Source organism: Sylvia atricapilla, chromosome 3 (assembly GCF_009819655.1).
Source record: "Sylvia atricapilla isolate bSylAtr1 chromosome 3, bSylAtr1.pri, whole genome shotgun sequence".
Taxonomy (NCBI): domain Eukaryota; kingdom Metazoa; phylum Chordata; class Aves; order Passeriformes; family Sylviidae; genus Sylvia; species Sylvia atricapilla.
In genome coordinates, this window is record NC_089142.1 from 112,605,968 (window position 1) to 113,164,318 (window position 558,351).

At 50.1% G+C, this 558,351-nt stretch overlaps 29 protein-coding genes and 2 long non-coding RNA genes across 48 annotated transcripts; 9 read left to right on the forward strand and 22 right to left on the reverse strand.

Annotated features, from left to right (window-relative positions):
- Positions 1–1,534: 1,534 nt before the first annotated feature.
- Positions 1,535–18,308, forward strand: ARHGEF33 (Rho guanine nucleotide exchange factor 33). Its single transcript, XM_066314468.1, has 14 exons — positions 1,535–1,654; positions 4,581–4,745; positions 6,157–6,278; positions 7,131–7,273; positions 8,219–8,278; positions 8,868–9,083; positions 9,701–9,830; positions 10,545–10,677; positions 11,356–11,439; positions 12,192–12,275; positions 12,989–13,137; positions 13,991–14,176; positions 15,752–16,505; positions 18,076–18,308. The coding sequence occupies exons 1-14, from the start codon at positions 1,535–1,537 to the stop codon at positions 18,211–18,213; spliced, it is 2,484 nt and encodes an 827-aa protein (XP_066170565.1). The 3' UTR covers positions 18,214–18,308.
- A 1,643-nt stretch (positions 18,309–19,951) lies between these two features.
- LOC136359765 (uncharacterized) lies at positions 19,952–23,082 on the reverse strand. Its single transcript, XR_010743330.1, has 2 exons — positions 22,840–23,082; positions 19,952–21,306 (listed from the first exon to the last, which is right to left on the reverse strand). It is a non-coding gene; the product is annotated as an uncharacterized lncRNA (long non-coding RNA).
- Positions 23,083–23,222: 140 nt separating this feature from the next.
- SOS1 (SOS Ras/Rac guanine nucleotide exchange factor 1) lies at positions 23,223–66,061 on the reverse strand. The gene is made up of 22 exons (XM_066316687.1): positions 65,924–66,061; positions 57,225–57,350; positions 54,916–55,047; positions 54,189–54,353; positions 52,567–52,776; positions 51,971–52,114; positions 50,171–50,281; positions 49,963–50,061; positions 38,695–38,822; positions 37,261–37,916; positions 33,599–33,680; positions 33,271–33,393; positions 33,042–33,145; positions 31,652–31,874; positions 30,858–30,977; positions 30,347–30,509; positions 29,889–30,006; positions 28,473–28,645; positions 27,449–27,565; positions 26,515–26,779; positions 26,178–26,296; positions 23,223–24,814 (listed from the first exon to the last, which is right to left on the reverse strand). The coding sequence occupies exons 1-22, from the start codon at positions 66,008–66,010 to the stop codon at positions 24,311–24,313; spliced, it is 3,969 nt and encodes a 1,322-aa protein (XP_066172784.1). The 5' UTR covers positions 66,011–66,061; the 3' UTR covers positions 23,223–24,310.
- Positions 66,062–67,371: 1,310 nt separating this feature from the next.
- On the reverse strand, positions 67,372–128,096 carry MAP4K3 (mitogen-activated protein kinase kinase kinase kinase 3). Of its 9 annotated transcripts, none has more exons than XM_066316691.1 (34): positions 127,846–128,096; positions 120,005–120,062; positions 117,817–117,907; positions 114,975–115,039; positions 112,713–112,768; positions 110,143–110,190; positions 108,084–108,126; positions 107,462–107,534; positions 105,024–105,155; positions 104,667–104,729; positions 104,506–104,587; positions 104,296–104,406; positions 100,293–100,368; positions 99,263–99,321; positions 96,688–96,750; positions 92,314–92,372; positions 91,122–91,160; positions 90,763–90,816; positions 88,145–88,187; positions 87,777–87,939; positions 86,705–86,814; positions 85,741–85,782; positions 85,424–85,508; positions 84,314–84,393; positions 82,321–82,381; positions 82,118–82,229; positions 80,194–80,252; positions 78,265–78,368; positions 77,338–77,509; positions 75,161–75,229; positions 74,951–75,043; positions 73,319–73,389; positions 70,925–70,980; positions 67,372–68,848 (listed from the first exon to the last, which is right to left on the reverse strand). In XM_066316691.1, the coding sequence occupies exons 1-34, from the start codon at positions 127,954–127,956 to the stop codon at positions 68,761–68,763; spliced, it is 2,691 nt and encodes an 896-aa protein (XP_066172788.1). In that variant the 5' UTR covers positions 127,957–128,096; the 3' UTR covers positions 67,372–68,760. The 9 variants fall into 9 exon arrangements, with proteins under 9 accessions (XP_066172788.1, XP_066172787.1, XP_066172790.1 ...); XM_066316690.1 differs by having other exon boundaries at positions 82,118–82,235; XM_066316693.1 differs by lacking the exon at positions 96,688–96,750 and having other exon boundaries at positions 82,118–82,235.
- A 7,318-nt stretch (positions 128,097–135,414) lies between these two features.
- Positions 135,415–137,923, forward strand: LOC136358595 (serine/threonine-protein kinase pim-1-like). Its single transcript, XM_066314469.1, is given in 5 exon segments — positions 135,415–136,045; positions 136,082–136,525; positions 136,720–136,896; positions 137,153–137,277; positions 137,279–137,923. Coding segments are annotated over 5 exon segments (1,623 nt in total). The 3' UTR covers positions 137,525–137,923.
- A 101-nt stretch (positions 137,924–138,024) lies between these two features.
- Positions 138,025–163,281, reverse strand: LOC136359768 (cullin-9-like). The gene is made up of 42 exons (XM_066316699.1): positions 163,221–163,281; positions 161,136–161,774; positions 160,213–160,367; positions 159,335–159,868; positions 157,532–157,670; positions 156,342–156,532; positions 155,485–155,848; positions 155,126–155,327; positions 154,677–154,884; positions 154,391–154,584; positions 154,071–154,288; positions 153,687–153,918; positions 153,183–153,288; positions 152,698–152,925; positions 152,464–152,554; positions 152,225–152,396; positions 151,950–152,055; positions 151,700–151,795; positions 151,451–151,626; positions 150,798–150,931; positions 150,542–150,718; positions 150,191–150,300; positions 149,756–149,938; positions 149,441–149,598; positions 148,970–149,180; positions 148,716–148,875; positions 148,455–148,600; positions 148,170–148,287; positions 147,557–147,753; positions 147,221–147,480; positions 146,780–147,143; positions 146,363–146,503; positions 144,668–144,832; positions 144,428–144,591; positions 144,223–144,316; positions 143,967–144,041; positions 143,397–143,507; positions 141,993–142,110; positions 141,514–141,647; positions 141,240–141,331; positions 139,563–140,868; positions 138,025–138,771 (listed from the first exon to the last, which is right to left on the reverse strand). Exons 2-41 carry the CDS (start codon positions 161,707–161,709, stop codon positions 140,676–140,678), a joined length of 7,491 nt encoding a protein of 2,496 aa, XP_066172796.1. The 5' UTR covers positions 161,710–161,774; positions 163,221–163,281; the 3' UTR covers positions 138,025–138,771; positions 139,563–140,675.
- Positions 163,282–166,607: 3,326 nt separating this feature from the next.
- Positions 166,608–180,600, reverse strand: SRF (serum response factor). Its single transcript, XM_066316701.1, has 7 exons — positions 180,081–180,600; positions 178,508–178,774; positions 173,281–173,539; positions 171,078–171,203; positions 170,256–170,447; positions 169,665–169,741; positions 166,608–169,413 (listed from the first exon to the last, which is right to left on the reverse strand). Exons 1-7 carry the CDS (start codon positions 180,516–180,518, stop codon positions 169,318–169,320), a joined length of 1,455 nt encoding a protein of 484 aa, XP_066172798.1. The 5' UTR covers positions 180,519–180,600; the 3' UTR covers positions 166,608–169,317.
- Positions 180,601–184,560: 3,960 nt separating this feature from the next.
- Positions 184,561–218,801, reverse strand: PTK7 (protein tyrosine kinase 7 (inactive)). Of its 2 annotated transcripts, none has more exons than XM_066316703.1 (20): positions 218,688–218,801; positions 196,139–196,432; positions 195,494–195,596; positions 194,823–195,013; positions 194,086–194,233; positions 193,045–193,175; positions 192,529–192,795; positions 192,195–192,328; positions 191,718–191,853; positions 191,489–191,608; positions 191,195–191,344; positions 190,805–190,955; positions 190,270–190,397; positions 189,810–190,013; positions 187,036–187,191; positions 186,633–186,865; positions 186,022–186,102; positions 185,790–185,941; positions 185,537–185,715; positions 184,561–185,370 (listed from the first exon to the last, which is right to left on the reverse strand). In XM_066316703.1, exons 1-20 carry the CDS (start codon positions 218,716–218,718, stop codon positions 185,210–185,212), a joined length of 3,150 nt encoding a protein of 1,049 aa, XP_066172800.1. In that variant the 5' UTR covers positions 218,719–218,801; the 3' UTR covers positions 184,561–185,209. The 2 variants fall into 2 exon arrangements, with proteins under 2 accessions (XP_066172800.1, XP_066172799.1); XM_066316702.1 differs by having other exon boundaries at positions 189,801–190,013; positions 218,688–218,798.
- Positions 218,802–220,795: 1,994 nt separating this feature from the next.
- Positions 220,796–225,433, reverse strand: LOC136359771 (heme-binding protein 1-like). Its single transcript, XM_066316704.1, has 5 exons — positions 225,164–225,433; positions 224,979–225,064; positions 222,247–222,388; positions 221,913–222,096; positions 220,796–221,758 (listed from the first exon to the last, which is right to left on the reverse strand). The coding sequence occupies exons 1-5, from the start codon at positions 225,315–225,317 to the stop codon at positions 221,584–221,586; spliced, it is 741 nt and encodes a 246-aa protein (XP_066172801.1). The 5' UTR covers positions 225,318–225,433; the 3' UTR covers positions 220,796–221,583.
- An 80-nt stretch (positions 225,434–225,513) lies between these two features.
- KLC4 (kinesin light chain 4) lies at positions 225,514–249,381 on the reverse strand. 5 transcript variants are annotated; one of them, XM_066316708.1, is made up of 16 exons: positions 249,245–249,381; positions 238,646–238,912; positions 238,227–238,457; positions 237,865–237,943; positions 237,552–237,777; positions 237,164–237,251; positions 236,759–236,860; positions 236,304–236,477; positions 236,050–236,149; positions 235,502–235,554; positions 234,419–234,486; positions 234,236–234,344; positions 233,358–233,480; positions 226,482–226,606; positions 226,313–226,370; positions 225,514–225,993 (listed from the first exon to the last, which is right to left on the reverse strand). In XM_066316708.1, exons 2-16 carry the CDS (start codon positions 238,892–238,894, stop codon positions 225,904–225,906), a joined length of 1,875 nt encoding a protein of 624 aa, XP_066172805.1. In that variant the 5' UTR covers positions 238,895–238,912; positions 249,245–249,381; the 3' UTR covers positions 225,514–225,903. The 5 variants fall into 5 exon arrangements, with proteins under 5 accessions (XP_066172805.1, XP_066172802.1, XP_066172803.1 ...); XM_066316705.1 differs by having other exon boundaries at positions 233,331–233,480; XM_066316706.1 differs by lacking the exon at positions 249,245–249,381 and adding an exon at positions 247,568–247,587 and having other exon boundaries at positions 233,331–233,480.
- A 50-nt stretch (positions 249,382–249,431) lies between these two features.
- Positions 249,432–251,058, forward strand: MRPL2 (mitochondrial ribosomal protein L2). The gene is made up of 6 exons (XM_066316710.1): positions 249,432–249,705; positions 249,794–249,935; positions 250,024–250,139; positions 250,229–250,339; positions 250,659–250,732; positions 250,814–251,058. The coding sequence occupies exons 1-6, from the start codon at positions 249,462–249,464 to the stop codon at positions 251,024–251,026; spliced, it is 900 nt and encodes a 299-aa protein (XP_066172807.1). The 5' UTR covers positions 249,432–249,461; the 3' UTR covers positions 251,027–251,058.
- A 1,024-nt stretch (positions 251,059–252,082) lies between these two features.
- On the forward strand, positions 252,083–266,106 carry LOC136359775 (cullin-9-like). The gene is made up of 29 exons (XM_066316711.1): positions 252,083–252,844; positions 255,051–255,205; positions 255,550–256,068; positions 256,238–256,373; positions 256,573–256,763; positions 257,257–257,620; positions 257,779–257,980; positions 258,222–258,429; positions 258,522–258,715; positions 258,822–259,039; positions 259,198–259,423; positions 259,822–259,927; positions 260,185–260,412; positions 260,556–260,646; positions 260,714–260,885; positions 261,038–261,143; positions 261,298–261,393; positions 261,467–261,642; positions 262,162–262,295; positions 262,375–262,551; positions 262,793–262,902; positions 263,276–263,458; positions 263,616–263,773; positions 264,034–264,244; positions 264,339–264,498; positions 264,614–264,759; positions 264,927–265,044; positions 265,461–265,657; positions 265,734–266,106. Exons 1-29 carry the CDS (start codon positions 252,208–252,210, stop codon positions 266,016–266,018), a joined length of 5,904 nt encoding a protein of 1,967 aa, XP_066172808.1. The 5' UTR covers positions 252,083–252,207; the 3' UTR covers positions 266,019–266,106.
- A 209-nt stretch (positions 266,107–266,315) lies between these two features.
- On the reverse strand, positions 266,316–317,626 carry LOC136359776 (phosphofurin acidic cluster sorting protein 1-like). 2 transcript variants are annotated; one of them, XM_066316713.1, is made up of 25 exons: positions 317,448–317,626; positions 286,047–286,134; positions 281,070–281,159; positions 280,636–280,761; positions 280,261–280,423; positions 280,037–280,128; positions 277,988–278,068; positions 277,154–277,213; positions 276,374–276,525; positions 272,429–272,522; positions 272,043–272,114; positions 271,615–271,745; positions 271,360–271,492; positions 271,132–271,236; positions 269,796–269,902; positions 269,372–269,526; positions 269,168–269,278; positions 268,978–269,080; positions 268,610–268,642; positions 268,202–268,244; positions 268,072–268,114; positions 267,838–267,979; positions 267,531–267,754; positions 267,247–267,360; positions 266,316–267,155 (listed from the first exon to the last, which is right to left on the reverse strand). In XM_066316713.1, exons 1-25 carry the CDS (start codon positions 317,624–317,626, stop codon positions 267,040–267,042), a joined length of 2,757 nt encoding a protein of 918 aa, XP_066172810.1. In that variant the 3' UTR covers positions 266,316–267,039. The 2 variants fall into 2 exon arrangements, with proteins under 2 accessions (XP_066172810.1, XP_066172811.1); XM_066316714.1 differs by lacking the exon at positions 268,610–268,642 and having other exon boundaries at positions 317,448–317,520.
- A 3,021-nt stretch (positions 317,627–320,647) lies between these two features.
- Positions 320,648–323,914, forward strand: LOC136359777 (transmembrane protein 121-like). Of its 2 annotated transcripts, XM_066316715.1 has the most exons (3): positions 320,648–320,732; positions 321,092–321,195; positions 322,403–323,914. In XM_066316715.1, the coding sequence occupies exon 3, from the start codon at positions 322,404–322,406 to the stop codon at positions 323,334–323,336; it is 933 nt and encodes a 310-aa protein (XP_066172812.1). In that variant the 5' UTR covers positions 320,648–320,732; positions 321,092–321,195; position 322,403; the 3' UTR covers positions 323,337–323,914. The 2 variants fall into 2 exon arrangements, with proteins under 2 accessions (XP_066172812.1, XP_066172813.1); XM_066316716.1 differs by lacking the exon at positions 321,092–321,195.
- A 1,319-nt stretch (positions 323,915–325,233) lies between these two features.
- RRP36 (ribosomal RNA processing 36) lies at positions 325,234–333,241 on the reverse strand. Its single transcript, XM_066316720.1, has 7 exons — positions 332,992–333,241; positions 329,903–330,041; positions 327,170–327,236; positions 326,272–326,376; positions 326,094–326,168; positions 325,896–326,013; positions 325,234–325,659 (listed from the first exon to the last, which is right to left on the reverse strand). Exons 1-7 carry the CDS (start codon positions 333,200–333,202, stop codon positions 325,520–325,522), a joined length of 855 nt encoding a protein of 284 aa, XP_066172817.1. The 5' UTR covers positions 333,203–333,241; the 3' UTR covers positions 325,234–325,519.
- A 61-nt stretch (positions 333,242–333,302) lies between these two features.
- On the reverse strand, positions 333,303–334,162 carry LOC136359783 (uncharacterized). Its single transcript, XR_010743332.1, has 2 exons — positions 334,027–334,162; positions 333,303–333,939 (listed from the first exon to the last, which is right to left on the reverse strand). It is a non-coding gene; the product is annotated as an uncharacterized lncRNA (long non-coding RNA).
- An 80-nt stretch (positions 334,163–334,242) lies between these two features.
- NPAS4 (neuronal PAS domain protein 4) lies at positions 334,243–338,382 on the reverse strand. Its single transcript, XM_066314470.1, has 7 exons — positions 336,516–338,382; positions 335,800–335,966; positions 335,571–335,707; positions 335,294–335,399; positions 334,927–335,173; positions 334,553–334,662; positions 334,243–334,247 (listed from the first exon to the last, which is right to left on the reverse strand). The coding sequence occupies exons 1-7, from the start codon at positions 336,614–336,616 to the stop codon at positions 334,243–334,245; spliced, it is 873 nt and encodes a 290-aa protein (XP_066170567.1). The 5' UTR covers positions 336,617–338,382.
- Positions 338,383–338,510: 128 nt separating this feature from the next.
- On the reverse strand, positions 338,511–357,140 carry KLHDC3 (kelch domain containing 3). Of its 2 annotated transcripts, none has more exons than XM_066316718.1 (11): positions 356,877–357,140; positions 351,488–351,714; positions 349,098–349,274; positions 346,796–346,911; positions 345,391–345,462; positions 344,952–345,165; positions 344,586–344,672; positions 343,280–343,388; positions 339,775–339,848; positions 339,325–339,403; positions 338,511–339,145 (listed from the first exon to the last, which is right to left on the reverse strand). In XM_066316718.1, the coding sequence occupies exons 2-11, from the start codon at positions 351,639–351,641 to the stop codon at positions 339,079–339,081; spliced, it is 1,149 nt and encodes a 382-aa protein (XP_066172815.1). In that variant the 5' UTR covers positions 351,642–351,714; positions 356,877–357,140; the 3' UTR covers positions 338,511–339,078. The 2 variants fall into 2 exon arrangements, with proteins under 2 accessions (XP_066172815.1, XP_066172816.1); XM_066316719.1 differs by lacking the exon at positions 356,877–357,140 and adding an exon at positions 356,483–356,599.
- A 131-nt stretch (positions 357,141–357,271) lies between these two features.
- Positions 357,272–358,477, forward strand: MEA1 (male-enhanced antigen 1). The gene is made up of 3 exons (XM_066316722.1): positions 357,272–357,536; positions 357,616–357,730; positions 357,797–358,477. The coding sequence occupies exons 1-3, from the start codon at positions 357,324–357,326 to the stop codon at positions 357,958–357,960; spliced, it is 492 nt and encodes a 163-aa protein (XP_066172819.1). The 5' UTR covers positions 357,272–357,323; the 3' UTR covers positions 357,961–358,477.
- PPP2R5D (protein phosphatase 2 regulatory subunit B'delta) lies at positions 358,356–387,165 on the reverse strand. Its single transcript, XM_066316717.1, has 16 exons — positions 387,047–387,165; positions 386,166–386,258; positions 379,144–379,345; positions 377,872–378,071; positions 377,373–377,483; positions 375,926–376,018; positions 375,337–375,467; positions 375,165–375,224; positions 373,292–373,400; positions 372,400–372,453; positions 369,503–369,673; positions 367,457–367,584; positions 364,712–364,813; positions 362,168–362,240; positions 361,600–361,716; positions 358,356–361,253 (listed from the first exon to the last, which is right to left on the reverse strand). Exons 1-16 carry the CDS (start codon positions 387,071–387,073, stop codon positions 361,116–361,118), a joined length of 1,809 nt encoding a protein of 602 aa, XP_066172814.1. The 5' UTR covers positions 387,074–387,165; the 3' UTR covers positions 358,356–361,115.
- A 5,462-nt stretch (positions 387,166–392,627) lies between these two features.
- Positions 392,628–425,015, forward strand: ABHD12 (abhydrolase domain containing 12, lysophospholipase). The gene is made up of 13 exons (XM_066316735.1): positions 392,628–392,866; positions 409,624–409,748; positions 411,390–411,495; positions 413,671–413,790; positions 415,355–415,385; positions 417,799–417,844; positions 419,027–419,156; positions 420,572–420,609; positions 420,796–420,875; positions 421,399–421,481; positions 422,184–422,262; positions 422,548–422,675; positions 423,089–425,015. The coding sequence occupies exons 1-13, from the start codon at positions 392,715–392,717 to the stop codon at positions 423,126–423,128; spliced, it is 1,158 nt and encodes a 385-aa protein (XP_066172832.1). The 5' UTR covers positions 392,628–392,714; the 3' UTR covers positions 423,129–425,015.
- Positions 425,016–425,536: 521 nt separating this feature from the next.
- Positions 425,537–442,178, reverse strand: PYGB (glycogen phosphorylase B). Its single transcript, XM_066316733.1, has 20 exons — positions 441,914–442,178; positions 439,687–439,788; positions 437,769–437,847; positions 436,797–436,900; positions 435,463–435,594; positions 433,314–433,425; positions 432,843–432,925; positions 431,834–431,977; positions 431,414–431,506; positions 431,156–431,302; positions 430,903–431,066; positions 430,484–430,598; positions 429,677–429,778; positions 429,396–429,543; positions 428,833–428,891; positions 428,007–428,148; positions 427,471–427,678; positions 426,979–427,113; positions 426,803–426,869; positions 425,537–426,567 (listed from the first exon to the last, which is right to left on the reverse strand). The coding sequence occupies exons 1-20, from the start codon at positions 442,154–442,156 to the stop codon at positions 426,415–426,417; spliced, it is 2,532 nt and encodes an 843-aa protein (XP_066172830.1). The 5' UTR covers positions 442,157–442,178; the 3' UTR covers positions 425,537–426,414.
- A 984-nt stretch (positions 442,179–443,162) lies between these two features.
- Positions 443,163–454,115, reverse strand: ENTPD6 (ectonucleoside triphosphate diphosphohydrolase 6). Of its 2 annotated transcripts, none has more exons than XM_066316724.1 (13): positions 453,723–454,115; positions 452,613–452,689; positions 452,063–452,206; positions 451,556–451,631; positions 450,322–450,361; positions 449,086–449,170; positions 447,764–447,843; positions 446,761–446,825; positions 446,342–446,443; positions 445,757–445,897; positions 444,801–444,857; positions 444,055–444,167; positions 443,163–443,799 (listed from the first exon to the last, which is right to left on the reverse strand). In XM_066316724.1, exons 1-13 carry the CDS (start codon positions 453,979–453,981, stop codon positions 443,710–443,712), a joined length of 1,329 nt encoding a protein of 442 aa, XP_066172821.1. In that variant the 5' UTR covers positions 453,982–454,115; the 3' UTR covers positions 443,163–443,709. The 2 variants fall into 2 exon arrangements, with proteins under 2 accessions (XP_066172821.1, XP_066172820.1); XM_066316723.1 differs by having other exon boundaries at positions 449,086–449,174; positions 450,326–450,361; positions 453,723–454,113.
- A 24,535-nt stretch (positions 454,116–478,650) lies between these two features.
- Positions 478,651–482,721, forward strand: VSX1 (visual system homeobox 1). Its single transcript, XM_066314403.1, is given in 8 exon segments — positions 478,651–478,747; positions 478,750–478,902; positions 478,905–478,942; positions 478,944–479,022; positions 479,376–479,454; positions 479,718–479,841; positions 480,732–480,912; positions 481,516–482,721. Coding segments are annotated over 8 exon segments (1,017 nt in total). The 3' UTR covers positions 481,782–482,721.
- Positions 482,722–485,735: 3,014 nt separating this feature from the next.
- On the forward strand, positions 485,736–498,772 carry PEX6 (peroxisomal biogenesis factor 6). The gene is given in 25 exon segments (XM_066316725.1): positions 485,736–486,355; positions 486,358–486,450; positions 486,452–486,616; positions 486,698–486,733; positions 486,735–486,859; positions 487,500–487,583; positions 488,279–488,304; positions 488,307–488,380; positions 488,540–488,676; positions 488,752–488,863; positions 490,708–490,824; positions 490,826–490,917; positions 491,063–491,100; positions 491,103–491,254; positions 491,604–491,680; positions 491,768–491,808; positions 491,811–491,882; positions 491,885–491,898; positions 493,921–494,126; positions 494,224–494,285; positions 494,689–494,797; positions 495,479–495,595; positions 496,165–496,242; positions 497,699–497,838; positions 498,135–498,772. Coding segments are annotated over 25 exon segments (2,922 nt in total). The 5' UTR covers positions 485,736–485,737; the 3' UTR covers positions 498,272–498,772.
- A 1,301-nt stretch (positions 498,773–500,073) lies between these two features.
- GNMT (glycine N-methyltransferase) lies at positions 500,074–502,290 on the reverse strand. Its single transcript, XM_066316726.1, is given in 7 exon segments — positions 500,074–500,377; positions 500,471–500,592; positions 500,748–500,920; positions 501,386–501,499; positions 501,778–501,905; positions 502,052–502,106; positions 502,109–502,290. Coding segments are annotated over 7 exon segments (912 nt in total). The 5' UTR covers positions 502,257–502,290; the 3' UTR covers positions 500,074–500,205.
- A 338-nt stretch (positions 502,291–502,628) lies between these two features.
- Positions 502,629–506,284, reverse strand: CNPY3 (canopy FGF signaling regulator 3). The gene is made up of 6 exons (XM_066316727.1): positions 506,134–506,284; positions 504,287–504,410; positions 504,087–504,183; positions 503,550–503,672; positions 503,240–503,357; positions 502,629–503,108 (listed from the first exon to the last, which is right to left on the reverse strand). Exons 1-6 carry the CDS (start codon positions 506,282–506,284, stop codon positions 502,903–502,905), a joined length of 819 nt encoding a protein of 272 aa, XP_066172824.1. The 3' UTR covers positions 502,629–502,902.
- Positions 506,285–506,658: 374 nt separating this feature from the next.
- Positions 506,659–508,446, reverse strand: PTCRA (pre T cell antigen receptor alpha). Its single transcript, XM_066314471.1, has 5 exons — positions 508,429–508,446; positions 507,949–508,261; positions 507,495–507,830; positions 507,223–507,258; positions 506,659–506,881 (listed from the first exon to the last, which is right to left on the reverse strand). Exons 1-5 carry the CDS (start codon positions 508,444–508,446, stop codon positions 506,772–506,774), a joined length of 813 nt encoding a protein of 270 aa, XP_066170568.1. The 3' UTR covers positions 506,659–506,771.
- An 8-nt stretch (positions 508,447–508,454) lies between these two features.
- Positions 508,455–522,160, reverse strand: POLR1B (RNA polymerase I subunit B). The gene is given in 16 exon segments (XM_066316729.1): positions 508,455–509,991; positions 510,825–511,078; positions 511,471–511,595; positions 511,598–511,666; positions 512,269–512,425; positions 512,718–512,888; positions 513,351–513,484; positions 514,054–514,335; positions 515,124–515,295; positions 516,176–516,347; positions 517,062–517,285; positions 517,754–517,890; positions 518,923–519,055; positions 519,885–520,031; positions 521,849–522,016; positions 522,094–522,160. Coding segments are annotated over 14 exon segments (2,985 nt in total). The 5' UTR covers positions 519,960–520,031; positions 521,849–522,016; positions 522,094–522,160; the 3' UTR covers positions 508,455–509,111.
- Positions 522,161–522,872: 712 nt separating this feature from the next.
- On the reverse strand, positions 522,873–538,405 carry TTL (tubulin tyrosine ligase). The gene is given in 9 exon segments (XM_066316730.1): positions 522,873–525,805; positions 528,084–528,227; positions 529,116–529,385; positions 529,478–529,613; positions 532,596–532,725; positions 532,727–532,818; positions 533,745–533,755; positions 534,528–534,606; positions 538,115–538,405. Coding segments are annotated over 9 exon segments (1,137 nt in total). The 5' UTR covers positions 538,272–538,405; the 3' UTR covers positions 522,873–525,687.
- A 1,781-nt stretch (positions 538,406–540,186) lies between these two features.
- LOC136358528 (solute carrier family 22 member 7-like) lies at positions 540,187–554,394 on the reverse strand. The gene is given in 14 exon segments (XM_066314404.1): positions 540,187–540,442; positions 540,602–540,687; positions 540,689–540,809; positions 541,877–541,880; positions 542,140–542,199; positions 542,202–542,243; positions 542,722–542,936; positions 543,024–543,133; positions 543,965–544,059; positions 544,062–544,081; positions 545,810–545,978; positions 547,348–547,502; positions 551,392–551,495; positions 553,970–554,394. Coding segments are annotated over 14 exon segments (1,623 nt in total). The 5' UTR covers positions 554,348–554,394; the 3' UTR covers positions 540,187–540,378.
- Positions 554,395–558,351: the final 3,957 nt, after the last annotated feature.

Genomic DNA, 558,351 nt, shown 5'->3' on the forward strand with positions numbered 1-558,351 from the left:
TGACAGAGTTTAAGGCACTTTAATCCCTGATCTGGTTCAATATGGAACCATAATCTGAGAGAGGAAACATACCCCTGAAGAGGGAATCCAGACTATTTGAGACCTCCCTTGTCACCATTGCAACACTAATGTCCCTAATTACTTGCAAGTGCACCATGGCAAGTGGAGAAGGCACAGCTTTCCACGAGCTGCCCAGCACTTGTGTCATCTCATCCTCTTTTCCCATCCACACAGCTCCAAGTGCCCAGCACACTGGATCCAACATGCACCTGTGCTGGAAACACCATGCACACATGTTGCTTTGCAGCTGACACGTGACTTCATGAATCCTTAAATGTCAGTCACCAGCTGCCTCTTCCCTTCTGGTTCAGCAAACAATGCAGTTACCCAAAGAGACTGCACAGATTGGAACAAGAGCTGATGAGTACTTGCAGCCCACTTCAAGTACCTTCATTGTTCTCTTCTGTCCTTACTCTGCTGCTCTGACTGCATTCCTACCATATTTGCCTAGGAATACACATGCTGGATATACTCCTAGGACCAGCTTCTTTACCACAGTAAATCACTGCAGCTCTGCTGCTTTCCTGCTATGAGGCACTGCAAGCCTTCCTAATGCTTGGCTGTAGTAGTGCTGCCCTTCAGTAGGAGCTGGTAGCTGTTCTAAAAATTAGCTGTTTCCTGGTAAAAGCATGCATCATGCAACTCAGAAAAACCAGATCCAGGGCTTGTGTCAAATGCTGGACCTTGTGCCAGATTGGTTCCAAGCAGTGTCCTCAGGCAGCCCTCTTTGGAGAGACACAATCTCTATTTACTTCTTCAGAGCAGCCCCAAAAGATGTGCAAAGTGGTGGGCAGTAGATAAGCTGGGGGAAGAAGCACCACAGACAGTATTCCTTCGTGGCCACAGGTTTTGCTCTTTTCAAGGATATATTTATAATAGCAGAATTGTTCTATGAAGTATTTCTTTAGCATGAGCCTGTCATTTAGCATGAGCCTGTCAATTGGTTTTCTATTGGTTTGGATAGGCTCAAGGTCCCAGACAGCAGGTCCTGTTCTAGTGTAAGGGCTTAGACAGCTGCCAAGGGGGGCAGATGCAAATGGCCATCCCTGTGGAGACAGAGCCCAGGACAGCCTAGCTGGTGCTGGGGGAGACCTGTGGGGACACAGCTCCTCAGAGAGCCAAGGGCTCCCTCTCATCCTTTTAGTGGCAGCCAGGACAGTGACCCAGCTCCCCAAGGCTCTGCTGCCCTCTTCCCATCCCACTCCCTCCTTCCATAAACCATCCTCATCTGCTGTCCACAGCCATCATCCCTGGGCTGCCTCAAAGCCTGAACAAAGTTTTAGGCTGCAAGGACAGTCGTTATCTTTTACAAATGTCTCAAATTGCTGGCACTCACCAAGACACAGCGGGGAGACTCTGCAGTTTTGGTGCCTCAGGTGCAGGAAGCAGCATCAGTCCTGTGCACCCTTTGTGAACACCATGGTTTGCCCACACAGAGCTGAAAAATATCAGGGCAGCAGGTGAAACAGGAGTCATGGGGCCCAAGAAAGACATAACCTACTACAGACACATGGCACTGGATGCCTTACTGCTTTGCTTTGTCATGTTTGAGGGCCACACTCCAAAGGCAGAGGGGTGCTCAAATCTGTATCTGGTACTAAATTATTTAGATGCATAAATGCTTTTTTTTTTAACAGTTTTTGGACAGGTTTGAAGGACTCCCTATGATTGTGCAGATTCATTAATCCTCTAGGCATTAGTTCAGTTTAAGTTATTGCTTCTTAAATTCCACAAATTAAGTGTTAAATTACATCTTTACTCCCATGAATAAATGACCTAGGATAACACATTACCATTTAAATGTTGCTGTATTACAAAATCTGTCTTTTTTGGTATGTGTTACACTTAGAAACACAGAGCTGACTTGACTTTGCAGAGGGTCACAAACCTGTGAAGTACCTCTCTGGTCCTGTAGGCATAGGTCATCCCTGTCACATGGGCAAGACATGGGCAGGGCCTCATACTTCAATGGCTTCCATCTGTTTTAACAGCTTATGGGATTTAAAGGATGGTTTTCGGCAGCTTGCTTTTAGAAACGAGCTCAAACTAAAATCCATAGCTACACCATGCTTGGCAAGAGTTTAAAGATAACATGCTGTTACTGTGCCACTTCACTTGATTTCGGATCAACCCTGCATCCAATGCAAGAAGACTGCATTTCCTCTCTATGCTAACCCTGACCTGCTCAGGGTTTCAGCACTTCTTGTTTCATCATACAAGCTCTGGGGCTGGTTGGTGTTTCTGGCTGCATTCATCCCTCAAGCAGCAACACTAGGATGCATTTCAGAGCCTGAAACAGCCACTGCAAGCTGCATGGGGCTGAGGAAGGATATATGGGGCAGGACAGACTCAGGCTGGGCTCTGGAGCACTGAGATAGACACACAAAGAAACTAAGCTAGCACTGTCACCATGAAAGCAGAGAATCCCAAACTAACAGGTCACTGTCTGCTCTTGGATGCAGCAGAGGATATTTTGTCCAGTCTCTAATCCAAACCTTTCTTTCTGTTGGCTGACCTCTGCTTTCATAGAGTGTTTCAGTGCACATGGACACCAAAGTCTCTGCAGTGGTCCATTTTTGCTGATGCCTTGCAGTTTCTTACTGTGAAAGTTCAAGATCAGCAATGATTCCCATCCCTATAGCATTCAGAGGATCTGTGTAGCTTATCCCCTTTCTGGAAGCATCTGAGGAGGAGATGGCCGGGTTTGTGGGCAGAATTTTTTCATTTTTGGCTTTTTCTCCCCAAACCATATTACCTCCAGGGCCAGCTCCAGGGCTGCCCTACTGCTAGCAACACTTGGGGCTGTGATATCTCCATCCTGAAGGAGATCTCTAAAATGGATAGCATAGGTTAGAAGGGAATAGCATATTCCAGTTGGAAGGGACACATCCAGCAAATGAGCCCTTTTCACTTGGAGGGCAGTATGTGATGCAGGCTGGCACACAGACTGTGCCTTGGCCACATCAGCTCCAGGGGGAAGTGTGTCAAGCACCTGTGAGCAGGGATGGGAATGTGAACATTTTGCACAGCCACAGTACTTTATAACCCTCCCTCCCCCTTCTCCAGGCACATATGTTAGGGTGTCTGATGATGCTGAGGTATCAGAAGCAGTGCAGTCACTGTCTGCCCCAAGCAGTCCCTGGAACCCTTCAGGCTACCCTCACAGGTCACAGGGTGACACTGTGGCCAGCAGGGTTGGGGGAAAGGGCTGAGCCAAGGAGTCTGGAGCTCCAGCTGGCTCGGGGACTCAGGGTTGTCATCCTTATGAGGGAAGATGTCCCCAGCCTCCTGCTCCCCTCTGCACTGTGGCAGTGCCTGTGGCTGCAGTCAGTGCCCTCCTCATGCCCAGGCAGCCGGGCAGTGTGTGCAGCCAGGTCAGAGTGGGGCTCTGGGTGACGCTGGGGTAGGAGGGGGACGATGGCAGCCTCCCTCTGTGCAGACACGGCCGTGTTGAGCAGAGGAGCTGGTGCCATTGCCCCGAGGTATCGGAAGCCATCTCTGCTCCATTTGCAGGACCCAAGCGCCTGAGCTCCCGGGGTGGCTCTCTGCTTACCACCAGTGCTCCCGTTGTGGACTCAGTTAATAACCAGATGTTAGGCCGAATTTCTGTGGTAAAGGTAAAAATGCTCTGTGCCGAAGTGCCTTGGGCCGCGACCTCGCTGTGGGCTTTGTGCAGGCCTCATTCACAGCCCTGGGGGCAGTGCAGGGCCACCAGCCCGAGCTGCTCCCCAGAGGGGACTCCCTGCTCAGCCCCCTGCCAGCCGCTGACCCCTCACTGCCCACCTCCACCTGCCTTGTCTGCTTGCTCTGCCAGCCCGGCTTGGCCCAGTCCATCTCCTGCTTCACCCGGCTATCACTGGCTACCTCCAGCTTAGGTGGTGAGCTCTTCCAGCAGCACCAGGGCCTCTAGGGACAGGAAAGAGAGAGAGTGGGCACAGCGTCACTGTATGCCGGGGAAAACCTCCTGTTCCCTCCCCAACACAAGTTAGAGCTGCCTCCTTCCATGGAGAGGGCTGTGGCAAAGGACAGAGCTTCTCCACAGCCCTTGGAGAGCAAGGGGTTAGATGTGTGTGGGGAGAGCACCGGCCCCACGAGCACGTGTAGGAGGAGGACTTGCTCAAAACCAGACTTGTTCTTGATTGCTCAGCTGCTTTGGAGATTAATAATCTGGCTGCTGTTACTGCAGCAGAACCTTCTTGGCATGTTTCAGGCTGTCCTCTCCTACTTCAGGCTGACAGGCTGCAAACTGCCAGGGAGCCTGGAAAACCTCAAAAAAGCATTTAAAAATAGTCTAGAAAAGGGGCACATTGATTGCCCAAGACAAACACCTCCTACTCTGTACTGAGGCTGCAGCAGGGGCCAAACCTCTCCCCATGTTTCCCAGCAATGAAAGGAGGAGCAGAAAGAGGACAGCACCCACCTTACAGGATGGGTTCCACCCAGCCTTTGTGACCCTCGGGAACACAAACACCTGAGCCTGGGAGGAGGGACTGAAGCCACCGTGTGTGTGGTTGCTGTAGTTGCAGGCACTGGCCTCTGAGCTGAAGGCAGGTTTCACAGAAGCGATGCAGGAGCTGTCACGGATCCAGCATGGAGAGTATGCCCTGGAAGAGAAGGTCAAGAGCTGCCGCTGTGCCATGGAAGAGAAGGTGGCTGAGATGAAGAATTCCCTCAACACATTCAAGGTAGGGGTGTGACCTGTGGGGAGGCTGCACACATTCCTTGTGTTGCAGAGGGAAGCATTCCCCTGCCTCCATCAGTATTTGCTGTTTGCAAGGAAAAGGAGCCGGCAATTGTTTTGGATACACCGGGGTAATTCCCTTGCCTTTGGGTCTCCCTTGACTGCTCCAACTCAAAAGTAACCCATATTCTGGCCCGTTTACCCTTCTTGACTGGCCGTGAGTACTGAGAGTTACCTGGGCACCAGCACCCTTGCTCTGGGCTGCACATGCCATGGGTTTATGGCTGTTCACAGGCTACTGCTGGGCCACTGGCCCACACCTCTCCCTGGGTCAGGTCTCCTGCATTTCCTGCAGGAACCAAAGCCACTGGGGAGCAGCAAATTAACACAAAACCCTAAAGCCTTTTGAAGTGGCATTTCCACATGGCTGGGAGGAAGTGCTGCCTGGTTTGATCTGGCCCAAGAGGGTAAAGACAAAGGGCTGGAGACACAGCCTAGCAAGAAGGCTTGATGTATACACTTTAGACCAGCCAGTGTCTCCATGCAGAAACTGGATGACTAGGCAGGCAGAGGAACTCTTTTATTGTTTTTATTGCAAATTTTCCCCATGGGGTTTTGCTGAGTCAATAATACCTTGTGAAGTTAAAGAGGGCTGCTTACTGCAAAAGGCCATTACTAACCCTGTGACAGGGAGACAGATGGCACCAGGGAAAAGGAGCCCTTGGTGCCAGACAAGCAAGGGAGACAACAAAAAGGGCAAGGGTATATGGGTTAGGTCTCAGAGCAACCAGACACAGGGTTACCCAGGACGTTGTCATAGGAGAAAAGGGGATTTAAAATGCAGATACAAAGAATTATGCAAGGAACAGAAGGGGCAAAGGCTGCTCTCCCTCTGTCTCATGCCCATGTTGGCTATTCAAACACTGAGCTCCCAGGGCAGCCACCTCCTTGCTCAGGGAAAATCCTTTGGTTTACATGAAACTGGAGTATTTATCCTCAATCCTGTTGCTCACCTTCATGAAACCTGCAGGAACTTCATGCAGCAGAGCTCTGTATCTGAGGAAGGCTTGGCTGAAACTGCTTGAGGGAGGATATGGAGGGCCTCATTTCCTTAGGAAACCAGGCCAAAAGGGCAGATCCACGGCCTGATTGGCAAAAGCTTACACACGTGAATGCTCACACTGGGATCTGAACCAAGTGCAACATGTGAATACACATGCTGGAAAACTGCAGAGGGAAATGCTCCCTAAGGTCCACCTCCAAATACCATTCAGGGCAGGAGTCCTCCCAGTGCTTTCAGCTGGTGGTGGATGAAGCCCTGAAGCCCAATGCCCACAGCACCCTGAGCAGAGCTGTGCCACCTGAGGCTGATGGGCACCCTGGAAATGCTGTGCTTTTTTTTGCCTGTCACTCAGGAGGAGCTCAGCGATGCAAAGTCAATGATTGAAGAAATCAGTGCCAAGCAGGAGGAAATGCAACAGAAAATTGAGCAGCTGCAGCAAGAGAAGCGGCGGGAATCACGGAAAATGAAAGCTAAGTAAGGGCCCAAACTCCAGGCTGCTGAAAATGCTAATTAGCAGTGCTGTCCATTTTGTTCCTTTCTGTAGAGCATAATTTCTTATTTTTTTTCTTGGCTGGACATGTGTATCAACCCTGTTTATGATGAGAAATGCTTCAGTTCACCCCAAGATTTTAGATTCATACGCCACAGAGCAAAGACAGAAGAAAAATACTAACACGTCACTGTGATTCCAACAGCAAAACAACCCCCAGCAGCTCCCTGGAGAACCAGGGCCTGGTGGAACAGGCACCCACTAAAGACATGCTGGGGCTGTTGAAAGGCAAAAGCCTCCACCGTTCAGACAACACCATTGCAATTTCCCCTTCCAACCTTGCAGGACTCAATGGGCTCCCAATGGTGCAGGCATGCTCTGCTTCCCTGTCACCAGCCTTTTCTCCTCTGAGCAGAGTCAGAGAATGTTTGCACACTGCTGGGCCACACTGATGCTGTGATGAAGCAGATGGCTGTCCAGCTTGGTCCTAATTAGCCTCCTTCTGAAAACAGTTTTGATCATGAATCTATATAGCTGCCTTGATGCAAACACTTTGCAAATCTAGGCTAGCCCCTCAGCTAATTAAACTATTTAATTAGATGAAATATGTTCTGCAAAAGAATAGATCTGAAATAACCTTCTCCTATAGCCACTGGAAGTTATTTCCAGGACATTCCAGTTCCATTCATGAACTGCCAATTCCATCAAAGCCAGCTCCCTTCCTGGTCTCTGCTAGACTTGTCCTATTTCTGCCAGTGTTGGCCACAAATGTAGTGAAGGAGCTTCACCTGTAGCATTCAGACTTTCCAACCACCTCGTTGTTTGTGTTTGTGCAGAAGAGCACAGAAGGATGACCACAGCTCACAGACAGTGCCAACACCTCTCCAGGGCAGCCCATTTCGATCCATCAACCTCCCAGAGCCTGTGCTGATTAATGAAGATTTCACCAGTCTTTTACACAACGTGACTTACGAAAAAGGTAAGGAACAGAACAGGCAAATGCAGGGCCTTTCTCAGGAAGTATTTACTTTGTGAACACTGTCCCAACAGCCATTTCTTGCCTCCTCCAAGGAGAGGGATGCAGGCTGGATCTTCATTCCTGTAGTGTCAGTGGCCCAGATACAGAACCAAATGGGGGCTCTTGATAAAAACTCTGGTTTTGTTTCTGTGTGAGGGAGCAGGCCACAGGAAGGAGGATCACACCTAGATGAGGAAAACACTGACAACTGCCAAACACTTGGAAGTTGGAATCAAAGACAAGGTGATGGACTACAGCCTTTCATTCTATAATTAAGTTTGGGGCTCTAAGCTGGTCTATCACTCTCTTGTTGTTCAGATAGGAAGATAATAAAAACATATTAATTTATAACGTCAACAAAGGCAGAGATTTGATAAATACCATGTGCTGTTTTCTACTCTGCTTTGCTCAGAACCTGCCAGCTGTGGTTCTCCTCTTGTGCTCTACATTCTGAGGTGGTGTGTTAGCTCTCTCCTTCACATCCCTTGCACAGCCACCTTTCTCACCCACTGCTCCTTTCTTTCCAGTCTCATCCCTCTGTTCTTCAATGAGCTCCTTTCCACTCAGAATGGCAGCCCTGTCTCTGTGCCAGGTCTCCATCCTCTTTGTTCTGTGTGGAGTATTTTCCACCCAACTTGCCAAGGGAAGCCAAGACTGCTCAGGTTCCTCTGCAGTCTCACAGCACTGAGCACAGCAGGGACCCCACAGTGTCTGCCTGCAAGTGCCACTGAGACACAGGCTGGGACAAGAGCACAGCAGTAAAGATCCTCCTTCCTGACAGTCCAAATGGGGTGTTTTCATAGCAAAACTGTGCAAGAGGATTTAACCCTACTGACAGGGCTTGGCAGGAAGAAACAAGCTCTACAGTAGCCTTCTGTTGCTAAAGTTCCCTTTGTTCTTCAACAGTGTCTGACACCAGGATCATGCCTATGGCAGAAGGAGGTGTGAAAGTCATAGCAGGCCCAGGTAAGAAAGCATCAAACATCCAAAGACAGCAGGACAATGATTCAATTAGAGTGCTTGCTCTACTGCACTGAGGCAATGCTTTCAGGGAAGGCAATTCACAGGGATTTCTTTCACTCTGCCATGTGCCTCCATTTTCTACTTGCACTTGAGGGCAAACCTGTGTCCCTGAAGTGTCTCTGATGGTCAGTGCCAAGGATTTGGCAGAGAAAGCCTTTCTGCTGTTCCTTACTTAGAATCTAAGTGCTTTTACAGAAAGGAAGAATTGAAGCTTCCTGATGTGACAAAGAACAGTGAGAGCACCACTTTTCCCACTTGGAAAGAGATGGTGATGCTTCTTCTCTAACATATGTCTAATTTTGGATCTTAACTTGAAAATAAATGTGGAAGAGTGCAAACCTTATTCTGCTGAAGAGCTCACAAACTGTGCTTCCCTTGTAAACTAACTCCACAAGGCTACAACCCTTGTGAAGAACAAATGATGCTCCAAATTCACCTTCCAGTGCTTCAGATGGATGGAAACACAGCTTAGCTGCATAACCTGTCAGAGAGATGCTGAGATGTCAGTCCATAGGCCTGTCTGTCATTGCAGGAGCAGCCCTAGAGACAGATGACAGCCTCAAGCCTTCCCTGGCACCAGAGGGGCAGTCAAAAATGCATCTGCCATCAACAGTATGGAAGCAGCCCAAGGACACCAAGGACTGGGGAGATGAGTACATTTCCAAAGAGCAGCCAGAGAGAGGGAAGGACATGGGCCAAAGCAGATACAGCTCAGCAGACAACATAATATGTGAACCCTCTCTGGCTGGTAAGGAACAGAAAACTCTGGCTAGAGAGGCTCAAAGCTGATGTGAGCTGACTGGTGATCAGCATCCATGGAGGGAGACACACAGGCCAGTTTCTGCTGCTGGGGGGGAATCTCTCAGGGCCTCACACTCCAAGACCTCTGGCCTTTGTATTTGTTGGCTGTGTGACTGCCAGAACCACTCTGTAGCCAGGACAGCCCTCCTCCTTTCCAAGACCTGTCAGGTTCAGAGTACTGATGGGATTGCAGCAGTGTAGTTGCTTAAGTGGGTGGAAAACACAACTTCTCAATCTTCAGGGATCCTGCAGGATGGGAAACTCTGATATGAGTTGTTTTGCCTTTGCATCCTTGTTTTGTAATTCTTAGAAAAATCTGGTATTCATGGGGGGAACACCTCTTTGGAGCTTTCATTGCAAACTGAGGCTCTGGTCATGTCTGGGGCATGCTGTAGCATCAGGCTGGGGTTTAACATTTTGGGCAAAGAACACACAAAAAGAAGAGACATTGGTATCACTTTTAAACAACTTTCTCCTTTCATGGTCACTTCACCAGTCTAAAATGCAGCTGTCCTTGAGGTCAGTATTTTCTTATTTTTAAACCTTACCATTATCTCCTGGAAGCCAAAAGGCAGAACATCGCCTTGGAACTGCTGGAGTCAGAAAGGAAGTATGTCATCAACCTTTCCCTAATCCTGAAGATCAAGGCCACACTGCAAGGGCCAGATGTGAAAAGAAGCACCAAAGAGAGAAGGTATTTGATGCCATGTGCTCTCTGTCTTTGGGGGAGTTTTCTTCAGTCAATATTACTTCTGCATTATCCCTTCACACACTTTTTTTACACGCACAAAGAGATCTTTGAACACTTAGTTTATTTCCAGTTGAAAACTGGAGGTACTGGAGGGTTTTGCAGTCATTAAAGATGTTCCTGCCTGTCCCTTGCATCTTGCCCACCATCTTCATTCTGATTCTGGGTGAAATCAGTGGCCAAAAGGCGGTAGCACATTTTGACCAGCCCTGCATCACTGGGTTGTCTCATTAAGAGGCCTGACAGAACACAGAAATCTGGCCAGCTCTCCTCCAGGCTCCCAGTGGGATGGCTCAGGCCCATGGTCCTGCATCATCAGCCACAGCAGCATTGCCTGGGGCTTTTCAGTGCTGCTAGTTCTGGTCAGCTACTCAATGCATTGCAAGGAAAGTCTAAGGAGCTCTCAAAACACTTTATGAAGAGCCAGCTGGAGAGGGTACTTGCATGTGCACAGCAGCTAAAACAGGACCCCCTGATGCAGGCAGGATTCCAACCACAGCAGTTAATAACAGCTGCACTATAGTAGCAATAATAGGTGTAACAGTCAGTGATACATGTGCAAGGCTGTGCTGAGCACTCAGGAATGCCCACTTCAGCAGTACTCACTTGACAGGGATGAGGTTTGCTCGGTGTGACCAGGCTGCTTTGGTCTCCTGGCAGCTTTTTCCCCAACTCTCTGCGGTTCCTGGTGCAGCAGCACGTGGATTTACTGCACGCTCTCCAGGAGAGGGTCCTGAGCTGGCCAAGACAAGGGATCCTGGGAGACATCTTCCTGAAGCTGACAAATGATGAGGTATGTTAAAGACCTCTCCAGAACCTTCTGGAGATTCATGACGTTTTGCTGAGGCACAGGTGGACTGAGACACCCTAAAACAGAGGGGCTGTGCTGTGCCTGAAGGGGCAGCCCCTTTGTTGTTCAGGGATCCCACCTGCCAGCAAACAGCCTCACAGCACAGCTCCATAACCTACATGAGACCCACACCTGCTTGCAGGAGCCACACGTGAACAGTGACAGCTTGAATAGCTGCATTTCCAGCGAGGGCGTGAAAAGGGAGTGGTTCTGATGCTCCCCTGCCCAACACACCCTGCTCAGAGTTCTGACAAGCAGCTGGGCAGGCAGATACTCATGTGGTTTGTTGCACCCTCTTCTGTTGCCCTGGTGAGCAGCAAGGATGTGTAAAATCTCATCTGATATTTTATAAATTTTAAGAATCTTAGATAAGAAGAGTTTCTTACTGCCCAGCCTGTCAACCCCTCCCCACCTGCAGTAAAGGTAAACACATTTTTTATAAAACAGAAGAAAGAACCTCTCTCTCCTGAGAAATTCCAAGCCCTGACGAAGTGAAAGAGCAGCTCTGCTGCACTGCTGACCTTCCAGCAGTGATGGATGGGGAATCAACAGTTGTTGGGCTGTCTCTGTGACCAAAAATCTTTTAAGTTTGTTTGTTCTTTTCTCTTTCTCTTTTGTAAGAATAATTTTCTGGACTACTATGTTGCTTATCTGAGGGACCTGCCAGAATGCATCTCTCTGATCCACGTGGTGATCCTGAAGGAGGTAAAACTCCCTGCCTGCTCCCCAGACAGTAATGGCAACATGCAGGCCTGGAACTCTTCCTGATATGCCTACCCATGATAGGACTGTGCTGCCAATCCACTTGTTCTGTTTCCAGGAGGTTGCCATGGCTGACCAGCACCTAAAAAAGGCAGATTTAACACCTTCTTCACAGTCTGAAACCAAAGCTGCTTTTCTGCTGTGCCATGAAACAGTGTCTCAGATTACACCTCCCAAAAGCTTGTCTATGCACAAGCTATCCAGACCTTTTCCAGGAACTGTCTCCTGGAAAGTGGAGGACTCATCCAAAAAGTCCCTTATAGAGAAAAGAGTCTTCACTTCCAGCTCCAGCTATTTGGTCCTGGGTTCTTGGTTTAAACTTGGAAAGTTAAATATGAAGATAGTTTAAAGTGCAATAACTGCACCACATTTGCTTGCTTCGAAGATATTTTAATTCAGAAGTCAATATCTTTTTTTTTTCAATTAATTTGAGCCTAAACTAAGAACTTCTTTCTGAATAACAGTGTCTTCTTCTTGGGGTTTCACTGAAACTTATCTAGTGCACTTTCAATGCACTCCCCTACTTCATTAGGCTGAGTGTCCCTAGTAGATAATCCCCAAGCTAAATACCTGGTGTGCCCCTGTGAATTGTTGTAACTCCTTACAGCATAACCACTCATTAAACCACATAACCATGTGGAAGGAGATGTGTTTTATGGGTGGAAAAGACTCTTAAGTCATTTTATCTATTCCAGGTAGAAGAAGAAATCAAGTCTGATCTCTACATTCTGTTCTTTCATATAGTCCAGCGAATCCCTGAATACCTTATTCATCTACAGGTAGGGCCCCAGGGTGGGAACTGTGTTGTTGAACTCTCATCACATCAGGTGACACTTAGAGCAGGTATTTGGGCCTCTACAGGTACTGACAAACCCAGTGGGTTCTTTGAAGAAAAAAACTCCAACTTTGAAAGGGAAAGCCAGCTAACAATAGGTTAAGTTTCATCTTTTTCACATCAGGCTTGCTTATATTTACCAGTTTCTCCAATTGACCTGGCAGAAACAGCTTTTGTCCCCTGGGAAGCCAAAGGCTCTGCTGTCTGCTGCTCTGGGAAAACAGGAGACCAGAGGTGGGACACATCTGAGAGGGCTCCTAGGGCCCAACAACCTGTACTACAGAGAGATGGCTGATAAAAAGGGCTCTGCTTCACAGAAGGCTTACCGGAATTGTACTGAAGCATTTCAGACAAGGCAAATATACAGAAAGCAAGCCTTAAAAAATCAAAACATTGGTTTATTCACCCAAAGCCAAAGCCAACCAGTGCCTCACCACACGTCCCTTGAGTACATTTACAGTGGCTCCATGTGCATTTGCACAGGACCAGTGGGAGGCAGGCCCAGCCAAGTCCCTCAGACACTCCTGGAGCCCAACAAAGCTCCCCCAGGGCAGTGCCATGGGCACTCCAGAGCCCTAAGCCATGGCTCCAGTAGTGCCTTCTCCCCAGAAAGGGGCAGCACAGCCTCCCAACAGCCTGTTCTCCTCTGTGCCTCAGAATGTCCTCAAGTTCACGGAGCAGGAGCACCCTGACTATTACCTGCTGCTGGTGTGTGTGCAGCGCCTCCGTGTTTTCATCTCACACTACAGCCTCCTTTTCCAGTGCAACGAGGACCTGCTGATACAGAAGAGGAAAAAGCTGAAGAAGTAAGCACAACATTAGCACATTCTCTCTGTCACCAGGAAGGGAGGGGGGAAGTCTGGCAAACAGGAGGTTTAGGTCCAGGCAGGAGCAACAGGCACATTGCTCTGTTGAAATAAAACAAAGCCCTTTGCACCTGAATGCTGAAGAACCACTACTGGCATTTGCCCTCCAAACTGAGGGCAGTTTTGGGGTGGGACCTTCTGCCTAACTCTGAGAGCAAAAGAAAAACCACTTCTAAATCCTTCTAAACATAGCAGCCACATGTTTCATGGGATCATTTGATTCCTTAAGCTGGTGGCAAAGTCACTCCCCAGAGGGAAAACACACAGGGATTTAGCTCTGGCAGCTCCAGGCCCTGGGGAGGGTGAGGACTGTTTCCCTTATGGGCTGAGACTCCAAAAGAATGGTTCTTATTTTACTGGGGGAGGAGGTGGGAGAAAGAAATGCCTCCCATAACTTGTTGGAGGTGAACTATGACAGAAATGACCCTGAATGTAGAATCTCAAGTTGCAGTTCAGAACAATTCCTTGAAACCAAGGCTTTTTACTAAAAATCAGAATCTGGAGCCTTTGCTCCTTGTGATGATTTACCTGAGGAGTAGGACAAGATCCATTTCAGAGGAAGTTTCCAAGTAAAGGGTGGTAAAGCGCTGGAGCAGATTGCTGGGGAGGGACTGCTACCAGGAGGGGTGTTAAGAGCACCACAGAAAGCAGGATGCCCTGGTGGCTGGAGCAGACTAGGTGGAACAGGCTCTTCCTTGGGGTGGGAACAGGTGAATGGGAATGTTGAGGTCCCTCCCAGTCCTGTTTTCTGTGATTCTCCACGCTCGTGCTCATTCCCTGCCTTATTTCTTAGCCCGACGATGGATTTCTCGTCCCTCAGGTCATCCCTGGTGAAGCTGTACAAAGGTCTCACCTCCCAGTGCACAAGCCAGGAGGTTTCTCCAACACCCAGTGCAGCATCCATGCGGGACAGTGGGATCCACACTGAAGAGGCCATCCAGTCATTCCCAGCAGCACCTTCCTCTGGCACAACCACCCCGTAAGCCTGTTGTCCTTGTGGGCAGCTTTCAGAGTAGGCTGAGAACTCTCTCCTCACCCACACCAGTGACACCAGGCAGCTACAGGCTGTCATTCCTAAAACCACTCCCTGTATATGGATAGAGAGATGAAGGGCTGGCTCCATCCTGCCATCCCCTGCTGTGTGGTTTACAAACAGGGAATGTTCTAGAGAGGACGTGAATTTGTTTAGGCCTGACAGTGGTGTGCACAGTAACACTCTGCATTATTCACTGTCAACATTACAAGAGCTGGGAAACAGGTCCAAGGTCTCAGAGCAGGGAAAAAAATACTTTTCCATACAGCTTATAATTGAATGATGTGATTCACTATCACAAGATACAAGTACAAAATGGGTTCAAAAAGAGACAAGACTAAGTGAAAACAGGCAGGGCTACTGATAGCACCTGGAAACCTTCACAGAATCACAAAATATTCTCAGCTGGAAAGGACAAGAAGCACTGAGTCCAACTCCTGGCCCTGCACAGAACTATCTTCAAGTCACATCAGATGCCTGAGAGCATTGTCCAAGCACCTCTTGGACTCTGTCAGGCTGGTGCTGTGACCACTGCCCTGGGGAGCCTGTTCAGTGCCCAACCACCCCCTAATCTCCAACCTAAACCTCTCCTGACACAACTCCAGGCCATTCCCTCAGGTCCTGTCTTTTGTCACCACAGAGAAGAGATCAGGTCTGCTCCTCTGCTTTCCCTCACAGGAAGTTGTAACTGCAATGAGGTCTCCCCTCAGGCTGAACAGACCAAGTGCCCTCAACCACTCCTATGGTTCCCCTTTGGCCATTGCCAGCCTGACAGGTGCCAAATGAGATGCTGATCAAAGAAGCACGCTAGACTTACCTTTATTCTTATGCCACCAATTTGTGGCTACTGTGCTCTCTTATCTGGTTTGATACCAACAAGAGTTCGGCTGCATCACTCCCAGTCCCCCTCTGTTCGCAGTGTCACAGATCAGCCCTCAGCCTCCTTCTCCCCAGGCTGCCCAAGCCAACCTCCCTCCTCTCACAGACAGGCTGCTCCAGGCCTCCCCTCCCACACTCATCCTGAGCTGAAGACTCAGCTGGAGCACAAGGAGGGTAGGAGCCCTCCAAGTACTCCTGACACATTTTGGGGACAGTCACCTTACCCGAGAGAGAAACCCAGTCCACCTGAAAAGACAACCACACCACAGGAAAGTGAGGCACAGCTCCTCCTACATTACAGAGAGAGAAGGAAAGTGAAAATCTAAAATGATGAGGAAGAGAAGAGAGATGGAGCAGTTGGCCTCTCATCTCAGTTTCTATGCCTTTCATACTGTTGTGCACAGAAGTCAGTTAAAGCTGTTGGATAAGCAGTTTTGTCTCTCCAGGTTTGGTCCTCCTAGCCAGGCAGGCAATTTCTGTAAGAGACACCTCTGTCACTGTTCTCTGAGACAGAAGAGTACCTTTTAGCCATAAAATCAACACAACAGGGCTGGGGGAGTGAAGGGATGGGGGAATTTGTCATGCTGTCTGCCATCCTTTAGTATTCCACTTGTCTGTTTTGTTTTGGTTTTTATTTTTAAGGCATTTGATGCCGCAGATGAAGAAACCCCAGCCAACTGTGATGGAGAACATCCAGGCTGTAAAGCCCCCCGACTGGGAGATGGAAAGCAGGAAACACGAGAGGCCAGAGAACATCCTTGCCTCCTCTCAGCTGACAGAGCAGGAGCTCAAGGCCTTGACAGCCCCCTTGCAGTCCATCCCCGAGATGGAGTACGAGGCGCCTCCAGCCGACGCGGTGGGGAACACCGAGAGAGCCATCAGGACCTCTGTGGAGCTGCTGCAGGACGCCAGGAACTTTGCCCCGAGCTACGAAGAGTTTGACTACCCTGGGGAGGTTTTCACCATGCCAGGCCCCTACGAGGACGACACCTTCCAGAACCTCGCTCTCTTTGAGAACTGCTCCCCGGCCTCTTCCGAGTCCAGCCTGGATATTTGCTTCCTTAGGCCAGTGAACTTCACCTCTGAACCGGAGAGGACAGACCATGCCTTGCAGCCGCTGCCTAAGAGCTGCACTCCCGTGAGCAGCAGCACCTACAAGCGAGAGATGTTCCACAGCAAAGGGAAGCAGCTGAGCAGGTCCCTGAAGGAGCTGCCGCGGAGCGCCGAGGGTGTGAGCACCAGACTCTACAGCACACGGAGCAGCAGTGGGAGCCGTCTGCAGCAGAAGCAGGACAGGAATGTTCAGCCCCACATGATCTCAGCCTCATCTCGAAGCTCCCAAAGGAGCTACTTCCCCCCACAGAGAGGAGCGGGTGAAAAACCGAGCTTTTTGGAAGTAAGGAGGCTTAAATAGGAGGAGGAAAAAAAAATGGCAACTTGTGGTGCAGCAGCAGCAGGAGAAGGATCTGAGATACAGTTAGAGTAGAACACGCCAAAACAGCTTTCAAGCCCACACATTCCAAGTCCTCAACTGCATGTACATGCCCAAGGGAGGGACAAGACAGCTCGTTTTCACACACATCTTTCCCGGGGACAAGCACGGGGTTGAGGTGCACGGTTGGCTGAGCTAAAACATCCTCGAGACAAGGTAGCCTCTTGTGTGTCTCCACATGTCACTGAGCCTCCCCCCAGGTGAATGTTCTGAGCAGGTCACAAAGTTTACACAGAGCTGTTCAAAACTGAGTGCTGTGGTTGACACCCAGGTAAACAGGTGCCTTTCCACCTGCTGTGAGGAGTGCTGGGTAAGTGCTGGGTAACTCCTGCCAGCGTAAACCAGCATGACTTGGCCAAGCTCAGCTCATTTACACCAGCAGGGATCTGCTCCATAGTTTTAGTTTCACTTGTATTTCTTGCCTGGATTGTACAGACCCATGCTAAAGTCTGTGTAAGAACAGTCAGAGCCCAGCAGGTGTGCCCCTCAGGTGGGACATGGCAAAGAGCACTGTAACCCTTCAGGGACACCAGGTTCTGCAGGAGCAACAGTTCTGTAGCTTGCAGTGACTTTGGGCCCTCACAGCCAAGGAAGCAGAGGCCAAGGGTTCTGTGAAGTGCTCAGACAGGAGGCTGTAGGTGCAGATGATGATGGGAGGTAGGTCCCAACAGCCTGACTGAAAAGGCAGCAAGGAAACTTCAAAAGAAAAGCCTAGTGAGTGAAGGAGGTGGTAGATGGTTAACAGGGGAGATGAGGCAGAGGGAGAAGAGCCATGGGGACACAGCCACCCGAGAAAGGGGCGTAGGAGCTCTTCGGCCCTCACCTGCACAGAGCTATGGCCCACAGCAGGGTGCAGATGTGGAGCCTGTCCAGAACTGCAGGACATGTTCTCCCCTACAATGCAAAGGAAATCACTATGGCAGTGGTGGGCAGAATTGGAGAAAAGGGTCTTGTCCAGAGTCTTGCTGAGACTTAGCACTCTCCTGAAAGAGGGACAGATCCTTGAGTGGCACATTTACCACAAGGTGTGTGTGCTAATGGAGCCTTTTGCCCTACAGATATAAAACCTTGCAGCAGCACAGCCAGCAGAAGAGTCTTTCCCACCTTACCACAACTCCAAAGCCTGATGCCTCTCTACCCTAGGGAAGAAAGGAGAGGGTGGGAAGTTCTTCCAGCTGCCCAAGCTGGCTTGCTCCCTCACTGGCAAAAGAAGCTAGTGAGCTTCTCCTGAACAAAAAGCTTAGCAAGAAAGGCTCCAGTTACCTCTAACAATGCTTATCCTTCTATTCCTCTCTCACTGCCTCAGCCTTAGAGCCAGCCACAAGCTCTCTGCAGAGACATCAGTGTTGTTTCCCAGCCTTGTCAGCACCTCCTCACCCACCAGGTCCCTCCTAGTACAGAGAGAGAACTAGAGAGAGAAGGGAACAAGAATGTGAGGTTGCAAATGCTGGTTAAATTGTCTTTTCCCTTTTAGGAGCTCCATGCAGAAGACAACACCAGGTTCTGCCAGAAGGATGACAATGAGCAAACATCCTTCAGCGACCACAACCCGCGGCACGAGCCCAAGGGGGGGTTCCGCAGCTCCTTCCGCAAGCTCTTCAAAAAGAAATAAGCAGCCCCAGGAAAGGCAGGCCACAGCCAAAGCACTGCAGTGCTTCCCCAGGCCCCCAGGGTGGAGACAGACAGCAAGGCCCCAGGATCCCCCTGACTGACACACAGGGTGGAGGGTGGGGGAGAGGAGACTCTCACAACTGCCTTACAAATGCATCCTGCTCTTTCCTAGCACAGGGCAGGGCCAGGATTTGGGTTGCAGTGGAGCTCAACCAGCAGGTCCAATAAGCACAGGAACTTGCTAGCTTTCATCCCTACCTGACTGAACTCCCCTCAGTTTTGGAAAGCTTTGGCCAAACCCTAGTATCTTCTCCTCCCCCTTATCCCCCAAAACTGCTTGATTTGCCATACATCTTTGCTCTTCCAAACTTAAGGCAGGTCTTATTTGGGCTCACCCACAAAAGAAAGGTTACCTCTGCAGCCCTGGCATCCTGGCCAGAAGTCTCAAATTCCCTCCTTTCCTCTACTTTCCAAAAAAGCCACCATCAAAGATGCATTCCAGCAGGCCAGCTCGCATAACCCACGTGGTTTGAGAAGGTCTTAAGCATCAGCTGAAGCACCTGAGCATTGCACTGCCTAATCAGCAACAACCTTTCTTTTGGACTTCCATCACTCCCCCAAATCCTACTTCACCTTTTCTGTGAATGCTGTTCTCCTGAATGGTGTCCTGCTGTAGGAATCACTGCTTCTGCTCTCAGAATGGCCCCTGTCTGCAGGCTGGGCCCAGGGCCTGCCACGAGAGACTCTTCTCCACCTTATCCTCAGTGTGGATCAATGGCAGTGCCAAGCAGTGTCCTGGCTCCTGGTCTGTAGCACACTCGGAATACACTTTGCCAGCTCTTTGGCCTGACACCCTCACAAGCCCCATGACGTGCAGCTTTGGAAAGGTTCTTCCAGCCAAAAATCGAGGCACTAGGGCAGGAAAGCTGATGGTGTACCATGTTCAGAGTCACAGTCCTCCTCCTTGTGCAAGGACAGATCAAGAGGCCACTCACAGACCACAACATGACATGAGAAACCCTCAGTAACTCTGATCTCTGCAGAAGACTGAGAGAAGTTCTGCTGTGATACCCGTGTCACCACCAGCAGCGAGAACACCACTGGCACAGTGCTGTCACCAGTGCAGCACTGCTGAGCTCTGGTGGCACCTGGCACCTTCTGAGGGCAGTTTTAAAGAGAAACTGGTTTTATCACCTTGTTTTGACAAGCCTGGGACACTGGTCTAAATGACAGCTTCACCTTAAAAAGCTGTTAACTGTCACCATGGGGTCAACAGCAATGCCTTGGGGGAAGTTCTGTGAGACTGGGGGCTTGGGACTCCCCAGTCAGTGTGAGGGTGGCTGGTTTTGGGGCCAAGAGAAGAGCACCCACCATGCTGCATGGCTCTCCTGGCTGTGGCAGCAGGATGGGGAGCCCGGAGCAGGTGTCTGTGGATGCACTGGCAAACCTGCTGCAGATGCAAGGCCCAGAGCTCTCCAGTGTTCACTGACCTGCATCTACCACTCGCTTTTCCTCCTCTGCTGGAGGCAAAGGGCTGTGTGTGAAAAGGGCTACCCAGACAGACAAAACCCATCCTTTAACTCAATCAAGGTTTCCTCAACATTTCAAGAATGTGACCAAGCAAAACTCCAAAGATTGAAATGTTTTAGCTGGTCTCTCTCCCATAGATTTTAATGAAACAAATATCCATTTCTCCTCCTTACACAAAGGAAAGCAGTACCATACTTTCCTCCCCTAGCTTTTGGAAACTACTCTGGGAAGATTTTTTTTTTTTAATGTAAGGCTTTTAAAGGCAAAGAACTACCCTTCCCTTTCCCTCACATCCTCAGAGAATTACAAATTCCCTGTCCCCTTCCAGTCAGGGCTGCTCCATGCTGACCAGCCACTGAATCACACACAGTTCCTAGGACTCAGCAGCTTTTTTAGTCACACTGTGGAGGGCCAGGATAGAAATTAAGTAGGAAGAGCCAGATACTTGTAACTGAAGCATCAGCAAGGCCTGTTTGTTCTGCACAGGAATCAGCCACATACAGAACTGTTTGTCCATGGAACCAGAGCTGTGTCATTATGGACAAGTGTCCATTGTAATGCACTGATGCTGACAAGGGCTTTGATTCTTGTGGTTTTGGTCTCATATATGTAATGACACTTTTACCCTTCACAAAACAAACCTGCTTTTCATATTTGCCAGGCAGATACCAGGACAGAAACAGGACAAAGGGAAAAATCCAAACCTACCTGGTAACATCTCCTGGGTGAGGAAATCCTCCCAAAGTGGCAGACCCTTGCTTGTAAAATGCATATGGATTTCAGCTTCTATTTTAGTGATTTAAGGCACAGTTGGAACTGACGGTTCTTTCTTTCTGATTCTCTCTGAGTTCTTACTTCCAGGCCTATACTTACCACTTGAGATGTCCTTGTACCTGCTCAGAGTCTGCAAATGTGAATGAATGATGCTCAGCACCACAAAGGCACAACCTGTTGCAGGATCCATTTCAAATCCATCTTTAGTGTACATGTGTGCTCTGGATCATTTTTCTTCCTATGCCAAATAAACGTTGCCTTTAAATAACGCTGTTGTCTCTTGCACTGAATCAGCCAGAAGGCTGCATCCATTCAAAGAAGAAACAGGTGTTTTTCTGAGGCAACATTACTTAAACAATCCTGTATCCCTGCAAGTGCAGCCATGCAAGCAGACTGCTCCCTGCTCGAGGTTCTAAGACTCTTAGTCAGAACTCAGCTGAGTCACTCTCCAGGCTCCTGGTTAAGATCCTGTTGTTGGTGTAGCTCACTGTGACAGATCTTCAGCTCCTCAGACTCTTCCAGAGAACACCTCTCCATAGCTACACTCCCTGTTCAAGTCAGCCATGCTAGACCCAGAACAAAAAAAGGCTTTCCCCGAAACAGATGCAACAAACTTGTCCAAAGCAATTCCAGTAACATGTGCCCTTGATCACCTACCTTTGTTTTAAAAATATTATAGATGTTCTGCACATTTGGCATCTAAACTGTCATGCATCTAGCAAAAAGGTTTTTATTTTATTTTTCCCTTTCAACTTCTCAGCCACCCAGCAGAGGATTTCACACTTGCTGGCTAGAAAGTAAGAAAAAATCCAACTTACTCTTTACTTCATTTCCCTCATAATGCACTATTTTCCACTGATTACAAAAGGTAAATTTGCTCTCAGTGGGCAGAAAAATGCATTTAAGGGTGGTTTGTGTTTTTTTAATGGAAAATAAGGAATGGCATTTACAGAATAAGCTAATGGCATTTTTGTTTTTACACCTGTATTAGGCCACAGGTTTCTCTCCTGAATAAAGACTTCACCTATGCATTGTCTGGGTTTAGAAATGACAATTCAACAATCTTTTCCATGAAGTACAATAACCTACTATGTTCAACAGTGATATCACTCCAATGATATCACTGGGAGAATCTAATTTAAAACACACACAAAAGAAGAAGAACTAAATATCCCACAATGTCACTCTAAAACTCAAGCACATTTCATTGTCCAGGTCACATCATCACCCCAGGCCACACCAGACCAAATTAGGGTCATTTTACCAAGGAGACAGACAACATGATTAAAATTATTTAATTTTCTATGCAAAAAGTACTGTCACTAATGCAAACATGACCCAAAATAAGGTGCTATTTCAGATAAGAAATTGTTTAACACAGACACAAAACAGTGGCTTAGCAGTTGTATTAAACTCCTAAATGCCACAGGTTTGATTCTTACCCTTCCTGTTTGCAGTTGAGTCAACACCATGATTTGTGCACTGTGACTGACCTGAGCTCCAGAGAATGTTTAAGTTCTTGCATGGTGACCATTGTCACCTGTTGTCCAATATCTCACCAGGAAAGCACTTTAATCCTCCATCACAAAGAGGGGACAGCATTCCCATTTCACCAAGGGAAGCAGAAACCTGACATTTAAGGAATCTGCTGATGAACAGGAGCCTTGAGAGGTCTCTTGACTGAGCACTGGGTGGCCTGCTCTGCCTTGGCTGCACAACAGCACAGACAAAAGTGTGCTGAGGAAGAAATACAGAGCAGAAAGTCTCAATTTACAGAGTTTTCCTGGTCACCCACTGAGGAGGTAATAATTTAGGTAAAATTTCCAACAGTATGTTCACCATGGTGTTTTTATCCAAAGAACCCATAACTAAACTACACCTCCTGTGGCCTCAGAGTTTTTATAAAGCTCCCCATGTAACACTGTTCTCTGAACGCAAGGTTTTGATATCTTCACTTTGTTCTTCTTTTGCCAGAAAAAATGTTTCAAAACACCATTGTTAAAGACATCCAAGAAGGAATATAACTGACAGTTTCAAGATCTGACTGTGGTGAAAACTGCCATTCCTGCTGATGAAATGCTTTCCAAACATAACGACCACAGTAAAGGATCAAAGGGCCCTGACCAATGGCACTGCTGAAAGCATTAAAAAAGGTGATTTCTGCCATCATTCAACTGACACCATCTTTAAGAGACACAGCTTTCCAAGAGGTGCTCTTCCAAACAGGAAATGTTCCTCTTCTTCCAAAGAGGAAATGTGAGGGAATTTTATTTGCCCCATGAGCCACGTGAACTGAAGATGAGACACTTTATGTTTCACATACCTACTGTAGAGGACATTACAGAGCTCCTTTTCTTCAACAGCTGCCATCCATTCCTGTCGCAGGCTGATCTGGAGTTGAAGAGCAGCATCCAGGTTTCTGGATAAACCATGTCAGAATACTCACAACATACCTGTTCTGTCATGTGTACTTTGGACAGAGAAAGCCACTGTAAAGATTAATGTAAGTTTGATTTTTTTCTAATGTGTCATACAGGACAGAGGAAACATTTCATAAGGTATAATAATTCACCACCTCTTTAGTCTCTTATTACTAAAATACAGAAAACTAGGAAACATATGTACCACAAGATGGGCTTTTATCCCCCTTGGTGCTTAACTGAAAAACTATGTTGAACATTCGTCCATGTAATAATTTAACATATGTCAGCCAAACATATCTTTATCTTTATTTCAATTAAATTAAAAACAATCTGCAAGTATATTTATGCAACATTCACTATATACACACGATTTATGCAACTGCAAGGCAATCCTATGTATGCTGATTAATCTATTGTTAGTAAAACATGACAACAGCTATGGAAGTTGACAAGTGACTGTTTTCATGGCATGACTGAAAAAGAATAGCTACTAGCCATGAAATGGATTATCAGTAAACCTTAAAAAGAACATGACATAACCTAGCAGAGATTAACAGTCTTCTAAATGTAGTATATTTGCTTCAGATGATAGTGCTGCTTTTAATAAAAAAAATTCGCTGTCACCTTAATGATGTAAGACTTTCATCAGCTCTAACTAAAGAAAGCAATAATTAGACATTATGCTTCCTGGCAAAAATTTATTTTTGAACTGGCACCACAGTATTTCAGAAAATAATAATAAAGTACCTCTTTGGTGAAGCCTAGGTACCCCCTACTGCTCATTGTAACAACTTGTAAACAGGACCGCAATACAGTGCTTTGCCTTAATTCTAGCTCGATTAGGTACCACAGATCTTCCTCACAGTCCTTCTCATCATTTTAGGAAGGTATTTTAAAGCAGGGAGTAAGTAAAGCAAAGGAAAATTAAGGAGGATATAAAGTTCCCTGTTTGAGATTTAAAAAAAGTGCATAATGTTTTCATTCCAAAAACTGTGCCACTGTATGGAACTGATGGATACAAGACTGTTTTTCCTTCCTGTACTGGACATTATCGATCATTACACAGACACAGTCTCTGCTCATCGGCCAAAGAAGTCTCTCCAGACTGTTTTCTGGTACAATCAGCTGTCCAATTACTTTAGAACAATGTCCTGCATACTAAAACAAGAATAGCGAGTTAACCAGGTTTCCCACTAGAAAGTCTGGTTTTTGCAATTCCATTTCTGTACACTACATTTCCAACACGGCATTGGAGAGTTCTTAGTGTTTGGCATCCACAGCCCGACTCCTTGACACCACCAGGTTCAGTGCATCCATTGCCAGCAACAGACATAGCACCAGGAAAAGGCAACTCCCAGCGCAAGGGACAGTTCAGGAGGAGGGGGCGTTCTCCAGCAAGGGCGGCCCGTCCCGATGCATCGAGGGGTGCGTGTGCTCCCTTTTGTAAGTTTTTGGAGGAAGCTTTGGGATATGTTGAGAAGTGCTTTGTCGTGGAGGAACGGGCGGCCCAGCAACAGAAAGGAGGTCCACGTCCTGCGGTATCAAGGGCGGTGACGGCAGATGCCTCCGTGCTACATGTGGAGAGGGTGTCTGGGGGGGCGGGGGCGTGAAGGGAGAGGGGCTGTTGGGGAAGAAGGTGTTACCAAGTTCGCTTTTCCTCCCCAGGGGTGGAGGCTGCAGGTGTAGTGGTGAGCTAGAGAAAACATCTGGAGTTCGCACAGGCTCCCGTGGTGGTAGCTCGGGAGGGTTTGCAGTGGTAACACACGAGTCAGAGATGCAGGTCCGATCAGGCACCGAGTACCTTGGAGAGTACACTTTAGAAGTTGGCTGCCTAGGAGGGATGGCTGGTGGGTTGTCCAGGTGTGCAGAAGTAAGCTGAGGTACACAAACATGTCAGTCAGTAAAACCCCAGAGAGACAGCAAAGCACAGGACCCTGCTGTGACACAGAAGCCTCCTCCTGCACTTCAGATTGCTCTTAGTGGGGCTGTGGCAGCACAGGACTGAAAAGCCAAGGATGGCAACACCGGAGTGAACAGCCAAGGATGGGAGGAATGAAGGTGCAATCATGGCTGCAGCAACACCGGAGTGAACAGCCAAGGATGGGAGGAATGAAGGTGCAATCATGGCTGCAGCAACACAGGAGTGAACAGCCAAGGATGGGAGGAATGAAGATGCACAGAGAGGCACAAGGGCAGGGCAAAGAATGGTCAAAGCAACAATTTCCATGCTAATTCCAGGTCTGCTTGCTGGGGTGGTCTGGATGTCTTCCACCACCTCCCCAGTAACTTGGAGTGGGTTAACACACCAGATATTTCTTCAAGAAAATGAGAAAAAGGGAGAGGCAAATGATGCTGAACAGGGAAAAAAAGAAACCATGCTCAGGAGTTAAGTAGTCAGAATTATGGAATTGAACAGTTTCCAAGCTGCAGACCACAGTGACAGGATAACTGATCTCCAACACCCTATCACATACACAATGTTTTCAAATACATTTTGGTAGGATTTCAGGTATGTTTTGGTGATATGTTAAATTCTGCTGAATGACAAAACTGTTGCTTGTGGTCTGAAAATAACTGCATAACTGCTGAAGAGCCACTTACAAGCTCTCTTCAAAGACATATCTGCTCTGAAATAATTTTGAGTGGGATTTTGAAATCTGAAATCACAAACAAGCTTCCACTGAAAACAGGTGAATTTTGACACTGTGTGCAACAACAGCTGGATCAGATCCCAGTTGCCAGACAAATGCAAAAGGAAAATGTAGCAATGTCTTAAGCAGGCATGCAGACAAGACGGGTAAGCAAGAGGGGAAAGCAAGCACTTGAGCACCACAGCATCAGGGTCAAATATTCTGGTGAAACTTTCCAGAGGACTGAGTTGTGTACAGCACTTTCCATCACTACTGTTTAGCAGTTCTGACTCTTATTCATATATCCTACAATTATTCCTGGGTGGAAACATCTGCCTGAAGCCTCAAGTTCTCACAGGCAATGCAAGGGCCTGAGCACAGCACATCAGCAGATGAGACATTGCTAATCCTAAATGTATGTCCCATCTGTTCTCATGTCTGAGATCAAGACACAGTGAGGCAGAGCTGTGAAGGCTTGAAATACATGGCTGCTTACTCTTTCACATACAGCTCTTCAAAAAATAAATGTACTCTGTCTTTGAGAGTTACTTTTCTATCATACCCTGCCCCTCTTCAAATGACAAATGACCTTTTCTCTGCTTACTTACTTTTGATGGGGAGGATTCAGCTGGGGCAGATTCTGGTCTTCTTCGCGGAGGAACAGGAGGAGGGACAGGAGCATCATCTGAAGTTTTGGTAAAGTTTATGGATGACACAGAAGCAGATCCTAAGGGACATCAAAAAAAATCCAAATTACAAAACGGTAATAATTTAGAGACGGAGGGTTTACATTCTCCATTCCAAGGGTTTCTAAACCAAGAAAGCTGTCCTTCCAAACCAAGGCAGGACACTGCAAGGAGACGAAAGCAATGATTTTTCCTCTTTCCACAGCTGACCTCCCCCAGCCAAGAGCAGGAGCTGTGGCCGGCACGGCTGAGCACCTACGTGTGTGGAAGGGGCTGGAGGGGTCGGAGTCGAAGACGCTGCAGGCGTCGGCGGTGCTGGAGGTGGCCGAGGCGGGCGGCGGCGTCAGCGGCGTGCGCGGGGAGTTGGGCGCGGACGCCGAGGCCTCGGCCTCGCTCTCGGGGATGCGGCTGTAGCTGATCTTGCGGGGCTCCTGCTGCAGAGGCGTGGGGTGCCGCATGGTGCCCGGCCGCGGGTTGGACGGCCGCACGCCCGGCGACTTGAGGGGGTAGCTGTACTTCTTGGGCTGCAACGACACAAAGGAGCGACTCCAGTTGAGGGGCCGGGACGCGGCTTCCGTGGGGCCTGGTGGTTACGAAGGCAGAGGACTAGCAGGACAGTGCCACGCTGTGGGAACTGACAGTGGTCACAACATGGATTCTCAGGCTCCAGGCAGTAGCCAGAAGCCTGTGAGAAAGCCAAGCACAGAACTCTCTCAGTCTGGCCTGGGAAATCATAAGGAGGAACCCAAAATATCCTGTAGATATCGTCCTCCTGACACCTGGTGTTTTTCCAACTTGTTTACTGGTAAAGATGTTTACAAGAAGGTGGTGCCCTAAAGAACCAATCCTATTCATTGTACCAAAAGATTATATAAAAGAATCTGTTTCTCAATAAACTTTGCTCTAAGCCCTCCAAAGAAATCAGAGTTCTACATGTCCTTATACGAGCTGTCCTGGATCGTAAGGATACCTCACCATCCTGAGATGCCTTACTTAAGCGGGGAAGGATTTCTTGCTTCTGAAAGCAAGGAAAAACCCTCTCTCTTACACCCTGATTGATTCATTTCTTGGGGGTTTACTTTCCTTGCTCCTTGAAACACATGCTGACAAGACAGGCAGAAATTATTTCCGCCATCTATGAAAGACAAATATAAGCACTTTTTGCAAAATAAATACAAGAATTGAATACTAACAAATCTTGGAGGAGGCTTGACATTTCGTGGCTCTATCTCCAGTGACTTGTTGAACAGATAATCTGTAAATTCTGTCTCCACGCTGTTTCCCATTGGATTCAGGTTTTCAAAAAATCTCTGCAATACAGGAAATACAGACAATTTGTCAGCTAAGAAGCTTGTTAATACTGCTTTTTTCTACAGTACAAATGATCTCAGTTGTTCAAGAGAAGAGAGAAAATGCTGGAGTCAGAGGTAATGACAGACTTCAGCTATTAAATCTGTTTTTGTCATGAGGCCTTTTCTGGACATCGTTACTGCTATGCTTGGCCTAAAAACCAGCTGTGCAAGCACCCTAAACGCTTGCTGCAGTGCAAAATCAGACCATGTTTGCTCAAACACTTCCAGAAGAAGCTGCAAACAATCCATCTTTACACTGATGCAGAGAAGACTGCTCCCACAATGCATTCTGTCAAAGCCTGAGGAGAACAAATGAAAAAAAAACTTGCAGAATCTCTTAAGCTAACCTGTCCTGTGACTCTCTGAAAGTGCATAGCTCAAAAGATGGTAAGAAAAAAGAAAAAAGGAAGGAAGGAAAGCAACCAGAGAGGACACTGCTTAGACAACACCTCAGACCAAGGAAAACAAGCACCAGGAGAAAGAAAGATGTGAGTATCATCAACACATGGTGTAAACACAGTGCCATCAGGTAAACATGGACCATAAAGGCAGTGTAACAGAGGAAAACACAGCTGGGCTCACTGAAAAAATAACTGCAGCTGAGTGAAGGACAATGAGGATCTGCCAGTTTCAGCTCCTCTCTAACACTGATCAAAAAGATCTACCCATGACCCATCAGCTGAGAAAAAAGATTAAACAAACCCAAGAAACCGCAAGCATTGATCGTTCTGCCTTTCTTACAGTGAGACACAAGAGAGGGTTTATGATATCTGTGATTTGGTTGGACTGAATCTATGTCAATTCACTCTGTCCTTCTGGTCTGTCAGCTGAGAGAATCAACCCAGAAGGAAATGGTGTCACTTACCCTGATGTCAAATTCCACTCTTAAACAATAGGGCTGGTTCTGGTACTGCTGGATCTCCCCTGTTATCTCAGCTACCTTCCTCCTCTTGCTGAAGTTTATAAGGTCTTTCCCATGTCGCTTGAGAAATTCAGGATTGCCTTCTTCTGTTTTCAAAATGTTGGTTAAGTAAATCCCTACATGGCACACAGAAGAGGTTTTCAACACAGAGTACAAAGCAAGGAGGAAGTCACAACTGGAATACAAGGAATTCTTAAAGAATTTAATTTGGGCACTACAATTATTTAGAACACTCCTCTGTTAGAGTCAATAAGAGAACTGCATCTCACCTTTCGATAAGGGCAACAATTTGAATATTTTAACATGCCTTTTCCAGAAAGCTGCCTTTTTGCATCAAAGTCCCAAAGCCTGTGCATCTTTCTATGCTTTATGAAGCTCATATAACACTAAAAGAGAACACTGAACAGGAGTGCTTTCTCTTAACTCCTCCATTAGACACCTCAGCTAAACTCCAAAAATTATTTTCAGGTTTTATCCTGCTTTCATAATTGCATCAAATTACTTGAGGATTAGGAAGCAAAAAGTGCCTTCCACTCCACAGACCATGTGCCTGGAATTGTCATTATGACTTGACAGAAATAACTGAAGCTATTCACATGTGATCCTGCTAACCTCTACTCATCTCTGAAGCAAGACAGAAGGTTTCTTAGTTGATCTTATCTTTCTTTGCAGAGCTCTGGAGTATATCTTTCCCCAATCTGTAAAAGGCCAAAAAAGCTATCAACACTATTTTCTTTCAGTTCTGGCCTGAAGCCTATGCTGGACAAGTGCACTGTCCAGACTTGGAACTGATCTGCAGCAAACACTGAAGTGGCTTGCTTAAGAACAGGAGTGACATGTGCTTAACACCACAGTTGGCTAAATGTCAGCGATCTACTTCAAAGAAGAACTGTTACATCTGATGATAAACAGGATGCTTGCTTTCCAAACTCTGTTTCTACAGAAATAAGACTTTTTAATAGAAATGATACACTAGCTGTATTTCTTGGAACACCTGATGGGGAAGAGGATCTTTTTCTCTCCCAGTCAATGCCAATAATATTTCTAATGTGACTCTAATTGAGAGTATTTCTGGTTGTAACAGTTCAGACCACACTCAAAGTAAAAACCAGCAAATGTGGAAATAGGATATTGCAGATATACTTATTTTTACTGCAAATAACATCTTCCATGAACAGCCACTTTACAGTTTTTTTTTCCACATATTTGTGTCTGGGCACCTGAAATTCCAACCCACCTGTCCTGTTAAAATTTACTTTGCCCTCTATTGTTCATACAAGGTATTCTGTTTAGTACCTTAGCTGAAAACTTTGCAGATGTTAATGTGGGACATGGCTCATCCAAACCAAATGTACTCACCAAAAAAAGGCACACAAGGAGGATTAATGGACCTGAGTTTTGCCAAGTATTTCTTATAATGGTCCTCACTCAGCTCGTAAGCTTCTTCTAAGATCTTCTTCTGGCGACTTGGGATTTGCTGAAAAGAGAGATCAAACAGGTTGTTTGGAAAGAGAAGATAAAGGCATGGCCCAGCAACAACACAGAGTAATGGTCTCCCACTGGTACTTGGATCAGGGACCACGAGGACAGTGGCCCTGTCCATCCTGAGATGCCTTTCTTAAGTGGGGAAGGATTTCCTGTTTCTGAAAAGCAAGGAACAAACCCTCTCTCTTACACCCTGATTGATTCATTTCTTGGGGCGTTACTTTCCTTGCTCCTTGGAAGCACATGCTGACTGACAAAATACAGGCTTTCAGTGTAGCCAAGGCACCCTGCATGACACTGCCATAGCAAAAGTGGAAAACATTTCACTGTACCTCAAATGTGTGGTCCAACCTATACACTGCTGCGGAGTTCATAGCACTGACAATCTCAAGGACACCATTAAAGTTGTTTAGCTCTTGAAAAACTTGCAGGATCTCAATTATCCGGCTCACTACAATTACTCTTTCCTCTAGGTTTTCTGTTTCTACAATGCATCTGAATACACAAGAACATGGGGGGTTGTATTAAAGAGCTGAGGAGGTTTCCAAAGTCAAATATTCAGTTGTAAAACAAACAAACACCATTTTATCAAATTACTTGAGGTAGTTCTGAAAATGTCTTAGAGATTTGAAAATATTCTCTTTTTTTTTTTTTTTTTTAATTTTGATACTTGAAAGAATAAAAAGCTTGAAACCATTATGTTAAAATTCTCCCAGGGACCCTTTTTAACATCTAAACTCCAACACAGAAATTCTCCTAGAACAGAGTTTTTCACAGTTTACTTGTGAATGGACTGTCAATGTCCAGACATGGAGTAGGTGCAGATTCAGGAAAGTCACTTACTTTTCAAACCACAGAGTTAGGTTAGTTGTATGCCTTATCATTTTGAGAAGGTTGGGAGAATTAATTTCTTTATCTTCCTTTGTCCACACACTTCCAACTAGTTCTGATGGCTGCACAGCTCTGGAAAAGTAGATGTTTTATTAAAAATGTAACTAAAAACAGGAAAAAAGGTATTACTTTTGCAAACCCTCTTGATTTTCACTGAATTTGGAATTCATATTTAGAAATAAATTCTTAAGGTATCCCTTCTCCAGTGTTAGGCTGCCCTCATGACTAAAGGACTGATATTTCTATGCTTTCATTTTAGACTGTAGGTATTTCTTAATCTATGTGTCTCTTAACCACCACTGTCTATCTAAATGAAGAATGAAATCTCCAGTTCATTCACCATAACAAAATGTGACCTTCCAATGCCTGAATGACTTCTTACAGACAGCCGATGAGATCTGACACATCTTAATTTGGCACACAAACCAGGATGTGGAGAAAACTGATATAATAATTGTTCAAACTTCTCAAACATTGGTCTACTCAGAAAATATCAAGAGAAAGCTGGAGCACAAGAAAATTAACAGTATGCAACAGTCACACACAGTGCACATTAACTTGGGGAGGATAAAGCAAATATTGTATTTAAGACAGCTTCCTCTGCAAAAATGGCAATTAATCCACAATCAAGGGTGAATTCCCTTGATTTCTGTGGGGCTTCACATCAGAGGCCCCCAGCAAGAATTTCAGGCATGGAGAATATTTTGATTTGCGCCATGTGTTTCTCAGTGGGGGAGAGGAGTTACCTGTAAAAATCTGACTCCAGCAAAGTGAGCTGCCGGGCGATTTCTATGGGATGCAGAGTGAGCAAGTCAAAAGTCTCTGTGTGGCCTGGTTTGCTGATGTGCCACTCAATTGCTGGAGGGGGGCTCTCAAAAGTGATGTTGTGGCTGGGCCCAATGGCTTGTGCCTGCTTTTTCCTGTTGATTATTTTTGTGATGGATTCAACCCACTTCTTCATGGCTTTGCCTGGCACACAGAGAAAATCACTATTAAGTTAATACTGTTTTTCCTAAGACATCAGCAAAATTCAGGAATCTTTGGATTTAACACCAAAACCTACTAAACTAAAGAAATGTTCTTCAGGAATTAAAGCAGTATTCTTTAGGATTGGATTCTTAGACAAGTGTAGAAGTATTCACAGACAGAAAGAATTCCTCAACAGCCAATGCTGGGCAGGACTTTGCCCAAGCACAAATCAGAATACCCAAATGAGACTCCTGCTCTGATTTAGGTGCTTTTCTTTCTTTTCTGAATTTACAGTCAGTTTTGGGGAACAAACCTTGTTTTGCAGAAAAGGCACCTCTGCAAACACCTTCAACTTTATAGTTTGGACAAGAGCACATGATTACCTCAGATAACCTAGAAAGTCAAAATAACAAACAGGGAAAAGCTTCTTCCTGTACTGCATTTACCATCAAAGCTGAGAATAAAACTGAAAGGCCAAATGCCTTTTTAGCTCTGCACCATAAGAATTTCATGCACCAGTCCATTGAAAATTTTCCAGTAACACTCACTGAATTAACTGCCTCACCCTCCTCTCTTTTTAATGGCTAAATAACCACCGAGTCCTTCTCTGACATAGTCTTTTCCTACAAATTGCTCCTGGGTTTGTCTTGGTTCTATTTAAAAGGAAACAGGAAAAGTCTGTACAATCACAATGGCAAGGTGTCCTACAGTTCTAATAGGCACTGTGAAGTAGCTGGAAACACTTGTTTCAAAGAAAAAATGGTTTCCAGCGTCCAACTTTTACAAAAAGTATCTCTGTGTAAAGTTTAAAATGACAATCAAAGCAATTATTCTGTCCTGACCATTACTCAGTTCTTATTATTTTTCATTATTTCAGTCCCTCTACAACAAAACTCGTAATTCATGTAAATAACAATCACTATTCTGAACAGGAGCCAGATTTTAAATAATAGTGTGTATGTGGTTAATTAAAGTTTATTTCATGCTCTTTATGAAGCATTTATTAAGCAGTCCATCCTGTTTTTCCTGAAAGCAAAACTGATCACATTCCATATCTTTTATATGAAATACATATTTATATTCTGTATTTTTTATATTGAAATATATATAATATATTGAAAGGGGATGCTTTAGGAAAAAGGTTAGCACTTCAGAAACTGTAAATACCTCTTACTGTTCCAATGAACTCCTCCAAACGTTTCAGAAGGTCAGCATCTCTTTCAAAGTCATAGAAATGGTGCTCTACCCAGTGTCGACACACATTTAATACTCTGCAGAAGCCAGGAAGAAATGAACAGTAGAGCTCAGTCTGCCTTCCCTGCCAGAGGAGCTGCAGGGAGGCAGCACCAGGGGCTGTTCAGGAGGAGCTCAGGGCTCACAGGGATGCAGCACTCACCGTAGCTGCACGGGCTGGATGTACTCCTTCCTAAACCTTTTCAGCTCTGCACTCAGGGGCTGGTCTCCGTTCTCCATCGCCATCCGGTCGGCTTCTGTCGGCTCGGGCTCTGGAATTTCAAATCTAGCACAGAAGATGGGTGTTACACCAGCCTTGGGCACAGGCTTCTGGCTATAAACTTGTACATTTTACTGGCAATCCTTGGAGGACTTTTAAAAAGGTGCTTGAAGCAACTCAAAACCAACTGGAAAGCCAGAATCTTACACACTCCCAGTAAAAAGGAAAAGAAATGCACTTGATAAGAACAGTATTTGTAACAGTGGCATACCTTTCTATTAGCAAACTCAGCAACTCTTGAGGTCTACAGAAGGATCTATATGTTGTGAGAAAAGTCCGAACAAAGTTGGGATCTAAGACAAAGAATAATTTTACACTTATGTCAGCAATTACCTGATTTTTTTCCCTTTACAATAACTTCAATTATCCATTAAAATTAAGGATGTCACCCTATCGATTTACAGAGAAGATGATGTAAACTGAAATGGATTTGGTAACAATTCAAAACCTCCTAAAGCAGCAATACAAAGCAGAATTTAAATAATTTTCATTCTGTTGAAGGCTCCCAACAATGACACTTCCTCCCCCCCTCAATTGTTAAAAGACAGGATTCTTTTCCAATGACTTTGAAATTAACTAATTGATGGTTTTATTTATGAGCAAACAACTTCGGTTTTGACAGTGATCAAAAAACACATTAAGTAACTGTGCATGGGGTAGAAATGGCCTCTTCCATGGGAGAATATTTCCCCTAAACTGGCACAACTGATAACCAGTCATGGTTAAGGCAGCCTAGAGATTTTTCATCTGACAGCTATGTTAGAGGTTGTATTTATTTCACTTCAAGAAAATCAACTCATTTCATTTAAATTGACTAATTACATATCGATTCATTTAAAATATGAAAATGTGTCTTAAAAACAATCAAGTACTGAAAACAGAAAACCAAGGTGTCTCTCATAATGACAAAGGCAAACCCATTTGTTTTCAAATATGAGGAAATGCAGTGATAGCTCACTGGCACTGTACAGAGCTGACTAGAAACAAGGTTAACACTGTTAGCACTGAACAGGATTAATGAGCAGATTGCAACAGCTTTGCAATTTTGCAGTATTAAATCCATATCTAGATTTGAAAACTGAACTCCAGCTGGTAATTGTCCTAACACAGAGTGGATGAAGAGGAGCTCACAGGACCTGAAGCAACAATTCCTGTAGGCTGTAAGACGTAGGATAAAAAGGCTCCACTATTTGACCTAATGTTATATTGCATTTGTTTCCTGGAATATGGATTTTTAAGAGCTGCTTTAAAATCCTCCTTAACTCTTGACCAGCATCTTGTCCATTTGAATGAACATCCCACCTTTCTCAGATCCCACTGAGTTGTTCATTTGGGCAACAGTTTACTGTGGTGTGCTACACACCTTAACTGTGCCATGTAACACAGCATTTCCTTGCCATTTTGTTGCATGCTAATTCTAATTTTTTAAACAATTTGCTATTCTGCTTCTCACTCTATTTTTCTAATCATAATCCCTCTCCCAGTCCTTAAAACTGTACAGTCCAAAACTATTTTCAAAGGCAGAACTCCAGTATTTTCTGCACAAATAAGGTCACCCTGTTCACATCATCTTTATCATGAAAACACACAAATTCTGCTGTGCTAAAGAAGCACAGTAACTCAAGCTTTCACAGCTTGCAATCTGTACATCTCCTCTAAGAAAGAGATTTTCATCTACCCGAAAAAAAGAGCTTCCATAGCAATTAACATTTTCAGATCACTGCAAGCTCTGAGTCATAGCTATTGTTATTTACAGGTAGGGGAAGCACATAAATCCACAATTCATATTGAATTTCAAACGAAGGAGATCAGAAAATCAAATCTAACTTGGTTATCTCACCAGCAACAACTGTGACTCAAAATAGTGTACAATATAGGAGTAAGCGTTAAAAAAATACAGACACCACCAGTTAGCCAGGATGTCTGCTCATGTGATAATTCTCTCTTCAATGCAGCCAATTTGAAAGCTAAAAAAGAACAATAAGTGTTCTACGAGGATTTATAAATAATCACCCTTGAATTCCTTAAGAAAGGAAACGGACACTATGATGACGCACAAGCACTCTTAACATATCAAAGCTTTAAAAATAGAAGAGTGCTGCCCTATAGATAAAAAAAAATGCCATGACTTTAAAATGTTGGTCCCACCTAACCCAGCTGCTCTTAAAGAAGAATCAGGCAAGAGGAGATAATGAATGCAGAAACATATCCAAACAAGGAAAAGCCACCAGAATATGCAAATAGGGTCAGAACCTGAACTCTTAATTGCAGGGCAATCTCTCTCATGTAAAAACACAAAGAAAGCTGCTTTTGCAGAGGAGAGTTCTCCCTGTTTTGCTGCTCTACCACAGGATGGTTTGGTGACACCTTGTGAGCAGGTGCCATCAGGGCTGTCTCCCTGGCTGAGCTGTTGCAGTGGCTGGATGCTCCCACCACTGGCACAATTGTTTCCTTAGAGCTGGCCCTGCTGCACAGCAAAGAAATTCTGGCTGATAAAATGGTTTGTCATTTCTCAAGGGGGTGAGGGATGGCAATAAAAGCTCCAACACTTGTATTTACAAATGAGGTGGACGTGTGGATCTTCATGTGTGACAAAAAATTGAGACCTGATTTGACTACAGCAACTAACTAAACTGCAGCAAATTCACATGACCTTTGCAAGTGCATCTGTAATTACTTATTACACCACTTGACCTGCAAAGACAAAAACCAAGAGAAAAGCCCCAGCTATAGTAAATACTGTATTTAGACTATCAGATCAAGGGCTGCCATAACCAGTCACACTGAATTCCAGAAACACTGCCTCAAAGGTAAAGGCTTGCTCTTCTGGCATCTGAATATAAAGGCCACAAAGGCTTTTAAGATTTCCACCACACATGGACAGTCCTGTGAGAAGAAAAGCACAGTCTGTGGCTGTTTGGTTACATATCCCCACAGCACTCATTCTCCCAGGTGTCCAAGCAGAGGAGAAGCCTTGAACTCAGCTGATACACCTGTGGAAGAGCTACCCTGGTACTCTGGAGAGCTGCTCCCCTACTCACTGCATCTCCAAGATGCAACAAACCCCTGAATGATTTACATCAATCATGCTTCCTGTACAACAGAGCATTTTTGGTTGAGTCACCCTATCTCTTATTTCTTTGCTGCCCTGGAAAAGACTGCACAGGCTGGGGAGAACAATGATGTTTTTCCTTACAGATAACCAATTCTAAACCAGAAGGTATAGAATATAAGAGTGTTGAGAAATTATGCACAATGCAGCATCACTGAGATGTCCACTAAGATGTCTGAGGCTACAAAGACAAGCTATATACATTATAAGACAACTATTTTTATCCTTTTGGTCAGCCTAGAAAACCACAAAAGTGTCTTTAATGTGTCTTCAACACAAACAGAAACCCTAAGTCAAAAGTCCTTAAATCAAATCTCCACTGAAGTTCTGATTAAGGCCAAGTTCTGAGACCAAAGTATGCAAGTGACTGCATCTGTCAGGTTGATCTCGGTCTTTCCATGGCAGGCCAGCATGGACACAGGTAAGAGCTGATGGAGTACAACCCTGAACTGGAAACACTGGGCCCATCACTCTCTCCCAGTGTTGGCCCTTCCTGTGTCACCCAGCTCTAGAAGTCTGGGAGGAAGGCTGCTCTTGGGGCACAGAGGAAAAAGGTATTGTCTGGAGCTCAGTTGCTGCAGGCCCCCACCCCCAGGCCTTGCATGAGAACAATCTCATGCACATGGAATATCCCACGTGAACTGCCAAGCGTGGTCACTTTTTACTCACTTTCTGTATTTTGCTCCATGTATTTAACACAGGAAGAGATGCATGAAGGAGTTACTACCTTGAGTTTTGGCTGCACAAACCAAGTGCCTCACCTGCATACATGTGGTAAGTCAGCCTCTCGATGAGCTTCACAACAGTTCCTGCCTTGATGATGGGGATTCCAGATTTGGGCTGCATGTTTTCTTCAAACACAATATTCTCTTCAGAGTCAGGTTCTGCGAATCTATAAAGCTCAGGATTTGGAAATCTCATCTGCTCCTCCTTTTCTTCCTGTAACATTGTTACATCCAACATCCTTTCCAGCGTGCTTCTATATTGCAAAGATATCAATGCTGCCATCCAGTTGTTTTTCTCTTCAGCTGATTTAGCAGCAAAAATAACACTGTTCTCATCTTTTAAGATGATTTCAAAGGCATGTCTATACTCATTAGTGTCATCCTTATCATTGATTTGTACCTTTCTCATGAAGAACTTCTCCTTGAGTCGATATTCTGCATTGCTAGCACCAGGAAGTCTTGGCTGGCTGTGATTTGACTTACAGCAAATCATCAAGCCATCAAAGAGGAAAATATGTCTCTCGTGCTTTGCTCCTACACGTGTGAGTGTTCCTTCCATGATGAACTCGTTACAGCACTGTCCAATGTCTTTGCCCTCCCAACCATCAATATTTTTCTGGATTTCATTCATTTTCTTAATTGCTAGCTGCTTCCCCTTCATCTGCTGAGTATAGAACCGGCATGCGGATTCACTTCAGGAGGATGGGAGAAAGGCAGCCTGTTAGTACACATGTATTTAAAACAACACAACCAGCACTGATACAAAAACACCACATCACCCTTCTGAGAATGAGGATTCCACTGGGAATGCAAGTTCATCATTCAACATCAGCACCATTGCAAAGGCTTGACTAAAGTATCTCATCTGATAAACTTTCTACTTATCTTCAGCAATAGATGTTTCACCTAAACACAAGCAACCAGAGGCAGGCAAGCTGTGAGTGCTTCTTAGCCCAACAAGCCACTCACTTCCATAACCAACAGAACAATTTTAGATGGTATTAATTTGAAACAAGTACATTCAGAAAAAATAAGCTGTTAAGTGCATTCATTTTCAAGCCTAAATGTTACCCGTGGCAGCACAAAACTTGCTTGGCAAAGAAAATATTGAATCAATTTATGGAGTAGTTTCAAATTCAAGAACACTCCCTTCTAACCACACAGAAAGGTACTTCCAGAACCTTTTCAGGTGGATTTTTATCACCTGAGCACAATTAACCCACCAATGCCGTAACTTTCTACTTACCAGTGAATTCTCAGAACGTCCAAAGTACCAGTTTGCAAGGACACATAGAAATTAGAACTGGTTTAAAACAATAACAAATTATCTCGGCTTTGATGTCACTTCCTCTGAAAAAGCAGGCTTGTCACCAACTATTTTGTTCATTGTTTACTAAAAGAGGAAACCAAGAGCCCTGGATTTCTAGCAGAGCACTGAGAGCAGGGAGCAGAAAAAGCGGAAACGTTTACCTCAGCCTGCGCTTTGCCAGGCTCTTGGAGCATATCCGTTCCATACTGCTTTGAAGGTTGAGCAGGGCAGTTATTGCTTGCTTCAAGCACTCCTTATCCTCTTCATCCTCACTCTTCTCCTCCAATTGCTGTGAACATTCAAAGCCAAAGACAGGAAGTGTTACAAGCACCTTTGGGATGTGCAAAGCCAGAAGTTTGACCCAGGAAGAAGAAACGTAACCATCTGCTGATTTGCCATGCTCCTGCTTGTTGTAAAAGTTAATGGAAATAACCAGGTGTGTTACTGACACAGGTGAGACAACTCTGCTAAGAGCTTACTCTCACTAAAATACAGCACAGTCACTAAGGCCCCCCAGATACAAACACACACTCACACACAGTATTTTTCTCCAAATGCTTTGATTTATCTCACAGCTCCTTAATGGAACCCATTTCAGGTGTTAAATCTCAAGAACAAGCAAGGAGGATCCCCATACACAAGATACTACAGGACACGGTCCAATCAGTCTGTAACACATCTAAACATCCTGGAACAGGAAAGCTGGAGCCATAGCTAAGCAGAATTCCTTCATCACATTTAAAACCAGAAAATTACAAGGGCTCTTATCTCATGAATAACAGTCTAATTAATTAATAAATCAGTTGAAAGGAACCTTGGAGATTATCTCAGCCAACCTCCAGCACAACTGCAGAGCCAACACAGATCAAGCTGCCCAGAGCCACAATGAGTTTTGAATCTAAAAACTAAACTAAAACTGGACAGGAAGGGTTAACACTAATATTTTGTGTCTAACTATTGTTATGACAGGTAAATTTTTTAAAACAAGATCTACCATGTTTAAGATTGCCTAAATTGAAGACTTTCATCTCAAATATTCGTCTAAGCATTAAAATGTTTCACAAGTGAAAAAACAGATGACTACAGCTGTAGTCATCTAAACTGAAATAACATATGCAGAATTATTAACAGACAAGCATTTTAGACTATCACACACCAAGAATTAGCTCCACACAATTGAAGGATTTGTTCTGGTGGTAGAAGCGAAACGAAGGCCAGCACAAACCAGAATGAGACACCCTTGGAGAAAGTACAATTGTGCTGTTGGATTCCAGTGTAAAATATAAGTATTGTCCTCCAAAAATCCAACAGAGTCCAACACAGTCATGTTTGATATTTGAATGGATCAGAGAACAGCATTAATTTTCTCCCTAACTAAAGTGAATCATTCAGTGCAACAGCTGTCAATGCCAAAGACTACTTCATTTGTGTTTTCAGCCATAAGGATGAGCACACTGTTTATTCTAGGCAGCTTTGGTTCATGGGGTATCATCTGTCATACTCTGACCCTAAGCAGCATTAGGTGTGAGAGCCTACTTGTGTAACAACCCCTGCAAAATGCACCAAAACAAGCATCACTCCCCAAAAGATCCTGGGGAGGCGACACCATCCAAGAAGGAACAGACCACCCTCTTCACATTCCTCCTCTCCAGATTTTGCAGTATCATCTCCCCTTTGCCTCAGTTTTGCAGGTCTGTGTTCAGAGAGAATTTCAGACCATTGAGGCAGCTACAGCACCACTGGCAGAAGTCTTGAAAGAAAGCTTTGAAAAAGCTGTCACTACCTCTAAAATTTTACATCTTTCCTGCACAAGCATTCAGAGAAGGCTCTTTGCCTTGTGTGCTGCCTTTTTACAAACTTCCATCAAGACAGTCCAGCTGGATTTCCTACAATTTCTGGGTTGCTATTCTTCCGCAGTGGAGGAGATTGTTTAAGCCTGGCCTTCAAAACAAGCCTTACTAGGCCCTACAATATTCTGCACATTCTCTTCAGAAACAAACCAGTAGAGATTAACATTCATGACTGCAAAGCATTCTGCTATTATGGTGATTTTTACAGCAACCTCTCTCCAGCTGCAAAAATGTTGGTATTGATCCATGTCCCAAAACAAAATACATATTTGCATACATAAAGAAAGCAGTTAATACTCTCCCAAAAAGATCCACTGCAAGCAACCCTATTCTAATGATAAACAGAAACTAAATCAAAATCCAGTGAAGTGTAGTTATGCTCCAGGTTTAACATTTAGAAACTGCTGGGCAGAAATGTGTGTCTTCTGTATTACTATGCAGACACTTCCCTGGACACAGGAATTTGAAAGTTTATATTCCAGCACGGTACTGTACAATTACCAAAACCAGACTTAGTCAGAACTCAGTGTAAATTACAGCAAGGATTTCATCTTACACTGCCCCTGGACAGTTTGGAAAAGGTGAAAAGTAAAATGGCATCATTGGAAAGCACCCAGAAAGTTTCTCTGCAAATCCCACTCATTTTTCTGTAGCTGTGCAGTGCCCCCTAATGAACAAACCAAGGAGATTCTAAGTAACTGGTGAGGAGGGTTTGTTTGTTTGGGGGTTGTTTCTTTTCTTTTCTTTTTAACAGAAAGTGCACTACATACTACAAAAAATATTATAATATGATGTGAAGGAAGTGCAGACTTCTGATTATCAGTAGTACTGCAGAGATTGTGGCTTTTAGCAATCTTAGGAGAAAATATTGGTTTATTGTTCATGTGATTCACAATAGCACAGGCACAAGACCCGGATCATTCAAAGAAAAAAAACTTGGAAAACAGACTGCTAGGGAAGTCTCTGATAAAAAGAAAGTACTTTACACTCTAGGCCACAAGTTCTGAAGAGACACCAAGAAGTGGAAGACAGTATTTTGTTCTACCTGTTGCACACCACAAGGATTACACATTTATAAATTCCAGAGAGATAGAAAAGAAATCCTCCTCATGCAGTGCACTATTAGACTGTGGTAGTCAGCCTCTTACTCTGTCAGGGAAGCATCTCTCTGGAAATACAGTGATAGAAAATACATATAAGAACATGCGGATACAACCACAGCAGCAGGTGTCACAAGGGATACGAAGTCTTTAGGGTTTAGAAACTTTAGGGGTTTGCATCACAACCTTCTGTCTTCCCAGAAGACTAAGTCTAACCACTGAAATTTGTGAACTGCAAGTTCCCCAACTCCTCTGGGAATCAAGACCACAGCTTCAATACACAGAAGACAGAGCTATTTTGTAATCAAGAATAAAAACCAATAGGGTTTCTTCTCTGGCCAAGGTAGGCAGGTCTGCTGGCACTTTGCCATAAACCAATCCTGGAAGGTGGCTCAATAGCACAGAGATATCTGAGAGCACTCTCTTTTTGTAATTCCTACAAAACCCAAAAAACTCAGCCCAAAGCAGCAGTGTACTGAGGACAAAAGAATATGTTGTTATATCTAGAAACTCTCATTTTTAGAAAGCACCAAGAAATCATCTGAGACAGTAAATGGGGGTAACTTCAGGGAATACTATGCACTTCTGGAAAACGTTAGCAGACTAAAAAGCACCTGACACTTGAAGGAATCTCCACATGTCATATTCCTGATCATACACACACAGCTTCAATGCACTGAAATTTGAAGTCGTTTTGTTTTCATATAAACTCAGACAATCTTGAGCACAGTGCATTAAAATATTCACAGTTATCTGTTTAGTTAGATCTACATTACAGTGGAACAGAATGCAGTATCTTACTGAAGCAATGATAAAAAACTTTCCTCTATCCAAAGTTTAATTATGCCTTCTCAGTTGGATTTTAAAAAGTTACATGTAATAGCACACGTTAAATATCCAACCCCAGATATCAGATAATTAGTTCCAAAAAGCCTTCAGCATTCTCTTGGGAGTACATTTTAAAAGACACAAGCTAAAAGGCCCTCATCTTTTATTTCATGTTAAGTTTAATTCATGATATAAAATATGATCAACCCATCAGGAAGCATATTGGACAAGTAAAGCATCAAAAAAGACAAAAACAAATAGCATTTCAACTTTTAGTACAAGATTCCTTGTTCCTTCACCTCTTTACTATGTGACTTAAAAGAGATCCTAAATATACGTTGAAAATTCAAGTACATCAAATATCACCTGAGCCCAAAAATGTAAAAACATCTGGGCAAAAGAGACATATGAATTTAAGGAATTGCTACTTTGATTACTCAATGTGAATGTTCTTATTTGGGAAGGGGTGTGTGTGTATGTGTGAAATTAAAATAATGATGTCTCAGACTTCAATGACACTACCCTGAAGTGCTATTTTGAAAATCAGGACGGACACTGAGGAAGTCAGGAAGACCCATTCAGAAATCCATACTACAGCAGTCTGTCAGCTGATGTTTCACCAACTCAACAGTTCCAAGTTTTCCAGAACAGGTTTCTTATGTGGCCAATTTGCCATGAGCATTCCCATAAAGGGAATATGTCAGAAGCCCATAATCCAGATTTCCTCCAGAGCTACAGCACCCTGCTCAGTGTTTCACCTGGTGCCTGCTCAGCAGGAAGAGGTGTAATTTTGCTCTCAGTTTGTGCAGCTGGGAAGGGATTCACGTTTGGAATTGATGTCAGGTTACACACTCAGCATCTCCTTCACCAAGGAAGGGACAGAAAAGTAAAGCCTTTTTTCCAAACGCCTTCTCTGAGGTTCTCACAAAACTATTTCCTAAACATTCAGACTTTTTTTAGGCTCCTAGCAGCGATTTATGCATTTTGCATTCCATTACTGGGAATGGCTGCTTTGCCTACAGAAGCCTTCACTTCTCCAAGTACAGAAAACCCATTTGCTCTGCATTTTTCAGAAATATGGGGTTTGGCTTTTTTTTTCCATATGCTGATGTCTCCTCCACAGCAGCATCATTACCTTTCTGCAACAAATGTACAAGTTCACACAGATCCTTCCAGAGCCTTCATGCTCTGAAACTCTCTTCTTTCTTACTGTCACTTTGGTTTGTCTCATCACTATTAGCAGACCTGCAGAATACATTAGAAATTTAAAACTCATAATTTAGTTCATAACATTTAGTTAGATCAGTATTTGAAATATCACAGAATATTTACCTATGTGCTTCCACACTTCTAATTTAGGTCTTCCACTTTCTTCCCCCAAATTTTCCATCAAAGAAAAGACAATGTAATTTGAAAACATCTTCCCTTTCCCTTTTGTATATCCAAAGCGGATTAAAATCCACTTTTTCTGCTTCCACACAATTCAAGTCTGATCTTTGCCAGAAAATTCTGCAAGGCTGGATGACACCTCTATGTTTGGACAGAAATGTCTGAATTTTTGAACAGAAACCTATGAATGTCTAAATGCTATGTAAGGTGAACTCACAATTTCAGAGATCATTCTGGGAAGCAAGGGTAGAACCCTGTTGATTTTAAGAGGAACCCTGGTGGTTAAGTAAAAAAAAAACAGCAGGTGAAATGAAATCAAACAGCAAGTGACAAGAAGAAACCATGATCGGAGCTTGTTGTTCCACTTGTGTTTGTTATTTCTTTTATATTTACAGCCGTTTCCATTGCGTATCTAGAGGTATTGACAGAAAACATTAACCTCCACTGTGAGAAAAGAAACAACGAAAGCTGGCAGTGGGACTAAACCCACAGCTCCATGTCCAGAAGTATTTCCAGTGAAGAGATCATCAAGCATATGAAAATCTCAACCACTGCAGTACCTCTCTCCAAGGATCTGCCTTTTGTACAGAAGGTGGCAGGAGAAAAGGACAAGGAAATGCTATTTTTTACTGTTTTTAAAAGACTGTGCAGCAATACAAGTGTATCAGAGATTATATCATGACTGCCACAATCACAAAAACTAGGAGTTGAAAATCCCAGCTAAAAAAAGCATCTCAACATTCAGTCCTCAATAGTTTGTCAAAACTTTTATCTAGCAGGGGAAAAAAAGGATCAAAATTTGTGCAAGTTCCTTTAACGCCCATCCATTTCCATGGGAGCTTGGCCTTGGGTGTTCAGCACAAACTGCTGCCATGGAAGCTGAAGATCTCTCTGCTATCACTAACAGCAGCCACTGAAAAGTGGGAACATGCTGCTTTTTGTCTTCTTTTTGCCAGAGTCAGGATTAAATGGTGTTTCAGACTCAAGATGTTCATTAATTCTTATCTACGTTACAGTCTCACAAGCTGTGAGTTCTACAGCACTTCAAGCTAACAAAGTAAAAATGGAGCCTCTCTATCCCTCTACAAGGCCTTTTAAGGATTAATTGTCCAGTTATGAAATGACATCTAAATTATTTTTACTTTTAACCCAATAACCAACCACCCATGGTGCACAATGTGGATTTTTCTACCCAACTACAAAACACCACCCAGACCCATGGAGAAGGTGAAAAAGAAGGACTCAGCCTCTGCCCTAAAACCTCCATCTTGCTTTATATCTATTACTATATTCTAAACCCTTCATCTCCAAGTTTTGCACCCTGTGATATCACACACTTCTATCCAAACTCCACACCCACAATCCCAGTGCTGTCACTCAGTTTTGGAGCCTTTTCCACGGGCTCAGGTCAATGCAGTGTTTGCCTGGGGGTCAGTGCCTGTGAGCACAGCAGGAATTCTCAGTGCCCAGGGTTCCAACAGGAATGGATTTTCCAACTCTCACAGGACTACAGAGCGTTTGCCAAGCAGGTGTTTATGGAGAATTGATTGGCAAGCAGGACTTTGGAACCCTACGGTTAAACACGTAGGTCTGGAGTTCAGGACCTGCTTCACTTGACTTCCCAAAGAAGTGACATCCTGCTTCTGCCTCAAGGGAACAAAGTACAGCTTTTGTTGTCACAGGTCCAGCAAGATTGATTGACACAGCTCAAGTGGCACTGAGGACTGTAAGGCAAAGGGTCACAGGGAATATTTTACCCTCACTTCTGTGATATGTTATCCAGTTTTTGCAGGAAAGCAATATTAGAGGGATAATAGAAAAAATATTCTCAGAGGTACCTATTTAGAAAGGAAAGGAGATTATTTTAAATTATTAGAAAATTTCCTGGAAAGAGACATCTGCTTCTCAAAATCCCAGACACATCCTGCGTATAAGGAAAAAACCCTACAAAGCAAAACATGCAGCCCCATCAACTCCACAACAGATGACATAAATCACTGACAAATTAAGTGACACCCATGTGCACAGATTCAGCTGATACAAACACAGGAATACATCAACAAGTGCCACAGCCAGAAAGAAAATTAAAGACCAATTAGTTTGATTAAAAATAACCAAGTGTCTGGGAAAAGTGCACACACACACACAAATGTGTGACCAAGTTTATTTTCCCCTATTAACTTCTCTGTTTTGGCTGATGAACAGACAGCTGACTTAGGGCATAAACCCACTAGCACTTAAAGGAGAAAAGAAATAGAAATATTGTCAATGAAATCCCACAAGCAAGAAATGAATACTGAATTCTCATTTCTTCCTCATTTTACCCAGCTATATCAACTCCAGCTTCTACCACATGACACAACTCCTGTGCCTTTACAACATTCCAGTTGTAATATGTCTTCTTAGCTTAACAATATGAAGTTCCTTAAGTTTTTTACCTGTTGTCATATTCTAGGAAACGTTGTCTTAGACTTCAGACCAAATTGTACATCAACCCCAGCTTTTTCTCCTAAGAAACCCCCAAAGGCACTGTGTAGTCCCTATCACACACTAGCCACAGTTTGGTCAAGCTGCACTTTAACACACAGACCATCCTCTGTCTGAGACCTAGAAGTGCACATTCTCTCCAGTGGACAGAAGAAGCCACCCACATCTGCAGTTCCATACACAAAGATGTGTAAAACAGCAACATTTCTGCTTTTTATTTTATCTCAAACAGTATTGCACATACAAGTTACTGTCTTTGGAAAGAAGCACTGAAGAAATAGTGACTTCAGAAAGTAAAATCTTGTGCTGGTATTAAGAGAATACTTTCTTAAAATAATTCACAGCCAGTTCAAATCCATGATTTACTAGTTTTAACAGTAATTAAAGGATATTTCACAAATAGACTGAAGCAACAGAAGCTGTTAATCACAGTGCTGGTACTGAAGACAAGCAGTTCAGACAGAGTTGTGAGACAATGATCTCTAATTGCAGATCCTGTAAAACCTTTGCAGACTGACAAAGTTCAACTAATTAAGACTCTGATTCTCCACCCTGGGCTGGGTGACACCACTTGCAGATGGGATTGCAAATCAAATTCACTCAATTTGTGACACTCTGGAACACCACACTGGGTGAAACAAGGCTGAGAATCAAAGTGAAGTCAAACTCCAAAATACTTTGGGATGTGCTGCCAGTAAAACACACAGCAAGGAACTCAGAGAATCAAGCTCAAGACACTGTAGTCCTAAACTAACATTTTACCACCTTGTGCCTTCTTCGGCAACATGTAACAAATTCAGTAACCAACTGGTTGGGAAAAGGAGAGGTTATCATCTTGAAAGACATTGCCAAACCACGATTATTATTTTTACCATTAGTGTGGTGAAACTGGAGGACAAAAAGGTTCAACTGAGGAATATTTCTACTCGAGCTGAATTGCCAGTCAGTAAAACCTGAAATGTTACTTATCATCTAAGAGCAAAGTTTGAAGAAAAAAATAAATGGAACATAATATATGCTGCTGTGAAATGGAAGCAATCGTGGGATTTTTAGTACGTTATAGATAGAATTCCAATTAAAATATATTAGCAAAGGGACAATAGGTTATCATTCATAGGCCATGGGACTCAAGTCTACACTTAGCTTAAAAAAATCCCAACCACACAAAATTCCCTACCAAGTTCTCCTGCTTCCCAGAATACACTGTTTTATCTCAGCAGAGTTTATATATCCTTTGCAGCATTTCTACTTGGAAAGAAAAGAACTTTAAAGTAATCTGTTCAGCCAATGAAAGATATCACACATGCATACAAATGTGCAGCATTTGAAACAGCACCCAATTCAATCTTGAAAACCTCTTTCTTCAATTACTAAAGGTCACAGTTATGACTCTGTGATATAGAAAAGCTCATTTATTATCTGATCATCTGCAGAAAAGCATTTTCACACAAAGCTGCTGTTTTATATAGTTCCTGTATAAAAGTTTGAGGTCTTTCAGGTTGGTTGAAGGAAAACACAGCTCTAAGTCCTATGCTCATTACCCAACAATGTAACAGCAAGAAGATTCAGCTAAAAATAGAACATGCATTTGTGCATTCCTGGTGCCCAGTACAACTTCAGGAGGGATTTAGATTCTAAACAGGATAACCTTTAGTGACTAGAAATTTACTTTTTTTTGTAGTCTCCATAGTTAGAAGGTAACTGAAATACATTTTAAATAGAATACTTCAAAATATACAACATTATACAACACAGCTCAAAGATAAATGCTAAACTCTCTATCCTTAAATATATCTATATGCAAGAGAAATCAAATGTTTTTCCCACGTGCTACTTTGCCAATATTTTGTCTCTTCATAACCAGAGGTCCGTGTTCATAGCATTTTAAACTTGCTTATTCACAGACATGCCTGCAATCACTAAACCAGGCCTCTTACCATACAAGAGAATTCAAGACAACCTTGTATCAGTGGAACTGTCAGGATATGGCTAAATAACAGCACCAATACCCTTCTGTGGCAGATCAAAATCAAGCTGGAATCTGTTCAAAGATTCCAGATATGAGGAAGAAAATGTCACTGCTAGCAAAGGCTACCTGAGGCAGGGATTCATGTGCTGAGTGCACACTGGTGGACTCACCGCCAGCTTCCACCAGAGAGGATCTCTCTCTCTTCATGTGCCCCTACCATCCATCACTGCCTGCTTTGTGTACATAATACGAAACTGCTGACAGACCACAGTGACAGGTGTCCAACCAAAAGGTGACGTGAGCAACACAGTGGGAAGAAAACCTGGGAGGTTATTATCAGATACAGAATAAAATCCAGTCCAACACAATCAGGCTGACACAGGGGAGAGGGGTTCTCTGTGTAGAGCATGAATGTGAAAAGAAGAATTTTTCACAAAGCAGAAGTCATGAGTTGCAAAAAGACTGAAAAAATTTGGGGGAGGGTCAGCTTGGACTCCATTCTGCCCTACAAAAGGTGACCACAGGCTGCTCCCTGTTCCTTAGGCACACGTGCTCTCCTTTCCCCCCCTAAAACTGCCCGAGGCAGGATGGCTGGGTGTCAGACAACGTGAATCCCTCAGGTCTGTCCATGAGGTAACACAGTGTCATGTCCACATGGAAGCATTCAAACCCTTCAGTAGTGCATTCTGAGGCAGTGTGGTAACAGTGTGAGCAGAGAAACCTTTAACTCTGAGGTCTTTATCACACAAAATGCAAACTACCTGTGTCAAACCCCCACTTCTAATGGACTGCCATCAAAGGAAATACTTCATATTTTAAAGATGTCTGAAGTCAGACCAAACCCATGAATGAGACAAACACATCAAGCACACATCCCAAAACTTTTCAAAAAGCATGTTTTACAAGACGTGCTACATGCCAAAGGTGGACATAATAGACCTAAATCAGTAAAAATGGAGTTACAACTGCAAATAGTTAGGCTCAAAGATGAACTACTGGCTTACCCAAAGACAACCAACCAAAGATTCAATGTAACACAACAGATTTCTTAAGAATTGTTTTGGTTTTCATTCCTCTGGTTTTTTTTTTGGTTTTTCCCTTCTGATCCAAATTTCCATAAATACTTGTTTGGAACACTGTATGCCTTATGAATTCCCATTAAGCTCAAAAGAAGATCTTACTGGAAAGTTTTCCTCAAAATACTTTACACTCCTTCAAGATCATTATGCAATACTGATAAGTGACCCAGAAAAACATTCTGCAGCTATTATATTGTATGTTATTGTTACCATATCAATGCAAGGTCTAATTACAAACAGCCCAAGTACAAATATTAACCAAGCCTTCCCTTTGAAGGAAAGATATCACCTTTACAATCCCATGGGATGTGCACTGCAAGAACACTGAAGCTTTTATTAAAATAAAATGAAGTCTGAAGGGGAATCTTGCTGTGATTTCAAATTTATAAAGTAACAGCTTGAGAAAGGCTTGAACATTTTCTGCAATACAGCCATGTGCCATCATCTCCTAGCACTGTTGAAACAATCATTTCAAGAATATGAGTGTGTAGATCTCAACTACTTTCTAAGATTGACAGATTATTCAACAGAAATAATTATCAGCTGATATTCAGTTAATTATGGCATCCACCTGCAGAGCACACAGCCTGCTTTTCTCTCAACACAGCAGTTTTGATAAGCACATTTAGATTTTACACCTAACTGAGCACACAAAGTTCTCACTTAACATTGAGAACCATGAAAAAAAAAAAAAACCCAAACACAATAGATTACACAATATTCTTACTTTTAGCAGTTCAAAATAATGAAGACAGTGGTAAACAGGGGCGAGGAGGAGCCGGGGTAGAACATACTGAACAGCTTCTTTAAAGCCTTCACCTATTGACTAGAAACAAAATAAGTTTCAGCCTTAAAACAATACATGTCCTGAAGCAACAAGAAAATGTAATTAAAATAGTAATATCAATAACATGTCCTATTTAAAGGCAAGTTACCTGTAAATAAAATGCTGCTCCTGGCTTTGATAATTGACTTAGAAAATGATCATGAAACCCAGGTCGCAAAATATCTTGTGCATATGATTCGTATGGATCAAATGCTAGTTCCTAAAAAGAGATAAAGAATCATTTTACAATAACAGAATCCCAGAAAGGCCTGGGTTGGAAGGGACCTTAAAGATCTAGTTCCAACCCCCTGCCATGGGCAGACATGCCATCAGTTTACAAAACTGATTAACAGCTAAACTTCTGTATTTCTTATAGAAAATACATATCCTACATAGGAGAGATAGTCTTTATACTTTTCCAAAACACCTATGGAGAAGAATCCATACTTTTACATGCACAGACTCATGGACTGAATCAGTCTAAAAGAGACCTCTGGGAGTGAACTGGTCCAATTCTTTGTTCAAAGCAGTGCCCACCCCAGGGCCAAAGACCGATGCATCATTCAAGCTGGCTGAGAATGGTCAGGGTATCTCATCCTGTTGAGCTCTAAGAACAGAGGCACCAAAACCTCCCTGAGCAGCCTATCCCAATGTTCAATTGTTCTCATTGCAGATCTCCCCCCCCTCCCACCAGTATCTAATCGGGATTAATCTTTTTGCCATTTTCATGTTCTCTCACTCATCTCACAGTTCCCAGCTGAGAAGAATCTCCCTTGGCCATCCTCACACCCTCCCTTCAGGTAACTAAAGACAGCAGTAAGATCTCCTACTTCAGCCTTCTCAAGTGTCAACAAACCCAGAAGTCCCAACCCTCTTTATGCATCATGGGGCTCAACTCCTTAATCATCATGGCAACCTTCACTCCGAGCCTGTTTTGCCTACCCTGTGCCAGAAAGCCCAAACCACACACAGCTCACCAGATTTGGTCTCGAGTTCTACACAGATCTGCCTAACCTGACCCAGGAGCTAATGAGCCTTCACATCCATCTCCAGGGATCTCCCAGCCCTGGCAAGCAGTGAGCCAGGCAGCTGAGGCATTGCATGGGGCTGTTTGCTCCCAGGTGCAGAATTTCCTGGTTGCCTTTACTCAGCTCTAGGAGGCTCCCCCAGGTCCATTTCTCCAGCCTGTCAGGTCCCACAGGCAGCAGCTCTGTCCTCCTCTGTGTGTCCCCACAATCTGGCAGCTCTTCCCAAGCAGAGGAGGCAGAGCTCCTTCCACACCACCAATACAGACATTAACCAGCACCCAACCCTGAGGAATGCTGGCAACCACTGGCCTCCAGGTGAGCTTTATGCTGCTGGTAACAATCCTCCAAAAGCCTGACAGCTCAGCCACCTGCCCACGTTCTACAATTCAACCAGCCAGGCTGCACTCAGCTATGCCATCAGACTGTGCTGAAGGCCTTGCTTAGCTCAGACAAGAGAGAATAAATAACTGTTCTGCAGCCAGCTCTGAAAGCAGCCCAGCTGGACAGCTACAGTTTGTCCTTTGGAAATCTGGGCTGGCTTTTGCCAACCATTTTCTAGTCCTGCACACGGCTGGATGTGAGGTCCAGGAAGATTTGCTGATCCTCTCAGGGACTGAGGAGAGGTTGACCAGCTTCTCATTTTACAGGAACCTCCTCATCAGTGCTGTTGAGTTTTTTTCACCTCTGCTCTCTGAACTTTAAACAGCCACTCTAAAAGCTGAGATTTAGAGACTAAAAATATAAGAGCACTTTAAAAAACTGACAGTCCCTTCATTACAGTAGGGTTGGAAGAACAGATCTCAAACTGAAGGAAGCCAGCTGGAACAGAGATCTAACTGCAAGTATTAAAATAAAATAAACCCCCAACACCACTTTCTTACCTCTGCCATATCTTCAAAACAGCTGCCTACTAGTGGGTGAGGACTACCTTCATCTGTCATTTCAACAGTGTCCTCTATATGACCCAGTAACTTCACACTAAGCTCATGGATGTCTGATATACGACTAAATATATTTTCTACATCCTGCAAAGAGCAACAGAACAAGACAAAAGTCAAATGTGGGAAGCTATTCTGCTCTGATCTGAAAGTTGAGAATTCCTTAAATAGAACAAGATTTTCAAATCATTTTATAATATACTTTTTCTGTGGTTTACATAAGATCATAACATGTATTTTTAAAATAATGAACATATATAAATACATAAAATCTACATTATTGAAACATGGCAAAGAACACTGACACATCTTAAAATTACAGGCCTGTAGGTGAACAAAAGTAAATGGGAAGGTTTCTTCCACAGTTCTACAAAATCTGCAAGTGCTCTTTAACTATTTCCATTTCAGAATTCAAGAAAAGTGCTTTTTTTACTACTGATACATTAAACTCAACAACAGTTAAGTTCAGAAATTATCCATCTATATTTATAGATATTATAGTAGCTACTTTTTGTGTTTGTGGTTTGTACAAGACTTACATGAGATGAAAACAGTTTGGAGTTGGAGGCATATGGCTCTCTAAAAACTCTGATAATGAGATTCAGTTCCCTTATATACTGTCGAACTTCTGCCATAAAAGACTTCACTAGGTCATAATAGGTTTGCTCCCCTGAGGTGGAGGGTTCTTCATCAGATAAAGTTAGTGCACTTAAATCTTCTACATCTTGATGGAACATATCCATTAATACCTAGGCAGCAAAGAGAGGAAAATCCACAAAATGAGAGCCCCTTTTCAAGATTGACCAGTGAGTTACCAACAAAGAAAACCTATTATTCCCATGAAATCAGACTGATCAGCAGTAAGGTTTATGTATTATCATTCTACAATCAGCTGAGCATTACAAAACGAATATCCATTGATATGAATTTGCAAGGCATTATTTGTAGTGACAATTTCTGAAGACTCTCAGTCACTAAAACCAATCCAGGCACCTTTCCAAGATCATGGTCCTAAAATTAATTCCAATTTTAAAGGCTGAAATACACAAAAACAATTAGCATTTAGCTGAGTTCTATTGCTCTGAATCGGCAGTGCACAATTTAAATTTCTGAACACACTATCCTGTGTGAAGTCAAAAGATGTGCACATTGTGGCTTTTCAGCTTTAGCTTTACCAAGAAGTAACAAATGATCATGCTCAGAACCCTCTGATCTACCTGCAATGAACACTGGCCTGTCCACAGACTGTACATGGCCCAGTTTCTGTCCTTAACTGCTGCGCTCTCTTGTTAAAATGAACCCTTGAGGAAGGGCACCAGCTTCAGAAACCAGCCCTGTTGCAGAGCTGCACAGACAACAGGAACTCTAAACACTCTGACTACCAGAGGTCCCAATTCACATCCAGCAAGATTTACCAAATGTAAGCAATCAATAATTTAAATTTCTCAACAAAAGTGGATCACTGAGCACTTTTTCCAAATGTGAATATGTGAGCCAGGAGTCATTACAGTGACTGTCTAAAAGCAGAAAAATGCAGGACATTTTGCATGAAGCCTGACTTCTGAAGTTCTAAGAACAGAAGGTGATTCACGTTTCAGTGACTGTACAGGGAACTGGGGTTAAAATGAGAATCTTAACTAATTCTGGGGAAGGGGACATTGCAGCCTCACTACTGTAGGAAATTATACAGAATAATCCAAGCATTCAAGGAGACGCCATCATTGCTACCTTTCCTTCACAGATACAGTTCTAGAAGATTCCACACTGTATTCACCAGGCCTATGTCTCACTAGTGAGGAAGACAGGATCCTTGGAGATAGAGTCATGTTTGTCCCATTGAAACACTACTTTTTATGTGCAATACAGTCTTCAGTTAGTGCTGCTTCACAGTAATTTTTAAAGTATTCACACATTGCTGACATGAGGCAGGTGCAATCAAGAGAAAGAGAGATTTAAGTATTAATAAGCACAAATAAGAGCTTTATAAGCTTAATGAGCTTTCTGGTAGTTTTGTTCCATTACTGGAACCATACTTTATGGCACAATTTTTTTCTTAGAAGGTACAACATTCCACATACTCACTAAGAAAAAGACATTGTCCTCTCAAAATTACCTACAGCTTTAGTTGTTTGTTAACTTGACAAAGCAGAGTTGGGCTTACCTTATCAGCACACATTGCTACTTTAATATCTTGTTTTGTAATCTCATAATGTCTTATATTCCGCACATAATTCCCAACCAGTTTCAGGATGTCTGCAGAAATGTATTCTAATACTGCTACTATGTAAACAGACACTTGGTGGTCAATTTTGTAGCCTAGAACTTCCTGAAAAGGAGAAAAAAAATCCACAAACAAACAAACAAAACAAAACAAAAACAAAACAAAAAAAAAGAAGCATTCCACTGTTACTCAGTTGATGAAACAGACAGTGCAGATTACAACTCAAAACAGTAGGTAACATACCCACAGCCTATTTTAGGAATAGAAACACGGGAGTGTGTAGGCCTAGAGAACAAACAGTGCCATTGGAGAAGCTGCTCTATGAGATGTGGAAGTGCCAAGAGCCAACAAACTGTCTCAAAAATCTCAGTTGAACATTTAGGGCTATTTCCCCGAGTTTTTTGAGCATTTTCTTAGTCATGGAAAATGAAACAAAAACAATCAAACTTATACAATGGGTTCTTGGCTTTGTTTGTCCAAGAGAGAACTGAGTGTTATTTAACTCAGAAATAAGTACACTCCATCAACTGGAACACTTAGAACTAAGCAGCAAACACAGATATTCCTAATTCTTTTAGTTCACAGTTCAGGCAGCACACAGACATTGGAGAAACAAAGGGGCTGACCTCCAACTGTGTTCTGAAAGCAAGATTCCATCTCTGCTTACCTTTAATAAAGGATGGATCTTTTCTACAGGAAGAGACAATGGATTCCTTCGTTTCCTCTTCTCAATAGCAGACTGGGCATCAGCTATTGCCCACTTATCAATAGGATGGGGGAAACTCTTCTGAACACGATCCTTGAGACAAGAAAACATGACCAAGGGCTAAGTGCACCATCTGAATGATCTCAGCAATGTTAACTGTGTTACCAAACCGTTTTCTATTACTTAACAAAGAAATGGTTGCTAATATTTGCATTTCAACTACAAAATCTTATACAAGATGTGGAAATGTTGTCATCTGGGTACATGCTGCTCACTACATTCATAAGGTTGTTTCAGAGTATCATTATCAGAGAATTGTCTAGTGCTCAAAATTTAAGAATTAGGCTGCAGCTGAAGGAAATATTTGCTCCCCTTGTGCACACACCTGGTAATTCAGCATTTAAATCCCTGACTACATTTTCCCCTAGCACTTTATTCCCTGTACAGGACAGTCACTGAATGAAATGATAACAAGCTTTCTGTTTTACCTTTATTGATCAGCTCATGGTCCAGCCTGTACACACACAAACTGCTCTGATGATGGCAAAAAACATAACAGCAGAAGGAAATGTCCAAGACACATATTTTAACCCAGTTTCAGGCTACAGAAGTGCCAGACATGGCCCAGTTTATTCACTCCTTCCAGCAGTGCCTGAGGACACCTGCACGCTGCCATGTACTGAACAACTCTCCTGCTGGACAGATCTCTGGAGGTTCAAAAACGTCACTTTTTTTTTCTTTTTTTTTCTGTAGCCCTAGTATTCACAGATGCCAGAAATTTATTTTCTCACACAACCTCACATTTTGTTTTTCAGACCACAGTTCCCACTGCCTGTTTCAGTTGCAAGCACTCCCTTACGTAAATATGGCTCCTGTTTGAGTAACCATGAAATGAGGAAGATGAAGGTAATGACCACTTACAGACAACTGGTGCAGGAAAAAGCACACAAACAGAAACTTTCTAACAACAGCAAAAAAGTGACAGAATACTATTCTATAATGGTAACACCCAACTTTTCAGTGCAGGCTTTTTTTTTCCCCCTCATAACACTGGCAAAAGGAAAGCACAGGCCATACAAAAAAAAGTCTGATTCACTATCTAATACCAATTCACACTCCTGGTCTGTTGACTGAACAATGCAGGTGTCCCAGGGATAAAACAAAGGTGTTTGATCATATAATCAAAACCAGCATCACTGTGCATGAACACTAAGAGGGTAAATGGTGGTTGCCTATCATCTCTACTTTTTACATTTCTCCTGTGTTCACAGCCATAAGACTCATAATGCAACACTTTGTGTTGAGTTCTTTGTCAGTGTTGTTTAAAACAGCATTAAACAACCTTCCCCAAAGCTCTTGTCTCTTGAGCTGCCAGACCAGAGTGATGTTGCAAAACAGGTCAGCCCTTAAAGGGGACACTGGAGGTGGCACTGCTCAGAAGGGAAGAGGAAGGATGAAATTCATCAATCTTGGGCTCTGAGAGCCACATTTTAAAGGGTTTTTTGTTAGAGAGGTTTTATTTGCCATTAGTCCACTTTCTCCAGAACGTGAGGAAGTCACTTGGCACAGGCCCTGGCCCCGAGCACTGGAAACCAACAGGCACCAAAGTCTTTAAATCATGGTTCAGCACCAAGTGCTACCAAGCTATTCATGGTCCTACAAGTCGAAGTGATACAGCTTCATTAATTTCCTCCTCAGATAGAAAAACTCTTCAGCTCAACCTCTCTTCTTAAACATGAAGCTGCTCCGCTGAGCAGCAGAGGTGGCAGATCTTTGAAAAGGCAATGGTAAGAGACAAGGTCTCTGTACAGAGGAAAGAAGTGTTCCTAAACTTTCTCTGAAAAAGTCACTCAACTATTTCTGTTTTAATTTCTGGGACAGCAGGGGATATATCAGCCTAAATTACCACGCTGAGAAAGCAGCACAGAGCCTCAGACTAAGCAGTCTGTCATTTGCATACAGTATCAGTGGGGGGAGAAAAAGGTCTTTTCAAAGGAACCTTTGCAAAGCTTTATATACAAAATTTACACTCACCATCTATTAAAAAGTAACACTGCTCACAGATACTTTTGCTGTGCACTGAACAACAAATTCAATTGATAGGAAAATGAGCTATTAGCGAACTCAGTAGGCTTTAAGCAGAAGGCTCTGCTACATAAAAATACCTAATTACTGCTTTCCTTTTTGCATTGTGAAACGATTAATACATTAGCTTTCATGTAATAGTTCAAACTATTTGTAATAACATTTGTAAAAAGTGTTCTCTGTACCTCTACATCCAGAAAACTTCTTGGTTGAGCTTGACACAACATATTTAACAACTGAAGAATTAACTCCTCCACATACTGCAGTGCATCTTCAGTAGAGGAAAGTTTGGGATGGACTTGCACCTGAACCTATAGGAAAGAGAAGAATTCAAGCTTTGAGTTTTGTTCTTCCCCAAACCACATGCTTTACTTGCAGGAAAAAAAAAAAGACAAACAGCCCCAAAAAATACAATAATGTAGCTCTGCTAAGGTCCATCAGACAGACCTGAATGAAACACACATGACAGAAATATAAATCTCAAATTCTTTATGCACTCAAATCACTGTAAATTATACTTAATGTCAAGAAAATGGTTAATTAATAACTGTGCTTAGCAGTGCAATTAGGAAAATTTTTAAAGCCCTTGCATATACTTATTTCTCCCCACTAGCTCTTTAACCACTGTTTTCACAAGAGGTGTCAGCAGTGGAGGTTTTTCCCCTTTGACACAATCTACTATAATGAAATACAGAACATTTTTCACAGAGCACACTACGGGAACAACGATTTCAGCAGCATTTATTATTTCAAATTATTTAATCCATTCTCAGCAGTCGTAAGACTGGATTAAAAGTTTGTTTCCACAGTGGTTCTCTTTTTAAATATGTCAGCTTCTACAGTAAAAAAAGCACTTCCGAAAAGGCCACAGTGTTGTCTTGCCATTAAGTGGCAGCTGAGAGATTCTGAAAATTTGGTGTTTACTTGTATGTCATAAGTGTGTCTAATTTCTTACTGGTGCAAATTCAACAAGGAACAATCCCCCTTGCTCCTTCCATTTTTTTTCCAGTCAGTGATGTAACTTCTGAAACCTGAGGTATACTTTTCCTTTGCCCTTCTGTAGTTCACAAATTAGCATAGTTTTAACCATCCTAAGTTTTGGGTATGCAAAGCTCAGTGCTGCAGAGCCTAAACAGACAGTTTAATTTCAGCCCCACACCGATGGCAAATATTATGCTGGAGCAAGCTGACTGCTGACTTTCACAATCCCTCTGTCAAGCCCCAATTTCATCATTTTACTGTTCCCCTGCACACAACTCAAAATGCCTACAGTTCTCTCAATCACTAACACGAGAGCCCAACAACTCTGAGGCAAACCCCAAAAATCTGCCTCATCTGAATGTTAAACTCACGTCTACATTCAAATAATGCTGCCATAATTATTTCATTTCACACCTGAGTCTTAATTCCTGTTTGCAGTTACAGCAAGAACCAAATGTTATGAAGTTCAAACACACAAGAGCCTCAAACAGAAATCCACCTGCCTGCTAAGGCACTCATTAGTCTGAAAGCTTCATGTCTGGGCACAGTCCTGGTGCTCACTTAACTGCTGTTGAGATTCAAATACGCCAGATCACGCGTTTGGCTTCTTGCAGATTGCACACCCTTATTCAGCAGGGCTTAAAAAACACCTCCACAAGTCGCTGCTTTTTCAACTTAAAAGCAGTCTGGCAAAAACAGAACAGGAGAACTTCTCTCCATTTGACTAGCTAACACAACTATTTTGATTATGCCAACAGTTTCACTTTTCCTAAGAAGTTTGCTCTGTGCAGTCAGAGTGTGTTTGTGGAGCTACACGAATAACAGTGTGCCAGGCAGTCCCAAACATTATTTACAATTCAAACACTGACATCTGAAATACTGTACTGGCCTGGAACACCTGAGCACCAGAAATCACAGACTTGCCAAAGTGCTCTCTTAAAGAGCAGAGCTGATCTGAGCCGTCTGAGAGATGCTGCCTTTAATGTGTGAGGTTTTTAAAGCAGAACTGAACAAATTTGTATTACAGTCTCCCTATTTTACACTCCAGCACTCTGTATTTCAAGAAGTGCTAAATTACCAAGTCAATTCAATAGCAAAAATACAGAGCATGAGGAACTGGAGTGATGAAGAGCAGCTCTATTTTCTCCTTTACTCAGAAAACAGACCAGACTTTAATAACCTCATTACAACTCCTTTGGTCTGTAACACAGGGCCTATGAGAATAAGAACAAACAAACAAAAATACCACATCAGGCCATAACCTGAAACATGATCCACAGTCAGCCAAAACAGAGTCAACAATGATAACCCGAGTTCAAGAGATAAAAGTTTCGGACATTTTCCCTGAGCATTTCTGTCTGGAGGCAGTGACACCATCCTTCTCAAAGGCCACTTTAACACAACATCCACCCTGGCAGAAGAAAACATCATGAGTTGCCAGTGGCTTGCCAGCACAGCTTATCTGTATGAGGTAGACAGTAAATAACCTTCATTGCTACGTGAGACTGAGTATCAGTTAGGGTTCAAAGTCATACAAGTGAAGAAAAGAAAACAACCAGACTAACAAGGAAAAGTACAGCATAGCTCGCTGCACAATTATCACAGAAACGTGGAATTTCAGTCTCTGCACTGCTGGAGCACCCAAAGGCTCAGACTGGGAATGACAGAGTGTTATTTGAGGGTACTCAGTGCAAGTGTCAAGCCTAAGACATGATGCAAGTCTGGGTAAGACACAAGGTTTAGTAAGAGAAGACAAGAAATGGGAACATCTGTAAGCATAAACCATCACATGATTAGTTAAAAAAAAAAAAAAGAGAAGATCGAATTACCAGGGACTTTCCATCTTTCTCATAAAGTCATCCCTGATTTGAAATTAAAAAACCTGGGCCACCCTGCCTTATCACCCTCGAAGAGGGGGAGGATGGCTTGAATCCCACCAGATCCTTCAATCCTACTCAGGAAAACACATGATAAAAACAGACTAACAACTTCTGAAGTGTTATGATGTTTAGATCAGATTCTTATCTCAACATTTAACCTCTCCCTTAAATAATGACAGAATCATTCCCTTCCCTCCTACACACACAATAAAATGTCTATCTTATGATAAGGGAAAATACTAAAAAAGCAGTTTAAAAACTTTTAAAAGAAGATTCAAATCTTCAAAACACCCCAACAAATTCCAAAGGGCAAATACAACCCACATCAGCTGCCACCCTGCCACCATGGCTGTTTTACTCAACTCATGTATTCACTCTTTTGAATATCCTACCTTCTCAATTCCTTCCTAACTCTCAAAAGAGAAATGACCAGAGTTTTTTTATTTAAAGATAAGCAGACCCTGCATTTATCAAACAGCTTTTCAGGATCTGCTTAAGAACACGAGCAGAGACAAACAGTGCCTGGTTAAAAAAAAAAAAAAAAATTATAAAACTTAAGGAAAAATCCTACAATAGAAACACTTGGCCTTTTTTCTCCCTGCCTTTTTTGTCCTCTTCCCTTAAAATCCACAAAAGCAAAAAAATCCTACCAGGAACAGCAAGAGCTTAAAAATTAGGCAGCCATAAATCTAAACTGGCAGAAAAGGTCAATGAAACCAATAACAAAGAATGAAGTGATTAATGTATAATACAAATACAGCTGATCTTTACTTAATAATCCATAGCAACTTATTTTACATAATGTCTTCTCAAACCATTATATCTTTCCAAACTCTCCATAATAAGTTAGAATATACACATGCCCACAAGCCTCATGAAAAGCAGTAGGAACTTTAAACCAAACCCTGAGAAATGTTTCATTTAAAGGATTCAGGTTAGACAGAAGCTTGGTCTCCCAACAGCTCCAACACAACAACTCCCAGGCTGGTCACAAGATGACCCAAACCCCAGCCCAGAGTGACACTCAAGAGTTCTGCATTAGAAAAAGGTGTTTGATTACAGATAAGAAAGGAAGACACGGTGAATATAACAAATTCAATTTAACAATCTGAGTGATGCATCCTCAGCAACAGTTTTCAGTTACCTCTTCCTCAGTGGTCCTGAGAAAAAGCCTCACAAGTTGCTTGTAAACTGCAAACTTTTCAATTCAGGATGAAAAAATCCAGCTCCAGAGACTTCTTAAAGCAACTCCAGTTCCATGAACACCAGCTTTATCCTCCCAAAGCACCGTTAACAATCAACACAATCAGGGTCACAGTTGTTCTGCTAAGTACAGAACACACCAGACAAATCCTGCAGCTTCAGAGAATACCCGACCCGAGTCCATCGGGAGCAGCAGAAGCTCCAGCAGCTTCAGAAAATGGCATAAAAAAGGAAACAACTCTGAAGGAGTTCTAAAGAAAACAATTCCAAAGCCATGTAACAAACTGAAATAAAAATGAAGCATCAGCTGCAGGTTACAGATAATTTTTTTCATAACTGGGCAAGACTACCCTGGACTGGGATTCTGGCAAGAAGTCACAATATGAACCAAAAAACAACTAAACAACCTGCAAAAGAGCAATGGTGCCTTAGTGCTGAGCATGGGCTGTGCTGCCAGTCTGCCCTGGTGGCAGCTGAAGGGTTTGTAAAAAAGGGTCTAAAGGGAGAAAAGCATCGTATTTACCACATCAACTGATCATGGAAGGGGTTTGGTAATGAGACAACTCACCCAGCCACCCTCCAAAGCATTATCAGAGAAGATAAAACCTGACTGACTGTTAGTTTTCTAAACTGAAAACTTTCCAAACCTTTGGAAATGGATTATGAGTAGAAATAACCCAGCACAGAAATAAATTTGGCAACAGAGGAGATGATTCTGGTGAGAATTTTCTTCAATTCAGCACCCTCAGAAGTCTTCACTAATGCTGTAACTCTCATTTTTACTCAACACATCCTCTATTTTCATTCAATGACTAAAAAAACCACTGACAAGCTTATCACTACACAGTCCAGGACAAAGTACTTTATGTACACCTTGCATGGATGAGTGTTCTTACAGAGTCAGCACTCCTTAAAAAGCTTTCTCTTCTATTCTTGTACATCTCTGCTGATACTTGGTAACCTTGGCCATGTTTTGTTACCTTGATCAATTGAAAATACAATAAATTAAATCAAACACAGATGTCTTGGATGCAGGATTCTGATTTTTGTAACACTTCTGCTGATGTCTCAGAAGGGCAGCAGTGTCACACTGCTCCACTGAGCAGGTGAAAAAATCATGCAGTAAAGACTAGAACTGTAGGAGGTTCTCAGCTTTACCCTCCACAGCCACCAGAAATTCAGAAAGCTCTACATCTGGTGTGAAGCCATGCGAAGAGTAAGAAGTGTCACTCTGAGTAGCAAGTGGCAGCCCGTTTGTCACCAATGTGAAGAAGCAGGTAATTAAAAATCCGGTAGAAATATCTTTGTCAGCAGCAGCTTCCTGAGAGCTCTGCAGTGACTGAAGCAGCTTTTCCCACGTCCTTTGCTCCACGCAAGGTCCAGGTGACACAGGGAGTCCATGGAAGCACCTGTCTAGAACAGTTTCCTTAAGGGAGGAAGCAAATCCCTTCAGCTGCCAGGCCACACCAGTCCACTCATTCTGGCCACAACAAATTCCAGCAGTACCCCTGGTTAACTGCTCAGCTGATCCAAAACAACTTGAGGAATGCAAACAGCAGAACATTCTTCTGTTTTTCTCCACTATCAAATGGCTTAAGGTATCCATCAGCAAGGGTGACATGCTTCCTACTGCAAAAACCAATCGGTCAGGGGATAAGTGCATCATACATGTGCAGAAAAACTCTGACTCCATGAACAAATTATTCCAAAGAGATGAAGCCACAAGGAATGATGTCCAAGAGAAACTATCCAAAAGGTGGGCAGAATAAAATGTGTAAATTCACTAGCAGAGGAACAGCAGTGCTGGAAGAGGCATCCCATGGCAGGTGTCACTCCTGAGTCTGCTTTCCAAGGTGCATGAAAAGCTGTGTATCTGTCTCCAGGTACCCAAGACCTCTGGTGTTCCAAATGTCTTGAATCCTTCATCTTCAGCATCTCACCTTCTGTCCATCCTTGCAGCTACAATTCCAGACAGCTGTTGTTATTCCTTTTCTTGTACCTCATCACAATGATTACTGCCTTTTGCCAGCACTCCTCTCTTGCAGCTTTAAAATAACTGTGACCAGGCAGAGAAGAATCTCAGTTGACATAATTTTCTTCCTAATTGAGTGCACTGGAGTCTATCTTGACAGCATCTGAAGAAGAATCAGAAGAAAAGGGATTACATTATGATCTCAATGGTACAAGAGCTGCTCTTGTACCAAAAGCAAATGCAGATCTACTGCTAAGGGTCATGTCCAATGAAACACAAGGCATGGTCTCCCAAGAATTGCCTGATGTAGGAAGAGATTTATTCTTACTTTGTATTCTTGGGTTTTCTACATGATAAAAAATGGAATCAAAATAACCCACTGGGACAAAGAAAGCTATTTGCAATGATTCAACAACAGCCATTTTTTAAGAAAGCCATCCTGAGGCTGTAGTTTGAGCTCTGCATTAGAGGCCAACTCACAGTTACAAAAGTGCAATGGCATTTTAATGATTCAGTCCCCGTGTGGCAGCTTTCCCCAAGAGCTGCAAACACTCCATCCTGCTATATGTGCTCTTACAACGTTAACTTAAATGCCACTCCCCTCAACGGACCTATTAATTCAACAAACTCCACAAACTATTAAGTCTAATTTCCAGCTGTGCGGGAAATCATCACAATTCTGCCTCTACAGCCACCTGCTTTCAGGTGGAGTCCAGCTGCTGTCACTACCTGAGAAGGAGCGTCAGCATCTGGTCAGCTAAGGGAGAGGTGAAGGAAAGGTTCTCCTACAGCAACAACGGGACATAGGTGAGCTTCCAAAACTCTGACTCCTACTGAGACAGCAACGCTCTGGCAGCTCAGCAAAGTCACAAGGCACCAGCTCCCCTCCAGGACAGTCCTGCCCTTTTACCCCACCGGGAAATGCTGCCACCCTCTCCACCTCAGCAGTCCCACGTGCTGGGCTGCAGGTGCAGCTCAGGGCTCTGGAGAGCTGCCCGGGGGTCACTGACTGCAGGGCTGCACCTGCCTTGTGAGCCACGGGACACAGCTGAACCCTCAGGGCAAGCTCGAGGGTTTACCTGCCCCCTGGGACAGGTTCATTACTTTAGGGGCCTTTATCACGGCAAAACACCTGATACCCAAAACTATCTGTACCTCTGTTACCTTAGCAAAACACATGACACAGTTTCTCCGTTAATGAAGAAGCCAAAAAGATAACAATTTAACACTTTCATCTGCCATTTAGTTTTCCTGTAACTCAAGTATTTGGCTCTTCCAGTAAAGCTGGTGATCATGAGGACAGATTCTCTATTTCCATCTTCACAAAAACAGCAGTAGTAAGAAGCAACAGCCCGAGAGAAGGTAGGAAACAGGTGGTGATCTCATGAAAAGCTGAGGTCAAAAGAGCCAACACCTGCCAGACAGGCACAAGTTCCAGTGTGAAGCCTTCAGAACTCACTCCACCCGACTCCTGTCACCCCTGTACCCACACAGAGAAACAGAGCAGAGGACAACAAAACTAAGACAACTCTACCTTGCAGGGCCAGCTGTCATCCATGGTAGCTCGTCCTCGTTGGCCTTCTCTGCTGCCCTCAGATTCCAGAATTCCTTTTCCCACTGCAGAATTCATCCAGCTCCTTCAGGAAGCATCTTTAATGCAGGGTGACTTCACGAATTCCTTGTCCACTGGGAAGAAATCTGGCGCTTCAGACGTCAAGTTATTCCAAAGTTTCAAGGCTTGTTTGCTTTGAATCTTCATTCCATGCACTCCAGTCGTCAGCACTGAAACTCCTTCCAAATCTGACAAACATTTGCTCCACCATGGAATAAATCATCCTCCAAAGGAACAAGCTCTCTGTGGCTGGGACCTTGAGGAGCTCCAGTTTCCAAGCAGGCTGCAGTTGGATGGGTGTCCAAGCGCCCACAAGCACCACAAGTGACTCGTGTGGTCAGTGCTGCAGTCTCAAGGAAGCAGCTATCCAGGGATAAGACATTAACAGCACGTGCTATGGGTGAGACAAGCAAAAGGATTTCCAAGAACTGTGCAAAGCCGCACAGTGCTGGAGACCTCAAAGAGCATGCCCAGAGAAGGGAGGCAACACATTGCAAGAGGAAATTAGGAAGAAATACTGCATGGGCAAATCGCAGCACCTGAGACTTCTCAACAACCTCAAGGAAGGATCCTTGCAGGCAACAGTTGCAGTTAATCGCTGTAACTAGACAGTAACTCAGAAAGTGTTGCCATGCACGACTAAACCACACGAAGTTCTGCAATCTGAGGCCAGTTCAAGTAACAGTGTCAGAAAACTTGTTTCTTAAACCTTCTACTTTCTGGGTTCGAGATGCAAAAGTGGAAGAGGAGCCCTCACCAATTTTTTCCTCTCTTCCAAGTAAATTCTTTCCACGCCACAGGCACAAGCCTCACCATCCTGAGGGAGCAAGACTTGCTCGTTTGTCCTGATTAAGCCTTCTCAGCAAAAAGGTATTTAAACTAAGAGAAGGTTAACTAAAAGCTATTAGACACGAACATTAATTAACTCAAATTCTCTGAGGAGAATTTATAACAATCCCCCCTATCCCAGTCGTGTCCCCAGGGAACACAGGCAGAAACCCGCGGCAGCACCACTGGGGTCCCCCCGGGCCGAGGGGGGACAAGGACTCGCGTGTCCCTCACACGGGTTTTATCTACACGCCTCCGTCTGTCACAGCATCGCCCCAGCGCGGCTGCCGGGCCGAGGCACCCACCGAGGCGGCCCCGGAGCGCGGGGAGCCCCGGCCGGCCCCGCGGCCCGCCCGGCCCGATCCCGAGGCCGAGCCCCCGGGGCGCGGGCCCCCGGCCGCCCCTCACCTTCTTGAGGGCGGGCACCAGCAGCCCCCGCCACTTGGGCGCGTTCTCCTCGCTGAAGAACTCGTAGAGCAGCGGCTGCGCCTGCATGGTGCCGCCGGGCCGGGCCGGGCCGGGCCGGGCGGGCCGGGAGCCGCGCGGGAGGGCCGGCGGCGCTCAGCGGGAGCCCCGGCGCTCCCCCGCCGCCGGCGGGGGCGGCAGGCCCGCAGCGGCGGGGGGGGGCGGCGGCTGCCGCATTCCCCGCCCCGGCTCGCGGGGGCGGCGGGGGGGGGGGGCGCGCGGCGGGCCGGGGGTCGCGCGCGGGCCGCGAGGGGCGGGGTCGGAGCGCGAGCGCCACCGCCTCCCCGGTCCCGTCCTCGCCCGCTCCGTCGGCGGCCGCGGCGCATGCGCGGAGCGGCGGCGCCCCGCGCCCCCCGCGCCTGCGCCCCGCCACGCGCGGTCGCGGCTTTGCTGCCGGACGTGACGTCACGGCCGGCCGCCCGAGCGCGCCCCCTGGCGGCCGGAGGGGGCACGGCCGCTCCCTGACGGCGCCGGTGAGCCGCGGTGTGGGACGCGGCACGGATCGGTGTGGGACTCGCCGGGACCGATCGGGCACAGGGACCTTTTGACTCAGCTGCCGCCCAGGCTCCCGGGCTCAGCTGGCAGCAGGGCAGGCAAAGCAGCTCGAGGTGAGGGAAAGGCAGTTTTGTGGCACAAACCCCAAATCCTACAACAGGACGATCCCTGAAAAAGCAGGAACGCTTCACTCGTTATCTGGAGGCTAGAGAGCAGCATGGGAAAAGCAAAGCTGTCCTGATGATACGACAGACTGGAACCACGCCTGCCCCGGCACAGTGCTCTCTTCTCCCACATCCCACTGATCTTCATTTCTAGCCCTTCCAGGCGCATCCCTGGCTGTATGCTCGTACCAAAAAAAGCCCAGGCAGAGTACAAACGAGAGGCCTCAGGCTCTGGTGCCTGTAATTCCCCAATGGCCTGAGAAACTCGGCCCCAGCTGCTGCAGAACCCCCCCAAGAGGAAGCACGATCACAGCACACGAGCCGCAGTTAAATCTACAGCACTTTGTTAAATCTGAGCGACTCTCTGCACGTCCAGGTGAGGAGCAGCCCACACGGAGGCAGGCTGAGGAACCCTCCGGGGATTTCCCGAGGCTGCTGTGGAACACACGCAACTCCTCGTGCCGCCACCTCTCCCCCCACAGGGCGAGCCCAGGATCAGCAACAGCCACGATGGGGGCAAGCAGGAGCAGAAAAATAAACCTGCTGAGAAAATAAAACAATCAGTTTTGCTGTCAACAGAGGTGGAAAAGCAGGAAATGGAGGGGAGGAACCAAAAAGGTGGAATTTGGAAAGACAGCTCAAATCCACACATCCACTGCCCAAAAAAAGGGGTATCGATGCCAACCCAACTTAGTGCAGCTACAGCAACCTCTGTTCATACATTCAGAGACCTTTGTGTTTGGCACAACCATTTAATAGCAGAATTGAAAATTCAGTATGTTCCATTTTAGTCTTATGTGGAAAATCAGTGCAGGTGATAATCTAATTGTACAACAACATGTTAAAAAAATTTATTTTACATTATATACATTAGGGAACATATTTCAAAGCATAACCCATCACAACAATAACACAGGCCATAAATCACTTTTAATTTAGTTTGGTTTTAGTGTATATTACCACAATAAAATATAAAGTACATATACAAAAAAAAAAAGGAGTCAAATGTGTGCATTTTGCTTCAAACTTGGCATTTACACACTCCATTGGAAAATAGCAATCAAAAATACTTCTGATCAAAACTAAGTTCCCGTGATGCGTTGTAACCATTGTACTGTTTCAATGAGGTAGTAACTAAATTTTGGCCATGTGTTAACATCCTAAAATCAAGAGAAGTGTGAAAATGGTTATAAGGCCAAAAACAAAATAGAAATCAAAATGGCAACATCTCTGAGCCATTTCCACAATGTGGAATGTTGCTCCTTTCATCGTGATATGAAACTATTTAGTAAGACAAACAGTCATAACTATTTTTTCTCATTGTATACACTAATAATTCAAACATCTATTGCAGAATTACAGCCAGGTACCACTAGTCTGGGAACTGACACCCATCCATAAGGTATTGTTTTCAAGCATAGAGAAGTAATCATAAGGAAGGGTTTAATTAAATATAAAAATACAGGTGTTTAACTGGTTTGTTTCACAAAGAAATCTACCCCAATAAACGAAATAAAGGAACTTTGAAGCCCAAGTCATATCCACAAAGTCACAGCTTACCTTTGTGACTAAATACATCACATCTCAATACATTGTGCAAACATGAACACCAGTGTGTTGTATTGAAATTAAAACAAGATTGTAATCTGATTACAGCCTTGGTTACAATTTCTAAAAGTTAATATTTATTTGTATTAGTAAATTACATATAATAAAATACAATAGTGTTGCTAAATGTACTATATTTGTTGCTAGAACCCCACTTTATAATAAACACATGAGACGTCCTTATAATAGTACCCCGATTTAATTTTTGCATCCTCAGTGACTTTTACATCTGTACAGGTAAGACACTTGTACTTAACAGGAGGACCTCTATCTACAGAAAGTCAGTGTAGGGCTTCAGCGAGAAGTTTCACTGAAAAATACTGCATATGTACAAAGATTACATAACAGTAACTTGAGCACTTCCGTGGTATTAGAATGCTTCTGTGTCCATACCACAGCAATTCCCGTCTTCCTCTCACACCACAATAAATTATGGAGCAACTGAAGTGGGGTCACTGCAGCGTTTGTGCAATTGCAGCAGCAGGAGGGTGTCCCCCCGTGAGCTGTGCTGGGTCAGTAGCTGTTCTCGTGCCCTGCCAGGATGTACAGGTTGCTGTTGGCTGTCGGGTTGTCTGTCGGCCTGCTCTCCAGCACCACCACCCTGAAGGGGAAATTCAAAAAGCCACAGTGTCAAGGGATCCTTCATTTCAAAACAACCCTGAGTATCATTAAATATTCTTTCCTGGTGTCCGCCTGACTCTTATAATTTCTCTTTCCCTGGATGCCTTTAGTCCAGAAGCCCCTCAAACCAATGCCAACCTCAGAGCAAGCTCACAGTCTTGTCCAGACAAGATCTCCAAGGTTCTCCCATAGCCTCTCTGGGCTCCTGCTACAGTGCTGAACCATCCTCACCATGGTGTTTATCCCTTTTATCCCACTGGAAATTCCCTTGCTGCAATGTATCCCTGCTGCCTCTCATCCTTTTAAGTGAGGGCTTCTAAAACCTGGCCAGCACTCCCCTACTGGGCCTGAGCTTTCCTGGAGCTCTGCAGGGCAAACCCATTCATCAGGCTCCAGGTCTGAGTTCTTACTCTGCCCCTTGCCCCAGGAAGGACAGATGAACAAAGCTGATCCTTCTGTGAGCATTCCCAGTTAATCCCTGAGCCCATGGAACTTAATCCACAGAAACTTCCTCCAGCTCTGAGAGTCCCAGAGCCAAAAATCTGCAGGCAAAGAGAATCCTCAAGGAAAGGACTACTGTGTGAAGAGTCTTTTCTCTTACTTTTTCTTGCCAGCCACTTTTGGCCAGCATTGGAGACATGAGACTGGGTTACATGGGCTGCAACTGCAAAGATCATAAGGGGATGTCCTCGATCAGACCTTTCTCTTCAAAGAAGAGAAATCAGCTGTCACAATTTTGCTTCAAAAACTTTTAACATTTTTTCATCAGGCAAGAACTGCTAAAACTGCTAAACAGACCAGGATGTTCATGACTGACTTCTCCTCCACAAACATCCTGAAGTGAAGGCAGATGGTGGGAAACTCAAATCCATCTCTTGTGCATTCAATAGGAAACTTTGCTTGCTGCAAAGTTATGGCTTAAAACTCCTGACCTCTACTCAATCTGCTCCACAAAAGAGAACCAGGACACCTCGTGTCATGAGGCAATTCCCTGCTCATGAGGAGAAAGCAGCACAAGCTTTCATCAGACTGACATCAGATTTTTTGCTTCTCAGAACAGCAGCTCCTATGAACTGCCTAGGAAAGGACTCGTTACTGGAAAAAGGCATCACAGCTCAAGCACAAAACAGGACAGAGCTGCAAGGAAAAGGGGATATAAAGAAATGTGAATTAATGTTTATTGCAGTGCAAACTCTTTAAACATTGTCTTAGACTTGAGAAGCTATCAAAGCAAGCCAGAAATAGATGGGCCCATATTTGGGGAAGAGGACATTTTTACAAGGCAGTTTTTTGCAGTGTCATTCTAAGATGCCACACGTAAGCAGGGCAGGACAGAGGCAATTCTCAAAAGAAAAGTTAAAGCCTATCTTTGCAGCTCTTGTGAATCCATTACTGGAGAAACTGTCACATCAGCATTCACTCCCCTAAGGACAAAGCAGCTGCTGCTTCTGTGGCTCTTACAGAAGTACAAAGTTCAACACCAGGGCAGAGAAAGTTGAGGAAGTCAGTGACACTCCTAAAGCAGCAGCTGGGTCACACAGACGGGGTGTTACTGTCCCAAAAGCAGATTCCGAAGAACAGCTACATATCGAGAGCTCTTACAAGACCTGAATTGTCATGCTGGGAGAACAACTGGTAGATTTCCTTTCTGGGGGTGAAAGTGAGATATTTAAAATGTTTAAGTACTTTTTGCATTTATCTCCAGAAGCAGATCTTGATGTGCTACTGCAGCAAAGCAGCTGAAAGTAAAGATTTCACCAAATTAAAGAAAAGAATTACATTCCAAAAAGGAAAACATTCCTGGAGATTGTGACTGCAGCCAAGTAAGAGCTTCTTGTGTGGCTGAGTACTTCTGGAAGCCCACAGGCACTTTTAGAAGATTTTATTTAATTTAAGAAAGAGAAAAGTTAAAATGTAGGGTGGGAAGGTAGACATGAACACAAAGGAGTGTCTAAGATGCCTAAAAAAGAATTTTCAAGAGACATGCAAAAAGAACTTTTACAAGGTAGAAGACACATTATTTATTTTAGTATGTCCTGTTTACTTCTCATCTTACCTGTCAGATCCCAGAAGCCTGAATATCCTTGTATTATCAGAAATTTCTTGCGTGATCTAGATAATAAAAAGAAATATATACATGTTAAGAGCACAAGTGTTTTCATTTTGTTTTTAGCATCAGTCAAGATAAAAGAACTGACTGTGATGTTACCAACTGCCAATTAAAATCCAATAGAGATTATAATGCAACTGTCACTTTTAACTAAGATATTAAAGTTTTCTCTAATTCCTCCCATATTACATGAATTCCTCTGGTAGCAACTGCCACCACAACAGCAGGGCTCAGCTTGGTACTTGAGTTACCAGTGCAATTCTCTTTACAGCCCTGCCTGAAAGAGATAGGGTGCAATTAGTGTCACTCTACAGTGGATATCCAAAAATGGGTCAGGAAAATCACACATAAAATACATTTTGCTGAAATGCTGAATTATAGTAAGAATGCACTAAATTAATATTCTGAAAACCTTAGCAGAGAAACAATCTAATCTGTGGTACTTAATGTCTATTGCAAAAAGAAAACTCCATCTTTTGAATTTCAGACAAGTGCAACAGACCTGCACGTTCTGTTGGTGGGTTGTATCTCTGTGATACAGCTTTATGATCATGTGAATGTCAAAGCACCCAGAAAACCACCATGGCCATCAGTGAAGTCAACCAGAGCCCAGTGCATACTCCAAAGGGTATTGAGTCACTCTGTGAACAGGCAGCACTGTTTACACAGTTCCTCTTCTACACAGCTGAATTTCACACTCTTGGGGAAAGGAGACATCTCCTTCCCAGACCCTAGCAATGTTAGCTGACTTGGTGGATTCAATTCTGGTGGAGAGAACTTGCAAGAGAATTTTAATTCACAGCAATGAAATCCTTTGCTTTTATAAGAAAATTCATTTCTGCTTTCTGTGAAGCCAAAGCTGTACAATCTTTGCCCGAATTCTGAGCTTCTTGTATCAGAATTCACAGTTCCCTCTTTCATTTTTCACACTTGATCAAACCACTGTGGAAGGTCACAGCTGTGGAAGGAAATAACTTTGCAAGCAGCTCAAATCATCCTCAGTTAGGCCAACTGTATTAAAATATGAAATCTGAACTAATAATGTCTTCAAAGAAAAAAATGCTGCAAGTTAAGTCAGTCAGCTTTTTGTCCCATGTCACAACTTCCCACCTATTATAAAATTCCCCAAAAGTCACAAACATGGTCAAGTCCTGAGGCTGGCACTGAAGGCTTCTCATATTACAGCAGAAAATTGGTTTCTTTTAACAGCTGCAGCTAATGGGATAGCCAGGAGAGAGAAGGAATTTTAAAAGGCCCAAAACTGTACCCTAGATGTGTACTACAGAGAAAATGTTTTAGGTGGTTTGCTTTCTGTCAACAGCCCAGTTCTGCTTTCAGTTCTTCATTTAGGTTCTGCCTTTGGCTTGACAGCAACAAGGCAAGCCAGTGTTTCTGCTGCTTCATAAACTCTAAACTGCATCCACTTGGGCTGCAGCACCCTGGGACATGGTGCTCCCAGCTGCATAGAGCCACTGAGGACCCATGGGCAGAGCAAGGCATGATTCCACAAGGAACATCTGCACCTTGGAAATAAGCAGCAGTCTGACTCCAACCAAATTAAAGGACCCATTAAATTCCTACAAAGTTAAGCATTTTCACTAACAGGTAGACGAGGTCTGCAGCAAGAGAGAAAAAAACCTATTTGAGAAGGTAGCTGTAATGGCTTAAGTCCATGTAAAAATTACATCAAATGGGCTAAAAAAGGGACAACAAGGAGATTTTAGGATAAAAAAAAAAACCAAAACCACAAAAAAACCAAACAAAAATAACAAAACAACAACAACAAAAAACCCAAACAAACAAACAAAAAACCCACCGTGTTTAGGTCAATCTGGTATTTTTCTACTGAAGATGGAAAAATGTTTCTTGTGAAAGTTGGCCAATTCTTCAAGTATTTGTTTAGCCAAGAGAACATGGAAGAGACTAAAAAGCATCAGGCAACTCATTTCACACTGTGACAAAAAGCTAAAGTTTAGCAGTGGAACCACTGGCAAAGCCCATATTTTGCATCCATATGTGATAGGCTCAGGAACTGACTGTGGTCTTCAAAGTAATTTAAGGTGAAAATTAATATTACCAAGAATTAGCCTTGGATATTTTCTGTGGCATGCCGGCCCAGTCTCTTGTTTCAGCTTTGCTTGTTAGATGTGAGGAGTTCTTGTACAGCTCCACCTGTGCTTTACAGCTTATGAATCAAGCTCAGAACGACACTCCAGCTTCTAGGTCTAACCTAGGAAGTTACTGAAATGTTTCACTCTTTACCAGACAACAGCACTGTGAATTTCTCCTCCATGTGGCTTACATCAGAAGCCAGCATTTGAAGCAAAATGTAGTACTCACCTCATTTGATCTGAAGCTCCTTCCTTGCATGCCATGTTTCCAGAATGCTAACACACTGTCCTGTAGACAGACTAGCAACAAAGAACACTGGAATCAATTCTGAAGCATAAACTCAACTCTTGCTTTTAAGGCCAAAAGCACAAGACTAGTTTTGAAATCTGTGCATGTATGTTCCACTGTATGCCATCCACCCACTCAGACTGCAGAATGTCTCCCAGGACTCACTGAACCTGCCTCAAAAGCAGCTGCATTTATACAATTATTTGTTTAACGAGCAGGGTTTAAAAACATTTCCACCTAACCAGAACATGTTCAAGATGTTTTGGTCCTAAATGTGTCATTTTCTTTGAACAGGAAATCCCTTTAATACTTGCAGACAATATCTATGGAATTTTAACAGGAAAGTTCCAGGAGTGTCTCTGGAGACACTGTTAGGACAGTACAGGCCACTGGGTGCTCATTTGTGACAAGCAGGGTGAGGACTACAGTACATGCAGAGGTCCCACAGTGAGAAGCTTTAAGCACACTGAATCCTCCCTTCCTCCCATTCCTAACCATCAAGAGCCATAAAAGTAATATTTTCAGCGGCAATGTTTTCTTATCCTCTTCTCTGTGGGAGCTTATCTTTGAAAGACCTGAAACTTTAAAGCTTCTCCTCAGAAATAAACTCCCTGCAACTCCTGAGGATTTTAGAAGCCACTGCTCCTCCTCTTCTGGTGCTATCTTTCATCTGTGCACACATCCCTCCTACCCCTCTTTCAATAGTAAGTGCTGCAATCCAGGTATGCAACTACTGGAGAACTGCCAAAATAATGTATTCTTTCTGTTTCACAAATTTAATTCACTCAAATTCTACACAAGGAAACAAAATTTATGCAACTTGTGACATATCTCATAATTTAGTCTTTGAGCTGCTTTATAAAAATGGACACTGCACAAACATATATACAAAATGAGTTGGCATGGGTGATTCAGGGAGTTTATGTAGGTTGTGTTAAGGTACTCCTGTAGAGGCTACAAGTCTCCATCATACTCCCAAGACATTTAGCTTAATCTAAGGAGACTGCAGGATTATTACTCCATTCCAACTGCTGAACCTTTCACTGAGTCTTCTCACACAAAGTGAAATGAGTGAGGTAAGACTAGACAGGCAGCATACCTAATTCTCTGCTGTAACACTGTACAAGTTAACCACAGATGATCTCAAGTTGGAAAGGACCCATAAGGATGACTTAGAGCATGATCCAGATGCTGCATGAGCTCTGACAGGCTTGGTCCTGCGACCACTTCTCTGAGGAGCTCAGTCTAGTGATCATCACCCTGAGTGAAATGCATTTTCCTAACATCCAACCTGAATTTTCCTACCTGCAACTTCATAGAAATTTCCATCACTGCTGGTCCTGACTTTCTGGCTGCCAGAGCACAGTGCTGACTCATCTTTGTTATCAATCCCAGCCCCAGCTCTCTTTCTGCAGAGCCACTCTCCAGTCTCCCCTTCTGCACAACTGGGACTACCTCACCCCAGACTGTAGAATCTCTACCACCTGCTCTTGTTAAACTCCATCCAGATGGTGACTGCCCAGCTCTGTGACCTACAGGGACACTGCAGAGCACTAAAGAAAGCCAGCTTACCTATTGATTCAATCTGGAAGTCAAAGGTGAGCTCCGACGACAGTTTGCGGCTGGATTTTAACCTGCCTTGCAGGTTCACTATTTTTATGCAGCCTGGACAATAAATAAGGATATGTTAACCATGGATTATCTTTGATATAGAATCCAATCTGCAGACAGACAGTATGCATGTATATGCGCACATATAGATTTAGTTGATATTAAACTTACAATCCAGACACACCAGAATGGTGTCTCTCTCCAGCTGTGTTACATGGACAACACTCGTCTCTGTAGTGTCTGTAAAAAAAGGACAGTTTTAGTCCAGAACATAAATTAGCATGGAATTTGAAATAGAAGTTCTAGAGATTGAGACATTTTGATGGGTGTGTTTTATCTACCTAAAATCATCATCTTACCAGTGACATCACTCTTCTCTTAGAGATGCAAGTCCACTTATCCAACATGTTGGCTGTGACAGGAAAACTGAAGCTATAATATTAAACTATGGATTCAATTCAGCCTTTTCTGAGCCATGCCACAAAAGCAAACTGAGATGTACATTGTTCTCCATTGATTCTCTGTTGGTGTAATTGAATATTGCTGTTGCAAAAAGGCAGAAATATGTGTCTGTCCACACTATGCTGTTTCACTGCACTTCTCTTCTGTCTTTATTTCTAAATCCTGATAGGGACTTACATACTATTACTTAATTCTTGCTGCTATTTGCAGACATTTCATCCACAGATGTTCCAAAAATAGGGGCTTATTTTCTTCTCCAAACCCTCAAAAGAAGAGCTATTTTCTTCTCTTCTGAGTTACAGCTGCAGCAGTCTCCATCACAGCAAATGGGAATTTGACCCACAAGTGATTAGTGGACATATCAGCTCAAAAGAGAAGTGTAGTTTTGGTCCATTTGTTTGTTAACATTAAAATTACATACAAAGCAGCTCTTACTAGTTCAACACTACTGCCAGATTCCACAGGCATTTTTCATTTAGTAGAGGAACTCAGTAAATCCATTAGACATGAGAAATTAGAGCACATCACTTAGAACACAAAGGCAGCTTTCTGGTTAGAATTATAAAAAATAAAAATCTGTTTGCATCGTTGCCCTCCTGCCAGCAGGGGACAGGAATAAGCTGAAACAACAAAAGGGCTTAAATTTGAGCTACAAATATTGTTTGAGAAAACAATAACATAGACTCAACACCAGAATTGGACAAGTTCTTCACGGAAATAAACAAAGTGTGGAAGGCATAATGCAAAAAAAAACCAAAAAACAAAAAACACAACAACAAAAAAAAAACCACCAAAGAAGGGATTAGTACTCTCAGATTTATGCACCAGTGCAGACAATACTGAGAGAGAAATGACATCAGGACATTTCTCTTCAGTATGCTTCTTTTATGGGCTGTGTTATAAAGTCACACAGTAACAGGTAGGAATGAAAATAAAATGCACTGTCTGAAGTACCAAAGTGCGTTGCCATCCATTGCTCACTTTGGGTACTGTACCTATCCTTTAACTGTACCAAAACCTTACTGAGGAATGTCAGTGGTATCCTCCTAGTGGAAACTGTTATTCTAAGTGAATCCCACAGTGCACACTCATCAGGACTCCTGCACAGGTGTATGCCAGCACAGAGCTATGTATAAATTCATCATGAATCAACAAGGGACCCATGACAGGCAAACCCAGAGCTATTTACAGCTTCTGAACCTGCAAGCTACAACTAGAGATGGTTCCCTACTGCATCCAGGTTCAGGAGGCAAACTTGCAACTCTAAATAAGTACTTCTCAGCACTTATTGAGAGGATTTCTGCTGTTGCTCAGATGGTGGCTACCTCACTCCTGGTGCCCACATGGGTGATGGGCAGGAACTGGTTTCCTGCTCCCAGTGGTCCTAATCCTCTTTGCTTTCCATCAACACCAGAAGAATGCTCTATCTCAGCAGGAGGCTGACAACACCAATTCTAACCATAGTGGCACACTGCAGAAGAGCCAAACTACATCTTCCAGAGATGTCAAAAGGAATTTCTCAGAAGGAAATTTTACTAGAATCTATTCAATAAACAGAAATCATGGTGCCAGGGTAGAGCACAAAACAGCACAGGGGGTAATCAAGTGCTGCCTAATTTATGGAAATGCAAGAAACCATAACTCCATCCTCTGCTATACCAAAAATCTCAAGGAATCCAATCAGTTCAACAAGGAGAAGCATTAAAAAAAAAAGTGCACATGCAAGCATGTTCAACCAGATCCCCCTCCAAACAAAGAACTTAGAATTCTCAGTTAGCCTTAATGATTTAAGCATTTGCTTCCCCAAAGAAGCCTACCTTTTAGTACTTCAGCTATTACAGAACAGGAAAGAACATTTTGGAATGCAATGACAGCAGCACACAAACCTGTTTCTGTAAACCACGAAGAGGTAGAATTTGGGTTGACAGTCTCAAACTTCACCACCTGGTTGAAGTCTCTTCCTCTACTGACACCAACACAAACTAAAGGGAATTCCTGCTCGGGGACTACCAGCATTTCAAACAATCTCAGTGGACAAGGTACAGGAAAATCTATGTGCTGGACGAATAAGCAAAAATAGGTATTAGAAGGGAAACAAATGTAATCTGAGTTAGCTGAATACATAGAATCTATTAGATATTTAAACTGCACACTAAATTTTATGACAAACTTTGTAACATTAGGTTTACTTCTTCAGATAATAGGAATTGATAAATACAAAAGGCCTCAGTTAAGAAGCTTGGATCACCTCATGCCAGTTCAGTTAAAATAAATCAGCATATGTTTTATCCTGTGTGTTCTTTGCAGCTGCCCACAGACAATGGGAGTGCTCATCACTGCCCTCCCTGGCTACTGAGCCTCTAAGCCTTTTCTTCCAGGCTGATAGAGTTACAGCAGCTGCCTTTTTATAAACAGGAGCCCACTCTGGCTCTGTCTCTTCAGGTGATGTCAGATGGGGAGAATAACCAGCACTTCTGGGCACCTCAGTGTCAAAATAAATGGTGACCTTCTCTCCATGGGAGCAAGGCCGCTGTTAACCCATGTCTCAGCCTGCCAGCCTCAGTTTTCCATTGTGCAACTGAAGGGCAATGTTCATGGAGAAAAGGGCTTGCTTCTCTAACTGAAGTGCATCCCAAAAACATGAACATTTATTTTGAATCAGTTAATACACGACACATTTAAATAGTCATTTTCAGTATCATGTAACAGAAATCAAGAGAAAAGTCTAATAAATCAAGAACTGGCTAATACTTATTCTTAACAAGCCACTACAAGATAACTAAAAGTCAAGATGAGAGTAATTGTAATTTTACCTTGATTAACATAAATTTTTGCATTGGTTCAACCCATTCTAACAAAACAATGCTAGACTGTAGTGCTCCACAAAGGTACTTGTGGCCTGTGTAGGGATTTCTCACTGCCAAAAAAGGAGAGAGAATATCAGTGTACTAAGCACATACAAATTATAAACAATTGCCAACTATGTAAGAGTCCATTTCCTTTTAGAAAATACCCACCACCCCCACTGTAATCTTTTATATATTTAAAAAGCAGCTGATTGCATAAACATTTGGAGTGTCTTGGGTCGAATGTGCTGGTTTGCCTAAGCTATCTCAAAAATCACCATAGGCAAGCTGTTAAAGAATGGCTTTTTCTCCAACACAGTTACCCAGCAGGCAGTGAACAACAGCTCAGCTACCCTTCAAGCACTGCCAGTCTGAAATCCAGGAGCTCTGTAATTCTGCTGAACACTTCTAGATCATCAGGAAATCCAGTTGAAACTGAAGAACAATAGAAGAGCAGGAAGTGCTGCTCTCCCATTGTCAGAACTTAATTAAAAACTGGCAGAGAACAGTAAGGTTGCAAAATCAGGCCCTGTGAAGTTTCACAATTTCAGTTCTACAACACTGACAAAATTTCACTCCTTGAGCACTGCCAACATTTCCTTTAAGACAAACAAGTGTCACTTTGCACTTTGTACAAATACATCTCAAGACCAGATTTTACTGTGCAGTAAAGTGACTGTGGGCCATCAGGCAACAAAAACAGTTTAGATAACAAGCTTCTACAATCCAGAACTACCCAGAGAAATGAAATATGTTCATGCTACCTTACTGCCACAGGAACTCACCAGCAATCCCTTGGCACCTCAAACATGAGTGCTTTATTTCATTAATCCAGGTTCTCACCCAATGTTAGTCAGACTGGCTGCAAAGTGCAGCAAACAACGCTCGGTGTGACCCTGAGTAAGGCTGAACTCAGAAACCAGAAAAAAATCCCCAACATCTGGAAGGTGCAGAAAGAAGACCAGAAGTTCCCATCTTTCCCTGCCTCCTGTGGCACTCCTGCTGCAGACTTCTGTGCCAGCAGGACTGGGGGCTCAGGCCACCAAAGGGAGACTCTTCCAGCCACCCTTGCTGTGCTCACAAATCCTCACTCACACCCACCATGCACAGAGGGCTCCAGGCTTAGGAGACTGAGCTGTCTCTGAATATGAAGACTCCCCTCATGATGTCAGGTACCACAGCACCCCTGTTAAATCCTGTGCCTGCAGGACAGGAATCACAGAGAAGCACACCACAAGGCTCCTCATTCCAGGAACCTAGAAACATATGGACTTCCAAATTAATCTTTCTGTCAGGAAGTCAGAGTTTTTACACACTCTGACCCATCACTTCACCCCTGTTGTCCCATGCGTGTTCCCTGCAGCATTCATTAACACTCACCGTGGTTTGGGGATATTTTAATCTATCTGCCTCTCTTTTAGAATGTCTTAACACAGGACAGCATTGAGACTTTGGTAGCTGGCACAACATTAAACACATCATAAAGGCTTCAGAGACAACACTGTCCTCAAAGAATTAAAAATACTCCTTAGTCTTTTATCACCCAATATTGATGACTGAAAGTTCTGCTAGGAATGCAGGTGGCTTAATCCTGATGGCAATTTTGCAAAGTTTCTCCATTCATGGAGATTAGGTTCTTCTTGAGGATTGGTTTGAAGTTTGACATCATTCTGCTTCTCTGCATTTCTTGTAAATTGTCTTTAAATATCAAGAGCTAAACGGGAAAGTTTTCACTGCTTAAACCCAAGGACAAGCCTGAATGACCTCACCATCTGCACAGCTTCCTAATAATGACAAAAGTCTCCTCTCCCTTCACCTTCTAAACTGACTCAGTAATGCTAATATTGCCACCATTTGTGCTGCCCCTTCACACTTATTCTCCAGACCTTCACTTACCAACACAACACTTTTGACACCATTTAGTGTCAGGAATTTTTGTAGATACAGCAAACTTCCTACAAAAGATAAACACAAAATTATTGATCCACTAAAACAATTGAGTGAATTTTCTTTTTAGACAGTCACTGATAGAAAAACATGTGCCACAGTAAAAATCTAAAAAATACAAGTTTGTGTATTTCTCATGAAATTATGGAAACAATAATGTGAAAATTTATCAGATAGGCCAAAATGTTATTTGCTGGGAACAGGACTCAGAGTTTCTACAGGGATTAGAAGACAACAGGAACTACTGAGACCAGCCACAGTACTCTTAATAAAAATAACTAATTTGGTGCTGTAGAAAAAATGGGAATAAATAGATTGATAAACAGATGCTGCACTCAAAGCTATGAATTGGGAAAAGAGTTGTATAACATTTCAAATAGAACTGTCCAGAAGTGACTGATAATGTAAAAGGACTGAAGAGCAGGAAAACTGAGTACTGGTCACAAATTTTCCTTGGAATAAGTCCAAGGAAATGGACTTATTCCAAGGAAATGGAAGGTTTGAAAGGAGCTGCTCAAGGACACTCCAGGAAAAGAAGCTGGAAAAGAGACTTATCACAGACATTTTCTGTTACTGAATGTCTGCCTACCAAGTATCATAAATTGAGGTTAGAAAATTTTGCAAATGAATATACAAACCTCACAAGTGACTTGAAATTCAATTTTGCTTTGCCTTTTCTCTACCAAAACCTCTGCTTTTACCATTTTGCATGTAGCACTTATCATAGTATCCAGAAACTTGTTTAAGAATACACTTTATGGTCTGGTAGGAAAAAAAAAATTACATCGTCCTACATACTTCAAATGTCTGTCTTTTCCCTGGCAGAATGTGGCTACCCTGACACCCTACAGCCAGAGGTAAAACAGGAAAAGAGATTATCTAAATTAATCTCTCCTGCCTTTGAATGACTGGCTTGGCACTCACATTCAGGTTGTGCTGCATCTTTCTTGGGAAGTGACATGACTGGACAAGAAATTTTCTGAGTCCTCTGCAACTTAGGTGAGGTACCACTCCAGGCAGAATCTAGTAGGGTTTTCCTAGCATGATCCTGATGGTAATTATGGTTATTAGTCCACTGCTGATTCAGTCCTCACCCCAAAGTCACCCACCAAAATCAAATTTGGAAGAGAGTAGCAGAACAATAGTGCAAGTACACAGAAGACAACAATTCAATGCACAGATTCTCTCTCAGTTATTTAGAATTTACCCTCTAGGAAGAACACAGTTTTCAGACAAGTGTTGCACCCTTGTCTGCAGGTAACTGTACAAGAAGCCTTTCCTGAACGCAAGAATTACTTGTTAATAGGCTCTTCATAGAACCAAAGATTGCAGAGAATCCAATTTTCTAGCATACAGTTTCCTACCAGAAATCCTATTCTATTAGAAAAACCAATGTCTCACTATGCACTTTATGAATCCAAGATTTTTCTGCAAACTAGGTGAGTGTTACTTCCTTCTCCCGCTGGGATCTGAATGGGTCACTAGAGAGGCTTGTTGGGCAGTGTCATGGTTCTGGCCAGGACAGGGTTAAAGTTTGCTGCAGCCAGGAGGGGCAGAGCCATGGATTTTGTTTAGCATCAAGAACAAGCAGGATTTACCACAGCAGACTCTACCTGAAAAGAGCTATGCCCAGAAACAAGAGGTTTCACAGGCAGAAGGTGAGGTGCACCAAAATCCATTTCTCTAACCAGAGAAATTCACACCCTGACCCATGGAAATGCAGGGCTCAACCCTCTGATGAATGCCCAGAGCTGCTCACTGCAATCTGTGAACAGGCCCCCCCACATCTGGTGTTCCCAGAGCTTCCCAAAGTTAAGGTATTCTGAACCCCCAGAGATAAGATTTTCTGATATATCCAGTGAGGTATATTTACCTGGGAAGTATTCGGTCAGGGAGCTTATGTGCTGGAATAGCAACAGGTAACTTTTGCATTTGCCTTGCATAATCAAAGAGTCCTGGTAGGTTATGGGAATAAAGCTGAGAAGCTTTACCTGGCAATTAGAAAACAAACCACACTTCAAATACGAAACCAAGTGTTTACCAGCACTACCACTCAAAGACAGCACAGTAACTTACCAGATATTGATAACAAACAATTGTTCATGACATATAACCAGGTACATCTTCGAGGAAATAGCTGGCACATGGAAGGAAAAACAAAGAAGTGGCATTCAATTTGATATATGCAAGACAATTATCAATTAGTATCTGCTTAGATGACAGAACAAAACTGACTTGCTTTTTGCAGTAGAAGCAAGTTTAAGCCAAGGAACATTTACCTGGATGCCAGAGTTAGTTCAGAGAAAATCTTAGGCACACACACTATATTTAATATATCAATTAACATTTAGACAATTAGCACATTTTATACTCATGTCCTCAGGTGTATTATATTCCCCAGGATGTCATTACAAAGATCAATCACCCCTTTTCCAAAAAATTCAAAAACCACTGAATTTTCTCCTCCAAAGAAGAAAAGCTCAACAGCAAACGTCAGTATACCAAGCACAGTCAACAAACCACAGCCATTCTAAAGCCTGTGACAGCCCAAATCTCTTGAAACAATTAGAAGAGACACTTAAAAGGGATTCTTCACCTTCACCTACATGAATATACATTTCAATTCAGCGATGAACGAGTGCAACAAATGTTCAAGGCAGAGCTGTTTTCTGTCAAATCCTACAAGTCCTAAAAAGATGGAAATCCTAAAATTCCTAAAAAAATTCCTAAACAAGGCATCCCTTAAAAAAAAACCAAACCGCAACTACTCTTTTCCCCTCTTACCTAACTTCTGGAACTTACTGGCACAAGAAACACCTCTGGTAATAATCTACCAAACTGCTTGTATCAAAATTTAATATCAAGGTTTATTTACCTTCTGGAGGTACCTGAGCATATTGTGACTCAGTAGGTTTGGACCTGAGGATTAAAGAACAGCAGTTCTTCCAATCAGCAGGTTAACTGACCTGTCACTCATTCCTCTTGTTCCACACATGACTGGCTGTGTTAGTCAGCATTTCTTCTTGTCTCTAAGTGCTTATTAAAATTTTCCTTAAAGCTCACTAGGCAACACGCTACAGGATTTTCATTACAGCTCTTCTCCTTCACTGCCAGCTAAAAACCAAACCAAAACCCCAGAGACTACAGAAAAAGCTCAAACCTCTCCTTGGCCCACCTGGCCTACAGGAATTCTTGCACCAGTGATACTTCTCAGGGTAGTTGTTACAACTGCAATGCAGCAGCAGAGTCGCACCTGAGCCAGCTTTAAACCAGGTAACTCGAGCACCAGATATGATTATGGGTTACACTAAGCTCAGCTCAAGCCAGCTAGGTCTCCCTCTCAACAAAACAGACACCTCTCCAGCGTCTGGACCCTGGAGGATGAAGAATCACCAGTGCCTCCAGCTTACAGTATGAATGCAGTCCTTGTAAATTCCTCCATCCTGCCGGCAGATGCACGGCTCCCTAAGGTAGGGAGAAGGCAGGAAAGGAAATGAGTCTCTTGGAGAGTAACAGAAGAGCTGGAGAACACAGAAAGGCTGGCAACTTGCATTTTCCCTTCCCCAGAAACCCTTTTTAATAGTTGCTTTTTGTAAGATTCTGCAAAGACAGAACTTTAGGTGGAATTCAGGAAGCTGAGTCTCATCAGCAAAGCTGCTTTTAAGACCACAAGAAGTGACTCGTGTGAATAAAGAAGCTCCTTGCTTCCCTGGAGCTGAAACACAACATTTGTTGCAAAGATTCTGTATTGTAACAAAGCTTTATGGAAAACAGAAACTTTCATCCAAAATGCCCTGGGGAAATTCCACACAATTTACCTAATCCTTTAACTGCAGAGCAATGCACTATGAAGTTCAAAACAGAGAGATGAAGATCTCCTAAATAAACATGGTTCAGTCTACAAACACAAACATCACTGAAATGTATCCTCAACAGCAAATATTTAAGGTAATTCTCAGTGTAGCCAATGACTAAGTAAATATAGCAAAAACCATTTTACAAGGATTATACAACATTAGTCTGACTAGTTAAAAAAAGTGTTGCATTCTTTTTTAAACCAGAAATATACCTGCTCCATTGATGTTTCATGAAGTTCATTGAGGTTCAGTGTGTAAATACCTTCTTCTGCTCCAAATATCAAGTACTGATCTGCAAACACAAACAAAAAGAGGTAGAAATCTTGATTTCAGGAAGGCTATGTACACCTTTACCAAAAAATACATTTATACACATGGAAACAAAACAAACCGTAATAGTTACAGTGCTTCAAAGCACAGAAAATTAATCCTGGTAAGGAAGCGTTAACTTATGAATGGGGCTGTTTTAAGTCATTAGGAAAGCTCAAGGGGTTTTTTGAGTAATAATTGAAATTTTAAATAAAAGCAATTCAGGCACAAGCAGGAAATCATGTGAATAATTTCAGCATATCCTACTTAGATATTTCCATATATTCTAGAAATATCCATTGCCTTCTTTGAGAGTATTTCTACAGTAGCATTGACTGGAACATTTTCTCAGTAGCCTGGGGGTGCCTCACTTCTTGAACGTCATCAAATCCCTGGCTGGTACACAAGCATGCAAACAAGGCAGACATCTCCTATGAGATGATGTCAACTACTAAGGATTTACCCTGCCCTAATTCCAGTTTCTAAAAAATTCCAGATATTTTCTTGCTGACCAGCTCAGTAGTATGTCTATATAGCTTATAACCAAAGGGTTTAATGGCAGGTAAATGTGTACAGTATTACCAACTATCCCTTTTCTCAGGCTAGATATTAAAGCACTAAAATTTATGCAAAAATAAACAGCTGCAGAATCCTGTAGGGCCAGAAAGATCTCAAGGGGAAAAAAAATCTAGTGAATGATATAGAAATCAATCTCAGCTAAGACCTCCAAAAGTCAGATTTTTTTACGAATAAAATTAGGATTCTCTTCTTTTGGACTAAAATGTTGAGAAGAGCCTTTAACTTCAATATGTAATTTGATCTTTTTAATTAAAGCAAAGAACTTCATCTAATATATCTCAAAAACAACACAACTTTAGACAGCAGCGGCATAATTAAAGAATGACTCCTGCTTATATGAATATGTCTGTTTTAAAAGGAATAGTCTTGCTCATCTAAGCACTCTTGAAATTCAAGGAGAGGACAAAACGGGTAAAATACTCATCATATAGTACCTCTTGTATCTGGATTTATCCAAGATGTTGCACAATGAATTTTTAATGGACAGCCATTGAAAACCTTTGAAAAGCAAGCACCCATCTGTAGAAGTAAAAATATTAAATATATACATTTGAAAAATTAAAATGTGACCTTCCCCAAAGGATTATTTTTACTTTGAATAGTAACAAAAGATTAAGAGTCATACGACTGGCTTAGCATTGCTAAGTCATATCAGATTTTTTAAGTCAAAAAACAAATACTACAAACACTTCAAAAATGTGCTCTTTCACCCTGCTCCCACCATGCATTTGTGTGACTCAGCAATACTCACATGTACTTTAGGTGTGGGAGGAAGGCCGTTACTAATTGGTTTCTAGAAAATAAAATTAAAAAGTATGTTTACACTCACATTACACTTGAACATGTATATTCCCTCCCCACACACAGCACAACCACAAACACCCAGCAGAATTTTCTTTCATTAAATATGATTCCTTAAAACCTCCTCACTGAATGTTTGCAGTCTTGTGCAACATTTTCACACTACAATGGTGCCTGTAAGAATGTCATTTCCAGTACTAGAGAGCTGAAGCAATATTGTAACAATTGCTCAACCCTTCAGTATCCCAGCATTTAATGTTACCACTCCAGGCCACACGCCCTTCCCTGTGTCAGTATCAATTTCTCTTACCACAAACGAGCTTCTGAACAAACAGATTTGACAGGTGAACACACAATTTCAAATAACAAGTTCAAAGCTGCCCAGGTAATCCCACTGTCCCAAGTATTGCCAGAATTACTGGCACTTCCTTAAAATGAAGCAAAGACTCATCATCACATTTCTAGTCTATTTCCTCTTCACTTCTCACATAAAAACCCTAACCAAAACAATTTCTAGCCTCACCCTTGGAAGGAGCCCTCCAAGAGGGCAGTCTCACAGTTACATTTCATCTCTTCTGACCCCAGCATATTCCATTCCCTCATTTTCCAGTTTGCTTCAACAGCCATTGCTCAGAACAACATAAGACATGGTTCTCATGATGTCTCTTAGGTGTGAGAAAGAGCAAGTAAATTGTAGATATTTGTGATTATGTTTGTTTCTAAGGAAAATAAACACTGACAAACTTCAGTCTCTATCATAACTAGACAATCAAGGAAAGCTGTGCTTTGATTCAAAGGAAACTAGATGCCATCCAGCATCACTTCCATATTAAAGAGCATGCCTGCTCCTTTCCTTGCATATGTAGTACAGTCAAGGCAACTCTAAAAGGACATTCAGAAGCTTAAATACCTACCAGCATTTCCTTCTTTTCTCTCCTTGAAAAGCTAGTGTCTCTAGCTTCACTCTGTTGATGTGGCAGTTCCTCTCTTTCACCATTTAATTGCACAGAAGTGACTCCATTACCTAGAAAGATTCACATTTAGAACTGTGTTCCCCTACCCTCACCTCAAAGAGTAATCTAAAAACTCTTTTAAGTGGGCTAGAATGTCAACTAAGTCAGAACATACACTATATACAATATAGGATCAAATACCCGAATTTATTTGTGAAACATGCATGCTCCTATGTGTGCACACATCCATCAAGCCACATCTTATCCCAGTCCATGACTCTTGGAAATTAAAGTAATAACTCTAATTTAATAACTCTAACAACTCTCAACAGGAGCACAGAAAGGGATGGAGTCACAGTTATGAGGGAGAATGCACTGAGTACACCTAAAGAAAATACTTGCCAATAACACTTCAATTACTGATTCCTTAGAAACACAGCCTTGTTAGAGGGAAAACTTTAACAAGCCAACTGCAGAACTAGGTATGAGGCAAGAGAAAGAGTTCAGAGGCAGACACTGAGCTGGCTTAAGAGAAGCCAGCCCAAGACAAGTCTGAAGGTATCCGTCTGACAAAGGCAGCAAATGAACAGTGAGCAGACAGTGAACACAATCACCTCCATCCTCCCCACCCCAGGTTATTACATACAAAAGCAAACTCTGAGAGCTGAACTCTGTTCTTGACATGACAAATGACAACAGCAGCTGACACACTGAACCTGACACCTACAAACACTGTTTTACCAGTCCTGATACTCTACATTCTAAGCCTGTTGCTTAGGAAAGAAGTTGTGCCACCAGTGGCATCAGCAGGAATTGTGTCAAGGACTCCGACAGGAGGTACATTTGACCCTCCTCAGAGTTAAAGCGTGCTTTCTTCATGAATTCTGCCTTTCAGCCACTTTTTTTTTTACTTGCCCACCACAGAAAAATTACCTCAGTATCCTTCAATGTGTGCTCACTAATAATATAGAAATCAAATCCCATTAGATTATTTAGGAAATACTTGTATACTCCTTGGGGTCACTTTTATTACCTAAGGGATTAGATTTCTGTGGAGGTAACCGAGGAGGTGGTGGTCTGGGTGGAACATGAGATGTAGATTTTGCTGGACTCTCTGATGTTGGGCATCTCTTGATTGTCCCCTGATTTTCATTTTCAGAAGAGTAGCTCTCTTGGGGGATAAATATGGATTTAGGCTGAAAGAGACATAGTAATAATCAAAACACAGTGAAAAAAGATTCAAAGCATCCATGCCACTTATCAATGAGGACACAACCCCACATCTAGATCCTGAAATTTTCACAAGTTAAGAGCCACCAATACAGTAATTTAAATATTCTCCATTTATTTGTTTATTTAAAGTGCATTTTTCTTCTGAGCAACCCAATCTCCCTCACTTACCTTTGGTGGTAAAGGAGGTGGCACTTTAGGTTTCATAGTAGCACTATAAAGAGAAGAAACAAAACAAAGCAGAGAGAAAAAATTCAAATTGCAGTCTTCAAGAAGATACAGGGTTTTATAAAAGCCATACAAATAAATGCCATTAACTTGTCAAGAGCACTGTTACATCCAAGTAACTGCATCACAAATACTTTCAAACATTTTATTATACCTCAGATACTGTATGAAAACAAGGATCACAGGTTCCCCCCAGAGAGCAGAGAGTGCCATGAACTGGTTTGGTGAAGATGCACAAACATGTGCAGAACAAAGCAGGGAGAAACAGAAGAGGCCTGACATTTGCTCTGTGGAGAGGAGAAGGTTTAGGGTAGTGAGCTACACGAAAACTAACAAAGACCATTCCTTGGAAAATTTGCACTGATGGCTTAGATGGCTGCTTAGAACAGCCTTACACATAAAAGTAAAATCCATCTGCAGTGGACAGCTACCCTTGTGTTTAGGTTGGTTGGTGGATTTTTGCTTGATGAGGTTTGTTTTTTTTCCACAGAGATCTTGGAAAGACAACTTTTTCATGGTAGAACAGCTTGGTCCAACAGCACAAGATATAACCAGAAAACAACACAGCTGAAGCATCAGGAGCATTCTTCCTCTCCTGGTTCTGTGGTTTGAAAAATATGCTGCATTTAAAAAGAAAACACTGAAGTCTGAATTTCTGCATGTTTTGAAAACCTCTTCCACTGTCCTGTTTTCTAATCTTTTAGGAACAGAAAATTATTTCCACTAAATAAACTAGGAATACAGCTGTGAAAACTTGACATTCTTCCACAATATTTTCCTTATTTTTAAATTATGCTCCAAGTGGTAAGAGATCTGCCTGTTTGTTTACAGGCCAACAACTTTCCTGCTTGGCTTCATTCTTTCCAGGAGTTTCTGTCCTGGCAACTTATCTGTTGTTTTGGATTTCAGAGAAGCTGGAAGTTCCCCTGTGTCATGTACTTCAGCTGCTTTGGTGGTGGAAATCATCTTCTCTTAGCAATATGGGGCCAAGCTTAAGTCCTCATGAGGGTTCAAGCTCCCTTTCCATTTCCTTTTGTATTCTTCTTGCATTTCAAGCAATGTGACTGGGCAGCCAAAGAACGCAAAAAGGCAACAATCCAGAAATCAAACCAAAGCCTTCAATCTTCAGTGGGCTCCACAAAAAGATATTCCAGACCAGGCAGATGAACCAATAATTGCAGCAGATACCAAGAAAAGGGCACAGACGCAGAATCTGTCTGACCCAAGGTTGAGAGATTCAAGCTTTTACACACTCAGGCCCTCTCTGTAGGGCAGAAGTACTGAGGATGAAACATCAGAAGAAACAAAAATATCAAGACAATTCTGGAAGACCTTCAGTGACTACTGGTCCCAAGGTCAGAGGAGTTAGAACCTCTCCAGAAGCTGTTTTCAGGTTCTTTCTTGCCTAACCTAAAAACCAAAATCTACAGAAACACAACAGCAACATAAGCAGCTGAAACCAGTGCTGTTTGAAAGGTCTGATGGAGCTCACACAAGGAACAAAAATCTCACTACACTGGACAAAGAAATCGGTGCTAGGACTTCAAGACAGCAGGGATCAAGAGGTTCCAAGCCCTGGAACATTACTGAAGTTGATGACACTGCCTACAAACTACAAACAGAGCAAGAAGTGTGGGGGGCAAAAGAAACATTAAACAAAAAGTTTTGAACAGACACAGAGCTGTACACAAAAAAATCCAGAGGTGCACATGGATGGAGGAACCAAGCTGAGGTGGCTCACAAAAGCAGTATAATGACTCCAAAAAGGAAAGAAAGAGAGGTTATAGTTTGGTTCTCTGCAAGAGAGAGATGCCAGCAATAGATAACACATGCTTTAAAGGTTTCTTGTATGAAGCAACAGCATTCCAAATTATCCATTAACAGAAAGCAAACAAAAATTACGTCTCAATGGCATCATTCTTTTTGGTCTTTACACCAGATTTCTTCAGTAATGTAAATCTACACATACTGGTTTTGCTTTTCAGACTGTTTCAGCTCTCATCTATCAATCAAACAGAGCCCAAGAATACTCATACCAGTGGGATTTAAGATGAACATCATTAATTTGACACATGCCTTTGCAGTCACAAAACCTTGCTCTCTCTGAGTAAAGGAAGTCAGCTCTATTACACAAACCAAGCACCCATACAAGCATCCTCCTAGTTGAGAACACAGATAGAATAAACTCAAACATCCAGAGAAGCCCCCAATGTATATATTTTATCTACTTTTCATGAGCTTTATTTTAATATACAGTTATCAGGTCTAAAGAAGGCACTCAGACTGTAGTCACAAAAATAATGATGCCAAGACTTTGTTCCATAATAGAAAATAAAAAGAAAACTATCAATCAAGGAACAAGATTTCACCCTCCCCCAATTTAAAATCATTAGCAAAATTAAACCACTTACAGTGATGTAATCCAGCAACATTAAAGTACCTATCTTTAAAAATGCTATAGCAAAAAGAATCCCAAATTGTTATAGAATGTGATTCAACCTTTTTTCAGTACTCATCTAGTCCAGAATGTGATTTTATTTATTTTTACAAGAAGGACTTACTGTTTAGAATCATCATCTGCATCATCATCATCTTCTAAATGTGCCACGTGTCCCCTAAGAAAATGAACAAGGTACTGTGGTTGAGTGAGATACATCAGAATTACCTTGACTGTTGTGAAAGATTCTGAGCTCAAAATCTGCCTCTTTTATAGAACTTGACTGTTTGTTTTTTGGTTTTTTGGTTTTTTTTTAAATCATTATTGTTCTTTAAAGAACAGCTGCAATCTAGACAACTATGCCTCTCTCACAGGTTCTCAGCAAGCACAGGGACAAACAAGAATCAGTTGGGACAGACAAAAAAAATCAAGGTACAAATCACTTTTGAAACACACACAAGAGGAAAAAAGAAACAGAATTACCGCTGATGTAGTTCTTCTTCAACTGATTTTAAGAGACTCCTTCAGCATTAAAGAAGAACAAGAAAATAATTTAATTGTGGTACACAAGCACAATCAACCAAAGCCAGAACAAAAGCACCTATGATCCTATCAGTAAATAATCCAAAGCATGTTATTTCAGCTGGCTTTCAGAATATTCATCCAGCATCCAATAAAAATGAATATAGCTGCAATTTTTAAAATTTATTGTTCACACAACACCCTTTCATGTGGGTTTATTAATCAATGTATTGCTATTAAGTGCAATGGTCCTTTTCCCTCTTACTGTAAAACAAGGACTGTGTTACTTTAATCCAATTTAAAAGAAATCCATAAGAAAATCTTAATACTAAACAAAATGAACAGACTGACAAGTATGAAGTTACTGGTGGGATAAATGAATTCTTCCCTGGTTAGTTTTTTGTAACATTCTGAATTTCACAGTCATGTTTTTGTCAGAAAACACAGAGAAGACTCGGAGGACTAAGGAACAAGAGGCTTTCAAAAGATATCAGTACTGATTTTTTTTTTCCCAGTTCAAGACTATGCAAAAACATCATGCTCTATGCTTAGGTTCGCCTCATTTTTAGCATGATTTAATTTAGCAAATCAAAGCTAAGCATCCTAATTCTGGCATGCATAAATGTAATCAAGCAATTGTGTATAAAAGGAAAATTATATGGAAAATTATTTCATAAGATTAATGTATCAGGATGATTAAAGGTATGAGCATAAATTAAAGGGCTTGCCAAGGAAGGTAAGTTTTATTTTTTAAAGCATCTATAACTGCACGTTCCTAGTGCACTACATGATAAAGAAGAGCATAAAGCAATGGCAAAGAGCAGCACTGGCAGTTCCCAGATGGGGTAAAATTGTGCTCTCTGGGACCTATCACGCAGAACATTTTGTAAACAAGTAGACCAAGACAAAAACTCATAAAAGGAAGCTTGCATCAGCACAAAGACAAGACGGTCAATACAGCCTCAAATACTGAGAAGTGATGCAATTCTATATCATTAGAGTTACTATTATTTTAGAAATAAACAAGTGGTTTTGGAATTTTAACTAACAGAAACAAGTTTGACCTATTTCACCACGTCCATTTCAGCTAATCTGTCCTTCTATTAAAATAGTCTTAATGAATTAAAGACAGAAAATGCAGTTGCTTACTCACTTATTTCCACCCAGAAAGTAGCCACACTGAGGACCATGACCATATTCTAGCTGTAGATCCTAAAACATAAGAGAAGGAATCTGTTAAGATGAACAGGTGAGCACCAACACACACCCTGTGCTGCTGTGATCCCTCTGCTCAGACCCCAAACGAGCTGAATTCTCTGCCCTTCCTGCCCTCTAACACCACTCTCAGGGCCACTGCACCCAAAAATCTCCTCTCTGCTCATCTCTCATTTCTTTTAACTCTGACCTTAGCCCCTGCCTTGCACACAAGAGAGTCAGGAAACAAAACAACAACAAAAATAATACAACAGTAAGAGAAAAAAATTAAATTTAGGACTTTGCAATCTACCAGATTCCATAGAGAACCAACCTAGCTACCCCTGCCTGGCACATTTAGCAGTCATTTCTGGCAGGGAGCCTGAAATCCTTTAGCAGAGAGAAACATTTAAAAATAAGCAGAGAGGACAGTAAGTGCTTTTATCACTCTGGTTATACCAATATACGTTAGGAAGATACTTCTTTTGAAAAAGAAAAACAAAACCAAAACAGAATTAACAAAGTCAAACACTTGAGCAATCAAGGAGCGCAGGCTACCCAGAAGAAGATGAGGCAATAGCCTTCAACATTACTTTTAAATAAACACCATAATGGTATAAATATTTAATGCATTAATGGAATACAGGGATCCCACTGAAGCACAATCAAATCTGCTGGGAGAATACTGCTATAATTAGTCTTTTTTTTTTTTTTTCAGGTGGATCACAACAGGAGACACCTGAGCATAAATTTGCTCCCAAAATAGTGAGTGTATTCACCAGGAGAAAGAAATTATTGATCTCCTAAATTAGTGATAAATGAAGCTACACTCTTCCTTCTTAGGAAACATTTCTAAGGTTTCCAAACAACTTCTGTTCAACAGGCCCCTTTCAGCTGAAACCATATCAAAAAGCATGACACCCTTCAGCAAGAGGCCCAGATACCCAGGCTCTGAGAGGAATAAATCTGGATTGGATGGGGCTGGTCTTTCACAAGGGCAGTTTTCAAAATCAGAGGAAATCTCACACCAGATCTGCCAGTGTTCCAAGCTGATGAAATAGAAACTACTGCAGCCCTGAGCTCTAGGCTGAAGGGCAATCACAAAACTGTTAATAGAAAGCTGTAAATGTTGTTTTTTGCTTGCCAAGGAGTTTCAGGTTGTTTACTGCACCCTGTAAAGTCTGCCTGTAAAGTTAAGTAGCAGTTTGCACATGGGTGTGTCTACCACAGCTGCCAGTAGCATTTGGCTGCTTCAGTGACTTTACATATTTTCCCAAAAGAAGCGAAATATTGTGGAAAAAACACTATGTAACTGATAATTACTTGACAGAAAAGAATGTATAAATCAGAGGACTGAATAAAAACTGCAAATGCAAGCCTGGTGCTTGCATTTCCTCAACCACGGAAAGGCTGACTTTTCAATCTCTGTATCAACTTTATTATACATCTTTGTTCTAGAATTAAATGATCCTCCCAAAGCACCAAACTCCATCCACTTCTATGGATCTGACTCCTCACCACCAGTGGAGGTTCTACAATCAACAAGAAACAGATACAACTTTCTCTGCTCCCAGTACTTCTATTACTCCTGTGCAAACCCAAAAATTTCCACCTGCAAGCACAGATATTTTGAGGATTCAGGCTCTATTCACAGAGCAGAAAATCACAAGACTGACACATAAGATGTCACCAAACTCACAAGTAGGTTAAACAGGTTGTGTGAGTCTCTGTAAGAGGATGCCAGAACACAGACTGGGAAACTGTTGAGAAAAGTAACCCTGGAACAGAGTACTGAAATCTGAGATTTTCACCTTGGAGAGACAAGCCATCAATGTTGTAAAATGCTGGGCAGACCCAAAATGTCTGTCCATTTGAATTTACAACTGTGCAAGGTATGGCTATAGATACACTGTACAGCAATGACAAGGAAATTATTATGAGAAAATAAATAAATCCACCTAAAACAAAAGGAGCCCCCTCCTCTGGCAGCAGACCTTTTAAGAAATTTTCTGGAATTTTCCTTATCAAAGATGCTATCTGCCAGAATTACTTATGTTTAAATGTTTTAAAGGGCAAACCAATTGTTTTGATTCCATTTACTGTTGTGTAACATACATTTGGCTATGATTTTAATTGGACAAGGATACTCCTCCTAATCCCTTTAAACATTGCTGGTTTTCACTCCAAAGGCAGGATCAAGTACTACATTACCAGGGAAATTTCTCCTTTTGACCTCTTGATAAATACTGAGAGCTAAAGAGGTTTTAAAAAGTGAAATACATTTTTTTTCTACTTTCTATTTCAAATACACACAGAATTTATAATTTTATATTAACTAAGCCTATTCTAGCTACATATTTGATACAGAAACATTGGTAAACACTGCATGTATCCAGCAAAGCCTCCAGTGAGCTGTTACACTGCACCAGAATACTCAACAGAAATAGATTCTTTTCAAAGCCACACCTTTCATAAGGTATGAAATCTTGTGAGTTATGGATCTCTACTGGGAAGAACACATTAGCATTAATTACTATATTACTGCATGTGGCCCAAAATATGCCTCAATCTATAATAACTTTCTTTAATGATCTGCAAAGGAATTGCTACTTATGAGGTATTTTATAAAACCAGTACAACAGCAGGAAAAGAGCCCAACAGTAGTAGGTGATACATCATGCTTGTGGAAGAGTATAATCATTTCCTCTTGATATTATTTGAAAAATTCATGTACCACTTCTCAAAGAACATACCTAAACCAATACAGTCAGAGCAGGAGAGGGGGAAGGGGGCACAGAGAGAGAATCTCTGATTAGTGCATCCTACAGAAGAATGAACCAACTAGTAATTATCTCCTCCAAGGGTTAGATCTTACTGAAGAATCTCACAAATAGGCAATGGATTACCACCCACTCCGAATTCTCCACCTTGATTCACAGTGAGCACAGGAGGATGTGAAGAAAGCAGTGAAAAGGAAAGTGCTGCTGAGTGACTTTAAAAACATGTCACAATTGTGACAACAAGAGTCCTTGGTAAGTTTTATAAGAATCACAATTTTTGAAGAATGTGTTGAACAGCATGGGGTAGAAGGAGGATGGGAACGGACAGCCCAGTTATGAGACATGTTCTCATTCTGCTCTTAGACCCATAGACACCAGGCTAGCAAAATATGTGACAACACTGAAATTAGCCTTAAAATAAAAATAATAAAAAAAGAAAAATTTAAAAAGTGTTAAACTGTGAAAAGGAAACCAAAAGCAAACCAAACTGAAAAGCCAAACCCACACTCTCAGAACCAGAGGAACTGCACAGGATGGGGGTGTTGCCAGCAGGTAGGGAAATCTAAAGGTGATCTCAAAACAATTTGTGAACACTCTTATAAGGAAGCAATACAGAAATTTCTTTCCACAAATGGCAAAGACAATCTAAGCTTGCACGTATTATGTTCCTGGCAGATTCAAGTCACCAGGCCAACAGATGATGTAACAAACAAACAACCAACATCTAAAAACAAAAAACATCCCATAAAACCCAAGATATTCTCAAACACCCCAGTTTCCCACCTTCCTCTTAGTGCACTTATATTAAACATTTCAGAAATCCACAAAATTAGATTAAAAAGATTAGATTAATGCTCTTCATTTAGTGCAGAATGTTGCTTCCTTTTTCTCAACAGTTTGTCCAAGACTTGACTACATTACTTATCTAACCACACAAAGAGCAGAGAAATAAGAAAACTCACTTCTTAGAGAAATTTCTACACTGTGATAGTAACAAACCAAAAATTTTTGCAGTGCAGGAACAGAAAATTTGGAAAATGTATCAGACTTCAAATGATGCCAAAAGCCACTGAAACAGTTATGAACCCACTTTCTGTTATTTCTATTAAGTGTATATTCATTCTGTAACATAATTACCATCTGGAGAATTCAGACTTGCACTTATATCATTTTATAGTCTTGCATGGGATCATTAAAAAGAAAACCAAAACTACCAGACAAAAATACAAAGAAAATGTTTCTTCTATTTTCAATCACCCTCCAAAAAACTAACTAATTATGCACCATATGGCAGGGAAGAAATTAGAATGAATGCATAACACTAAGCCCTTTCTGTAAGAGTGATTCAAGTTAATATGAATACAGGTTAAATACTTTCAATGTTGCACATAAGAATTGCTTTCTACCATACAGAAACACACATTTAGACTAATAGTTACAGTGAATGGTTTTTACACAGATGAAAACACCACTACTACAACAAGACAAAACATGAAAAAGGAAAACAAGAACAAAACTAACATGGACAAAGAAAGGCATAAGACAAAAAATACCAGATTAGATCTTGCAGTGTAGTATATGTCTTCTGAATTGTCCAAAAAATCGCTACTGTCAGGCTGTTCATTAGACAGAGATCAAGAAAAGCAAATTATTTATATTGTGACTGAAAACCAGGTGCACATAACAGTAAATTTTCATGCTAAAAAAAAAGTCCTGTTAGTTGAAACTCAAAACCATGTTAAGACAGTTCTGGAGATGGGGATAAAACACAGCTAAGGGAACAGTCACATCACCAAACACCAAAATGATGAATTATTTATTGTTCATCACCTGAGCTGTGGCAATGTGTGACAAACTGTCCCAGCAAGAGCCCAGCTCAGCACCTCAGTGCAGCAGTGACAATAACTCCTCATGCTGCAGGGTCCAGGGCTTTGTGCACTCACACACTGAAACTGAGTGTAAGTTCAGGCACACTTGGTGAGACAGAGGCAAAAGCGCCACAAGTGCTTTAATGAAAACAGATGCACACTGTTACTGCTGGAGGAAGAGTCATCTCCCACTTCCATTTCAAAGACTTTCTCTGCCAGAGTGGGTGGACTGTCACAAAACACAAACTGGTTTGTGCTAAGGCTCTTTGTGAAAGCATCCATCCTTTCAATAGATCATTTGTTTTTAAATTGTCCATTGGTTCTTCGGCTCATCTGTAACTATGCGCTTTTAATTTGGTCTCTGGACCCAACATCATTATTTCTGAAATCATAGATCTGGTTTATCTGCGAAGAACATATCTGTCTACATGCTTCTGACATAAGGCATGGAGCAGTTAATTTTCCTGTTCAGAAAGACCCAAACAAACAGAGGTGTTCCATATAGACAGGTCTCACATATGCAACATCTGACTAGGACAGACAACACTAAGGTATTTTCTTATCAGCAGAATTAGTCTGGATGGTTCAAGTCCCCTCACCAAGCAGCAAGAACTGCCAAGATTCCGAAGTGCAAAGGTCCTGACTGCTAACACACAGTGTAGGAAACGCCTCAAGTCCTCCCTTCCAACAACACCTGTCAAAGAACTACTCTCAAAAGCTGTCGTTTAAACCCCTTGGAAAATCTCTCTCCAGTTCAGTAACTCTAGTTCCTAAGGTGCAATAAAAGCACCACTGCCCCATGGAGTTATCCACTATGGTTTGTACAGTCAGCCACCGATAAAAAGAAAGAAATGGGAAAAGTATTTCTAAAACTTCAACCTCTCCACTAACATCTTTTTACAACTAAGATTCTGCGTGTGTATAAATAAAACTCTTAATGAGCAAGAGCATGATAATTGCAACTATACAATGCTTCCAATTGCATTTTCTTTCCAATCCAGACTATGCAACAAGGAAGCAAAGACAAAATAACTTGGCATCAGTTCAAAAATAATTTTGAGTTAAATGATGGGTTTGTGGCGGAAGCACTGCCTTCATTAGCATATTTAATAAAAACTTACATAACCAGGGCTCCCAAATGATGCTGTTATGCAGTTATGTCAAGGTGTAAGTAACACATTTGAAATACTTGTGCAAATCCTACATGTGATTTGGTAAGCTGCTCCCCTCCATCTCAAACAGGCACCAGAAAACTGAGGCTCCCTGTTGAGCCAGTTCTGACAATGAACAAGATCAAATACAGCCTCATACAGCCAGAGTCTGCTGACCCACTACCAAAGGCAAAGCACTTGGAAGGATTATTTCAGTACAACTACAGAGCACCACAAGGAAGTCTGTGTCAGAAAGCCGACTCACATGTGGTTTGTAGACTACAGAACATTCCTAAGTACACACCCTTCCAAAAACCAACTCAGAGCACAGCCACTGTCCCTCCCAACTATTTACTAAGCCAACTTTTTCTCCTTAACACCTGCCTTAGAAAAACAGAGAGAACACAAGCCTGCAGTGAGGAAGCAGAGGAGTGTCTCTTTATCCTGGAATGTGAAGAAACTGCCCAAGTGCACAAATGTGGAAAGCAACAGTCTCCAGAGAAGAGAGGAAGCTACTGCAACTGTGAGATAGCACAGACACCTCTTCCCTCGCAGCTTGAATTCTCACAGCCCTTGTACTGGTGGGTCCACAGGAAGAAACCACTGGCAATATACCTTGACAGAAAACAGCTGCCAGACTCAGCATGGCTCAACTGTGATGCAGGGCCACAGAAGGATTATTCACAGAGGAAAGTCTTTTAAAATGAATTGTACCTCTCTCCCAAGCTCTCAGTTTTATTATTTCCATTGTCAATACAACAACAACAATGGGGAGAATCACTTGAGTACACACAGAAGGAATTCCACAATTTAAAAAGTAACTCTGTAAATAAAGGGAATGATATACTGGGCAGTGAGGGATAAACCTGCAACACAAAGGGCTCTTGCTTAGCTCATACAGCACATCTGGCAGAAAACACAAAGAGGTTTGCTACAGATATAGTGAATGTAGGGGCACAAAAATCTCACTATGATACAACTTGTCAGTAAAATCACTAACAAGTTCAGCAGTACCAGGGAAGCAGGCTACACATCTTGGATTTCTCCTCCCCCACAGATATCTGCAGGGATTAATGTGCAGTGCATAGCCCATGCTGCTTGTTACTCACAAATTCATGATGTGGCTCTGTCTCTTTCCTCAAGGGTGGATCAAACTTTACTTGGCCAACTAAAGAGGAGAAAAGGAAAACAAGAAGTTGGACTGCAGTTAGACAAGACTTGGCTCCGAAGGCTAACAAAAAGGAAAAATTCAATTTAATAAGTGCATCGTGTCCCCACTGACAGACACCTGTGACACATGGACATACCAAACTCGAGCCTGCTAGAAGCTAATGGGCACAGAAAGTACTCTTGTATCTCAAAGGCAGCCCAGTCACCATTTGCCCTACCTTCTCATTAGAAGGACCAGGAAAACCACTGAGCAAACAGGGCAGGGAAGTGTCCTCCTCAGAGGTGCAATACAGCTGTCCTTTACAGAAAAAGCTATCCATGGTATGAATTCACTGCTGGATCTCCTCTTCTGAGAGACTCACTAGCACTAAGAGTGTTGAATGAAGTTTGGCATGAATTAACAACATTTTCCGGGGCAACTCTTTGTTGGGAGTTCTTGAACAGTCCTACTCTTGATTTTACCTTAAGAAAAGACAGCTAAAGCTCTAAGTACTGCTCTGATTTAACTCAAGCAAAATAATTACTACAACTTGGGGGGTGGAGTCTGCTTTTAACAGCCAGTCATCAGCCTCCTTCCTTCCTGACCTCTATATGATTGTTTCAATTCAAAAGCAAATCCAAGAAAAGAAATTAAGGAAGAAAAAAACAATTCTTTGCCATTTTGTTACCCAGCTGAATCTGGCATTGGTCTGAATATCCTTGCTGGAGTAACACATGAAACTCTGTCAATCAGCTCTCAGAAGAGCTCAGCCTGGGCCTTGTTCAATTAGGATGAAGCAATAATGAACTCTGCTGAAGTGCAGACAAAGGGTGTATACAAATATTTTACAGAACCTATATCCTGAAGTGAAACAGTCTAAGACTTTATTTTCCTATGTGTCACTAGAATTGTTTCTATGTATGTCAGACACCCAAAATACCAGCTGAAATAATATCATGATTAAATACTGTCACATTACACGTGCTTACAGTTGATTTCCGAGCGTGTCTTTTCTTCTCTCCCATTTCTACTTGTTGAATGAATTCTGTGAGGTACAACAAGAGGCTGGAAGTGAGAAAATTAAATATTTAATAACAAAATATACTCACTTGAAACCCTGCATTGTGTAACAGTATTTAGCAGGCTTCTTCAGCATAACATTAAAAAAAAAGAAATAAAGTGAAAGCTAAATGTAAAAACTGCATGGATTTTTTAAAATAGTAAAGTTAGAATTATTTGGAGATATTTTACCTGTTGAGTGCCTTCAGTACAAGCGATTTCAGAACACTGCATTTGAGCAAATAAAGCTAATACTGGCCAGCATTTGTCTTTGCTCATATAGCATCTCCTTTTTTCACCATTCAGTTTCAAGATATTGGCAGGTTTTAAAATAAGCAGCAAGTCTAAATCTGACCTACTGGCAGATTTCATTCCATCAGATACCAAAATCATTTTCCCAGCTTTTAACTTAAACTGGTGTCTAAAATGTCATCAGTTACATTATTTAAGCAGATGAGAAATCTACCTGAGGTTTTCAAAGCCAGATAGAAAGGAGTATTCCTTTGCTGTGCTGTGTGGCAAGAGATAGCAAAATTTCCACAAATTCACCTTCACATTTATATTCTACTTCGATTTTCTCCCTGAATTTCTATTTACTTGTCTACAGGATGTAGTGTTCTCCCACTTTAAGATCTGGCTTTCTTTTTTTGCCTCTATTGGATTTTCTCTCTTCTTTCTACATTCACCACTGCAAGTTCTCTTAGAAATGTGGGGGCATTCTGCACCCTTGTTCACTGCCCCAGGGTCCATGGTGAGCATCTTGGCATGTGAATCACCCTTTTGTTACTAATAATACTGTTGCTGTACTTTCACACAGTCATGAATAGCTCAGAAACTCTGTTTATTCCTCAAGTACTACCAGCAAACACCATTTCCCTTCTCCCCATCTCATCACACACGACTTCCTTGATTCCTGTTAGGATCCAACACATGTACATAGTGAGTCACCTCCCATTTTTGTTCGCTTTGCTCTTCCTTGAACTGGAGAGACTTACAGATCTGGATGTGCATCTTCTCCCACATCTCTCACCAGCAGTTTTGTTGTTTCTCACAGCTTGTGTCCATCTTTCCCTTCCACAGATCCATCCTGTCTGTTGTGCACTCTCTGGGCTTCGAAAATGGTTGGCTACAGCATGCCAAGGTTTGATCTGATACCATCTGCTGAAAGGTTGCTTGTTTATAATCCTTCAAGAAGAGGCACTGCCAGGCTGTGTCTGCTGTGTGTGCATCTGGAATTCCAGCACCAGGAGCCCAGCTTGCAGCAGGGCTAGGAGGTATTTTTACCTGGAGTACCTGTACCCTGACACAGATGCCTGTGTTGCACTACAGACAGAGCCTGTCCTCCTATCACCTTCTCCATGGCCACAGAATGACGCTCAGGATCAAATCTTCATCTCTCACTCATGAGGACAAAGTCCTCAAGTCACCTTGAAATAGCTGCACTGACAGCTGCACTGATACAAACACCTGACATCTGAGCTGTGCGAGAGGACAAAGGAATGCAGGTTGACTTCCTGACAAATGCCATTTGGGCACACTTTCCATCATGGCACAGGCCTCAAAAGCAATCTTATCCCAAAAACTTCCAGTGTGCCAGGCATAAAACATGAGCTCTTTCCTCTTGGCAACCTTTTCAGCTAAGATCACATTTATCCTTAGAATCACTGTCATAGAAATAGGGGGAACAGGCAACTGTCAACATCTCCTAAGCCCAGAGTCCCAAGCAGAGATCCTGTCCATGACTGAATGGGAAATTAAGTGAGCTGGGGTAGGGAAAAATACCGGAAATGATACAGCTATCAAATGAACAACGGCAAGAACAGGAGAGCCTTTTTAATTACACCCAATAATGGCATGGGTTTTAGTTTTCATACCAACACTTCACCTTTCAGTTTAGAACAACTTAAAGATGCAGTATAGTATTGCTCAGGGTGGTGGCAAATTCAGATCTACCTCACAGCTCTGGGGACAATCCAAGCAGTAACAGACTGCATCCCCTAAAAGCAGCACAGGCAAAGTGAGACCTGTCACCACACTGGGCAGCAGACTCACCCCACTGTCAGAGAGAAAAGCTCTCTAGTCTCCAAAAAAGAAAAACAACCCACCAAAAAACCTAAAAACATTAACACCACCACCCCAAAAAATTCATAGCTCCAGATAAACTGGGGAGTAGGTGTGAAGTTCTCAACCCTCACTGGAGTTTTTGGACTGTGTTATGTTGTACCACATTTTGTCACTGTTTTTGATTTTTGATGGATGCATTCAGGCAATTGTGACAAGCACAGGACTGGCCAATCCCTAAATGAACATCTCCAGCTGCCTCTGTGAGCGGGTAAGTTTTGAAGAAAGCTAAATTGTACACAAAAGAAGCACATACACTTCTTATCCCACTCATTTTATTATGGGATAGACCACAATGCCAGTAACTGCTCTGCCTGTGGGGAGATTCTCCATGTGAAACACACGACTTGCTACGCTTCTCCCCAGACAAGGCACAGGTTTCACTCTTGATACCACACTTCATTATGATTATTATTCGTTATTATTGATAAGTCATACAGTACACAACAGAAGAGCCTTAAATGCTAAGTCACAAGGACGATATAAAAGTGAACATTATTTTGTAAGCTAAGAAACCTCTTAAAGGGCTTCAGAGCTCTTACTCATCACTGAGCAGAGAGAGAAGTAAAGGACACTAAAGAGCTTCTAGTGAGAAGATCCAAGTTACTCAGTGCTGACTCCACGTGCAGTCACACACCCTTCTCTTAAATGACCTGAAAGCCAACCACAGTAAGGATTTCTTGTGTGTATGACTTTTTAAATATTTTTTTATCAGAAAAATCTACTACATCTTTCTCCCACTCCCACTGTGTACATTTGCTTTTAAAAGTATTGACTATTAGTCCATCCTTATGCCTTCATCTCTTTTCCCCTCATTGAGAAAATGTGTAAGCACTGCACTCCATAACACAAAAAATTGTCTACTTCACTTTGGCTTCTTTCCATGCTTTTTATTTTAGCTTTCTTTAACAAAGACTTGGTCCTAGTCATCTTCGCTGTTCAAGGGGGTAAAAGCTCATTTAACTTGTAAAATCTGAAAATTAGTCCCTTAAATTAGTTGCCTCTTTTAAGCTTCTTTTCCTCTAAAGGCCTTTTTAGACTAGTTCACCCATTAAAAAGAATGAAAAAATATGTAATTAAAGAATCAATGGCATTTGTGTTAGAATGATTACATTTTTTTCTTAAAAAAAAAAAAAAAAGTCATCAGTTAAGGAACTGTAAATGTTTGAAAAGCATTCACTAATGTGCAGGAAAGTATGAAGACAGGATGAAGTAACAGAATATCTATCTCCTTTATTTATTAAACACTTCAGTCCTGTGCTGTTTATCATCTTACATAAGCAGACTACTTTTCCCCAGAAAATCAGAAACTCTTTGACAGAACTGTAAGGGAAAAGCAAGTTTCAGAGTATTCTAAGATAGAAAAATACAATCTGCCACAAACACACATCACATCACTGAACAAAAACAACTACAGGATCATTCTCTCCTACACAGGTATAAAATCATTTTTATGAATGCTTTCTTTGCAGATGGAAACATAACTCTACAAAGAAGCATACAGCAGAATGCATGACAGAACTCAGGACTGTTGAAGCAGTCCACATTTACTGTTTCAAAATTATTGAAGAACAGCTATAAACAAACTGTTGAAGTATTTAAACCTCCTTCTCTTCAAGCTTCTCATCCCAAAAATATAATAACTTCTGCTAAGTGCCTGTATGAGTGACAGAGCAGCACAACTGAAAGTAAAAGCAATCCTTAAGACTATTCCCAAATCACAAAAAATCTGGGGCTCAATTAATCACAATCATTGAATTTCACTGGCAAACAAAAACTTCATCTGATTCTATGATTAAAATATATTCCTACCTCAGGATCCTCATCATCAAAATCATGGTAAGTGGAATGATCAGGATTATTCATTTTATCCAAAAGTTCAATGGCAAGACTTCGATTTAATGGCTGGGTAACAAAGGGATGCTGAAAGAGGGAAACACAGAGATTAAAACTCTAGCCACTCATATTAAGCACATTTTAATTTAGTAACGTTAATAAAAACCCTCATACATAAATTTGTACCTGTAGCAACTTTTCAGCTGTAGGTCTTTTTTTAGGATTTTTTGTAAGTGCCATTTTCACAAAATGATGGAAACTACTGGACCTGTAAAACAAAGCTAAACATTAAAATCCATTTCCCAGTATGGTACATTCATTATCTACTGAGACAAAAAAGTACTTACCATTTCATTTTGTCCTTTAATTTAGGAGGCTGGAAGTTGCTTTTTGTCATTAGAAAAAGTGCTCTGAAAAAAAAAGAACAGCATTTCTGTGGTTATGCTGCAATACATGTGAGATAAATTATTAAACACTTTATTTAACAGGCAGGAAGAAGCCCCGTCAGTTTAAGAGACTCAAACAGGACTTTATACACTTATGCACCAGAAGGAGTTGTTACAATTTCTGTCCTGGTCACTCGGAACACTCCCAGCCCAGTGCCTTTGCAGGACACCCAAACCCCACAAACACACAGAGCCATTTCCTCAAATGGATTATTTCATCAGCTGTGTTTCCCCACCAAGCTGTAACCCCTTACTAACCTCATGGGATGTAGGTCGAACATTGGAGGCTGCAGTTCAGCAAGCTCTATTGCAGTTATTCCAACTGCCCACAGGTCACACAGTTGGTTATAGCCGCCTTTCCTTTCTACTGCAGCAACTTCTGGTGCCATCCTGAATGGTAAAAGACATTTTTAGTCAACTTCTCACCACAAATCAATCAAACATTCTTTGTATACACAGTATCCTCTTGTTTAAAGCTCTAAATCTATAAGGTCACAGTCTATATAGATATCCACACACATAAGTGTATGTGTAAAAAATTATGCAATGTACACCTGAAGTTTCCCTCAGTTACCTTCTAGTAACTAACAGGCAGTTTCTAAAATGGTCATTTAGGAGTAAGTGGATGAAATCAATCCGTCTCAGACTAAGTATTACCCAACAACCAAAGTGCTTTAAGTATTATTATTCAACTACAATATAATCCACATAATATCCAAATTTACATATTGCCCAGAAAGTGATCCACTGACTTTGAAGAAAAGAATTCTGACAAGAGAAAAAGCAGTAAAATGCCAGCTTTCTTGTATCCTGAAAGCATGAGAGTTATTGTCACCTCTGTATAGAGCACTCCTTGTTTGTAAAGTCTGTCTCACGCACATCAGGTGACCTCTTTAAGTCAACAGAGTGGTTTCACGTTCTCAGTGGCAAAAATGAACAAATATAACTGGCACATAAACAGGAATACCTAAAAGAAATTATTCATTTGGAATTGTCGCGTGTTTAGAACGGCCAAATTGAATTACGAATTTGACTGTCGTGTGTAGCCCTACCTGGTGGTGTTACTATTTCTTAGCTTTGAGCTTTATCAGTCCAGATCACCTGAAAAGTGGCACTAAATAACCCATTAAATGTAACACTTAGAGAGTGCTGCAGTAGATCAGCAAGCAGCACCTCAGCAGAAGCATTATTCAAATACAGATATCCTGTCATCACAGCACCAAGGCTGCCAGAGCTCAAGAAGTGTTTGGGCTCTCAGGCACATGGTGTGACACTTGGGGATGTCCTATGCAGGGCTAAGAGTTGGGCTCAATGACCCTTGTGGGCCCCTTCCATCCCCTATGTGAAGATCTGAAAACATCAGCAGGTTTGGTGGTAGAACTTACTTCACGTTTTCGTAACTAAACCATATTTAGATACATTTCTTCCAGAGCTCATTAAAAATCCCAATCACCCGAAATCAAAACTGAGGGAGTTACCACAGGAGAGGGGAACATGGGTTAAACATTTCCATGGAAGGGTTGCCAGCACTGCAGTTCACCTGCCCTGAGACACAGGTAGATCTAATGTCCACTAAAACCTTCACATGGCCTGCTTCAACTATATCTTCTTCTCTGCAATCTCAAACATTTTGCTTCCTTGCTTCAGCTCTCAAATCTCTCTGCAGCTTTGCAAAGAACCACTGATGCTTTTCATCATATTTAACCTATGTAACAATTTCAAAGTTATTATTAAAGGTCATTTGGGACGCCTGGCACAATTTGAAAGTTATAGACAAGGACTGAGGTCACCCAGACAGCTTGGGAAAGAGACACAAACCAATCACACAGCCATGACTGATGGATGTCTGTGTTATTCTGAAAGGGAAGTGAAGCCTCAGTGTGAAGAGGAATGCTAAAAATATTGTGCTTGGCTATTTCAAGTCAATACTTGAACATAGGATTTTTTTCCATTATATATATATTTTTATCTTGCACCTACTATGCTGTTAGACTACAGAATTTTAGTATCTCTCTGTGAAACATATGACATAAGTGCTGTTTTACAGTGGAGAATGGGCCTCATTTACATCAGGGTGAAAGGGGACAGCCACTTCCAGTAGGAAAAGGATAAAAGGAAAGGCAGAACTTTCAGAAAATGAGAACATTAGTTTAATGGTGAAGAATGGAGATGCAGCACAGATAGAACTGTATCACAGAATTCAATCAGTTTAGATAAAGAAAGGGAAAAATGGCTTAGAGAAACAGTTACCAAGTGGCAAAAGTCTGTGGATCTGCCAAGACAAAGGAAACTCATCAGCTGAAAACTTGCAGAAAAGCTGTATCTAGGCTGGACGGGAAATAAACTTAATAAAACACCAAAATGGAAAATCAGGGGATTAAAAAATATTTAAGATCAAAGTTAAAAACAAGCAGAATTGCTGCTAGTTTTTAGGTTTTACTAAATTAAGACAAATTAGTCAACAGTGATGGCACTACAGTGATGGCCTTTCAAGTTTTCAGAGCATTCAAGCCCTTTCTCTGACACTCAGCTCATTTGGGATTTGGAACAAGGAACACAGATATGATCACCAGAAAGTCTGACACAGCTTTAGTGGTTAGTCTACCCAGGAAGTGACAGAGCATGCCCTTATCACAATTTTTCGATGGTTTTGTATCTGTTACCACTGTATTAATAGTCAAGTAAAACACAGTTACCAATATGGGGTGCCAATGAATGATTTCCTTTTGGCAATTGTAGCTGTTATCTGCGCAGATACTCCAAAATCAGCTAACAAAAAAAAAAAAAAAAAAAAAAAAAAGACAGTTAAGAAGTGATTTGATGCAATTAATTGTTTAATTGTTAAAGAACAAAAGTTTGGTTTCCCCACTGTTAAGAGGTTCTTCAATATACAAATGTCCCCTATCCACACAAGGAAGAGGAGGCTGGCACAGAAGACCTAACAGGTACATGAAGGGCTTTAATAAGACAGAACATCTCATTTTGTGATACCAAAAAGATTCTTTCAGATAAGCTTTCAAGGTACATTTCACATTTAAGGACTCTGCATGGTGGATTTTATTAAAAATCTCTAAAACCTTGTGATTTGACTTTCATTTTTCCCTCACAATATCAAGTCTTTTACCTCATTGGTCCAAAATTACTCCAACTAATACTCAAATACTAATTGGATGGTTTAGTTAGATACTGCCAGCAAGATAAAAGGAATTTTTATATTCACTAATTCCTTACATGAACCATCACCTCATTAAACAGAGAATGCTGCTTCTCAGAGCACACAAAAATATTAATTTTTATTAATAAGATGTATCAACTCACCTAATTTTACATGTCCATTATCCGTTAAAAGAATATTTGCTCCCTTTAAAAAAAGAAAAGTTTCCTTGAATTAAAACATGCTGATTCCTCCAATACCACATTAAAAAAAGAAATGTGTGGGATCTTACAGCAAATTAGGGGCCAAACACAAAGTAAGGATTGTGTTCAATAAATCTGCAGCCTCATCAAGAATTTATTAAATCTGTGAAATTAGCAAGCTGCCGCTCTGTTATTAAAAAATCTCCTTGGATATACAGTGTTTTTCATTAATTTTTAGTATAGCCTATGGCACTACAGAGTTTGCATTGCACACAAAACCTCTCAATAAACGTATTTGCCTGTGCTGATTAATTCTTCCCTTTTTTCTATTTACAATGACTCCAAGGAAACAGGAACTCAAAAGGTCAAAGTGGAAACAATTTCATTTTCTTTTATAGCCTTAAGGACCTGCCTCAATAATCAAGCATTTAGCAAAGCTACTTCCGTCCTTATGCAACAGAGATTCTGTTCATGCTGGATTTGGAGAGCTCATTTCTGTGTGGCTATGTGTTCCACTCACTGCAGCTCAACAACCAAAATTAACCCAAAGCAGAGGTTGGTCTTACAAAATCACAAGATAAAAGGACTCAGAACAAACCTGATCTGAAGCCTGAAACCAGGTCCAGGTTGAGCTGAGTGAAGGTGAGAGCTGGCTGAGCACAGCCCCAAACACCAGCACTGCACTGTCCACCAGGGAGATAGAAAGGCAGCAGAGATGAGCCTCCATCTGTGTGTTTTACAGACTCTGGCTTTCCCCAGAGCAGGAAAAGTCAGGCCTGCAATAAAAGGCAACTGGCCCATGCTGCACAAGCAGAGCTAATGAGCTTGGCAAACACTCTAACAGCCCTGCTCACATGCTCTTGACCTTGTTCACCTTTCAAGCTAACAGGACAGGTACTCAAAATGATGGAACTCAGCTACTGAGGGAAGCAAACACAATTCAGCAGTCAGGCAATCTGCAGATGAAGATAGTACTTTTCCACACTCACGAGAGCAGCTTTATTTAAAAAATAAGAAATCACGCCAATGTAGTCACTGTGAGCTCTTGTTATTAGCACAGGTCTGCTTTGAAAAAGTAGTATCTGTGCACTGTATCCTTACAAGCATTCTATAAAGTATAGTGAAAAACATTTTGTTTTGGTGCCTGAAGTAATCTTTCATTCAGAAATTACTTCTGTGATTGCTGAAAACCCAAATATTCTTCTGAAGCTATTGAGAACAACTTGGAATCAGGCTGCATGAAGGCAACTACAGCTGAAGCTCTTGGAGGGAAAAAAAGAACCCAAAACCAGCCAAACCAATAGCATGCAAAATCACCAAAGAACATGATGATTTACTGTCAGATTTGCAGGAGGAAGCTTGCCATGTTTGGACTGGCTTTGGAAAGACGAGCTAGTAAAACTTCAGGAATAAAAAGTCAACAGGAAGCACCAGGAGGAAACTATAACAGAGTGTAAGAGCCTGAAGAAGCCACTTTTGACAGAGCTTTGCTGAGCTGGAGATTTAAGCAAGGCAGTACTAATAGCCTGATTTGCAGCACCCCCTCTATTTTTAGCCTGCGAGGGAGAGGACAGAAGCAGTCTCCAAGAGCCTCTGCCCTGCAGTCTGCTCAGCACCATGCAAGAAGCCAAGGCAAGAGCTCTGCTCACTGGCTGCTTCAGAAAGAAAGGTACATGGAGCTCCCTGGAAAAGCTGTGGGAAGGGCAAACCTTTCTTTTGCACAGAGCACACACCCTGACAGCCATCTGAACACCAACCGCTCTGGACACCAGCTGATGGTTAAATTCCACAGCACTGGGTCACATAAGCTTGGCTTTTTCCTTGGAGCCACACAATCTCCTTGCACGTATTTTAAAGAAAGATTTTTTCCCCTTGGGCAGAAACTTTTATTTCATTCTAATAGATTAAAAATCTCTACGTATTCAGAAATGTACTGAAAATTGATAAATAACAGTAAAGACCACTGGAGGTGATGTAACCTATTCTAAAAGCACCAATAATCCCTTCAGTTTTTACTTACCTTTATATCTCTGTGCATTTTTCCTTTACTGTGAAGGTAATATAGTCCCTGCATAAAATATTTAAATAGTGATTTAGTCCAACATTTTTCATTTGACATACATTTCTTATTTAATTACCACGTATATTTAGGATCCAATTTAATCATCTAAATGACTCACTGACTGAAGAACGTTTTTATATTTCAGTGTAATCTGCTGTAAATGTGCAGATTCAATAGATGCAGCAGCATATCTAATACCTATATAAAGTAGAGTACCAAAATATCTTCTATAAAGATATTTAGACATTTATCTGGCTCTTGATGACAGTACCAAAACATTTTAAGACTCAACAGAAGTTAGAAACCAAGTTGAAATTCTGGAAGAATTCTATACAACCGCATCCCTACATGACAAATCAGAGACCATGTCACTTTGGATACTCCAGGCTTATCTCTCAAATTCTCTTCCAGGGGTAAAATCACACAAAAACACCTTCCTTTGGTATGACCATGCACCTCCACAAGGCTCCATGTTCACGGGAAATATCCCTCTCAAGACTCATATTTTACTGCCAGTTCATGCAAGCCATCAGAAGCTGATTGCAAAATTTCAAGTGTAATTAATCAAAGCATCTACCAGAGCACTGCAACAAGTGGCATTAGGCAGAGGAGTCCCACATACACTCCTTAAACCTCATGCTACTGGCATACAAAGGCCATTAATTCACACCCTTGTACCACTGCCCTGGAAGAATGTGAAGTCGCCATTTCCAGAACTGAATGCCTGGAGACAATTACTTTAAAGGTCATATTGAAAAGATCCCTATTTTCAGAATCAAATCTCATGTACTCCAGCAAAATGGACAGCAAGCATTCTTTGAAAATGGAGGATTCAATGGGCTTCTAAACATGGAGACTGAATGTTAACTTCAGCATCTAAGTGAGACTCTGGATTCATGGACAGTGGTGGCAAAATTATTGTTAGACAAATTACTTCTATGGATGGACAACAGCCTATATTCTCACACTTCTTACTCAGGAAAATGGTTCTCCATATGAAATGGTTATAAGCTGCAACAAGATATCTGAAACTACATGCATTATACTTGGTCAATTGTAATTTATATTTATATATAAACACGTATTTACAGACAATTTAAAATTTAGTAAAATGGGTCAATGAATAACATCTAGAAAATACAAAATACTAAGCTTTTCTCTCAAACACGCAATTTACATATATTAACCAAGGTATCTTCCCACCCAAATAACTGGCTTCATAAATTCCATTCTGGACTACTCACTGCTCCATGTCGAAGAAGATTAGGGATTTGACTGATGGACTAACTGCTGGGTAGGGAATTGCTAAATGACTGTATCCAGAGATCAGTGGAAAACAAGCTCAATGTCCAGAGTGACAGGTGGTGTCCCTGAGGGTCCCACACGAGACTGTTCATTAACTACACTGTTGATACAGTCAATGGGATCAAGGGCATCCTCAGCAAATGTGCAGAGGTCTCCTAAGAAACATGGGGACAAACTTCTTAGCAGGGCCTGCTGTGACAGGACAAGGTGTCATGGCTTTCAAGAAAAGGATTAGATTCATATCAGATAGAAGGAAGAATCCTTTTATAATGATGGTGATGAACTACTGGAAGAGGTTGCAGAGAAAGGTGATGGATGTCCCATCTCTGGAAACACTCGAGGCCAGGTTGGACAGGGCTCTGGGCAATCTCATCTAGTTGAAGATGCTCCTGCTCATTGCAGGGGAGTCTTTAAAGGCCCCTTCTAACAAAAACCATTCTACAATTGTCTCAGAACAAAAGGGTTTAAAAACGCAAACCCCTTCACACTCCCAGATGCCACATAAGCCTGATCTGTAACTAAAAAAAGAGTGCCCCATCCTGTAAGTCAAAGGCCATAGCCTCTGGTATGGCACAGGGAGATGGTGACAACCAAGGGAGATGAACAGAGCTATCCTGGGAGAGTGAGAGGCAGCAGGTCTCAGCTGATGGCACTCAAGAAGTTTTCCTTCACTACAAGTCAAGAACTGCTCTCTCGCAGAGGAACAAGACATCCATCAAAAAAGCAGTTTCTGGTTAAGTTTTACTGCTGTACTGAATCTGTAACTTAGAAAAGAAAAATGAAATCTAGCACACCCACAAGGAGAGGCTAATGACCTTACCTTCAACATCTCAAGCAGGCAATTTTTTTTCTTATTAGTACATATCAATTACCAGATATGCAAAACTGAGTGTTTTAGTTTTCCTTCAAACGTGCAGTAACTAATTTATACCATACATATGGATTAAGAAAACATGCTGCTTCCCTCTCCTTTTAGAAACAAATATAAAATTAATAGCAGGAAGATGACAAGAGCTTTCTTCAAATGATCCAGAGTAATTTGAGGTTATGCAATTATATAAATTTCTAGGCAGTAATAAAGGACCTCCTCAAAAGTCTGAGAAAAATGCTGTGTCATCCAATTACCAGACTTCCATAGCATCACATGTTATTTGTAGCTTTTATTCTTAGCTTTTAATACTTTTAATATTGAAGACAACTACAAGAACCTGAGGAGATACTACCTGTAGTGTTTCTCTGCTAACATAGGCAATCTGCTGCTCTGATAGTGGTCCAGTCACTGAAATGGAAGGGAAAAAGAAAAAAAAAAATCTCAGTATCAGGTAAGACACTGCCCATTCCAAACTCATACACCAATTACTCTCATTCACACTGACAGGACCTTGCATTCCAAGTATCTAAGTAAATGTGCTCAGTCTTTATCCCAGACTGAGCATCCCAAAGACCACAGTATTTTCTGAAGTTAAAAATGTCCAGTACTGTTGGAATGGAAACTATTAATCCTTCTGTATTTAAATCTCAGAGTAATTAAGAGGAAAAAGAAGCACAAGTAATAATTTACGCCTAACTCTTTCCCCTGAACAAACTCATTGTGTTCTTCTATAGAGGGCTGGACTTTCAACTCAGTGACTCAGAGCTGCAGCCAACTCTGTTCAGTCCCCTTTGAGCCCAGGGCAGTTTTGCACCATCTGTGACCGGCTCTCTCCCTCCATCCCTCCCACTGCCAGAGAAACTGTTCCCTGCAGCTTCCCCGTCAGCACTGCTGCTCCAGGGCCTGCCACACCAAGCACCTTCTCCAAGTCCCGCTGGAAGCAGGCTCAGCAGTTTGCCAAGGGCAGGAGGAGTCTCTCTCCCTCGAGGGTCCGACTTCGAGGGAGTCTCTTAGAGGAGAACAATTAAATTCCAGCAAATACACAAACCAAACAGTGAGCAGCAAGCAAGGAATGGTCTGTGACTCTTCCCACTCACTGGACTTTGAGCCTGAAATTAAAGGGGTTTAAGACCAGGAAATGCAGTCCTGACTGTCAACTTTTCAGGTTTTGTACAGAATACAAAGAGAAGCTGGATGGAGTTTCTCAAAGGACACTGAAGGAGTGGAGAGTTAAGAATAAATCTGGATTAAAGAATCTAAAAGCTTATCTTCTACAGTATTAGTATCATGCAACATATCTTCAAAGTCAGTCTACATCCAACTTCTCTTTTCTGAAAGAAAAGCTCCAAACCCACACAAAACTATATATACTGGCACCCACAGTAGGCGTAGCTAGGCATCTATTTTTGTTTTGAGAAATTTCATTCTGATTAACTTAAATGACTTGAGATTAGAGGCCTATAGTTAAATCAGGACTCTTTAGAACATAATAAAGACCAGAAGAGAACCTTCCATTCTAACTACCAGCAGAGAAGCCAAAAATCAGCTGCAACGGGAAGCCACTCCTGTAGACATCTGCTCAGGCATTTATGCGGCATGAGCTCATTTCCTACTCTACAGGTGTTCCATAAAACAAAGCCTATTAAACATGGTGCTTTTCTCAAAATTAGCAAAGAGTTAAAGGATCACCAAGGCCACACTCAAATGACTATGACAGGAACATGGTGTGAACTCGTGAATTGGTGCTTCTTTTAATTGCACCCAAGGTAAATGTAAAAAGCTACTTACACACAGGAGACCCTCACACGGAAAATCTTCACTATTCAGAATACAGATGAACTTCCTCCATAAAAAAGATCACCTGAGAGCCCCAAAGCCATTACTCACTTAGATCACACTCCTTTCCTACAAAGGTCTTAATTCCAGGGCAATAAAGTCCTTCAAAACTGATACTGTATCTTGAAAAATGGCAAGCAGTTGACTGATCCTGTCTTTATCCAACAGATTCACAGACAGCCCTCATTTCTTTGACTGCTCATTGAGGTCAAGCCTAAAGCAAATACAGAGACCACCTTTGCTTTTCACGTGTCACACATCCAGTTTAAAAAAACTAAAAAGATTTTAAAAGATCCGCATGAAACTACTGGGATACAAACATTCAAAAAAATCCAGTTGACAAAGGACAAGTGCATCCATGCTAATCAATCCACATACCCAGGTTTCCGTAGGAAGTGGTATAGATTACACTAAAACAAAGTTCAAAAGCTCAGAAACAAAACTGCTATGAAGCAAGACAGCACATCAAGACATCAATTTCTCTTTTTACAATGTAATATTGTCTAATTTTACAGCCTTTGAAAAGCAGCGATGGGCTCTTTTTATGTGTCCCCGAAGGATGGAAATAACTTCTGCTGCTAAAAAAAAAACAAACCACTAACTTTGTTTACAAAACCCAAATCAATTAAGTAAAAACCATAAGCTATAACTGACCTTAAGTGAATTATTATGGATACTAAATTTAGGATTCCTCCTCTCTAATTCCAAAACACTGCAATCACTTCAATTTTTGAAAATAAGCTGTATTTAGATTTTAAGGAACGAAGTTTTGACGTACCATGATAAATATCCTGTAGAGACCCACCTCCACAGAACTCCATGCAAATCCACAGCTTGTCTCGTCTAAAGAGTGAACAAAACCATTCATTAGCTGTCAGATTTGCAGAGGACTTGTAAAGGAGAAGTCAGAGGACTGAAACATTATAAAGCACAACACAACATGCTCTGTATTAGGGAAAATCAAATAATGAGTATAATTTAGTCTCTATGTGACACTTCACTACCTAAATAATAACTAATGAAATAGTCAAAAATATTCTACTTTAATGAAGCAAAAACAACAGTATTAGTGAAACATTCACACTGATTTTTGTTGCAATACATTTTCCTGAGAGTAGAGACAAAACAGATGTGGGTTCTTATTTCTTCCTCATTTTCACTTCTCCACTTTTTTCATAGCATAGGAGTTAACACAAACAAGAAACAAATTCAAAACAGAAAGCCTCAGGGATCTCTCAACCACATTTCTTTCACAGCAAATGAAGTGAAATTGGTGCTTCAGACAAAGCTAAGCAGAGCAGAGCCCACGCTGTGGGTACGTGCCTGCTCAGATCAAGTCTTTTTCTTCAAAAACACCTCTGGATATTTTTGGTGGCAGAGTCAGAAGGGGACTAATTCAGCTCTTCTTTCCTTACTAAGGGAATCAATTCAGTATGATTCACTATACCTCCACAAAAGGTGCTTTCCAAGAATAGACAATGGGCTGAAGGTTTCAAAGGTATCTTCCTTTATCGCCATTAACTCTATTTTCACTCAGTAATTTTCACTGGTCAGATATGTGGGCACAAAAAGGCCCCGTGGAGAGCAAAAGATCTGAGACTTGCCTAGTCATTCCTGGCCATCAAAACACTCGGGTGGAAAAAAAAATCCCATACAAGCACCTTCGAGCAGACAGTAAGACAGGAGAAGCAAAGGAAAGACTGATGGTTGTTCTGCAGCTTCCCGATGACCTGGTCTTGCACTCACAAGGCTCTCTTAGAGCAGCTGACACACATTTGTGACAGGGTGCTTGCAAGGCAATGGTGAAGTGCTGAACTTATTTCCCGAGCTGCAAACTGCAAGTGCTCTCAGCAGCAGAGAATAGCTGCTGCTCCAAGGAGAGCTGTCTTTCTTGGCTGTCCTCCCCTTTTATGTCCAGAGTGCACATGGCCCTCAAAGCCACATTCCCAGCTGCTTCCCCCAGGGGTAAGAAAGCTATTGTCCAAGCATTACAGGGGTTTTAAGCAGCAAAATTCTCTGGCTGTTACATAACTTTCAAGGGGTCAATTAAAGCCTTGCTTGAAACGATATGAAAGCTTTCCACTGAAAGAGCTGACCAAAGCCAGACACAGCAGCAGTATGACAAACTGTGCAAGAAGAATGAGTAAGAAAGAGACATCTCCAAGTCCCTTCTTCATTCCCCACAATGATGCAGGACTCAGAGACACTTTTGGAGGCACTGGACTCATGGGCCCATGTGGCTGCATCCTGTTTGATGCCAAAAGTAGCAGCAATGTGGAAATGGGAAGAAGCCAGAAGCCTTGGGACAGCAGCAGAACACTCACAAACAAGAGCCATGAAGCATTAAAGTGTTGTAAATTCTCACTTTTGCTTACTGGGCATTCACTTCCCAGTGTGCAAAAGGCCTAAAGAAAACAAAAAAAGAATGTAAGAGGACCAGAAAAGGTAACTGCGTTTCTTATTTTCAATCACTGTGCCTAAGCACTTTGGGACAGGTGAAGATCCCTATCACACCCAAGAGCAACAGTGCAGAGCCTCTCTTTGTGCAGAGCCTGTGGCCTGAGCAGCAAGCAAAACACAGACGGGATCAACAGTACCACTAAGTGCCTGCAGCCTAACACCTAGGCTAACAGGAAGGCAGAAATGTCACTGTCTGAAAAATCCATACACAAACAGAAGAAATCCTTGGAGGACAACATGTTGGTGAGTAGCAAGTATAGGATGATGGTATTTTTCTTATTCTCCTTGGCACTGAAATATGCTTGGAAAGCATAGGGTCAAAAATCGAAAGGTCTCAAAGACAGTGACTTGATTGCCCAGACAAAAAGTAGCCAAAGAAAAAGGAGGGAGCCAAGGAGGACCGTAAGACAATGACAAAATACATAGCATAACTGCCAAAATTTAATTCTGGGTCTCCAAAGGTACACGTTGATAGCCTGAGACAAGAGGGGAACTCCTCTTTTAAAGAAAAGGCACCTCCAGCCTGAATACAGGAGAAGAGGCAGTGTTTCAATACAAAAATGCTAAAGAAACTTGAGTGCAGCAATAGTAGCTGCACTATCTATCTCTTTCCACATGAAAAAATAAAAAATCATCAGAAGCAGCTTTTTATTAGCTATACTTAAGCAATCGGTTTCCACCATGACTCGTTAAAAGAAGCAGCTGGTAAGACAACTGAATACATTTGTCAATATTTCTACAATGCAAATAACCTCACCTCCAGAAACAAACAAAAAACCTTCATATTCTGGTCAGAAGTTCACACGATGGAAAAACAGACATTCTACTGAAACAGATTTAAAAGATACTGTATACACAGACTCTTCATGCTTGTCATATTTCTGCTTAATTTTCCATTTATATATTAAATTCAAAGCTTTTAAGCATCAACTCCTTTGCAAGAAAGCAAATGACTAGGTGGTCACTGAACAATTTTGCTGGAAGAAAGATTATTTAAAGAAAGACACTGTAGTAAAGAGAACAGATCTGAAGGTGAATGAAAAAAATACACAAGTGCATAATACTCGGTAGATTATATTTTGTCTATGCCACCTTATAGATTTGTCCTTTACCAGGGGATAGGGACACATTTTAAAGCGAACAAAAGAAACAAACTGTACCTGAGATAGCTGCCAAAATAAGCAACAATGTTCGGATGTTTACAGTCTTTCATCATAATGATTTCCTGCTGCACAACAGCAAAATCTTCTCCTGAAATGCAGTAGAACGAGTATTTTCTTTGGCCTGGGTTACAGTCACATCTTAACTTTCAGCACATGTTTATAAATTAAACATTCTCAGTAATTAAGAGTAATTATCTCCAAGTTTCATAGACATAAATCAGTTGTAAATCAGTATTTATTAACAAGGGCTTCGGAGTAAGTAACAGTATCCTTAAGTTTCATTCTCACATCTGCTGACAGCTCTTACATTATTGGCCACAGCTTTTTCTCAAGTCCCTGTTTTCCCTGAGACCCCACTGTGTCCATCTGCATAAGCCCTGACAATAGCCTGGGTTCTTAAAAACTCAACAAAACTCTGCTATTTTTGGCCACATGCCCACTTGTTAGCTCATCTTCCTAAGCAAAAAAAAAAAAAAAAAAAAAAAAAAGCCAGTCACTAGGTAGGCTGCTGCTACAACATTTCAGCAGACCCCACAAAAACATAAATTGATGGACTGTGAGTAACTCACAAGCAGAAAACACTGACACAGGGGTGGCATTTAACTGAATCTCACCATTTGGTACCATGGCTGTCCCAGCCTTTCTGGTAAGGGCTCTTACCAGATGTGTCCACTGATAAAATCATGTGAAACTGAAAACACAGCTGAGCTGTTCTTCTACTGGGAATGTTTTAAGTTTTTCCCACTACATTAACATACTGATGACCTATCCACTGAGTTATTTACAACCAGAAATATGATATTCCCACATATTTTATTTAACTGATAGCAAATTTCAAATCACAAGCTGCAAGTTAACATCAATCTGCAGTGTGTTGCTGATGGCTTCCTGTCTCCTGGCTAGACTTTCCAACACACAGACACTAAAGAAGAGAGGAATTTGTTTTCACACATGGACCTCCCTGGAAGGACACAATTCCTCCAGTATGTGACCAGCACTTTAACTGCATTCAAAATAAAAGTCGTGTAAAGCCTTAAAGCAAGCCCCTAAACATTGTTAACCCTGAAATCTGCAAAACCTCTAAACCAGGGGGCAGCTGAAGCCCATTGTCTGAGCACCACTCAGGGGTCCAAAGGTGCCAAAAACTCTTGAAGGGCAAGATGCCAGTCACCCATCAGCACCAGCTGCAGGGATCCCCCAGGCTCAGCCCAGAGCACAGTGCTCAGCTCAGCTGCACTGACAACCCACAGCAGGCACAGCAACGGGAACCGACAGAAAAACAAAGCAGCAGAACTAGACAGGAGCATCTGAGATCACATTTTCAGCGTGAGGAAGTGTGATTACCATACACTTTTTGAACTACCCAGTAACACACTGTCTTGTCTTGAAATTTTAAATGCGTATGCACTGTGAAAACACTGTGAAACATTTCTAACCACTCCCAGAATTGTAAGGGGAAAAAAAAAAAAAGAGGAAAAAAACCCTAATATCTTCTTTCCCTTCCTGCCCTTAGACCTTAAGGATCAAAGCAGGCAGTTAAAATATTACACACACCCCAACATTAAATCCAGAAATGGAACACCAACAGTTAGAAGTTAAACAAAAAGCCTGGATGTTGGACTTCCCAGATCAGTCCTATTCAAGGCCTACTCTTACTAACAGAAGAGATTTTGCAGGCTGAGAATTAATGTAGGGCACATGTGCTTTGTGAAATCACCATAGAAGCACAGGACAAGCATACATCTAACAGACAGTGAAGTCCTGATCAGAGCCTCCAAAAGATTTTCAGGAAATGTACTCAACTCCTAATGTTCAGCTATTATTTCACCCTTCTTTTTAGTTCTTCCTCTACTCTTTAACCAGGCCAGTTCTTTTTGCCTTGCTGTCTTCCATTGTTCTAGAAATTTTTATAAAACATAGGTCAAACACAGTACTTAGGACGAAAAACTCCACAATTCCCAGTCAAATTTTAATCAGCTTTCACTTAATTGTTCTCCAATTACCTTTTTCCTCTTACATCTTGTTTGCCTTGATTTTTTTTTAGAACAGTGTATTTTTTCCTATACCAGAAGTCAACAATTATCCCTTCTTTCAATAAGTGGACTTGATTGATTTTGTACAATTGTTATTTTAAGCACAAAAATATTTAGATTCTGTGGCCTACTTCAGTTAAGACACCACTTACCTGGTTCTAATTTTATTACTTTAATTGCTGCAAGCTCACCAGTGTTGACATTTCGAGCCTATAAGAAAACAAAAGAGGAGTATTTAGAGAGCAGAATTTAGAGAGCAGCAGCCACCTCTGCATTCTTGACCTGATGTTCTGACAGTCAAAGAGCAGCTGAGGGACACAAGGGTTTAACACAGAGGAACCACTTGCTGAGGAACACTAAACAGCTGATATGTACTGAGAGCTGAAGCTTTAAGTCTGCTCAGGAAATCACAATGGCACACAACACTTGAATTATGCAAGTGCTCAACCACGCTGTGCTCCCAGATGAAAGCCCATAAACCAAGCAGGGAGAGACTGAAAAGCAGGTGTAACACAGTTGGTCTCCCAGTAGACAGGACATCGAGGGGCCACATAGGCTGTGCTCTGCAGTGTGTGGGACCATTTGCAAGACTCCCAGACTAGCAATGCAAGGCTTCTTCCCCATTTTGCTACATGCAATGCCCCTTGAACCTCATTCTCCAACAGCAGCCTTCCCTTGCTGCAAAGGATTCAAAAAGGCAAGGCAGCACCAGAGGAGTTAGGGAGCACTCCCCTCAAAACATTCCCTTCAGACACACAGCAGCCAACTGCAGCAGCAATGACTCAGGAGCTTCACTGCATTTTCACACACAGAATATTCTCAATCGGAAGGGCTCCACAAGGATCATCAGTCCAGTTCCTAAGTGAATAGCTCACAGAGGGATCAAACCCACAGTCCTGATGCCATTAGCACCATGCTCTGACCAACAGAGCTCTGTCCTGCTGAGGCCTTCGTTCTACTGAGCAACTGAGGAAGCTACATTTTTAAAAGCCCTTAAGAAGCAGCATAAATTACTATAAAAATTATTTCTCTTCCACAACTGTACCATCTGACTCCTAATTGAAAAGCAAGAAGCCATTTGCCCGGGGCTTTCAGAGCATTTCTGTGCCCCTGCACCCAGCCATGGAGAGCAGGCAGCAAAGCTGATTCCCAGCACTCCAGCAGCCCCTTCTGTCCCCAAGGGCGCCTTGGTACCTGCAGGAGCACAGAATGCAGTGCCCACACTACCCCACACAGGGCTCAGAGCCGGCTTTTGCACAGGCCAGAATTACAGAACTTACAGATGCAGCCAGGGACCCACCCTGTAGGCTGCTAATAGTCTCATTTCAGTCACTTTAGGAAGTCAGAAACTCAGACCTTTTATGGAATCACTGAGTGTGTGCAAGGTTTGTTACAGGGCAGCTTGGGACCTTGTTGTGGAGCCAAAAGTGAGGTGAAAATACCAATAAGACTATAAAAAGTAAACAAGAATAAAGTCTGGAAATAAATGCAGAGACCATTCCTGTGTTTAGAGGTTTACTCAGCTCACTCCTTGGACAGCTGATCTCAGACCTCTCACTATTTCTTTGGTGTGGCAACACTGATGAAATGCTGGGAGCACTGACATTTGCAAATAATGTGCAGGCAGAGAGATTCCAAGACCAGTGGGAATTCTATGAAAGTCAAAGGGTAGTCCAAACCTGACTGATTGGGCAAAAAGCAGTTAACAAATTTTCTCTGGGAGCCTTCCCTGTAGGTCATTATTTATCCACCCCACCAACAGCAGCAATGTCTCCATCTATCACTGGTGGAAAATTAAGAACAGTAAAAATATGAGTTCCTTTCATCTGCACCAGAAAATAAAGGCAACACATGAGAAAGTGCCACCACTGAAGCATGAGCTAGGATTGTTACTCCTTATTTCTTTTCCTAACATATTCTCTTCATACCAAGAAAAAAATCAGAAGCAAAATGGTTACAAACCAAACATCAGCATTTTTTTAACCTCCAAAACAAACAAGAAAAGTTACTGAAGCTTAACAAAGACCTGTGATCATCAGGGAGCCTTGTTAACACTTACACACTTCTTTTAGGGCAACTTGTACTAACAAGATGATCAATGAGATACAACTGCAGCGGATACCAGTGAGAAGGATCCTGAAGTTACACACTCTGCACAAGCCAGGATGGAAACATTTCACAGGCCTCAGAAAAACCCTGCTCATGATTTTTTTTGTTTTATTTATTTTTAATAATACTGTGTGCAGCTGTCAGGAGTTTGTGTCACTGACTATGGCTCCATAGGTCACTCTGTTCAGCAGAGTGCCAAGGTAAGGAAAGAAAGACAGAAGGTTTTTCTGGGCTTATGAAAGCCAAAAAGGAGAAAGAAAATCTGATTTAATGCAACACCTTCAGCAACAGCAGGCTACCCTGTGCTTAAGGGCATAGATTAAAAAACCAGGACTCCAAGCTGACAATCTGTATAAGTTACAATTTCACATCCTGTTCCATTTGGGTTATCAGCACTGAAGGTGTTATCAACAGCAGGAATATGAATTGTTTTTGTTAATCTGAGTATATAAAAAGATTATTCTGATTGTAGTGGCACAAGGGCTCCTTGTATAGGCTAGGGATGAGAAAAAGGTACCCCTGACAGGTTTTACTAGATCTCAAACAACTCTCAAATCATCAGCTGTGAAGCAATTCCTCCCCCAAGCTCACTGGAATGAGACTGAGAATGACTGAAGCACTGTATGGTTTCCAACACCTGCTGGAGCTGACTCTGATCCTGAATTTGGGGGTGCTTAAGTACATACCACACAGCACCTCAGAACGTGGAGGACAGTCTTAAGACTTTTACTTAGGAAAATCCCACTGAGATTGACAGTTGTTTATGGGTTTTGAGACTAGAAAATCAATAAGCAGTAGGTGAGTTAAGAAGGATTTCAAACAAGCAATTTTGTGGTGACAAAATGCAACTAAAATGTTTGAAGAGGCTCATTTTCTGTTACTATTTAGACTCTAACATGCTCTAACTCCCAGCCTTTGTGATGCTGAGGTTTACAGCACCCACCATGAGCAAGATCCTTCAACTCCTTCCTTCAGATGCAGATTTCACTGTGTCCATGGAAATACAGGTTTTCCAGAGGCAAAGATTAGTCTACAATGCCTGCATCCACATGCAGACACTCTACCAAACATATACAGCAGTTACAGAATGTCTGCTCCTGAAAACTATAGAAGGATGCTAATTCTATCAGCAGCTGAAAGAATGACACTCTTCCAGAGACCTAGACTGCCACCTGAGCAGGAGTTTCAAAAATTCCACCAACTGCTAGGTCAAGCTGAAGGAGCATTACCTAACTGAACAGGAAATAATTATTAGTGTACTCTGCAACAACAGCAGGATATTAGATAAAAAATTTATATTAAAAACCGTCACCAACTAGAAATAAAAGCTAAAAAACTGTTTATCCTTCAAATGGAAATTGCTAATATAAAGCATATAATGTTGCAACAAAGCCAAAAAACCAAAAGTCTAAGACAGGGGTTTCTGGTTTTGATCACTTCCTGTGTGATCTATTGAACCAAAATGATTTCTAAACAGGTCCATGGGAAAACTGGTCCCAGTGTACAAAGAGGCTTCCTGAGCCTGATTAGCTCTGCCCTACAGGAAAACGCACCCAAGCGACTCCCCAGCCCTCAGAGCCCTCCTCTGCAGCCTCTCTCAAACCCTCATGACTCCCCCAGCTAAAAATAATTACCTCCCACACTCTGGTAGAAAGTGTAATACCACAACCCAACAGAATGACAATTTTAGAAAGCAATGCTTTGATATAGCTGGCGTTACACAAAAACCTCTGTGCAAGGCACAGATTACTGGTTAAGGAAACCACAGTCGCAGAAACTAAACCCCACAGCACTTACTCAGTGCAGTTAAAACAGGATGGCAAAACATCCAGCCCCCTCTCTGTCTGCCTGACAAGCTTCAAAAACCAATTAGAGCTGAATAGAAATATGTCAAAACACAGACATTTATTCCTAACAAAGTCAAGAAGCGTCAAAAAGTGTAATGTCAGTCAGGAAAAAGGAAGAGTAAAATGCCTATCAAAAAGCTTCAACATTTCAACAGTTTCAACGTTTCAGAAGCAGAAAACTGCGGAAGAATTGATGCCCTAGTGGATCACCCCAGGAAAGAGGGCACACACGTGTACAGAAGAGGACACCAAAAAATGGAAGTTCACCAAAATTCAGGTTCATCTGACCTGGACATGTTCTCTTCCAGAAACAGAGAAGCTCTGATCAGCAACCAGACACCCCAAAATACGGATGGCAGCAGAAAGCAGCAAAAGTCACCAGGTGTTCTCCAGAGATATCCACAGAACATTAAGTTTTCAGCATGAGGCAGTTAAGCTGGTGGATACATGACTTCCCTCACCAAAACCAACCTCCTTGCAGAAGGGCTGGTGAGCAAAAAACAGGCTTTCCTTTTGGAAAAATGAGACCTCAAACAGAGTGCACCCCACTGAGTTGTGCTGTCTTCTTCATTTGTTATCTGGCTGAAGCCAAAATGCCAAAAAGAACAGAAAAAAGGGAAACACAATAAAATAGACAACCTCTGCAGGAACAGTGCTCTCACTAATTATCACAACTGTTTGAATTTCAGCAAAATAAGGGTCTTTTTTTTAGTAAGGTGCTGAAAACCTTTGGAAGGGTCCACCTGCACTAGACAAATGACCTGTGAGATGACAAATGAAGTTCAACCTTTATTAAACCAAAGCAATGATTTCTTTTAAATAAAAGATATGCTGTGATGTAAATTTAAGACATGAACAAAGTGGATCTACAATCACCTCCAAAAACCCTTCCAAACTGTGCAGTTACTACCAAAACCAAAGGCACAGGGACAGTGTCAAACAGGAAACTTAACAATACAATTTCTGTCAAAGAACCCTGTGAGAGCATTTGTGACCCAAACCTTAAAAGAACGGCACAACTTACAGAGTATCTGGGACTAGGGATTGTTAGGCAATTTCACAGCAAGAGACAGAAAAGCCTTCCTAAATGTGAGAAGGATAAATGCAGAGCAAACAAAATTAACCAACAACCTCACCTGACTTTAGAAATACTTCCTGAAACTGAGCAGGACAGGACATTATCTCTGTTTCACAACGAATAAACTCTAATTCTTCTCTTACACTTCACTGGTCACCTCACACAGTTCAATTCTTTGCAACGGTGAAATACAGAAACACAAAAACCAGAAATGACCCATACAGGGAATAGATGAAGAACTAAGCAACTCAGGTAACACTTCATCCCTTACAACAAATTTTTACAACACATTTGCCCTGGTGCTAGCTAGAATACACACACTGTAGTTGACTGTGAACATTTGATTCAGAGCTAATGGCATGAACGAGATACCCATTACCTTTCTTGTGATGAATCCACTATTATTTGCTCCATGGCCTTTTTGAAAGCTGAATTTTGAAGAAGACAAGTGTAGAATATTGGCTTGAGGCAAAGACCCGTGCTGGCAGTGCACTGACATGTCCCTTTCCAGATACCAGCCTACAGAGCAGGACTCCCAGCAGCAAGATTGTTTCCATCTGACCACATCCTCCCTCCCTTCCAACCTCTGTATTTCACGCCCCACCACCAGCTCTTACTCAAATCCAATAAATTCCAGAGCAGCGACCCTGCCTCTCTTTTCTTTAAGATATAATAATTTATTTGTTTAAACCATGCCCTGTTCTAGGTCAGCTCAACTAGAACAGAGTAAGAGAAGTAGATGTCACTCTGCTCTGCACTCAGCTCCTCGATGCTCTGCCAGGAAAGCAGGTTGCAGAAAGTCAGCATTTAGCAAGACTCAACATAACAAGACTTATTAAGGCAATAATCCTTGCCTACTAACAGCAGAAACACTTTCCTTCCTGGCTCTCTCTGCTAAGGGGGCAAAGCCACAAATTACAGCTTGAAGCTGCCCAAGGACATGCAGTGCTGAAATCCCACCACTGATGAGCACGCAGCTGATTTCAACTCCACGCAATTCTTGCATCCACCTCCAAGTTCACCAACAGGTGAAGGTAGAAGAACAAGGCTTTATGAAACCACCCATGAACACAAGATACGGCATTAGTAAGCTCGCATGTGGGTGACACTTCAGACAACATTACTATTTCTTTGTCACATTCAAAGTAACTGGCTTTCATTGTTGTCTTTGGGCTACTTTTATGCTCCACTGTGAAGACACCCTGGGCAAGACCTTGCCTCAGAATGAAACAGACAATAACCCACAAAAGAGAAAAGCACTTCTCATTTTCCCTACAGGGTCCACAATCTAATCAGAAAACACCTCTCGTCTACCAGAAATAATTATAACACCAGCCTAGTGTATCCTGGTCCTGCTATATCACCATCTATCTCAGCTGGCACAGGCACACTGTCAGCATCAACAAATCCACTCTGTGCCTCACTCAAAAAAAAGCCACAAACAGTGCCAAACACTGGCCACTCACAGAGCACCAAACTGAAGACTACTGCAATCTAAGTGTGATAAACATCAAGGAAACCTTCACAAACCTTTAACAGTGGTACTGCACACATAAATATTCCAAACTATGTGGTTGTAGATAACGTCCTTAAAATTAAACCATAAAGACAGGTGACTTGGTTAATTCACATCCATCAGGTCACATACAGAACACTGAAAAAATTCTGACTGATTTTCAGAGTTAATGTGTCAGTTAAAAACTGCAGCAGAAAGAGACACACAGCATAGAACAGTTTGCAGAAAAACAAAAACCCAGAGCATAAGGCAGGCAGACTTGGACAAGTAAAACCACTAAGCACAGTACACAAATACTCAAAGAAAGCTGGCAAGGTAGGGCAAACAACACAAAACACCCTTTCAATCAAACAATTAATAAAGCAGGGAGTTAGCACACGAAGAGCACAGTTACAAGAGGATTTCGGTCCTGAAATTTCCACGACATTTAAGAGAGATGAGATTAAACCAAAATCAGCCCAACTCAACCAAGGCTTCACTCTAGGCACATTCACCTGAAGTGAAAGTCAGCATCAGCACCAGTTCTGTGCACCTCAAACCCCGGAATGGCTCTGCACGTCTCCCTACAGTCCTGCCTACCAACACAAGTTTCCTCAAACACACACACACCCTGTGATGACAGAAACAGACCAGAAGATGCTTGGAAAGCACACAGTCCAAATAATGCTTCCACCAGGCTGCACACGACAAACTTCAGCTCTTCTCTCTGTTCCGAGGCCAAACCAGTGTCATCCCAGAGAGAGCCTGCCACATCCCAACAAGCAGCTGGATACAGGAACAACATACACCGGCAGAGCAGAGAAAAATGACAAAGTGCGTTATAAAGCCTTTAAAAAAAATCATACAGAAAAACCCCAACCCAAACTATGTTTAGCAGCTTTTGCTTTACTTTTGGTTCTACGTTTACTGAAGTTAGGTCGGAATCCTGAAAGCCACTCCAGTTTGGCTTCCACACGGTCAGACTCACACCGACACAAACACTATACACAGAGGGACTAAGACGATGCCACTGGGGCCGGAACCGAGCGGGTAAGCTGCCCACCGCCCTACAGCCCCCGGCCGCCTCTGGAAGAGGGCCGACCCCCGCTCCGCCCGTGACACAGCCGCCCGAGCCGGCACCCAGCAAGAGCGGCCAGAGCCGAGGGCCGGGGCGGCTCCGCGGCCGCCGGAAGCCGGGAAGGGGCCAGTCCCGCACCGCTGCCCCGCACCGGCCCCGGGCTCGGCCCCTCACACGGCTCCGCCGCGCTGGGGCCGGGGGCGGCAGGGCCGGGCACCCACCGCGGGCAGACCCCGCCGGAGGAGGGCGGCCTCGCTGCCCTCAGGAGGGCCGGGGGACGCCGCCGGGCGACAGCAGCGCTCCCAGATTCCGGCGGACCGGGATGCCCGGCAGCGGAGAGGGGGGACACAGGCGACACTCCCGCCGGGTCGCGGCGCAGCGCCCACCTTGTAAACGTCGCCGTAGGTGCCGCTACCGATGCGCTGGATGAGCTCGAAGTCCTCCTGGGGGTTGCGCCGGGACAGGTCGCACACTCGCCCGCCTCCGCCGCCGCTCATGGTGCCTGGGGAGGCCCCGGCAGGCCGCGACCCCCCGGGCCCCGGGCGGAGACGGGGAGCGAACGCAGCGGCCCCGAGCGCTCACCGCCACCGCGCAGCCCGCCCCGCCAACATGGCGCCCGCCGCCGCACCGCGCAGCCGCCGGCCAGCGCCCGCCCCCCTGCGCCGGGGCGGCGCCTCCTGCGCATGCGCGGGCCCGGCCCCTCACGGCCCCTCAGGGCCCCGCCCGCAGCGGGAGCGCCCCGGCAGCCCGCCGTGCCCTGCCGCCGAGGGACCGTGCAGCGTGTCGTTGGTCCCCTCCCGCAGCCGGGCTGATGGCTCGGGAGCCCCCGCGGGTGCAGCTGAGGGTTCGCAGGTTCACCAATCCCCGGGGCCGAGGCCGATGCAGCAGCGGAGCCCGGGGACACCGCGGTGCTGTCCCCGTGCACCAGGGACCGACTTCCCTGTTCCCTGATGTCCATCTCTGTCTCTCCAGCTTGGCACAGGGAGTTTGCCCGCGGCTGGGTGTGTGGTAGCCCAGCCCTCCTTGTGCTAGCGCACACAGCTGGGAAGCCACTGTAATCCCAGCGTTGTTCCGTTGCCCACATCCTCCAGTGCTGGATCCTGCGGGAGATCCTGAGGCCATTGCTGGCTTTTGGGAGGTATCCGCCTTTCCCCGGTGAGACACGGTGTCCTGGGTTGTAGTTTAGGATGTATTCTATCACCATCTTCAGTTAATGGCCCATCAATGCCTTTTGCATGACTCATAGATCACTCCCTCTGGGAGTTATCTCTCTCTTTAATGGGCCATCAAGGCCCTCTTCCATGACTCATCATCCCATTGTGAGATGCTCTGCCCACGGGGAAGAGCCAAGCATTCTCACCTGGATATAAGCTGGGATTTGGGACAGTAGAAGCAGCCCTCACCCACTGGATTCCCAGAGGATTGGAGCTACCAGACCTTTCTACAAGATTTCTGTTTCAGGAAGACCACCTCGTCTGGACTGCTTCCATCACCCTGATCAGGTTGCATTCTGACTCTGTCACTGGTTTTTCTTTTTGTATTTATTTTATTTAATTCTATTTTATTTTCCTTTTCTTCTCATTAAATTTTATTTCTGACTTAGAGCCTCTTACTTGGTTTGTTTTCAAAACCACAACACACGGGAGCCACACGTTACGGATATTCCCACATCTGTGCACATGCCTGCACCCTGGCACAGCCTCCTGTGCACCCATCCCGTGCACTCTGTCTGGGCAACGTCTTCTCTCGTCCACGGGATGGCTTCCCCTTATATTGTGACTTTTTGGAGCATCGTGCATGCCCCCAATGGGGAAAAGCATGGGTGCCCTCTCTTCTCACACTAGTGCTGCCTCTGTAAGGTTTTTACTCTTGCACGCAGGTTTCCAGCATGGAGGAGGCATGTGGGGTGCTTGCCTCCATCCCCGTCTGCGCTCCCGACCCTCTCTGTGTGGGGAACGAGCACCACTCAGCTGTGGGAACCCTTCTCCCCAGATGTGCAGCCCCTAAAGGTGCGTGGTGAGTGGCTGCTAGGGCACCTCTTGGGCTGTGTGCCAGCGGATCAGGCACAGCTTTTCCCACCGCGCTTCTGCTGTCAGTGAAATAAATGGGTGAAATAAACAGAGTGGGATAAGGGGGAATATTGGACAATAGAATATGCCATCTGCTCGCTGCCCCTGCCTGCCTTGCCAAAGATACTGGTGTGGAGTCTTCCCTCTCTGCTGGAAAGGTATATTGGGACAGGGGCTGGGATTGGCCTCGTTTCCATGTGTGATTATCAGAGCAGAAACCAAGCTCTGTGGAGCTCAAGAGGAGCCTGTGCTCTGGCAGGTGATGCCTGTGAAATTGCATATTGTCTGTGTGTTTGTCCTTCCAACCACCCTGGCCTGAGCATTCCTGTCCTAAGCTTTGTTTTACAACCTTTGCTCTCACAAGCAAAATGGTCTCGAAGCTGCCAGATTGAGGTTCGGGTGTCAGTGATTTTTCCCGGCACGTGACCGCAGTGTTTGCGGCACACTCTGCCGCTTTCTGCAGCGGAAACACCGGGACAGGCACAGATTAGCTCTACAGGGCTGCCACAGATGCTCTGAGAGCCAGCCCAAGAGGACTGGGCTCTGTGACAAGTTCAGAAGTAGCAGCAGCTCTGACCGAGTTACAGAAGGAAATGCCAGGGAATTTGAGCTCCATCCAGAAAGGCTGACAGACTTCCTGCTGGGGAAAGCCGATAACCTTGTCACCCTTCTGCTCTTGCCTCTCAGTCTTCATTTTTATCCCATTAGAGGGGAACTGGCTTACAGTTGTACCCATATTACGGTCTTGCCAAGTTCTGCTTGGGTAGAAATGGTTATGAATGAAGAAAGCAGGATTATTTTCCCTCGTAAATCCTACATTCTATCCATGGCAGCTGCCTGTTCTTCCTCTGCTCTTGTAAAAACACCCACAGGTTTCTCTGGGAGTGTCTGTGTCCCTTGTCTTCAGCAAGAGAGGCAGATGGAGCTGAGAGGTGTATCCTTCATTGCCTTTGGAAGCAGGTCACATCAAATTAGTATCAGGCGTCATTTGCTTTCCCATGCTTTGGGAAGATTCTCTCACTTTCTCCTTTTTCTCCTATTCCTTGGATGTGGCTGTGGGAGGATAGTCAAGCCAAGTGCTGCAGAAGGGCAGGCTGGGCTCCTCCTCAATACCATGGAGGGAAGTCAAATGAAGTCAATAAAACTGCATTTGGGTCTTGGACATGATTGTGAGAATTCAGGCAATGCCAATTGCTTGAAGAGTTTTGGTGTCCTGAGGGACCACGAGCCCCAGCTGCAGTCGGTGGCACAGCACCCCAGAGTCACAGAAAATACCCTGCCAGAAAATACTGGATGCCTTGTTGTTTCCAGCTGTGTTCACAATCCATCCATCCTGCTGCCACTTCTTTGATCTGAAATGCTGCTTTGTGCCCTGCAGCCCCAGGTCGTGGCCACCACTTCAAATGGGAGCTCTGCTTCTTTGGCCAACATGCACTGCAGACTCCACCAGGCTCCAGCCAGGTGACACCAATGCAATTTGTCACAGTTGAAAACCTCTTCCCAGCTCTCTGGCACCTTTCCATGCCAGACTAAAGGGCACAGCCCTGCATCTGATGGTGCTGCAGAGGGAAAGTGGCCACTGGCCTGCCTGTCCCTTTTGTTTATGGGACTGGAGCTGCTGTGAGAGGGAAGGTGTCCTTAGAGGGTCCTGTTTGAGCCAGGTGGGATCAGACACAGGCTGGCAAGTTCTTTCTGGAATGCTGAATGGGTCAGGGGAAGAGCTGCATTTTTGTCAGTCCCAGGGCAGGTTGGTTGTGTCCCCAAAGGATGTATAGGAAGGAAGGTATTGGAGAGGAGAGGCTTTTAAAAGCCTTTTAAAGAAGCCACTTCTATGGTGTCATACTACGGAGCAAGGTGCCAGCAGTGACAGCTTGTGGTAGCATTTGTTCTGGAAAGAAGAGGGAAAGCAAAAATAGCTTTTTTTAGGTAAATGGTGCTGCAGGGCAGCAGTGGCTGCAGGGGTGAGGTAGGTGACATCTCTGTGGCATTTGCCAGATGGTGGCTGTCCTGGGTTGTAGTTTAGGATGTATTCTATCATCATCTTCAGTTAATGGCCCATCAATGCCTTTTGCATGACTCAGAGATAACTCCCTCTGGGAGTTATCTCTCTCTTTAATGGGCCATTAAGGCTCTCTTCCATGACTCATCATCCCATTGTGAGATGCTCCGCCCATGGGGAAGAGCCAAGCATTCTCACCTGGATATAAGCTGGGATTTGGGACAGTAGAAGCAGCCCTCACCCACTGGATTCCCAGAGGATCGGAGCTACCAGACCTTTCTACAAGATTTCTGTTTCAAGGAGACCACCTCGTCTGGACTGTTTCCATCACCCTGATCAGGTTGTATTCTGACTCTGTCACTGGTTTTTTTCTTTTTGTATTTATTTTATTTAATTCTATTTTATTTTCCTTTTCTTCTCATTAAATTTTATTTCTGACTTAGAGCCTCTTACTTGGTTTGTTTTTAAACCACAACAGTGGCCCTTCGAGGATACCAGCTGGTGGTGCAGCCTGTGGCAGCTGGAATCCAGCCAGAGCCCTGCATCACTTTTTCCTTCTGTTTTTTCTAATCTCCACCACCTTCCCCTCTTGCAAAAATAAAGCCTGCATGAGGTTGAGCCTGATCCCTGCCTCCTCCTCTCACTGCTGCAAGTTCCATGTTTCAGCCAGCACTGCCAGTGGCCAGCATGGGCTGCTGGAGGGAAGTGAGCAGTAGCCACTTCCCAGCAGGCAGAGTTCCTGCACGAGACTTTGCATTAGTCAGAGCCTTGTTTCTCCTGCTGCAGCACAAGCCCTTTCTGGGAAGGTTCTTCTTTACCAGGAGGGCCATGAATATAGTGTGAGAGGAAATGCACTGATCATTTCTGCCCAGAAGGAAGCATTTCCCCGTGTTTGTACATTTCTGAGAAATATTCACTTGTATCTTTGAGAGAGAACCGGTATCCTTTTGGAAGGGGCAAGGGAAGAAATCAGGCTCCCATGGAATGGATAATGTTTCATGAGTGTTGCTGGCCATCTGTGCATTGGCCAATGCTGCTGGTGGATGCAGGACAACAGCTTGAAACCCCACATTCTGATTTCACTGGGAAGGGTCCAACAGGAGCCGTGTTAGAAACTGACAGCAGAAGCCACATGCTAAAAATAATTATGGCAGGACCTGTCTGCATGGAAACGCCACAGATTTTAGAAACTGGAGCATTTCTTTCCATCCAAATCTTTACATTTGAACTCTGGAAGGAAATAGAGAACAAGGAGCGTATCATTGCATAAAACCATGCTGCACCCCCATCCTGAGGGTGATTTGGCTGAAGCTGTATGAGAATATGCTTCATATGACAGTGGGAAGTTTACAGCACAACCACAAAGCTGCTGGTTTGTAGGAGCATTGCTACAGCAGCAGGTTCTGCTTACAGGTACTCAATAGGTCTGGGGCCACTGGCACTGCAGGTCAGCCTGGACCCCACAGGAGCCTCAGTCAACCTGAGAAGTGGCACCTTGTGGTGTCCATGGCAGAGAGGAGCACAAGGAGTGACACAACTCCGTGCACTCAGCCAGGCTGGAAGATTCAGTCTGCCCAACAGCCCTTCTGAGAAGGACTTGGGGTTCTGGCAGACAACAGGCTGACAATTAACCAGAAGTATGTTCCCATCACAGAGAAGATAAACAGACACATCTAGCACAGGTAGAAGAGTGATTTCTACCCACTCTGGTCAAAGCTGATGAGGCCTCCCTGGGATTCATCTCCAGCATTAGGTCCTCCAGTTCAGGAGGGATGTGGCAAAACAGGAGAGGAGCCAGCAGAGATTACAAAAATGGTTAGGGACCTGGAGCACAGTGCCTGTGAGGGGAGAGAGCTGGGCTTGGGTACTCTGGTGAGAAGGCAGCAGAGGGGACATCTCCCAGGAGCCTGTGACTGGTGGAAAGGCAGTTACAGACATGAGATCACAACTCCTGCAGCATCAGGCAGTGCAGCAGGGATCACAACTGCAGAAGACAGCTTGGGAGGTCCACAAGCAGTTCTCAACAGGAAGTTTTAGTCTCCTGAAATACAGTTAGCCTTTAGATTGAAGTCTCTTCACTTACCCACCCAAAGCACCTTGCCAGAATCAAGGGAAAAAACAAACAAAAGAAAGGAACAAAACCCCAAACAGCCCAAACCCCAGACACACTACTAATTCTATTTCCATCCTAATCACAGCAGAGGAACACAATGCACGAGTGCATCTCAGCTTGCCAAATTGCAAATACTTGTCCAATGTAGCATCTGAAAGCGATTTGCAGTAATTTTCTATAAAAATACTTCACTGTCAGATCAACAGTGATAGGAAAGCCTTGAATTAGACCACCTCCCTCCTACCCCACAAATACGTTTTGTATAAACTGAAAGAACTGCTAAGAGCTCTCTCTTTTTGGTAAAATTTTCCCATGTGTTTCTCTGCAGGTAGACATCATTCTTAGTTGTTAATCCACTTGGGCAGTTTTTCTGTCTTCTACACTGTGCCCGTGGAGTAATATTACCAAGTGAGGAAAAACATTCTTTTTGCTAGAAGTAAGTATCTTCTCTTCACATGAAAAACTTAAAGCGTCCCCAGTAGACACATGCAAGTGCTGCAAAGAAATAACACAGAAAATAATTTATTTTCCACTCCAGGAGTTCTCAATAGCAACCTTTCAAATTCACCTGAAATAAGTTTTAAAGTAATGCTGCAAAACGCACGGGAAAACATACATCCAGCTCTCAAAAAGAGCATAAAACTTCTTGAGGCAATATGTGCTTCTAAAAATATTGCTGAAGTTGAAAATCCATTTGCATTTAATATCATGACATTTGGTTTTGCAGCTTCATAGAATCATTTAGGTTGGGAAAAAAACATTAAGGCCATCCAGCCCAACATCAACCTAATGCTGCAAAGTCCACCACTCAAACACGTTCTTAAGTGCCACATCTACACATCTTTAAAACCCCCCAGGGTTGGTGACCCAAACACTTCCCTGAGCAGCCTGCTCCAATGCCTGACACACTTTTTGGTGAAGCTGGATTTGCGCTCCAGTTGCATTTTTTGAGGGGGGTTTATAGGTACCATATTCCCATTATGTCGATATATAATCCATCTTCCTCCTCAGAACACCATCCCGCGCTGTAGCCAAATGTCTCAAGTAATTTTCCTTCGGTACCTTGGGTACTTTGTTCCCCTGCCACCTGAACAGCGGTAGGGAAAGACACGACCCGTTTGCAGCCACAGGCAGAGGGATTGTAGCAAAACCTCTTCGTGTCTTCCCCAGTATCGCAGATTCGATTGCAGACGCCCGGTGGAGCAGGATATTTACAAGTTGCTTGTCCCTGCACGCTGATAATTCGGCGTGTGCAGAAGGAACAGCTTACAGCTGCTGTTGGGAAAGCACGTTTGTTTTTTCACTACTACCACCCGTTTCTCTGCCTGCTCTCTGCATAAAGGATGTAAGAGAACGATGGTACAGGGAGTTCACGTACCCTTCAGTTCTGTTCTCGCCCTCAGTTCTGTTCTCGCCCTCAGCTGAAGAAAGGAAACCTGCACACGCAGCAGCGCTGCCTTTAAAATAGCACCAAAACACGAGGTTCAAATTAGATATCCACAAAAAACCTCTGCACCGTGAGATGCTGGAACATCGCTGTCAGGGCGTCTGGTTACTTCTCTTGAGGGAATCAGCTCCGGGTTTTTATTTCTTTGTTTGTTTCTTTCGTTCCGTTGGGCTCGCGGTGGCAACGGACGGACGGCCGCGCGCTCCGGCGGCTCGGCACCGGCACCGGCACCGGCACCGGCGCCTCTCCCGATCGGTTTTCCGCTCACTCCCCGCCCCGCTCTCCCTCTCACACTCACTGACTCCGCTCCCGTCCGTGTTCCGCCTCATGCTGCGTCCCGCAAGGCGCCCGTGGGCGACTCGGGCCCCTGCCCACCCCTGTCGGGCCCGCCGCGGTCTCGCCCCCGCCGGGCTCTCTCCGCACTGGTTGTGGAGCCTCTGGAAGAGTTTCTGGAAGAGTTCCGCACGCTGGTGGTGGTGGAGCAGCACCGGCTTTTGGCTCCGCCTGGCGCGGGCCCTGGGCCGGCCCCGAGCGAGGCTCCTCCCGCGGTTCCGCCCGGCTCCCGCCCCGGCCCCGGCAGCGTCGCCGGTGGTTTTCCCGGCCCGAGCTCCGCCGACCGTCAGCGGGGCCGCCGGTCCCGAGCCCGGGGCGGCTCGGGAAGCAGCAGCGCCCGGTTGCCCCGGGCAGAACGGCGAGAGCGCGGTGCCGCCCGCACGGGCGGAGAGGCCGCCCCTGGAGCAGCTCTACCGGGCGGGCCCGCTGCTGGGGAGCGGCGGCCACGGCAGCGTTTACTCCGGGACCCGCCTGGCCGACGGCGCCCCGGTAAGACACGGCGCCGGGTCGGAGGGGGCGGCGGGGGGCGGCGGGCGGCGAGCTCAGCCCGCCGCTGACCTTGGCTTGCAGGTGGCCATCAAGCGAGTGTCCCGGGATCGCATCTCGGAGTGGGCGCGGCTGGTGAGTGAGCGGGGCAGCGGGGGCAGCCCGCGGGGCTAAGGCCGGGCCCGGCAGGGTGGAAGCCGGGCAGGGGGTGCCGGAGGCCCCGCTGAGAGCATCGCGGTCCCCCCGCAGCACAACGGCGCCCTTGTGCCCCTGGAGTTGGTGCTGCTCTGGATGGTGTCGTGCCCTGGCTTCCGCGGCGTCGTGCGGCTCCTGGACTGGTTCGAGCTGCCCGACGGCTTCGCGCTGGTCATGGAGCGTCCGGAGCGCTGCCAGGACCTCTGGTACGTCCTGGCCGAGCGGGGGTTCCTGCCGGAGCCCGTGGCGCGGGGGCTGTTCCGACAGGTGCTGCAGGCCGTGCGGCACTGCACCAGCCGCGGCGTCCTGCACCGCGACATCAAGGCCGAGAACGTCCTCGTTGACCTGACCACCGGCGAGGCGAAGCTGATCGACTTCGGCTGTGGCACGATCCTCCAGGACACGCTCTACACACGAATGGCAGGTGAGCCCAAAGCCGGGGCCCAGGCAGGCAGCGGAGGCTTTCCCCTCTGCTGGCAGAGGGGGAGAGGGAGAGAGGGAGTGGGAATCCTTCTTCAGCCGGCTGCAGCCAAGGTACCGGGGCAGGGCTGGCTGTTGTGGAGCTGGCTGGGAGAGAGGGAGCAGCATCACCCTGATGGGCTGCACCCTTGTCTATAGGAACACCAGAGTACAGCCCTCCAGAGTGGATCCTCTTCGGCTGCTACCACGGCCAGCCAGCCACCATCTGGTCCCTGGGCATCCTGCTCTATGACCTGGTCTGTGGGCACCTTCCTTTCCACACCGCTGAGGACATCGTCCGGGGACAACTCTTCTTCCCACCCCACGTGTCTCAAGGTTGGGATGTACCTTCAGGGCACAGGAGGAAGAACGGGATTGGGAGAAGGCAGCTGCACATAAGGGTCCTGTTCTTGCAGTTAGGGAGGAGGTTCATCTCCTGGACACATGTGTTTCTGTGCTGCCCTCCTCCAGAAGTGAGGATCGATGGGAAGATCTGGATCAGCTCTAAGCACTCCTGGTGTGCCCTGTGTGCTGTGTGCTGTGGGAGAGCACAGACAGGAGCTGACCAGAGATTCCTGGTTTCTCTCCACAGAGTGCCAGTGCCTCATCTGGTGGTGTTTATCCATGGACCCCGCAGACAGGCCATCCTTGGAAGACCTTCTTGAGCATTCTTGGCTGCAGGAGCCCCGCCTGGTCCAGGAGACAGCAGAGATCCATCCCTCTGCACAGTAGGATCCAGGAGCCCAGCAAGGAGCAGTCTTGTGGCACTTGGAAAAAACCCCAGAGCATTTCCCTGCAGCACAGAGGAGAGATCAAAGCCAAGGAGATGCTTCCACTGCTCCCCACGTTGTGGAGGGAGGGGCTCAGTGCTCTGTGCCCTATTGGAGAAGTTCTGGCACTGCAAGTGAAGGTGCTACAGACTGGAAAAGGGGAAACATCCCCCTGCAGCTCAATGGCATCATGACGTCCCTGCAAGCTGAGGCACAGCTGTTCTTCTGGAGCACAGAGGACACCATCCTGGGGCTGGACTGGCTTTGGTCACAGCCCCGTCCTGCAGGACTTGCTCTGCGCCCTGATGAAATCAAGATGAGTCCCCAGCGGGCAGAGGGGCAGGCGGGGGATGCTCCTGCTCCAGCCACAGCAGGGCTCCAGCCACAGCAGGGCTCGGCCTGGCCACGGCCCGGAGATTTCCCTGCTTGGCAATATTACATTTTGGAAGGGGAGCCGGCTCCTGGCCTTGCCTGGGGCAGGGACAGGCAGCCTGACAGAAGCTCCATCTATGTGCCTGGGGGGCAGCAGAGGGGCGCAGTTCCGAAGCCGTGCCCCAGCTGGGCTTCTCTGCAGGCCCGTGAGGAAGGGGTGGGTTTAGGGGTGGGAGAGGTGGAGTTCTCCCCATCTGTGGGGAGGCTGAATTCTCGCATGGAGTGGTCACACCCTCCCCAGGCCCGTGAAACGACCATTACCTTTGACACTTTTTCTTGTTTCCAGGTCTTGTTTTGATTTGACTTTCATGCAATTGTTCCTTGTTTTTTCCAGGAAGATTGCTCCTGCTGCCCAGACTGGACAGGGAAGCGCCAGCACCATCTGTGAAGTGCATCCAGTGCCAGCACCACCCCAGGGGCCACAGTCTGCAGGGACAGCCCCTTCCCGAAAGACGAGGACCTCGTGTGGGATCACTCCTGTCCTGGCAGCAGGACTCCAGAGGTGGGTACCTGGCTCCCCAGCACGGCTGGCAGCAGCAGCAGACAAGCATCCAGCTCCTGCAGCTGCTGAGGAGGTTTCTGTGCCGTGCTTGAGCAGAGGAGGTGGGACATGGCTTGCCATGCTGCTCCCCTCTGGAAACAGAGAATGGCTCGGGAGCTTTGGGTTTTAGGAGGGGGAACAGGAGCCTCCTGTCACTGACCACGGCTTTGTGGTTTCTCTCCCCAGGCTACCAGCACTTCATGCCTAGGAAACAGCACTGCTGGGTCTGCCAGTCTGGGAGGGCTGGAGGGCAGCAGGTGTTCATTTGCTGTCAAAAATGAATCTTTTTGTTGTTGTCATCATCATCATCAGAGTGTTTCTTTCATCCTTTCCCGAGCTTTTGGTCCCCTTCCTCCAGGGTAATCCTTTTGTGTCCTTCCTCAGCCACTTGATGGCATTTGGCAGGGTGGGTTGAGTAACATGAAAAATGCAACAGCAGCTCCTTCCTGTTGCCAGCTGGAGCAGCCCCTGCAAGAACCCAGAGCTGCCAGCCAGGCCCACGTGTGACTTGGAAAGAGGAGTGGTTTGCAGGGATGGAGTTGTGGCAAAAGCTGGGAGAAGATCAGAAGCAGCAAATTGCCATTTTGGCTCAACCCCAGCCCAAATTCTTCATTCTTCCCTCTTCCCGGCAACTGACCAAACCACAAAGGGAAAACTGCTCCATGTCCTCTAAGAGCCCATTTTGACATGGAAGTTTACAACTTTGATGTTGGATCAGAACATCCTAAAGGAGCAGCTGCTCATAGGGATTTTTGTATTCAAGGATTAACAGTCCTATAATGAGCTGGGTTCAGACCAGAGCAACCCAAGTAATTTTCTCTCTACAATAAACTTTTCCATTTACAAAAGGATGAAAAAAGTGAGTACAAGCAGGCCTCTGAGTTGTAAACTCAATTAAATTAAATGAAATTAAACTCAAACTACCAAGTGAGTACTACCCTCTGTCCTGGAAAAGGACTGCTCCCATAGCAGAGCTCAGCAAATGCAGGTTTAATCCCATTATCCAGAGGTTCAAATAATCTCCCTACCTCTTCTTTTTTCCTACCACAACTACTCTTGACCTACCTTGTACTTTTAAATATCTTTATTTTATCATGTTCCCTATTCCCATTGTATCCCAATTCGAATTGTTTTAGCCTTCTTAATATCAGAAGAGTGAAAAATCCTACACACCAGCCAAATAACACCCAAACATTGTACACCCCTTTGGACTACCCCAGGCAGCAGCAAATGGAATCACTGTTCAGTACTGAGTCTACCTGGAAGGTGAATCCAAGCTAGAACAGAGCAGGCAGCATCATACCAATCTCAGACCTGTCTCATTCCTTCAGGATATGTGCCTGAACATAAAGAATCGCTGTGCACAGTAAGGTGAACATGCAAAACATGTAACATACAAAATCAATCTCCTCCTCACTTTACTTCTAGGAGCCATCATTACCATTTTTTACACCCACTCCATGTGTTACAGACTCACAGAATGTGTTGTTGGAAGGGACCACAGTGGATCCCCTGCTCCAACCTCCCTGCTCAAGGGGAGTGGGCCCAGAGACAGCCACGACACTCAGAGAGCTTCAGTAAAGCATCAGAAGGCTTTAAAAAACTGTTTATTTTTTTAAACAGAACTTTTTTCAGCCCTTGTTCCTAAAGGTGTTTTTTTGTTTTTTTTTTTCAAAGATACAGTACTATCTGAACAACTCTGCATATATATATATATATATATATATATAAAATATATGTATGTGCATATACTTATAAACTTAAACAATCCTGCAAACTTGTGTCACTCACAGCAGCCCTTCCTGCTTCATACCAGAGAAGAAAACTCCAACAAAGGGCAAAAATGTAGCCCCTCCCAAGCAGAGGAACCAAACCACATCCACCTGTGGGTGGAGAGAATCCCACCAGCTCCAGCTGGGAGTCTTTGAGTGTAAATGCATCTTTTACAGCATTTCTAGACACTGGGCATTGCTAGACAGTTCCATGCTGGGACACCTGCCACCCTCTCCTGTGCCCAGCCCTTGGGGAGAGCACACCAAGGACATGGAGCAGCCCTGGGACAGGTGGACCTCTCTCTGCAGGTGGGCTGTGACTTCCTAACTCAATTCAATACCTACAGGCAGAACTGGAGACAAGGGAAAAAGGCAAGGAGATCTGTCTGAGAGAGGTGGCCACAGTGACACAGACCAGCTGCCCAGAGCATGTTTCTGCATATTCAAGAGCCACTGAGCAAGAAACCTCCCCAGGGAAATGTTTTGTTCCATCTGAGAGCTCCTCCCTGCCTTTGAGGAAAAACATTAACACAACCTGGTTGAGACAAAGTAGAGGCAGAGGTCCAGGGCGGCAGGCTGGCTGACAGAACACTTCTGGTGTTAGCTGTGATAGCTGTCATCATCATCAAAGTAAGAATCACAGTCTGACTCATTATCAATCATAAAGTTGTCTTCATCGAGGTCATCATCGTCATCATAGTCCTCCTGCCACTGTGGATCATACTCCTCATCTTCAACCTCCTTGCCACCTTCGTCTGTGTTGGGGGAGTCACAGAGGAGGATGCGTTTTTGCCTGTTGAGGAGAGCAGAAGAGCAGAGCCTCTGCCGTGAGCATCAGCTGCCACCCAGCCCCACAACACCCTACTGCCACTGCCTCAGCATCCCCAGCCAAAGAAACTCCAGGGAGTCCAGGGAGGGCAACTTCCATAACTGAGCCTGCCAGTGATGGAGCTTTCCTGATCACAGCTGCATACAGAGGTTTTGGTGTTTTCCTACACCACTATGCCACTTCAATTGCTACCTCAAACCACAAAACAGGATGCAAGTAATCAGTGTCTGTCATTCACTCTTTCCTATGTCAGTGAGCACAGGAGAAAACTCTGCTCACCTCCTTTTTGTCTGCACTGACTCACCTTCCCCTGTGACCCCACTAAGAAAACTCACCCTGTACATGCAAGGGCTGAAGCAGGCACATTTGCAAGTTTCATCTTTCTCTGAACAGCATCTCCTGAGGTCTGGAGCCCAACACGGAAATCCTGTTAGCAGGAAAGAACAGCCAAAAGAGATGGAAACAGTATATAAGTTGGGGAGTATTCTGTGCTGCAAACCCCTACCCTGCACACACACAGTCCCAGTCCACCCCCTCAGCTGATGAAGCCCTTTAGTTTGCCCACAATCAAAGCAGACCAGAGTCAGCTAAGCCAGGAACAGCCTTCACCTGTGTGGAGTGCCAGAGAATGGCAAAAAGGCGCTCCCTGATCTGCCGCAGCAGCTCCAAACCCGCTTGGAAGTGCTCTGCCTTCAGGAGCTGCAGAGAAGTGGCCAGGTCCTCGTACTGCAGCAGCGTTTCCTCTGCAATTCAAGGCCAACAGAGTCATCATGCTGCATCCCACACTCCTGAGCAGGGACCAAGTACTTGGTTCTGACTGTGAAGCCAGCCATAGCTGCTTAGATCTCCTGTGCACAGGCATCCCTCTTTCAGAACAGAACACGTTGCTCTTTACTGCATCCATCTCCACTAGCAGCCAAACTGCTCCAGCAGACTCCCACAGAAATGACATCAACAAGGCAAAAATGGACTGGGAGAAGTGAGGCCAGCTGGGTGTTGGTACATGTGCTACTGCCCCACTGTAGAGCTGCTGCTCTGACTACAGCTGGAAATGCTGGTCACAACTTCAAAGAGGCTGCAAGACTTACCCAGAAGGATCTGCAGAGCATTAGTGAGCAGCTCCAGGCTCTCAGTCTGCTGTTCCACAATATCCATGCTCTCAGTGTCCTGGTTATAGTAGCTGTACACACAGGAGTAGGCCAGCACCTGGAAAAGTACAGATCATGTTGTTAAGCACCCTCCTTCAGCTTCAGAGTAGGCAAGAAGGGAGCAACACCAAACTCTTCCAGATCTCAGTATTCCCAGTGGAATATTCCCTCTGGCTTGTGCCCACAGCTCAGTGACTCCAGGCTAACTAGAGCTACTGGCAGGATCGGAAACGAATGTGCAACTATTTCATATTGTAGTCTAAAATAGTTGATTGTTCCCACCCGCAAACCATCACAAGAACACAGACTGTAAATGCATAACAAGTGTGACTAACCAGTGGGCAGAGAGTCAAACCCATCAGCACACAGCACTAGGCAATGCTGGACAACCCAGGCTGAACAAAAGTGGCAGTTAACTAAGAGAATGGAGCCCAAAGGGAAGCAGGCAGGGTGCTGTACAGCACCAAGAGCCCACAGCAAAGGCATTCCAACAAGTGGCAAACTCCAGTTATGAATGAATGACCCCGAAAGCCATACAGGCACCCAGCAGGGAATGAGATCACTGTTTCCATTTAAAGACATGGGCCAGAAAATTCAGTAGCAGCAGCAACAAGCAAAAGAAAACCCCAGAAAACTCAGGGGCTACCCCACTGAGAAGACAAAATAGGGTCAGGCATCCTTGTCCACATGCCTCTCTCAAAATAAAGCCTACCTGAAAAACCAATGTGTGTATGCAAAGTCAGTACTGCCAAGACAATTCCCACCTCCTGCTGATGTTTCAGGACAGATCAGGCTTTATAGGCCTAAGGTGTCACAGGCTTACTGCACACACACAGTGGCTGCACTTCAAATCCTTTCTATAGTGCCTATATGAGGACATGCAGTAGGTAACTCACTGCTTCCAAAGTATCTATAGCTCAGGAAATGAAGTTAAGAAAATCATAACATGAGCATCAAGAGGAACTTCCTGACTGTGGCACAGCATCAGGAGAGCTTTCAAAGTACCTTCACTGGGGCATTTCCAATAGGAATGGACCAAACCCAGCAGATGAAAACCGTAAATATAGACTTTGTGTTGATTCCATAGTGTCAACTTGAGCTGAGCTCCAAATCCTATGACCTGACTGTAGGGAACACTGCAAACAGAGCTCAACTCAGACTCAAACCAGGGAAGGGCAGACATGAGCTCTTCCCCTGTCCTGATGTTAATCCTCCCCTCAAGCTTTCTCTGTCTCCTCCTGTTTGGAGAAGAGCAAGGTGGTGTCTCCTCACTTTAAGAAAGGCATGAAACACACCAACAGGATTAAGTCTAAACCTCAGCAGGACTTTATTATCCAGCCTTACCTTCCGTGCCTGTTCCAGCACTTTGCAGGCATTAAGAACAAAGGTCAAGTTCCTAATTTTTGGCATCTCTCTGATGGAAGAAATGCTGTTCCTCAGACTTATGGCAAATTCCTGCAATAACCAAAGGAGGGGGAAAAAGAAGTCAATGTCACTGTCAAGCTCCACAAGATCACTGAAAAAACAGCACCTTCCACACAAGTTATTGCTAAGCATTCTGAAGTACCATCCCAGAAGATGCAGGCAGCAGCAGAGCATTTAATGCATCCAACTATGACATTTCTACTGTGCCATCACTTCAACCTTTAACAGCACCTCAGCTCAGGGCAGAGCTCAGCCTTCAGTCACAACTGAACTCCTGCCCCTCTCTGAGCCCCTGAGAACCACGGGTCAGGTGCTCAGTTTCCACAACAAACTGGATAGGAGAAAGCAGCCAAGGACCAATCCTCAACGTCAGAGCCAGGGCAAAATGACCATCCAGTGATCCCCAGCTGGATGTGAGGCCTGGTGCTAAGCAGACGAGACACTGACCCAGCAGCAGCCAGCACCTGCAAGGGAAGGAGGAGGCCCTACCCTGGCGTGGTGATGAAAGGTGCATCTCTCATTGTAGTCCTGGAAACGCTTCTCCTGCCAAGCTGCTTTACTCACCTGGAAAGAAAGGGGCAGGAAATTGTAGGAATTTCCCTCAAGTACCAGGAAATGCCAGTATTACTGCCAAGATCACAAAGTCCAGAGTAAAGGGCCCAAGTGGAGATCCTTACCATCTCTGAGAGGCTACAGGGGCCTCTGAACACAAGCCTGACCCAAGGAGACACAGCAAAGCACTCACCATGGCAGAGCAGTTGTAATAATCCTTGTGATTTGGCCTCCAGGGCTTGAGGCAGCGCCAGCAGAAGCCGTGGTTACACTTTGCACAAGTCATGCTGCAGGAGGACAGTGGGAACCACTCAGTCCTGACAGTGCTCCCCTGCACCACAGCCAGGGACTGCGCCACCCAGCCACCAACACAGTAGCAAACAAAACTCTCTACTCACTGCAGGCATCCCTCATTCTTCTCTATCTGAGCCTGGCAATTTGGGCAGTGCTTTGAAATGAGCTTGGCTAGATGTTTGCTTTGGGCTTCACTTGTCATTCCCTCATAGTATCCATCATCATCCACCCACTGAGACATGTGGCTGCAGCTGGCAGGGTAATGGGCCTGAGAGTGAGAGAAACAATCACACAACAGCAGAAAGGTGTGTGCCAAACCTCAGACAGTACAATCTGTTCCTCACCTCTGGGAAGTTGCAGTTGAAGCAGGATATCCAGGAGCACTTGGAACAGGCTGCTCCATAACCAAGTCCATCCTTAAGCAGGATCTGATCACAGCCCTGAGGGTTGGTGCACCATGTCAGGTTGGAGCAACACTCGACATAGCGCCTGAGAAGGGCTTTTTCATACTGCAATGAGAAGCCAGGAAGGAGATTTAAGCCTGAGAAACTGCATGGTTAGGCCTTAAAAGCAGGTCTGGTGCTCTGGGCTATGCATCTCACCAAAACTGCTCACAACAGAACAGCATTCAGTCAGTTTACCCTTTCCTTATATCCAGAAAGAGATATATCCAGAAGCTGTTTCATCTCACAGAATTGCTGAGGTTGGAAGGCATTTCTGGAAATAAAACCTGGTCCAACCTCTCCAGCTTAAAGCAGGATTGCTCAGGACTGTGTCCAGCTGGATTTTGAATATGCCTAAGCATATTCAAAACCTCATATACAAACCTCTCTGCCCAAACTGGTCCCATGTCTCACTACCCTTACTACCGAAAAAAAAATACCAACCCCAACAACCACCTTTCTTATGTTCAAATGTAATTCCATCGTTAAATCCTCATACAATAATCTAGTTATTTTGAGCTCAGGATTGGACCAGACACCTCCACAGATTATTGCAACCCAAAATATTCTACAGCTGTATGTGTGACTCTGCACCAGACATTAACACTACAGCCACACCACTTACTGATGAAAAGGAAAACATAACATTTCAGTGAGAGCATCAGAGCAAGCTGTTAAAATTAGCTGCTCTTTACATCCACCTGCAGTAATTATTTCTTTTTATAAAGCAGTCACAGCAACAGGCTACTAAATCCTGCTTTCAGACACGTGTGACTGTGGCATTTGCAGAGGCAGTAAGGACTAATTGTCCAGATATATGCACTAATTCTCCAAACACTTCCTATAAAACACAAGACAAAAGATACACCTGTCAAACAACAGAGCAGTGGAAAAGAGACCGTTCTGTCCAGCAATTAACAGAGTCTGTCATGTGACAGTTACAGCTCTGCCATTTGGTAGGAAGGGCATTCAGCCCTAAAAACTAAAAGAAAAAGTCTGCTTTAGAACAAGCAGCTACTGCTGTAGCCGGATAACCAAGCACTAAGGTAAGCAGAGCTCAGAAATTCTGGTTTAGAGATGTTTGTAGACTCATACAGACTTAAGAGTGAAGATGAAGTCTGATTAAGTCTAATTCCTGCCATCTTCACAAAAACCTGAACTGCTCAAAGCCAGAGACTGATGGAAGAGAAAGAACATAGGGGTCACTGATGCAGCAATAAAAGGAAATTGCTCATATTTTCATTTGGCTATGTATTATTATTATTATTATTAAATTGCTTTCAGCACACCAGTACAGGATACTTGTTATGAGATGCTACCACGGGTCTCATCTAGTCCTGAACTAACGATGTCCCTGAAATGTTGCTTGCTAGAGACCTATCTAGAGGAAATACCACTGTGCTCTTCTGTTGATGTTATGCTTTCCTGAACAGCTGGGATTGACCATAATCACAGACAACAGACAAAATCCGGCCACCATTACCACGTTGCCAGTCTTGGTAACAGGAAGGGGAAAAGCAGCAACAGATTTATCTGATAGTGCTGCCCAAAACACAAGAGAGCTTGGACACCCAGCAGCCACCCCTGGGGCCTCACCTTGGCTATAATCTCCGGGGAGGACAGGATGGAGTAGATGAAGGCTGTGGTGGGCTGAGCACAGCAGTCAGATATGGGGCAGGTGCAGTTGACAACCATGTTCTGCTCAATGCGAGTTGTCAGGTATTCCCTCCAGCAGGGCTGCCAGGGCACAAGAGGAGCCATTAAACCCGACCCTGGAAACCCTCCCCACCCAGCAGAAGGTGCACAAAACCCCACAGATCACCCCAAAGCACAGAAGTGGGAATAGACTAACCAGGGAGTTAAGGATCACAACAAAAAAGTGAGCTGAGAAAAGAGAATGTATAAGCTCTGAAAATTCCCCTGATAATGCCTTCAGACAAAGAACATCTGCTCCAGGTAGATACCAGCAATTCCCTGTCAAGTAGCAGGAACCAAAGGCCCCAGGACCTTCACCTTGCAACAGTAGTGCATACAACAAAGGGTTGGTGGCTTCTCAGTGGGACACAGCTGGTTCACACAGACTGGGCAGTGGGTTCCAGGGCTTGGGGGAGGCTGGACATCCTGCACTTGCAGCCCTGAGGAGATGAGCAGGGCCTCACGGTTCTCCACATAGCACTGAATCAGGAAATCCACATTCCACCTACAGTGCATGAGGAGGTGCTGAGCAACATCATGCGGAATGCTCAGAGTATCCTGGACCTGCTGAACTGTCTGGGTCATGAGCAGCTTCGCCTCCTCTGGGCTGAGCGTGTGCCCCATGGGCACCTGCAGCATTGCCATGAGATATTCTTCTGCCCTGTCTGTGCCAGGACTGCGCCTGACACGGAGAAATGGGTCATGTTCACACAGGGTGGAGAGGCACACCCCTCCACACCAGGTGACATGCACCCCTACCAATGCAGGCTGTCTCTGCTGTCCTCTTCCAGAGACGCCTGGGTTGGCCTGCACTGAAAAGTCATTTGTGCCTGGCCATCAAGAGGGGTTGTGGACTCAGCAGAGACGTATTCCAGGACATGGGGCCTCCCCTCCTGGCGCCGCAGGTAGCCCTGGTTCAGCAGGTGCAGGATGCAGGACAGCACGTCCACGCTGTGGCAGCAGAAGCTCAGGAACTGCACCGCTGGCCCCAGCTGGCCCTTCTGACAGGCATCGATCACCTGTGGCAGCAAGGGAGCCCCACTGCAGCGGCTGCAGCCCCCAGGCAGCCCCCCAGCCCCCTGCAGCAGCCCATACCCTGAACACCAGGCTGTCCACGTGCAGCTGCTTCTCCGCCTTGAGGATGCGGGTGATGAGGCAGCACAGGATGTTCCTCTTCCTCTCCAGGGCGCTCACCTCGGCCCTCTCCGTGCGCAGGTACCTCTGCTGGGGCAGCAGCCTCAGCTGGCGCCCCGAGCTCTGGGCCAGCCCTGCCTGGTTCAGCCGCAGTGCACCTGCAGCCAGCAGCACCCCGGGCTCAGCCAGGCCTCCAGTGGGCCTGCAGGAGCCCCAGGACACACCTGTGGCTGGGGGAGCCCAGCTGGGCCTCCTGAGGCGGCTGCCCCATGGGCCACCTCAGCTCTGGCCCCACACCTGGCCCTGAGGCACAGCCACGCACGCGGCCACTGGCCCCAGCCCCACACGCAGACCCCAGAGCCAACCACCCACGGTGACCCAGGCCCTGTGCGTGGCCCCAAGCCCCAGCCCCACACTGGCCTCAGGCCCCACCCTGACACACACACCTGTGCCCCGAGCACCAACCCCATGGACACAGCCCCTCAGCAGCCCCAGGAGCTGGTGCAGCCCTAAGGCCAGCACCCCTCGGGGCTCAGGCCAGCCCCTCCCCTGGGTGCCCCAGCCCCACACTCACCCCCAGCAGTGCAGCTCCCCAGCAGGACGCCCTGGCCGTGGGTCAGTGGGGTCAGGGCATGGTGCACCAGGTCAGCAGGCAGCCCCGTAGCCTGCAGCAGGGTCTCCACAGCCACCTCCTGCAGCACGGGGTGGGAGGGCATGGCCAAGGCTCACGGGCCACAGGCCTGGCCTCACAGTGGCCTCCTGTGCCCCAAACACGTCTGGAGACCCCAGCACCAGGCCAGGGGTGGGACACAGCCCTGCCATGTCCCAGCCTCCACTGCCTCCCTGGCCCCAGCCCTACCTGGGCGCTGTTGAAGCACAGCAGGATGTACATCTGCAGCGTGGACACGTGCAGGATGCAGTCTCCAAACTGCAGCTCAGCGTGGCCCAGCCACGTCCACTGCAGCCGCCGGGGCTTGGTGCACTCCCAGCCCAGCTGGCTCTGGCCTGCCAGGGACAGTGGCAGTGCCAGGGACGGCTCCAGCCCTGCCAGGTGCTCCCAGCCCAGCGGCACCTGGTGCTGAGCTGCCCTCAAGGGTCAGGGCTCAGCCCCAGCACTCACTCTGCCGGCAGAAGTCAGCAAACTCATCCAGGGGCGAGCTCAGCACGGCCGGGAAAAACCTGGCAGGGTTATCCATGTAACAGAGCGGGGACACGGGCCAGCAGCGCGGGGACAGGGCCAGCACCTTCACCTCTGCCACGTCTGGCGCCGCTCCCAGCTCCTGGGCACAGGGGCACGGGGCAGCCCGAGTCAGGCTCCGGGCTCCCTGGGGGAAAGCGGCGGCTCCACCCTCCCCACGCCCCCATCCCTCTCACCTCGGCCGGGCCCGTGCCCAGCTCCAGCAGCCGCCTGTCCTGCTCCTGCAGCTGGAAGAGGCAGAACTGCCGCTGCAGCTCCTCCGACTCAGCCAGGTTGCTCAGCATCTCCTGGGGAAAGCGGCTGGGGAAGCACAGCCCCATCTGCTCCACGATGCCTCCTTCCAGCCACGAAGGCCCTTGTGTCAGCAGCCGGTCCCCCAGGTAGAGCCTGCCACGGCCGCCAGCTTCAGTCAGGCCTGGGCCAGCCCTGGGGCCACCAGCCACCCGCCAGGAGAGCCACACAGCCCCCGGGCCTGGCAGGACACACGTCTGCTGTCCCTGTCCCCAGCGGGAATGGGACTGCGCAGGCTGGCAGCACACACGGGCCCCTCACACCCCACAGCCCAGGAGAAGCAAAGCAGGAGCAGCACTGCCGCACCAGGCCAGATGCACCAGGGCCCTGCTTCTGGGAACACACAGCAGCCTCACCTGTAGAAGTGCTCAAAGGTGTGGGCAAGCTCCAGGCCACTGAAGACGACGAAGGGCTCCAGGAACTGCTGCAGCCACTCCAGAGGCCTCGTGCTGCCCGCAGCCCCACGGAGCTCCTGGATCTGCACGTCCAAGTAGCGGGCAAACTGCTCGCTCACCTGCAGGGGACAGGGCTGGCTGCACACAGGACGCTGGCACGGGCACCACGCACCTGAGCTGGGCACCGTCTGTGGCGCAGGGGGAACAGGACAGCCCCAGCCAGAGCCTGCCCCGGGGCCGTGGGCCAGGGCAGCGGGGCCGCGCTCCTCGACTCACGTGCAGGGCAGTGAGGAAGGAGAGCTGCAGCAGAGCCCCCGCAAAGCCCTGGCCCAAGGCCAGCACAAAGGCGGCCTGCTGCCCGAAGAGCTGCTCCGTGGCCCCGCGCAGGCGCTGGTACAGCCGGCAGTAGCGCTCCGCAAGGTCCGGGGCCTGCCCCGCCGCCTGCAGGAACTGCTGCACCTGCGGGAGCAAGGCCGGAGCTGAGCCGGAGCGGGGTGTGCCCCTGGGAGCAGCCAGCCCTGGCTGCCCTGCCCTTCCCAGCCCAGCCCAGCCCTGCCCAGCCCAGCCCAGCCCTGCCCAGCCCCTGCTCTTCCCAGCCCAGCCCCTGCCCATGCCCTCCCCATGCTCCCAGGGCACTGCCAGACCCCACTCCCTGCTCCAACCACCCAGGGCAGGTCCCACAGCCCTCCCAGCTGGCCCTCCAAGCTCTACCTGCTGCTGCACCACGCCACGCCAGCACTGCGAGATTCCCCACAGGCCTCTCGACTTCTCCATCTTTGCAGGCCTGGCCTGCACCTCCTTGTTCTTCCCCTCCTTTCCACCTGCCAAGGGTCAGCCTCAGGCTCAGTGGGGCTCCACGGGCAGGCCCCACACGCTCTCCTGCCACAGCAGGGCTGAGGGGACACGGGGGAGGCACGGCCACTGCTGGGGCACGAGCACACGGACCTTCCCCGCTCGGGAGCCTCTGCGCCACAGGACACTCCCCAGAGGAGCCCCAGGGCCCCAGCCCGGCCCCGGAGCAGCGCTCACCCCGCCCCACGCAGGGCAGCAGCCCAGGCTCACCAGCTGCTCGGGGCTGCTCCGGCTCGGGGCCGCCGGGGTCCACGTGCACCAGGAGCTGGGTCAGGCGCCGCACGCGGGAGCCGAAGGCAGCCCCGCGGGCCCCAGCACGGTGGGGCAGCTCCTCGCTCTCCAGGTACTCGCCCAGCAGCCAGGCCAGGGGACTGACTCCAGCGGGGTCTGCGGGGCCAGCCACGCTCAGAGCCAGGCGCCTCTGCCTGGGGCACGGCCCGGGAGGCTCCCCGAGGGCGCAGGGTACCTGGGCTGGTGATGCTCTGCACCAGGGGGGTCACCAGGGCCTCCCAGAACGTCCTGCCCAGGGCCTGGGCTGCCTCGTCGTCGGGAAGGAAGCGGTTGGCAAAGCCCTGCTCGTGCTGCAGCGCCCGGTTCAGTCTGCAACAGCCACCGGGCAGCACGCCGTGCCAAGGGCTGGGGAGCTCCAGGGGAAAGCACAGCGGAGCTGGCTCCCTGCTCTGCCCCTTGCCAAGGCACCAGGGCTCGCTGGCCCCACCAGCCCCCAGCAGCCAGGGAGGGCCTCTCGCTGTCCCTGCGTCCTGCCCCAATGGGCCCTGGGGCCCTGGCAGCCCCTGCCAAAGGGGGACTGTGCAGTGCCTGCGGCCACGAGATCCTGCTGTGCCTGGCCGACCTTTTGCCACATCAGGATGGGCTGGCCCTGGGGGGGGACCAGCATCCCCCTCTGGGGGCTTAGCCCAGCTGAAACCCAGGGGACCCCAAGGTGGCCCTGGCCACCCAGGACCTGATGGCCAGAAGAAGCAAGAAGCCACCTCCCATGCAGGTGGCACACCCAGCTGCTCCTGTCCCAGCCCTGCCGTCCCCTCACAGGCTGCCAGCCGTGTCCCCTCGGGCCCTGGGACACCAGGGAGGCGATGGCACGGCCAGGACACGACTCACCTGCCAAAGAGCTGCAGCAGCTGCCCCCTGTCCCGGCAGATCTCCCGGCTCCAGGCGTGGGCCCGAGCAGCGCAGGACAGGAACGTCCGCCGGCACAGCTGCTCCTTGAAGATGGGCCACAGAGTGGGCTTGGGCCCCAGCACCTCGATGCCACGCACACGAGTGTCAATGCCACCCTGGGGAGAGCAGGACCCTCAGCTCCTGGGCACGGCCCCGCCCGGCCCGCCCCCAGCCCTGCTCCCCTCCCACCTGCTGGCACCGCTTCACCCGGATCTGGACGATGGGCCAGAAGCGGCTCATGTTCTCCAGCAGGATCACTCTGCTGTCCGAGGGCAGGATGGTCACCTGCAGGAAGGCACTGAGCCCTCAGCATCACGAGCAGCCTGGAAAAAGCTCCTGCCCTTCCCACTTCCCCTGGGCACCTCCCGGGGCCTCCCACCAGGGCCACAGCTCCACGGGCACAGCGAGGAGCAGCCCAGCCACACCCAGCGGGACTCACCGCATTCAGCTCCGTCCTGATGCTGGCAGGGCTGTCCCCGCCCAGCACCACCACCCGCGACGGCATATAGCTGGAGTCCTCGCTGGCCACCAGCATGCTCAACTCCCTGCAGCACAGCAAACACGGGGCTGCCCGGCCGTCCCCACCTCCCTGCCTGGCCCCCGAGAGCCCCAGCAGGCCCTGCCGGCCGTGGCCCACTGCCCCAGGACGGAGCCACCGTGGCAGGGCTGGCACAGAGCCCCCAGGCCTCTGCTCCACACGGGGCCCAGCCCCACCTGATCACCACTCCGCACTGCATGTGCACGGTGATGGAGTGGGTGCCTGTGCTGCCGTTGGACTCCCAGTAGGTCTTGGGGTTCCTGTCCGTCAGCTTGCCGGCCTGGTGGGAGTTGGAAGAGACCTGCACCTTCTCCCAGCACCTGTCCTCCTTCACCTCCATGCTGGAGCCTGTGAGCAGAGCACATGGAGCTTCCAGCCACCCAGCCTGGGGCCAGCTCCCCCTGCCTGCACTCACCTCGGCACAGGTTGTGCAGGAAGACGTCAAAGAAGGGGATGCTGATGGGCTGCTGGCTCCGGCGGTGCTCCTCAATCTGTGCCAGGACCAGCTGTGGGACGGGGCAAGGCTCTCACCAGGGGCCCCAGGGGCTCCAACCCTCAGCCCCGCAGGGCTGTGCCAGGCAGAGAGCACAGGGCCGTCCCTCAGGGCCAGGCACAGCCCAATGGCCCCAGACCCACTGCCCAGGCCCACCTGGATGCAGCCAGCCAAGATGCGGCTGGTCAGCTCCTTGTAGAGCCCGGCAAACTTCTCGCACTCCGCCACCAGGCCGAGCAGGGCCGGTGCCAGCGGCGGCACCGTGCTGTGCCTCTCCAGGGCTTTGGACACGGCCTCCTGGGTGCCCACGTGGCACATCACCACCACACAGTCCTTGCTGGCGCTGCCCAGGCGGTGCAGGAAGCCAACAACCTCCTGCAGCACCTGCTGAGACACAGCCCCGAGCAGACGGGGCACTGCTGGCAGCTGCCCCGGCCCGCAGCAGCCCCAGGCCCCATTCCCCTCATCCCAACCCCAGCAGCACCCACCAGTGCCCAGCCAGGCACAGCCAGCCTGGCACGAGGCCACCAGGACATGGGGCCAGGCTGCCACCAGCAGAGCCCTGCTGGCCCAGACCAGGCCAGGCTGAAGCACAGCCAGCACAGTCACCCCTGCCTGCTGCACTCGTGGGGCCCCCTCACCTCCCAGCTGCTGCTGTGGCTGCTCAGGAAGGACACACAGGGCTCCACACACACGTGCCAGGGCAGCACATCCTCCTGATAACTGTCCAGGAACTTGTTCAGGATCCTGGGTGACCGAGGGGCCTGCTCAGGCCGGGGCACAGGGACAGCAGTGCTACAGGCAGCCCTGTTTCCCTGCCCCACCTGGGAGGCACCTCCAGGGACTGGCAAACAGGGCTCCCCTGGCAACTTGCACAACCCACCAGCACCCAGGCACGTCCTCTGCTGCCCCTGGTGTCCCCTCAGCAGCCAGGTGTCCCCAGCTGCTGTGTCCCTACATGTGGGGACGCATGTATCCCAGCACACTCCGATCAGCACCTGCCTGTGTGCTGGGGTGAGCCTGTCCCCAGTGAAGAGCACCCCACCGGGATCCACAGACATGCACTGGGTGTCCCCAGCATGACCAGCAGCACTCCCACACCTGCTGAGGGGCTCCCAGACCCCTCCCAGTCCCCCTGCACCCACCTGAGGATGCTCAAGCTCAGGGCCTTCTCTGTCCCCAGCAGCTCCAAGCTGCGCAGCAACAGCTGGAAGCAGCTGTGGTCCTGCAGCAGCTGGGCCACCTGGCCAGACGGAACAGGGCCTCGGCTGCAGAGCTGCCTCTCCAGGGCCACCACCACCTCCTTGGACAAGGCACCATCGTCCAGGACACCCAGCAGCATCCGCACGCCCTGCGGGTCCAACGGGACCTCTGTGCCTGCCAGGACAGGGACACGTGAGCCCAGCCTGGGCACCGCCGGGAGCTGCTGCAGCCCCTCGGGGGGCTCTGCCCTGCCGGGCTGGGCAGCCCTGCCCGTGGCCCCCGCGGGGCCGTAGCGCCCCCGGCCCGGGGGGCAGCACGGTCGGTACCTGCTGCCGCCGGGCCCAGGGGCAGCCCGTGCTCTGCCAGGCGATTGATGGCGCTGAGGGCCAGCCCTGCCTGCGGGCAGCCGCTGCTCTGCCCCTCGCTCCAGCACCTCTGCAGCACCGCCAGGAGATCGCAGCTCGCCAGCTGCTCCGCCAGGCCCCGGTGCCCGTCCACCAGCATGTTCACCAGCAGCAGCCCGTTCTGCACCGCGGAGGAGCCCCTGCAGGGACACGGCCGTGCCACTCCCCCGCCCCAGGCACACTGCCTCCCCCGCCCCTGCAGGTTCTCGCCGGGCTCAGCCGCTCCCCACGCTCTGTCCTACCCCGGGACCCTCTGCATGGTGCTCAGGGCAGCGGGGATGCAGCTCAGCAGGCTGGCACAGCCCTCGCCGGAGGCAGAGCCGATGCTGGCAAAGATCTCCCGCATCATCTGCGCGTCGCCGTGGTTCCAGGGCGAGCCCTTCCCGGCGGCACCTCCCGCCTCGCCGTCCGCAGCTCCCACCAGCACCTTCAGGGCCTGCAGGACAGCAGCAGCCCGGGCCAGCGGCCCCTCCAGCACGGCCGGGGCGGCCCGCGGCCCCCGCCCAGCCCGGCAGCCCCGGCACTCACCGCCAGCCCGGCCTGCTGCACCAGGGCGGAGCAGCCGTGCAGCCGCATGCAGCCCAGCACGGCCCGCACGCCGCCCTCCGTGGCGAAGGGCAGCCGGCACCGGCCGCGGGCCAGCAGCGCGGCCACCAGCCGCAGCGTCACGGCCACCAGCGCCTTCTCTGCCGCCTCCGCGCTCAGCAGCTCCACGGCCACCTGCACCAGCCTCTCCCTGCACGGACGGGACGCCTCAGCCCGAGCCTCTGCCGCCGGCACCCCAGCGCCCCGCGGGCCGCCTCCTCCCTGCCCTCCCCGCAGCTGGGACAGCCCCGCCGATGACCCTGCCCGCGACAAAGGGACGCAAAGCCACCTCTCCTCTCGCACCTCCCGCCCTTCCAGCTCGCCGCTGTGCCCTCTCTGCCCACGGGGCCCTCCCCAGGCTGCCGAGGGCCGAGCAGCGCCCCGGGACTCACCCGGCACTGCCGCTGCCCAGCCCGCCCTGGGCTGCGCCCACTTGCTGCTCCCACTCGGGCTCCTCTTCCAGGATCTTCAGGATGTGCCGGAGCCCAGCCAAGCGCAGCCCCAGCGCCGAGCTGCTGCTCTGGATCACGTCCAGCACGGCCGCAGCCCCGGCCGGCGAGCCGCTCTCACTCGGCCCCTCGGAGCTGCCCGGCGCTGCCCGGAGGGCCGGAGGCGTCAGGGCAGCGCCGACAGCTCCAGCAGCTCCCGGGGGCACAACCCACGGGCACCCCCACTCCAGCAAGCCCCGGCTGCGCGGCCCCACGCCCTGCCCAGAGCCCTCCCCTGCGCCCCAGCCCCAGCACGGCATTACCCGCGCTCTGCTCCTCCGGCGCCTCTGGCAGGAACAGCCCTTCCCTCTCCGAGAGCTCGCCGAACAGCTGCGAATCCGAGTCCAGGGCCACCCGGCGGCCCTGGGCCGGCCCTGGGGCTGCACAAAGCTCTCCCTCCGCCGCCTTGGCCATCGTGCCCTGGGGGCCGGTGTCACCCTCCGAGGACACCGCCGCGGCCCCGCCACCGTCCTGCTCCGGCCCCCGGCCGGGGAAGCGTCGGGCGTAGACACGGGAGCCGCGCAGGTCGCGCAGGTCACTGCCCTGGCACCGCTTCTCCAGGACCTGCAGCACCTTCTGGGCCAGCTCCGCGGGTACCGACAGCTGCACCAGCGCCTCGTCGTCCACCTCCGACACCGCAGCCATGAGGCCGAGTTAATTCGGGCTCGACACGCGCCCCACGCCCCTGGTGGCGCTCTCCGGCACGAGGGACACAAACCAGAGGTGCCGCGCCGCCAGAGGTGCCCAGGGCCACTCCCCACTGCCACTGTCTCCTGGCTGTGCCCGGCCCAGCTCCCACCGGCCCACACCTCCCAGCCGTGCTCACCAGCCGAGTGCAGCTGGCACAACGACCCCAGGGCCGTGCCTCGCCTGCCCAAACCTCGCTGCATAGTCACGCTGCCAGCCGGGGGACACCGCCTTTCCTCCCATCTCCACTCACTGCTCTGCTGGGCCAAGCTCTCCACTCTTTCCCCATCCCCACTCACCCTCCCATTCCTGCTGCCCCCCTCAGTCTGTCCCTGCACACCTCACACTCCCCATCTCCTCTGGCTCTGGTCTCTTCCCCAGCGTTCCCTTTGCTCCTCCCTCCCATCTCCCTGCTGCAGGCCCTGGCCCCTACCTGCTCTCCCTGGTGCTGCTGGATGAGACGGGTGATCTCTTCCTGCTCCTGTGCTTGCAGCTTCCTCACAAAGAAGAGCAGCTCCCACCACTCGGCACGGCTCAGCGACTCTGCAGCCTCAGGCAGGTGCTGCCCCAGGTAAGGCAGGGAGTACAGCCCCCCCAGGGGCTTGCACAGGAATGGCTGTGGAGCTGCAGGGAGCAGAGCAAGGCACTGTCAGCTCTGCCAAATCCCCCAGCCTCTGCTGCACACCCCACATTTCAGTTCATATTCTGTGTGGGATATGATGCCTGGAAAGAGTTATACATGGAAGTGAAACAGAGCTCCTGCTTCTCCCAAAATCAGAAAGACTGTGAAAAGGAGAAATCTAAGTAAGTTTGTTTTAAGTTAGACACTGCACACTGACATGAAGTTAAGCCTTTAACTACAAGAGATAAAAGCCATTTAGGAAACCATCTTTTCAACTGGCAATACTTTCAAAGTGTGCAATTAGCTGCTGATCTCATCAACATCCTCTCCTGCAGCAGTAAATCCAAACCACTACACAAAAGATATCCTAGAAGATCACAGCTGTGATAAAAGAGTTACTTTAATAGGTTTCCCTGGTTAGAATCATGTCATATGCTGAACAAGAAAGGGGTATCTGAAGACTGGATTCTGTCTTTTATTTTCTTCCAGTACAAGGTAAATGTTAAATGATTCTAGGAAATGCTGCAGATGTCTTATGAAAACAGTTCTTTAATACTTTAACACATTGGAAAAAGCTTAACAGTATGAAGTTTAAAGGAGCTGTTGCTATGTTAATGCTTTTAAAAACCCTAATCACTTACTTAAGGGGACTTGAGTGCCCCTAAACAGCTTCATCTCAGAGAAATTCTATGTTCATGTTTTGGCAGTTGGGTCAGCTAGTTCAAATATAAAGTTTTGACAGTTGCAGTTTAAATCAAGTTTATGCTTTTTAAATCACTACTTTTATTATACATCTTGACAGAAGTTAAGAGTTCAAAAATACTCCGTTCCCTCACAAGCCATGCAATTCCTTAACTAGCTTTACATGGTCTCACAAACTACCAGTGCCTTCTAAACCCAGCCTGCTACTTGCTGTGTGTTTCGCCATGTAAAGGTCACACTCCTCTCCCACAGGATAATCAGAAAGAAAGAGATGATATACACATACATCACAATCTCACCTGTGTCTACATTAAAGCTCTTTCTCACACTGTATTCTTTTTCCTGAGCAGCAGGATCTTCCCTCTGGTCCACAAAGCCAATAATCTCCAGGATGTGCCAACGCATCCAACAGGTCCGACCTGTTGACTGCCATAAGACCTGTGGGTCAAACAAACTGGGGTCAAGCGAATCCAGACCATCAGATTTGCTCACTTGTTCAATCCTCTTGCTACATTTGTCCTCCTGTTTCCCAAATGCCTGGGAAAGAAAGCACTGCTCCAGTAGAACACCAGACAATTTGTGTACAGATTTCAGCACACACTGTCTGGTTTTGAGGCATGCCATCTTTACTAACTTCTTGCCTTGGTTACACCTGGATCTTTATTTCTAAAAATCCACTAACACTGCCTGCAACCACTACAGATCTCACTCAGTGCAGCAGCAAAGGCAAGAGTGCATTCAGTTAATCACACCTGTTCCAAAAGTGACAAACTGCAGGTGCCTTCAGAAAAGCAGACGAAGAACATAACCAACACCACCTCGAGGCAGATGAGCTCTACAAATGTACCTCAAGGCATTTTTATAACCTAGGTCATTCATCAACCATCTCAAACAAATCTGGGGCTCTTGACAAGCATTTCTCAAAGGCAGCAATTGTTTCCTCTGCTTTGTCCAAGTTGCCTCTCAAAAATCAAAAGGATTTTTTATGGCTCCCCATACCACAGTGTTACATTTAACCTTCTGAGCAGAAGGAGAACCCAGTAAAAGCAAGTACAACATGTCAGTAGCTTTAAAAAACAGCAGAAAAACATATGGTTTGCCTGTTTCACTGAGCTCTTCTGGAGTTACACCAGTGCTACTATGAACCCATTGTGCTGGACAGATGAGACACTGACAGACTTTGGGAAAGCACTGTATAGAAGGAAGTTGAGTTAAACTACACACAACACCAAATAGTCTTCAATGTATCTCTGATCTAAGCTACTTAATGGACCAAATGCCATCTGAAAGGAGGCATGGAAAGATACAGCTTCAGGACCACTCATAACAGCTTCCTTGGAGAGGCAAGGAAAGCAACAGAAATCAGCAACAAAGGAAAGATGAGATAAGGTAAGAGACAGACTCATGATGGACTGGCCCAATTGCCATTCAGATCTGATTTTGTCAATACTGTGAGCCTTAAAATAACTTACTGAAAACAAGCCTGGATGGAGCAATTGCAAATTCATTCAACCTAATTAAACAAAAAATAGTGCAATGTGCACTCAGAGACAAAGAGCTCCTGGGCTGCATCAGAAGCAGTGTGGCCAGCAGGTGGAGGGAGGTGATTCTACCCCTCTGCCCTGCTCAGGTGAGACCCCACCTGGAGAACTGCATCCAGCTCTGAAGACTGAACTACAATGCATGGGCCTGTGGGAGCAGGTCCACAGGAAGGCCATAAAAACAGTAAGAGGAATGGAACACCTCTGCTGAGAGAGTTGGGGTGTTCAGCCTGGAGAAGAGAAGGCTCCAGGGAAACCTTACAGTGACCTTTCAATACTTAAGAGGGGGCTTGTAAGAAGGGGACAGGCTTTTTAGTAATGCCTGTTTTAGAGGCTAAAAAACCTTAGCAGCACAACCCATAAAAAACCAGACTAGCCTTCCACACAACCCACCCCTCCAGCTCTGGAAGGTATTTTGCTAGGACAGATGCAGACAGTAAAACACATTATGTCACACCTATTGTCCAACTCCCTGCACATGAAGGCATCATTAGGAACTCATCAGTCACCCTGGTCACTCCCCCCTGCCATTGAAGCCAGAACAGTCTCCCCACGACCTACCTGTACTGTGTGCATGCTATTTGTGCCCTGGAGAAACTCGCCTTCCTCCCCAGCCCTAACGTCACCGCAGTCCTCCAGCAGGCGCACCCGCATGCCACGCACCAGGTTTGCCTGCAAGTACTCCACGTACTCACTGCTGTCTGCAAAGTCTGATGCAGTTAGGAAGGTGCAGCCCTGCTTTTTGTGAGGAGCAAGGTTTGAAGGCAACACAGGCTTTTGGGCAGCGGTGCTGGCCGGGGTCCTGTGCTGGAAGATGGAGCGTGCGGGGCGAGGCTGCGGCTCCCGCTGGGGCAGTGCCTCTGCCCCGTGCCTGTGGCTCCAGCCCATCACCTGCACCAGCTCCGAGATGAGCTTTGCCATGGCCATGCTCAACTCAAACTGCTGCTTCACACGGCTGCTCTCCTCAGGGACAGGGCTGGGCACGGCACAGCCCTGCTGCTCCTCTCCCTGCTCCACGCTGCTGCTCAGGCGGTCCAGGAGAGAAGTCACGCACAGGTAGTGCTTCACCAGGACCAGCAGCTGCTTCCCAGAGACCTGCAGCAAGCACAGCCCACACACTCAGCCTGCAGAGCACCTCCAGCCCCAGCTCTCTCTGAGCCACCAGCTCATCCCTAGGCAGGCTCCCCTGAGAGCTCCAGCCCAGCTGGCAGCAGCAGAGACCTCTCAGCCCACCCTCCCCTCTCTGCTCCCAGACCAGGCTCTCCAGGTGCTCCTGCACCACTCCCAGCCTCTCCCCAGCCCCAGCTCCTGAGCCAGCTCACCCAAGAGCCAGCCCTGCTCACCTGCCCACCCTCAGCTCCCCTCCTGTCCCAGCCAAGGCTGCCAGCCCTCCTGGCCCCTCCTGGCTCACAGGCCTCCTGTGGCAGGTCTGTCCCCACCTGTGGGAGGTGAATCCCCTCGAAGGTCATGCAGGGCTCTGCAGGGGGTGTGATCTCAGCAAACAGCTCCAGCAAGGTGCAGCGGCTGTCAAAGTCCATGTGCTGCTCGATGCCATCCTGCTGGCTCAGGGACAGCAGGACATAGGCCTGGCTCCCTGCAACAACAAAAACTCTTCAGGTCCCGGGAAGACAACCCTCACCCCACCCTCCCTGCCAGAGACAGAGCTGCAGGGAAGGAACAGCCTTGCTGCTCAGTGTCACCTGATCCATGTGCTGTCCCTTCCTCTGGAGTGGCAACGTTTTGCTCCATGGTGTGTTTTTACTACCCCTACCTAAAGCTGCAAGATTCTCACAACGCAGCAGCCTCAAATAACTGACTCCAGAACAGGGCCCCAGGGAAGAAAAGAAGTCGAGTTTTAACCCAAATCAGCCCCTCATCTGCCCCACTTCAGAGCTGCATGAACTCAGGCGACAGGACAGGGAAAGCCAGATCTCCTGTGGGATACACAACCAGCAACTTCCAGCTGCACCCAAGCCTTACTTCTAAGCCATGGCAGCACCTCTTAAATGAGGACTAGCCTCTGTCCAGGGCTTGAGGAAAGGCACCCTGCCAAGAACAGGCCAGAGACTATGCGACTGACAGCTTGGAGCAGAGGCACCCCACACTCTGCCAATCTCCTTGGCCTATGTCCTCCTAAGAGTGAATCAGCATCCCAGCTCAGAAACCTGGCAGGGGAAAGAGTTTCTCACTCCCAAGAGCAGTCCAGACAACTGCAACCAAGGAAGTCTGGAAGGCCCAGACTGATTCCTCCCCTTTTGCCAGCAGACACGCTGCTCCCCGGGCCTCTCCCCTCCCAAAGGCCGGCACCCCTCGGCTGCCCAGCAGCCCCTCCTCAGCCGCCCCGAGCAGGAGCGGCCCCCACCTGCATCGTGTGCGCCCAGAGCGCGCAGCATCTGCCCGGCCCCGCGGCGGATCTGCCTCTCCCGGTGGCCCAGCAGCTCCAGCAGCAGCTCCAGGGCTCCCGTCCTCCTGAAGGCGGCCGCCAGGGAGCCGATGCCGGCGTAGGCGCCCAGCACCCGCACCGTGCTCAGCAAAGAGCCCCCGGCCGTGCCGGCCTCGGCCACCTGGCGCCGGGCTCGCCGCACCAGGCTCCTGACATCGGCCTCCATCTCCAGCAGCGAGGCCTCGTCCAGCGGGACGCCCGACGGGCCGGGCGCCTCCTCCTGCCCGGGCCCCGGCGGCCTCCTGCGGCCCAGCAGCGCCGGGCAGCCGGCGCAGACCTCTTCCGCGGACATCCACAGGGAGACGTTCTCCGCCCGGGGCTCTGCGGAGCCGCCTCCCGCCGCTCTCTCCTCCGAGCTGACGACGCTCCAGCGCACCAGGTACTCCGGGCGGCCGTCGGGGCCCGGCCGCTGCCGCAGCAGCTCCTCGGGGCGGGCCCGCAGCCCGGGCCCCAGCTGCACCAGCAGGCTGCCAGCGTGCGGCTCCTTCACCATGGCAGCGGGCGGGCCCGCACACACACGGGGGAGGCAGGGTCAGGCTTTCATCTCTGAGCTGCGGGCTGGGCAAAGTGTGAGTCAGTACAGGATCACACTAAAATGCTACCCTGTCATTTCTTCTAAACACAGCTAACAAGTTATCTGTAAGTTCCCATCTAAAACTGTCCTAAACATGAGAAGTTCCTTTAACACAACCATCTACTCTGAGGGTGAAAAGTAAGTGCACCTGTAACAACAAAAAATTTTGTCACCTGAGAATCAGTAAAGAAAATATGCAAAAATTCCAAGAATAGATAGATTTAATAGACAAGTAAAATGTCTTTTACTAACCAATAGAATAATTAACAAGAAAACTATTAACCGATTAGAATTTGCCCTCGAGGTTTGTAAAAACTGTATAAAAGACAGCATGCAGCCATAATTAAGAGCTTTCTTGAGCCTTCTGAACTTTTACTGTATCCCTCTGTGTGTTGTGACCACCTCAACAGCAACAAGCCAGCACTGACAGGAGCAGTAGTCAAAGCACAGCTTTTGATCCCGAGATCCTATGCCCAATAGGGATCCTACATCCACTTTAAGGAAAACCCATTTTGCAAAGGCTCACATTCCCCTTCCAAGAAATTAAGGCAGTTTTTCATAAACACAACTGGTTCCGAGCACTACTGGCACACACAGAGTGAGGTTCTCCTCAAAAAGGAAACTAACACAAAACACGAAGGCAAAATAGGCCCTTGAATGAGACAGCAAATAATGAAGGGAGGTTTTAGTCCTGTTTGCATCCCTGCCACTGTCCACAACATGACCCTCACAAATTGCTGCTTTTGCACTTCTGTCTTCCCTCCTACTATTTTCCATTTATAATTGTTTAGGCTGTGAGTTTACCTAGAGCTCACAGTACTCTCACCATGCACAGGGACCTTCACATCACCAGGCCATGAAGAAAATAACGAGGAGTCTCTCAGACCTAGTTCATACACATCAAATCAGGTTCACCACCTGAAAATCTCTCAGTATTTCCTCCTTGGCCACTTCTCAGAATTCGTTGCCTTTACAATGTTCCATCAATGGACAAATTCCACAGAACTAAAAAGTTTCTACTCTCTGTTACCTGACTGTTCTGCATCTTGGAACAACAAAAAAGACACAGTGCTTCCCTGCTCCCATCCATGCAAAGAGCAGCGTGGAAACACCTGGAAATCTGCTGACCAAGACTGAGTGCTAGCAATCAGCAAGCCAGCTGCAGGCAAAACCAGGGACTGAGTTCCCAAAGGATTGCAGCTGAGGCTGATAGGAAGGCTCTCAAAGGAGCTCAGCCCGGTGGCAGTGGGGAACGCTGCTACCACTTACACACACCGGCAAGAGAAGCAGTGAAGCAAGACACCAGAGATTAAAAAACCCGTGTTTAACCAAAGAAGACACTAACCATCGAAGACTTATGACCGGCACATTAAAAGCATTTTCCAGGTGCAGAGAGAAGCGGCCTGAGCTCCCAAGACATTCACACTTACCTTCAGTTGTGCTGCCTTCCTTGGAATTTGCAGCATGCCAGACGGGAATGTTTTTGCAGTCTCTGTAATAAAAAGACCAAGCTGTTCTACTGTGCATTGTAACCGCGTTTAGATGCCACACCACAAGCCAAAGGATTGTTTTCCTTAAATGAGCTCGTACAATGCACACACACACAGAGGACAGCTCGCGCACCGACGCGTCTCGGTCCTGTCGCCGCGGAACAGCCCGGCTTTCCTGCGGGCCGTCCCGAACAGCCCCGAGAGCCGCGCCCCTATGCCGGGCGCTCCGCTCACCGCTGTCCGCCTGCCCCCGGAGCCAAGGCGAGCCGGGCAGAGCACAATACACGGGGAGGCGACTCACCCCGAGGCAGGAGGAAGGAAGCGGCTCTGGAGGCGCCGGTCCGGTCCCGCCCACGTCCCCGGGACGGCCCCGGTGCCACCGGGAGCGCCGGAAGTAGCGCGCTGCTTCCGGACCGGCTACGGGCAGCGGTGAGGGACACGGAAGTGCCGGGAGCTGCGCGTTCCGCGCCCTCGCGCTGCAGCGTCCCCGCCGTCCCTCGGAATGTCAGGGTTGGTCAGGTTGGAAGGGATCACAGCGGGTCATCTGGTCAAACTTCCCTGCTCATGGCAGAGCATGGCACAGGATGGTGTCCAGATTGTTCTCGACTGGGTTCTTCAGTGACGGAGGCTCCACACCCTCTCTTGGCAATCTGTCCCAGTGCTCGGGCGCTGCACAGTGAGGAGCCTCTCCCTCATGTCCATGTGGAGCTTCCTGAGCCTCAGTTCCTGCTTGTTGCCTCTGGTGCCACTGCCCGGCCCCGCCGAGCAGAGCCTGGTCCCTGCTGTGAGCCCTCCCTGCAGACAGTGACAGACGTGGAGGAGGTTCCCTCTCAGGGTCTCTTCTCCAGGATGGACAGGCCCAGCTGCCTCAGCCTTTCCCCAGAACTGAGGTGCTCCAGTCCCTTCATCGCCATCTGTCACCCTCTGCTGGAGCCACCCCTGTCTCTCCTGTCCTGAGGATGCAGAACTGGACACAGCACTCCAGCCTGGCCTCCCCAGGGCTGAGCAGAGGGGCAGGATGACCTCCCTGCCCTGCTGGCAATGCCGTTCCTGAGGCAGCCCAGGATCCCGTTGGGAATGTGCCACAAGAGCACTGCTGGCTGCCCCACAGGGTCCCTCAGGATGGCTCGTGGATTCCAAAGGGGTTCCAGGCCCCACCTGAGCTGGGACCAGAGTGCAGAGCCTGTCTGTGGCCATGGGTCACAAAGCTGCTGGTCCCCCAGGCACACGAGGAACAGTGGGCAGCGGTGGAAAACCATGAAAGATTGGAAAATCTTCTGATTCCCCTGGCTAATGTTGGAAATGAGAACAAATGGAAGCTGCAAGCTGAAGAAGGCATCTTCTAGAGCAAGCTGTTTTTTGGTGGTGTGGTAATGTGCTGTGCTGTGTGTTGGTGCCATTCTCTGGTGATTAATTGCCTTCATCAAGGGCTGCAGCAGGATGGGTGGCAAGAAGGTTAAAAGCATGTCATTTCAGCACTAATATTATTACTGCAACTGCACCGTTAATCAAGAATTACAGTGCAGCAATGTCCGGCCCATGGCCCTGGGGTGGTTCCAGCCCTGCAGCCACCCTCCACCCACCCTGCTGGCCTCAGTGCCAGCTGTGCTGGCTCCCGGTGGCTTTGGGGCTCTGACACTGCCCTGTTCTCAGTGCTGCTGGAGAGCCATTGAAGCCAGCTGCACACAAGCTTGGCCTGTTTCCAGCTCCTTTCCAGCTTTGATGTCACACTGATCTGAAATGCCCATACCATAAAATCTAAATTCTTATCCTTTGCCCGCACTTTCCTTCCTTGGGGGTGCAGGTTTCTATCAGTCTGATAAGGTTTAAATTATAAACAAACATTAAAATCATCAGCTAACTGGATGAGACTTTGCTTTCTTATTTGATCCTGGAGCAACTTGTATGTATCCAACCTAATTTCTACCCTCAGTACTAATTCAGCGGATTAGACAATTCCCATGTTTTACAATAGCAGTCAGCAATTAATCCAAACAATATAATTGCAATTAATTATAGGCCGGATAAAACTCTGCTGTGCTGCATCAGTTCATGGAGACCATCCTCTAAACCTGTGGCACCAATGGTGGATTGTAAATGTTTGTTTTCCAGACCACACTCTTGACTTCTCCATTAGTACATGTGATCTCTGTTGATGCTATTGATGCTCTCTTTCCAGAATCCTGCGGATGCTCTTGAAATCTCTGTTCTTAATTAATTAAAAATTAATATGTCATTTTCGTTCCTCAGTCACTACCAAGACATTTTGTTTGTGATAAGGAGAGGTTTCTGTGGTATTCATACAGCCTACTTACGTCTTTGCTCTGATGTCTCCACACCACACTTAGCAGGTCATTTATCCTAAAAATAAAGATTGTATCTGTGATGTCTTGCTCCTTGAGTGACACACAGCCCCCTGTGCACAGGTGACATGGGATTGCTTGTGCTGAAAGGGCATTTGTGGTGTTGAGCCACGAGCCACACCTGGGTAGGCACGGGGCTAAAAGTGAGGTAGCACTGTAAAAGCGAGGCACCTCACCTCCTGATGGGGAAAGAGCCATTTCAGCTGTCTTTTGCTCCTAAGTACTTGCTGTACAATCCTCTCCTCTCCTGAGGGATCCTCTCCAAACTGCACACTTTTATCAGTGCTAAGCTTTTCTCACACTACGTTGTCATCTGCTCCAGCACCTGATGCTATGGAGCAGCCAGCAGTTGCATTTTTAGCTGGTGTCCTCTGCCCCAGCAGCCTTGATGACTGCAATGAGCTCCTCTCCCTTAGGTTTTATTCACACCTTTGGATAATTTACTGAGCCTCCACGTGCCCTTTATCTGGCTTCTAGGCCTCTGCCTGATTTTAAGTAATGTCTCTCCAGACTGGATTTTGGATATTGCCATATCTTCTCACAGCAGTTTTCTGCAGGGAATTAAAGTCTCCCTGCTCCTTCCTATTAACACCCACAAATTCTTTTTCAAATTCCCCATTCCTCCTCATGGCTGGTTTTTACCTCTCTTGACTGACCCCATGCCCTGCTCACCAGGGACATCTTTCCAGAGCTTTCAGGAAAGAGGGTCCTCACAGCCCTTCTGTCAGGCTCTGGCCCACACATCAGGCTGAGACTCCAGAGGAGAAGTCCAGGTGGTCAGGAACAACCTGTGCAGGAGGCAGTAGGGATGGAGACTTTTACAAAGGGCCCCTCTTTGCCATGTCATGCTCAGATAGCTCCCCATCCTCCTCAGTACACCAGCAGGTGCAGGAATCTGTCCCTGATCCCCATCCCTAAGGTGTGCGTCATCCCCTCCTGCAAAACACGGTCAAGATCCCAAATCTGTGCACAAAATGATAACATTTATTGAAAGAGTAAATTTTTTTTAATACAAAAGAAAGCTCTGTACATAGTACTGTGATTACTTCCACATCCTTCCAGAAACACAACCCTGGAAACTGGAGGGGAAAAAAAAATAATCCCACACACACTTATGCGTACACACACACACACACACGCACGCACACACACCCCTCAAACCAGTAAAATGAACTAAAAATGTCACCACACAATAAATGCCATTATTTCCCTGATACACAAGTGTTCTTACAAGTCTGCACTTAAATAAAATACACCATTAGCGTTTAACCAGCAGTTGCCTTTGGGGAGCCAGGGAGGGGATGCAGTCAGACACCCTGTAGCAGCAGGGGCTCTCCTGCCCTTCTGGCCCAACAGCTCTGCTCCATAGTGCCAGCAGAAGCAAAGCAGGGCAAAGCCAGGCCACAGTGATGTGCTGGGGCAAAGGACAATGCAAACTCTGACCCCACACTTCTCCCTGGACGAGCTCCTAGGTACCTACACGGTTTTGGAAGCATCACTGAGCAGTTTTCCTACACCGAGCCATGGGACATGGCTCAGCACTCCCACATGCTCTGAGCTGCAGGACTTGAATCAGTCTTAGAGCAAGAACTCAAAGGGGAGGCCACATGCAACGTCACCCTCACCAGATGGGCCACTCCACTCCCCACGGGACCTTCCCAGGCTGCTAACAGATCAAGGGCTGAAAGACCCTTCTGGGAATTCTTTGCCCAGGGAGCTTGGAGGAGACCTGTCCCCATCTGTGCGCTGCAGAGGGGCAACTACAGCCCAGATCATCAGCCAGGAGTTCAGGAGATGCTGCCTGCACAAGCATGCAGGGAGGACAGGGGTTAGCCACTGGTGGTCACTCAGCACAGGGAGGAGTGGGGACACCCATGCCCCTCAGGCACTGCTCCACGCCAAGGGCGGCGACAGTGACAGAACACCTGTGGGTCCCTGGACCAGAAGTGCACAGAGCTGCCATCAGAAAACCCAGCCTGTCTCTGGCTCCTGGGCACACTGCGACCTCCCTGCTTCTGAGGAATGGGTTTACCACTTCCAGAGACCAGCCACTGCTTCACTTGCCTTCTGCCCATTAAACCCAAAATTGTGGGTATGAAGTCCTCGTTACAGGAAAGTAGGAAACAAGCACCCCACTCGGTTCAGCTTGATCCCTGGCACATGCTGGTGGATGGAGAGTGCAGCTTAAACGCTAATGCTGAGGGAACATGTCCAAGGTTACAATACAAACTCAAAAGCAAGGCCCCTTTCCTGCCTCCATGCCCGCCCACCCACCCCTCTCCCATCCCCCTGGTACAAACCCCATTAAAACTGTACAGGAGCCAAACTTTTATTCCTTAAAGAATTACATAAATACTGAGTTTAACACTTAGAAAAATAAAGTAATTTTCTTTTTTTCTTTTTTTTTTTCTTTTTTTTTTCTCCAAGGCTTCTTTTGTCTTTAACTTAAAAAAAAAAAAAGTTACAGTAGCTGCTTCTTCCCCTAAGAATTCAGCAGCTTCTCTCACTTGCTCACTCTCCCTCCAGGGACAGGGCTAGGTAGCAGAGCCATTCACAGCAACTCCCATGCAGGACCAAGCGTGCCCCAAGCCCTTCTCCCCCAGCCTTGGTGAGCCTGTACAGGCATCACAGCTGCTCCCCCACAGCCCAGGATGGGCAGGTTACCCTGGTGCTCAGAGGCAGAGCCTGCCACCTGCCCAGCAGCTCAGTGCCCCATGGGCTCTTCCCTTTGACATTTGAGTTGTTTCTCCACCTTGCATCAGACACAGAAGTTTAGAAAGCGCTGGCTGGAGCCGCAGGGGGATGTAGGAAAGACCCAGCCAGGTTTCCCTGGGTGTATGGAGTCCAGAAGCAGTGCGAGGGCTGAGAGCGTGGGGCCCCTGAGGAGCTCTCCAGGGCGTCTCTGTGTTCCCGGGCATCTCTCGACCGCCTCACCTGTGCAAGGGCAGCGGCCAGGGCAGGGCCGGCCACGCTGGAAATGTGCCAGGCAGCCCAGGAGGAGGCACTGAGGGCAGAGGGCTCACTGTAGTGCATACGAGGGGACAGGGCCACGTGCCAGCGGCTGTGCCCTGCCCTCTGGGGAGAGGGCGTGCAGGCCCAGAGATGCACGTGCAAGCTGGCCCCTCTCTCCTGTCCGGAGCCCAGGGTGAGTGGCTGCGGCCAGGACCCGTCACCCCCACAAAGGCACATTGCTGAGGCCAGCAGCACAGCCACAACCCACTCTGCTCCAAGCTGCACCTGCACTGTGGCTCCGGGCCTAAGCTGAGCCCCACAAAGAGTAAATACCCATGGGCAAGGTGACTCAGAGCACCCAGAAGGAGCCAGAGCCTCCAGCTGGGAACGGCCTGCAGTATTTATTTACAGTGCAGAGCAATCCTCCCCTCGAGAGACAAATTTCTTTGGCTGGCGTGAGACAAGCACAGCTATTGCAGCATCCAAATGCCCCAAGCCCTGCACGGCCCCAGCACGGCTCCACCCCGGGTGGGTCCTGCAGCCCCACGCGCATGCCTGTGTGTGTGGGGTGGGTGAGTGCGTGTGTGTGTGTGCATGTGTGGATGAAGGAAACGTGAAAAGGCAACAATAAATAACTGGTGCAGTCTGTACGAGAAGGAGTCGCTGCCAGCCCCAACACTGGCGTGACCAGCCAGAAACAGAAGGCCAGCAGCAGAGGCCTCTCAGTCACTCTTGGTGCTGTGTGAGGTGTCCAGGTTGACCACCTGCAGCTCCGTCAGGCTGCTGCCACTGCTGCTTTGCTGCCCAATGACAGCCATCTAGAGAGAGAAGGGAGGAGGAACCGCTGGGGGACAGCATGCCCTGAGACCACATGTACCAGCAGCTGGGGACACTGTCCTTCCCTGGCACCGTCCCAAGGAGGACAGGACCCCCTCATCACCCAAGGCTGGGCAGCACAGATAGCATTCCCTACCCAGCCATGTCTGCCCAGACACACAAAGGATGTGGAGGCAGAAGAAGAGCGAGAATAACCACCCCTGAACACCTGCAAGTACTACTCCGGGCCTACCTGGTGAAGCTGGACAGCTGAGACTGGGATCTGAACCGTGCCTGATGGGGCTGTCAGGAACACTTGGGGGACGCCACCTGCCACAGAGAGAAGCACAAATGACACTGTCCCTTAAGCAGTGAACCCCACGGATCCTTTCTCTGAGCTCTGTGGAGCCACTCACGGACAAAGCTACCTATTTGCACACATGGATACATTCCAGAAGGAAGCCACGTGCACTGTTTTTCCAAACACTGGGAGAAGCAGGCACAAGGCCTCAACCCAAGTCTTGCCCACATGGCTCCATGCTACTTTTCCCCCTCATGCAAGCACATATCCTCTCCAGAGCCTCCTGACTCCCTGTGCTGCCTGCTCATCCCAGAAACCCTCACCCTCCTTTTCACCCATCAACAGCTCACACAATCCTTGTGAGAGATTCTGGCAAGACCTAAAAACACACACTGAGCCTCGCCCTTGCCAGGCCTTTGCAGAGCCACCTGGACTGCGGCGAAGAAAACCCTCTGCAATGCACATGCAGCGCACATGTGGGACAAGGAAAACCGGGGTGGCCAGTGCACTCTGAGGGAGCACTGGCCTGGAGAGCTGCCTTACCCTGATCCTGGACCTGGCCGTGGGACACCTGCATGGCTGAGGGTGCCTGCGGGAAGGCGTTGAGCACCGCGAGCCCGCCGTCGGCCAGGCCGGAGGTGGGCGCGTACATCACTGCGTGCGGGCTGGGGTACATCATGTGGCCGCCCACGGTGGTTGGCACGGACGACGTCATGATGGTCGCCGGGAGGGTCACTGCCACCAGGACAGAGCACACGTGAGCGCACACAGGGTCACCTGCCAGGGTCACCTGCCTGCCCAGCACCCCCGCCCCAGCCATCCCAGGCATGGAGAGACCCACCCTTGTGGGCAAAAGCCCGGAGATAGAGCAGGAGAGCTCAAACCTCTCCTTCCATGGGAATGAAGGGGCAGGAAAACACGGTTGCCAAACATCCCAGGACTAAATTCAACTTGTATCTCAATTCCGTGATGAAATTTTAATAGAGCTGCTGAACTAGGTTCAGCCTGCATCAAGGCACCTGAACTTAGATTTTGCTGACAAAGAGATGTCTTCTGCACAGACAGTAAAAGTCTCAAGCAGATGTGAGCCAATGCCTTGTGCTAGAGGCAGTGCTGGCTCACTAAGAAACCCCCGGAGAACCGAGCGAGTGAGAGCAGATGATTATGTATCTGAAGTCCCCTGTAAGGGGCCCTAAGCCCAGTGTAGGATACAGCGTAGCACATCACCTGGCAACAGGTATCAATAAGCCTGAGAAACTGGGAAACTGTTCCTCAAGAAGGAAACTGGCGAGGGGGGGGGGCATGGGACATGCTGGCGTGGGCTGTTTTCAGCAGAGGTTAGGAAGGCAGACAGAGGGTGGTTACCAATATCTGTTCCGCTGGAAGAGGTCTGGGTAAGGTCAGTGCTGCTGTCACTAGAGGGAGACGTTTGCTGCGGTGCCTGGTGCACCTGGATTGCCTGGACTGGAACCTGCTGAGCCATGGTACCACCTGGGGAGAGAGAGCAGCCCGTGAGCCTCCACAGAGATACAGGCACTTTCACACAGGTGTGAGAGCTGCCCGGTCCTCCTGTGGCTGCACACAGCTCCACAGCAGCGCTCTGAGCTGCACTCACACAGAGCAGTGAGTGGCAGAAACCAGAGACCACAACCTGCTCTTCGCCTGGCATGTGGGCCAAGAAAGAGTTAACCGAAAGCTCCAAGAGTGAAGGAAAGGCCACAATAACAGCTTTTGCTCAACTCCTAGCAGTGGCTCAGGAACATCTGGGATGCTCCTTGCCATTCCTGGTTCTGCCAATAGATGCTGGGAGGAGAGGGCCCAGACTTTCCTCCCCGGTGAGGAGCCAGCTCTGCAAGGAACACTTTTGCTGCACCGAGTGGAACCACAGGAGCCCAAATGTCCATGCCAGCTGGGCTCTGCTGCCTTCACTCTCTGGAGCCCAGCTCCATCCTCCACAGGACACTCAGGGTGCAGCTCTCACCCTCCTTGTGACCTTAAGGACATTACAGTGCCCCACAGAGGGATTAGAGAACACCTGGTCTCAAGGTGTGCATCCCAGAGCTGCAGGCCACACAGCCTCTGTCCCTGACCACTCCCTGCAAAGCACTTCAGCTCAAGAAACACAGCCCAGCACAGAAAGGTCTCCTAATGCTGAGGTGCTGCCTCCAGGGCGAAAAGCAAAGGATGCAAGAGAACAAGAATCACTGGCCAGCTTGCTCAGACTGGGCTTTTCCCCACACACCACAGCCCAGAGACACACATCAGTTATTCTCTATCTCCTCCAGATCACAGGAGAAATCCAGTTCCCTTGAATGGGAGCCTGCTGTCTGCCCAGGCCCCCAAGAGCCTTAAGCACTCCAAGAAAGCACAATAGTTACCAGAGTCATGGGCTTCTCTTTGTAGGCACAAAGAGAAATACTGTGTCACCCAGTGCTGCTCCTCAGATGATGGATGCCACCACAAAGGAGAGCCCAGACCTACTCTGAAACTCCATCTAGCAACATGTCCAGCCCAAGAACAAACACCTGGAGAGCCTTAACTCAGAACGAGAAGAAATTCCCGCAAAGGAGAGTGCACACAGGGCAGCACCATCACTCTGCTCTGTGTCTCCCCAGCCTATCCCCTGCACGGTGGTTCAGTGGCTGACTGCAGATACAAACACAGAAGCAAGGGCAGCTTCTCAGAGTCAAATGCCAGCACTCAATAAACAAGCACTGAGCACCTGAGCCCCTGTGCTAGCCCTCCATAAGTTCTAGCAGCACAGTTCATCCTCAGCACATCTGCACTAGGGACCTGTCTCTGCTGCATTTGTTAGCCACAGGCCAAGCCCCAGGGCCTGAAAATCCACTGCTTCCCTCCATCTGCATCCCCCCAGGATGCTGCTCCTGCCTATGTCAAGCATTTTCTGCCCTGTCTTTCCAACTCTCCCCAGCAGCCACAGGCAGGGTTCCCTGTGCTCTGCCTCCTCTGTGCTTCCACAGCCAGGGGTCAGCTCTGTGGCCAGGCCCAGGACCCCACAGACACCTCAATCCCCCATCTCCGGCAGGAGGAGGAGACGCCAGTGCTGACCTGCCAGCGACACAATCCGCCCCCATCTCTGGCAGGGAAGTGGAAGACTGCCTGCTGCAGCTGTACCCGTGACCAGCTGGCCCTGCTGGCTGGGAAAAGCCAGGGAGAGAGGCTGTAACTGAGGGACAGGAATGGCAGGGCTCCCCGGAGAAAGGGAACCACCTGCTGAAAGGAGGAGAAAGAAAGGCTTTGTCACCACCTGCTTTCCCCTCCCTCCAGGCTCCTCGGGGCTGCCCTGGGCTCCCCAGCTCAGCTCCCTGCCACCTCCAGCAGCAGGGCCAGCTGGGGGCACTCTAGAGAGACAGTCACTACATGACCCTTCTCCAGGCACTGGCCTGGCTGGCTTTGAGCACGGAATCCCAGCTGGGCCCACCTCACAGCAGCAACCACTCTGCTTCCCTCCTGCCACTAGGTCCCCTCTCCCCTGGGGAGAACAGCAACGCGCTCCAGGTGCAGGGATGGGTGGATGCAGCCCCTGACCAGTCCCCAAAGCACTGACCTGACATGAGGGTGAAGCCGGTGGGTATCGGCATGAGGCCCCCAGACGTCACTGCACTGGCTCCAGTGGTCTTCAGCACTGTCCCGTTGGCACTGGTGACGGCATTGGGGCTGATGCTGGCAGACACTGGCGCCAGGTAATTGGTGATGGGGAATGAGGGGCCGCTGCTGACCTGCATGGAGGTCGAGGTGGTGGGGGCTGTCTGGATCGACGTTGTTCCCGGCAGGTTGGTGACAGTGAACGCGGGTTTCAGGGCGTCCTGCAAAAGGAGAGATTGTCACCAGGCCAGGCTCTGTGAGTTGTTTCCCCTTGCCAAACCATACCCCCCACAGCCTGCTGTCAGCACAGGGAGCAGAGCGAGGGGAGCAGAGAAGAGCTGCTTGCACAAACATGAGGAAAGCTGGAGAGAGCTCTGCAAAAACTTTGGATGCGGGCCCAGGGCCACAGAGGTCCCCAGAGAGCCTTCCCTACAACACACCAGGGGACAAAGCAACCGTTTCACTCCCCAGGAGTCCCCAAAACGTCTAAGAAGAGAATAGCCTCTTTTTGGCACACACCAGGCAAAAGCAGCCCTTGCAGGGACAAACATAAAGGCACAGAGTCTCCTGTCAGGAACACACACCACTTCCCTTAAGGCAGGAAACATAGGACCAAGAATGGGCTGAGAATTAGCTCTTAAAGGCAGCTGTACACTGGAAGTGACAGGGGAGAGGTGACTAAAGGCAAAGCTGGACGCTAGGGAGGCCCAAACCCAGCAGCTGCCCTGACAGCAGCTTTGGCAGGCCCTGGGGAATGCCTCCACACATCTCCCAAAGCAGAGGCCAGGAGAACCTGACCATAGGAAGCATCTATTTGCCAATCCACTGGCAGGAGATGGGCATGAGGCAAATGCTTCCCAAGGACCCCACGTGTTGGCTACAGCCAGCAGGGTCCTGCAAGGAGCTTCAGATCTCCATGCCTGCCCAAGGACAGCACTGCCAGAGGAGCTGAGCATCAGGGCTCTGTGCTGGGCCAGCACTGGCCAGAGAGACTGGCATCCCAGGTGTGGCAACAAGCGAGGAGTGGGTGTGCCAACCTGCAGTAACACATCAGCTCCCACAGCCACAAATCACGTGGCTGATGTGCCTTGGATCTGCAGAAACCAAGCAAGCCCAGCATGGTTCCTGCTGCCCCTGGCAGTCACCTAAGGTGCCCTCATCCCCCAAATCCCCTTCAGAATACCCAGGGTGCCCATGACTCCTCTCCTGCCCTGCTCATCTGACCAAGAGCACACAGAGTGCACTGCTTCACAGGAGCCCATGCCACAGACCACAGGCAAGCTGCTGTCCCCGTGCCCTGACACAGCTGCCAGCACGCCTGGGAAGAGTTAAGGCTGCCACACTCCCACCCCTCCCACTGCAGCTGGTGGGCCCAGCTCTCCCACGTGCTAAGCCTTGTTCCCAGTTGTCAAGCTGCCAGGAGCAAGGAATTCACAGCTCAACGAACAGCTAAAAAAGGGAAGGCAGCCCATTTTGGACAGGGGGATCCAATCCCAGGCACTCAGTCGTGCCCCAGGGCCCAGGGAGGGAGGAGAGAAACACCCCTCTGCCTTGGCACCACAGTCCCTGAAGTCTAAATTAGAAGAGGCACGTGATAACAGCAAAGCCCAGCAGAGGCACTTTCCATTAGCTCAACCACAAACTCCTGCCATCCCACATGGGACATGGGAGGCTGTGGTTGCCCTCCCCACGTGGGTGACAGGGCAGAGCTCTCCCCAGCCCACTAGGGAGCCAGAGCAGAGCTGGGCAGGACAGGTGCCATTCCCAGCTGGAAAAGCCAGGGTTCCTCACCCCCAGCTATAGCTCTAAAGTAGTATACCTGTGAGATATAACCCCAGCCAGCCAGGGCACCCAGCACCCAGTCACGCTCCATACTCCCAGGCCTGGAGAAGGCATCCCAGAAAATTCACAGCACTCTACTCTACTCAGGGAGATTCTCAGGGCTCCCTAGAAGCACAAGGGCAAATCTCAGTCCAAAACAAAGGTGCTTGAGAGAGATGCTGTGGCAACAGACTTGAACCATGCATAGCCAATCTCTGCCCTCCCAATTCTGACTCTGTTGAGACTCAGATTCCTTCCATCTTTATTGTGCTTCTCTTGGGCTGCAGCAACAGCTTGCAATACAGAAAGAGAGCTGGGAGAGACCTTGGGATTGGACACCCATTGCCATCTCCTTATGACTGCCTGGGATACCTCAGCCATCTCCTGGGCACCTCGGCTCTTCCCAGCACCCCACAAAGCCCAGACCACATGCATAAGCCAAGGCATGGGTCACTTCAGCAGATAACACCCAAAGGGTCACAGACAAACCATGGGGCAGACAGCAGCCTTGAAAGCCTTCCCCTCCTGATGCAGCTGCACATCCATTCCAGCTCAGTGCAAACATCACTGTCTGTGGAAGCAGCACAGCAGAGGTGCAGCCCAGCAGCAGGTGTCTGCCCAGACCCACAGCACTGCTTTGCACAGACAAACAGGGCACAGGGCCACAGACCAGGCCAGCTGATGCCCATCCTGAACCACAGCAGTGTCTTGGGGACAGAAACAATCCCACTCCTCAGCTTTTAGGGACTACCTGAGGCAATGCTGCTCAGCATGGCCCAGGCTCCCTAGACAGAATTATTACACAGGTGTAGGACAACAGGCCTCAGAGGTATATGGGAAATCCCAATGTGGTCTCCAACACCTGGTCTGTGTTCCAGATATGGCAGAAAATCTCACATTTTCCCAGTCCAGAGAGATGACCAGATCGGGGCTACTCCCATACTCTCACCCCAATCCAGAGCCCCTGAGCTCCCTCCAAAATATCCTTTCCCACACAAGCACACCCAGGAGACTGCACGCAGGCAGTGTTCTTTGGGGTCTGCAAAAGAGAAGAGAGGTATCACCAATGAGGATACAGTAACTGTCCAAAAGCACAGCAAGCCGCAGTCCACAGCAGGGAGTTTGGGTCTGGCACAGCAGGAGGATTTCAGAGCTACTGCTGGTGTAGCACAGAGGAGTAACCAGCAGGCTGCTGACTGCAGGTGACAGCCTGGCTGCATTGTCTTCCCACTCTGCTGCAGCACTGAGCACAAGCAGATTTTGTCCATACAGAGATCTGGGAAGCAGAGTCCACAGAGGAAGGCCAGGGAGTCTTTTGGAGCATCCCACGTGGCTGGAGCTGGCACTGAATCTCCTGCCACCTTCTCCAGTGAAGCACCTGTAACCCAGCCTTGTGCACCACGACCCCTCAGCATGGCCCCAGCATGGCCCATCCGCAGGCTCCTTCCATCCTCAGAAGGCTTCTTGGTCTATGTGAATTCAGCTGGTCTCTGCCTGAGCACCAACCAGGCTGCCAGGCCCGCAGAAGGCACAGCAGGACAGCCCCTGTCCCCAGCCCCAGGGTCTGCCACGGCAGGAGCTCCCAGCCAGCCAGAGGTGGGTTTAGTCAGAATGCCAAGCAGAAGACAGGGCCACTGGGCTCCTCCAGCCTCTTCCCAAACGCTGGCTGTGGCCACAAAGCACCCCACACTAAGCATTAGCACTGGGTTGGAGCTCTCAGGGTTGCATCAGGCAGTGAGAATAGAGAAGTTGTGTTAGAAGGTCTCTGCAGAGTAACTGCACCCCAAGGGCACAGTTCCCCTGGGGCCAACTAGCAGTATTTCCAGGAAGAGTACAAAGGGATATGATGGGGACAGGCCTCATGACAGGGACAGGTAATTTGTCTCATTATGCAATGCCTGCAGGACTTGCCTTTTCATCCAGGAAAAGCCCAGGAGGCACAAGTCCTTACAAACACAGGCTGCACAAGGGAGAAGGCTCCTTTGCCTGCTGGGTAGGGCTGGCACAGCTCAGACCAGCAACAAGAGGCACCAGGGAAGACATGCCAGACAGGGACAGCCAGGACTGCTGGTGGCATCTCATCAGCAGGAGCCACTCTCAGGGACTCTTAAGGGCTACAGCACTGAGACTCCAACCATACTTCCACAGCTCCTCTGCCTGCAGGGATCACTGTGGCTGCTGACGTTTCTCAGGGCTCAGCAGCAATAAGCTTTTGCTTGGTGCAGCACTGCACTGCACTGCACATGTGGGGAAGTGGACACTGAGGAACAGGGGGTATACTCAGCAGCACCATGACCAGAACTGTTGTGCTGTCACAGCATAAAAACAGGCAGCTGAATACCCCTGCAGCCCCAGACACGTTGGGCACACCTCAGAGCTGCACTCACTACTTTTGCAATTACAGCAGAGAGGCCTCCAGGTTCTGTCTGCTTCATGTCTAGAGGCTACTGCATGGCAAGGATGTTGTGGTTTGAGCACAGACAGCTGGAGAGCTCCTGTGACAAAACCAATGGAAGAACACTTTTGCAGCAAGCCTGGTACCTGTGACACAAGCACAGGTACAGCAGGGCTGTTCTAATTCCCAGCACCCAGCAGAACTGCACAGAGGCCTGCGAAGCTGCAGCAGAGCCCCAGATTCAGCACGGCATCCTAGCCTTGCACCACAGACTTCCCTGCCTCCTGTCTCCGAGCACCTGTGGATCTGAGCACCAGGCTGCCAAGGAAGTGGCAGGATGTGGGACACAGCCCTGAGGAACGGCGCCAGGGAGGGCAGGGACAAGACGGGGCCCTTCCAGCAGGAAAGCTGACCCTGCCCAGCTCTGCACCCGCAGCCAGGCCCCCCTGGGCCCAGGGCCACGAGTAACACGGGCAGGCAAGGGCCAGCGTCTGCAGGGACAACAGGCAGGGAGCAGAAATGGCCTGTCCAGCCAAATGTTTCCATTCCCTATGTCCTCCCTGCCCCCTTCCAAAACAGCACCAAAGCAAGAGACAGCTGCAGCTTATAAGGAATGTGAGGGGCCCTGCCAGGGACTCTGGCGAGGGAAACCAGGCCTTATAAGGCCATGGAGGCAGAATCAAATTTTTATCAATGAGTGTGAGAGCATGGAGACGCCTGGGGAGAGATAACAGTGCTGAAAGCTGGCCAGGGGGGTGGGCTGGGTGCACACTGCAAGGGCCAGGACCAGGATACCTGCCACTCACTTCTCTCCCTCCTTCAATCACTGCTGCTATCAGCCAAGGAGCCAGCCAGCCCCAAGGTGCTGTGACACAAGGGAGCTCATCCTCAGCTGCCAGTGCTGCTGTTTAAACAGGCCTGGGGACGATGAGGGCTCCCAGCCCACGCCTCCCGGGCTGCCCAGGAACATTACCTTGGTCTCCCCGCTGCTGTCTGACTCGGACACCTGGTAGGTGAGGTCTGTCTCCTCAAAGCCAGTGGCACTCATGCGCTGGTCAGTGGTGGGGTCCGAGCGCGGCGGCGAGTCCGGGGAGTTGAGGCAGGTCTGGATCAGCGCCTTCCCCGTCTCGCTGGTGATCATGGGCTGCAGCTTCCGCGTGGCAAACGTGTACACATGGCCTGTCTCGCTGGCTACCAACAGCAGGACCTGGGTGCCAGTCAGCGTGGAGAGCTCGTAGGCCTGCCAGCAGGACAAGGGGACAGCAGGGAGTCACGGGCAACAGGGACAACGCACAGTGCAGGACAAGAGTTCCTGCGTGTCCCCACAATGGCTTTCCTTCTCTTCACACCAGCTTCAGCTCCCTGCCACCCCAGAGGAGCTGTGGCCTCTAAAACCAGCCCAAGACTGGCTCCCTACAGGTTGAAGCGCCCCATGCTGTGTTTCCATCCCCTTTAGCACACCCTTAGGGGACGTGCCTGCCAAGAGGCCATGGGTAGAGTGGTCCCCACAGTACAGCAGTCTGAGAACATGGGGACACAGGACTGTCTCCATTCTGGAAATCCCACTGGCTTCTCCAGACATGTCTGGATGCCTCCCTCACCTCACTTCTCAGTGATGTTATTTGGCACACATCTCTGCTACCTCATTCCCCTCACCAACACCCCATCCAGGCTCTGACCCAGATTTCCCTCTCAGGCTCCAGACTTCTGAGCACAGCTGCACCCAAGCACCCCTGCAGCGAGGCCACCATGCCCCAGGTGAAGAACACCTGTGGACTAGGAACTGCACTCTTCGTATGCCATTGCTGCACACTCAGTGGTCTCACACAAGCTCCTACAGACAGGATAGCCTCATTCTATGTCCCGTGGTCCCGTACATCCAGGATGTGCCCAGCAGTGCCTTACACCCATTCCCACATTCCCAGGGTGCATGATGCCCAGTTGAGCTGGGATGCAGCACTACCCACTTGTTCAGAAGATGCTACGAGCACCACCAGGGATGCAGATCAGCCAGCAGCATCCAAAACCCCCCAAGTTTCTAATCTGTCTTTGCACACCACGGACTGCACTTCGGACCGGCCGAGACGCGGCCTCGGTCCCTTCCGTGGCCGAAGCAGGCAGTCCTACCGAGCCCTTGCGGGGCCGGGGCGGTCCAGCTGTGCCACCAAACACTCGGTGTCTTGGTGGCGGCTCTCGGCACCGGTCAGCTCCGGCCCGGGGCTGGGCGCTGCTCCCCCGGGCACATCTCACGCCGGGGGACCGCCGAGGCCGCCGGCATCCCCGGGCCCCGGGGACTCCCCCTCCGTGCCCGCAGCCCCGCCGGCGGCTCCCGCGCAGCCCCCCGGAAGGGGCCGGTGCCGGCCGCCCCCCCGGGCCCGCCCGCGGGACGGGGAAGCCACAGCCGTTTCCGGGCACGGCCCGCCGGCCTGCCCCGCGCTCGGACCGGGCCGGGACTCCACCGACAGGTGGGTGCCTGCCGACAGCCCCGCCCGGGCCGGGTCCAGCCGGGCCGCCCCCCCGCCCCGGCCGGAGTCGCGGGGCCGCACCTTCTTCATGATGCCGGTCTTCCTCTTGCTGAAGGTGGTGTAGCGCCGCAGCTTGTTGTCGATGAACTCCATCTTGATCTTCACCCGGCCCCTCGTCTTCTTGCCGGGCTTTGCGCCGCTCACGGCCCCGCCGGCCCCGCCGCCGCTGTAGGCGGCCGCCGCCGCCGCTCCCGCCGCGGGCCCCGCCGCCGCCGCCGCCGCCTCGGCCAGGCCACGCTTCACGCCGCGCCGCTCGCCGCCCAGCTCCTCCTCCTCGGCCGACTCCGAGTCGCCCTCGCTGCCGCTGTACAGCGTCTCCCGCTTCAGGCAGCCCCCGGGCGCCCCCGCCGCCGCCCCGCCGCCGTTTGCCCCACGCGGCACCGGCGACCGGCCCAGCCCCGAGCCGCGGGCCAGCGCGGCGGCGGCGCCGTTCCCGGCCCCGGCCTGGCTCGGCAACATCGCGGCGGCGAGCGCGGGTCGGGTCGGGCCGGGTCAGGCCGGCCCCGCCATGTCCCCGCCGCGCTCCGCGCTCACGGCCCCGCTCCGCCGCCGCCCCCGCCGCGCCGCGCCGCCCCCATATAAAGCGATACAATGTTGCCTTTTATGGCCAGGGCGCTCCTTATATGGGGCGAGACGGCGCCCCGTCGGGAGGCGCCACGCCATTGGCTGGCGGCCGCCGAGCGCCGGCGCCCATTGGTCGCCGCTTGGCGTTTGATTTGCATACGGTCGGGCCGCGCTCGCGTCACGCCCGGGTTGGAACACGCAGGGCGGCTCTTAAAGGGCCCGCGGCCGGCCCGGGAGCGCGGCGGGGCGCTCGGCACCGGCACGGCGGGCACCGAGCGGGGACAGCGAACGAGCGCTGCGGCAGCCCCGCTGCCACCCCTGCCTCGGGCCCGCTCCCCACCGCCACCCCGGGCACGCGGGGCCTCGTAGAGGACGCACCACGTGGCGCAAGGAGCGCCTGCCTCGCCATGCTCGGGAGCCGGCCGGGAGCGGCTCCGCGCTGAGCGCCGGCCGTGCCGGCAGCTGCTGCTCCGGGCACCTCCGCACCCCGGCTGTTGTCACAGCCCGCGAGGGACAGCGGGCCGACTGTGTATCTGGGGGGCTGCAGAGGCACCCAGAGGGTGGGGGTGCTCAGGGGTATGCAGAGCACAAGAGGGAAGCAGGTACGTCCAAAGCACACCGTGGTAGAAGGCAAGATCTCCCGTTTAACAGGATGGGTACCTTCAAACCCACAGGGGCAGAGGCTGTGGTTTTGTCCCACGGCCCTGCATGGGTGGCACAGAGCACCTGGACAGGTGGGAAGGGGCTGGTCAGACCCAGCTCTGCACATCAGATGGCTCCCAGCACTTGGCACAGGTCACATCCTCCTGGGACCCAGCACCTCCACAGCAGAGGGACAGCCCACACAGGAGAGCAAAGGTGCAAGAAGGACAGCACTGCCCCAGCGCTCAAGGCTGTGAGGACAGAGAATTTTTAGGTCGGAAAGGGTGGTCTCCCACACCCTGTCCCTACAAACAGGAACTGTTGCCCAGGGCAAGACCTCACCTCTGGCAGCAGCAGTCCTGCCACAGCCCCATTTTGTCTCCTGGGTACCCCACGGAGGGTTCTGAGGCTTGCACAAGCCCTTTCCATGTCTGCCTCATCACTCAGATGACACACACGTGCCCACCAGCAACCCTCACAGCTGTCCCCAACAGCCCAGGGTCAACCTCCTCCAGAGCAAGGGAGTAACTGCAAACCCCAACACCCCCCTGGCTGCCACCACCGCCTCCCCCTCCTCCCCGCCAGCCATGCTCCTCCAGTGAGCACACATGCCATTTATAGCTCCCAGCAAGGCTGCTGGAACTCACATGCCTCCCATCACATGCCCTGGCCACCCTCCCTTCAAGCTGAGCACAGACTACACCTGGCACAGGTGAGATGAGGCCTGGCCGTGCCCTGCCAGGCTGAGGAAGGGGCAGCAGGACCCTCAGCATGGCTGGAGGCACCAGTGAGGCTGGAACAATGAACACATGGACCTGAACACATGTGGACCTGAGCAGAGCAAAGCAGCCACAGCCAGGGCCGTCTCCCTGTTCAGCACAAGTGTGCACTCACTACAGGTAGCAGGATTTGGTTTTCTCTTGCTCATGGGACAGCTACATATGCCTCTTCTTGTCTCCCCTGGACCTTCCAATTGCAAGGCTTTTTGCTCCCCAAGCTCCAAAAGTGTCTACACAGGCAAGAGGTGAGACCTGGCTCATCCTTTCTGCTGCAGCCCTTTTCTTCCCAAGCCTCATCCTGTGGATGCTTTCCAAGATGCCTGTCCTGCTCGTGCTCTGAACAGGCCCAGAGCTCCAGCCTGCCCCAGCCTCCTGGGATGCCAATCTCTCACCAGGGCACCCAGATCCACCCTGGAGAGCCAAGCCCTGTCCCCAAACCACCATCACCCAAGAGGCCACAAGTTACCAGCAGGTCCTCATTTAACAAACCAGCAGCCGCTGACAACTGAGAGCAGCTTAAAGCAAGTTTTCAGCCTTCAGGGATTTTCTCATTTACAACTCCCACATCATTAAATTCCCATTCTGAGCCCTGTTCTAACACAGCTTTAGGGCACAGCACTCAAACACTCTGCCTTTAAAAGCCTCTTACCTGGTTTCCCCCAAAGTTACCTCCAGACAAGCTGCCTGACAGCTCCACAGGAGCACAGACCCTGCTGCCAGCATGACCCCAGCCCTCTGCATCCATCCCCTTGTCAATCCTCTTCTAGGCCATTGCAACCAGTGATTCATCAACCTTTTCCAGCTCTTCATCCATACTGCAGACTTGCTTAAAACAAAACTGAAAGTACAGGCCTGAGCTGAAATGCAGCTCAAGAGTGTGGGGAAGTCCCAGCTGAGGCTGCTTAGGACAATTAAGGCCCATTTCTTTCCACACCAGTGCCTGACGACAGCTGCAGAAGATTCCCGGGGCAGCAGAAGAAATCAGAGCAGAGCAAAGCAAAAAGCCCTTCCTCAAGCTCTGTGAACTCACAGACCAGGGGTCTCAAAGGATGCAGCAGTGCAGGGGGAGTTTGGATAGCTTAAGGGCAAGAGAAAACATCAGGGACTGCTGGAAATACCTGGTTTGGAGGTCTTTATGCTTCAGGGAGTTGTTCACTGGGACAAACACACATCTACTTGCTGTTCTCTTACACTGTTCAGTAAATGTTCAATTTTGGCCACAGCTGGTGGCTCTCTAGGTGGACCTGCACTCTGACGGAGCCATGGCTCTTTCTGGCTCTAGATGCCACACATGGGCTTCTGTAAGGTGTCCCTTCACTCTGGGCAATGGGATCCACCTGTCTTGGGTTGAATAAAAGATGTATTCTATTCCCATCTGTTGAAACTGATTCAAGAGGTGTTTAACTCATAACTCCGGGGGAGGGGTTGGGTGTCTTTCTGTTAATGGGCAGCTCTTAAACCAGCTGGGGAAGTGTTCTTTATCCCTTCCAGGACCCATCCTCCCTGCAGGGGATATCTGCTGTTCATGGGCCATCCATGCTCCACACAGAGAGCCACCAGCTGTGGCCAAAAACATTTACTACCATTGACTAAACAGTGTAACATTTCTGATCCATCCCTGATTAAAGCAGAGCCAACTACACTGGGCAGCTCAGGACTTCTCTGGCCCAGGATTTGGTATCTCTGATGATGATGATGGAGAAGCCACAGCTTCCCTGAGACTCAGACTTTATTACCCTTGAGGGGAAGCATTTCCCCTAAGACCCAGTACGAATGTCCCTTGTGCAGCTTATGCCCACTGCCTCCAGTTCAGCCCCATCAGGCCTCCTGTAAAAGCTTAGATCTGTCTGTATAATCCCCCAAGACAGGGCTGACCATCCAAGTGCTGGTCCCAGTGCCTCACTCTGGCTCCAAGAGACAAGCCTGTGCTGGCTTGGCTCATGTTCATGCTGTGGGGACTGGGGCTTCCTCTACACCACGTGCACACCTTTCCTCTCCTGAGGAGAGACTGCCCTGCTGCTGTTCTGGGCCATTAGCACAGAGGAAAAGGGCTGCAGACCATGTGTGACAGCAGGATGTCCCCCAGTGTCCCCATCCAGGCCTGGCCCTGCTAGCATCCTGCAAGGAGCAGCAGCTGAAATCTCCTGTACAAAACCACAACCCAGTGTGGGCCACAGAGGTGGGTGCACAAACCCAATCAGTACCTGAAGTGGTTGTTTGCTTGGAGTGGAAAGGGACATTTCCTCTTGAGACAAGTCCCTCTTGGAGAGTGACCCACAACTGCCCAGCGAGGCAGTGAGTGCGGAGGCAAAGTGCTCCCTCAGGGCTGGGAACAGCAGCTCAGATTCACCTGAGAAGGGGGCAAAGGGGTTAAACACAGCAGACAGATGCCTGAGGAATGAGCCCCAAACCCTTCCCAGGATCCACATGGAAGAAAACCGCTATCTGACAGCAGTATTTTACAAAGACAAAAAAAAAAAAAACCACCACAAAACAAAACAAAACACCAAACAAAAAAAAAAAAAAAGCGCCTTCTTTATTGAGAGCAGCACATAAAAACCCAACAAAACCCAACCCTTCTTGGCTGCAGTACCCTCCACTCAAGCAAACAAACTAACCCACTCTAGGCTGCAATCCAGTAACAGAAATACTATGGTAGGGAGGAGTCAGCGCTCTGGAAGAGGGAGACGGGGGGCTCTGCCCAGAGTCATAAGTACAAAAAAAGGCACAGGGTAACTGGGAAAGGTAGTGAGCTCCTTCATATGCCAGGCACTTCGTGCTCCTGTTGCTGGCCTGTCCCCACGGGAGGGGAAGGCAGACATGCCTGGCACAGACGGACGGAGAGAGCCGGGCCAGGCCGGCAGAGATGGATGTGGCAAGCAGGGACACCCAAGCTCCATCCACACCAGCAGCCTGAGGGCACCGGGCTGAGCAGGCAGGGGGCAGGAGGCAGCAAGGGCTGTCTTTTGGGACCCACAGGGGAAGGGGGGTGGGGCTGGGGTACACTGGCTTGTGCTTTGAGTCCAGCAGCTGCTGATGCTGAGCTGCTTGCTGGCACATCGGGGTCGGGCTCAGCAAGGGGCTGTGAGAGTGCCAGGGGCTCCCCAGGCACAGACAGACCCCTGTCCACGCCGCCACATCCTTCACCGGCGAGGGCTGGGGCGCTCAGGCTTTGCTGTCGGCTGGGCTGTCCCCGAGGGCAGTGGCAAGCTCGCTGAAGGAGGGCCGGTCCTTGGGGCTGGGGGCCCAGCAGCGCTGCATCAGCTTGGCCAGGCGGGACGGGCAGCCCTCGGGCTGCGGGAGCTTCGTCTTCCCTGACTGCAGACCTGGCAGGAGAGAAAAGTCCAAGGGGCCGTTGGGGAGCGGTGTGATCCTCTCAGCAGCTCTCCATGCAGGCTGGGACGGCCTCCCCAGCACTGTCACACAGCCTGTCTGGGCCCCCTTACCACACGAAAAACAAATCCCAGGGATAGCACGAGGTGCTCCACATACCTGCTAGGACCTCATCATCTGCCAGCGGAGTGTAGGGCATCTCCCCGTGCGTGAAGACCTCCCACATGAGCACCCCAAAGGACCACACATCTGACTTGGTGGAGAACTCATCTTCCAGCACGGCCTCGGGTGGCATCCAGCGCAGTGGGATCCAGGCCTGGCGGAAATGGTAGTACTCGCTGCGGGCAGGACGGGCAGGCAGTGAGACTGGGGCCACTCCCTCCCCTCCCATCCCCCTGTCAGGCTCCCTGACCTGTTGTACACGTCCTTGCTGAGGCTCAGGGAGGAGATCTTGACCTGCCGCTGGGCACTGACCAGGCAGTTCCTGGCTGCCAGATCCCGGTGCACGAACCTGCTGTTGGAGAGGTGCTCCATGCCCAGGGCCACCTGTGTGCACAGAGACACCTGACCCCAGAGAGCTGTCAGCAGTGCCTGCCCTCCTTAGGGCCTCCAGCCCCGCAGCACTCCCAAAGCTGCATGGTCACCTTATGTTTGGTAGTCAGTGGCTGTGGCTTCAGAGACTCATCTTTGCTCTTAGAGATCCTCAGGAACTGCTTCAGGTCACCCTGGGAGACAGACAGCACTTCAGAGTCAGCACCTCTATATTCTGACGAGTCTCAGTGGCCCTGCAATGCCTGGATGTGGCAGGCCCACAGACCCTCATCTTCTGATCCATGTTTCCTGCCTGTCCTCCTGGTCCCTGCCTTGTAGGGCAGGGCAGTATCTTGTTTCTGGCCCTCGACTGGCTAAGATCAGGGCAAGCAGGCCTGAAATCTCCAGATTTCTCATGCCACAAATTTATTTCTCTCCTACAAACTCCAGACTCCTCACAGCCATTCTGGAGCATGGAGTCCCACAGCTTAGCTTATATAGCTGAGTCCAGGACATAAACCAGAAATCAGGAGGATGTAGAGGACAAAGTCACTTCCAGGTCTTGCAGGAGCCTCCCATTCCCACTGAGACTCCTCCAGAGGCTGGGAACAGCAGCGAGCTCAGCCTGGTCTCCTTACACCTTGACTGCCCCATGCTGCCAACCCACTGTCACACTCGCAGGCCCGTAGCCACTGCTGTCACCTCCCTGCTGGCAGGGCCTTACCAGGTCCACATACTCCAGCACCATGTAGTGAGGCTCAGCCTCGCGGCACAGCCCCAGCAGCCGCACCACGTTGGCGTGGTTCAGCTTCCCAAACATCTCTGCCTCCCGACGGAAGTCCAGCTGCAGCTGCTCGTCCCTGGTCTGCAGGCTCTTCACCAGCACCAGAGCTTCACCCTCGCCATCCTCCGCGCCTTTGGCCTTGGCCAGGAACACTTCACCAAACTCTCCCTTGCCTGGAAGTGCAGACAAGCACAGGGACAGGCGGCGGGCATTAGGACAAGCGTGCTGGACATTCCAGGGCCCTCTGCACCCAGCACATCCTGTTCTCTGCCTGGGACCTGCTGGGGTTTCAGGCCCAGGACTCCTACTGGAGTGGGGATGGGGGGAGGGTGGCCCAGCATACCCAGGGTTGTGATTGTCTGCAGGTTGGACCGCAGGAAATGCATCTTGTCAGTGGCGCTGTGGCGCTTGCTGGCCCCAGAGCTGCTGCCCAGGTTGGTCAAGGCCACTTCTTCCTGAATCTCTGCTGTCATCTGCCCGTTCTGCAGCAGAGCACCGCCTGCCAGGGAAGCACAAATAGTTTCAGCATCCTGCCAGGCCACACAGTGGAAGTTATTCTGGGGTTCAGCCCCTGCTGGGGCTCTGACACTCCAAGCACTCCAGCCTAATGTCCAGCCCAAAGCAGCAGAGTGGCCTGGCCTCAGTTTTTGCCCCATCTCTGGCAGTCCGGCAGCCACCCTTGAAATCAGACGCTGAGCAATGGCTTTAGTCCCAGTGCCAGCCAGCCCCATCTGGCCTTGTCCATCCCACGCCTCTCAGTCACCTCCAAGCAGTGGCTGCATCCAAACTACCATTGACAAACTCTGCAGGACAGCAGCAGGGGATGGGATGGGTGAGGCAGAGATGGAGCAGATAGACACTGCTCACTACAACCATAACCTCTTGATACCCAAGGGACTCTCAAGTCTATCTGGCATCAGCTGCTGCAGTCTGATGTCCCTGCTCCTTACTCACGTCCCAGCAAGCCTTAAGAATGTCCTTGGAAATGCTGAACCTGTGAGACCAGCCCAGCCTGGATATTAACTGGCTGGGTTAAAGCAGTGCTAGGAAGCACTGTCTCTGCAATCAACCCCAGCAAGCCTTCTGCACAGGAACTTCACTAGAAATCTCCCTAGCACAAACACAAGCCAGAGAACAGGACAAAACATGACTGCCTTGAGAAAGTAGAAACCTCTGCATTTTACAAGCAGCTTGGAGGTAAATGACTGCATAGATGGCAAACCTTGATTTGGAATATATTTACTGCTTAGATCAGAGCTGGTTACTAGGCAGTAGTACTTTCTATAAGGTGAAGGCAGGAGTTGGAGTTTAAAACAGGGAACAACCCTGAGCTAGCGTCACTCACACACCTGCAGATCACTCTGTACTACTCCATTTCAGCTGCCACTGGAATAAGCACTAGGCAAACAGCCACGCAGTAGGAAATGACAAAATTAAGACAACCCAGCATGAGGTAACTCCAACAGGAGTCCCACTGCCTGTAGTTTCAATCACAGGCTGTGGTACCACAGCGTGTGTGCATGCCTGCTCATGATGCATGTATGCAGGACACACACCAGCACATCCTGAGCAGGCCTGGCCACTGTGACAGGGGCCAAGGCTCTGTCACAGGCAGGACTGGAGCTGTGAACACTGAGACATGTTGACTTTAGAGCCGTGGCTACTGACAGCTGTCTGCTCTCACACGGCACAGTAAGATTTCTGGAGATAAAAGCAACAAAACACCACTTATCCCATAAATCAAAGCTGGATGCTCCCTTCGCTCTCCCTGTTTTTACACTCATTATCAGCAGGGCTGTTTGACCCTGTGCTGTCTGCACTCATGACTAATCGTGTCTCAAGACCACAAGCCTGAAGCCAAGAGGATAACACAAGACGACCACTGCAACTGTGCCAAAAAACTGCTGAAGGCTGCAGAGTGGGTGTGCTGCCACTGAGAGACAGCACCAGCAGGCAGCAACAAGAGACACTTCTGAGAACAGACATTCCCACATTTCACAGAGCCTGGACAAGGTAACAAAGGAACAGGAGGCATCATTCATGTATCCAGCAGTCCCGAGGGTTGTAAAGGAGGGGTGTAAGGAAGCTGCCTGCTTTGCCCACCTGCCTGCAACACCTGAGCATCTGCTGGAGAAACAGACAAAGCCATGGTGCCCTAGAGACACTAGCACAGAAATCAGTCCCCACAGCCACAAGCCTGCCTAAACACTTTCTCTGTATTCAGTGGGAAAAAACAAAACAGCAGTCAGACAGGGATACTGACAGCAAACTCTTATTACAGAGGATGTGGCACACCAAGACAAAAATCTGAAAGCACCTCAGAAATTCTTTCCCAGGAAGGGGATGCTGGCCAGGGCCTGCTGGCACAGGTGAGCTGCCTGTGACTTTCGCACAGAAAGATCTTACAGTGGTGACAGATGCAGAGCACAAAGCCGCTGAGATGCTCCTGCATCTCTGCTCCCAGTAGATTCCCCACAGCCAGACTTCTCTTCTGAAGGTTTGGCTCTGTTCAAAGTGCCAATGCGAGGAGAAAACCAGGAGGCAATTTTGTTTTGCCAGGCCCTCACAGCAACTTGCACGTGATCAGGACATGGCTGTGTGCTGAGAACTGGGAGGGGGAACACCTGCATTTACAAGGAGTATGAATAGGGAGATCCAGGGAATTAGGGACAGCAAACTCAACTGCACCCCACCACCTACAAGTCCTCACTGGAGATAACAGCGGGAGTTCAGTGAAACTCCTTCCCTTCAGCATCAGGAGCTGCTGAACTCTGATTTGAAGAGGCCAGCAGAGTGCTACTATTTAATTCCCTTGCAACAGGGATCCCTCCCTCCCCCAGCACATGTGATCCCACATGTGCAGGGACTGGGATGCAGGAGTGATACGTAACTCAGCAGACAGACGGGGCCACAATGTGAGGCTGGGATTCAGCTTTCACACTAACTTGCCCATTTCTCACCTGGCAGCAGGTCCCTGCCACCGGCCAAAAACCAGAGTGAGAGGTCTAATGGGTTAGGAGTCATCCCATTCCCTGGGAGCCCCCTGCCCCTCAGCCCCTGCAGCACAGGGACAGGGGCCAGCAGGGAAGCCCCCAGCCTCAGGCGTACCGGCCTCACCGTTCAGACACTCCATTTCAGGCTCCTCGCCCTCTGGGTGCTTCTTCAGCCTCTTGGCTTTTCTCCTCTTCTTACAGTAGAACATCAGCCCCAGCACAATGATGATGTAGGCAACAGCTGCCCCCACGGACAGCCCAATGGTCTGGATCATCTTGTAGGGTGTGTGGCCGCCAGGTCCCTCATCCTCCTCTGCTGCTGGCTTGTCTGTGGGGCAGAGAGCATCCAACACATGGGGGTGTGGAGGGATTTCCCAAATCCTGCTCAGGAATGTCCTGGAGGGATTGAAGAGCCCCCAGCCCCCTACCGTGGCCACCTCCTCACCCAGCCACAGCACGCCGGGCACACCCCACAGCACACTCTGCTGCAGCCCAGTGGGGATGCTCTAAGCACTACTAGAGCCAGAAGCAGGGCCTACAGGGATTCCAGGAGGTCATGTCCCAACAGGGGGCACCTTCCTTACCTACAACATACAGGAAGGCCTCCCGGTGCTTGATGTTGCAGCTGTTGCCAGCAATGCAGGTGTATTTTCCAGAGTCCTCGCTGGTGACGTCGTAAATCACCAGGGAGCCATTGGGCATGATCTGAATCCTGCCAACCACACACACACAAGAGCTCTTTGCCAATGCCAGAGGCAGGCTTGGGGCACCTGCAGCCTCACCTCCCCAAGATGCCTCAGCCCCACATCCCCACTGTCACCAGCTTCCATCTCCCCAGGATGCCTCAGCCCCATATTCCCACTGCCACCAGCTTCCCTCTCAGGCTGTGCAGCACTTAAGAACAGGTGACTGCAGCTCAGTCACAGCTTGGCAGGCTGTGGCAGAAAGGGGAACTCTGGGGCCAGGAGAGTCCAGGTCCTGGCACGTGGAGTCAATTACGTGCCCATCAAGCTGGGAACCCAGGATTGCACCACTGGCACCCTCATACCGGGCAGGGATGAGGGCTACTTGGGAATGTCCTGCTGCACCACGTGTCAGTTAGGAATGGAGGCCGTGTACCTGGGCAGGAGCTTGCCGGGATCCAAAATCTTGTCCTTTCCTTTCCACTGGATGTGTGGCACGGGGTCCCCCTCTGCCTGGCACTGGAACATGGCTGTGTGGCCCGGGTACACCGTTGTGGGCTCTGGCTCCAGCTTGAAGGTGACGTAAACTGAAGGCAGAGAGGTGACACGAACACTGTCAGCTCCTGGGAATGGTGCTAAGCTCCCACAAGGGAGCACAGCCAGCACAGTGGCACGTGCCCTCTCGGGCTGTATGCAGAGCACTGATAAACCAGACACTTGAGTGCCATGGGACACAGCTTGGGGTCAGGCCAGACACTGCTTTCTGTGCCCCCCCAGGCAAACCCAGCAGAGTGGGAAAGGCCCCTGCCTGCCCCAGAGCCCTCACCTGCTACCACGAGCTGCACGGTGGCCCGGATCTCGCCCTGGGGCCTGTTGGAGGCAATGCAGGTGTAGTTCCCCGAGTCACTCCTGCTCACCTTGTGGAAGGACAGGATGCCAGCATTGTGGCTGACGTGGGATGGCAGGCTGCTCCCATCTGCAGGACATCAGAGGAGGATACAGCAGTCATGCACGAAGCACTGGGCCATGCTGCTGCTTCACCCACGCTGGAGGTGGGACAAGATCGAGCTCCTGTGGCCTCAGGCCAGAAGCAGGCACATCCCAGCCAAATCCCCCTGACCTGTCTTAGTCCACTGGATGGTGGGCTTTTCCCGGCCCGTGGCTGAGCAGGACACGGTCACCTCCTTATCAAACTCCATGCACTGCAGGGGCTGCGGCGGTGGGGTGAACTTCAGCTTCTCTGCAACACACAGAGGTGACGTTCAGGCTCCCTGCCCACCGCGGGACACCCTGGGGCTGGGGTGCCCCAGCTGCACCCCCAGGGAGGGCTGAGAGGGGCTGCAGCGTACCCAGCACATGCACCCGGGCATATCCCTCGATGCTGCCGGCCGGGGTGCTGCTCACACACTTGTACATGGTGCCGTCGTACACCTCCACGTTGTTGATGCGCAGCGTCCCGTTCTCCGAGATCTCGAACCGCGAGTCCTGCCCAGAGCACGGCAAAAATGTCACCAGCCCAGTGCCACAGCCCTCGCCTGTGGCACTGCTGACACCCCACACGCCTCAGATAAACACATCCCTGCTGAGGCCCACACGCGGAACTGAGACAAGCTGCGGGGCCCCTTGTCTTGCCCCTGCCCCAGAAGCAGAGGGCTGGCTGCCAGAGAGCACCCACAGAACAGCAGGAGGGAGCTAGTACCAGAATGTGGCCAAAGTGGGGGTGGCAGGGAAGCTGGGCCCAGGAAGAAGGTGAGACACAGCAGCAGCAGAGCAGGTGCCCAGCAGAAGTGCCCATGAGAGGGCAGGGCCTTGCCTCGTGGCCTCACCTCAGAAATGGAGACGCCGTTGCGGTACCAGGTGACGGTGGGTTTCAGGGAGGCCTTGCTGAGGCAGTGCAGGTATCCTGGCTTGCTCTCCTCCAGCTGGCTGTCCTTGGGCATCTCCACCCATTTGGGTACAGCTGGACACGAAGGCAAGGGGTTACACTGGGCCACTCCCTGCCCCTCTGGCCAGCAGCAGTGCAGAACACAGGTAAGTGTGCAACCAGCCATGAGAGGTGCCTCTCTGTATCAGCGAGGTGATGAGCTATGCTGCCCAGCTCACCCTAACCCCTTATCCAGCCCCTCTTTTGCTCCCACCCTTTTCAGCAAGTTTCCCTACTAGCCACAGTGATGCTCAGCTCCTGTTTCCTCTCTCCAGCCTTGTTGGCAGCATGGCACGTGTAGATCCCTGCATCCATCTCGGTGATACTGGTGAAAATGAGCTTCTCTGCCTCCTGGTACACCCTGCCAGCAGTGGGAACTCGTTCCTGGTTTCTCTCCCACCAGACCTGGGGTGTGGGAATGCCTTGTGGTGCAGGGCAGGATACATGATGCCCCTGGTTGGCTGTCAACACCTTCGGGGAGAAGGGTGCCATGTCTTCAATCTCTGAGGGGAACACGAGACAACAGGGCTCAAACAGGGCAAGAACATGCAGCCAACCCACCAGCATCACCATCCACATGGGAGGCTTCACTTAAAGGAGAGAGCACACAAACTGTGTTTGCTCCCCTCATCCAGACAGCAAGGATGAACCATTGCATGCACTGACGCACTGCTGTATTGTCACACAACTCCAGAGCAGCACTGGAGCTTTGGAACCCACTGCCCACTCTGCCACCAGCCCCAGGACCTCACCTGCCAGCCGCAGAGTTGCCTTCAGCACCAGAGTTTTGCCCCTCTGCCCACGGCCAACGCACTTGTAGACACCGGTGCTGCGAGCCCTCACCTGGGTGATCAGCAGGGAGCCGTTGGCAAACACGGTGGTTCTGGGCACAGGAAGGGCTCAGTGGGCACCTCTGCAGGACATGGGCACAGCTACAGCCCTGAGGTGTCCTGAATGAGCCCGTGGAACCAAGGGGGAGCCAAGCCAAAGCTTCCCAGCACACATAAACAAGATGGTTGGGACACATTCCTCACGGAGGAAATGAGCTCATAGAAGTCTTTTCCTTGGTCAAGAGCTGGCTCCCACCAAAAAATGCATCACCGAGCATGAGCCAACTCTGAGAGCACACAGAGCCAGGAGAAGGGGCAGGGGACACAAGGTGGCGCCCGGGGGCTGCCAGGCACCCAGGTGGCACTGCTGGCCTTCCAGGGTCTGGGAGAGTCCCACCCCAGCTCCAGGATCACTGTCCCTGCTCTGCACACTGCCCCATGCTTAGGTTGTCTGGGGCTCAGAAACACTCCTGGCTCTGGGAAGAAATGTGGAAGTGCAGGAGAGCCACGGGCTCAGCGATTGCTGTGCAGATGTTGGGGATTAAGAAGCCTTCCGAAGTCTAGGGATCAGCACATGTTGGCACCTGGTACTGGGACACATCCCTGACTCTGAATTACCCTAAGTGGGCATCTGGAGCTTGGGCTTCCCTAGTTCCACAGAATCATCATGTCTAGGGCTGAGACACACCCCTATCTGTGGGGCCACCATGCGTGGGCATCTAGAACTGACAGTCCCAGATTTGTCCGAGAACAAACTGCTCCCTGAGTCCTGTTCAGGTAAATGCCACGCACAAGGACCAAGTCCCTGCTAAACCCCGGCCAGTCAAGCTGAGAAACCAATCTCCGTGGCCACTCTGATGCTGGGTGCTTGCCCTCATGTACAGACAGGGTTTGACCTCTCTCTTCTGGAACACAGGGTCCCTCTCCTCCCAGCCCTGCCCACATCACTGGGGTCCCTGTTACTTGGATCTGTTGGAGATGGGGCTGTCTTCAAAGAGCCATTCCTGCGTGGGAGGGGGCACGGCTGCAAACTGGCAGTCAAACATGGCCTCCTCATTCTTGGTCACGATGAGGTCCCGGGGGACGATCACTGCCTGAGGAAAGCTCTCGTCTGCAACGGCAGAGACCACAGCAGGGTGAGATGGACAGAGAGGCCCGCAGTGTCCCCACACCAGTGCCCTGGGGAAAGCTCAAAGAACAGCTGGGTGCACCCTGCAAGCCTGAAGGAGGCAAATGTGCCAGCACAGCTGAGTTACGGACTCAGAGCCCAGGACTGCACACGGGAGCTGCTCTGGGGAAAAGCCCTTCTGCTTCCAGCAAGGCCCTGAGCACCCTGGTTCCTAGCAAACAGCTCAAAGCCAGCACTGGATGGCAAAATTCCCTTGTCCAGTTCCAAACACCCCTCTAATGTCAACAATTCCTGTCCTCCCTGGGTCTTGCCTCTAAAGGCCAACAGGGCATCATCTACCCAAATGGCACAATATCGGCGAAACCAGAAGCACCTACAGCCTCCAGGATGCTCCATCATAAGAGGAGACAACATAAATCTGCTTCAGAAAGACACAGGGGCAAATTCACACCCACAGACGGGGCTGGGCTCCAGCCTGGCCAGGATCTGTCAGGTCTTTCCCAGAGCAAAGTCTGCCTAGGCCAACGGGGAGGCTGTGAGCAGGGCAGTGAGCAGCTGGGGCACCACTCACCGACGACGCTGAGGGAGAAGTTGTTGTGGCTGCAGACGGAGCCCACGGCGCTGCGGGCGCAGCACGAGTACAGCCCGCTGTCGTCGGGGCCGGCGCTCGGCAGCGTCAGCGTCCGCTCCTTGCTGCTCACGGAGTAGGTGCTGCTCCCCTCGGGGAGGGGCTCCCCGTCCCGAAACCACTGCCACGTGGGGCTGTAACATAGGGCCAGCAGGTGAGCAGGGGCAGGCACAGCCAGGCTGCCCCGGGAGCAGGTGTGCGGAGGAGACAGCTCAGAGATGGCCCCTGCCCTGGCTGTCCGGCCCCGACACAGACACCAAGCCATGAGACATGCAGCCAAGTGGACGGGACACGACTGGGAAGCGACGGAGAGTGACTGCAGCACACCAAGAAGCTCAGCAACTGGACTGTGACGGCCCATCCTTACTGTGCTCCTCGCTAGGTGGCTCTGGGGAAGCTGTTTGCCTTCTCCCACGGCGCTCAGCCACACGCTCAATCCTGCCTTTCGCCTCCCCTGACTCTACTGAATTCTTGCAGGAGAGAGGAGGGGAGGTGGGGGAGGAGGAGAAAGAAAAAGGTGGCGGGGCAGAGGGAGGGGGATAAAGAGAGAGAGACCACACAGCCAAGGTGCAGGGGCCCCTGGCAGGGTCCACTCCTCAGGAGGCAACCCTTACCGTGGGTGGCCATCGATGTGACACCGCAGCACCACAGTGGAGGAGGGCTGGATCTCAGCTACGCTGGCCGGCTGCTTCAGAACCACACTGCCTGTCTCAATCCCTGTGGGATCAAAGAATACCAACATAGCTGCCTCTCCAAACCTACAGAGTCCAGGTGGTGATTATTGGTGACTCACTGATAACCAGAGGAGGCAGCAAGGCCACAAGCACACTTAGAGATATATATGCCCTCAGGCCAGTGTGGAGTAAGGAGACACCCGCACTGCACAGATCCCACTTTGCCCTGTACAGCTGTTCTCTGAGGGTTGAGTTCTGAAAGGACCTGCAGTGCCCAGCACACGCTTGCTGCATGTCCTGGGTTTCATACGGCCAAACGGGAAAGGCAGCAGGAGAGAGCATCTCTGACAGCCTCAGGGACACCAGAAGACACAAGAGGCCTACAGGGCAGGATGGACACGGCAGCTGGAGAGGAATCCTACTGGAGCAGCCCAAGCTGTCCACTCCCTGTCTGACCCACACAAGAACTAGCAGACAGCCTGTGAAAACCCTTTCTAGCCTCGGGCCCTCCCAGGAGAGCACTTTTCCCCGTACACAGTGGGCAGCAGCAGGCAGTGGCGTGTGCCTGGCTCAGCCCACACTCACACTTGATGTTGAAGGAGGCATTGGCTGTCCGTGCCTCCTCCCCGGTGAGCACATTCCTGGCCAGGCACTGGAACACGCCGGCATCCCGGTGCCGGTCCACGGCTGCAAACTGCAGGTTGCTGCCCTCCTTGAAGCGCTGCTCCGTGTCCTGGACGGGCAGTCCGTTCTGCAGCCACTGGAACTCCACGTCCCTGGGCTCCTTCACCTCACAGCGGAGGATGGCGCCGCGGCCGTGCAGGGCGTCCTGCGAGTACGGCTCCTTGGTGAAAAGGATGCTGGCCTGGGCCCCCACAGCTGCAGGACAGAAAAGGGAGGGCATGTCAAGAGCAAGGGAAGGAGAGGGGTGGATCAGGTAAGCAGGTGTCATTCTCAAAGGTCTCCAGGCAGTCAGAGCCACATTAGGAGAAATGTAGCTCAAAGCACATCTGTCAAACCTAATTCGGAGTTTGAAGAGATCTGTGCTCAGATGCCAGCACAGCTGCTTTAAGCCTGTCTGCAGCAATCACTGGAACAGGGGTGCCTGAGCTTGCCACGGCCAAGGAGAGCCCTCTGCTCCCTGGGGACAGGGGCATTAAGAGGGACCTCCCATGACCCACGATTGAGTGTCACACTTCCAGCCCGAACAGAGAGGTGTCCTGCAGTGTATGAGCCAGGAAGGCAGTCACCAAAACCCTGGAGAGCAAGCAGCTTCCTGGGCACTTCCAATGTTTCTTGGAGTGCTTCTTGTCCCGTTTTTTGGGACGTTTCCCAGGTTCCAGTCTTGCATTAAGATTGTCCCTGATCAGAAATACACACAGACTGTTTCTAGGTTTTCCTCAAAGTCCCTCTCCTCAGGACTATGTCTCTGACTCACCTCCACATCCCCAGCAATCATCCAGACAAACAGTGGTGTGGAACAAGGATCATCTATATGAATCAACACAGCAGCTGCTGGAACACAGCAGAAGAGGATGCAACAGGGACACCCCAAACTTGTGCTGGTGACTCAGCTCACTTCCAAGTAGAAGCGGAAACAACAAATTGCAATAGTTGTCCTCGGGGTCTGGTAGTGACCTGAGGGGCTGGAGGTGCCTCTCTACAGAGATGGAAACCCCACAGAGCCCTCCTTGACACACTGACACACACCTAAGAGCTGGGGGTGCTGGGGACAGAGCAGGCAGTGCTTCCCTGGGCAGTGCCTGGCATGGCAGCTGAGGGATGCTCACACACTCCCAAATCTGGCTGCTGCCTGCCCACACCCAGCTGTGCAGGCGCTCTGCTCCAGTCACCAGCTGGAAATGCAAGGGAAGCAAACAAAAGGCAATTCAGCACATGATGATGGCTCTTGGACTCTGTCACCAGCACCATGCTCTGCAGGGAAGGGGGCCAAGCCAGGCACATTTTGAGTACCTTAGAATGAAGGTGTACAAGAATGTGGTGAAAACAGTGTGCTCCCAGCACTGCAAGTGAAACAGCTTCAGAAAGTGGTTGCCTGGACAAGTTACATGAGCAGCATCCAAGTCCAGCTGAAAGGCAGGTCCTCTTTGGACACTCAGCCACATCCTCCTACCTGTTGTTAGTATAAAAGCCTGGGGAAGGGATACAATTGGACAACACATCTCAGTCAGACAGAGCTAGGGATAAGGAATCCTTTTCCAAAAGAGATGTTTTGAAGATCACTAGATTCCAGAAAGCCACAAGAACCCTTTCCATGCTGGAAAGCCTTTGGGGCCTGCTATACAGTGCAGGGCCCAGGGCCATGCTGTTCACGGGCACCCTGGTGTCAGCCACATCTCCTGCAGGGCTGGTCTGAGCTCCCCCACTCACAGCAGCAGCAAGGCACAGACACTCAGAGAGGGTTTCACACCTGTCCCAAACACATCAGCCAGGAGCAGGGGCTAGATTTTGCAGTGACCCTTCTCTCACTGAATTCCCAACTGAATTTCCTCTGATCCCAGAGCTGTGAATTCTGAATTCAGCTGTTGCAGCAGAACAGCCACCTCCATGCATTTCTCTGGAATCTCTGAAGGTACCGCTTTCCTGGGTCTCATACTGAGCCAAGTCCCATCAACACACTGTGCTCCAAGGGTCAGCATGTCCAGTGAAGTTTCCATGGCCAGCTGCCACACACCTCCCCTGAAGGTAGGAACTACCCATCAGTCTGTGACAGCTGTCTCATGAACACGAGATGAACACATGCCTCAAGGTGATACAACGTGCAGGAACATGTGTCACATCAGATCTGTCTGGTGCAGAGCACTCGGCAAGGCAGCAACCACCTAACCTCACTCAAACAGAGCCATGTGCTCCACAGCCCAAAAGCTCCAGAACATCAGGAGCTGAGCTCACGCCAGCAGAGGCTGCTGGGTCAGACAGGCAGGAGGAAAGGGGAACAGGGCAGTCAAACCCACCCGGGTTTGAACCCACAGCACTGTTACTGTCCCCAGACATGCTCCAGGACACCAGGCATCTGTCCCTCAGACCACCCCTGGATGGTACAAAGCATGTGCCAAGTGCAGGGTGCACAAAGCTCAGGCAGGAGAGGGATTCGTTCTGCTCCTGGAGTGTCAGCCTACTGCTCATGCTAGTGTTGGGGTTTGTGATGAGACACCTCTCTCTGAAGGTGCAGACCACCAGGGTATGAAGATATTATGTTTTAAATTACATGAGCATTAAATCATCAGCACAGCCAACGTAACACGGAAAAGCAACAGAGCTGCTTTTGCCCCGTCACTGACAGCACAACTGCACTTCACTCAGCACTGAGCATCTGGGAGCTTCAGCTGCCTCAGCACATGCATCCTGCTGCTTCAGCCTGCCCCATGTCCAGGGAAGAGGACACAATGGTGGCTTGCCACAAGTCCCACATGGGAAGCAGGGATTTTAACAGGTGTTAGGAAACACTGGGATCCAGCTCCCTGGTGAAACACGAGGAACTATTTCTGTTGTCGTTTTCCATGCTGGGGAGATAGACACAATCATTTCAGCTCAAGCAAGATCCTTGTGATGAACACCTCATGAGCACAGGTCTCAAGGCAAACTGAGATAAATAAATGCTAAAGTGCAGCAAGAGCCACAAATTGTGTTTTGTTTTGACAAGAGCATCTGAGGTGCCATCAGGGAACTGGCTGCACATGCCAGAAACCATTGTCCCAACCACGCATCACATTTGGGCTGCAAGGAAAGAGCAGGAGCAGACAGATGCGGTCCAGACAATTTTGGAGTGGGAGACATCAGAAGCCCAGAGCCGGACACAGCTTTTCACAGTACTTCAATCCAGGGCCCAGCGTTCAGGGATGGGAACTGCTGCAATTGCCTGGAACAGCTGCACAACCCTGGCCCAGGTGCAGTCAGCAGGGTCCATGCATCCCCTCCTGGGCTTTTGGGGCAGCCTCAAGGAAGCTGTCCAAGGACAGGGCTACTGTGTGGGATACCATTATGCCCGAGTTTGGGTAAAACCTGTAGGAAGCCAGCAATCTCCACCTGTGCTGAATAAAGAAGAAAATGACTCTGTTTGCTCCACTCAGCAGCTGGAGGAGCTCCCAGCTCTCCTGTGTGGCAGAGCCATGGCCACGTGTGGCTCAGCCACTGCAGGCTACCCCAGAGGAGAGAGCAAAGCAGCCCCAGCTCAGACTGGACACCTTCCCTACAGCTTCTGCTGTGGTTTCATGAGCTCATCTGGCTGAGACACACGGCTGAGAGCTGCTGAACACAGCAAAACAATTCCCTTAGTGAGAGTCACCTCAAAAACTATCCAGCAATGCCACATCAACCTCAGCAAGGCCCACCCAGAGCAGAGTCCTCCCCCAGCAACACAGCTGGGCCAGCCACGGTCCTGCAGAGCCAGCACGGAGCAGTCCCAAACGCGTGTGCTGGCCAACACCAGCCTCTGAATATGCATGTGACACCAGCCACCCCCGGCTGGAGCAAAAGAAACCCTCCACATGTGTTTCTGGCCTAAAACTGTCCCAACTGTGGCTACAGAAAGCTTTCCAGGAAAGCTTCAGCCAGATGAGATGAACAGGTTTGAAATGCAGCACACCTGAAAACACCCAGTGGTGTGCTACCCAAAGGATACCAATTGAAATGCAGAACCCTCCTGTTGAGGTAATAGATAAAGGTTAAGTGGATTGTGTAGGGAGGTTGAACTGGTACCTACAGGTCCTCAGGGTATCATTCCCACACACCACAAAGGAAATCATCAGCAGGGAGGGGACATGGACTGGTAGGATGCACAAGGATGGAGAGAAGAGCAGGATCAAATCCCCATCCTGGCTCTGAGACCATCCTTCTGGCAAAGATCTGAGTGCAGGAACACAGCATCCCCCAGGCAGTGGTATCCCCTGACCAAAACTAATTCCATTTTTTAAGGAGGCAAATAGCAGCTTCCAAGGAAAACCAGGGACACTAACATATCTACATTAGCGAGTCTAGATTCTAACAAGTGTATCTCAATTCACCTTTTTGTCTTGGGATGTCCCCAGGACTCAGCCATTGCTGGACTCCAGCCTGAGCACATGCAGAACATTTCAGGTGACAAATAAAATCAACAAAGCCATAACCAGAACAGACTTCTGAGCAACCTATGAAGTCAGTCACTGCTGTCTGAAGCTCTGCAGAGTAAGTTTTCAGTCCTATGGGGTCACCAGGAAGCAAAGGACTCTCCACAGCTCTGGTAAAGGAGACCCAGCCCCATGGAAGGTGTTACAGCATCAATGCAGGGATGGGGCGCCAGGCTCAGCACGGACTGGGAATGTCTTTGGGACCATTCTCCAGGGCTAGAAGAGTGAGGTACATCAGTGTTGTTCCTTTCATCAGCCAGAGCTGTGAAAAAATGCACCAAAAGAGTAATAAGGATTTGGGGGAGCCATGGCAGAGCTTGAGGGCTAGGACAGGGAAACTAGAGCTGAAATTTTGGGGCATTTCACATCCTTTTCTCACCTGAGAAGCACCAGGTTTGGTATACCCTAAACAGAGAGACATTGTAGGGCTCTGGGGGAAGGAGACGGCAGTGAATTGCACATCCCTGTCTCAGTGCTCACCCTCTGAGGGTGGACACTGTCCCCCCCATCCTGTGCCATGGAAACACCTGGGCAACAGGTTCCAACCTGCAGACCTTCATGGGTTGCTGGGCTTTTGCTGAAAGCCAGAAATTGTGTGGGGTGGCAGGACTCACCCTGGGACACCAGCCTTCTCTAGGGCTATATTTATTTAGGGCTGCAGCCAACAAGAGGGCCTGCGGTCCTGGCACAGCCTGGACCCCCCGGCAGTGAAGGCACCCCACAAGAGGCCTGAGAGTACCAGGGATGCTGCCTGGTGAGTCCTGCCATGGCACCAAGCCCAAACCTTCATGGCCATCTTGCAAGGACACAGGGCAACACAACAAGCCAGGCCTTGACCCCACTGGGTTTTCCATGCACTGCTTTGATGCGCCAGCTCCACAGGCTCACCCGGGGCCACTCCAGGAGCCCAACCTCGCCTGGGTACAGCAGAGCAACTGTGCAAGCTGGGGAGACCAGGCAGCACGTCTCCTGCCCTGCCTGACAGCCCAGGCTGCCTGCATCTTGAAACAATCCCAAAGCCATGGTCTCCTCGCCTAACGACACCGCTTGGGAATGCAGCCTCGACCACAAAGCCTTCAGCTGCTGCACAGCCTGAGTCCTGCTGAGTCCACAGCCACCCCTCTCACCTACAGCCCTGCTGGGGAGGCAACAGGCCAGGCAGCTGGAGGGCCAGTGCAGTGCTCCACAGCCCCAGCCCTGGGGGAGATCCACCGACCCCAAAGTGCCCGCAGCCAGGTGTGCCCAGGGCACAGCTCCTAGGCACCAGCTCCTTCACACTAAAAGAGCTCTGGACAAAGGACACGAGAAGAGAAAAAGGAAAGGATGCATTCCACTTCGTACCCAGGAGTTCACCCAATCTCTGAGACACCACAGGATATGACTAATCCCAAAGCTCCTTGCAACCAAACATGGAACTAAAAGCATGGGAATAGGATTCAGAAGAGGGGTTGTGCAAGTATAAGGTTTCCTGGTTTGGAAAGCAAGCCCAGCGCTGTGGTGCTTCTGCAGCTTGCAGCCCAGCCCCACTTGCCAGCCAGGCCCCAGGAGCATTGTTCTGCAGACTTGCTGCCAGGAGCACTTCAGCAAAATTCACCCTGGGTCAGCTCAGCCAGATGTGCAATTCCTTTAGTGCTCTGCACCTGGAAGAGCAGTTTAGAGGATCTGCAATTCATCTCCAGTCCCCAGGACAGCAAAGCTCAGAGCACCCAAACTGCATCCATCCTTTCTCCCTAAGAGGGAGCCATCCTCTTCCTCTCCTTCCCTGCCAGGAGGCCTTGGACCTACCCCAGCTATGGAGGGGGACAACCTGGCTTAGAGCAAACAAAACGTAAGACCCAGAAGTACCAGGATGTGATGGAAGCAGCCAGCTGCTGTAAAAACCGGCCTAGTCAGCTGTTCTGGCAGAGGACACGACTGGCCAGCATCTGTTTGGCCTCCTACAGCAGAGTGGGCCTCAGATGCTCCCACACCAGAGCAAGGAGCTATCCCAGCTCCACCACAGAGCCAGCTCTTCCTGGGCTGCACAACAAGCCTGCAAGCCTCAGACCTGAGGTGGGAGCTGAATGCATTTACAGCACCAGCTCAGCACTGAAGGATACAGAGAGCCTTGGAACACACTGCTAAATGTTTGTTCCCTGCCCATCTTCATTCATAGCTGGCAAAGATGCCCTGGGAAGGCACTGCTGCAGCACACAGGTGGGAAGCCTGCTCCCCTTGGCTCCCCAAACCTGCAGGGCCCTTGGCAGCACCCCAGGAGCACAGCAGTTCACTGAGGGAAGGCCCTGCACAACCACACAATGCACTTTCCTGCAGAATGGAGTCCAGGGATGCAGCTGGGAGAGAGCAAGCTGACCTGGCCAGAGATGCCCTAGTCCCCACCACTAACTGGAGGTGAACAGCAGGAGTAGCCTCAATCTATCCCCAGGCTCCAGCACTTCAGATTCAGACTGAAAGACCAGGATTAAGAGACCCTTTCACCACTTTTTAACTCAGCTACCCACTCTGGATGTGTCAGCTAATGAACAAACCTCAGCAAAGCAAGGTGGCAGTGACAGCTTTTAGCCCTCTTGGAATCCACTCCCAACACATGACCACCCCACCACATCCACACTGTGACCTTTATGCTTCTGCCACTGCTCAAACCACTGAAGAAACAAAGCCTCTGCAATTTGTCCAGCAGCAGTACAGGCTATTGCTCTTTGATGAGAAGCCACCAAGGAAAAGGAGGATTTGGATGAGCTAATGCACTCATCATATCTCAGAGCTGCACTCGCTCCCAGCTCTGTAAACCTGTAACAAGGCAAGGCAGGCACAGGCAGAGCTGCCACTGCATTCCTCAGCAGCCGGATGAGCTGCTGCTAACCCCAAGCAAAATCAACAAACCAGAACCACAGCCTGGAGGGTGACTTGACTCCCTGCAAGCCCAGGAGCAGAGCTAAGGGCCACAGGAAAGACAATCCCCAAAGGAAAAGAGCAGAAGAGATGGAGAAGCTCAGACTCAGGTCTCATGCCCTAAACACAGGACTGATTTATCACCTGTTCTCTGAGGAAGACATTGGGCCACAGCAGAAGTCTGGTGTCAAAGGCAACTATGGGCACATTTTCAGAAGAGCCCATGACCTGTGCTCCATCCCAAGGCCACAAAAAGCACAGCAGGGATGGAGTTTGGGCTTAGGGTCCTGGCCTCCCACAGGTTTCAATATCCCACTCCCAGAAAGCATTATCAAACAGGCCTTGCCTTTAGGAGCAACTTCAACATCGTTGTTTGCAAGCAGCAATTCCTTCAGTTGCCAAGTCTTTGGGAATGGCTCCAGCACTCAGGCTTTGCTTTTAGTCACTCTTGGATCAAAGAGCAGCCAACTCTGCATCCAAGCCCTGGCTTGCCTCCAAAGGCTGGGCAATGAAATCACCGAGCTAGAGCATCCTGAGCTTGCTGGTCCAGAGGACTGGAGGAGCCCTCTGTCAGAACAAGGCTCTACTGCCTGCAGGCAGGTTTAACTCCTCATGTGCTGGGTGTGCACTGCTCAGCAGCAGCTCAGCCCATGCAGGCTTGGCAGCACTTCCTATAAGGGAGCAACACTCGAGACATTGAAGTGCTGTTAATGCTCAGGACTTCACTCTCCCCTGACAGGCTTTTCTTCCTGCTGCAGCCAGGCACAGCTTGCACAGCCCCTCTGCCCACAGGACACCTAGGACTCAATGGCCTTGACATTTCTCCCCTGTTCCCCCTCATCCCCATCCACAACTGCCATCCTAAGCTGTTAGCAGCCCTTTGCTAGCCAGCAGTGCCTGGGCTCCTTCCAACCCAGCCTTCACTGCAAACAGCCCCATCTCCACAGCAGCAAGGCAGCCCTCTCCAGACCAGGAGAGCCACCAAGAGCAGCAGGCAGTAAAACCACTCACCTGGCCTCCTGTCCTGTCCCCTCTGCCACCACTGCATCAGCCAGGCACTTTGTACTTGATGCCATCTTCTGCTCCCCAGGCACTATAGGACAGAGTGCCACAGAGGCAGGAACGCATGCCGGCCATCTGCCCTTTGTCCTTGCGAGGCTCTCTGAGAGCACAGGGCCCCATACAGACCTCCCATTCACGTCTCCAGTGAGCCATGTGTTTCCTGGCACAGCTCATTATGAACACGCTCGTATAAAAGCAGATTTTTGGAATGCCAGAGCAGGGAACAACACACGGGTTAGCTTTTCCTCCCCTCCTGGTCACAAGCGCAGAGCCAGCAGGCTCACTCGCCCCAGCTGAAGCCACAGCAGCAAGCAAGGAGACTCATGAATGCTCAGAAACACAAGCAAAGCCCCCCTGCCTCCTGGGCTGGCCCCTGCAGCCACACAAAGCAGCTGCTGGGAGCATGGCTGCTCCACACACAGCCCCTTCCACTGCTCCTCTGCAGATACCGCCGGGGTGGCAGCCAAGCCAAACACACAGGGATATTTGCATCTCCAAATTATTTCCAGCCAGCGAGCTCCTCCATGCCAGAGGTTCCACTGGAGAAAGCCTCTCACATGGGTAGAGTTGCAATCAACCACCAGGCCAGATGGAAATGGTTTGATGCAGGCAAGGAGCTCTGAACGCAGTCAGCAGCCTAACATCTGGAAAGTCTTTGGGCACTCATCATTTAAGGGTTTTAAAATGTGTTTTCCCAGTCCAGTTCAAGTAAAATCAAAAACTCACTCTGCACCCAGGAAAGCAATCATGGGCACAAAGCAGCATTTGCAAGAAATGTTCTGCTAGAGTGGCTTTGGCTTCATGAGGCAGGAGAAACTGGACCAGTACCCAGGAGTTCCAGGTCATACTAGGGTGGATCTAGATGATTGGGAACTAGGGGAAACATCACTTATTTGTCCCTATGATTGTATTGTGCACCTGGATCCACCAGCTCTGCTGTGAGAGCGTGGGTCTGCTCAGAGGACCACTGAACCTCTGCCTTTGTTGCAGTTCAGTACAGATTTCCAGGGAGACACGATGCCTGCACACCACCACTGAGCTCGCTCCAGGTAGCCCACAGCACCTCTCTCTGCTGCTTTCTGTGTGTGGGGCACAATCAAGAAAATACAGAGAAGCCAATTCTGCCCTTCAAACAAAGCTATAGAGTAGGGAGAGAAAAAAAAAAAAAATAAAGGGAAGCAAAGGAGCAGCAACCACTTAGCACAACTCCCATCAGCTTCCCAAAAACTGTTCAGAGGCTGCAAGCTGTGGGGTATCCCTACCCTTCCAGGATCCCATACCTGGGAATGGCCAAGCCCAGTTCCTGAGCAATTATCACAAGAAACCAGAACAAAGCCACTGGTGCTTGAACACTGTGACTCAGTGGCTGGAGCAGAGGCTGAGTCAGCGCTCCTAGGGCACAGCTGGGCCCTGGGAAGAGCTCACTGCCACACACAGCAGGGCAGCCTCTGCTGCACACAGCCCCAGCCCGAGGCAGGCAGGTACTGCCCACACACCTCCTGCACAAGAAAAAGCCATTACAACTGACAAAAAGGCTCAGCACAAGGACACTGAGCCCAGGAAACCAGCTGCAGACTCTTGACGGCTGCCAGCACAGTGCAGGATGAGCAGGCTATGCTGGCACTGACCTCACTCACTTGTCCAGCTCAGACTAGTCTGGGATTTCCCTGCCTCTGCTCCTCCTGCTGCCCTTCCTACTTCCCCAGCCCAGACCCTCTGAATCCCAGTCCTCTCAGCCACACATCCCACAGGCTTGCTTCTCCTAAGACCATCCCAAGCTCACTTTCCTAACTGTGCCACAGGAGCTCCCTGCCTTCACCTTTCCACCAGCAGGGAGCAGAGACCCTGTGTACCCAAAGGCAGGCAGCAGCCAAACCAAAGCAGCAGAACGTGGTGATATCCTCTGAAGGCAGGGACAGCAGGGTGGAGAGTGAGCCAAGAATGAGCTGCTGCTCTGGCAGTGAACAAGAACAGCAGACAGGGGTGCTACTCTGCAGCCACAGAGCGAGGGGAGTAGTTTGGGAGGTTCCTACTCATTCCCAAGCCAAGCAGGGCTGCTGTCAACCAACACTCCACTGACCTGATCTGGCGGGGCAGACACCATGGTGTACAGTTTGTCCCCAAGGCTGTGGGATTTGCTAGAGGTGTTTACAGAGAGCGTGTCTGGGCTGAACTGCGAGTTGAGCTTTGCCCCACGTCTGAGTTTCTCCCAACATCTCAGCACCTCGCTCAAAGAGAAAAAAGCTGGAGCAAGAGAGGGAACTCCCCACAGCAGCCAAGGCTCCTTGGCTCCCTGAAACTGCTGGGGCTGCTGAACCAGAACAACTGGCCTTGGAGCTGCAGGAGCTGCCCGTCTGCCCTGGGAGCACACTGACACTGCTCTGAGCCATGCTCTGCTGCACCCATGCTCCCAGCACCTGCTGCAACAGGGGGCATCTCCAGAGGACACTGCACCAGGGAGAGAATGCCACTCTGCTGGGTTGCTGTGTGCTCTCAGGCCCTGAAGGGAAGCCCAGACGTCCCTTCTGAGCAGCCAGCCCAGAGAACCAGCCCAAGCCATGAGTGCAGTGCTGCAGCCACCGAGCTGGGAGAGGAACAGGGCAGAGACAGCAGGCAGGTCACAGCTTCTCCTACCCAGGTAACAGCTGTGAGCTGGCAGCACCAGCTGGCCCCTGTGGAAAAGAGAGCATTGGCTCAGTAAGTGCACCCATACCTGCCTGCATCACAGGCACTGTTGGCCACGGGACTCCCAGGCCAAGACCTTCCCAGCAGATAAACAGAGACAGAGGAACAAGTGAGAAAGGAGGCCTGGAGCCCAGCTCAGGAGGTGGGAGTCCTGCTGGCTCAACTAAACCACCTCCGATGGGGCATCAGCCAAAGGCTCCTGAGCAGACACTGCCAGCTGCACTGCCAAGCCCAAGTGAGAAACTCAAATGTTTCAAGGGCGACTCAGCACCACTGACAGACTTGCTGCACCCACTGGTCCTGTCAACCAACTCTCCCAGGCTTGCTCTGAGCCCTTGAGCAATTCCCTGCTTTCCTCATAAACACCTGCTGCTGGCAGGAGACACAGACATCTGAAGGCTAAGCTCTCTGGCCAGCACAGCAGAGGCACTGCGCTTTGCTCCCACTAAAGGAAACAGGACAGAAAGATGCCAAGTGGAACCAGGAGGAACCACATGCTTCCTGTGCAGTGGCCTTGAAGGATGATGCATCCCCCACATTTTAAGCAGGAGCCATGTGAGAATGTCTTTACTAACCAAACTCCTGTCGGTAGAGCAGAGCCCAGGTGGTGTTGAACAGGCAGGCAGGTCCTGCCAGCTGGGAAGAGCTGTGGCAGAGCTGGCTCATCACTCCTTGCCCCGGGGCTGGAGGCAAAGCCAGTGGCAGTGAGGCCACACTGCTGCACTCACAGGGTCTGTGTGGCTCAGAGCTCATCCCAGGGCAGCACCTCCAGGTACCACAGCAGCTCCTGCCAACCCATCCCCACCTCCCTGCTCTCAGGCTGAGGGCCAAAGGCTGATGCTGCTCCTGCCATCCCAAGCCCAGCCAAGAGGGATTCCCCCATAAGAGCACTGTGTGTTTGTGTGTGTATGGAGCTCCTGGTCAGGGCTCTGCATTTTTCCTGCTCCAGCTGACACACCGTTCCAGATGAGGGGAAAAAACAGAAGAAGCTCCATAAAACCGTCTGGCACTTCCCTTCAGCAAACAGGAGCCCCAGCCAGCGGCTCCGGAGAATGGGAGCTCTGGCTGTAAAGACAAAAGGCATGGGGGTGGGGGTGGGAAGAGGCCAGGGCAAGGGAAGCAGAGCAAAGAGGAGCAGCAGGCACAGGAGGGCTCCAGGCAGAGCCAGCTGCTTCAGCAACAGCCCATGGGACACAGAGCTGGTGCCCAGAGCCAGCTCCTCTCCAGGCACCGAGGTCACCAAGGCTGCACTGGGCACGGGGCACTCCTGCCAGCAAGCCCTCCTTGCCCTCCCAGGACTGTCTGCTGGAGAACAAAGATTATTTGCCACTGGAGTGACCGTTTCTCTGTGTGCTGCCACCAAACCCACTGGGAGGCAGAAAACACCCCCCGTACCACCCAAACCTGTGCTTCCCTTTGCCTGTGCTTGGTCTGTTGGAGATCTTGCAAACCTTGCTGGTTCAGGGGGCCAAGTGAGAGGGTTACAGCCTTCCCCAGCAGACCCCAAGGCATGGCTCACCACAAACACACCAAGAGCTGCAGAGCAGCTGTAGGAGCAACGAGGGGACAGACACTGCAGTCCAAAATTCACATCTACACGACTGCAAATACCCTCTCCATTCTGCTAACAGCTGTCTGTTTACACCATCTGTACGGACTTCAAGCCCACCCAAAAGCAACTTGCTGGTCCCAAAGAGGATTCTGAGAGCTGGGGACAAAGGGACAGCTGCACTTCTGAGCCTTGCGTGCAGGGAAACAGACAGGGAGCTTATTTATATCCCAAGCTCTGCTCTAGGATAAATATTTTAAATCTCTCTCCAGGTCATGTCAGTATATTTACAGCTAAGTTTCCCTTAGTTATATGCCTGTAGAGACTCAGATGTATTTGCCATGAAGATCCAGCTGGCCAAACTCTCCAGACAGCTTACAGCTCTTGGGAGAAATGGTTCATCCAGTGCCATGATCTTGAAAACGACACCCATGCTCTGGCAACTGCTGCAGGGACTCAGTTGTGCACTCCTTCCTGCTGCTGCCTCTGTACAGCCCACCCACAAGCATGCAGCCAGCCCCTCTGCCTTCCCAGGAACAAGGAGACGTCATGGAGACTGGGAAATGCCACTACACAACACTGGATATGGGGCGATCCTACTGCTGGGCTCCCCACAGAGCTCAGCTGTGTTGTGGGTCTTGATCCAGGTGGATCTCTGCAGCATTCTGCTTCATCACTTGGCTTACCAAAGGTTTTACCTGCTTGCTCCCCTCCTACAGGAAGGAAAGAAGCAACCTCTCCCAGGAGAGGCAATCACTCTTCCTAGCAGCCACCACAGTGCTGCAAAGTAAAAATTGCTGTGAAAATGCACTGAGGAGACATCTGAACTAGAACCTCACTCCATTACCTGCCTTGGTGCCTCTTTCATTTATAGGGGCTCTGCCAGGTCAGGTTTTGACCTCTGGCTACCTCTGAAGCTCGAGGAGGATGGACTGGTTGCCCAGGGCTCCCTGCTGGGTTCACAGGATTTCTGTACCCTTCCTGAGAGTGTGGGGAACACTGGCTCATAGACACTGCCTGCTGTGCACTGCACATCCATTCCCCACCAGGCACAATCCCCATGGCTGGCTCCAGCTAGGTCCTACAGGCCTGCAGATTTCTCCAAGATCTTCCTTTTTCCATTGCTAGAAAGCTGAGGATCAGCCCCATCTCATAAGCACCGTTTACAATTGTGCAGGGAAGCCCTGCTGTCCAAGACTCACCTCCTGGGAAAAACATCACCAGGGAGGCTGGAGCTGAAGTATCACCTCTGAAAGCAAAGAGGGCACAGAAAAGAACAGTTCCTTGTTTATTTTCACTAAAGCCATTTATGAATCTATATTAAAAGCCACAAAAATAGGAAAGCAGATGGAGAAGCTAATATTTCTTCTGCTCATGCAAAATTAATTAAGAAGTAGCTTCTCTATGAGACATTGCTACATTATCTCAGCTAAAAATGGAAAAAAGTCACTGAGTGGGAAGAATATGCAGCAGGGCACTTTCTGGAATATTTTACAAATCAATAACTAGGCAAAATGTTTGCTACAGATAAATCTAATGCAAAGCCCCAGTGTCAAATGGAAGAAAAGCTCTGCTATAACAGACTCACTGAGACAGAAATTCATACTAACCAGATCTCAGTGAAAAGTAAGTGCTTTTCTGCACTGCAGCAGAAAAACTGATCTCCAATACATCTGGAGAACAAATAGCTCTTACTGGACAGTCACAAAGCCACCAGTGCAAAGAGTACCTGGACACCCTAAGGAACCAAAGGCCAAGGAAGCACACAGACAGTGGCAATAGCCACTCAACAAGCAGGAGAGCAAGAAGCTGTGCTGGGGTACCTGCAGGTGCCTGGCTGCTCAGTGTGGCCACTCAGCAAGGCAGGTACAATGGAATGCTCCATCAGTCCCACGGCAGGCCTTTGTCTGCAGGATTTCCAGCCCATGAGAGGCAAGCCAAAACCCCAGCAAGGCCACAGAAACAAAACACGATGGTCAAGGATGCCCAGGATGACAGTCTTTGTTATTTCCTTGCCAAAATGTTACCCATTTAGATTAATGCTTTCTGCTTCAGGCCTCACAGCTTTGAGACTTTTCTTCATTGAGCAGAAGAATCCTTACCCAGAAAGGCCCACCTGAACATCTCAGCAGCCCTGCCCCAGCTGTGCTCTGACTTCTCATCACCTGCTGTGAACTGAGGCCTGGCTCCAGGAGACAAAGGCAGTCTCGGGATGGCAGGAGGAAGGCAGCCACACCTGGGAAAGCAGCACTGCCCAGAGGCAGGCACTGGAGAGGAACCAAGCAACAGCAGAGCCTGAGAAGGGGGCGTGTGGCATGCCATGGCAGGCCTGGATACAGAGGAGGAATCAGGAAGAGGTGGAGATAGGAGGCACAACTGGAAAAGGAACAGCTGCACTTGAGCCAGAAAAAGGCAACAAGACAGAGACAGGACAGGAGCAGGAGGGTCAGTGCTGGTGAGGGCCCAGCAATCACACACACAGCATGCCGGGAGAGCCACCAGGAGTGAACTCAAAAGAGGGAAAAAAAAAAATCAAATGTGTTGCCTTTGTCACTCAGCTTTTGCTTGAAATATGGTGGACAAAGAACTGACTGAACCTAGATGGAGGGAAGAATGATCACAGAACAAGATCTCACTGCTGCAGAAGTCTGAGCCCAGGAACTGGGCACTCCCATAGCACCTGCCAGGTGCAGTGTGCCAGGCTCTGGGTGTTCACAGAAAGCCACATGGATGAAGAGGAACGTCAAGCACCTATCCAAGAACATCAAGTAAGTCATGAGAACCTTTGGGGGCTTTTTGTCCAAGACAATTTGCATAATTCTTGCAGCTGCTGAAAGAGACTTTTGCTATTGGTCCCTCTGCAAAGGCAACTGCATAACTGGACCTCAGCAGCACAAACCCATCTATGCTCCCACTGTATGCTGAGTGGTGGTTAAGGAGAACTGGCTGCACTGCCTTTTGTGGCACCCTACAAGACTGTCTGCCTTTATTCTGTCTGGTCTTGTCTTTGCTAGGAAAGACAAAATCCAGGGTCTTTTGCCCCATGAATGCTCCCCAGTGATGCAGGCACAACAGAGCAGCCCCATGGCACAGGAGTGATGGGCTGCCCCAGCAGAGCCAGGACACACACCAAGACATGCTGCACTGGAGAGCAATAAAAGCACTTGCAAGCCACAGCCTGTCCTGCCTTTTAACCATTTGGACAGCCACTGTATGGTTTGAATCAAAAGCTTCCTTTGTGCTCCCAAAGAAGCCAATGAGCAACTGTGAGGAGGAGGAGAGTGTTTACAGGCAGGTCTTAGGCAACACCGTGCCTATCTGGTGCCAGCATCACTCACAGGAAGGAGAGCCCCCCCTGAGCTGCCCAGAGGCACACAAGCCTCCCCTCCCCAGCCAGAACAGGCCTTGGCCTCCACAAGCCATGGCTCTGGGGACAGACCTGTCTGGCTGTCCTCTGGAGGAGGACAGACAAATCCACAGTGGTAGGGTGCAGCCTTGGCTGCTCTTCAGGGTGGCTTGAGCTGCATCAAAGTGTCAAATCCTGCTGCTGGGACAAGCCTCAGTTCACAACAGCACCGGAGGAAAAGTTACAAAGCCTTCTATCTTGGAGCTCCAAACACCTCGAGCGTTAGCAGCAATGTCTGAGCGCAGCACTCACACTCACTGCTGTCCTACAGGACAGAAGCCACTGGGAACTGAGCACAGCTCAGCCAGGGGCTGAAACACAGAGATTCGTAACCCTCACTCACTTAAATCCCAGTCCTTCTCTGCACTGGGTGCCAGCACTGACAGCAACCCTACGCCATTGCTCTCCCCTAGCATGCAACATCTTGTTTTCCAAAGAGGGAAGGTTCGTGCCCTGAAATCCCATGTGTCACACCACCTTCCAGACAGGAATCTGCTCGTATCAGCTTTCTCCATCCATCATCCTGCACAGTGCAACCATCAATGCAAACACACCTCACCGAGGTGCAGACCACCTGCCATTGGTGCATCCAATCCATGCACGCCCAGGGGGCCCTTTGCACACTCCCATTCACAGATGCCAAAATCTCTGCCTGCTTCACTCAACTCAGAGCCTAATTTGACAAGGAGAAGACAGGCCACTGGTATCCCACTGCCAAGCACCATCTCAGAGGAGGAATCATCAGCTAAACCCAGCCATGCCTCCTCTCCTGACACACAACCTATGCACAACCTGCTATGCAGGGAGACAGGAGTTCAGGAGTGCTCCTCACTGTTCTGTCCCCAGTTCTGCAGTTGGACACAGACACTCTTCATTCTGCTCTCAGAGGCACATCTCAGCATTCATCTGTTCACTACCAGCAGAAATGTTTTAACTAAACCATGGGCTTTGCCTGGATGGCACTCACAGATTTTAAGGATTAGAATGCATTTTCAAAAGAGGCCCTTGCAGAACAATTTCAGAAGGTGAGAATCACAGAATAGAGGATGGATTTTTGAAAGCTGATCAAATAAAAGGAACAGCCCCAGGCAGTAACAGTCTGCAAAGAGTATCAAAATAGCACCCACCCATCAACCTTCCCAAACTGCTAAGACAAGCAAGCTTGGGAAAGGTCAGAGCTGGGCAGGCACACCAAAACTCCTCATCCCAGGCACACAGACCAGGCTTTGAGAAACTTGCGAACCACTCAGAAGTTCCCCCTTTGCCTCTCTCTTCGCTGATCAGACAGCCTGTATTAGTTATCTCACAAGCAGAGGTAAGCAGTCTATTCTGTGACCAGAAAGAGACTGCTTCCCTGAGAAAGACAAGGCTTAAGTTAAGACTAGAAGTACTGTACAGGTCAGCCTTTTAAGCTCAGGAAAAGCATTTCTGTATGAAGTTTAAAAAAGAGCTGGCAAGAGTGAGAAACTGAGCCGAAGCAGCAGTCAATGAAAAGCACATGCACTGCAGACCTGGCTGCCAACACAAATTGATGCTTTGAAACAAAGGCCACTTGTGTTTTGGCTTGAAGATCTTCCACAGCTACTCAGCAAGAGCTGCACAGATTAAAAGGAGACACAGGTAAACACAGAACAGTGCTCACGGCCAAGTATTTCCCTGGAACAAAGGAATGACCAGAAATGTAGTCCTTGCCTTGACTGGGTGGCATGGGTTCATCCTCACTGTGCTGCAACATGCCAAGGAAGGCACAGGAAGCACTGGACAAACCTATTCAACCTCTATTCAAGCAGCACCTGGATCCAGAGCCTGGAGAGCTGCTGCTGCTTAAAACATTGAATATGCCTCCAACCTCAAGAGCCCACAGGAGCTTCACTATAACCAACCTTCACCCATTTCCAGAAGAGACCCCAAACGATTGTTCTTCACTTCTTCACTCCCTGAGACTCCTGACACCTGTGTGCCTCCTGCAAAGCAAGATTCTGCTCTAGTTCCCAAACCAACCTATAAAAATCCATATAAAGAAATGCCTTGCAAGCCTCTTCTCCTTCCTGCTGCCTGCACAGTGATACATTCAGAAGGCACAGGAAAAGTGAAACAGGAGATGGTCTTCTCCACAAAGATAATCCTTCCTTCAGTCTGGTCTGTTTTTAGGCACACCAGCTGTCCACTCTAAACCTAACTGCAAAAGGAACAGTTCCCATTGCAATGCAAAGGTGGATTTGCTGGTCCTGTGTGGCTTCGGCGGTGACCTGACACTGCTCCTCCCCATAACACCCAACATCCAGCAATGTAGGAAAGCAGCCACTGTGATGGGCAAGGAAAAGGAGAGAGCTGACAGCTCATCAACACAGCACAGCAGATCCTGACAGGCTCCAGCAGGATGAAAGAGGCTGAAGTGCAGGACTCTGAACAGGTCACATCCTCCAGAATCAAAAATCTGTGCGCTTGCTTCCATATGCTGTGGTTCAGTGATGTTGGCATTAGGAAGCAAGCAAAAAAGTTCCTAGCAGATCCCAGGGCCCCTCATCTTATTAGCAACTCCCTCTGAACAACCTCCCTAAAAACCAGAGCCCAACATTCCTGGACTGCTGAAAGCTCACAAAGACATCAGGAACAAGACTCTGCAGAGCCTCCAAACCATGACAAAACCCAGGGAATGGCCACTGCTCATAAACGGCCACATGAAACCCCAGAAAACCTGCAGCATCTCCATCCCTTCCTCATCAGGTCTCCCCCAGAGAACCAATCCTTCTGTGTCCAGCAGTGTGATTGCTTCTTTCAGGCAAGGCAGCACACAAGGTATGCCACAGGCACAGCACAGCCCTTTAACCCCTCTGTGCAATACAACACCTGCTCTTCCAACAGACTAAAGGCATTTATAAGTAGCTCTGGGATGACCTCCCAATATATGCCAGGCAAGGAGCAAGACATGGAATCAGGCCATCTACCCTGGCACCTCTGCCGTGGTGAACGCACTGAGCCCAGGAAACAACATGTTTCCAACTGCCAAATTATCATTTCTCCATCTCTCTTCCTCCTCACAGACACAGCTGAGTTCTTACAAAGGCAGAAGACACTACAGTTGCCCTTCTCCCACCTCAGACTTTATCAGCCTTCTCCAGCAGATACTGCCATGCCAAAGGTGGGGCTGCCTCTTTCCCTTACACAGCAAAATTCACTGTGCTGGTTCACAGCCTTTGCAAACCCCACCAAACCCAAAGCTAACACCCTGTGCAACTTAAACCTCATCAAGAAGAATGTTCTTGAGCATCTGCCAAGCATCTTGCTAGTCTCGCTGCCCTCCAGGCCTCCAAAGAGCTGCCTGTCCCAGCCCATGAGACCAACACTTCATGTCAGGAGAACGAGAACTGTTCCTTTGGGTCTGGACAAACAATTGCATGTCCTCCAGTCTCAGGGGAATTTCCCTGCAAACACCACAGAGGCAACTGCCTTCACAAAGAGCACGTTTGTACCCAGGTCTGTCCACTTCTAAATAAGCATTTGTTCCAAGTTCCCAAATATCAAGAGCAGTGGAAACACCCACCGCTAATGTGAAATATTTTGCATTCCAGGCCTGAGAGGTATGCTTGAAAATGTTCAGAGAGGAAAGAGTGTTTATTCACTGGGAAGAGGTGTACTAGGTCCTGCTATTTACTTTAGTCCACGTGTGCTTGCTGGAATAGAGCTTTGATCTTTGCAACTTAAACAGCAGATGAATTGAAATGAAGGCAAGAAAATTATTAGTGTAAAAATCCTCTAGTAAATGCCTGTAACCAGGCCTCACGGCCTCCAGATCTTTTTGAAGTGCCTTATCACTCACAGCCGAACTGGCCCTTATGTTCTTGTCCATTGCCTCAAGGCGAGGTTCTTCTCTTCTCACCTTCTCCCTCCATTCCCTCTCGAGGAAGTGCAGCCTGCCTTCCCAGGGCACACGTGCCTATCTGCTTGGATGTAGTGTGAACAGCCTTTGGCCATCCACGATTGCTACACGTGAGCAATTAGTAGTTGGGAGTTGCCATCCCTTCACCTCCCTTGAACAAGAGGGATTCAGCAGCCTGGGAGGAAACACGTGCTCCCATCAGGAAAGAACATTCATCAGCCAGCACACAACTAAACACAGGCGCTTGTTGCACTTTTAACATCTGCCCATCTGCCTTTAGAAGATGGTCTCATTCCAGGACAATTAAGAGCTCAGAACACATCTTTAAGGGATCTTGAAACACGACAGCCCCTTGACAAGCACCAGTTCCCAGTGGTTCTGAATCCCACTGTGCAGACTAAGTGCCTATGCTGTTGCCATGCCTTTGAAGCTCCTGCCACTTTGAGGTTCCAGCCTGCCCAGAGCACTGTCTGAACACAGCCAAGTCCCAAGGGGGATCACATCATTCCTCTTTTCAGAAATTTTCTTCTTTAAGACCAGGCTTGCTAGGAAGCATGAGAAAAGCCCTGCCATACAGAAACACACAGCTCAACGCAGGACATAGAGGCATTTCCAGAACAAAATAGACCTTTTGGGGTGGTATTTTTTTTCTTGGCTTTAAAGGAAAGTTGACTCAGCAAATATTTCCTCTGCTAGCATTTCAACCACATGTTCCAGCAGAAGTCAGCACACATCTGGCATGCTGCAGTGCCACTGCCAGAAAGATCACAGGTTTGCTGAACAATGGAAGTGGAGGAAGAGCGACCAGCAGTCCAAGCACCGAGCACTTCTGGAACACATACATGGCAAAGGACCTGCATGGATACTCCACACACTCCCAGGTCTTTCCAAAGTGCTCTTTCCAAACAGCATCCATAGGCAAAGAGAGACAATGCCCTACAGCCCACAAAGCTCACCACCAGCCCGTAAAACCTAGACATCAAACTGCACCTTTTGCCTACACCGATGGCGCCTGAGATTTTTTTCCAGTGTCTGCGAGCTGGACAGCTGCATGTTGCCCCAGTGCTGTAGGATGTGGTCCTGCTCAGCAAGAGAAACCAGGGGGAGCGTACGTGACTGGAGCAGCACAGAAACTCCAGCAGAGCGGCAGGAAAGGCAGGACACGGCCCCGACGGGCAGATTTGCACATCCCAGCTGCCAATGGTGGCTGCTGGCACCAAGGTGAATGCCGCGGCCCTGTGATTTCAAACCAGAGCCCAAGCTAAGCAGCCAGAAACAGCCTTCCCAGAAGGCTGCCAAGGGACGGCAATCACGGGGCTAATCAGCTAAGTAAGTGCTGCTTTTCGTGCTTATCAGCTGTAAATTGGACAATACTTGCCGCCTGGCAGCAGGGCTCAGCCACGGCTCCAGATATGGACGGGCTGCAGCGCTTTAGATACCCTTCCCTCAGAGGCGGTATTCCACCCAGGTGCTAAACTAAGATTGCTCTTGATTTTACAGCAGAAACTGCAAAGCAAACTCTACAACTGTGCACGGTGAGAACAGAAGAGACTGCAAACAGCTACTGACAGGGTGTTCCTAAGTGAAGAAACACGGTGATGCGGCATGGGACAGCTCACAGCCCCTGCGGCTCCCGTGCACAGCCAAGACCTCGGGCTCCTCTGAGAAGGAAAATGCTGCACGGAGGTCAGTGGGGAGAAACACCACGGAGCAGAGCGAGACCGGGAGAGTTCAGGCCTTGCAGCTGGACGCCGGGAGAAGCAGCAGCCGGGAAAACGCAGGGGCCGCAGAGCTCGGAACGGGCAGGGCGCTCGGCCCGGGGCCGGAGCAGACGGCTCATCCAGATGCGCTCAGCAAGGGACAAAAACCCCTCAGCGAGGTCAATCCCCACGGGTGGGAGCTCACCGCACGCCCACTGTTTCTCCTCCGGGCTCTGACCTGACCAGAATTCACAGGAAAACCCACCCACCGCTCCGCGCAGCCTTTCCCGGGGTCGCCCCTGCCCAGGGCGCCGGCGGGGCGCGGGTCGGAGCCGAGCCCCGCTCGGGGGGTCCCCGGGAGCCCTCCCCGGACAGCGCTGCCCCGCGGCGCCCGCTCGCCGTCTCCCACACGCCGAACGTCCGCCGCGTTTGCATCCCCGCGGATTTCAGCACGGCGCTCCCCGCTCGGAGCGGGCGGCGGGGCAGGGCGAGCCGGCGCACGCCGGGGAAGGAGAGCCGGGCGAGGCGACCCCGGCGGCTCCCGCAGCACCGCGGGGCGGGGGCGCCCGGGGGGGGAACAGACGGGGCCTCACGCAGCCCCCGCTCCGCGCCCGGCGGGCCCCATCGCCGCCGGGCTCACGGGGAGCCGGGGGGGCTCGGCCCCGGACACGGCCGCACCACCTTCACCCCCGGGGCCGGCCGTGGACCCCCGCCCGCCGGCCCCGGCGCGGCCCCGCCGCGGACTCGAGGGGAGGCGCGAAGCTCCGCCGCTCCCGCCGGGACCGCGTTTCCCGGGCGGGGGAGGCTGCGTGGGCTGTCCCGGCCCGCACTCACCCAGCACCAGCAGCGCCCGCACCGCCGCCATCCTCCGCGCCGGTCAGCGTGCCCGCCGGACCCCAGCCATGCCGCCGCCGCCCCGCCCGCCGCCGCCGCCGGGAGGGGTTCCGGAGGAGGGGCGGCCACCGGAAACCGGGCGGGGTCGGGAGGAGTGGGGTCCCCGGGGCAGCGCCCGGCTCGGCCCCCCCGTGCCTGCGCCGCGGTGCTGCAGCCTCGGGGGTCGCTGGCGCCATCCCCCGCAGAGCCCTGGCGGCACGGCGGGCGGGGAGGGTCGCGCCGGGCTCCCGCCAGCGCCTCCCGGTGCCCCGAGCACCGAGGGGCCGGCGGAGACCCCCTCCTGCCCACGGGCTGTTTGTTAAACTGAGGGCAGAGGCTCCCGCCCGGTCTGTACCGCTCCGAGAGACCCTGTGAAGGCACCGGGGCAGCGAGGAGCCGGGAGCTCCGCACCCTGCTACGGGCTGGGCACACCGTCCTAATGCACGGCACGCTGCCTGCTCCTCTGCAGGAGCCAAGCTGGGGAACAGCAGCAAGAGCTGGTCTGGCCATCTGCATGGCCCAGACTGGAACCTCTCTGTCCGACCCAACGCCTCTGGGGGAACCTGCTGCAGCCCTGACCCACCGGCTCTGGCAGTTGTCACGCTGAACACCAGCTTTCCAGCCGGTTTGTTGAGCCTCCGAAATACTGGTTTTGGTACTGTGCAGAAGACTCGCCATCAGACATAGCCCTGAGCGCTGCTGGATCCATCACAGAGGATGCTGGAGCCTTTACTCAGTAAAACCTGTGGTACAGGACTGGAGCGTGCTTGCTGCCCTGTGTGGCAGTGCCAGCCGGCTGCCGCACCAGAAGCCCCCACCACCCTTACAATGTCCTGGGAGACCACAGAACTGCTCCCAAGGGTATGCAGCTGTGGAACTTTGCCAGTAACCACAGACCAGTCCCCTCCCATAGGAAAGCCACCACCTCCTGCCACCAAAAGCTGTTTGGGTTTTGGTTGGGGACCAAGAAGTCTCAGAGGAAGTGGTAGCCTATTCAACACTCTCGAGAAAGGAAGTTTTATTTCCACCTGCAAACTTAGGGCAAACAAGGCAGCTGATAGATAATAAGAGAAAAGGTCTCTGTCCCACACACAATAGCAGACTTTGCTCTCTCTCTCCTACTGATACTGAACCACCTGGCCCTAGCTTCAAGGAATTGCTTCTCTCTCTCGAAGGAGGGAAAGTGAGCTAAGCACTGCTGATCCAGGTATCATGACTTCCTTGAGGAGCACTTGCCACATCAACCCTCAGTGCTGCAGGCTGTCATTGCATCTCCTGGGTCCATATGGCCTTTAGTGCCCCAGGAACAAGAACTGTATCGCAAGGTAGCCAGGAAACCACTGCCTGTCCTTGCTGTGCTTACCCAGACTCTGCCTCAAGCTCCCTTCCAGAAAAGGGTGTATCGTGCTCAGCCCCAGTCTCCCCACAGCCAGAGGGCAAGCCAGCCTGGAGGGGACAGTGAGCAGCATCTGACTGGAGAAAGGAGTGGCAGAAGCCACCTGTGCTGCTGGGCAGTGAGACCACAGAGCTGGCCAGGCCTCCCACCCATTCCTACCCCTCAGCTGCAGTGTAGGGACAAAGGGCCAAAGCTGGAGTTTGAGCAACAGTGGCAGACAGCAAGGCATACAGCATAAGGAAACTCATTTGGAACTGTGTCAGCAGCAGTTAAGTCTCTCCACACCAAGCCTGTTAAGCACATCCCTGCAGGAGTGCACCAGTTCCTGCAGCCAACCAGCACAACATGCAGTCACATTTGAATTCTTACCCGCACAGCTCAGGTGCCCACATGGAGTACAGCCACAGTATCCAACTTCTGCACCAGGGAAAAATGAGGCAGACCCCATCCAAGAGACAAACCACCTTACCTGCAGGGAAGCATGCCCATGGGTCTTGCAGCAGCAACAGAGGCAGCATGTGCTTGGCTGAACAGGAAGTTGTAACCTGGGCTAATTAGAGCCCTTCTAATTAGCCACAGCTTTGCAGCCTGGAGCATCTCCAGGAAGGAGACAGCAAGGCTCCTCCCAAGCCAACCCAGCTGCCCTCCATCCCCACCATCAGTGATGCGTAGCTGCAGTGGTTTGAGCTGGGTTTATTTACTGTTGGCACTACCAGCTTCCCCCAGGAAAGCATGATGGTATTCACGGATGTGAAACTCACTAATCAATGCACAACACACAGTAGTGCTGCTGCTGCTGCTCTCAGGACCTGCCCCGCTCAGCTCACAGCAGGTCTGCAAAACAGCATCCACAACAGATGGACAAAGGCTGCCAGCGCCCTAGTCCTGGCTGAGGAATGGTGACAGCCAGGGAGGCACTCAACAGTCCAAAGAGAACCACCCCAGCAGGAAACATTCAGGATTCACACCTGAATTCAAGCACTTTCCCCCTTTGAACCCAACTGTCTCTGTAGCAGCATTTCAGTGGCTCTGCTCAGGACAGGCAGCCATTCTCACAGGAAGCAAGCCAGAGGCCACACTGAGCCCCACATGCTGTACACAGTCATTTGCCTTTTAGACACCATCACCCTGTGATGCTGCCCACCACCAGGCCCACTGGCCTCCCTAGCACAGATCTGCAAGGCCAGTGCAGGTCAGGCTGGCACACTGCACAAGCCCATACCGTGTGCTTCCCATCAAGGGCTCACTCTAGAGGTCGTCCTTGGTGCCAGCTCCAGCCTCAGCTGTGGGGGCAGGTGAAGTGCAGACCAGGCAGGATTTCCCCTGGCAGGACCCTTGCAGGGCAGGCTGGAAACCCACCCCACAGCCTGCTGGTGTCTCATAGTGTGGGTGAACAGTGGGTTGGGGTGTGCTGGGTCTCCTCTGGGTCAGAACTGCCTCTCCAGTGGGTGAGGGAGGGCCTCACTCGGTGCGGCAGATGAACCAGATCTCGTTGCGGCGCTGAGGGACGCTGGGGTTCTCATAGGAAGCCACGATGTAGGTCTCCCTCAGCACCGTGTCTGTGGGGCCCAAGAGCTCCCAGAAGAGACTGATCTCCCGCAGAATCGTCTCCTCAGTGGTCATCCCATAGAAAACCCTGCAGCAAAGGGAGCAGCATAAGCAACAAAGCCAGCATGATCCCACAGCCATAGCTCCCACCCCTCTCCCTAATGAACCACGGCAGCCATGCAGTGAGTTTGTATCTATACATCTCTGCTGAGCTGAGGAAACACCTCTGGTGCTGGGGTCACCTGGTTATAACCCGGAGTGGTGCCCTCTCGGTGACGTGGATTTCGGGGTCCGTGGGAACAGGGGGGTTTTGCTGGAACTCTCCTGGGAGATAATAGGCAGTTAGGACCTCACGCTCCAGCTCGGTCCCCTCCTTGGTCAGGTGGATTTCGTTGAGCACTGGGACTGTCATGCCCAGGTGGCAACCTGGAAAGAGGCAGGCAGACAGTGAGGCAGACAGTGAGACAGACGTGTTACCAGCAGCAGCAGCAGCAGCAGCCCTCCTCCCCCACTCCAGAGGGACAGTGGGACCTCTGTGCAGCCTGCCAGCCCCCTCCAGCCCCTGCCTGCACACACCTACAGAGTTCTCCTTGCAGATGTAGCGCATGAGCTTCATGAAGCTCATGGAGATGCTCTGCTCATACATGGGCTCCCCCATGGTGACACAGGCCCACTTCCCAGCTGGGTACCGCCGCTCCTCGTAGGCCGTTGCCTCGCACTGAAACAGGCCACAGACAAGCCAGGTCAGGGTCAGGCACACTGACAGCTGCAGCACCGGCTGGAACACCAACACTGACGGGCAGGAAGCGGGGAGCCTGCCAAAAGGAGGGCCCCTGCTGGGCAGTGGCAGCAGAGAGGGACAAAGAAGGTGAGGGGAGCTGGCAGCACACGCACCTCAGACAAGGATACTTATGAGCACTGGGCAAAGGGTAGCAGAAGGAAAGGCACAGACAAGGGGCAGGGGGCAAGGGGGGCTGGAGGCTCCTGGCACAAGGAATGCCACACATCCGCAGCAAGGGGCACAGGACTTGCAGTTCCTCTCCTGTCTCTGTCTGGCCTACTCACGAGGATGTTCCAGGTGCCAGGCACCGAAAGGCCTCCAGTAAGGCTGATATTGCTGTCAGGTGCAGTGTCTTTTCCCTGGAACACTGTGTGCACAGAGGATAACAGAAACATCCCTGCCTAGCAGAAGGGAAAATCTGACAGAAGAGCTCTAGCACCCAGAAGAGTTCTGAAGACTGGAATAAAACTCCTCAGGTCCTTCTCCCACACCAAGAAGTGCCAGGAGGAAGAAGAGACATGAACCCAGCTGTGGAATTTTGAGGCATGGGTCAAAACCTCTATTTCCAACACAGACTGTCCAGTATTCTGGACAAACCTGACACAGAAGGGAGCAAGGGGAGTGGGGAAGTTGCATCTGGGTATGTTCATAGGTTAGCTCATGGCATGTCTGTGACCACAGGTAAACAGGAGCTGCAAAGTTGTAACCAGCACCTATCTTCCTACTCTCAGCTTGTTCTTCATCCAGATCAAAGTAGTCATGAGACAACCTTGCTGCACAGAGCTCAAGGCATCTTCCCAAACTTCTTGTTTCCACAGCTGTGCTGATAGTGATGGAGACAGGAAGCTGTGACAAGACTCAACACTGGGTGCAGCCTCCCTGTGCCTCCACCTGAATCGGGTGTCTACCCTGACAGCCAAACCAAAGGCAGAAGGAAGGCAGCATGCCTGCCTGTGGGATGCCAGTAAGAAGAGTGCCCCAAAACACTGTGGGCATTCACCCTCTAGCTGGGGCCATGCTTGTCATTGTCCCACCAAGCAAAGCAGAGCAGAGCAAGAGCATCTTCCAAGCAACGAAATTGCCAATCCCTCTACTCCCTCCTCAACTCTCATCTGCCATACCACTTGCAAGAAATAAATCAGTCCAGTGAAGTCCCAGCATCTGGATGTGCCACAGCATGATCCTTGTACTAAGCACTACCACTCTGGATGACACTTGTCCAAAAGAAATATGGAAGATGCTTCATGCAGATGGAGCAGCAACAGGTCCCTGCAATGTTTGCTGGGGAACTGAGCCCTGACTGAGCTGGGGGCTTAGTGCTGACAGAGCACAGCGCTGTAGGTGGCATAATAATTCACTTGCCTCCAAGAGGATGAGGGCTTGTTGCACTGATAGCTCAAGAAAAGCAACCGAATACTACTGATCTGCCTGAGCCTGGCAAATGTGTCCCTAAGAGCCCCAGCCCCAAAGTCCCCTCAGAGGCTCTTCTCACACAGCCTCACACTCTGAGAATCCTCCTCAGGCACAGATGGAACGCCAACAACAACAAAAGTTCTGCAGTTCCCACAAAGTCCTGGGGCCCCATTCCTGCCTGGGACTGACACAGGCAGAGAGAAGGCCAGATTAGTCCCTGGGACCCAGAACAAGGAAAGAAGGAGTGTCATGAAGGCCCAGTTCAGAGCTGCACAAGCCACATGCTCAGACATGTTTTACAGGGAGTGCTGGACCTCATCCCAGAAGAAATGGGTTAACCACTTCTCATATAGAGGACAATTGACAGATGTCTTCTTGGTAGAAAGCCCAACTAGGCCTGCAGAGACACAAGAACCAGTCTGACAAGCAGTTATTTCTCAAAGCACAGAAACACCCTTAATGTGCAAGAGATGAAAGTAAGCGTGCAACGTAGCCAGCACAGAGAGATCTTCAGGCAAAAGATACCATGTTTAGATTGGCAGTCCAGACAAATAACAACACAAGCTTCCATCTGCCAGCCAGGGTTACAGGCCCTGTGCTCCCGACAGACACACCTTTATCTTGTGCCACCTGAAATCTCCAGCTCAGCATGCCAACATAACGAGCACGAACACAAAGCCAGCAGGACTTCGAGCTATGCAACAAGGTGTTTGGAGAACGGTAGGGAGGAGGCTCTGAACTGAAAGTTCACTTTCTTAGATGTGCCCACCCCAGCAAAAGGATAGGCTGGTAAAGGAGGCAGCTGGAAGTCAGAAGACCAGAGAAAGCACCACGACTTGTTCCATTTTAAAATAAAGGCCGGGAAGCTGAGCACTGTCATTACACAGGAGGAGGCGCAGAAGTGGCAGAATACTGCACCGATGCTGAGGTGCCATCCCGGCCGCGGTGCTGCAGGAACCCCGGCGAGGCCGGCGCGGCAATGCCGACACGAGACACCTTGCCTGCCAGAGACAGGCTCTTCCCACGCCGCGGGCCGGCGGCAGCACCCGGGGCAGCCCCAGCACGGGCGAGCAGCGGGCGAGAAGCCAGCTGCGCGGAGAGGATCGGGCCTCACCTTCCCGTGCTGCGAGAGGGAGACGTACGGCACGGGCTCGCGAGCCTGCCTGTGCCGGGCCATCTGGGCGATCGGGCCTGCCATGTCTGCAAGGCAAAGCACACGAGAGACGAGGCTCGCCCCGGCCGCAGCGCAGAAGGAGTCCCGGTCCGTGCCGCCACAGCCCCGCCGGGCCCGGCGCTCACCTCGGGGCAGGCTCACTCGGTGCGTGCTGGCCACGGCCTCCCAGTGGGCGAACAGCCGTGCCTCCCCCTCCCGCTCGTCCTCGCTGCCGCTGCCGTCCCCGTCCGCGGGGTCCTCGCCCAGCCGCTCCAGGTCCTCCAGCGTGATCCGCGCCATCGCGTCCGCCGGGAACGGGACAGGGCCCGCTCCGGGGCGGCACCGCCCGGCCCAGCGCGGCCGAGCGCGCCCCCTGCCGCTCCGGCGGACCGCGCGGGGCCTGTCAGCGCTGTCCACCCGGCAGGCGGTGCCCGTCCCCGCCCCCCGCCCCGCCCCCCGCCCCGCCCCGTCCCGTCCCCGTCAGGCCGAGCCGCGGTCGCTTCTAGGGTCGGTTTTATTTAATAAAATAAAGTACAGCGATCATCCGGTGGGGGACCCGCGTCCCGGGGGCATGGGGCGCTCCCGCCGCTGCCCCGGCCCGGGGACAGCCCCCCCCTCCCCGAGCTGGCGATTCTACCTGGCGAGCGTGTGTGACCGGTACCGAGCATGCGGCCACCAGAGCTGCGGCCCCGGTGAGCAGCAGAGGAGCATGCGGGCGGGCTGCGGTGCCCGAACTAGCTAGAGAGCCCCGCGGGAGGCCGGGCTGGGCAGGCAGACGGTGGCACGAGAACCGGTGATGGGGTGAACGGAGTAGGTGGTGTAGGGAGGTGCCGGGCGCTGCCCCGTGCAGCGCGAAGCCAGGGTGCCCAGCAGCGCAGCAGCCAGCTCAGTTAGAGGAGAGCAGGGAGCTGTGGGAGGACAGGTCCATGCTGCTGGCGCTCAGGCCTCTGCTCTCCGCACGGAGGCCTTGGGTGCCCTGCAAAAAACCACGGTGCCCATGAGTAGTACCTGCAATCCACCCCCATGGCCCAGAGTTGCCACCCTGTTGTTGCCTGGCAAGCCAGGACAACCCTGGTGCTGCTGTCACTCTTTGGCTGAGCTTTGCGGAAGGGAGGTGGGTACTTGGAAGCAAGACCTTCAGATTTGGAGCTCCGGCCTCAGACGAGGGGCTACAAGCTCAGGGCTTCTCAGCACTGCACCTGGGGCCCACTACTGCACCCCCTGCATTGCCGACCACACAGCCCCCAGCCTCACACAGAGTCCTGTACCAGCCCCACCACTCATAGCGCGCTTACCTCAAACGAAGCATCACTAGACTTGTGCAGGTAATTTAAGGACGCAGCCCGTTTCATGCTGTAAGAAAGCAGAGCAGAGCAGATGTGATGGTGCTGTGAGTGGTCAGACCCGGACACAAGGGGGCAGGGCCCTCACCTGCCCTGTATGCAGCCTGACCCTCACACGTACCTGGTGTTCCTGGGCTCCAGGGGACCATTGCCCTGCAGTTTCTTGACCAACATCTCACTGCTCCTCCGTATCACATCCCGGATTTTTCCCAGGGAGCTGCTGCGCTGCAGAGTGCCACTGCCATCCTGGACACAGAGACACAAGCCAGGGTGATGGCTGAGTGGCACTGATCAGGCTCTGGCGTGCTGCTGCTGAGTGGCTGGAACTGGCTCCAAACATCCTCTTGCCCACTTGCACTGAGGATTTAGCCCTGGCCCAAAGCAGGCTTACTGGTCACTACATGGCTTCCTCTCACATGGTTCTCCACAGGGCATGACAACCATGGAGTCAGGGACCCCTGTCACTATTGTCTGGCTCATCCAGCCTGATACTCCCTCCTGCCCAGTGCAAGCTCAACACTCAGACAGGCTGCTGACTTGCCCCAGGCCACCAGCACAAATGGCACTGGCATCGGTACAATCCTGCTCAAATGTGGCACAGCTCCATCATCTGCAACAGCTCAGGCAGCAACTACCAAGGAGGTCCCAGTGGCCACTGGGGCAACAAGCCCTGTTGGGAGTCCCAAGATGACGGATATTTTTGTCAGGCCAGGACAAAAGTTGCTGGGACTTTCATTTCAAGGACTCTCTCCTCATTTGCTGCTGGCTGGAAACCATCCTCATCCTCCCCCTCCCCTTCTTCACCACACCATCACCACTTCTCCTCTCCGCCCAACACTCATACAGATGCACACCCTGGCCCTGCAGGCTCACTCACATCACACAAGACCATTTCACACTGCACACACAGCCTCATCCCGCCTCTAACACCCCCAAGGCAATAAGCTTTGAGCCTTTGGAGCAATTTGGGCAGCTACACGGGGGATGGATTCATTTGGCTGCAGCAGCACCACTACTCCTAGGCCCCCCAACTTTAGCTGCATGCAGCCCCACTAGCTACACCAGGGGGTGGCACTTTGCAGGGTGGCACTTTTTATGTCTGTCTGCTTTTTCTGAAGACCAAAATCAGCCTGAAATCTTGTTCCCAAACCTGTTTCCTCCCACATGCCTCCAAGAGTCCCCAGTACCCAGTGAGGTGCTCTCAGCCCTTGACAGGCTCCAGTCCACCTCCTGCAGTTTGCTCGACATGCATGCAAGGCATAGGTTACCAGCATGACACCACACCATGCCACCATGTCATCATGCCACCAAGCTCTTTCCCTGTGGCCTGGCCTGCCTGTTACGTAAGGTTGTGACACCACTGCTGATGTGGAATTACTTTTGCTCTGATGGCCTGGTAACAGGGGTCCTCCCTGCTCCTGCTTTGAATGGCCCCTGGAACACTGGGACAGAAGAAAAGGATGTAAAGTCATGGCAAAAGCCCTTTTACTCCTTAGGAAGATGTGATGGAGGCCCCTTGAAGCACTCTAAATGACCAAAATGCCTTGTGTCTCAGGCTAGCAGCAGCAATTACCTCAGCACTGTCCAAGCAGCTCTGCAGGTCAGCAGGGTCTCTGCCTGGTTCTGACCATTATGGATTGTGGCCCTTGAGGAAGGCTTTTCCAGTACTCCTCTGCTCTGATTACCCAAAGCTGATCCAGCCCTAGGCTGTTCCCTGACAGCTGACCAGGACTTTTCCTACCAGCATCCCTCTCTTCTGGTATTTATCTCATCTCTTCTTGGATAAAGCAAGTGCATTGAACCTCTTCACATTCTCATTGGGATGAGGGTTTTCCAAGTTGAGAGCCATGTGTTGCTGCTGCAAAGGGACCCATTCACCAGAAATGCAGAGAACACCCAAAGCAGCAAAGTAAACCATTCAATTCCTGCACCAGGCATCCCAGGCAGGTTCTGGATGAGCTGAATATCAGTGTGTAGCATCAGCAAAGATGGAGAAGTGTCTTTAGCCTCCCCACCAGACTTACACTGGGCCACCATTCTCCCTACAGGGTACTGCTATGCCCGGCACTTTTCCCAGGGCACACAAGCCAGGGGTGGAAGAGGGAGCACAGCTGGGACAGGGGAGCAGGACCATGGTACAAGGGCAGCAGGATCAGGTCAGCAAGTATGCTCTTGTATCAGGGCTGGAGCATGGAGCCACATTTTCCCAGCTGCAGTGATGCAGACTGACTGCAGACCAACACCAGAACCAAATGCTGCTGCATGCTGGGTTAAAAATAGCCTCTCTTCTCCCCCCACTCCCTTTTCTGACGGGTTATTTTTAACCCAGAACATTTATGGGTTTGGTTTGCCGCAGAGCCCCCACCCCATTGCACCCACCAGGATGAGAGCATTAAAAAAAAAAAAAAAAAAAGCAGCTCCACAACTGAGCTTCTCTCCACTGCATGCTCCCACCCTGCCTAAGGCATGGAGGCAGAGGGCTTGGGCAGGATTTGGCAGCATGTGGAGCTCAGCACTGAGGGACACAATGGGGTATTTCTTTGGTTAGATAGAAATGCCTGCTGGGGAAGGCCCAAGCTCAGATGCCCCAGGACAGCCCTGCCACACGTGGTCACAGAGCTGAGATTAGCAGCAACTCCAATTTGGAGGACGGGGAAAAGCAGAGTGGAGCTGGGTCCTCCATCTCCAATGCTCAGCCTGGGAGGGGTGCCCTGGGGGCAGCACATGCCCCTGTACACACACAGACAGACACCAAGCACCCCCAGACCTGCTCCAGCAGCATCTGCACCCACCACCCCAGGGCTGACCAACGCTGGCCTACAGAGCATGGAAAGAAGCACAGGGCAGCGATTTGGGTCAGTCTACCTTTAATTAGAGGTATGGTTGTTACAGCACCAGGTCAGGACATGGCAAAGCACAGGGGCAGGCGGTCCTGAGGTCCAAACACACCCTGCACTGGAAACTCACCACTCTCCAGAAGCATGGAGCAGCGCTGGGACAGAGAGGCAGGGAAGGTACAGCCCTGCAGCACTCAGCCCTGGGCTCCACACCCCATGGTCCTGAGGACAAGCTTCCTTTCAGTAACCACAAGCTCCCAAGGGAGCAGCATGCATGTACTCCAAGGCCCCTGCACCATCACAGGAAAGCCAGACAGACACAAGCACATTTAGTATCACAACCTGCCAGATGACTAGCATAAAGAAAGGTTCTACCTAAATAAATAAGGAGGAGTCCTGTGCTGGCCCCTGGGCTCTATCCTGCTGCCTACAGCCTCCCTAGCTTTCTTCCCAGATAGGAGGGCGAGGGAGGTTCCCTTCCTGTAGGAGGCAGGATGAGAATGTGCACTCAAGGATAAGAGACCCAAGACAGTGGAGGTCTGGCCCTGGGACACATTCCATACCCCAGTAATGACTAACAGCACCAGAGCCTGTGGTTAACCGGAGCACCAGTCAGCCTTTGGGCCATCAGAGGCACTGAGCCACCCCCACAGCCCTTCAGGGTCAGCACTGTGACCCTATTGGTAACAGGGTTACTACATTTACCACCCACTTGGCTAGGGACAACCGGACTGCAGTCAGCCCCGCACACCTGTGAGCAATCCAGCCCCTACCCCTGCGGCAACCTCCCTCCAGCCATTTCATTCCATCTGCTCCCACCTGCTCAGAGCACCTCCAGCCATAGCCCTTTACTTCCTCACATCCGTCTTTGCACCTTCTTTTTCTCCCAATCACGCTGCTCCAAACCAGGCCATTTCCCATCTCAGCCACTTCTAATAGTCAGCGGTCTGCCCCCTGCAAAAAAACTCTCCTCTCCTCCTACCCCTCCTGTGCTTTCAAAGAACAGCAAACAACTTCACCCCCACTTCTCCCACCAGCCATACCTAAGCCATGTAGCAGTGGGGGGCTGATTCACCCCTTAATGTGAGAAGGGAAACCTGGCTATTGCATGCAGTCAGGATCTGCAGCCGAACATGCTTGTGCTGGCCAGTTCCTGTACACAGTCCTTGGCTGTTGCCCCCTCACCTCATCTTGGATGTACAGCTCTATGGACTGCCCTACACTCCTGTGCCTCTGCAGAGAGACCCACACACTGCTCCTGGGTTACAGAGCTCAGCAGGGAGGAGGGTAGCAAGATGGGGACTGCCCTGTGCTGCAGGGAGAGCCCATCTCACTGGGAACCAGCACAGGTTGGCTACAAGGCACTAATATCAGCTAAGCCTACAGGGAAGAAAGCAAATGGGCACATGACAGCCCTGCCTAGGCCAGGCCTCACTGTCCCGTAACAGCCCTCCATCTTGGAGCCTCTGTAGGAGATGGAGGGAACGAGCTCGGAGGGCTGAGGCCGCCTAGTGCCAATGGAGTGGGCAAGCCTGGAGTGAAGGCAACCCCCCGCAGGCCTGGGCCCCAGGGGTGTGCCAGGGCAGGCGCAGGGTGGGGGCACACAAGGGGACGGGGTCCCATCACCCTGGCCTGGGGGAGCTGGCAGCTCCTTGCAGATTCTTCCTGCTCTTGCTGGCCACGGGACTGGAGCTGGGCCATGTGGCCAGGCACTCCTCTGCAGGCGCCAGGAGCCTTGGGGGACCGGCGTGGAGCTCTCGCCGAGGAAGGAGGGATGGTGTGGAGGAAAACTCGGAGGATACAACACAAACATCCAGGTGACTGCGGTGGAGGGGAAAGAGGGAGTCTCGGGAGGCATTTAAGCCTAGTGCACAGAGAGGAGAAAGACACAATTTACAAGACTGTGAGGTTGTAGGTCACCTGGGGAGCAGATGGAACAAGGCCCAGGCTGCACAGACCTCAGGCTACATCTGGCCAGGAAGAGAGTCTTGTGAGGCTGAAACTGCAGCCTCAGTTCTTTGCTAGCAGTCTTAGTGGGCTGGCAGGAACAGCTTAGCTCAGGGAGGAACAGCCTGGGTCTCCCACACTGAGGGCTCCCTGCTCCTGGGCCTTGGGCACCTGCCAAGGCTTCTGCACCACGGAGCTGGTGCCATCCCCCTGTTCTCACATCCCAATTACCTGGGCAGCAAGAAACTGCTCCAGGCCCTGGGGTGCTTCCAGAGCTGCCTATGGGCACAGGGTACCCTGGGAGCTCCCACAGCCCTCCCTGCAGTAGAGGACAGCTAGGGGAGGGCAGCAGAGGCTGCTTTAAGGCAGCACATCTGAGGTCTCTGGACCAACACAGAAAACAACAGGCCATGACAGACAGGCGCAGCAGGAGCTGCCTCAGCCTTCTTTTGCAGGGAGCTTCAGTACAGTGCAGGGCTGCTGGGTCAGAAGAGAAGACTGGCTATGTGTGCAGCAGGCTGGAAAAGGGATCGTGGCAGCAGCTGTGTCCCCCAGGGTGCTGGGCTAGCCCTGAAATCCTTTATTTACAGCTGTCTGAGTCACAGAAGCTCTGCTAAGACCCCTGGGGAAGGGTCATATGAGCATGGACTATACCCTGGGACTGGCTGTGAGAGAGGGTGGCACTGCCTACTTGCCTTAGGATGATCAGAGACTGTCAGGAAGCTCTCTCAGACCATGACCAGTGCAAAGAGATCACCCACCACCAAGCATAGCTAGGAGCTGCAAAAAGACACCAGCCAGCATAGGGGCCAGGTGAATCTAATCCAAACCTGCAGCTCTCTCTCTGTGCTTGTCTAGCCCCCTTACTAATGGTGAGTGCAAGGGCCTAGAGTTGGTGCCTTGCCAGAGCTAAGGCTCTCTTTGGTCCTGATGCCAAGACCTGGGGCAAAGGACAGCCTTGCATCTGGGTTTGCTTGCAGCCAGCACCCTGAAGCTGCTGGGTCCACTTCAAGGCCTGTTTTTCAGATCCCCTTCAGCCACCTCCTGAGTACAATCCACAATCAAGAGAGCCAGCAGGCTTCAGGCTTTGGGTGTTGAAGGGCTGTCATGGCAACAGGGAATTAAAAACGGGAAGGGAGGGAGCTCATGCAGGTGGGAATAGAGCAGAGCTAGGTGAGGAAGGGTTAGTGACAGCAGATGTGAGGGGGCAGCAAAGGATTCTGTGTGCTCAGTGCCTTCCTGTGCCAGGCTGCAACAACCCCAGCTACTCTATACTCTCAGTTTGCAGAAGGAATGTAAGCATTAACAGCTCTAGCAGCCCTTGAGCCAAGCACCCACCAGGACCATGCTCACTTTTTGCCTCTTCTCCATTCTCCTGCTTGCAGGAGACAAAAGGCACCTGCTCCAGCCCTGGATCACTACCTTCCTCCAAACTCAGTGCTAGTGACCAAAGTCACCCTCAGCCTCAGAGCAAGTCTAGACAGGTTCAGGTTGCCCCGTCTGTGCCTCAGCTAACACCATCTCAGAGATGGGCTCTCCCTGCAGCACAGTCTCTTTGCAGCTGACCTCCACTGCTCAGCTGCAAAGACCTGCCTTTTATCCCCTCTGCTTGGCCAGAGCCTGCTGAGGGCACGAGACCAGGAGAGGGAGACAGCAAAGATGCTGGCTACAGACTATTCCTGTGCCCTGCAGTCAGTCAGTCAGTCACAGACACAACAGGCATATCACACACACACACAGCCCTGCCCAGGCTCAGCATCGTCAGTGGCACGGTGCAGGACAGACAGCCAAATGGCTCTCACAGGCTGGGTGAGCCCGAGATGGGGCTGAGGCTCTCAGCCAGGGCCTCCAGAGCGGAGTAGCAGGGAGAGATGTTAATAAGGTTACAAGCCTAAGATTAAGGGCAGACCAGGACCAGTTCATGCTGTGCACTGCCAGGGCTTGGCAGCTCCCTAGAAGCAGGAGCCCTCAGCTGGGAATATCTGTTCTGTACACCAGAAGCCAGACCCAGACACGCACCTTTGAGGGCTGGCTGGCTCATGCCAGGAAGGGGGAAGGAATGTGCAGGGAATGAATGGAGGCAGACAAGGATGCCACGACAGGCCACGCAGGGACAGCCCTCAGCCAGGCTGTCCCTCCCCTCTGGCAGCCGGCTGAGGCCATTCTTGATGGTGTCTTGTACTTACCCCGCTCCATTCCACGCCCATACTCACTTCCTCGCTACCGTCTGTGGCATTCTCGTACTTGACGCTGCCCCCCAGGCTCCGATGTCTCTCTGTGCCGTCCCCCTCCTTCAGGATCTCCACCACCTTCGTCTGGTTGATTGGGTCAATGCCCTGCAAAAAGGAAAGGATAAGGAAGAGCTGTGTTTTGTCTTTCTGTGCCCTGTCCCTCTAGAGATCCACTGTGCCGTCACTGTGCTTGGTTCCTGCTCCCTCTCTTGGCCACTGCCCCATCGCAGCCAAAACTGCCCAGCACAACCAGGATGGAGCTAAATGCCATCCTGCACTTGGCAGTCTCTGCTTAAACTCCCAGCTCAGTGAGTCACCACAAAGCCATAACCAACCCTGTGGAACAAGGGCTTGCTACTGCAAAGCTGACAGCTTTTTCCTTCACATTCTGAAGTATGAAGGATTCAACTGTCCTTCAGTCTTTTGTGCTAGGTGCTTACAGCTCCTGCTTTATTATTTGAGGACTGAGAGCAGTTTAAGGCAAGAGGTACTCTTAAAAAATTCTAGGTATTTTTTGCCTCTGGACAGAAAAATCAGCATGGAAAAGGCATCCCAGGAAGTGTGGTTCTCCCCACTAGCTGACAAAGCCCAGTAAGCTGCCTTAACCCAGCTGCAGTATTTCTGCACTCAGTGAGCCAAGCCTTCCCCATGCGTGGACATCTGCTCCACCCCACACACGTGTGGGCCTCTGAACAAACGCATCCCCAACAACCAAGGTCCTCTGGGTCATGGGAACGCAAACCAAGAACATCAGAGAGGCCCAGGAGGATCCCTCAGCACAGCCCAAGCACAGGCAGTGCCCCAGGGTGCCACCCCCAGCCCTGCCATGCCCCCACAGCAGGGGAGGTCCCTGGGGTTACCTGTCGTCGTGAGCGCACTGCGCACTCCTCCAAGGTCTCGGCTGCCTCCAGCTTGCCCTGGCGCCGGTAGAGAGCACCCAGGTTCCTCAGGGTGGTGTTCACAGTTGGGCTGAGGTGACACAGGGAAGGTGAGCAGGAGCCCTGGGGTCACCCCTCCACAGCTGCCCACAGAACAGCTCTTACCTGCTAACCTTGCAGGCCTTGTACCAGCCACCATACTCTGCATAGGGAGTGCTGTCTCTGTGCTTGCTCTGCAGGGTGAGGAGAGAAGAGAGCTGTTAGTTCCACACCAACTGCCCTTCTCTGCCCTGTGCTCTGCCACTGGATGGTGGGGCCAGACCCCAGGTTGCACCCTTGGTCTCAACTCCAACTTGGGTTTCTCCAGGATTGGTGCTACAGCACGTGCAGATTCTCTGGAGCAGAGCCTTTGCAGTACAGCAACCAGAACAGCGTAAAGCTGAGCAGTGCCCTGCACTGGGAGCCATGCAGAGTGGTTCAATGGGAAGGCACAGGATGCTGTGGGAAGCACCTGCCAGTGCTCTGCTTTCAGGGCTGACAGGATGGGACTCATCAGTCACTAAGTCAAGCCTGCCAGACTGCTGCCTCAACACTGTAGGGTTGGGGCCTGCTCTGAGGGTGGAAGAAAAGGAAAAACAGACAGGCCCTCACACTTGGCAAAAGCAAAGGCATGACTGCTGCATTTATTGACCACAGAGCAGAGCCTGGGCTGCAGGAGAAATAGTAGATTTGCTTTTCAGCCTACTGCAAGGCAAGCACAGTCTATTTCTATCCTCTTTCAGAGGTCAGCTAGGGCCCACCCTGTGCAGAGACCTTTTTCAGATATGGCTACAGTTCCTAAGCAAAGTGACAGCAGCAGTTTCTTCTTGACCTCCATTTTTCCCTAGACAGCCTGAGAGCTGCTTCAGAAGCCACTTCTGCTCTGGGTACTGGCAGCTCTTTGGAACAGACTGCCAAGGCCTTGCAGCACAACCCTCTGCCATCTGTCATCTTCCATCATCTGCATGCCCAAGAGGGATCAATCACTAAAGCAGAGAGAGACTGCAGCCATGGCTGAGAGACTGAACAGCCCTGCCCAAGGAAAAACACCCTGCTCTCTGATGGGCCTTCCCTCTCTGCTGGCCCAGGGAGCAGCAGTGCTGTGTCCCCACTCTCCAGACACCTCCTGGCCTTGGCAGCTCTTCAGGCTGCAGCTTCTCCAGGAAGGAGGAGATAAGAGAAGATCAAACCCCTTGGGATCAGACTCACCTTGCTCATCTCCTCTCTCTCCTCTGCATGCATCCAGATTGGCTTGTGCTCATCTGTGTGGGGAAGAATGCAGAACAGGTCCACTCACCACCCCACACTGCTGTTTGCCTCCTGTACAGCCCAGCACTCTGGCCCCAGAGCTAGAACCTCATCAGAGGGAAGGGACACTCCAGATCCTCCCCCCAGTCCCCAGCCCAGAGTCCAAGAAAGACAATTGACATTGCAATGGCAAGACAAGGGAAGGAAAGAACAAGTCCTCCCAGCAGAAGAACATGTGCCAGGTGCACAGGAGAAGCTTCAGCCTATGTTTGAGCACAATTCTGTCATTTACTATCCCCAACCCTGTAAAGACTGGGTTGAGACCCCTGAGAAAAGAGGGGGAACAGCATAACACACTAGAATGGCAGCTGCCAATCTCAAGGGCTGCCCAAAGCAGGGGCCCTACAAGGCATCCCATCCCTCAGTCTGGGCACCACCAGAACCAGACAAGCCTAGGCTGAGAGCCAGGAAACCCCCACCCCAGCCCCAAGGGCTCCTGCTGTACAAACCATCCACAGAGCCAAACTCCTTCACGTGAGCACGGGTAAGGATCTCCTTATACAGCACCTCTGCATCTTTGTATTTGCCTTGCTTCAGGTAACAGGAAGCCTGCAACCAAAACAAAACAGCTCCAGCCCCACTGGGAAACAGATTAACTGTGCCCACCTCCTGCAGCTATTGCTCTGTCTCTAAGCACCAGGCAGTGCTCACCTCTCCCAGAGCAGCCCTCCCCAAAACCCAGGGCCTCTCCCCAGTGCCTCACCAGGTTGTTCTTTGTCTTGGCCACGTTGGGGTCATCAGGACCCAGGCAGCTCTCGTAGATCTCCAGGGCCCGGCAGTAATAGTACTCCACCTCATCATACTTGCCCTGGTTCTGGCACAACAGGGCCAGGTTGTTCAGCTGCTTGGCCACATCAGGATGGTCTTTGCCTAGAACCTGGGTGAACAAAATAAGAGAAGCCACAAAGACTGCAGCAGACTCTTGGAGTGAAAAGATACTGGAGTCCCCCAGCACATGCCTATGTCAGACAAAAGCCAAGGTCTGGAGAGGCAAGGAGGAGAAATTCCACCTTCCACCTCCTGGCAGGCCTCTCTAGGCCTGCAAACACTGGAGAGACAAGAAACGTGGTGGTAGAATCAGCAGCTGAACGGACTAGATAGGCCCTGGATCTCCCACATGCACTGAGGCCACAGAGAGAGCTGAAAGGAGACTTGTACCTTCTCACGGATCTCCAGGGCTCGCTTACACAGTGGCTCTGCCTCTTTGTACTTCCCCCTCTTGCCATAGAGAACAGCCAGATTGTTCAAAGTCGCTGCCACCTACAGAGACAGAAGGCTCTCCGTGAAACAACGCAAATTCCAGCTGGACAAAACAAGGGGCACAAGCAACAGTAACAGTGAGTGCCCCATTTCCTTCATGCCTGCAGTACTGCTGCCGAGAGGAAAAGGTCCAGAGACAGAAGGCTGCCCTGCCTATATCACAGGATCCAAGAGAAGCCAACTCCTTACAGGCCATACTGAACCAGGCAGCAGGAAATACTGAAGCAGTAAAACACTCCTTGAACTGTGCCCCAGCAGCTCCCAAAGGTGAAGAAGTGACTGAACGAGGAGAGAGAAACTCACTGCTGGGTGGTCTTTGCCTAGAGTCTTCTCACGGATGGAAAGAGCATCATTCAAGAGGTGTGCTGCTTCTTTGTATTTGTTCTGATCCCTGCAGTGCAAAGTCAACCAGTTATTTGGGATTTGGACACTACAGCCCAGAGCAGGCAAAGTGATGAACAGTGCTCCTTCTACACAGACCCAGCTTTCACAGCCCTTTAATTTCTCCATTCCTCCCTGCTTTTCCAGTCCCTAGTTATATCTGGGAGTTTGTCAAACCAAATACCCCACCTAGGCCAAAGCCATTCTGAAAGGCAAACCACTGGCAGCTTGGGGAGCCCAGGATGTGCTGTAAAAGGAAATAGGAGATGCAGAAAGCTGTCCTGGCCCAGCCCTGCCCCACCACGGTCACCTGTACACTAGTGCTAGAATGTTAAGCATGGTAGCCACATCAGGGTGATCATGGCCTGATGTCTTCTCCAGGTCCTCCAGTGCCTGCTTGCAGAGTGGCACAGCCACCTCGTAGCGTCCCTGGGAGGCATACTGGATGACAAGGTTGTGGAGGGTGCGCAAGCGTGCAGGAATCTCATATCCACCCTGCTGGGCAGCTGCCACGGCACTGCTGTGCTGGTGGGGCACTGTGGGCACAGAAATAAACACAGCACAGTTGGCCCAGCAGGCTTGAACAGGGACAGGGCAGCACCCACGTATGAGCAGACACTTACATCCAGGACCATGCTCCTCCTCTTCATTCGGGAATAGGTCATCCAGAGAGTCCTTGGTGGAGTCACCCTCCTTCTCCTCCTGAGAGGATGAGAATCACAAATAATGGTGGTTCCCAGCAGAGACAGCAGCAGCCTGGGCTGAGTCAGTGCCAAACTCTCAGCCTTTCTGCAGCCCATCAACACACTCAATTTCTGCTGCTGTCTCTGTCACCATCTCCCCTCACAAAATCCACAGACTCTGCCCCATGCAGGCCCCCTTTAGCTACAGGCATTGCTGTGCACAGGAAGGGGGAAAATCCAGGGCAAGGTAGGCAGTTCTCCCAGTCCCACAAAAGCAGCTGCCCAAAAGGACTGGGGCATACCGAAGGTGAGACATCCTCATCATACTTCTTCAGCTGGTTCATGAACTCAAGGTGTTTCTTCTCCTCCTCCAGCTGAGCCACAGTCTGCTCACTGCGCTGCAGCTTCTGCTGGGTGTTGGCAAGCTCATCACGCAGCCACTGGTTCTCCTGGCACAGCCTCCGCACCTGAGCACGCAGCTTCTGCTTCTCGGACTCCACGGCGTTCAGGTGGTTGGACAATGCCATCATCACCTTGTTAAGAGTCTCAGTCAGTAACAACCACAGTCTTGTCTCTTCCTCATGTGCACCTTAGGGGCCACCCATGTTAGCCTTCTACACTTAGCCCCTTCCCACCCCTGCAGCTTATGGGAAATGGCCACATGCCTACCCTTCCTCTGTCAATCCCAGATAACACCTCGGGGATCACCCACCACTCTCACCTGAGCTTCTCCAAGCCCCAGTTCTATCATCTCCACTGACTTGCGGAGCAGGTTGGACTTCTCGTGCACGAGATTGGCTTCTTCATCCTTCTTCAGGCACTTGATGGTCTCCAGCAAGCTGTGCAGGATGGAGTTATGTTCATTCTTGAGTGCTTCCAGGCCTTGCATTACCAGCTTGGTGTTGGAAATTATCTCCTCTTGGCTCAGCTTGTCCAGCTTCTCCTCCCTTGGGTACACCATGGTGGACATAGTCCTGCTCCTGCAGCCCTGCACAGAGACCGAGACAAAACCTGAGTGCTCCAGGGCTGTTTCAGAGAGCCACAACCAGACACAAATACCACAACCTCCTTCAAGCAGTCAGAGACAGCATTTAACTGATTGCCTCCTCTAAGCCCTTCTCCTTCATCTTCCCCTCTCCCTTTGGCAGCAGGCAGCTGTCAGGGCACATGCTTCTGCTTCTGTGGCTGAGAATGTTGGCAGCCAGCACAGGTGACCCACGTGGGACAGGAGACAAAAAGGCTACAACCAGCGGTGACCTCCAACACCCCCACATTCACAGCAGGGGGAAGACTAATTTAGCTTCCATTTAAGAACAGAGATTTGTGGTTGGCAGCTGGGGTTGCAATATATACGCCTTCTGCCCACAGACCACTGATGCAGAGAGGCTGTCAGAGCTCAGTACCTCTTCTGCAGAAGAAAGGAAACACAAAGTGGAGGGATGCCAGCTCAAAGCTTTCTGCTTTTTCAAAGGAAAATCACCTAGAAGAGTATCTCAGAGGCATCAGTGGTATTACTGTGCCAAAATACTGTGCCAGAAGAGTACCACCTGAGGATCACAGCCTCCATCTTCATCTACCCTGCTGCCACCCCAAGGACTACTCAGGATGGCCTAAGAACTCTGTACTCCTTCCCTGTCCTGTTCCCCCCAGACATACCATGGGAAAGGACTCAGCTACTGCCTTTGCACAGGGACACCAAGCACTACAACCCACAGTGTTAGTGCGGCTGCAAGATCCCTGCATACAAAGTCCAGCAGCTAGGGAAACACCACAGGCCAGAGGCTGACACAAGGGGCAGGCAAGACCCTGGCTGCTCCATGATTCACTCATCCAGCACAGCCACCCACCAGCTAGGCCACCCCATCAGCCTCCTCACATTACTCAACAGTAAAGCCACCTCCTACCCTGCTATCAAGTCACTCCAAAAACAGCCTCCTGCAAGGCCCTGCACAGGCAGCACCTGCCCAGCAGCACCTCTTTTCTACCTGCAGCTGGCAGAGGCCTCTGCAACCTGAGTGCCCAGGCCCTGCTGTCAGGAAGCTGGCAAACTGCCCAGAAGCTACACAGGAGGAGAGGAGGGAATTGCTGCCAGGAGATCTGCCTCTGACCTCCTGCTGGACCCACCTCTGCATGGTTTGAGCTCTTTGTTCAGCAGTTGCCTTGTGCCTGTTTTACTGAGAGAACAGAAATACTGTCCCAGCTACAGGAACAGAGCAAGCAGGGATGCCCTTTCTGGCAGGGGTCCTCTTCTCCTCACCTGTGCACTCTGCCCAAGTGCCAGGGAGCTACTGGGGAACAGGCCCTGAGCAACAGAGAGGCCCAGCTCCCTCCTCACTGCAGCTCTTAAAGTGAAGGTGACAAACAGCACTGGGACAGCTGTTTTAAGTACACACATCTCATTATTAAACCCACTCATCTCCTCCTCTTTAGCCTCACTCTTCCTCCAGTTGTTTTAGAGGCCTGAACTCTCCTCTCAACTCTTCTTTGGTTTCTGTTCCCATGATGTACATCCATCCCTAAGGAAGGCAGGCAAAGCCTCAACAGTGGAGACCTGACTGAACTGTCAGCAGGGCAGAAACACCTCATGTCTCTTGGAGACTGGATTTCTGTTCACACCTCTGAACAAGAACTGAGTCATCCTCCCACAAAGTCACAATGCTGACTTCACATTCACTTCATGATCTAGCATCAGCACCAACTCTGAGTCATTTTCACTGTATCTTTTGGGTATCTGTCATGCTCCACATGCAGTTAACCCTGCACATTGGGCATTTTATACCAAAACAGTCTCACCTGGACCATGACTTAGGCCAGTTTGCTTTGGAGAAGACGATATGTTAAGAATAGCATGAAAAACCTCATTAAGGTCAGGATAGAGGACACAGGCTACTGTTTCAAAATAAAGACTAGGTGTGCTGAGAGTTGGTTGCCACTTGTATCCTATCTTCCAAACTCATTCTCCAGAAACTGGTATTTGGTCAACAGTTCCCCTGGTTATTCTTTTCCCCACCTTTCTAACATGCCTGGAGTGCAATCAAGTGCTAAAGAAATAAAGAAAGCCTTGCTTAATGCAGACTTCTGCGGGTGAGCATAACTCAGGAAGAAATGTGCAACAACTCCCAGCCCTAGAGAAAAGCGGCAGGCAGCCCGAAGTGTGTTAGTGCTGCCTCATCTGGCCAAGCACTCTCATGCTCTGAAATAGGTCCAGACAGCTTCCCAGGAAGGCTCAGCAGGCACTTACCTCTTCCACAGAGCCCAAGGTAATAAGTGCTAAAGGATTAAAATGGCCCCATCACTGGTTCCAACTTACAGGGAAACACACTCCAACCAACTCACTTGCAAACAGGGAAACAGGCAAGTGGGAGGTCTCTGGACCACAGGCAATGATTGGGACACAAGAAAATACCCAGGAACAGCCTCATATACCAAACATACAAAAAACTAGAACTCTGCTCTAAAACTCTCACAGCTGAGCAGTACAATTCCCTATGGGTACTGGGCCAATTGTGAAATGCACACAGTTTTCATGGCAGCAAAACTTATGTCCATACAGGGATCTTGCTGCTGTCTTTAAGAAGTACAATACAGACAGTTTGAGAAGAGGAACATGTTACAGGATAAAAAGTCACCAGACCTCACACCTTGCTAGGTAAGAGAGTCAGGCAGGCAAGACCCAGATCCATAGAAAATCAGCCTCATTAATTCCACTGTACACAGAACTACTCCCCAACTGTGAAACTGCTGTGTGTTAAACCATCAGCATCTCTGCTACAGCAACATTCCCTCTTCAGCCCTTCCAGCAGAAAATGTTCATGTGTTTCACAGTCTTCACAATCAACTTGTTTTTTGAAACTGCGAAGATTTCAGACTGAGAAGGAAAAATAAATCAAAACATCCGCAGCACATAAGACTTACCCTACTCTGCAACTACATCCTCAGATCCTTCAAGGCATCCCGGTAGAGGATTTTTTTTCTTTCACTGGCTGTGCAAACATCTGCAACAACCTCGGCCTTTCTCCCCTAGAGTGACATCCTGGAAGCATAGCTCTGCTAGGTACCAACATGTTTTCATGTTCAACAGTGGGCAGAGGCTTGTCCAAGCTGAACAGAGGGTGCAAAACCTAAGAACAACACACAGCTGCTCAACAAGAAAACAAAGAGGAGACTGCTGAGAAGTCATTTGAATGCTGCTATCTCTTGTACAGCAAAGGAAAGCAACAAGCACCAGTGAGACCTGACTTAACCTTCCAAAGCAGGAATCTCCCTCCAAAGCACTCATTTGTAGTTCTCCCCTGTGCTGGCAGGTCTATACTCAGTGTTCAGCCCTCCAAAGAGGAAACACTCACTATGGCAGCCAACACCAAGGTCAGGCAGGCTGAGGCTGCTGTAGATGCACTCTTCCTACTCCTTCACATTCAGTAAGGGGCACTGAACGTCCTTTATCCAGGCAGAAAACACTCGGAGGTTTTCTGCAGAGAGGAGGAGACCCATCATCGTTTGCCATTTGCAGGGTGGGGCTCAGATTGGAATAGGAAGAATGCTTTTCCACCAAGCTCCTGGAGAGATGGAGAGCCCTGTTCCCAGCTTATGCTGCTGCAGTGCTCATGGACCCGCAGGTGTCCCAGCCCAGGTCTCCACCCGCCGGTTTCCACTCTAGTTGGCACGTCTTCCCTATTTACAGTGAGCTGCTGGAACAGGCTGCCGTTCCAACAACACCCATCTCATCTCCCCTCTCCTGCTCCCCTTTGGAGGACAGGGAGGGAACATGCGTGCACTGGGCTTTGTGGCAGCTGCAGCAATCAGCCGGGAATCCATCAGCAAGTACATCCTGCCAGGCACAAACCTTCCTCCTGTATTCAAGTGCATAACCGCGAAATCGCTAAGCATCAGCAATTTCAGCAGCTCATTTTTCTGCCTCTCAAAACTGCTCCCACACGCGAGACCTTTGAGAGGAAAGAGCTGGAAGCTTCACTGCTTCTATCTTCAACCCATAACATCTACAGAGATCCCAGAATAAATGGGTCCAAGTGAATCTTATAGCTTAGGTTATGATGCCTAATGCCAGAAGACTATGGGGATGGCAGAGGAGAAGCACTGGGGAAATCAGGAGTGCACTACAATACACTGAGGACATAGAACTCAGGTCTGCAAACAACTCAGTGCAGTTCACTGCCTCTCTGCATGCACAAGACAATAACTGCAGATGGTCTGCCAGCACTTTCTGCAAAGAAGTGAAACTGATTTTCAGCAGCAAATTCTTCCGTAAGAGGTGATTCCAGGATATAAGTGACGTAAGGTAGCTGCAGAAAGACAGTTGGGTTCTGGAAAAAGCTTCCTGTGGAAAAGAGTAAGTCTGACCCACAGCAAGAACAAGTGGCCACATTTGGGAGATAGATAGCAATGGTTTCCATTTAGAAATGGAAACATAAGGCTTTGTCTTGCTTCATCATAATTATCCCAGTCTCCTCCTGTGAGACATGCTTTTGCTACTGGAGATCTAGCAAGGTTATACATTTGGGAAGCAAAATAAAAGCAGGGAGGGTTTTTTGGTTTGTTTTCCATTGGACCTCTGCCAGCTCATTACCGTTGAGCAACAAAGGGTCACTGGAATGACTGGTTGACCTCCAATGAAGCTAGAAGTGACACTGCAAATAAGACAGCAAGTCTTCTCTCTTAAGGGACACCACAACAAAACCCCAACCAACCAATACTTTGGATGCTGAAAAATAAAAGTGGTAAATAGCAAAAGAGTGACAGAGTTGCAGCCATCACAGAGGCTGTGTCATGAGCACAAATCTTCCCATTTTGATACCACAGTGTCAGAGAGCAAACAGATTGTAGGAGATTACAGCCAGCTGTGCAGAGCCTCGGAGCTGCACAGCCAGGACACACTGACACTGCCAGGAGCACCTGCACACTGACACACCAGTCCTATAGAAGCCACTGGGACTAGGCTTCTTCTAGGCTTCGCTACCCTAGGTCACCTGGAGCAGAACCACAGGAAAGGGGACAAACCGGTGCTGCTGGGCTCCACATCCGAGCTGCTATTTCCAGAGCTGCTCTAATACGGGCCAAACAAGAAATGCAGAGGTTCACACGAGGCACAGAGCAGGAATGGTGCTCTGTGATACTTGCTATGGTTGCCAGAAATGCCTGGATGGTCCCTGAGAGCCACTAAGAACACCCAAAGTGGACATCAGTAAGCAGTCAGCATCCTGGGAAGTCATACCCAACATACCTCTGAGCTGAAATTTTAAAGTCAAAAGCTGTCACTCAAACTCTAATGTCCATAACATTCTCTGCCACCAGTTGTCTCATAAGTTTCTACACCTCATTGCCAAAAAAGAGGGCACCTAGAGTCCCATCTTCTGCCCAAAGTTCTTTCCCAATGCCAGCCTCCAGCCTGGACTTTTCTTGCACTGCAGACAGTCTAGAGAGCTAAACCAACATATAGATGACTTCAAGTACTATAGAGGGAGTGTTGTGTTTTAACTTTTCTGTCAATAAAAGTCTGGCTTGAGTATTACTTGAAGAGTATTACCTGGAATGAATGCTTAGAGGCCTTTGGTCCATTCCCTCACTCAAAGCAGGTATATGATCAGGTATCAGTCTAGCTAAAGGACCATCTCCCAAAAAGGAGACTCCACAAACTCTTCAGACCCCTCTACCACAACTTAGCCATCCTTTTGTGGGAGAAAAAAAAAAGGTAGGAAAAAAAATTCATCTGAATTCCTCAGATAAACTCAATGCGTTTGCCTTTAGTGAACACCTCTTCAGGACAAAGGAGCAAGGCACCACAGCACTAGAAATTGATCCAAGGCCCAGAGAAAGGGAATGCAGTGCCTGCTTCCTTCCAGCAAGGTCCTGCAGGGATTTAAGGATTCCCAAAGCAATCCACCTGCAACAACACAGCAAGCAGTGAAGGCAAGAAGCTGCCCGACTCACATTCTCCTATGCCCCAAAACCTTGGCAGGACTCTCCTTGGCATTCCAGACACCTCCTCACATGGCTTTGAAACTGGTCTCCAAGCCCAGAAAGCCTTCACCCAACCAGTTTCCCCAATCCTCAGTCATGTATAACACAGTACAAGTTGCCTGCACTGTTGATGTGCCTTGATCCCTGTCTAGGGGATAGGGAGGGCTGTCCAGGGATCAAGGCCAGCACTGCTTCTTTCAGCAGCTGACACATGCCAGCTCTAGCTGACCATGAAGCTCTGGGTTTTTTTCTAGATACAGGAAGTCTTGTGTTGGGAATGTCTGTGATAACCAGCAGGCTGCAAGAGGCCCAGGGGACAAGGACTAAGGAACCAGATTTGCAGCTCAAGTGGAAGAGCTCTCCCGCAAGGAGACTGGAGCTGAAGGGAAAGAGCATGAAGGGAGCCTCCTAACACTCCTCCATGCCCCAGGAGCCTCAGCTCTCTACCACACACAATCTCTAATAAAACACATAACGTCACATAACCTTCCTGAAACCCAGAGCAAGGTGGTGATAAGGTGGCTTTACAATGACTTGGCCACAGTGACTCATGCTCACACCACTACAGAGCTTCCCATACTCCTCCCACCTTCCAGACCACAGCTGGAAATGGACAAGACAAAAGGTACTGCTGTTTGTTCTGATTGACCAGACCAAGCAATTCCTGTCTTATCAAAGCATCATCCAATTCCAGTATGGATACGTACTCTGAGGAAGACAGAGCAGGTAGTCTGGTTGGCTTTGTATCAGATCATTGATTCCTTTCAAGACCAGAACGGTCTCACTTCATTTGTTACTACGGAAGAATACAGATATTGGAATCAACAAGGGTTTAAAAAGAAAAGACAAACAACCCAACAAAACAAACAACAACAGCAAAAGCAACCAACCAACCAAAAAAAGCCACCAGCACCGATTTTTGCCATTAGCAGAAAACCATTTTGCTCTAGTTGTACATCATATTGTTTACAACCCCAGCTGGCTAGGAAAACCTGCCCCTTCCAGCAGGCCATTGGAATGAGAACAGCAGTCATCACCACTCCCACCAGCAAGCTTATGCTGGCACCTCCAGATCAGCTGATAAGACCTTGTTTTTAAATTTGTTCATGTCTGCAGCAGCTCACCAAATCCATTCTGCATCTGCTGTGCCTGGGACTACAGCAAAACACCATTAAAACATGTTTCCAGGCTAGTGGAGACAAGAGCTAAGCAGCTGGAACGGAGCCAAGGCAAGCATCTCTTCCCAGCTTCAGAATCTGATTGGGAGTCTTGCACTATAAAAAACAGAGCGAGAGCCATTACCTTGCCCTGACAGCATGAAGCCGTATTAAAGCAGGCAGAGTAATTCCCAGGAGCCAGTGCCTTTGCAGGCATCTGTCTAATGTGAGGGCTATGCGCTGGATGTGCCTGAGCAGCACAGGAGATAAGCAGGCTGCAGATGGGAGCAGAGGAGCTCTGGAGCCACTCTGTGTGCCCCCAAGGGCTCTGGTGTGCCCACACTCCCCCCTGGGGCACCCGCAAAGACCAGCTGACTGCAGGCTGCAAGACAGCGCTACTATTTCCAGAAGCAAACAGGTTTTGTAAACCACAGCAAGGCAGGCAAAGTCACAGGGACAAACCTCTACCTGCAGAACAAGCAGATCTGTTCTGTCCCTGACTCCCCTGTCTGGCTAGAGCTCTTTGAGGAGCTACATGGCTCTTTCCCAGCAAATTAAGCATTTATCCAGCAACTCTGCCAAGGTCAGAATCTTGCCATGTGTCCTTTGCGCCCCAAGAGCCATTTTGGTATTTGGGGTTAATGCTGTTGTTTCAACCTGGACATTCCTCCAAAACAGCAGATGAGAGAACACATGCTTCCTGCTCCTTCTGCCAATTACAGCAAAGCACGGCCATGTTTATTTACCCTGTGTCTGAGCTGGCCCGATCTTTGACCTGATGCGTGCTGAACACCACCCTCTTTCCCCACAAGCACAGGCAGGGGTGGGCGTTTTCCACATCTCCAAGGTGGCATGGCAGAGAGGAGACCAAGGGCACTAGAGGAGAGCCGAGCACGGAACTGCAGCAGAGCGCCAGATGCCAGCTATGTAAGACGCAGGGAAGCCTGCTGTTCCTGGTAATGTGCTGCTGCCTCCCACCATTGTGCAGATTTCTCCCGGCTGCCTGGCCAGAGCATTCTACCGCAACACCATCCCCCAGCTCTTCTTCAGACACCTCCTCCCAGGCGCATCCTCTCCTCTTCGCAGAAGCTTACCCGCGACTCCCCCAGCCCACCACCTTTGGTAGGGTGCACCTCCACTTCGGAAAAGCTTAGGAAGCAGTTAATTAATGAAAAGACGGTTTGGGGCGAAACAAGGCTCTTTGAGAGCTACTGCTGTATGACCTGCCTCCGTCATCGTTTCTCCGGCTTTGTCTGGCAGCAGGAGGCACGCCCGCTGCGTATCCTTGAAGCAAACAAGCCAGAGAAAGCCCTTCACCCCTCAGAACCACCATAGAGAAATTCTGCTCCCACCTGGCTAAGTGAAGGCTCCACTAGGGAAAAAAAGTTTTCATCAGCTCTGCCCGAAACTGCGCATCAAAGCGGTCCTTTGTTCCAGGATGGCCGGGCACCCTGCCCGCCTCAGTCACCGGACGGGAATGTCACCCGCCCCACGCCGCGGAGGAGCGGTACCTGGCTGCCTGCAGCGGCTTGTCCAGCGCTGCTGCTCCCGGAGGCGGCGGCGGAGCGGCGGCCGCGGCGCTGCGCGGCTCCGTGTGCCGCGCTGCCCCGGGAGCGAGCAGCGTCGCAGGCACCCGGCGCCCGGCAGCCAACCACACTGCGGCAGGGGGAGGGGAGGGATGCGGACGGGCTCCGGGAACAGGACGGTCGGACGCTCTCCCGGGAGCGCGGAAAGCGCCACGCAAGCCAAGCTCGCGGCTCTCTCCTCAGGGATCCACGGCAGCGCCCGGGAGCAGGGCCGAGCCTCCGCGGCGCCGCCAAATGCTGCCCAAGGAGCTCCGGCCACCATCGGGCTCCTGTTCAGCCCGCCAAAGACCTGCTCCATCCCACCCCCCATCCTGTGGCGGAAGGTTTTACATCCTGTTTGGTACCACCCTGGCCTGTGTCCCCACTGCTGACACCATCCCAGCCCCTAAAGCCAAGCTGGTGTAGCTGCAGAGAGCCCTCCAGATGTCTGGTTGCCATCGTGGTGCCGCAGCCATGGCCAGATACGGGAGATCTGGGAAGGCTAGAGGCTTGTTCCATCCACACTGCGCAGTGTGAGGCTGGGCCGGGCGCTGCTGGGAAGCACTTGTTCAGTCTCTGCTCTTCTCAGAGAGAAGACAATGACACAGAATCCAACTTGGATTGTTGCTACGGTGATCCCATCCACGGTAACACACGACTGTCATGGTGCTCCCTATGATGTTCCCCTATATGTGCCTGAACCAGTACTGCACTGGTGTTCCTGTCCCTCCCCACAAGGGGAAGGGGTTCAGATGTCCCAGGAGGAACAGCCCAGCCAGACAAGCAGGTTCTCTCTTGCCTCATCTCACAACACATATTTCTTTCCTAGCGCACTTTGCTGTCCTCCATTCCCTAGTTCTGCAGGGCAAACCTGGCCGGCTGTGGGGTGCATACACCTATGGCACGCTTACATGTCACATAAGTTATACAGCAGGAGTGCAAACATATATTATTTGTGTTACAGTGAAAGCCATTCCTGGCAATGAAGGCACAGACTAATTATAGAGCAGTGAGTGAATCCCGTAGTCTGTGCCCACAGGACCCTGGAAACAGCCACGGCCGGGATTGGGGCTGACCCACAGTTGCCACACACGCACTCCACTCTTCGCTCGGGGGCTCCGGGCCGCCGCCGCCATCCCTGCGTGGCAGTCGGCCCTGCCCGCGGGGAGGCCGAGCGCCCCGAGCCTGCGTACCGGGAGCTGCCCGAGCAGCGCGGGCACCGGCGGGGCTCCCGAGCCAGCGGCTCCCGCGGTACCGGAGGGGGCTGAGCCCGCAGGGCGCGCCTCGCCGGCTCCAAAGTCCGCAGAGCCGGCAGCGCCCGCAGCGCCGACCCGCAGCGTTACGGCGGGCACGGCCCGAGGGCTGCCCTCGCCCCCGCTCGTTCCGCTGCCCCAGCGGCCAGAGCACACGACCACGGTCCCCGACCCACGCCGGCCCCAGCCCCACACAAGGACCTCCCCAGCTCCCCGTGAGGGTCCCACCGCCCTTCGCGGCCGCCGGCGGAGCGTCCTCCTGAGAAGGCCGCTCCCGCTCCGGCCTGCGCCGCCGGGCTCCGCTGTGTCCTCCCCCCCGCCGGGGCCGTCGAGCAGAGCGGCCGAACCCCCGTACCCCCGCCCGTCCAACCTGCTCGGCGCAAGACGTCGATGGCGATCCCGGTCGCTGTGCCGGTCCCGGCGGGGGCGGGGCGAGACCCGCGGCCGGCACCACCCGCCCGCTCAGCGGCTCAGCCCCTTTAAATCCAAGATGGCGGCCGCCCCCGCCCCGCCGGCTGCAGCGCGCCGCCTACCGGCGGCCTCGGCCCGCGCGGCCCCGCCCCGTCCGGCGGCGCCTTCCCGCGGCCATGGCGGCGCTGGGGCTCTGCCGCGCCTTCGGGGCGCTGCTGCTGTCGGCGGGCCCCCGCCGGGCCCGGCCCCCGCCGCTGCCGCCCGGCCCCCAGCCCTGCCTGCCGGGGCCGCTGCTTGCCGCCTGCCGCGGGCTGGGCGGCTCGGCGCCGCGCTGTACCACCGATCCGCTGTGGAAGTGCCGTACCAAGTACACCGTGCGGCCCGTGGGCATGAAGAAGACCGGCGGCCGCGATCACACAGGTGTGCGGGCGGGCGGGGGCAGGCGGGCTGCCGGGGCCGGCCGGGCCCGGCGGGAGGTCCCGCCTGCAGCCGCTGCCGTGTCCCGCAGGCCGCGTCCGCGTGCGGGGAATCGGCGGGGGACACAAGCGGCGCTACCGCATGATCGACTTCCAGCGCCTGCGCTACGAGGAGGGGGCTCCGCCGGAGCCCTTCACCGAGAAGGTCGTCAGCGTCCGATACGACCCTTGCAGGCGAGTGCGGGGTGCGGGCTCCGCCCCGGCCCCGGGCAGTGGCTCCAGCCGTGGCCCCCTGCTCACCCGCCGCGGGCTCTCCGTGCAGGTCGGCTGACATCGCCCTGGTGGCCGGCGGCAACCGCAAGCGCTGGATCATTGCCACGGAGAACATGCAGCCAGGGGACAGCATCACGAATTCTCCTGACATCGGCAGGATGGCAGGTGCACGCCAGGGCCAGGGGCAGCTGTGCCGGTCTTGCCAAGGGCTCGTTGGCTGCTCCTTGCCCAACTTGTCGGCGTCTGTCTTCCAGTGTCGGCCAAGGAAGGGGACGCATACCCACTGGGGGCTCTGCCTGTCGGCACGCTGATCTGCAACCTGGAGAGCCACCCTGGGAAGGGAGCGCAGTACATCCGGGCAGCTGGTGTGTCCCCACGCAGGGAACTCACTGTTTGTAGGGGCTTGGCTGAGCACAGGTGGAGAGGAGGGCAGGGGGGCACTGCTCTGAGCGGCCAGTGACAGGGAGTTGCCAGCTTCCCCTCAAGTTAGAGTGCAGCACATCCCTCCAGAAAAGCAGGGGCAGCTCTGCCCTGTTGATTCCTCAAGGCCCTGTCATCAGCAAGAAGTGCTGCATTTAGTACAACAGGCTTTGGGGCATTACCACCATGGGGATGTGTTTGCCACAGGGTGGGATACTTCGTCCTGCTGTTCAAGGCAGCTGCCTCCTCTCTTTCCCGCTGCAGGTACTTGTGGGGTGCTGCTGAGGAAAGTGAATGGGACCGCTATCGTGCAGCTGCCCTCCAAAAGGCACATGCAGGTAACAGAGCTGTGCTGTCCCGGCTTGACTGTGCACACACGTGTGTCCCAGGGAGGGCTGCAGTTCTTCTCTGTCCCCTAGGTGCTGGAGGCGTGTGTGGCCACGGTGGGCCGCGTGTCCAACGTAGACCACAACAAGCGGGTGATCGGGAAGGCAGGCCGGAACCGCTGGCTGGGCAAGCGCCCGCACACGGGCCTGTGGCACCGCAAGGGCGGCTGGGCCGGCCGCAAGATCAAACCTCTGCCGCCCATGAAGAGCTACGTCAACCTACCACGGGTCAAGGCAGTGGAGTGATCCCCGGGGCAAATAAAGCGTTTTTCATGCCACTGCTGTCGCATTACTGATGCCTTTTATGCACAGGGCCTTTCCTCATTTTCCTACGGGTCAAGTTCTGCCGTGCTCAGTCCCTGGCAGGAGTGGGATCGGTGGGAGGGATGAGTGTGGGGGTGCAGACTGCCTCGCCTTGAGTTTGAGATTGGTGGGTGTTGTCGGGGCGGCCAGTCGGCACAGTCGTGTCAAACCTAGCTGTAGGACACCCGAGCTCTTCTCTCACCCTCAGCTTGTGGAGCAGTGAAGGCAAGCGGACGGGAAAGGTGGCTTCCAGCCAAGGTGACTGGGCAGCTCGGGATCACGGACCTCAGCGCGTCGCCGCTCCCCGGCCCCAGTTCCGCGGCGGGCCGCTGCCGCGTCCTCTCCTGGGCCAGCGCCGCCCGCCCAGGCCCGGCCCTCCCGGCCGCCATCGGGCGGGGCCGCGCAGGCGCCGCGGCCGGAGCGGCGCGGGAGCGGTGCCGGAGGTAACGCGGCGGCCCCGGCGCGGCCCCGCACGGAGGGAGGGCGGCGGGCTGGGCCCTGAGCGGAGCTGGCCCGGAGCGGGCCCGGGCCCTATAGGGGAGGGCCTCGGTCGCGGCCCCGGCCGGCCAGGGAAGGGATGCGGCAGCCGGCCTGGGCCGGGGCTCGGTGCCCGGCGAGCTCTCGCTTGGCCCGCGCCTCGAAGGGGCCCGCAGGAGCGCTCTCCGCGGGGATGGCAGTGCCGTGCCGCCCGCCTTTAGCCTGTGTGCCCCGGGCACAGGTCTGACCCTCACGGTGTCCCAGTCCCGGCTGGCTGATGTGCAGCGCAGACTTGCGCTGGCCCGTGATCCAGCATGTGGGCTCTGCCTGGCTCGTGGCTCCGTCAGCACGCAGCCAAGTGTTATAGGTGAGCTTCCTGGGGAAAGCTGCCCTTCCCGGGCACTGCTGTCCTTACTCCTGCCATGCCCACAGTCTGTCTGACACTCCAGAAATCACTGCTTTGCCCGCTGTCTTGTAGCTACATATATGCGGCTCTCCAAGGAGAAAGTGAGCCGTGTCTCATCCTTACTGTGTTAGGAGTTTACTGCACTCTCCTTGAGTACGGCCTGTACAAAAGCACATTTTAATGGTTGCATTGCCAGATCACCAGCACTGTGACACTCAGGAACACAGATCTCTACCACAGCATGCTTCAGCCACCTCTGCCCAGCTCCTGCCTCCCCCGTGTGTGTGCGGGCCCGCCCGCTGCCATGGTGAAGGAGCCGCACGCTGGCAGCCTGCTGGTGCAGCTGGGGCCCGGGCTGCGGGCCCGCCCCGAGGAGCTGCTGCGGCAGCGGCCGGGCCCCGACGGCCGCCCGGAGTACCTGGTGCGCTGGAGCGTCGTCAGCTCGGAGGAGAGAGCGGCGGGAGGCGGCTCCGCAGAGCCCCGGGCGGAGAACGTCTCCCTGTGGATGTCCGCGGAAGAGGTCTGCGCCGGCTGCCCGGCGCTGCTGGGCCGCAGGAGGCCGCCGGGGCCCGGGCAGGAGGAGGCGCCCGGCCCGTCGGGCGTCCCGCTGGACGAGGCCTCGCTGCTGGAGATGGAGGCCGATGTCAGGAGCCTGGTGCGGCGAGCCCGGCGCCAGGTGGCCGAGGCCGGCACGGCCGGGGGCTCTTTGCTGAGCACGGTGCGGGTGCTGGGCGCCTACGCCGGCATCGGCTCCCTGGCGGCCGCCTTCAGGAGGACGGGAGCCCTGGAGCTGCTGCTGGAGCTGCTGGGCCACCGGGAGAGGCAGATCCGCCGCGGGGCCGGGCAGATGCTGCGCGCTCTGGGCGCACACGATGCAGGTGGGGGCCGCTCCTGCTCGGGGCGGCTGAGGAGGGGCTGCTGGGCAGCCGAGGGGTGCCGGCCTTTGGGAGGGGAGAGGCCCGGGGAGCAGCGTGTCTGCTGGCAAAAGGGGAGGAATCAGTCTGGGCCTTCCAGACTTCCTTGGTTGCAGTTGTCTGGACTGCTCTTGGGAGTGAGAAACTCTTTCCCCTGCCAGGTTTCTGAGCTGGGATGCTGATTCACTCTTAGGAGCGTTAAGGAATGTTAGGGGTGGCTGTCTCCTCTAGCAATCCCAGCACCTCTCCTGCTCCACCGCTGGAGCCCGGGAATCTGGAGTTTCTCAAGCTGAGAGATGCAGCTGCCATTTTCCCGTTTGCAGGTTCAACCAGTAGCAAAGCTTGAGTGCCCACCCTGGAGCACAGACACACGCAGGACTCTGACAGCACATGCTTAGGGCACTCACATAAACACAAGCACAACCAGCCATGTCCCCTCCTGCTCTCCATCCAGCAGAGACAGAAGGTCACTCCTGCCGGCACACACTGCATTTTCTAGGTTCACAAGAACACACGCAGTCATGGATCCCTTGAGTACCAGCATGGCCTCTCTGTCCTGCACCTGTGGCTGGATCCAAGCCCCTCTACCAGTCTGAGGGATTCCCCTGCTCTCCAGTTTGTCAAGCCTGATGCTTGCTAGTAAACCTGTAGCACTTTTGTTCCACAGTCCACATTCACACATCCCTTGGGACTTCCAGCACCAACGACCACCCCCCTCATACCTTGGTCTGGGCCCAGGACCTCCCCCTTGTTATTCCAGCATGAAGTTTTGCTAATGAATTACATGCACAGCGGAGTTGGGAAACATGCAGACACTCACCCTTTCCCCCTTGCCCCAGGCACTGCAATCCTGCTGGTGCTGAACTCCTCACTTGCCTCCCTTCCAGCAGCTGTTCTTCAGAACACACACTGTTCTCTCCCCAGTGGCTGATGACTGATGATCCCACCAGCTCCAGGCACTGGCACTGGAAAGACCCTTGCACTTGCCCCAGTTGCTGGCACATCAGGCCAGGAACTCCTACATCCCTATCAGAGCTGAGTAATTTGATGCAGCTGTACACCAGTCTTCCTGATAATTGGCATTCCAAGCTCAGATCCGTAATTCGATCCAGAGAGTGATGGCACCTCCCACTGTCGCTCACTCCACTCACTGACCCCACAGGGCTCCCACACCCCCAGTAAGGCTCCAGTTCGCGGCACCAAATGCCATTCATGCAGGTCTCACCAGCAGCTGCCCCTTGGTCTTTGTAGCGCACATGGGGTAGAGAGACTTAGTAAAGATTCAGTAAGAAAGTAGGACAAACTGTGTCAATCCGGTACAGGGCTGTCAGACAAACACGCTGACCAGCTGTGGTTTAAACATGACCAGTACCTTTTATATCCCTTGCTCTGCACCCCTTTTGTGTTCCTTGCCAATTCCAATTAATCAGATAATCTTACTGAAAAATAATCATTCTTACATGCCAGATGTCCTTATTAATTGTTGTCCAGATGTCGTTACTAATTGTTGTGACTGACTAGATTTGTTCCTCCTCACTGCATCCCATTATCATTTGTCAGTTAGGTTTGTGATATTTTATGTTCTTGTTTATGGCTTCCTTCTTACTTTGACTTTTTGCAGTGGAAAGCTCCTTGACTGGATACATTTAGAGGAACAGACAATCTGCTCCCATGTACCCTTGCACAGAAGACCAGTGCCAAGGGGATTGACCATGGTGGGTAGAGGCTGGTCCTCACCCAGTTCTCTCATTTAAAAGGTGCTGCTGTGGCTTAGAAGTGCCCAGTGAGGCTTGGGTGCAGCTGGAAGTTGCTGGTTGTGTGTCCCACAGGAGATCTGGCTTTCCCTGTCCTGTCACCTGAGTTCATGCAGCTCTGAAGTGGGGCAGAGGAGGGGCTGATTTGGGTTAAAACTCGACTTCTTTTCTTCCCTGGGGCCCTGTTCTGGAGTCAGTTATTTGAGGCTGCTGCGTTGTGAGAATCTTGCGGCTTTAGGTAGGGGTAGTAAAAACACACCATGGAGCAAAGCGTTGCCACTCCAGAGGAAGGGACAGCACATGGATCAGGTGACACTGAGCAGCAAGGCTGTTCCTTCCCTGCAGCTCTGTCTCTGGCAGGGAGGGTGGGGGTGAGGGTTGTCTTCCCGGGACCTGAAGAGTTTTTGTTGTTGCAGGGAGCCAGGCCTATGTCCTGCTGTCCCTGAGCCAGCAGGATGGCATCGAGCAGCACATGGACTTTGACAGCCGCTGCACCTTGCTGGAGCTGTTTGCTGAGATCACACCCCCTGCAGAGCCCTGCATGACCTTCGAGGGGATTCACCTCCCACAGGTGGGGACAGACCTGCCACAGGAGGCCTGTGAGCCAGGAGGGGCCAGGAGGGCTGGCAGCCTTGGCTGGGACAGGAGGGGAGCTGAGGGTGGGCAGGTGAGCAGGGCTGGCTCTTGGGTGAGCTGGCTCAGGAGCTGGGGCTGGGGAGAGGCTGGGAGTGGTGCAGGAGCACCTGGAGAGCCTGGTCTGGGAGCAGGGAGGGGAGGGTGGGCTGAGAGGTCTCTGCTGCTGCCGGCTGGGCTGGAGCTCTCGGGGGAGCCTGCCTAGGGATGAGCTGGTGGCTCAGAGAGAACTGGGGCTGGAGGTGCTCTGCAGGCTGAGCATGAGGGCTGTGCTTGCTGCAGATCTCTGGGAAGCAGCTGCTGGTCCTGGTGAAGCACTACCTGTGCGTGACTTCTCTCCTGGACCGCCTGAGCAGCAGTGTGGAGCAGGGAGAGGAGCAGCAGGGCTGTGCCGTGCCCAGCCCTGTCCCTGAGGAGAGCAGCCGTGTGAAGCAGCAGTTTGAGTTGAGCATGGCCATGGCAAAGCTCATCTCGGAGCTGGTGCACGTGATGGGCTGGAGCCACAGGCACGGGGCAGAGGCACTGCCCCGGCGGGAGCCGCAGCCTCGCCCCGCACGCTCCATCTTCCAGCACAGGACCCCGGCCAGCACCGCTGCCCAGGCAGCCCCCACTCCCCCAGCAAAGGAGCCCGTGGCTTTCAAGACACGTTCAGCCTTCCCCAGCCGTAGCAGCTACGTGGAGTATGTGCAGGCCACACTGGTGAGTGGCATGAGGGTGCGCATGCTGGAGGACTACGAGCAGGTCAGCGCCGGCGACGAGGGCGACTTCCGCCGCAGCAACGACGGCATGCCCCCGGTGCAGGTATTGCTGCAGGGAGGAGTGTTGTGTCCCCAATGTGCCCTCGGTGATGGTATCCCTGCGGGGGAGCAGGCGCTGCTAAGGGCCCTGCCTGCTCTCCTGTGCAGCCTTGCATAGGAGCAGCAGGGTTGGGCTTGCCTTCCCCCAGCTGGGTGTTTTGGGTGCTCCTCAGGTGTACTGGCAAGCTCTGGGCTGTACGTACTGGGTTCACTGGCACATGGTTGAGATCATTGGCCCTTCAGAGCAAAAGGAACTTGAGGGCCAGCAGAAGGTGAACATCCTGACACGAAACCACAGACTGAGAGCAGGTGAGCAGCCCGTTGGTCTCCTTCAAGCATGTTCCAACTTTCCCACCGCCCTCGTGTCACCTTCCTTCCTCCCAGCAAGTTATGGTACAGTGGGGACCTCTTCTGCCCAGCATGAGTTCTTTTCTTGGGGAATGACGAGTGTGCAGCAGAGGCTGGGGGATTTGGCAGAGCTGACAGTGCCTTGCTCTGCTCCCTGCAGCTCCACAGCCATTCCTGTGCAAGCCCCTGGGGGGGCTGTACTCCCTGCCTTACCTGGGGCAGCACCTGCCTGAGGCTGCAGAGTCGCTGAGCCGTGCCGAGTGGTGGGAGCTGCTCTTCTTTGTGAGGAAGCTGCAAGCACAGGAGCAGGAAGAGATCACCCGTCTCATCCAGCAGCACCAGGGAGAGCAGGTAGGGGCCAGGGCCTGCAGCAGGGAGATGGGAGGGAGGAGCAAAGGGAACGCTGGGGAAGGGACCAGAGCCAGAGGAGATGGGGAGTGTGAGGTGTGCAGGGACAGACTGAGTGGGGCAGCAGGAATGGGAGGGTGAGTGGGGATGGGGAAAGAGTGGAGAGCTTGGCCCAGCAGAGCAGTGAGTGGAGATGGGAGGAAAGGCGGTGTCCCCCGGCTGGCAGCGTGACTATGCAGCGAGGTTTGGGCAGGCGAGGCACGGCCCTGGGGTCGTTGTGCCAGCTGCACTCGGCTGGTGAGCACGGCTGGGAGGTGTGGGCCGGTGGGAGCTGGGCCGGGCACAGCCAGGAGACAGTGGCAGTGGGGAGTGGCCCTGGGCACCTCTGGCGGCGCGGCACCTCTGGTTTGTGTCCCTCGTGCCGGAGAGCGCCACCAGGGGCGTGGGGCGCGTGTCGAGCCCGAATTAACTCGGCCTCATGGCTGCGGTGTCGGAGGTGGACGACGAGGCGCTGGTGCAGCTGTCGGTACCCGCGGAGCTGGCCCAGAAGGTGCTGCAGGTCCTGGAGAAGCGGTGCCAGGGCAGTGACCTGCGCGACCTGCGCGGCTCCCGTGTCTACGCCCGACGCTTCCCCGGCCGGGGGCCGGAGCAGGACGGTGGCGGGGCCGCGGCGGTGTCCTCGGAGGGTGACACCGGCCCCCAGGGCACGATGGCCAAGGCGGCGGAGGGAGAGCTTCGTGCAGCCCCAGGGCCGGCCCAGGGCCGCCGGGTGGCCCTGGACTCGGATTCGCAGCTGTTCGGCGAGCTCTCGGAGAGGGAAGGGCTGTTCCTGCCAGAGGCGCCGGAGGAGCAGAGCGCGGGTAATGCCGTGCCCCGGGCTGGGGCGCAGGGGAGGGCTCTGGGCAGGGCGTGGGGCCGCGCAGCCGGGGCTTGCTGGAGTGGGGGTGCCCGTGGGTTGTGCCCCCGGGAGCTGCTGGAGCTGTCGGCGCTGCCCTGACGCCTCCGGCCCTCCGGGCAGCGCCGGGCAGCTCCGAGGGGCCGAGTGAGAGCGGCTCGCCGGCCGGGGCTGCGGCCGTGCTGGACGTGATCCAGAGCAGCAGCTCGGCGCTGGGGCTGCGCTTGGCTGGGCTCCGGCACATCCTGAAGATCCTGGAAGAGGAGCCCGAGTGGGAGCAGCAAGTGGGCGCAGCCCAGGGCGGGCTGGGCAGCGGCAGTGCCGGGTGAGTCCCGGGGCGCTGCTCAGCCCTCGGCAGCCTGGGGAGGGCCCCGTGGGCAGAGCGGGGACAGCGGCGAGCTGGAAGGGCGGGAGGTGCGAGAGGAGAGGCGGCTTTGCGTCCCTTTGTCGCGGGCAGGGTCATCGGCGGGGCTGTCCCAGCTGCGGGGAGGGCAGGGAGGAGGCGGCCCGCGGGGCGCTGGGGTGCCGGCGGCAGAGGCTCGGGCTGAGGCGTCCCGTCCGTGCAGGGAGAGGCTGGTGCAGGTGGCCGTGGAGCTGCTGAGCGCGGAGGCGGCAGAGAAGGCGCTGGTGGCCGTGACGCTGCGGCTGGTGGCCGCGCTGCTGGCCCGCGGCCGGTGCCGGCTGCCCTTCGCCACGGAGGGCGGCGTGCGGGCCGTGCTGGGCTGCATGCGGCTGCACGGCTGCTCCGCCCTGGTGCAGCAGGCCGGGCTGGCGGTGAGTGCCGGGGCTGCCGGGCTGGGCGGGGGCCGCGGGCCGCCCCGGCCGTGCTGGAGGGGCCGCTGGCCCGGGCCGCTGCTGTCCTGCAGGCCCTGAAGGTGCTGGTGGGAGCTGCGGACGGCGAGGCGGGAGGTGCCGCCGGGAAGGGCGCGCCCTGGAACCACGGCGACGCGCAGATGATGCGGGAGATCTTTGCCAGCATCGGCTCTGCCTCCGGCGAGGACTGTGCCAGCCTGCTGAGCTGCATCCCCGCTGCCCTGAGCACCATGCAGAGGGTCCCGGGGTAGGACAGAGCGTGGGGGGCGGCTGAGCCCGGCGAGAACCTGCAGGGGCAGGGGAGGGAGGCTGTGTGCCTGGGGCGGGGGAGTGGCACGGCCGTGTCCCTGCAGGGGCTCCTCCGCGGTGCAGAACGGGCTGCTGCTGGTGAACATGCTGGTGGACGGGCACCGGGGCCTGGCGGAGCAGCTGGCGAGCTGCGATCTCCTGGCGGTGCTGCAGAGGTGCTGGAGCGAGGGGCAGAGCAGCGGCTGCCCGCAGGCAGGGCTGGCCCTCAGCGCCATCAATCGCCTGGCAGAGCACGGGCTGCCCCCGGGCCCGGCGGCAGCAGGTACCGACCGTGCTGCCCCCCGGGCCGGGGGCGCTACGGCCCCGCGGGGGCCACGGGCAGGGCTGCCCAGCCCGGCAGGGCAGAGCCCCCCGAGGGGCTGCAGCAGCTCCCGGCGGTGCCCAGGCTGGGCTCACGTGTCCCTGTCCTGGCAGGCACAGAGGTCCCGTTGGACCCGCAGGGCGTGCGGATGCTGCTGGGTGTCCTGGACGATGGTGCCTTGTCCAAGGAGGTGGTGGTGGCCCTGGAGAGGCAGCTCTGCAGCCGAGGCCCTGTTCCCTCTGGCCAGGTGGCCCAGCTGCTGCAGGACCACAGCTGCTTCCAGCTGTTGCTGCGCAGCTTGGAGCTGCTGGGGACAGAGAAGGCCCTGAGCTTGAGCATCCTCAGGTGGGTGCAGGGGGACTGGGAGGGGTCTGGGAGCCCCTCAGCAGGTGTGGGAGTGCTGCTGGTCATGCTGGGGACACCCAGTGCATGTCTGTGGATCCCGGTGGGGTGCTCTTCACTGGGGACAGGCTCACCCCAGCACACAGGCAGGTGCTGATCGGAGTGTGCTGGGATACATGCGTCCCCACATGTAGGGACACAGCAGCTGGGGACACCTGGCTGCTGTGGGGACACCAGGGGCAGCAGAGGACGTGCCTGGGTGCTGGTGGGTTGTGCAAGTTGCCAGGGGAGCCCTGTTTGCCAGTCCCTGGAGGTGCCTCCCAGGTGGGGCAGGGAAACAGGGCTGCCTGTAGCACTGCTGTCCCTGTGCCCCGGCCTGAGCAGGCCCCTCGGTCACCCAGGATCCTGAACAAGTTCCTGGACAGTTATCAGGAGGATGTGCTGCCCTGGCACGTGTGTGTGGAGCCCTGTGTGTCCTTCCTGAGCAGCCACAGCAGCAGCTGGGAGGTGAGGGGGCCCCAGGAGTGCAGCAGGCAGGGGTGACTGTGCTGGCTGTGCCTCAGCCTGGCCTGGTCTGGGCCAGCAGGGCTCTGCTGGTGGCAGCCTGGCCCCATGTCCTGGTGGCCTCGTGCCAGGCTGGCTGTGCCTGGCTGGGCACTGGTGGGTGCTGCTGGGGTTGGGATGAGGGGAATGGGGCCTGGGGCTGCTGCGGGCCGGGGCAGCTGCCAGCAGTGCCCCGTCTGCTCGGGGCTGTGTCTCAGCAGGTGCTGCAGGAGGTTGTTGGCTTCCTGCACCGCCTGGGCAGCGCCAGCAAGGACTGTGTGGTGGTGATGTGCCACGTGGGCACCCAGGAGGCCGTGTCCAAAGCCCTGGAGAAGCACAGCACGGTGCCGCCGCTGGCACCGGCCCTGCTCGGCCTGGTGGCGGAGTGCGAGAAGTTTGCCGGGCTCTACAAGGAGCTGACCAGCCGCATCTTGGCTGGCTGCATCCAGGTGGGCCTGGGCAGTGGGTCTGGGGCCATTGGGCTGTGCCTGGCCCTGAGGGACGGCCCTGTGCTCTCTGCCTGGCACAGCCCTGCGGGGCTGAGGGTTGGAGCCCCTGGGGCCCCTGGTGAGAGCCTTGCCCCATCCCACAGCTGGTCCTGGCACAGATTGAGGAGCACCGCCGGAGCCAGCAGCCCATCAGCATCCCCTTCTTTGACGTCTTCCTGCACAACCTGTGCCGAGGTGAGTGCAGGCAGGGGGAGCTGGCCCCAGGCTGGGTGGCTGGAAGCTCCATGTGCTCTGCTCACAGGCTCCAGCATGGAGGTGAAGGAGGACAGGTGCTGGGAGAAGGTGCAGGTCTCTTCCAACTCCCACCAGGCCGGCAAGCTGACGGACAGGAACCCCAAGACCTACTGGGAGTCCAACGGCAGCACGGGCACCCACTCCATCACCGTGCACATGCAGTGCGGAGTGGTGATCAGGTGGGGCTGGGCCCCGTGTGGAGGAGAGGCCTGGGGGCTCTGTGCCAGCCCTGCCACGGTGGCCCCGTCCTGGGGCAGGGCCTGCTGGGGCTCTCGGGGGCCAGGCAGGGAGGTGGGGACGGCCGGGCAGCCCCGTGTTTGCTGTGCTGCAGGGAGTTGAGCATGCTGGTGGCCAGCGAGGACTCCAGCTATATGCCGTCGCGGGTGGTGGTGCTGGGCGGGGACAGCCCTGCCAGCATCAGGACGGAGCTGAACGCGGTGAGTCCCGCTGGGTGTGGCTGGGCTGCTCCTCGCTGTGCCCGTGGAGCTGTGGCCCTGGTGGGAGGCCCCGGGAGGTGCCCAGGGGAAGTGGGAAGGGCAGGAGCTTTTTCCAGGCTGCTCGTGATGCTGAGGGCTCAGTGCCTTCCTGCAGGTGACCATCCTGCCCTCGGACAGCAGAGTGATCCTGCTGGAGAACATGAGCCGCTTTTGGCCCATCGTCCAGATCCGGGTGAAGCGGTGCCAGCAGGTGGGAGGGGAGCAGGGCTGGGGGCGGGCCGGGCGGGGCCGTGCCCAGGAGCTGAGGGTCCTGCTCTCCCCAGGGTGGCATTGACACTCGTGTGCGTGGCATCGAGGTGCTGGGGCCCAAGCCCACTCTGTGGCCCATCTTCAAGGAGCAGCTGTGCCGGCGGACGTTCCTGTCCTGCGCTGCTCGGGCCCACGCCTGGAGCCGGGAGATCTGCCGGGACAGGGGGCAGCTGCTGCAGCTCTTTGGCAGGTGAGTCGTGTCCTGGCCGTGCCATCGCCTCCCTGGTGTCCCAGGGCCCGAGGGGACACGGCTGGCAGCCTGTGAGGGGACGGCAGGGCTGGGACAGGAGCAGCTGGGTGTGCCACCTGCATGGGAGGTGGCTTCTTGCTTCTTCTGGCCATCAGGTCCTGGGTGGCCAGGGCCACCTTGGGGTCCCCTGGGTTTCAGCTGGGCTAAGTCCCCAGAGGGGGATGCTGGTCCCCCCCCAGGGCCAGCCCATCCTGATGTGGCAAAAGGTCGGCCAGGCACAGCAGGATCTCGTGGCCGCAGGCACTGCACAGTCCCCCTTTGGCAGGGGCTGCCAGGGCCCCAGGGCCCATTGGGGCAGGACGCAGGGACAGCGAGAGGCCCTCCCTGGCTGCTGGGGGCTGGTGGGGCCAGCGAGCCCTGGTGCCTTGGCAAGGGGCAGAGCAGGGAGCCAGCTCCGCTGTGCTTTCCCCTGGAGCTCCCCAGCCCTTGGCACGGCGTGCTGCCCGGTGGCTGTTGCAGACTGAACCGGGCGCTGCAGCACGAGCAGGGCTTTGCCAACCGCTTCCTTCCCGACGACGAGGCAGCCCAGGCCCTGGGCAGGACGTTCTGGGAGGCCCTGGTGACCCCCCTGGTGCAGAGCATCACCAGCCCAGGTACCCTGCGCCCTCGGGGAGCCTCCCGGGCCGTGCCCCAGGCAGAGGCGCCTGGCTCTGAGCGTGGCTGGCCCCGCAGACCCCGCTGGAGTCAGTCCCCTGGCCTGGCTGCTGGGCGAGTACCTGGAGAGCGAGGAGCTGCCCCACCGTGCTGGGGCCCGCGGGGCTGCCTTCGGCTCCCGCGTGCGGCGCCTGACCCAGCTCCTGGTGCACGTGGACCCCGGCGGCCCCGAGCCGGAGCAGCCCCGAGCAGCTGGTGAGCCTGGGCTGCTGCCCTGCGTGGGGCGGGGTGAGCGCTGCTCCGGGGCCGGGCTGGGGCCCTGGGGCTCCTCTGGGGAGCGTCCTGTGGCGCAGAGGCTCCCGAGCGGGGAAGGTCCGTGTGCTCGTGCCCCAGCAGTGGCTGTGCCTCCCCCGTGTCCCCTCAGCCCTGCTGTGGCAGGAGAGCGTGTGGGGCCTGCCCGTGGAGCCCCACTGAGCCTGAGGCTGACCCTTGGCAGGTGGGAAGGAGGGGAAGAACAAGGAGATGCAGGCCAGGCCTGCAAAGATGGAGAAGTCGAGAGGCCTGTGGGGAATCTCGCAGTGCTGGCGTGGCGTGGTGCAGCAGCAGGTAGAGCTTGGAGGGCCAGCTGGGAGGGCTGTGGGACCTGCCCTGGGTGGTTGGAGCAGGGCGTGGGGTCTGGCAGTGCCCTGGGAGCATGGGGAGGGCATGGCAGGGGCTGGGCAGGGGCAGGGTTGGGGCTGGGCTGGGCAGGGCTGGGAAGGGCAGGGCTGGGCTGGGCAGGGCAGGGCTGGGAAGAGCAGGGGCAGGGCTGGGAAGGGTAGGGTTGGGCTGGGAAGGGCAGGGCTGGGCTGGGCAGGGCAGGGCTGGGCTGGGCAGGGCTGGGAAGGGCAGGGTTGGGCTGGGAAGGGCAGGGCAGCCAGGGCTGGCTGCTCCCAGGGGCACACCCCGCTCCGGCTCAGCCCCGGCCTTGCTCCCGCAGGTGCAGCGGTTCCTGCAGGCGGCGGGGCAGGCCCCGGACCTTGTGGAGCGCTACTGCCGGCTGTACCAGCGCCTGCGCGGGGCCACGGAGCAGCTCTTCGGGCAGCAGGCCGCCTTTGTGCTGGCCTTGGGCCAGGGCTTTGCGGGGGCTCTGCTGCAGCTCTCCTTCCTCACTGCCCTGCACGTGAGTCGAGGAGCGCGGCCCCGCTGCCCTGGCCCACGGCCCTGGGGCAGGCTCTGGCTGGGGGTGTCCTGTTCCCCCTGCGCCACAGATGGTGCCCAGCTCAGGTGCGTGGTGCCCGTGCCAGCGTCCTGTGTGCAGCTAGCCCTGTCCCCTGCAGGTGAGTGAGCAGTTTGCCCGCTACTTGGACGTGCAGATCCAGGAGCTCCGCGGGGCTGCGGGCAGCACGAGGCCTCTGGAGTGGCTGCAGCAGTTCCTGGAGCCCTTTGTCGTCTTCAGTGGCCTGGAGCTTGCCCACACCTTTGAGCACTTCTACAGGTGAGGCTGCTGTGTGTTCCCAGAAGCAGGGCCCTGGTGCATCTGGCCTGGTGCGGCAGTGCTGCTCCTGCTTTGCTTCTCCTGGGCTGTGGGGTGTGAGGGGCCCGTGTGTGCTGCCAGCGTGCGCAGTCCCATTCCCGCTGGGGACAGGGACAGCAGACGTGTGTCCTGCCAGGCCCGGGGGCTGTGTGGCTCTCCTGGCGGGTGGCTGGTGGCCCCAGGGCTGGCCCAGGCCTGACTGAAGCTGGTGGCCGTGGCAGGCTCTACCTGGGGGACCGGCTGCTGACACAAGGGCCTTCGTGGCTGGAAGGAGGCATCGTGGAGCAGATGGGGCTGTGCTTCCCCAGCCGCTTTCCCCAGGAGATGCTGAGCAACCTGGCCGAGTCGGAGGAGCTGCAGCGGCAGTTCTGCCTCTTCCAGCTGCAGGAGCAGGACAGGCGGCTGCTGGAGCTGGGCACGGGCCCGGCCGAGGTGAGAGGGATGGGGGCGTGGGGAGGGTGGAGCCGCCGCTTTCCCCCAGGGAGCCCGGAGCCTGACTCGGGCTGCCCCGTGCCCCTGTGCCCAGGAGCTGGGAGCGGCGCCAGACGTGGCAGAGGTGAAGGTGCTGGCCCTGTCCCCGCGCTGCTGGCCCGTGTCCCCGCTCTGTTACATGGATAACCCTGCCAGGTTTTTCCCGGCCGTGCTGAGCTCGCCCCTGGATGAGTTTGCTGACTTCTGCCGGCAGAGTGAGTGCTGGGGCTGAGCCCTGACCCTTGAGGGCAGCTCAGCCCCAGGTGCCGCTGGGCTGGGAGCACCTGGCAGGGCTGGAGCCAGCCCTGGCACTGCCACTGTCCCTGGCAGGCCAGAGCCAGCTGGGCTGGGAGTGCACCAAGCCCCGGCGGCTGCAGTGGACGTGGCTGGGCCACGCTGAGCTGCAGTTTGGAGACTGCATCCTGCACGTGTCCACGCTGCAGATGTACATCCTGCTGTGCTTCAACAGCGCCCAGGTAGGGCTGGGGCCAGGGAGGCAGTGGAGGCTGGGACATGGCAGGGCTGTGTCCCACCCCTGGCCTGGTGCTGGGGTCTCCAGACGTGTTTTGGGCACAGGAGGCCACTATGAGGCCAGGCCTGTGGCCCGTGAGCCTTGGCCATGCCCTCCCCCCCCGTGCTGCAGGAGGTGGCTGTGGAGACCCTGCTGCAGGCTACGGGGCTGCCTGCTGACCTGGTGCACCACGCCCTGACCCCACTGACCCACGGCCAGGGCGTCCTGCTGGGGAGCTGCACTGCTGGGGGTGAGTGTGGGGCTGGGGCACCCAGGGGAGGGGCTGGCCTGAGCCCCGAGGGGTGCTGGCCTTAGGGCTGCACCAGCTCCTGGGGCTGCTGAGGGGCTGTGTCCATGGGGTTGGTGCTCGGGGCACAGGTGTGTGTGTCAGGGTGGGGCCTGAGGCCAGTGTGGGGCTGGGGCTCGGGGCCACGCACAGGGCCTGGGTCACCGTGGGTGGTTGGCTCTGGGGTCTGCGTGTGGGGCTGGGGCCAGTGGCCGCGTGCGTGGCTGTGCCTCAGGGCCAGGTGTGGGGCCAGAGCTGAGGTGGCCCATGGGGCAGCCGCCTCAGGAGGCCCAGCTGGGCTCCCCCAGCCACAGGTGTGTCCTGGGGCTCCTGCAGGCCCACTGGAGGCCTGGCTGAGCCCGGGGTGCTGCTGGCTGCAGGTGCACTGCGGCTGAACCAGGCAGGGCTGGCCCAGAGCTCGGGGCGCCAGCTGAGGCTGCTGCCCCAGCAGAGGTACCTGCGCATGGAGAGGGCCGAGGTGAGCGCCCTGGAGAGGAAGAGGAACATCCTGTGCTGCCTCATCACCCGCATCCTCAAGGCGGAGAAGCGGCTGCACATGGACAGCCTGGTGTTCAGGGTATGGGCTGCTGCAGGGGGCTGGGGGGCTGCCTGGGGGCTGCAGCCACTGCAGTGGGGCTCCCTTGCTGCCACAGGTGATCGATGCCTGTCAGAAGGGCCAGCTGGGGCCAGCGGTGCAGTTCCTGAGCTTCTGCTGCCACAGCGTGGACGTGCTGTCCTGCATCCTGCACCTGCTGAACCAGGGCTACCTGCGGCACCAGGAGGGGAGGCCCCATGTCCTGGAATACGTCTCTGCTGAGTCCACAACACTCCCCAGTTCTCAGGTCCAGCCACAGGTTGCCTTTCAGACTGTAGAGATCAAGACAGCAGCAAGCCTGGCCTCTGATGAAAGGAGACAGACTTTTTCTACATTCAGGTAGACGAGGACCTGGCTGGGAGGACTCAGGCTGAATCCTGTCTGTCTCTTCCTAAACAATTGTTTTATATAAGTAAATGAGCCAATCTCCACCCAGTCCCACCTTGAAGTCTGTCGGGGAGCTCAGCAGGGAGTGTGGCCAGGCCTTGCCCCTGTGTGCACAAACAGCCCTGCCAGTTGTGTTTGCTGGAGTGGTGGTAGTAGCTGTACTTTGCCCAAATTTGTTCTCTCCAGCTGTGCTGAATCATGCCCTCAGACATGGGGGCGCACACACGCGCGCACACACACACACACTCTGCCATAATGGTAACAGCATTAATTTAATAAAATTAATCCCGAAAAGTAACCATACAATAAATTTAAAAAAAATAGAATCTTGTAAAAAAAAAAAATTCAGGTGCCCTCATCCCACACCTCCAGCTGGCAGCACCATAGGGTAGGGCTTGTTGGGAAGGGATGGGGAGATGAAGAGGACAGCCTCAGCAGCAGGGCGGCAGGGGGACTGGAAAAGCTGCTGAGGCTGTGCTGCAGAGGGCAGGGCCAGCATAGCAGTGCAAGGCTGGCAGTGGGGCTGGCAATGGTGGTACAGGGGTGGTGGACCCTGCTCAGCACCTGCCCCCTGCACAGAGCAATCTGGCTGGCTGCAGCACTGGGGAACCTGCCTGGGTCCAGCCCAGCTGGGACCCTGGCTGGCTACAGCGCTGGCCTGGCAGGTGCATCTGCAGAAAGTGGGGCCCAGAGCCCTTCCTGGGGCCCTTCTGGCTGGTGCCAACCCTCGTCCCAGGCTGCTGCTGGGGGACAGGGGAGGCAGATGGCATGGTGTCCTCGCTGGTGTTAGAGGGTGCATGGACCCAGTCTCACTGGCCTCACCTTCACAGGTCTTGGCCCACAGGGTGCAGGTGTGGTGTCCCCCCCTCACTGAGGAGGCAGGGACTGGTCTGCAGAAGATGGGGACAAGAGCATGTCCAGCTCCCTGTCTCCTCCTGCAACCCACTGCAGCTCCATTCCAGGGATGCCCCAATGTCTCACACATTCTTCGAGTAGCCAAAGATGCCCACAGGGAGGTACTTGACGTGTGTTGGCCACTGTGCTGCCAGCTGGAAAAACTTGACATCGTTCCACTCCACCCCATCTATGGAGACTGAGAGGAGAGGGTGCAGTGAGGCACAGCCCTACCACAGCCAGCCTGTGCTGCCCCACCACAGCCCCAGGGGGCTGGGACCTGCCCTCACCTCGCAACATGGTGTTCTGGTGCTTGGCGGTGCAGATGAGGCGTGTGATCCCTTCGATGACTTGGCTTTTGGGTTCCAAGTCTTTTTCTTTTGGTTTCTTGCTCAGGAACATCACTGGGGACCAAGGCCAGACAGGACCAATGTTAGGATGTCCCCACCCTGCTCCAGTGCACTGACTGACCCTTGCTGTGCCACATCTCAGCCCTGCCCTCCTGCAGGGTCCCTCCCGCCCATTTCACAAAGGATGTGGCCCCAGAGGCAGAGAGCACCCCAGAGTTGGTTACCTTTCTTGTTTTTCTCCTTGGTGACCACGGTCATGGCCATGGTGCTGGGGGACACCAGCTCCCCTGTGCTGGGGATGCGGCTGACCTGGAGCGAGCGGAAGTTGCTCTTGAGCGTGTTCTTGATACCCATCTCCCGCTTTTCACCCTCCTTCTTCCTGTCCAGTCCTTGTGTTGTCCAGTAGTCCACCTGCAGGCCCATCACCTCCACACCAGGGCTCAGAGACCTGGGCAACACGGGCACACATGCAGCACACTGGTGCTGCCCCTGCTCCTCTCCCCACTGCCTGAGGCTGAGGGCTGCTCTTACCCAGCACCCGAGAGGCTGCTGCTGACAGACGGGGATGGTGGTGGGGTGCTCACGGTCTCCTTGCCATAGGGAACAGCTGCACTGGAGGCTGGGGTTGAGCTCAGCAGCGAAGGGGTGCAGACTGTGGCATCATCAGAGTCCACTGCGGGGGAGAAGTGTGGGTTTAAGGGTTTGGGGGACACCAACAAGAGGGTCGCCCCTGGAGAAGTGAGCTGAGGATTGCCAGGGACTCACCGGAGGCACTGAAAGACTGCTCCACCAGGCCCACCTTCACCACCTGCAAGGACAAACCAGAGGAAACCAAACATCAGCAGGACTCTGCACTGCATCTCTCCCCTCAGCCCCTGCTGGCCCCTCAACTCACCCCCACAAAGGGGACAAACTTCTGGCAGGAGTCCTCGTCAGGGCTGCAGAAGAAAGAGAGGCTGGTCAAGGTCTGTGTGTGCTGGGCACCGATTGCTGTGTGGCTGCTAACCTCGTCCCCAGGCAGCCCTGCACTCGCAGGGGTCAGTGCTGGCTCACACCCACTAGGACCATCTCCTCTGTCCTCCCTCCCCTGAGACCCCCTGTCCCCGACATGGCAGCACAGGGCACACCACACAAGGAGGCAAAGAGTTGTCCCCTCCAGTGCTGGGAAAGGGCTTGCATGCGGGAGGGCAGCCCTGCCCCTCTGTGGGGTCACGGCTCCTCTGCACAGCAAGAGGAGGGGTGGACGCACATGGGGAAAGGTGGGGAGGGGCCAGGCAGCGGCACAGCAAGCACAAGCCAATACCTGATATAAAAATCAAAATAGAGGCTTCTCTTCCTTGGGTGCCAGAAACCAAGAGAAGGGAGAGGTGAGAGTGCAGCTGGAACACGAGCATCAACCCCCGGACAGCACAGTACCAGCTTGCAGCCCCACCCAGCCCGTCCCAGCCCTGGCAGCTGGTCCCCAACTACTGGGGGGCCAAGCACACCAGGAGGTGGCAGGGAACGATGCTGTGGGCCTCTCACTGTGGGACCCCAGCTCCCCTCTGCACCATGCTGCTCGTCAGTGGAATGCAGGGCCTCACTCGTCCCATGTCCCTCATTCCTGTCCTGGGCACGTCCCAGACCACAGGGCCACATAAGGGAGGACAGGCACCCTGGGGCCACACTCACCTCTTCTGCTTGTAGGTCAGCATGGCCTCAGAGATGGGCAGCTGGTGAGAGAGGCTGGCTCCAGCGATGAACTGGGCAACACGGCCTGCTATGTCCACAGTGTCTGCGGGCACAAAGAGCCATGGAGACGTCGATGGCAGCTGGGCTCTCCCCCAGGGCACTGCTGCTGCCAGCCTGCCCCGCTCCTCACCTGCGGCGGGCGGCTCAGCCCTGCTGAACAGCTCCCGCCACGCTGTGTCCAGGAAGAGAGTGCTGTACTTGTTATCCACCGAGGCCAGGTACTTGGCCAGAGGGTGAGAGCCTGCAGAGGAGAAGGGCACTGTGGGCTTCAGGCAAGGGAGCCTGAGGAGCTGGGAGAGGACAGCCCTGGGGCTGGGCTCCTGATGGCTCTCACCCAACGGTACAAGCAGGAAGCGAAGGTAGTTGAGCCAGTCAGGTGTCTTGCTGGCCAGCTGCTCCACAAAGAAACGGAGGACAACACTCAGGTAGCTCTGGTCCCCTGCCACCACCACCTTCACTGGGGGAGGCATATGGGAGTTACAGTTACAGCTGTCAAAGGAAAAGGAGACCATGAGTGATGTGCAGCGGCTCACCAGGTGGGCCAGGGGACAAGATCTGCCAGGCCAGATGACAAGGGTGAGAATGGCAGCTTGGTGTGCACTGCCACAGGCAAAAGCAGTACTGAGATCCCCCACACCTGTTTCTATAACAATGTCCACAAGCCCAAAGGATCCTGCTGAGCCCTGGGGTGCCAGGGCCACACCCCGCCCCTCTCTGAAGCCATACAGTGGCACCAGGCTGAGCCAAGCTGTACTCACTATCGCTGGATGCGGGAGACAGTGGTGTTGAAGGCTGCCTGGATGTCTGCCACGGAGCAGGTGGACACCACCAACTGCTTGTGCGCCTGGAGCTGCTCACTCACGTACTGCCAATGCAGAGAGCTCAGGTTAAGCACCCTGGAGGCACGGCTGTGCTGCTCAGCACCAGCCCATGCCTGCCCTGGGTCCCACAGCCCCTGGGTTAGAGCTGGGACGCCTGTCCCCACCTGTGCCACGTAGGGAGGCTGAAACCATCAGGTCACTCACAGCTGCATCCTGAGCATCCCTGCTCCTCCCAGCTCTGCTCTAGGGGCCAGCCAGCTGCCTGTTCTCACCTTTGAGCACAGTAGTCAACACCCTTGCCATGGCAAGGGCAAAACTGTCCCAAGAACCAGGCTGTGTTCCTTGAAATAAGCACCTTGGTCCAGAAACCCTCTGATTTAAGTTCTGCCATCACACAGCAGGGCTCAGCTCTAGGGTCACTCTGCCTCTGCTCATTCCCTCCTCTTGTTCTCTCCCACTGTGACACTCCAAAATCTTTCTGTCTCTTCAGCTGTCTGCATACAGTTCAACCGTGGTAAAACAGGCAGTCAAGATAGACAAGGGGACTGGTTCTGGGAATGGGCATAGACCCTTTTTTCCCTGTCCAGGACAAGTGGAACAAGCCAAGAATGCATGGCCTGAGTCAAAACTCCACTGCCTCTCACTAAGCCTTTTCCTCCACCTCAAATTTTCCAGCACTGTTTCTAGATGTCAGATTTAGCTGCAGGATCCTGAAGGGGTCTCACAGGTGTTTTATCTAACTGCATGTTTGCACACATGTACATTTCCCTGCTCACCTTTGGCTTTAGAGCTCCAGGTATGGGGGAGGCAAGTGCTTGTCAGGGGCTGGGCCCGTCCTCATACCCCACCCTGCTCTGATGATGCAGTTAATGCTCCTGGAGTGGCAGGTGACACTTCCATCTGTCAGTGGGATATACCTCTGCTGCTTCCCAGGGCCTGGTGCCCACAGAGGAAGGGAGCCCTTTGCCAGGGAATCCAACAAAGCTCTGACCCATGGGGCTCCTGGGAGCCAGGACCAAGCAGTAAGGGCCTAAGGGACAGCCAGCCTGTCTGGGACTGATCAGGACATCATGTTTTGAGGATCCAGTGATGCTGTTTGATGGATGACTCCCGTGTGTGGCTCAGCACCCTGTAAATGCATTGTCTCCCTGAAGGAAGGGCGACACTGGGGGAGAGGAGGGCATAGTTTCCCTAGGATGCCCTGCTATAATTGGGAGAATCCACCCTGTTTACAGCTGCCCACATGCATCCAGCTCCCACCACCCCTGCTCACCTGCCCCTGCCACTCAGCGACGTTGACCAGCACGATGCTCTCGGGGAGCTGCTCGTCTGACACCAGGATCTGGTTCAGCTGATCATAAACAGACTTCCGAGGCACCTGCGACAGCAGCACCACAAAGGTTCACCCCAGCCAGCCACCCTGGACACCGCCCATGGCTGAAGACCTGGCAGGGCTCTTGGGTGAGAAGCCTCCAAGTAGGATGGCTCCCCAGGGCCTCACCTGGGTGCTGTGCCATGAGTCTGGAGAGCTCTCACTGTCCAGGCTGCTGGCACGGCCGCCCTGTCCCTTGGAGCTCTGCCGGTCCTTCACGGAGGTGCTGCGGGGACGCCACAGCTGCTTGCTCTCTGCCTTGCTGTGGAGGAGAAGCAGGAGAGGGAAAACCTCATGGAAATCTCATCTCCACCAACCCCTACTCAGTTCAGGGAGCCAGTGTGCGCTCACTCAGCCCTGGGAAGGGGCACAGACCTGACTTACCTGGGGGATACAGCACTGGGGAGCTCAGCCTTGGTGCCAGGGCCCAGCTGGGCCAGTCTGTCCACGCTGCCCTCCCTCATGGCAGCCTCTGTGGGGGCCAGCCGGGAAGATGACTCCTCTGCCGCCAGCTCCTGAGGGCACACACAGTCACTTCACACACACTGCTCTCCTTGCTCCAACAGGGAGCAGCCCTGCACCCACGGGTGCCCATCAGAGGCCTGGTGGCCCCCCTGGAGAGCCAAGGCTGCAGGGTCTTGGGAGGGCTGGACTGCACATCCTGCAGACCCTAACACTCCTTCAACTCATGCTGCTCTCCAGCACAATCTACTTGTCTTCCCAGCCCCTCTCCCAGCCTGGTGAGTACTCCTGGTACTCCAGAAAGCAGGCTGGGGTTTGAGAGAGCTTCACATCCCGTAGCCCGGACTCACCACTGCAGGGACATCTGTTCCTGGCTCTTCCTGTGGTCGCTGTGCTCCCGGCTTCTGCTTGTCTGCCTCGCCCTGGGGGACAGGGAGTGGGGTCAGAGCAGGATGGAGCACCCTGTGCAGGGCAGCTGCCAGTGACCCATGCCTGGCCTCACAGAACACAAGCTCCCACAGGGGAGTCGGGCACCTCTGGGAGCAGCCCCAGGGGATGTCCCCATCGCTACCTGCCTGCCTGTGCTGGGAAAAAGAGGAAAGAAGGAAAGGAGCAGCCCCAGGCAGGCGCTGCCAGGAGCTGTGGTCTCAGAGTGCGGGCACTGTGGGGGTGCTGGGCTAGCTGGGGAGGGAAAGGGGCAAGAGGAGGTGGTGGTGGTGGTGGTGGTGTAACTCACAGGGCTGCCCGACTCTTGATCCTGCCCTTTCTGGCTGTGCAGACTGCCGATCTCAGTCTGGGAACCAGAATGAGAGACTCCCTCAAAGAAACGCCTGCAGAGAAACAGACAGACGAACGGACGGACAGACAGACAGACGGGAGAGAAAAAGGCAGGAATAAGAGAGGAACAAAGTCACCAGGACCCCAGCACACCCCCCCCCGGCCTGTCCCAAGCACAGAGCTCTGTGGAGAGGTGCTCAGTGGGACACAGGCCAGACAGCCAAGTGTCTGTTTGGTGCCCAGCTGAGGAGCAGACCTGTCAGCAGTGCCCTGTGACCTTGGGGAGCTGGAAGCAGGGTCTCCTGGTGCTTTCTGCCTCAGGAGGTTCCCTTCCCCTGCAGTGCAGCTGAGGAGCTGCCACTTTACCCCATTTCACTGGTATATGGTGTCTGTCAACACCACAACTCCAGTGTGCCACTAAACCTCTCTGTCTCCTCTGCACCATCATAGTTTCCATAGACTTCTGTTGCCTACCCTTCTGCTGCTCCTTTTCCAGGGATTGCTCCTTGCCTCTGCCTGCTGCTGCTGTACACTTCCAACTGCAATGTTCACCTTCCCTTTCTGCCTTCCCCTAGGCTCTGAAGATCTCAGTATTGCACACAGAACCACATCTCAGGCAGCACTGTACTTAAATTTCCCAAGTTTTCAGTCTCTGAGCTGACCTTTTTATAGAGTTGCATAGTGCAGCTCCAAGGTCCTGTTTTCAAGTCAGCATAGTCCACACAGGAACTTCCTTGGGGAAGCCAGGACACTCTCTGCCACTACAGGGTAAGCTTCCACCTTTGCTCACCCTTTTCCCACACATTATTTATTTCCCAAGGACCCCTTTCACAGCCTGTGGGCTGCTCAAAGACCAGTCCTTAGGAAATAAGCAAGGTCTACCACTGGATCTCACTTGCCTGTTCTCCCAGAACCTTTACAGCAACCAGAATCCACCTGCAATGTGTGACTCTGCTGCAGGAGATCAGAGCTGGATTCCCTCTAAGCTTTGTGTGTGTGCTCATTTACTCCCAGGAAATGTTTCTCCTGATGTACCTAGTGTGCAGATGGGGCTATGAGGCTGCAGGTTTCCAGGGATGGCACCTGAGGCATAAGATATAGGGAAGTTCTGTCAGTACACTGAGTTTCTTTCCATTCTTTTCTACTTTTCTCATCAGGATTTACCTGCAGCTTCCTGCAGGATACCTCCAGACCTCTGAAGACCCTGCCTGCTCCTTTTATTTTCCTTTTAGCATGCTTCCTCATTTGTATACAGTATACTGTACTGTCAGGCACAACAGCGTTTGTCAGGTTTTACTGCTCCTGAAAGGACATTCCACCTCTGTAAATAGGTGATGCTTCCCACACACAGCAGCTCTTCAGCAGCAGTGTTCATACACTGGTCGGGAAAAGTCAAGGCTTGATTTTCCCCTCACTGGCTCAGTGATCAGTTGCTTCAGGTTTACAGTCACAACAGTGCTCTGCTGAGACATTTTCTCCAGGCCACACTAGTATAAATTACATCTCCTTTTACTAACATATTTCTTCTCTCTCTTCCTCTCCATTCTCTGCTACAAAACCTCAGGCATTGTCACCACTCTGTACAGTCATTACTCTACACTTGCCTTTTCCCAGCCAGAAATACAATTCATACAGACTATATTAGTAACTTAAGAGTCAAACCAGAGAAATATGTAAGTTTTTAACAGATCACCTCTCAATCAGCATCTCCTCCATGCTCCTCTATACTGTCCCAAGTAATCCCACCAGAATGTGACATACCCTCGGTGCCACTGGCATCACAAAGTGGTATCTCCATTCCCTCCTTTCTCCTAGACACTGGATGTGTCTAGATTGTATTACACTTCCTCTGGCTTTCAACACTTGATCTAAATTGGGCTGTCTCCCCCTTCCCCATGAAAGCTGTGTTTGTTTGTGCCCTCCCTCACTTGCAATTCAGAAACTTCCATCATCCCTCGAGGACACTGCATTAAGCACAGAGCTCCTCTGCAATTTCCTGCAGTTTCATTTCTGTAGTTTAAAGACTCTCCTCCTACAGGCATGACTAAGCCCACGTCTCAGCACGCTGAGATTTAAGTAAAGTCCAGTCCTTCTGTTCTGAATGAATTTAGCCTCTCTTGTCTCATCCATTTTCCCAGTGACCTATGAAGACATCTGCTCCTTCACCTTTGACCTTCAGTCAAGAGGTCTGACTGGAGGTCCTGCCTAACAGCCTCAGTTCCAGCTCCAGTGGAACTGGAGCCAGTGCAGGAGCCAACTGATGCTGTGTGTCCTCCCTGGCTGATCAAAAGGATCAGCTCCCAGCACCACTGGCCCAATCCAGGGCACCAGCCACTGCACACCATTAGTGCCCTTCCTTCACAGAGATGTTTACAGTGTCCAGCAAGGCTGTCTGTGACAAGAAATCCCATGTCAGCATCACCTCAACTTTACAGGCTGGGCTGTAGTTTACCCCTTGAGAAGGCTACACAGCACTTGGGAACCACGAAGTCTACATGAAACACCTTGGCAGGCAGCTTCTACCTCTCCATAGGAAAAATACAGTCCCAGAATTTTGCAAATATTCTCTTGTGAATTCAAGGGACACACTCAGCACTGCTAGAAACTGAGGCAGCAGAGACCAAACCAAGCCAGGGACACTTTATGAACAGGATGAAGAACAGCTCAGAGGCCAACAGGCTGTCCTTCCAGAAACAGCACCAAACACCCCAGGAAGACTCTAATGGTGGGCACCAGCACAAACCAGCACTCACTCTGCAATGTTGTTCCAGTGACCAGATGTTTGCAAGTAGGCACTTGGAGAACCAAGATGGAGGTCTTACATTTAAATACTCACAACAGACTTTTCTTACAGTTTCATGGTTTATACACATGAAACATCTGACCACAGAAAGACCTTTATTTTTCTCTCACAGCACACTTGTATCCTTTGATGAGAGACCATGACAAGCTCCTTCTGGAGTCCAAGCAGATCACTTAAGCAGCCTGCCCATGTGCCTGCTTTCTCCTTCACAATGACTTGTGGGTTTGTGGAAAACACGACTTCTATCACGTTCCTGCTTTATTCCAAGTGGCCCATGGCTTCCAGAAACCAGCAGATTTAATTTCAATTTGTCTGTGGGAAACTATGCCTGCTACTCCTGCTAAGTACCTTCAGCAGGGATACCAACTACTCATTCTATGATCCTATGATTCTATATAAAACAACTACAGAAACAATGCCAAGTGAGCTTGGCTTGACTACAAGAGACCCAGTGCACTATGACACAGTCAAGTGGAAAGACAACAAAGGACAATTTCTTCACAAAAAGACAGCACAAAAGCACAAGAGCCACGAGCAGAGAGGCCAGGTGAACACAGATGACATGGGAGCAAAGCCTGGTTTCCCTGCATGATCCACTAGAGACTTCTGTGCTAAGTCAGCAGTTCTTGGCAGAGCAAGCCACCAGTGCCCAGGGAATGGGGTGAGGAACAGTGCTGATGGTTGCTAGTCACATCTCCACACAGGGTGGAAACACAGCATGCACATCTCACAGGGACTGCTCCAAGCAGTCACAAAGTGCTCAAAAGACAGGCATGCTAGCGTGGAGAGCTCAGAGAACACCAGGATTGCTGGCAGAAAGATAAGAGCTAGGAGAAGCCGGGCTTAGATCAAATAGGACTCTACCAGTAGATCAGTGCCAGATGCTGGGCTGGCAAAATGAGAAAAATGAGACTAAATGTGAAGGAAATCAGATTTATTGGGCAGTTTTGAGTGAGGAGCCAGTGGTGCCAATAGAAGATGGTAATGGGAGTGGAGACAAGACAATGCCTACGTTAGCCCAAGCAACAGAAAGGTGTTGGAGAGCATTTCTGAAGATGCCACGGGCTGTGCTCTTGGCCAGAGACTGCCTGCAACCCTTACCTCAGGGTGGGCTTGGGTGTGCTGTGCACACTCTCATTGTCCTCGATCTCTGGGCCACTGTCACTGTTGTTGCACTCTTCCAGGCTGTCATAGAGCAAGCCCAGGTCTTCTTCCACCTCCTGGGTCTGGTCTACAGGGTCAGAGTCCAGGACCTGTGGGAGCAAGCCCAGAGAGCAGTGAAGAGCCCTGGATTTACCTGCACCCCACAGCAGGCAAGTACGAGCTGCCTGTCACACCATGGCACTGCTGGCACCTCAGGGAGGCAAATCCAGGCTGTGGAAGGATTCAGTGACATTGTCACTGGGCCAAAGGAAGGTGCCATGAGCATAACATCCAAATGAGTCTCAGACAGCCATCACACCTGCTGGCAGTTAGGACACCTGGGAGGACCCTCACTGGCTGTGCTACACACTCAGGCTGGGCAGTCACACAAGAAGCTGTCCACAGGCTGATGTCAGCCTGCAGTCAGTCTGACTGGACAGGATTGCTCCTGCAATGCCAGCTCCTGGTGCAGAGTCAGCATGTGACAGCACTCTTCTTCCCTGGGCACCTCCCCACAACAAGAACGAGCTTTTTGATTTGATCACAAGGCTCAGAGCTGCCTTCTTGAGGCAGAAGGCTTTGGAAAAGCCATGTCCTAGTGTCTGCCATGTCTCACACCATCTTTGGCACATCCCTGAGCTCAAGAGCCTTGTGCTCCCAGTGAGTGGGAACCTGCACTCTGACACCTACACATCTGCAGAAGACATTGCCAGATGGGGCAGATTTCCTATTTCTTACCTCTTCTGTCACTTTGAACCTCTTCAGCAAAGCCACAAATTTCTGCTTGAAGTTTGGTTGCTAAAACAAAATAAGGCAAGAAAAAAAGATCAGAAAAACTATCAAACCACGTTCCAAGCTCACTAACGTACAGGCCATGGTTATTCTCTCTAACATGCTGTCCAGACCTCCAAGGTCAGCTGTGATTGTTCTCTCTCTCTCTCTAAATTTGCTGTAGGACTTCGACTACCTTGGACTCCACAAGAAGCCACTGTCTGGGCATGAGAGAGGATGGAAGGACTCATATTTTCTCTGCTACAGGCTGGAATAGCACTTCATTTAAATCCTGTTTCTCCCCAGACCACCTGGTTGAGCAATACTGCCTTTGAGCAAGAAAAGATGGGAAACAAACTCAGGAAGAAGGTGGCCAGGGATCTGCAGGGCTGAAGTCAACAGGGATGAGAAGTTTGGAGAGCAAGGGTCTGGCAGAGACGCTCCTGATCTTCTGCAGACATGCAGAGGAGCTGCTAATAGTTCAGCTTTCCTTGCACCTACCTTCCCTTTCCTCCAGAAAGGAAAGAGACCAGGTGACTGCACCAAGTCAGAACTATATTGCACCAGGCCACCAGTGACATAAAGCCAGGCTGAACACAGTACAGACCATGAACTGGGATACAGCTCTGTGCCATAAGCTAGCTCATTAACAGCTAGAGTTTTGCTCCTTCTCAGAGCCAAGGGCTCTCTCCCCTGCTCTGAACCAGTGCCAGCATCTCCCCCTTCCCTCACTGCCTTCAGAGAGGGGAGAAAGTGAATCCCCTTCCAACCCTTTGATCATGTGGTAAATGCTGATGTTACTCTGGTTATTGATGGGGTTCGGCTCATTTTCCTCCTGGCCTTCTTGGTTTTCCTCAACTCTTCCTCTTCATCGAACAGATCCTGCAGGCAAAAAGTCACAGTACATTGGAACAACTAAGTTCATGGAGCAGCACCTCCTAAAAGTTTCCTGACCCACATTTGCCCTTCATTTTGAAAAGCTTTGACCCACTCTGCTCCCAAAGCCTTGTTTCTCATTTCTGCTACCTCCCTCTATGGAGCTCCTTCTCTCTCCTTAGCACTGCTCCTCTTCAGACCTTCTTTCCCAGCACTTCTGTCCCCATGACCCTCCAGAGAAGAATGTATCAGCAAGATTAAGAGGAGACACAGCCTCCTCAGGACCCGTGTGTTGTTCTCCTGCTCTCTCCTCCCCAGAGTTAGCTCAGAGAGCACAGCACATGAATCACAAAAAACATTTTTTCCAGGGATTAGCCTTAACAACATGCCCAACTCCGAGAGAGACACGGGCCCCTGATGTACTGACCCAGCATGATGGGACAGGTAATCTGGGGGATCCTTGTGAGAGACTGAAATGATAACCATATTGAATGAATGGCCATTTGCAAAAGCAGCAGGTGTGCTTTGCTGAGACCCAGCAAATGGAAGGGGAGGAGAAGAATTTTTGGATGTGTGGTGGAGAAGCCCCTGATCTACATAAGAACAGCCTAAGTGCAGAGGAGTGAGCAGCCATCACCAGAGATTGACCCTGACAAACCAGCCCTGGCTTAGCAACAACCTGGGTTTTGAGCCAGATAAAGGAAGAAGCCACAAGAAGCAGACCCTGCTGGGTGGGACAATGCTTTTCATCAGGCCAATATTCTCCCTTACACAAGTGACTCAGGTGTAAAACTTCCTCCCCCATCCCTCCCCTCCCTTAGGCCTGAAGTTATTCATCCCTTCTGATGGGGCATAACTGGCTCAACTACACTGAAGTGAGAGAGAACTCTTGTGTCTTAGAAGGTGCCAAACTATCAAAGACCCCCCCCACGCACCCTCAGATTCATTTCTGAGGCCTTTCACCAGAGGACTGCACCTAATCCCCAGTGTTGCATCAGATCCACAGTGTTACATCAGACGGTGTAGAAGGCCCCACTCCAGGGGAGGAACCTGGGCATTCCCACCTAAACCTGAATGTATATTAACCACTGAATTCTCTGTTTCAGGGGCTTCCTCCATCTAGACTGTGACCATCACTTTGACTAAGCAACTATCAAGTCAGAATGCACAAGTGGTGATATTTTTCCTCTCCGATATCTACTCTTATCCTTTCTTTACCTTTCTTTCTTTTTCTTATGTATTTTCTCAAGTGATATCTTTATACTTGTACACTGCTGTATTACTACAGGTAATAATAACCAAAATGGCCACATACCTCCTTTCCACTGCAGCCAAGTTGTTGTGAAAAAAACCTGGCCCACAGATATTTATTTATAAACACTGGTCATCCAGTGCTGTTTTACTCTAATCTGCCCTAAGAATCTCAGTTACCCTCAGACCACAACAACCCTGAACAGGGGTTTGTCCCTGTGCTTTATCAGCACACTGCCACAGGGCTCTTCGTGGCCTTGAGCACAGGCATGACAACAAGAGCACAGCAAATAGCAGTGACACAGCTCGTCATAGGGCTGGGATGGGTCTGCCACCTCTGACCATCTTCAGACCTACTTCTTGCCAAAATCCCTGTTCTCTCTCAGACAGTGAGGAGTCTCTGACCTGCTATCACAGGGAGAAAATCATGCTGCAAGATGGAGGGCTCAGCAGGGTTTTTCTGCTGCAGACCAGGCAGCTCCAGAGACAGATGGATGAGATCTATGGCTCTCCAAAGTCCATTGCCTTACCATGGACTTGACAGCAGCCCACTGCTGTCAAAGTTCTTTTTGCAGTCAGGTATTATGGCTCTCAGCCCTCTGAAACAATGCCAAATGTTTACAAGTGGATGAGAGGGCTCAGGATGATCAAGAACCTCAATGCCTGACTCTTGCCCCAGACACTGGATCAGGACATAAGGCATCTTGCCAGGCCCTCCCTTACCTGAGCCTGCACAGCATCATCACTGGCCTCCTGCTCTGAGGAAAAGCTGTCATCCTCTTCTTCAGAGTCGTTATCAATGTCTGGAGAGCGATCTGAAAGCACACAGTGCAAATGCCCCAGCTAAGCATGATGCCCATCATGGCTCCAGTGACAGGACTGGCATGGCTGGCACTCTGTTAGCTGTGTCCCAAACATTTGCCTGCAGGTCTGAGCACTAAACACACCTGAAGCTTTGATTTTAGGACCTGAGGGGATATTCCCATCCTCATGGTCGATGGGCTGACTGGATAGAGAGTAGATGCTGATTTCAGCCACCCGAATGTTCACATCCTTCATGTTGCTGTGGAGGCCCAGGAGCTGCCCGCCATCCGTTGGGTGCTGCATGACCTAGACAGACAGACAGACAGACAAGCTCCCTGATGGGGTGACACAGTGGCAGCTGGCAGCCCACCCTCTATATATATTATATTATCTATATTATACCCAGCCAAGAAGCCAGAACACCCACAGCAATGAGTCCCTGTCCACCAGCCCAGCTCCCTGCCCAGAGCTGACACAGGAAGGCCATGTGGGAGTCCCCTGCTCCCAGCAGCCTGTACCTCAGCCATGTTAATGATTCCCACGGCCAGGGTCTTGTAGCCCAGGATGGTGCGGTTCTTGTATCTCTTCCTCCGCTGCAACATGATCTGTAGTTTGTTGCCATCTCTCTTGAGGAAGTGTGGGTACTGAGGAAGGGAAGCACACAGAACGTGGCAGCATGGGGGCAAGGCTCAGCACGACACACAGGCAGAAAAACCCTTCATTTGTGCTCAGGAACAGCAGGATCTGACCTGCTGAGCTTTGAGGTGCCTCTCAAACGCCACCCACACCTATCCACTATCCTCTGAATCCCAATGCCCAGCAAAACAGTCCCTGGAGCAACGGAGCAGCTGGCCAACCACAGTGGCTGTGCCTTTCACACTTAGCCCCGAGGTTGTTGCTTGCTGAAAAGTGCCAGGTAAGTGAGCCCAGGGGATCAGGCAACAGCAGGTACCTGCAGTGAGAAGGTCAGCTCCAGCTCAGTCTCCATCAGGCCCCCAGGCGGGAGGACGTATTCATTGGACCTCAGGACTCGCTTTGAACCCTACAACAAGATTGGCAGACACACACTGAGCTCGAGCACAGACTCCACTGCACCACACACACAAGACAATGGTGTTCAGGCCACAAGGGAAAAGAGAATGCCTTGACTCTGTTCTGTTCAGAGCCACTTTCACATGCCTAGCAACACTTTGCAAAAGCTGCCAGAGGCCCCTTCTCCTTCCCCACCTGCCAGGGAGCAGCTGCTGTTCACAAGCCTGCTGTGCTCAACTCTCTGCAGCTGGTGTGCCAGCCCCATATCATGGAGGGACACTCCTGGAGCCAGAGGGAGCCATGCAGGACAAACACTGCCTGGCCAGGAAAGGGACAGGTCCTGGAGACATCTCTCCCCCAAGCAGACAGGCACAGTGCAGATCCATGTCTAAGCACAGCTAGCTGGCTGGCTGGCTCTGCTGGCACCAAGTCAGGATGTCCAGGAGAACAGCTTATGTCTCAGAAAACTCTCTAGTCTTTTCCTCAGGCAGCAGTCTTTATCTCTCTACATATAGAAATGGTTTTTACCAGGAGGGCAGTAACAGAGGCACTCTAATCATGTTCCCACTCCAACTCTTTCCTTTAACTCTGCCCTATCTCTATGTCTTGGTTTCTGAGAGAGACACCGAATGACTTGGGGGCAGAAAAATACTGTCTGAATGCACCAGGCCCTCTTGGCTGCAGGGTGGCACAACCCACCTCTCAAAAGCCGTCTGCAAGGCTGTTCCCAGAGATGGTGCCAGGAGCAAGACTTTCCTCCAAAAGGTCTTCCTAAAACGGAAGAGAGGAGGTGGAGCTCATCCCCTTCACCATCTGTGAGCTTTCCTGGCCAAGAACACACTGACCCTTCCTTAACTCTTCTCTGATAACAGATGATAGGCAGTCACAATGACAGTGACTATTTACTTTGGCACATTTACCATTTGCTCTTTTTTGCAGAGATATCCACCAAAAATTCAATCTTTCATCAAAACACAAGTAGAAGTGCAATTCTATTTCTGAAGATGCTGTTTCTGGGGAATGACTTATGGCAAAGAAAAGATGAGGATATCCTGAGTGGTGTGTCCAGGAAGTAATGGTTTCATAAACATTGCTGTCCTGTGCCTTACTGTCATTTACCACTATGGAAGTTACGTGCCCAGCCTCAATCCAAGCTAGGTGAATCCAATCCCTCAGTGAAATGCCAGTGCACATCTCTGTGGCATTGCAAGGACTGGGACAAAAGCCGCTTCATTATCACAGTGCAAGGACAAGGACATCATGCTGAGGACTTCCATCCTTTGAGAAATTCAAACCTCAACTGGACATGGCACTGAGCACCTGATGTAGCTCAGCTGTTCTGTAACTTGAGTAATGTCAGGCAAGACCAATTTCTCTGCAGAACAGTTGAGTCCCCCTATGAGTGCTACAGAAAAACTTAATATCAAACTGTTACAGTGAAAATCATGGATGACAAAGAGTGTCAAGGAAGGGAAAAGCAATAGCAACAAGTGGTGGTCACAGGTTTTTACTGCCTAGGAACTGAAAACACACAGGAGCTTTCACTACAGTACACAGGTACATGATGCCCAGGTCTGGTTTGCAAGGTACAATCCCAAACTTCAGGTAGAAATCTGTCCTGATTGGTTTGGTTTATAAGAGGGTTGAGGCTAGAACAGCATACCACATCTGGAAAATGAGAGACAACTAATATAAGTACTGGACTAGGCAGACAGCAAAACACTAACCAGAATTCGCACTGAAGGTGCATTTTAGGAGAGAACAGCCCATTAATATAATACACAAATTTAGGGTTTAGCTAGGATTGCTCAGGCAGGAGTGAAAAATGCTACAAGTAGTTACAAAGAGGTAAGAAACAAAGCATGAGTCAGGGATAAACAGAAAACTCTGTATAGTAAGGAAGACCAAAAAAACTCAAGTTCCTTCAGGGAGTAGGGTTGGGGCAGTGGGCCTGGCAGACTCAAACAACCTTTTTAGCCCGGCCTATTTCACAGCACACATTCTTGTCTGCTATGTAGTGACTGCCAATACCATCTGTCTACAGCAGTACCAAGGCTTGAACCTGAGTCACCAGCCGAATCCTGCAGCCAGATGCAGGAAGATCTGCATCCACAACACCTGTCACAGGAGCTGAAAGTTCTGGGAGTGCTGGGGCTTGTTTTCTTCTTTCTTTCTTTGATTGTTTCCTCTATTCATGGCTCAAGACAGAGTATTTGTGACCTACAGTCTCTTTGCAGAGAGGAACACTGTGTTTCCCTTCATGCCATAATCAGTTGGGATACCAAGGCAGGTATCTGCAGCTCTATGGAGCTGAGCCAGCACATCCAGATCTCTCGGTGCCACGCTGAACAACACACAGAAGGAAATGTTCTATGATGTCTCCAGTCTATTAAAACAAGTAATAAGGGATAAAGGTTTAAAAACCACTCAAGTGAATGAGAGCAAATCCCCTTTTTCACAGTAGTTCAGGCTTTATCTCACTCAAATCTATAGAACATTATATATTCAAATCACCTCTAGGAAATGGGTACGTTCTGTAGACATAGAAAGTTTCCCCTGACAGTGTTTTTTTTCAGATGCAGGAGCAGGTAGCAGCACATGGCACCCTTGGAAGATGTCTTTTAAGACCAGAAGGGCATAGTGAAAAGGAGATCAGCAGCTCTGGACGGGCCTACACTGTCCTTTGGGTCATGCATGTCTTTTAAGCAGACTGTCTCCAGCACTGGAGCTATTGTCTGGGTGGCAGCCCCATTCAGACAGGGTCAGAGCTTTATTTCCATGCAATCTGCCCTTCAGATTCCTGACCCTAACAAAACTACTACTGAAATGAGAGAAATATAGCACTCCTTTTCTCTAGTCCCCAGCTGCCCCCTCGGGAACTTGCAGGTCCTTTATAAATTATGTGCATCAGTTGTTTCCATCCAAAAGATGGAATGCTCACTGGAAAGCCTTCAAACAGTTTCTTACTAGTGTGACTCATCTGTTACCTAGGAGAGGAGCAGGAGGAATGGATCCATCTGAGGCCACTCTGTAGGCATGCAGTGCTGAAGCTGCCTACAGCCTCCATCTGCCTTCCAGCAGTCCCAAACCCTGCCAAGGAGGCTGGTCAGGCAGATGGAAGCAGCCTGGGGAGGCACACAAACTCAGCCCAGTCCCACAAGGAATGCTGAGCCATGGGGTAATGTGGGCAAAAGCATTCTCCTTGTTTTCTTCAGCTTTGCAGGGAGCCTACACCAGCATGCAACCACAGCTACGTGGCCATGCAGAGAGAGGTGACCATGTTGGAATTGAATCCCTGAATCCAGCCGCCATTCTCTGACAGGAAAAAGAGCCCTGTGGCTTCAAACTGCTGAGGCCTATTAATTTCTTTTGCCATCAGGGTGCAAGATTGGCCTGTAGGAGGGAAGGGGGTGGTCTGTTTCAAAGAGCTGGAGTCCCACTGTGCAGTCTCTTGCACAGTCCCACATTTGCAGTGTGTGAGGGCTGTAGCTGAGGACATGCACACCCAGCACACATCAGCCCCAGCATAAGTGGGGCTGGGCAGGAACCCAAGGTTCCCCAGGACACAGAAGCACATTCAGCTTCGGCTGACCACACAGGAGAGAAGTCAGGGATCACCCCAGCCCAGTCAAGTAGGACGCACAGCTGGCTGCCTGTCCTCCAGTCCTGTGCTGCTGTCAGCTGTGGCCCAGCCTTGATTGCTTCCATGTTTCCAAGGGCAAGCCAGGCAGCTCCCTGCTGCTCAGGCTGTTTCCTTGCTAAAGCCTGTACCAAAGGGACACAGGTCTCAGGGGTCCCAGGGCTTCCGGCTCTCCTGAATGACACCATACAGTGATGGAAAGGCCAGCAATGTGGGGCACTCACCAGCAGTGTGTGGACCACAGCCGCCTCCTCCTGTCCTCATGTCCTGCCCCAGGTTTCGCACACTTGCCTTTCAGTTTCTTCTGTGCGAGTGAATCAGGTCTGCCATGAAGGCAAACTCCAGCTCCCAGAGCTCCACTAATGCTGCAGCTTCCAGCACTAATCCAGGATTTGGATCCTAATGTGTGCGGCACACAGAGCTCTGTGGGAGCACAAAGCTGCTGAGCTGCCAGCCCACGGTGCTTTCAACGGGATCAGTTGCTTTCGTGCCAGCTGACAAGAACGAAGGAAGGACACCAGCACCCCAGCTGGGTCAGGGAAGCTGTGGCCACAGCAGCACACTCCAGATACATTTTGTTTCCATGCTGTCATTTGGCAGGTGGGAAGAACGTGCCTGCACCCCCAGGAACCCATCTCTCCACCACCAGTTGCAGATAGGGTGGAGGGATCTCACATATCAGGACGGTGGCAAATTCCTGTCCCCTTGGTGACAAATACATTCTCCCTTCCCTTCTGCCTGGTTCCCAGTAGAGGCACCAGGCCTAGCAGGGATGCACAGGGAAAGGGAAGGGATATTAGAGGCAACTGTGAGGTCAGACAGGGTACAAATGTCATCAGAACATTATGCACAGAGACACTGATCCCTTGCAGCCTTCCCTTCCCACCCTTCCCTCCCCAGGGAGTGATCTGGATGGAAGGCACTGCTGGAAACCATCAAGCACTGACTCTCTCTTAAAGGGTAGGGAACAGTGGGATGACAAACCCCAAACAGCAGTTTGAGAAGAGGGCCTTGACGGAGACAGGCAGGGAGGCATGACAGATTCTGTTCCAGTGCCTAACCAAACTCATTCCCATTACAAGCCAGCACCAGCTATCTTGCTGCTGTCCCTGGGGCATCACTTCCACCTGCCTGAGAGCCAAAATCTCCCTGAGCATACTAAGTGAGACAGAGGGGTTGGTTGCAGACCAGCACTTCACAGAGGGCACAAGGATGGGCTTGGCTCACTGCCATCAAGCAGCACCAAGAAGAGCCTACCTGAATTTTCACAGCGATAAGCACAGAGCTCAGCTCTTTGTCCAGCTCTTTCAGCACCGTGAGTTTCTTCAGGCGCAGACTGCAGAGCCTGTAAGACAGAGAAAATGGGACACATTCAGGCACCACCATCCCTGGGGCCCTGCCACATGGTACCCAGGAAGGCAGCCTGGATGCCTGGCCCAGCTGCAGGCACAAGCTTGGCCTAGGAACGCCAGCATTCACGCGCCACAGAGACAGCCCATTGGGGAAAAATGGAAAGAAGGAAAATTAACAGAGCTAAAGCAGGCTTAAAGGATTAGCATGCAACAGGAAGTCCAACAGCAGGCCATGTGGTAAAGAGATCCCTTCCCAAGCAGGGCTGTTGCCAGCTCTGCTTAAATCTACCTTGGCCACAGCACCGTTTATTTATAAACCAAAGCACTTAAATCCACTCTTATCTTGGACTTAGTTAAAGCAAATGTTCCCATGCAGACATCACAACTCAGCTCTTCTCTTGCACGGTACCACACAGAGCTGACTCGAGAAGCAGCCCCACAGGAGGCTTCATACAGCTTCAGCCACCCTGAGCAGCTCAAATATTGGGGACTCAGCATGGTAAGTGGCACTTCCAGGAAAAAGCTAGGAAGGATCCTGAGGCTAAGTGAGAGGAAGGAATAGTCAGTGCCAGTGAGACAGCCAGCCACTCCAACGTCCTACCAAGGAGCCTGCAGCAGGACTCCCATGGAGACTACTTACAAGGAACTCTGTGTCACGGAGCTAAGCCAGACATGGCTTTACACACGGTAAGAGCGCAGTGATGTTTTGCAAATTACCCTCTGTGCTCCACAGCTGCATTGCTGTAGACTCTGGGTCCTAGGACTTCTTGTGGGTATCAGCATGCTGGACCTGAGAGTCAGGTCTGCATGGAGAACCTGACTGGAGAACAGATTTGGCTACTACCAAATGACTTTCTGTCTAACACACTGTGCTCTCTGAAGGCTTGCTTTATTTATTTTTAAAGGAAAAACCTGCTCTTGCTATGCTGATGTACAGCAGCAGCATAGAACAATCCCAGAGATGGAACTACAGCAGAAAGGGATCAGGTTTAGGGCTTGGCAAGCACTCACCTCCTACCATGTCCCTGTCCTCCCTTCTAAAATAACTTAGCTTGTGCAGAAGGTTTCCTGGATGGTGACTGCAACCCTGCTGCTCTGCCCTTCATGTTCTGGTCCCTCCTAGGGGAGACCAGAAGTCAGGAGGCTGGTGTGCAGGGAAGCTCTGCACACTTGTTTGCCACATGGCTGCATTCTTTTCAGCCCAAAGCACAGACTCTAAGCTCTTGTACACCGTGCACCCCAGCAGTACAGTAAGTGGTCCCATCTCTGTCCACCCTTCTCCCCCAAGCTTGTTTGTAGGAAGGGAGAAACCTTACTATCTGAGGCAGGTTTCTCCCTCTGCAAAAATACTTAGGCACGGTCAGGGGTGAGCTGTGGGGAGCACGGCCAAAGACAAAGAGGCACCTCTCAGGCAGAGAGGGGGGGGACCGAGCTCCTCCCAGAAAAAGGGGCACAGCAACTCCATCAGATGTACTAAGGGAAAGCTTGCAAAGAGGCTAAGCTCAGCTAACAACCACCACTAACCACTGCTAATTGTGACTGTCACTAGACAAGTCACGGAGAGAAATGAGGCCTGAACATGTAAGACAAGGACAGTACATCTACTCAAATTTTCCTTGCAGCACTAATTTAGTCACAATAGTTATCTGCATGGAAAAGTTATCCCTTAAAGATTAAACTTGCATAAGGACATTCAGTCTTAATTGGAGAATGTAGAAAGGTTATAATTCTACCTGGCAGTTGTCCTCACTGTAGAAACACACTACTTACCCAAAAATAATTCACTCATTAGCTCTTCATGCTCCTCTCTGAGGCACTACCTGGTATTTTTTCCAGGGGAAGAATGAATGCCTGCCAGTCAGCTCTGCCAACCTGGGCAGCTCTTTCATCTCTGATATGGGACTCTTCTCTTTCTACCCCTCTCCAGCTTTCAAGACCTATTTCACACAGTGAGAGATGCTGTAGTCTAGCCCATATCCTTTCCATACCATGTGCCAGAATGTGGTTCCCCCCTTCCACTCTCTGCTCTTCCTCCATGCAGCACTCAAAGACATGAGGTACTCAAAGGTATAGCTTCCTCCCTGCAGCTCCAACCCTTCTCAAAACAGTGCTTTCTAAAATACCACGACCCTTCCCACAGGGATTAACATGCATGTTCAAGAAACTGAATGTACTTGCAGCGCAAGAGCACACAATTTTTAAGCAGCTTGACTGTCCCTGATGATCCTCTTTTGATCTGTTACTTAACCAATCCCTGCATCACCCAGATTTACATCAGTGCTGAGTGTTCGGTGCCAGTACAGGGCAGCAGAGGGTCTCATACTAATCTCTGCAGATATCTACGAGACAGGATCAATCCACAGTGATCAGATGCTGCTCTGAACATTTCAGCCAAATCCCACAACAACTACCTCATGGTTTTGTCCAGAACTGATCACAGTGTGATCCCTGAAAAACACTTTTTGGTAGACAAACTACAAATCTGGATTTACTCGCTCCTATAATTAAACAGAACAAGTAGCAACTGTTCTTGAGCTACGGAACCACTGCAGGGACCTCTGTTATACTGAGCTGTGGTAAATATGACTGGAACATTCTGATAGCAACAATGGAAAATGAGCTCCAACAGGGCAGTCTGACAGTCTCCTGAAACCTCAGTACTCCTACACTCCTCTACTGGTCATTTATTGGTGAGAGGTACTCACTGTTCCCTGGTATTATCTTAAAATATGCTGCCTTCTTTCCCTCACTAAATGATGAATTTGGAGCTTTGTTCTGAAGTTTGCCTGAAACAGCTGTAATGTTTTCACCAAGCTGGCCTGTAGTTATCTTGAAAAAGAAAGCTCTTACCACATGCATTTTGTGAAATTCAGTGCCAGCAGCAAAGCACTGCCTCCAGCGGTTGTTTGCAAAAGCATCCAATCAAGAGGTCACAGAGGACACACACTTTCCTTACTTTTGTTAAGGAAGCTTTCCTATCTGACCATCCAGGACCACAGGTAACTGTGCTGATTCCAACAAACTGAATATTTTTTTCTCCAAGGAATAGATACAGGCTGGTTTTCCCAATGCAACTGAATGGAATAATATGCAACTGGTTTGTGATGCAGTCACAGTTCCTGCATTATCATTCCACTATGTGTACTTCATGTATGTACAGATTGAAGGGATTTGTATAATCTAGGAGCCGAGAAAAGGAGCAGACACCATTTTATTGCTTTAAAAGCTTGTTCCCTCTCTGGGCCCCATGTGACAAGTTCAGTGTTTTCATTATTAGTTGCCTCTGTCAGAGGCTTAGTCAATTCCCTATAACCCAGGAAACCACAGCTGATGAAATCCCACAATTCTGAAAAATCCTCATATCTGCTTTTCAGTAACCAGACATGGGAGCTTAACTATGGCCTCTACTCTTCCCCAAAATAAATCCTAAACATTTAAACTCGGATACAGCTGAAGTCTGGCCAGAGCTGCACTGTGCCCCCATTTTTTGCCAGAGCGATACACAGATGTATAGAATCCATTTTACAAGCATGCTCATTTGTTATACCAAGTCATGTATGCATTATTCAAGAACCAATTCACTCAATTTTATATTTTTATTGCAGTGCAGTAACTGTCAGAATTCTCTGCGGATTCAATGGACCTAATCCCCTACCTCCTAGAGACCAGAGCAAGGCAACATTAAAGCATTTTCTTATCTATTTTTTATCTTTTCCGTAACAAAAGGTAGATTTTTGCTTTCCTTTTCACTGAAGGGGTAATATAAAGCATTATGCAACAATTTCCTGCTTGGGCAGTACTCTTTGCATTGCTTCCTCCTTGAAGAAATCAAGTGTGTTCCCCAAATTAAAAAAAAAAAATGTTGTTTTGAAAAGCAAAAAGGCCTTCTGCTGCTCTGACTGTGTCACTAAACTGGGTCACAGGTGATGCCCTTCATGTATGAATAGAACTAATCAAATCTTCTTAAGAGCAACTAAAACAGTCCTCCTCATTATGGAGGAAGTCTTCAAATATCATTTGTATGTTTACAACCCTCTTACTTATATAAACGTACATGTATAAAAATATACTTTTAGAATTTTTTCCAAAGTATACATAAACATTATTGTAATTACTATAAGTACAATATTACTATATATTATATTACTAATACTATAAGTACACTATTATAAGTACAAGTCCAAAGAAAATCTCATCCAAATAATAAAGCAGGGTTCCAGCTGATGTGCTGAACATCTGGAGAATCTGCTCTTGGTATGGTCCACACTGCAGCTGGAACAAGCCAGAAGAGTCCAGTGTGCATCCAGAGTCACGGCCCAACCCTGCTCTGTGCCCCAGAGCCAGTTCTTATCCCCAAATTACGGGTCAAGCCTACTAAATGCTCTCTTTTTCTGTTGATATCTTGGGCAGTTCAGTTTGGCTTCCCAAGCACTTGGGAGTGGCAGCTCATTCTCTGGACAAGACTGTTTTTCCCTGAACATTTGCACTGGTTTCTCCAAGTGGCAGCCGCCAGGGGCCTTGGGTTTTCCTGCAGTTTCCATGTCACCTACAAATGCTAGAAGACATCCACCTTTCCCAGCACTGTCCCTCTGTGCATCCTTGTCAGCACCACCACCCTTATTAGACGCACAGATGTGGACGAAGCCTTCAATAGCGTCAGTTTAGCTGCTCTTCAATATTTTCCCTGACTTTGACAGCTCAGGTTTCCCTTCAAGGAGGTATATTAAACTCTGAGAGCGGGCTCCTGGAAAGATGCCGGGATTTCCACGGGGCTCCCGATGCTGCTGTAGCATGCAGCATTGCCCCTGCCAGGCGCTGGAGCAGCAGCTATTCCCGAAACACGCTCCCGCTAGAGGGCACAAGGCAGCCGGCCCCCGATCCCGGGACACGGGGACACGCACCCGGCCGGCGCCACCGAGCGGCTCGTGAAAGCGCATCCGACCACAGAGCTCACCTCGGACACGGGCCCGAGCAGGTGGCAAGGGGAGAGCACACAAAGGGTGTGCCAGCGGTGGGACACCACCCGAAATGGGCCACGGTTTCCTGAAAGCGAGATCCTCCCCAGCCCCGAGGGGTGCGTTTGCGTGAGACACCACCGATGCACGCAGAAGGGAGGAGAGACCTACTCCACTTTCGGAAACCCAGTCCCTGTTGCCAGCAGAGCAATGAACTGGGACAGGAGCAGCTTCAGCGGGAATCAGGACGGGTAGTGTGCCAGTTACAGATGGACTGGGAGAAAAAGCCAACGTCAGCCTCCTCCGAGAGCTTCCCCAGGGAAAGAGACACAGAGGACTCAAGGCTTGCTAGCACAACACTTGCCACTCTGCCCTCCAGCTACTGCTGCAGCCTGCGATGAGCAAGTAAAGCACCAAAGATGTGTAACACAAGGATACAAAGGCCAAAAAACACGACAGCATCCTCCTGGGGTCAGCAAGGAAGGAGCTAGGGCAGAGCCACCAAATACCTGCCGTGTCTCAGGTCCCTCAGCCGAGCTGTACAAGGTGTGAACCACAACAGCCCCAGTGCTGACCAGCATTCCTCTCCTTGCCATAAAAGACACATTTCAGCTCATCTGCATCCTGGCTGACAGCAGCTTGCTACCGATAGCACATGTCTGCCCTGCTGCTGGATCCAGAGCAGGGTTCTGCTACTGCAAATTGCAGCAGGTTTGACCTATCCCAATGCCCAAGTGACATATACAAAGGAAATCCTAAGGCACAAAGAACAGAAGACAAAACCTCCCCAGGTTGTTATGCCCCTTCATTTCCTGTGAAGCATTTCACAGTTTACAGCTCTGCCTGCCTCTAAAAATCCAGCCTGTTTTCCCACAAGACTATTCCTCCCCTCCATCACCCCACCTCCATCCAAGTGCCCTAGACAGACCAAACCCAAGGCCAATGCTCAGGCACTCCAGAGGACCAGATTACACCCTCTTCCCTTTTGTCTTTGAGGGCTTTAACAGCAAAGGAAGGGGTTTCTTGTCCCCACAGCATCAACTTGGCTGCACTACAGGGGAGGAGGATAGGCGAAGTCATGCTGGGGAGAAGAATAACAGGAATCAGTAGCAGGATATACATTACCAAGAGCAAGGTATCATCCAGCAATTCATCCTCAGTCAGGAGGCAAACAGGAAGAAAACAATGTCCTGCAAGCAGATACATCTACCTTTCCTTGTCTTCCTGGCTGGCTTCTTGCAGCTGCCTAGTTTTCCTCACAGCCTTTTGTCCTGGTTAGCATTTCCCCTCTGGAATGGCCATTCAAGATAGACTGCAATCACTGAAAAGAGGCCAGTGAAGTGCATTAAATGGGACCTCAGCACCACTGTACCAAATTGGAGCACCTCATTTTTTTTCATTTGCCTATCCCCATGGAAAGGAAAATCCACACCATCAGCCCCCACTGTTCTCATCTGACCAGGCAGGCCATTCTTAACTGCATCAAACATCACCATCTCACTGTGCATGCACATTTATCAGACATGCCCTGCTCCAGTCAGCCCTTGGAGGAGTGCCTAACTCTCTTTTCTCTGGGCAGACGATCTCTGCTTTGGTCAGCACCCAGCTGCTCTATTAAACACTCTGAAAGCAGCTTTCCCACCCACTGCAGGGACCACACACAGCTCTGCCCAGGGGATCTGACTGGCACCCAGAGGCCTTCCAAGAACCATCTTCTCTTCCTCCACAAGCTCGTAGCGCTCCTCTGTCCTCAGAGATGTATTTCATGTACTGCAATACCACTGAGACAGCACACAGCCACTCTCAACAGAGGCACAGAACAGGGCAGGTCGTGTCCCAGAGACACAACAGTCAGGACAAGGCATAGCAGGCATTCCAGGCTGGGTCAGGTGCACCAGGGAGATAAGGAGGTTCAGAGAAAGCACAGCAACACTCTGCATGTCTCAGCCAGCAGCAGTAGCTACTAGTCACCTCCAGCAACAGCCATTAGAGCTGCCAGTGTGAAAGCAGCCAGGTGTAAGGGAGGAAAGCACAGAAGGTACTGGACTCACTGATTTTATCTGGAAGAATTAAGATTGATTCAGCATTACAGAATAGATTGTTTGATTTATCTAAGAGAATATAAAAATCTTTCTAAATACCTAACAAGATACACAAAATCATCATCTTCCTCAGGGTTTCAAAACTGGTATCTGACACGTAGCCAAACTACAGCCAAAATTGTTCCTGGACCAGCCACAGTTTCCTTCACAGGAAGGTTATAGCAGCTTATGCTATAGAAACACTCCTGCTAAAGGAGGTCAGCCAACATGCATCACTGAGTGTTCACCAGCCCCACACCCAAGGAGTCACACCAGGAGTGGCAGATGGACCAGCAGCAGTGCTGTGCTTCTCTTTCCTAAAAGCTACATCTACTACAGGCTTTCAGCTGCTTTTGGGCTGCCAAAATGTTATCGTGCTAGCAAGGCACATCAAAGATTAGAACTACCGACAACACTGCATTCCCAATGAAAGAACAGCTACTCAGGACAGGAACTAACATCGACATCTCTCTGCTTGTTTGCTGCCCATGGCATAGTGAGACTGTTCCAGGCAGGAGGGCACCAATGCAGAGGCCAGGAGATCCCAAACCACGACAGAGCAAACCTGGCTGCAACAGCAAAACTCACACAAATGTTTGTCCACGGCCATACAGGAGCATTCCCTTTTCTCCAGTGCCCCCCGTGAGCACGGACAGCAGCGACACTCTCAAACTAGCAAAGATCTCTGGGATTCCCTCTGGTCAGGCTTGCAGCCAACAGCTCCAAAGCACATAACTGTCCTTTACAGGCTCCATAGCTACAGACAGCTCCAGAGTTTCAGACTCAGTAACACAGGCAGCCTCAAAAAGAAGTGGACCTCCCTGGCTTGCTACCTGTTTGTGTTGTGGATTTGTATCTGTGAAAAGTGTGGGACACTGTAGGCAGCAGACAGACAGATGGCCAACATCAATATGTAACCCAAATTCCACCTCCTGATTTCAGGACTGCTTCCCCCTGATCCTCCCTGCTGTGGATTCAGAGCTCCCATGAGTTTTGCCAGCCTGGAGAGCTGATCACACACAAGATACACAACCTTCCTACCCTGATCTGAGGGGACATTCCCCCTCACATGGTTAGTCCCACTGCAGGAGGAGAGAGCAGCTGCCACTGTGATGCCAAACCTACCAGAACCTCAAACTCCCAGACAGGATGAGCATGGCCTGTCAGCACTGGCAGGGCTATTTCAGCCTCCCCTTCCCAGCAAGTCTCCTCTCTCCAGACAGAATTCAATACAGAACTCTGCCTAGCAGAGTTGTTTCCCAACAGGTTTATAAACATCTCTCTTGCACAAGTCTCTTAAGCTACTGATCTAGACCAGTGAGGCCATTGTGCAGACCACATACAATAAACCCTTGTGTGAAAAGCAGGGAAGTTATGAAAGGGCAGTTGTTAAAATCATGGAAGAGCAATCAGTCTGTGCATTCAGTGATGAAAACAAGATCAGAGGATGGAGTGAAAAACCTGAGATCTGCCTAGATAGACATTTGGCTACTCCAGCCTGTCACCTAACACAGACATGCCAGAGCTCTCTCACACTCCTCAACAAGGAGCTGCAGCTTACCTGGTACTAAACAGCAGTTTTCCTTTTAGCACAGAGGTACCTGCTAACACTCCAGTGTGCACTGCTTCTCCTCACCTTCAAAAATAGCCCCTCCTGGCAGAGACATCCATCTTGGAACACTACTGCAATACAAAGCTTCTGGGCTGTTTCCACCCAACAGGATGCCACACAACCCATGCAGCTGGAGTGGAAGTGACAGGGCAGTACACATTGCTATAGCTCACGCTAAATTCCCTAGCTCAGGAATACCATGGTATTTACCAGAAAAGGCCAGCAATGCTGCTTTTTGTCCATGTCCACTGACTCTGTAACATCAGGTTCTCTGGGAGCAGGAATCAAAAAGCATGATTTGCAGCTATGCTGCAAAAATTAATGTGTCCAGGGACCAGCTTGAGCTCCAGTGGACCACAGCAGAGGAAATTTCCCCTCAGAGTCCCCTCCAGACAAAGCATACAGGCAGCTGCTGTCCATTCCTGCTCACTGGCACCACAAGATTTCCCAGCACGCTGTCCCTACTGTCCAAGGTGCTGCAGCTGGGGCTCAGCAGTGTCAAGACAGCTCCTCACAGGGTGGCAGGGCCCTTGGGAGCCCCAGCAAGCAGCACACAGACTGAACAGATGACACTGCACTTCCAGACGCTGTCCCACTGGAACAGGACATTCTTTCCATGGATCACTGTGCCCATTCACCCTCTCAGCAAGCTGCAAGCAGAGCCAGGAGCTACCACAGCACACATTTCCCCTAACAAAAGGGTCCATAAATAACTTGCAGTGCCTCCTCACCACATCCTGTATTACAGCCACACTGGGCACAGGCAGCCATCCAAAGACACCCTGACTAAGAAAATTTAAATTTGTAAAATACTTCAAAAGTTCAACACCCTACCAACCACTTTGTCTCTTCAAAGTACGGTTTTGTAGCGCTCACTGAAGCACCAGAATGCCTATTGAAGAACTCAGGAAATGGAGAGACAGGTGATTTATCATACAATCCTTCCCACCAACCCACAGGGATCTATGGCTGAAGTGAAGGATCTCCTGCACAATAGCTGCACACAGAACCACTTGGTGCAACAGAGGCACTCGTTCATGCCCATTATCTGGGCATATGCTGCCTTCTATATATGTTCAGATGCAGCACCCTTGTTTTCTCTCTAAGTACTCCAAATTTTATACAGGAAGTCATTAAGCATTTCTGAAATGAGCTGTCCGCAGCTTTTGTACACAGGCTTACACAGAAAAACATCTGCTAGTGCACATACTACCTTGAGGCTGGGCCACAGGAAGCTCTGCACCAGCCAAGTGAAGCAGAAGAGACAAAAACGTAGCTTTGCTTGGTTCACTGATCAAACTGTAAAACAAGCCTATTAAAGAAATAAAAGCTAGTTCCAGCCCAGACTAATTCTGAAAAGTTTTCAAAACAGCCATGAGGGGACATCTTTTAATCTAACAGTGGTTAGTAAGGGCAGGAAACAAGACTGCAAGTGACTATGAAATTGCAGCCAGTTACAGTTTTTAAGAGGACAAAAGTCAAGGCAAAGCAACATCAGAAAAAGAAACATAACTAAAGGCCCAGGATCTGGACATACCAAAAGGGCACCACTCAAAGCAAAAAACTTAGTCCAGAAATATCTGACAGCTCCTTAATAGAAATGCTGCTTGCAGCTATAAACAGGCTGCCAGTTCAAAGGAGAGGTGAATGCACTCCTCAGGATAATCACATATGGAGAAGAGGCAGAGGAAGCTGCTCCCCAGGAAGGCAGGTACCAAAGCACAAGGTCTTTTGTTAGCACAACTCCTTGGATGCAATCACCCTACTCCTCCCCCACATGAAAGATCAATCAGAGATTGTCATAAGTGTTCAAAAGAGCCTATTAAGCTTGCACTGGATACCCACAAAGAGGCCTGTGCATCCAGGGAATCCCTTTACTGTGCTCCCTGTCACGTTCAACTGGCAGAAGCAAGCAGGGAGAAGAAAAACAATGCACAAAGCAGTGAAGAATACTAGGCAAGTGCTTTGCTATCCCAAATTCATGGAGCTAGGAGCTTTCTAGAGGAGAGAACACAGGACTGGGTTTGTTACTGCAGAAAGGGTGGACACAGCAAGACGCAGCTCAGTGGGAGCTTCCAGGAGCAGCATGTTTCAAAGGTGCAGTGGGAGATACGACTTCATTGTCCCAAGCCAGGATTTTGGGTTTACCTGGTGGGATAGAAACAGCCTGCTCTCAAAGCAAAGCAAAACTGCATCAAAAGCTGACCTCCAACTATACCCACAGTGCAAACACTATCCTGAGGAATAAGAGGAATAAGACAACAATTACCATTTCCCACACTCTCTTCACTTCAACAGCGAGCAACCAAATCAACATGTAAATAACTATTCCAGGACAGGACAACATCTGTGGAAGAAAGTGACTGCATGGAACCCACCAGTCAACCCCAACACTGTAAGGCAGCCTCCCTATCCCAGCAGACACACTGGTCCCACACTTCCCACTCAGAATCTGCCACCAAGGTAGTGAGCACACAAGTGCTTGCCTCTAGTGTCCCTTGCCCTCTGCCCCAGCTCCAGCACAGGCTGCCATGCTGCAGCAAGGAGGTGGACAGCAACATTCACCTGGCCCTGACTGGCTTATTTCCAGCTGCAGGAGGGCAGCAGCACAGCTCGATTAGGATAGTGCCACCAGCAGCATTTCAGCATGTGTCAGGCAGGAAGGGAGAACAGACTGCTGACACAATTCACCTACATGCAGGGTATTTGTTCATACAAGCCAATTGCAAGGAAGAGTTGAGAAATTTATTACCATTATTTCTACATTTGCCTGCTTAATCTTGTTGTCCTAGTTACCACAGCCCTGGTGACTAAGGCAACCAGTCTTGGCAAGTAAGACACAGAATGCAATGAGATGTAATACAAATATTTAAGATGACTCTCAAAGAGCAAAAGCAGAAACAAGTAAAAGTGATTTTGTGCCCCCAGCATCACTCCCAGTCTCCCTCCATCTGCTACATTTATCCTCACCTCCACAGGAGTTTGAGAACAGATACTCAGGTGTGTTTGTGGCGTACCCAGGAGACCCATGGTGGACTGCAAACCCAATCCAAATGTGCCAGAGCTCCCCTACACACTTCCTCTTCACAGGTGAGTTAACTGTACAGACCCAATGCGTACAGTCCTGTGCCCAGCCTGAAGATCAGAACTTGTGTTACCATTCAATGAACAGCTCTTCTCTATCCATGTGTGGTCTCTGCAACATGCAGGCTGCAGGTTCATAATGCCCTGGAGCATTTCACACAGGCATTTCAAAGCATCTCCATCTAGGAACTGAGTAACATGACACTCCTGTGGTTTCTGAGATCACTATCAGCTCTGCAACAATCCCAGTCCCGAGCACATATTTGCCTCTCTGTTATTTTTATCAGAGATGTACAATACCCAGAACATCTCAGGCTCAAGGCTGTGTAAAGTTAAGTCAAAAGTTACTTTAAATGAACCACATGACCGGGACAATATAAAGGCACTTCTGCTGTCCTCAGTCCAGAATCTCCAACTCTAAACTCTTATGATGATGAACCAGACACATATCAAGCCCAAAAGATAAGCAACTCTTGCTGTCACAGAACTCCAAGTAGCTTTTCACTAAGCTTATCTTTTTCTCCCCACTTGCTACTCAACTTCCCATAAATGAGACAAAATTACATGTTTTATATTTTAATCAAGATATCAGTTATGCAGAACCTGTAAGAGTGAAAATAAAAGCTGGAACAGCTCTTGAGAGACAATGCATGTTTAGCTTGCCCTGAGCACTAAGTACACAACAGTGCAGGGCACCTCACAAGAAACAGGAAAACAAGACTATTATGCTGGGATGGGTGATCAGATCCTGAGGAAAAAATGAGAAAATTTCAATCAAGATATGCACATAATAACCCATGATGCATAAAAAGAATGTGTTTAAAATATTATTTAAAAGAAAAAAAGCCCAGCCCCCAGTCTCCCTTCTCCAAGGTGGGATGAAGAGCAAAGTCAGTCTGGAAACCAGAAACCAGGCAGGGGCTTGACCCAACCTATGCAAGTTGCCACAGCAACTCCACAAATCCATGTCACAGGAGACCACCACACTCAGAAAACTGACAGCAAAGCCCTTTTAGCACCTGGATGACTGCCAGGTAGCCTGTTTTCTGGCAAGAGCACTGCAAGCCTAAGGAAGATCAGTCCAGCTCAATCTTATGAATGGAAGATCTCCAAGGGACACCAGAACAGCTGGCACACTCGGTGCAGGCTCAGCATCCAGCAACGCCAAGCTGTGAAGGTGCTGTAAGGCAGATCATTGAACTGCCTTTGTGATTGATTCTCCAAGTGTTTCCATCTGAGGAAACAACACATTGGAGATCTACACTTGTGAGCAGCACACACGGTGAGCACCACAGATTGCTCTCTGTTCAAAAGCAGCCCGAGTTGCTTTAGCACAACAGGCAACAAAAACAAAACTAGACCCACCTGAGTGAGTAATCCTCAGAACCACTTTAAAAAGGCTGATAATAATTTGGAGCACAAGAGCCTTGCAGCGCTTTCCAAAAATCAAGGAAATAAACCCGAGCATTTTCCCTTTTTTCTTGTTTATATGCTCTCTCAAAACCTGAACTCAAGTACCTGGTATTAAATAACTGGTTTAAGTCTCAGTTAGACAATAATGCAGTCCCTCTGGCTCACAGCATTAGCAAGGGTTAGTAGGCTTAATGCAATTGCTCTTGTCAGTCCCTCTGACTGCGTATAACCACCACAAAGAAAGATCAAATTATTCCAGCAATTGTAGAAATAACCTGAAACAAGATATTAATCTACCACTCATATTTCTATCAGTGTGGCTTTTGCCTCCCTCTGAAATATCCTGATCTGACAAGGAAGTTCAGCCTCACTTTTGGTGATGCTGTGGGATGCCAAAGCTCTGCACCTAAATACAACAAGTAAAACATAATAAACCCCAAACCTGCACACCTCTCACTGACAGAAAACCTAAGATCTATGGCTTAACTCTTCCTACAAGAAAAGAGATTTAACCCAGCAATGTGAACAGCTATGAAATAGGAAGGAAAAATCCAAAAGATACAGGTGACAACCAAACTCTCAGGACACAGATTGGGCCCATGAGTATGAGAAGCTGCTGCATCAGTTACAGCCACCTCTGTTCACAGGTTTGGTAGCTACATGAGGCACAGGGTACCTGTCCCTGGGTCTCCATGAAGCTGTGCTCTGTGTGCACAGCTCTGTGTGAAGCAGCTCTCCACCTCCCCAGATTAATGCTGCTTACTCCTCAGAAGGCAGGCTGAGTCAGTCTCCCACACAACTTGCATTATCTGCTCCAAGAAGAGCTGCTCACAGACACTGAAGCACTGGGTTTCAGACTCAAGGTCAGTTACCCCTCTGTAAAAATAAATGATTAAAGGGAAGACTTCAATTGTAGAACAAAGACTGTGAAGGTATTTGTTAGCTGTTTCTGGCACTTGTTCCTCCAGCTTGCACCTCTTTTGATAAAGCTGGTATCTGAGCACTACTGGTAATCTATCCAGCACACATCCCTGACTAAGAGCTGCACTCCTGATGAAATTGTCTCTAGCAAAAGATTTCGAAGCCCTGTGAATACCCCTGCCACTCACTTGCTGAATGATGTTTACTTGGAGCCCCAGATACACCATGGCAATTCAGGCTTAAAACAGCTCTGTGTACAAGAAATTCTGTAACAGCCTCAAACACAGTAAGAAAGGAAGATTTCTTACACATGCACACACTGTAGCAATGTCCTTTGGAATCTCTATACTTCAGTGCAACTTCACTGTGCTTTGGTGCTTTTGGAAGACCCTTTTTTTGTTTGTTTGTTTTCAGTTAGAGACATATTTCCATCTCTGCAGAGAATTTTCTTCAAGAAGTCACCTGGATAATGTCCCAGGGAAGAGACCACCTGATAACATCCCCATTAGAACTGGCGGTCAGTGAGAAATACCTTCTTATACTAAATTATACATGTAAATCACTGTTAATTAAAACCAGCACAAAAACAAAATGTAAAGAGCCACATTATCAAAGGAAATACTTTAATCAATGAAAAAAAATTGTGAAGAAATAAAGAAAAGGGTTTAATCTGTTTACACTAGCACTAAGCCAGAATGACCTTTTTTCCTCTGGGAGAAATGCCACTGCCTTTCTCCCAGAGACAAAACAGCATGGCTCCATTCTATGGACCTTATGCTACAGGCTGTGCCCATCAGAGAGCACACAAAGGGCAGCACTGAGCCCACAGATATCTGGGGTGACCTCGCTGCCCATAACCAGGTTCCCTCAGGAGTCCCAGAGGAGCCTGGACAGTTCCCTGCCAGACTCATTTTCAGGCCCTTATCAGAGATGCTCACAGAAACAACGACACATTTCCAGATGCTCTGGAAACAACGACAATCCCCCTTCCGAGGGTGCAGGCAGAGAAGCTGGAGAACCATCCCCTGGTGCCAGACCCCAAAGCTGTATCCTTCACTCCCCAATTCCTGAGCACCACTGTGTGTTTGAGCATGTGACACATGCACTCAGCCTGTCCATCCAGCAAAGAAGGAGCCGAAAAACCACTGAGTTGTTTCCTTCCAGTCAGCACTGAGCTTAGCTGGTCACACCATCAGGCATGTGCTGGAACCAGTGCCAGTCCAGAGCTGGGGCTGGGCTGCCCATTTCCACCATTCCAGGTGTCCCTGCTGAGCTAAGCACAGAGGATCTGGAATCAGGCCTGAGAAAGGAATAAAGCCCTCCCACCTTCTTTCGAAACAACCCAATCAAGGCATGAATCACCCACAGGAAGCACTGATAGTGCCAGCCACATGTATCACCCAGCACCCCAGCAGAAAGGCATGTAGCTCAGGGAGGCTTCCAGTCAAGATAAAATAGCAATCAGCCACTCTGGAGTGCCTGTCACCTTTCTCTCCCTCAGCACACCCCAGTTCCTGAAGCAGCTTCCTGAAGGCAGTATTGTTGGCTTTGAGTACTTTTATTTCACTTGTTTTGTCCTGTATTGAATCCTGCACTCTGCTGCAGAGATTTCTACAGTCAACACTGGCTGTGCTGTGTTGAGAGCTCACACAACAGCCTTGGGTCATGTGTCCCAGCTACCTGCACTGCAGCCCCTCAAAGGTGCCATACAAATCAAGATCCTTGGGGAAAAAATCCAACAGGCTGATATTTGAAAAGACACTTATGAGAAAACCATTCAGTGTCAGCATGTAATATGTAAGCCTCTAAACCTCGGCATATAAGACTTCCCACTGGGCTTTTTCTAGTATTTTTTTAAGATTAAGGGGGCCATAAATCATTTAGGTCTGTCTGGCCTGACCTCCTGTAGAGCACAGACAAACAACATATTTGCTGAGGCAAGGAAGAAATGGCAACACACCAAAAACCCACTAAGAAATGGCTCATCTTTTATCAGTGAGCAACAAAACTTGGGCTGGTGTCAAGCCATCTCTGAAATTTATCCCCCCCAGGAGTATTTCCTCCTGCAACACAGTGTCCAGCATTGATTCATGCAAGTTGAATTCAACATTGAATACTACAACTTCAAGGTCATTGTTGCATTAAACAGCACCAAAATCTTTACACTTAGAAACAGTTAAAACCTTTTGGCCAGCTCTGATTCCCATCCTGAACTGACACAGCCAGGGAGTGACAAGATGTTCTTCAGAAGTGGGGAAAGTGATCTCAGAATCATAGACTGGGTTTGGGTCGGAAGAGACCTTAAATATCATCTCATTCCAGCTTCCCTGCCAGGAGCAGGCACACCTTCCGTGAGAGCAGGTTGCTCAAAACCCCACCAGTCTGGCCTTGAGCACTTCCAGTGACAGGGGATCCACAACTTCTCTGGGCAACCTGTGCCAGGGCCTGTTCACCCTCATGTGAACAAGTTTGAGTTTTGACAAGTTTGAGAACTGTAGGTTGTCCTGTATGGAGTCGGGAGTTGGACTTGATGATCCTCATGGATCCCTTCCAGCTTGGGGGATTCTGTAATATTTGAACTGTAAATATCTTAACACTGTAAACATCTTAACTCCCCTAATACCTGAAGCATGCAAACCAACAATCTTACAAAGCTACACCAGAGCATCTGTAGGATTTGCTCCACACAACAGTCAGTCAAACATTCAGGCAACTTCCAGAAGGGGTGCAGATACCTTTTCTTTTCTCCATATGCCCAGGGAAGAAGCAACTGAGAGGAAGTAACTTGAGAAAACTTGGTTCTTCTTTTCTAAGAAACAACATTCATAATTACCTAGTCCCCCAGAAGCCTCACCAATTGGAGATAATTACTATAGTAGATACTTCACAGATAGTCTACGTGCTCCTTCCTATCTCTTCTGGAAGAAAAGGAGGGAAGATGGAACACTGGAAGATATCTCTTGGCAGTGAGAAGCTGACAACTGCCTCGGAAAATGCTGGAAAGCTGGCAGGTTGTCTCTTCTCTACCCAAAACGTACTAAACCAGATCCATAGAAGAGAAGATGGAAGTCAGCTACCATGGTTGAAGAAATGAAAAGCACAGCATCCTTCCAGTAGCCGTGTTTGGATTTTCATCACATCCTCTTTTTGCCCTCTGGCAGCTGCTACCTCTAGAGGGTCCCAAAAGGGCAATGCTCTTCTACAAAGGGGCAGCTCTGCAGCATCCACACCACATAACTCCCTTCTCCTTTGGATTGCTGGGAAAACTAAGTCAAAAGAGAGAAAACAACTACTACCAACTTATGCCCTGCTAGGGATGTCAGTTGCTGGGAGTTAGTGGTGGATTTGCACTTAAATTCATCCTAACCAGTAACCCCCAAACACCATTTCCAAGCGTATTTTCCATCTGAACTCCCAGGGCACTGTAGAGGATTTCACACAATACAGCCACACCACCTCATGCTCGCTGTAATTCTCATGTGTTACCAAACTATTCACACTGCAGATGATTGAGCAAGGCAGCGAGGGGCTGAAGTCTGCCAACAGCCATTGAGAAACAGCTTGAAATGCATCTGAAAGGACAGGGAGGAAAACTCTACCACACTCCTCACAGTTCAGCTCTCTCAGTTCTGTTATGCTCTGGCCATGTGGCCTCAGAATTGTCCAGAGTTAGGTGCAGGATTTTACATCCAGTTTTATCACTGGATGTAGCCCAGTAATCCACAGCATACAGACAGATCTGATTCTAAAGCATATGCTTTAGGAGCATCTCATCCATTTCATCTAGTAGCTGCAGCCACAAAGAAACACACAGCTTGTCCTGACAGAAACCTCCTGCTTTTATTAGAGATCTTCCTTCAGTGCCAAATCTGGATACATCTTCAAAATTAGATCTTTATTCTTAAGGGGAAGAAAGCTGCTAGCCTTGCTATTCAGATGACGACAATCCTCCAAAGCATAACCTCTGCAGGCAAAGTAAAAAGAAAACAAAGCCTGCCTTTAATAATCACAAAGCTTTACAAAAACTATCACTGCAACAGAAAGCACATGCCAAATTCTGCAAGGGCAGGGAAGACAGACAAGGAAGAAATATCGCTGTGGGTCCTAGGGAACTCAAAACACCTTTGTCCTCAGAGATGCCCACATGGAGAAGCAGGATTTTTCCTTGTTCCTAATATCTCAAGGCCTTAGAGAGGAAAAAATAAACCATATTTAGGGTCTAGTCCATGAGCGGTTTGTTCAGGAGCTGCTTCTCCTCCCAAACACTGGAGACTGTCCACGCACAAAATCAATGTCACCAAGCACAGAACAGACTCCTTCAACAAACCTTTTATCTAATCCTAAACTTTAAGGTTTAATCCTTACAAATATTTCTATCATAGCTAAAAAATGGGAAATCTCAAGGTAATAACCTGAAAATACAAAGGAAAGAAAATCAGCAAGCGCAAAACATGGCTGGCTCTGACTCTCCCATCCTTTATACAATACACATGTTGTAGGATATAGTAAAAACTAGACAACTGTGAGAACCAGAGAAATAATAAGCAAACGGCACAGGCTTGAGTTCCCACTGCGTTGACAATCGTCACACAATTATACAATTCATGACACAGTTGTAAAATGTCTTCCAGTTCAATAGGACACTTGAACATCTTTGTTCCCTCTCCCTGGACCTGCACCAGAGACACAGGCAACACCAGCCTGCAACTCGTTTGCTTTAAATGGATTTTTTTGCTTTTGTAAAAGGCTGAGCACCTCTGTCCCAGGAGAAGGGGGGAAGATGAGCAAGAGGCAGAGCCCAGGTATAATGCCAGGACAAGCATGGTGGTGGAGCCAAGTATTCTGCACAGACACGTGCTTTTCAAACACTCTCCATCACCGCCCCTTCACCAGGTACCATTCAAAAGCAGCAACTGTCACTTGCGACCCCATGCGCATCCTACAGGTTGCACACAGAACTGGCACTCCAAAAAGAGTCCACAGGTACAGGGAGAAGAAGGAAGGATTAACAGTCACACCACCACAGCTCAGATTCACAGGCCTTTTGCATGCATTTCCAAAGTGTCCCTGACAAGGGTGGCAACTTGTCACTGAGGTCCAGTTTTGTCTTTCAGGTGAGGAGTGGGGAGGGTGTGCACGTGCCCACGTGTTTACATTTACATGCCCAGAGAGCAACAGATGCTCTACAGAACACACACCACTTATTTTTGTGGGGCTATTTCCTACTGCAAAATAAGGGAAGAAGCAGCTGTTCAAAAGTCTTCTTTGAGGCAGCCTGAGATTCTCTCTCTCAGCCCCAGAAAGAACCAAGTTACTTCCCCTTCAATGGCTTCATTTCCCATAGTCAACAGGTAAGAACCAGGACACTCAAAAGATACACCTAGAAATTGCCCCACTGCCACCAAACAATGTCTTTTCTTTTTTTAATCTCTTCTCTCTTGTTTTCTGTCTTCCTTCCTTCTTTCTAGGAGATTTCTTTTTTTAGCATTTGTTGTTCTACCTGCTGAGGAAGCGCCCCCATGTTGCTGTCTGCCCTTTGAGAAACCACACCACATATGCATTCACCACTGCACTGTCAACAGCTCAGGCATCCTTCTAGAGAGGTATCAGCAGCAAATGTTTGCTCTGGATAACAGGAACTGACTTCTGAAATGTCACGTGCTTTACTTACACAACAGAATTATAACTAGTGCTGACAAAACCCCACACACCTCTACACTTCCTTTCCATAATCCTTTGGAAGATGTTCCATAACCTGGAGAGCTGAGGCTGTAACCACCCTGGGACAGATCTACACTGAACACTTCTAACCTCATTGCAAAGTTTGCATGGCTTGAAAACACACCTACTCTAAAGGCAGAGACGTGGAGCGTCTCTCACACAAATTCTGCCTGGATTTTAAACTTTGATCTATTTAATTTTGCCTTCTTCCCAAAGAGAGTTCTGATATCGTGCACATCTCACAGTCAGGTCTCCTTGAAAAGTCATTTACTCTCATAGTATTAGAAAAAAAATTAGGCTGTAATTAAGCAGAGTTATTAATCTTTTGTCACTTGGGACCTGAAACCTACTCGTATTCATGTCAACAGGAGTGTTTGCTGCCACAATCAGGATTGCACACAAGATTAGCACCTCATCGTTTCTCAGAAGCCAAAAGAATCTTTTGGGGAGCCAATACCTATTCTGCCTTCTGTTCATATCTGTGTTTAGCTGGGAATTCGACCACTTCTGCCAGCCCATCACCAACCATTCCGCATCTCACCCAAAGAACATCATTCCCTTGTCACAGGCACAAGCTGCCACAGTCTACAGCCTGGTTTCTTCCCCAATCTCACAGCTCTGCCAGCCACCCAAAGAAGAAATAACCATGGCTGCACTAGTAGAAGTAGTCTTTGGAAAATGCTTTTCAAGGTTCCTCTTCTCAAGAGCACATAGCTATCAGGATCTGCTAAAAGCTTCACACTTCCCCCAAAAGACACTTAAATCTACAAAGGAAGTCATTCCTTACCTAGACAGATAGACAGGACTCAAATTTTGGGGCCAACTGTTCTCACGCTCCTTGGAGAAACTCCAAGTGCTCAGCGTGGAGCTTCATCACAGTTTCATAGGCCAAGGCAAGGGGAGGTTTGATGATTTTCTTCACAGACTCCACATCCCTGCCAGCAAGGGTATGAGACCAAGATTTCTCTGTTCTAAGTGTGATCCAACAGTGTGAGGATTAAAGTATTGCTGTAACTGGATTGCTTCCTGTAGTCGCAAACAATAATCAGGTTAAGAGATTTCCTTTCCCTCCTCTTGGCTGGGCTGTGAGTAGGCAGAAGTTACAAGGCAAGTGGGTGGCTCTTAAACTATTCCTATTCCAATTGTTTGAGAGGGGTGTTTAGGGTTGTTAATTCTGCCTCCTACTCATTGCTTTAAAGGCATATTTACCTGTGCAGGGAGCAAGTGCACCTTGCTGCACAAACCATGAATGAAACAGACTCCTCGAAACCAATCTCTCAACTCTGCATCCTTTCACACCACAAACCCACACAGATGCATCACTGGCTTAGCCTGAAAATGCACCGTTCTCTCCCACCCCCTCTCCTGCACTCATATCTGCTTTTTCCAGGCTGCCTTCTCTCCTCCTTTCCCCCTCCTGATTCTCAATACCATCCCACTATAATAAAAATAGCAAACCCTGAGGATGGTTGAGTTACCTCCAGAGCACACCTTAGCCAGCAAACAGGAGATTGGAAGACAGCCAAGTTCACCACCACAGGGGACATAACAGGACCTCCAAACTCCCTTTAACCACAAATTTCTCTATGAAACACAGTTCTTCGAGGCAGTTGCCCCTGACAAGACAGTACAAAACTGGGAAAATAGATGAGAAGTTGAGAGAGCTGGACAGACATTGTGCAATTTCCTAGCAGTGTGAAGCTACAACTCATTGGCTGTATTGTTCACAATACCCAAACATTTAAGGAGTGACAATAGATAAAAAGGAAAACTAATTGAGGACAAACCATACCATGCAACTGTTGCCCCACCGTGAGCACAGGAGACTTGAGGTGACATAACTACATTTCTTGGGCCCTGCTACAGCAAGAATTTATTGCTCTTAGAATGATGCAATTTAGAGTTAAGATCTGGATTCAGGCAGAGACAGATTTAATCTGTCACTGCCACTTTTTAACTACTGGATGAATCACTTCACCTCTGCTTCCCCCTCACCCATGTTCATCCAAACCATGGAGTAAAATCCCCACAAAAGAAGCAGCATTTCACTGTAGCACATCACATAGCATCTATCACAACAGGATGTGAGACTGTGCCATGGCCTCCTGGCATGTCCTGTCACACAAGCTGAATTCCAGATAATAAGGACACTGTCAAGAAGCATCTTCTGAGGCTGCATTAGGATCTGCCCAAATAGCCTGAACCCTGTCCCAGCATGCACAGCCATCAGCCTCTCTCATGTTCCACTGCAAGCTCTGCAGATACTCACTGCCTCGATCAGGAGCAATGTCTTTTCTCAGCACAGAGCCCTTAAAACCTCAGCAGGAAGTCCAAATAATTTCCATACACTGCTCCCCAAACCTTAGTCTAGATTCCACCAGGTCCCAGGGGATTCCCACCTGGCAGACTGGACAGCAAGGCAAGCTCTGCTAGTGCTCTCTCTCTCAGGTGGTTTCTCTATCACACGCAAGGAAAAGGCAACACTTTGGCATGGAAACAGCTGTGAACAAAGTAGGGAGAACAAGAACATGAGTCATAGCTGTGGCTTCAGGGAGGGAAAGGGCCACTTCAGCAAGAAGAGCAAGATCTTAATCTAAGCCTCACTTCAGTGTCCAAACCACAAGGTCATCTTTCTGCTTTATTTTCAAACAATGTTTTCAAACTTCTACTTGTTTAACAAAGAACACATGACCAAATTCATTGCTGATGCATAACAGCCTCCGTAGAAACCTTAGAAAGAGCTTACTAACCAACCCACAGGAAAGTGGTAACATGCTGCAGTGAACTTTTAAAACTATTTTTTTCTAGGCAATAGAAGGGCTACACTATGTGGGAAACATCCCATCTTTACTTGGACACTGCTTCACTTAAAATCACTGTGTTAAAACTTCCAGTTGTTCACTAGGGGTCTACCCAAAAGCCATCTCAGGACAGACTGGAAATAGTGGAAGTGTAGTGTGCAGCACACTGATCTTCTCTCATTTTAGCCATGCTGAAATTATGCACCAGCAATAGCGTGGCTAATGTCATGGAACTTCCTTCGAAAACGTAACAGATTTTGAAATTTTCTGTCTCCATATGCAGCAGAATTGCTGCACCAGCTGTCCCCAAAGCCAAGGCTGCTTTAACAAAAGATGCTGCAGTGCCAGATTAGCAGAGAGCAGCAGTCAAGGTACAGCAAGGTGTGAATGCACCACACCTGCTCCAAGCCTCCAGCTGGAGCAACCTGTCAGAGACCTGCTGCTGAACAGCTCACTGTCTCCGGGCTAAACTAAAACGTGTTCATGAAGTAACCACCCCAAAGCCGTGATTACAAACACAACACTTGCAGCCTTTTCTGCAGAAAGGAAAGAGTGCTTAAGACATGGTGACAAGTACCTTTGAACCAAGTGAGAAAGTGCTAATGGGGATGCAGAACAGACCACATTCTCACACTCATCACCTGGCAGAGTTTACTGGGATACACCTCCAAGCCCGCTGTGCCACGGGCAAAGTGGTGAAATGAGGTCAGGGTTAGGTCACTGATACACACCAAGTCCTTCCATTAGCCAGAGTGTCCTGGTAAGATCTACACACACACTGCCAAAAGGAATCGTGTGCAACACAGCAGCCTCGCTAAAGCTGTGTTAACAATTACAGTTAACAATTTTCCTACTAATGCTTAAGGTAAAGCTGACATTTCATCACAGCTTGCTACTACCCCTGAAGTAGCACGGACCCAAGACTGTCATCCCATCCACTTCTCTGCTTTTCTCTGCAGCGGGCAAGCAGCTGAGACCGGAGTCCTTGCAGGCTCAGAAACATTGTACTGGGACAACAGTACACGGGAGGGACTAAGTGATACAAGCCCATGAAACAGTGCCAAACCGGCACGGGCGTCCATTTTTGAGGCTTCTTTATAAAACTAAGGAAAAAAATTACATTAAAAAATTAATTCCAAAGTGCTGCCCAGTTTAGACTCTTCACTCAAAAGAATGACACTTTGTGGTTGTCCAGACAGCCACCACACTCAGAATGCTTCAGCAGAACTTCAGAGATCTTCAAGTACCAGCACAGCCAGCAGACTCCAACTCACTCACTCTTTATCACACCCACAGCTGGGAGAGCAAGGCTGTTCCCACTTTTGGATAATTAACACAGCTGCAATAGATCAAGGGTAAGTGCCCTCAGCACCATCTTCATCTGTCTCCCCACAATTCTTACCAAAGCTGGCAAATTCCTTCTTAGGCTTTTCCACAACACAAGCGGTTAATAACCAGTCCCTGTATAATGCAGTTTTCTGCTCAGATCCTTGTGGGTGGAGCAGGAGCCTGAAACAAGGCTGACTTGTCCATACTTTCACAAATCAGTACAGCAACAGATAAAATCACTCCTTAATAATACTAACATTTCAGCAACACACAGATGAGATGAACACAATGGGAATGTTGTCCTTTTGTCTGACTGGAGGTTAAGGAGCATAAGAGGCAGGGGAAAAAAGCTGAAATGTCAAGGGACTTGATAAACAGCAAGGAAAAAATTAATAAATCATTCATACACACAGCAGGAGAAATCCAAATGGGACATCCAGAGTCTGCTTCCGACAAAGGAGCAAGGAAAGGAAGGAATACCTGGAACAAGCAGCCTTGAGCATAAGGTAAGAGAGAACTGAAAGAAATGTCAACTTATAGGATTGTATTTCAGGGATGCACATAGAAGAAAGTTCAGAAAGTCTAGAAGAAGAAAAAAGCTGATATTCATTAACAGCGAAAAAATGTAAAATCCATTAAAAAACAACCCAAGCAGATCAAGAACATAGTTCAGCTGAAAAACACAAGCCATACAAGTATACGATGTGGTTGTTACAGTTTCACAAGTTAGTCTTTAAATTATGAGAAAAAAATAAAAATACTTTGAGAAGAGAAAATTTAAGACTCTGATTGAAATTTTGCCCAATTACAGGTATGCAAGTCAAGATAGAAGCAAGAAAAAAATCGTGATAAATATCAAAAGTACCAGCAGGCATGTGCAGGGCTTTTGAGGGAAAGGAACAATGAGAAAAGTGAATGTATCGATAAGGCAGAAAATAGACTACAAGAAGACAGCTTAAGGAACATGGAGGGAAATGCTAAATACACAGGAGCTTTTCCAGAAGTATATAAATAATGTAAATCTAAATGACACTTATCTAAATAACACGGATTCAGAGACACTACTTGAATTGTTACTGAAAATGAAACAGCAGAAGACTCAATGAGAGGCTTTGCATGAACAGGATCTTTTCCCCTGGTAGATAAAGCTATTAAAGAACTGGAAAAGAGGACCAGAATCCTTCACCAGGGAGTTGGTCTTATTCTAACCCTGCTACCATTGCAACAGTCCAACACCTAACTGTTAGTGGTTTTCAGTTTTGGAAAAATGGAGCTAAAGATGTGAGTTTTGCTGCCATCCTGAACTGTCTATACTGATAAGAATTTATTTATCACATATGCAGAAAAACAGTTAAAATACACAGCTGGGCATGGAATCTGGACATTTTTTGTCCAGGAAATGGTCCCACATGCACCGGCTTTGGATCTCATGCTACTTAAAATGTTTGCACTGAAGAATAAGAAACATGATAAGAAATGGAAGTTTAAAAATCAGCATGAGTATGTGAATAAGGAGAATATAGAAAAAAGGCCAAGGAGTTCTAATTTACTAAAGAGAACCCCTCACTGAGTTAGACCGCGATACAGAGAAATACGGCATGAGAGATGGCAGTGGGCTGCATTATAAAGGGCACAGCGTTGCAACAAGCCAGCAGAAAATGCCAGTGTCATTTTGAGCTGTGTGCACCGAGGCTGAATCACACTGCAGAGCAGGGAGTGGTCTCTGTAAGCAGCAATGTTCAGGCACCTGAAATATTGCATCTCTCCTCCCAGCGCACTGCAATGAGTATAGTGAAGCATCCAGAGAAAGCCTCATTTATCTAAGAGACTCCTAGCTACAAGAGCAGTTTCACTTGAGCTGTCTGCTTCCCCAGAGGCAGAGACAAGTTCCTGCTGCCACATCCCACACAGAGTAAGACACTCTCACTTCTTGTTTCCCAAAACAGTATTCACCAGCTTTGATGTAGTTAAAAAAAAAAACCAAAACACCAAAATAAACCAAAACAGAAGCACAGCTTCCCCACCAGCTGGGATGCTGAATGCTGAAACCTTGGGCCAGATAATAACAAGGTATCTGGAAAACAGTTCTGTCCATATGCTCACCTGGCATGCTATAAAATGCAGTATGTTTTTTACCTCTGGCTCTTTTTCGGAAACAACTTTTAAAGTTGACAAGGAGACACAACTTTCAATCTAGAATCATTCCACATTCAAACAACTACACAAAAGAATCAGCACAAACTTAACCACAGAATGGATCACTGGGGGAACCCTGTAAGCTGTTGGCGCTCATCCATTTACTCTTTTGACAGAATAAAGGTCTGGGGATTGTGATCCCAGAGAAGGGTGCACGATACATGAATGACATGGCTGCTCATGATCAGCCACAAGTGACTGAGGAGGACTCCAGAGGAAGCAGAACGTGCACTTGTGGCAGCACAGAAAGAACAATGCAACATTTTTGATAAGCCAGCAGACAAATGTTGCAACACAGCCTGGCTGATGAATGAAGCGCTGGAAAACAAGGCTAGGATACAGCATGACAGGTGCTTCAAATCAAATTAAACCCTCAGGGAAGTCACTACTAATATTTTGCAAGGAGCACACCCCCTATCAATCACATTAGCAGGGCACACTTGTCCCAAGCTCTGTTCAATTACTGTATGCTCAGAAGGAAAACAAAACACTGCCAGAGAAGAAATCCCAAATGTGTTCCACTGCCACAGAGAGCTACAGATAGTGGACAACATATGAGACATATTATGCTGCAGGCCTGTAGCCAAGCCCACAATATTAAGAATAATAAGCATTATGATGGCTGTTTAGAACACTTCGGTTTCTATATAGGACTGAAAGGAAATCATAATTCAAACGTGGCATATCACCAGTTGTATGAGACTGCTTTCCCTACAAGAAACAATGGCCTCTCCCAAGCACTCCGGATCTGAAGCTACACCAGTTTCTCAGGGCATCACAGTTTCTTTTGAAGGAACAATCTGGAATCGCTTAACATTCCCAGAGGTGCAACTCTGTAGCTTATCCAAACAGAAAAGATTTCGCTGAGGTTGGAAGTTTACCGTGAAAATGTCTGATTTACCCAGGAAACCATTCAAGAACATCTCAGGCAGATAAATAGATATTATTCCAGCTGGAATAGGCATTTCTTAAAGGAACACCCAGTTCAGAGACTCTTGACTGCCACAAATGCCTTAGGGGCTGTAGAAAAGACAGGCAATGCTCTCTGCTGAGAGTAAACAGCCCACAGCAGCCCCTCCATTCAGCTGTGCCAGAGGAGAGAGAGCGTGTTCCTCCACGCCACAGGCAGAAGCTGCCACTGAAAGGATTCCCGGACCTCAGGCAATGGAAGGCATGCAACCACATATCCACAAATAAAGTGTTAACCTACTCTCCTCACCTGTCAGCTACTGGACACTGGCTGCCCAAACTGGGTTGCAGAGACAAGAGAATCCACCTCATGGAACTTCAAAGGATCGCCCTAGCTGGCACTTTTGGGATATTTCCAGTTGTACTTGCAACAACTGCTCTCATTCCAAGAACCCATTCATGTGACTGCAACTTTCCAAAACAAAAGTTTGCAATTTACAATGATAGAGAATTCAGAGCACCTTCTGAATGTAATAACCTGAGGGTACACACACAGTCTCACCAAGTGAGCCCAAACCACATGCATTTCCCTCAATCAATGCTTTTCTAACTACCGTAAGCAGGAGACACAGTGTTCGAGCACACTGTGTGGGTGGCAGCAAGACTTGGAATGTTTCCTCACGCATTGTACTGAGATACAAGGCATTGTGGACTAAATGCAGCGTATTTGAATCCTTACAGGGCATTTCACAGCATAATCTGCACAGGTAGAATCTGCCTTTGCAGCCTGACCTCAGCAATTCTGATGCAGCAACCAAATCACAGCTTGTATCTCTCACCTCTAACTAGAAATGTGATTACTTATCACTGAAACAACATCCACGTAACACTGAACACAGTAGCTGTGTCATGGAAAAAGTGAACACCATAACACAATCTTATCTTGTTTCCTAATTAAGAACTCACATTTATGGACGCTCAGATGTTAAAAGAAAAAAAAAATAAAAAGAGCAGTCTATTAAAAGAGGTGGAAAACACCACTATGTGGAAATAACAAGACCTCAAGCATGTTCGCACAAAGTCCTTTGACACATTTTTTCCCAACCTACTGCCTGACCAACACACCAAACAATGAAAATACGGTAAGACATTACCTCGATGCATCTACATCACTTCTGGCAGTCTCTACACAGTGAAAACCTGCTCCTACCCCTAAGGAGACTTAATTGCAAGGCATCTCAATAAAGACACTCCCACTTCAGAACACTGCTGTAGACTTCTACTGATACAACTGCGAGTAGAAGTTAAAGTTGATTGATGGAGTACTTTAGCCCAAGTATGCTTCACATCCTGCATCGTGAATTCATCAGGTTTGCTTTCCTTCTAAGGCACTGTGATGGGAAGCCAATCATTCTGAGCCAATGGGCAGCCCCACTGAAGCCTTTTGTATGGTTTCCAGATGTTTACTTCCTCCTGCCTCTCTGCATAATAGCCCACTGCCCATAAAATTCAGCTGTGCCTCCCCTGGCAGCCACTTAAGCCAAAGGCAGCTGGGTCTAGGTTATGCTCAGTCAGTTCATTAGAAGGTCATCAGGAGGTCACTCTCTCAACCTGGCCCTGAAAAAGAGAAAGAGCCCAGCAGGAGGGTTGATACCTCCATTTGGAGAGAAGCAATTTCCAAAAATAAATGTGGACTTCTTTCAGTGGCACATGCCCAATTCAGCCAGAAAAAACAACTTCCATTGCAGGCAACAGCTGAGCTTAGAAAGCCAAGATGCTCCTGGCAAGACATCAGGAGTCCTACAGCCATACTACTGAACCATTCCATGCACTGGGGCTTATACTTCCCACTGCACACTTTTATTGGCCCAGAGTCTTTCTGGTACCCTAGAGGCCTGGGCAACCTCCCACCTGTCCTGCATGAACAGCCCAGCACACAGCAAGCCCACAAAGGTTGATCCAGCCCAGTCCCACTCCTGCAGCAGCCACAGCTGCACCTGCAGAAAATTGAACACCTAAGAAGGTACAATAGAGACTTGAACTAGAGACTCTAGAAAAAGAAATCATCTTCTATAGCATTAAAACCAGTGCAAAGGTCTTCTTTCTCCAGGTATGCACAAGTATGACAAAACACGGACTATACATGCATTAGAGATAGAGAAGCCCAAGGGCAAAAATGGAAATTATTTTGCCACCACTACCACCGCCAAAGCACAGTGGAACCAGAGACCACCTGTGCTGGGCACTGGGATGGTACAGCAGAGCTCCTGCCTTGAAGAACACACCAAGACTGTATTATATACAAGCAGATCAGTAGAGGAAGATCTCCATGAGATCTTGGGAGATCATGGGCAAGCAATAAGGCTGCACAAGTGCCCGGACACACCATGAACAGCTCAGGTCTGGGGCTTGAGCTCCCTTCAGCTTCAGTGAACTAAAGCACCTGCCTGACAGGTGCCCACCTGTGACCTGCTCACTCAGGAAAGCTCGGCTAAGTGAAGACTGGAAAACAAAAAAGCATAAGTCTCACACTGCTCACTGTGGACTGTGGCCAGTGGCAGGACTTCTCCAGACCTGCTGACTCCACAGACATGACAGCACTTCATGTTAGAGCTGTGGCCTCTGAAAGAACAATCAGCTTCCATTAGCTTCTTCCCATCTCAGCAGATGCAGTGTTTGAAGATATTCCAGAGACGATATTTCAGATGAATTTCACAGAAGTTTGCTGCAAGCAGCTGTGTCAGATGGCCGCCCCCTGGGCTATCAGCACACAAAGAAGCTCGTGCGTTAGAAAAAGCATCTACACAGTGCTAATGGAAACTGTCCTTGTGAGAAGATACAGGATTCACTGGGCCAAAAACCAGTTGTAAAAACAACTTTCAGACTGATTACACGTCACTTCTCACCCACTGGCATTCTGCCACCCATGTAACCCACTTCTACACTCCTCTACACTCAGTCTCACTATTCTCACTCTGTCCCTGGTTTGCCCAAAGCAGTTCTCCTCTCCCTAGCTCCTGGAGCACTTCCATTTGTGAAGCCTATGTCCATGCACATCCTTCACCATCACTATGCTTTGTGCTCTGCATATGCAAATTTTTTCTACAGGAAGTCAACCTCATAATTCTGTCCTGCTCTCCAAATTCCAGCTTGGGAGTAACCTGTCCACACATGAACAACAGCACAAGTCACTTTAAAGCTATGAAATGATCACTTGCTTCCCGTTGCACACAACAGCCTCTGCATGTGTCATCAAAAGGCTCTTCAGTAGCCACATGTTGCAAACTCCTTCACACCTGCTGCCTGCAGAGAGCCCAGCACTTCCTTGGGCACCACAATCACAGAGGCTTTCTCCAGTAGCTTCGAGTAGTTTGGAATGTTTCTACTCCAGCCCATCTGGCCACTCAGTCACTGAGTTTTTCCCTACAGATATATCCACCTAGCAAAGCACTTTCACAAAGGCTAGTATCCTGTTGCCCTACAGCAACATTGAATTTTACGCCTCTAATTTTTGCGAAACACTTGAATACATCATTGCAGACAACACGCCACAGCCCAGGGCCACAGGGAACCAGGGTGACTTCCCCAGTCTCCCCTGTAACTCTCACGAGAAGACCTGAGCAGAGCCTGGTGAGATGAGTGGGCCAAAAGACACCCACCCAGCTCGTTAACACATCAGGCACCTCCTGACTCCAAGACAGGTGTTCACAAGCACATGGAGCTGGACCATACCCTTACCCACACAGATAGTGATGACACCCACACCACCGAGCTTGTCTCCCAGCTCCGCCAGAGATGCAACTCTGAGGTCAGCTGGCAGCACAGTGAATCCTTCCTGTTGTTCGCTAAGGTCTGGAGTGTAGATGACACAGGCCCAGGGATGCCTGGCGGCCACCGCCCGGCTTCAGGAAAGCGGCTGTAGGGCCATCACCGGTCACTTCGGGGGCAAAAGGCAGCTTCCTAAAGCACAGCCACGACGATACGCTCCCTTCTGAGATCCCCGGCCACCGCGGCACACACTCGCCAGAGGCTGCAACATGGAGACAACGCAGCCGCGGTGCCGCGCTGTGCCCCTCTGCCCCGCCGGGCCCCGGGGCCGCTCCCGCTGGAAGCGCAGCGGGGGCCCGGCGGCCGGAGCTCGCTACGCATCAGCCCGTGCCCGGGGCCGGCCTCCCCGCCGCTGAGCAGCGCGGCCCGGCGGGGCACGGATGCTGCGGGGGGAGCCTCCTTCCCGGCCCCGCTCGTGTCCGGGCTCCGCACGGCCCCGGCGGTGGGGCGGCTCACCTGGGCACGCAGCTCGGCGACGAGCGGTCGATCTCCCACGTGGCGAAGAGCTGCATGGGCACCGGCACCGCCGACGGGCCGGCCACCGCCATGGAGGCCGCCGTCGCCACAGCCCCGCCGGCCGCCGCCGGAGGCCCCGCGGCGGGGCCCGAGCCCGGCGCGCCGCCCGTCGCCGCCATCGCCTCCGTCCCGCCGCCGTTGGCGCTGGGGGGCGGCGCGAGCCCCTCGCCTCGGCGACGGCCTCCGCCCCGGCGCGCGCGCGAGCGCGCGCCCGCTCCTTCGCGGCCCGCGACCAATCAGAGCGCGGCTGGGGCGCGGGGACGAGCCAATCGGAGCCGGGAGAAAGGGCGGGGACCGCGAGCGACGGCGAACAGCCAATCGGAGCCGAGAGCGGGGTGCGGCCGGAGCGGCCGTTGCCCAATCGGAGAGGCCGGCGGGGCGGGGCCGGCCAACAGGAGCGCCGCTGCCGCCCCGACTGGGCGGGGAGAGGAGGGCGCGGCGTCGCTCCCTTTAAAGCGCATCGGCCCGCGGGGGCGCGCCCAGGGGCGCGGTCGGGCGCGCGTCCCAGCCCCGGGGCTGGTCGGTCCGTCCGTCCGTCCGTCCGTCCGTCCGTCCGTCCGTCCGTCCCCGCACCCGGGCAGGGGCGGAGACTCCGCGGGGCTGGCCAGGGCCTTGGCCCTGCGTGAGCCGCTGTACCGGGGGTGGCGGCGAAGACGTCCGCGGGAGCGCCCGGGGCGATGGCGATCCCTGGAGCGCCGCGAGGAGAGGGTGCCCTCAGCGGGGTAAACAGCAGGGCCGGCCAGCGGAGGAACCGAGCAGCTGGACCCAGGACCACCGCGGGTTGAATCCAAAAAGAAGCCGGGACCTCCGACTGACTCTTTCCTCGAAACATCTGAAAACTTCGAACACGCTACAGGGGGAGAGGCAGAAATGGCCTGGATCACAACAGAGTTGCCCAGAGCTCCCGACTTGCTCACAAAAACAACTTGATTGCTGCTTTAATGCATTTGGTTTCCTTTAGTAAGTCATTAATGCACGAGAGGACCTTTGATTTCACCCTTGACAGCCTTGGTTCTCTAAGAACATTTGCTAGGGGATCTTAGCAGAGACGTTTGTGTAAGACCAGCTGAACCAAGGATGAGCTGCATTTTCATACCATTCTGCCAATTAATGTGGAAACCTTGGTTTTGCAGCTGGAGAACGTCACACAATGGTCATGGCCTTATTCTCAGCATTTTTACCCATCATTGTTTGATTTCAGCTGGCTAACACCATTGCCTTTCCCCAAAAGCAGCTGCCTGCTCCAGAGGAGCTTGCTAGATCTAGGGTCTTTATCCTAAGAAATCCCATTGCAGTCCCTCCCCAGCTGTTTGCTTTCTAGTCTGAGTCACCATTCCTGGGTATTCGTGTGGTACTTTAATAGCAGTGAGTGCTCCAGGTTCTCAGTGATGCCTGCGCACTTCCAGGAGACCAGAGGAACCTCCCTGCAGAACCCAGAGCAGCCTGCTGAAGTGACTGCTTTCCAGGCACTTCCCAAGGGCTGTCAGTCCTGCTGCTCCCCTGGGCAGGTTTCATGGGCAGAGCTGGGCTGAGCTGAAGATGCTTTTCCACCCAGGTCTGGAGCCCGCAGCAGCCAGAGAGCAGCTGTGTGACTGGGAACCCTGATGTGCCCTCACTGGTTTCCTTCCATTTTATCCATGATACAGATGCATCCACATACCAACTCTGGCATCGTGGTGTAGAGAGGCACAGAAGTATCTGTTCTTGCTCTGGCTTCTTATTTTTATGTGCCTTGTTAAAGCAGCTCTTTACTGCTTCCCACACAAATGTCGTCACCTCACGTCCTCGTCTCTAGTGGAGACTCAGGGGTTTCATGATTCCAGCTCATGCATGAATCATCTGCTCTTTAGTCCCATTGCTTGGTAGTTTCCTCCAGCATTCCTCTCCCAATGGATACCTCTGTGGTGTCCCTGTCCCTGGGTGCCTCCATGGGCAGAGGCCCTTCGCTCCTCCCTGCATCCTGCAGGAGACTGCTTGGATAGTGAGAGCGAGTGCTTCTGTGCCCCGGAGGAAAGAAGCAGATTTTTGCAGTGTTGGTTTGCCCTCTTGTGCCTCGACACGTTGCTCTCCACTCAAGTTGCAAGGTCTCCTTTCATTTTTGAGGCTTTGGCTGCTTTGCTTCCCCGCTCTATCAGCCCTTTCTGGGGATTGCTGTTTATTGCTGGGTTAGGAAAATGCTCCCACAAATTCCTTACTTTGTTGCACCTACCTAACCCAGAGCTCTGCTCCCTTCACACCTGCCTGTATCAACCAGTCCACACCCACTGTGGGACACCTGAGCTAAGCCTGGGTGCTGGTCCAGTGCCTCCGTTTGCCAAGGACACCACAGGTTAGATTTATATGATCCTGGTGCCAGCTGAGATGCTCCAGGGCATTAGATCCAGCAAGGACCTACAGCCACTCTATCGGCAGCTGGATGCAAAGAGGGCTGCATGTCCCTTGGCACTCTGTCACTTGCACTTGCTCTCAGGTTTATGCCTGGTTTTGCTCATAGCCCATCTCCAGAGATCTCAGAGCTTCCCCGTCTTCCAAAATACATATATCTACAATGAGCACTTCACAGTCAGAGAGGAATACCCTCATACCTAAGATCTAAATCACTTAGAAGAAAGTTTGGAGTTAAATGAAATAAACTCTCAGGCTGATAGAGGAGCAGTTGCAGAGAGGTATGTCCATCAGGATAATAGAAACCTCTCGCCTTCCCGGCCTGCTTTATGCGCACACGAGCCCCTGCGGGTGCCGAGCCCATCCGCACTAGACCCGGCCGGGCTGGGGCTCTCCGGGCCCTGCGGACCGGCACAGCCAGGTGTCAGAGGTGCATGCCCTCCCCTGCCTTGTCCGCCCAGGAGGAGAGGCCGCGGCCCCAGCCCCTCCTGCAGGGCACACATCCTCGTCAGCCCAGGCTCCCGCAGCTCCGCTCGGGGCCGTCTGCTGGGCTGCGGCCCTGCGGGCTCTGCCTCCGCCCGGGCCAGGACACGGCCGGGGACGCAGGCGATGGCGCCGGGGCGGGAGCGGGCTCGGCCGGGGGCACCGGGACCTGAGGAGCGGCGGGCGGCGCCGGGCCCGCGGCTGAGGCGGGGGCCGCCGCAGTCCCCGCCCGCCGCCCGCCGGGAGGGGCCGAGTGCCGCCGCCGCAGAAGCGCCGCCGCCGCCGGGCCGCGCCGGGCGATGCCGCGCCGGGCCCGGGGCCGCCGCCGCCGCCCTGCGCCCCGGGGAGCCGCCCGAGGTAAGCGGGAGTCGGGGGAACGGCAGGCCGGGCCCGCGGCCGGCGGGCAGCGCCTGCCCCCGGCAGGCTCGGCCGCGGTGGGCAGGGGGCTCGGGCCGGGCGGCTCGGGGCCGCCCCGGCGCTCCCGGGGACGGAGCGCGGCGGGGCGGTCCCGCTCGGGCCCCGGGGCGGGCGCCAGCCGGGAGCTGAGCCGGGGCCTGGGGCACCCCCAGCCCCCGCGGAGGCCGGGCCGGGCCGTGGGGTGCCAGGCGGGCGAGCCCCCGGCCGTGTGGCGTGCTCCAGATGTGCCACAGCCACGGGCTCCCCCCGTGCGCGCCCGCATCTGCTCCCTCCCCCTGAGAGGCACCTGTGTCTGACAGGTTCAGCCTTCGCTGCCTCCCGCAACGTGCCAGGATGCTGCTGGGCCCAGGGATGCACGACTGCGCCGGACGCCTGCTCCCTCAGCCAAAAAGCAGGAGTTCAGGTAGCTTGTGCCCAGGGCCCTGCGCCATCGATTTCAGCACCAGGAGCATCCATGTGCAAGGGTGACCATTAAGTGTGCGGCCTCCGTCCTGCTCCCTGGCATTTGCTCCATGGCCAGGTGTCACCCACACGCTGTCCCCTGGGTGAGCAGGATGGTGTCCCAGGGCCCCTGCACAGCCCAGGCGTGGCAGAGGCGGGGCCTGCGTGGGCAGCCCTCGTGCAGCACTGTGCCACTGTCATCAGCCCAGTTTCATCCTCCATTTCATCCGGGGGGGCTGGCTCCCCTCCAGAGCAGCTGCCAAGTTGGCAGGCCTGGTGAGGCCCCTGTCCTCGCTTCTTGCCTCTGAAGGCAGCTGCCTGCAGCTGTGCTTGGTCAGGGGGAGGGAGTCTGACAGCCCTGGTGCTGTACAAGGCAGGCAGGGTGCTTTTGGGGACAGTGCTTTGCTCTGCCCCAGCCCAGGAAAGCTGAGCATCCCACAGAAATTCAGGGCCTGCTGCAGAGAGCTCCGTGTGCCCTGGATCTGTGGGCTTGTGCTGCTTCTCTTTGCTTTCAGTTTATGGTTTTGGGGCAGGGTGGGCATTGGCAAATAGCTCTAAGCAAGGTGAGGGTTGTGAACCTGAAGGAAATGGCCAATTTTTTCCCTCCCATCCCACAAGACAGCCAGGCTAAAAAAGCCAGGCTTCATCTTGTGCTGTGCATGAAAATAAAGAGACTAAAAAGAGCGGTCCTGGATCGTAGCCTTTAAGGACCTGCTTGGGTTAAACACATAAGTCTAGTCTTAAATGTGCCTTGTAGGGGGGAAAATATAAGCAGTACCACTGGCTGGGAAATTCCATGGAAAACAAGGCATGTATCCTCCATGGTGGCAGAGGCTGGCCAGTCTGATGAGCTACCAGAAGAAGCAATGGGATCCCAAGTGCTTGAAGTGTCCCAAGTGTCCAGCCTGCCCCACCATGTGCTTCCTAGGAGCTGAGTTTCAGCATACACCACCAGGATGGCCTGGCTGGTGTCAGGAGCTCTTTGGCTAGAAATCTGCAGGTTTGGAACAAGCTAGGCACATAGGATAGGAAAAATCTATTAATGAGTCCCTCCCATCTTTCAGCCATCCCACAGCTGTTTGTGAGATGGGTGGCAGAAGGGGGCCCAAGGGTGGGGATAGGAAATCTCAGCAGCTCCCTGATGACCCTGCCTGTTCCTCTGTGTGCAGGATGGTTCCCCCACCACCTGTCAGCAAGCCTCACGTGTGCCTCTCCACTGTGCTCATCATGACCAGCCTCGTCCTCATGGATGCCTACCTGGTGGAGCAAAGCCAGGGCTCCAGGAAGCTGGGCATCTGTGTCATGGTGGCAGTGGGTGACATATGCTTCCTGCTGGTCCTGCGCTACGTGGCTATCTGGGTTGGGGCAGAGGTAAAGACAGCTAAGCGAGGATATGCCATGATCCTCTGGTTCCTGTATGTCTTCGTTCTGGAGATCAAAGTCTACTTTGTGTACCAGAATTACAAAGCTGACCGGAAAAGCTTGGATCTCATAGCCCGCAAAGCGCTGACCTTGCTGCTCTCCATCTGCATCCCAGCTCTCTACGTGCTGTTGGTGGCCACGGAGCACATGGAGTATGTCAGAACATTCAAGAAGAAGGAGGACCTTCGCAACCGCCTTTTCTGGGTCATTGTGGACATGCTGGATGTGCTGGACATCCAGGCCAACCTGTGGGAGCCTCAGAAGAAAGGGCTGCCACTCTGGGCCGAGGGAATCATGTTCTTCTACTGCTACATCTTGCTCCTGGTGCTGCCGTGCGTGTCCCTGTGCGAGATCAGCATGCAGGGCATCGGCATCGTGCCGCACCGGATGATGCTGTACCCCATGCTCAGCATGCTCACCGTCAACATCACCACCATCTTCATCCGAGGCAGCAACATGCTCTTCTTCAGGGATGCCCGCGTCTCCAGCATCTTTATGGGCAAGAACATGCTGGCCATTGGGATGAAGGTGTGTATGTTTGTGCAGTACCAGCGGCACCAGCACCACAGCCCGCCGGGGCCAGACCCGCAGCACGGTGCCCCGGCCCAGCCACCTGCGGGGCCGCGCAAGGCCCGGGAACAACCCGCCTGCCCCGAGGGGCTCGCCCAGGACAACACGTGATGAGCCAGCAGGAGCCACAGCCTGGGCATCCCCATGCCCGGCCGTACCCACAAACCTAGGGCAGGCTGCGGAGCTCCCTGCCCGGACAGAGGGCAACGACCCTGCTCCCTCCTTCCCTGGGCAAAACTGCTCCGGGCCCCGAGGCATGCCTGGCGAGGCCCCACAGCAGCCTCTGCAAGACTGCCGAGCAGTTTGGAACCTCAGCACCCCACCTGGCACAGCAGCAGAGCAGGGGAGGAGGCCAGGGCTGCCTGCCGTGAGCTGTGTCTGCGTGAGGCCAAGCAGCCCTACCCTGTACCAGGCTCCCTGCCAGTGCTCCCTGTGCAGCCAGGTGCCACATGGGGACATAGCGGGTCACCCACTGTTCTGTTGTGGTTGGCCTTGGCTCCAGTGTCCTGGTCCTTGGCAGCAGCCTGCTCCCCACTGTGTGAGCCGAGGTCCCCATGCAGGGGGAGCAAGGCCTGGTCTCCCCCTGCTGTCACCCCTCTCAGCCAGCTGCAGGCCTGGGGGGACCCAAAAAGGGGTGACTGTCCTTTTTTTGTATCTCCCTCTTTGCAATAAAAGACCTGAGCCCTGCAGCCTTTTCATGTCTGTGTCCCTGCCAGCAGGCAGATCCCTCTGTTCCTCTGGGGACTTTGTGTGACTGGGTGTCTGTTCAGGTGTCTGCAGTCTGTTCAGCTGCAGGGTGTGGAGAGGTCACTCAGTGACCACCCAGGGCAGGGGAGAGCAGCCCAGGCACTGAGTCTGGAGCCATTCCTCCTGGGCCACAGGTGCCGTGAGCCTCTGGTGGCCTCCCAGGGTGTCACTGACAGGGTGTGTGCGGCAGCATTGTCAGCCACCACCTGGTGCCACCACTGCAGCCACATCCACTGCGACCACTTGTGACCAGGGACACCCATGGCAAGTCCCCACACTCCATCTGGAGGGACAGCAGTGTAGGCTGTCCACACAGCCACCCACAGAGCATAGCTGTGCCCAGGCACTCTCCCAGCACACTCTGACCTGCCACTCTGGGGTCATCTGAGCCATCCCCTTGTCAGCACAGCCATGGCAGACAGGGGCTAATGGAACAAGGAGAAGCAAGAGGGCTGGTGGGATATTGGAAAGAGGCATTGACTCCCCTAAGGTCAAACACTTTTGACTGTAACAGCACTGACAACAGGAGTGAAGGAAAACAGGTGCTTTTTTCATCCAGGATCAGTTTCCTAGAAGCGCTAATAACCCTTTGGAGATGACCCTGAGAAACCAAGCTGCTCTGAAGGAGAGATCCCAAGCAGCAATACCTGAGCAGGCAGAGCATGCCTTGTGTATAAGGAAGGGCAGCCACACCTAGATCTGCATCACCAGGAGCAGCCCACGTGGAGTGATCCTCTCACCTTTACTAATCTCTTGTGATGCTACATCCAGATACTGATCCATGCTGGGCCACCAAAAGATAGCTGTTGGTTGTCTGGGCTGACTCCAGTTGAGTACATGAAAGCTGTCAGAGGCTGGAGCACTGCTAGGAAAGGGTGAGGAAACAGTATTCCTTCACCGTTAGGAAGAAAAGTCTTTAGGGAGACCTTACAGCACCCCTTTCCTACCTATCCCTCAGGCCTGTGACAAAGCTGCTGAGAAGACAGAGCCAGGCACTTCACTGAGAACAAGACGACGATTGTGGACTAACACCAGGTAGGTTTCCTGGATGAGGGAACAAAAAGTTCCATCATGAGAATCTGAAGCAGTAGAGCAGAGGCCAAGAGAGGCGAAGGCATCTGTCCTTGGACATTACCAGATCCCACCAAAGCAGCCCTGAGCAACCTGATCTGAAGTCAGGGTTGCTGCTCTGAGCATTCATTGTCCCACATCCTTTTCTGCCTCAGTGGATGTCTGAAAGAACCTGGAGTAGAGCCAGCAGTGCAGGGCAGGACTCAGGCTTTCTTGGTTAGAGCTAGAAATGAGCAGGTGCAAAGGCAGAGACAGCTGTCATCATCATCAGTATCCGCACAACACACTTGTCACCACCCAGGCATGATGTAAACCACAAGCAAAGAAGATACTTCAGCTACAAAAACCCCATTACTTCCTTCAGTTCAGCCTCTGCTCTACTGCCTTACAGCATCACTGTACAGTGGAAGGCAGATCCTCCAGGCCTGGCCAAGGCAGGATGAGCCAGTGCAGACAACAGCACGACAGTCCAACAGTCACAAGTTCTTCTGTGAGGGCAGATGGCGCTTGTCTTTGATGGCATTCCTCTTCCTCTTCTTGTTCAGGAAGCTCTCCAGCTTTCCACTCCTCTTCAGCTCTGCATACTTCTCAGCTAGTTCCAATTTCCGCTTCTCAGCTGTAGAGGAGAGAGAAGTCAAGTTCTAAACTGAAGCCCAAAACTTCTCTACAGAGCAGCCCCTCCTCACCTCTCCCTCCCTGGCCCAGGCTTAGCTTGTCCCTTGAGTACCAGCACTAGAACAATCCCTCCAGGGTTCTGTGGAATAGTATGGACACTTTGCTTCCAGGGCTTGAATTCCTGCCAACAGTACTCCCTCCAGATCTTCCTGCAGCGTGCTCACACCAAGTACTTACATTTCTTTAGGAAGAAGGGTTTCTTCCCCTGCTTGGCCAGTTCCCTCTGTTGTCTTTTCAAAGACAGCTCCCTCTCTCTCAGCTTCTGCTGCTTTTTCTGCGCCTGTTCCTGCTGTGTCTGTACAGAAAGGATGGCCTGTGTCAGCACTGGGGCAGACCTCAGTGCCTGGCAGAGAGGAGATGCTGCCCTGAACTCACCATACGGTTCAGGAGCCGCTGAAGTTTCTCCTTCTGTTCCATGTTCCGGCATTTCTTCAGCTGCTTCTGAACCATCTGAAGAAGAGAGCAGAAAGCTGCATGACTGCCTGTCACCTCCACTGTGAAAAGCCCCTGCTGAGCAAGGTTCTTTCAGGCAAGGACAGGCACAGAACATCACCTCCTTCTCCTGCTTCTTGATGCTGTCCAGGAAGCTGTATGTCTTCATAAATATTTCAGGCTTATACTCTCCAGACAGGTCATCAAATCGAGGGTCTCTCTGGACCTGCCAGCAGGGAAGGCAAAGGGAAGGGCTGTAGCCAGTGTTACCGCGTTAACAGCCTGCTTACCCTCCCTTCATGGCTCAGCCAATTTTTTTTCCCCAGCAGTGTTATGCTCCCACCACTGAAATAAGTGCAGCTGGCAAAGGCTGAGTACGACAGTCAAGGTGGCATCCCCAAAGTGATGCCTGCATGGAGTTCACCATGCCACAGACATCTCCATATGCCAGTCTCCAACCCAGGAATATCCAGGAATAGCAGCAGGAGTGCTGCTGTCAAACAGCTGCAACTCCCAGACCATGAGCTGGCTGAATGTGTGTTGTCAAGGTGATGGATTTGGGAACTCAAACCTATATAGATTTTCACAGATCAACTGGGTCAGGTCATTCATGCAAAAAGGGAGGGACAAAAAGAGGTCTCCAACTGTGGAAATTACAGTTTTCATTCCAATGATCCAGCAACGATAAGTCAAAAGTTACATTCAGTTTAGAAAGTAGATGGACATCCAAACTTCTAGTATTAGTACTGAACAATGACCATGGTTTGCAGTGGAACTGTCACTGGTGGCAGACATTGCACCTTCTAGAAACATCTGGGTCACAGACTCTCAAGGTGACCTGCAGCTGCTCCAGCCCACCCACTGTTCTCCCCAGGAAAACTGTCACTGTTTGCACTCCCCAGTGGTCCAGCCTTGTCTTCCAGAAGCAGCCTGTGGCACCTGCAGTAGCCCCATTCCCAAGGGTGTTCCCTGGCAGCAGCACCAAGGGAAGTCATGAACTGGGGAGGGGCAGCACCCACCTTCTTCCTAACAGGGATGACTTGTCGCAGGAAAGGTACAGGCCTCTTGGCAGACAGCTCCAATGGCCTGAAAACAAGAAAAAATTATTTTAAGAGGAGCAGACATCAGAATGAGGCGTAAGCTAATATGCTGGGAGGTCATCTGGACCCTCAGAGGAACATTATGGCACAACAGACTGTCCCAGCTCAATCCTCATCATGATACCTATAGAAAGCAAAGAGGTGACTCAGTCAAGAAAGCACAGAAGGCTACAACAACCAAGTATATCAATGTGAGGTGAAAACAACCCTACAGAGAATCTGGAACAGCTCCACCGTATCAAGTGAAAACCCCACCACCTGCCTCAATAAATATGCTGTACTGATTATTCCTCTTATGGAGTTACAGAATGGCTGGGGGTTGAAGGAACCTCTCCTAAAGCAGAGTTACCTAGAGCAGATTGCACAGGATTGCATCCAGGTGGGTTTTAAATATCTCCTGAGAATGAGACTCCACCACCTCACTGAGCAGCCTGTTCCAGTGCTCAGTCACCCTCACAGTGAAGTTTTTTCTCCTATTCAGGTGAAACTCCCTGTGTTTCAGTATTGCCCCTCCCCTTGTCCTGTCACTGGGTGCCACTGAAAAGAACCTGGCCCCATTCTCTTGACACCTGCCCTTAACATATTTCCAGTGATAAGGTCCCCTCTCAGTCATCTCTTCCCCAGGCTAAATAGTCCCAGCTCCCTCAACCTGTTGTCTTAGGAGAGATGCTCCAGTCCCCTAATCTTTTTTTTTTTTTTTTTTTTTTTTTTTTTTTTTTTTTTTTTTTTCCCTCTACTGGACCCACCCACTCCAGGAGCTCCCTGTCTCTCCTGTCCTAAGGATGCAGAACTGGACACAGCACTCCAGACTGGCCTCCCCAGGGCTGAGCAGAGGGGCAGGATCACCTCCCTGTCCTGCTGGCAATATAAACCGTTCCCAAGATCCTACTTTTCTTCCACAAGCTTAAAGATGTCCTCCAGAATGAAGCGCTCTATCCCCTTTCCAGGACTGCTCCGTAGTTTCCCAAGCCCTCCCTTCTTGCCCTTTTTGAAGACTGGAATGACACTGGCTCCCCCCCAGACCTCAGGCACTTCTGCTCTCCATGTCTTCTCACAGATGATAGAGAGTAGCTGAGCAGTAACATCTGCCAGCTCCCTCAGCACTTTTGAGTGTCAAAGCTGGAAATTTCTGCCTGGTAGTCACAGAGGCCAATTCCACTGTGGCCAGGTTCAGTGAGGAAGCCCAGTTTATACCAGTAAGGAAGAACTCAGCCCCTAGGACAATAGCCTGCACAGCATTTGTCACATGTCCTGAAAGAGACTCCACATTTAATCAGGACCATGAGGATCACAGTGACAACCAGTTAAGGAACAAGTTCTCCGTGCAACACAGCCCTTCACAGCTTGTTTCAGGCATACCAGGGGCCAGGATAAGGTAGGAGAACAGGCTATCAGTCTGCTCATATTACTTGGGTGCTGCATCCTGGGATTTGTCAGTACATCAGGCAAGTTATCAGAAACAGGAGAAACCTGTGAAGCACCTCCTGAGAGCACCCACAGCCAGCCACGAGTGACACTGGGGCAGGAACACAAGCCCACAGGCACAAGTTTTCCAAATCCCTCTTAGGGCAGCGTTCAGTGTATTCTTATCCACTGAAGCTACAACAGTGCACAATGCTCTGGAGTCACTGCTGAAGCCAACTCAGTGCCTGGGGATTTTCCTGAAGCTCTTTAAGAAGCTCACTTCCATAACAAAAACATGAGAGAAAAAACATGTGGGATTTACAGCAACACATCACTTAAAGGATCAGAGGAATTAAACAAAAGCAGAATTATGCAAACTGTGTGGCAGAAATAGAGACACTGTGAGAAGATGTTGCACTACACAAAATCCCCCAGAGTCCTGGGTAAAAAGTAAAACAGAAACATTATCCTAATCAACTCTTTATGGCAGGAGAAACGTATTTTGTGTTCTCCGCTCGTGCATTGAGCAGAGATTCAGAAATAAATTAGGGAGGGCCAGTGTAACACAGGAAACCCATTCAAATCACTTGGGTGCCACTCTGAGGACTGAAAACTAGCTAAATACTGCAAATAAAGGGTAAGAGTATTGCTGTTACCAGTAGGGGCCTGTGGAGAACTGCAAAAAGGTATACAATAGCTTTTGTTGTATTGAATACAGGAAAAAGTCTGTGATGGTAAGTACTGTAGGGAGGGTAAAAAGGCAAACTGGACAAGCCACAGACAGCAGCAGAAGGATGAATGGAATTCCAGAACAATTGTCTGTGACTGTAACTGCAGCCAGTGAGAGCCAGGCAGAAGATACTGATAAGCTGGAAGGTGTTTAGGAACCAGCAGGGCAACTATTTCAGGTCACAGTGGACACTGTCATAAGAGCTTGAGAAGCACACTGTGCCAAGGGCTACAAGTGCCTTAATACAGAGGGTATAAAGGCATTAAGTGCCAATTTAATTGTCAAGTGACAGGTGGCTGCTGGGGATGTGAAGAGAAGAGGATATTAAGAGCTCTGAAAACAGCCCCAGACCATTCCCAAATGAAATGCTACAGTGACAGGCATTATTGTCCAGTACATTAAAGGAGATCTATGCCAGCTCCAAGGCAATGCCACTGCTGTGAGGAGCTGACAGTGTAATTTCTGGAATGCAGAGAGCACACATACACATTTTGCTGATCACAAAAGAGCCTCTTTACCCCTTTTTGCCTTGTTGCTGCTTCAGTGTAGCTTTGGTAGGCTTCACAGTTTTCTTCCCACCAGGCACTTTCTTGCTCACTCTTGTCCTTGCATCACTCTGCACCCTCAGGAGTTCCTCAAAAGACATGTCAGACTGAGCTGGAAGAGAGCACAGGGCACACCTGAACTGAACAGCTTCTCAAGGCACTTCTCCCCCCAAAACTCCACCAAGGGGGATGTCTCAGAGCTTGAGACAGTGACACAAGCACAGTGGTGCCATCCCTGTACAACTGCATCTCAGCCTTCGATTCCTCTCCCACTGATCCCTCCAGTCTCTACCACTAGAACAGAGCAGCCTCCCCCTCTCCCCAGAGTGTCTTTGCTTCTCCCTTCACTCAACAGCACACACAAGACCAGTACAAAGTTTTTACCTGGTACAAAGAGCAGTATGAGCTCTACACTGGGCACTGCAAATTCTGAGGGGTCACCTCGAAATCCTGACTTTCCCACTTTAATGTTTCTTTAATATCCCTTCATGTCAGTAACCTTTAATGCTTCTTATAACCAGAATGCAAAAATATTATCATTTCTATAATCATATTATTCCATATTCTAGATTTATACCTCTAGGTGTTCAGAACCAACAACTGAAAGCATTTCCTCAGTCAGTACTTGGATATGCTCATTCCAGTCTCATGTAAGGACAAGAAGGGAATTGTGTCCCTTCTGGAAGGGAAAGCCTTGGCAAACTGACTCAGGTGGTGTTTGCCTGCCCAGCACCTCTGAGCAGTGACAGCCACATGGTCTTTCTGACCCTTTGCAATACAAAACACCCCAACTGTGGCCCAGCAGGGACAATCACAGCCTGCCTGTGATGCCTTGACTGGATGCCAGGTGCCCCCCCAGCTGCTCTTGTAGCCCGCTCATTCCCAAACCCTTCCCACACAAACACTGCCCCATGAGCAAGGTTTGTGAGTGCTCTGCCAAATTCAGGCAGCAACGTGAGGTCAGTCACATTGGCTCAGAGCATGGACTCATCCCAAGCACTCTCATCCTGGCAATAACCAAGACTTTCAGAAACTACTTCACTGTCCAGAAAACATAATGGGCACAGCCAAGAGCTGCCTCAATAAATGTTTTCATTTTCCTTGTTCTTAATGCTCAGGCATTCTGCTCTGATGATGCTCATTAGTGCTCTGAGGTGGGATGCAGGAACAGTGACTATCCAGTCTGCTGCACAAGGGACAAAGGAAATGTGAATGCAGCATGATTTCATTGCACTGCTTCCCCTAAACACCACCCCCCTTATCTGAACTCTGAACAAGGACAGTCAAAAGGACAAAGAAAGCATGAAAAGAAAGGAATAATGATGTGCAAGGTACTCTCAGCACTTGATAAGGCACCATCACTTGCACTCCAATATTCCAACTGGCTGCAATTCCAAACCAATACTGTTTAAATAGCAAAGACTACAATGAAAATGAGATAAAAGACACCATATAAAATAATAACAAAAGGAGATTTGGTATAAATCAGACAAAGCAAAGGCATGCAATGTTTCCACTGATAAAGCATTTCAATACTGGTATAGGAGACCAAACCTGACTACCTGAAACCTAATGGGGAAAACGATTTCCACACAGTAGTATCAGTCCATGAAATACATCCTACTTGTAGGAGATCAAATTAACCACTCACAGTGATAAAAACATCACTGGACATCACTATAAAAAAAGAAGCCTGTTCTGGGGCAGAAGTGAATGGTCCTAGCAGGCGTTCACTGGTGGGCAGCAGATTTGGCAACTGTGTGTGTGAAAAAGGCAGGATTAGCTTATTTTCCTTGTTCCTTGCATTCTTTCTTGAGGACTTAATTTCCTCTTTTTTTTTTTCATTCCTTTTTTCCTCCTTAGAGTATAACTTACCTGTTCTCTGCTGTCTTTGTAGTCCATTTAATTTTCCCTCCTGCCATTTCCCCCCTTCATCCAATATTGTTTCCTTCTTTTTGCACCTCTTGATAAGCTACTGTTACCTGCTGATAACAGGGTCATTTCCTGCTTTCAAGCACTGTGTTTCCTCTCCTCCCACAGACTCCTGTGACACATGGACACCTCATGCCTTCCTCAGCTGACCCTGCAGGGAGTTACACAACCTGCAGGGCACATCAGAGTGTCCAGGATGCAAGAACAGATGGCCTAAAGAAACATCTGATACCTGCCCAGTCGTTCCCTGCTGAGACAAAACCACTCTAATACAACTCCTTCTTCTCCAGAAACAAGATCACAGAGCACCCTGACAGATGGCAAAAGCAAAACTGCTGTTCCCATTCCCATCCAGCTGTGGGAAGGAAAGAGTGCCTGTCGGTGATCCTCTCTCTGAGCTTCGCTCACCATTTCCTCACCAGAGGAAAACAAAATGCCTACAACAGACGGCGAGGCACCGTGCCCACCTGTGAATCTGTCTGCCAAAAGCTCACCTCTCGAGCTGCGCCTCCCCCGGCGCCACACACACACCCTGTCACAAGGCAGGGTGACTCCTCACGCGTGTGACACGCTGCGCCGTGCCCTGCAGCTGACACCAAGTCAACTCCCTCACAATTCACTTCCAGGGCTTTCGCCGTATTTTTCGTAACGTTTTCATTCTCGCTTGGATCGTTCTGAGACGAGGAAACCAAACTGTGTTCGCTGCTATGGATGAGAACCTCTGCCCCTCAGCCCGGGCTGTGCCCACCGCCTGGCATCCCCCGCTTCTCCCGCCTCCTGCACGGAGCGCCTGTCCCCGCCACGGGACACCTTCCACCGCAACCCTGCCCGCGGCACGGCGGCTGGAACCGGGTCATCTTTAAAGTCCCTTCCAACCCGACCCATTTTCTGGTTCTGTGATTCCGCGCACCAGACAAGAGACTGGGAGAAGAGGCCCTCACCCTGCTGGGGTCAGACCCTGCTGCCGATCCTGAGCCGCTCAGCCGGGCGGGCCAGGGAGGGATGCGGGAGCTGGGACACGAGAGGGCACCGAGCCATTTGCCAGCTGGTTTCCCACCAAACGCGCGCCCGTGATGCCCCGAGCTGAGGCCGGCGCCTCTCCCGGAGCCGCTCCTGCCGGGCCCCCTCACCTTTCTCGCCGGCCCCCGCCACGCTCCCGCCCTCATCGCTGTCGTCGCTGGAGCCAGAGCTCTCCTCCGCCGCCTCCAGCCTCCCGAGCGGCTGCTCCGCGGCCGCCTCTTCCTCGCTCTCCGTGCCGGCGGCGGCGGCTCGTCCCCGGCCCCGTCCTCGTCCCCGTCCCCGGCCCCTGCCCCGTCCCGGCCCCTCCCGGCGCAGCCCCATCGCCCCCGGGCCCGACCCCGCGCCTCCGGAACGGCCCGCGCCGCCCGCCGGAACCGGAAAAGGCGGGCACCTGAGGAGCGGCCTTTATTGTAGGGGTGGGTTTGGGGGTTGTTTTTGTGATTTTTTTTTTTTTTACAAAAATCGTTCCTTTCTGAGGAATGGGTCGCGTACACAAAGGCCCTGGCGGTATCCGACTAAGTAGTAAGTGTTTTAAGTGCAAGACGTGGATCTCTGCGCTGCTAGACTGAGTAGTCCCGATGCCGGATTTATCGCAGCCCGGAGAAAGTTTCTCGTACGAGCACGAAGTGTATGAAAGGAAGGTTTGCCATGGCCTCCCGCTGGATCTGCTGCAGCTGTGAGAAGCGACCAGCGGGCTGAAAGGAGATGTGGTCACCCACAGTGGCCTGCATTAGGAGAGGTACAGCCAGCAGCCCAGGGGATGTCAGCATCCATGTAGACTCGACAGCTGTGAGAGCACACTCGGAATGTTGCATCCTATCTTCTGTTCAAAAGGAAACCGGAGGAACTGGGGAGGGTGCAGCAGGGGGTTCCCCAGGCAGACAGAGGCATCGTCCTCGGTTTCCTCGGGAGGGGCCCAGCGGCGGGGCGCGGCGGCGGACGGCGAGAGGCTGTCGGCCAGGGCGCGGAGCTGCTCGGCCAGGCGGCCCAGGTCCCTGCCCGCGGGCGGCGCGGCGGCGCGGGGCTGGCGGGCGCGCAGGTGGGCCGCCTCCTCCTCCCTGCGGCGGACACGGGGTAAGGGACGGCCTTGGCCGAGCGGCGGGCGGGGGTGATGCAGCCGCCGCCCCAGCCCGGGACCCCCTCACCTGAGGCAGCGGCAGGTGCAGGTGATGCAGCCGCCGTCCCGCCGCGCCCACACGCGCAGCCAGGTCCAGGCGCGGTCCTTGCGCAGCGCTCGCAGCACGGCGGTCCCCGCTGCAGCCCCGACCTCGGCCCCCAGCGCTGCGGGCGAGGGAAGGGACAGCATAAGCCGGCAGCAGGGCACGGCCCCAGGCTGCCCCGAGGAGCTCTGCCGCCGGCTACTAGCCTGGCCCCAGCGGGACAGAAGCCGCACAGAGCGGAGTCAGGTCCGTAGCAGTCCTGCCCTCCCAAAGAGATGTACACCTGTCCCGCTCCTGTACACCGTGGCAGAGCAGGATGCCCACCCCCAGCTTGGGAGCTGCTTATGGGCAGCGTATGGGGTGTGTAACCACTTCCCTGCCTCGTCCCTGTTGGAGCAGGGAGTCACAACAGAGAGGGCTGAATTCACTTTTTCGCTGCTGTCCTGGATAGGCATATCCAGGCATATCCAATGGATAGGCATATCCATTTCAGGCATAACCTGACACTCACCCACGGCCCTGTGCTGGGCAGCTGCCAGCTCAGCATCCTCTGGGTGCAGGAGGCTGTACCACGACTGACCGACCAGCTCCTCCCTGCGGTAGCCTAGGTGGTAGGTGACACTGGGGAAGACAAGGGGAGTGGCGACTGAGTGCTGTACACAGCCTGCACCGTGTCTGTAAGGAGCAGCTGCTGCGTGATGGAGAATGAAACAACAGAGGCAGAGATAAGCTGTAAATGAGGGAAGAGGTTTGGGAGGTGTTTGTGAGTCTCAGTGCTCATGCAGTGTTCTGGCCTGCATCCCATACACAGCTTTGGTGAAGGGAAATGATTCTTGCTGCTTGAGATGAACAGCTGGGGCTGCGGTGCAGGCAGGCACCCCTCACCTCTCCGTGACATCAATAATCGTCATGTCCAGGAGATGCATGCTCTGGAATACGTCGTCCTGGGAAGAAGCTTCGCTATCTGTAGGCGACTGCACGACGGGTGTGCAGAGGGCCAGGAAGGCTGTGGTGGAGGGGGAGGGTGGCCAGCGCAGCGCCACAAAGCGCCCGCACACTGCCACCACCCGATTCCCCCCGTGCTGCAGCCGAAAGGCCTTGGACGTGCGCATCTCGCTGACAAAGGTGACTTCTGCAGGGAAACACAGCGGGTCAGGAGCTCCCTGCTCCCAGCAGGGCTGGCCCCGGCTCTCTCATCACAGCCAAGGGCCAGAGAAGGGCGGCCTGAGATGCCAGCTGAGGCCTCCCTTACCCCTGCCAGGCTCCTCCCGGGCAAGGAGGAGCTTCTTGTGCACATCCTCTCCCACTCGCCCGTCCAGGATGTCAAAGACCGTGTCCCCCTGGGCGAGCAGCTCCACCTGACAAAGAGGGGGCTGCCCTCAGACTGTGCCTGTCTCAGTGGGCCCTGGCTGGCATCGTGGGTGCACAGCTGGAGCCACAACCCAGCTAGGGCAACGTGCTGTGCATGCAATAAGGGCACCAGGGTGAGTATGGGGACACACTGCAAATGCCCAGTGAGCAGGCCTTACCACGGAGAGGCCCAGGACCTGAGCCACGTTCTCTGAGATGTAGACTAGCTTGCTGTCTGCTGAGAGCACAAGCAGAAACCCCGGGAGCAGGGAGAGCAGCTCCGTGCCGAGGGCCGGTCCCTCAGGAGGAGCCAAGCCTGCAGGGGAGTGAGGGTGAAGCGCTGTCCTGGACGTGGCACTGCCCCACACAGAGCCAAGCCAGAGCGGAGCACAGCACTGCTGAGGGTACCTGGAGGGAAGAGCTGAGCCCCCCGCAGCCGGAGGCACACCAGGGCCATGGTGTGCAGATAGGAGAGGCGCTCCTTCTCTTGAGCAGAGATGGGCAGCAGGGAGCGCAGCGCCTGCAGCTCCGCATTGATCTGGTCTCGGCGAGCCTTGGAGGCACTCTTAGTGGACCTGCAAAGCCACCCACGTAGGACACGTGTCCAGGGAGGGAAAGGGACAGCACTCCCTGCCTGTCATTGTGGGAAGAATTGTGAGCTCAGGGATATGGAGTGGAGATGCTCAGCACCTGTGCCAGCTGCTGCCTCTGGAGAGCAAACCTGGTGGGCACAGGCAGAGGTGGTCAAGCCTACCCAGGGGCACACACACTGCTGATATATGGCTGGGGCCTCAACCTGGCAGCAGGCTGGACAGTGACCTGTGCTTTGGTGAAGAGCCCATGTGACACAACCTCGCCACCAATCCCCACAAGGATGGAAACTGCATCCAGTGGTGGAACGTGCAGCCCAGCCCAGTAACAATGTGCCTTTCCTTCTAAACCACCTGGAATACCTCTGCCCCTCCAAATTCCTGCACGTCCTCCCCATCCACTGGCTGGCAGTCCCGCTGTCCCAGGCTGGTGTCAGCTCCTCACGAGGGCCATCAGACCCTACACCAGCTATCCCGGGGTTCTGGGAGGCCTTCCCAGTCCTGAGGGAGGGCAGGAGTGGGGAGGGAGCTCACCTGAATGGCCTCGGGGCACTGGGCGCCTGCTTGACCCTGCTGGGCAGGCAGCTCATCTCCGCCTGCAGTGGTCGGTGGCAGTGGCTGCAGAAGATGGTCATGATGCTGGGGCTGGGATGGCCTGAGGCTGGCAGGGAACCGCTGCTCCTTCACCTCCGGCTGTGGCTGAACCTGCTGACCCTGCTGCTCCTGGCCTCCTTTTGTACCCTTCCTGAGGTGCAGAGGCCAAGCCACTCACGGCAGAGTTACCCCTTGTGACGCAACTCCAAACAGCTCAGGGCTATTTTTAGTAGCCCGCCTTCTAAAAATAGCCCTTGCAGCCAGCTGAAATCTGAGAGGGGAAGTAATAAAAGGAAGCCAGGGTCTTTAAAGTAAACCTGCCGCTCAGGAGGGGGCAGTGACAAAGGCAGCAGGGATCTCTCTGTGGGACACACATCTGCCCAGCTCTTGCCAGCCCGGCAGAACATCCTGTGTCTAGTGTGCCTGACTGGGAGCTGCTCTCCAGCATCACTGATTACTGAAATGAGTGCTAGGAAAAGGAGCTGATAAACCAAGAAAATACACTGGAGACACCTGGACCAAAGTGATGAGCAGTGTTCCATGCCCAGGCCTGCAGTAGGTTTCTGGCAGAGGCAGGTTAGAGCCACAGCACCCCTGAACCCAAGACAACTCTGGAAGAGGAGTGGGGTGTCAGTGACCCCTCTCCCTGATGAGACCCTTCTTTTCTTCCCAGAGAAGACTTCTCCCCCACAAAGGTTTGCTCTCCTACAGGCAGCTGGGCATGGGGTGCTGAGCCTTTCTGGGGCCTGTTGTCTCCACTCACTGCCCTAGAGATTGTGATTCCTTCACATGACAGCCATTCATGGACAGAATTGAGGAGTCTCTGTGCTCAGCACCACACAACCCAGCATAGGGACTCTGGGTAATCAGAGTGCATTTCCTAGTGCCTGGCACCCTGTAAGGAGAGTAAGCTTGGTGCTTCAGTGCACGGCAAAAACACCTCCACCATTTATTTCACAGCTTAAGAGTGCCTGTGGCTGAGGCAGCCGATAGAGGAAGGGAATTAGAGCTGGACAGCACAGGGCAGATGTTCACCTGAGTCCTCTTGGGTAACCTGCAGGTGCCAAAGGTCACACAGGATGAGCCCAGGCTGGGGCTGCTCCCCCTCAGGCAGATGTGCTGTCACTGCACACCTTGTTTCCCTCCAGGCCAGTGATGCTGTCAGCTCTCACGGCGAGGTGCTGCCAACATGGAGAATGAGCTCTCGTCACAATTGTGGCACGTTCCGTTTTCTTGCCACGGGGTTTTCACTGCTCTCACACCACTCCAGACTGCTCCACTGTGCTTGCACTGGCCAACTCCTGCAGGCTGAGGAGCCCAGGCACCTCTGCAACCTTGTGCTGTGTGATGAGCACTTGACCCTGGCTATGTGCCAGCCCTGCAGGGACACAGCCTGGGCCCTCTGCCACCCTCTGCATGCAGCCACCACCATCTCAGCTGCCCCTGTGACTTTACATCCCAAGAAACACCCTGAAGGCTTCCCTGGCTTTCTCTGCACTAGTCCCCCTACAGCTGCCACTGGAGCTCCTCTTCACATCAGACACCTCTCACTGGTGGGAAAGGGCTTGAGCACAGTCCTCTGTGCCATCCAGGACGACTGTCCCAGGCATCCCTCCAGCCCTGAAACAGGAAGCTACAGAGGATCCACCTACCTGAGGCAGCACAGCCCAGGAGACATACACTGTTTTCCTTCTGTCCTCATGCAGGAGAGCACAACTCTGGGCAGGAGGCAGGTACCCCATGGCAGTGCTGCTGGGGGGGCCCAGCTTCCCTTCCCCACCCCGGGCAGGGCTGTGGCTCACATCAGCCACTGCCTGCTGCTGCCACACGCCACCAGTGGCCTGCAGCTTCAGGAAAAAGCACTGGTTTGGTCACTCCCTTCTTGCGCCTTCCCCCCCCCCCCCCGTTCATCTGCCAGGACACACAGAAACCACGTCTGCCTCACCATTTATAAAACTTCCCCCAGTTGGTGTTTTACAGTGGGAGCTGGGCAGTGTCCAGCTGGGCCCATGCCCCCACACTGGGCTCAGCCTGGAGCTGGGGCCTGCCATTCAGTGCCAGGAAGCTGTCAGTGCTGGCAGGAGCAGGTGTAGAGGTTCCTGCTCTCTTCAGGCAATGCAGGAACAGTTCAGGTTGACCCTGACATCAACCCCAGGGCCGTGGCTGGTGGTAAGAGTTGATTCAGGCCCTTGGAAGATGGCTGGACACCGGACAGCACAGCTGCAGTTCCACAGACAAAGGGAAGGAAGCTCTAGAGCCACCAGTGAGGAGAGGGGTCACAGCTGTGCTGCTGGGGCCAGACAATTTTTGCCCCAGGAGCCAGCTCCGCCTGTCCACTTGTGCTGCCCAAAGCATGACAAGGGCAGAGAGAGGCCTAGCTAGGGCAAGACAAATCGAGCTCACACATTCCTTGCTTGAAAGAGCTAAAAATTCATGCAGGCAGTGGAGCAAGAGGTCAGTATGTGGAGGGGTGAGGGCAGGGTGGTAGAAGGACGAGCTGTCTTCAGCCCTGGTTGGAGACAATGGGGCGGCTGATGGTGCTGTTCGTTGTCATGGCTGAGAGCTCCCATCTGTAACACACCAAGAGCATACACTGAGAGAAAGCACACAAACAGTGCCCAGGGCTGGAGCAGCTTTGCTTCAGCCTCAGTTATAGCTCAACCCACCTCAAAGGTGTGCAGTGCCAAGGGCAGCCCTCAGGCAGGGCTGGAGCACCCACAGAGTGACCTCTCAGCAAGGCACACCATACCTGATGTCGTGGGGAAGGCAGGACTGGTCCAGGCTGTACTGAATCACTGCTAGCTTACAGAGTGTCTTCAGGCTGGGGCCTATGAAGAGAAAACAGCTCAGCTACACCAGGCCTTGACTGGACACCACAGAGGCTCCAGCATGATGCAATCAGTGCCACAGGAAACAGGGCAGAGCCTTGTCTGAGGGACAAGGCAGGGTGCACACCAGGGACAGGCTGGGGTGGCTTCTGTGCTCCCACAAGAGGTCTGCATGAAGGAGTGCACAGGGCATGGCTGCACCTCTGGCTGCTCCTCTGCCTTAAGCCAAGCACACTGGTCAGACACAGCTGCCTGGCTCCAGGACATGGCACTGGAGTCACAGAGGGCACAGCTGGGTGCTTCACAGCAGGGCCTGCTCACAGGGCACCTTGTGGCAAGAGGTACAGGCTGGGCAGGAAGTGCTCACGTACTGAAGTCGAGGATGTAGAGATCTGAATGATCCATCAGGTCGAATTCATCACCCATTCCCTCCTCTGGAGATGGGCTGCAGAAACCAAGCACAGTGTGTCAGTCAGTGCCAAAATTCTTATACACCAGCTTGACAAGGGCTGAGCAAGTCCAGGAATGATCCTGGCCTGCCTGTCCCTGCAGGGGCCCTGTGATCATTCCTGCCCCTCTGATGCCCCAAGCAGCCTCCAAAATCATCACTTTGCCAGCTCCTTGCAGAGTAGGCAGATCTGCACAGAGCCAGGGAGCAGAAACCCACACCATTTCCTCTGCAGGGCATGGGGGATCTGCCTCCTTTTCATGGATAACCATGATGATTCCAGCCATGAGCCTCCCCCTCACCTCAACTGTCCATCACTCCTGTTCTCATGTAGTTAAGATCTACTGCAATTATTTCAGCTTGGCCACTGAGATGCTGTAAGAGGAGTGTAGAGAAAGAAGCTAGAAAACATCTGCATGGCAGGGCAAGCACTGAGACATTCCTCAGTCTGACTCAGGGATCACTTTAGACTCCAGCCGCAGCTGGAGTGGTTGTGCCAAAATGGGGATGGCATTTCAGAAGACTGTAACTGAGCAGTGCAGCAATAATTTTAAACCAATTCCAATTTGCTGATACTCCCATTTGATGTTCTAGAATGCTAATGAGGAACTAAAACACCAGGCATTTCTAGGGGACAGACAGCCTAGAAATTTCCTGTCACAGTGGTCTTGATGGGACAACCAAAGCACCTGAGAGACTGGACACTACATCTCCTTGCACAGAGAGATCAGTCTGTGCTGAAATAGGGGAAAACACTCCCATGGCTGATGGTTGCTTGGAGAATTTGAAAGAAAGGAAAAGTGTTTTAAGTCCTGCTTTGGTCTGTGACAAGCCAACTTAGTGTGCCCTCATTTTTTAGCTGGGACTGAACTCATGCAGTGACTCCTTGCCCCAGTGTCACTTATTTCCCCCCTATGAGCACTAAGCTTCACACCTCATGGGACACAAGGCAGAAGCTGCCCCCAGGTCGCCCCAGCCCCAGGCCAAACTGCAGAGCACAGCTCACTGATGGCAGAGAGCTGCTGCTGATGGGACCCATCTGCCCGGATACAGGCAAGAGCCCCTTTAACCCCAGCTCGTGTGCTCACCACACCACAATCTAATCTCACATCCACGTCACAGGAAACCCTAGACCATCCCTTATCTATCAAAGGAAAGCCAGCAGGCACCATGTCTGTGGTTTTAATCACCAAAACGCAAGTGGCAGGGTGAGCCTGGAGTTCAAGACGAGGCAACCCCCTGCAACTCCCAGGCAGCAGGATGTAAGGCACACCTTTGCCAGCCAGAGCCAAGCAAAACTGCTCATTGCAGCTGCAAAACAACTCAACCTGCACTCAGTGACAGCCCCTATTCTCTCACCAGAGCCAGGACTCCTAAGCCTTGTCAGGGAAAACAGTCTCAAGCCAAATCTGGATCAGTATCTCTTCAGCTAAACTGTTTTATAGCATTCCTTCTCCCCTGCCTTCTTCCTTGTGGATGGTCTCTGCACACTGAATTTCTGGTGAGCTTGAGCTTGTGACCAGGGCCAAAAATGTGACACAGCTAATGGGAACACCAAGCTTCCTGGTTTCCTAAACGGGACACAAGTGATGGATTGCTCGTGACCACAGTTAGGGCAAAAAGACCAAGCTCTGGGCAGGACTACCAAAGACATAAAGCTTTTGGATGCCATAGGAGCAAGCAGCCTGCAGAAGTGCCTCTTCAGCAGTCTACAGGATGTGGGAATCCTGGAAGGGCAGACAAAGGGACACATTTTGCCTGCCCATCCCCCAGTGCTGCCTAGAAAGCTGAGCCTGGAGCTCATCCTCTGAGAATCCCTGCTGGATAGCCCGTGCTGTGCGACCCTCCCCCTCCCAGCCAGGGAGCACAGGTCAGTAGGCAGACCACTGGGAGTTCTCCATTACAACGACTTCCTGGAAAACTCCTTATCTTGCCAGGCAGCTCCAGAATACACCTGATAACTGCTACAGGAAGCCAGCACGGCCCACCCCCCCCTCCCCAGCCTGCAAGACCCTCACTCCACTTCAAGCAGGCTGCATTCCTGGCTGCCAGCAGCTCCTCTGAGGCCACACTAGTGCTGATGAATGTGCCTCTGTTGGGGTTGAGCCTGGCTTAAGAAACAAGTTCTTAATTGACTTAAGAAATAAGTTCTGAATTCTGAAGTGGTTCAGTGGAGAAGACAAGGTGCTGCTGTATTGCTTGGAAAGGGTGAACCAAACTCCAAAAAGCTGGTGTCAAATTTGTTGTGGTTTGCTAGCATTTCCCAGGCTGAACATCAGAGTTCAGTTGCTGCTGTAACACAAATCTACACACAGCACAGCATCTGGGACCACCCAGAACTCCCATAAAGCCCTACCAAGCCTTCTGCTGTACTGAGCAGCACCCAGTATCTTTTGAGGAGACTGCATAAACTCAGCACCTTTGCATACCTCACCTGCACTGAGCACTCCCTCACAGTCACATGGACATCCTATAGCTAAGCACACCCCCCTGAACCCCTGGAACCTGAAGGCCCTTCACCCCATCACACACTGGTATGGTCAGGCCATAAGCAGAACCTGTCCTGCTTGGTTCTCTGCCCCAAGCTGGCTTCAGAAGCATCCCCAAAAAGCCACTGCCAAGATCCCAGAGAGAGCCCCAAAGCTTTCCAAACCACGTGGAGAGCTGACAGCATTTAAGATGTCTCTGCAAGGTAGATACTGGCAAGCAGGACTGTGCTCCAGGGCTGGAATTTGTCACTCTGGACAGCATAGAGTGTGTCCTGGTGATAGGCCACTTCCTTTCTTTTAGCAGCTGTTAAGGCTCTTGGCCACATCCAGCTGCCCTGCACCCTGACCGTATCACTTCCAGTGTTTGACAGCTAAATCCATAACACCAGGTCCCTGTTGTGAATGGAAATTTTGCTAAGGAACCACTGCACAGAAGGCAACACTGTCATGTGTATAGGCTCCTCAAACAGCTCCCAGCTGAGCAGACATCCCACTGCAGCTTGGCAGCAGAACCCACACTTGCCAACAGAAGAAAGAAGCTCTGGTGGTAGAAGCAGGGCAGCATGTAGGTGAAGATAAGTCAGTCTGAGGTCTGCTCTGGCACAGCAGACTGAGATATGTGTCCTTCTGACAGCCAGGATCCCCTCTTTTATCCTCACCACCAATTTACCAGAAAGTTTGAGCACTGCACAGCCCCTCCTGAGCAGCCTGTTACACCCTTCTGTCCCTGCATATACAAGATGGCTTGTCACCAGATGCTCTACAGGCTTACATGACACCTTCAGTCCCTTCCATGGCCTTTCTCCAGGGGAGCCCTGATGTCCATGATTACTTACACTTGTCAGATAAACTGACACTTTGCCACATGCCCCTGAAGTCCCTCTGATGCAGCGTGAAGGGACACTGTGCTGAAGGGAGTGGCAAAGCCACACAACTCACCTGGTACCTCCAAAGAGGATGATTTTGTCCCCCACTCTGCAGCAGCACTGCCGGCGCCGAGGACATGGCCCTTTTCCCTTGGGTTCAATCTTCCTCCAAGAAAGAGAAACTGATGGGAGGAAAAGAGGGCACCAGCTTGTCACAAGAGCCTGGCCAAGACCAGCTATCAGCAGGCTATGAATTTAAACAGATCACAGGAAAAGCAGAGGCCCACTATGCCACAGACACCAACTAGCCAAAATCTACCCTCCCCCCGACCGCCTCACTGATGGCTAAATGATGCACTTGTGTGAGGTTGTTACTAAAGTGCCACTCAGATGCCAGTCCCAGTCCTGGAGCTCTGCCTGCTGAGACAGGATTTGCAGGTCATATCCTAGAATGGTTAGCTTGGAAGGGACCTTAAAGACCATCTTGTTCCAAACCCCTGCCATGGCAGGAGCACCTTGCGCTAAACCAGGTTGCTCAGGGCCCCATCAAGGCCTTTCACCTGCCAGGCCTGAGCAGCAGGACCCACAGAGTGCCATGGCAGCAGGTCCACACCACAGAGAGCTGTCCTGGGCAGAGCTGCAGGGGCAGACAGGCAGCGTCCCTTCCCCAGCACCTGCCTCGGCCGGGGTTTGGAGGAGCAGCTCCATCTGCAGGCAGGCTGCGATGGCAGAGGAGTGTCGGCTGCTGGCACAGCGGGAGGAGGGCCGGGGGAACGGAACCGGGTACACACAGCAGCCTCTGCTCTTGCTGCTCTCTGTGGCAAGGATGCTGGTGGGTGACCATGCACGGGATTGAAACCTGCAGGAGCTCTCACACCAGCTCACAATCAGCTCGGGGAGCAGCAGGTTGGCTGCTCTCAGGTAACTTTACACTATGCAAAGCAATTAGCAAACAAAATGAGTCTAGACAATGAAATGTTCCTGAGGACTCCAAAACAGCTCACAGCTGACTGATATTCAGGGTAGCAGGTGAAGAACCACCCCTTCTGCTGCACAGTTTGAGCTGGTACCAAGAGGTGGTGATCCTGCAACTCAAGTTGAATGGTTTCTCCAGCTATAGTCTCTCCCTTCCATAACCCTATTGCTTCCCTATATTTTCTTTTCTGTCAGTACTTTTGCACATTTAAGAACAAGACAAAGTTTTTCCAATGAAATACGTGTTTCAGCAATATCTCATTTTCCATTTTCTAACTGAGATTTGGAAACATCCTGAGGAGGAACAGGCACGGTAGCAAGTTGCTGCTCCCCCTCAAGCAGTACTCTTTGGACACTATGTTCCTCTGAGCTCTATCATTGCTGCAAGCTAAAAGCATAAATACCTGGATTAAATTTCCAGAGGTCATGGAAGTGTCTGTTCAGGCGTGCATTGTAGCCACCAAATACATATAGTTCCCCGTTGTAGCTGACTGTAGGGAGTAAGCACAGACATCAGAGGGCCACCCAGCAGGGCCCTGACCCAACACCAAACACAAAGCAACGTGGCGCTGGCTGTCCACCTCTCCTTAGATCACCTTCGTGTGCAGTGTGGTGTGCAAGGTTTTTTGGTGGGCAGCAGCTTTCCACAGAAACTGGGCTTTGTGCACCCCTTGCTAACCCACAGCCCCACCCAGCAGAGCAGACATCCCTTCTGAGGCAGGCAGAAATTTCCTTCCACCACACTCCACCCTCAGCATAGGCACACTCACATGCTGAGTGGCTCCGGCGGCCCTCGGGGAGCACAGGAGTGGGAGGGGAGTCCAGCCAGGAGTTGGTTTCTGTATCAAACACTTTAATGCGGTTACAGTAGATCTCATTGTTGGAATGGAATGGCCCAAAACGATCAGCTCTGCCACCAAACACGTACATCTTTGTTCCAATGATGGTAGCTGAATGAAAGTCTCTCCAGCGAGCCGGAGTACCCTGAAGGACAGAGTTAAAAACAAAGACAAAAGAAAGTGCAGATTACCCAGGGAAATAATGCATCTTGGTGGGAAAGTTGGGTGGCTGCCTTCTCCTGGAGAACTTCCCATCCTGCAGATCCCAGCCACATCAGCCAGAAGCTGTGAGACAAGTGTGGGCAGCTCCTCCAGAGAATAACAGATGCAAAACTTCCTCCACAAACCAGAGTGAAAACCAGACACTGACCTTGGCAGAGATTAAGGTCCATGTCATGTTTGTGGTGTCCAATTTATGGATATCATTTGAAAAGCAGTCAGCCTGGAAGACAGACAAGCAGCTTGGTCACAAAGGGACTGAGAAGCCTGGTCACATCCAGCCCCAGAAAGGATGCTGCCCTACAGACCTGGAGTATCCCTTTAGAGTCAGTACTTCCTAAAAGACAAGGTGCTTGCTCAGGCAGCACTTGTCACTTAACAAGAGAAAAGCAAAGCCTCTTTTTTTCCCAAAGGTGTCCTGTCTCTTCCTGCAGCTTTCCCATTTATTTGGTGCTCAGCTCCTGCCCCAAAGGCTGTCCTGCACACAATACATTCATGGCGGGAACCTGCCTCCTCTCCATGCAGCAGCAGGAAAAAGAGGCATTAGCAGGACAGTCAAACTGGCTCTGCTAAGGCTGCCTAACAAGATGCAGAAGCTAAGATTATTCTGGGAAGCTGAACATCCAGGAACAAATACACTCCAGGTTCTGAGGTCCCACAAAACCCATCTGCAGCTGGCTGCCTGGAAGAGATTGCATTCACACAAACAGTGTGGACTCCTGCTCTTCCAGGCAAGGTAGAGAGCAGCAGGACAGCCAGAGGTTTATTTGGCCTTGGTTAAAAACAAGACACATCTGAACCTCTCCTGCTGCTGTAATCAATACAATGGATTTGGCCCATCATCCTCAGAAAAGAGGGAATAACCCAGAGACTTCTGTGACAGAGCCTCAGCTTTCGTCCAAACAGACAGACATGACTTTGCACATCTTCTCTGGAACCTGGTGGTAGGCTGAAATTATATTTATCCACTTCTTAAGATCAGATCATAAAGATTTGCTAAAAAGAGCATTAGGCGCACTGACAGCTATTACAGGATGAACTTTGGCTCAAGGTATTCTTAATGAGAAGGCAACCAAGTGTTTGCTGAAAGGGATCAGCAAGATGGCAGAACAGGTAGAGACTACAGGGAACATACACCAGAGACTAGGACAAAAACTTCACAGCAACACTGCAGAAAGTGATTTTTCTGGCTTATTTCTGAGCCAAATTAAAATAAACACAGATCAATATATACTTACTAAAAAATGTTTTGTATTTATGTATCTACATTTGGCTGAGAAATGAGCCAGAAAAAAAATATTTTTAACTCTTTGTGGTAAATATGTTTTGTGAAAGTTAAAAAAAAATTCCAACAGTTTATTGGACTTGCTTTTCCAACCATCTTCTCCACAAAACAATTAGCATAACCTGGGTACTAATGCCATAGCTTTGCTACATTACAAGATGACAGTGACTGGGAACACAAAAAAGCCTGCGTCCTGCCTCTATCAGTGTGCTGGGTATCAACACCCTCTGTCCCAAGGGCTCAGCAATTAACAGTTACAGAGACAACTCACCAGCTGTTCATAGCCTCCAAAGATAAACATGCTCTTTGCCAGGACACAAGCTGAGTGCCCATCTCTTGCCCCTGGGACCATTCCAGACACCTTTGGTGTGAACCACTTGTGTGTGTCTGAAACAAAACAAGAGGCAATGCTGAGAAAACACAGTAGGAGTAGGGGTGGGATAGTTCTATTACTACTGCTCTTAATTTCTAAGGCAAAAAGCATTCTCACTTTCTTACACAGCACCTGCTCTGCCAGAGAGACTGCAAACTTCTGTGGGCAAGGCTACCTGCCTGAGCCCCCACAGAGGGACACAGTGACACAAGTCTCAGCCTCTGGGCACGGCCACTGACTGCCAGACCTGACAAAGAGCTCACATTTTAAGTGTGAGTAGGACAGCACAGCTAGAACAATGTTATTTTTACTGACTTTCCTGCAAAGTGTACTTGTGAGTCACTTACCAACTCTGCATTCACACTTTCTACTACAATGAAGCAATAATGCTAAGTGGCTCAACTGACCTCATGGCATGGAGATGCTCAGTAACTGGGCATGACTGAGGAAAAAGAGCTCTCAAAGAAATCACTTAACCACAAGCTCTCCATGTTAGCTGTTGTGCATATCCCCACCTCTGCAGTGCACCTCTCCCTGTCTTATCTGCTCCACTTCTTACATACTCATCCCCTCTTCCTCACTTTCCACCCTCCACAATGCTCCCCGTGAGCCTCCACTAGACAGATTCAGCCCTTTAGCCTGCACACTCCAGGGGCTGGCTTGATTTAGAAGATGACTTAAAATCCAGCCAGAGCTGCTCTCCATGCCAGGGAACACAGAGCCAAGCCAGCGACTAACTGCCAAGCGTAAACAGGCACCTGCCCCAAGAGCTCAGAGAGGCACAGATAAGCCTCAAGGCTGCAGGAGACATTCTCCCCACCCTCCCTAACAGCTCTGGGCTGCCAAAACCAGTGCTTATTTCAGAGAGTCCTAACCCTGGAGCCAAAGCATGAGGATGGCTTCCCTGAACTTGGCCTGTGGACACAACTGTCCACCTATGCTCTATCTGGCACCGCACAAAGGGTCAGCAGAATCCCTGGGGAGCCTCTAGTGAGATAGCTTAGGGCTATCAAGTTCCTTTTCTTCCTGGGGCTGTTTCCAAACTCAGTCACACTATCAGCAACAACTCACCCAAGTGCAACATGTTAAATTAGACATGGAAAAGACTTCAATTTGTGATCTGCTTAACACCACAGGGACAAAACTGCACTCAGACAGGACTTTATTTAGCCTAATGTGACTCCTGCAGTGGAACTTAGACTACAGACATGGGATTGTGACTGCCAGCCTTACTTTCCAGGAATGGCAGGCCTGTGTGTACAGACAGCTGCAGAGGATTTGGAGTATGACTTTCTGTTAATGTGCCCTTAATGCTAAAGCACTGAAGCTTCCAGGAAAACTAGGTAGGTCCCACAACAAAGCCTCTGTGCAGACAGAGGTTTACTGGTGGCTTCTCAGCTGCATGTGTCAGCATGCAGGGGAAGGAAGGGGGAAACCCTGTGCCACAAGCTGTAAGATATTTCCTGGTAAAGAAGAGACCCCTTGACCAAGCACCAGAGCAAGCAGTTTCCTTGCAAGTCCAGCAAGAGAGTTACTGGCCAGTATTTAGATGGACTTGCCTCCAGAATCCAGATATACTCCTTTTCTTTCCTGACACTTGTGTCCATGCAGTTCCTGATGGTGCCTTTTCTCCAGAAGTGCTCCAGCAGTGCTATGGGGAAGCCAACCAAAAGGCTCAAGGAGTTTATTTTTAAGGTTTATCTAGCTTGACTCTTGTCTTCCCTGATTTTGCCATCCTGTCCCAGACTACTCCTATGCTTTATTCCTAATTCTTCTTCATATCTTCAGAAAGAAGGACCACCCTGGAGGGGAACTACAATCCTCAAGAGCCCAGCCCCTTCTTGCTTCAACCTTCAGCCACAATTAAGGAATACTGCTTCACACAGAGAGAACACTTCAGTGGTAGTTACTATCAGAGAGAGCACACTAAGCTAATAGAAAAATTTAAACCATTTTTATTATTAGACAACATCAGCAATCTCTGCCCAAAGGCTTTTACAGAGATTTAAGCAGGCAGACACAATGGCCACCATACTCCACTTCTCCAACCGCTGGAACAGACAGTGACACTATTTCCTACAGCCTGCCACCGAGGGACAAGAAAACAATCTGGGCAGCAGAGTGGGAGTGTAGAGAGAAGGTCTGAGCAGGAAGAGTGAGAAGCTGCTGTGAGCAGGAAGAGTGAGAAGCTGGGACTTACTGACATCGAAAGCGTAGAGCACGTTGCAGGCTCCCTCCGTGTCGTTGCGGCCGCCCCAAATGTAGACGGTGTCGTCGATGAGCACTGCTGAGTGTCCATACCTCATGTAGGGCACCTCCCTCACGTGGTCTCGGCTGTTTGTCCACACTGGAGGCAACTTGATCCAGCGCAGAGACACTGCAAACACAGGTTTGAGCCCGGGTCAAGCGCTAAGCATGCTGAATTGCTCACAGTTCATAACCCACCCCGCGCCGTGATGTTTACCCCGTGACAAGGTGCAGAAGCAGTCAAGTAAACAAGAGAAAGCTGTGTCTGACCCCGAGTAGTAGTTAGTTAAGAAACACAGAAGGAAGTCCTCCAGAGGCCCAGAACACAAAAACAGGCTGTGTTCTACAATAATTCACTGAAAAGGTTTCCACTCTGGCTCATCCTAGACTGTGAGTGAAGATACAGCACACACACAAACAAATAGGGAAAGAAAAATGAAAAATTACAGAGGTGACCATAAATGCAGGCACTATTTCAAGCTAGTGAGATTGCTGAAGATACTCAAAGCTGGAAGAATGGAACTCACTGCAATAATATGCATGGGAACACCTGAAGGCATCACTTCGACTTGCAGCAGCCCAGTTTAAGTAAACAAACAGGGAAGCTTTGTAGAAACAGGGTTTGTTTGCTTTTGTTTTGGTTTTCAAGCTATAAATGAGGTGGCAGTCTGTCTTGTCTACCCCCATCAGTACTCAAGTTCTCACTGCTAACCTTGCCTTACTAATGGGAGCTCCTTGTGATTATAGATTCCTCTTCCTGTGTGTCATGTCCAGCAGCAGCCAGAACAGTCAACAGGTATTACAGGGTTTAATGACAGTGCAAGACTCACAGCAAGTGTTACACAGCCATTACATAACAGGCCCAGTCACCCTCCCTCTGCCACACACAGCCTCCAGGTTTGTTTTCTACATGGAGCTGATACAAAATATAGCAGAGAACAGTCTGCAGCTCCTCTGAAATACTAACATAGGGAGAGGGAAAAGTCAGGCATCTCAAAAGGTGAGCATCTACCCCACAGGTTGAATGGCCACTGAGGAAGCACATCCAATGCTCAAGTCAAGCTAGACCAAATGCTTCCTACCTAAAACATAGTCTTCATCTTTGGAAGACTAACAAGAGATCATTCAAAATCTGCTATCTTGGCTTTAGCTCTGCCACCTGACAGTGCTAGCTGAGCAAGGACTTGGGAAGCCACTGTCACTTCCCATGTGGTGGCTGCAGCATTCTGTCACTTTAATACTTGGGAGTGGTAAGAAGGAAAGACAACACAAGAGCATTCCTTTGGGCATAGTCATTATGCTTCCCCAGAAGAGTGGTGCTCTACTTGGCATGTTCTACAACATTCAGCTGTGTTGAGTGTGAAAGCCCAGGCCCTCTGAACAGAGGCGAATGTCACTGTTCACAGAATCCTGAGCTACGCCCCCCCTACACTGTGAGCAGGTCACCTTGGCAGCCCTCTGCAGCCAACGCTTTCATCCCTGCTGTACATAAGTCTTAAAGGAGTGAATTCACTGCATCTTACAGACAAACTAGGTTTGTCTACCTGTGGGTGTTAGCAGAGTATTCAGCATGCTATCCAGTCTCCAAAACTAGTCATTGGTTCTCCATTCTTGGTTCTGTTTAGCTGGAGCCACCCAAGCATCTGTGCAGTTTTTTTAATCACTGCCTAATTACAGGGAAATACTTCATGGACCAGCTCAGTAACCTCTTCAGTTCAAGGAGCAATCAATCAAGAAATACAGCCTCTGCCAGCACAACCATGGCTCCAACTCAGCCTCATGACAAGTACTGGCTATCCTCAAATGGCTCCAGTTGCAGATGCTTTTCTGAGCTATGTGAATCTCCATGATAGCTTTTACCAAAATGGGAAGGCCTCCCTCCTAGCCACATGGTCGTATTGACTCTCTCATGCTGGCACCAGCTGTCAGGTGCCCCCACAGGGAAACAGCTCAGATGTCTACACCTGGAATCTTAACTGAGTGCCCTGGCTCGCACCCTACGGGCAGCTGAGCATGGACATGCTGCAAACTGGAGGGGGAACCTGAGCCAGCTCGATATCACCTCTTTGCACCTAGCTGAGTTTGTGTTCACAGAAAACAAGGACAAACCAAGCCATGGGACTACTTCAGTGAGGCCCTACCCTAGCAGTCATGAACTACAGCCCCCCTGTGTCCCTCTCCTGAAGCTGAAAATGCAAGGCTGCACAAGGAAAGAGGCTCCTACCCACTCTGATAACTTTTTCCAGAAGTGAGGAGTCAGCCATCCTGTCACAGGGTACCACACGTCAGGCAGCAGAAGGCAAGGAAGGCAGTCACTGAGCCCAGCAGGGTGGAGACGTTTACCTGCGTTGAAGACGTGGACGTCGATCTGGCGCAGGGTCTCATAGTCCTCCCCGGAGCAGTACCCGCCAAAGGAATAGACCTTGTGCCCCACGGCCACGGCCGCGTGGTTCACCCTCCGTGGCCCGCCTTCCAAGTGCACTGCCCACCGGAGCATTCCTCCCCGCAGGCCAGCTGGTCTTCAGGGCCCCCAGTGCCACTGCCACATGCTGCCGCAAGGTCACCTGCCCCTGCAACACACACACAGCGCCAAAATAACCCCAAACATCCTGCAGGGTCGCCTGTCCTCCTGGAATGCCTGCTACAAAGGTTACCTTAAGGTATCCTTGTTCAATTGGAAACATTCCTATTGGCAAGGGGACACAGAGAAGGGCTCAGAGGAGCAAGCAGAGATGCCCTTGCACACACAACCCCTCGGGCAGCTCCAGCCAAACACCTTCGGCCTGGCGACACACATGTCACTGTACACGTCACAGCCATTTGTCCGCATGAATGAAAACACACAGCCAGAGCCAGCGGTGAAGGTGAAAAGAACACACCCAGAGGGAAGAGTGTGCTCTTTGGATCGGTTCTGAGAAACAGCAGAGGAAAATATTAAAACAAAACACTCAACAAAAAACCTCAAAAGAACCACCCATACGTGGAGTTACTTCTTTTTCGAGTTCTTTTTGTGCTCTGTATGTGAATGTTACAGGGACAGGACATGTGCAAAGCCCAAACAGAGACCATCCTGCAGCCTTATTATAACAGGAGTCTCTCCTGCAAACCTGCCTGTTCCTGCAGCAACCACCCTAACCCAAACTGCAGTCAGTAACCCAGAAAGTCTCAGCAAGCTTCACTCCAGCAGGGCCCAGAACAGCCCCCGTATTCCACAGGCCATGCTTCCATTTCAGATCTAGCAGGTTTGAGGCTTTTTCCTTAAGCAACTATTTTTTTAAGCCAGGCAGCACTCTTGTATAAGTCCTCTGCAAAGCTACAGAACAGATGAGTTTCCATGGAACCCACCAAAGTCACCTTCCAAGCTATTTTTAAGGCTTCACATATCTAAATCTGTTTCCTGCCTCAATCACAAGTTATTCCTGAAAAATCTAACCAAATGTTTTCCTCATAATCTCTTCTTGTTTAAGTGATTCTGTAAAAGATTCCTCAAGGAGCCTAACTGGTCTTTATCACGAGCATCAATATTTTCAATCCCCTTCAGGTTGAGCCCAGTCCAGAAGGACCAAGGGGATGAATCTTACTTCCAACTTCTCTGCTTGGTTCCTGCTGAGGTAGAGGAGCACAGCTGCTTGGCATGGCAGGCAGGCACTGTACCAAGGCCCCTGCCTTTTTTGTCAGAAAAGGTGGGAAAACTCTTCTTCACCCTTGGGACTTCCCCTGAGCCAGGTGCAAGGATGCTGGTCCTGTCACTGCCACAGGAGCTGGCTACCCTGCCCCAGCAGTTCTGCTATTCCAGAACCTCATCCCAGGGGGTTAATCTGGTCCACTGAGAAACAGCAGCTCCAGCCCCAGTCCCTGGCACTGCAAGAAAGATGGTGAGGCTGAAGCAACACTGTTGAAATGCTGTTTCCTACAATTCCTGGGCAAGTTTTTCCTCTGATCAGCGCTCTGCAGGGGACTGGCAGGTCTGGAGCGGTGGCGAGGGCAATGGGATGGGAGCTGGCTGCGCTTCGCCTTGGCTCTGTCCGGGGATCCCCCTCCAGAGCAAACACAGAGCTCTGCCAGCACAGCCTCCTGCCGCCCCTCCTCAGAGCCAAGAAAAGCAAACACCACACAAACACTTCATGAAGAGAGACTGACCAGAAGTGTGAAGTCATCTTTACAGGGCCATGGGAAAACACAGGGTTTAACTAGCTGTCAGGGTTTTGCCAGCTGCAGGTGCTCTGCCCTACACTGTAACCAAAGCACCCCTGCAAACTCCCGTCTTCCTCTTCTGCCATTGGCCACAGCCCTGCCCTGGAACTACCACATCGTCCTGCCATCGCCAGCCATTTGTTTGCCTCTTTTCAGTCACACACAGGCCTTGCCTCCCCTCCTTTCTGCACAGCCCTGTCTCCCAAGGATGCCTCCCCCATCCCACCCCATGCTTTCTATGCCCAGCTCCAGATTCTCCTCTCCTGCCTTATTTAGAATAGTTTCTTTAGACCAGTCTTCTGTCCCAAAGCATTTTCCTCCTCCAAGCCTCCTCTGTGCACTGTTTGCAAATAGGAGTTTGGTGCATATTTTGAAAAAAACCCTACATTTTCTGTCCTACAACTATGGACACTGTTAAATTCCATTTCAAGTTTGATTTCCAATGATAATTTCTATGATATAAATGAGGACATAAATAAACCACTTTTCAATCTCATTCCTATGAGGATTTCTTAGTAGGTGAAGTGCACTTGGCATTGACCTACAGCTTAGATTTCTTTAAAGATCACAGAGGACACAGCCAAGGAGAGAGGGAAACAGCAAAACTGACAAGAAACAACTTACTAACCATTTCCTCCAACTGTACAATATTAGAATATGCAAAATACATTCTGTGGTTTCTCATTTAGGACACCAGCAACAGTGATGTAGGCTACAAAACACAAAAATATTGATAAGACCGAGGCAAATTGTGTTAGGGAACTGGGAGGGCACTGCAGGATGAGACACACAGAATCACAGCTTCTGTCTGTTCAAGCTACTACTTGCTTCCACTTACCCATGTTAGTTCCTCACTTCCACTCTCCAAAAATTAACAGATCTCCTACTTCCAACCATGTAAACTCCCCATTTCCCTGGTCTGCCACAGTCTCTCCAGAAATACAGTAAAGCACAGAGGATGCAGAGAAATTCTGAAACCCTGGTAGGTCCTGTCATTAACCAGGAATGACATTTCTAAAAATCAGGATATGCTTCACTTACTGGTGAAGTATCTGATGCTGATGGAAATTAAGTGAGCACAGCAGTGAGTTATTCCTCAGCCACAAAGCACCTGGAGTATTTCACTGTTAGCCAGGGAACAATCACATTTAATTCAGCTCTGCATTCTTCAAAGACAGCACCTGTAACAGCACTCCTACATCTCTGGTTGTGCTGTTGCCTGAAGATGCACTTAATGCCTGAAACAACCTTCATCCCACATCCCAACTGCTCCAGCTTACACCTAACAAGAGCCTAACAACACAGCATGTGGACATCTGAGATCAACAAAAATATCACTCAATAATCTCTCACTAGTATTTCTTCCGAAACTGTTGTAGTGACTTGAGCACTGTGGCACAAATAAAAAAAAATCCCCAAAACAACAGCAAAAAACCAAAACCAGTAATCATAGGTTTTAGTCAGATTTTTCACCTGTTTGTTCTGTTTGCTTTAGGCTTATTATTTTCAATCCCGACAATTAGTTATGAAAATGCTTCATTCAAGATAGAAAGCTACTGAGCACCTCCAAGTACAGTAGCCAGGTGACAACCTTAAAACAAACCCATACATCCTTGGATCCACTTCTTTGCTCAAAGGGAGCTCACTGGGCTCTCTCACTCACTCCTCTGTGCACAAAGAAGGAAACCTAGAGCCATTTCTGAAAGCTGCTCAGACTAGCCTTGCTACATCTAGTTCCCAAAGCAAGGGGGAGAAACCCAGCAGCAGGTGGTCTGGATTTTCAAGGACTCATTCTGTCACCCCCAGAATTACAGCAGCACCCCAAGAAGAGCAAAGCTGCTCCTACCTTGCAAAGCTGCTCCAGAGTGCAAATCCTACCGTGTGGCTGCCTCAGTCCCGTCTCCCAAAAGACACCAGCCACAAGGTTTAGTAACCCTTAAAATAGCCCAGGCAGTTCACAGCAGTCCATATAGACAGTTCTATTTCAAGCACATCCAACATACTCTTAGAGATAACATGAGAACAACCCGCTTTCTTCACTTGTGCTTGACATTTATCTAATGCTTGGAGCATTTGTGCTAAGGCAGTGTGAAACTGCAAGCTTGCACATTCAACAGCCTGGACACTCACAATGCAATTCCAGCTCCAGCAAACTGGACAGTGCTAGAACAGCCCCGAGCTCGTGAACCCAGCCTGCTCTGGAAGCTCATGTTAGCCATGGGAATCACACTGCTCAGCCACAAATTTATCCCAGTGGCCCCCTCTACAGCCAACCTCACCATCTTCTTATTTTTCCCCAAATATTTTGCCCACTGCTGACTTATTTTTGACTAAAGCCAAGCTGAGATTCTGCACCTACGGAGCTGGCTACTACTCTTCACCTTGCTTCCCAAATTCTCTATGGATGTGCCTAAGCTTTGGAAACACTGTTTGATCCCCACTTCCCCAGGAAGGAATTTGCCTCAGCCTGCCAAGCAGAGACCCTTGGGTGGGGAAGCAGGCACAGGAAAGCCGAGCTGACAGCCAGTGGGGCATTTCTTGCTTTCCACAGGGCTATAGCAGTTTGTTCCTGTGCCCCTGCGCTGCACTGACACTGATCCCCAGGCAGAGGGGTCTGCTGGGCTTGGCCACACACAGGGCAGGCTCAGGGGTGCCAGCCTTCCACCTGCCTGGCTCATGGGACTGGGGAAGACCAGGCACACAGCCCCACAGCAGCCACCCCCTCACCCACGACCAGGTGAGAGAATAAATGGTCTGAAAGCACACGAGCCCACGGGATGGAGAGAAGGCACAGCAGAGGTCATGCCAGGGCAGAAGGGCAGCCTCCCTCCCTGACACAGAGCTGTCAGGGGAGGATAGGGATGTGTGGGGTCACAGAATCCTTTAAGGATGGAGAAGACCACCAAGACCACCGAGTCCAGCCATTAACACTGCCAGGCCTATCATTAACCCATGCCCCGAAAGTGCCACATTCACAGATTTTTTTTAACACATCCAGGGATGGTGATTTGACCGTTTCCCTGGGCAGCCTGTTCCAATGCCAGACTACCCTTTTCGTGAAGAGTTTTTTTCCTAATATCCAATCCAAGCCTTCCCCGGTGCAGCTTGAAGCCATTTCCTCTTGACCTGTCTGTCAGTGGTTACCTGGGAGAAGAGGCCGGCCCCCACCTGGCAACCACCAGGCAGTTGTGGAGAGTGAGGTTTCCCCTGAGCTTCCTTTCCTCCAGGCTGAGCAGCCCCGGCTCTCTCAGCCGCTCCTCTCAGCGCTCACTCTCTACACCTTCAGCAGCTCCTCAGCCCGGCTCTGGACACGCTGCAGCACCGCTGGCCGCCCCTCCCGGCCCGAGCCCCTCCGCGCCGCCCCGCGCCCCCACCCGCCGCCCGCGGGCCCGGCCGAGGGCACCCGGGCAGGGCGGCGGCCCCGCGGCCCCGGCCCTCACGGAGGGGCTCGACGGTGCCTCCCGGCCTCACGCTGCCGCAGCCCCGGCACGGGCCCGCCGGCTCCCCCGCTCCTGCGGCCCCGGCCCCAGCCCCGTACCTGTGCCAGTACAAGGAGCTCCGACAGCCCCGTTCCGACGGCCGTTCCCGCCGCTCTCTGGGACTTGTAGTGCGACGTGGCCCCGCCCGGGTCCGTGGGCGCCCCCCGCGCCGGAGCGGCGCGGCCCCGACAGGCCCTTCCGCGGTGCCGGGCCCCGGCCCCCCTCGGCGGCGGCTCCCTGGCTTCCCCGCCCGGGCCCGGCCGCGGCGCGCTGCTCCAGCCCCGGCCCGGACCGAGATGGCCACGCTCGAGGGCACCGGCGGCGCGTGGCGGCGGCAGCGCACGCCCCGCCAGGGCCCGCTTCGGGACTACAACACCCACAGTGCCCCGCGGCAGCGCACGCCGCACCAGGGCCCGCCTCGGGACTACAACACCCACAGTGCCCCGCGGTGGCCGCGGCTGTTCCGGGCGGCGGCGGCGGCACCTCCTCGGCGTCGCGCCCGGTGCATGGCGGTGGTGCGTACCATGGGTCCCGAGCGCGTCTGTCCCCGGGAGCCCGGGCCGCCCGAGGGCCCTGACGGCGCGGCGGGGTGGAGCGGCGATGAGGAGGAGGAGGAGGAGGAAGAGGAGGAAGGCGGCGGGTACCTGTATCAGCCGCTGAGCCAGGAACCGGAGCAGGGCCTCGGAGACGCGGGGCCCGGCCTGCAGGAGCGGCTACAGGTACCGCCCAGCGCCGCCCGCCGGGCCGGGCTTGGGGGCACCCGCGGTTCTGACCCCCGCTGCCCGCCTTTCTCCGCAGATGCTGAGGCTGCACCTGCCCGACCCGCCCGTGGACAGCGAGGAGGAGAACGAGGAGGCGGCAGCGGAAGGCGCCACGGCTCAGAGCAGCCACAGCTCCATCCCCATGGATGCAGGTAAGAGCGTCTCCGGCGGGACCCACCCGGGGCTCCGCCGCGGTCTCACGGCCTCTCTGTTTCCAGAGCATGTGGAGCTGGTGAAGAGGACGATGGCCAGCGTGAAGCTGCCCACCCTGGGTATCCCTGCCTGGGCCAGCCAGATCTCGGAGGAGCAGTGGAAGGACGTGGTGCAGCGCACGCTGCAAGCCCGGCAGAGCCTCGGCAGCCCCCGGCCTCAGTGGCATTGAGAGCTGAGCTGCGAACCACTGCCCTCCCCTCCACCCTGGAAGCGCCCACTGCCTCTGAGCCAGGTGCTGACAGGACTTGCCAGTATCAACCTTCCAGTTTGCTCCACTGACATTGTCTTATTTTCCTTCCCACTCCTTTTTCTTGGTTCTGGCTAGTGCATACAGCAGTGTGGTGACCTTGTGTTGGCTTCCTCTACCTCTGAGGAGGCAGATTGGTGTCCCTGCCTGGATGGAGATGGGGGGGATGGGGCTTGGCTGGCTTTGCCTGGATTCCCTCAGGACCGACCCTGGACCTGGCCCCATGCTGACAGCACCAGAGAAGTCACTCTCCAGGCTAGGGCCCTGCCTCTCAGGATAGGGTCTGTGTGTTGGAAGATTAGAGGTGGACCAAGATGTGTCATTCCAAGAGATTGGTTTTATTTAGTTCTGTACATACAGGGACATCTGTACAAAATCCAACACTTTCATACTATGTAATGCTCTACTGAAAATAAAGTACACCATATGTACATATGAACTGTAAGCAGCTTAATACTTGTGTCCAGGGTGTGAATGCAGTAGTTTTGCTTTTTCCCTTGGAAGGAGCAAGCCAGGTGGGGAGGAAGAGGCAGCTCCAGTTCTGTCCATTTGGCTGATGTGGGGAAAGGCATAGGCAGAAATGAGCAGCACTAATGCTAGAAACCAAGTATTGAGCAAGGGGCAGCTGTAGCGTGGCAGATGCTGGTCTGCCTCTGAGCAGTACATGTGGTGAGAGGGTGAGCACACTCGCCCCTGTCTCACATGGTCCCCTTCTGAGGTGTCCAGGACACTGGAATGAATAGGCAGCAAACAAAGGATGATGTGAAGGTACTACGCCTAAGTTCCCTGACCCAAAACAAGACACAAAAAGCTATGGGAACATCAAAGCTGTACAGCACATAATCATGATGTGTTACAATCCTGCCCCTGCACATGGCACAACCCCAGCAGCATTCCTCTGGCCAGGGTCAGGGGCTGCCAGCAGAGACAGCTCATCTGCAGGACAGTGCCAGCCTCTGCACACCACAAGATTCCGTTCCCTCTGCACGCAGAGCAGCCCACAGCGGGGAAAGGCAGCTGCTGCCCAGCAGCAAGCAGACTCAAGGGAGGGCACACCATGCTGCAGCAATCTAAAAATGAGGTCTCGGCTTACAGCACAGTGCTAAGCAGGCAGCTGGAGAGCTTGTGCTGGAGCAGGAAGGAGCCTCCTGCCCAGCCCAAGCCTAGCAGCCCCATTTCCACTGTGCTGCTCCAGCACCACCCGGTGCACGTCCACATGCTGTGCCAGGCGTGAGGTAATTGATTGGCAGCTGATCACGAGCTCAGACTAATGTTCAAAATAAGCAATAACCTCCCTGAGGTGTTTCTCAAGTCTCCTGCTGAACTGGCCCGGTGTGTGAGGCGGAGGGGAGGTGGGGTCCTGTGTGGCTGGGGGGATCTTACATATGCCCCTGGCAGCTGCCAGCTCCTCCCAAGAGATGGTAGCATTCCTGGTGAGGGCTGAGCTGGGACAGAGCTACACGAGGCAGGGATGCAGGATACACAGGTCCAAACAGCCTGGCTGGGGTTAGAGGAAAGACATGCTGTGCACCAGCAAAAAGATTAGGAGGGGTGATCGTCTGACCTGGGAATGGTTTACTGGTGAGGACAAGCAGATACACTAGAACCTTCTACAACATCCTGTGCCATTGCAGAGCAGCCTCAGGTTGGCACCAACCCCGCTCCCTGAAGGCTCCCTGCCCTACTGTAAACCCACTTAAGCTTGTGTGTCAAGAAAGCAGGTGCAGCAGGTAAAAGGCAGGGACTCCCCCTCTGTGACAAACCAGCCTCTGAGGGGGCACATTAGCCTGGCACTAAATCTGCACTACAAACAACAGAGGTGAAAGCTGGATCACAGTAGCACTTAAGTGCTGCACAAGCCCCTGGGCTATCAGCAAGTGTTTCTAAATGCTAAAGTAGCACAGAGTCCCTGATGCACCATGTGATAACTAACAAGGGCCTCACGCCACAGCGGGTGCCAGTATAACAGGACAGGTGAACTTTGCTCAGAGCACCCACGGAAGCGATTCAGCAGTAGTGCTTAGCCATTGATAATAATGAGAGGACAACTGAACACTCAAAGTCAGCCACACCCCATGAGGTGTATCCATTGCTTCCACTAGCTTGTGGAAATGACTGACAGCACAAGCTTCCTAGAAACCCTGGCCCTGAAGAGCTAAGGATGGGATACAGAGACAAAGGGAGAGCTGCAGGAGTACTTTAATTGAGCAGGTAGAAGAAGAAAGTTAGTGGCTGACACCTGCTACAAAGCGCAAAGTTAATTCTGGGCCCACAATTAACCCGAGACATCGGGAAGGAGATGAGTCAGCACGGACCAACACAAACAGCAGAAGGAATTCACTTTCTCACAAGAGAGCTTCTAAGGATGCTCTAAAGGGAGGACTGCAATAGTATGTAGTGCTTGCACCCAGCTTACCTGGGGGTGGCAAAGCACTGAACCCCCACTCCACTGACGGTAACAGAACAAGGGGCTTGTAGCAAAAGAAAGGTGGAAGTAAACATCTTCTCCGCCATACATTAAGACCCTTCAACTGTGGAGCTGCACCCCAAGGCAGGCTGGAGGGGCAGCAGAGCCTTCACAAACTCTGCTGCTGCCCCTGGCTCAGCCTGGCCTCTGGCCATGACAGGGCTCAGCTGCACAGGCAGCACGGGGGCAGGTGATGGGCACTTGGAGTTCGGAGCAGCACATTGAGCCACACACACAACACTGCCCAACAGAGCCTAGCAAGGCTCTGCCTTCCTGGCAGAGTAAGAATCAGGTGGCAGCAGCTCAGGTGGCAGTGAAGTGAGGCCTGCCTGGACTGATACAAGCAGAGGTCAGGCAGGCTCCCTTCATGCCTGCACAGCCAAGGTGGAAAAGCAGGAGGACAGAGAAAAAGCAGGAGGACAGGACAGTGATAAGATAGATACAAGTTATAACATAAAACCAGATCTACCCTGGAGGTATGCAGATGGAGTGGAGGACAGGCACAGCTCACCATGTTCATTCCTTACTTATACATGAGAACCGAGTGCATTTCCATGACCCCTGGAGGAAAGGGATGGGGCAAAGCTTCCTGGGCCAGCTCCTGAGCCCGTCAGAGAGCCTCCTGGCTTGAGGTGAGAAACTCTTCTGCTCTCTTGTGGGCCTCCAAGGCTTTTATAGTGTAGACGTCCTGCGGAAGCTCAGACTTCCGGCGCAGCAAAACTTTGTCCTTCTTAATGTCTTTCAGCATCTACAAAGAAATGAAAGGAGTCAGGAATCAGTAGGAAACCCCTTCATGCCTTCAGCCCCTGTTACCAACTGCTCTAGGATATGCTGGGTGGCACTGCAGCATGCTTCATAACAGTCTGAGAGCCAAACACAGACCAAAAGGACACAACAAAGTCCCACTGGCACTTTTTCCAGAGTGAGAAGGTTAGATAAACTCAACTCTTCAGACTACAGGTTGATCTCTTAATGATGAGGGGTGAGAGTAGTGGCATTTACCTTCAGAACATTTGGAAAGAGCCAATTCTGGCTGTGCTGATGTCCTGGCTGGACTGGGAGCAACTGTGAAAGGACCTGAGTCCCATACGCACCTGCACAGCCTCCGTCTCCACCGTTTTCTTCAGCAGCTGGATATCCTCTGCTGTCGGGGTCTCCGTCTCCATACAGCACACAGAAGGCAAGGGTAGAGGTGCATAATACATGGGGTACTGCAGACAACACACACAGCTGCAGAGTCAGCTCTCCATCCAACACTACACCTCCTCCCCCAGCATGCTAACACGGCACGGCACAGTCCTTCCAGCTGCCCTCTCTGGCCCCCAGAAGGCAGCAGCAGGGACAGAGGCAGGGAAGAATCTCCTCTCCTGTGCTCTCTGACTCACAGCACACGTACTGCATGTACAGCTGCCGTTCAGAGTGTGGTCCTTTAACACATGCTCTCTATAAGGCAGTACTTAGAGGTCAGTGCTTCAGAGGGACAGTCTGATAAAACTGCAAACATTCCCAGGACACCGTTTTTTGGGAGAGACAGACGACCGCTGCAGCAGTGTCCACAGGACTGAGATCAGATGCTAAAACCTGCTCCCGTGAGCTGAGGAAGCAGGTTAATACCCCCAGCACATTCTTGCCTCATTTATCCTAGGTCCTGTTGTCCCTCACCTGGGGGTTCAGCCGAGCCAGCTCTTCTATTTTCTGCCACATTTCTTCTCGTTCCTTCATCCTGAACCTTCCCCTGCAGAGGGAGCGAGAGCAAGTGTGAACTCCTGGGGAAAGCACACCTTTCATTCACAGGATAGTAAAAGCAAGAGACAGCAGAAAAGTGCAGGCAAGGGGGAAGAGCTGCTCTGTCATCCAGACACCCCTAATTCTACCTGATTCTAAATCTACAGGTGAGATGAGGCAAGAAGAGGGGACACACTACAACTAGCAGAGAGTAGGCAGGCATGCTCCTCGCTCACCTCAGAGCACAGGGTGGCTGCACAGGTGCTTTAGCCCTGGCTTTGTGCTGCCAGGAGTAGAGCAGAGAGTGTCTGGTTTCTGGGGTAATGCCATGACACCAGTCTGGATTTCAAACATGTGTTTTCCTGGTGCCCCACAGATGCAGAGGGACAAATTATAATTTCCAAGAGAACTAGGGTTCCACTGCCCACTGTTCCTTCTCTCTCTAGCCAGAACACACCAGAGAGCTGTCTGAACAGCCCAAGCACAACTCTTGAACTTGGCACAGATTTGGGCACACATTTGAAGTGACTATTCAGCAGGGCCACTTAAAAATCCCAGGACAGTGAATGTTCACTGCAAACAGAGGTAAGCATCCACCACCCCTTGTTACTCTCTTCTACATTTTAAACATCTACACTAAAATCTCTGCTCTATTTCTATTAACTATATGACTTTCATCCCACCTACTGGTCTCTCTAGTGCCCTATCTATCCATGTTAAAGAAGTTCTTATACTCTGTAACATCACATTCTTCAAAGTCATGTAGGCTTAGAATGAGAATGAAGCTGCCAAGGTTTCAAGCAGCAGATTACTCCACCAGAAAACATAGGGTCACAAAACCACCTCCAACAAACCAACCCCAAAACATTCCAAATGAATAACCCATTCAGGATAAGACACTATCTGCCCCAACTTCTTCACTGGTTTTCTAAGGGACTCTGATGATCCAAACAGTTCCAAGGTGTCTGGGGAGATTAGAAAGGTGCAGTCAGCTCATTTGCACTGAACAGCAGAGACAGCCTCATCACACGTCCCTGCAGAGTCTGTCCCTCATGGCCACCCTGGCTGTGGCTGCACAGCTGGGGCTGCAGCAGTGACAGGCTTGAGCTGACATGTCACTTGTAGGCATGTGAACTAATTAAAAGCGAGACTAAACCATCATCACACTTCTCAACATCTGGCTGCAGCCTAACAGTGAACATATAAGCTCTCTCCTTTTCCCCATTCCCTATTGACTGAGTCTGTTTGCACATGCAATCCTTCCCACACATGCGGCTTTCTAGTCCACAGCACAAGGTTTTCTGAAGCTTAATTAGGCATGGAGGCACTAGACAAAACAAAAAATCATCTAAACATGAACAGAAAACTGCACTACCCATCCTTTTATTGGACAGCACTGAGCTTGTTTTGTTGAGCTTTTTCAGAGCAATTCTCCATCAGTCACACACCAGTGCTGGGAACAGTCACCTTGAGCAGGTCAGCAGCTAAACAGGAAGAGAACTCCTGATGGAAACATTAGGCAGATCTCGTGGAAAATCTACTGTCACTGTGACTTAAAATATATGTGAAGATATTTTGTGGGCTTCACAAACACCCTAGAATGCGGAAAAAATACCTTGCCTGCTCCCATTTTAGATCCTAAGAAAACCTTAATTTCTCTATAAGCAGATTAACCATCTGAAGGTCTGATTTATATATCAACTTTTATCGAGTTATTTACTCCTATTTCATAAAACAACAGAATGTACCCCAGAATTCCACACTCCCAGCAAGGATTAGCTCTGCTCTCCCCACCAGCAGCCCTGGCTCATCCAGGAATGAGGAGCACTGTTTTACTATTTTATGTCACTAAGTCAGCAGAAAATAGACCCCAATAAAAAAAAAAAAATTCCTTCCAGCTTACTGGACTGACTCAGCTCACCAAGGCAAGCCATAGAAGCACCCAAATCAGCACAAGCCAGCAGAAAAAGTGGAGTTCTTTCCTCTTTACAGCATCATGGCACAGGTACTTGCTGAGCTCAGATTTTATTCCCACCATTCGCTCTTTGAAACTGCTGGAATTATTCCATCTTTATCACTGGAAAATTGAAAGCATCCTGTGGCATGAAAGATGCATTATGCCCACTACAGCAAAATTCTTCAGAAAAGTCTTTCTAAAGCAATAAGGTTCTACTGACATCACTACAACATTTATGAACGGGTAAGTATTTCCAAGGCAGAACAAAGCTGAGTATTCTCTACGTGATGATCTGTTTGCTCATGGCACTCTGTCACTCTTTCCTAGGCTACTTGCTTCAGCAGGACTGAAAGGGTTTCTATCAGGGCACACCTCATCCCTATGGCTAAGGAATCCTTCTTTTTGACAGAATTACTTACCGGCTTTCCATTTCCCCTCTGCTTATTGGCACCTACCATCTGTTACTGTACCCTAAGGAGACTTTAGGATGAGCTCAAGTTACTTGGCAAAAACCTCTTACTCACTTTTGCTTCTCCGCCTTGTATTGCTGTGTGCAGTCATCAAAAAGCTTTTGGTTCATCTCCATGAAGAGCTTCAGTGCATTGTAGATTAGCCCATGAATTGTCCTGCAGAGGAACAAGGAAAGGAGAACAAGTCATGGTGGGCAGGTTCTTACACCCCAGCTGGCACCAGCAGCGGAGACAAGAAGTAACAGCAGCAGCAACTCACTCTACAGCCATGTGACAAAAGATTCTCCCACAATCCCAGCTCTTACCAAGGCAAAATCCCTTCCATAAACACAGCAGAATTATACAACAGGGAGAAAGAGATGGAGAACAAAGAAGACCCTGGGACAGGCCTGCTGTGGTCAGATTATTGAGTGCAAAAATACACATTCATGTGTTCATCTCTTGGAGTTAGAAGGGGGAAATGAAAGATGTAAGGGGCCTGTTCAGGGTGGTTTTCAAGGGGCCTTTAGTGCCTCCCACTGTTCACAGCACACATACACAGTGACTCTCTTGGACTGCCAGTATTTGGTCATGAGCTTTTCCACTGATCTGCCCAAAACACAGGCAGCAGCTCTGAAGAGATGGAAACCAGCACACAGACTATCACAGGAGAAAATTCAGCTCTGTGCCAGTGATTTATGGACAAGTTTCACTGTGCGTGAACTCCCTATTGAACAAAAAGGCTCTCCAAGGGAATGAAAACAAGTGTGGAAGCTGTCTCTGAAATACCTGACCCAGAGGCAAAAGATGAGATTCAACAGATTAAGCTCTGTGTCTCTACCAGCTCTGCAAGGGAATATGGAAGAGATGCAGCCCTGCTGGACTTAAGCAGGCTGATAGACCAAGTAGATGAACTATGGGAAGGAAGAGGAGAATGTGAGGCACTCAACCTGCCCTGAGAAGATGGGGCTGTTGCTCAAACAAAGACAAGGAGAAATAAGAGGAAAAATTTTTCAGAACTTCTTCTGTAATACCACTGAGAAGGAGACCAGAAAAGACAGGAACAGTAGAATCATGACCCTTGGCTGCTGCAGGGACACAGAACTGGTGAAGGGTTTCAGACAAGAATATAAAGTCCTTTTCTAAGCTCTGGACTTGTCCAGTTCCCCTAGAATTAATTTTTAGCTAATTCATTACAGGAAGTGTGTTAAATCAAATTAATTAAACTTGACTTAACTAGGTAAGGAATTAAATGAAGAAGTCAGAAGAAAGGAAGTTGATAAGAGAACCACAAAATAGAGTAGTATCTAGGAATCAGACACAGGGGACAATATTTGAGATGGACAGCTGCCCAGTTAGTTCTGCTTTCCCTAATTTTCCTGTACTCAAGGAGTCAGTCACTGTATTAGCCAAGATCTCTGGTCACAGAGAACATAAGGGTGGGACATTAGTTAACAAGAAGCCAAAGTCAGATGGAAAATCTACTGCACACTTCTGAGAGACTGGCAACATTAGTGACAGGCAGATATCAAACCCTGTGCAGACTCAATGGCCTCAAGGCTGGTAAATGCAGGTGCCTCAACCCTTGCAGAAGCAAGCCACTCTGGTCTGCTGGGGCCCTGTTCCATGCTGTGGAGAGATGGCTGGGGGAAAAATCCGAAGACACTGAGAAGTTCTATTCATGTCCTAGCAGAAGCTGTAACAGTACAGGGTAAAATGCAGCTCCTTGGATGGAATGCTGCTGGTGTGCTCACAGCCTGCTCCAGGATGGCTCCCCACAGACAGCCTGCTGAGGGGGATGGAAGGGAGGGTGGAGCAGAGTGGGAACACCACAGCCAAGCACTGTTGGAGTCCTGGCAGGGAGGGGATCTCAAAGGGTGTTTTGCCCTGATAAACTGCTCAGAGCCTGTCAGCCACGGGAGATAGGAGGTGACTCGTGGTTGAGCCAGGAGGTATGGTGAAATCACCCTCCTCAGATGAGCTCTGTTCATTATAACACAATTGTTATGAACACACATCCTCTTCCCAGAGTGTGACCACCCCTCATGGGGCACATGCACTGTGCTTTATTGACTACAGCTTTGAGCAAAGCCAGAGAATTTTACACCCATCAGTAACAAACGCACGTGTGACTAAGAGTCCCTTAAGCTCCAACTAAACAAAAACAAATAGTATAAAAGTAAGCTAAGAATACGAGTAAGTTACGGAAGACTCCATTGTAACTACTGGGATCAGTCAATAGCCTGAACCTACCTTCTTCCCCTGTGGGTAAGAAATGTACTCTGCACACTGGATACTTTTACTGGGAATTAGAGCTTCTCTGAATTGCTTTGAATTATGTTTTTGCAGTCAGACACTTTCACTGGCAGTCCTTGAACCTTAACCTGTCACAATTTTCTGTTAATAAGGAATGTTATTCCCTGAACTGTCAGTGTAAGTCCTTCCCAGGCACTGGCAGTCACCAGCAACATGGAACATCATCAAATAAAGTGGAAAACCTGATGAATGGTTTCTCTTATGCTGCTGGCATGTCTCCCTGAATAAGTCAGTTGAACTGAACCAGCTGGACTGTTCAATGAAGGGTCCCTCTAAGAGCAAACTGGTTGGGCACAAGGGTTTTGGCTTTCCTGGGCTGCTGACAGAAAACTGAGGGTTCAGGAAATCTCCTTTTTCCATGATACAGGCTGATACCACCACCAACCCCTCACCTCAGCAGCTGGTGCCACCAAGCACCATCCACACACTGTTGCAGCAGCATGCCCCAAGATTGCTAGTGGGTGAAACAATCTAGCAAGTGCCAGAGCTTAGGGGAACACCTACTTGTTCCAGTGACTCTTGGAGTTCTTGTAGAGTGCTGGGAACATGATGGGGAGGATTTTGGCAGCATTATCACTGATCAGGCTCATGATGTATTCGTTGTTCCAGTAGTAGAGTGCTCGCTCCGCCACCTGCAGCAGGAGAGAAAGGCACCCTTGGAGAGCTCCTGCCAGGAACACCTCTGCTGCTGACAGAGAAGCCACCATCCAGCCAAGGAGCCCACATGCTTCCTCACAGCACAGTGCTGAGCTTCATGGACTTCTGTGAGGCCATTCATCCCTCCTTTGCCTTACCTCTGCCAGGCACTTCTCTCTTTTCTGAGAAAAACCAGGTGTTCTTGAATAGACAAACCTACTGTCAACATACTGAGGACTCCAACACCCTTCACACAACACTTAAGGACAGTAATGTCATCTATTCCATGCCCCAATTCAGATTAGCTCCAAGCCTTCTTCATTTCCTCAGACTGTCCTCCGTAAAGTTCCATTCCTCCCTGGTTTTCCCACAACAGAGCCTCTCAGGGCTTTGAGGCATGCTTCAGTCACCAGTCCCACAATTCAACCCCCCAATCTAGTAAAGGTGAAAATATGAAAACTCTTGGGGCAGCCATCCTGCTCTAACAAGACAAACAAGTCCAACAAGCTTCCACACTGTGACAGCCAATGCAGGCTAATTCCTGCATTTAGTGCTAGCTTGAGAATGGCTTAAAAACCAAGGAAAAGAGACTCAGTTTGACATTTCAGAAAATGCAGAACTTGCTTTATCCTCCTAATATATTATTCCACACAAGTGAATAAAATGAATTTCACTTTGTGTTTACTTACATAGCTTTTCAAGATCTGGTTAAGCCGCCTTCTGCTAGATGAACATCCAATCCACTCAGAGAAAACTCATTCCCACCAAGGTGCTCAGACTCACCAAAAGGTCAATTCCTAATTTTGCTCTTCAGACAAGCTGAAGACTGTTCAGCCTGATTGTACGGGACACCTTTGGGGTTAACACGCTTCAGCTCTAAAGTGTTTGCACCTTCTCCAGGTTTCTCAGTATTGTTCTTCAGAGTTTGGCAGCACATGAGGGCTGCTATCAAGTACAGGATGTCTCTCTTCCAGCCTTTACCCTACTTTATTCAAGCTCCTTAGTTCCTTCTGGTAGCTGCCTCCACACCCAAAGGTCACATTAGTCCTTTGGTTTCCATCACCACACCAGTAATTCATGTCCAGCTGGTTTCTATCATGCTCCCCCTAGTCCTTTACACAAAACTGATTTTTTACACATGTGTGACCTAGACTGACTTTACTTTTGTCTAGTAAACACATGACTTTGTATCTCTCTACACCAAGGACAGATTGAAGCCAGCCTGCCCCACTGTGCAGTCACTCTCACCTGGGAGATGGCTGTGTCATTTCTTCTTTAACACTCCACCTATACCTGGGTTGACCATGTGTTTCACCAGCAAGCTGTCTTCTTCCTGGGCACCCTTCATGGCACTCTAAGAGAGTGAGCCAAGAGCACCTGCCAGGAGCTACTAGCAGGTCTCACCACACTGTACAATTTAAACCTTAAGACTATCATCCCCAGAGATTGTATTAGTCAGCTACTACAACCAGCTTCCCTTCAGTGAAAGCAAGAAACAGACTCTAGCACTTCTCCAATACACCTCACTCTTTACTACCTGTGCCAGAATAAAACAAAGGACTTCCCCAGCACAGCCTCTTTGGTTGGCCTCTCTTCAATACTGCAGAGTGCTTGCTTTTACTTCAACAGGGTGACCCTGGATGGATCTCCTCTGTCCTTGCTGGCCAAAACAAGAGGTGTGAGAGCACCTGTTCTCCAGCCCCAGCCTGCTGCAGAACAGCACAGAGCAGCAGGAGAGGCTCATTCTCTTTGGATAAGCTCGTGCTGTGGCTGTGCTGAGGAGTCTCACTGCTTACCACCACGTGTCACCCCAGTACTCACCCTGGTCACACCTCCATGTGCTAAACACAAGCCCAAAATCTGTGGTGTCACCCTCACATGCCAGGTGGATTACAAGTCAATGCTGCAATTTACCTGGAAGTGTGGGCTGGAGACACATTTGGCCAACTGCCTGAACAAGGGCTCCATAACTTTCACAAACTCGGATGGCTCAATCACATCCAGGATCTCCTCCAGCTCATTTAAAAACATCACCTCTTTGGGACTGTGAGTTTTTGGCCAGAACTTCAGCAAGCCCACAATCACCTGAGTGGGAAGAGTACAGAGACAGTGTTACAGACCCATACAGCTGCAAATAAATTTTCAACGCCAGCTGCAAAATAAATTTTTAAGTATCTGGTCACAACGACAAGAGGGAAGGAAGTAACACAATAGATTTTCTCAGAAAGTCAGTGCGAGTGACCAGGGAAGAAAGGAGACAAAAGCCCAAACTCTGTCAAGTTACACTCACGGCAGCAGCTCTGCCTAGGCTGCTACAATTTCATATTCCAAGCACAAAGCTTAAAATCACTTTTTATCCCCCATCACAGCTTAACACAGAAGGGTGAAACTGGAGTGGGCAGCAGCTGGCAGACAGTGCAAAGTAACCATGGAAGATCAACTAATAGAACTGGAAATGCTATAGAAAAGGTTTCTGAAGAGGCATTATTTAAAACACTACAGAGCTTGAATATTGGAGAGCACGGAATAAATAAAGCAATGGATGGGTTTGGGACAAGGAAAGTAAACACTACTTCACACAAAAGTAACTGGATTATAGAACTCATTTTTGCAAGACTCCAGCAATGGAGCAGACAAGTTCATAGAGTTTACACTTAATAGTTATAATTAAACGTGCCAATGCAGATGCAACTTCTGACTGAGTAAAACTATTGCTGACAAGAATGGGGAAGGGCTGTATCTCACTAGATTTATTTTTAATACTGCTTCCTGTCATATTGTGTCCTCTAGACACAATAAAGGCAGGATCCAAGATGCTGCAGACCCTCACCCTGTAAGAAGAAGAAATGCTTACTCTGTGGACACTTGAGTCCCACACAGTTTGCCACAGGAGCTGCCCTCTCAAACCTCTGTACTTCAGCTACCTGATCCTGAAGCCAACAGGAAGTTCAGAGCAGCAGAGGGTCAGTGGTGGGCAGTGCAACAGCAGGATCAAAGATATCTGACCATTATTTTTCTGCCAACTCAAGGCTTGAGAAGCCAGCAGTTCACTATCCCCAATGTCTGTCATTATTCATGTCTGCCACCCAGGCAAGAGTTAGCTTCAATGACTCAGAAGCAATTTCACCTAGGACTAAGGTGGTGTGAGGTGCGTGGAATCTGTGTTTGCTATTACTGAGCACATCTGAGGCCTTGCTCACCTGGCAGTCTCTCAGACTGCTGTTGCGAGAAGAGCTACCATGTCAAGCTTTGCTGAGCAAGCTTCTGGGAGCCCCATTTGAATCAAGTGTGGACCCAGGGAGTAATCTGGCCCCTTTCCAGCACTGCTGGTAGCATCTCCCCATGCATTCAGACTTTTGCTGATGCACAAGCCCTGTAATTCTTCCACACTTCAGTAACATCAGCCACCTTGGGCACCTATTCAAAACCTTCACAAGCAAGGTGCTTCATCAGAACACAAGTTGTGGCAGTATGGTCTTGGTATGCCTGGTTGAAACACAACACAGCATCCACTGAAGGTAATGAAATTGGGTCACTGCACTGCATCCCACAAACACTAAGCCAGACCTGCTCTGTAATCCAGGGGCCCCCTAAACAGTTATCCAGAAAAAGGTGATGAGCTACGGAGCTTTGCTATCTGAATAAGCTGCGAAGCCTAGAAATATTGAGAGATTCCTGTTTCTCTCTTCTCCCTCAACCTCTGAGGTGCTTTGGCAGGAGGCTGCAGGACTGGATGTCAGCCACAGGAAGTACTCAGCATGATCAGGAAGCTACTTTATGCAATTTGTTTCAGAGCAGGCTCTTGGGAGCAAAGGAAATGGAGAACCCACGTTTAAAGGAAAAGCCAGGAGGTCTGCTCCAGCACACTGCTGGTGTCAGACCTGTGGAGCTAGAAAGCTGACAACAGCTGACCAGCTTCTACCCAGCACAGGCAGGCTCACCAAGAGCACACACACTTGAGCCAGGGAACAGAACGACCTCAGCCAGCATTACTCATTAAAACACTCACACTTTTGGTGCTCCCTGCTACAGTGACAGAAGTATGTGTTCTCTGCCCATCTGCTGTTTTGAGCCTGTGAAGCTCAGCTCTGTAGAAGACATTTCCTGGCCTGCAGTGGGTGGAGAAAAATTCGTCTCCTTCTTGCACCCTCTGCCAAGCTGGCATTTAGCCTGGTTAGCACTGCGGGTCTGTGGAGCCAGTAACTAGGATATGTGAGGTCTCCGTCTACACTGCTCACATTTTAGAGCCTGCTGTTTCCCTGCACTACATCCTGAAGGCAAATGTGACTTACCTCTATGAAGGCAGCAAACTAATGCTAAAGCTGGAAGGAGAACACATTCATGAAGGAACAGTGGCATGCCTAAGCAGACCTTGTGTCCCGGGTTCCTAACCTCATCCCCACAATCCTGCAGCACACTCCAGGAGCCTAGAGGGGACTCTTAATATTTCAGGACCCTCACAAGCTCTGGTTCCATCAGATGGTCATGTATTTTTTCTCTGCAGTATCTCTCATTAGCCAGAAGCTCTGCCCTGGAAGAACAGCTTGGTATCCTGTTCCTTCTGCTACACCAAGATCTGAAGCATAAAGGAAGATTGCAGCCCACCTTCCTGAAGCTTTCAGGAGAAAATGCTAAAGGCTTGCACTGAGCAGTACAATCCCTTCTAGCCCCAGGGAGCCAGGCAAACCCAGTAAACAATACCGCTGACTCCCAGCCTCTTTACAGCAAGGGTGGAAAAAGGGCTGCTCTAAGGAAGCTGTGAAGCTTTCTGGGACTTGACTGTCACACACAAGTGGAGTAAGGTTACTCACTGGCTCTGTCAAGCTGCTGTCCTTCTCCAAGAACTGAACAACACAGTATGCCAGCTGCAGGAAAAAAAACATGGCACGATTAGAGCTTCCTCAAGTGTACCCAAGAATAAGTGCTACAACCTCCTAGGCTGGAAGTAACCCCATGCCCATTATGTTGCAGCCATAAACAAATCCAGTTCACTGATGGCAAGTGAAGACTTTAAGACCAAGCAGTCAGGGCCTGAGCTCAGGACATTTGTGCAATTTAAAGGATAAAACTTCAGTAACACAGAGCAATCCACAGCCAATACATTCAGATGAAAGCACAGCTGCACACATTGGAGAGGAACAAACCTGACACAAAGCCCTGTGCCACAGAAACAGGGCTGAGAGAACAGACATCTCTACCTAATACCCACATTTTTTCACTTCCTATCCTAAGTTCTGATCTCCTCTAGTCTTCTGTTATGTACTCAAGATTGGAAGAAATTAATCTCTAAACCAATCTAGCAGACTAGCAAGCCAACTTCTCCACATACCTCAGTGGTGACTAATAGCTGATGCACCACATGATTGCAGATAGGAAATTTACCTCTCTGGTTTCATCAGGCCCCAAATATTTCACAAGCTTCCAGTACAGAAAGACAAAGCAAGCCACAGCATTAAGACAGTGTCAGGATACCCTCCTATCATCCAGTGGCACAGGCCCAGACACCACAAGAATGGAACAACCACTGAAGTACAGGACTAGAGCAGAGTCCAGAACATCTCACAGCAAGAACTTCATACAATGGGGCCTGGTGGATAGCTAGAAACAATTACCTTGTAAACTAATATAAACATATAGAGCTTTTAATGGCTATAAGCTTTTACAAAATCCCAATCTGCCCTGGGAACTTGAAGCACTTCTCACCTGTGGATGGTACACACTGAGAGACTTCACTTTGTGCAGTGGTAGCAAGACTCTGATGAGGAACATCTTGTGCTCTTCCTTCAGAGGCAAAGCAAACCCATTGATTATGCTGAGAAGAAACAAGAGTCTTGTTTAAATTTTGACCCAGCTGTATTTCCAGAGGAAATATATTCCCAGAGGAAATACAGTTCCTCTCACCTCACAAGACACACTCTGACCAGCCCCTTGAGGAAGCACCCACCAACAGCATGGTCACTGCAGCCCAGCCTGCACACTGAGCTCAGCAAGAGTGCTCTTGGTAGGCAACACAGGGAAATGCCTCTGCTGGAGCCTGGACTCTGCTTTGTCCCTGCCAGGCTGAGCCCACACACACTGAGGCAGAACCTCTGGGGAAGGCCAGCACCAAAGCAGCTCAGTGCTTGAGTCTTGTGCTTTACAAAACAGGCAACGCACCAGGGCCACAAACAGAAGGGAAGCAGAAACTCTGAAGTAGGCTGCCCATTACTAAGGCTTCTCAGAGCTGTGAGAGCTCTTCTTTTACTGCCTGCCAAGGCAAGATAGCAAGTGTGACTGGACTCAAACTCAACAACAGGAGACAGATCTGGGGAGGAGAAGGCTACCACTGTATTTATTGGCACTCTGGGGAATACCTGATGCTCTGTCAGACTGAGATTCTCTGGAAAAGAACCTTCCTTGCTTCCTGCAAGGAAGACATTGCCTTTTCACACAGCACACTGGGCTGGGAGGCCTCTCTCACTAACCTAGCCCCCCGGTGATAACATCAGCCCCTATGAAATATTGTTTGGCAGCCATATCAGATTCCACATGTTCCAGGTGAAATTCACATGAAGGGGAACATGATTGATTTACATAGCTCTCTAATGGCTTTAGGTTCCACTTTGCAAAAGCTCCAGAACGACACTGTACTATCCAGGCCCACAGGACTGGATACACCTGCACATCCCTTCCAACCTGGAGACTGGGTCTGTGTTAAGTGGTGGGACAGTGATCCTCTACAAGGCAAGTGCAGAGGACCTTTCCAAGTCCTGCTGACTACTCTCATCGCAGTCAAAATTGCTGGCAAAGGACCCTGGATTCACTACTCTAGAGTTAAGAAGGATTCTGCTCCTGAAACAACTGAAAAAATAGAGACCGATGCAAACCAAAACATGTTTTAAGTGATTCCTCGTCTGTGTTGGAAGAATTGTTCATAATAATCATTATTCTTCTTTGCATGATAGCCAACTGTGCAAGACATTACTACTGCTAGATATCTACTATTGTTAGATACTTATCTATTATTAGATATTTACTGCTGTTAGACATTTATTACTAAATACCTGTTATTAGTATACATTTAGAATAAAGACTCAACAAGATAAAGGCCTTGTCAAGCCTCTAAAAAGGGGAAATGATGCCTTAAGTTTTAGCTTCCATATTTTCCAGATTCTGTACTACATTAGTTTGTAACTCTGAACATCATATAAAGTGTGAGCAAGTTCCCCTCACAGTTCAATCAGACTAAATCCTTATCCATCCCTAAAACCAAGGACACTGTTGCAGCTTCAGGCCCAAGAAGTGCAAACAACAGTGAGTTGAGGTGAGCAAACTGGGAGGATGAGACCTCATAACCTGACGCTGTAATTGGACAATTAACCCCAATATGCAAATGGACCAAAACTTATAAAAGTGTGAAAACTGATGACCAGTTGTCCATCAACCAGTTGGGTAGAGCCGTGGCTGGGCTCTTATACTGCCTGAGGGGTATCCTTTAAATACCTTTTAATAAATACCTACTTTATTCCTTTAACACTAGTCTGTGTTCCAGGTAGCCTTCCCTAGGCATCACTGGGACTCCCAAAACTGGCATTACCTTCCAAGGATCTCCAGTAGCTCTGCAATTCCATTGTGGTGTTCTGTTTCATAGATGAACCTAAAGAGAAAGATGAGAAGTCATTGCCAAACGCTGGCTACAGTTTGATAAGCAAGAGGAAAGAAAAATGCTGGAGACAGGGAGTCTAAATGGCACTTAAGAAAGACCTCACCTGTAAAATATATTATTGATTTGCCTCCTCACATATGCTCTCAGACCCAGGAACTTCCCATAGATCCTGTGCAGAATAGTTTTCAGGAAGTCTCGTTCTCTGGGGTCTTCACTGTCAAAGAGATCCAGCAGCTGCGGAGAGAGAAATTCAGTCAGTGCCTGCATACTGCCTGTCTGGGCAAAGCTACGAGCAACACCAGGCACTGCTCCTGTTTGGCAAAAACAGCTCTCAGCTGAGTGATGCCTTCAGCACCCTGAGTGCAGTGGTCATTTCCCTGAAACATGTGACCTCCTAGTCACAAGCTGGAACCATGATCATTTCTTTCACCTTCAGAAGCTCAGTGATGGCCTGTATGTTCTATAAAGCTGCACATCCTCACGTTTCTGTTGCAAGGCCCCCATGCCCCTCTCCACCTGTACAATGAATTTTGAGTTCCAATGACTACAGCTCACACACAGTCTTGCCCTGCACAGAAAATTCTGTCTGCTCATTCAAGACAAATAAAGAAAAGTCACATCATCAAGCACCAAGATCTGCTGCACGTCCTTCATAAAGGTGGTGCACAGTGGCAGGGGCAACAATTACTTACAGATAGCACAAACTTCTGGTCAATGTATTTCTTGGCTACATTTGGTTGAAAGTCAGGTGATTCCAGGAACCTGAGGAAGAACTCGTACACCAGCTGTCAGGGGAAAAGGAGAGATTACTTAGAAGTCCCTCTGTCCTCTCACCAGTGTTTACTTCAGATTTTGTTTTCCTTCTTAAGGATTCAGGGAAAGGCTGGAAAGGCCAAACAGGAGCACAAAACCCAGTGTTTCCTTACCCAGTGGGATCAACTCAGCTGCCCTTGCTTTAATGGGCAGAGGTCTCTGGTGACACATAACTGCTCAAATCTGCCTGAGATCTCGTCACGTCAGGTCCTCTCAAAGATAACATCCACCTACTCAGATTAAGACATTAGGCCTGGGAAACTCTTCTCACATCTTCAGCACACATCCCTACAGAGATCAGAAATCTCCAGAGGTGGCAAAGGCTCAGACTCACTGGATGCCCTTGAGACATGCCAAGGAACAACAGAAGAGCAGAGAAATCAAACAGACCCCAAGAAAAACATGCAGTGTCCTCTGCCTCCTGGGTACTGGCTCAAGGTTGGCTTGGCCTCACTATGCCAGGAGAGCTGCATGCTGTGTCCCACTTGGAAAACAAAGGGCAGCTTGCTTTAAAGAAGGCTGTCAGTGCTGAAACATTAACTTCTGGTCCTGCTGTTCTCTGAGAGGACTGAGTCCACTCTCATCCCTCCTAGTGGTTCTGAGGGGCCACTAGGCCAAACAAGATCGATGCATTTGAAAGGTCTGACTTTGGAATTGAAGGAATGGTAAGACCATGAATCTATAGGTAGGTCCTAGCTGCCAAGGACAGCAGTAAAGAAAAAAACTGAGGTGCTGACCAAAAAGCTCAGCATTCCATTGCCACAAATCCATGCTGGCTGCTGCTGACTCAATTCTGAGAAACAAATGCTGCCTAGCATTCACAGCACTCTGCTGCTGAGGACACGCTATTTCTATCAATGCTCACATCCCTATGTCAACTGCAGCAGTGAGAAGTGATTAAAGACTGCTGCAGAATGACACCTTGTTTCTTCTCTGTTTTTTCTGCTTCGTTCTGCAGCACCTGCCGTTGTCTGCTTGACAACACATTCCTGTGCAAGTGCCTTGAGCTTTCCTCCTGACTTCCACAGCTGAGCTCTGCTTGATAGTGAGCAGGGTTTTTCTCCTAACCCTTTTCACCTAATCTGTCTAAATCCATCTGCAGGTGCCTGTTGCATACAGGCATCAGCCTGTTCCCCAGGACACCCCTGCTTCCTGCACTACCTAAGAGCCACCTCTGACCCCTGGCTGGCAGGCCTGGTCTTTCCCCAGGAAGCCCTGCAGGCTGGTGAAGCAGCAGTGGCAGGGCTGGCAGCCTTCAGCTCTACATGGACTCTCAACTTCCTAGAGATAAATTCAACAGCTCTGTATCCCCCATCCCTTTCTCACCTGAAGGTGTGGCCAGGCAGCCTCTAACGTAGGCTCATCTTCTTCAGGGTCAAATTCTGCTCCTGTGGGATTGGACGATGGTGGGAGTGTCCGGAAGAGGTTCACTGAAAACTGAGGTGAGTGAAAAAGTTGCATGAATGACATTCTGACACCTCATGATGGTCCTCCACACAGCAAACTTGCACTGCGGTGCAACACATTATGACTTACCCCAGCTGTGCCCACACACTGATCCTTTCCTGCAGATTGCAGGGTTGCAGCCTGCACAAGACCTCCCCAAGTGCAATCTGTGCCAGAGACAAGAGCTTGCACCTCTCCCCACAGCAGGCACTGTCACTATCACCACCCCCACATGCACTTCTCTTTCTGGAGGTGGGTAGACAAGGAATGGGAATGATGGGGTCACACTCCTCTCTGACAAATCCCTGTCCCTTCCTCCTCCCACACTTCCCTATTCCTTTGGCACACAGGCCACAAAAATGCTGGCTCCATGCCCTACCATGATAACAGCTTCAGGATAGATGGCCTCAGTGACAACATCACGGTTGTGTGTGATGTATTCCACCATCTCATTGAGCCCTGCTCGCTTCACCTCCTTGAACTTCAGGTCACTGAGGGGGTCAGAGATGAAGTCAAAGAGAACGCAGCACTGCCGCAGCTTCTGGATGAAAAGCTCTTCTCGTTCGTGTGGAGGAGCATCTGTCAGAGAAAGCAGGGACATCTGTCCTTGGAGACAGGCAGGCCATCTTCCTGGTTTACCCAGGTATCACTGTGGTTTGCTCCCTGTGCTTTCCCCCTCCCCTGTCACATCGCCCTCCAACTGCTGGAGCGGAAGAGGGAGAGGCAGTGTTATCCCTGCTATGGAAATGGGACAAGGGAGGCAGGAAGACTGCCAGGCCTCTGAAGCAACTATCCCATAAGGGGATTTCAGACCTGATCCTAACCTGATCAGCATTGATCTCTTCCCTGTACAAAGTACACTGAAAAAGGAACTTAGCCTGCGCCCTTCACAGACCAGTGACAGCCATGTCCTCCACCCCAGAGACACAAAGGGAGCTGGGCAGCACACACTGTAGCCTAATTCTCCTGCCAGAGAATAGGGTGGAAGAGAGAGGCCAGGGTGGCAGGAGCTGTACATTAACAGATTCTATTTCTGATCCAACTGGAAACTACACATCGCCTTGGCCTTCCCCAGGGGCTTGTCTGTGTCCGTGAGCAACATCAAGCAATTGTCTGCCTCAATGACTGCTGAAGATGCTGTCTCCTTGTCCACACTCATGTTTAATTGCAACATAATGGACACTAAATGCTAATACTAAGCTGCCCTAACGTGGACAGGTTCAACTGCACTATCACAGTTTGCAACAGAAACACGATGAGGAGGAAGCCTGGTCCTTCCCCAGGAATGGGTGGATGTAGGAACCAAGGACAGTCTGCACCAAGGTCTCTGCACTTCACCATCCTCCTGCACAACCAGCTGAAGAATCTGAGACAATCCTCAGTACACAGAAGCACAAGGGTTTAAACAGCTCAGCTGGAAAGGTAAGTACAAAGTTTGCATTGAGAATACTCTGATGATTTTAGGCCATCCATCAGTTCTCTGCCTGCTAACAAGCCAAGCACCTTTCCGAGAACCATCCCTGCTGCACTGCCCATATAACTAGCTGGACACTGGAGGGATTGTTTTGGGAAGAGCCCTTACACCATCACACTCTGCCTGGAGAAACTGCAGCTTGACATGCAGGTCCACTGCACCCCACTGCCTCCTTACCTTTGAGGGCTGGGAGCTTTTGCAGTTCCCTGTTTTTGCTCAGATTGAACCGGGAAGAGCTGTGCCGGCGCTCCTTCTTCACAATCTGGGGTCCCCCTGAGTACTTGATTTTATTCAGCTGGGTTGGGGGGGGAGCGCTGTTACTGGGCCGCTTGTTTGAAGTTGGCTGCTGCTGAGGCTGCTGCTGCTGAGGCTGCTGGGCCTGAGGAGGGAGAAGAGAGTAAAACGACTCACACGCTTTTACCTACAAGCCTCATAGACAGATGCCATCAGCATCTTCTTGGAATGAAGAAACTAAGCAGGTGTTTCACTGTTGCACTTGCAGTTGAGTGCATCTCACGTGTTCCTGCCGGCTCTAGAGCTGCTGGTTGCATTTGCAGCATACCTGCAAAGTAATCATCAGTTTTATTCATGTCTGCAAGGTACCACAAAGGCACCGGAGCCTCTTGGCACAGCCAGTGCTATGGACATGGAAAGCAAAGTCATATCTTGTGATAAGTTACATGAATAACTTTCTGTGGTCTAAACAGAAATCACAGCATGCTGCTGTCTCTGCAGCACTCTGTACAACACACAACAAGCAAGTTTAGAAAACCAGCAATTTGCTTTTTTGTCCCTGTGCAGGGAATCACCTGGGAAAAAGCAGAGCAGTACATAGTACAGAGCATACATAACTGCCTTGGAAACGCAATAGTGAAGACCACTACAATCACTGCTGCCCTCATGGTCCAGGAGCACCTACAAACCACATGGACCATACACACAAACATATGTAACCTTAGGTCCAGGCTGTGGGCTCTCCCAGCCCACCTCAACTGCTCCCTCCCATCTCTGCCTCACTGCTGTCTGGGCTTTTCCCACATCACTCCCTTTAACCACACAAACTCTGCCTGCATTCTCCTCTCCCACTGCACTCTTGCTAAACTGCACTAACAGAGGCACTTTTTCATGCTTAGCATGTGACCAGAAACTCAAGCCAGTGTTTGCTCAGCTCAGCTCTCTTCTGACCTTGCTGAAGATCTGCTGGTTCCAAGTCCCATTTGGACCATAGTGACTCAATAAATGACCCTTTAATTTCCCACTGACCCAGCCTGTAGAAAACAGCACAAAAGAGGGTAACATCCTGCCAGGAAGCAGAGGGATTAGCTGGAACCAGTACCCAGCCTACCCTGGCTGTGCTGCATGAGCCACCTCCTTCCTGCTGGTAGATAAAGCCAAGGAGCTGCAGGATGAACATGATTAGAATACAACAGGAATGGCACAATGGATGGGGAGCAGAGGTGAGTGAAATCCTTGGACATCACCTCCTTTCCCCACAATTCCCAGCTGCCACATAGAGCACAGTGGTACAAATGCACACCTCACCAGAACAGTGACCAGCAGTGTTTTGAGGGAGTGCAGGAGCTCAGCAGAGCTCTCCATCCTCCAGATGGCCAGTCTCCTCCAGTGCAGCCACTCTGCACAGTGTTTTCTCTCAACTGGTTTCCAAAGAGGTGCAGCACAGCACTGCAGTGCAAGAGTAACTACACCTGCAGCATGAGGGAAGGCAGCAAGGTAGAAGCTGTCTACAAGGAGATGCTGCTCTACAGAATGGGATCTGTAGAGCAAGCACAAAGACTCCCTGTGGAAAATGGCCCAACACAAAACATCATTTTTTAGCCATTACTTTGAATGGGAAATCAGGAAAAAAATTGTTCTGGTCTGGCTCTGCTTGAAGCAAATCTTAAGTGGTTCTGTTTCAAGCCATGGTGGGGGGGGGAGACAAAATTTGAACTTTCTACAGTTTACATTTGTTTTGATTCCCTTCACAGAGCAACACTGTCCCGTGATGAGAGGAGGGAGCCAGATGAGCTTGTGATAAAAACAGCAGTGTCTGCCAAACAAAGCAGGCCCAGACTACAAACTGGAGGCAACTTATCCTGAAGAGTGGTCTCTGCTCAGTGAAGTCAGGACAAAGCCTTGCTGGCCAGCTTCCAGCACTGAGAAGTTCATTCCTCACCCTGAATACTTGGGTATCAAGGCACAGTGAGCCAAAATATTGTCCAGATGCCTTTGGGAGTCCTTCACTCTGCATCACTCTTCTTCCACGGGGAATAAGAGAAAAGTCTGAATGCTGAGCCACCACAGAGAAAAGATGGTACAGAGAGAAACAGAAGATGCACTGGCAGCCTCCCAGGTAACACCGAAGGAAGCAGGACACATGGGCCCTCCAGGTGATAGGACATGCCTGTGTACTCCTCACCCACCCAAAAACACCACAGGCAAATGTTCAGAGCATGGTGTGTTTACTGCATGCATACAGGCTTCTTCAGGGGGCTGGAAAAGTCCTTGCCACCAGTCTTCAATATCTTGCATGAACAGAGACAAAACATAGCTTCAGGTTTAGCTGCCAGCTATTTAAGAAACAGTCATACACATGCAAAAGTCACACAACCAAGACTGTTAGAGAAAACCTGATGGTTGGAGAGGCCACAGGTACTCACATACTGCAGTGCTCAGAAGGTTTCAGAGGGACTGCTTGTACAGGCACTTTCTGGTATCAAGTTGAATTCCTGCTCTCAGGAGGTGCTTCCTGTGGCAGGCCTGCTGTCCTGCTGCCTTCAACACCTCCTACCTTGGCCACATGAATCAGTAGAGGCTTATTTTAAGTTTCCTAACACTTTCTTCTCTGCAGTTTCCATCCCCAAAAACACAGCAGACTACTGAACCTGAAAGCTTTTCTCTTCATGTACAGACTGTTTCCCTGACACCAACACCAGCCAACTGCTCCATAGCTGCAGGCCCCCTTCTACCTGAGGAGGCTCAGCCCCCTCCTGACAAGCAGGGCTCACACATCATGACAAAGCCAACACCCTGGGGGACACTGCTGTGGCTGTTACACTGCACATGTTGAAGTGACCAGAGAATAGCACAAAGGTGTCTGCACCAAGCACAGTGGGGCAGCCCCACTTTCCCCACTGCAGTGCAGCAGCCCTTTGTGCCCATAGAACAGGTGACCCCTAAATGAAACAGAATCAGAACTCCTGCACAGAGGCTCCCTGCCTCCAGAGCACTTCCTCCCCACCTCTGGTGGTTCCCACCACCTCTCCTTCTTGGTAGGAACTTGCCTGCACAAGCAAATGAGCCTCAGGCTCTGAGCTTTCTCTGTGCCATTCCTCTTCACCCCAGAGAGCAGAGATCCTCTTTCCCCAGCCACCGTGTGCTGTGCTGGCTCCTCCTGCTCTCCCCTACCCGTGCATGACCTCACCTCTGCAGGCACTGCTACTGCAGCTGGGTGCATCACCACTCGGGAAGCCCTTTCTGCCTCACTCGTCCCTTGAGCATCCCCTGCTTGCTTCCCAGCCCAGATCTGCTCTCAGCTCCTCCTCCTCAGATGACTCTTCCCTTCCCATCTCTCAAGTCAGTACCTGCTCTCTTTGTCTGCTGTTACACAGCTTCCCTATTAAAATGAGGCTCTCTGCCTCAGAAGTAACATGAACACACTGTAATGCCTGTCTCTGAATAATGAGCTCGAGGTACTGCAGTAACAACCCCCATGGAGATATGTGCAAAACATGAAAATACAGCAGCTCACTGAAAAGGTGCACCCTCTCCCAGAGCTGCAAATCTCATCAGCAAGGCTCCAAGCTGCCCTTGAGGCTGCAGAACAATCCCCCTCTTTACTGCTGCTAATGCCTGCTCCCACTTCCAGGTCATTAACTCTCTTCCCCACCCAGCCGCCTCTCCCAGTCTTTCTGGCCAGGAGGAATAACTCTTTCTCATCCTCTCATTCAACACTGCCTTGGTCTCTAATATTATTTCTTTTTCTCCCTTAAACAGCTACACAGAAATTCTCTGCATTCATACACTCATGTTCCAGAGAGACTGAATTAAACACACCTTTCACTTCCCACTTCCTGCTCTCCTGTTTTACTCCAGTGCTCCTTGTCTCTTCTGAAGGAAACTGCCCCAAAGCCAGGGGCTGGCCAAGCTCTGCTAGCTATTCACATCAGATAGAAGCTCATATTGGAGTAAAACTAAGAGCACTGCAGTATCCTGTGGTTGTTGAGATGGTCACCACACTCAGAGCGCTTCACTCAAACTTCAGAAGGCTTTAAGCATCAGCACCTCGCTATCTGAAAGCCTCTCATACCTTTTCTCTGTACCCTCCCATGGGCAGCTCCACACAGCTCTGGCTCTTTCTCCCCTGCCTTCTGCAGTTTCAGCTCTCCCTTTCCCATCCCCAGCACAGCCACCTCACCCTGTCTGTCCCTTGTACAACATCCACCCCTTTTTGTCCCTCCTCACAGCACACAGCCAGCAGACTCCGACTCACTCACTCTTTATCACACCCACAGCTGGGAGAGCAAGGCTGTTCCCACTCTTGGATAATTAACACAGCTGCAATAGATCAAGGGTAAGTGCCCTCAGCACCATCTTCATCTGTCTCCCCACAGTACCCCTGTACTTAAGAGAGAATCCAACACCTGCCTTCCCTTGTGGATGCGCCTGCTTTTCAACATATCTGCCCTTCCAGATCAGCTCCACTAAAAGCTTCTTTGCTGCAGAGAACAAAGCACTTTGCTTAGGGGGTTCTGGACTGACTCCTAGCCTCTTCATCTCCCTCCACAGAGATGCCCATAGGAGCTCCTCATCCACTGCATTTGCCCAGACCCATCAAAATAGAGCAGCTTTGCAAGGAGCTTTATTCATCCCACCAGCCAGACAAGTTGCCTGCAAAACAAGTCACAGCTTTCTGGTACCAAGACAAATTAAAGTTGATTCCTTCCCCTGCTCCATGGAGCATGGTGTGAGAGAGGAAAGCACAGAGGGCTGCCCACATGCTGCTCCCCTGCTGGAAGCCCATTAAGCATCTTACTGAGATATGAAGAAAAAGGAAAGATCTCTGAAAGATCTCTTCAGTGCACCCAATTTTCACCCCAGAACAGGCAACCAACCAACCATAATTCCACAGGGGAATTCACAGGGCATGAAACCCTCACAATGGCAGCAGAGGTATCCAGGTTGGGCTCAGCCCATTAACCCCACCAGGCAGTACCACTCCCAGCATTTCACAAGTCAAACCACCTCCTGCTTCTGACATAAGGAAGGAGTTTTGCTCCCAGCACACATTACCTAACTCTTCACGCAATGTGAAAGTCAAAATACCTTTCTGTGTTTCCTGAAGAGCAAGAAAATAGCATTCAAACTGGTATACATTTCTTCTTATCAAGCAAAGAGCTCTCTTCCATTCTGTAGCAAAGTACTCCAGAGACAGGAAAGCACCAAGAGGGAACAAACTCCACTGCAAAGTCAACAGAGAAAGGAAGGAGAGACCTGTGGCAGTACACACTGCAGAGGTGACTCCCCTCTGCTCTGCTCTGTTCCTATGATCAAAGGAGACCCAGCTTTCCATCTTAAAGGAGGGTTGGATTTTGTCTGGAGTATGAGGAAGTGGCTGGGTATGTTTTGTGGGAGGGAATTTTAGACACATCACTTCTAAGTTTCTTCTGCACCCAGGCAAATATTACATGCCATTTCAGGTCACAGGAGGAAGCTTGCAGCCTGTGACATTCTTCTCTTCTCACTGCACCACTTGTAACCAGGACAGCAGTGCCACAGCCCACTGCTGATTTGGATGGACACATCAGTGCCCTGCTTTGTTGGTTATACACTGCAAGACCCAGACTCTCCTACATCTTTCCAGAGCTGTGAACTCAGCAAAGAGTTCCACATAAATAAAAGTAAAGTCTGATCCCATAATGCCAATGCAGCAGTTCTCTCACTTCCTTGGAGTCTGCAGGCAGCTCTCCCACCAAGCTGTTTTCAGCTGTATACACAGAACAAAACTGATAGAGACAAAGGCCAGGATGGAGGATCTACAAAACTGCTGCCTGCTCCAAGGAACACAAAGGAAGGCTCTGATTCCTTGTTGTCCACATGGCAGGTTAGGCATGAGCACAAAACTGAATGGCTCATAGCAGGGTCGTTTTCCGAGACTCTGCAATGCAGATCTGAGCTTTGAAGTAGACTCTAAAATAACATTGACTACAACCATGCCACTGTACTACACATTTCTTCCTAGTCTTCAGCAGCCCTACGTGTCTCCCAAGCCCAACCCTCCAAATTACAAGTGCAGTGTGCTCCAGACAAGACTAGAGCACACAAGCTTCTATGGATGTAGAAGTAGCACAGCTTGTTTGCCAAATTGCAGCATTAAAATAAATAAACCACACATACATGCATGCTTCCTCAGACATGTAAAACATTCTTCTGCAACGATTCCCAAATTCCACAACCACTGCCTGAATGCCAGGCAAACTCAGGACTACCAGAGAAGTTCCACTGAACAAATTCGTGCAAATGCTAAACACAGCTTATCATACTATCATATTATGCTGAAGCCATTCTAATGTATCTACCTTGGCAACATCCAAAGCAAGAGTGAGACTGCACATCTGGGGATACACACTGTGCTTTCTTGTGAGGAATGCTGCATTCAGCAACAAGGCTGTTATACCAGAGGAGAGCCATTTAATCTCTAGGAGTTCATTCTTTCCAGTGTTCCTATCCATTACTTCCTAATCTCACTCCTCTGGAAAATGCCTGGGAAGAACAGATCTTTTCCTATTGCCTCTCACTACTCTCCCACTCTGACACAAAGTGACAACAGAGTTTATGGAGCTTTGCTCTGACAGGAGCACAGAAGCTGCTCCCATCTGTCAGGCTTCCACCTTCTTGAAGATCATGGCTTGTCCCTTTCTGCAGCCAACTTTGCCATGCCCTGTCCACCTCTGTTGAGCAGCACTCGCCCTCAGCTTTGTGCCAAATGTCTTTTTGCAAGTCTGTAGGGTATGAGACTCATCCAGTCTCATCCATAGTCATTGTTCCCTTTAGGACAATTTTCCTCCTCTGACATCTTAAGATCCTGGTGACATGTGTTATCTGCTGGAACAGCCTGAAGTAGCTAAACCGAAAGGTTTAATTCCTCCCCAAAGATGAGCTGCACATGCACACTGCTGTACCCAAGGTGAAACCCTTACCTCTTCTGAATTCTCTGCCCCACCATCCTTCCCGCTACTGCTGCTGCTGCTGCTGCCAGGCTTTGTGGTGCTTTTGGTAGACTTTGGAGACTCCTGAAAAGATGAGAACACATTCAGAGAAAACTTCACCTTGTTCAGAATTTCAGCATCTCTCTGCAGAGCTCAGGTGTGTGCTCCCACAGACCACTCCTGCTGCACGGCCCGCTCCGGACACCCACTCTCAGCCCTTTCTCCCTGCGAAGGGCATCTCGAACGGCTCCCCCGGCAGCTGACGCCCAGGGCGAGCCCACGGACCCATGCCCCGGAGCGATGCCGGCATCTCCCGTCCCTGTCACCGCACAGCGGGGCACCTGCGGCTGACAGGGCCCGGTGCCCACCCAGCCCTTCCCCGGGGCGCGGCCTCATCGCAGATACGCGGTGCCAGGGCACCCATAGCCCCGGCCCGGCCGCGCTGGGAGGCGGCAGAGGCGGATGCGGGCCCTCAGCCCGCCGGCGGAGGGAGCAGCGGGGCCAGGACGCGGGCGCGGCCGTACCTCCCCCACCGGGAACATCCCCGCGGCCGGCGGAGCGCGCAGAGCGGGCCGGGCCGGGCCGGGCTCGCACGGAGGCACCGCCGGCCGCCCCTCGCACCCTCCCGCCCTCCCGGCCGACCTCCCCCGGGCCCGCGCGCGCCCCCGCCGCCCTCCTGCGCCACCCGACCCGCCCGCCGCGGGAGCGCGCCCGCGCCCCCGCCCCCTGCCGGCCACAGCCCCGCGCGCGCCCCCGCCCGAGCGTCGAGCCGAGGGAAGGCCGCGCCGGGGAGGGGCGGCGGGAACGAGCCGTCGGCCGCCGCCCCGCGCGCGGGAGCTCCCCTGGCGCCGTCGCCGCGCCCAGGGCCGCACCTTCTCCTTCTTCAGCTTGTAGGGCATGATGAGCGCCGGCCCCCAACCGCTCCGCGCCCGCCGCCGCCGCCGCCGCCGCCTGCGCCCGGGCCCGGCCGCAGCGCCCCGCTCCCATTGGGCCAGGCGCCCCGGCCTGCCTAGCAACAGCCTCCGCCGCCGCCGCGTGTCGCTGACGCAGGGCGGCCGATTTTTCTGATTGGCCGCATGGCGCGCGGGCGCCGGGCACGCCCTCGGGGGCCGGGCCGCGGGAGCGGTTCTTCCGGGGCAGCGGCCCGGGCGCGTGCTCGGGCTCGGCTGCTGCTTCCCCCGGGAGTGACTCGGGGCGTGCGGAGCTCCCCGAGACACCGCGGGCGTCGGCCCGGGGCTCTCGGGGCCCCGCTGCCTGCAGCTGCCTCCTGGAGAGCTGGAGGAAAAGGGACTGGGCTCCTTGTCCTGCCGAGCTGTCCTCTGCATCGCTCGAGAAGGAGAAGGAGCCCCAGCAGCCTGAGCCGGCCCCAGGGTGCGCACCCCACCTTTGCAGGGCGGGTACTTGTTAGCTGTGCTCCGACAAACAGTTTGGGTGGGAATAAGGGCGTGAGTGAAGCTGGCGGATCCCAGGGTGAATGGAAGCGGGCGTGTGAGCACTGCGAGGCCCAGCACAGCCAGAGCTTTGTGGCTGCTGATATGGAGAAGGCTGTTCTGGGACAGGGGGCCAGGACACTTCCCCGCTCACACGGGGCAGCCCGAGTAGCTCATTGGCAGGTGATCCTGCATCCTCACTGTGGGAGCATGGTGTCCCACAGCCTGCGCAGATCACCTTCAGGCTGGTGGTCCAGGTGGGCAAAAAGCAACCAGCAGGTAGCAAGCTGCCCTTGGTGTCATGGACCTAAGCAGGACCTGCTGGCAAAGGGCCATCTCGTTAGGGCTGATGATGTCTCAAAGGTCTAAGGTCAATCCCTACTGTCAATGTTCTTAAGGTGCTGTCTGCTGGCCTGTTGCCAGGAGTGCAAGAGCTCCCATTCACTTCAGCCAGGCCAGTGGTAAGGATCTCATGGAATGTGGCCTGTGAGTGGGGAGAGAAGCAAATGACTGGGTGATACCAGAGGTGATTCAGCAGGAGTCTTTTCAGTCATTAGATGAACTAACCTGGTGGAGGCATGGAGGGGAAAAAATTCCCTAAGAGTGTTTTGAAAGGGAAGATCAGTGCATCAGCTTATTGTTAGCTTGTCATCTTCATTGACCTGACCATCACTGGCCCTCCACACCATCCCCAGGAGCAGAGTGAGGTCCTGGTTCCTGTTGTCCTTCCTCTGTGCCAGGCACAAGTGACCCTGGCCACAACCCCAGCATGACCATTTGGGTGCTTGTGAGCAGGAAACTGCCAGTGTGAGCAGGTAGAAGCCACTTGCTTTGAGAGTTTGCACTTATCACCGTTCCCTGTCATAAGCTGTCACATGGAATTCTGGATTAGCTTTCCTTGGTCCTGAAGGCTGGTGAAACTCAGCTTCACCAAACTGGTATTTGGCCCCTGACTTTGTCCCAGTGGCAAGTGGGACAAAGCCAGGGGCCAAATACCGTGAGGTTTAGGCCTAACTTCTGTTTAACACTGTGGCACAAGGTGGCCATCAAGGTCATCTCCAAAAAGACGGCACTGGAAGAAAACCTCGGGAAATTCCTGTCCCAGTGGATGCAGGCAGGGTGAGAAGGTGGCATTATCGGGAGGCAGCAGGAGAAGCCCCTGAGCATCATGAAGTTCTACAGGGCTAGGGGGAATCTGAGGGTCAACAGGGCATCAGGGGTTAAGGGGCAGATGGGAGCACTCTTTGTGGAGCTTCATGGGCAGTGCTGCTGGATGGCTCAATGGGGCAGGATTTTTTGAGGTTCAGAGGAGCAGGGAATGGTTGAGGGAGCCCTGGGCACCAGGGGCGCTGTGAGGCAAAGGGCAGGGATTCTGAGGGACCGGGAGCTTCGGGAGGATGGAGGCAGGGTGGGCACCTTGTGGGAGGCTGACAAGGGTTGGGGGAGCACCTGCTGTGCCAGACCCAGCAGTCCTGTCTTGCCACAAAGGCAGCCCCTGACCTAGGACTGCAAGGTGGGGAGCTGGGAGCAGCTTGGGGTGGGGAGGGTGTGGATTCTCCTACCTTCAGGAAGGATGCATTCAGCATAGAAGCATGGCTCCATCTTCCACCTGAACTCTTGATAGTTTCCTCTGCATGGTCCAGCTAGGAGACAGTTGGGTGAGCAGATGAAGAAGCCATGGTGCTGAGGAACAGAAAGCTACCCTCCTAGCAGGCCTCTCTGCATTTCCAGAGGCTGCCTTTAGCAGCAGGTTGCAGAGTCAGCTCGGGCTCAATTCACCTCTCCTTGGCTTTCATTCCCCTTTCAAGTATGATCTCAAAGAAGATGGCTCTGCCGCTTTTCTGATTTCTCTGCTGCTTTGAATATCCTTGTGCTCTCCAGAGACTTTTCTCAGAGTGGTTTTCTAACTAGAACTTTTTCCTGGTCTTTCTATGTCCCTTCAGTATTTCCTGCTCTGGTTCCATCTTTTGGGGAGATTTGTTTGAGCTCATGCACAGCCAAACACAGCTCTCATTCCTTCTCTTGAAAATGTTACTTAGGATCCAGTGCTCATTTGCTGTCTTTTGCTTTCCATCACTCTTCCTCATCTCCAGATCAGGCTGGTAAATCCAGGTGGAACTGCCTCTGAAGAATTCAGGGTGGGAAGGAGATTGGCACTGGTGTAGTCCAGCAGGCTGTGTCCTTGCCCCATGGTCTGTTTCCAGACCTCTTTGGGATCATTCCACATGCACAGAAACTCTTTGGAATGTGTCCTTGCCCATAGCAATAGTTTCTACTATTGCTATGCCTTGAGCTAAGAAATCCCAAATTCTTTCCCAACCTTTACTCTGACTCGATTTTCCTGTTCCTCCTGTACACGTTTTGGAGAACTACATGAAGGTACTGGCTGGTAAGAAATCCTGTGTTAACACATTCCCTCGGCTGTTTTGCGTTGTTCAGCTGCAGTATTTGGTGACCACAGATGGCAGAATTTCACCTTGGGATGCTTAGAACAGCAGCAGAGGTAAGGTTTGTAGTGGACTATTATCTCAACAATCTCTCCAGTCAACCTCATTCCACCATGGAGGTTAACCTGGAATTCAGAATGGATTTTGTGCATTGATTTCTGGGGTGTGTGTGGTAATTTCTGAGGACAACTCAGAAAGGCCCACTACTCTTTTTCAGTGGGTCAGAAGGGCAAGTAGTGATCCCAAATGGAAGAACCTCTTCACACTGGGATGACTCACACAACTGGAGTGCTGCAAGAGGTGCCTATAAACTCTCCAGCTTGGAGAAAAGGAGGCTCAGGGCAGATCTTGCTGAAAGGAGGTTGTAGTGAGGGTGGGGGTTGGCCTCTTCTCCCAGGTCACAAGTGATGTGATGAAAGAGCCTCAAGTGCCATTTTCCCAGGGTGGTTTAGAGTAGGAAAAAATTGTCACTGAAAGGGTCAGGCTGTGGAACAGGGTGCCCAGGGTGGAGTCACTATCCTGGAAGTGTTCAAAGAATGTCTAAACGTGGCATCTGGGGACATGGTTTAGTGGTGAACATGGCAGTGGTGAGCTAATAGTTGGACTCAAAGATCCTGAGGGTCTATTCCAACCCTAATGATTGTATGGTTCTACAATTCTATATTCTATGTACCAGCAGCACAGACATTACACTGAAAAATAATTAAAATAAAAAAGATGTGGTGATTCCTCAATTTTAAATATCTGCTCTGATGGGAGAGACCAAGCAAGCACCTATGTAGTTAAGGAAGGGAAGCATTTAGAAATGCTGAGAATAGCTTAAGGCCTCCACAAGAAAATACCTGGGTTTTTTTCTAGCACAGAGAAAAAGCCAGCTGGTGTTAAGACACTCCATAAAAACTGACATGCAAGTAGTTTTCCTTAGTTGTCCTCAGTAGTAAACTTCACTCTGAGGCATTTCAGAGGCTTTATGACAGCTGAGTCTATTCCCCTTCTTTCAAAGCCTGTGGAGCAGCTTGCAGTTCCCTCCTCACAGCACTACACTGCAACTCCCAAGGCCCACAGAGCCTTTGCAGAGCCTGATTCTGGAGTGACCACCCCTCATGATGTCATCACCAGACAAAGCTCCCGATCATCCTCAACTGCACAACTCAGTCTTCCACAGGAGACATGGAAAATGAGCCAAAATCAAATGGACAAGGACACCCTCCTTTGCTGTTCAAAGCATGCAAAAGTCCAACCAGTCTTTTTGAAAACCTGGCTGAAAATTTTTGCAATTGTGATCTGATCAAGAGAAAATTTCAGAAAATCTCAAATGTTTGGAGAAGCTGGTAGAAATAAGATAAAACATGTCAGTTAATTACATGACTTTCTGCTTGTTATCCAGAACTGCTGGATAGTACAGGCTGGTATTTTAACAATTGCTTTCTCCTTTTTGGTCCATTGCCTCCTAGGATTATTTAATTTATGTATTTCTCTGGAATCTCAGGTACAGGATCATTCAGCAACAATTCAGAAGAAATGCTTTGCATGCTAATTAGTTTGCACATGCACTCTTTCTCTTCTTATGGATGTGTCTTTCTTGGGCTCGTGGTCTCTGAGTTGGTGGCTGCAGATAAAAGTTCCTGGTGGAATTACGTTTTACCCAGTTGCAGCTGATACCAGGACAATTGCTAAGCTGGCTTTATTGATTTCTTGCTTACTTCCTTTGGGAGTTCTACCAGGTGTCTTTGCCCATAAATTCTGTGTCCACTCTCAATGTGTATCCTTTTTCCAAATTTTGTTAACCTCTCCCTAGGTCTGAGATCACTGAAGCACCTCAAGACCTAAACTTTAACAAGGCGATTAATTTGTTTTTCTAACACATGGGAAAAGCTCCTTTTTTGCTGACTAGGCTTAAAAGTATACGAAGATCATACATTTGAGAACTTCCTCTCCTAAGAAAAAGTTTGCATATTCCACACTTTGCAACACCCACGCAGAGCCAGGGAAGCGCTGTAACTTCTTTGCCTTGCCTCTGTGGTGCCTCTTTAAGCATAAGTCAACTGGGGACCTACTTTCCAACGTGGTATCACAACCCTTCTGTGCTATCAAAGAGCTTCTTCCTCCCTATCCCTGTTCCCACCGCCGACTGTGTCAGCAGGCTGGCGCTGACTCTCCGCACATCCCTGAACCGGCAGTGCCCGATCTCCGTGCCCAGCTGTGTACTGCCGCTCGACCGCGGCCTCACAGACAGCTGCAGACCAGGCGGGGGGGGGTTCTTACATGGGCATACAGAGCTGCCGCCCTCAGCAGCACCGCTCCCTCTGCGCACCGACCGGCTCCGGTACCGCGGGGCCCCGCCACAGCAAAATGGCGGCCGGGCCGCTGCCCTCAGAAGAGATGGCGCCGCGGCCGCCCCGAGGCGCTGCGGGCGGGCCGGCGCCGGAGGCGGGGATTGGCGGGGGCGGTAGAGGGGCGGGGCGAGAGGCGCGGCCGGAGGCGGGGATTGGCGGGGGCGGTAGAGGGGCGGGGCGAGAGGCGCGGCCGGAGGCGGGGATTGGCGGGCGCGGCCGCGGGGCGGGGCGCGGCCGGGCAGTGCCGGGCAGGGCGCGCGGCGAGTGAGCGCGGCCCTGCTCCGCTGCCGTGGTCTCCGCCGTCGCCGCTGCCGCCCCCGCCCCGGCATGAGGAAACGCAACGAGTCGGTTACGGTGGAGCATGAGCGCGCCGCTGCCGCCGCCGCGCCCGGGCCCCTCGACAAGGGCTGCAGCCTGAGGCGAAGCCTGCGCCTGCCTGCCTCCGCCGCCGCCGAGGGCATGAAGCGACCGCTGGGCAGGTGAGCGCCGCCGTGGCTCCATCGGTCTTTGTTATCCCTGTGTCACCGCCTGCCTGCTCCCGGCGGGGGCACCGGGAGCGGGGCTGGGTTTGCGACCAGAGGGCCGAAGAGCCCGCGGGACGGACAGGTACACGGGCCCGGAGCGTTCCGCACCTCAGCCCGCGTTCTCCGTCTCTCCCCGTGTGCCGGGAGGGCAGGCGCCGGCCCCGCGGGGCCTTCGGTGCGAAGAACGGGTGAGAGAGCGGCGGACCCAGCCCTGGCCGGCCGAGGACGGCAGGGGTTTGGTGCTCGTACCTGGGCGCCGCTGCCTCCAGCCCCCTTTAGAACAGGCGGGCGTTCTCCCGAGGAAAAACGGCTAGCACGGAATCCTTCCGTCAGAGAGCATCTGTGGAGAAGCAGGGCCCTGCAGGTAGGATGTCTGCGCTTTTGGGAGAAGCTGGTGGCTGTCAAAAGTGATTTCCTTCCCGTAAATTGATCAGATTTAGGGGTCAATAGGAGAAGCCGGCATGAAAATGACATGTTGGAAGGACGTGGCTTTTTGCCAGCTGTATTAGCGTTTTAAACGTTTTGTGCATGTTTATAGCGGGGACATGTTTGTGTACCTTTCTAAAAAGACTAACAATAGAAGGTGCTTATCAACTGGATCCTTCATCGTGCAAGATTTTGAGGGATGAAGACTTGCTTCCCTGGCCCTCTGCGTCTGCGAGTCAAGATACAACCTTTTAGTTTCACCTAAACTAGTATGGTGGTGTTCTTTGTGTTTTGAAAGTGTGAAGAATGTGTAATGATGAAAATAGCTGTGTGGTTTGGGTAGCTGAAACCAAATTGCTACGCTTCAGCAATACAGCAGCCAGATTAAAAAAAAAAAAAAAAAAAGGTGCTTATCAGTGCATTTCAATTAAATGAGCTATTGTGGATGTTTCTCTGCTAAATTTCCTGAGATTTTTTTCTGTTCTTATAGACAAAATTAGCATTTAACATTTGAAAAGAGCTGTGGATACTTGTCATGTTCAAAGGCAGAGGCTTTAAAATGTGATTTCTTGTATTGGGTAATAGCGATTTAATTTTGTGCCCTGGAGGTAAACCTTTGGGATGCTGTCACTGCTCTGTACGTGTTATGACAAGATTTTAGTAATTTGAAATGGCGCTGAGTTGATCTCTCAATTTCCATGGCTGTGCAGTGGATCAAACTGCAATAGTGCTCTGCTTTTATAACATTTTAAAATTTGGCATATCTATTCCCTTTGTCCAAGTGGATGTCTTCTAGACCAGTGGCACTTGAATGATGACTTCTTCAGCATTATGAATGGTGCTCAAGTACCTTTTACTCAAATGGAAATGCTGTCTGTGGTGAGCACTGAGCAAGCCTTAAGAGCCCCGGGTGCAGGCTCTTGGCTTGGTCTGGCAGGCAGGTGCTTTGTGGATCCCAGACACAGCACAGCTGTACTGCCAGGGCCATGCTAAAAATAGGGAAAGCACATCCTGTCTGCGAAAAATTCACTTGCGTTTATTTCTCCATTTACACAATTGAAAATGATCAGCAGTCAGGCTTTCCTCGTTTTTCTCCATGTTCTGCTTTTGAAGCCTGTTTCAGAAATTCTTGGAGTCCTACATGGATTCTGGCCCTTCCCCTCCTGCTTTCTGCTCCCCACCTCCCCCTGTCCTTTTTGGGTCAGGTCCTGTATTCCACACAGCAGTGTCTTAAACTGGTGACATTGTAGGAAAATCTTGTTTGAAGCTGGCTTTTCCTTTTCCACATTTTGAAGTATCTGTATTTCTCTGATTTTTTTTTCTTTCGTGCTGTCCTGTGTTGTCTGCCTTTCTTACCGACTTGCAGTGGACTTTCTCTGACTTCCTCCCCTTGTGAGCCTTCAGACAGTGGTTTGCAGGCAAAGTGTCTCTGCCAATTCCTTCCAGCAGTGTGTTTTACGGGATAACAAAAGTGTGTTGAGCTGTGAGTGTGCAGGAACAGGACGTCCAGGCAGAAGAAAGTGTGATGCCCAGAGATAAGGTTCCTGTCCAGTACAATCACCATGAGTCAGGTCAGACAGCCTTCTAGCTCCAAATCCCACCTTTGGTGGACAGCAGGGAGTGCTTAAGGAGGAGCATGAGGGTACATATGCAGTCACCTCCCTTGGGCAGTTGCCTTGGCTGTGGTCACTTATTTGGCCAGTAAGTTGCTGTTAGACCCTCTAGATCCTCATGTTTTAATATGCAAGGTCATGCTGTTATTGCAGCATTCCTTATACCTGGAAATAAAAGTAGTGTTTGATTGTTGTTGTCGATGCGTTGCATCAGTTTTACTCCCCAGCTTGCCAAAGCTGTAAGGTGAAAATTCAGCTGCAAGGTTTCTGGGATGGTGGAGGTGGCATAATATCTGCAATTGAAAATTTGTACCACAGTAGGCTATTCTTAGCTTGATCCTCGGTGAAATAGTTAAAACCAACACTTGAGTGCTGTGTTAAAGGGGAAGTTGGGCCATCTGAATTTCATGCTGCTGTTCTTCAGCCTCTGCAGATCTGGGGAAGCAGCATGTATGTTTGGCTTCATCGTGTGGATTTCCATCTCTTATTTGTAAATGAAACAAGCCACTGGCTAGAAAGGCAAACCAATCCCCAGCAGTGTGGAGTGGCTGCGTAGTTCTGCAGCCAGGGGCTGATAATGTGGCATATTCCAGGGGTCAGGAGCACGGTGTGGGGGAATTGCAGAGGCAGCTGAAACTGCAGCGCTGACCAGGAGGCTGCTGTGTGCCCTTCTCCAGCACAGCTTCCCCTGCTCATGTCCTCGGCAAAGGCTAAACAGCCTTTGGCTGATGAGGTGACGTTTACGGAACACAGTGCTGGCTTGCTACGGGCAGCAGTTTGGTCTTGCAGCAGTGTTATTTGAATTTTACCAGCACTGCGTTTGCCCCTCAGTATTTGTTCAGTCGAACCATCACAATGTGCTCATTCATCCAGGAGCTGAAACTCATTCTAAAGAGGTGGCTGTGCATTTTGATTGGCAACTACTCTGTTACAGAAAGTGTGTGCATGTGCCTCAAAGTGTACTGGAGATGGATATCTGATAAATAAGATTTATGTGGCTTTGGCTAGTGCATAGTGCAGTCAGTGTGGCTTTTCTTAAGTGGTTTACAACCAGAAATGAACAAATACAGGTATTTCCATTTTCTTCCATAGATAGCAGAATATGATAGTTACCTAAGCAGTTTACATGTTGCTCCTTTAAAAGTGCGTAAATGATTATTTTTTAAAGGAGCTGAAATTATTAAATGCAATAATGCAGTAAATAAAGAAGTAATAAGCAGAGCTTGTGTTTCCTGGTACGTGTGTTTTGTGTGGATGGCCATTCCTCTAGTATTTGTATTGTGTGGCGTCTTCCAGGTGACAGTGTTGGAAGTGCTAGACGGATATTAGGGTAGCACTGTGTTTTGGGTACTTGCTGTGACTCATTTTTGTGGTTGGTGGCTGTGATGTTCTGAGGAAATGTGTCTGAGCAGCCGTAGATCTGGGAGACCTTTATGTGGGAGTACAGAGAATAGAGAAAATCAAATGAGCTCAATGCTGGCACTAGATAGCAGAGCAAATTCTCCTATCTCATTTCTGCTGAACCCTGATCCTGGTGATGAAAGGTCACATGCATGTTACCCTTCACTTCTGTGACCTCATCGTTATCTGATCCTCATTTAATCCCAATCAATAGTCAGACTATAGACGTGAAGAGTGAATTCTGCCATTCTCCATTTCTCCTACAAACACTGTTTGCTACAAATGTTAAAAGTTGTTACTGTCTCTCTAGGTGCTGTGGAGCCGCGAAGCACTTCAGAGCCCACGTGTGTGAGCTGTGTTCCTTTTGTGCTCTGCCTTGCTGGGGAAGCTCCTGTCCCTCGGGCTCCCTTCAGCTGTCCCTGCTCCCTTTGCTTCTGGAGACACAAGTCCCTTCCAGGAGTGTTTTTGGGACCCTCCTGCTGGCTGTGCATCCCACAAGCTGGATATTTTTGGACTGTTGCTACATTTGATGCAGTTTCAGTTCCACTGTAGTCAGCCTTGTTCTTGTTTGTTGTGGTGCAGCTCTCTCGGTGCTTTCTCTTGGGAGGCAGCAGGTTGCTTTTACAGCATCTCCAGTGTATTTTGTGAAGATGCAGGGAGGTGCAGAAGGGAAGAGCCTGCTGGTGTCTTCCCCTCTGATGCAGCTGAGTTTTCCTGGAACAGTGAGTGTGCTCAGGCGTGGCAAATGTGATGTGTGGTGACCCTTGGTGCCACCACCCTGCCCCAGCAGCTGAAGTGCTCCATGCCTTTGGATTTAACCAGTGCTATCTTCCCTCTGACAGCAAACTTGGCCACCTCTATTATCTGTTCCTGTGTCCTCTCAGTGCCCCATCCTTATAACTCTAGACCTAGCCCCCTTTCTCCTGAGGTTATTTTTTAGAAGTATTTGCAGAGTCTTTTATGATTATTCCAGTCTGTTCCATTGTCGCAGAGATGACAGACAAATACTTGAATTGTTCTCCTGCATGTTTTCATCAATATATTTAAGGGTTTTTTCACCTCAAGTGACTTTTATGTTATTGTCTCTCTTAATTGCTGTCTTCAGGTTAAACGAGTTACTTGTCAAGGCTTTCAAAAGAGGAAAGAGGCTGCCTGCATAGAGAGATTTCATCAGTCATGCAGCTTTTTCCACCAATTCCACCTTCCTACTGGGTAACTGCCTCTATTTCAGTTGTTCTTGAGCAGAGCTCACAAAGGAGCTGGGAAATGGTTTCCGGTTGCTTGTCTGTTCTTTCTTTCATAGTAAATACAGGTTGAATCACAGTCCCTTTTATGGGTAAAATATGAAAAAGCTGTTTCCTTTGTATGACGACTTTTTTTAGTGTGTGGGGATCTTTTTTGGTTTTTGTTGTTGGTCGTGTGGGGTTTTTTTGTTTGGGGGTTTTTTTGTTGCAATTCTCTTGAAGAGCATGCACAGTAATATTTTGCTTAGATATGTCAAAAATGAGGTTGTGTAACTTTTCCCAAATGTATGTCTGCCTTTTTTTTTTTTTTTTTTTTTTCAAAATTTAATTATTTATTTGAATAGTATCACAGTAGTTCTGCCTCCTGTTTTGTCCCATGCATTGTCAGCCATTTGGGCAGCGTATGGCTGGGGAATGGCTCTGAATTGCTCCCAAGCTATCAATTTGGGGCATTAGGTATCCGTTCTCTGCAGCATCTTCCCAGTTTGTTGATCTTTTCCAGCCATTATAATTCTCTCTCTGTGTGCTCATCTTCTCCCCACTCTTTCTCAAAGACACGTTAGTAATTTGGCAAAAATAGCAATATTGCCTGCAATGTGGAGAATTATCAGTTTTATTATTGTGGGTTGTTTTAAGTTCAGAATTTTAATTTTTTAGGATTTAAAGATTTGTGAAGTCATCATGTTGACATGTAGCAGTTCTGTGCCTCAGTGTGTTACTGTTAAAGCCTATTTTTTTTTTCAATGTTTTCGTCACTGGTTTTGAGGTTTTTTTGGTGTTAAATAGGTGTGGTTTACTCTCTTAAGCATCCCTTGAGACTCATAGCATCCTCCTGCAGATCTGTCAGGATGATCTAAAATTTCTTTCCTTGGATCCAGTGTACCTGTGAGCCTCTCTGGATTTTCTGTAATACAGCACAGAATTTTTTTTCTGCTACATCTTCTCTGTTGTGTCTCCTAGTCTGAGCACTTTCCTCAAGTCCTCAAATTTCTTCTGGAGATCTCTGCTTTGATGGCTTATGTCTGAATTAATAATTAGTGTGGTATTGCTAGTTGCTGCTGGGTTATGATACTTTCTGCTTGGAATTGTCTCTGCTTGTTGGAGTATAGCTAAAGTTCCCTTGGGTTTGGTGACTCCTGGGGCCAAAAGGGTTTGCTAGTCGGCTCTGGAATGAAGGTGCCTGTGGAGACCACAGTCTTCTCAGCATTGTCACCTTCCTTTCTGTCCTTTCTGGCACGTGGTTGCTGATCCAGAAATGGAGCTCTCTGCAGATGCAGTTGCAGGTCACTGCAGTGAATCTGTAGGTTTTCTCCAGGACGCAAAGTAGATGCGTTTCTTTTTGGTGAAAACAACAATGTGATGTTTTTATTAAAACTTATGGTGGTGACATCATTTCCTCTGCAGAATCCCCTTTCTGCTATATCTTCAGGAGCCTGATGTACCCCAGCAGGACTTGTTCTGTATTTGAGGAGCGCTGCCTGCTGACTCTGGGCTCCTTTGGAAGGAGCAGTGGTGCCTGCTCAGGAGGCTGCAGCCAAGTCACTTTATCCTCCTGGGCCTGAAGGGCAGGTCAGATTATTTTGGTCATCATGTCAGGATGTGAAGTTAGTGAGTAGGCTTCTACAGCAAACTGTAAAACCTGGGGCTTTGTGGGCTCGGTGGGTAGCTGTGCTGTGTCCTGTTGTTGCTGTTACAGCAGTGGCCACTTTCTTACACCGGGAATGAGTGACTGCAAGCAAGGGAGGTTTACTAAGGATGTAATGTGAGAGCACTATGTTAATGTAGCCGTGACTGAATCAGTACCACAAGAAGATTAAAAGAAAGTGCTTCAGCTGTATTAAAAGGGTAACAGGAGACCTAGGAGACTTTAAAGCCATTAGCCTGAGGTGGAGTCTGTGCAATTTAAATTGCAAGAGTTAATTTGAAATTCAGTGGAAGAAGATTTAACAGCTAAATATATATACTAATGAAAGTAGATCTGTTGTGTGGAAGGACACTGTAAAATGTAACAGGTTTGTCAAGATTACAGCCTGGTTGATCAAAGTATCAGCAGTCAAACGGTTTTTCCAAAGCACTTGACTTTGTACTGTAGTTTATTTTATTGACATTGCTTGCACTGCTGATGCAGAGCATATTATCTCTATTGAAAATGGCTCAGTGGAGAGAGAAACAGCTGGGGAATTATAGTGGGATTGATGCTTGGTTTCAACGATGTGTAATTTTGCGTATCAGCCATGCCAAGGATGAGTTGATTGTCAGTTACTATTGATAAAAGTGGGAGGAGGAGAAGGTTGATAGATAGGGAAGTCAGCAGTTCAAACCAGATGGCCTAATAGTGAAAAGGTCACCAGGACACAGGTGTAGCTGGCAGGATGGCGGGGAGAGAGGGTAAGGGTTGTAAGTGTGGGATAGAAATGGTGACAGAGTGTGGAGCTGTTCTAGGTAAGTCACCTCTGTAAGCTGTCATGTGTCCCTGTATATCCCTCAGCCAGACAGGGAGGCTGCCATCTAGGCTGTGGGCTTCTGCCTTGCTGGCACGCAGCTCTTTCCCTCTCTCTCTCTCTCTCTCTCCCCCTCTCTCTCTCTCTAAGCAGTTGATGGAACTAGTGCAACACTTGGCTTCAGAAATTTGCCTCTTTCCTATTGAAGGCAATTCAAACTTTCAAGCAGAATTTCCTAATTTTAGACTATCAAGTGCCTTGATCATTCACTGAGCTAACCGGAACCACGACTATTTACTTTCCAAATTAAAGTGTTTATTTAACCCAGATTTATTTCAAGATTGTAACTCTTACTGAGAAATAGAGCAATAGAAAAGACTGTTAGACTAGAAGATTAACTTCTGAAACACAAACACTTGAAAACATTCGAGATAAGTCCCACAGCTGCCCTTGTTCAAAAGTATCTGTCCAATTTGTACCCACTTAAAATCGTTGTTAATTCCTCTTGCAAAAGAGATTAGTGTTGAGTAATGAGAGCCATAAGGTCATGTGAAGCCTCATCTCCCTTTTTACTAAAGGTATGCAGAATAAAGGATTTCAGGAGGTGTAACTGAAGAAATACTCTCTTGGAAGAGTGACACTGTGCAAGCTCAGAGCAGAGAATGGAAAATTCATTTACTTTATGCAGAGCCTGGTCTCCCTTGCCCTGGCAGTAAATCTTCCCCTGGGGTGACTGTTCTGAGACAGAGCAGCCTACACAAATGAGGATGATGTAAACTGGAAAAAACTTGGGGTCAGGGCTTCCAGGTTGCAGCATCCTTACTTGTGGAGCAAAGTGTGTTCAAGGTGTTTTAAAGAACTGATTGGATTTTAAGACTTCTTGGCATCCTCAGGAAGGGAAGCTTGGCACTCTTTTCTCCCTTAAAGCAGTCCTATCTCACTTTTTGTAAAGTTTTGATTACCAAGTTTCAGAGCAGTTTTAGAAAGCAGGAATAAAGCTGACAATAGGAGTTTTATACTGCTGAATGTGAAAACTGAACTGCACACAGTCATTGGAAATAGCCCATTCTCTCGTTCTTGCAAATCCAGCAGAAATGCGGTGACTGACCTTTGCTTTCAGTTTCCAGCAGCCTTGTGCTGTCTCTTATAAAGCATTATTTTCCTCTTTTGACTGCCAGAGTAGGGAGCACATTTCATTTTGAACTTTGGCAGGCTGATGTAGGAGTGCAGCTCAGCACAGTTGAGTTTGTGGGCTCAGTCCCTGGATGGGACATTTGCTCAGGAGTTGGATTCGATGGTCCTTGTAAATCCCTTCTGACTCAGAATGTTCTGTGGATCTCTTTCGTTTCCCTGCAGTTAAGTAAAAACTCCAACACCCACTTTTCACCTTGGAGTTTGTGTTTTCTGGGTTGGCTCTTGAAGGTTTTCTAGTGTTAGCAATGGCTTTACTTTTAATTGTCCTTAACTTTTTAAAGCCTTTGTCATTTTGGAGTTCTTTCCTCCACAAGACGATAGCTAGAGCTGGAATCCCCGAATGAAGCACAGATGAGCACAGATGAATCTTGCCTGGCTATATGCAAAAGGGCCCTCTGTTCAAAACATGTCAGGGCCAGCAGCAGTTCTGTATCTGCTCATACATCTGTTCCTTGACTCTGGCTGTTGTTTTATGGCCATGCACTGTTTGTTAAGCCTCCCTTTTTAAACGGATCACAGTTACAGAGGACACTGTGACTGCCAGCTGAATGTAACTGTGCCGGGCTGACAGTCAGCATATGTAATGTTTTGGCATTGTTTAATGTTCTTGTTTGCTTGTATGCTTCCAACGGGGAACAGTTGGTCTATTGTAATCAAAATGTATTGCTAACGATGTGTTCTGAATCTAAAAGGTGGCAGCATCACTGCTAACACAAAAACATTATTTTTCTTCAGGCTTCCGAGAAGGAATGGCTTCTGATCTCTGCCAGCAAAAGTAGAGCTTTTTCAGCTGGAAAGTATAAGATGACCATTTCCATGTATTTGAAAGGAAAAACGTCTACAATATACAAATGCGTCTTTTGCTCAGGTGATTTAGATGAAAGCCAGAGCCACAGAGTCTGCTACTAGTGGTAATTCTCAGGCTGTGTGACTGCCTCACAAGGACTGCTATGTGAGAAGGTGTTTTCATGCTTATAAAGTTGTGCTGCTTGGAAGTACACATGTACCCACAAGATGTTCCCACACATGTACCCACAAGAACAGAGAATCTGGCTTCTTGTTCTTGCTGCAAGGTTAACACAGGCATGCAAGTCTGTCGGGTATACAGCATGTTAACAAGTGGGAATTGGTGTGGGGGGAATTGGCTTGGCTGTTCTGTGTGCTGCCTCAATTATGGTGTGCATTCAGCAGGTTAGTGGCTTTAAATGCAAGTTAGGAGCTGTGATGGAGCATTTTGTGTCTGAACTAGCTCTGCTCTTGAACCTTTGCTTGTGCACCTTGACACTCCTCCCTGTCAGCCAAGTGTGGCTGGGAGAAATGAGCTTTCCTGCTCCCATAAAAACCAGACTCAGCGGGTCTCAAGCTTCTGCTTTGCACTTCCAGTGCTGTTTCAGTCGTTTGGTATTTGTGTTCTGTATTTTCCTCTTTCGTTAGCAGACAGCTAATGTGTTCCCCAGCTCACGGAGCAGAGAGAGGGCTGTGCCTTTAATATAAACCAGCTGTCAGCTGTGAAATGAGTAGAAAACTGAAGAATTCGGTAAACACTGTGGAGGGAGTGTACTTGCCACTGCTGTTGTATCTCAATGCCGAGCTCGACGAAAATCTGATGTGGATGACTTCAGATTTGATTAGTGTCAGCAGCATTGCTGGGGAGCTCTGGAGAAAGTATGTTCTTAGAATTTAAACAAGGGTTCGTACCAGAAAGGTTTTGGCACAAGCTAAAGCGGGTGTTGCAGAAGATGCATTCAGAAAAAGTCAACAGCCTTAAAACCCTAATCCCCAAGCCTGCTCCCAAAAGTCAACTGTTCAATTGCCCAGGGTTTAATTATTCGTTGTTTGCTACATACTTAAAACAACAGTAGCATCTGCCCCTTCCTTTTTAAAGTGTAGCTTTCAGGGTAATCTTTTCACACACGGTTCACACTAATGCTAATACCGGAGTACCCAAGCATGGAGTAATAACATAGTTGCTGCTTAGGCCGTGCTGTCAGCATACATTTTAAATAAATTGGTGCGGTACTGCCAAATGTTCAGGCCGTTCTTGTCTCCTGGTCTTTGAAACATGTAGCTTTCATGCAGCTGGAATGTTAAAGTTATCAAGACTGATGTTCCAAGCTCCTATCCTTCAAAGGATATGCCAATGCATAGCGATTTAATCAGACCTGCTGTGTTACTACTGCATTTGGGGAAGTCAGCTTAGACAGTGGTTGTGAAGAGGAGAGCCCAAACCATGGCATTGGGAAGGCATGGGTTGCTGGTGGGGAAAAAGTTAGATGTTCCATTTCCCTGTGCTGTTAAATGCTTGTGAGAGCCCTTCCCTCCCTTGCTTCATTTGTTCTGCTTTTTGCAAGCGTGTTCCGTGGACAAAGACCCATACATTACCTGCAAACTGCTGTTATTTCAGCTCGTTAATGCTGTACACTGACTTGCCTTCCCCTCCCTTCGTGGGCTTGTTTGTTTTTTTCCTGCAGCGCTCTGAATCCTGGCATAACCTTTGCTGGCATTTCAGTGCTCTTGACCCACTGATCAGCAGTGCTTTCCTCTTACCCTGAATGCTGATGCATCAGGATCTTGATTCTATCAGGTCTATGCTCTTTCCTTCTTCGCCAAGCTGAAATGTGGTTATGAGAGTCTCAATAGCTGGAGCCTGATGGTCCCTCCTGAAAAACTCGATTAATTGAGATGCTCTCCTTTACTTTGCTGTTGTATCTCTTGGAAGGAGAGAGTTAAATTCTTGACTGGCTTGATGGTCAAGATGGCTGCTTGCTGTTTACTGTTTTAAATTAATGCTTAATCACTTGATATTAATCAGAAGGAGGCAGAGAAGCAGTCTGTGAGAGTCTGGGCTGTGAGAGGGGAAGGAGGTAGTGAAGTGGGGGAATTTGAGAGCTTACAGTTTGGAACCTCACGTGCATTCAGGTAACTGGAACAGCGCTGAAGCTCTTACTCCAGCCAAAAGGAGATGCTTTGTAGGCTTTGTGCGAATAGATAGTTTGTAATAAAGGGAGGGAAAGGAATGTGTCTAAGGCAGTGGTTGTGCAATCTCTGTAGGCTGATGCCATGACCAAAAGGAGAGAGCCTGGAGGCTCCTTCTTTGGAACCTTCTTAGGTGTTTCTACCATAGCTATTAAACCATCTCCACAAACTTACTTATTTGAAAAGCTAATTTTATGTGTGTTTGCATATATCTGTTACAATGCAGATACATGGTTGGGTCTTTTTTACGATGAACTTCCTTCACTTTCTATCACTGATGGTGGTGTGTCTGTTTAAAAAATAAGCTGTCACAATATTCTGAGAAACCTGAAGGTAGAATTTGCATTTTCTGTACCTCTGATGGCATAGAATAGTAGTTTACCTTGTATTAATTGACTGATATGTCCAACAACAGATCCAACAACTCTTAATGCTTGGATTTACATGCAGATGGATTTGTACTTGAATTATAGAAGCTGTCAAAGAACAAATAAGGTACCCAGACTTTCCTACCTCGTCCCAAAAGTTGAAAGATCAGGTTGTCTTTGAAGTATCAAAAAGCAAATTGAGTCTGTCACAGACGTGGCACGTGTCAGTAACAATTTATTCCACTGCTGGATGCCTGAAAAATTGCTGAGTCCTTTATCCTTATGAAAAATGTTCAACAGAGTGCCTTCATTATTTTGGATAAGTGATACTTGTGTTTTAGCCCCAGCTGTCAACTCAGCACCACGTAGCTGCTTGGAATAATCACATTTTAAGACTAGTAGTTGTTTTTCTAAGTAATCCAGTGATTATTTAGGAAAAGAAGCACTATCACTTTGAATATCTCTCCTTTCCTACTTCTTACTCCAGCTGTGTATGCTGATCCATGATGCCACATGGTCTGGAATATCCCTTTGGTCAGTGGGGTCAGCTGTTCCAGCTGTGTCCCCTCCCATCTTCTTGTGCACCCCCAGCTTCCCTTCTGGTGGGGTAGTGCTGGACTGCAGTTTAGTTTTTGAAAGGGAGACTAGAATGTCTCTTCAGACAGAGCAAAGATGCAAGATTTTAAGGAACTTTTTGTAAGAGATGGCAAGGGAATCTAGGAGAGCTAAATTTCTTTTTATTTTTTAGATCTTTCCAAGAGCAAAAGTTTTCAGGAACTGGTGGAAAATGAAATTCTCTGAGAATGCAGTTTTTGTACATGACATTTTTAGTTTTTTTATGAAACAAGCTGGGGGTAGGGTGGAAAGAGCAATGCCTTTACATTTGTGTCTTGTTTCCAGGATTGGGGTTTGACTTTTGTTTTTAGATGTTTGTTTAATCCCTAGAATAGGAAGATGTGTTTGGAGGATTTGATTTCCCTCTATGTTGTTTCACAGTGAACTCAATCCTGTTAAAAAGATCTTAGTGCTGAAGGGAGAGATCAGTCACTCAGATGCTAAGAATTCTGGCAAATACTATGTTTCCACTGGCTTTCATGGATTCAGGGAAGATCCATTTTTAGGATTGGATGAATTTTCTGTAATTCAACCTCCCTTTTCTCTATACACTACCTACAATGAAGCAGAATTAAGAGTTGGCTGCAGATTTCATTGTGAATTCTATATAGCAGTGCCCAAAATAGCCCCCAAATGAGTGATGTGGTTACCTGTTTGCCCATGCAGGTTTGTTCACTGTGCACAGAAAGCAGGAGAGGGTAAATCCCTGGAACACAAGCGTCTTTTCAGTCTGCATTGAACTGCACATAAAGCAGGTTTTGCAGCAAACCCGTAAAGAACTCACACTAACCTTGGAGTGGACAATTGCATTGTTGAGTGTTTGGATAGCTTAAGCTGTCCAAAAGCTGCTGGTACCAAGTCCAGATGGAGAGGGGAGACACTGCCTGTGAACCCAAATTGAGGAGCTATGGGGCTGTCTCTGTGCTTTCACAGAGCTGTAAGGCTGATAGGTTTTTTCCTTTTTCTCTTTTAACTTTTTGACAAGGAACAAGTGAAATGAAATGAAGGCTTATTTGAGTTGGGTGGCTCAATATAAGGTGGTGGAGGGAAAAAGAGACTGGATGTTCCTTTGGGACCTGCAAGGAGAAGCCCTGTGCAACACCGCTGTCCCGGCTTTCTGCAGAAAAGGGAGATGAGTGCTCTTTATGATCCTCCCTGGGCTAGAAACCATCTCTTGTTTGAAACAAGGCTAGCAAGGAGAGCTGGAAGGCTTGCCAGGGACCTGATGTGTGTGCTGTCCTGCCTTTTGCATGGCTGCTGTATTGTTTCTTTCTGCCCCTCTATGCCTTGGGACTCCTTTGCAGTTTCCAAGTTGTAGAATAGGTTGTTTTGGGTACAAATCTGTTTATCCCCAAAAAATCATCTCAGTCCTTTAAATTTCCTTTGGCCCTTATTTTTTTTAAGCTTTTGCTCATGTCCTTGTCTACCTCCTGATTTTATGCTCTTGATCCCTGTCTGAGGGAACAAATGTATTGATTTTTTTTAATATGTTTTCTGTTAGGAAAGTGGGGTGATTTGTTCTTGTTATGCCATTTTTTTTTTCCCTCTGCCACCCATAAAGTCACTTTTGTCACCTGGTGATCAGGAGGTACTTTGAGTGCTGAAGGTCTTGGCTTTCCACATCCTGTGCTCTGAGTTCCTGCTGGGAGAGCACTGTTAGTTTGCAGTCTGGACACGAGTGACAGCATTCACTGAACAAACAGAGCCTCACACTCTGTTGTCTGTATTGGGGCATTTTGTTTCACTCCTGCCCCAGGCAGATCACAGAGGGCACGAGGGCTGTGGGTGCATTTGTCTATAGATCTTTTGGGGGCTCCAAGCACAGCCTGTGTGTTTCTGATAAATGTTGTCCTTGCTCTGCTGCAGCTCTGATGGGATCAGCTTTAGTCTCTTGTCTCTTTAGTCCCTTGGCCTGCCCTTTCACCCTGAGAGCACAATCTGAGCAGGAGATGCTGATGGAAGCACTCCTGGTGTGGGAGTGATTCAGATGATCTGCAGGAGAACTTGTTTTAATCTGGATGTGGATGCAGGAGCATGCCACAGGATTGTGGTGGTGGGACATTGTTCACAAAACATCCCAAGTTTGCTGGAGAGGAGGGGGCAGCGCTCAGGAGAAGCTCATATGAGAGGACCCCCAGCTTTTCCTTGGCAGCCAGATACTCACACTGTGCCCAAATGCAAAATATGCTTGTTCTGGGTGAATGTGGGACCTTCTTTCAGGGGGAAGTTACTAGGAAAATCTTCTGTTTCTGATGTCACACTTCCAGGAAAGACTTCCTTCTGTCAGACTTAAGTAAGCCTGGAGAGGGAATGTACTTTTGCAGCTACATAGTATTTTCTACATCACTTGTGTTTTCCAGCTAATACCTGCTGAGTTTTCTGGTGAAAAGGCAAGGACAAGTATGTTGCTTTTGCCTAAGCACACCAAAATTTCCTTTTGCAGGGCAGATATATTTCCTGAAATAGCTTTTCTACCAAGCAAGAGGAGTTTAATTTAGCTAAATTGCTCGCTGAAGATTTACCTGATAATTTTGTAATGTCTGTACTGCAGCATATATTCTTGGATTTATCTGGAGAAAAGCTGTCTGGTGCATGGAAGCTTTGCCCTGGTTCCATTGTAAGTAGACATCTCCCTGGAGATGGGGTGTAAATGTCATGTAGCTGATTAGCATCTGACATGGGGCATAGGAGCAAAGAAAGGGATGCCTCAGTTCAGTCTCCAAAACGGAGAAACTGCAGTCGTTCCTGGGCTCTGGCAGCGTTTCTTGACCAATGTTCTCCTCAGTGTTTCGGGTTCCTGCTTCCAGCGGTGGCTGGGCCAGGAGCAGTCCTTTGCACCTCTGAGGAGCCTCTGTTTTGATGTGCTCTGGTTATGCCTGGAGGAGTTAAGACCTGGCTCTGTTGTCTTCCTAAGCCAGTGGGAAGTCACTTCTGCAGAAGGGAAATCTTGGCATATGTAAAAATCCCCTGGGAGAATTCTCTTTGGCTGCAGCAGGATCTAGCCCCAGGCAGGTAGTAGTGTGGTCAAGGCAGGTTTTGGATGAATAAGAGAAGAATCTTTTCCCTGTGCACCCTGAGCACCTTAGTAATCATACCAAAAACATAGCTGAGCAGGGGAGATTGTAATGTCTCCTTTGTGCTGTGCTGGAAAACTGTTCTTGAGAGTCTTGGCTTTTGGATCACAAAAGCTATTGAGATTTTGACAATTTCGGTGGATGATTAAACTATTTCCATCCCAGTTCCACCTGTACATTCATTTTTCTTGTACAGATGTGTAAAAAATGGGTCCTTAGGCCCTCTGTTTGACAATTTCATCTAGCTGACAGTGTCTAAACCCTCTTGGCACTAGTCTAGAGCAAGTTTAGTGTGTCAGCTCCAAGAATTGCCAAATGGGAGATTAATAATTTCATGCCTTTTGGAAAAATTCTCTGATTCCAGCTGGCTGCAGTTCCCACTACTGAGAACTTCTTGCTCACTGGCATGGAACAGGATTCTTGCTCAAGACTGTCTGCTGAAAAGCAACAGAAATTGTGTTGCCTGAAGGCTTCCCATGGATTTTAGTTCTTGATTGCAGGGCTGGTTGAGAAACCTCAGTGCACGGGAAATGCTGGTCCAGTAAATCCTTACAAGTATGTCTTTATGTAAACATATGTGCATGTATAGGCATACATATGAGTGTGTATTTGGTAGTTATTCTGACACAATAAAGGGAATTTTGACATACATTGCTTAACTGGCTGCTGTGTGTTACTTGATTTTGTTGTTGTTGTTTTTTAGGATATTTTTTTTTTTTTTTGTAGCTCACTCTTCCTAATCAGAATACTCAAGAAAAAAATCGAGATACAATGTTGGGACAATTCTTAGAGTATAATGCTACAGATAATGAAATTTATTACGTTTTATAACTTAGAAAGGCTTACTTTCCAGGGCATTTAGAGGTATGGACCCTTTTAGGTGGACCAGGCAGAATGTCTGTTCCAGTTTGTACATGAGATTGTGTGTAACTTTATCACTCTCATTACACGTAGTTCCTCAAAATATGTGGAAATCTAATAGAACAAAATCTGAGGGTGAGCTAAATGGGAATTATGGTTGGGCTGCTTTTTGGAGCTGAACATGTGATATTGCATTTTAGAGATTCTGAAATCTGTTAAGTTAGCAGGAAAGAAAAGCTCTTGTTACAGTCTTTTAAAATGTAATCAGTAGGGAGTTTCTGTTCCCTTTTTCTGGGCTATATGTCATCAGCTGGTATTTTGGTTACTTCTGCTTCTCTCAGACAACAGAAACTACACAAACTGTTTGAAATTAGCTTTTGTTTAAAGTGTAAATGACCAGATTTTCAAAAAATCCAAGACGCAGATTGTTGTGAAAATAGCTCCATAAAATTTCTGCTGTATTCAGCTCTGTCTCTCTGGTTTTTTTCCTCTCATGCAGGCGATACGGATTATGGTTTCGGTTGAGGAAGTTAATACTCTGGTTGCTGGGAGTGTACATAGCCATCCCATTTCTAGTAAAACTTTGCCCTGCTATTCAGGCAAAGCTGGTCTTCCTAAACTTTGGTAAGTGACTCAGTGAGGTGGGTGGCTGAGGGGACAGGGGAGGGGTGTCTTTGTCACTTGTTTGCCTTCACTTTCACCCTGCATGTGAACAGCTTGTGAAGGACTGAACTTTGACAAGTTGTAAACGTCCAAAGATTGTGGTTTGGACAGCATTCTCTGTGGCCCTGGTGGTGGCTGTAGCATGTCTTTATTTATGTAGTGACCAAACTGAAGCCAATTTTCAGCCAAAAGAGTTTTACTTCAGGAAAACTGTGCAATATGTCAGATGCGTTTTTCAGAAGGGTTCACACAGTTGCATTAATAGACAGCAAGCAAGTGAAATTAAATCCAGCAATCTAAACTTGCATCTAATCCTACTCGTATTTTGTAATGAAGTTTTGAAAAATATCTTCCTCTGACTGTGGAAGCTAGAAGGACCAACTATGGATACATTGTTTTTTATATAACTTGTCTAATTTGGATTGCATGCTTTGCATGTTTTCACACCTTGCATGATGGTTGCTGGGAAGTGTGCACATGTGCAGGGCAGCTCTTGTGCTTTGGTTGTCAGAACTGACAGCTACCTGAATAGTGCAGTTTTCAGTGATTTTGCTTTTGCAGAGCTTTGTTAGGTCTCACTGACGTTCCTGCCTCTGCTCATTCACAGGTGACAAAAATAATTGTCCTGTAGCATTTTCTTGTTGCTGTGTTTGCCAGGTTTCCTCAGTACGGTCTACAATGTGTTTAGACTCAGGACAGAGACCTCTAGGGAAATTGTCCAGAAACCTGCCCTTGGAGGTGGGTAGTCATGAGCAGCATGGAGAGTGGGAGAAAATGGGCCAGCTTTTGAAGGAGTATTCGGCTCCAGTGGTTTTGGAAGTTCACCCCTGAACAGATACAAGACCTTGGTAAAGTGGCAAAATATTTAGAAGAAAATCACCATGGCAGCTCCAAAGAGGGGGAAGTTACTGCAATGTGTTGGGCCCTGGCTGCTAGTTAATGGACACTGCTCATTACTGGACAGCACCTCAGGGGAAGGACAGCAGAGCAGCAGGCACTGTGACCACTCAAACTGCAACTGAACCTGTGCCAGGAGCAGCTGGCCCTGTACAGAACAAGAAATCCAAGATGAAATCAGTTTGTGTAGTGATGATGAAGTGGAAGCAGGACCCTCACAACCTCCGAGGGAGAGGCAGGGCCAGAGATAATCACCTGATCCCTGTCCCCAGGTGAGCTGTGAGGCGAGTCCACTCATCTCAAGGAAACAGACTTTGTGTTCTGCTGCAGTGGAGCTCCATTTTATGGGAAGAGACTGAATCCAAATCAGCTAATCACCACGCCACTGATGCAGCGGAGATTTATAAGGCAGAATGGACAGAAATGGTTAAATGTTTGTCAAAGGAAGATTTGTCTGTCTCCCACACCTTCTCTTAATTTTAGCCTGTTCCCTGTTTTTTGGTGGTTGCCTGTGTCTTCTTACCTTGCTCTCTTTGCTGTTCATATTTTAAATCACAGCTGTAGCAAATTCATCTTTCTACATAAAAGGGTCTTCCCAGCACAGTGGATCAGTTTGTACAGCCTTCCGGTGCTTTGGTTAAGCATTTTTATAAGAAAATAAAGGTTAAAAAAAATTAATTTTTTTTGTTTTGTTTTTGATTTCAGTGAGGGTCCCATATTTCATTGACTTGAAAAGACCACAGGATCAAGGTTTAAACCACACCTGTAATTATTACTTGCAGCCAGAGGAGGATGTAACCATTGGAGTCTGGTAAGGAATCCAGTTCTGTGCAGTATGTGCCATGCATCTTTATCCTTCTTTTTGTTCTCCGTGTTGCCTATTCAGTCTTTTTGCTGTGTCTGCTCTCATTTGAGGACGTTTGTGTTTTCCTCTGCCAAGTGACCGAGTTCATGTTGGAAAGCATGCAAATCTCTGGGGCTCATCTGAGCTCAGGGCAGTAAATGCACAAAACACAGCCAGACAACCTGTGCATTCAGAGAAATATAAAAATTTGGAATAATAAAAGTTGCAGGTCTGTATCACTGCAAAGATCCTGCCTCCAGATCAGGCCAGACGCGTGGAGTTAGACGTTTTGTCATTCAACTCTGATTCATACTTTATTTTGCAAAATACACGTGGAGGAAGATGGGAAAACAGTTCGAAGTGTTCGGAGTAGGAGTAAGAAAATTCAGTTCATAAAACATATGTAAGATTTGGAGAGTGGGTGAGAACGGAACACACAGTTTACTCTCTTCACAAAACAAGTGACAGTGTCAGAGCTCATTTGTCATTTCTTTCTCACAAGGATGAATTTTCTGGTCCCAGATAGGGACAATTCATTTTAGCTTCTTGTTCCTCTGGACCATGTCAGATGTGGAGGGAAGGGGGTGTTCCCTTAATACAGACAGTGATATTCAGTCTGTGTAGTGCAGGACTTGGATTTCTCAGCTGTGTAATGTGTCCTTTAATGCAGTAGAGATTTTCTCTTCACAGGGAACCTAACCTTTAAATGCTTAGTGAGATAGAGATATAATGGTTAAATGGGATAGAGATATAATTATCCTTAGCGCAATTTCTGTCCTTTTAGTAAATTTTAGTGAAAGATATGTTTAGAAACTTGAAAACGTCAGTCTTTCCAGGATAGGCTGATATACAGTGGTTTGATTCTTCACTTGGACAAATAAAATTCTACCTGTTAAGCAAGTTTTTATTGCAGTCTTGGGATTTGTATTTTGTTTCCCTTGCAAGCGTACTATGTATCTTTGCTAAAACAGAACTTCCAGTTTCTGGTGGCAGTTCAGAGGCTGTCATTTGTCATGATATTTATGGAAGGTTTTCACAAAAGTTTGGAACCTGGCTTTTAAAAGCCAGTGCAAGGTCTTGTGTTTGGTACGTTTGTGAAACAAAGTCCTTAGCCTGCTTTGTTCCTAAGTTTGCAAAAGTCTTGGGGCAGAACAGTTGAAGAACTTTTGAATCTCACAATTTACTGAGGCTTTTTACCTTTTCAATACCTTGACATCTGCTGGCTGCACGCAAGCAAGTAGATTTTTACATTGCTTGCCCCCTATTAGTGTGTCCTCTGAGCTTTACATCTGGGGAGGATCAGCGTGGTAGGTGCAAACCTGTCTGCCTTCAGGTAAAAAGACATGTGAATACTGAAGATGGCTGTAAGCCAGACCCCTTCTCAACAACCGAGATGGTTATGGCCATGTACTTGCTTTGTGTTTGTATCCTAATTATCCAGTTTAATTCCCTACCTTCTGTTCAGTCTGTCATTCCTCTTTCTGTTCCACCAGTGCTGAGTTCTTTCTTGCAGGCCACCTAGGTACAGTATCTACAGAAGAACTGCTGTGAGTTAAAAATTCCTGCCTGTTCTAGACCGTACCTTTTCCAGCTAAATTGCTGTACCTTCAAGAACCTTGTGGCTGAAAACAAAACACATGATCTTCTCCTCAGAGCCTGGGCTTCTCCTTCACCTCAGACTAGCTGTAGAGTCACATATGCCTCTCAATCTTGGAACATTCTTTCCAAGCCCAACTGCCTTTGATTATTCTGAACATCTGCTGACCTACCAGTGAATCTTGTTTATGGTATATAAGTATGTTAATTGAAGTAATTAAGTGCCATAAAAGCTGAGGAACTGCGATTCTTTCTCCAGAGCAGCAGGAAGTTCAGTAATTGTGCCTTTGAAGTTTGATGCCTTGCACAGACAGCCCTAAGTTTTGAAGGCAGTGGTGATGGGAGGTGAAGATGTAGAAGTAAGTGTAGCCACTGCCTTTTTTCAATTTGACCATTTGTCAGCTCATCAGGACAGTTCTGTGGGAAGTGTGTGTGAGGTGTGTAATCCTGAGTGAAGGAGTTGAACAGGAAATCTCAGCACTCAAGGGGCAGACACTTCAGTGAAGAGGAGCAGCAGGAGAGTGTAAATTTTCCTTCTGTCCACAGGCACACGGTCCCTGCAGCCTTGTGGAAGAATGCCCGAGGGAAGGACCAGCTGTGGTTTGAGGAGGCTTTGGGCTCCAGCCATCCTGTAATCCTTTACCTGCACGGCAATGCAGGAACACGGTGAGGCACAAAACACTCACGGCTTTGTTTCAGGATGTGTTTTCCTGTCTTGTCACAGCTTCAGCACATCAAGAAAGATGGAAAAAACCTCCTTAGGGGTTGTAGTGATGGGACAAGGGATAATGGTTTTAAACTAGAAGAGGCTCAATTCAGATCAGATACAGGGCAGAGATTGTTTACAGTGAGAGTGGTGGTCAAACACTGGAACAGGTTACCCAGAGAGATGGCAGGTGCCCCGTCCCTAAAGACATTCAAGGTCAGGCTGGGTGGGGGTCTGAGCAAACTGGTCTAGTTGAAGATTCTCCCCTGCTCGTTGTTGGGGATTTGGACTAGATGGCCTTTGAAGGACTCTTCCAACCCAAACCATTCTATGATTAAAACCAAAATAAAGTCTAGAATTAGTTTGGTGCTTCTCCTTTTAAAATATGGCACATGTGTTTTATGGAATGATCCTTCTCCATTTATTGAATGTGGGAATAGATTTATTGCAGTTATCAGAGATATCTGATATTATAGTTTACCTCTGCTAGAAGCCAGGAGGCTGTGACCCTTCCTTAATCAGGTGATGAGAAGTACTTCTTTTCAGTACAGTAGTCTCTGAATTGAGACATGGGGTGATGTTAGTGCTTCTGTATATGTGACTCACAGGCACTAAATAAACCTTCCAGTTCCTTTTGTGAGTTTATTTTGGTAATTAACACATTCTGAGGAGAGGAAGGAAAATCAGAAGGAAAGAGGAAGGTCATGTGCTGATCTTGTTTCAGTATTGCATCTGTCCAGGACACTTGTCTGGGCCAGAAGCACTTCTAAAATTTGTAATTTTATAGTTGGCTGTTTAGTGGCTAAAGTAGTAGGTTAGTTCACTCTACTTTGTTGCTGGATGCTAAAAACTATTAATGCACAATGCAGTGTGAAGATACTTCTCAGGATCATGTTCTTCCTGCCACCTCTCCACGTGTTACAGTGCTTTTGTTCATTTACTAGAACATGGTCTTTTCTCTTAAAAATATTCATTTTACGTGTCATTTCTTTCCCTGTGCTTGGGGGGGGGTGGGTGCCAAGTGAGAAAATCTAAGGGCCACCTGCTTGGTTTACTGTCATGATTTCTGCTGGGAGCATCAAATTTTTGAGAGTCAGAGCTGCTGGCTGGGGCAGCACTTGTGGCAAGAGATCAGGGTATGCAGAGCAAAAAGGGGCAGCCTGTTCTGCTTGCATTACAGGCTTTGGAAAAGGCAGATAGCAGAGTGGGTTGAAAACTTCATTTTTACCTGCTGTGAGGCAAGATTTATATGGAGAAGTTGACTTTAAAATTATGTCCTGCATAGCTCAACAAAGCCTGGCTGTCTCCTTGAAGCCTATGACAAAGCAGTTATAGTGCTTCTTATGTTGGGCATGTTTTTGTTAGATTCCTTCAGGCAATTGGGAAATATGTTTCTGGAAACGTAAGTGCTCAGATGTGTTTGGTTTGGGTTTTTTTGGTGTTTGTTTCTTTTTGTTTGGTTGCTTTGTTTTATGTTTTTGTCTTTTTTCCTCTCCTTTTCTCTTCATCAATCACTGTTGCCAGAGGAGGGGATCACAGGGTGGAGCTTTACAAGGTGAGTGGCTGCCTGGGTTGTCCAAATATCTGCATTAACACAGCAGGTGTGCACAGAGTTGAGAAGGCTGCTCAGACAGCCCACTGCCAGCAGACACAGCCCTTGGGGCTCTCAGTGGCCTTTGAAAAAGAAGTCTGTATGGGAAAAGAGATCTGTAAGCTGTAGGCACATTTCCCTCATCTTCTAAGATGTTTGAAAGATCTTTTATTTGCTGTCTTTTTTTGCTGTTATTGGCAGCTCCAGCTGAGCTAACCAAAACAGCTTCTGGGAAAAATCAAAAGTTTTACTTAATTACAGCCCAAATTTGAATGATTAGCTTAGTGTACTGATTTGAGGTACCATTTAAGAGTATTCAGCCTGGATTTCCCCTTTACTCATGGCACAGTGCATTTGTATGATGGTGCTGTCTCATGTGCAGAAGGTTCTGTAGAAAACTCAATGAATTTCCCAGATGTAGCCCTATGGTGGGAGTTACGTGAGAACACAGCTGCTTTCTGTGTTTTGTCTAAGGATTTTTGGGGTGATTTATTTTATTAAACTCTCTTTTGGCTGAAATTCCCACACACGAGTCTCTTGATCTCATATCACATATTTGTAAAAGAGGCATAATTGGTTTTGCTGGTTCATTTCAGAGAGGTCTGAATCTGTTGTTCTCTGTATTTGTATCAGTTTTGGCACTCATAAAGCTTTATTGCAATTCAATGCAAGATCCCCTGCTGCAAAATATTTTAAATTCAGATTTCTTAGAAAATAGTGTTTAGCAACCCCAAGGAGGCAGGTGATACCTCATTTCCTTTAAGAAAAAAAAAATGAGCTCAGTTGCAGAAAATTGGTTGAGGAGACTGTCACGTATGGTGATCCGTTTTGTCGTTTTTCTGGGAAACAGCCTGAGCTGCAGTGCATTTTGTGGTGGCCAAGACAGGCAGAGGTTTTGATTTTGATGGACAAGAGTAACAGTGCATCAGAATATACAGACTTGGTGTGTTTCTGTGTGTACATATACAGAGAACACAGTTTACCAAAACCTAAGGTTTCTATTCCTGGGTCTGGTATTCTTTGCTTTGGGAACATCCAGGCAAGCTGCTTAGTTTGCCTTTTTCAGTCAGTGTGGACACACACATGGGCTTAGCAGAGCCACTCCAGAACTCCAGGTTTTTGTTTATAATCCCAGCAGAATAAGACAGTTTGGGATGCTGTCCTTTTTGCTGGTGCTTTCAATAGGCCTTCAATGCAGTCAACACAGAGCAAATGTGTATAGAAGATATGAGAACTCCCAACATATTAAAGAGTTTTTAATGGCCTGGGAAAGGGAAGATTGTACATCATATCTTAGCAGTAAAATCACATTGTGAAGCTAATCCTCAAACTTTTCAAGAAGAAACTTCATCTTCTGCATGTGCAGTCAGGGAATTCAATGTGCAGGTGAACATGTAAAAATGTCATACAGTGATTCAATGGGAAACAGCTGTCCTGCAGGATCTCATTTGTCTAGTGGGACAATGGAAGTGCTCTCTCCCTTTCCAGTCAGGTGCCGGTTGTCTTTGTGAGCTCCACTTGATACTGTGTGCCTCAAAGTGGTTGTGAAATGTTTATCTGTTTATAAAGCTACCCAGTATATTTAATCTCTTAAAACTGTGCTACAAGTAATGCTCAGCTGACAGGTGTCATTTCATTTGTAGAGTACAGTAGTCCCACTAGAAATGGTGTTGGCATTATATTTCCTCTTTAGAGTGTAGCACAATACTAATATTGCTTTTTTAAAAAATCATGTATCATACACAGACCACAAGAGCAATGTTTTAATCCTTTTGTAACTTTTTGTTGATTATTGTCTGCCACAGAGCCCTTATGTTCACATCAAGCAATGGTAGCTTGGAATGCTTGTATTTGTTTTAACAAGGCACTTTTTCAAAGCAACATTGAGTGGTTTTACTTGCTTTAAACAGATTTTTTTAGGATTACCATTGGTTATAACATAAATATTCATAATAGAGCAACTGCACATTTTTGATCTGTACATTTAAGCCTTCTGAAACTGGCTCCGATATGTTATGCTTACATTTTATGCCAATTCAAGGAATGTAATTAAAGCAGTTGTACTCTTTCACTGGAAAACATGAAAGTCTTTGTAGGAGAAACAGTAGGATATTTGCAGATCTTAAGGTCAAAGCTGTTAAAGGGATAATCAACATCTTGGGTAGCCTGATATGAGGTCCAGGAAACAAACAGAGTAAAACCAGTGGGCTGAGATGATGAGTGTTTGGAAAGCTCTGTGCCTGCTACATTGAAAAGCTGTAAATTGGCCATTTAACATGTCAATAATTTTATAAAATTAATTCTTTGGCCTGATGCAAGATCATGGCTGGTGTGCAAGACTCTGTTATGGGTTTCTGAGTGTTTCTCTGCCTTTCAGGTTCTCAGTTCTCTGGGGTACCATGTGGTGACGTTTGACTATCGAGGTATGTGGGCTTCTTTCACAAACACTTGCTGCCAGATGATTAGGTGTGGTTATTGCTTCTCTTTTTTCCTCCCTCATGGGTATCCAAAGAATTTCCAGAAATTTCTTGCCAGTGCCTTCCTGTATAGCACTGCTTCCCGCTGTCCAGCTGGGTGGGCTCTGGCTCGGCTGTCCTCATGCACAGGGCACAGATTTGGGGCTGAGGAGCAGAGAGTGAGCCAGGGACACAGGCTGTCTCAGCACCCACTTGAGGCACCCCCAGGTGCACAGATGGAAGCTGATGGGCTTGCCTAGGTGTAGTCCTTTTGGATAAGATCTAGTTGACTTTCCTAAGGTCACACAAGGAGCTGAACTTGTACTTACTTCCTTCTAAAAGCTCAGATGAGATAAGACAGAGTAAATGATTTCCTAACAATACTTGGCAGAAGCCATGACTGCTTTGCACCTCTGCTCCAGCAGTCAGGCATCTGCTGCTCCTTTTTTACCTACTTAGCATTTAAGCTATGGCTGCAGTGTAATGCCACTGCAGATACAGGAAAGAAATTAATCCATTGCATTGTTATCAAGAAGACACCTAGGAGAGGTTTATTTGTAGGAGCTTGCCCTGTTTTTCAATCCTGCTGGCAACTGCTTCTCTGGCTGCTTATAAGGTATCAGAAGGGATGTGAGGTGCTGGCTGCTAAGAGCACACAATGTGTGGATGTGCTGCAGCAGTGATGGATCCAAAACAGTCAGGAGGGTGGAAAATTGCTGGAGGGCACTGATTGAACAGCACAGACAAACTGATGTTGCAACAGCTCTGTGAGAGGCGTTTGGGTTTTGGCCCTAAGCATCCAATCCTGTGCTGTCAGGGACTTCACTTACAAATTGGTTACATGCATGCAGAGGCAGGGAAGGTTTGGGAGCTGGGCTGTTGCAGGTGGGTATGTGCAAGAATGCTGTTGTAACAGTGTTTGGGATCCTGTCCTGGTTTTTATCGTTGGCTAAATCCACAACAACTCCTTGGCAGACAGCAGTCACCTGGATTACATTACTGTGAGTCAATCAGGGCTTTCAGCCCCAAATCGTAGAGGTGCACACAAACAGAAAGTACCCATGACCTGGGACATTTGCAGCTGCAGAGGGGCTGCCTGGGGCTGGCTCTGCTGAGCAGGGATTCTCAGTAGGAGCCTCTGTGTTCCAGGCTGGGGTGACTCCATAGGCAGCCCGTCAGAGAGGGGAATGACCTACGACGCCCTTCATGTCTTCGACTGGATAAAAGCACGGAGTGGAGACAACCCTGTCTATATATGGGGACACTCCCTGGGCACAGGGTAAGCATCTAATCTTAGTGGCACTTCTAAAGAAGCAGCTTCTAAAGAACATTAAGCACTGACCTTGGGTGAAGGTGCTGTTTTGTTGTAATCTCTGGGCTGGCTTGGCTTGGCATCTGTGACATGATTTCTGGAGGGTGTCTTCTCCCTTTGCACTGTACAGAGTGAGAAGGACTGCAGTGAAGGACTGAAGCAATGGATCTTGAACCTTAATTTCCAGAGCGTTCACACTAGAAAGACACTTAGAATAATAGATTGCAGATTGTCTTTCAGAGCAGAACATCAGACTTCTCTGGTATTCTGAGAGCGTCTTGGAGCAGCCACACCTCTGTGTGCCTTGTCCTTAAAAAAGGTTTTCCTCCTGTCCTGATGAACTTGCTGTGTGTAATCAATGCATGACCAAGCTGCTGGCCACCTCTGATATTAGCATGGTCATGCCTGGCACAGGGAAGTTCAAGGTGTCAAGTGCCTTTGCCTTCCTGCTTTTAACTTTCATTCCTGCTTCTTCCCTTTCCACGGCTATCTGGAGGTGAGCAGTGTTCAGCACCACATGCTCTTGCCCTTGTGACTGGTAAGGAGCAGAGGGCAAACACAAGAGTTAGCTTTGAGTTCAGCTGTGTGCAAATAAACTTCGAGACCACAAATGCTGTGAAACACATGCTGGGACAGGGAGGTATTTCAGGGAAGTGGCTCTTCATTGCTGTGACACTAAACACCCTGCTTCTTTGTTTGAGAGAAGACAAAGACTTTGGTTCGTCCTTTGTATTTTTTGCTCTGCTCAGAATCCCTTTCTGGGTCAGAGCATGCTTGTGATGTTTCCCAACACTCCAGTCAGAGTGTCCTGAGACTGATCCCCCGCTGAGTTCTCTAGTGACCCCAGCCAGTCTGGAGTTCAAGGTTTGTGAAATGCACAAGTGCTTGGAGGACTTGGCAACTTTGGAAATATCCCTGTCCCATTAGGGTGATGCACAGGGGAGACCTTGCTGCTTTCTGTCCCAGTTAGGGAAGCTCCTTGCAGCATAGCCCTGGGATGCTGCACTGCAGCTGCCTGGGACACAGCACCCCTCTGCTCATACCCCTGCATTCCCCTCATGCTTGCACAGCCCTTGTGGTCTGGAGGCTGTGTCATGGTGCTGTGGATGTGCTAGGAGCCTGAGAGCCAGCATCTAAGCCCCATCTAAGGGGCTGCCTGCTGTGTTTCTCCCTTGGACTTGTTCACTTAAGCACAGGCCCCTGATGTCACTTGGGGCAATCGGGGACAGGTCACTGGGAGCACAGGTCACTGTGGGGCAGCTGCTGCACCTCGGGCAGTGTGAGGGGGTGACCTTGTGGCTGGTGAGTTGTACCTGAGCCATCTCTGGAGCTGCTGCTCTGCACAGGGCCTGTGCCAATCCAATGCTCCTTCCTCTTTGCAGGGTTGCAACAAATCTGGTGCGGCGCCTCTGTGAGAGAGGTGAGTATGGCATGTGGATGCTCTTCCCAGCAGCCTGCTAATGCTGGTCCAGGTTCCCACAGACCTTTGGGTGGTGACAGGGCTGTCCTTGGTGCACTGTGGTGGCAGCTGCTCTCATGAGGCAGAGCCTGGCCTTGCAGGCTGTCTGCACCCCTGCATTTCAGCACGTTGCCTTTGGCCTTTCAGAAACGCCCCCAGACGCCCTGATCCTGGAGTCTCCCTTCACCAACATCCGGGAGGAGGCACGGAGCCACCCCTTCTCTGTGGCAAGTACACGGTGACACTCACCCTGGTGGCATGGAACTGTGTGCAGAGAAATGGGCCTTCAGGAGTGTTGGAGCTGAGCTGGCTGCACAGCTCCTGGGGCACTGTGGTACCTGTAAACCTCGGGGTAGGGAACTATAGCTGGGACAGCTGCTGGGGACACGCAGTGAGCAGTGCCAGAGCCACGTGTCCAGTGTGGGAATGAGCTGCTCTGGACTGAGCACACACCCAGGCCAGGCCTCGGGTGCAGCCAGGCTGGGGAGGTGCCCTGGGATAAAGCTCTTCCAGGAAGAATTGCCAGCAGTCCTGCATGATACCTGGAGACTTTGACTATGCAAGCACCACAGGGCCTGCTCCTGAGCAGGCTGGTGAGACAGGCTGGAACAGGGGAGGAAAAATAATGCTGGTGGAAACAGTGGCAGTCTTGCCAAGGGGTGTTATGGGGTGGCAGTGGCCTGCCCTGTTAATGCTCTTTGTGTAACTGCCCTGCAGGTACCTGCCGCTAATGCATGTTTTCTGTCTCAGATATACAGATACTTCCCTGGATTTGACTGGTTCTTCCTTGACCCCATCACGACAAGTGGAATTAAATTTGCAAATGATGAGAAGTGAGTTCCCTCTTTGCTGGGGTTTCAGCTGTGGCTGCAGCAAGCCACAGCAAGCATCTATGAGGTTAGACATGAGACTGCACTATTTGGCTCTTTTTCCTTGCTGCATTGCTCTTACTGGAGTGATTTCAATTACTCTCACAGCCCTGAGAGCAGCACAGTGGAGCTCTGTCTTTTTAAATTCTTCATAGTAAAGACAGATGCAACAGAGAGAACAGAGACTACTCAGGGATATGCTGATTTGGTTCATGCCATTGATGGCTATCAAGCGTACCTTAGATGTTAAACAGTAGCACTGGAACACGGAAGGAAGGTTTGGGAAGATTCCTTTGTTGTGTATTTGCCTAAGCCACCTTGTCTGTAATCACACTGGCTCTTTTCACTGAGTCTTTCATTGAAGAGCCTGAGCATTTGTGAGTTTCCAGTATTGAAACCAAACCAGACCTGGGGGGGGGTGATGATTTACAGTGAAGCAAGCCACTTTTCTCTGGTCTAAGCAGCAAGAAAAATTTATGAGCATGTCTTTCACTGGTAAGTTTTCTATAGATCAAATGAATGGTGCCCAGATAAGGTTTTAAATCATAGTTGATAACTCACAGGATGTGTTTGTCATTACAGTTTTCTTAAAAATGTATTATGTGTTGATGCTAGAGAATGATGGGATTGCTCTGAGCCTTTGTGACACTGCTGTCTGTTTTACAGTGTGAAATACATTTCCTGCTCCCTGCTCATCCTCCATGCTGAGGATGATCCAGTGGTACCATTTCATCTGGGAAAAAAGGTACACACGTGGCTCTGCAAAGTGATCTGGTGGGAGGAACTGGTGTAGATAAAACAACATCTCAGGCAGGCAAGAAGTCAGGAATATAAAGTGTAAAACATATAGCCCGGAGGGGCTGCAGATTCTGTAGTGTTGGAGGTGGCAAATCAGTCGTGAAATGAGGCTGGAGCTGCCGAAGCTGCTCAAGGCAGGGCTCCTCAGCCATGCCAGAGAGGGCCGTGGGTCGGGCAGGGGGAGCTGGGCAGGAGTCACTCGAGTCCCTGACCTGCCTCCCCTCGTGCTCAGCTTTACAACATCGCGGCCACGTCGCGGAGTTTCCGGGACTACAAGGTGCAGTTTGTGCCCTTCCACACAGACCTGGGCTACCGGCACAAGTACATCTACAGGAGTCCAGAGCTACCTCGGATACTGCGGTAACTGTGCTGGGCTCTGGGCTCTGCATGGCGGGGAGGAGCCCCGGGGCTGCCTGGGCACAGGGGGCTGAGCTCTCTGCCTCCTTGCAGAGCAGGTCTTGGGAAGGGGAGCCACAGGAACCTGGGAACACTTTCTGGCTCAGCTCTGCTGGGAGCCGGATGCTCTGGAGGAGCTGCTTGCAGAGCAGTTGCTTCAGTTTGGCTCTTTCAGTGGGAGCCTCTGATGGATGTGAGAGCAAAGCTCAGTGCTGGTCCCTGGAGCTGCAAATGCTTGAGCATTTTGCTTGAGTATTTGCCAGGAGAATAGGAAGACCTGCAAGTGTGTATATATATACACACACATATATATAGAGAGAGCATGCACCAGAGTATAGGAGAGCTGAGTGTCACTGCTTTGTCCTTTCCTTTTCTAGGGAATTCCTGGGAAAATCTGAACATGAGCATCATCACTGAAGACCATCTGCTTGTCAGCACAGAGATTTTCATTTCCTTCCTCTCTCTCCTTTTCCTCCCTGCTCCCTGTGGGTCAGTCTGCCATTCTTCCATCCCTGGCGCTAGAGGAGGTCAGGGATTCCCATTCTAGTCCTGATGTGTACCCTTGGCAACTCCAGCTTCTGGCATCAGCATCTATGGTGGCAGAAGGAAGAAGTTGTTGGCTTCTTCCTGGACTTGGACAGAGGGGTGGTAACAGCCCAGGAGCCAGTACCAAACCGTGAGAAATGTAAGCGCAGCAAATCTCGCCCATCCCTCGTGGTACTGCTGGGAACAGATGTTCCTGGGACACTGTGTCATGACCAAGGATGTTTCTCTCACTTTTAAACACTGCTGCTGTTTTTGGATCATGTAGAGATATATTTGTAGGCAAATGGCTTTTGCCGTGTCTCCTTACTGCAGTTGTCTTGCTCGAGTTTGAGGTGTTCTCTTTCTAGAAAATACATGTTTTGCCTTTCCTTTTTAATCAGTGGCTGTAGTTCCAAATACACAGAGGAGATCCAGGTAGTGAGAAGTATTTTTATTTAACTCTTCAGTCACAATGTGCTGCAAGTGTTGGGGTAATTGCACACATTTGGAAATAAAATGAAAGATTTTTTTTTTGTTCTTCCTTTTGAAGCATCTATTTAATGGGAAAGGCTAGTGCCCTTTTATCTTTCCTGTACCTTTTTCTTTCTAAACATCATTTTTTGCTCCCATCCCTGCTATCCTCTGCGGACATCCTCCCCTTCTTCACAAGTACTTCCTTTTAGGATTGAAATGACACATGTATGTAAACTGCAGAATTGGTTGTTTAAGACAGAATGTATGAGGTTACTTTTTTGCTTGATCTCCTCTTCCATGAACAGTGTGTGCTCAGGCTGCTAGAATGGATGTCTTCCATTACCCCTGTACACACCCAGACAGCCAAGTGCTGCTTTTTGGTGAGAAGGGCAAGGGGTTTTTCTCCTCAACTACTTTTTAACTCCTTGGGTCAGGTTTTCCTGTTCCTGGTGGCAGTGCTGTTCCACTGTAGTTAAAAGCAGGCAGTGATACAGTTTTGATGCAAAAATCAGTCTGAGGTGTCACTCCCCATCTCTTCCCCCTGTGTTCTGTGCACTTCCAGTAGCACATCTTAACCCCTCTGACAGCCATTGTCCAGGAGGCAGAAGTGGAAATGAGCCTTTCCCAAAGGGAGGGGTTCTGGGGATGTCCTTGCCCTGCTTGGGGCTAGAAGAGGGGCTGGTTAATGCCACTGAAGAGCTCTGCACTGAAAGAGGACTCAGTCACACACTGCCTAGCTGGGGTCCTGCCCCGTGTCAGTCCATACAGACAGTACCAGGTGCTGTAGGGTTAGTCACTACTGCTCAAAGGCAATTGTGCTCTGGTCAGGGATGTACAGCATAGTAATAAACTGCTCAGCACGCATCAGAGTTATATCTGCAGGCTCATACTAGCTGCAAAAGAGACAGTAGCTTGTTCTTGTACCAAGATTCTTCTGCCATTAGTGCAGTTGTCCCTGAGGTTTCTGACCCCTGAGACTCATAAAGTAGCTGTGCCACTTCAATACAAGTTCATCAAACATAATTCATCTGGCAGACAAGAAATACTTACCTGGCTCTGGAGAGTAACACACATTCCACTTACTGCTGCTGCTGGCAGCTGGCTTGGGGTGAAGTGCAGCCTGAGCTGGGGCCTGGCTGGCTGCCCTCCTCCTGCTGGGACAGAGCTGGGAGCCCAGCACCAGAACTGCTGCTGCTGCTGGTCCAACCACCACCAGTCCTGTTAGCAGGCCAGTGATATGCTTGGAAATTTAAACTGAAATGTTTATCTAAAAGTGGTGTAGTTTTAATAAAGGCATTGACTGCTGATCACTTTAGCTTTACAAGTTTTACCTGGCAGTTTTTGGGATTTTTTCCTCACACTGAGCAGGCCAGCTGGCTGTGGGACAGGGCTGCAGTAGGGTCGTGTGTGGGAGGTGAGCTTGCAGCTTGGAGTGGGTAAATGTTTGTGACTGCCACCAGCTTTAGGAGAGCGACTCTGCTGGAGCCCAGAGGGTCTGTGCCTGTACTTTGGCTGCAGCTGAGCCTCTGCTTTTCCCATGGGACTGGGGGAGATAGGAACTGCCTGTGTGATTTCTAGCTCAGAAGCCCTGTGTGCCATTTGCAGGGCAATCCCAACACTAAACCCCACCCCAGTGCAGAGTCAGTCTGGCAGGGGCATGTTCCCCCCCCATGGTGGTGCCAACATCCTGCCAGCTGCAAGAGACTAAAACCACGAAGCTACAGCTGGGGAAGGACAGCAGTGATTCAGGCACTGTGGCCTGAACTTGCTGCAACCTGAACCCAGAGGCATGGAGTAGTCACAAGTCAGTCCAAAGTCAAACCAGCAGGTGTTCAGGTTGTTTTAATGAGTTGGTGTCAAACAGGGCAGTACTGGTGCACTACGCAGCACTATGGGTGTTAATTGTGACCCCAGCACTGGGAAGGACATGTGGAGCACCATGACCCTGCTAACAGAGGATGTGATCCCTGTTCACCCCCTGAGCAGCACCCAGCACCCAGCTGTACCTGCAGAGCCAAGAGCCAGCAGTGGCAGGTACAGCCCTCCCTATGCAGACATGGAGGCTAAAAATCCCTGGAGTGGCTTGGTTACTGGGCCTTTAGTTAAGAAAGTGGTGTGGTAGGAGGCTACAGTAAGCTCTGTGGCAAGGAAGTGGCTGATGCCAGGCTCTCCTGCTTGTGGCACAGTGTTTGACATTGGTGCCTGCCCTGGGGCCAGCTGCTGTCACAGCCAGCCCCCCCTTTCTTTAGGTGGTACGGGGGAAGGGGATGGGCAGGAATTGGTCTCTCTCTCCCCCAGCTTTGGGCCTGGCAGAGCCCTGGAGGAGAAAAACACGCTCAGTGTTGGCTAATCCTACTTTGTGGGGCAGGGTCAAGGAGGCCAGGCCCTTGCACACAGCGGGGAGGGGAGGGTTTACTTGGAAAGCCCTTGTTAAGCACGGAGCACAGCCATGGAAGACTGATCCATGGCCATCTCACTAAAAGCACTATGCAGCACATGCAGGCTAGGTAGGTGCAAACACAAGGTCCTTTCTCCTTCGCCCCAGCTCTTGTTCCTCAGTGAGGACTCCTCAGAGCATCCTTCTAATCCCCCTGAGGGAAAGACCTTGGTTCTGCAGAGCTGAGCCCATCTGACTGGTGGTGAAATGCAGGTGAGGCCTCCTGCGATGGAAGCATATCCCTCCTTCCTTCCCCAGGTGCTTGCATCAATTTCGGGGGAGGTTAGGAGGGGGGATTGCTGTGGCAGAAGGCTCCACCCCCCAGATCTCACGGGCATACTCCGTGATGGTTCTGTCACTGGAGAACTTGCCCGAGCACGCAATGTTTCTGATGACTTTCCTCGTCCATTCCCGGGGATCCTGGAAAGAGGAGAGGCAATGTCAGTACTCAGCTGCTCACCCAGCTCTGTCCTGGCTTGCAGGGCACTGACTGGCTGGTTAAAAACACTGTGGTGTGGAGCTGCTGAAGCAGCCCAACCTGCCTTACCCTGCCCCAGGGCACCCACATACTCCAGTGTCCATAAGAAGGGCTCCACCGGAGCACACTCATCCCAGTGACCCCCAGCCTTCCCACGTAGCAGTGGGTGTGTCTTACCATGAACAGCTGGTCCACTTGCCCTTGGCACTTAATGTAGGCCTCATAGTCTGCAAACACCTTAAACCTGAAACCCAAAGCAGAGTCTGGCTGGGGTTTGCCTTCAGGGCAGGACAGACATCCTCCCATGAGCAGGCAGGGCTCCCACCTGTGCAGGGATGCTTCCCAGGACTCACCTGTCGTGGTACATGAGCATGTTCACAACGTCCCTGAAGCAGCTGGGGTCTCGAGGGGAGAAGAAGCCGCTGCTGATCTGGTCAATGGCCTGGCGCAGCTCGGGCAGGCTCTCGTAGTACTCCCGGGCGTTGTACCTGGGTGCAGCACACATGGGCTCTGGACACTGCTACTCCCCCTGGGGCCCTCCTGGCTGGGGCAGGGGGGCAGGCAGGGATGTGGTACAGCTCCTGGGGGAGAGGCCTTGCTCCCAGGGCTGTGTCCATCAGAGCACCCTGCTCCTGGCTCTGACCAGCAGCCCTGTCTGATACACTTTGTGCCATGTCCCACTCACAGCCACTGTGCTCTGGGCCAGCTGAATCCTTACAGCACAAGGCAAAGATTGCCTCTAGACCCCTGCTTTTTCCTGCTCCAGAGCTGCCCAGAGAGGAAGGTGTCCCTCCCAGAGAACACGGCCCTGCATCCCCATCTGACGAGGCCTGGTGTGCACCAACCCTTTCCGATCCAGGGCCTCCACGTCCTCCACCCGCATGCCAAATATGAAGAGATTTTCTTCGCCTGCCTCCTCAGCCATCTCCACGTTGGCCCCGTCCATGGTGCCAATGGTGAGGGCCCCGTTCACCATGAACTTCATGTTGCCAGTACCTGAGGCTTCCGTGCCAGCTGTGGAGATCTGCTGGGAGAGATCCGCTGCTGGGATCACTGCCAGGTGCAAGAGAGGTGGGAGTTAGTCCTTGGCCCATTGCAGCTCCCCACAACCTGGACTGGCATTTGCCAGCGGCCCTTTGACCTCGCCCTCAGCCCACACACAACTCTGGGGCTAGGCTCAGCTTTGCCATGACCCCATGCAGCTGCTGCCACTCCTGCAGGCAGCTGGATTCCTGCCCTGTGTGGAGGGAGCCTTCAGGCTCTCCCTAGGGGACAGCCAGGTGTCCTGCCACAACTGCCTCTTCAGGCCAGCCCATTCCTGGGCTCAGCTGGGACATCTGAGCCCAACTTAGGACACGTGCTTACAGAAGACCAGACATACCCTTTTCAGCCAAGGATACCCGGTAGTTCTCCAGGAAGATGACCTTGAGCTTGTCCCCCACATAGGGGTCGTTGTTGATGACCTCACCAACGGATGTGATGAGTTTGATGATCATCTTGGCCATGTGGTAGCCAGGGGCCGCCTGAAGAAGAGCAGCCCAGAAATGGGGAAGGCTTTTAAGGAAGGGAGAGCATGAGAGATGCCAGTGTGGGGTCCTCAATGCAGCGAGTCTGAGCCTCACCTCTTGCTGTTCACACGCAATCACAGAATGGTTTGGGTAAAAGGACCTTTAAAGGCAGCTAGTCAACTCCCTTGCAATCAGCAGAGACATCAACTAGACCAGGTTGCTGACAGTCCCACCCAAACTACCTTGAATGTTTCCAGAGATGGAGCAGGTATCACCTTGGGGCAACCTGTTCCAGTGGGTCACCACACTGAAAAAATTCCCACCTTAGATTTAATCTAAATTAACCGTTCTTCAATTTAAAACCACTATCCCTTGTCCTATCACAACAGGTCCTGCTAAAACATTTGTCCCCATCTTTCTTAAAAGGCCCGCTTCAAGTACTGAAAGACTACGATAAAGTCTCCCCAGAGCCTGAACAATCCTAATTCTTCTAGCCCTGAATTAGGAAAAACACCCTATTGGGACGAGAAGTCCTGAGCCATGAGGTAATAGTGATGGAGCCTTGCTCCCTGTTGGTCCATGGAGGTGTTCCCTGCTGCTGGCTAATCTACAGCAGGCCCAGCAAAGCCACAGAAAGGGGACAGGACCTTCCTCACCCATCCCCCGAGCCACATGCACCAAGTCTGGAATGCAGGTTACCTTTCCTCCGATCATAATGGTCCTGGGTACAAAGGATTTGGATGGATTACATCTGATGCCTGAAAGAGCAGGGATCTTTCTTCAACATTTTTTCAAATTTGAAAGCTCAAACTTGATCTTAAAAAAAATATTAAACATCTTCAGAACTGAAGATAAAGTGGGCAGAGTTTACTGCCTGGATCAGGGCTGGGACCTCCACCCACGTCACAAGAACCCATCAAATTTGCAGGACTGTGAAGCCCAACCAGACATCTTCTGGAGCTGTGGTGGGCAAAAAATGGCCAATGGGGATTCAGATCCTTGGAGAACTCCTCAAGCCAGAACAATGCAGAGCTCCAATGACTTGTCCCCCTTTGGGAATGGGCAGGGGCCCCAAGTATACAAAGGGAAATGGGGTCTTAACTTGCACCAGGTCAGTCTCAACACCAGCAGAACAGGTGTGCAGGTGACCTGGGCTGGAGATTTGGGCTGTGAGCTTTTCCCCAGAGCTCTGCATGATACTTCAGACACTCTGTCTTCCCTCCTGGAGTGGAGCCCTGGCAGTGAGAGGCTGGGGGACTCACGGTTGTAGAGGGTGATGGCATGCAGGCAGTTCAGCAGCTGCCGCTTGTACTCGTGGATTCGCTTCACCTGGACATCAAACATGGATGTAGGGTTGATCTTCACTTTGTACTGCTCCTCCAGGTAGGCTGCAAACTTCAGCTTGTTCTCCTGGCAGAAAAATATGAGGAACAGACATGAGTTGCCAGGTCTTGCATCACAAGTGAGGATTTGCTGCTAGGATGTTCCTGGCAGCATGGTGCTTTTAGCCTTCTCCCGACAAGCCACCTCCAGTGCATGTTACCTGCTTGACCTTTGCCACATCCCTGATGAAAGTCTCATTATCGATGAACTCCAGTAGCTTCTTCAGCTGGCTCAGATCTGTGATAAAGCCTTCCCCAATTTTCTGAAACAACAAACCAGGAACGTCATGAGACACTTCCCCCAGTCCACACCTTCCCCAGCAGAGGTGGCACAGTCCCACTGGGAACTGCAAGAGGCAGTGCGGCCAGGAAAAGGGCATGGTTTCTTATTGTGAAGTTACTTCTCTGTGTCTTAAAGAAGCCCAATGGAAACAGGTCACTTGCAAAAATTTGGACAAGTCCCCCTCTCTCAAGGAGTTTTAGCAGGAAGAGGGAGGATATGTGCCATGTGCCATGGCCTCCTGGCAGCTGGAAAAACTGATGGGCAGGATATCAAGGTACATTTAACTGCAGGATGATATTCTGCCATAGCATGTTGCAGGGTGATGTAAAAACCTGTCCTAAAGGGCCTGGGAAATACAAGGGACAGAACTGGGGCTGGGCCCCCAAGGGTGGAGCTCCTTTGTGCTCATGAAGCTGAACACTTCTCCAGACACCCTGTGGTTGTGCCTGTGTGCAGTCCCCACGAAATCAAGGATCAGATCCAGATTTGCACAGCATTTTTTGGCCAACTCTTCACCATCAGCTTTAGAGCACAGCCAATCTCACACCTACATGTACCACAGCGTGGTCCTCTCAGGCTGTCCACACAGAGCTGCCAGGTGTCAGCCTCGGGGCTGAGGAGACCACAAGAAGAGGTGACCAAAGGGATCATGCTCAGCCCCTCACCTCACTTGCTCACCACTCACCTCAGCAATAATGTCAGCCAGTCCTGGGTTGCACAGCAGGAGCCAGCGCCTCGGCGTGATCCCATTGGTCTTGTTCTGAAACTTTTCTGGCTCCAGCTCATAGAAATCCTTGAACCTGAAACACCAGGCAGCTCTGAGCCACCCACCACCACCCAGAGCTACATCTGGGCCCCCCCAGTGTGTGCTTCTGACTCAGGGCAGGCTCTGTCAATCTCCCTGTAACAGCTGTGAACTCTTTGCTGCCTCTCACCCCCTTCCTCAGCTGCACCACCAAGAGTTTCACCAGCTCCAAAGGGAGAGGGTCTCCCCAGCAGGGCACCCCAAGCAGGCCTGGACACCCTGCTGCCCCAGCTAACCCTTCCAGCTGGCAGGCACAGCCCAGTGAGCAGGAGGAAGCATGGCTGTGTGTCTCAACTCACACCGAGTTCCTAACGATGTCGGAGTGGATGCGGGCGACACCGTTGACGGCGTGGGAGCCGATGACGCAAAGATGAGCCATGTTGATGCGTTTGCAGTCGCCCTCCTCGATCACCGACATCCTCCGCAGACGGTCGATGTCCCCGGGGTACAGCGCTGCCACATGCTGCACAGGGACAGGGACGTGGGTGACACAGCCACAGCAGCATTCCCACCCTAAATCAGAGCTCCCACAGCCTGGGACCCGGCCCTTACATCCAGGTGCATTTGGTTGAGGGCGTAAATGATCTCCAGATGCCGCGGCAGCAGCTTCTCAAACATGGAGACCGGCCAGCGCTCCAGGGCCTCAGGCAGCACGGTGTGGTTAGTGTAGGCACAGGTCCTCTTTGTGATCTCCCAAGCCTGCATTACACATAGCAGGTTAATGCATGTGCACTCAGGCCAGGAGGGAAAAGGAAATCCCACAGGTCCTCTCCCTGCAAGGTTCAGCATGGTCCTCCCAGCTCTGCTCACCTTGTCCCAGTCCACTTTCTCCACATCCACCAGGATCCTCATCAGCTCTGGTATGGACAGGGCAGGGTGGGTGTCATTTAGCTGAATAGCCACCTGCAACACAGACTTGCTGGTCTCAGTGCTGGCAGTGACAGGACTGTGACAATGCCCTGCGTGCATGGGGTCGGGGTAAGGGTCAGCCCCATGGCTCTTCTCATGACTCACAACCCAGAAACAGACAGACCTCTCAGTAATGGAGCTATTCAAACTTTTCAAGTTTTGTTCCAGATTACATTTTTTTCCCTGGGAAAAGACGTCTGGAGATCATGTTTCCACAACCCAAATTGCCAGGGTGTTTGTACAAATGTCCCCATTTAGTCCTGGGCATCCTGCTTTCCCTCATGAGAGGCAGATCTGGCTGACATTTCCCCAGCATCTCACCTTGTCTGGGAAGGTTTCAAAGCACGTCCTCACAGGGTCTCGGCAGCCAAATTTGGAGGACTTGAAGCGGCGGATGATGTCCTGGAGGGTTGCAGCCACCACGAAGTACTCCTGCTTCAGCCGCAGCTCCTTGCCTTCAAAGAACTGCAAGCAAGGGCACCACATCAGAGCTGCAGCTGCCATCCCCACCTGGCAGCCAAAGCCCTGGAGATGCTCCTCTCCAGCTCAAGGGGCTTCCCAACAGGCTTCACACGTTTGGCTCCTCACCAGGGCAAACGTGGATGTTTATCATACATCTCTGAGGAGGACAGCAGCTGTAGGGACTCACAAGGGGCTTGGCATCCCAAACAGCTGCTTCCAGAGAAGCAGAGCCTGCCCCATCCATGGTACTCCTACAGAGCCAGCACAGCTCCTTCCCTCACGGAAAAATCCTTTGCAGGGTTTTTGGACAAAGGATTTTGGGCTCTCTGCAATAGCCAGGACACACCAGCTGCCTCACACACACCGTGCTTTGTGCCGATCTATTTTAAAACACCAGCAGGTTTGACAGGGTGTGGGGTAAAGGGCAGGGGATTTGCTTTTCCAGCAGATGCCAACCCATGACTAGATAGGAGGACTCTTCCCTTTTGGACCCAGAGCTCAGTGAGTGCTTGGCCTGGGACAGCCCTTGCAGTGAGAAATCCTTTGAACTGGGGAAGGAAATGAGTCCCCCCTGTGTAGACTGGCAACTGCCTTGAAGTTAAAGGAGTGATGTCCTCCCCTTCCTGCAGCATGGAACAGAGCAGTTACACCATGTGGGCCAGACTCTTAGCTGCCAACCAGTCAGCAGAGACCCTCTGGAGCCGGCAGAGCCATACCTGTTCCCTGGAAATTATAGGGACAACCTAATGTATTAAAGCACAGCAACAATCATCAGATGGCCATGACCTTCCAGTGTTTGCAAACAAGGAGATACAACTGCAGGAAGGATGATTCTGTGCAACAGGGAAGAGGCAAGCAAGTCACTCACATTATCATTTGGGTACAGGACTCTGGATATGTTTTCTGCCAGGTTTCTGTCCAACACTGCCTCGATGTAGTCACCCATATTGACTGCGGGGAGAGAAATACACACAGCACTGCAACAGCTGTAGAGATTCAGGCATGTCCCTGACACAACACTTCTTCCTCTTCTCTTGCAGAGAGGTTTTTTAACAGGAATATTCAGGCTGCTATTACTGGAACAGGATGGGAATGTACATGTGTGAAAGGCACTAGAGTGGCAAGAGGAGATGGGTGGGTGTCCTGGTGTATGAGGGCCCTGGAAGCAGGTGGGGAAGAGTGTGATTCATGGATGTACACACAGTGCTGTGTTTTGGAGATAGCTATGAGATAAACACAAAGCAGGCCAGATGTGAAGTGCTGTGCCAGGTGCCATGCACAAAGGGACAGCTGTGTCCCAGCCTGGCCAGAGAAGAGGCAGTGCAGGGACATCACTTACACTCCTGGAGGTTGAAGTCATTTGGTGCCTTGGCAGACCAGAGTCTCATGGTGTTCACAGTGTTGTTCTTGTATCCAGGCACTGGAGTGTCGTACGGCATGGCAAGGACAACCTGAAAAGGACAATATTCCTCTCTGGTTACAGCACAGTGGCCTCAGAGGAGGTGGGAGAGTGGCTGAAACCTCTGCAGGAAGAATCCAGAGGACAAAGACAAGTCCTGGAGGTGGATAGAATCCCACCTCACTAAAATACACCTGCTGAGCTTCACAGACTTCCCTGCTGTCATGGGCACTTCCACCACCTACTAGGAAAGCATTTATAGGGGAACCAGAGCTGTCTGGAGCTTTACTGACCAACTGAGTTACAACCCCATCCATGAAGTGCAAGAGAGAAAGAAAGAAACCTGCTGACCTTCCTGTACCAACTTGGGTACCTATCAGAACACTGAAGGAACCCTCAGCTGCCCACTGTGATTGTCTGTGCTGGGGTAGGGCCAGGGCAGCTTGGACCTTTGTGTTTCCATCTGGGATTAACTCCACAGCCTGAATTCTGCCCATTAGCCTTTTGCAACCTGCCAGGACCAAACCCTACAACTGCAGCACACTTCCAGAGCCATCCACCCAATATTCAGGGCTTGTTGAACCTGCCTGGATAACTCCACTGCGATCTCCAGCACCTGAACTGAGCATGAATGTGAAATTCTTTGTGCAGTTTGCAGATGATGCTTAAGTCTCAGGAGGCTGCAGACATAGCTACAGGGAGTAACTCTGGAGCTCCCAGCTCACACAGCAGGGAAAACCTTGGCAGATCAGCATGTTCTGAGGTCCGGAACAGCCTCTTGGTGCTGGCATCAGCAACACCTCCTCTCTGGGGAGAATCAGCAAGAGCTCAGGCCCTCCAAGCTGCTGTGACCAGCTCCCAACATGGAAGCAGGCAGGAAACCTGCCCAGGGACGAGCACACATCACATGAACTCAGCCATTCTATATTTGGAGACTGAATCTTTGGCTTTTTTGAACCTTTCCAACTTGTTCCCTTAGCAGCACTATCTGAAAACTCACCCCCTTGTAGGAAGCAGTGTTTGAGACCCCTGAAGCCCCAGACTGCCAGCAGGATCAGAAGAAAGGCATGCTGAAATGCAATGGCACTTGGTCCCCAAATGGATGCCTGCTGCACTTGGGGGCCAGAGAGCTCTGGCACAGTGTTCCAGGATGTTCCCTGTGCTGAGGCTGTGGTGTTGAACCTCACTGTGACCCTGGCAATGGCCTAAGTCAATGCACGGCCTCTGAGAACCAGAAATAAAATGGTTTGTTTCTCCTCTGAGCAGGCCCAGGTGACTCTGTAACTGAGCTTCAGCTCTTGGTGCTGAAGAGAATGGCTGAGCTCTGTGACTGTGAGCTCCCTGGATGAACTGAGCTGGTTCATCAGGCTGAGAGACTGCTGAACATTATGGGAACAAGGCTAGGTCATCTCCCTGAATCACAGAGAAATTAATTGTCCTCCCTTCCTCCACCCTGAGCAGTGCTTACAGAGAAGAAGCATCTTCAATCCTTTTAATAAACCTGTGCCTTTGTTAGCAGTGAGATGGAAATGCACCTATGATGCAGCAGCCTGAACAAGCACGAACTCCTGAAGTACAGCATTACCTCCTCAGCTGTGGAAGAGGCTGAAGGAGTGTTTGTGCTCCATGATGCCACAAAATGAGGCCTCCAGGCAGACTGGAGAATAGAATCTACACCTCCAGCCCTCCCTGGCACCACTCTGCTCATTGGGCTGCTCTGGGAAAGACAAGAATTAAACACCCATGGGATGCTGCACAGCAGCAGCATCAGAACCACCTGATTATCTACAGGGTGTGAGTGAGCAATGGCCTGGAGCAATGTGGAAGGAGCCTACAATTCTCCTCTAACATAAATCCATGCAAGACTGCAGGGCTCTGCCCTGGAGATCAACAGATCTCTTTTTTTTTCTCAAATCCAGCTGCAGCAATTCAACAAAAGCTTTTATTTCCTCCAACCCCACAGGCTACGAAGTCACCTGTGTAACTGCAAGGGTAGCAGAGGGAGTTTGGCCGGTCTGGGAGAGAAGCAAAGACCCTGAGGCTCCCCTGGCTGGCCGTCCCCAGCCCAGCAGGGAGCAGACGGCAGTACCTGCGTGTCAATCCACTTGACGCCGTCGGGGCTGTGCTCCACGCGGCCGTAGAAGTGCACCGGGAGCATGTACTCGGGGCGGGCCTTCTCCCAGGGGTTTCCGTAGCGCAGCCAGTCATCCGCCTCCTCCACCTGCGGGGGCACACACAGGAATGGCTCCAGGACAGCCTGGTGCCTCCCAGGGAAGGCTGAACACGGCTCCCCGAAGGGGGACCACTCCGAAAGCAAAGCTGCAGTGAGCTGGCTTTAAAAATGCATATGCAGAGGCCTCTAGAGGATAACTGGGCTTTCCAATACTTGGATGACTGCATCCCAGCTGGTATAAATCAATCAGCCTCTACGGACCTTTGTTAATGTTTAAGCCATTCAAACTGCACAGACCACTGCACTGGGTCTGTCTCCAGCCCATTACATCCAGTTTGACTGTGGATATTGTGAGATATGTGCGATGTGGCACCCAGTGGCATTGCTCCTGGCCACAAGCCACACCCTGTAAGCCAGGTCTTGTTAACTGCTCTGCCCTCTGCCACAGACGGTTTTCTCCTCTCAGCTCACAGCTGTGGCAATGGGAGCAAAGTGAATCCATCAGAGGAAATGACTTAAAGGAAGGAGATAGTGGGACAAGGAAGGACAAGATGGGGGCGGGGGGGGGAGGGCCCAGCATGCCACCACCACTGTTCTTTTTTAAGAAACATGAAGTCAAATACAAGGGAAGGTTCCCCCTCCCTGTTTTCACCATTTATGGGGCCTAGCATTGCAGCCTCTTTGTGGAGAAGCAGTAAAAAAACAACCGTCAAACCTCTCACCGTCCCTGACTTACAGAGTGGTATTTTAAAGGGAAAAACATACTTAACATACTTTGTACTCTGAAACAAGGCAAGTCTCCTAATGAAAACCTTTTCCAGCTGGAACAGTTTTTCAGCCTATTTTCACTGAAAAATAGTATGATCTCTAATGCTACAGGAAAATGCCTGTTTAAGCCCTGTCTGCCACTGACCAGGGAGCCCACAGGAGCAGCAATCACCCCAGGCACTTGCCTATGTTCCATCATGATCAAACACATCCTTCGCCAGACACCTTCCTGAAGTATTTAGATACATCTCCACCCCTAGTCTGACTGCTTTGCTGACTTACTGCCAAGTTGGATGGGACTCTGGTCTCAGACCTCTGGTCTCAGCTATGCCCTGTGGCTCAACTCCCACATCATCTTGCTAAGTGATGGACTCAAATGCCCAGTTTAGAAGCAGCTCAAGGCACTGCAGTGCCTTTTACATCCAGGCCTTGTCCACAGCATCAAACAGATGGAGAAAGAGGAACCTGAGTTTGCCAAGTACCTGCCAGCCATCGACAATCTTCTGGTTGAAGATCCCAAACTCGTAGCGGATGCCGTAACCATACGCTGCTAGCCCCAGTGTGGCCATGGAGTCCAGGAAACAGGCTGTAAGGATCAATGAAACAGGCTGTCAGGGCTCAGGAAATAGGCTGTAAGGGCCCAGGAAACAGAAGCAGAGCATGGGCACTCTGCAAGGAACCTCACTCCTCGCTTACTGCATGTGCTACAGTGTGCTGTGAATGGAGACGAGGAGCTGCCACAACAGCGCTGCTGGAAACATTTATTACTCAGAGGAAACCCATGTGCAGAGGGGAGACAAGGAGACAGTCTGCAGCAGGGGTGCAGACATGTGCTATATGCATGTCCTGCTGAGTGACCACAAAATCCCAAAATTGTAGGTGACAAGGACAAGTCACCAAAACCCCAAATCCACCTTTGTTGCTGTGAGAGCTCTTCTAAACTTGCCTTGCTTTAAGCCTGCCCAGTAAAGCAGAGCTTCTGACCCCAACCTGCTGCACCACCAGCCACTTAACTATTATTGCTTCCAAAGGAAACCCTTCCAGCCCTCCATTCAGGCAGTTCTGGTAAAGATCAGCCGCAGCATGACTCCGAGCTCTCGTCTCCAGCTGTCCCACAGGACAGGCAGACTAAAATAGCAGTCAACAATCTGCCTGTGTGAGAGCTGCTGAGTGCTTGTGAGAAGTGAGAGATTTCACGGGGAGGTAAGGAGGAAGGCTCCAGCCAGCCTCTTGCAGCCGCAGCCCTGCCTGCTGCACTGTGGAACACACACCTGCAGCTCCAGGGTGCTCTCACTGGGGAGGGGATGTTTCTGGCCAGCCAGAAGCAGGCAGGAGGGCCCCACACTGCTGAAGGTCCAGAGGGCAGATGCCAGTGGTGAAGGTGTGACAGCTATCCCCACCCTGGCTCCCCACGCATTCTGCATGAGGAGAGAACTCCCCTTCCCCTGTATTACCTGCCAGGCGGCCCAGGCCTCCATTTCCCAGTCCAGCATCTTCTTCAATTTCTTCCAGCTCCTCCAAATCCAAACCCAGCTATTGGGGAACAACCACAGCAGAACATGTCACCAAACAAACCCCATGTCCTGAGCTGCTCTCCAAGGCAGACAAACACATCCCATAACCACCCACACCAAGGGAAATTAAACCCACAAGGTCTCTGCATCCCTCCGCACAAAGAATCTCACCAGTCCTTAGTCCTTGGGCAGCCCAATCGATTGGAAAACAATTTTGCCCATCACCAGATATTGCTTTCCCATGAAGAAGGTTTCCTTAAAGACTCCAGACAAAACACTCATGTCCTGGCAGCCCCCTCAGGGCAGGATACCCTTTGACCAACCCTGACACTGGAGACAATATGGGGGAATGGTCAAGCCAGTGTGCAAGGGACCCCTGAGTCCTGCCTGGGCAGGAGAGGTCATCCCTCTGCTCATGCCCTTCAGGTCCTTGAGGAAGGGCATGGCCAGGCTGGCAGCAGTGACTGCAGCATTCACCATCACTCTCTGTGCTTCCCACATCCTGCCCAGCCTGCCACCGAGCTCCTTAGCTGCAGTCCGTGGCTGGAAGTGGTTGCCTGCATCTCTTGAGCCATTTGTTCTATGGCCTGGGGGCCCCTGCCAGATGAAGGCTGAGGCTGCCAGCAGCAAGGACTCTCCAGGAGTCCAGAGGTGCAGACCCTGGTGCCAGGGAGGAGAGCAGGGTGTCAGGCCAATACCACAGCTGCCCTTCAAACTGTTTTCCCAGCACTTCAGTGTCTGCAGTCACAAGGGGGGAAAGCCTCACACACAGGATGATGGGGACACAAAAACTGAGATGAATTCTCTCAGTGACAGAGCCATGCTGGATATGAGACCTCCAAAGCAACCTGGCCACTGGCCATGATGAGCTCCACATGCTGGAGGCTACAGCCAGGGAAGCCTTTGCATGTCGGGCCAAATTTGCACTTGGAAAGTGTCTTGAAAAGGAACTTAGAGGATGCTCCCTGAAAAAAACCAGCCTGCCCTCTGAGGCACAATATCTCTGAGAGGAAACAGGTGCTTCCCTGGAAATCCCTTCTGATCCCTTGGCAGGGAAAGTGCTTGCCAGGATGCTTCAGCAGCAACTGAAGTACCTCATTTAGAGAGACAGTGAAGTGTCCAGCCTCTGCTAGGAAGTGTAACATGGATCAGTCTGGTGGGGCAGAGGAGGGGAGAGGGGAAGCTGGGAGAAATAAAGCGTTTCGGTGAGAAAGCAAAAAACCTCATGTTCTGTCAAAAAAGGTCACTGTGCTGTTGCAGAGATCTCTGCAAATAACCATATAAGTGACAATGGCCTCACATTAGTGATTGCCTTGGTGATACCAGCTGTGGTTTTTTTTTCCAGATGGAAATCATCTGGTAACATTTTATTTCCAGCAAATTATTTCCTCCCTTTCTCCTTTCCCACCAATTAACTTCAACCTGGCAGCACTGCTGCTTGCCTTGTGTACCTTAATGTATGAACTGTAATTTGGTTTGCTGCTCTAGTCCCAATCTCTCCTATTACACTACATTTCCTGTGATAAACCATCATCTCTCCTACTAATGGAAAGCTCTTTGCACCCTGTGACTCTCAGGTCATTTAGGATACTGGGTGTTGTTTTCAGTATACACTTCTGGGTTCTCCCATTCACTACAAGGAAATGGTGGTTTGGAAAAAATGTACTCAAACTCCAAGGAACCCCAGGGCCCCCATATTGACTTCTCTAGGGAATGAAAAACACGAAGAAAGAGCCAAGCTCCATTTTGTATAGTCCAAATAACCTTCTCAGGCAAAGCCCTGAGAAATAAAGATACTCAGCCCTCTGTGTGAGAAAGTTTAGCCTCAAGGGGACTCTGGTACCCCCCAAGACTTTACCTGGTAAATGGCTTCATCACAAGCATTCTGCAAGCCCAGGTTCACCATGGTGTTCTGCAGAGTGCGACCCATGTAGAACTCCAGGGACAGGTAGTAAATGCGCTGGGGAGGCAAAGCGAAATGCTTACACACAGCAGAGCACTTGGCTTTCATCAAAGCTGCTTAAAATCAAGAGCAGACCCAAGCATTTTCCAGAGCAGGGATGTCTTCCCAGACTAGCTTTTGGCGCCTGCTCCTGAACACCACGCACCAGAGTTGTTTGTCAGAAGAATTTCATGTGGGACACTGGCCAAGCCTCCACCACGCATCTCCCTGCCAACAGCCTTCTATAGAAAAATCTCGCTGCCTGTTAAGTGTTTCCCTAATTAACTCAGGGCAAGCATTATCTAGGATGCTGAATGATATATTTATGCACTGTTAGGCTCAGCTGAGGTGATGTTTACGCTGGGCTTTTAAAGTTTTCCCATGCTAGCCTGAAGCTGATCCAGTCTCCCAAAAGCCAGAGCAAGCCCCCTGCCCCATGCAGGCCAGCTGGGCTGAGGGCCAGCACTTTCCTGCAAATAATTTTCCAGCACTCCCATCTCATGGGCCCTCATGTTCACCCCACACCGAGTTTCACTCCTGTTTCACCCTGCTGAACGAGTAAATTGTCCCATAGGTGGCAGGGCTCCTGGCACAACTGTGCAGTGACCTTCCAAGCCTGAGAGGAGCCGTGTCTGTGCTGCAAATGCTAATGAAAGCCTGCCTGTGGGATGAGAAGCAGGCTGTGCAAACTGCTGCCCTCACTCAGATTCATCACTATGGATATTTTTATAAATAAACTGGAATTCTTAACAGAACAATAACCTGACTTCAAATTGTGCTTTCCTGTGAATCTCTTTCCACTGTAGTGTGGATCTCTCCCTACTAAGCAGCAGGATTACCCACTTTGCCACCTCTGCTGGGAGTCTGAAAGGGTCAGTCTCTTCCCTGGGGCTCATCAGAAAGACCAAAATCATTGCACATGAATGCTCTGCTCCTTTCAGCCTCCCGCAGCAGCCATTTTTCAAGTGAAAATTTAAGTGTAGAGGACAGTAAGCAAACTCACTCCAGGCTCCTCTGAGCCTTTATTAGACCTGTGCAATCCCTTCTGTTGGTGCTACAGTACAGATCAGGGCACATTTGTGCGAGTTAGGATAAAAGGGAGAGTCCCATGCCCCAGGAAAACTCCCCGTGCACATGCAGCTATTCCGTCATGAAACTTTGTTTCTTGTGTCAAGGCAATATTCATCGTCTTGGGAAAAGAGCTGACTCAGGGAGGTGGCTGCCTGCCTGTACCCTGGGAAGGTACGTGCCTTTCTCAGTACACACCTGCTCTCTGGGGCTCTCCAGTCAAGCGCTGGATTGGGTCTTAATTCAAAAGGATTAAGTCTGAATTACACCTTGCAGCCCCCAACACCTCCGGCATCATTGTCCTGACTTAGTAAGTGGGAAGGAACCCCGGGGTCTGGTGACCTGGGAGAGCTTGTCCAGTTTTCGCAAGGCAAGAAACTCCTCTCCAGCCTGAAAGCTGAACTGCTTGCATGTTCTGCGGGAGTGAAGTCAAGACACAGCTGTGCTCAGCCACGGAGGTGATGATGCCCACAGGGAACAGCACCACAGCAGAGCGAGTTCAGGACGTGACCCTGGTGGAGCGTGCAGAGGAGCTGGCACCAGCAAGGACCTGCTCAGAGTGGGACCACAGGGGACACGGCTGTGACAAGGCTCAGGGGATCACAGTTATGAGGGTGTCTGAGGGGAAACAATGCTGCAGCAAGGTTCAGTAGAACAGGACTGCAAAAGAGTTTGTAGGGACACAATCATGGCAAACTGCATAAGGGACATGGTTGCAGTGATGTCCGTGAGGACACGGGCATGGCAAGATGTGTGTGAGGGACACAGCTGAGGCACGGCTCACAGGGACCCAGCCACGCCGGTGTGTGCAAGGGACACGGCCATGGGGATGCCCCCGGGGACACAGCAACAGCAGGGTGTGCACGAGGGATACACGTGTCATGACGCCCGCAGGGAAGAAAGCACGGTGAGATGCATGAACGGCAAGGCCATGGCAAGGGGCCTCAGAGCCAGGTGCAGGCAAGGGACAAGGCCCACGGGTCACGCCCGCAGTGACACCTGCCAGGCAGACACGGAGACACCCTTGGCGAAGGCACAGCCGCCCAGCCCAGCCCCTCGTCCCGCCGGGGCTCACCTTGGGGTCCCGCTCGTAGTAGTGCTGCTGGGTGCGGATCCAGCGCCCCACCAGGTGGTCGCGCACCGTGTGGGCCAGCGCGAAGTAGTAGTCGCGGGGGGTGGCGACGTTGCGGTCCTTGACGAGGGTGAAGTGGAGGTGGCGATTGAAGCTCTTGCGCACCTCGGCCACGTCCCCCAGCCCCGCGATGCCCCGTACGCTGATCTGCTTCCGACGGTCCCCGTCGCTCAGCGGCGCCGCCATCCCGCCGCCGCCCCGCCGGCTCCGCCGCTGCCTCCGCCGCAGCCGGGACGAGGCCGCCGCGCCTGCGCCTCCTCCGCCCGCCACGAGGCGGGGCCGGGGCCGGGGCGGGCCGAGGGGGACCGGGAGGGCGGCTGGGGGCTGCGGTGGCACCGGAGCGCTCGGATGGCGGAGTGACTGACGTCACGAGGGGTCGCGGATGGCGTCAGGGCAGGGATTTCTCATCCCACCCTCCGTGCGGGCTCTGGGCTAAAAGCCACCCCAGCGCCACTTTTCTGATTTTAAATTGGGGGTTTATTATCGGCACAGCGAGATTCAAGTGTCACCGGTACGCGGAGCCAGCAGCCATGGCACACAGCAGACTGCCGTGTCCTGTACTGCTGCCCTGAGCCCAGGAGTCAGGGCTCTCGGGGAAGCTGGGCTCTCCTGCACCCCCAAAAGACCACTTGGGTCTTCTCTATACATTCATCAAATACATCACAAATCCACAGTTAGATTTCAAAAAGCACAGCATATCCCCTCCAGCCCCTGTGATCTCTCCCTGCCCATGTACCAGGCACTGTTGGAGTGGAGCACCTCAGCTACCCTGCCCTGGCTCACTGCAACCACAATACATTCATTTAGCACAGATGTGTCTGCAGGAAGAGACACCCAAAATACCATGCAAATGCATTCATCCCCTGCCCTGCATCAGCCTTGCCAGGGCATGAAAGTCTGCAATGTCCAGTGAGCCATGCTCAGGGTTTATTTTTGTGGCTGCATCTTGTTCCTCTGTCTTCCTCTGACCAACTCTGGAACTGTCAAATCCATCATTATCCTTGTAGCCAGCTCCCAGGCCTTGGTCATCCAGCAAATCTGGTGCTGTCTTCCACCATTCACCTCCCAACACCCAGGGAATCAACACTAGGCTTTAACCCTACAGGGCACACAGGCTCCATCATGCCTCCAAGCCTCTATCCAGTTCTAGAGTCTTCCTGAGCCTTTCTCCTTCAGCAACTGGAACACAGAATTGTGACTTCCATGCTGCATTTCAAAGCTGCTGCTTGTCAGCAGCATTCTGTGTAAATGCAGCATTTTTGCACACTCACAAGTTTACCTTTGAACACAGGAGCAGTAAAATAAAAACCATCACTGAAAACTGCTGACAAACAGGAAAAAAGCACCCTGAAATCAGGACGGTAAAGAGTTCCTTCTGGAGTGACTGTTCAGCAACTTCAGCACACTTGCAAGCACATAGTACAGGCATATTCCAAAAAAGGTGTGTTCTTCTCATAGAGATCATAGATGTCCTGCAGAGTCCTGGTTTTCCTTCCAAAATGATCAAGTTTTACATGAGGCTGATGGCACATACTGTCAAATCAAGGCTTTTCCTTTACACTCTGCACTGTAAAAATGAGCTAGTGATGGTGGGGACTTGGGAGGGAGTAGGAGGAAAGGAGTGTAGTTCATGGTGATCTTCCAAAGGACTCTGGAAGCCAAAAGCACATCCTTCAATAGGGTCTCCCATGCTGGGCTTCAAAAACATGGAAATTCCCAAAAGCCACTTTCCTGGAGTGTTAGTACTGCAGTCTATTGAGCGAGTCGATGTAATGGAAAGTAGCTCCCAATGCCCAACTCGTTTCAACATTGTCAATTTTCCGGGCAAGCTGTACAAAAAAAAAAAAAAAAAAAAAAAGCCAGAAAAGTTAGAACACAATTCTTTGGGAGAATCTGAAGCATGCAAGGTGGATACAGTGCTGAAGATTATGATAAACAGTTACCACCACTGTGGGAAGAGTGTTGCAGCACCCACGATTGCAGACCATTTGTTGTAGCAAGAAGGCAAATCAAGAACCAAGCTCCTGACTCCTGCCTCAGCATCCTCCTGCCCACTCTCCCCAGAAATCCACTCTGAGCTTCACCTTAAAGCCTTGGCTCTTTGGGAAGCCGAGTTCCTGGAGCAGGAAGGTGATGTATGTGAGGTCCATGCAGAGGAAAGGACTATTTCCAGGGCTGATTTCCATGGTCTTACAAACTGAGAAGAAAGAAAACAGTGTCTGAATGCACACTGAGACTGTGGGCTCAGGTCTAACAACAGCCCTGCTTGAAAAATCTCAAGTGGATCTACGAAACAGCTCTTGTCAGTTGAACTGCGCAGTGGTGGAACCTGTTACAATGGGCCCTAAATGACATTACACACATTAGGATAAGCACATAAGCTTTGTAAGGAAGATCAAGACATTCTGTCTCTCCCCTAAGACAGAATATCTTGTTTCTTGTGTATCTCCAGGCAAAGAGCCTTTCTTCTATTTACTTCAAGTCTTCCAATAGCTGAGCAACCTCAGGTATGTTATCTTTCTTAAGCACCAGCTTAAGAAAGGTGTTGACAAAGGTGTTGAAAAAGGTCAAAAGGTGTTGACAAAACCAAAATTAAAAAAATCCAAACAAAAGAAAAAGAATAGATAAACTCAAAATGACACCCACTGCAAAAGCAAAAATTAATATAAAAATAGGTGAGATTTTCAGAAATAAGCAGAAATCTTGGTTAGATGCTATTTAGAGGGACTCAACATTTACTTAAGAGCATCAGGCTTCTTAGTGTGTCCCACATTTGCCACCTTGAATGAATTTACACACAATTACTAGTATGTGTTTGTATTTTACTCACCATATTTAGCTGCAATTTCAAAGTCACTGACAGTTAAGCTTCCTCCTTTTTCCTTATCTAAAAGAAAGACAAACAAACAAACAAAAAACCCCCCAAAACACAACAGTTTTTTATGGTCTTTGTACAAAGGCAATTGTAGACTCAAGTCATAAAAGTTGTTTGGAAATCAAACCTTGAGCCACTGAAATCAATGTCAAAATTCAGATCAGTTATAACGGTAAAAGAACTGCCAAAAGATTCTCAAGATAGATTCAAAAGCCTTGGTTTATGAAGAACCTTTAGCCTTGTTTCCTACAGAAGCTTAACAAGTTTACAGACCATCTCACCTGACTCCCATTTCTGCACTGCCCTGGACGGTGAACACCTGTGACCAGATCTGACAGGGCAGTGCTACTCTGCAACACGTTAAATCAGAAATCAGCTGTAAAAAGAGAGTGGCTGAGGAAGGGGGAATGTTTATCCAAACTAACTTGAGATCTCATTATCTGCTTTTTACCACTGAATATGACAGCCTTTTGTACACAAGCACACCACTGGAAAAGAGATGTAATGCATTCTGAATGCATGTGGAAATATCTGAAAATCTTCATTCCATCTAAAAAGGTCAGTGAAGCAAACACACAGCCCAAATAATTTTTACTGCTTTACTGCCCAAGAAATTTGTTTATCATGATGAAGCTTTTCTTATTTTGGATTTTAGAGCTAATTAGGCATCAACCATTTCTGAAATGCCAACAGTTTGTTTAAAAACTATTATCAAAAGCTATAGGTCCTATTTCACAGCCCCAGTATCTTCTCTATAGAAATTAATATCAAGTCAAGATCAATGCTGCACAACAGTGTAATGACAGACTAATTTCCATGACAGCCTAGCAAAGCATCATGATGTGTGCAAGTGCTCCCACTGCTTCCATAACTTGCCATTTAAAATGAAACCTACCCAGGAGCAGACATACCTATGAGACCAGCCTCTGCTGCACAGTCATAGTAGTAAGAGAAGATGTAGAAGTCCAGGTCCTTCACTTCTCCAGCTCTATGTACTTTTCTGTAGAGCATCTTTGCCACTTTATTAGAACAAGACTCATACAGAGGCTCACCTAAAAGAAGACCAAAAAAAACCCCACCATATTACAGGCTGAGAGTTAAGTGTATATAGAATTTATTTAGCATCTGCCAGGAAACAGGCTCCTTTTTGCAAAATTGCAAAACTCTGCATCTTCTTCCAGAGGCAGACACCCACCATCCTCAGGTTGGGACTATGTGATAGATCAGAGATGGACAACATAATTTGAGGCAGAAGGATTTTGAAAGACCTGTTCAAGGACTGCTCAGCTCCATCTGCATCACTTCTAGCAGCTTCATGAACTGGATAGATACATCATGGCACAAGACAAAGGAACTGCAGGACCTCTTTGACAGCACATCAAGAGGAGCCAGACAGGACAGTAAACAGTCTGGTGTCTTTGAAAGAGGATGAGAGTGTATCATTTGCTGTGCTAATAGCAGCTAACCTAGATAGCAAGAGTGATAAATCACTATACCTGCCTTCTGTCCTTTAATTTTGTACACTATCTCAGCATGTTGCCATTCGGATTTGAAGCCAGGTGGTAAACAAGGGCTGATCAATTCCTCTCCTTCTCCTACTGCAGAAGTAAAACAAAGCCCCATTAGGAAAAGACATAAGGAGTAAATTCAAATCCTTCACCCCAGCCCTGCTCCATACTGTCCTGCAGCCTCAGCAAAGCCCCTCCACAGCCCAGCCATGGTTTGGATGTCCCATACCTGCCCCCAGCCTGAGGCTGGAAAGAATCCAGGTCTCCTGGGATCTCTCAGTGTCACTTCCTGCATTTGTCTCAAATGCACCCAGCCATGGTGACAGGAGCCCACATGCCTCCTCCCTCATCACAGGACTACACACCCTGAGCTCAGATCCAGCATCTGAGGACTGCTCATAACTTACAGGGTTTTCCCTCAACTCCTCCCAAAATGGCAAGCCTTGCTGACATCAGCCCAAGTCCCAGGTAACTGCAAAGGGAGAAAAGCCTCTGTGAGCAACAGACATCCTTCCCCTGACACTCCACTGACAACCTAGCTGGGACATGCCAGTCTCCTCTACACAGCCAGAGCAAAGTGGCACAAGGCAGCAGCTTATTCACATGAGGGAAACAGTGTGACAGCCTGCTCTCATATTATCTTATCCAGAAGCATAATTTCTCTTTGAAAAAGCTCAGGCAACAGCTGTCAGTTGTAATCTGGCTCTTGGAGAACTGCCAATGGCATTTCCCTAACTCTACTCCTGGTACCTCACTGGGTACTCCTACCCTCCTCAAAGGCAGCCCAGACATTGCATAGAGATTGACTTTCTGAGCCCAAACACACTGCACAGCGAACACGGGCAGGAAGAAGCTGCTGGCCTCTGCCCAAAACTCTGGGAGCAGAGAAGACAGTGAGGAAGAAGTAAGAAAGACAAAGTATTATGAACTGACTGCAACTCCCATTCTCCATCTTCCTGTGCTGCTCAGTGGTGAGAAGGTATAAGAGTTGGAAGTGAAGCTGAGCCTGAGAAGGAGGGGTGGAGGGAAAGTGTTTTGATTTTGTTCTTATTTCTCATTATCTTACTGTTTAATTGGCAATAAATTAAATTAAATACTAAATAAATTAAATTAAAGTCAAGACTGTTTTGCCCATGACAATAACTGATGACCTCCTTGTCCTTATTTCGACCCATGAGTTTTGGTCATATTTTCTTCCCCCTGTCCTGTTAATAGAATTGGAGTGATAGAGGGATTTGGTGGGCACATGGCGGGCAGCCAAGGTTAATCCTCCAAAATCACGGGGCTCAAGTTTCTCTGCTTCTTCACAGTATTCATTTGCAAGGACCCCACTCCAGAAAAACACCTTAGTCTCCCTGGCTTCACAGAAAGGTTCCATCTGAGCACTGTGCTCTCTTTTCCACAACTAACCTGTATGAATATAGCCTGTAGGTGTGGTTAAACATCTGAAATGAAGTTGTGTGGCCAGATGGAGATGTCTGGAGAGTTGCCTGGAGGGAGAAGAAGATGTCACTGGCAGGTTTCTGCCAGCCAGCAGCAAACATCAACAAGGTAATCTTCCAACACATTGGGAAAAACAATCCTAGTGAAACAATCCTAGCACGATTCAGTAAGAAATTATGAATTTGCAAGGATTTCAATTTGACTGCTGACAGGCAAGACAACCACAAAACCTGGACCTGGGAGCATCTTCACATGACAGGGTTTCAACTGGTTATACTTGTGTCCACACTAATATCCTCTATAAAAGAATTACTTTCATTAAAAAGGAATCCTTACTCCAGCTCTCAACTGCTTTTGTCCAGAGAGTACAGCAACTGCCTCTTCACATGATCCCTACTACAGGAGCTGTGTGCAAACTAATAGGAAGGCCAGGCACGCATTAACTTCCTACTGGAGTGAATTCATCTGTGAACTTGCACAAGCCAGAGGAAAAGCACATCCCTGTGCTTGCCAAGGAACAGAGCGAGGATCAGCCTTTGGTCTGAAGGAATGAAAGGGCAGCCTGTTCCCCAAGTGCATCAGCACAGCTAGAGTGTTTGTGGGGAGCAAAGCTCAGGCCACAGGGCTGCTCATGCTGCTCATTTTTTAATTCCTTCTCTATGTCCTGAATTTCCACATCCCTTGTCATTCTGCTGAAACAGTGCAATGTCTTGATTATCCCAGGCTGGGACACTGGATACAGCACCCCATCCCTTTGCTTTTATGCAGCTTTACTATGAGCACTATCTCTGCTCAGGCCAAAGCCTTACAATACCAGAACCACAGGGCTTCACAGAACACTTGGAAAAATGCCACATCAGGAAGCTAAAATGGCATTCATTTGCAACTGAATGAACTCAGGACAACCAGAAACAAGGATTGAGAAGGCACCTTACTGTGTTCTTAAACCCCAGTGTAGGCTAAATGCTGAATTTGAATTCATTAATAGCCTTGCTTTTTGGGTTCTTTGTTATGAGCTGTACAAACTGAAAGCCAAGGATTAAGACATTCAGGTGAACCCTGGTGTCCTCCATGAGATAAAGCAGCCCTGACAGACTCCCCACAAGCACCACTGACACATGGAACTGGACAAAGAGTTGTGAGTGCCTCTAGGACTGACTATAAAAAGGCACATATGACCAAGTCATGTCACCCTGACAAAACTCTTGCTCTGTCTCCAAAGGCAAGCAATCTGAGCAGTTAGAGATACCTGCAGCAGCATTTCCCCACAGTGTGCATGCCCACGTTACCTTGGTGCGTGGAAGGAAGGTGATCTGTGTTGAGCCACCACCCAAATCCAGCATCCCTACACTCCTCTTCTGCGGGTCATCTAGCCTGCCTGAAATGTGTGACAGAACAGAGAAAGCCACCATGGGCACAGTGAAAAACTGGCTAGGAACAAAACCAGAGGCACAGTGGTAAGGAAAGAGAACAATCTAACTCCACTCTCAGCTTCTGCACAGCACTAAATTACACTGTTATCTATTGGGCACTGATTTTGGCTTTATCTAAATCTTAAAGTGACAAGCCTCTTATTTCTTTGGTGGCTGTTCCTGTCCTAATCACAGCAGCTTTGGTTATTGCATTCCTAAACGTTTTGGATGCAGACCTTTTGCAAACTCTCCTCTGGTAACCACTTTGTAACGCAGAGGAATGTGGTTTTCTTGGCCACCTCTCCCTCACCCCTTAGCAATATTTTCTAGATTCCTATGGCCAAAGGGATGACAGACTGAAAAGAGCTGGCCTAAGAGACTCAGCTCTCTTGGAATTCTTCCTGCTGCCAGCCAAGACCTCTGTCTGCTCTCATTTAGATCTAGCTCTTCTCACTTAGTTCCTTCAAATGCACCTTCCTGACAAGGACAGTCTGTGCCAAGTACCTCAGTACACCTCAAGATAGCTGACCTTTGAAGATCACTGCCCTTTCTGATGTTTCCTGAGAACATAAAAAGCACCAGAGCACACTGCCCCACACACTGTGTGCTGAACAGAGCACTTGGATGGCAGAGTGCTTCATGTATTGTCAGAGAGGTCTTCAGCTTATTTTTCTCTCTACTCTTCAGCTACCCTTTTCTCACTCAGCAGTGTAAACACCCGTGGCATTTCTGTGTTATAAATCTGTAAGGAAGTAGCATAGCACCTTCTTTTACTCTTTGCAGCTGCCAAGCACATCTAGAATATTCACACAATAAATTCGGCCAGAGTCACAGCAGGCTCTAAAAAGGAATAAAATGCTCTGGTACCCTACAGGGAACTGAAAGAAAAGCTACATTAAACATCTAGGAAAAAGGATTAAACTCCTCACTCCATCAAGTAAATGGACAAAATCCTAATGACTTAAATAGGCCAGGCCAAAAACAAACTGCTGACTTCTCAGAGTCTTCTTTCTCCCATTCCACCCCAGTGAATGGGCAAATTCCACACAGGGGCAGAAAAGAGCAGGAATTTCACAGCATTGGTCATATCTTTATACACATGCTCATGTACACATACCTGTTAAAAAATTTATTGTGATCCAGGCTGAAATACCTAATAAGGAAAAGATTCAGAAGACACCTGCTTAGATCATAACATTTAATCTAACAGCAGCAACAAGTAAGTCAAGTCATATTACAAGGTTTCCAGAACTGTCAGTGGCTGACAAAACTAATATTAGACTATTTGAACAAAGAGAATGACCTTCTCTCAGAGCTTATGTGATATTTGGGAGAGAAGCCCCATGAAATGTCTGGAGAAATCTGTATTTCATAGGTGAAAAACTTAGGCAGGAAGTCACAAAGGCTACAGTCCTTAGCTAAAAGACAAAGAGACTGAAACTCATATTGTTAATTTCCTAGGAAAACATCCACTGTTGACTTTTGTTTGGTGTCAGGCATTCCATTTTTCTTCATGAATATTAAGAATTTTCACCTTTCAGTGTTCTAATTTTGCCTGTTTTCCTCTAAGCATTTTTTGAGAGCTATGCTGTTTTTGTCCTCTTCTTGTTTTAATAACTGTTCCACATAAATTAGGTGAATCAGTGGCCTTATGTTAACAAATTCAAATATTTATTCATGTGATTAAAACTCAAGGCATGCCAGAGAGCACGGCCCACTTCAATCCTTGGCTGAACCTAGGCTATCATTACTATTACTGATTTTAAAACAAAAGGAAAAGAATGTCTTTCCTCCAATAAGTAGCAAGAAGAGAAACTCATAAACAGCCTCAGCTATTTTAATACTTGGTTTCTGAGCAGATTTAAAACATATTTCAAAGCTCACTTACTTAGAATTTTGACATTCTGTCCTCAACATTTTTGGATGAACATGAACTTACTTCAGCATGTATTTTCTTCCCTATATAACAATTTCTTTTAAGATTGAACTCACATGAGATAAAACTAACATTATGATCAAATACTTCCAGAGAGTTTTGATAAGCACTGTCAAGAGCAGAGTGGGCTACCCCAGTTGTGGAAGACCATCTCAACAAGCAGATATTCTGAAACTTTCCCAGAAGTGCTGACTGCACAGTGGCTTTCTGGTGATCCTACAGGAACTGCTCAACACAGAGCTTTCAAACTCAAACTGGACAACATAGCACAAGGTTTCTTTGGCAGGCACTGTCTATGGCCACATAAAAACTCTGCTTCTGTCTTATGGGTTCCCACTACAGCAGGCAGGGACTTGTCACAGTGCAGCAGGAATTTCCAGGACTGCAGAGAGTCTCCATAAAGTTACTTACCTTCATCTGTTCCATTCATTATCGACACGCAATTGTCCCTCACAAAGAAGGGAGAGGCCTGAAAAATCTCCTTCACCTGTAGTTCAAAGAAATGCTACATTCAGAGAAAGACTTTTTCAGCTGAAAAACAAGCTTTTAAAACCCTAGTTTTACACTACTACCCCCCTTCTTGGGCCAGATCCTGAATGCTGCTCACCACTTTGTTTGAAGTTCAAGAGTGCAACAAGCAGCAGCCTTTATGCGCTGGCCCTGCAGTTTGGTGCAGAACCAGGAATGGACGTGATGGGTTTTCAAGCACGAAGGCTGCTCAGAAATGCCATTAACAAGGATGGACATGGGGAGGAATCCCGTTTGCTTTGCTGGAACTGGTGACCCTCATGGTATTCATTATACATACATGGGAAAGGCAGGGGATGGACACCCTAGCTTCCAGGAATGTCTCAGGGTGCTGCATTTTTAACAGGAGCATGTTCTTTGGAAAGCAAATGGAAAGACAAGAGACAATACTTTTTCCAGCAACTTCTGAGCTTTCTCTCCTGGCAGCAAGCGTAGGCCAGCTGTGGCTTTCAGGACCAGAGGAGTAAACTTCCACAGCTCCATAGGAACTTCCTTCTTTGCTACCTCCAGGAGCTCTTTTATTCCCTGGCCACTCTGTGAGCGGAGAAAGAACAATAAAAGGCATCTTAAAAATTCTTTTGAAGGATCAAAAGGGTGATCAGAGGTATGATTTACTGTAAATGTGAAACAGAGACAAATTGGTATCAAAATGGGTCAAGAGAAGGTGCAGGACCCACCATCCCACTACAGCATAAGGTCTAGGGGATATAATGGAAATTATTGATCAACAGGTCCAAAACAGAAAGAGGTCACTTTCTCAAACAGTGAAACAGAACTCTCTGCCACAATTTTTTTGACTCAAAAGGCACTATGACAAATTCTTGGAAAGCAAAGGCTTTTGTAAAACACTATGAGCTGGGTCTAAGTCTGTCCCTTAGGAATCCCCAGGTCCCTGCAAACCAGAAGGTAAGGAAGACAGGAAAGAAATAACTTAAATTACCTTTTCGACATCATCAGCATATGCAGACAGACCTGGTTTCAGTGCTTTAAACGTCTCATGGGTTAATCTGGGAGTCTCTGTTCAAAAGCAGTATTCCAAAATAAGTAATGGCACAAATAATTTTGCATACACAAAAAGAAAACCATTTTAAAAATTCCATTATTATGTGCTAATGGAAGTCAATTGAAGCCTCTGTCTAATGACTTCAGTATTTTGGAAAGCTGCAGTACCTTGTATAAATCTGCAGTCCAGGCAATGCTACACTGGATAGAGTTTGCTGTGATACATTCTGAAATTGTGTTTCAAATGAAGCAGACAAGGAAGAAGCAAAAACATGGAGATATCAAAAAAGAAGGAAATCCATGGGCTGTTTTTAGCACCTTTGGTGGCTGAGCCTTACACCAATGCATTATGTGACCCTAAGGTGTTCCCCAGAGGCCAATCACACCATACACAGCACTGCTAATCTTCATCAGAGCCTTTAGATCACCAGCTCACAGCCTCAACAAGGTTCTTTGATCTGTAAGAGTTTCACAAATGGGAGCTGACAACATAAAAACATTAAAGCTGACTAATCCAGAGGAAAGCTGGAGCTTTTTTGTACACTTTGTCTCAATTTACAGAAGTAATTTCTGTCCAGATGCAATACACAGCAATTTTAATCAAATTATTTCCAATTTTCTGTTTTGTTTTGCAGTTTAAACCCAACACTGAAGACAAGGATGTACTAAAACAGACAATGTAGAGAGAAGCAGCTCACTACCAGGAACTGGAAATACCTAACAACCAAAAAAATTTGGAGAAATAAGGCAGTTTGAATTTATAACTCTCTCTTCCACCAGTGTGATGAAAAATTGCCATTCTTTGAGACACTACTCTAGAAGTACAGCTGCTATTTACTTCGTATTCTGACATTACAGCATTTTCTCCTTGTTGAGTATTTTCACAATTTCATCCAAATACACATGCCTGAACCATAATATACCTCCTGATGGCTCTCTGGAAAGACCTGAAGCGTGTATGTTCAAATAAACCCTAGAAACTTGTCACAAATAATCTCCTCCACAGTTTATGGAAGACTTAATCTGTCATGCAATGAGCAGGACATACCTCTTGGCTGCTGTGCAAATTTAAATATATGGATGCGAGTTCCCGTGCTTCCTGCGTCAAACATAATTCCATAAAAGACAGAGAGGTCTGTGGTCACTGCCTGATGGGTCAGTTTATCTCCCCTGCTTTCAGCAACTCCTTCTGTGGCTCCCATAAATGGTCTGGAGCCCAAGTGCCATTTTATGTATGCAACATAAACAGCTATGCATGTCAAAATCCCAAAAGCGAAGAACCGCTTTGATATTTTCATGGCTTCCATTTAACGGGATGTTTTGTTTCCTCCCTCTATCAAGTGATCTGTTCCTTGTCCTTCACGCAGAACAGGCGGTTCCCACATCACTCCTACATCCAACAGAAAAGAAAAGATCTGTTTTATTTTCCCAACCTGACAGAAGGATCTAGAAGTCAGATGCCCACGACACTGGACACTACTTTCCCAGTGAACAGAAGGAATGCAGCCTCATTTAGCACCTCCTTCAGTCCCACAGCTCACTTTGAGGCATGGAGCAGCACAAATCTTCCTTCTCCCATTGCCTAACAAGGCACAAACTAAAGAGGGTTCAGAGAAGACAAAACACAGTAACTGAAGTGGGAGGGGACCTCAAGAGGTTTCTCATCACACCTCCTGCTCACAGCAGGGGAAGCTGCTGGAACCCTCCAACTCTGAGGACAAAGATCCCATAGCTTCCCTGGGTGGTTATTTTGTTAGTTCCTGGATGGTGAGGGAGGTCCCAGAAGACTGGACAAGGACAATTTAAAATTAACGTTTAAAAGGCAAGATACAAGATCCAGGGAACTGAGTGCTCTCCTCTCCCACCTCCAACACCAGGAAAGAAACCCCAGCAAAACACAACCCACAAAATCTACAAGCCCTCAGACACTATCATTCAGATGATTAAAAAACAGGCGGTGGTGATTTATGGGGAGCAAAATTACACATCATTTTCCTTTTTTGATAGAGTAATAAAGGGAAAGGAAATCAACTGATGAAGTTGAATTAAATAAGGTTTTTGACACATATGTAACCTCTTGATGTGAACTCGGGAAGCATACAGAAGGCATGAAGGGGAGGAATTTAAAATCAAGGTGATTACAGAGTATTTCCAGAAACGTGTAACATAAAATTTCATTAAAATGGAGGAAAACAAAATCACAGGCACATATACACATAACGAATGGATCAGCTTAAGGGAAAGGGAACTGCTGATTGCCACGACACAGAAATCAGAAAGATGGCATTGCAACTAAATGAAAAATCTTCCTGGCTTCTATCAGCAGGTAGAGAGAGAGACGCAGGTGGCAAACGCTGCAGGTCTGTGGGGCGATCACTCCGATGCTCCTGGTGCCAGGCAGGCCTCAGCTGCAGCTACAGCAGCGCTAAATGTCAAAGGAGGGACAAAAGCCGCAGGGACCGGCTGATTCTCCGAGGCGACACCGCAGGAGAGCGCGGGCTTGAAAAACCAGGAGGCACGGCAGCCTGGAAGCGCTAAACCACTCCTGCCGTTCGCCTGGAGAGAATCGCGGCTGTCCCTTCCCTGCCTTCGTCAGAGAACGCCAAGACTTGCCGCAAGGGAAAAGCTTCCCGCTGGCGCCTCGGAGCCGGGAATACAGCCGACAGCCCGGCACACCCCGGGCCGGCGCGGGCCCGACCCGCCCACCCCGCGGGGTGGCCGCTCACACACAGACCACTGTCCCGCCGTCCGCAATTCCTCCTTCCTTTTTCCTCCCTTTCTCTTCTTTCCTCCCTCCTCCCTCCCGAACTCACGCCGGCCCCGCCATGGCACCGCCGCCGCCCGGCTCGCGGCCGGCCTCGCCCACCGCGCAGGCGCGGGGCGGCCCCGTGAGGGGAGGGCGGGGCGGGCCCGTGAGGGGAGGGTGGGAGACCCCGTGAGGAGAGGGGCGGGGGGCCCTGTGTGGGGTGGGCGGGGCCGTGTGGGGTGGGCGGGGCCGTGAGGGGTGGACGGGGGCCGTGAGGGGTGGGCGGGGCCGTGAGGGGTGGGCGGGCCGTGAGGGGTGGGCGGGGGCCGTGAGGGGTGGGCGGGGCGGGGCCGTGTGGGGTGGGCGGGGCCGTGAGGGGTGGGCGGGGCCGTGAGGGGTGGGCGGGGCGGGGCCGTGAGGGGTGGGCGGGGCCGTGAGGGGTGGGCGGGGCCGTGCGGGTGGGCGGGGCCGTGAGGGGTGGGCGGGGCCGTGAGGGGTGGGCGGGGCGAGCCCACGGCGCCGAGCCTCTCAGGGCGGGTTCGCTGCCGGCGCGCCCTCGACAACAACAATGAAAAATAGAAGGCGAAACGCCTCCGAGTCAGAAGGGTGTGGAGGAGCAGTGTCGGAGAATGTGGAATGTGTAAAAATTATCTTGAATCAGATAGTAGTTAACATCACCGTCGCTTAGTTGAGGACACCGTGGAGCCAACGAGGTCTTCAGGATGATGTACATCAGGGTGTTGATGTATGTCCATTGCCAACTTGGCGAAACACTCAAGGTCCATGTATCCTACAGCTGAAACATGTTCATTATACAACTAAAAAATCATGCCCGTAGGTCAAAAAAGTGCTGTCCAGGTGAAGACATGAGCATGTACAGAAATCAGGTGGGTCACATAGTTCATATGATAATTACTAACCAGTCCTAATAGCGCGGCTGTAGTATTTTGGTTTAAGACAATTTAAGAGGTGGATACTCTAAATGAGTTATCTCCCTTTAGTTTTAACCAATCCCCTTCCACCAATAAGGAATGAACACAAATAGATGTGTGTGTAAGAATAAATTTGTCAAGAACTGAAACAGGAACAAGAAAAAAAAAAAAACCACAACAAAAAACCACACCCAAAGAAACAAACAAAAACCACCCCCCCCAAACCCCCCCCCCCCCCCCCAAAAACCCAAAAAACAAAAAAACCTGAAAATAACCACAGGAAACAGAATTGCTAAATGTCACTAACCCCTCCTGAACAAAAAGTTTAAAAGGGGCCATGACACCTCCCACTCCGGTTCTCTTTTCTGGTTGCAGGGTCTTAGAGACAATAACAATTTGGGGCACAGATAGACAGGGAACACAGTAACATTTTGGGTTGCCCTCAAGATGTACTTGGGAGGTTACTAGTACTAAATATCTGTGTATAAATAGTGGTCTGGAAGGTCCTAAGAGGCACCATTGGTTTGTAGAATATCACGCAGGCTTGTGCAGCTCTGAAACAAATAATCAAACACCTCTCTGAATGTGCAGTTGTTGGCTTATTGGGTAATGAATCTGATTTTTGTGGACAACAACACAAGCAGTCCTCAAGGTGAGGAGTTTCTCCACCACAGAAACATGAGTCTGCCAGTGGCTTGAGAGAAAAAGACATCCGACAATGCTCTGCTGATTCCTGTAGTTGCTAATCCCAAAATTGCTTATGTGGCATTCCTGTCAGTCAGGTGTCTCGGGAGCGGTAAACCCATCGGGAGGAAATAGACAGGAGAACCTCAGGAAAGATGCAGCCTGACTGCTGGTGAATACTTTTATCTCCAGGACTGAGGGGAGGATGGTCATGGTCATAGTTGGGGATGGTCACTGGCCTTGGTGAGTCTGCAGCATTGGCATCAGCTTGTTTGCCCCAACATATGAGATATTGACAGACTAAAAAATGATTTTTTTTTAATGGCTCTTGCTATGCCAGGTGTAGCTCAGTGATATCTAGTGGCAGTGTGAAGGTAAATTCAATGCAATAAGCTGGTTTTCAGTTAGCTTTGTTCTGAGTGATCCCCTTTCGGTAAAACAGCAACAACAAAAAAATGGGAATAGGAAGTGAAGACGCTACAAACTTTGGGCTAGGGAGCTACTCAGATCTGGAATTGTCCTTCGAAGTAAAAGACTAGGGAGCTCCATATCAAATTCTGTGGTTGTCACTGGGGTTTTGGGCTGCTGTGAAAATTCCCACCTAGGAGCAAGTTTCCTGAAACCTAGAACAGAATTTGAGTCCCCTTATATTTAGAAACACACAGTCATCTGAACTCCTCACAACACAGAGCCTGCTACATTAACAGCCTGTTTCTTCTTCCAGGTTGCAAGAAAACGGGAATACTTCTGGAGGGTTACTCGGGGTGAAGGACTACTTGCAATTTTTTCTCCAAGACGGAAGATTTCGATGTTATCAGTATGGTTTTTCTTAGCAAAATAATTTTTTTCAATCCTAAATAAAGAAATGCTCCTGTCACTGATTGCTAAGTCAGCAAAAGAAGATGTTTCTTTTCAGGATGGAAGGCAGATCTCAGGAGGTGTGGCCCTTGAGGAAAAGCAGGGCAAGGCCAGCAGAGAGCAGTATTTTGTCAGGAACACCATTTCCCCGGGGAGGGGCAAAATGGTACAGTATTTATTTCTCTTAGTTGAAATTGAAATGTCTTGCATATGTGTTCATAGAAAATGCTACAGTTAAGACTAGAGATTCCAAAGAAATGTGAATTTAATACGGAGTTGTTTTGGTTTTTTTTTTCTCCCTCCTGTCAAAAGCATTACTTATGTGCATGAGAACAGTTCTCAGGCTGCTCTTGGAAACCCCCTTCCCTCAGCTGCGGACCTCGGATGGAGTGTAGGTGGTTTAAAGAGTTTGGGATCCATTCCTGAAACTGTGTCACACACAGTACTGTGGTCATTCTTAGAATTAAGCCACACAGTCTGAGATTTGTAACAAATTTTCAAGTATGATATCTACATAATGTACATATTACCTGTACATTTAGATTCATAGCTTGGTGTGTTATTTTTATCAAACCTGAAGCAGAATACAGATTATTTGTAACCATTTGGGAAATTATCTCTGCCAGTCCCGTGTTATAAGAATAATTGTTTTGGATGTCCAAATGAGAATTATTAAACTGGAATCCTGGGAAGGATAGGTGATTCTGAGGTCCTGTCACTTACCTGAAACCCCACATACCACCTGCTGCTCTCTGATGTCCTCCACTGTGGTTCTTCATCATTCCTTCCCAAAATTCCCAGCAAAGCAGGACTTGGCATGTCCTGCAACTTCTCTGCAGCTGCATCTGTCCCTGGTTGGGAGGGCCATGATCAAACATACCAGACAAATGCTGAGATACCATTTCCTTTCCCATGGAGGCAGCATAAGTAACACATTTCTCTGTTTCCCCTCTCTATACCCACCAGATTTTGACAAAGTCATAGAAATTAAACACCTTTGAGACATTTATGCTTCTGGCAATTTTGGCTGAAAGTAGTAACTGGTCCAATATTCTGGAGAGGCAGTTCTGTGCTTGTATCCTAGGGGGTGTCTCCCAGGGGATGCCACTGATGTTTTCCTTGCTAGTACCACAAACCAGAAAAACTGAGGAGGTCTCTGCTGTTCATAAATGCTGCTCACAAGCCATGTGCAGAAACGAACTGTAACTTTGGAAATGCTGCCTCAACGTGGTCTTTTTAGTGCCCTACAGGCTGAAGTTCTTCATAAATTTATCATGACCTACATAATTGACCTATATTATGTGCCTGTTTGTTAAATAGATTGCACTAATTATAAACATGAATGGGGATAGCTTAACAGTTATTTATTTATTCTAAGGTGTGTGCCTGCTGTCTGAAGTGATGTACACGAGGATCATTGTCAGATTTTCCTCCTTGGTCCCTCCATATTTGACATGTACCATGGACTGTTGTAATAAAACATTAATAGATTCTGCTTTCAGAGGGGGAAAAATAAAGGAAAATTGTTTTTATTGTTTTTCTGAGCAAGGGTATGTATGCAAGATTCTCTGGCAGGTCTGTATGCAAGAAAATTAAGCATGAGGGAGAAAATACAGCATAGGAAAATTTTCAAGCCCTTGATTTGTAGGGCAGCAAGTAGGGGCTGACTGTACTTTGCACTTTGGTCACATTTTGAGACCTTTCTAGTATGGGAAACAGCATTACTGCACCTTGCTGATGGCTGAGTGTTTTATAATGAACGGGTCTGTTTCTCCTTGTGCTTGTGCTTCACTTGCAGACTGCTGGAGCTGTTTGAAATCCAGGGTGCCGTTGAAATGTGGTGAGTTTAGTGGAACTGCACCTGCTCCCAGCAAGTATGAATTTTGCTTTTAACGTTACAGACCGACATCCAAAGCCTGGCTGATTTGCCTCTAGGGGCAGATTTGGATCAGGGCTTTAAAACAGATGTCTGCTGCCACAGACCCCTCAGTTGTATTAGCAACGCTGTCAGGCGGTTTCCACTGCTGTGTCCTCATTCAGATAGACAGGGTGTGATGAGTGTAATCTAATTAAGGAGAATTCCCCAGATTTTTGTTTTGTGTCTGCTATCACTCTGTTTTTAACTTCTCCAAATTTATTATAAATGCGCCCATCTGTGGGCTGTCAAATAGCACTGACTCCAAGTAGCTGCTTTTGGAGAAGAAATAGATGGAGAGGATGAAAAAATAAATTGCTGCATTTTTTAACTGTTTGCAATTTCAGAAACTGTCCCTTGTATTTCATGTTAGGGACGATTTTCCAGGCAGTCAGAAATATATGTTTTACCAGTGGGTTGGTGGGCAAAATGTTTATTCAAATATACATATTATTCATTTGGTAGTCTGGTTGTTGAGTGGCACAGACAGCCCATGCCTTTAACAAGCTTTTGTTAAGAAAAAAATTTATGATCTTGTCATAATCTTGGAGTCAATTGTGAATATTCTGAGGGAGAAGGAAGTAATTACTCACCTTATCATTCTGCTTCCTCTGTAGAAGATTGATCTCAATCTCTTCTATAGAAGAGCTTTTAAAAGCTATTACATCTCTGTGAATTTGAAAAAGCTATTTTTTGGCTCAGCTAACAAACTGAAACTCTATTAGTTGTGGAATAGTAGTTGAAATGCCCCAGAGGGACCCATTTCTGAAATTTTCATGGGGTTTTCCTTGGTGAATAGTTGGGCTGTGGTTTTCAGGCAGTCTGTACGTTGAGTCACGGTGCAGAAAGCACTTGCAGGGAAGATGGCCCAGCAGAGAAGGCAGGTGTCCTGGGGGCAACCACAGAGCTGGTCTGGAAAGGACTGCTCAGCCCCAGGGAGATGGGAGAGGCTGGCTCACAGCAACGCTTGTGGCAACAGAGAGAGCTCATTGTTCCACACTTTGTAAGCAAAGCCTGGCATTGCAGAGGTTGGAAACAAGGCCTTCACCCCTGCTGGTGTGGGCCTGAGGGCTGGGTCACATCGGAGCTACCAGAGAAGCAGAGCACAGCAAAGCTGAGGACTTTCCCAGAGGCAGCAGAGGTTGCTTGTGTTAGGGACCACAGTCAGAGGAGCAGATCAGCAAAAATCTGCTCAGTAAACATACTGCTGGCCTTCTTCAGTCAGAGGCGCAAGCCCTTCTTGGGGACAATTCAGCTGTTTGAAGAGCACAGCATCCCAGAGGGATGGTGGAATCAGTTGCTGAATTTCCCTGTGTAAAGAGAAAGAAAACCGCATTGGAGTTGACCTGGGCCCAGCTGTTTGCCCACCACCCATAAAAACCTCTCACTTATCCTCATGAATAACAGGAGTTTGAATTTACCAAGCGAAATGATGGGACCCTCCAGCCTGCTATTCATTACTCCAATTAACAATCACTTGCCTGAAAAATGGGCCAATCTGTTTCTTGGGGAGCCGCATAGAAAATCCACAAGGCAAGCCAATTAGCATACCAGTCCTCACCGTCTAGGGAACCTAATTTAGTTATTTGGTTGATCTAAGTACCAAAATATTGTTGTTTTGTTATGGAGCATATAATGTTTGTTAAATGGCTGAAATCCCCCGGGGCCCATATGCTGCTGATACTCCCTGCCTCCTCCCAAGCTGGCAGAGGCAATAAGGCAAAACTGTTTTGTCCCGCACATGGCCCCTGTATTTTCCTGGCACAACACGGCAGCTGGACGAAGGCAGAACAAACCTTCGCCACCCAGGGTGGGCGGGATAGCTTCCCTCCGAAATAGTTGCACACTTGAGCAAGCCCATTGTCTGCCCAGAAACTATTTCAACCGCCTCTTACCAGGCGGCTACAAAATAGTGCGCAGAGCCAGTGTTTGGACAACCTGTCTGCACAGCACATTGTGCAGGAGCAATTAGTTTGCAAATTGCCCATTTGCACATCCGCGCATGAATTAGTTACATTGCTCCCACAGGATTTGTTATTCTTATCATTGCTGTTAAGGAAGGCCCATGAATAAAAAAAAGTAATTTGGACGAATGCTTCCAACCCCAGCGAGAAGTCGGAGCGTCTTCCTCGGTGAGGATAGGCAGAAGGTGGAGTCCCTAAGCAGGAAAAAGTAATTCTGAGGGATGTTGCCTCTTTGTGTTTCTAATTCTCAGGGCTAATGCTAGTGTAATTGCGGCACGAGTTGTGCAAAGATTTTTGCTCATTTCATAGCTTTTGTGTGTGTGTGTGTGTGAAAGAAAACACATGACAGCTGTGTAGCTTGTACTGCCATTCCTGGTGCACATGCTCTGTGCTTGGAGATGTGGAGAGTTATAGGCCCCAGTCCTATAGCTGAACTGCTCCTTCATTTCTGGAGAAATTCCATGTTGGGATTTTAGCAACCAAAGAAACACCAGAGCTAGCAATATACTCTGACTGATTTAGTGGCATTGCTTTCGTTCTAGTCTGAATTTGCTGGAGATGGTGAAGAGTGACATTGGAAGAAAAGGAATCTAACAGAATAGACAGTCCTTCTCAGTGTTCACACCACATTTAGTTCTCCAACTCAAAACCCCAAACTTCACATCACTGCTACCTGGTCAACAGAGGGGCAGTATAGGTAAGGTGTGACTGTACCTGTCACATATCTGTCATCTGGCATTTTGGTCAGATATTCCAGTTAATCTGTGCCTGCTCAAGAGGCTGTGCTCTCACCAGCTTTGTTCATTTGTGCTGGTGTCTAAGGGTTTTTCTGCCCAGCTTTGAACATGCTGATGTTTCTCCACCATCACTGTCCTGAGCTGGGTTTTAGCTCAGCTGCTCACCTTGCAGGCCCTAATACAAGTATTCAGGTGCTGCTATATGATCACCTTTTGGACCACTCCACTCCTGACAGATGTCCAGAGCCTTGGTAGTCCAGTGGCTACTGCCAAGGCTGAAAAAAAAAATAGAAAAACGAGTTGTGGTCAGGTGATGTGAATGTCCTGCAGAACATCTGCTTTTCTTCTGGGAAATCTCAGAAGCTGATGTGGGAGATGCTCTGTGGCATTTATGTTTTTAACTTCGAGTCGCTAGAGGCCACAGAGCAGCAGCACCACCCCCCTCCCCAGATTAAAAAAAATAAAATAAAATCCAGCTCTGCCTCATATCTTTATTCTGTAGTTTCTGATAATGTCTTTTCTGAGGGTGAATAGTGTCACTCTACCCCATGTGCACATGACACTCTGTATGAACAGCCAAGTTCATAGTTGGTACAGTTAAGAACAGCAATTTTTTTTGCTACTGTGAATGACATTAGGGAATCCATAGTGAAAAATATGCCCCTTCTTTTTTTACACAAATTTATCTTGCTTCTGGGAGAGAATGTTTTCCAACCAAGGCATATTACTTAACATTTTCTTAGCTATTTTAGGTACCATCCCAAAGGACTGTCTCCAGTCACCATCTTTTTCCATAGAGAGATAGATATGTTTTTTGAAAGCAAAAAATCTCTTTTTGCAAGTGGCTCCATTTGCTTGCACATCTGACCAGACCCTGTGCTATTTAGTGTTGATTTATCACCTTTGCAAATGTGATGGAAACTCAGTAACATTTAATGTTTCTTTGCAGCTCAGTGGTTAACCAAATTCCTCTGGGCTGAGAAAAGGCTGATGTTGATTCGAGGATTTAGCAGTCAAATATATTGAGAACTTGCCAATATGGGCACAGCCAATTTTGTATTACACTTATTTCTATTTAAACCAGAATGAAAAAATTCCTTTGAGATACTCTAGTAGTATTTTGTCAGCATGTTTGTAATGTTTGAGCCAACTTATAATCTCATAGAAAAAGGTTGTTTGTTCTGAAACCATAAAAAGCAGGACTTCCCGATGCTATGTTAGCTCTCCCAAATTCTTTACATACTGAGTTATCTACTTTTCCTCCTTGGAAAGGTAGGGGCAGGTACTCACGCCCAAATTTCTCCAAAACATGTGACCATTGCTTCTTTCCTTGTTTGAAACTGCAGAAGTTTATTGGCTTAAAATTGCTCTGAACAGTGAATGACAGCTCAACAATCAGCATTTTGTGGGAAGGCCATCTAACAAGCAGGAAAACAGTTTGCTCTTGGTAAAAGAACGAACTTCCTCCTTGCTGTCTTTGATTCTATTGGTGACCCTGTATTTCAGTGCTGTCTTTTTATTTCAGTGTCTGTCCTTGCCATTTCCTGCCTGCTAGTTGGGAACCATTGATGTGATGATTTCCTTGGAGCTGCTGCAGTCTAAAGCAATAGCGCCTGTGATCCTAAGTCTCACTTCATTGATGGTCCTGAGATTTGAGGAGCTCGGGCTGTGCATGGGGTAAAAAAGGACCAGGATGAAGCTTTCCTGCTACAGCCATTGCTCTTTGATCATAACTGTGGTCTAAATGCTTTGGGGAATGGGTGGCTGCTGCATTTTATTAAAGACGTGCAACTGAAATAATAATCGGATAAAAGGATCATTTATTGTCGAACGATTATGGAGCTGCATTATGTGATTTCATATCTTTTCCTTCAAAATCTCTGCATTTCAAACCAGCTTGTGGTTTTACTCTGTGCCATTAACACTTTGGTATTACACAGGAGTATATTTCACATGGCAATTCAGTGGGATATGGATTATGTTATCAGGAAATAAATAAAATTTTCTCAAGTTGGCCTTGGCTCTGCTGGTGGTAATCATGAAATTGTTTGTCCTTAAGCTATGGCAGAGGATTGGATTCTTAAAAAGTGGATAGAGAAAAATGCTTTTAGAGTGATTTCTTTACAATAAAAACATGATAGTCTTAAAGCTAACTGATAATCTTTGTGAGTCCATTCCATGTGAAGCAGGAGAGCTAACAGATTCCCAGCTGATATAAGTCAACATAGTCCTGTTTGATGAGAAAGCTGGGTCAGTCCACAGCAGCTGAGGAACCAGCCCCGTGACTGAAAGAATCCTCATCTTGCTGGCAAAACAAGGGAAAAGACTGTAACAGGATTTTGTGAGGACAAATAATATTACAGAGCAGATAAGATGGGCTGGACACCAAATGGGATGGTGGTTTCATTTGTTATTTCTCAAGATTATTTTTTTTTTAATTGGAATATGCACCAATAAGGACAAGTTGTCTTGTGGAAGGCTGTTAACCTTTTTTACTATAGTTTAGTTTCTAGCAGTGTAGTGGAGTTAGGCTCATGAATGGTACACCTTTAATAACAAAACTCCTGACTTAATCTTCTCTAGAGGTCTGCGTGACATTACTAGCTGTAATCTAACCCTTCCAGGTTATTGTCCACGCACTTAGGGGCATAAAACCTTCTTTGGGAGAATTAGGTATTTTCTCATTATGCACGCCAGTAGCTTTTCACTGAATATCACTCAATTTCCATGAAAACCTGAGTTTCTCTGGCAAGTTGCAGTTTACCTAGTCTTTAAAAAAGGATCTTCAGAATTTTTTACTGCTCTGTCCTCTATCTACCTGCAAATTAATCAGATGAGATACTCTCTGAGGAACTGCTGGGAAGTGAAAGCAGTTTGTCTTCAGAGCAGGCAGATGCAGGATGTGTGTGGGGAAGGAAAGGAAATGCTCCAAGCAGATGAGTCCCTGCTGTATGTGGAGTCATTTCAGGACAACGGCCTTGTGGTTGAAGCATCCATCCATTTCTGTTCCTTCCTCTGCCTGCAGGACTTCGTTGCCATGTGTCCCGGGAAAATGTGCAGCTGCTTGGGCTTCCCACTGACCAGCTGCTTAAAAGGTGTTTAGGGTTTCCAGGATTGCACATAGACACCTAAAGTCTGAGCCCCAGGCAGCCACAGCATATGCTGGATCCCAGCTCCTGTGGGGAAAATAATGCTTTGATTCTCTGAACCTGTATATCCAGATTTAGCAAACCCTCCAAGAAAGGGACCTTGGAACAACCACAGTATGGAGACTGGAGTGACTGCAGCAAGAGCAGCTGCAATGCTGTGTCACTCCTCCTTGTGTCACAGATGCTTTACTGATATTGTCCTCATCTAGGATGTCTGGGAATGCATGGGCAGCACGGCTGTACCAGGGCTGAGTGTTCAGGTGTCCTCTGCCTTGAGAGGCAGGGGCTGAGTAGTGCCTGCTGTCACACTCCTCACAAGGTGGAGCAGGGAAAGCAGGTCACAGCAGAGAGGGGTTGCAGTTTTGCCATCTGCAGAAGGGTTTGTGTGAATTTGACATGCTGGGTCAGTGGCAGGTGTCCAAGGTACTGGGAATATTGGAGAGTCTCATCCTGCTGGGTTATGAAAGACAAGGAGACCTTTGCTGGCAGATGATGTGTCCAGTCAGGTCTCGCCTGCACCCAGCTACAGCTGCAAACAGTGTTGGTCTTGTGCTGCTCAGATTTTGTATTGCTGAAATGTTTGTGTGTGTGGAAACCTTTGTGGAGGCCATTGCTGAGATGTGATCATGTGCCAAACCTGAACACAGAAATGGAACAAGCTGGTGCATTCCTATTTCCCACCATGGCTTGAGCATGGAGAAGAAGCAAGGTGGGAGATGTTACAGTGTTTAGTACTGTGGCTGTACTGTGAATAAACCCTCTCTGCTCCAGTGTGCAGGCACACAGGACAGACTTAGCAGGGGTCTCCATGTCCTAGGGAGCTGGTTGTTCAAGAGATCACTGAGAGCTCATGGCTAAGCTGGAAATCAAATTGAAGCCTCTCAGGTGCTTGAGACAAGTGCCTCCACCTTCTCTTTCTAACTAGCTCATCTCAAGTCCTGTGGATCATTCAGCTTAGAGGGCTGTTCAACACTGGAGAAATCGCAGGCTCATCTAACTCCTGCCAGCTAGTTTTGTTTTGCTTTAAATTAATTGCTTTTTCTTTTCAGAGACTTGTTCAGTGGGGCTTGGCTTGAAGAGGCGCTGAAATGCCATCACACATTCTGCACCTTATGAGAGGAAGTGTAATTGAGCCACCTACCCCTTAAACACACTGGCCACCTTTGAATAATCAGGGAAAACCACCACAAGGGTTAAACACTTAATTTAGATGGCTTTGTTTGTTACGTGTGTGCTTTCTTGTTCTGAGAATTAACAGAAGATAAGCTAAAAGTTCATTTATAAGAGTATTAAAGGATAATTATGATGGAGTAAATGCAGCAGGTCAAAAGGCATTATGATGAACAGAATCATAATATAGGGCTTGGGAAAATAAGCTAAATGTACAATGCCTAACACTGAGTGCCACAGAAAGTGTTCCTTCTCGCAGTTTCTCTCTGCTTCTAGATGCCCACTCCTAATTAAAGTACCTCCATCAGAACTCTGTTGTTTGGGCATGAATATGTAATGATAATCAATTGCAGTAACATAAATTAAACTTTTGAGCAGGCATAAATATGTGACCTTTTAATATCAACAAAATGATAAAAAAGATTTGGTAGGAAATCTGTTTCAATCAGATTAGAGGAGAAGTGGGTAAAGCTGATTACAAGCCCACTAAACACAGTATTTCAGCAGTATTTGTTCAGAAACAATAGTGTTAATTCTACTTTAACAAGTATTATCTGGAAAATCAATAATTAATGGTAACCCATTATCAACTTGTAATTTAGCACAGAGATTAAGTTGGAGGAGAAGTGAAAGCAAATGGGCAACCTGCTTTTACTTGATCTGTCAGGCTGATGGATTAACAAGTGACAGTAGGGCTTCATATTTTTTTAAAGGAGAGGTGATAGAAATAAGTCAATTTGGGCCTCATTTTTGCCTCTTGCCCTCCTGCCTCCTCAAGCTTTGCAGAAGAGCTGCCTTGTGCAGCCAGATTGCTGTGACAAAGCTGGGGGGGGGGGGGGGGCATCACCCCCAAATCCACAGGATGCACGGAGAGAGGTGAACAGAGGAGGGGAGAAGGTGCTGTTTGTAGGTGGTGTGAGCATGTGCAGCAGCATCACCTTGGCAGGGCTTCCTACAGGGGCATCTCCTTCTTTAACCTCTTCATGCAACTCCCAGCATGCCAAAAATACCCCCTACCATGCTTCCTTCCTTGACTGACAGGACTTGTAGCAACATGTGGGAGTGCATGTGAGCAGCCAGATTTTCCTCAGCCAGCTCCTCCCTTCCCCTTACCACATCAGCTCTGTTGGGGGAAACAACCTTATTTGTCGTCTGTGTGGCGCTGGGACTCAGATGCCACCTGTGCGTGGGCTGGAAGTGATGTGCACAACTTGTCTCTGCATCAGGTCATTGCACCAGATGCCAAACAGATGATGGTTTTGTGAAGACAAAACCATTCTTCCGGAGGTAACAGGTGTCCCAATCAAAGATCTGTGTGTGTGCACGTGTGCATGATTCTCTCAGGGTGTTTCTGTGTGTGTTTGCAGAGGCTGGAGCAGGCTTTTAGAACAGGAACATTGCTGAATTTCAGGTGGACAGCAGTGAGCCAACTCTTCTACCTCACTGCTGGTCTGCCCATCTTTTTCTGGGCAGAGGCCCTTTCTTCCCAGAGCTGAGTTACTTACCTGGTTTGGGGCAGAGTGGGATGCAGTCCATGGGCTGTGGTGGTTTATGAGAGTAAGAGAGTAAAAGGAGGTGTGTTGAGGACAGTGAAAAGCAAGAAAGTCAGTGCTAGAGGGCTCGTGGAGGCCCTGGTGCAGCTGAACATGGCTCTGTAGGCACCCACAGGTAGGATGCTCTCTGCCTTGCTCAGAGGCACTGGACACAAATTACAAGCAATGGCCTTTGTATAGGAGAGAGGCAAGTGTGCAGGAATATATCATCTCTTTTAGCAGAGTTAGAGCTGGAAATAGTGACCTCCTAGGCTGGCCTTAGCTTTCCCACCTAACTTGCCCTCACTCTTGGTGTGGGTGAGGAACACCATGGCAGGATGTGAAGCCCAAGAGTTGTACTTGTCTGTCTGTTTCCACTGGCTGCATCCTCCACTTCTGAGCTGCCTTGACAGGGCAACTGGCATGCTGATGTCCCAAGCTGGCTGGACACAGCTCTGGGGCACACTGTGCAGAGAGGGGTGGTGATGGGGCTTTCATGACAGTCAGCAGGGCGGGATGGTCTCTGCAAAGGGAACAGATTGAAGGCAGATTGTGCGGGTGAAGCAGCACCGTGCTACATAGATAGGGAGTGGCTTCAGAAATGGCATTTAATCATTCAACATTAACACAAGACATCTGTCACCACCCTTGGCAGTGATGGTGCTACACAGCAAAACAATATGTTCTGGTTCTCCTAATCACAGGAAAAACACTACTTTTTTTGCAGAGAGTTCTTTTAGTGCCTGGCACAAATCCTTCTATTTTATTATAGCAATCCCAGCCAAATCCTCCAATAAATGGAGTTTTTATTAATGTGCAGCTGTTGAATGAGAAAAAAATAAAACTCAGAAATAAAAATGAATCCCTGAATAATCAGGCTGATCCCATGCAGTAAGAACAAACAGGCCGACCACATACTTACAGCTTTTTGGTATTATTTAAAAATATGGTCAGGGCTTTTCTTTCCCACTCTATTTTTTACACAGACCTGATTAGATTTTGCTCAGGAAGATCCAAACCACCTCTGTGAGCTGGAAATGCAGCAAGGAGTGAGAGGAGCTAGGATGAGGGTTACATCCAGAATGTGTGCCTGATATTTGCCTGCTGCCATGGTCAGGAATTTGCTCTGGCTGGAGAAGAGAGTGGCAGGGTGGCACAGTGCCCTGGGCAGCTGGGTTTGGCTTTGCAATGAGGGATGTGCTTGCAAAAGAGAACAGAAGAGAGTGTCCAAAGGATCAGGGTGGAAAAAGCTAAGCAACAAAAATCCTCTGACTGTGGCAGCTCTCAGCAGAGGATGGCGTGGTTTGCTTTAACCAGCTGCAGTTTGGTGTTCTTTGCCTTGACTTTGAGCTTGCCAGGTGAAATGCCAGTCAAAAATGTTATTCTGCAGCTAAAAATGAAGGAGGAGTGATCCATGGTGATGTGGTGGGTGAGGCAGGTGCTGAGCTGGGGGAAAGAGCAATGCCACCCTGCATTTAGCCCCAGGTCCTTTCCCTGTGCACATGCCCTGCCAAAGCATCTGCAAGCTCTGTGTGATGAGTGGAGAGTCCTGCCAGGAACAGAACAAATCTCCTTCCTTTATGCTCGCTCTCGCTGCTGGGAAATCTGGTTCAAACCCTGCCCCACCCTCAGCCCAGCCATGCGGCTGCACGCGCCATGGGAGTCGGGCTAAAGCAGGTCCCAGGCTCCAGTCCAGCTGGCAGTACTGCCACCATCCAGGGCTGCTCCCTGATGGCTCTGGCCCAAAGGAGAGTGCTGAACAGGCAGAGATGTGGGAGAATTGCTGGAGCTGCCATCGGATGTGTGCAGGTGTATCCATGTGGCTGGGACCTTGGACAGCCCCGTGTGAGCCCACCTAGAGTTAAACCCCAGCAGGAGGGCAAAGCCAGCTTGGGAAGCACTCCCAGAGCCAGCAGGGATTTTGTGCTACCGAAGGCACTCCGAGGTTAGCTGTGGCCATAGGGACAGTGCCTGTCACCACAGCCAGGCCCTGATCACCCAGTGGTGCAGCCTGGCTGATGTGAGGCAGGAGGGAATGTCCTGAGCAGATAGCACCCTGCCTACAAAACGGCACGACCATCTCTGCTATTCATTCTCATTAAATTCGAGCCAAAGTAAAGCCCTAATTCTTCTGATTAAAGCTTAGAAGTTAAGCGCTTCGGACAGGATGTGTGCCTTGCCCTGTGCTCTCTTAAACCACTTTGTCCATTCCATGACAAGACACTAATAACACACTCCTATATATGTTTTCTTCTCAGACAAATATGGTATTTATATGTGGTCACCTGGCTATTTTGGAAGCAGGGAAGTAGAAGGAACTGTTCCAAGCAAAGCAGAGGTCCATGTCTGCCAGGTTTCATCCTTTATGGATTGGGCTTTTCCTAGAGGAATTGCCCTGGGAGAGATTACCTCAACCCAGGTATGGGTTGGGGTGTTCCAGAAATGCTGTGTTACCTCAGGTGCTCTCCAAGCGTGGGATCAGCCTGCTGTCACTGCCTTGCAGGGAGTGGGTAAAAGGGAAGTCACAGGGTGGGTTGGAGTGTCAGGGACAGGAGCAGATTCGTTAGTGTTTTAGCCTCCATGAACAGGTAGTTTACCCAGTGTAGCTCTGTTATCAAGCTTTACTTGAGTGCTCTGTACCCTGAGGATGTGGGATAGGACTGTGGAAGAGGCTCACCTGCATCGCACTTGCCTTTAAGGAGAAGCACCTGCTGGGAAGTGTGGCCCTGGGCAAGACCTGGGCTGCTGCGCTTTCAGCAGGGTCTGGGGACACATCCTTAAGGTCTCGTCCTCCACAGATGTTCAGCTTCGTGCAGGGAATCTAGGAAACTTCTGTCTAGAACATCTGGCATGGGGAAGCTCTCCCATCGTGTCCTCCTCTGCACCACAGCCAGAGGCACAGCCTGGTATTGTTGGTCACAGATCAATGCATTTACCCATGTGGAAAAATGTCATTACCACTAGGGCTCGGCTTTTCTTTCCTCTTGGACTGCCCCTGCTGTGCTGGTGAGGGGCTGGCTAATTGCCCTCTTTTCTCAGGTTGCCCCTGGGGATGGCTGCCCCAGAGCCATGACACACAGCTCAGCTGCGCTCTCAGGGCTTCCCCCAGCCGAAGGGGCTGCTTTGACAAACAAATGAACACTCAGCCGCTGTGCAGGACCGCGGGGCTCTTTGTTACATCTCCTGTGAGCTACAGAACAAAAGGGAGGGGTCACTTAAAAAGAGAGGGAAGGACGGATCACGGGCCCCCAGCCAGGAGGGGAGATGCAGGCAACCTCCTTGTCTGTGCATCCTGCTGCTATGGCCCCCAAAACGGGACTGAGGACACCTTTCCTGCCCTGGGCAGACAAGAGCAGAGGGAAGGGTATAGCCTGGGGTTTCTGCTGTCACTGCTGCGTGTCACCTCTCAGGAGTCGGGGAGTGCTTTGGCTGGAAGAGCTCTGCAGGAGCTGCAAACAGGCTGAGCCGGGGGATGTTGAAGGAAACTGGTGACCAGGCATCTTTTCCCTGTAGAAACTGGAAAACTTTCTACGTATCAACAACAGGAAATAAGAGCCTTCACTGCAATCCAAATAGGAAGAAAATACATTGTTCTACCTTCAAAAGCCATCGTAACCTCAAGCCAAAAGGGCAGACTGCAGACAACAATCCCACCACAAATGAGAGCTTTATTTCTTCCTCTTCTACTTTACTTTCTCTTCTTTTTTCCAGAGTGTAACAATACCAATAATATAAGTTCTGTTTGAGATGATTAAATAATTATTCATTGTCAGCAACATTCAATCTGTTCATTTATACAGTATGTTCCCTTTTGGCATCAAGGCCCACCTTGACTATGCTAGAGGGATCCTGTCAAAGCAAAACCCAGGAGCCGGTAGAAAAGCTGGGAAGTCCTCTGTGCTAAGGTCTGTCCTTAATTGTAAAAAAAAATAAGTCCCTCAAGAAAATTTTACAAGTTTTACAATGCAGTGCTGCCAGTGTAAAAGAATAGAGGAAAAGATGGTGTAGGAGTGACACTGGTGAGAGCAAAGCTGAGCTATAAAAGAGAACCAGGAAGGGGAAGGCCCCAGGCGTTGAAAGATGCCCTTTCTGCATCCAAAAAGAAAATTGCAGAATGCAGTGTCAGAGCACAGAAAACACATCGCTGGGTGTGTGGAGGAAAGCTGGGCAGGAACAGCTTTCCTGCAGAGCGAAGTAAATGTGTGAACTGAGCCACAGGAACCCTATCTGTATTTCTCACACCAAATAACGTGGTTACCTACAAAAATGAGACAGCCAAGCACATGCACTTTGATTCTTCTGAGAAGGAGGATCCATGCACATGAATATTTAGGTTATTTTCTCTTATTTGTATAGGTGCTTTAGATGGTCTGTTTGGGACAACAAAGCTTTGGTAAAGGGTCATTTGCTTGTGTAATGTCTGATGGTATTTGTGAGACTTTCACATCAGTCTTCAGCTAAAAGACACCAGTTTAGGTCTCTTAGTAGTCTAATTGTTAATGGGGGAGAGGGAGGACACTGTGAAACTCATTACTGACTCATCTGGTCTGCCTGAAAACCAACAGTTTGTGTTGGGAATCCTTGCTTCAAAACCTCCCCGCTCAGCTGCAGAGTAGCTGGGAAAGCCCAGGTGCCATTTGTCACAGCAAGCCCAGGCCAGTGCTGAGAAGGGGATCTGCACCTCTTTGCACAGCTTAAACCTCTGAATTCACCTGCAAGCAGAGGTGCCCCGTTTCAGCACCTGTTAGCACTCAGGAGAGCTGATCTAGAATGCCGTATTATGGGCAAGAGTGAGAGTAGTTGCCTCAGTGCTGGTGTTCCCCTGCTTTAATTAGGTTAGTTTCTTTCATGGCAAGTGCTGTCATACCAAGCTGAAAATCAATACCATATGGCACAGCACTCAGATAGCAAACTTGGAGATTAATTAAAGGAGAAGTGCTTCTGTTGGATCTCAGAACACAGCAGCTATGATTAGGCATGGCTGAACTGGTTTGGAAATGCAAAGGCTGGGCAGCACCAGAGCTGAGCTGGAGGCTCTGCCACTCTGGGGTCAGAGCAAACTGCAAATCTCCCTTTCTTTACTTGCTAAAATCACTGGGTAACATGCTTTCCTGGATTTTCTCGTGTCTTTCTTCCAGGCCAGGGGACCGAGGTTCAAAGGGAAGCATTGTTCTGGAAGGTCTCTGCTAGGTGAGGTGCTGGCTATGAACTTGGAGAAGGTGCTGCCTGGGGTCTGGCTTTACTCCTGGGCTGAGAGCTGGGAAAGCCATGGGGAGGAGAGGAGAGGAGAGGAGAGGAGAGGAGAGGAGAGGAGAGGAGAGGAGAGGAGAGGAGAGGAGAGGAGAGGAGAGGAGAGGAGAGGAGAGGAGAGGAGAGGAGAGGAGGAGGAGAGGAGAGGAGAGGAGAGGAGAGGAGAGGAGAGGAGAGGAGAGGAGAGGAGAGGAGAGGAGAGGAGAGGAGAGGAGAGGAGAGGAGAGGAGAGGGAGAGGAGAGGAGAGGAGAGGCAGGAGGAGAGGAGAGGAGAGGGAGAGGAGAGAGGAATCAGACTACATCATTGGGAAGTTCCATTTCCAGGGCAAAGACCAGAGTGGGACAGTGTCTACCCCTCTTTTGGGAGGTTGCTGATTTCATGAATGTGGCAGCTATTGTGTGTGTTTGGGACCCTCACAGCCGTTTTACTTCTGCCGATACTTTATATTCTTTTCGGCTTTAATGAGTGTTTCTCTAATTGACTTGATGATTTCTGTTAATTAGCACATTTTGGAGGAATGATCAAAAAATAATAAGATAAAGTAATCAGACAAGCATAGTGCAAAGGAATAATAGCTCCTTTGTGGGGCTAATTGGAATGGACAGTCCATCGGCTAGTTTGGGGCACAGTTGGATATTCCCAGCCTAGTTGTGCCTTGTGCCCAGAGCTTCCAAACACCCACATAGACCCAGCTTTGTAGTCATTTCAATTAGCTTTAATGAGCTGTGAATGAGCACCAAGGAGGATCGAGTCTGGGCCTGACCTGTTTTGCCATTGCCCAGATTTTGTTTCAGGCTGTGGCAGCAGAGTTTGCCCAGAACTTGCGTCAGGTGCCGGGTCCTGAGTATCACCAGGCAGAGCATTTCCCGGGAGGGCTGTGTCTCAGCTTCACACACCCTGTGTAGGACAAGAGGGGGTTGCCCACGGGGACGTGAGATGGGCAGATAAATGGTACTAGAAAGCAACAAGTTTGGCAGAAGCAAGAAGGAGGAGAAGCAAAAAGCAGCAGCTGAAGGAGCAACCAGAAATTGGAGCTACTGCTGTTGTGCCTACTCCATCTGTGTTTCTTCCTGAACACTCTGTCCCTCCTGTTCTTCCCATACATACACATCTGGAACAAGCCCCAGTCCTCTGCCTAGGAGCAGGAACAGTGCCTTCCATGGGCTACATCACCTACAGATCCTTGGAGATACACAGGGTGAGCTCTGCTTGCTCACCAACTGCCAGCCATGCTTACAGTTGATGCTGTAGGTGCAGCACCTTGATGGCCATTTGTTTGGCTAGGAATTAATTAGGAGATGGGCTCCAGGCTGCTGTGACAGCTGTCTGCGTGCGGCACTTCCCCAGCAGTTTGATTAAATCTGTGACACTCCAGATGTGAGCGCCCTGTGCAGCAGCACATGGTTGCTCTTAAACTCCACTTAAACCGTGACTGCTCTTCTGGTTTTAATCAAAGGCAAATGCCTTAAGACAGAAATCTGTAGAGGAATTAGTCGGGATGTCTCTGGGGCGTATGGAGTGGGACATGGAAAGGGACCCCCCACGCCAAATTAGGGCTGACAAAACTTGAAGTCAGCTGGGCTGGCGATGCTACTGCACTGAGCAGGTGGTGCGTGGCCATGTGTGGCTGTGCTCACCCTGCAAACCCTCTGCTTCACCCACATCCAGTTGAGCTGCAAACCAAACCCTTCCCACAGCCTGACAGTGCAGGAAGCACAGGTTCTCTCATTCATTTAACCTGTTCACACTGCCTGCCTCTGCAAATCCATCATCCCAAACCAGACAGAACTTGGCCACTGCATATACCTATTCCTAACTGGCCAGGAGTGCACACACAATCCACCACTGAGCCCTGCTGCAGCCTGAGGAAAGTCCCATTGCATGCATTTCCAGGAGGAGGCTCATCTGTAACTTAGAGATAGGGATTTAGCCTTGCAAAATACAAATGTGACTGGCTGCAACTCCCTCCTCTTTGCTGCCTTCTCCCCTAGCTATGGCCTGTTTCTCAGTTCCTTTTCACCATGTGTCAGAGGCAATGCTTTTGCAACAGCCATCACTTCCCCATGTTCCCAGCAGGGTGTGGAGGAGGCAGAAGAAAAGCCCTTTCCTTCTGCTTATTGAGGTTCCCACACTTGCCAAACTGCCTGTGTGCCATCAGCTGGCTGCTTACCCTGCTGCACTCCACTTCTGGGTCACCTTGAACCTGTGCAAGGCCCACCATGGCCACCAACAGGCTGGCTGATCTTGCCCTGCACAGCAGGAGCCCTAGGGCTGTGGTGCCAGCATCATCTCTGGGGAGCAGGCTCCAACCTGCTCCTGTGCTGATGTGCCAGGAGCAGATGCAGGTGCAGGATGTGGAGCTGGGGAGGAGGACTGGGATGAGGACTGCTGGTGCAGGTACAATGGATGGGTGTGCAGTAAGAGCTGGGCTTTTGGAGATGGGTTCCTCCATCCAGCCTGGGGCATAGGAGCCTCTTCCACCCTGAGCTGGCTGAAACTGTCAGATGGTCCTTTATTATTGACCTGATTCATATCTAAACCAGGGAGGTGAAAGCTGTCTTATCCCATTACTAATCCCCTAAACCAGGCCCTTCAATACCTTCTCCTGGCAGCCCCCTCCTCATTGCTACAGCAGGTGGTTCCAGGCTGAGTGCACATCCTTCTGGGCTTTGCCTGAGCCCATGGTGAAGACAGGGTTTCCAAAAACCCACCCCAATGCTGGCTCTGGAGTTATCATCAGCTGAGGGGGATCTGCCAAAATGCTGCATGTATCTGCTGCATGTATCCCCTAAGGACTTGCAAGGCTTGCTCCTGGGCTCTGAGAGGGACAGCTCCAGGCATCCATCCCATCATGGGTGCCCTCCATCCTACAGGTCATAGCAGCTGTCTGACATGGTGGTGAAGCAGCCATGGGGAGGAGGGGACAAATTGGGGACTGTCCCATCCTGCTGAGTCCCCAGTCCTGCAAAGTGCAGGAGGGATGGGGGTGCTCCAGCATCAGCTGCAGGGCAGCGTTCATCCCCTGAGACACAGACTGCACCAAGTCTGGGGCCCGCTCTGGTAGAGCCCCATGGAGATTCTGGCTGCTGGGGCACCTTGATGGCTGCTGGGCCGGCTGGCACAGGCATCCTGCCCACGGAGAAGGGGGGCAAACCCCAGGGAAATTAGAGCAAGGGGCGATGTTTGATGTTCTGCTCTTTTAAGCGATTAATAATCTTTCAGCGTCGGAGGAATCAGCTGAAAATCTTCCTTAGAAAATAATGAGCAGAGAAACATTTACTGATTAGTCTAATCCCAGCTAATCCTATCTGATGAGCATATATCAAGATATCCTTTAACTGATTTATTGTCCAAAGGACTGGTGGAGATGCCCCTCTTCACCATGGCTGGGGGAGCTGGGGGTGGCAGCAGGGTGTCCCCCACACCCCATGCCACTGTCCTGTCGTGGGACAGGGCGTGTCCCCAGCCCAGGGCATGGCCTGGGTCACCTCGCCCCGGGCAGCAGCGCCATATCCAGGCCACCTTGCCAGCATGGGGAGATTTAATCGCTATTTCCATTTCTGCATCTATCGGCTTTCTCTTGGGTTTGAGCTTTTATGTTTCATAAACTGATTAGGAGCAATTATACGTGCTTTATCCCCAAACTTTCCAAATGCCTAGGCCATATGCATATTTAAGCTTCATCATCTCTCCCAACAGCTCAGCCTCAATGTAAACTGCTGAAATCAAGCTGATTCTGGGACAACATCAAAAATTAGGGTTTTAACCACTAATATCTGCTCGAACAGGAAATTTGTTGTGGGTGGTGGCCGGATTATGACTTCTAATTACTGTGGCAGATCCTCCCTGCCTAGCAGTGAAAGTCTCCTATTCCAGCAAAACTGCAGCAAAAGCAGTCTGGATAAGGGAAGATGGCCAAGGGGACCCCGGGGTGCTCTGTGCCTGGGCAGGGGGCAGCCCCGGGTGGGGATGCCCAGGCATCCCTCCATCCTGAGCACACGAGTACCCTGAATTGGTGGTTTGGGAAGTGTGGCCGCACTCCCACACCTCCTATTCCCCTCACACCCATTTGCCTTTCTTGGTGAGAAGCACGATGTTCCAGAGGGTCCCCCCCGCCAGCCCCCAGCGCCGGCACGGCAATTATCCTAAATGAAAGTTATTGTTCTGCTAATCCCGGGAACAGCTTGCGATGGGAGATTTGGGTCTTTCTTTAATAATGCAAAGTTAATGCGGAGTCCCCTTGTAATTATCTTTATCAGAAGGACCCTCGGTTAATCTGACCGTCCAATGAAGGCCTGGATCAGGCGGCCCGTGTAAGCCGGTTGTAAATCATTTCCATCAACAGATGAAGGGAAGGGGGAAAAAATTGCAGCCCAGGTGCAAAAATCTGGGAGCAAAAGGGAGCACAGGGCCAGGCACCTCGACGCGGCCCTGGCCCTGGTGACAAGACACCTGGGGTCAGGGAGGGTCCTGCCCGACAGCCCCTGCCTGCTCCCAGCTCTGCCTCTAGGGTGCTGAGCCCAATGGGACGTCCCTTCTGGATGTGGGGCTGAAGGGCCTTGGGCTGGAATGGGGGTACCGGGGAGGGCACTGCGGGCACTAGAAGAGGAGATCGGGGACACAGGAACATAGCAGGGGGTTCCTGGGAGGAAACCTGGAGAGGTGAACCCATGGGGAGTGAGGGGGATTTATGGAGGGTGGAGGGGAACAGGGTGGCCGAGCCGGGGAGGGACAGGCACTGAGAGGTGGTCCTGGAGAGGATCTGAGAGACACCGCAGGGACCCGGCAGGGCTGGTGAGGACCGAGTGGGAACGGAGGGAGGGACGGCGAGAGAAGGCGGCGGGGGCCGGGCGGGGGCCTGGGAGGGCCCGGGGGAGGGACGCGGGGTCGGTGAGGGCGGGAGGGTGGGACAGAGACCGTTAATCCGGGGGATTGGGAGCACCCCCCCGCCGGTCTGGAGTGTGATTGGAGCCGGGACCGGCGGCGGGACGATAAAAAGGGCGGCGGGCGGCGGTGGCCGGGCCAGGCGGCGGCGGCGATGCCGGGCCGGGCGGAGCCGTCGGGGGGACGCGCGGCGGCGGGGCCAGTGGCGGTGCCGGTACCGGTGACGCCCGGGGCGGCGGCGCGGCCGGGCGGCGCGGGCTGCGGGCCAAGGGCTTCGCCATCACCGACCTGCTGGGGCTGGAAGCCGAGCTGCAGCCACCCCCCGGCCACCCCCCCGGCCGCCACCCACGCCGTGCCTACGAGGGCGGCGGGGCGCTGGGGCTGGGGCTGGGTCTGCTGTGCAGCCTGGGGGGCCGGGCGCCCCGTGCCTGCTGCCCGCCCCGCTGGCCGCGCTGGCCCGCCCGCGGCCCCCGCCCGCCTCCCGGGCCGCCTCCCGCCGCCCGCCGCCACAAGGAGAACATCTCCGGTAAGCGGGGTCGGGGTCGAGGGTGGCCGCTCGGGCGCGCACGGGGACCCCCGTCCGGAGTCGCTGCCGAGGCGGCTTCGCACCCCGCGGCCGGACGGCGTCCTCCCGGCCGTGAGCGAGCGGCTCCCGTGCTGCCGGTCCCGCCGGGATGCCGAGCCTTCCACCCTCCGGCAGGCGTGGGCTCCCACCCCCTGCCCCGGGACGGCACTGCCGGTGCAGCCCCTCGGGCCTGGCCGTGGGAGGGGACCGTGCCTGCCCCGGGCGCGGAACCGTGTTCGGGGAGCTGCGTTCGGTTGCCCCGCTCTCGACGGGAACGTGACTCTTCCATCCCCGCATGCTGCTGCTGCTGCCAGATGAGGACAGCCTGTCTGGGGACGCCAGCGACATGAAGATGTCCACCTCGCAGATCAAGAGGAAGAAACGCCGGCACAGGTAGCGCCCGGGAGCCAGGCTGTCCCCGTTCTCACCTCCTCGCTGCTGCCACCATCCTCGCGCTGTTCCTCCGCCTGATCCCCAGGCTGGGGCGGTCGGTATCCCCAACGGGGGATAAAGGGAGGAAAAGGTGGAAAGAGGAGGGCTGCAGCTGGGGTGGGGGGAGGATTTTCCGCAACCCCTCTCAGCATGGGGGGGCTGCCAGCCTCGCTGTTTGCCCAGGGGTCCGGACGGTGTGACAGGATGCTCTCTCCTCTCGGCAGGACTGTATTCACAGCTCACCAGCTGGAGGAGCTGGAGAAGGCTTTCAATGAAGCGCACTACCCCGACGTCTACGCCCGGGAGATGCTGGCTGTGAAGACGGAGCTGCCGGAGGATAGGATACAGGTAGGTGGCTGCAGCGGTCCTCTCTCTTCCGTGGAGTCTGCGGGCTGCCAGCATCCGGCCGCCTCCTCTGCCCCGTGGCAGTGAGTGCAGGTGGTGGGAACGTGGTGGCGCTGAAACTCTGCAAGGCGCCCGGGAGGAGGCTCAGCTTCTGCCTGCTGTCACCGAACAGCTTCCAAATGGACACGCAGAACCAGGGGACTGAGCTGCCCCAGCAGTTGCTCACTGCTGGCAACTTGGCTCTGTCCCCCCACTCAGTCAGGAGCTGGGAGCAATTTGGAGCTGCTGGGCCAAGCTGTGACACAGGATCTTGCTCGCTAGCTTGCCCCTTTGAGGGACACATGGGCGTTTTAGGGCCTGATCCTGCTCCTCTATGGAACAGCTCAATGGCTTAAGAATGTGGTGGTCGTCTGGGCAGCAGCCTGGTTATATCTACACCCCTCAAACCTTCAATACAGGAGTGGGGTGGGAGGAGGGACCTGAGCACCTTCTGTCATCATTGGTCACTGAATTATGGACTCCTTCTTCTAGAGAGGCTGGTGCTTTGTGGATCAGGCAGGGAGGCCCTGCGGGCAGGCATAGCAGCTTAGGGTGACTGATGGGATCACCCTCCTGTGCCACGATCAGCCTCACGTTAACATGTGCTCCCTCTCCCCCCCTTCCTCCCCTCTCTGACACCACGTCTGTGCCCTCCCCACACGCTGCCCTCCTGGCGCCGCCTGCGTGTCCACACCCCGTGTCTGCACACCCCACGCCTCCACGCACCCCACGGCTGACCTCTTGCCCTGGCTGGACATTCCTCCGTTCCCGACGGGCCCCCGGACACCCGGCCCTGGGGGCTATCTCCTCCCCAATCCCACCCGTCTGTGCTCTCCTGGCTGTTACCCCTGAAGGTTTGGTTTCAGAACCGAAGAGCCAAGTGGCGGAAGCGGGAGAAGTGCTGGGGTCGGAGCAGCGTGATGGCCGAGTATGGCCTCTATGGGGCCATGGTGAGGCACTCCATCCCTCTGCCCGAGTCCATCATCAACTCCGCCAAAAGCGGGCTGGTGGGATCCTGCGCGCCGTGGCTGCTGGGTGAGTGGGAGCTCGGGGAGCTGCTGGGGGGATCAGGGCTCAGCTTCTTTCATATGGCTGCCCTTACCTTTTTACAGAAAGGAATGGGGCCTCCCCAGCCCTGGGCTGTGTGCAGGCTGCCAAGTGCCCTGGGTTTTCCACCTCCTTCTTGCAAAGAGCAGCTGGGAAAGGAAACCCTTTTACTGCCAGGTCAGACAGGTTCCTGCATGTGAGTGGGCATCACTGCAGTGCTAGCAGACAGCATGGGAGTTGCAAGGCATCTAAGAAGTCACTACCACTCACCCCTAAGCTGAAGACACCTCAGAGCTACCCTCTGCTCACACAGAATCAAAATCCAGGTTGGAATGGGTCATTACAGTGCACCTCTCCCTGTAAGCCTTCCCTGCTACAGGGGAGGTACAGACTAATTTTGCCACAAGCCATGCCCTTGGGCTGCAGAGAGAAGGGCACTGGGTTGGGAAAGGCTGGTAGCTAGAGAGAGCTTTCCTTGGGATGCAGGCAAGAACTGAGGGAAAGGAACAGTTATGTAGGAGGTGATTCTGAGTCATCCCAGGCAGAAATAAGCAACCGGTGCCCTCGGCTTTGCTCTCTTCCTTCTGCAAGGTATGCACAAAAAGTCCATGGAGGTAAGCAGGAAGGCAGAGAGCCAAGAGAAGCTGGCAGATGGCTGGCGAGTGGAGCAGGAGGAGGAGGAACTCAAAGGGACTCAGGCCAGTTCCCAGAGGGGCTCCGACAAGCTTGGGCCTGCAAAAGACTCTGAGGACACAGCCATCGACCTCTCCAGGACAGCCAAGCATGAGAAGAGGGGTGTTCTGAGGCAGTGCATCAACGGGGACCCTCCCACAGCGCAGAACGACAGGGACCACTGAGCCTGGGCTGCGCCGGAGGAGGCCAGACCTCACAGCATCCTGGGCGAGATCATAATATTTATTGATTTATTGATATATTTTTTTTTCTTAAATAACGGAACTTTTATCTGAATTCAGGGCATTTTAAAACTGGGCACACGCATCCCCTTGTCACCTCACTTTCAAGCTGTTCACTTCTCAGCAGAGCTGGGGTGGAGGGTGGCAGAGGGGTAGTAGTGGGGCCAAGAGCAGAGCAAGGACGGGAGCGCGTTGTGGTCAGCACTGATGGCTGCTGGGGAGGAGCCCCCTTCCCCTCCATGCTGGCACCACTTCCCCAGCTAGCCAGAAGCACAGAGAGGAGCAACACATTGGGAGTTGCTCCCTCCTCCAAGACACAGGTGCAAGGATGATGCAGGAGTTTTACAGACGCCTTCTCCAGGCACTTCCACCCTGGCGTGGCACCTGTGTTCCAGCCCTTCCAGCCGAGCACACGGCTCTTCCACCTCAAGGAGCAGCAGGGTTTTAAACAGGGTAGGGTTCATCCTCAAGCTGGTGTAGCCTGACAGACAGGCAGGTTTACACTCCCTGAGGATCTAGCCCACCAATGCAGCCTTATCACTGGATTTACACTGTGTATCTTCCTTAACTCATATTTGGGAGAAGGGGGTAAGGAGCTTTTTGTTTATGCAATGATTTTGTACACTCTTGAATGTCACTTGGCACACTATGCATGATAGAATAGACCTTTTTGAGAAGCAAGCCATAGTACCCTGAAGCAATTAAACAATTTTGTGAATTGACATAAGAAGATATTTTGTAATTGTCTGTAAAAAGTGTTAATGTCAGAGCTGTTTCTTGGTTGCCCTATATTTATGTCTAAAAGCACTTTAGTAATCTGGATTTTTGAATGTGGCTCTTCCTGTATTGTCCACCATTTATTTATTACACATCCATAAATAAAATTGTGGTGTACCTTTGGTTTTCATGCTCTATATTGCAATTTATACCTTCCTTTGACACATCTCATGGCAGTTGCTGGACTGGTCCACGCACATGCCTCAACAGCTCTCCTGGAACACCTCCAGTTCAATCTCCTTCACCAGCCAAAACATAACGGAAAATCGTCAGAAGGTTTTATTAAAATCTGAGTAATTCCAATTTGGAAAGTGTCCTAATACAGCTCAGGGGGTGTGTGGCCAGGTACTGATGCCATCACCTGGTCCTGCCTCTGCTGCTGGGCCTGGCTGCTCTCACAGGTGGCTCTCACAGTCGCAGGCTCTGCTGGACAAGGGGAGAGTGGGGGGACAGTTCCTGGGAAGAGCAGAGTAATAAGTGGCACATGCAGATTTCCTGTCTTTCCCCTCCTTTGCATAGCCAGACCCCACCAGGCAGCCAGGGGAGGGGTAACATATGCATGGCAAATACAAGCTTTGCAGAAAAAAAAATGTTTGCTGGGGGTGGGAGGGGGGTGTGTGTGCTGTGGAGAGCACAGTTCAGGAAAGAACCAGCCAGGGCTTATTGCAGCAGCAATTAGGCTCACTGAGAGCCGAGACTTAGCACATTGGAGGCCTAATCCTGCCTGAGCAGCATCTGCAAACCTTTTATTTGGGCTGTGCCACGCTGGCACTGGATGCTTGCAATCCTTTTTTACCCCCCCCCCCCCCGCACCCCTTCCCCCTTTGGTCTGCCTGCTGCAGATGGCCTGGCTCTTTGCCTTGTGCTGGCTGCAGCACTGTGAGAGCAAGCACGTCACCACCACGAGTGCCACAAGGGGAGACACTGTAATTCTAGCATGTGCAGGGCGCAGACCCCTCATGCTCCTGGTAGTGCCTAGTGGGCTCCCAGCTCCCACCACATGCTGGGAAGGAGGAGCCAAGAGAGGGCTACTGGCCCTTCATGTGCTGGGCAGGGACTGTGGGGCACAGGTGCTGGTGGGTGGCAGTGACTGCCCAGGCTCAGCTCCTTGGTGACAGGGTCTGGTGCCCTCCTTGAGGCAGGGAGTCACTCCGGGACTCCCAGCTGTCTGCACTAACCCTGGCAGGGAATTCTCCACTATCCCCCAATGTCACCGCCTGGAGCAGCGATAGGAGCAGGGCAGCACGTTCCTTCATTGCTTCAGATTTGATCCATCCTGAGATCAGTGGCAGCCAGACCCAGCCACGGCTCCTGCCAGCGCTGCTCAGGCCTGGGCCGGTGACAGGAGAAATTCTGATGTCAGACAGTGGCTGCCCCTTGCACACAGCTCCACTGCTGCCCATGTCAGACCCCACAGCCGTCCTGGTGGCCACATCAGGCCTGGTGCCATGAGCTTTGCTTGGTAAGGAGCCCCGGGGTCCCTCAGCCACAAGTGCTGGGCTTGCTCGAGCAGGAGATCCCTTCCATGTGGCCCAGGCACGAGAAGTCTAAATTCAAAGCTGGTGTCCAGCACATGCAGATGTCTCCACTGACTGGAGCTGACTGCCAGGCACCCGGCGGCGCTCGGGGCTGCTGGGGCTGCCCCCAGAGCACGGAAGGCTGCAGGGCTGCGTTTGCGGATTCCCCCATTACGGTGCCATTTCCGTGTCGCTCGAGCAATAGTGATATCGAATTGTGTCGCTTTGTTTCGGCCACCCCTTCCAAGCCGCGGGAGGATCGGGAGCGCCGGGAGCGAGTCCGAACGCTTTGTCAGCGCTCCCTCGTGTGGAGCGGGGCGATGGGACACGGCCAGCGGCTCGGGAAAGGGCGAGGTTGGCTGGAACCCGGGAGGCATCTGGAAGCCTCACTCCCTCCTCTGATCCCCATGGATCCCCGCGGGGGCGTGTCTGGACCTCTGCGGTGGATATGCAGAATTCAGGAATCCTGCGCCGTTTGTGTTTCATTACTCCCGAACTGCACCCCCAACAGGCACTTGGTGAGCGAGCAGCCTCTGGCAGAGGGCACAGGAGCTGGTCAGAGCCTCTGGCTTTCTCCGGACTGCTCCAGGGCTGGTCCTGTCCTGGGGCGCACCAGGCACAGCACCGCCCGCTGGCTGAGAAGGGGATTGTTCTCTCTGCTCTGCACTGCGGCAGCCTCACCTCGAGTCCTGGGAGCAGTTTTGGGCACTGCAATGTAAAACAGACACTAAAAATATTAGAGATCTTCCGAAAGAGGGCTACGAAGATGCTGAAGGAGGGGAAGCCTTGTGAGGAGCAGCTGAGGTCACTTCGTTGAGCTCGGAGGAGGCTGAGGAGAGACCCCACCGCAGTCTACAGCTTCCTCACAACTGAAGCACAGCGGCAGGGACTGATCTCGTCTTGGTTACCAGTGACAGCACCCGAGAGAATGGCTCTAAAGCTGTATCAGGGGAGGTTTAGGTTGGATATCAGGAAAAGTTTCTCCACCCAAAGGGTGGCTGGGCACTGGAACAGGCTCCCCAGAGAAGCGGTCACAGCACCAAGCCCGACAAGTGTTCAACGGGTGTTTTGGGGCGCTCCCTGTGATTACTGGGGTTGTCGTGTGCAGGGACAGAAGCTGATCATCGTATGTGTCCCTTCCAACTCAGACTATTCTATGATCCTGTGATTTCCTAGGTTAGTTCAGCACTAACACCAATACAAGTCCATTCTTTTAACCAGGTGCACGTGTCCAGCCAGCAAAATCTTCTCATGCTGCCACTGGCGAGGGCACCGGCTCTGCTCCCAGTGCCCTTTCCCTGCGATCCCACACTGCTGCCGTGAGGCTCGAGGGGAGCGGAGCTGCAAAAGCCCCGCCCGCCTTTCTGGCCACATTCCCCGTGTGTCCCACCTTCCGCAGGCTCTGGCTGCAGAGCCACGGAGCCCGGGGAGGACGGGCGTCACCGGGTCACTGGGCGTCGCCGCCGGCGGCAGGGCTCGGAACAGGCGCCGGCCCTCGGCCTCCGCAGCGCTCCCGGGCCGGCCCGCGCCGCCGCTCTGCGATCTCCGCGGGGCGGGGCGGCCGCCGCGCTCCGCCCCGGGCCGTCCCCGCTCGCGGCGCCGGCCATGGCGGTGGCCGTGCTGCGGCCGCTGGACGCGGCGCCGGCCGAGCTGTGGCCGGCCACGGCGCTGCTGCTGGCGCCGGCGGGGCTGTGCGCGGCGCTGCGCGGGCGGAGCGGCGCGCTGGTGCTGGCGGTGCGGCCGGCGGGGCGCGGCGGGGCGCAGCCGGTGCTGCTGAGCGCCGTGGCGCTGGAGGCGGGCGGGCGGCGCGGCGCGGAGCTGTGGCTGCGCGGGGCGCTGCTGCGGCGGCTGGGGCTGGCGGCGGGCCGGAGGGTGGCCGTGTGGCCCGTGCGGCGCCCGCCGGCCCTGGCCTGGGTGCTGCTGGGGGCGGCGGGGCGGACCGGGAGGCTGGCGGGGAGCGCGGTGTTGGCGCGGCGGGGCGAGGCGCTGCCGGGGCCGGGCCCCGGGCCGGGCCCGCTGGTGCTGGAGGCGCGCCCGGCGCTCCAGGGGTTGCTGGGCAGCGGGACGCGCACCGCCCTCGCCCCCCCGCCGCCGCCCCCGGCCCTGCCGAGCGGCGCCCGCGGCCGTCCCCCGTCCGCCGCCGCCGCCGCCGCCGCGCCGCCCCTCGTGTCCCGCTTCGCCGCCGCCGCCGCTGGGCCGCGGCTGCGGGCGGTGCCGGCGGGACGGGCGGCGGCGGCGGGGCGGAGGTGTGGGTGAGCCGGCGCGGGCTGCTGGCGCTGGGGCTGTTCCAGGGCGAGTGGGTGCGGGTGGGCGCGGAGGGGGGCGGCCCGAGAGCACCTGGCGGCGCTGCTGGCGCGGCCGCCGCCCTGGGAGTATCCGCGGGCCGCCCGCCGAGCCCCGGCCGACGGCACCGCGCTGCTGGCCCCGGCCCTGGCCTTCAACCTGGGCTGCGATCCCGCCGCCGCCGCGCACCTCCGCCTGCAGGTGAGCCCAGGCCGCGGGTGCATCCCGGGCAGCGGGCCGGCCGCGGCCGCGGCTCACGGCCCCGCCCCGTCCCCTCCGCAGAGATACGAAAGGACCGGCGCCGCGGATGGCAAGGGCAAGCCGGTCCGTGCTGTCTGTGCCCCCGTTCGCCAGGGAGCTGCATCTGGAGATCGTCTGCTCGCCGGCCTACAGCGCCCTGGGAAGCTACGACTGCGTGCTCTACAGGCACTTCGAAACACCGCGGTGAGCTGCGCCGGTTTGTGCCACACGCCGGGGACGGGCACATCTACACCCCAGGGCAGATGCCCTGTGGTTTTAGAATGTCCCCTTGCGCTATCCTGTCACGAGTGTGCTCTGCTTGGACACAACACTTCTGTCCTTCAGAAGTCATCTCCAAGTTTCCTGCCTCATGATTCACCATCCAGTGCTGAGGGCTCACAAAGGCTGCCCACAAACCCCTGTTGTGGGCCGTGTTTGTGATCCCAGATTCCAGCTGAGTAGTCAGGAAACTGGATGTGTTCCCATCTTCTCTTCTGATACCTGTGCCCGAGCATCTTTCACATGGCTGCCAAGGCTATCTGCTGGAATTGTCCCCAGCTATTCCATAGATAAGGTGGAGATTTTGTCTGAATGAGACGCTCTGATGACATTCATTTTGTATACCATTCCCAGAGGGCTCCCTTAGTAGTCTGGATACACCTGGTTCCATCCAGTGCATGCCAAACCTTTTGGTGGCTATTGATAGTTTTATTTACAGACAAGGAGTGCATCAGTATGAATAGTTATGTTCTTTTGTTTAAAAACACTTGTGATGCAGGGCAGGGAGGGTACACAGCCAGAAGGATTTACTCTCTTTCACTGGTGAAACTCTGGGGTTTTTTAGGCTGGTCCAGGAAGGAGACATCCTGTGTGTTCCAACATTTGGAAATGCTGAATTTATAGAACTAAATGCAGACAAGTTCCTAAGGTAGGTGTCGACAACTTTGGCTCTATTGGTACCAGAAGAGCAGAGACTACTTTTCCACTATTGACTCTCTTGAAATCAGACAGTTTATTCCATTCTGATCTGTCCCTGGGTTTTTGTATTTCATCTGTCTCTTAATATACTGAGAAGGGGGAAATGTTTTTGTTCGATTATGGAGAGCTGCAGCTAAGAGGGAGGCCTCTGTTAGCTCATTCGAGTAGTGAGGAAGGGAAGAAAGGAAAAAAAGGGTTAAAGAGTAAAGAGGAAGGGGTGGCCTGAGGGCAGTCAGAGCCACATAAAGAAAGCTAAGTGGGAGCTGGGCTTCTCAACTTGTGACAACAAAATATGAATATAGCCCTATATTCATATTTTGGAATTCATATTCATATGTGAATATTTGGGAGTTCATATTAGAAAAACTTTTCTGTTTGGCCACCAATTCTGCCTTTTTTTGGTTTTGCCTGTGTGGCTTTGGAACAGTGATGCTAAATGGAAGAAGGAAGGTCCCCTTTTATCAGGATAAGGTGCTCTGAGTGGCGTTCCCAACGCTCACATTGGCTGGTCCTTGTGCATGCTGCAAGAGGACAAGTATCTCTGCTTACCTGTAATTTTCAGCTGTCTTCTTGTTGACATTTATATTGTTCCTTCCTTGAAGATCTTGGCTAAGCAGTTTAGAGTGCTTGTTTTTTTCCCCTTAGGTGGCCAGAGCTGTATTTCAAGGTGAAGAGATCGTGGGCATGGTGGAAGGCGAGCAGTCTGAGGGGTACCTGGTGGACACCCAGAACACCTCTCTCTATCTGGTGAGATGTCACTGGAGAGCAGAGAGGGGAGATCTGAGCCTTAGCTTGCCCTGCAGGTGACCAGTGTGGAGGCTTGTGCCTCCTGCCATTGGGAAATGATGTTCAGGACAGATTTTGTCCCTTGGTCTTTACTTGGGTGGTGTTTTTCCTTTATCACAGGTGGGTTCAACAAACAGCACTGTCCCGTCTGCGCCGGGCCGTGACAGCAGTGAGTTCTGGAGCAGTTTGTCCCCTGTGGGGATTTCTGACGTCGTGAAGCAGCTCTGTGGTGCTCTTCGGCCACACCTGCACTGTGGGTGAGTTGGAATTCCTCGGGGTGAGCCCTGGGAGAGACGGGATGGGGCACAAGGAGAGCTCCCTGTCTGTTGCAGTCCAAGGGCACTCCGCGGCGTGGGCAGCGTGCTCCTCTCGGGTCCCAGCGGCAGCGGGAAGCTGGTGGCTGTCAGGGCTGTGTGCAGCTGCCTCAACCTCCACCTCCTCAAGGTAATTCCTCCCGTGGCCAGTGGATTGCTGGGTTTACAACACAGAGGGAATTATGGAAATGTTTCTTAAGTCAGCCCTGCCTTTGCCCCTGCTGCAGCCACGACACGAGCTTGTCCAGGAGCTGCTTGCATATGCAGATGCAGACAAGTGAGGCACAAATGATGCTGAGATCTTCTTTGGCTGAGAGGGAAAAGAAAAGCAGCCCTTTGATTTCATGCTAGCACATGTACCAGACCTAGCTCAAAATCTCTTGGCCTGTAAAACAGCTGCCCTGTAACTCTGTTCACATTCACCACCACCCCTCTGCCAAGAGCAGTGAGGTGGCAGGTGGAATTCACTGGAGCTGGTTTTACGTGGAATATGAAAATAGTTCAAGCTGATGGTCAGCATTAAGAATTTGGTTTTATGTCAGTGGCCCCATGAAGCGTGTGCTCTGCTCTCCATATGTATAAAAAATCAGATCACATTTTATGAAACAAACTTGAGAGTGAGTACTGTTGCTCTGCAAATCCGTGTCTTGACCCATGGATATTTGTAGAGTAAACTCTTTTCTCCTGCTCTTTTCTCTCCTGTGACACTGGGTCAGTGGAGCAGGTAGACAGTGCCTTGGCCTGCTGCTCTGCAGCTCATCTGGCCATGATCCTTTGTGGTGCTGAGCTCTGACTTCCCTGCAGATGTGCCACACCTCTGGCATCCAACGCAAGACTGCAGGGATTTCACAGGACCTTCAGATCCATGTTTAGGATGTGCCTGGGCACTCTGTCACTGTCATGTCCTGTCAGGTGGCCTCAGGTTCTAGTGGGGTTTGTGTGCAAGGCTGCAGCTCTGGTTTTAAAGACTTACACACTTACTGTTGAAGACAGAGATACTTTCCGTCCATCTTACTCTCCTACCCCAGATTTTACACTCTCCCCTCCCTTCTCACTGACTGCAGTGCTTACACTGCCATTCTCCTGCTCTTCCCTTTCTCTGACTGTTGTGTCTGCCATCCCACCAGGACACAGTAATTCTCCACTCTGATCTCCACCACTTGATGATAGGCAATTTTTTGTCCTTTGTCTCTGCATTTTGGTACTTGCATACAGATACTGCTGCTCTTAGGCCTGCCACAACCCCTGTTTTGTTTCTGTAGTACATGAAGCACAGGAGTTCCTCTGCTCCTTATCCCTATCCTTACCTTTAGGGGGCTGTTCTCCCTGCTTCAGGCTGCCTCTTCTTAGGATGAAACTGAGGGGATACCAGAGATTGTTTGGATCTCCCTGGACAACCTGGAGGCAGCACCAGGAGGCAGCACTGCCTGTTCGCAGGCTGCTGTTCAAGGCTCACCAGTCACCTGTCCCCCTGCATGACTTCAGCAAGTGTTTGCTTTGTAAACAGTGTCTGGGCCTCTCTCCACCTATAACTTCCCCCAAACAATGTCACCTTTACCTTCCTCCTGCACTTTGAGCCTGTCTGGCACTGCTGAGCAGTTTCCTGGGCCTCCTGCTCTACTTACTGCACTGTCTGGAAGTACTTTGTTCTCCCAGTCTTCACAGCTCTCACCTCCCTTCCAGCTTAGGTTGCTGAGCTGTGATAGCCACTGTGTTGATCTCTCTGGTCCCTTTGCCTCACCTTCTTCAGAGTAAGACCCTCCTGCCTACCTACCTCCTGCAGAGGAGCAAGAAGCAGCCATTTATCCATGCCAGGGCATCCCGAATGTGGCTGCTTTGAATAGGACGTGAATGTGTCTCTGGGAAATAGCGAGTTTGATCCCTGAGCTGTGAATTGACTGAGGAAAGCTGTGTGGAATGTTGTCCCCAGGCCCCCCAGCGCTGTCTCTGTTGCAGCTGTGCTGTGTCTGGCAGGTCGATTGCGTCAGCCTGTGCAGTGACACCAGTGCAGCCACAGAGGAGAAGGTGCAGGTGGCTTTCAGCAAGGCCCAGCAGTACCAGCCCTGTGTGCTCCTGCTGAAGGACATCGAGGGTGCTTGGCAGGGACCGGGATGGGCTCAGAGAGGACGCCAGGGTCATTGCTGCTCTGAGGCAGCTTCTGCTGGACAGGGACCCAGCACTGAGGTATGGACCCTGCACGTTTGCTGTGGGCATTCCAGGTAATTGCTTGCTTCTGCCAATGGCCCAGCCACGGGAGGGTGAGTTGGCATGTGTGATGGCAATGTGAGAGATGGCCTCTTACAAAGGCACTGTCCCTTTGTCTCCACAGCCACCCTGTCCTGGTGATTGGCACAACCTGCAAGCCCAGGATGTTCCCACAGATGTGCAGACTGCTTTCCTTCATGAGGTGAAGATTGAAGCCCCTTCAGAGGAGCAGAGGAGGCAGATGCTGAGCATGTTGACTGCTAGCCTGCCTCTGGGCAAAGAAGTGAGCCTGTCCAAGCTGGCCCACAGGACTGCCGTGAGTGAAACCACAGCAGCATGTGGAGATGGGCATGCTGGGAGTGCTGGGCCAATCTCGTCTTGGAGAAAGGGGGTAATTCCCACAGCCCAGACAACTTCCTCACTGGTTAATCCTGGTGCTCAGACACCAGCTTTTAAATACAGATTTCTAATGCCTACGGACTCCACACCTTCTGCAGAGGTGCTGGCTGACGTTCAACTCAGTTAACAAAAAAAAAATGAAGTTAGAGCCTTAACCAGAGGCTCAAGGAGCAGCTCTGCAGGGAATTTTTCCCCCTACTTCTACTGCGCTAGGTGTAGCCTGTGGACAGGGACTGAACTGATGCTCTTTGTTTCTACATTCACAGGGGTTTGTGCTGGGGGATTTCTGTGCCTTGCTGTCTCACAGCAGCCGGGCTGCCTGTACCCGCATCCAGGCCCTGAGGTAGCACGGGCAGCAGGGCAGGGTGGGCAGGGGCTGCAGCCAATGATGGGGCAGAGCCTGACTCCTTTCCCTTCCTTTCCTCACCAGTTTTCCGGGCGGGCTGAGCGAGGACGTGGAGAGGGATTTTTGCACTGCGGGTTCCCGGTGCTCGAAGAGGATTTTAGAGCTGCTCTGGACCAGCTGCACGATGCCCACTCACAGGCAGTGGAGCCCCAAAGGTGGGGGAGATGTTGGGCACAAGGTGGGTGTGGGTTCTGCAGGGCTCTTGGCTCAAGATGCTCATCACAGATCTGGCAGGGCTGTGCTCTAACACATTGCTTCCTGCTCTGTCCTTCCATGTATTCCCCCAGTTTTCAGTGAGAAACAGTCTCTGGACTTTTCCCCCATCAATTTTCACCCTCTTGGCTTGGAATTTGTCAGGGGAGTTCTTGCAGTGCTAATTGCAGACCAGTTAATTGGCTGGTGCTGGAGCTGGCATGGACTTTTCTGACAGACAGGCAGTTTGAAGAACTTGGGGTTTCTTCTGGGAAAGTGACATGGAAAGTCTGAGAAAAGCAGCAGTCAGCTTCTCAGGAGGGGTATGATCTGCCTCTGGCAGCTCGGCACCCAGGGAATTTGGGGTGACTGGTTTTGCTGGGTAAGGTGGTGTTAGGACCAAGAAAAGCGATCAGAACCTCTTTTCCCTGCCTGTGAGTGCAAACAACTGAGTTCAGCACAGGACAGGAAGCCTTGGCCTTGGAGCAGTTCCCCTGGCACCTTCCCCAGCTGCCCACTTAATTCATGAAGCAAGCTCTGTTTGATGGAGTTCACCAAGTTTGCTGTAAGACAGCCACAGAGCATGCTCAGCAGTGAGCTGTGTGAATGGGAGTTAATTTTGCTTGTGTTTTGCATTCCTTTATTGATTTCTTAGTAATTGGTTGTGGTCAGGAAGCCCATTAGCAGACCTGGATACTCTCAACATATGTCACTTTCAATTCCCTGCTTCACTTTCTGGTTACAACACATTTGTCTGCACTTACAGCCTGAGCCTTCTGGAGAGAACTAATTCCAGACCTCCACTTGTTAACAGTGTCTGCCCTGTGTCTTAGACTTACAATGGTGCTCCCCTGAAAACAACTTTACTGCAGTTTTCCAGCTCCTGTGCTCATGTCTGTAGACCTCTTTCTATTGAGGCAGGATGAGCAAAGGGCAGAGGAGAGGGCAGCTCTTCCATTCGTTGTCACTGGAGAAGAAGGGCCTGTGACCTTTTGCTTTAAAAGTTGGGTTTTTTTTTTTTCAGAAAGTCCTTGGGTTTTCCACCTAATTTTCCTGGTAGACAGCTAAAGAAATGAAATAAGATAAAATCATCTCCAGTAGTGAAGGAAGGAGATGCAAATTGGCTGAGGGGGAAGAATTTTGCCCTAAGCTATTTTTAAACTCCCCACTTGTGCTGGCAGCAACAGCCAGCAGGTGGGGGGAAGTGTGGGGCTCTGCTTTCTCTACATGTTCCCAGGAGAGTACTCTGACTCTCAGGAGGATGTCATGCAGGCTGTGGCATTCCAGCTATTCCTAAAGCCATAAGCAGAGCAGCAGTGTGCTCTTGAGATAGTTTTGCTCAGCACAAAATAACCCAGGAGGCATTGGCTCACTTGTCTCAGGTTTGGTATCTCTGTTCTCCATGACCCCTCACATGTCTGCAGCTGACCCCATCCCTGTCTGTTTCTCGTGAGCATACGTGGACTTTGTTCTTGCATCCCCCCTTTCAAGGGCAGTGAGTGTTCCAGCAGACACACTGTCCTGCAGGGTGTCTGGCCCTCACATCCTCCCTGCCATCACAGAGGTCCTGGCAGCCCAGGGGCTGTCCCTCTGCAAGGTGTGAAGCCCTTGCACAGTCGCACCCCTGTGCGGAGCAGGATGCCCCAAACACAAGTCACTCATAGCTGCAAGATCCAGATTTTTTTTAAAAAAAATTATTCTTTTTTACCTTTCCTCATGCATGCCAAAGGCTGTCTGCAGCAAGACTCTCTCCCCTCAACCCTGGCAATTTTCACTGGGGTATTTCTGCTGACAGATGATATGAGGGGCAGTGAAGGGTTGGAGATGAAGTGGACTCTGTGAGCACAGCATGCCTGGGGACATGTTTGTACAGTTTGTTTTCTCCATTGCAAAGCTCAGAAGAGGGGAGATGTGGATACTGGAGCTGCCCAGGCAAGCTCGGGGCTCAGGAATAAGTGCTGACAAGATTCTCTCTCTCCTGGCAGATCCCCTCAGTGTCCTGGCAGGATGTTGGTGGGCTGCAGGAGGTGAAGAAGGAGATCCTGGACACTATCCAGTTGCCCCTGGAGCACCCAGAGCTGCTGTCGCTGGGTCTGTGCCGGTCTGGTCTGCTGCTCTACGGGCCTCCAGGGACAGGGAAGACCTTGCTGGCAAAAGCTGTGGCTACAACGTGTGCCATGACATTCCTTAGGTGAGAACTGTGGGAGGGGGAGTTCACACAGTGGGACTGACTTGCCTGGCAGCGGGTGGGTGTCCTCTCACTGACTTCCCTTCTCCCTTCCCCACAGTGTGAAGGGGCCGGAGCTCATCAACATGTACGTTGGGCAGAGTGAGGAGAACGTGCGCGATGGTGAGGATCTGCATCCTGCACATGGGGCTTTTCTGCAGTGCTACAAGGAAGTAGGCAGGGCTTAAACCCCCCTCCCAGCTCCCACCCACAGCTCTCAGCCAGGGCTTGAACCCAGCTGTCTCCTACAGTCGGTTCCCTGCTCCCTGCAGCTTCCCCATCTGCTCTCTCTGCTGCTGTTGCTCCTGTGCCTGTGTTCCTGATGGGGCAGAGACACAGCTGAGCCTCGGGGCTGTCCTGCTAGGTGCTGCCTGTCCCCAGCCTGTTGAGCAGGAGCAGTTGTTGGTGGTGATACAGTGGGCATCTGGTTTGCACCCACAGCTCTTCCCTGCAGGGAATGTAGCATGTCCTGTTGCTGTTGACTGCTCCTCCATGGTCTTTTTTACCTTTTGTGCTGTCTCCTCAGTGTTTGCCAGAGCCAGGGCAGCTGCTCCCTGTATTATCTTCTTTGATGAACTGGATTCCCTGGCCCCCACTCGTGGGCGAAGTGGAGATTCAGGGGGTGTCATGGACAGGTGAGTGAGCATCAGGTCTCCTTGGGAGAGCAGGATTCCTGCCTCAGCTTCAGCCAGTGCATGAGATTGCCCTGAAAGACAGAGTCCATTCCACTGCTCGTTCTCTGTTTTTCCCCGTCTGCTCCCTTAAGCTCTCAGAACAGCCTGTCTCTTCTCTCTGAGCATTAGTACTGCTGTTTGCATTGCCTCAGGTTCCCGATTGCCCAAGCTAGTTGTGCAAACATTTGGTTAAGACAGTCTCCTCCATCTGCTTCTGTGGCTGCCAAGTGCTCCCTTTGGCCTTTCCAAGGTCATCCTTCACACTCCTGCTGTGCTCTCCTATTAGCTGCTGTTTCCCTGTGGTGGGAAACCTGTCAGCTGCTTCTGGTAGAAGGAAATATGGACAGCTTAGAGATACCCAGAAACAGGGCTATTTCCCCTAGGCCTCGTCTGCTCTTCTGCTAAGTTGGCAGTACCCATCCATTCTTCCTGTTCTGAAGAACTGTCTGGGGTTTGGACTACTATGAAGTGAGCCCACGTGCTTGCTGGCTGTGCTGGAGAAGTCTGGATGGCTGTGTAAGGGCTCTTCAGGGAAAAGAAGAGCCGCTGGCCTCACTTCTTCCTTTTTCCATTGGTGGCTGAGGGAGACATTGGGTGACTTTGCAAGGCTTACTTCTAAGTATCCTGTCTTGCTCCTTGCAGAGTTGTCTCACAGCTCCTTGCAGAGCTTGATGGCCTTCATTCCAGCAGAGAGGTGTTTGTCATTGGAGCCACCAACAGGCCTGACCTCTTGGACCCAGCTCTGCTGCGACCGGGCAGGTGTGTCACATCCTACCCTGCCTCACTCCAGGGCTCCTCAGGCTGTGGTGGGCAGTGCTGTCCCCGACATGTTCCCTCTACTGAGATTGTTGGTGAAGGCCCCTGGCTCACAGGAAGCCAAGAGGAGGTTAGTGCCTGTGGCTGTAGCAGCAGTGTAGGATACCAGGGCCTGTTGCCCCCACTGCTCTGGTTACTGCCCCAGCAGCACCGCAGGGCAGTGAGGGACCTGCTGTCGCACCAAACAGCGGCAGGAATTGGTGCCCCAGGGCCCTTTCTGCACAGCTGCCCCCCAGCCAGAGACTTGTTTGTCCTGGGGCCGCAGCACTTGGTATCTGCTGTTGTTGGACTCTGTGTGGTTCCTGTCAGTCCATTTCCCCAGCCTGCCACTGTCCCTCCAAAGAGCAGCCCTGCCCTCCAGCCCAGCCACTGCTTCAGGCTCTGTGTCATCCACAAACTGGACAGCAAAAGGAGCTGTCCCAGGGCCACCCTTCAGCTCCTGGTGCACAGGGCTGGGCACGTGTGGCAGGTTTGCTTTGGCCTGTTTCCAGCTGTTCCCTCTCTGCTGGCAGGTTTGACAAGCTGGTCTATGTGGGCGTCAGCGAGGACCGCGAGTCGCAGCTGCAGGTGCTGAGTGCTGTCACCAGGAGGTGAGTGACCCCAGGCCCCTGCAGTGTCCTCCCAACACCTTGCAGGAGGTGTCACAGCCCTCCTGGGGCTGCTGCTTCGTGTGCTCCCTCTTGGCTTCATGTCTGAACCCTGGGGAGCACCTGAGGTCACTGAGCCACAGCCACCGGGCAGAGGGCAGGAGGACAGAGCAATTTCCAGAAGCGAGCTGGGACTGGTTTTTCTACATGATGGGCAAAGCTCAGCCTGCCTGTCCAAGTGGAGGGGTTGGTAGAGTTTTCCAGCCACTGTGCAACTATGCTCTTCTCAAGGATCTCAGCCAGAGCCTAGTGGTGTAGTGAGACTGCAGTGCAGCTGCAGGACAGGAAGCTCCCATTTCATTCTTGCAAGAGTTCCCCTGCTCTTTGCCAATCCAAGTGTGAGGGCAGCTCTCTTCAGCTCATTGCCTCTCCTCCTGTGATGCTCAGGTGTGTTCCGGCAGTGATCTGTGTCTCTTCTCAGTCACTGGTTTTGTGGGGGTCACTGAGCAGCAGGGTTTGGCTGCTTTCCAGCTGCTCTGAGCTCCTGAGATCATCTCTGGAGGGAGAAAATCAAGCCCTGCAATTCAAGTGCAGGGATCCCACCCACCACAGCTGGGTGAGTGGCTATGACTGTCTCTGCAGGGACTGTCCTGGATAGCTGTGATAGCTGCACCTGTCACCATAAGTTAGTAGGAGAGGTGAGAACGTGGGCTGGCTGCAAGCAGCTGGTCACACCCTGTGTCTTGGCCACCGTGCCCTCCAGCAGCTGCTGGTCATGCTGAAGGAGGCTCACTGTCTGCAGCGTGGCTCTGATGGGATGGTTTGGTGTTACAGTCGTTTCTACACTGTCATTAAACATGTTCTCATCCAGCCCTGGCTGTAGGTTGTTCCCAGGCAGATGGAGCACTTAATTTATCTAGGTGAGAAGTCAAACACCAATGGCATAAACAGATAGTGTTCTAGAGAGTTCATCCTGCACCATGGCCCCAAGACTACTCCCTGCCTCTTTTGTGCTCCCTAGCCTGAAAGCAGAGAGGCCCAGAGAAGTTGTGGGTGCCCCATCCCTGGACATGTTCAAGGCCAGGCTGGATGGGGCTTGGAGCTTCCTTGTCTAGTGGAAGGTGTCCCTGCCTATGCCGGGGAAGTTGGAACTGGATGATCTTCAAGATCCCTTCCAACCCAGGCCATCCTGTGCCGTGGTGCTGTGATTCAAAGTTTCTTTTGATTCTGCTTAGCAGGAGAGAGGATGTTGCTGCAGGGATGTTTCAAAGAGAGGTGATTGTTGAAAAAAAACCAGTAAAGCAAGCTCATTGCTTTTTTTTTTTTTCTCCCCCTTGAGCATGCAGAGCACATTCTGGAAGTGGCTAAACGTGGTACTCTTCTTGTTCCTGCCAAGTCACACTGGCTGCCTGGTCTGTTTTTTCTTAGCTTTTACACCTGTATTTTTCTTTCTTTGCAGGTTTAAACTGGATCCTTCTGTGAATCTCACTACCATCCTAGAAAAGTGCCCAGCTCAGCTGACAGGAGCAGACATCTATGCCCTGTGTTCAGATGCCATGATGTGTGCTGTCAAACGCAAGGTGGAGTGGATTGAGGAAGGTAGGACCCCTGCCCTTAACTGTCCCAGTTGTTGGGCAGAGAGCAGAGATAACCACTGCTGGTAGCTGGGCTGTGTGAGAAGACCCTCAGCAGCTCTGTGACCACAGTGCTGGGCTCTGGGTTATTGCCAGGCAGGCAGTTTCTGCAGATGTGGTCATATCTACCCCCAGTGCTTGGCCCTGGGGGAAGGAGAGAGACACAGGGTTTCCTTGTAGTTTTGATGGCTGGAGAGTGGGCTTTTGCATCTTGCCAGCTGCCTCTGTTCTCAGCCCTTTCACGTTGTTCCTCTCATGCAGGGCTGGACACTGAGAAGTCTGCTCTGATCCTGACCATGGAAGACTTTCTGCAGGCTGCTGCCAGGTTGCAGCCATCAGTCTCTGAGCAGGAGCTGCTCAGGTACAGACTCATCCAGCAGAAGTTTGCAGCCTCCTAAAGCTCAGCAGAGCTGGGACTGGAGAACAGGCACAAACAGGCATCTGCCTGCTCTGCTGTGATGCCCTCCGGGCCCCCTTCCTTGGAGCTTGGGTGGAAATAGTGTCTGTGCAGTTTCCCAAGCCGAGGCCTGGTGGAAGTGCTCCTCTGCTCCTCCAGGAGGGTGGTGGGTTCTGTAAGGGTCCCTTACATGTCAGCAGTGTGTTGTTGCTGCTGGGAACATAGCAGGGTGACTTCCTTGTGGGCACAAAGCCGTGGGCACTTTAACAGTGTCTCCATGGGTGACAGGCCACTCATTGGAGGGGAAGCAAGGCTCAAACTGTACCTGGTTTGGCAGCAAGTGCAGTGCTGGAGGCAGCTGCTTGTTGGGCTCTCAGGCCCCAGTGAGAGGTGCTGGCCAGAGGGCAGTAGGGCACAGGGCACTGCTGCTCCAGCTGGCCTGGACTTGACATAGTCTCTGAATAAATACAGATCTTTTAGCACTAGGTGCTCACTGCCTGACCTCAAGTTGTTGCTTCTGATGGTGCCTGTAGGCTCAGGAACGTCCCTGCAAATTTCTGGGTGGGCCGGGTGGTGCAGAGAAATCATTGTCCTGCAAGGAGAGAGGGGAGCACCCCTGTGAACTAGACTGGAGTCACTCCTATCCTGCCAGAATGTCTGGAGCCTGTGGTGGAGGAGGAAAGCCTGAGGGAGAGGTGCTTGCTTGGCTGCAAGCTGAGCTCCCTCTGCAGAAAGAGCCCAGTTCTTGCTGGAGGCACTGGCTGACAGGACGAGGCACTGGGAGCAAGTGGCAGCAAAGAAATTCCCATTAGATAAGAGAAAAACTTGTCACTGGGAGAAGAAGGGGAACTTCAGCCTTGGAAATACTCAAACCTTGTCTGGAGCAGCATGGAGCTGCACTGGTCTTCACCACTTGGCCCAGACCCCCTGAGTCCAGTCTCACCTCCCTCTGCAGCCTGACAGCAGCTGCTGGCAGCATCACAGATCCGGCGCTTCCAGCCTTTTGCAAGGGTGCCAAACAAATGGCACCCTGTGGAGCTGTGTTTGGCAGCTGCTGTGGCCAGGTGCCTGCAGCTGCCCTCAGCCTTTGTGCAGCCCAAGGGGTTGCTGGTGCCAGGTTTTGCCCCACCTGCTGTAGGCATTGAGCCTGCTGGCAGCTGGATGTCTGGGCCAAGTGTGGCTGTGAGGGCCTGCTCTCCCTGGAGCTCCTCTGCTAAGGGCTGGTTCCACAGCAGCTTCTGGCATTCCATGTGCGAGTCCCCAGCTGCTGCATGCCTGGAACACCTGGTGCTGTGAGCGTGTTCAGGCAAGGCTATCCCTGACCACACTCTTCTGTGCTGCTGGATCTGGGCACCACATCTTCCCCAGGGAGGAATGGAGGGAGCTGCAGCCAAAGCAGAAGCACTGGTGGAGGCTCCACTGTGGAGCCTCCCCACTCTGGGAGCTCCAGTGGCAGGGTGGGTATTCCTATATTGGGGCTGAGGGGTGTCAAGAAAAGGAGCCCGCACCTGACTGGGAGGTGCACCTGAAAAATACAGGTTCCAGCACACTCCTGTGAGCGGTGCTGCAGGGACTCAGCTGGGATGTGCAACCATCTGGGAGCCAGCTCACCCCTCCTTCCGCTTCAAGGCAGCCCCCGAGCCCCACACTGCTGGCATGCACCTGCGGCTGCGGATTTGGCAGGGAAGCTGTGCCTGCACCCATCCTGTGCTGCCCCCAGGCTGAGCGCCTCCTTCCAGAGTCCTGAGGAGGCTGTGGCCATCCCCCTTGCCCCATCCCCTGCCCATACAGGGACACACGAACCACGATCGCAGGCAGCTCTCTGTTCTTAAGGGGAGGGGTCTCCCAGGTGGCTCTCAGCCATGTCCCCACCCCCTGCTTGGACCCACAGTTGCTTGGAGCTCTCAGCCACCACAGTCCATCTCCGCAGCCCCCTCAGCCTGTCTTCTTCACAACGTGGATGAAGTAGCAGGGCACGTGTGCCTGTCCCGGTGTGTAGGGCTGGAAGTCTCCCAGGACGCTGTGCTGGCACTTTCCCTGGAAGGCACCTTTGAGCAGAGCTGTGAAGGCCTCCAGCCGGTGTGGGTAGTAGGAGAGCCGGAACTTGCTGCAGGGAGGCAGTGCTGGTGAGGGAGGGGGACAGTGGGGCACAGTGACAGCCGCCCCCCACGCCGGGAGCCACCTCTGCAGCTCTCCTCACCTCAGCTCTGGGTCAGCCCCCGCCTCAGTGGGGGGCACCTGCACCGTGTAGTCCAGGGTCACCATGTGTGCCTTGTTGTTCACCAGCAGCACTGAGGTGGTGATGTCCTTGGTCAAGTCGCTCTGGGAGACCATGGGAGGACATGTGTGTCCTGCGGGCACTCAGCAGCCCCCAGCCTGGGCACAACGCTGCTGCCTGCCCCAGCTAGCCCCCCTTGGGGACGTGGGGCTGGGGCAGAGGGGACTCTGGGATGGGGCAGGGCCTGCTAGCCACCGACCTTGTAGTAGATGTTCTTGCCAGGCGGCGCACAGCCCGTGGCCAGGATGTGATCATAGTTGCGGTGGTCGATGACCAGGACCCCCCCGGGCCGCACCATGCTGGCAATGTTCCTCAGGGCCAGCTTGTGGTCACTCTGGTCCCCTGAAGAGGGAACTATGGCGTCTCCAAGTCCTGGTTGCAGCCCACAGCACTCACCTTACCCATACACACGTACACATGCACACGCAGTTACCTGCCCCTACCATCTTCCCCCAGATCTCAGCTTGGAGAACCCACAGCCCCACCCATGGCATGAGCTCAGGCACGTTCTCAGCCTCACTGGGGCAGAGCATGCTACGTGAGAAACCCACCACCCGACTTTGTGGCCCAAGTCTGGGTGTGCCTCCAGCCTTGCCAGACCTGTGACATTGATGCACAAACCTCCACCGTGAGGATGGAACCCAGTGGGCCTGCTCATATCACTGACTGGTGCCTCAGCTCCACCCTGCTCCCTGGAGATAGGCCACGAAACAGCAGCTCCACTGTGTATAATCCCATCCCACTAATTCCATGAGTTAGGACACGTTCTCAGCCTGCTGGACGGCACTATGCACACACGCATAGATGCTCCCCTTCCTCTCCCCTGCCCCAACTCACCTTTGAAGTCAGGCAGGTGTGCAAAGGAGTTCCCCAGGCAGATAACTGCATCAAACCCATCCCCTGGCTTCTCCAGGTCCTTTTCCAGTGTGAGCCAGTTGGCCTCCTCAATGACTGCAGCGCACGGAAATGGATGAGGGCAGGACCACCCAACAGCCTCCCCCGCCTGCGAGACCCCACCCCAGCATCACCCAGCCCTTCCCAGGCCCCTGGCCGGCGGCCAGACAGGTAAGGACCATGGCTTGTCTTTGCCATGCAGCTGTAACTGGCAGGTCCCCGCCGCAGCAAGGCCACCCAGATGAGTCGCCTGAGCACCGCGAGGGACCATGGGCAGTGTGCCAGAGGAGAATGTCAGTGTCCGCAGCCCCTCCCGGCCCCCACAGCCCCCGCACCCCATCGGTCGAAGGGCTCCTCCTTGCGCCGCTCCCAGCGCTCCTTCAGCGCGTACTTGAGCATCTTGTCGCTGGCATCGACGCTGGTCACCTGGAAGCCCTCCTCGAGCAGCATGATGGAGTCCACCCTGGGGACACGCCTGTCAGCGGGGCTGGGGGGAGCTTGGAGGGAGAGGGGCACTGGGAATGACCGGGAGCGGCGAAGCCCCGGGTAGCCCCGGGCAGGGGGAAGGGACACCTGGGAGGTGGGCGGGAGCGGGGCGCGGAGCCTCACCCGGTGCCGCAGGCCACGTCCAGGACGGAGCGGCAGCGGTGCTGGCGGAGAAGCGCAGGAGCCAGCTGCGGTACTCGGCCGTGCGGCCCCGCGTGTCTCCGATGTATAGCTGCCACACGCGGGCCGCCCGCCCATCCGCGTACTGGTCCGGCAGCCCCTCCGCCCCCACTCCCAGCGACCGCGTCCGGTACACGCTGTCCACCATCCCGCCGCCGCCGCCACGGACCCGGACCCCGACACAGCCGCGGGCCCTCAGCCTCGCTGCGACAAGCCCCCGCCGCGCCCCGCCCCCGCCTTCCCACCAATCCCCGCCGCGTCCGCCCCCGCGGGCCCGCCAATCGCTGCTCGCGCCGCGCCCCTCCCGCCCCCGCCCGGCCCGCGCCCCCCTGATCGAGGCCCCTCCAATGGGCGCCGCCCGGCAGCGCTCGCGCCGCGCCCCCTCACGGCCCCGACCTTTGCGGCGGCGGGGTCAGGGCCCGGCCCGCCCGCCCCTCACCGGCTTCCCCCGGCCGCGGCAGCGCCGGTCCCGCACCCAGCAGCGGCAGAAGCAGGGCCGGCAGTGGCGGCGGCGACTCTGGGGAAAAACGTCTTTATTTACAGTCCCGGCGGCGTGCGAGGAGCCGGCGGCGGGGCAGCACTCGCGGCCTCCCGGAGCCGGAGCCCCCGGCAGGGATGTGGCAGGGCTGGGTCCGTGGCTCTGTGACACCTAATCACGGGATGGCACCCAGGCTGGCAAGGCGGGGCCAGGCGCTCCGGTCTCCCCCGAGTCACAAGTCCCTTTTCCTTTGGTACCCATAGGCACAGCGGGGTGAAACCCCGGAGCGGGCAGCCCCGGGGGCAGGGCTGCGTGCCTACAGCTCATCAGCTGGGCTGTGGGTGAGCGGAGCCTGCTCCTGGACTCCCTCCAGGGCCTCCCCTGTGTCCGGAAGGCTGGCAGCTCCCTCGCGCTCATCCTTCTGTCCCTTTTTCTTCTTCTTCCCGCTCTTTTTTTTGCTCTGCTTCTCCCCCATGCTTGCCAAATCACCCTTCTTGCCAGTCCACTTCTCTGCCAGGCAGCCTAGGGAAAAGAGAAGAGAGGGGCAGAGGGGACTCTGATGGAGAGGCAGGGCTCCCCATGCTTTAGAATGCTTCCCTGACCTCCCAAGCATTCCTACATCATTTTAGCCCCTGGCAGCAGCCAGGACTTACTTGTGTCCTTTCCTTTTAGCACGTGGTTGGCACAGAGAAACTGGGAGAGATCCTCCGTCTGGTGGTGCCTGTACCAGTCTTCGATCACATCTTCATACTCCTCTACCAGCACATCACACTAGGGTAGAGAAGAGAGCCCAGCTCCAGACACGTGCTGGTGCGTGTGGCAGGACCAGGATCAGGCTCCTGCCACAGGTCCTGCCACCATCTTGCTCCCAGCAGTGCACCCCTGGATGCTCTCCCCGCTCCGCTCCACTCCAGCCTACAAGGTGAGAGCAGCCCCTGAGGGCCAATCCCAGGGGCGGGGTACCTGCTTTTTGAGGTCAGCCACCTCAGCGGAGGTCTCGTTCCACAGCTCGTAGGGGATGTCCATCACCACCTTGACACCCTTGTGCACCAGATTGTGCAGGGTCTCAAACGTCTCTGACATGCCCTGTGAGGGAGGGAGCAGCACTGCCCGGTGAGGTGGCAATCCTCCTGCAGGGCTCCCACTCCCTCCTCCCAGAGTCAGCCACACAACCCTCCCCAGCCGTGCAGGAACGTGCAAGCCACATGCTGGGGCATCAGTGTCACCAGGGAGGAGTTCAAGTAGCAGCGAGTCCCCCTCTGCAAACCTGGTCCCAAACCCAAGAGGACAACCAGCCCCTGGTTTCCTCCCTGCCAGCGGGAGCCTGCCAACGGCCACCACAGACAGCACCCCACATCTGACTGGGGGGCAGCACACCAGGCACTAGCAGGGGATCCAGAGGATGGGAAGAATGAAGCTGGATTGTCACTCTGGCAGTGAAGGGATGGGTGAGGCACGCCCCATGAGGATGGGGAGCAGGAACAGGAGAACAGCCCTGACCTTTGCGAATCTGTTACTGCCGCTCCTCTCCTTGTGCAGGTTGTAATCCAACAGCCGCTTGCAGATGTTCTCTGTCACCTCAATGAGCCGGATGTCCCTGCATGCAGAGGACGAGGGGCTCAGCCAGGGCACAGGGTGAGCTACCCAAAGCCCTGGAGGCAGGGACAGCAGCAGGAGACTCCTGTCCCACTCCCACTTACGACTGTGTGTACTTGACAGCAGAGCCCTTCCCATCCAGGAAGCCGTACTTGGTGTCGATCACCTCCTTGGTCCTGCCCGTCTCCTCGAAGGCAGATTTCAGCTCCACGGCCACGTACTTGCACACTGTGGGAAGGAGAGAACACACACAGCTTAGGAGTGTCACCGTTCTGACAGGCAGCGTGACAGAGCACCTGGGACAGCAGCAAGAAGCAGCCCCTGGAACTGGGCACACCAAAGCTGCTGTGAGCACAAAACACATCTTGGCCATCCAACTAAATAACCAGGAATGGCTCAGCTGCTTCCACTGGAGAACACTTGAAGCAGGAGCACCCAAACCAATATTTCAGTGTAAGCCAGCTGCTGTGGCACAGCTGGGAAGTCACACAGGCTCAGTTTGGCCTGCAGCTTTCTCCCCAAAGCCTCCACCTCTCTGCCACGAGCTGCTCTCTTCCTTTTGGAGAAGCAAGGGGTCTTTTCACAATGCAAGTCCCAGTGTGGCTCAGAGCTTCTCCTCATGATGACAGCATGTCCCACCTGGTACTGGGTCTGTGCTCTCAGTGCTCTGGGGACTGTGCTGGGGACTGAGCAGCTGGCAAGGCTGGGTGACAGGACAAGGTGCTGGCTTGTGAGCTCCAGCAACACAACCCGGGGCTCTGTCTGCAGCAGAGACCAACCATATCATGAACAGATTTAGAACACAGTGCATGGTTATTTTTATACAACCAAAAAAAAAAAAAAAAAAAAAAAAAAAAGCTTTATTTCTTCTGTAAAAAGAGCCCAATAGAGCTATAGAAACAGACAGTAGGAGAAATATTGCAGGGGTTTACAAGTGGGAATGTGGAAGGATGGAAGCCAGGCATGGTGTGACCATTCCTCCCCCAAAATTAGGGTCTCAGGAGGCTGGAGAAAGTCCTGTGCTGTGCGGTCCTGTTTGTCAGGAGCCATCTCTTATTTGAGCTCCACTTTAGGAGAAAGGCCAAGCTCCAGGAGGAAATGGTCTGTCAGCAATGAGCCACTGTCTTCTCCCAGGCAATTATGTGAGCTGAAAGATGCCCCAGGCAGGAAGAGAGTGAGGTGGCTTCTCCAGAGCTCCCACACACGTTGAGAAGCCCTGTGCACACCTCCTGCACAATCCTTTCTCTGCTGGCACCTGGGGCTGGAAGCGACTGTGGCCCTTTCTCAGGTGGGATGATCGTTCCTTCCTGCAGCCCCTCGGAACTTGGACCTCAAGGCTGTCCCCTCCAAACCACACCTGCTGCAGTGTCCCCACACACGCCAGGAGCGCTCACTGCTGAGTCCAGTTATCCAGATCCGTCCTGCAGCTTTTGCTGTGCACTGACACAGGTTCCAAGCCTGGGCAGGAAGAGGAGCAGTGTGGTCAGTGCTTGCTCTGCTGCTTCTCTGAGCTTACGCTGGTGGCACAGCAGAACCCGGACATCAGCATCTCCAGAGCTGCCTCCCTGGCAGGGAAAGCTTTGTAAAGAACTTCCTACTTTTCTTTATTTTCTCTTTGCTGTCCAGCTCCACATACGCTTGCACAGCAAAGACAGAGGAAACCGACGTTTCCAGGCAGCAAATGCCCGTCATGACCTACCCCGGATTGCCTGTGAACCAAAGGGATGCTCACATAGGAAGCATCACGGAGACCCAACCGTGAGCAGCACACATGGGCAGTCCCAGCTACGAACCGACAGGCGATCAAGTGATTGCCGGGAACAGCGGTGCCCGCGGGCAGGAGGCGGGCACAGGGGCAGCCCGCGGGGGCGCAGCCCCGCACCAGCAGCCCCCGGCCCGAGCAGACAGCGGGCGGCGGCCGATCAGCCCGGTCCCCCAAGGCCCCGCTTACCCTCGCACTTGCTGGGCAGTCGCACCCAGTCCGAATCGTCGCTCTCCGCCAGCGCCGCCGCCATAAGCAGCATCAGCAACGCTGCCCCCGCCGCCGCCGCCATGACACCGCTTCCGGGGCGCGCTCCCGCCCCGCCACGCCCGGTTCCCATGGCGACCCCGCCGCGCCGGCCAATGCCGGAGGCCCGCGTGACCCGCGTGTCCAATCCCCGCCGGCCGCCGCCAGCCAATCCCAGCGGCGCGCGGCCCCCGTGGCACCGCCCCCGGGCGGGCCCGCCGAGCGCACACGCGGGAAGGGGCGCGCACGTGGCCGCAGCCGCGGCCGCCCCGGGGTGCCCGCAGAGCCTTCCGGGGCCCCGCCTGCCCCCGCAATTCTGGAAACTTCCCGCCCCGATGGGGCCCCTTCCTACCCTCCGGGGAATCCTGAGGCCCTGCCACCCACACAGAAACGTGTCAGCCCCTCTCTCGTCCGCCCAAACCGAGATTCCCATGGTGTACCGCTCCCAACCAACACTGGGTCTCCTCCCTCTTCCATTTGGGGGTCCTCTCTCCAGTCTCCAGAGTATTTCCGGTGACTTCCACACCCCTACACCAAACCAGGGGGACTTACCCTTTGGGAACGTGCAGTTGCCCATGCCCTCAGCTCTTGGGGAGGAGGATGGAGGTGAGGACAGCATCAGAGAGCAAGACCTTCAGCAGCACCACACGTACAGCCATAAGCAGGACTGCCAACGCAGGGGCCGGTGACGCTGCAATGGAATGGTGAGGTGACGGCTGCCACAGACACCCCACTACCCCAATGTCCTCTGCAGACCTGCCATGGGGCCACGTTTGGGCAGACCTGGGATCCTTACACATCCCAGAGACACCTCATGTGACCCTCATGCTGTCCCTGAGGGCAGGCTGGCTGAAACTGGCTCCGACCCAGTTTCCCCATTCTTCCCACCAAGGTGAAGCTTCCCTCCCTCTTCCCCAGTCCCACAAGACTGCGGGGAAAACCCATCCCAACCACCACACAGCCCCAGTGAAGCCACTGTCAGGGCTTTCTCCCTGGCAACTGACATTCCCACCAGGCAGGGGCCAGACTCACCAGCTGTGCTACACAGCTCTGCCGCCTCCTCGCTGCCTGTGGGATAAAAAAGCAGGTGGGGCGATGCTGGCAGCCCAGCACCAGGTGCACGGCAGGGCTGGCCACAAACCCCTTCCTGTGATGGGGACAGCAACGTTTGCCCCTAGGGCCTCACACCTGCTCCCTGCTGGCCCCAGAGGCTCTGCCCACCTCCCTCTTCAGGGGCCACCAGTGCACCCAGCAGGCTGGGCAGCAGTGGCCACGGCAGGAACGGGGTGGCAGCAGGGTCATACCCGTAATGCGGACGGGGCTGGAGCTGTGGGACGGGGAGGTCCTGTTGGCCCCCACATGGCAGGAAAGTTCTCTCTCGCGGGGGGGGTCACTGGAAAGGAGGGAGACGGAGCAGACTGTGCCACCATCCTCCTGGGAGGCCCCATAGGCAAAGGACTGCAGGATGCTACCATTCCCAGCGGAGATCCAGACAGCATGGCCAGAGCTGGGGGCCAGGTCGCTCACCACGCACACCACCAGCTGCCGGCGCTGCCCAGCCAGCACCATGCTCAATGGCTGGGTCAGCGTAGGCAGCGGGATGGCTGACCTGCCAGCTGGGAAGACAAGGTTTAGGGGCACTGCTTCCCCCACACATCCCACCCAGTACGGCTGCCAGCTCGGCAGAACGCAGCCTTTGATCCCGGCTGGATGACACCCGGCCTTCCCGCCTCCTGGGTCTGTCCCGGGGATACTCACGGGGCAGGAGCGGGAGCAGAGCGGCAGCCAGCAGCATCCGGAGCAGCTCCATGGCAGCTGCAGCGCACGGGGCTGCCGAGGGCTCGGCGCCCTCTCGCAGCCCCAGCTGCGCCGCCCACTGCCGGGGCCGCGGGGCCGGCACTCCCCCGCCGCTGGTACAGCCCCGCTCCGCCCCGCCGGGGCCGCTGCTCCTTCCGCGGAGCGAGCCCCGGCCCCGGGAGGGCTGCGGTCGGTGCGGGAACCGCCGGGCGTGCGGCACCTCCGCCTCGCCCTCGGGGCCAGCCCCGCCCCAGCAAGGCGCTGTTCTGTATACCTGAAGGATAAACTACACGAGAACTCTGGGCCAGCAGGGAACGGCTCGGGGGACACGCTCTGCCCCGCCGGTGGCCGGGGCGGGCAGAGAGGGGAACGGAGGACGCCTGGGACAGGGCAGAGTGGCAGCTGCTGGGGACTTAGGGGGAGAAGGAGCTCCAGTCTTACAATATCCATGTTGCACATGTACGAGCCAGGCTGGAAACGCCTCTGCTTTATTACTCTTCAGCTAAACGCACCAAAATAAACCCCAAACCACAGCAAGGCTTGGATTGGTAACACCAAACACTTCCAGGACACACCTGCCAGGGCAACCTGGGTTACTCGCAGTCAAGGCTGTGGCTTCACACAGCAGAACTTTGTGCCACCTTCTTGATGATTCAAGGCACGTGTATTGAAATAAAGAAAAACGAAACATGTACAGTAACTCAAACACAAATCCATCGTTAAGGCATATATTTTTCAAAGATTTTTCTTGAAAAAACCCCTTTTATTTGTAATTTGCAGCACTCACTTCATGCTATTTTATGACCTCTTCACACCTACAGTTTCTGCCCGCACTCAAAGAACCCCATCACTCTCAACCCAAGAGCTTGGGAGGAGCAGAAATATTGCCTGATTTTCATACACATCTCAATAGCTGGTGATCCTTTAGGAAGTCCTAACAAACCAACAGAGCCATTTTTCCCTGCCTTACAGTTTGGCAATGGCCCTGCTGCAATACAAACATAAAATTAATCTTGAATTCTTCCGAAGAACCTGAGCACTGACTCCATACCTGAAACTCAGGGACAAGGACAAGACTTGATACATGCCTCCTCCCTCCAATTATCACCATGCCAAGGACCAAACTACTCCACACTGAGCTTTGTTTTTATGTTCATGGCTGCCAGCTCAGCCACAAAGTAGCGGAAGACCTGGGGCACTGGGACAACCTCGATGGCGTCCACCTCGCTGCAGATGGAGCAGGAATACCTCCTGTTGCTGGTGACGGAGGAGTGGGACAGTTTCTCCAGCACTGGGGATGCCATGCTGCCACAGCTGGTGCACACGTAGGCCACGGAGCCGTCGGAGCAGTTAAAGAGGCGGTCCTGCAGCAGAAAGGACGTGCCGTGGGCCAGCAGCGCGTCCCGCTCCATCTCCCCAAAGCGGATCCCGCCTTCCACGTTCCTGCCCTTGACGGGCTGGTTGGTAACAGCGTCTCGGGGCCCCGTGGTCCTCACCTGGAACTTGTCGGAGACCATGTGGCGCAGGCGCTGGTAGTACACCACCCCCACGAAGATCTCTGCCTCCAGCTCCACCCCGCTGATGCCACTGTACATCTTCTCTGTCCCAAAGTAGTTGTAACCTGCGCTCGCTAAAGTCTCACCAAAGTATTTCAGAGCACACTTCTTCTCAGTGAAGGTGAAGGGAGTGGCATCATAGGAGACCCCATGCAGGGCTGCTGACTTCCCTGCCATGCTCTCAATCAACATCCCAATGGTCATGCGGGAGGGAAAGCCATGAGGGTTGAAGAGGATGTCTGGAACCATTCCGTTCTCTGTGAAGGGCATGTCCTCCACGGGCCAGAGCTGGCTCAGGATTCCTTTCTGTCCGTGGCGGCTGGCAAATTTGTCTCCAATCGTGGGATTTCGGGGAACCCTCACAGTGATGCAGGCTTTCTTGAACTTCCCAGTGCCACGGTCATTGCTGCACAACCTAACGTTGTCCACAATGCCCACTTCCTTACTCCTGTGCAGGTGGAGGAACAATCATAGCAAAGGTGTCAGGTTTGCTAGTAATTTTTACTTTCAAAAGGAAGATGAAGCAAAGAACCTAAACCACTTAAAAATGCCTTTGGACAAATGAGAAACACCACCATTCTTCAAAGTACTAATCAGTAGTGAAAGAACTTAAACTATTTAAGAATTAGGGCAAGGAAACAATAAAAAGGCATCTTCCAAGTGCCATTCAGATACCACTTTCAGGTGATCAGGTAACGTGCCACCCATGATTTAAAACAAGGATAATTTCAACCTGGTTCATCTGTATCACACTTTGTACCTGATAAACTGCATCCCACTGCCATTTCCAATGTGTTAAGGCAGCAGCCCCTCTCCCTGCCACCAATAAATTCACACCATACTGATGAGATCCCAAAATAAAGAACCCCATTCAGTTCTTCAATAGAGAGAGAAGTTCAGAGCAGCAATGGAAGGCAAAGCATGAGCTTTGACAAAAAGTGCCACGTTCAGGAGTGTGCTCCTTCTCCAAATTAGCCATCAGCCTGATATTCCATGTGCCAGAGGGGTCTGCTGCAGGCTTAACCATTATCATGTCCACATACAACCAGCCAAGGCAAATCACCAAAATAATACCCTCCTGGGAGAAGCCAGCCCTGCAGCACACACTGGCTGAGAGAAAACATGTGACACATGCCTGGGAGTCCCCTACAGCATGAGCTTCATGCTCTCTGTCAGGCCATGGACACTGTTAGGTGAGGAGAAAAGGGAACACTTGCAGGGGAAGGGCCAGCTGCTCTCCCCACGGGGTGAGCAGAGCCAGGAGCGACAGGCTGTACTTACGGGTAGTACACAGTGAAGGTCTCCCCTGTGTTGAGGTTCATGAAGCTGTAGAAGGGGTCCCCAGGCTGCAGGATGGACCCAACAAAAGGCAGTCCATCAGCATCCAGCTTCTCCCCAACGTTTGGATCGCTAGGCCTGATGCCAAATACTAAATTATCACCTGCCCTGCTGGCTTTAAGGGAAAGGTCAATGCTCTCCACCTTGATAACACTTCCATAAGCAAATCCTCTCTGCCAGGAAGATTTATTTACAATCTAAAAAGGAGAAACAAAAGCCTGTTAAAGACCTGCTGGTAACTTCAAAAAAGAGAACATTTACAAAGGTAAGCATCAGATCAAAATGGGAACATTGCCTTTTTGAAGCCCCCCAGTAAGTCACCATTCCAAAAAGCTCAAGCCTCATATAACCCCCGTATTTTTCAAAGCTAGGAGGCAACTGCCTTGGACAAACAAAGCTCTACTCTTAGCACATCCAGCACTGCCTGCTGTAGCAACACAACCACTGTGCTGCTGAATCTGCCCAGGAAGTGTGAGGACCAGCAGAGACAGAAAGCAGGGTCTTCTCAGCTGAGTATCACCCCTACTCCCAGTCCCCCACATCAAATTCCTTCACAGGACAGCAGGATTTTCTCCTTCTGGTGGCTCACCATTGCATCTTCCATGTCATAGCCACTGTAAGAGATGACAGCCACGATGGAGTTGGTGCCAACGGGATAGCTGTCCATTCCATAATAGTCATACATGCTGGGCCTCACCAGAGGGCTCTGGGGGTGTGCAGGTGGTACAGCTTGTTATCTGAGCGATCCCTATAGTTGTACACAGGAAACCCCATGGTCTGCTTTCCTGGAGGGAAGGAAGGAAAGTTGCATTTATTCCTCTGTGTATCTTGTTAATAAAAAAGCTGGAAATACTTACACATTTAGAGGGATATTAATTTTAAACCCCTTGGCATTTAATAATTGCCCCAAGCTTGGCTACAATTTTTCTAAGAATCACAATACTCAATTCCTTTCACAGCATTTCGTAAGGACTACATCTAATTTGTTTTCTTTTAGGCAGATTTGTTTTCTTTTCTTCAATTTCAAAATCCCCACTAAGGGTGGCATGGTGTTTCTGGTTTTGCATACTTGGATATTATTTCTGTGTGGTTTTTTTTTTTTTATTTTGTTGGTTTGGGGGGGATGTATGTGTGTCTTCTCCCCAGTGTTTCCCTGAGTGAGCCCCATGTTACAAATTTCCAGGCCAAAAAGCATTTGCTTCTGCAGCATCAATATCCTGGAAAGGGAATTGAGTTTTGAACAGTCATATTGCTACTTGGAGAAAAGTATGAGAAAGAGGTAGTATTTTAATGACATCTTTCTGATAATACTAGCACAAATCCAATATACTAGAGGTGCTAACCCTCTTGCCCAGGGTTTTGCAGCACTGGGTACTACAGCACTTACCCATCTGGCACTGATACATGTTCCGTGGACTTTGGTTGTGGTCGGAGAAGGGAATGAGATTGGCCACCACACTCAAAATGCTGTGAGGGAAGAGCTCCTGGTGAGTGGTCACTCCAGGCACCACCTCTGACTCCAGCGTGGCCACATTCATGAAGATCTGCAAACATCAAATTGGATAAGGCTTGCTCACTTCCTTCTTTTACAGGGAAGGGAACAAAACAAAGCTGTCTCCAATGGCTTTCTATCTATTTCTGTTCTGGTGTCAAAAAGATCTCTATGGTCCAGCTGCGACATTTACCAGAAATCAATTTGCAGGAGTGAAAAACCCCCTTCTCTAACCTATTTTAGCTCTTCAACACAAGCCTCATCCTCAGCTCTTTTCACAAATATTTCTGAAACCCATTTTTGATGCCAGGTACCTCTGTAACATGGGAATATGCAAACCCCACCTGTTCCAGAGTCCCAATCCATTCATTCTTTCCATGGGACAGGTTTCTGACGGGCCGCACCATCCTGCAAGGGTTGGTGAAAATGAACAGCCCAGGATACAGGCTGGGTTTTCCTGTCATTGGGATAAGGACCACTTCTGCCCGGGCAGGAAATCTCTTCTCTTGTGTTATCTGTTGGTGCAAAGAAATAACAATCTAGAAACACAAACCAAGTTTAACTAAACTGCATCCACCTGGTCACACAATGAAAATGTCAAGCACAGGTGTAGCCACTAACAAAAAGTTATGGAGAAGAGTTCTGGGAAGTACTTTTAGGAAAACCTCCACCAAAAAAAAAAAAAAAAAAGACAGAATATGTCTTATCTTCCCTTTTCCAAGAAAAAGTTCTTTCAAAAATTGTAACTTCATCAACCAAAAAATGAAACATATGGATAAAAAAAAGGTAACAGAAAAGCACATTTCAATACTAATATACAGCCAAAGATAACTTATTGGGTCAGATTAAAAAAAAAAAAAAAAAAAAAAAGAAAGAAAGAAAGAAAGAAATGGAAGCCTAAGAAGTTCCAAACATATATTTGACCACTGCACGTTGAAGATGCTTAGCTAAGAAACATTTCAAACAAGACAACAAACCTTGAACCGGCGCAGGGTTTGTGCAATCTCAGGAGCCAACTCCTGCTCCACCCAGCCCACCATGGAGCCATCCAGCACAACTCTGTAGCACTCTGAGTAAGGCTGGATTGGGGCTGCATCAATAGGGGTGACACCTGTAGGAACAGGGGGTTGATGGAACAGCCAAAAAAAAAGCCAACAAAACACTGAAGTTACTTCTGCACTTCTCAGTTCACAGAAAGGAACTTTCTGAGACATTCAAAAATTTTTGCCAAAGCCACAGACAGGTTGAATGGAAAATAAAAAAAAAATTTACAGCTTGGAATGTCATTCCCCTCCCCATTTTTCTGACTGAAAAAAGGATTCTCATTTTTGTGGTAATCACAATTGAACTGTGGTTTATTCAAGTAATTACAAAGTTACTGCTTAGTCCAGTTTCTCAGAGCTGTGAGAAATTCCTTCTGGTTCAGTGAACATCCTTACACTACAGCACTCAGCTGAGAGAGACTGACACTGAATTTACAGGCTGATGTGCCTGTACAAGCAATGTGTTATTTACCACTAAGCAGACGCCCAGTAAGTACAGGTCAAACTTGATTTCACCTTCTCAGCTGAGCAGTGTGCTGCGATGCTGTGTGCAGAACCTGTGCCTGGCACAGGGCTGCAGGGCAGGGAGGCAAGAAAGGCCAACACTCCACTTGACCACGGGGTCGGTGAAACATACCCAGGGAGCACAGCAGGGGTGGGATGTCTGTCACGGGCACCATCTCGGTGACGATTTCACAGAGAGCTGTCATGTGGTTCATGAGCCCACAGGGCTCTCCGTCCGGGGTGTCCACAGGGCACAGGAAGCCCCAGGACTCGGGCAGCAGCTTGCGGACAGTGGTGGTCCTCATCTGCGAGAACGCCGCCCCGCGGTGGATGCAGCGGAAATGGGACAGGTAGCGGATGAAATTCAGCTTGTCCCCCACCACACACAGACCACTGTCCTGCAGCATGCCCAGCCCTAAGGAAACACAGCAGAGATTCAGGTCAGCACCTCAGCCAGCTTTAACAAATACAGGATGAAACAATAAGAACGAGACAGTTTCTTATTTTTCACTGACAACCCCTAAAGATGCTCACACTGGATTCCAACAAGGGAGGTGCATGTGCACAGGCAACTCAGTGACCTGTAAGAGACCTAGAGACTTTAAATTCCAAGCTATGCCTTCAAATCTAGCTCCTTTTACAAACATCTGGAGGTAATTGCCAGTGAAGTGACTAGGAATTTACCTGGTATGTTTTACCAAAATTCTGCATAATCTAGTTTCATTTTCTAGTGGGCACTCCGTTACCACACCGTCCTACAGAACACTTCGGGAAGCATCAGATAAATCTGAACATACATCAGCAAACTAGTTTCTCTCCATTTAAGCTCACGTGACTAATGGGGCAGTTCTGATTAAAAAATGTCCCTCCTTTGTTTTACACTGCAGCTTCTAAGAAGAAATAATCTTTGGGAAAGCAAATCAAATTATGGTCACTGTTTTGGACAACATTAAATTTCATTTCAACTATTCATCTGGGTAGAGGCTTTGCTTTCATAACTAACTTGTTCTGTACCATGCACAATGTCTATGCTTGTGCATAAATCCTGCCTTTTTCTTCAACTATCCCTTTCTTCAACCCCTTTTAGCAATCCAGTGTACAATGGTCTGCCTACAAGCAGTTGTTTCAAGTTAAGAGCTCAATTTTATGTTGTTTCTCATTCTGTTTTACAGGAAAAAAGGCATCTTAAGTCTGCAGATTTACCTGTTTTAGACCGCAGGTTCCCAGTTGCAAGCAGATACTCAAATGGCTTGGTGAAGTCTGGTGCCAGGCTGAATGCCTTCACCAGGCTGTCTGTGTTTAGGTTGATATCTGTCTTTTCTGCTCTTTTCTCCAAAACAAACCTAACAGATTGCAGCCAGGTTTCAAGCCTCTCCTATGGTTTAAAAGCGAGAGATTTAAAATTAAAACAGGACAGGAAAGGCTCGAATTAGAAAACCAGTTCTAATCTAGCACATCAGCTACAAAAGTCCTCTGATATTAGCAAGACGGACAACTTCTAAGGAACTGACAGTTTTCCAGACTTATTTCCCACACTAACTCCATTCTATAAAGATGCTGATGCTATATGTCAATACAGAACGAAAAGGAAAAGACCCACCCAACAGCTTGGCAGTCACTTCCACCCAGAACGTCGATGAGTCTGGCAAATGAAGTACAATAACAGAGTTTCATAAAGCACAGACAAAACCCAAAGCAGAAACTGTACCTATAATCTGACCACAAGGATAACTCTGTACACAGTGCACAGCACTGTTTCTACTGTATGCTTTAGACTGTTTAGGATCTTAGGATTCAAAAAAAGGGGCTGTTAACTCACTCCCCTGCCGATCTGACAGCAAGGGCTAGGCAGGAAAGCAACTTTTTTTGGCTCCTGGTAGCTGTTCTGTATAGCACTGAAATGCCTTCCCAAGTTTACTTCCAAACCACTCAAGTAAGTAGAGAGTTTTTTTACAGTCTTTCAACAAAACAATGCTAAAGAAAATTCTGGCTAAAGAGGAAAAGAAAGATTAAAGAATTATGTAATAACTCAGGGAAATATCTTGTTTGGAGATGAGAACTACTATTCCACAGGGAATTTCATGGGACAGTCAAGCTTTTGAACAAGACTACTCTCCTCCCAGCATCCTAAAATGAGGTATCCCTATAAACTGAATTGGAATAGATTACTAGTAGGTTACCTGTTTAAGTCAGAAGCATGTTACCAACATTCTGATCCATAAAGAAATTTTAGTATGTGGGAACCATGATTTTACCTTTAAGAACATAAGGAAAAGTTGTCCTGGGGTAAGCACCTCATGATTCATGAGACTGTCTGGATTATCCTCCATGCACTCCCCTTTGGCAAAAGCATAGAGCTTCTGGGTCATCATACAGAGCAGGTAGAACTTTTCAGTTCTATTGGTCAGGTGAATGCAGATACAATTGCTGAAGGAAGAGAAAGGAGGACAATCATCATGATCTCTTCATGCTAGCTTCATGTCCTTCAAGTTTTTTCTAAATACCTGTAAACCACTCTTTTAAGAAAAAGCCTAACGAGGCAAGTAGACGTAAACTACAAAATATTTCTGTTAGCACTCTCAGTGTCCTGCCACAGAAAACTCCAAATCTCCACTGCTACCAATCCCTTTATGGAATACTGTGCACTGAGCAACAGTCTACAGCACAAACAAAAAAGGAAAACCACACCTAACTCCTAAAGATGGAGGAAGAGCAAACAGCTACTTTACCAGAAAAATGAATTTTTTAGTTGAAAGCCCACCACACTGACAGTCTCAAAGCAAATTCTTCCACTGCTGACTTGTTTAATGAATGAAGATTTTAAAGCGTCTCTTTTCTGCTATTTTAAAAGATAAAAACTGTTCAGAGTTGACAGAGATTGTGTGAAAGTGATAATAAACTGCAGTATTTCTGTTCAACACATGGATCCTCAATCAGTCACAGAGCTAGCTTTAACCTTCTCTTCCTCAACCTTTGTGTTTTTCATCAATGACACCACAAAAATCTTATCTAAATAAAAACTGTCACTTCTTGTGAAACTGTTCTGGGAATACTTGTGTCAATCCATTAAAACAAGTATCATCTTCTCATATCTGCCTATAAATTCAACACAATGGCACTGGATGACACCCAGACACGGACCTCAGAATGAAATCTGCAGCCTGTTCATTGCTGTACCACTCAGGCAGGTTGAGTTTGACTCTGAAGCTCTTTCCCAGGTAATCCAGAACGTTTTGCTGTGTCAAACAGCCAGCATCCACCACCGCTCTCATCATCTCAGTAACACAGTTCACATAGAAGGTGTCTTCTTCCCTCCCTTTCACCAGCTCTTCAAAAATCTGGTAGTCTGGGAAATTAACTAATGCCTGAGAGACAGAAGTTTATCAGGTCAGAAAAACAAGGTTATAACAACATCTGTCTACAAAACACAGCTAAAGAACTAAGGCAGCCCATGATTTAGGTTTTCAGTGCTCTAGAAATGCCCTTCCACAATGAAAACTGCAAAATGCTGTGGGTTTGAGATGCTTAGAGAGTAATGCAGGGGATATTCATACACCAATAATGATCTCTATCCAGATCATTCCTTAGAAAAAACCCACAAAACCATGAGTGAAACTCTCCCCTCATCTCTTGTCCCTGCAGTCACTTCCTCTGCTGCAGACTGAGGGCTTGATTAGTGATACACAGTTTGGATGACCTTTCTTCAACCAGAACAGGAAGGCTGAGTGAAAATACTCCAAGGGGAATTAGCTTCTTCTCATTACTTAAAACAAAAATGCTTCACAAAACTTCTGTATTTATTCACTATGGAAACAAAAGCATTCACTGCTTACCTTCAGAGCAAATCCCAAGGGGAGGAAGAACAACTCTTTGCGAAAAATGAAATTCACCATGACACAGCCATTCTCCAAGTAATGAAGGTTCATATTTATTGCAGTATGCTCATCCTTGACACAGTGCATCAACAGCCCTGCAGAATCACAACATCAGCATGAACTGCATAAAACCAAGTGGCTGCATTACTGTGCAATGTCCAGAGAGGACAATCCATGAGAGAAACTGTGGTACTTGATGGCTGAGAACACGAGGTAGATCCCTCACTTCAGTGTCAGTGTGCCACCTCAAAGAAACACATCAGCTCAACTCAGCTCTCAGCCTGAAGAGAGCTGTGTGTCAGGACAGCCAGCACATTTGCTGAGAGGCTTGGAAAATGCAGAAAGTTTTAAAAGAAAGACCCAAGCCTCAACTATCCTGTTTGTAACCTTCAGTTGCAGGACAGGGTAACACACAAGTACTGCTCCTAATTGCACTATTATCTCTGTGTTTGAGTGGCAGTGCTGCAGCAGTGTTCCCTGGTCCTGCTCCACACCATCCACTGCGGGACAAATAAAAATAAAAATAAAAATAAAAATAAAAATAAAAAAAATCTGGTACTGCCTTGAAATAAACTAGTGCGCAACTACAGTGTGTGCTTAAGCACCATGGTCCAGTCAAATCAGCAACTGTCAACACCTGAGTTTAAAACGCTATTTAACATCTTGCAGCTTAATTCAGTTTTAAAGTGGCTTTACTGAGTATACATGACAAAGAGAAGGTGCAGCTGTGAATCTAGTTTACTCTACCTCATAGATATTAAATCTGCCACCATGAAGTATGGACAAAATCAGTGAATGAGGTCAGTAGATTACACTGACTTGGCCTGAAGGTGGGGTTTTAGTCACACCTTCCACAGAACAACAGGTGACAAGTGCTGCAAAGCCTGGCATAAAATCTCCTCACTCCCCATGGGTAGCTCAGACAACTCCCACAAGGGAAGTCCTTGTTTCTTGCTTGTACCATCATGGTGGTGTGTTTACTTTTTATTCTTTAGGTGCAGCAAAAAATGTTAACATTACACAAGAACTGTAACAAAACAAACTGCCAAACTTCAGCTACAGATGGTCACTCCTGTTTGTCCTCAAGCAGTTGTCACCAGGATGCTGCAGGAAACTGCTGAGCTTACCATACTCTGTGAAACCAGGGCCTCTGCTTTTCCACTTGTGTCTTGTCACGGCAAGAGGGAAGTTTCGCCTGGGCATAATCAGCATCCTGATTACTTTTTCTAAGCCATTGATTATGAAGTAGCCTCCCATTTCCTGGCAGGAGAAGAAAAGTGATTTTAATATACTTAGAAACTCAGAACTGGCATTGTGAGTAAAATAAAAAACGCCTGTACTATAAACAAAACCCAAACATTTAATTGGAAATTGCAAGACATGATTCAGCACTGCTTTTGGAAAGGCTGCACTCCTTAGCAGGGACTTATGAAGTCTAAATGTAGCAGACTGCAAGGAAAAGGATGCATGTTCCACAAGTTAGAGAAAGAAAAAACCTTTCTGATCAATGAAACATTGCTGAAGAGCTGACATTAACTTTTTACAGTAAGCACACTGAAGTTCTCATTTTGAGTTTATAAACCAGAGGGATTTTCAGAACAGAAGATCTCTCTCTGGTCACATACAGGCTTACTTTTCTGATTTTCTTTTGCAGTTTGCTCTCTCTCTTTTTCTGAGTTCAAAATGCAGTGCTCAATAATTCTGTATTCAATTACTAGAGGTGCTAACCTGGGGAGACAGGCAAAGAGCTGAAGAAGACAACTGGGAATGGAAATGTCTCTTTCAGTGCCTGTTCTCTGAATCTTTCTCTCTGCAGAGTCCCCTTCACAGCACCCTCAGTTGCTGGGTAGCAGCTGAGAGGTTCTGTACCAAAACTGCAGGTATTGACACCAAACAGATCCCTCTGTTCAAGAACAGCCATGGCTGCAAACTTATCAAGCTGCTTCATCGAGCTCCCATAAACAATCAAGAGAAAATGTGAAGTCAAACTTGAAAGAAAATATAAAGTTCAAGCCCTGCAAAGAGAAGGTGACCTGACAGACTGCTCATGTAAAACACAGACTTTCCTGCCCCTCAAAATCCCCATTACCTCTTCTTCCTCATGGTGCTGCATAAGGTCTTGTGGAGAAAAACCACAGAGGTTGCACAATTTGGACTTCACCATGATTGGAACATACCCCAGGGGCTGTTTGATAGTCCCTTGTGGCACGTCATTCACTGACCAGCTGATGTCAGCCTAAAATGATACAACACCAACAGTAAGCAAGTTAAGCTGCCCTTCTAATATTTCCTGCTATGTTAACTGTACCTTTCATACAACCACAAGGAGCTGAACAGACTTGTATCACTGTAAAATGGTAATAATAATGATAATAAAAGAGCCAGTAGATAAATGCATAAAGATTACACTCTGGGGAACAGCCAATGTGGGTTTACAGAAGAAAATCATGCAAGTCTAGAGTCAGGTAAAGAAGCTGATGGGTGAGTGAACAAGGTTGGTCTGGCCTCCTTTGCCTTTCAGATCCTTCAACAGAGCAGCCTAAATAAAGAAAAGGCCACAGTATAGGAAAGGAAACCTCAGGAAAGAAACCCTAGGAGTTAGAGAGCAAGTATCCACTGAAAAAGACATCCGCACTACAGGCCTGACAAAATCTTTCCTTTCTTCATTTAGCATGTCCATAAGTGATCTGAAAAGCAAGAAAGAAAAGCACGCAGGGAAGAAACTTTATTAACAAATTCTGGCAGTGGGTCTGCAGGAAGACTGTGGGAGCAAAGAATCCTAACTTTACATGCAGAATGATGGGCTTTGAAAGAGCCACCACCATGCAGGAAAGAAACACTGGCACTGTGGTACAAGAACACAGGTTCAACGCCTGTTTTAGCAGCTAGAAAGCAGCTAAAATGAGCAAAGAGAGTCCCAGAAATTACTGGAAAAGGGAAATGCTACTGTGCCCCCTTTAAATCCACAGAGTAGCATTACACAGAGACTGCTGCAGTCTGGCCTACACCTTGAGTGATGACTGAGGGCCCACAGCTGCTCAGCAGCCTGGGGCTCACATCTTACCCCGGGGCAGTGGGAACTAAGGGAGGGATACAAGCTCAAGCAGCACGGTGGAAACAGGGAATGATTACTGACTGCTCTGCTGTGCATGGGCAGGGAAGGGGAGAGGTTAACCTGCCCCAGCACAAGGCAATGCATTCTCACACAAGGCACAGCAAACTGTTCTAACTACTGCTCCAAGCATTCAAAACATAATTAAACAGATAACAGAAAAAAAAAAGGGAAAAAATATGGGAAATAATTCAGATAAGAAAAATAAAATCACCTCTAGCTCAGGAAAATCTAAGATCTACAGGGAATACAGCTATGAACAATTTGCACTGCCCCACTTCCATTTTCAGATGAAGTGCTGCACTTTAAGTGGCTTTTATCACGGTAAGGTGTACAGCTTCAAAGAAATAAAACAACAAAAAGAAAACACACAAAAACCCGGAAATTCCAAGCAAGCATTCCCTTGCCCAGGTGCCTCACATAAGCAATCAGCTCAGACACAACTAAACCGTTTTAGGAGAAAACAGCAATGTCCAATACTTTTACACAGCGTGGGAAAGTATTTGCTGGGGATGCTTCCTCTCTAGGCAAATTTCAAAAGCACTTCAGGAAAACCATGAACCTGTGAACAAGAGAGATTTATAGCTCTGGACTCCTGTACAGAAGCAATGCTGCTTTTGAAACCCCGATTCCTGCGGAGACAAGATCTGGATGCTGCTGCTCTCCGGGACGACACGGGTCTCCATCCAAGGTCTTCAAGTTGGCTGGCTGCATACAGGGAGAAACGTGACAAGGGGCAGAAGGGCAGCGGGGCCGGGACCACGACAAGCTTGATGCGCGGGGACAAACAGCGGGGCCACACAACACCATCAGCCCGGAGCCCAGGCGGGGCAGCGCTCCCGGAACACGCCGCGACACCGGGGAGTCGGGAAGGGCCTTTAACCGCAGCGCGGGTCTCGGCCGGGGCAGGGACACGGGAGCGCGGGGCCCGGGGCACTTACAGTGATTCTGCCGCGGTAGGTGCTGCGGAGCCCGCGGCACTCAGCCGGGAACACCCTCCTCTCCTGGCACACCGTCCCGGCCGGCACGGCGGGAGGGGCGATGGACACGCCGACCAGCGCCAGCGCCAGCCGGATGTCCTTCAGCGCGAACTCCACCGGAGGCACATCCTGCAACGGCACCGGGTCAGCGCGGCGCGGCCGGGACCGGGGCAGGGCCCGCGCCCCCCGCCCCGCGGTCCCCGCACCTGCACGGCGCGATAGACGCCCTCGCTGACGGCGTAGTTGAAGGACTCGATGTGGGCGCGGGTGAGGTCGCGCTGGGTCGCGCCGCGCCGCGGAGGCGGCAGGCGGTGCGGGTCCGGCCCGGGGCCCGCCATGCTGCGCGCGGCTCCGCGCGGGGAGCGCCGCGTGCGGGGCTCGCGCCGCCTCCCACCGCGCACTGCGCCTGCGCCCCGGCCCCGCCCCCCGCGCGCGCCGCTCCCCGCCCGCTCCCGATCCCCACCCCTGCGGCCGGGCTTCATCCTCATCTCCATCCCTGCGGCCGGGCTTCATCCTCATCTCCATCATTGCGGCCGGGCTTCATCCTCATCTCCATCCCTGCCGCCGCTCCCGCTCCCGATCCCCACCCCTGCGGCCGGGCTTCATCCTCATCTCCATCATTGCGGCCGGGCTTCATGCTCATCTCCATCCCTGCGGCCGCTTGTCTCCCCGCCCCACGCCCACCCCGCCGCTCCGTCCCCCCGGGCTGCGCTCCTCCCAGGCTCTCCCAGCTCCCAGTCGCCCCGTGCATCCACGTCACCCGTGTCGCTGCCTCCGCCCAGCCACGTGCGCCCCAGGAACAGGAGCCTGGACATCCACTCATGGTCACTATCTGCCACTTCTGCACGCCTCGAATTCCGAACAATCCCGCTATTCCCCAGCTCCCACCGCTGCCAGGACAGCCCGGTGACATCTCTCCCAGTTTCCGAGGTCCTGGGGACTGGACACGGCAGGGACCCGCTGCCCCAAGGAAACACCACAGGCTGGGGGTTTGCATGTTTTAATGATGGTTTCGGAGAGATGTGGATAGATGTGAGCTCACCGGAGGGCCGGGAGCTCCAGCATTCGCCAGCCCCACATGCACATGCTGGCCTGAGAGCAGCCGGGCACACGACCCCGAGCCAGGTGTGTGTACCCACATCCTCTCAGCTCCAGGGTTTCCCAAGGGCTGCGGCGGCAGACACTTATGGAGCACGATTATGAACGGCACAGCGCCGCTCTCCTGGGAGAGAGCTGCTTGTGGAGAACAGGAAATGCTGGGAGCAGGGACATGCAAGCAGTCCTGGAGGGCACTGGTCACAGTCACCTGGATGAAATCTGCGTTTGAGCCTTTCTCAGACTTCTCCGGCCTTCTCCACGGACTGTGGACAGCCACCAGATTTCAGTAGAAGCACAACATGACTAACTCGTATGGAACAAGCCACATGGGAGTTACCTGAAACCCAGAGTCCAGGGGGACCAGACCCTGCTGGACAACGCAGCCAGAACACCTGGGCCAGAAATTCTTCAAGGATGACATGAAGGGATACAGCTAAGACTAGAGACATTCTGCAATGTGGTAGGTGTTGTCTGGAAACTCAGTAGTATCCTGGGTGAAAGCTCAGGAAAGAGAATAAGACCTTTTCTATTGAGCTTTTAGCTGAAATAAACTAGAAAACATTTATTGTTGTATATTCCTAAAAAAGAAACAAACAAAAGTCTCACAGGGGTTTGTGAGCATCACTTGCAAGGTGCACCCATGGCTGCAGTGCCCAGGCCTCAGCCACACATACCTCCTCTACTCCACCTCATAGCTAGTATTTTGGGCAAAACTGTAGGCACTGTGCTCTCTGTTCCTTTATCATCTACCTTCTGTGCTTTACTTTGAGGGGCACTTTGAGAGAAGGTGGAAAATACAAGTTTTACTCCAGAGGATGTTGCTTATTCCTGAAAATTTCAGCAAAAAGAAGATTCAAGTGTCCCTGAAACACTACCTCCCCCAAGCCCAGCTGGAAAGGCAGGGGATGAATAGCTGCATTGTCTGTAGTTGTGGCTCTACCACCAAACATTATCTAAATTTCCCTTTTGAGGAGAAGGATGGGCCTAGCACCCCAGAAAAATGAGCATTTCTTGGTTCATCGTGATGGGGAAAACTTTCTGTTCTCATCTGCCCTAGAGTTTATGAGAGCTCAGCTGTCACCTCAGGCACATCCTGCATGAGAGCAATTGCTGTGAGGTCTTCCCACTGCTGGGCAGAAAACATGCAGGTTTTAAGCTCAGCTAAGCTAACATGAAAATGTCAATGGAGATGGACTGCAGTGAAATTCTCACACCTCTGAGCTATCATAAGGTTAGAAAACCCAACCAATCCTTCTCCCACTCCCTGCTTATCACCCATCCCCTTCCCATCAGGATTGTCTGCTGCATGAAGAACTCTGAAATCTCCATCACAAGCAGAGATGAGTACACCAAAATGCTAGGTTCTTCTGAGGAAGGCAGAAATTCCATTGCTTGATTCACGTCCCATTGCACACAGGCAGCTTGTCATCTCCACAATGTCTTCTTGTTTGTTTGTTATTTGGACTCTCTTTCCCTGCCAGAGGGATGTACTGGGCTCATGCTGAAACTCAGATACACTTCACAAGGTGGGAAACATGACAGGGATTTAGGTTATACTCGAAGCAGATGTTAGCTCTGAAATTCAGACATCTCAAGGAATTTAACCTCTCCTTCCCCCCAAAGCACCTGATTTTCCAGATGTGTGGCAAACAGGAATCTCTCTCCTGGTCTACAAAACCTCATCCACCTTCCCCCTAGCTAAGACCAAGCTGTGGACTGAGATGCAGTATTTGTCAATGGAGGAGAATAAAATTGGCTGGTTCAAATGGGATTTGGGTAGAAAGGTTTCAGGTTCTAGCCTCAATTAAATCACGGAAGTGAATTCTGAGAGAAGAGCCTAAATTCACTGCAGTGCCTCACAAGAATCTGGGATCAGGTTTCTGCTACTTCAAACACTCAGCACGAAAGTGATGCTAGAAATCCTACAGCCTGCTGGTGAGCTCTAAGGGGGTCTCTACCTCTTTTAAGCAGAATCCAGCTGCCTCAGACTGGGACAGACACTGATTCAAATCTCAATAGGAAAAGGGATAGCTATTAATGAAGAAAATTGCCTTCCTTGCTTGGGTTAATTTACTGCCTGCAGTTCAGCACCCTTTTGCCAGCCATTGCCTGGGTGTTCAGCCAACCAGCCTGGAAAATGACCTAAGGAAACTGACTTCTTGGTGCTCCTGGTTTTAGGCACCAGGAGAGCTTGCTTCTTTCTATGTAACAGAGCAGGAACAAAGGAAAGGAGTCAGCTATTTGGAGCCGAGCTAAGGCACTAATGATGCAGTAGGTGAGGAAAGAATAAACACAGCGGGAGGAGGATAACTCCATCGTTCTCTTTGCTCAATTCCCTTTAAAAAGCCCAATGTTATCTCTATAGAAAAGGAGGATCTAATACAGCATTACAGTATCCGTGCTGGGGATTCATGTTAAGGTTGTTCTGTTGTACTCCCAGAGAGATTTGTTTCAGGTAGCAAAGTCACAGGAGCTGTTTCTAAAGTGGATTTTGGTGAATGCAGGCAGAGTTATCTGAGCAGCTCTGGCTCATCACAGCTCTGTGAGGATGCCTGTTTTTGTTGTTTTTCCCTGTGGTCACCCAGAAAATGTGAAGCCTGTCTCTATCACTTTTTGGCATGTTACTGAGATAAGCCACTAAACTGTGCTGACCCGAGGGGTGCAGTCTCTCCCTGTTCACAGCAGTGGCAGTTGTGTTGTCATCACAGCTTGATGAAGATCGATGATGACTGGCTCATCTTCTGCCCAGTGTCGTTGAGGGGGAAAATGCTGGAGATGGCTACATCCACAATTCCTTGGCAGAGCTCTGCATACAGCTTCCTAAGAGATGAGACAGAGAGAGAAAGAATCAGATACCCAGGCAGGACAAACCAGCAGAACCCTGGCCAATTTTTATACAGAAAGGCGTTTTCCCAGCAAGATCTACAAGATCCTATTCCCATTACAAGGAGTTTCAGGGTGGCAAACAGGAGGAGAGCAGTATCTCTTCCACATGCTCCCTGTTTACACCAACAAATATCTTCTTTTTCCATGGTGATAACAATATTGCTCCCTTTCACAAAGGACCACAAACCCCATTATCTGTGTTTACAGTCAGGTCAGGCTTCTGAGCAGAGGCTCCAGACCCTCAGATTTGAGTGTCCACAAGATGTAAAGGGGCAGAAAACATCTCAGGGCTCTCCGTACCAGCCTTCCAACTCAGGGATTGGGATTTACCACACCAGACCCTGTTCACATGGGAATGTGCCCCAGAGGGGCTGCTCTGATGCATTCCTGGTTTGGTAAATGCTGTGCTGGGCTGCACATCAGCTGGTGACCAGGCACAGGGGCCTCACAGGACCCTCAGACATGTGGGATATGTTTCACCACGGCACAGCTCATGTACAGCAGGATTAGGGAGAAAAGAGACAAGGTGTTTGAGATGAGTTAACAGCATCTTCATCTTCTGCTGGAGGAAATGCATGTGTAACCTCCCTGAATGTGCTGGCATCTGGGACATATTTAGTACCACAGGTTTTCCCAGGATTAACAATGTCTTTTGCTCCATGCCACTGGGGCTATGTGACAGTGTTTTCTCATCTCCTGGGAAAGGTTATTGTTTACAGCAGCCATTTTCTTTTTCCTCTTTAAATGGGAGCTGTGTGATATGAGTGCTATAAATAAGAATGTTTATTCTTATAAAGAATATTTATAAATAAACTTCTTAGGAGAAGTCACAAATAGCCAAAACCTGCCTCGCCTGCTCTCAATTTTTCAAGTGCCCAACAAAGCCCTTGCTTTTCCAAGAGGCACCAACCAAACAGGGCACTGCTGCAACCCAAAGCCACCCAGCAACAGCCAAATTCTACCCATACAGCAAGACAAAGAGGTGCAAGGCAGTAATTGCACCATCACGCAGGCTGTGGACAGGGCACCCTGGACACAGAAAGCTCCCCGAGCTCTAGCCCTGGAAAAGGTGCTGAACAGGCTGTCTGTTAGGTTTGACTGGTATTTTTTGTCTACTGTTAGTGGTGATCTAACCAAATTTAATCAACATCTAATCTGATCAAATTCTAATGCAGTGATGTACAGCCTGTTCTGTTTTGCTGTTTTTTTTTTTTTTTTAATATGATACAGATGCTCACTTTGCAAACAGTTTCTGGTCTCCTGCAGCTGTCTCAGTCATGTAATACAGCATCTCCTGCTGTACCCACACAGAGATGTTCATGGCCAGGGCTGTTTGGCTCTTCCAGCCTCCCTGTGGCTGCTGGAAGAAGCTATAATCCAATCTCTGTGACACCAAAAGATCAATTAATGCCATTTTTACTGGGCCTGTGAACTCTCAGCAGAGAAACAAGGCATCCAAAATCTGCATTCCCAGCGAGGATGGCTGGAAGGTAAGAAGACATCTGGCTCAGGAATACAGGCACAGCCAAAACAAGGACTCAGTCTGGGAACCTGGGGACAGTTTATTGGTAATGGGCAAATTTTAACATGCATGTAGTGACAGAATAGAAGCAAGACACTTGTAAAATCACATGAGCACATAAGGTCAGGAGTTATCCCCTGTGTGACCTGAATAAATGGTGCCCTTCTTAACACTAAATTGGTGATAAGAATTTGGTAACAGAGATTTGGTAACATCTGCAGCATCCACAGTGTGCTCTGCAGTCCTGCTGCCTGCAAATTTAGTCACTCACTTCCAGCTGCTGCCCTTAAGGCTACTAATTTAACATGTGTTCATACAAAGAGCAGCCACCAGTGGCTTCACAAGAGATACTGAAAAACAATCTGACTTCCAAAGTTTGCTAAATCTGCAAACATAACTTCAACCCAAGGGTAATAAAAATGACCCAAGTTACATTCAAACTCATTTGTTCAAAAACCCAGGTTAGTGCCCCATCTCATGTGGCAATGAAGCTGGAGATACCAAACACAGAGACAAGAGCAATGAACCCAAACTGACTGGCGCTGAGAGCAGTGTCCAGTGTTAGCGTGAAAAACTCCCTTGCCATTCATTCACTTTCTTTCACCTTTTCACTTGGAGCTGGGACATAAGGCACGTTTTGGCACATGGATGGTGGCTTCACAAGGGTACTGCAGAAACTGATTTACTCACTGGGCACATGCTGGGGCCCCGTTGACTTCTATTAGCCAGACCTTCAGCTCCTCATCCACCATGAAGTCAAAGCCAAAGAGCTGGAAGCTCTGGTAGTGAAGATGCTTCGTGCTGATTGCAGGCTCTATACACATAAGGCAGCTTCTGTGAAGGGAGAAACAGAACTCGAGGTTAAGGCTGCTGTGGACACATGCACTGCACAGTTCAGTGAGAGGGGGTGCCCTGGAACTGCCCCATGTTACAAGTTAGGTCCAACACATGCCTTGGTAACAGGTCCCTGCAAGTGAGATCCTGTGACCATGAAAATCCACATGGGGACACTACTGAGTTAACTCACAAAAAGCTAGAGAGCAGCATCCTCCCTGGATGCTGGGCCAGGCAAGCTGGAAAACATGATGTGCAATGCCCCAAAAAGCTGCAGCAGGTCCCCAGGGAACTGCCACTGGATGCTCACTTGCCTTCAATTCCTCAAAGATTTTGCCATGTCTTTTTACTGGAATTAAAAGCAATGGGGTTCTGGCAAAGCAAATTCCTTCATGAAGGATTGCTTTGTCAAGATGTGGATCCACTGCAACACCGAGCTCTCTCTCCAGGCACTTTCTGTGCCCAGGAAGGAACTGGCTCCTGTGGACTGAGTAAGATGACCTAGGCCAAAGCCATGTGCTGCTGCTGGCTGATGGTGGGGAAGCATCCAGAGTCTGCACACCTGACTTCAGCTTCACTTCCCTTCTATCATCTATCTCTACGCCCTTTGTAATCTCAGCCTCTCCCAGCCCTATCTTTTGACCTGCTCTCTTCACTTTTCACTCCATCTTTCTCCAGCCACAGCTGGCAGAGACGAGGACACATACCATGGGATCAGCAGCACCCATGGAGGTGCCTTTTACTGAGCAGTGATATGGGGGTATTTATGGCCTTATCTTCAATTTATGCAATTGAAACCCTTCCCTTCCTGCTCTGTCTGCTTCCCCAGCTGTGTCCACGCTCAGTCCCTGTCCCTGCGGGGTTATGCTCTCCTAGGCAGCTGGCTACCTTATTATGTGTTTGATTTGCAGTAGGATGCTATTCTCAAGCGTTGTGTTCAGGGCATCCATCAGATACTGGTTGAACTCCTCGAAGAACATTTCATTCCCTTCCTCATACCGCCCGTAGTTTTTGGAATATTCCTTCTGAATGCAGTGATTGGTCAAGTGGCAGGTTTTGTCCTGGAAATTAGCACTGTTATATGGTTCGGAAGAGGTCCGCAGGACACCCTCTCTGTAGAGGTAGATATTATATTGATGATCCACGAGAACCCAGCTCCTGGGGGACAGGAGAACAAACTCTAGTCTCAGTGGCTCAGAAAGAAGCAGCATGAAAATGAAAACTGGCATTATGAAGGCAGAAAAGGTTACCTGATGTCAAACTTGCGATGCCCTGGCTCTAAGAGCAGAGGATTCTCCAGGTATTTCTGAATCACGTGCACTTGTCCCTGCTCATCAATGAAGTCCAGGAGCTCTGCAGCCTCTGAAGAAATCAGGATCCCTTCCCCTGGCACAGAAAGTTGAAGACAAAATTAGGTAGAGGATCCTTCTACCTTTGTTGGAGCTTTTTCAGGCCCCAAGTGGACCAGAAGGTGACATGACCTACAGCCCCAGGGTCAGTCAGTGCCCAAGAAATGTCACAGCCACACCCTGGGATTGAATCTGTGGAGGGATCTCTTTCCTGCCATGCCACGGGCTCTGGCTTCCCAGAAACCAGGCCTAACGCAAATGGGAACCAAGGGGATGTGACACAGCACAGCCTGCCCAGGGCACGTCTGCAGGGGGTGGCTCTTGAGGTGTCAGGGGATGCACAGCAGACAGGGAACTGGGCCAGCAGTGAGGCAGCTGCTTGGGGGCATTTTGCTTTCTTTTATGTCTTTTTTTTTCTTCCCTATCAAGGCTTGGCAGGGGTAGGAGGGTGTAGTGGTGCTTGTATTTGGCACTTGACAAATTTGGTTTTGTTTTTCCTGGTTTTCAGCTCTTTATAGAGAACAGGGGGCTTGGCACATTTTCTGTAAAGATTTTTTTTTTATTTGGGGAGGGAAGTTTGTGGTTTCTTTATCCCAGACTCCAGACTCTTTCCCTGTCTGGCTTCTCTGGCTGCCAGAAACAGTCACACATGCACACTCACTGTTGCCCTGCTCACTGAGTTCATTTAAGCTACTATTAAAATCACTGCTGAATAAGGAAAAATACGATTTTAAATTGTTCATCCATGTACTCAGTGCTCCTGCCGTGGAAGCTCCTCGTTAAAGAAATGAACGGTGCCGTTTAAACACTCCCAGATTTTGGACGACGCTGTTACTGTTCATTTCTTGCAAGAGTCCAAATAGGAAACTTCTGCTGCAGAGCACTGAAGAGAGACCATTTTCCTTCTGGGATTTCATAAAAGGAATGATGCCATCGGGGATAAGCCAGCTCAGGTAAAGTTATCAAACACTTCTCTGGCACTTTGCCCATCCTTCAGGCATTAGTTAACTTTCTGGACTAAACCTCATGACTTAGTCCAAATTTTGTGCTGAGTGTTTCTGAGAAAACATTGTGCAAAAAACTCCACTCTTCAAGGAGGTATCAAAGGGGTTACAGAGGTTTGGAGCACAGGCAGGGTTTGACAGGATCATCCCATGAAAAATGCTCCTAGCTGTGATTTCTGAAGGTCACTGTCAGCACAGCCCTGCAGGTCCTCCCACTGCTCCATTCTCTGCTCAGTTTTCCAGCCCTACTGACCTCCCTTTCCTCCCAGCATCTTCCACTGAAAGGAGTTTGTCACCAAAGTATCTTCTTACCATGCTTTATGTAGGGGGCAAGATCTTTTAGTCCGGTGATCACAGCAGGGCAGGGCAGAACCTTGCACTGGCACAGCTTCAGGCTGTGCTCCGGGGAAACAACATCCCCACGCCAGCAAAGACACTGCAGTGGGGAGACCAGCAAGCACCTGCTCTACCCTGGGCAGATGGCAAACCAAGGGGAGGGTCAGTTCAACTGTGCACCCAAGCAGCAACCCAGTGAGGCAGCAAAGCAGCTTGTGTTGGGCAGCTGTCCCTGCTCTCAAAGGAAACACCAAAACCTCCAGCCACAGTCGCTTAAACCCTTAAAACCTTTGAGACAGGGCATCCTAAACCTTGAATTTTCCTGTAACTGATGGATGATCAGGCTTCTGTTAGACCTGTCCCAAGACAGGGGCTGTGCCTGAGCTGTATCTTTCTTAGTAATTAGCATGAGCAAGCTTTCTTCTTCATCAGGAGTAATCCCCAGATGTATAAAACTTCCCTGTAGAAGACTACCCTGAGACTCTGCTTTCCACTTTCATTTGCAGCAGCACAGTGATGAATACAAAAGTCTACTCTGCTTTAGGTGCAGAAAACATGGTATCACGCTTGCTTGAAGCACCTGAAGAGTCTGAACCTGCTCAGCCTGCAGCAGACCACAGCAATTGCCTTTTCAAATGCCCAGATGGATTTTTTTTGGCAGTTTACCCATATAGAAACACATTCTCACACTGGCATAACAAAAGGACTCATCTCCCCTTTGTTCCTGATGAAAATAAGGATACTCTTCCAATGCTTCTTGGTGACACATCCAAGAGAGCAGAACAGAGAGGGAAGCCAGCGTGAAGGACAGTTTTATCATGCAGTCTCCCTGCAGCCAGCTCTGGCTTTCATGTTCTCTTTTTGCAAGGCTGCATGCAAAGTGACTCTGCAAATATGAGTAATACATGTGGGCTTGCTCTCTGAAAAGACCAGGTCCTTCCTCAGGCTGGGCCCTGCTGCATACATGGCAAGGTAAGTTTTTAAATGCAGCCACTCTAATAATGTGCTCATGATGACACTGTAACTGACAGAGAGCACAGTTATCAAAGCATTGCATTTATAGTTGTCCAGCTATCTCATAGCTCTTTATTTCTGTAGAGTGAGTGATGGAATGATCCTGGAACAAGGAAGGATGCATTATCACTCGGGTACCTATTGTCTTATTCAGATTAAATGAACAGACAGACAGACACTGCATTGCTTATCTTTGCTCTGTTACCATCCCCTGAGGCTTCGGTGCAATTTCAACATACTGAACTCATGGCTGCTCAGCCAGTCTCTCATGGGCAGGCCACTGGCACCAGGCATCTGAGTGTGGTTGAAAGACAAGCACGATTTCCACCTAGGTGAAGGCAAGTTAAGCTGAAGCATGAGGAGATGAGCTCCTTGCCCTTGAAGGCTGCAGTCCTGCCTGATGACTGCCTCCCTGTATCCCGCTGTGCTCCCTCTAAGCTGCTCTCCACATCCCCTCAATGGCTGGTCCCTGCCTCCTTCTCCCTGCAGCACCTCCCCACATTTTGAGGTGGGTGTGTGGGGAAGGGCAGCCCCTTCTCTGCCGTGTGTGTCCCAGGCAGCACAGGCACACCACACATCAGGGCGGCTCAGCCAAACCTGTAACCCTACAGGTCATGGAGGAGTGATGAACAACGAGAAACAGCTCCTGGTGGTGGGCACTGAACCTTTGGCACCCGCGGAGGACTTGGCGATCCAGACGTTGCCCTCGCCGCCCTCCCGCCGCCGGTTGTAGGCGGCCAGGAACACTTCCCGCTCATCGGTCCGTGAGCTGTGTATGAGCTGCCGAAGCCCATTTCTGGGCTGGGGCCACAGGCGTCTTCAGGTTCGTTGGGTAGATCACATATGACTCCGGGAACCACGTGCAGGACTCCGAGAGCTCAGGGCTGTCTTGATTAGCCTGGGTGAGGAGAGACAGGCTGTTAACCTCCACAGTGCCCCCACCTGCATGGGGATCATTAATAAGGGAAAACCATCATTAACTGGGCTCTTTTGCTTGGTGATGGATGGCAGCTTACAGATGGTCTGTGCTAAATAATCCTGTTTTCCTTAGACCCTTGAAATTAGGGTTTTCCTAAGATACTGTGGTGACCCCAGCCCAGAGCAAAGCACTGCTCTATGAACCAAAACCTACACAGTCTCATTTAACATTTTATGGACACCATGGATATCACGTAACTAACACCTGAGAAGTTTCCACCTAACTAAAGTTTCTGGTGCATTCCCTGCATCATCTCTGCGCAAGGGAACTGAGGAGGTATTTTTGCTGCCGCAGCTCAGGGCAGAAAGGATGCTGTGATTACAACTGGAAAAAGGGAAGCCAGAGCAGTAATGCACTCTGTGCTGTTGCTTGGCCCTCGATCCCATTCCCACTGAGATCAGACCATTTGTTCCAGCCGTGTGGGAAGACCACTGGGAACCACAGAAAGCAAGGGCACAATTACATGTTTCACATCCCAAGGTGTCTGGGATCCCTGGGAACATTCCTCCCGCCAGTAATGTCTGGAGACAGCAGCAAATTCCTGTTAGCAGAGCTCAGGCCTTTTTTCTTTCAAAGTCAAGGGAGCTGCCTGCCTCTCCCAATGCCTGTGCTTTACCTAAGGCCAGAGGTAGAGCTCACGAGGTGCTGACTCCCTCCGTGCATTTGTGCCTCTCTGTCGAGATGGCAGTGAGTCAGTGGCACTTTAGGAGCCCTGAGGAATGTCATTTGTTGTTCTGTGGGTTCCTGAGTAGGTTGATGCATGGATGACCCTACATTTAAAAGGTCAGCCAAGCTGCAGGATATAAAGACAGGTGTGTAAGTGCTTTTAGCACGCTAGGTAACAGTCTAAAGAGAACTCCATCTGAGGAGTGCTCTCAGTGCTTGTTTAAAAATGTCTTCCACTTTCTGACAAACACCATCACCACTGCCAGGAAAGGAACTGGGAAGAGGCTCTTTGCAGAGGAAGGAGAGGCCTTCGATCAGCACACACAGTCTGCAGGACTGCATCAGTGAAAGGCAGCACAGACTGTAATGGGCAATCAAATTGCTGAAGGAGACCAAGAGCTCTGACATAAAGATACTCAAGTGGGAGCAGAGTTTGCACAAGATTATCTACAATGAAAGTTCATCCACGTTTCCCCAGGAGACCCTGGCATGGCAGGTCATGCAGAAATAACTCCCAGAGCTCTTCCTGGAGATGTCTTCAAGCATTTGTTTGACCAACAAATCTGATTAGCTAAAGGCACATTAGCGTCTCTTCTCTGTATGAAACAGAGACTAAAAGAAGGTTTTAATTAAATGTCTGCAAGGAAAAAGAGCAGATACGTTTGGTTTCTTCTTCCTTTTGATTTGACTCTAATCTGATTCAATACACTCCATGGTTTCAAGTAGATACAACTCAGTGGGAATGGCATTTCCCCCGAGGTTACAGAGAGGCTTTTATGCACACAAACAGCACTAGTGACCAGGAGGTCTGAAGACAGCACATGCTGTCTTCAGTGCTGGGACACTCCCAGGGCAGCTGTTCTGTGAAACACCCTGCAACAGGTTCAACACTCAACAGGGTTAGAGGAGAAGCTTCTGCCAAGCCCATGTAACGTTTCAGTGAATTTCTTACTTCACCAGAGATGCTTTGCGGCACAGCTTGTCTGCTCCCCTGTAGTAATTCACCAGCTGCACAAGTCCAGGTTCATGGCCTAAGGAGGGGAAACAGAGGTCAGACAAACTCCTCAATGAATAAGGCAAAACAGCTGCTTGGTCCAAAGGGCCTGTGCAGTAGGGAAAAAAATGCAGGCTTTTTCCTTGCCCTGTGCTACAGAAACAGGTTGTGAACTGGTTGTGGTTCCTGTGGTTTCTTTCATTCAGTTACAAAAAATCCATGCAGTTACCCACTTGTTTTTAATCTGACACATCCATTCTGCAAAGGGAAATAATTTTTTCCTAATTTACACTGGGAACTGGCAGCACTACTCAAAAGTGTTCTTCATCTGCTGATGTAAGTTTTTAAGGACCAAGATTTCAGTTACTCTTAAATACAGGTGGAGGATGCAGGGAAACACACCATGACACAAAGATCACAGCTTACCAAAAGGTTTTTTTTTTCTTGTCATGTACAAAAAGATTCCCTCTTGGGCCTGATACCACAAAAAAATGGGAAACACTGAAAGACTGGGAGTCTTGCTTCTTTCTAGCAGTTTGTAACAAGACCCGTTGGATATCTGGGGTGAGAAGAAACCTCTGGGAGTCTCTGCTCCAACCTCATTTTCAAAGTCTGAGTGTCTCTAGAGACAGACACTGTCTTTTCTAAGTCCTTGTCCCAGTGCTTGGCTGCCAACCCATGTCCCCTTGACTATACTGGTGGCCCCTCCTTTGGTAACTCCAGGATATTTAAGCCTTTCTTGCACTGGGAAGTCCCAAACTGGTCCCAGTATCCAGGTCTGGCCTCAGCAGTGCCAAAGAGAGTGCTACACAGATGGGTACCTCCTTACCAACACTGGACTCCACACCACAGCCCTGCCTGCCTTCACCTTTCCACACTACAGAAACACTTGTGCTCAGCTAGAAGCTCTCTGGGAGGCACTAGAATCCTGAAAAAGGATTCAGAGTTTTACTTATCCTCCTCGGTGTTTGCCTGGGAAAAAAGGCCTGGAGCAAGCATTACCTTAAACAACAAGCAGCTGCAAGAACACAGAGACTGAATATCTATTTTCAGCTTTCAACTGCGGTTCTGAAAGTCACTTCCATGACCTGGGTCACTTTTATTTACAAATCTATAAATACAAGATAGCTGAAAAACCATCCTGCAGAAAAGAGCTGTAACTTCAGGCACTTCAGTGTGCAGCCAGCACAGTTTTTTTACTGAAAAGAAAATAATAAAACCCCTCAAATTTTCTTCTGTTTCCAGTTTATCCTGGGGAGACACGTCCTCACTGGGTTCCTGAGCATTGCCATGGATCAGCAGACTGTAATGTAGAGTTGGGTGGCTAGCAAAGAGGGACCACGAGGCAGGAGGTAAAACTTCTGTTGTGAGGTCTGCAGCATGTGTTAACAGGATTACAAAGCTGCCAAGGCACTGACCAAAGTGGCAATCCTCTCCTGGCCAGCAGGGCATAGAGCCCAGCATCCCCTCTGCAGCCTTTTCCTCCTTTCCATCCCCTCAGCACAAACTGCTTTTCTGCTAGATGTGGACACAGCTTAAGGGTACAATCCTCCAGGAATTAGGTGATCAGGGAGAGCTACAGAGGCCCCTGCAGCTGGGCAGAAGCAGTGGCGCATGCTGACAGCCCCCACTTCTCTCCATGATCCAGCTTAGGCCCAGAGTAATGCAAATCCCCACAGTTCCCCGAATTAATGTCTGCTTCCACTGAGTAGAGCCCTCAGGAAAACCAAGCCAGCTTTGATGCAACAGTTGCTCAGGAAGATGAACCAAAGAAGATAGAGCTTTTGGAAAATGCACCAAAATAACCGTGTTATTTTTGGTCTGAATCTACTGATTTCAGGCAACCCGTTCCTGCTATAGGAGGATGGTTTAAAGAAGACAGTGCCAAAGCGTGGCCCCTCTCCACGAGTTACAGACACGTCTTGGCCGTGAGAAATGGTTTGAGGTTTTGAGCATTCCATAGAAACACATGCTGAAGGACTCAGGGAAGCCCTTCCCTCACCCCAGGGCACTTCTGGAGGATGGAAGGGTTAGTTAGAGACGGCCACAAGCCCACCATGGCTGCATGTGCTGTGCATGCCCACTCTCATTGAAGATCTGCACTCGTCCTGCAATGAAGCCTGATGCTCACATGTCCTCCATGCTGGGCAAGTCAAAGCACAGGTCTGCTGCTGCGCCTGCACCCATGTGCGCCAGCACGTGTGAGCACCCTCACTGCCTGAGCCTCTCTTGGTGTTTCCCTGCCTGCTGCAGACACCCTGACACCGGGAGTGACCAGATGGCACGGCCATGTGATGGGGACTTTCCACTCACAAAGGTGGAGGAGACAAGGGAGAGCTGCTGGAGCTGGTGACTTGCAAACTGGGAAGAGCAGTCAGAGATGGGTGTCTGTTGCAGGAAAGGGGCTGCAAAGCAACACGGCAACATAGCTGCTGGTGCTCTGAGGGGGGCTCTGCCTGATCTGATGTTTCTGCAGCCAGAAGCAGCGCTACAAAATCACCCCAGAAAGAAACCAGGGCCAAGATGACAGTGCATCCCCACTCCCTGCCACGCCCTGCAACACTGCCAGTGCCTGGCTTGGCTCTCCCTGCTGGCGGGCACTCTCCCTCCCTGCTCCTGGGCTCTGCACCATCCAGCGGGGCACAGGGCCAGGGTGGCTGTGCCATGGGACAGGAGCGTGCACAGCAGGCAGGGGACGAGCCCGCACAGGGCAGCTCCCACAGCCCTGCGTGCTGCCGGGGTGACAGTGGGGGCAGGCAGCAGGGCAGGGGGTGTAGGGGGCCCTACACACACGGGGCCTCGGGAACTACCCACACCCTGCTCCGGGCACGGATCAGTGCCATCCGCCTCACCGAGCCCTGCAGAGGCACACCCACACCAGCCTCAGCTCCAGACTGAAGGTTCGAACGTGCCTGCCTTAGACCTGTTCTGCCTCCTGTGTCCAAGAGCAGAAACAGCCTCTGAAGCCCGCAGCTCAGCACCAGGCAAGGGACGGGGATGACCGTGGAACCACCGAGACCCCACAGACGAAGGGCGCTTGTCCGAAGCCCCGCAGCAGCGCCAGCGGCCCCAAGGGCAGCGCTGCAGGGCCAGGAGGGCGGTCCGGGAACCAGGGGATGCACCGGAGGGGGGAGCCGGGATTCCGAGGCCTGTCACGGGGGGTCTCCGGGTGACCCTCGTGTCACCCCGCCCTTCCCACACTGCTCCACCGCGGCACGGGCCACAGGCTGGGCGGGGAGTTCGGGGGAGCACCGGGGAAATCACCCTCCGGGAGCTTGGGAAGGGATCCTTCGAGCCAGCAGGGCCCGCAGAGAGCCCTGCCGGGGGTCGGCTGCCCACAGACCCCTGCCCACAGACCAGCTTTGTTCGGGCGCCGGAGGCCGCCGAGCAGCGGGACAGGGAGCCGCGGGGACAGCGACAGGGCGGGGAGCGGGCACCACCTCCCGAAACCGCGGCGGGAGACACCGGGGAGGGCACGGCCACGGACCGGAGGGGAGCGGGGAGCGGCCGGGCCCTGCTGCCGGCGGGGGCGGGAGGACCCTTACCCAGCCTGCCGAAGGGGAGCCGGTTCCTCTCGCCCAGCATCAGGTTGAAGCGGGGGTTGTCCCTGCGGAGGCGCCGCCACTGCCCGCTGGCCAGAAGCAGCCGGCTCACCTCGGTGTACACGCTGCTGCCCTCGTCCCGCACCACGAAGGTATACATGGCTCCGGGCCGGGGGGAAGGCGCTCCCCGCCCTACCCCCGGCGGCTCACGGGGCCCCGCCGCAGCCCAGGCAGGGCCCTGCGCGGCCGCCGCCAGCCGGCCCGGCTCCGCATGGCGGGGCCGCCGCCCACCGCCGACAGCCTGCCCGGGCGGGGACTGACCCGGAACCAGAACCGCCCTCCTCAGCCGCGGATCTAAGCCGGCTGCTGCTCCTGCTCCTCCCCGCCCCGTGACGCCGTGCGGGCCGCCGGCCCTGCCGGTCCCGGTGTTGACCCCGGCCGGGGTCTGTCAGCGGCCCCGCCGCTCCCGGTGTGACTCCGGGCCGGGTGTCCCCTTTCACCCGTGACAGGCTCGGTGCCAGACCTGCTAGCCCCGGCCCCCGGCGGTGCCCCAGGCCCCCGGAGGATGCTCACCCTCGCTCCCCGTTGGGTCCCCGCTGCTGGGCTCGGACACCAGCGCTGATTGCCGGTGCCGTGCACAGCAGTCCCGAGGCTGCAGCTCAGCTCCGAGCCAGTAGATCTCCTCCTTCCTAACCCATTTCACTCTTCAAATCGCTTATCTTCTCCTACGTAACTGCCTAATTGGTTTTTCTGGTTACGGAAAGGTCTTCTTGTTTGTAACCATCACTTTTGTCTTCCTCACAAACAAACATGCAGCAGACCAAAGATAACTCCGAAATTCAAAGCCTGAAAGTCAGATTTCCTCCCCACCACAAATAAGGTTTGTCTTAAGAATCTATCAATAATGAAAATTCTGAGGTTTCGGTTGGTTAATGTCATGTTTTTCCTACAGACACGGTATGTGATGACATCAGCATTGCATACTCTGTGTGGTTGCTATAAATCATGATATATTTCCAAGAAATAAAGAACGTTTTGCTGAAGGAACACAGATTGGCCATGACTTGCCCATTGTCTTTCCTTTTTTTTTTTTTTTTTTTTTTTTTTTTTTTTTTTTTGACAGCAGAAGGTAAGTTGTTAAGTGATTAATGGATGGAAAAAAAATTAAATTAGAAAATAGCTGTTGTCTTATAGCAGCTAAAACAAAATTCTCCAGGCAGTTTATTTCTGCTAGGAGGTGCTCTTGGACCTGGGATTGGATGTGCCTTTGCATCTGTTTTCAGATGTAAACTCAGTGTGTTTTCTCTTCACATTGTTGTGCGTGGTTTAGCTTAAAGCACCTCACAGCCCAGGGAATCACACAGCACCTGGGACTCAGATCCTGAAGCCATTTCCTCTTCCCAGTTTGGGTACATGCTGTTTAGCAGGATTCCAAATGTATAGGAAATTCCAACTGATAGATAATTTGGTGGCTTCTCTCTGTTGTTTGCATAATTAAGTGCAAGAGGCAAAGATATTCCTAAAGTTGTGTTAGACCAATAAGCGGAAGGAAGTCCAGTAATGAACACTGCTTAATATTCCATGCAAAGTTTCCTGTTGCAAGGTGGATTTGTGTTTTGTGTTGTGTTTAGTTTGGTGGTTTGGTTTTTTTTCCTCTCTATAACTCCTTAATTCTTGCATACACACTAGATTTAAATGCAAAAGCTTTTTTCTTCTTTGTGTATGTAGGGAAAATGCTTGCAGTTAACCCATTCTCAATGGGATTACTGCATGTGCTTTTTGCTTGCTTTGAGCCTCAGTGTGAAAACCATCCAGAATCTTTTCTAATACAAGCAATAATGTAGCTACAATTTAGGTTTAAATAAGCCATAAATTACTACCCAGTGGGATTTATTAGAGCATATTTGGGTTTGCATGATTCACACTCAGTATTTTCCTTGCTGCATTGTTTTCTCGAGGTGTATAAACCAGTGGACTGTAGTTTCTGGAAGGCTGTGCATGGATCTGACAGGTCATAGTCCAACCAGGCCAAAGACTGGAGAGCTTAGCACAAGGTGCCTTTATTTCCACTGTTAGACCTCTGCATCCTGCTGCTGGCCACACTACGGAGTGGGTTATCTCCTGCCAGCTGGTGTCCCGATGTGCCTCCTTCCTGCAGTGTCCTCAGTCCCCCTTCCCTCGGGAGTGAGATGGGCGGGCAGGTAAGGTTTCTTCCCCGGGCAGATCGGAGCTTGGCTCAGCGGTGCAGTCCTACACGGTGCCTGTCCTCACTTCGGGAGCGCCTGCAGTGGCACGCCCTCGGGACCGCTGACTTCTGGTGGCACTTTTACCCTGGAAGAATAAAAAAGTTATGTTGGCTGACGGAGAGAAAAGTGAGAAGGCCAGCAGCCCCACTGGGTTGTCCCTTCTTCCCCTGCCACCCACAGACAGGGAACTGCAGGCAGCGGAAGAGGGATGTCCCCTCTCCAGGCCAGGGTGCAGGTGACTCACTGTGGCTTCTCGATGTCCTCGATGGCCTCGGGCAGGCGCATGTGGAGCGTCTCGGGCAGCAGGAACGCCACGGCCCCGCTGCACACCCGCGACCCCGCAGTATGTCACCTCGGGCAGAGACCGCCACACCTCGTCCAGCAGGAACATCAGCGGGGCCAGGGCCCCCCCCAGGCGGGCCATGAAGGAGGTGTACCCCATCCCATTCTGCCTGGAAAGGTGCAGACCACCATGACAAAGAGAGTGCTGCTTGGGTCATGTCAGACTTCTGCCCTTTCCCCTGCAATTTTCTCTAAGTGCTGAGGCTTTTCCCCCCTGGCTTTTTCCTCTGCCATTTTTTCCCCCTTTTCTTTCTTCATGTCTTCCTAAAACCATCATATTTCCCAGAGATCAACTGTAGCTGCTGTGAGAAATAGATTTATGTCTATTATGAGAAAGAAGCTGCAGTTCCACATTAAGAATACCTGCTCTAAAGCAGTTTCCACTTTGAACGTCTAAAACTCTGAGAGCATTTTCTAACAGTGAGACTAGTGAGTCTTTCAGCCTGCTTAGAGGTAATCCAAGTTCCTCCTTCTCCCAGGTACTTCAAGGGCAGGTGGCAGACACTAGAGATGCCTGTGAGCACTTCTGGTCCAAGGAAGGAGACCTTGGAAGAGGAGACCAGAAATAAGACCTAATTTTGAGGGGATGGGGTGGCATTTCACAGTGATGACAAGGATCTCAGGGCCTGCTTGTGCACATACAGGACGAGTACTGCAGAAGGAGCCAACAATTTTGTCTTTGTCAATGTCTTTCAGCATGAAAGATACAAAGTGATCCGGGATAAAAAGTAGCTGATCAGTGTGACCGCTTTGGTTTACATGTGAATCGTTCCCTGCACGCAAGAGACCTTTGAAAGCTAAAGGACTAAATGGCAGAGGACAGTTCTCTGTGCAGGAAGGGACAGAAGTGAAGTTAGCCACAAAGCCTGCTGTGATGGTGAGGGTTTTTTCAAACTTGCACAAAGGAATCAGTGAGGTGATTCCCTCCACCAGACTTAGCTATATCCCAACCTATGCAAATGCTAAGTCTGCTGTTACGTTACCATTACCCAGGTATGTCAAATAAGCTCTGTTTTTCCTCCTGAAAGGCTGGTTAATCCCTGCTTTAATATCACCCGGTGTCTAAAAGACTCTCAAATACGTGGTAGTATGTGTCCCTTGTAAAATCTGGTATTTCACGTTATTATTTTTAGGTTCTTTTAACAGTCCCTGACAAATTATCACAGGGAACAAAGACCTTACTAAGTGCAGGTGCTTTGCTTTATGGAGTGCGAAGATCTTCCCACACAGAATACTCCTCACCTTTCCATGCATCTTCCTGTCAGCACAACTGAACCACCCACAACCAGGTGAAAAAAGGGATGGCTTTCTGCTTCTCCCTTGTGAGTATATGAAACCTCTAGGACCTGCTAGCTCCAGAGGCAAGGGGCCAGTGCTGCACACATCCTGCTGTGCTGATGGGGCCCTGGGGCTGTGCTCAGGTGGCATCTCTCACCTCACAACGGTAGGGTTAGAGCTCCGAGGTGTACAAGAAGACGGTGGTGAAGGCAGCTTCTGAGAACCCTTGCCCATGATGGCCACTACTGAACGCAGAGAGGTGAAGACTGGGGGAAAAAAAGGCATTTATGACAATGAGCTGCCTCCAAGAAGAAACTTTCAGGGATAAGAAGGGAGAAGGTTCAGTGCTCCCACACACAAACAGGGAGCTTCACAGCCCTGGAGCTGCTGTCCTCCAAAGGCTGGATCTGTAGATTTAGTAAGTGTTAGCCCAAGTGGGAGATGAACTGATGACAGGATAGGTCCTGACAGTTCCCACTGGACAAAGTCCATAATTTAGATTGGCACTGTCCTTGCCATTGCTGGACCCTTCAGCAGTCACTTGACAGTGACTGGAAATCATCTGCTGTGCCCAGATATGAGGGTTAGCCCTCCTTAGTGACCTTGTCTTGTAGACACCCTTCAGGTGGAGGACTTCTCTACACAGAATGCCTGTGGACAAATCCCTGCCTCCCCTTCTCCAGCACTGCACAGAATGGACCCCTCCCCTTTATCTGGTGCTGTGTGGAGCAGAAATGGTCTCACCTGTGGGGATGAGGATGTTTGCCCCAATGCAGAGCCCCGTAAGGATGAGTGTCCACGCCTGGCTCTGCCGCCGGCCCACCCGGTTCACCAGCACGTACATGACCATCTTGGCTGGGATCTCAATGGCCCCAAAGACAAACTGGGACAGGTAGATGCTGAGACCAAAGCCCGTCAGGTTCATGCTCATGCCGTAATAGGAGAAGGCAACACCAAACCTGCAAGGAGAGGGTGGAGGTGGGCCCGAGGGAGATCCTTCTGGAAGCTGCAGGATGAATTCCCCCCCAGGAAGTGACACTGCTCACCACACCACACCAGAACACAGAGAGATCCTCCTCAGGACTGGGGTCCTGAACAAGCTGATGTAGGAGTAACTCCCTCTGATGGTTTTGTCTGTGGCCATCCTTGTGAGGGCCTGGCAGAGATGGAAAGAAAGAAAGAACTGAGCTGCTGGACTTGTAGGATGCAGACATGAAACCCAAGACAGGCTGGGCACTTTGCCCTTCCCAGCTTCAGATCCATACATTGGGTTTTCCATACATTTCCTTTGCAGAACCATTCTCTGAGCACACATTGTCAAAGGCACGTCTTCCTGTAACTTTACAGATTGCCTGCTATTTTAGACCTCTTTTCTTCTCATGGCTCCTTCTTCCCTCTCATCTACATGCCCCATGTAGCAGAGAGGTCTGTAGAGAAATGGCAGACGGAAAAGTCAGTGTTGGCCAGTTCCACCCCCTTTCCCATGTGGCTGCCTGCTGTTGTGTGAAGAGCCAACAGTCAGCTTTGTGCTGTGTTCCTAGGAGTGCATTCGTTTAAAGAGCAATTATTTATCCATCTACATATATAAATAGAGAATACCTAAAACGTCAGGCACTGAGAAGTGAGCCCTGCCTGTGAAGAAGAAGATAATGCTTGTCCAAAAAGCCTTTTGGCAATTGATTGAGAAGTAAGTACCAGCAGAGTTAATAAGTTCTACACACTGTGTATTTACTCCAGTATCCAGTCCACTGAGGCCTCTTGCCATGGCAAAAAGGAGTGGAAAGACACTCCACCTAATGGACAGGATTTCTGGCCTTATGGGAGCTGAGCTGGTGCTTTATCTTGAGGAGTGAATTTCTGCCTTCTAGAGCAAAATGCCCACAGTGCCCCACAGACCAGACTGCAGGCTAAGCAATTGCTCCAGGTATCAAACAGAAGTGACGAAGTGGGAAAAGAAGAATACGTCTCTGGATCTCCAGTTACTTACCTCTGGTGAGACAGGAATGCCTTTCCTCCCATTCATTCTTGCACACCTGAGCAGGTGCCTGTGGGCTTGCTTCACTTTGCCCTTGGCTATAAGCCCCGGGCAGACTCTGGGACCCACCTGTAGGTGCAAGGAGAAGAGACACCTCCTGTTGGAGCTGCCTGTTTTCCACCCCACACCATGGCTCTGGCGTCTTCTCCATGAGACTTCAGCTCAATGGAACAACTGTGGTGCATGGGAAGAGTAGTGGGGCACCCTTTTGACATGTACGTGCTCTTCTGCCCCTAAAGGCTGAGCTGGCTGAACTTTATAACTCTTATCAATTAAAACTGACCCCCAGGGAGGGTTCATTTACATATTTGTGCTTTCTGGGACTCTTTAAATTTTGAAATTGTCAGATATTTAAAACCACAGTGTGGGATGGATTCAGTGAGCTCTAAACATACTTTGTTAGTTGCTAAAATGATCCAGTTTTCACAATAATCAAAGCCTCCTGCACACTGGAGTCTCCCACTAGAACGGTCTGAGACCAGATCCCCACAGTCCAATGTCTGTGATTCATGTGCCCTAAATCAGATTGCAGGAAAACTAATGAACAACTGTTGTCACTATTCAAGCAGGAATTGAAAATTATGTATAGAGCAAAAATGTTTGGAGAATTGGTCTTGTTGAAAGTTTTCATCTCCTTCCCACAAGCTTACAACCTCGGGAAATATAAAGAAGGAAAGATGGCATTTTGCACTCATTGCCACTGCCTCTAGAGAGTAATACTCTGTCTTTGGGTTGTCTAATGTCTCCACTGAGTTCTGACATTGTGTCATAATATCTACAGAGTTCTAAATTAGATTTTAATTCCATACTTCAGAGACTTTCAATTTTCTGCAATCACTGACCTTATGGGTGCTTGAGGACTAGAGTATAATTTGTTGGAGAACTAATCTCCATAAAAGAGAGTAACATAAGAAGAAAAATCAAACAGTAATGATGAAAAGGGGTGGGTCCAAATGCATCTGTGAATTTTAGCACTTCCAAGGACTGTTTTTTATGGCTGTTTGTCCTAGAAGAGAGCAAAACAACTCGAACTAAAAAAGTCAGCAGAACATGTATTTTAGTTGTGTTGGACTTGATCAGTGAAATACTAGAAGTTACTCTTTACACTGAATCAACTCTGTATTCTAGTTTGTATTAGGGTTAAAAAAAAAAAGGGGGGGGGAAGAAAAAAAAGGAAGAAAAAAAAATCAAAGTTTCTTTGATTAAATGAACCATCTACCATTTTAAGGTTTAAGGAGATGTCAGGTATTTCTTAAATAAGGTTATGGGGGAAATTTTCCCATAGAAAGCAGGTCTGGCCCATCAGGGTGGTTACATACCTGAGAAAAGCCTTGGGAAGTGCAGAGATAAATGAAGCTGACCTAGCCTGAAGGTGCCAGTGGCTTTCATGGACAAATTTGGCGGAAAAAGTATCCCTCCCAGTGAGGTGGGGACAGAGAATGGATTTTTTTTTTTTTTTTAATCTTGGGCTATTAAGGATTAAACCTGGATCTGGTTGTGTCTTCCTTTACTGGAATCTCTTTTCTTTACTCTGAGCCACGTCTGACAGGGCTGGCAGCACCAAATCCTGCTTCCACCTGTCCTCTAAATGCCTCAGCCCCACTCCTGGCTCCTCCTTGTGCCCAGAACTGCGACATAACCTTGTCTCCTGGCCTTGCTGGAGAGGACAAAAACCCAGGCCACTCCCGTTTTCCAGAGCTGCCATGGCTGGGCAATCCAGGTGCAGGACCAGAGAAGTTCTGCTCGTGCTGAGGAGGCAAATCCCAGGGGTGGTTCCTGTCTGGTGGCTGCACTCACCACACGCAGATGATGCTGAGGAGACACGGTCCTGTCACGGCCACCAGCAGCCAGTGCCACTCCCGCACCAGGTAGGCTGCCAGGGCCAGCAGCATGTTCCCAACACTCCAGAAGATGCTGCTCAGGATCCCAGTGAAGGTGCGGTGCTGGACATCCACCCACTCCATCCCTGGAACAGGGGAGCAGCTTTCAGCTGGGCCAGGCAGGATTTCTGCAGGAAGGCAGGGCCTGCAGGGCGTTTTAACCAGGGCAAAGCAAGGGAACATCCCTGGTCTTCTCCCTCACAAAGTTCCATTGCTTGGCCGATACTTGGAACATTTAAAATGTTCAGCCACGGCACTTAAGCTCTTGCCAAGGTGTAAGCCACTGAATAAAACTTTAAGAAAAGAAATACTGGACATGTTTTAAGAAAGAGTGCTGAAACCACTCTTGGTGATAGAGATTTTTTTTTTATCCCATTCAATAGCATTCAATTGGTCTTCTTCACCAACCAGATTTTTTTTTCCTTACCGTCTTGCCTGCACAGTTCCCCATTTCTCTGTCCATTCATTATTCATCAAAGAACCATATTGAGAATTGTCATTCACATGGAGTCTGCCCAGAGCAGACAGCCGCACATATGTAAAGCCAGATGGGCCTCTCCCTATCTGTGTGTGTGAACTAAAAGCCAGTTTTCCTCCAAAGCTTTGGACATCTTGCTACAACCTATAACAATCAGAAATGTCCCTCCCCAGCTCTACTTTGATTCAACCTTTATAACAATAAACAAACACAGCAGGCCTTGGAATTTGTCAGGTCTTGTGTGGGCTTTTCCAGTACTGAAGCCATGTTAGCTCGATTTCGGCTAGATCTGCAAAAATCCTGGAAATTTCTGCTGCAACTGTTACTTGTTCTTGGGTACAACACTTTTTGCTCAGTATGTCCCAACTGTACCTACAAAATTATCCAGTGGTTCACTGGAGATCCTAAAATTTGGAGCTTGTTTTTATTATGTAATTACCTAAATTCTTCAGCCTCAGTTTTGCCTAGGTCCGTGTGATTTTTATACATCGTTTTTGGTAGTTCTTCTCATTGTAAAATACAGATTGCCAGCTTAGGAAAACTGTGAGCAAACTTGAAACTGTTCGAGTACAATCACCCTGTAAATGACACACCATCCTCTCATGCCGAGGACAACGCAATGCTTCTGAATTGTCCTGACAGTGTGTGCCGCAAAGGTGAGAACTTTGTATGAGCGGAAAGGGGCAGAGATTTTGGAATGCGTCTTTGATTGTGTTAATGACGATAACTGACAGGAACCGGGTAGGCTCGTTTCAACAGAACTACTGACAAGTGGTTGTTGTATTTTGAGCAGACCGTTAATATTAATTAGACTAACAGCAACTCGGAATTCTTGGATCCTAGCAAGAGGGACGTTCTGTACTGAAATCGCACGCGCAGCAGCCTCCCGAGCCCAGTCCCTGCCAAGCGTGCCCTGCCTGGCCGACAGGTCCCTTGTCCCTTCCACCCTCCGGCTGCCAGGAGCCCCGGACACTCACCCAAAGGCAGGACGATCAGGGAGAGGCCGCTCAGGGCCGCCCCGGTGAGGGTCCGAGTGACGGCCAGCATGGTGTAGGACACGGAGGCGGCGCTCAGCATGCCCAAGGCCAGGGAGCAGAGCAGGGACAGCTGGAGCATGGCCTTCCGTCCGAACCTGCCGCGAGCACGGGCCGCGTTAGAGCGCCGGGAGCGCCGGGAGCGCCAGACCACGGCGGCTCCAGGGAAATGAAAGGATGCGGCACCCCGGGGAGGAGGACGTGGCTCTGGATCGAGGTGGTGCAATCCCCTGCCCCAGAAACATTGGGACTGTGCCGTGGGAAGGCCAGCACTGCCCGGAACGACAGTTCGGGCTCTCCTGGTCGGCACCACCACCACGAGCAGCGATTGCCAGCTCGAAACCCCGTGTTGCTGTCACTCCCTGGCTCCCTCCAGTGCCAATGTCCTCCCACGGCTCGCTCCGGACGGGCCACTGCCACCACGCTCAGGGAGGAGGCAGAGGCAACGACACCCTCACCCTGCTCCTTGGAGGAAAAACAAAGCAATCCAATTGTCAGACCACACGTGCAAATAGCCCTGAAATCCTTAGGGATTTCTGAGTCATCTGCCAGGATGTGGTGCCCCTGGGGCTTCCTTACACCATTGTCCAGAGTCCTGTGTGGAGAATGTGGGAGAAATACAGAACATCAAAGGCACACAAATGCACCTGTATATAAACACACTCTCCTTTCACAGATGGAGAACCGTGTCTGCACATATTTCTAACACAAACTAGGAAAATCTAAAAACCGAAACGGAGCACAAGGGCTCGGTCTCCTGATGAACACCAGCACCGCATGTTTGGGAAAGCTGAGGCTCAAGCTGCAGCAGTAGATTAAGCCTTGCCAGCAGGTGATGTTCAGTCCCCAAGGACCAAAATCCTGCTCCTGATCCCGGCATTAGGGCTCTCCCAGTGGCCACCTGAGAAGAATGGTGGCTGGAACAATTGCTCCAGGGAAAAAGGTGCCAGGACATAATGCCTCAGTAACATTCCCCAAAATAATAAAAAATTACTTAATTCAGCACTGATAAATTAATCTACTGGCAAAACCCTCCAGCTTGTGGCTTGGGTACAGGGAGTTTGCTGATCTGCTTTGAAATTGAAGGTGAGACAGTTTGCAAAAGACCAACGAGATGCCCCTGGATCAGAACAGAAAACCCACCCTAGTTGGATCCAGTTCCAATGGGCCAACTGCCCAAGAAAGAAGATGCATTTTTTAAATGAAGAATTTCCTTGAAAATACAGTAAGGAGGATATAAAACCATAATATTCCCTGCAGGAGTCAAGGCAGCTATTTAGGGAACCATTACTAGACTCTCAGCAAATGCACACTACCTGCTAGGAAAACCAGGAGTGAGCTGGCAGGATTGAATTGCAGGATACAGGGAGGTTGCTAGAAATAATGCCATTAAAATTGTCTTAAAGAGCGTGGTAGGAAGCACAGCCTCTGAAAAGATTGCGGAAAATACAATAAAGAGGCAGGCTGCACAAGCCAGAATTAATAAAAAAGCCATTTTCATTAAAAAAAAACCCCAATCTGGAAGTCTGCCAAAGCATCACTGAACCAATTCAGTACAAAGAGAATGTACAAAAAGGAGTCTTGGAGAAGAGCAGACATAGCAGAAACAATATATGTATTTTGCATACATGTGTTCACAGTGAAGGTTTTTGGAGGGTTTACCTGGTAAAATTTGTCAGTAAAGCAGTTCTCAAATCCAAATATCTGTAATGGCTTAGAAAAAGACCTGAACCTGAAGAGTAGCAAAATGCCAGATGATTCTCGCTCTGGAGCACCAGAGGTGAAATCTCTGCCTCACTGTTAGCACAAAGAAGTGGGATCTTATCTCTATCAGAGAAAGGAAAGTTGATAATGGGAGGTCGACTTTAAAGAGATAATAGGGGAGATGCGGGAGGTGACTTCTGAGGTTTAGCCTAACGATTCTTAATCTTCCTCTTGTTTCCCTAGCCACTACTCATTGCTGTGTGGATGTTTGCCTAGAGCAAAACTGTGTTTATCTGTCATAATGCCAAAATCTTACTATTGAGTAGCTGCGGTCAGCTCAAATCCATTTTTAATGAGAAGTTTAAATTGTGTTCTCTATTTTAGATTAATCTGCCCTGAAGTTCTATCTTCTGATTCTCTCATCCAGTCACAGAATTCCTTTAGCTCCTTCTACAAAATCTCCACACTCAGACCCCATTTCTGCCAGACTCAGCATCACCTCCCCCACTTGCTCTCCCTCCCAGATTATTTGTATATGTACTGAACAGCACAGAAATGCAAGCAGAAGCCTTGCCCTTGTCATAATTGGGCACCTGTATCTCCTCTCTTCTTCCTGGCTTTTAATTATTAGTCATGGCTGAGACCTTCCCTTCTTATCCTAGGGCAGCTGAGTTTTTAAGGAGTGTTTGATAAGGAGACTGAGATGGCGTCTCCTCTGCTGACATGCCTGATGACTGATGCACAGAAATCCTGTACATTTGTAAGGCTTGGATCTTTTGGAAAACCTGGCTGATTCTTTACTGGTGTGTTCTGGCTCCACCTTTCAGAGAAGTTTCTGCCAATGTGCCTGGTGCAGACAGAGGTCAGGCTCCCTGGCAACCCTGAAACCTTACGTGGAGACCATCTTAAAGCTTTTCTAGCCCCAAGATGCTGCAAGACAATGTCTCCCTGCTCCTGGCATTTAACTGGCATCCCTCTGGTGTATTTCTCTCTGCTTTCTTCTGTCAGCTTATTTCAAAGCTTCAGCTCCAACACTTGCCTCTACACATTCTCCCACTGAGAGCACAGACTCATTTATGTCTCACACTACAGTATTTTTTTTTCCAGATGCTCATTTTATGCCTTGATCCTCTGCTGGCTCTTCCCCTTCACAATCCGTTTGTGAAACAAATTACTTTTCATTTTGTGCTACTTTGTGAGACCTTATTTTCTGCCATATTTTGTTCTGCTCCTTTCCTTGGTTCTGAATTTCTTTCCCTCCAGCTGTGCTATATAAAACTAGTGGAGATACAAAGCCAAGGCACACAGTCTGAAAATCAGCCAGGTGTCTTGGGTCCTTGTAAAAGCATACCCATATACCCATGGGTAAAGTATGGATGTAAAAATTCCCTTCTGCAGCACTGAAGTCTCTGGTTCTCCTCTGCTGTGATTTTGCAGCTTGCTGTAAAATTCTCCCGTTCCTTCCAGAGGAAGGAAATCAGGAAGCAGCTTCCCCATAATGAATAGTGTACATGGAATAGCACATCCCAACTGCAAGCCTGGACTCTCTGTCCTCTGATTGGTTTCCTGGTTTTACTGTCTGCAAATATATTTAGTTTCTCAACTGATGTCCTTTCTAGCTTATTGCTTGGATTTCTTTTTTCCAGGTTTGTATCGTCATATCCCAACATTTAACCAGAGACAGCAGATTTATTCCTGTTTTCTTCAGTGCTTCAGCTCTTCCTTGAGGAATAAATACCTCCCTGCTTGTAAAGAATCTCCTTTACCCTGATTCTCTGGGAATTACAGTAGATTTTGCTTGCTGGAGACTCTTTTGAGCTATGGCAAGCATTTGCTCTGAGCCCCTCACTAGGGTGTCATTAGCCAATTTGTGTATAATTTGCAAGGAGTTTAATCTCTCGCTCTCTTTTTTTTTTTTTTTTTTTTTTTTTTTTAATAGGTGTTTTTCCCCCTGAATCTGGCCTTGCAGACTGGATTGGTTTGTTTGGTTAGTTTTTTTATTCTTCCTGCAGCAATTCTGACCCCAGCCAGCAGTACCTCTGGCTCCTAACCGAGGACAGAGCTGCTGCTCTGCTCCGGGAAGCCTTTCCTGGCTCACTGAGCCGGGGAGCCTATACTCCCTGCATTGTTTCCCGGCATGGTTTGAACCCGATTTCCCGGCGAGTGGTGGATGGTGCCATGGCAATTCCCTTCTCTCCGTCCCCCGCCCTCTGGCTGCCTGTTGAGGCTCACACCCGTGTGGATTCTCTCGCGGAGCGGAGGAGCCGCCCAGGAGGGTCAGACCTGTCGGAAAGGTACCCGAACACCACGGCCCCCACGGTGACGCCGATGAAGAAGAAGGTTGCTGTTGCCTGGTTCAGCCCGCGGCGCTCGCACACGAGGTCCCACTGAAACACAAGCCAAAAGGACACTCAGTTCCCGGCTCCGGCTCTGCTGCCTTCCCCCGCTCCTCCACTGCGGCGGTCAGACATCACATCTTGCGGTTTGTGTCCGCCCGGTCTGATGGAGGGCTGCAATCCTGCACTAAGCTGCGCATTACACAGCGCCAGGGTCCTTGAGAATGGAAAGCTGCATCTTACCAAATTCCCAGTTATCCTTGGCCCCTGTGACAGCCTCTCTGTCAACACTTCATGGAGCCACAGAGTTATAGAAGATGCTGAGTTGGAAGGGACCCATTAGGGTCGAGTTCCAACTCGTGGCCCTGCACAGGACATTCCAAAAGCCTTGAGGGCACTGTCCAAGTGCTCCTGGAGCTCTGTCAGGCTTGGGGCTGTTGACCACTGCCCTGGGGAACCTGTTCAGTGCCCAGCCACTCTCTGGAGGAAGAACCTTTTCCTGATAACCCAAAACCTCCCCTGAGACAACTCCAGGCCATTCCTGTGGGTCCTGTCACTGGTCACCACAGAAAAAACCTCCACTTCCCCTTGTGGAGGTGTTGAAGACCCCAATGAGGTCTCTCCTCAGTCTCCTCCAGGCTGGACAGACCAAGTGACCTCAGCCACTCTGCATGTGGCTTGCTCTCCAGACCCTTCACCATCCTCGTGGCTCTCCTTTGAATGCTCTCCAACAGCTGAATGTCTCTTTTATATTTTGTGTAGATATTTATATATATTTATAATGTCTCACATGTTTATATTGTGGTGCCCAGAACTGCCCCCAGGACTCAAGGTGAGGCTGCCGCAGAGCAGAGCAGAGCAGGACAATCCCCTCCTTTGACTGGTTGGTGATGCTGTGCTTGCTGCACCCCAGGACATGGTTGGGCATCAGAAAACTTTCCCGGGTGCCACACATGGAGAGTTCCCCATTTTCTTCTCCTGACCTCTGCAAGACCTGCCCAGGTGCAAGTCTCCCCCAGCTCCCTCTGTTGTGCCCCTGAGACTGCCCTGGTGAGTGGGTGGCAGGGCCTCCCACTGCAGTGAGCTGTCACACCCCTCAGCCAGCACAGGAGAATGTTGTGTTGGTAATCAGTTTCTCATGCCCTGACCAGTTTCCTTGGAATTTGTCTGTGCAGGGAAGAAAGAGACCAGAGGGAAAGCAAGTAAAATACTTGCTCTTAATACTAACCTATTGATTTCTTGCTGAGGAGTTGGTTTGGATATTCATTCTAATTAAGTTAATGAACATAATTTTACTTTCTTGGAAGTGCAAATATCACTAATCTCTACAGAAGGTTGTGGCAAAGCCACAGAGTTAATTTTCTCTGTGTGCAAATGTGACAAAATTTAATAATCAACCCAGACTTGCAGCCTTTCTGATGAGGCCAGCCAGACCTTAAACAACCTTTCCTGCTACAAAAGCAGAATTCCAGAGAAAGCCCCGGTCCCTTGAACAGGTTCCAGGACCACTGGGCCATGAGAGCAGCACCATGAGGCTTCATGCTGCAGAGTACCTCCTTCTACCCTTCCCCTCTGGACTGCTTCATATCTTTCTCCCCCACACAGTGCAGAAATGAGGCACAGGCCCAGTGCACACCCCTCAGTGTCTGATGAAAGCAGGAGTGGTTGGATGGTGGGGAGGGAGCACCAGCTCTAGGCTAAGACCCTGCTCCCACTGAGACAACCAGCACTATCCTTCTAATCCAACTGTGCCCCTTTTTGCCTGACCAGATTTCCCCTTCCCCAAGACCTTGTGTGGTTTCTGCTGTTTTCCAAGGACAGTAAAGCATTAACATTCAGAGGTATCACTGCCAGCCCTGGAAAAGTGTTTCAGAAGGCAGGTGGTTAATATTTGATGGGCAGGGATCTTTTGCAGGCTCAAGGTTATGGCTGGTTATGAGCTCCATCTAAGTGGAAGACCCTCAGAGAGAACATTTGATTTGGCAGAGATATTGGTGGTAAGAGAACACAGACAGCACAACCCTGAGGAGAAGAGGAGGAAGGTGAAGATCAGTGAGGAGGGGTGGTCAAGGGATTAGAAGCTATAAAATGTTTGGAAAACCAAGAAAGGAAATCAAGAGCTCATAAGAAACCCTGACAGGATACAATCCTGTGCAAATGCCATGTGGCCCACACAGAGAAAATCCTTTATCTGTGTCTTTCCTCTGCTACCTCACTCCCTCCCAAATCTCTCAATCATCTGGAGAAATTAAGATGATTATAATGAGAAATGTTGGCATCAATCTAAGCAAGATGGGATGCTGTCTCATTTATTATACAAAAATAATATTAATAAATGTTAGCTCCTAATACTGAGCTTCAGAGAGCTTCCCCCTCCCAGGACATCTTCTCTGAGCAGGTCACGTCCACTGGTTACAATGCAGAGATTTCCCTCTCATTCTGTGCGCTCAGCAAACACCTCTCCATCTTCTCCACAAAGCACAGAGCTAATTTCAATTTTGGCTGGATCACAGGCCAGGAATTACCTGGGTGGAGATGGTGGAGGTGAACTGCGAGTGGTCATAGACCCATCCATGCTGGCAGTGCTGGATGATGGATTTGTTTTCTGGTTGCAGAGAGGAGTCGAGCAGCAGGTGAAACTGAGGCTGTGAGAACATTTCACAGGAGCTGAAAGTGCCATCGGGCTTCCGAGGGATGCTGATGAGCAGAACTTCCTCCATGGTGAGATTCACAAATGCCTCTTGGTGTGGAATTGCACAGTGATGAGAGGGGGTAGCAGCAAGAAAATTGTGCAGCAGGAAATGCATGGGGAGGTTGATTCTTGGGAGGCAGAGGATAGCCAAAATCAAAATCTGGAATTTGCCAAAGCCCCCAATTTCCAGCAAGAGATCGTCAAATTTCATCTTTCCTATGGAGTTTGCTCATTCAGAGCAGCTCTGTACCAAGGAGCATCAACATGAGCTTGAAAAGAAGCCTCTGTTCTTGGACCTCAGCTTCCCATGGCTTTTCATACAGCCACCTCTTTGGACTTTGAGATCTTGCTGAAATGTGTCAAAAGTCACAGTGGAACTCTCACTTAGGGTACAGCCAAGGAAATCATCCTGTGTGCCCACAACACATCCCTTTCAAACCCAGCACAGGGCACCTGCTTTTTTTGGAGTCCTTTCCTCCTGCTGTGGTTTTGGAGAGGGACATCTGCATTAGGAAGGGAGGCTGTGGGTAGAGTACTGTGAGAGCACTCTCTCATGTGAAGGTCCTGCAGCAAACTCTGCCTGGAGTGAGCTGGTCACCAGCCCAGACCCACCAGACCATGACAGAGGTCTCTGCAAGAGCAGGGGTGTCCCACTGTGTCAGGGCATCCAAGGACACCAAGCTTGGCTGCTGAGCACCAGCTAAGTGTGTTTTGGTGTGTTTTGTGTCAAGCCCTTGGAGCAGGGAGTGTAGAGGGGCTGAGAGGCTGCCTGGAAGGGAGATATGTCCCAGGATGGATGCAAGCAGGGAGGTGTGCCCTTTGGGGTGAAAAGGTGGGTGAGGGCCACCTGCTCACCTGTGCCCTGCAAAGAATGGGAAAAGTGAAAATGTTTCCCCATGAACTCTTTTTCCCCACCTGAAAAGGTGTTTTCCCCAGGACAAAGGCAAGGAGCTGATGAGAGCTGCAGTGCTGGCAGGCAGAGGCCGTGCCTGTCACGCTGGGGACCATGACACACTCTGCAGGGTCCAGGCCTGTGCTGGTGTGCCCTGGGGACCGATGTGACAGCCAAAGGAGGAAATGTGCAACAGCTGACAGGGCCACAGGTGCTGCTGCCTGTGCTGCACAGGCTGGGGATGACATTGGGGCAGTCAAATACAAAGCAGGGAGAGAAGGGGCTGACTCTGCCTGGGGTCCCTGCAGGACCGTCTCCTGCCAGTCCCTTCACACCCTCCTCACACCCGAGGACAAGACATGAGCCCACGGGGATAACACATCCCAGAAGGTTGTGTCCTAAGCTCAGGGGGCAGAGCCTCACACAGCAAGGAGGAGCACCACCCTGCAAAGGCTATGGTTGAAGTGGAGCTGCTGAGAGTTTGCTCGAAGTTATCTGCCACTGCATTTTTACCTGTGCCCTCCCTCCTCCACCACCAGCCCCGGACTCCTGAATGTTGATAGGTGCTGATACTTCATCTCCAAACCTTCTCCAGGCTGTTGCCCCGGGACGTGCTCTGCTTTAAAACAGCTCCAGTTTCGCCATGAAAACAGGCTCGTTTGTTGTTGGGATGCAGGCATAGCAGGAGCCCGGGCTCAGGGAATGTTGAAAGTGGTGCTGGCTGCCAGGTGCTGCCAGGTGCTGCCGGGAGCTGCCTCCGCACGGCCTTGCCCTGCAGCCAAGTGCTGTAGAGCAGCAGGTCAGGAGGAGATCCAAAGAAGCTTTTCACAGGGCTCCTGCTGTGGCCGATGGCCCAGACCTAGTGTCGCCCAGACGTTAAGTGCTGCGAGGGCACAGAGCACAATTCCACCACGATCTGTGAGCTTAGGAGACCTTTTCCCTTTGCAGCAGCATACCTGGCCACCATGTTTCACTAATGGGCTGCCCCAGGGCTTGGTATGAGGCATTTCACTGCTCATGCCGGGACAGGCACGAAGGACGCACACAGGAGTAAAGTAGGGACACCTGACAACGCTGCGCTTCCAGGGTTACAATTTAAGCTGAAGTTGGACCAAAGGACAAATTTTTTTTTTTCATCACTCATCTTCTAAGACCAAGGGAGACAAACTCTAATTGATGTGCTGCTGAATATTTTAACTGCAAACAGATCCAGCCTCCTCATCAGAAATGAGATTACAGATCACTGTTCTGCAACTCCCAGGCCTCTGCTGCTCATACTGCATTGCTTAAAATGTACATTGCTCTATTTCTTTAACCCAAATGTGCTCCTTTAACCAGTCACCAGCTTTAGTTAATGACCAACACATGTGCAAGGTCTGTGACTGACTTGACTGAATGAACAACTTGGTTAATTAGACCTGACTCAAACGGCTTGAACATGCCTGGTGAGAGCAGACTCCTCTGCTGCTGTCCTCACACATAAAGCTGAAAGGAAGAGTTTACTTTTTACTTCACACACATAATGCTTTCTTTTGCAATCTTTCTTTCTGCTCCTTCTCAGGATGCCAACCACTTGTTGAGAGGGTTGGATTATTAAATTACTTGGCCACTAAGGTGTTGGCTTTTCTGTTTCCACCAGTAATTTCCTAACACCTTCTGTGGAGCTGTAATAGCCTAGATGGTGCAAGGAGCGAAGGAGCTGATTTGCCCCTTTAGCAATTGGAGCCACCCCACAGGAATCTCAGCTGCTGCAGAGTAGCTGGAGATCTGGTCAGTGCTGGCAGGCTGGTGCTTAAATGATAATTTTCTCCGTTCTCTCCAAGTTACACCTAAGTGCCATGAAAACCTGTGTCCATCAGAGCCACTGAGCTGGACCTGGTGTGTCAGAGGGCAGAAGAGTCCCCTTCCCACTGCAGCTCAGTGCAGGCTCTGATGCCTGCAGGAGGCAGATGTGGCACACAGAGGGAGGCTCCATTTTCCCTCTGATTTGTAAAGGCACTTTAGACAGGGAGATCCCACAGAGCTGGTAGTGTCAGCTGAAGATTCCTGCAGTGTCAGTCTAAGGTGCACTGCGCTGTAGCAGCATGTCCGCATGCTTTTGGCAGGATGTGTGCACACCAGATTTTGTAGCTCTGTCGGAGAAGGTGCAGCCAACAAAGAGGTCCTGGGGCTCCTGAAGGTCTTGGTTTGGTCATAGAAGAAAGGGAGTTTATGCTATTCTGACTTGGTGCCACATTAACAAGCCTCTGCATTCCATTGCTTGCAGTTGTCTTGTGTGCAGCTGTTTTACTCGATTGCACAAATGACAACTGTTTGGAAGTAGACTGGGTTTGGCCAAAGCTGCTTTTCTTGCCTGTCAAAAATACAACATTGATTCTATCTTAGTTTGAAAGGACAATAGCTACTTCCATGTCTTCTGTTGTATGTGATCATGGATCCAACAGCCAGCAGTTGTATGCTCCCTGCTTCCCAGACAGATCCCCCAGACCTGTCTCATGCCCCTTCTTATCCCTTTCCCTATCTCATGGAACTAATTTAACGTCATTTTCCTCTAACCAGTGCTTTTGGGAAACTGTAGCAGGGCAGAGATTCAGCTCAAATTATTTGGCTGCATTTTACTGAGGAAAGGGAAAATCCAAACTCCTCCTTCAGTCAGGGAAAGAAAGACAGCAGGAATAAGAAGACCAGACACGATCAAATGTTTTCAGGGATGAGATTCCATCTGATTAAACCACTCTCACTTGAACAGGATAATCCTGTGTGAAGTAAAACATTACCAGGGAACTCAAAACAAACCAACTAGTTCATGGAGCAGCATGAGAGGAATGATGACCCAGGAGCTGGGAAGACTCCTAGACTGGCCATGTCCTCCTCAGTTGGGCACAGACCGAGAGTCTCAGCACAGCTGGCAGAGCTGGAGTGGGACAGAGCCCATCAACAGACTGTGGTGAGGCTGTTCCAACATGAGCAGCCTGGTTTAGTTTCTTCCTCAACACACCTTCTCACTTGACAAAGGCAGAGGCTGAATCCAGCATGTTGTTCCTGACTTCCAGAGAAACTCTCATTTTGCCATCCAGGGGTGGTGATGAAGCCCCTCTGGCAAACCCCCTGCTGGCAGCTGATCCATGCAGTTCTGAAATACATCTCAATTTCCCAGTTTATGGTGCTCAGCTTTAGTATTCATCTGCCTCTTCCTGACATAGACTTTTAGGAGCTTTTATGTCCCAGTGTTTATTTTCATTATTTTGGATTCTACACTGCAGTCAAATGTGATTTTTTTGGACTATAGGAGAAATAAAATCTGTCACCACGAGAGTTGTTTT

Coding starts and splice junctions, on each gene's coding strand:
- MAP4K3 (XM_066316690.1), bottom strand. CDS start 127,956: ATGAGCGGCGGCGGAGGCGGGCGAGTGTGCGACCTGTCCCGGCGCAAC. Junction 91,161..92,313: donor TACTTTCTGGGTGGAAATAA/GTGAGTAAGCAA, acceptor TTAATGCTGAAG/GAGTCTCTTAAAATCAGTTG. Junction 86,815..87,776: donor ACAGAAATCTAATCCCTTAG/GTAATAAAAGTG, acceptor GAATCTTTCTAG/GTAATGGAGTCACTTCTGTG.
- LOC136359777 (XM_066316715.1), top strand. CDS start 322,404: ATGGTTCCCCCACCACCTGTCAGCAAGCCTCACGTGTGCCTCTCCACT.
- SRF (XM_066316701.1), bottom strand. CDS start 180,518: ATGTTGCCGAGCCAGGCCGGGGCCGGGAACGGCGCCGCCGCCGCGCTG. Junction 173,540..178,507: donor ACAGCAGCGGGGAGACCAAG/GTAATGTTCCTG, acceptor CTCCTTTTGCAG/GACGCCCTGAAACCCGCGTT. Junction 171,204..173,280: donor CGGCTTCACCCTCATGTCAG/GTCAGTGCTTTG, acceptor CTCTCTCCCCAG/GTGGTACCATGGCTCAGCAG.
- PPP2R5D (XM_066316717.1), bottom strand. CDS start 387,073: ATGCCCTACAAGCTGAAGAAGGAGAAG. Junction 379,346..386,165: donor GGGCAGAGAATTCAGAAGAG/GTAAGGGTTTCA, acceptor CTCCCTCCTCAG/GCCCAGCAGCCTCAGCAGCA. Junction 376,019..377,372: donor CTGCCTGGCCACACCTTCAG/GTGAGAAAGGGA, acceptor TTCCCCTGACAG/CTGGTGTACGAGTTCTTCCT.
- SOS1 (XM_066316687.1), bottom strand. CDS start 66,010: ATGCAGGCGCAGCCGCTGCTCTACGAGTTCTTCAGCGAGGAGAACGCG. Junction 52,777..54,188: donor TAGCAATGTGTGCTGATAAG/GTAAGCCCAACT, acceptor TTTGCTGCCTAG/GTATTAATGGATATGTTCCA. Junction 26,297..26,514: donor CTCCAGCCCCTTCCACACAC/GTAGGTGCTCAG, acceptor GATGTCCCTTAG/GATCTGCTTCTGTGTCATCC.
- MRPL2 (XM_066316710.1), top strand. CDS start 249,462: ATGGCGGCGCTGGGGCTCTGCCGCGCCTTCGGGGCGCTGCTGCTGTCG. Junction 249,936..250,023: donor GTCCGATACGACCCTTGCAG/GCGAGTGCGGGG, acceptor CTCTCCGTGCAG/GTCGGCTGACATCGCCCTGG. Junction 250,340..250,658: donor GCAGTACATCCGGGCAGCTG/GTGTGTCCCCAC, acceptor TTCCCGCTGCAG/GTACTTGTGGGGTGCTGCTG.
- LOC136359775 (XM_066316711.1), top strand. CDS start 252,208: ATGCTTCAGCCACCTCTGCCCAGCTCCTGCCTCCCCCGTGTGTGTGCG. Junction 259,928..260,184: donor GCCACAGCAGCAGCTGGGAG/GTGAGGGGGCCC, acceptor GTGTCTCAGCAG/GTGCTGCAGGAGGTTGTTGG. Junction 263,459..263,615: donor CCTTCCTCACTGCCCTGCAC/GTGAGTCGAGGA, acceptor TGTCCCCTGCAG/GTGAGTGAGCAGTTTGCCCG.
- PTCRA (XM_066314471.1), bottom strand. Junction 507,259..507,494: donor CAGCCCCGTCCGCATTACGG/GTATGACCCTGC, acceptor TTTATCCCACAG/GCAGCGAGGAGGCGGCAGAG. Junction 506,882..507,222: donor AGAGCTGTGTAGCACAGCTG/GTGAGTCTGGCC, acceptor ATTCCATTGCAG/CGTCACCGGCCCCTGCGTTG.
- ARHGEF33 (XM_066314468.1), top strand. CDS start 1,535: ATGGGGCCCAAGAAAGACATAACCTACTACAGACACATGGCACTGGAT. Junction 6,279..7,130: donor TCACGGAAAATGAAAGCTAA/GTAAGGGCCCAA, acceptor GTGTTTGTGCAG/AAGAGCACAGAAGGATGACC. Junction 16,506..18,075: donor AAAAACCGAGCTTTTTGGAA/GTAAGGAGGCTT, acceptor TTTCCCTTTTAG/GAGCTCCATGCAGAAGACAA.
- LOC136359776 (XM_066316713.1), bottom strand. CDS start 317,626: ATGGCGGCGACGGGCGGCGCGCCGGGCTCGGGCCCCGCCGCGGGGCCT. Junction 280,129..280,260: donor TCCTAAAATCAAAGCTTCAG/GTGTGTTTAGTG, acceptor GTGTGCTTTCAG/ATCGCTCTCCAGACATTGAT. Junction 269,903..271,131: donor TCGCTGAGTGGCAGGGGCAG/GTGAGCAGGGGT, acceptor CTGCATTGGCAG/TACGTGAGTGAGCAGCTCCA.
- NPAS4 (XM_066314470.1), bottom strand. CDS start 336,616: ATGACCATCTTCTGCAGCCACTGCCACCGACCACTGCAGGCGGAGATG. Junction 335,708..335,799: donor GGCTCAGCTCTTCCCTCCAG/GTACCCTCAGCA, acceptor ACTCCCCTGCAG/GCTTGGCTCCTCCTGAGGGA. Junction 334,663..334,926: donor ATTATTGATGTCACGGAGAG/GTGAGGGGTGCC, acceptor TGTCTTCCCCAG/TGTCACCTACCACCTAGGCT.
- CNPY3 (XM_066316727.1), bottom strand. CDS start 506,284: ATGGGAACCGGGCGTGGCGGGGCGGGAGCGCGCCCCGGAAGCGGTGTC. Junction 504,411..506,133: donor ACTGCCCAGCAAGTGCGAGG/GTAAGCGGGGCC, acceptor TCCTTCCCACAG/TGTGCAAGTACGTGGCCGTG. Junction 503,673..504,086: donor GCAGTAACAGATTCGCAAAG/GTCAGGGCTGTT, acceptor CCTCCCTCACAG/GGCATGTCAGAGACGTTTGA.
- LOC136359771 (XM_066316704.1), bottom strand. CDS start 225,317: ATGGCGCGGATCACGCTGGAGGACCTGGAGCGGCTGGGCGAGGACCCC. Junction 225,065..225,163: donor CCGAGTGAGCCTGCCCCGAG/GTGAGCGCCGGG, acceptor TTTGCCTTGCAG/ACATGGCAGGCCCGATCGCC. Junction 221,759..221,912: donor CCACTCCGGGTTATAACCAG/GTGACCCCAGCA, acceptor CCTTTGCTGCAG/GGTTTTCTATGGGATGACCA.
- RRP36 (XM_066316720.1), bottom strand. CDS start 333,202: ATGGGGCTGCGCCGGGAGGGGCCGGGACGGGGCAGGGGCCGGGGACGG. Junction 330,042..332,991: donor GGCGGGGGCCGGCGAGAAAG/GTGAGGGGGCCC, acceptor GCTCTCTTCCAG/CTCAGTCTGACATGTCTTTT. Junction 325,660..325,895: donor ACCCTTCTTCCTAAAGAAAT/GTAAGTACTTGG, acceptor TCTCCTCTACAG/CTGAGAAGCGGAAATTGGAA.
- LOC136359768 (XM_066316699.1), bottom strand. CDS start 161,709: ATGGTGAAGGAGCCGCACGCTGGCAGCCTGCTGGTGCAGCTGGGGCCC. Junction 157,671..159,334: donor ATAGCATGCACACAGTACAG/GTAGGTCGTGGG, acceptor TTTGACCCACAG/GTCTTATGGCAGTCAACAGG. Junction 149,181..149,440: donor ACCTTTGAGCACTTCTACAG/GTGAGGCTGCTG, acceptor CGGCCGTGGCAG/GCTCTACCTGGGGGACCGGC.
- ABHD12 (XM_066316735.1), top strand. CDS start 392,715: ATGAGGAAACGCAACGAGTCGGTTACGGTGGAGCATGAGCGCGCCGCT. Junction 411,496..413,670: donor GATGTAACCATTGGAGTCTG/GTAAGGAATCCA, acceptor TTCTGTCCACAG/GCACACGGTCCCTGCAGCCT. Junction 422,676..423,088: donor GAGCTACCTCGGATACTGCG/GTAACTGTGCTG, acceptor TTCCTTTTCTAG/GGAATTCCTGGGAAAATCTG.
- MEA1 (XM_066316722.1), top strand. CDS start 357,324: ATGGCGGTGGTGCGTACCATGGGTCCCGAGCGCGTCTGTCCCCGGGAG. Junction 357,537..357,615: donor GCCTGCAGGAGCGGCTACAG/GTACCGCCCAGC, acceptor CTTTCTCCGCAG/ATGCTGAGGCTGCACCTGCC. Junction 357,731..357,796: donor CTCCATCCCCATGGATGCAG/GTAAGAGCGTCT, acceptor CTCTGTTTCCAG/AGCATGTGGAGCTGGTGAAG.
- KLHDC3 (XM_066316718.1), bottom strand. CDS start 351,641: ATGCTCCGGTGGGCAGTGCACTTGGAAGGCGGGCCACGGAGGGTGAAC. Junction 345,166..345,390: donor GGACCTTAATCTCTGCCAAG/GTCAGTGTCTGG, acceptor TCTGTCCTTCAG/GGTACTCCGGCTCGCTGGAG. Junction 339,404..339,774: donor TCTCTACATCCTCGACTTCA/GTACGTGAGCAC, acceptor TTCTCTTCATAG/GCCCCAGCCTGAAGACACTC.
- ENTPD6 (XM_066316724.1), bottom strand. CDS start 453,981: ATGGAAGCCATGAAAATATCAAAGCGGTTCTTCGCTTTTGGGATTTTG. Junction 450,362..451,555: donor AATGAATGGAACAGATGAAG/GTAAGTAACTTT, acceptor TTTCCTTATTAG/GTATTTCAGCCTGGATCACA. Junction 445,898..446,341: donor AATTAAAGGACAGAAGGCAG/GTATAGTGATTT, acceptor GTCTTCTTTTAG/GTGAGCCTCTGTATGAGTCT.
- PTK7 (XM_066316702.1), bottom strand. CDS start 218,718: ATGGCGGCGGTGCGGGCGCTGCTGGTGCTGG. Junction 196,433..218,687: donor GCGGGCGCTGCTGGTGCTGG/GTGAGTGCGGGC, acceptor TCTGTCCTGCAG/CTGTGGGGGCCCAGGCCAGC. Junction 192,796..193,044: donor GGCAACTCTGCGGCTGGCAG/GTGAGGTCCTGG, acceptor TGTTCCCCTCAG/AGATTGAAGACATGGCACCC.
- KLC4 (XM_066316705.1), bottom strand. CDS start 238,894: ATGTCCACCATGGTGTACCCAAGGGAGGAGAAGCTGGACAAGCTGAGC. Junction 234,345..234,418: donor AAGGCCTGCAAGGTTAGCAG/GTAAGAGCTGTT, acceptor GTGTCACCTCAG/CCCAACTGTGAACACCACCC. Junction 226,371..226,481: donor CTGGAGCCCAGGAACACCAG/GTACGTGTGAGG, acceptor GCTTTCTTACAG/CATGAAACGGGCTGCGTCCT.
- PYGB (XM_066316733.1), bottom strand. CDS start 442,156: ATGGCGGCGCCGCTGAGCGACGGGGACCGTCGGAAGCAGATCAGCGTA. Junction 430,599..430,902: donor GACATCGTTAGGAACTCGGT/GTGAGTTGAGAC, acceptor CTGGTGTTTCAG/GTTCAAGGATTTCTATGAGC. Junction 428,149..428,832: donor CCATTATGATCGGAGGAAAG/GTAACCTGCATT, acceptor GCTCTTCTTCAG/GCGGCCCCTGGCTACCACAT.